The 436070-nt window shown below is 36.7% G+C and overlaps 2 protein-coding genes, 2 long non-coding RNA genes, 1 other non-coding gene and 1 pseudogene across 16 annotated transcripts; 4 read left to right on the top strand and 2 right to left on the bottom strand.

Moving 5' to 3' along the window:
* Positions 1 to 8202: 8202 nt before the first annotated feature.
* FILIP1 (filamin A interacting protein 1) lies at positions 8203 to 281626 on the bottom strand. Of its 5 annotated transcripts, XM_045057750.1 has the most exons (9): positions 281484 to 281626; positions 255268 to 255389; positions 254684 to 254826; positions 231424 to 231570; positions 116970 to 117251; positions 77465 to 77638; positions 69950 to 70128; positions 30420 to 33225; positions 25895 to 26574 (listed from the first exon to the last, which is right to left on the bottom strand). In XM_045057750.1, the coding sequence occupies exons 5-9, from the start codon at positions 117243 to 117245 to the stop codon at positions 26368 to 26370; spliced, it is 3642 nt and encodes a 1213-aa protein (XP_044913685.1). In that variant the 5' UTR covers positions 117246 to 117251; positions 231424 to 231570; positions 254684 to 254826; positions 255268 to 255389; positions 281484 to 281626; the 3' UTR covers positions 25895 to 26367. The 5 variants fall into 5 exon arrangements, with proteins under 5 accessions (XP_006931914.2, XP_003986366.2, XP_023109912.2 ...); XM_006931852.5 differs by lacking the exons at positions 231424 to 231570; positions 254684 to 254826; positions 255268 to 255389; positions 281484 to 281626 and adding exons at positions 8203 to 12030; positions 196532 to 197191 and having other exon boundaries at positions 26351 to 26574; XM_003986317.6 differs by lacking the exons at positions 231424 to 231570; positions 254684 to 254826; positions 255268 to 255389; positions 281484 to 281626 and adding exons at positions 8203 to 12030; positions 196532 to 197180 and having other exon boundaries at positions 26517 to 26574.
* On the top strand, positions 43707 to 69048 carry LOC123385435. The gene is made up of 3 exons (XR_006597922.1): positions 43707 to 44167; positions 64694 to 64891; positions 68569 to 69048. It is a non-coding gene; the product is annotated as an uncharacterized LOC123385435 (long non-coding RNA).
* Positions 137450 to 236691, top strand: LOC101098793 (annotated as a pseudogene).
* Positions 281627 to 287805: 6179 nt separating the features above from the next.
* On the bottom strand, positions 287806 to 308451 carry LOC109499746. The gene is made up of 4 exons (XR_006597924.1): positions 307570 to 308451; positions 305308 to 305454; positions 300836 to 301023; positions 287806 to 288030 (listed from the first exon to the last, which is right to left on the bottom strand). It is a non-coding gene; the product is annotated as an uncharacterized LOC109499746 (long non-coding RNA).
* Positions 308452 to 311870: 3419 nt separating this feature from the next.
* SENP6 (SUMO specific peptidase 6) lies at positions 311871 to 429280 on the top strand. 8 transcript variants are annotated; one of them, XM_006931853.5, is made up of 24 exons: positions 311871 to 312068; positions 334677 to 334770; positions 336713 to 336773; positions 345618 to 345760; positions 346798 to 346902; positions 351571 to 351591; positions 362212 to 362282; positions 375881 to 376026; positions 382268 to 382565; positions 388526 to 388758; positions 391509 to 391679; positions 396724 to 396757; positions 397166 to 397360; positions 398299 to 398525; positions 400085 to 400194; positions 400331 to 400447; positions 411742 to 411864; positions 413011 to 413103; positions 415780 to 416207; positions 422314 to 422417; positions 423978 to 424066; positions 425697 to 425765; positions 425865 to 426015; positions 427864 to 429280. In XM_006931853.5, exons 1-24 carry the CDS (start codon positions 312017 to 312019, stop codon positions 428071 to 428073), a joined length of 3345 nt encoding a protein of 1114 aa, XP_006931915.1. In that variant the 5' UTR covers positions 311871 to 312016; the 3' UTR covers positions 428074 to 429280. The 8 variants fall into 8 exon arrangements, with proteins under 8 accessions (XP_006931915.1, XP_044913686.1, XP_044913688.1 ...); XM_045057751.1 differs by having other exon boundaries at positions 351574 to 351591; XM_045057753.1 differs by lacking the exon at positions 400331 to 400447.
* LOC111560680 lies at positions 357938 to 358040 on the top strand. Its single transcript, XR_002742672.1, has one exon. It is a non-coding gene; the product is annotated as a U6 spliceosomal RNA (small nuclear RNA).
* Positions 429281 to 436070: the final 6790 nt, after the last annotated feature.

Raw genomic sequence — 436070 nt, forward strand, 5'->3', positions numbered from 1 at the left:
ATTTTCTGTGTCTGCGTTTCTCCTTTTCACTTCTCTAAGAAGTCTCTTGTAATAAGCTGTAGCTTTTTATTTTACTATTGATAATAAAAAAACCTCAACGAATTATGGCAACACTATAAAATGAGATACTAGGTAGACACCTTAAAACTGCTGAGTACTTAATGACCCGCGGAAGTATTCCTGATATAAAAAATAACTGAATTACACCTAAATAGTATAAAGCCCAACTAAAAAGTAAATAGTGGTAATATCCATTGACTGGATGGAGGATACTTTTTCGCTGTTTTTTGCACTTTTGTATTTTCCACAATTCCTGCAATAAGCATATATTTGTAATTTTTGTTTGTTTGTTTGTTTGTTTATTCTGAGAGAGGAAATCCCAAGCAGGCTCCAAGCTGTCAGCGCAGAGCCCCCATGAGGGGCTCCATCTCAGGAACAGTGAGATCATGCCCTGAGCCAAAATCAAGAATCAGATGCTTACCTGACTGAGCCACCCAGGTGCCCCAATTTTTTTTTTAATTTTATACAAGTCACATTATATTGGAGTCTTTGAAACCGAAACCAGAAAGTAAATTATAGTATCTGAAAACAAATACCCAAACTTTATTATCTGTCAGGCTTTGTCTGAATTTATGCCTTTTGTAAGGTAAGCCAAGGAAAGGGAAATGAAAAGAGTGTTTGGGCCTCATAATTTAAAATTAAATACATTTTCACAATGACTACAAGTCTCAAGATGTGAGCCAATTAAGATCTGGCAGATAATTGGCTTGCTTGGTTTTGCCCTTATATGACATCCATTATCTCTCAAATTCTTAGCCCTGTTGACATAGGTGGGTCTATTTTGTTTTGATCTGTGCAAGTTTACTTTTAACCTAAGGCTCAAATGGAAAACATTCGTCTATCACAGTTAATGGAGAAGGCATGGAATGCCTTTATTTTGCTAAGTCCTGTCAGTTAGTAAAACTGTGTATAACAATATTAGACATACTGCAAAAAATAAAGCATGAGGCACATTTTTTTTCTCCCCGTTTTGGCCTATATTATCACATCCACTAAATGTCATAGTTCCTTAAGAGATTTGCTATTTCAGCATTCTGTGTAAATGGTCAGTTATTTTGCCCTAAGATTTTTGTTGTTCTGTTACGGAACCTGGTCTGGATCACCCCACGGAAGAACCAAGCTACACTTGGATATCTTGGAAGGCAGGAGGTTTATTTTACACCGGTGGGCTCAGAGATCATTCTTCAGAGGTCTGGGTCCAGAGCATCAACAGAGGGGACAGTTGATAGTCTGTTACTTCCACATTCTTCATTAGTGGTATTCTGGCGCCAGCCACGAGCAGGGTGGGAAGAAAAACCCAGAAGGGGAGTCTTCAGGCAGGGACTGCAATTCCCCTATCAGTCCTGTTGGCCATCTTATAACAGGTTTTTCCCTATCAGTTCTAGTGATCTGAATGATGGCAATATGTTTATCTGCTTTTTTTTTTTAGTTGTGTTTGTCATAGTATAAAGATTAACAACTTGTCTCCTTTTTTTTTTCTTACTAGAAATTCTATTTTGACTGTAACAGTTGTAAAACTGAAAGCTTCCTTAGATTCCTTACATTTTCCTTTTTCAAAATCTCTTGATGATAACCTTAGAGTTCCTTCCCTCCCCCCTTCCTTCCTTCCTTTTTTAATTTAAATTCTAGTTAGTTAACATACAGTGCAATGTTGGTTTCAGGAGTAGAATTCAGTGATTCATCACTTAACATACAACACCCAGTGCTCATCACAACAAATGCCCTCCTTAGTACCCATCACCCATCTAGCCCATCTCCCACCCACCTCCCTCTGTCAACGCATAGTTTGTTCTCTATCATTAAGAGTCTCTTGTGGTTTGTTTCCCTCTATTCTTTTTTCCTCTCCTTCCTGTATGTTCATCTGTTTTGTTAAATTCTACATGAGTGAAATCATATGGTATTTGTCTTTCTCTGATTGACTTCGCTCAGCATAATACATTCTAGCTCTATCCACATCATGGCAAATGGCAAGATTGCATTTTTTGTATGGCTGAGTAATATTCCACTGTGTGTGTGTGTGTGTGTGTGTGTGTGTGTGTGTGTGTATATACACACACACACACACACACATACAAACCAACATCATCTTTATCCACTCATCAGTTGATGGGCATTTAGGCTCTCTCCATCATTTGGCTGTTGTTGATAATGCTGCTATAAACATTGGAGTGCATGTACCCCTTTGAATCTGTACTTTTGTATCCTTTGCGTAAATACCTAATAGTTCAATTGCTGGATTGTAGGGTTGTTCTATCTTTAGTTTCTTTAGGAAACTCCATACTGTTTTCCAGAGTGACTGTACCAGTTTTCATTCCCACCAACAGGACAAGAGGGTCACCCTTGCTCTGCATCCTCACCAACACCTGTTGTTTCTTGTGTTGTTAATTTTAGCCATTCTGATAGGTGTGACATATCTCATTGTGGTTTTGATTTGTATTTCGCTGATGACGAGTGATGTTGAGCATCTTTTCATGTGTCTGTTAGCCCCTCTGGATGTCTTCTTTGGAAAGGGTCTATTCATGTCTTCTATCCATTTCTTAACTGGGTTGTTTGTTTTTTGGGTACTGAGTTTAGTAAGTTCTTTAGAGATTTTGGATAGTAACCCTTTATCAGATATGTCATTTGCGAATATCTTCTCCCATTCCACAGGCTGCCTTTTAGTTTTGTTGATTGTTTCCTTCACTGTGCAGAAGCCTTTTTTCTGGATCAAGTCCCAGTAGTTCATTTTTACTTTTCTTTACATGTCTAGTAAGAACTTGCTCTGGCCAAGGTCAAAGAGGTTTCTGCTCTTACAGTTCCTTTTCCTCCTTGTACTGTGCCGTCACAATATGCTGCTTTACCGAGCTAACATTTTTTTTATATCCACATCATTATTTCAGAGGACTCAATTTTATAATTTCCGTAGTTACACATTGTTTTATGATACTCCTTACCAGGTAGGTTTTGTTTGTTTGTTTGTTTTTGTTTTTTAATTTAATCTGGTAAAGTAGAAATTCTTTTTTTTTTTAATTTTTTTTTAACGTTTTATTTATTTTTGAGACAGAGAGAGACAGAGCATGAACAGGGGAGGGTCAGAGAGAGGGAGACACAGAATCTGAAACAGGCTCCAGGCTCTGAGCTGTCAGCACAGAGCCCGACGCAGGGCTTGAACTCACGGACCGCAGGATCATGACCTGAGCCGAAATCGGCCGCTTAACCGACTGAGCCACCCAGGTGCCCCATAAAGTAGAAATTCTTAAAGGAAAATGTTAGTCAGCATTTCTAGGGTAACAAAAGCCGGTGGTTGTTCTCATAGTGGATTGCCAGTATATGCATTTCTCACTGTAGGTATGACTGTGTGTATGTGTGTATGTGTGGGTATTGATACATTTAGATAACATTTGTGTTGTTCAAATGATTGTTCATTTGCTGATTCCTAGTAAAAGAATTTATGTGGCTAAATGATTTTGATTAATGCCAACTACCAGATCATTGTAATAAGTATGCAATGATTGCATAAGCCCAAATATAAAAGTAAATCCAAAACAATAAAGCAGTCAAACCCCATGATCTGAAAAGATGTATGTAAATAGCCTTTGGCAGGGTAGTTTTATAATATTTTTTTTTAGCTTAATTACTCTGTTCAAGTTACTGAACTAGTTAACCAGAAACATTAAGGTAAAAAATATTGAATAATTATTGAGTAATTTAAAGAATTAAGAAGAGGAAACTGAAACTGGGCTTTTTACTGTTTAGCCAAAGTGCCAGATTTGCTCATTAGACTCTTTTGAGTATTTGAGTCGCTTTAGCTCTCTAGCTTCTAGCCATATTTAAGCCATTTCATTCCCATGTGTAGTATAACAATGTTCCAAGACCTCAAGTTAAAGAGACCTAAGAAATGTGCTATAATTTTTACCAGCATGAATTGAAGAGAAAGTTCTTAGAGACTGGAAGTGGTTTGAATTGTTTTTAGTGACTGTGTAGTATTTTTGCTTGTTTATTTTTGAAGCAAAAAAAATTTTTTTCTATTCAGTTAATGGCAGCTTACTTTAGAGAACTTTGGTGGGACTAAATATTCATTCGTAATTGATAAGATTTTTAGGAAAAAGATCATATAGAATTTGTAAAATAAATTTAATTTGTTATATTTATTGTATCAGAAATTGATTCCAACTGACATTGAAAATTACTACTTTTAAAGTTGACTTCTTCCTGCCTTTTTTGTTGTGTATTTATTAAACCTTTTCAGTTAGGCATTTAAGAAAATTCTTTTGTTTTCACACTGAGAGATCTGGTTAGCCTGAGGTCATTGTGCTGAAAGCTTTTGCAAGTTCATGAATAATAATCATAGTAGTCAGAAACACAGTCAAACAAAATATTTTAATGGTTAGTCTCATTAGAAGAAAGAGTAGACAGCCTAAGAACTTTGTTTAGGGAAGGAAATAAGGTTTCATTTCTCGTAATTCCACACTTTATTTAAATGAAAAAATATAACCCTAGTAAGATTTCAGACTTTATGACTTCCACTGTATAGACTCTCTCAGTTGATTACATCCCATGGGATATATTTTCCAATAGGTGCCATCAATTATGGATAAGATCTTACCTTCAAATATGACATTACCATCTCTCAGTTGATGGCCAACTGACAGATGTTACATGTATAATAGTGAAATTACTTTTTAAAGGAGACAGTCAAAAGAAGGAAGAGACTTATTACTCCATGAGAATAGAGAGATACGGGGGAAATGTTTAACCTCTTGGGCTGCCTGGGTGGTTCAGTCGCCCTGGAGCCTGCTTCGAATTTTGTCTCTCCCTCTCTCTCTGCCCCTCCCCCACTCGTGCTCTGTCTCTCTCTCAAAAATAAATAAAAAAACCTCTTACAAATCATGTTTGGACTATTTTTAGACATACCTACATTTTTCTGTTTTTCCGGGTTTCAAATTATGGGAAGTATGAGGGGAGGGAGAATTAGCAGGCATTTCATTATTATTTGTTTTTTTAAACACTTGGGTCACGTCTTTAAAATAGCTCTAACATATTTTTGAAGGATGACTTTCACAAAATTAACTTAAATGTGGAAGTCAACTTCTATTGAGACTGAGAAGTGAAACAATTTTTTTTTTTGTCAATGGAACTAAATATTTATGACAACAAATAGCCAAGACCTCCTAGGACCTCCCTCTGACCAGTGTGTGGTGAGGGACAAGGTAGGGGTTCAACAGACTGTTGACAACATTTTTTATTTTCACTGAATCTTCTGAGAAGAATCTGTACTCACTGTCTTCAATTCCTAGCCTGTCCAACCTATTGCTCCCCCACTTCAGACCCCACTTCTGCTGAAGCGGCCTTGCTAACTCATTCCTGCTCATCCTTCAAGATGCAAGACAGTAGCCAATTTGAGGAGTCTTTCTTTGTCCCTCAGGCTAAGCTAAGAGTTTCTGAGTTCAAGGCAACTTGTACATACCTCTATTCTTGCACTTAACTGTAGTACAGAAAAATATGTTTTTGTCTGTCTTTGCTATTAGATTATAAGCTGCTCAAGGTCAGAGACTTTTTATTTGTCTCGATATTTACAGCACCTGGAAAAATGCCAAGGTCTTAAAGGTATTCAGTAAATCCTATTGAACTAACCTGACCTACGCTCAACTCACATTTTAGTGGAAGAGACATCTTGGCAACAAACAACTGAAAAATACAGAGGTCAGTGCCATATAAGATGTATGCACAAGGAGTTACAGGAGATGCCATACCTCATCCTCTTTGTGATGTCAAAAGTTAAACTGTGAGGAAGTGGGTCCTAAGGCCTGAGTGACATTATGGCTCTCCATGCAGGAAAGAATAGGATCAAAAATAAAAGAACATAGAGAAAGTTGAACCTTATACTACACTCATTATTAATGATTTGCAGGACTCCATACCCTAGCTGATCACGTGCTTTTTCTCAGGGGCTTAGGTTGTTTCCCTGGAAACCAAGATTTCTGGTACCCTCCATTTTGGGGAAATACTCTGTTAGCTTATGTAGTCCATTTGTCCCACTTATCTACTTGCAACGATGCTCCGTGTGGGAACGAATGCTCGGCCTCTTTGTGAATTGAAAATGACTGAACACACTTTTCTTGTTAAAATGGCATAGGCCATATGGTAGTCTGATAAGATGAAAGCCCTTTGTCTTTGCAGAGAGCCTATCTTCCCTTAAGATCAGTGATGGAGAGTCTTGTTTAATACTCTGCATCTAAACTCTGCATCTAAAACCTTCAGTGGGCACAGAGGTTTCTACAAGGGAAGGATCAGCAGGCAGAATAATTTGGTAAGGAAGATCTGGCACAGAATACTTTGGCTAAGGTACTACTCCTAGAGGAGCAACCCTTTGGAGTTAAGTAAGTAATTGGGTGCCTACAAAACACCCTGCCACTTTGACTAAATATATCCTGCTGTCAAAGAGGAGAGAGAAATGTGTCCTAGGAGCCAGAAGGCAAAAATGAGAATGGTGATGGCCATGGAAAAGGTCTGTGAAGATTGGGGAAAAGGAGATAGAGCATCTGGAAGAAAAGTGGGAAAAGGCCTCTCCCTAGAAGGAATTATATTGCCCTTTGCAAACATTTATCCAGTATCTTAGATTCACTATGAGGAATATGCAAGTTCTGTCTTTAAGAAGCTTACAGGCCAACTGGAGAATAACTTTGTACACCAATACCAGTCAACATAAGGCAATATAAGAATGGGAAAATGGACTACTGAAGAGAAAGGAAAAAAATATTTTCTTCTTAGAGATGCTTATCTCTGAAAGAAATGCTGAAGATAATTCCAGGGGAAATTAAAGAAGGACTGATTATCTTAAAAAAAAAAAAAAAGTTATCTGGGAACTCCAGGGAACTGGGACCCAACCATTATCTGTGGATCAGGTAGCTATCCCTGGAACTGTGCAGTCAGTGAGGGTTGATCTCAAAGGGAATTGAGGGGAGGTCTCAAAGCTTGACATCTTTTATAGGTTCCGTGGGATACTGTTAAATACAAATTTCAAAAGTAAATTTTAATGATATGCAAAGAAAAGAAAACAAGTATGATGCAATGTACCCTATTTCCAACATGCATGGAGCCCGGGGAACTTGTTCCAGTTTCTGTGTACAGGAGAATAGGCTGGTGCTCATTAAAAGTGACTTTAGTGGCACCTGGGTGGCTCAGTCGGTTGAGCTTCTGACTTTGGCTCAGGTCACAATCTCACTCAAGGTTAATGAGTTAAAGCCCCATGTTGGGTTCCCTGCTGTTAGCACGGAGCCCAATTTGGATCCTATGTCTCCCTCCTTCTACCCCTCCCCTGCTCTTGCTTTCTCTCTCTCAAAAATAAACAGTTAAAAACAAAAAAGTAACTCTAGCCCAGGGCTCAAGGGGAACAAATTTATTTAAGCAAACATGGTAGAAAGCTTGAGACCTTCCTTCTCCTGGGAAGTCACAAAATAAACAGACGATTACTTTTGGCCAGTGCTCTTAAACTATGTGCACCAAAGGGCTCCCCTCCTCCAAAAAGGGGCCACAGAGCTGCTTTTTGGGTAAGACCCCTAACATCTGCAACTTTCCTATAGAAAGCATCTTTGTTTAGACATCATCCTTGCCTGCTTTTTTGATCTTTAAATAATAAACAGGAGAAAACCATTCCTTTGTTCCAAATAAGGCAAAGATAAGTAGAGATTGGCTACGGACCACCATTTCTGACACAATAAAAGGGGCTGGAGAATAGCCCCACTGTCCCCCTGGCCCACCTTGCTGAAAGCATTACCCAACTGCCTCTCTGGAAGAGGGGCTATGGATTGCTGGCAAAACCTCAGGAGCATTTGCTCTACTGAGCAATCTACCTTCAGATTGACAGCAGAAAGTAGTAGAGGAAAATCTGAATATTGACTGGCATTGCATTTGATGAGGATAAAGGGCTGAGGGAAACCCTATAACCAGTTCCATCTCTTGGTGTCTTGCAGTTTTCATCTTACTGAAGAATCAGACTATGATGTAACTCAGAGGAAAAGTATCTCATTTTGGCAGATCTGCTGTACCACTTCTGCTTATTCACAGTGAAAAACATCATATTTTTAAGAAAACATGAAATGCAGAAGTGAAAACTATCTTAAAGCAAATAATTTTAAATAAAAATAAGGTGAAGGTTGAATCCTCGTTTTAAATGATTTTAATTTTACGAATATTATGTTCCAACTCAAAAAAGAATTTGCACAATGTTTTTATATCACAATTGTTCTTTTTCTCACTCTCTAGTGAGACTTGGATAAACATGGTTGACTTTGGAAATAACACAAAGAGAACACCTTAGTTGGCTAAATAATTTCAATAATCTTTGAAGAACTGAAAGCAAGATATTACATTCATATAAAAGACAAGTAGATACCCATAAATTCACTTGGCTGTAGTGAAAAATAACAAACTTCTCATGTACCTAATAAAACTTAAAGGAGACAAAATTGATAATGCTGTGAAAATATAATGTAACACCAAAATTTTTCAATGCACTTTTTTGCTTTCGTAAATCCATTAATTAAACTTGCAAGACTTGTAAGAATATCTGATCACAATGTAAGCCTCTTATAATGGAGAGGCTGACATCTGATATTTTTTAAACAAAATCTAAATAAATACAATCTGCACTGGTAAAAATAACAAAATCTGTGAATGGTAACGCAAAATTACCTAAACGATATAAATGAAAAAACACCAAAAAATAAACGTATTATGTGATGGCACCTATAAACATTTCTATTCAAATTTATTAATCTATAACATTTTCCCTATGTATCATATGTTTCCCTATGTTATCATATAGTTATGGAGTAAATGTTGACAATGTAAGACAATAAAATATTAGTGGTCACTAAACAAAGTTAATTCCAGGAAAATTTCCTAATTTTTATGAATTTATTACAATAATTTTTATTGTTTTCCTCTTTGCCTTCTAATTAGTATTTTTAGCAGGAGCGTAGCACTGGAGTCCAAGGGGGGTTGTATGCCTCAGGTGCCAGTTGTGGGATTTTTTTTAACTTCCATTTTGCATTGTTGTTATTTTAGAATTGTTCCTCATCAGATTCATAACACACCCAACTTTTGCTGTTTTTTATTCACTTCCAGGAAGATTCAACCACAGCAAAAAGAGAAAGAACAAAATATTGTCTGAAATTGTCAAAATATTGACAAAATATTGTCTGATATTATCAAAATATTGTCTGTCATTTTGTCTGATCCAACATTTACTCTTGCTCTACCACTGGTTTTTAGAACCTGTGAATTATTTCAATAGCGCTAGTGTCTTTTTTAATGCTTAAGCTAGGTATTCCACATCATGAATTTTTTTTTTTTATGGTTGTCCTAAGAGACAATTAATTCTTCACATTTTGTGAACATTCTAGGCATCTATCATCTGGAAAATTTATCCACTGTCTGCAGAAGATACCTCAAAAAATCTCTACAGAAGATACCTCAAAAAATGCTCTTATCAAAAAAAAAAGGGTAAAATAATGGGTAGTTCAATTGTTGCACTTTAAACTGGAATCATTTCAGAAAATACAATTCTTCAATTCAAAACTGATTATCTTTCATATTGATGATTGGAGATTTACTTAAAATGAAAGATATAGAAATTATGTGAGTCTAGGATGGTTCCAGGGTTGCACGTGGAGGCAATTTTTTTCAACTGGATGTGGATATTGGGATAAGACTATTTATGATCTTATTTGTTTATTCATTAGATAAGGATACAACTAGTTGGTGTTTTCACTTTTCTGTTAATTTTTAATATTTTTTTATTTCAGAACAATTTTTTTAATTAACTTTTATTAGTTTTACTCATCTGTCACTCAGATTCCATTTAGGTTTGCATAGAGGACTTAATCACAGCATGAGCAGAAAAGGTCTCAGCATCCGTCTAAGTGAGTCTGATCGCACCACCATACTTTGCATCGCAAGTACCAAATTTTATTATAAAGTCAAGAGAAATTAAAACTTCAGATCCAAGTGAATTACTTGTAATATTTTAAATTCCAGAGGTAAAGTCTCATTCTCTAGCCTTTTCACTGTTAGCTTAATAAAATTCCCACAAGTTGAGAAAAAGTTATTGCTTCAAATGCTAATTTGTGATACGTCAGAATATTTTGCCATCAGAAGTATAACCATGGGCAAATAGGTAACTTAACTGTGTGTCAAAAAAAGATAACAATACAAGATAAAACCCTTTTCTAATTGAAAATGCCTTTACAGTTCAGAAACATTTTCAGAAAACAAAATTCCTAGCAACAGTTTTTAAAATCTTCACACATACACACTCTAGTTTGCTTAATCGTTAATCAAAAGCTCTGAAGGATATGTGATACTTTCACCATCATTCAAGCTAGGACAAGCCTACCATAGCATTTCTTTTACTTACAAAAATCAAACTAATTTTACATAAAATATAATTTAATTTATAATATCTACAAATATGATTGCTAATTCCACGAAGTATACCTTAAAACCTCACAAAGGTACCTAGGGGGAAGAAGTCAAATTAATTTTTCTATTCCAGGGACTCATTGTGGACTCACCTCTATGGGCTTATAACCTGGATACAACCTGTCAACCAGAGAAATGAGCCAACAGTGTTGTTTGCATGGTTTTTAGGTATTCATGTGACACTGGGAAGCATTCTTTCTTTAATCTCAGTAGAGTTACATGATATATGATTTCTACATTCAGAAACTAGTATGTCAATTCTTCATTTACCTTTAAAGTTATCTTTTTAAACACCTTATTGAAAACATATCCACGTTAGCAAAGTCTTTTTTTAAAAACCTGTGTTATTAGGGTTTCAAGTAGACTTTAGATGCACATTTTTCTATAAACCTAAATTCGACAGCAGCTCTGACACTGAGATTTGAGTAAAGCACATTGTGCTTTTATCTTTAAAGAATATATTCTGCAACCTATATGCAGTTATGAAAAAATATCTAAATCCTACCTATCGAGAAAAAAAAAATGTTATCTATCATGAGATTTCTCTTACCATTTTTTTAAAAGATGCAGATATTACCTAGGTCATTTTTTATTTTTCGGGCTTTCATTTGGGCAGATGTGAGAAATATCTTGATATCACAGTCCTTAATATAAGTCTTGTATATATAAGCAAATAATGAAAACAGAAATATAATTGAACTGTCAGTCAAAGCAATTCCCATAACGCTTACTGGTTAAACTTACATATCTCCTTTTATTAATTTGTTCCGTATGAAATTCAATTCATCCAGGGGTTTTGGCACAGAACACTAGAAAGAGCAACTTTTAAAACTGGCTCTAGGTATTTAAAATTAAACTCTTAAATCAGCGTTATTACTGTGGAGCCATGATCAGACACAGTATTGTACAGCAATAATAAAATCTCTTCTAGAATCTCCTGCTTCTATTTTATGTTTTGAATTTACCCCAGGGAATATATAGAGTGTTGTACTTTCTTTTCCTTCAGAAAAATAACAAATTGATAAAGGAAAATACTTATAGGTTTCCATTTTGAATGCACCAGTACCAATACTTTGAATAACTGACAGTGTATTCTACAGGTATATGTGCCATAGACTACGAAAAAGGAAACACTTTAGGAAAAAAATCACATTACAGAGTATATTATAAAAATAAATTACATAGCATGTGCCCATGGACCTGAAAGCTTTACAAAAGGCAGAGAAATTTATTTTGACACAAAGAGTGAATTGCTCTTGCTACCTATTTTCATATTATCAGCAATGCCATTTTCAGCTTTTACATTATATCTTCAAAAAAAAAATCACTGGAAGTAGAAAATTATTCCCAGTAGTGATCAGTAGCACAGAGGACCTTAGTGATGATGAAGGGCTGTAGAAATACTATTCATTCAACAGGGATTCAGAGGAAGTACACACACCCAGTATGTGCTTGGTTTACCATTTCATCTGGAGTTCATTCGTAACTGGTGAATGACGATGCTTTCTATAAAGAGAAGAAAGACAGTTTTTTCAATTAAACTGAAAACTCAGTAGTTTATGTGGGATCAATACTACATTATCTCACTTAAAGACTAGATGTTAAACAACAAAACAAACAAAAACAGATACATGAGCCCAATAGCTTCTCCTGCAGTTCTTTACTAGTCTTGGGTAATTTCTTTATATTGACATATGTGCTTTACCTCCAAAATTCTCAAAGCCTTTTAGAAACTATGTCTAATATTCTAATAATATTAGGTTGATTTTACCCCCAGGAAAGAACTGAACACAAAGATATTAATTACTGCATATAAGCCCCATGCTGGGAAGCTAGACTATTTTCCAGAAATAACTATACTCCTCTAGCCATACGTTTCCTTCTTTTTTTTTTTTTTTGTAATGTTTACTTATTTTTGAGAGGAAGAGAGACAGAGTGTGAGTGGGGGAGGGGCAGAGAGAGAGAGGGAAACACAGAATCTGAAGCAGTCTCCAGACTCTGAGCTGTAAGGACAGAACCCTACACGGGACTCAAACTCATGAACTGCAAGATCATGAGCTAAAGTTGGATTCTCCATGAACTGAGCCACCCAGGCACCCCCATACTCTTTCTAATCTGAGCAATATTCACATATTTTTTACTTCTTTTTTTATGTGTGTGGATTTGAGTTTTAATAAGGAAATAGTCATTGTCTACTCCTAAGAAGTCACTAAACACAGACAACTCACATTTGTCTTGGACTAGTTCTTTTTGCAAAGTTATGTATATGCTTTTAAATCTAGATTCATTCTTATAAGGGTAAAAAAAAAAAATAGCTTGAGATAGTACCAGCCATGTTATGGATGTGTGAGCCGAAGTCAGACGCTCAACCAACTGAGCCACCCAGGTGCCCCCAACGATTGCTTATTAGGCACTACTATGTGTCCATCGCTGTGCTAAGCATGGAACTATATAAGTGATCAAAATGAGAGAGAGTCCTGCCATTTGCTGAGATTATAAAGAACAGAGCAAAGAAATAACTAAGCTTCAAATGGTTCCTTCACCTGAAATATGTAATACCTCCCTGTCAGCATACGGCAGTGTGGTAAGGGTAGAAACTAATGTCAGGGTTAGTCAATGACAAGGACATTTTCATCCATTATTTTCACTTTAATATCAAATAATTAATATTTACATTTTATTTTTACTTAAGTAGTTAACATCTAAGTAAACATTAATTAAAGCACATTATATCATAGACATATAGATTTGTGCTAATTATATACAGTGGAGGATCCTTTGTCAAAAAGTTTGATTTTATTAACTTGACTTCATGCTGACCACTAGATGGAGATATTCCCATTCCTTCCCTCAACCTTTCGATTTGAATTTGGGATAAAACAGATGGGAAAGCAAAGTAGAACGAAATCGATAAAAGTTTTATATATTTAATAATATTTAGCAATGAAGGCTTTGTAATGCTTTTAAGACCCACATATGATTTTTCACAATGAGAAACCCTTAAAAATCATCTCATTTTTCTCATTGGAAAATTGCTCTATCTCTAAATTTTTTCAATGCCTAAAAATATATTGAAATCTTCATCCAAAAACTAAAAGCACTAGTTAAAATACTATACAGTCAAAAATCAGGATCTAAGGTTCAAATTCTATTTCTCACTCAACACTTTTTCCTTTTTAAAATTTCTGTAGAAGTTTTCAAAGAGTGAAAAGACAGATCTCAAGTCTCCCTAAAAGAATTAAAGTATCTGGCCCATTTTCCTCCCTTAGGAAAGCATGGAGAACTTAAATTTAAAAGAGTGAAATCCAGAATTGTTATTATCCTAGATGTGATTTAGAATGGGCATGTCTTTGTTTCCTCACCACAAAATGAGGGTATTAGAGATCGTCACTAAAGTCCTTTGCAGTGTAAACATTTTGTGTTACTAGAATACCTTCTCTCACCTTGAGTGTGCAAACCTCAAAATTCCTAGAGTTGCCTTAATCTTAACATTTTGCAATCCTCATCATAATAATAGCTTTACAGAATTAGAATTTTCAGAATTCGGAATTTTCAGTAATTGGTGAAAATACATATGGCAAAAGGGTCCATACATAGAAGAAACAATGTCTTGGTTGGACCATTACATTTTATTATTACATTTAAATTAGCAAACTAACAATCCCGCATGATATATATAATTACGCTATTAATCAGTCTGCCTTCTAAAACGACTATCTTAAAAATACTTGACAATGCTAAGTAACAGTTTATTTTATTCTACTTTAATAATAAAAGAGGATATTTTATTTTTATGTACATAAGCTTTTTTAAAGGAATACAATCAAGCCCAAGTTATTTTGTTTTATACACATGAAAACATAGTTCATCTTGTTTCTAGAGATAGTGAAAAAATATCTTATAATAGAAGCTCTATGAATTGAAATGAACTAAACATATTTATTAAATCTACATCTGCTTATTATCTATTTTCCCCAAGTCTGTAAACTGACTCAGAAAATAATCACCCTGCCACTACAGCAAATTGTGAAAGATAAAAACATGTTACTTCTCTCTCTCTCTCTCTCTCTCTCTCTCTCTCTCTCTCTCCCTCTCCCATGTTCTCTCTCTCTCTCTCTCTCTCAAAATAAATAAATAAAATTTAAAAAGAAATGTTGCTTTAAGCCAGTAGATTTTGAGGTGACTCATTACACAGCAAAACTATCTGGTGCATACAGAGTCCTTGGTTGTCAGCAAAAAAAAAAAAAAAAAAAAAAAAAATGCTTTAGGGATGATGCCATTATTTATGTTTTTTTTTTTTTTTTTAAAGGGCAGAGTTTCAAGTCTTTCCTTGGCTTTTTTTATGATTCAGTACAATAAAATAATGATATAAATTTTACTGAAGTTACAAAGTCAGTGAGCAAATCTTATTCCATTTCCTGCTTGTCTTCATTTCATCTCAGAATGAGACCCAAATACAGGTCATTTGGGGCTTCTGAAGTAACCTGAGTAAAATCAGGTATAATTCTTCAATAAGATTTCTCTTTTTACAGACAACATTTTTCTGACATTAGTAATTTGTAGAGAATATAATAGACAGGTTGAGACCAAAGGCCATAGTTAATTTCTACTTCTATCCCAAACTCAAAATAGCAAAGTACCTAAATTTAGGGCCTTCTGATGTGCCAACAGTTAATAACATCATTTCCTTTTTCCTAACTGGAAGAAGGAGAAAACTGTAAATCTTAATCAGCATACATATATGGGGACATTGGATTTTTATGTATTTTTGACATTAACAGTTTACCAAAAGCCCTTACAGACACCTTCCTCTGTATGTTTCTTTCAAGTGTTATCTTGATGTGTTCTCAGGTAACACATTAATACATTATATGTAATTATGATATTACTGTGAAAAGATGTTTCACAATAACATGAATTCATAACATGAACACACCAGCTATTAGATGATGTCCATGGAAAGGAAGTTCAACATATTATCAATTCCTAATTACACTTGATCTTACTCTTCATGCTCCTTGGGTGGTAATCCCAAACTACTGGCCAGCCAAATGACTTGAGATCCAAAGTTGTATATGCAAGATGGGATTTGGGGAGAAGTTTGGGGGAGACTCTCTCTTGAGTGCTAGAGTGTGGCAACATGGCAAAAAATTGCAAGTTTGATTGTTCCCAGGAGAGCTCCTTGGCTGTGGAGTAGGAAAGATGTATTCCCTGGAAAGTCAATGTCTTCCTCCGAAGCAGTACATACGTTTATACTCTGCCAAACTCTCTGCAAGGGGACACTTGAGCTCTGAATTTTAAAAGTCTATTCTAGTAAATGAGACAAGATCGCTTTAATAGATAGCCTCTAAGTTCACACACTAAAGACTAAGATAGAAGTTCAATTTATAGCAGGACTTTCTCTCTGCAAAGGAGGGCTGCTTTATCCACAGGAAACTGCACACCAAATTACTACAGAAAACATTTCCTCTTGGATTTTGCTTCAGTTTGGCTGGCTTATGACCTGTTTCCCTTGTTTCATGGCTCCCTACTCCCTGTGGGCTCTGCCTAAAGGGCAATGCACAGGCTTAGGGCTGTGCTGTTCTTCCTCTCCACTAGGACCCAACACCAGCTTTAACATGCTGTCTGCAGAGTGATTTATTCACCTAAAAAATGTCCTGGACCTTTTAGATATTGTTTTCTAAAGTGCCTAGATATTGTTTTCTTTTAAGGTTCTCATTTTAATAAACTATTTCAGTATTCATTCCTGTTACTATCACATTCAGAAATTAATCAGAGTTCTGAGAAAACATCTGTTTTAAATAGGAAGTCCAATAAACTTCCTCTGTTGACTTGGACTTGTATTCCTTCTTTTCTTTTGGATTCAGCTCAGCTAATTAAAAATACTTCTGCTAATCAGTTCTGTCATTTGCTTGAGGAAACTTTTGAACCAGATGAAATACACTCCCTTGGGGTTTCTTAACCATCTAATAGTTTATTTGCTTCCTTCCAAAACATTTCCCACTCCATCATCAGCCCAAACTATCCCCTTACCTCTCCAGGTTGCAGAGTTACCAATATCAGTTATGACTGGTAACTTCTTTTTTAGGCAACTTAGTCCTTATCTCTCACATAGTTTACTATTTCTAGATACAAGTAAATTGGAACTAATTATCTCACATATAACATTAACTATAAGTCAAAGTTCAATGGTGGAAAATAGTTAAGCATTTGAGTTAAGATTGCTTATGTTCTACCTTTTTGGACACAAATGCTAAATGCCTAGGTTGATCTCAGTCTATGGCTGGTCACAGAATAGCATAGAAAATAATATTATATGTGAAAGTTGGGAATGGCCTGTGCTTTTTAGATAAGGACAACAATATTTATCAAAGTACTGTTATGGAAACTTTGACACATATAGCTTCTACATAGCTATCTCAATATCTCAAAATCCTTTGGCAATATTATTTTGGCCTAGTGAGTGTGGATGTTTTAGTCTATATATGAAAACATACTTCGCTCACCTGAGGTTGTTTCTCGTATGAAATAATGAATAATGCACGGAAAACCTGGCACCATCACTAATAAGATGGTTGGACGCCTCTAAACCTTGGAGTTTTTTTGTTTTGTTCTTGGTTTTGATTTTGTTTCCATCTTTAATCATAGAGATAATTATCTTCTTGACCTCTAAAGTCTGGTTCCACTATTACCAGCAATGATTTTGCAATTCTATCATACATATATAACATTAGCACAAGTAGAAAGGCCAAAACTACATTTACCAGATAAGAAATTATTTATTAGTTCTTAGGAAAAGTGCTATGGTAGAATGTTTTAAGTTTCTTGCTAAATAGTGAAGACTATCCTTTGACTATAAGGAGGAATGCCAGAATCATAAATGGTTGTAGCTAAATGTTAAACCATAAGCTAAAGTAAGGCAATTTGCCAAAGGTCACACAACCTTACTCTGATCTCCAGGTTTTCAGGTATATCAGGTATCTAGTCCGTTGTTCAGCAATCCACTTTCTCTGGGTGTTCACCTTAATATCTATCCTAAATCTAAATCCTGCCTATTGGTAATGTTGTTTGGTCCTTTAAAACAAGAGCCTCTCCTGGCCTATTTTAGAAGGTCCTTCGTGAACCTGAAGAGCGTGACAAATCACCTGACAATTTCTCTTCCCAAAAGTGTCTTTCATGTGCCTCTGGGAGAGTTCAAGAGGGTGAGGAAAGAGCAATTTGTAATTCATTCAAGTATCTGTCTGTGTTAGAAAGCTCTCAGTGCTCCTAAGTTCTCCACATGTAGTGTGATGTCTTCAGAGATGACAACTCCCCAGTCCAGGATCCCTGGCTGTTCTGCACCCATTATGGGCCTATCATGACTTTGACGGGAAATAGACATAATTCACACTACCCAGAATGGCAGTACCTGAATTTCCTCTAATTTCACCATCTCTTTATGTCCATGTTCTCACGCATGATTTGTCAGGACCCTCCACATTCTCACAGGTTTGCGTTGCAGACAAAGGCAGGAAGCGAGAACACCTCTTTCTTCTGCAACTTCCAGCCATCCTTCAACTTCTGGTTTTCTTTCTCTACAGTAAAGTGCCAAGTTTTTTACGAAGTGGACAGGCTTTAAAACCCAGGTTAGATTCTGAAATAATGGCTTGTCTTTCTAGTAGAGGCAATGTTTTTAAAAGAAATTTTAAACAGAGATGGCCACAACCACCAGAAGGAAAAGTAGGGAGAAGGGACAAATTGAACAAGTCAAGGAAAGGTGGACTGGCCTGGTATACAAGCCATTCTGTCCAGCTGGGGAACAGGAGTCCAGGCAAGGGAAAGGGAAGGGGAGGGATGCTCAAAGATCAGGGAGGGATAGAGCCGGGTCGCAAAGAGCCTCAAGGGCCATATGGAGTTGTTGGCATTGTGTTCTTTAGGTAATGAGGAGCCTTTGGAGGGTTTTCAAATAGAGGAGTGATATGATCAACTTGAACTTTGGAAAACAAAATGAAAAATGAATCTGAGAGTTTTGAAGCTAGAGATTTTGAGACCAGTTAGGGGCACATTGGAGGAATCCAGATGAGAAGTAATTAAAACCTCAACTTAGGCAGTAGCAGGGGAAATGGAGATGTGAGTCCAGCTGATAGAAGTGATAGGGGATCAGACTGTGAGAGACTTGCTGAATGAGTCTACTTGATGGTTGTGGGAGAAGAAGGCTAGAATGGCTACCAGGTTTCTTGTGTGGGTGACTGAGTGGATCAGGATATCCCTTCTGAAATGCAGAATAGTAAGGAGAAGAAGACTTGGAAGAAGGATGGAGGAGGTGTTGAGAATTGCTTTTTTTTTTTTTTAAGGTTTAGTTATTTTTGAGAGAGAGAGAGAGCTCAAGCAGGGGAGGAGCAGAAAAAGAGGGGAACAGAGGATCCATAGCAGGTTCCTCACTGAGAGCAGCAAGTCTGATGGGGGGCTTGAATTAATGAACCAAGAGATCATGACCTGGACCGAAGATGGACACTCAACCGAATGAGCCACCCAGGTACCCCAAGAATTGTTTCCAAACAAATTAACTTGGAGATATATAGTACAATGTTGGATAAGCATTTGGAGATAGAGGATTGGTAGCCATCAACATATGGGTGATTAACTGAAGCCATGGGAGTGCATAAAATAACCAGAATGAGCATGTATTGTAGGAAATTGGGAGAGCTAAGGAAAACAATGACATTTAGATTGCATGCATCAAATAAGGAGCCAGAAAAAGAGACTGAGGAGCGGTCAGAGAGATCAAAGGAAAACCAAAAGAGATTAGATGTCTTAGTCACCTGACCAGAACCCAAGGTTTATTTTTCTAGGAAAAAAACCAAAAAAACAAAAAACAAAGAACAAAAAACTAACCTAGGAAGTTCTAGACCTACGCATATGAAGAGAAGCATAGACTAAATGCAAGGGAATAAAAATGTTTGCACACTTTACTGTGAGATTCTTCATCTCACCTTCCCTGATCTATTCCCAGAATACATGTAGCCTGCCCCAAGAAGGTTACCAAGGGATTTTTTTTCTTCAAAAACTACTGGAAGATGTACAGTTGACCCTTGATCAATACAAGTTTAAACTGTGCAGGTCCATTTTTTTGTGTATTTTTGTTCATAAATACAGTACAATACTATAAATGTATTTAATCTTCCTTATGATTTTCTTAATATTTTCTTGTCTCTTATTGTAAGGATACGATATATAATACATGTAACATATGAAATATGTATTAATTGACTGGTTATGCAATTGGTAAGGCTTCCAGCCAACTGTAGGCTATTAGTAATTAAGTTTTTGGGGAGTCAAAAGTTACACTGCACTAGAGGTCAATGCCATTAACTCCTATATTTTTCAAGGATCAACCGTATTTCAATAGATAGATATGCAGATAGATGTGTAAGCAAAATGCTAAGAAAAAATGCAGGAAACAGGATTCAACTTAGGCAAAAGAACAATAGGACAATAGCATAACCTGGCCTAGAGCATGACCAATCCAAGGCTAAGTAGGGAAGCAGAGAGCTAAACTAGGAAACTAACGGGCTGAACTAGGAAAGCCCCAAGGCAAAATTAAGAAACTTATGTGTTTAAGTGTTTGGAAAAATCATTGATAGGTGTTTGGCAGGTCTATAGGAGCATTTAAAAAAAAGATACATAGAAAACAAAGTAGACGAAAAATTAAAATAATTATCCTATTGATGGGTGAAAAGTGGCAAGAAAAGGAAACACAAGCATAGTATACTATATGCCTCACCAGGGAACAATATTTATTTATTTATTTATTTATTTATTTATTTATTTATTTATTTAAAGATTTTATTTTTAGGCAATCTCTACACCCAACATGGGGCTCGAACTCACAACCCTGAGATCAAGAGTCATGAGTTCTACCAGTCAGTTGCCCCAACAGGGAACAGTGTTTAAATTTACACTGCAAACATATAAATACATAAACATATAAATGCTGACTGATAATTTATCAAAAAATTCGTGTTGTAATCATACTGGGAGGATGGGGAAAAAGGACAGAGGTGACATATGAGAGCATCCTCAACCATCAAAGCAATAATGGGAAGACAGAAAATAATGTCTACATTGACAAAGAATACAAGTATATTATTTAGAAATATGTAGATAAACACCAGAAAAACAGCTAAGAGTTAGAAATGATGTTTTCCAGGGAGTAAAACTGAGGGAAAAGGGGAGTGAGATAACGAAGAATGGTTTTAATTTTCTTTTAGTGCTGGCTGATAGTTTAACCTTGTATATGAATTACCTTTTTTTAAATGTTTATTTGTTTTTGAGAGAGAGAGAGAGAGAGAGAGAATGCACTCAAGTGAGTGGAGGAGGTGCAGAGAGAGAAGGAGAGGGAGAATCCCAAGCAGGCTCCTCTCTGTCAGCACAGAGCTGGAACCCATACACTATGAGATCATGACTTGAGCCGAAATCAAGAGTCAGATGCTTAACCAACTGAGTAACCCAGGTGCCCCTGTATATGAATTATACTAATAAAATTTTTAAAAGAGGGACATCTGGGTGGCTCAGTCAGTTAAGCATCAGACTTCAGCTCAGGTCGTGATCTTACAGTTAGTGAGTTCAAGCCCCGTGTTGGGCTCTCCACAGTCAGCACAGAGCCTGCTTTGATCTCTTGTCCCCCTCTCTTTCTGCTCCTCCCCAGCTCATTCTCTCTCTCTCTCTCTCTCTCTCTCTCTCTCAAAATAAATAAATAAACTTTTAAAAAAATTTTAAAGGAGTTGGAGCACCTGGTGGCTCTGTCAGTTAAGTGTCCAATGCTTGATTTCAGCCCAGGTCATGATCTCACAGTTCATGAGTTCAAGCCCCACATCAGGCTCTGTGCTGACAGTGCAAAGCCTGCTTGGGATTCTCTCTCTCTCCCTCTCTCTCTGCCCCTCCCCTGCTCTCTCTCTCTCTCTCTCTCTCTCTCTCTCTCTCTCTCTCTCTCTCTCTCTCTCTCCCTGTTTCTCAAAATAAATTAATTAATTAAAAAAAAAAGAGTTAAGGAATAAATGGAAATGTGGAGGTGGAGGCAGAAAAGGTTGAGTGTTTGGTCTGTGGCTTAACTGGGCAGAAAGGAGACAGGGCAGCAGCTATAGAGGACTGCATGGCTGAAGGAAGAATTGTGCTCCAATGGAAGAGTCCAGAGCATATTTATATCCTGTGTGGAAGTAGCAGGTAAAAAGGAGAAACTGAAACAGCAGAGGATGAGGACATAACCAACAATGAAACCCTAGAGGAGGTTGTGGAGGGGAAACCCTGAATTCCATCTGGGTTGGGGAAAATTTGGAATTGTGTGCTCCTGTTTACTGGGAAGCCCCCTCTGTGTCCATCCTTCTCTCTGCCCTCCAACCTCCCACATAAGCGCAGTCTTCTTATCTAACATCGCTGGGTTTTTCTGATCAGGGAAGTCTCATGCTTTCCTCAGTGTTCTAAACCTATGAGGAAATGAGAAATTCAAATCTTTGTACATCTTATATTCTTGTATATGTTTTCATTTCCCTGCAACTATACTCTTCCCACATGACACATCAAAGCCGTTCTTTCACTTCTTTCTTGAAGACATTCAAGTAAGAGATCTAGTAAGACCGGCTGTTAATGAACACGCTAAAACCTCTGGAGTCTGGTTGCTATCCATTAACTTGCCCTCACTGAAAATGTAACAAAATTACCAGCAGAAACTGAATGAGTCTGTTTAAGCAAGTGACCTAGACAGAAAGGTCATTTTCAAGAAGTGATAAATACCCTTAGGGCCATGTCCCATACAGGAACATGTCTTTAAAAAAATTTTTTTTAATGTTTATTTTTGAGAGAGAGAGAGAAAGAGAGAGACAGAGCACAAGCAGGGGAGGGTCAGAGAGAGGGAGACACAGAATCTGAAGCAGGTTCCAGGTTCTGCGCTGTCAGCATAGAGCCCGACACAGGGCTCGGACCCACGAGCTGCAAGATCATGACCTGAGCCGAAGCCTGATGCCCAGTGGATTGAACCACACAGGCGCCCAGGAACATTTCTTATACTATGCATGCTAAATGGCCACCATCATAGCGTGCTGAAATAGTCAACCCATAAAAACTATTCTCTGGAGGGGAAGACCAGTGCTTCCTGTGTAGCTGTGCAGATTGTGCCCTGCACAACCCCAGGGGGAGCCATCACACTCCCCCCATCCCTAGGGTGGGACCTGCACAGCAGCTGTACACAGCAGCCTTGGTGAGGCCCTGGAACAATACTGTGTTCCAGGACAAGGAAAAGACTCTAACCTTTTAATCCCATTCATTCTTATAAAAGCCCATCAAGTTGCACTGTAAAAACATTATCCTCACAAATGGAAGCTGGAATTGGAGTGCATTTAATCCTCTACTTCCTATTCTCAGTGGATTTCATTTCTAATATGTGGCTTAAAACAAAGCTATCCTGGGGCGCCTGGGTGGTTCAGTCGGTTAAACGTCCGACTTCAGCTCAGGTCACGATCTCGCGGTCCGGTCTGTATGTTCGAGCCCCGCGTGAGGCTCTGGGCTGATGGCTCAGAGCCTGGAGCCTGCTTCCGATTCTGTGTCTCCCTCTCTCTCTGCCCCTCCCCCATTCATGCTCTGTCTCTCTCTGTCTCAAAAAGAAATAAAACGTTAAAAAAAATTTAAAAAAAACAAAACAAAACAAAAAATAAAGCTATCCAATAAATGTAGAATTGGTTCTAAAATAGGGGCGCCTGGGTGACTCAGTCGGTTAAGCGTCTGACTTCGGCTCAGGTCATGGTCTCATGGTTTGTGAGTTCAAGCCCCACGTCAGGCTCCTGGAGCCTGCTTCGGATTCTGTGTCTCCCTGTCTCTCTCTCTCTCTCTCTCTCTCTCTCTCTCTGCCCCTCCTCTCTCTCTCTCTCAAAAATAAGTAAACATTAAAAAAATAAATAAAATAAAATTACGAAGAAACACTGCCATGGCTGCTCTTTACCATTTCTTAAAAGTGAATGTGCTGTTCTGCCAAGTTTTCCTAGCAGTTGTACTTTGTAGATGACTCTATTCCAGCATCCAGATGTATAAACATCCTGTACATGCACTGCTAAGCCTTTCAGGGCACTCTCCCTGCAGATGGCAGGTATGGACTTCCAGGCAGGAATGAAATAAGCATGGTATGAGTGGGTAAAAGCAAAAAACAGCATCGGTGACAACAGATTATAATAAAAGTCATTGGAGAATGACAGGTAGAGTCAGAAGTAATATAATGTCTCAGTTTTCATTTTTGACACCATTTGTTCACAGTAACACTAAATACCCTAAATGCCAAAGAAGCATTTCAAAAGAGTGAATATCCTTTTTTTCTTTCCTCAAAGGGGTGGTTGTGCACTTTATAAAAGGGAAAAATTTCCTTTTAAGAAAATGCAAGTCAGTATTGGAAATGGAAAGATATCTTGTTTAAACTTGTTAAAAATCACATTAAAAATTTTTTTGTTAATGTTTGTTTATTTCTGAGACAGAGAGAGACAGAGCATGAGTGGGGGAGGGGCAGAGAAAGAGGGAGACAAAGAATCTGAGGCAGGCTCCAGGCTCTGAACTATCAGCACAGAGCCCGACGCGGGACTCGAACTCACAAACCGCGAGTTCATGACCTGAGCTGAAGTCGGATGCTTAACCGACTGAGCCACCCAGGCGCCCCCCAAAAATCATATTTTTTAAAGCTTATTTATTTACTTTGAGAGAGAAAGAAGGCTTGAGTGTGCAAGCAGGAGAGGGGCAGAGAGAGAGAAGTGGAGAGAGAATCATCCCAAGCAAGCTCCACACTGTGCTGTCAGTGTGGAGGCCACCAGGGGCTGGGTCTCAGGAACCATGAGGTCATAACCTGAGCAAATATCAAGAGTCAGACCTTTAACCAACTGAGCCACCCAGCTGCCCCTCAGAATCACATTTTATAAAATCATTTTTCTCAGTCTCTCTCCTGCTACCTTGAAATCCCATTATTATGGCATGTTAGCATGGTTACTCAACATCTTTTAATACATATGCTGAGAACTGATAAGCTACAGGCAATAAGATACCTGATTAAAAAGAATATGGGGGCACCTGGGTGGCTTAGTCAGTTACGCATCCGACTCTTGATTTTGGCTCTGGTCATGATCCGGGGTTGTGGGATCAAGCCCCATGTTGGGCTCTGTGCTGACAGTGCAGATTCTCTCTCTCTCTCTCTCTCTCTCCCTCTCTTTCTCTCTGCTCCTCTCCTGCTTGTGCTCTCTCTCTCTCAAAATAAATAAACATTAAAAAAAATGTATGAATTCTGTGAGGCATCTATCACCATCATATACAATTCAAGTCCAAGTTCTGCAAGAGATAGGAAATTGGTATGGAAAGAACTCAAAGAACAGCCTCTTTATCATGAAGCATGATGATTTAATGATAAAAGCTAATCAAATATCTTTTTTTAAAAAATCTATCTTTCCCCAAATATCAACAGCAGGGACTATACAAATAATTTTGGAACCCTCACAATTCAGAAGTGGAAAAATAACAACCTGTAACTTTATAGTTATTGTATTTTTATAAAGTTCACTCAATTGGCTTAAAAATTTTGACAAAGGTGCTGCCTACATGAGACCTCAGATGCTAAGCTGCGGGTTATTAGCCTTGAGCTCATTTGTGGTTATTTGACCAGGAAGCACAATGTCCACTTTAATAACATGGTTAATCCTCTCACAAAGACACCTGGCATTTTGCATTCACACAGTTTCATGCTTATTAAAACATGCTTGAAATTAATGAAAATAATACAAATATAAGTAAAACTGACAGGAATAATAATTCATTTCATCACACCACACACACACACACACACACACACACACACACCACAATCATGAACTGGTTCTGTATTTGCAAGTAAAGTCCACATTCAACTGAGGAAAATATTTGAATTCAATTAAGCTGTGCATGATGTCATTTTTTTTCTTGGCATTAGTGTATCACAATTACTTTCTTCTATTTTCTATCCATTACAACCTCTGTTGAGGTTGTAATGGATAGAAGGGCCATTTGGCAGCTCTATTCAAACTGCTCCACAATTTAAATCAATTGCACACTTGAATAGAGCATGAGTTTGACATTAGTGGTTCTAAAATTATCATCTCTAAAATTCTGGGAATGTTTTGGAGATGGCCAAAACCTCTTTAGTACACACAGACACACACAAATAAGTAAAACTCTGTTTTTAGGATTCCATATTTCATTTTCATTTTATTTCATATTCAAATTATTTCCTGAAATCATCCCAGAGGCTTTAGTTTTGCAAAACTTTAGAGGTCCAGGCCCTGTGAGAGCTAGGAGATGTTTTTTCCAGCACATGAAGCAAACTCGGGATCTGATAGAGGCAAATGACAATTGTTAAACTATTTCCTATTTCATAATAGAATTTCTGAAAAATCAATTATTGTGGAGATAGGCCTATTAAATCTGATTTACAATTAGGAAATATGGGATCTGTCTTTGGAGATGATGAGATCCAGCTCACATATCTTACTGACAAAGAGACTGAGGTTCAGATGGATTAACTGGTGGGTCCACTTTCTAGAGCAATAATGGGACTAGAAGTCAGGCCCTGCCTCAGGCCTAGCATCCTCAACAAAGCACACAGCAAACTGTAGCTCTGCTGGTTAGTTCTTTTCTCTAGCATCAAAACAAATTTACAAAATAGGAAACACACATGGCTATTAGTCGATTATTTTATAAACAAGATATTTAAAACTTGTTAGTACATGTAGAGAGTTGGCACAAACAGACGAAGGTCCGTTTTCACGGCAGCAGTAGCATCTGCACAACATACCCCCTCAGCCACTGCCCTCAGCCCTTCCCCCCTCCAAGAGAGGTAGCGCTGCCGGCTGCCGATTTCTTCAGCTCTATTTTCATAGACTGAGTCTCAGCTCGAGGCTCGAATTTGGTCAGATTTCCTGCTCCTGGGGCTGCCACTACTGGCTTTCCTGCTTTCATACCTTTTGACATCGGAATGCGGGTGGGTGTAGGTCGCTGGGATGACCCGTCTTGTCCTGACTGTAAGAGAGAAAATATAGAGACACAGGAGATATTGGTGAGTTTCCGCCTGGATTTGCCATCAACCTGAGCATTAGCAAGACAGGAATGCCCACAGATGACACTTCCCCAGATAAAATGGTTAGAAACTTGGAGTCGGGATCTAATCCACTCTGATTGCCTCCCTTTTCCATGTCCTGAAACACCTACACCAAACTTCCTTCTCTTCTCAAGTCTCTGACCCACTTCCTCTATCTACCCTTCCAGAAGTGACCTTAACTCCTATTTCACAGAGAAAATACAGCCATCTGGCATAAACTCAGGCAACTTTACTCCCACTGTCCCCCAAATTATCTGCACTTTCTTGGAGTGGATGAAGCAGCTCTCCCTCCACCTCTTGATGACGTTGGATTCTCATTTTCTTTAAAGATTTTTTTATTTTTTATTTTTTTTAATTTTTATTTATTTTTTTAATGTTTTATTTATTTTTAAGACAGACAGAGACAGAGCATGAGTGGGGATGGGGCAGAGAGAGAGGGAGACCCAGAATCTGAAGCAGGCTCCAGGCTCCCGAGCTGTCAGCACAGAGCCCGACACAGGGCTCGAACTCACAAACTTGTGAGATCATGACCTGGGCTACAGTCAGACACTCAACCAACTGAGCCCCCGGGTGCCCCTTATTTTTTTATTTGAGAGAGAGAGAGAGAGAGAGAGAGAGAGAGAGTATGTGAGCAGGGGAGGGGGCAGAGGGAAAGAGAGAGAATCTCAAGCAGGCTCCACGCTCACCACGGAGCCCAACGTGGAGCACAGTCCCATGACCCTGCGATCATGACCTGAGCCAAAACCAAGAGTCAGAGGCTCAACAGACAGAGCCACCCAGGTGCCCCTCTTTTCATTTTTTACTGTTACTGCTGGCCATACCCTTCTTTTTGAAGTTCTTTTAAAACTCTCTTGCCCGGAGCGCCTGGGTGGCGCAGTCGGTTAAGCGTCCGACTTCAGCCAGGTCACGATCTCGCGGTCTGTGAGTTCGAGCCCCGCGTCGGGCTCTGGGCTGATGGCCCAGAGCCTGGAGCCTGTTTCCGATTCTGTGTCTCCCTCTCTCTCTGCCCCTCCCCCGTTCATGCTCTGTCTCTCTCTGTCCCAAAAATAAATAAACGTTGAAAAAAACTCTCTTGCCCGTGATACCTTCTTCCTGGAGTCTCACACATTCACCTCTTGTCTGATGGCTCCTATTCAATCTCTGGTTGGCTCCTTGTCATAGCTTGCCTTTCTTCTAAACGTGGGTGTCACCATGCTCCATTCTCAGCTCTCTTTTAATTTTTCACATTTACCCTGAGAATCACCTCATTTGTCACCCCATGTGTTGATGAGCTCCAGTCCCTTCAATGATCTTCTGGAATACACATCTATATTTCCCACTTGCCAGACATTTCCACTGTCTTGCAGGCATCTCAAATATAAATGCCCCAAACATGACTTATCTTGTCCCCAAAGAGTAGCCTTCCTATGTTTTTCATCCTATCTACCCATAGAGCCACACCAGAAACTTGAGAGCCACCCTCTATACTCAGTTTGTCACAAAATCTTCGATCCTATCTTTAAGATATCTCTGTCCTCATTTTCACTACCACAGTTCAAGCCTACACCGTCTCTAGCCTGGAAGATTGCAACAGTATCCCTGTCCTCAGCCCTTGTCCCTTCCAATTTATCTTTAAATTGTTTTACAGACATATGTTTCTAAAACATAAGTAATGTAGTTTTTTTTTTTTAATCACCAGTATCCTTTCAATGGCTCCCTTTGTCTACTTTATGAGATCAAATGTCAATTTCATAATAAGCCACATACCTCTCTTCAGTATCTGACTCCAGTTTGCCTCTGTATTTTCTGTTCTTGCATTATGTCCCTACACCCAACTGCTGCAGTACAATGGGAATGGTCACCTTTCCTGGAACATCTCAGGCTTCTTCACAGAGCCACACTTTTGCACAGGCTGTTCTCTCTACATACTCTTTCCCTTTTCCTTCTTAAAAAATTTCTCCTTATCTGTGAAAACTTCTTCTTCCAGAAAGTCTTCTCTGGGTTCCTTTGTACATACCTCTATCATAGAACCACTAGGTAGGTTCCAATCCTGCCTTTCCCACTAAGCTAGGAACTTCTAAAGGTCCTCTTTGCAGTTGGGCACCAAACCCAGTGCCCAGAGTGTAGCTAAACACCCTATAAATGTTGAATAAATACATGCACAAATGAACTAGTCTCACTATTCTATTTTTTTTTTTTAATTTTTTTTTCAACGTTTATTTATTTTTGGGACAGAGAGAGACAGAGCATGAACGGGGGAGGGGCAGAGAGAGAGGGAGACACAGAATCGGAAACAGGCTCCAGGCTCTGAGCCATCAGCCCAGAGCCCGACGCGGGGCTCGAACTCACGGACCGCGAGACTGTGACCTGGCTGAAGTCAGACGCTTAACTGACTGCGCCACCCAGGCGCCCCTCACTATTCTATTTCTAAGAGAGGCGTCCCAAACTTTTTGTTATCCTTGATTTTATGGAATCTGACATATCTGAATTAAGTGGGCCATTCTTTAGGCCTATAAATCCTAAACAGTTGTTTTGAAATCTTGTTTGTATATGGGTTTAATCAGTAGCCAACAATGTTGCTAAAGAAAGTAAAGCTATTTTGATCTGACCCTTAAAATGGTACTAAGATGTTTCAGCAGAAAATCTGCTCTGAGCTACAACTTAAACCTCCACTATCTTTTTATAAAAATTATTAGAGAGAAGTGACCATGCACAAGCAAACTATGCTCTGTGTTGCTTAAAAAGCAATATTATATTGAACCATTCAAGAAGTGTGAGCAATTCTGAATGCTATTTGGCTCCTATAGAGCCAGTAATGAAAAGCTTTATCAACAAAGCAATTAGTAATTCACACTTTGAAGTCTGTCTTGAATCTGTGTTGGTACACAGAAAATTAAAGTAAATTTAATTGAGGATATGGGACAATAAGCCACAGTTTCTATACTTAAATAATAAGCTTCCTGTCTTTCCTAAGAGTTTCTAATACGTGGGACAGAATTTGTTCAGAATCTAGGAATAATAATTTCTAGTTTATTGGTTTAAATTAAAATCTAAACAGTACATGTTCTTCTATAATTTAATTTACTAATTTGTCCCAAGTAAATGAAGACAATCACTGGAAGTATTTCTAAAAACAGAATTTATTTTTAAGCTCTGGTTTTTATATCTGAGACATGCTTTTTCATAATCACTCATTTAGCCTTCTAGTTATTAAATAAATGTTTATCAAGCATCTGCTCTGAAAGATACTATTAATAAAATATAGTGCTTAGACATATAAACCCATTTTTTTTTTACTTTTAAAAAAGTTAATATTAAGAACTTTTAATCTTATTTTTGGAAAAAAATATGACTATGGCCATACATAACCACATATTGAATATTTTAGGTTATAGAAATATAACCCAAGAGGCAGTTTTATTCTTCCTGCATATTGACCATTTCTCTCAGTCTCCATTTTTAAAAGTATTTTAAACAAAAAACTAAACTTTAAACCTGATTATTATTTTATGCTGACATTATAAAGAGGCCATATTTGCAAGAATTTGGGGGGTCTTCACACTTTACATAAAAAAAGAAATTTTCCCTCAAAATGAGTTCAATTTATTAAAACATTAAGCCACTTTTTATTTTCATGTCTTGGTGTAGCTGGTCCTCTAGGAAACATCTGCTAGTGGGCTCAGGTAGAGCGAGAGGCATGTGCTTTTGTTGTACTTTGGGCACTGGGTGATTCTCACAAGTCACTTCTCCCTCCCTCAGCCTCCACTCTGGAGCCTCTTCTACTCACCACTGACTGGGTTCCTCGAGTAGATGAGGTTGTGACCGGTGTTATGGTGATAGTGCTCGTCACTTTGCTCGCACCAGGTCTCGATGAGAGATGGTTCCTAGGGGAGCGAAGGACGGTGCCTGTGGAAACCTCCTTTTCAGCTGTCACGTTGACAGGTCGGACAGTAATAACTGGACTTGCTCCTTCAGCTGAAGTCCCAGGGGATCGTTTAAACTGAGAACCTAAATGAATGTGAATTTTATTGTCTTCCGTGGTTATGATATTGGCATTGGAGTTATATTTTCGTAGTGGAGTTGGAACAGTCTGTTTTTCTGGGGTGACTTTGAGGACAGTCCTTCCCATGGGCATTTCCTGGGATTCAGGAGAGACTCCAATCTCAGCTGGTGCTGCTGATGTAGACACTGTCATTATCTGAATGGGGGATGTGGGCCTGTCTGCAAACATACCTCTTCCACTTTCTGGGGTCTTCTCTCTAGAAAATGTAGTAATCGTGACCGGGGACATGGCTCGTTCTGTGCCAAGAGTAGCATCTCCACTTTTTGGTTTTTGAGACATGACATTTGGTGACGGAATAATGGTTATCCTTGGTTTCTGATTCCCTAAGGTAGGAATGACAGTGGTACTAGAAAAAAATTCTTCAGATGTTGGGCTTGTTATTTCCAAAGTTGCAGTACTATTCTCATGGTCTGGTGTCACTCGAATATGCAGAGGCTGGCCTTGCTTTGGTGAAAGGACCAGTTCTCCTGGGTGCCCTGGACTGGGATTTGTTCGAGGCCCTTTCTCCTGAGTGATTGGGGGCCCATTTTCCCTTTTTCTCATCCATGGAATCCAAGACTTTCTCATAGTGAGCTCATTTGCTGCTGGAGGATACCTATCTAGAACAGAGGATCGTTCCATAGGTTTTTTCAATCCTACCTGTCGAAGATTGCTCATGATGTGATTTTCTTCTTGAAAGGATTTCCGTATAAATACTGCTGGTGTTTCCTCCTCTGCCGCCTCACTGCTCACCGCGTCAGTCTGCACTCCAGTTGACGTCACAGGAATATCCACCATTCTTCTCCCATTCATACTGGGTCGAAGAGCTCGGCTATAACGCTTTGAAAGCTCCAACTCTTTGGTCAGATTGAGGACCTCCTGCCCCATGTTTTTGTTCTTATTTTCTTCTTCCATAAATCTTTGTTGAAGGACAGAATAATCCACTTGAAGTTGAGAAAGTTGATCTTCTTTGTTCATTAATTCATGGATCTTCTCTTTAAGAGCTTGTACTTCGGCTTTTAAGTCTCGACTTTTAGCTTCTTCTAACCGAAATCTGTGTCTCAGCTCTGCTTCCTGACTCACAGCCTCACCTTTCTCGATTGCTTTATTTTTGGCAATTTGGTGCTTTATCTCCTCCAGTTGTTGAGAGAGGAAATTAGCCTTGTCCTGCTCAGTTCTAAATTTCTGCTCTAACTGATCATACTCATCCTCCGTCTTCATCAGATCCCCCTCAACCACCTCCAATTGTTGGAGGCGTTTCTTCAGTCTCTCAATTTCAAGTGTTAGTTCCTTAATCTTGTTATCTTCTGGGCAGGTGAGCTCAGATCCTTTTCGAGACCTTCCTCTTGTTATTTCCCTTTCCACTTCCTCTATTCCATCAAGTCTCTTCTTTAATAAGTCAACACTGCAGCTCAATTCAGAGGATTTTTCTTCTTCGCTTTTCAGTTTACCTATTAACTCATCTCTTTCTTTTGTCAAATTGTACACCTTTTCCTCCATTTCAGATTTCAGTTTTAAAAGCTTCTTACTTTCTTCAATTAGTTTTTCAGTTACATCCATAACCTTTCCTTGTTCCACCTTAAAATTTTTATTGAGTCCATCCACTTTTCTCTCTTCTTGCTTTATTTTTTCCATCATATTTTTCCTTTCATCAACCAGCATCACAGTAAATGACTTCAACTTTGTAAGGTCATCTTTTAGACTTAATTCAGCCTTTTCCAATCGACTTTCAGAACATTCCAGTTCTTTAACTCGACTCTTGACCACCTCCAGCTCATTTAGCAGGTCTTTGGTTAAGTTCTTTTCTTTCTCCAGGTTTAGATGTAGCTGGGTACACTCAGATTTACTCTTGCTAAATGCTTCCTCCAATTTCTCCAGTTCAGACATTCTCTTCTGTAACTTCTCGACTTCAAGTTTGAGTTCCCGACTGTGGTGTTCTTCCTCTTGCAGCTTCTTCCGCAATTCCCTGCACTGGGATTCAGTTTTAGTGATCTCCTCATCTTTACCCTCCATTTCTAACACGCGCTTCCGGAGATTTTCCACTTCAGCCATAAGGCTGGAGTTGCCACATTCCCCTTTGGCAATTTTATCTCTTAATTCCTGAAGTTCTTCCTCTGCCTTTTGAAGGTTTTTGTTGGTCTCTTCCAGTTCCTCAATTCTCTGAGTCAAGCCAACCAGCTTGAGTCTAAGTTGCCTGTTGTGAGACTCTTGATTAGCCAATTTAGCATTCATCTCTTCATGCTCTTGAGAAAACCTCGAAGCCTTGTGTTCAAAATCCACTTCCAACTTGAGCAGTTTCTGCCTGTCTTCTTTGGATTTGGAAGTAATGGCTTTGAGCTTTTCTTCTTCTTCCCTCAGTTTCTGAGTAAGATCCTGTACTTTCTGGCTTTGCAGGCCAAGTTGTTCAATATGCATTTGCCTTTCATCCACCAGCATGAGTGCAAAGGACTTGAGTTTCACAAGCTCATCTCTTAGTTTATTGAGTCGCTTAGCATTTTCCTTTTCTTTTCGGGCCTGGTAAGCCTTTTCTTGTTCAAGGAGCTTTTTCAACCTAGGAAACAAAATATATTAAGATATTATAGTTTGTTATTATATTATACATATGTCATATATATTTATTCTTATACATATTAAAAGATTCATCAGCAAAAAAAGTTTGTCTTAGATATTAAATAAAAAGTGAAATGCTATTACAATAAATACCTACCAACTGCTCCAATATCAAGGCTTTAACAGATAGTCATTAAGGATACTAATCCAAAGTCAGGTTATTTGTTCCCGTTGGGGAGGGGTAGTTACCAGAAGTGGGCATGAAAAGGACTCTTCAGGTACTGGTTTCTGTTTCATGACTTATGATCGTTCAGCTTATGAAATTTCAGTAACCTGAACACTTACGAGTGCTTTTCTGCAAATGTATTATACTTCAATAACATAACCATTGAGTAACACTTAGGTTGTACAATAATAGTGGCTATTTAAATAGTGTTTTCTGTATTCTAAGCACAATGTGTGTTATGTGTTTATCTTCACAGCAATCCTCTGAGACATGTATTGCTACTGTCATCCCAATAAGGAATGTGAGACAGGGCTCTTGCACATTCCCACAGTCAGTAGGTGGCAATTCTGGGATTCAGGATCCAGAATCCTTGCTCCTCACCTCTACATCTTATGACTTCAAAATATAATTTTATTTTATGGGGCACCTGGGTGGTTCACTTGGTTAAGCCTCCTACTTCAGCTCAGGTCATGATCTTGCAGTTTGTGGGTTCAAGCCCCATGTCAAGGCTCTGTGCTGACAGATCAGAACCTGAAGCCTGCTTCGGATTCTGTGTCTCCCTTTCTCTCTGTCCCTTCCCTGCTTGTGCTGTCTTCTCTCTCTCTCTCTCAAAAATGAATACACATTATATATATATATATATATATATATATATATATATATATATATATATAATTTTATTTTAAGTCAAAGGGAAGGTGCAGAACAAAAAGAACCTTGGGACTTTTTAATTATGTATGCAACTATCACCTGATAGGAACAAAGCAAGACAAGCTTTCTGATAGAAAGCTGATCTACATAAACTAGCTAATGAAGAACTGGCACAGAATTTTGGCTCCGTTTCTGGATTTAAACAAAAATTTTAAATAGAGAACTAGGTTGGGAGGAAATCAATTGCTATCAATATAAAAATGTGGCAGCTACAGGAATTATTATGTTTTACATGTATGAAATACATTTTCTCTATGGTGTTTATGTATAGCATTAAAAAAGTAGGAATATAAATACACCAGAATAACTATTTACTATCCTTGTGTTGATGAATCAATGTGCACCAATTTTTTTTATGGAAGTATAGTTACAAAGTTACATTAGTTTCAGGTGCACAACATAGTGATTCAACAACTCTATACATTATGCTGTGCTCACCACAAGTGTGGCTACCATCTGTCACAATACAACACTATTACAATATCATTGACTATATTCCCTATGCTGTACCTTTTATTCCCCTGACTGATTCATTCCATAACTGGAAGCCTGTATCTCCCACTCCCCTTCATAACTTGCACCAATTTTAATAGTTATTTTCAGTTATCCATAAAAATGGAATTAAAATAATCATATGGGAATGCAAGCTGGTACAGCCAATCTGAAAAAGAGTATGGAGGTTCCTCAAAAACTAAAAATAGAACTACCCCACAACCCAGCAATTGCACTACTAGGCATTTACCCATGGGATACAGGTTGCTGTTTTGAAGGGACACATGCACCCCCATGTTTATAGCAGCATTATCAACAATAGCCAAAGTATGGAAAGAGCCCAAATGTCCATCAGTGGATGAATGGATAAAGAAGATGTGGTATACATAAACAATGGAGTATTACTCGGCAATCAAAAAGAATGAAATCTTGTCATTTGCAACTACATGGATGGAACTGGAGGGTATTATGCTAAGTGAAATTAGTCAGTCAGAGAAAGACACAAATCATATGACTTCACTCATATGAGGACTTTAAGAGACAAAACAGATGAACATAAGGGAAGGGAAACAAAAATAATATAAAAACAGGGAGGGGGACAAAACAGAAGAGACTCATAAATATGGAGAACAAACTGAGGGTTACTGGAGGGGTTGTGGCGGGGGGGATGGGCTAAATGGGTAAGGGGCACTAAGGAATCTACTCCTGAAATCATTGTTGCACTGTATGGTAACTAATTTGGATGTAAATTTTAAAAAATAAAAAATAAGATAAAATAAAATAATCATATTTACTTTATTTTTTTTATTTATTTTATTTTATTTTTTAAATTTTTTTTTCAACACTTATTTATTTTTGGGACAGAGAGAGACAGAGCATGAACGGGGGAGGGGCAGAGAGAGAGGGAGACACAGAATCGGAAACAGGCTCCAGGCTCTGAGCCATCAGCCCAGAGCCTGACGCGGGGCTCGAACTCACGGACCGCGAGATCGTGACCTGGCTGAAGTCGGACGCTTAACTGACTGCGCCACCCAGGCGCCCCATTACTTTATATAGTATAAGAATGCTTCTTAATATTAATATTTATATCAGAGAAGCAAGTTGTAAACAATCTGTATTTGTTTTAAGAATATTTTATTCTTTCAATATATTTTGCACCTTACTTATTTAAAGTGATTTATTTCATATTTATGACTAGATTAGCTGTTAACCAAGTAAATAGAAGCTAATAGTCTCACATTGCATTGTACAAGAAATGACTGAACATATATTGAAGCTATTTGTGGTGTTAAAGAATTATTATAGAAATGATTCTGATGATATAATTAAGACTTTTTATGGAATTTACTTTTACAAAACATATCCTTGTGTCTAAGCATCTATTAAATAAATGCATAATTTCCCAAACCCATTATGACTTTATTCTTACAATGGAAGAAAAAGATTGTTTTCCAATCGTTTGGGTTCACATGAGTAATACTGTAATCGCTTCATTAAGTGTGGTTCTTACACGTGTAAAGAGAATTTTATTGATCATCTTCTTTTTTACTTGAAGTCAAAACAACTGAAATAATGTCACAGAACTACAGAGTGGGAGATACTTTTGGGGATACTTTCAAATTCCTTAGCCTTAACAAGACTTTCAAAGGTAATTCATTGAAAACATCAGTGCTTTCAACTCTAAGCTTAAAATGTTAAAATTTCTAAAGATATTTGTTTAAATATCCTATGCCTCTATGCTATTACAGACAGTGGGTTGGAGTAACTAAAACATGGGCTTTGGGGTCAGACAGCTGCATCTGAATTCTGGCTCTGTCATTTTCTGACTGTAACCTCTGGCCAATTGCTGAGACTCTTTGACCCTCAGTTTTTTCACTTGTAAAGCAAGGATGTTATACCTGCCTCATAGAATTGTTCTCCAAATTGAGATAGTAGAAGTAAAGTGACTGACATACAGACTCTAGACACAGATACAATAAAACACAAAAATAAATATAAGAACTAAAGAGTATGTATCTGAAAAGTCTGTCCAATGCTTTTTGTGTTTACACTGTAAATATTTTCATTTCAGTAACTTTGGTGTAAAACCTGGGGTATTAACTTTTCAGCCAGAGAAAAGTAGAAGGCTCTCTCATGAGTAGGAAATCCTGTGAGCTAGAGCATGACCATCGCAGGAATCTGGCTTCCAAGAAACCACATTTTTTCATGTCCTCTTAGCTGTGATTCTCTCTCTCTCTCTCTCCTTCTCTCTCTCCCCTTTCTCTTTGTCCCATTAAGCTTTCTCCTTCCCTCTTCTATCACTTCTTAAATTATTCCCATCTCCCAGTTAAAGTGGCTCTTACAGCAATACACAGCCCATTCTCTGCATTCTCCCAAAATTCAGTTACAGCTTTGATTTAGCTGAGGGTTAGATCCATAACCAAGGTAAAGTTGTGTGACTCAGTCAGGACAGCCTGCCAATAACCTTCTGTGCAAACAGACTTGCATTTAAATTTCTACAGGGAGAACACCGGGGATGGGAAAGATGGATGAATTGTGAAGACTTTGCAAAAGGTAACTGGCATGGGCATTGTGACTGTTCACTTGCTAGGAAAAAGGGATAGAGAAATTGAAAAAAATTACTTCGATGCTTTTAATCTGCACAACTACAAATAATACCTTTAACAGGAATGGGAAAAACTGGTGAGAAATAGTATTGGTAGAAAATTGAGGTAATAGCAAGATAGTCAAGTTTAAAAGTGTACCAGGCAATACTTAACAATACTGTATTGTACACTTAAAAAATTAAGAGGGTAGATCTCATGTTAAATGTTCTTTCCATAATGAGATAATTTTTTCAGTATACCAAGCAATTAGAAATATAGTACTTTTGGTGTAAATCCTGTAAATTTTACAGCTCATATACATCTTAACCCCATTACCCTAATGACTTCCTCCTGTCATTACTCCTGTCCAAAGCCCTGAGCATCTTCTGCTGATAATTCTGCAACAGCCTCTTAATGGGTCTCCTCACGAGCCCTGCCACTTGTTAGCTGTGTGATCTTGGACAACTTATATAACCTACCTGTATACCTCACTTCCCTCACTTATAACTCGGGCATCAATATAGTACCTGATTCATAGGGTCTGTGTGAGATGCATATTGGTTAATATACGGAAAAGCACTTATAACAGTGCCTGGCCCATAGCAAGTGTACTTTTGGCTATGTTTATATTATAATAATTATTATTACTTACTCTCACCCAAATTTAAATATAATCACAGGCTATAATGGAACTCTAACTTCCCATGCCTTCTTCTTGCTCTAAGAATAGAGGTGAAAAATCTATAACATGGCCTAGCATGATTTGATTCCTGACCATGTTGGCAGGTTCTGAAGCCAGTCTTTCCCCTTGTTATCTAAGCTGCTCACATTCCTTAAATATGCTGTGCCTTCTGCTTAGTATTTCCTCCCCACTCCTCCATTCACTCTGGCACAATATCCAGCTGATTTTCATCCTTCCAAAGTTTCACTTAAATGTCACTTCTTCCAGAAGCCTTCCAGGACCAACCTGATTAAGTTATACATTCTTATAGACTCCCATAATACCCTGAAACCTTTATAACATCAATCAACTTACAAATTTTTAAAAGACTTTATTTTTAAGCAGTCTCTACACCCAACATGGGGCTCAGACTCACAACCCCGAGCTCAAGAGTCTCATGCTCTTCCAACTGAACCAGCCAGGCACCCCTTGACTTTGTTAACACAAGTTGCATGAGGATACAGGCCATGTCTGTCTTGTTTGCCCCCTAGCACAATGCCTGATACATCGGAAGTGCTCAAAAAATAGTGAGTGAATAGATAAATGAAAGAATAAATAAGCTTGATCTAGAAATACAGCTCAAGTCATCTTCTATAGAGATGTGTGAACTAAAGTCCCTCACAATACTGAGTATAAATTTTTGCTGAATGGATATCGTGGCTGTTATTGGGCCAGTAATTTGATATTAATAGTGGTTATTAGATGACAGGTGGCTCTGATCTAGTGAGCAGTGGCCTCTCTTGAAGACTGTGGTCATTCTAGTCATTGGTTGCCTAGGAAAGAGGTGTTATCTCCTAAGTGGGAAACCAAAGCTGAGAGATCGAGCCCTCTCTGTGTGGATGGGAAGGTATCACTTAATATCTCTCTTTAGTACCAGATGATGAACAACCACTAGATAACCTATAAAGTGCCTCTGGGAATATTTGAACCTTAAACAATACTTTGTAGACCAGACTAAAGGAAGGCTTTTGTGTCTCTCTCATAGGTTCTGGTGTGCTCTTTGTTTATTTTGTTTGCTTGCTTGTTTTAGTTCTTTTTAAGAAAGGTTTCCAACCTCTGTTGCAGAGAAACAAGAGGAGGTATTTTACCCACAGCTGGACCAGAATGTTGGGGCAGTGTATGTCTGGAGTCTATTGGGAGGAATAGTAGTAGTTAAAGTGAGAGAAGCTTCAGGAAGAAAGAAAGTTATTGGAGGTCTTGGGGCTCTTTTGTCACCCATCCCTTCCTACATAGAAACTTGTATAGTGCTAAAGCTTGGTAATTCTTGGATTTTCATTTCAGTAAGTGGAGAGAGGAGGTGGTGACAGTGCCTTAGATGTGGAAATAAATTTGATCTCCAAGGAGAAACTATGTGGAAAGAGAAAAAGTAAAAGATAGAGAAAAGACTTTGGGAAATGCCTAAAATTAAGGGGTAAAAAGGAATGGGGAGGAGGGGAGCCTGATTGGCTCAGTCCACTGAGCGTCTCTGACTCTTGATTTTGTCTCAAGTCTTGATCTTACAGTGGTTCGTGAGTTCCAGCCCTGCATTGGGCTCTGCACAGACACCATGCAGCCTGTTTGGGATTCTCTCTGTCCCCTTGTTTCTCTGTCCCTCCACCACTTGAGCTCATGCACACGCTCTCTCTCACACACACAAATTAATAAATATTACAAAAAAAAAAAAAGAAGGAAGAATGAGGAGGAGCTAGTGAAGGTCTGGCAGGAGAGATAAGAGGAGGGAGATATACTAGGAGCAACACTGGAGCGCCAAAGGAAGGGAGCACTGCTTTCCATTCATCTACCTCCCTCCCTAGTCAATTTAGCCTTCGACTTCAGATTGGTTTTTTCCTCCCCTTCTATCTAAAAATCCACATTTTTATATTAAACAAGCATTCAAAAGTATCACCACATAACTATTCACAATAGATAATGACTATGGCAGGTTATGTCTCCTTTTTCAAACAATTTCCTAATAGTTACAATGTCACTGTACTTAAACAATTCATTTGCTTTACATTACTGGGCACCGTTGCCATGTAATTATGCTATTTAAGGAGTAGAATGAAAGGGTGTAGGTGTTGTTTGTGCCAACTGGTCTTACCACCTCCTCTCTACCCATCTTGCCATTCTTCAACCATGCCCTGATTTTAGGAAGATTAGCATAAAAAGGAAACAAACCAGAAGACCAAGACTAAGATGAATTAGTACCCCGATTCTCATCAGCATTACAGGCATTTGATACCCTGAAATCAAATTTATTCTTGGCAAGTTCTTAATTTTCAACAAGCATTTTATCCTGTTTAAAGGATGAAAGGAAGACAAATACACAATCTAATAGATTTTCAGAATTCTATTGTCTTTCTTAATAACTATTCTTAAGTGTGTTCCTCATTTTTCTTTTCATACTAAATGAAACCATGATCTTTTTATTTTGAGACTTTACCATTTACAAATGTTCAGAAATTTAACTATTTTCAACTAAAAGACTTTAAAAGTATAAGCCCAAATGTTCTATGATTGTTTATGGTATATATATTAGTCAAGATGCATCAATTTGTGTAATTAAAACTGGTAAATTTTATTTTATGTAAATTATATCTCAATAAAAAAATAATAAGAATATAAAAAGAATATAAAATAAAAAGAATATAAAAGGCCCTAGAAAGTGTTCCAAATGTCAGAGAAATGGAAAAAAAGTTGCAAACAAATATTATGAGAGTGACTTAAAATATAATAGAAAACATAAAATAGATTATTGTTAAGCTTAAGGCAGAAAGATGTGAAAGCAGAGGTAGGAACACTAAAGAGAAGATGTCTAACATTTTCAGCTAGGGTTGGGGAAGCTGGTAGGAAAACATGTTCTGGGGTAAACATGTTTCAGGTACTAGAAAACCTCTAGTCCTAACATTATTTCAAGGCATTCTTAAAAACCCACCCCAAATCCCAATATGTATATATATGTATGTATGTATGTATGTATGTATGTATATGTATAAATATATGTATGTATATAATATGTATGTATATATATATATGTGTGTGTGTATATATATGAGATTACATATATATAAGATTAGCATGTTCCCAATTAAATTTAAAGTTGTTTTTCTTTATGGAAATCATCTAGTTAGTAAATAATGATAGAATGTCATTATTAATAAATAAAGAAGTAATTATAGAAGACCACTATTTTGCAATATCCAAAGAAATGATGGATGTAGGTAATGTTCATCAATGTCTCTGAAGAGAGCTAGCCAAACATTGTATACATGTGTACATACTTCCACCAAGAAATATTCCTACCCCAAAAATAAACCTGAATAAGATCAAGCCCCTATAACTACTTACTAGTTTAAGGAAAGACATGGGCAAGAAACATACTAAATGATACTGTGATGATACAATCAGAAAAATCCAAAATGTAGGGGACTACAGAGGATAAAATACCTAGTATTTTCAATAAATAAATTGCAAGACGAAAAAGAGTGGGGGAGGAGAAACTATAGATTAAAAGAAATTTATAAGATGTATCAACCAATTATAATACATTTGGATTCTTATTTAAGCTATTTTTAAAACAATAGGAAAAATTATGTTATAAAGAATTATTACTAAATTTAGGTAGTGTAGGGATATTGTTAAGAGAATCCTTACCATTTAGAAATATATATTGAAATATTTATGAATGAAGTGATATGTCTGGAACTTTTATAAAAATAAAATAATCCAGGGCCAAAAAAAAAAAAAAATAAAACCAACAAACTCAGGGCAATGGGAATAGATGAAACCAGACCAGTCATGAATTAACTGTTGAAGCTAAGTGACAGATATATGGGCATTCATTACATTATTCTCTTTATTCTTGTAAATATTTGAAATTTTCCATAATAAAGTTTTTTTTAACCCCCTTTAAGATCTTTACCTCCCCCCTCCCACACCAAGTTTCAACTCCTTTGATATCTGGTCATAATTTTTACTTTCTTTACAGTTCCATGTATCTCTCGTATTTGTCTGTAATTGTGGGCGATTCTTCCATTCATTTCCATATTTATAAAATTAAGCATATTAGAGACTTTTACCTTTTCTTCCTCATTGGGATACATTTGATGCTTAGTCAAACTTATGGTAAAAAAAGCATCCTTGCTGTGTTCTGTTCCACAGGTATTTATGAGTTTATCTTTCCTTTTAAGTACAATTTTTGTTGTTTTGGGGAGAGGGGAAATGAGAGTTTTGTTTTGTTTTGTTTTGTTTTTTAAATCTTATCCTGGTTACCCATCCTTGAGACAAACAAACACCCTTCCTAGAACAGTTATAAATCTGTACTCCTAAAGACCCAGAGCCACACCTGACTATAACGATTCTCACTCCTTGTCCTCCGAAAGTAAACCATATAAGATTTCACAGGTTCTTTTCCCCAACTTTATACTCTCATTTCTATTATTTCTCCAAATTTATCAGCATTAGCTCCAGAGCAGCAATTTTCTCTTTGCTTTCTTTAGATGTCACTTGTTACCATCTTAATCCTCTGGAACCCATTTTGAAATGCTGATGTCATTTTAAAAGTTAGCTACATTTGTTTCTGAGCCAGATCATGCTAATTTCCCTTCTCACTATTTCCCTTCCCTTTCACTATTTTTATTCTCCTATTCTTCTTCAATTCCCCCTGTATGTATGCCTCTCTCTCTTAAAAGAGAAAAGGCAGGTTAAAACTAGCAAGGGCATGATAGTAATTAAAGATGAATGAACCTCAAAAGAGTCAAGCTTGCATGCAGTTAGAAGTCTTTAATCACATGCATTTTTTCCCAGCTAGAGCATAGAACAGAGCTAAGCAGCTTGGTAACATGATAGGACATGGTTTTACCAAATGACTCAGAAAGAAGTGTTAGTTTTTCATAAATTGCCCCAGTTCCTCAAGATGGTGTCTATTATAATAATTATTCAGAATTAATCTAACCTCCCGATATCCTGCATAGGACTGGGATTAGGGTGAGGCGAATAAGGCTGGGTTGTTAGATCTTGTCCTCATTTGAAATTTTGACATTTAATTCATCATTGATTTTTTTTTGCATTGATTTTTACCTTAAAAAATAATGCATTAAAATATTGTATATCTTGCTTACTGAATTATTCGATATCCCCTTAAATTTTTTGCCTAAGGTGATAGCTTCATTTGCCTCACCCTAGTCCCAGCCCTGAGCTCTGAGTGCTAGATAATCATTTTCTTTATGTACAAGTTAATGGCAGATCCTTCATAGCAGGACACAAACTTTTAAGTTTTGTTTTTCTTTTGTGTTTTTTAAGTAGTGGGGGTGAATTTATAAAAGGCTTTGTACACTTTTTACTTTTTCCCTATTGTGAAAACCAGCAGTACTGTGGAATACCTGATCTCACACTTTTTTGACCCAGGTCCAGTAGAGTGGGACAGAGGTCTTTCTCACCTATTCTCAAGAAATTGGTGATAAAAATTTGAAAGAAAAGAAAGGATAATCAGTAAACTTTTTGCTAGCAGTTTTTATGAACTGCTTTTATTTTGCAAGTGAAGACCCTAATGTTATACACATGATTTTATACTATAAAACTATAGCCTGTAGGGGCGCCTGGGTGGCGCAGTCTTAGGTTAAGCGTCCGACTTCAGCCAGGTCACGATCTTGCGGTCCGGGAGTTCGAGCCCCGCATCAGGCTCTGGGCTGATGGCTCAGAGCCTGGAGCCTGTTTCCGATTCTGTGTCTCCCTCTCTCTCTGCCCCTCCCCCGTTCATGCTCTGTCTCTCTCTGTCCCAAAAATAAATAAACGTTGAAAAAAAAAATTTAAAACTATAGCCTGTAAATTTAAAAATAATCTAGGACTCTCATTACATTTACTTTGATGTTATAATCCAAGTAATGCAAACACACACACACACACACACACACACACACACACACCGGGCAAGTTATCACAAATGAAGTTTTATTCTTCATCAGAGAGGATTAGATATAATCTTGCTCTAGAATGGGAACATTAATGACATGTCTTGAAGTCTAGCTGTTGAAAATCATAAACTAAGGATATGCATTATTGGCCCTCTGCGGGTTAGCCCAACAACCCATAACAAATTAAACTGATTATGAAGTTAACCAATAGTAATTTATCTTTAAAAGGCACAGATGGTAGCAACTGAAAACCATGAAAAGCTCATCATGGATAATAAATTATTCTTCTTGAAGATTTTGGGATTTCCTACTACCAGGTGAGCACATGTTCCATGTTTGCCAGCATTTGGTAATAGCCAGACTCCACTGGAAAATACCCTCTTAGTCTTTAAGAAAATCTGACAGGTGTGCCTGGGTGTTTCAGTTGGTTAAGTGTCTGGCTCCGGATTTTTGCTTAGGTCATGATCTCACAGTTTGTGGGATCCAGCCCCAAATTGAGCCCCGCGTCTGGCTCTGCACCCAGCCCCATGTTATGTTCGGCACTAAGTGTAGAGCCCGCTTGGGATTCTCTCCCTCTCTCTCTGCCCCTCCCCTGCTCGTACACACATGTGCCTCTCTCTCTCAAAATAAATAAACATTTAAAAAAACCCAGTAACATGCAAATTTAAATTTAAAAATGCTATATTTTAAAATAAATCATTTTGTATATTACTAGTAACTTGCTCTTAATCATAGTAGAAATTAAAGTCTAGGGAATTATTTGTCATTTGCTCATTTAAACATAGAAATAACTGTTTTTTCTGATAGTTTGCTGCCCATCAGGAGGCCTATATTTGAGAATAACTATTTGAGAAGGAGCTCCCTGATCATACACTCTAGTATGAAGCTCCCTGACTCATAGAAATGTAACCATGATTCATTAATTCACTCAGCAATTCAACAAAGATGGATTGAATGCCCCACCATTGTCAAATAGTGTACTAGATACTTGTAATAAAAAAATAAATTGCAATGCTATGTAAAAAGTACCGTTTATGCTTTAAACATAGGCTACTGAGGGTCACCCAAGGATGGGTATATGACTGAAGGAAGTGGTTCCCAATGCCATTCCCCTGCTATCAGGACTATAGCCCATATGACCCTTTGGAGAGAACTAGATAAGGGTTTCCCTCCTTAGAGAAACAGTCCCTGCCTGGCTTGATGCTCTGAATGAGAACAGGATTTCAGTCCTATTCTTTCATTAGATAGGTGCCACGGCAAGCTATAACCTGCACAACCACACACAATAATCCTATGGGCTCTTCTTTTTCATCTTTCAGGTTTCATTCAGCACACAGGTCTCCTCCCCAGAGATGCATTCTCTGAAACTATTGAAAATAGTTTCCCCAGCTGCTCTCCATCATACCACCCCATTTCTTTCTTTCCCTTAACTTTTATTATCTGAAATCATCTCCTTCATTTATTTGTTTACATAGATATTGTCTGTCTCCCCACCTCTCCACAGAGCAAAAGCTCCATAAGAGCAAGGTCCATGGCTAAACACCAGCCCCCTAACAAAGTGCCTAACATAAAGTAGGTTCTCAATCAATATTTGGTCGGTGAATGAATAAACAAAGGTTATCCAGATGAAGAATGAGGAAACAGTATGCCACATAAAGGGGAAAGTGACACAAGTGCAAGAAACAGAACAGCAGAGTCAATGGCAGAGCACACAGTAGGAGGTGGGAAAACATCAAGGCATAAGACTCCAGTGGAAGGTGGAGGTCAGATCATCAAGCAGTCTGTTTGTTATCCTAAGTTGGACTCCATCCAGAGAATTACACAAAGTTCTGTAAGGACTTTAAGAGTAGTGAAAATATCAGGGGCACCTGGGTGGCTCAACTGGTTAAGTGTCTGATTCTTGATCTCAACTCAGGTCATGATCCCAGGGTCATGGGATCTAGTCTCACATCAGGCTCTGTTCTGAGTATGGAGCCTGCTTAAGATTCTCTCCACCCCCACCCCCCTGCCCCTCCCTGGCTCAAGTACACATGCACTCTCTCTCTCTCAAAAAATTAATTAAAAATTTTTTAATAAAATAAGTAGCAATAATTTCAAATTTGTATATTACAATGTTCTAATGACAATGTGGATGTATGGATCATGGGGGCGGGCAGTGCTAGAGGCAAGGAGATCAGTTATGAAAGCATTAAAATTTTCCAAGGCAAAAAAAAAAAAAAAGACTAAACTATGATTACAATTATAATACAAGAAAAGGGGAGGGGAACCTGGGTGTCTCAGTCAGTTAAGTGGCCGACTCTTGATTTATGCTCAGATCATGATCTCATGATTCATGAGGTTGAGCCCCAAGTGGAGTCAGCTCTGTGTTGACAGCCTTCTTGGGATTCTCTCTCTCCCTCTCTCTCTGCCCCTCTCCCACTCATACTCTGTCTCTCTCAAAAATAAAAATAGACATTAAAAGAAAAGGGGATTTTTAAAAATGTTTTACTTATTTTTGAGAGGGACATACAGTGTGAGCAGGGGACGGGCAGAGAGAGAGGGAGACACAGAATCTGAAGCAGGTTCCAGACTCTGAGCTGTCAGCACAGAGCCAGACTCAGGACTCGAACTCAGGAACTGAGAGATCATGACCTGAGCCAAAGTTGGATGCTTAACCAACTAAGCCACCCAGACACCCCAAAAAGGGGATTTTAGGAATAATTAGGATATAGAAATATCTGGTTTTGGTGCCTGAATGTGAAAGCTAAGGTAGAAAGAATTATAGGGGCGCCTGGGTGGCGCAGTCGGTTAAGCATCCGACTTCAGCCAGGTCACGATCTCGCGGTCCGGGAGTTTAAGCCCCGCGTCAGGCTCTGGGCTGATGGCTCAGAGCCTGGAGCCTGTTTCCGATTCTGTGTCTCCCTCTCTCTCTGTCCCTCCCCCGTTCATGCTCTGTCTCTGTCCCAAAAATAAATAAACATTGAAAGAATTATATAAGATTATTCCTGCATTTTTAAAATGATTTTAAATGTTTATTTATTTATTTTGAGGGAAAGAGAGCACAAACAGTGGAGGGACAGAGAGAGAGGGAGAGAGAGAGAATCCCAAGCAGGCTCCATGCTGTCATCACAGAGCCTGGCGTGAGGCTCATTCTTAGGAACCAGGAGATCATGACCTGAGCGGAAATCAAGAGTCAGAGGCTTACCTGACTGAGCCACCCACGTGCCCCAAGATTATTCCTTCATGTTGATATGGGTAACAATGTGAATGATAGTGCCCTCCTTCACCATCATGGCCCCATTAGCATCACAATCTAGACAATTCATCTAAGTGGTAGCATGTGGAATCTTAGGGGAAATAGTTTTGATGTACTAACTGCCCAATTTTTCCTCAGGACTAATAACTTGAGCAGAGGGCAAAGCTATCTTGTTGAAAAACTCATCTCAAATGAGTCAGCAGAGGCAAGATAAACTTCTAGGTTTTTTCTAGAGTTATAAGTTTTTGAAATGTGGTCTTATAAATCCCAATTTTATTCATCTTTGAAGAATAAGTATAGTTGTCTCTTACAAACTTGTGAGAGATGTAAAGCAGGACTCTGAGCCTCTTTGTAGGAAGTGTTTTTGAATAGGGACATCAACTCACTTTATGAGATAAATGTTATATACAGCTGTAAAAAAAAGTTATTGAAGTTACTAAATTACCAAGCTATTAATTTGTATATTGTATTATTTAATTTTATACTTCTACTTATTATCCTTTGTGCTGCATATTTTCCATTTACCTCTCCAGTTCTACTGTCCACCATTCTCCATCCTGGGGGGCTGATCTTGAGCCATTGTATTGAAAGCCCCTTCTAGCTTCAAGTTTGGTTTTGTCAATAGGAGACATTGACAGGAGATTGGAGAATGAGGTAGTAATTCCCTCCTGAATCTTGGATATTTGGCTTCACCCTTCTACTAAGGGCCATCGTCCCTTTAGGTAGCCTTCTCCTACAGATCCCGTTACTCTTGAGGGTTCCAGGAACTACTCCCTCCCCCCAATTAGTGGGTAGTAAGAGGTACACACTCCTGCACTCCAACTGCCCCTCCCCCAATTACTAGCCCTAGGGAAACATGGTATCCCTTATTAGCTTCCCACCCACACATATACAACATTAAGTTACCCCATATGACTCATCTGGGATTTTTGCCGTAACCCTAAATAGATCAGACAATATGCAAATGTCAGGGCTCAGGATCATTTTTCTCTTCTCTACGTCCAACGCATACTTTATATGCATCATGATTTCTCTTAAGACAAATGTATAGCTTGAGATAATAGGACAAATCTAAGAAGAAAGGAGTCACAGATAATTGGAGCTAAGAGTGGGTCAATAAGAGTTGAGAAAAAAGGAAGTATGACAGGCTTATAGCCACACAGACACATTGCTATGAGTGGAAAGCAGGAACAAGAAATAAAGCTGAAGACAGAAGAGGGGAGACAGAATAGTGCTCCTCCTCTCCCTCAGACCAGACATGAATCGGTCTCTCCAGCCTCATTTTAAAGGTAGACTGCAGGGAAGGGCCTTGCCTTGGATCCCAGGACAACAATCCTAAAGCCTAGCTCTCTACCTTTTTCATTTTGCACTGAGGTTCTTTAGAGCTAGAAATTTTCTGGTTGATAAAAGAGAAAGACCACAAATACTACAAGCTGAACGGGAATATTCAGGAGAAAAAAATGGGTAACTCCTGACAGAGGACCAAATATGAAGTCACATATAATAATTTGTTGAGAAAACAAATCTCTATGTTAGTCAATCATGCCAGTCATTTTCATTGGCTGAAAACATGGGTATTTTTTTTGTCATTTCAAAGCTAACGTTCAGTGCTCAGTGTAGTAGTTCAGGTATGTGCTCCAGAGCCAGACTACCTGGTTTGTGTCTAATCCTGCCCCTACCATCTTGGGCGAGTTTCTTAATTTAGCTCTTCCTCAGTTTCCTCCCCTATAAAAGTAGGATAATAAGTAGGGTCATTGTCAGAACCACAGGAATTATTCTATGTAAAAAGGCTAGGTTCTCAATAAATGTTAGATACTATTAATAATAATGCTAAATTGGAACTTACTGCCGATTTAATTAATTTAATTAATTAATTTAATTAATTCTAATTAGAATGAACTCTTCAAAGATAATGGAGAGGGAGGTACATCTACTGATGCCATGTAAACATAATCTCATTCTTAAAGTTGAAAAAGTTGTTGTTTATCTTGTGGGCATGGATGAGTAGTTTGTACCCACAATTAAATGCCTTTTTGTTGTGTTTTCATATCCCCTAAGTTGTTCAAAGTACTTCTCAAACACCCTCAGCTTGATCAGATGAAATATTTTTCAAAGAGTAGAAAGAAGATATTATTCTTTCTTTTTGATTCTGTTTTTAAAGAATCAGCCAGATGAACAAATTTACTTAACGATTTTCACGAGAAACAGAAAAAGCCAGAAAAGTTTGTCACCTAAATATGTGGCCTTGTTCTTCCCAGTGGCGCCCTCACCTTCCCTTACTCTGATGGGAAGAGACCTTTCTTAGCCCATTCCCAAAGAATACATCATCCAAGTTCATCACACCTAATTATCAGATGCTCATCTAGGTAACACTTGTACATTATCTCAAGTAACTCTCTCCCTCAGAAAATAAGCTAAATGGGGGGTGGGGGGCAGAGGGGGCTTCTCTTGGGAAGCCAGAAAGTGGGAGGATATTTTGAAGCAGGTGGGTTTTTAGGTCCCTGCAATCACAATGTGAGGGTATCCTCCCATGTGTTTAAGTACAGAGGCCTCTCCTCTGTGAGCTGCACTTGTGGTGGTACAGAACATGAGAGGAGGAGCTGGAAGCATGAATCAGATGTGCTAAGACTATTCAAACAAGTTGAAGACAGTCCACAAAGGTGCAATATACCTCATTTTACTCTGTACATGCATTTATGGAGTGCTGGTCAAAAGTCATTTTTTAGCTTATATATTAGGCTTTTAAGCTTATACATTATGGGAGCTCACAATATAAAAACATACCCTTTTGTAAAGCCTTTTACTAAGATATTATTAAGCTAATTTGTCTCTTGGGTAAATTTGTTTTCATAACGAAGATTTGTTTAAAGTAAGTAAAATTACATTTGTTACATAAGTAATAAATTAAGTATACAAATCACTGATAGTACACTCCCTTGCATTTATTTACTCAGAAAAATAACCCTCTCCCTCTTTAAAATGGCATTAGAATTTATTGCCCTTGTATCTAGAGGTCTTTTAAAAAGCTTTTAAATATAAACATACTTGAAATTTCACTAAATACTTTTTAAATTATTATGTTAACATGTATCTAACAATCATTTTGTCCAGTTTTTGAACAACTTTAAAGCTAATGCAACATATAACAAGCCAAAACAATAAACAAAACTCCAAAACCCCAAGACTTAATTTGTATTGATGCTGACTATTGTTAATCTAGAGAAAAAGAAATGCAAGCACCCTTCCGTTGTGGAAAGAATATTTAGTTTTACAAGTAAACAGAAGCTCAGCCATCACATGGAATTAAGAATCTGGGCAGATCAATGTAATGGACCCAAGATTTTCATCTCAGTTGAACTCAAGATTTTCATCGCTTTAAACACAGACAAAACATTATTAACAATCAATGTTACACAAAATTAAACCTACACAAATGAAAACCATACCATCTGCCCTTATGTTCAAATTTCTATAAAACGGGTCATGTGAATCTGAAATCATGCTATAAAAATTTGGTTTTGGCCAAGTGAAGTTCTTTTGTGAAAGACTCACACTACCCTCCAGCCCTACTGAGCGCTAAATGCAAGCTATTTATTTTGATACACTCTGCTGAACTCAGACAATGTTTTTTTTGGCATTTTGAAAAATTACTAAAGTTGAACTTTTTACACAACTGTTTAACATAGTAGAAACTTTAATTCCATTTCTACTTTGAAATCAAACCTCCTATTTTCTGTAGTATTCTTGTTATCACGGCCACCCTGTTTCAGAACAAACACGGCTTTCTTTGGATCACTATGCATTCTAATTCATTGCTAACTTTTACAAGCCTTCTCCACATATGCAAAGAGGTCTGCAGACAATCCACATAATGACCACAAATTTTGAAAATAATATTTGTACCTTCAATTAATTTTTGCTCATCAAGAAATTATTAATTAGAGGATACATTTACAGCCCATGGAAAGGCTGTTCTGTTAAAAGCCTTCAAAACACAGTACGACTGATGGCAGCACGAGATCTTTCTATTCTTATACAAACTCCGCAAGTTTCTGTAGGATGAGATTACTTTTCCCTCCATAGAAAAACAGGAGCATGTCTCATACCACAACAAGGTGCATCTTGGCCATTCCAATCAAGGATTCTGAGGTATCAAGGAAAGTCACAATAAGCTGGTCATTTTCAAGGGTTGTCACCGTCCACACTCAGTAAAACCTGTAGTCAAGAGCTGAAAGGTTGTCAGGTTTTTACAGCCCTTGTCAGATTAGTCAGGCTGTACAAATGTCCAAACCCAGCTTCTAAGATGCTCTTTGCAATAACACTTAGAAATGAGTTTACTGCCAAGTAAGCCTATTAACAAATGAAATGCGCATGGACTAAAGTAATAACTAACGTTGCTTAAATCAAAACAGATCTTGACTTCCTTACCTTAATACTAGGAAGCATAGTAGCTTTTGTTTTTGTTTTTGTTTTTTACAAGGGGGTAATTGAAGTTTGTTCAACAGCAGCAGGCCCTGTTCAGCCCCCTACTCCACAGGGAATTAACCGTCACATTCCAGCCCTGTCATCAGAACAATGAAAGGTGAATGTTGTGCAAAACAGCTTGGGACCACTAACTGATGATGTCATTCCTCCCTTATATGGTTCATTATTGTGCAGATTTACTTTGGTCTGTGAAAAGGGGTGGAGCTGTCCGGGACTGGAAAGGAAGGCTGATCTTAAGAAGCAGAGAAAGTGAACAGAATTATGCTCTGCACAGAGGAAAATGCACTGGGGAGGGGAGGAAGTTGGGGAGGAAAAGTGAGAAAAAGAAAAGATATGCATAAGATGTCAAATGGGCCTCACTCTTGATTCTTCAAACTAGCTAAATGTTTAGCACACACTGGAATTTAAATAAGGATCCCACTAGAGCCTGATCTGTGAGTCAGCCAACGGGATGGAATTCATGTTCAACCAAAGTGCCAGTTAACTTACGTGTGTCTAAATGAAAACACTGCAGTGTGGGCTGCAGAATGCAAGTACTCTTTAGTTTAAGGATCATTATGTCTTAAAAAAAATTTTTTTTGCCTGAATTTATTGCTTTCCTAAAAGTGTTTTGAAATGGCAAAAAAAGTGCTGTCCACCCAAATGAACAAGTGAATATAGTCAGCCAAATTTCAAGGAATGTCTATATCGTCAATCATACAAATCTTCTCAAAATCCCCTATCTCCTTAAACTAGTTTTCTATCTCTTTTTTTTCCTTGTTTCCTTCCATCATTCATTCTTTCCTGTGTGAGTCTGTGAGTAATAATTTAGTCAAGGTAACATTAGTTAGGTAACAGAGGTTCCTGTATAATTTTTTTCTAATACATATCATATTCATATAATTTATATATCATTTATGTTAAGAAATTCCATTTTTAATTACAGAATACAAGCATAGTATCAGATAAATTAGTTAAATTAACTTTAACAGATTAAAGTTAGCAGAATTAAATGTTTGGAGAACATGTTTAAGTCCTCAGATATCTTTCCTATTATACAAATATAAACCATTATGTTATGCATGGAAAAGAATTGGAAGGAAAAATAAGTTAAAGATAATTGCTTTTCTACATTCGTAATGTTCGATCACGTCTTGCCTTGTGAACATGTCTACCTTCTTAACAGTATGAACTTAGAACAATGATTAGTGCATGTTTCAGGGTTGCAGTTCTGAATAAAGTGTTGTGATTTTGGTAAAATTTACATAAAACAACATTTATTGTTAAGGTAAAATTACAGATATTGAGCCAATTAATTGACGCTTTTGGTTTTTTGGGGTTTTTTGGGGGGGAGTCGGGAGGAGTTTTTCCAGCAATTTTTAAATGATTGGGAAAAACCAAAACTGAGGAAGAAACTGCTGCCACCATGTGTTGCGTGCAAGGCTGCCCTGGTGTTGGGGAAAGGGGCTTCTTGGCAATTGAAAGACCCAAGATGGAATCTTGTCTTGGCACCTACTAGGTAGATAGCTAAGAGGATGCTTTCTAACTCCTCTGGCTTCAGCTTACTCCACTATCTAATAGAGATATGGATTTTAACTTGCAGAGTTAAGGCCACAGAGTCTGGCACATAGTGGGCCCGCAAAAATGCTGAATAATACATTTATACAGTTTATACATCTTGATAATGGTATGCAGTTTGCAAAACTACAAATTTGTAGTCTCATTTTGACACAGACGATATAAATTCATGTTAAAAAAAAAAAGAAGCAAAGGGTCAGGACTGATTATATATAATCAAGGGGCATCTTGCATTCAGTCTGCTTCTGGTGATTCGAGCTTGAGGTACAGCCCCAGGGAGGCACTGATTATGTTCAAGGCCAATAAATCACTATTTAGAAACATAATAATAGCAAGAGGAAATGTTTCAGATACATTTGAAAACTCTTTAAAACAAATACAATAAATGTTAATCACAGGTGTGTTTTTTTTTCCTTCCTTGCTTAGTACTACTAAATAGCTACATTCAAAATTAACTTAGTCCTCCTATTAAGACTCACCTAAAATAGCTGTATTTGTCATAATTAGTTAAGATTCCCTGGCTAAATGACATTACTTATTAGGAGCCTCTTGGAACCCAGAAGAGATGATTAAATGGGTCATAGAACCCTCCTTAGAGTCGCAGTAGCTGCAAAGTTCCACTATTATATCCTGAAGCACAGGGACCACATCTTTCTGGGTCTTTCTATATTCAGAAATATCTTATATTCACCTTTTTTTTTTAATTCCAGCTTTACTGAGGTATAATTGGCAAATAAAATTGTATGATATTTAAAGTGTGCACTGTGGTGATCTGATATGCATATACATTGTGAAAGGATTCCTATCATCTAGTTAATTAATTAAGACACTCATCATCTCACATAGTTAACTTTTTTTTTTTTTTGGTAGAATATTTGAGTTCTACCATCAGCAAATTTCAATCACCAACTATATCAACTATACTCACCACGTTTCATATTATTTCCTCCGACTTTATAGTCAAAAGTTTGTACCATTTTATCAGTCCCTCCCTATTTCCCCCACCCCCAACCCCTGGCAAACATTTTTTACTCTCTCTATGAGTTTGACTTTTTTTTTTTTTTTTTTTTTTTTTTAAGATTCCACATATAAGGGACACCAAGTTGTATTTGTCTTTCTTTGTCTGGTTTATTTTATCTAGCATAATGCCCTCAAGGTCTATCTGTGTTGTTGCAAATGACAGGATTTCCTTCTTTCTTTTGGCAGAATAATATTCCACTGTATAAATATACCACAAATTTGTTACCCATTCATCCACTAATGGACATGTAGGTTGTTTCTATGTCTTGGCTACCATAAAAGAGGAAAGATTTATACAATCTGAAGAGAAACCAGAGTATATCTTGGCTATTGTAAATAATAGCTTCAGTGAACATGGGACTACAGATATCTCTTCAATGTCCTGTTTTAATTTCCTTTGGCTATATACCCGGAAGTGGGATTGCTGAATCATATGGTTGTTCTATTTTTAATTTTCTGAGGACCTCCATACTGTTTGCAATAGGGGCTGAACCAGTTCTCATTCCTACCAACAATGCACAAGGGTTCCCTCTTCTTCATATCCCACCAACTGTTATTATCTCTTATCTTTTTGATTACAGCCATTCTAACAGGTATGAAGTGATATCTCCTTGTGGTTTTCATCTGCATTTCCCTGATGATTAATGTATTCACCCACTTATAATTGGCTTCCCATCAAGAACCAGGCATTAATAGGAGCTGGGAATATGGTGTAAACAAGACAAAGTCCTTATCCTGGTGGTGGTCACACTCCAAGGATACATACCCTGAGGAAAGAGAGTAGGGTTTTCTCAAAGGAGGTGACTGAGGGCTGGGGACCTGCTCAATAAAGACCTTCTCTAAAGCAGGGACATTTGAAACTAAAGAATCAAAGGATCCATCCATGCAAAGAGCAGAGGCAGCAGGAGCAAAGGCTCTGAGTGGTAATGAGCATGGGAGATTCTAGGCACGGAAAGAAGTCCATTGTGATCAAAGCATGGAGCGTGAAAGAAGAGAATTAAAAGATCTATTTGAATGATCCATTAACTAACATTTCAAGTATCCTTTTCTGGAACATATGCTCCAGAGATAGCTCTCTGATAAGCTACCAGGGCCTCAATGTGTACTAGAGGGTCCTCTGTTCAGCATAAGAAAAGTGAAGAATCATTGTTTAATTGATGAATGAATGGTTGAAGATGTGTCAGGCATCCATCCTTGTAGAAATGAGATATAAGAACCTGATGAACCCAGCAGCCTGGTGTCCTCAGTAGTGCTGCTCTAGACCCAAGCCTCTACTTGGTTCCTCAAACTTAGGAGAGGATTCCATCACCTGATATAACCAGAAATGGAGTTGATCCTGCAGCTAGAATATTGCTGCATCTGCCTTTTCATGCACCAACCTTTCAGGTAGGGATCTTGTCAGCATGTCCACAGGTCAGGGGGCTGAGACTTTACCAAGTCTCCAAGTACTGCTTACTAGTAACTGTATGTGTGGTAAAAGTCAGTTGGAGACCTGCTTTCATTATGACCTATCACTTGTCATGAGATACCAATATCTTCCAATAAGATCTGACAATTGGAAAAAAGCAAGGTGACTTGGCCCAATTTGCCACACCATGGTAAAGAGCTGGATTTTATTCTGAAACACCTGATTTATATGACTAACATGTAGAGAAGGTACTTGAGGGCAGGGAGAGCAAGAGTGGAAGATGTCTCAAAGGGCTATTGTGGTAGCCTCAATACACAATGGGATGGTGGCTTAGATAAGAGTTTGTCTTGGACTAGGGCAGTGGCAATGGTTCTGGGAAAATGGACAAATTCCAGATATAATTTGGAAGCAGAATGAATACAACTCACTGGTGGTTACTTTTGGAAGGTTGAGAGAAAGACAAGATTTAGGGTGATTGCATTTTAGTTTGAGTGATTAGGTACAAGTACTGTTAACTGAGATAAGCATAACTAGGTTTTCAGAAAGTAACCAAGAGTTCCATTTTAGATACCTTAAGTTTGAGAAGCCTATTAAACATCCAAATGGGCTGGTCAAGTATGGACTTTCACTCAGTTATTACTCAATGAACCAAATAAAAATTTTTGTTTAAAGAAGACTAGTAATTTTCTTTTCTATGAATGACATACAATCAAATGGAGACCTTCCCTTTCTCAAAAATTTTAGCATGTCTTAACTGAACTGTATACTCCAATTTAATTTACTCACATGGAAAGTATTATTGTGATTATGGGTCCACAGGCCAAGTCCTAAGTCCACCATGAGTAGGGATCTCCTAAGACAGTCATAACTTCTTAGAGTGCTGCATCCCAGAGACAGAGTATCTAGGCTACCATCTAGGATGCATCCTTTAAGCATCCTGTTGCCACTGAGCACCGTGACCTGAGCAAGTGGCTCTTAAAATCAAATCTTCTCACAACTGCTTCTTATTCAAATTGATCAAGAAAAGGAGAGACAAAGAGGACATCTTTCCTGCACATTCTGAGAAAGACCTAGTCCAGCATATGGCAAGTGGGAAGTTTCTCAACATGTGGGCGGGTTACCGGTCTTGCCAATTCCATGTGCTTTTATCTCAGGAGACATTTTTTGCTGCAGAGGAGGTTGTGCTCCAGAACTGTGAGAAGTGGGTGCACTGGTGAACTGGAGTGGGCAGGCAAGGACAAGTCATAGGATATGCTAACAGCACTACACTTGCTTTCCTTAGTTGGGGGCAAGGGAGGGGTGGAGACCTTTCTTCCAGGATTCCTCCCTGGAGGTTTGGTAATGGTGTATTAAGTCTGGGCAGTAGTTCTGCACATAATTATGCCTCTTTCCTTCAGTGAAATATAATCCCAAACTTCTCAAGTGTTACAGATTCCAGAAGTCAGACAAATCTGTAAGCATTAGAGAGCCAAGTAAATCAGAAAATATTGGAGGAAGGGATGGTAGGTGTAAATAAGTGGGAAACATAAGATCACTTCTGTGATCAGAATATAGGATTTAGTGACATTGTAACAAATGACAAAGACTAGGTAAACCAAAGCATTCCTCCCTTCCAACAGCACACTGGATACAGAGTAGCCATAGTCCACCATTTCTAGTTCCCTTCACTTTTCAGATCAGATACATATACTTCCCTAAGCATTTAAGAATAAAATAATTCTTCATAAACTTCTCTAGGAAATTGAGAGGTAGGCAGAAAATATAAAGCAAATTCTTAAGGCACAGTGTTTCTGAAGTCAAGAGCAATGAGTTGAGATTAAATAAAGTTGACCTCTGGTGTGTTTGCAGTTGAAGCTCACATTCAGCCCCTGAATAATTTGAATAGTTTCTTGGCTAAGAGTTCACATCCAAGAGCTGAATATGTTATGCACTGAGCATAAAAGACCCAACCTTTGATTAATCTTTTCTGTTCAAACTTTTCACCACCACAAAGTACTTTCCAAACACAAGCATTCTTGGAAAAAGAGTGCATACTCAGTCAAGGAGCCAGAAAGGAGCAATCTCCAAACACTGAAAACACCACCTTCCCAAGTTCCAACTCCCTCTCTGGAGTCCAGGATTTGTAATGCTAATCTGAGTACCTTCTTCCATCCTGGAAAAAAGGGAAAAATATCAAAGTGATGGAGCTGAATATTCACTGTGGTACTAAGAGACAACACATTTTTCCAGCACTTGCCTTTCTTAACTCTTTCTTGGTATATAAATTTGTGCAAAAATAGCATTTGCCTGGTATTTAACGTGATGAAAAATGGCTGCCAATTTAGGGCAGCATTCCCAAGGTTTTTCACTCTGGAAGAATAATCTTATTACTTTCCAATACCTGATTTTGTCCATGATGCCGTAATAAACTATCAGCTTAATGAAAAACCCAACCCAACTAGTTTGGAATCTGGGGACCAAAAATTCCCAATCATTTGTTAGAAATTCTCACTTTGAATTCAGTTGCTTTTGCAACCTAGATTCAAACATTTTCTCTGAAAGTTACATATCTCAGTAATAACTCAATTAGTTCAAAAAGGATCTACAAGAGACTCTGGTTTTGTGTTTCTAATATACAGAACGCCTATCAGAGTTTATCAATTGCCTGACATTACAATTACCAGTAACAGAGTACTGATAGATCAGAAATTTTTTTTTAATATGTCACTATAAAGCACTAGTTATTAACTATATTTTTGCCACTTTGGTAGATTCTGAAGCTATAACTACTGACTAAAAATTTGCCTGTTAAAGTGCCTTTCTAGCTGGCCTAACTATTTGTTATTTCCTAATGATCTTCATTGTGTGTTTCTTAAAACTTCCCATCTGCTCCAGTTCCTGAGGGTTCTCTGATTAATACTAAAAATAGGCATACATTTTTATTTGCATACGTATACTGTGTCCCTCACTATCAACTTTTTTATCCAGAAGTTATAAAGTAAATCTGTGTTAGACTTTCTAAATAAATGAATTTGTATCTATACTTCATTTCATAACCCGCAATAACTTCTGTGCAAAATACATGCATTTAAATCCTTCAATTTGGTACACTAGTACACTTCAGATTCTTTTTTTTTTTTTTTCTCATTCAAAGTAGTTTGCTTTATGCAGCTGTTGGGAAAAGAAAATAATTATCCCCAAGACTATTCTATAAGTCAGTCCAAACTGAGTTTAAACTTTTATTCTTTTCAAGATATAAAATGTGTTCTTTCACTTCTTTTTAATTTACTGATTTTTTTGAATATGCATAGTTGTAGAAATGCAGCAATAAATTTATGAAGTTAGCAAAGTTACCACAGCAGTTTTTCTTCCATAAGATGCCTATATTACTAGATGTTTCACTTCTCATAAAATTGTATATGGCTAAAAATCATAATACTATTATTTTTGTAGAAAGAAAGTCATCCTTTTCCAGATGTGTATTTCATAGTTACATTCTACTCCTCAAGTATAATTTATTTTATATGTAAGATTTATCTGTCCTTTGGAAACTTAAAACATAAATGCTAAATCTTCCCTCACCATAAACCACACTGTTATATTTTTGGTTCTCCTAAAATGGTAGAAACCAAACGAGGCCAGAGAGAAATGACCCTGATTAAAATAAGGTCAGCTGTCTCACATATTTATGGAAGATTACCTGTCCTATACATAAAAATGACGATAATAAGCATTACTAAGAGTCCCAACTTTTTCCAACTGATTTGGAATGCCATCTTTAACATATATTAAATTTCTATACCTACTATAATCTATTATAATAATTCTCTATTATAGAGAATTTTTATCGGCTCCATTGACCTACCTATTAATGTACTAATACAATACTGTTTTACTCACTATAATTTTTAAATGAGTTTTTGTTTTTAGTAGGAAACTTTTCTACTACTTTTCATTTTCAAAGTTTGACTATTCTTGCTTGTGGATTTTTTTAAATGTTTATTTATTTTTGAGAGAGTGAGAGAGGGAGAGAGCGCAAGTGCAAATAGGAGAGGGGCAGAGAGAGGGAGACAGAGGATCCAAAGCCAGCTCTGTGCTGACAGCAGCACGTCCGATGAAGGGCTTGAACTCACGAACAGGTTGCGAGCCCTGAGATCATGAGCTGAGCTGAAGTCCAACGCTTAACTGACTGAGCCACCTAGGCGCCCCTTGCTTGTGTATATTTTATACAAACTTTAGAATCACTTCAGTTAGTTCCCATATCTTAAGAAAAATCCTAATGATATTTTTATTAGGACCACATTAAACTTGTGGATTAATATAAGAAGAGAGCTTTATGATGTTGAGTTCCCAGTCCTACAATATGGTAAAACCTTTCCATTGGTCCCAGACTTTTTCATATCTCCATGTAGCATTTAAATTTTTTCACATTCTTTTTTTTTTAATTTTTAATGTTTATTTATTTCTGAGACAGAGCATGAGTGGGGAAGGACAGAGAGAGAGAGGGAGACACAGAATCTGAAGCAGGCTCCAGGCTCGGAGATGTCAGCACAGATCCTGACACAGGGCTCAAACCCACGAACAGTGAGATCATGACCTGAGCTGAAGTCAGACGCTCAATTGAGCCACCCAGGCGCCCCCCAATTTTTTCACATTCTTAAGTTTATTTCTAGATAGTTTATATTTAATGTAGTTTTGTTTTTTGTCATTTGGAAAGATAAAAACTATTGATTTTTGACTCTTGATTCTATATAGTTTTATACCTTGCCAACTCACTTTATTGAATTCTCTAATTATTTGCAGCAGGTTTGTAGTTTTCCTGAATCTACCCACAATCTAAGTACAAAACAGCTACCTCCACCCAAACAATAGAAGAGTGTACTTTTCCAATACTTTGCATTGTTCTCAAAAATTTCTTAGTTTGATACATTGTAAATTGATTTCGTGAAATTCACCTATGTTTGTTCTTAGTGTTCAATACAGAGTGAGCAGAAGAAATGTTCACTTTTAGGTATTAAGTTATACCTGTGGTAAGAACTTTATATTTGTTATCTCATGAACTTAACTCTGTGAGATATGTACTCAGCTATACCCACTCTGTAGATGAAGAAACCAAGAATTAGAGGCATTAGAAAACCCGTCCAAGGTTACAGAACAGGAAGTAGCAGAGTCAGAATTTTAAGTCAGAGCTATTTGCCTCCAAATGAAATGCAGGAGACTGAGAAAACATCTGTCTCTAGGTTCCAGATTTTGAGGGGCTCTGGCACGCTATAGCTAGAGTAACCCAGGGAGGAGTTAACCATAGTTAAAGAGGTTAGACTTAGCTCAGATGATCCTCTGAAGATCATAAACCATTTATATACATATCATAAGCACTCTGGAACCCACCACAATGCCACATGATTTCTCCTTAGCACACATCTGGATTATTTTACTAATAAAGAGGGTGCTACTTGCAGGCCTCAAGCTTATACGTGCAAGAAACACAATTACCTTCATTTTTCCAGATCTCTTATAATTTTCAATATGGGTTCCCATTATACTTTATCTTAGTTCATTCTGGGTAAGCTCAGTTGAGTCTGGTTTCCCTTAATAAATTTAAAGATTCCTCATTCAAGTCAGGGTCTCCTGAGTTAATTCTAGGGCTTCAGGACCCCGTTTCTGGAGTTAAGATTAAGTCCCTTGACCATCAGGAAGGTGGGTAAGAGGTCATCTAGTCAGCCTTCTTCCACCTGGCATTCTCTGAGATGCACATTGTTGTCTCTTGTCACAGGTGTCAATCTGCTCAGATTGCTGATATAAACGAGTCACAGTTCTATCCTCATGGCCAGCTATGGCTTCAGCTATTCACATGGCCTTTCAGGGACATGGGAAAATCTACATTCCTTTTAGGGTTACATATCAGACACCAATTTTTACCCTATTTCTCCTGAATTATTTAGTAGAAGGAGAGCCACAAGTTTTGCCATGCTTTTTGCAATGAACTGAATTGGGTCTCCCAGAATTCATATATTGAAGTCCTACCCCCCCAATGTGACTATATTTGGAGATGCAGCTTTTGAGAGGTAATAAAGGTTAATAAATCATAAGGGTAAGGTTCTAATCCAAAAGGATTAGAGGCTTTTCTAAGAAGAGGCCTTATAAGAAGATCTCTCTCTTTCCATATACGTGCACAGAGGAAAGGCCATGTGAGCATGCAGAGGGAAGGTGGCCATCTATAAGCCGGGAAGTTAGGCCTTACGAGAACCCAACCATGCTGGCACCCCGATCTCAAACCTCCAGCCTCCAGAACTGTGAGAAAATAGATGCATGTTGTTTAAGCCACCTAGTCTATTAGTTATGACAGTCAGGCAACCTAAGACACCCTTGGACTCAACCTAGTAACCTCTTTACTCTCAAATTCTCCACACCACATCTATCTGTGGTTTATATTACTCTCACCTTCCCTTCCTCCACCCTCTACTCCCCCAAAAAAGCTCAGAACAGAGCCTCTTCTTTTGCACTACCTCCTCCCACAAACAACATAGATTGTTCTTGCTTTCTCGCTTCCCCAAGCATCTTATCTAACAGAAAAGAAGAGGTGTGGTAAAAACTGGATCCACTTGATTACATATTCTTTCTAAGGCTATGCCTAGATCTTTGCTTCTGAAATCCAAAGACAAGATATTGAGTTCTCTTCTCGCTTTCAGCAGTGGCAACTTTTCCTTGAGGCAGTGGTTGCTCTTGGCTGGCTGTTCAACTAAGGACAGGACACAGGATAATAGAAAATATTAGGTTAGAAAATCTAATTATTATCATACTCTAGTAAATTTTTATAATGGAGTATAGGCAGGTGAAAATGTCAAAGCTATAACAATATTATAATTGAATTACTTAGTCTTTGAGGTTGTAAGGGACAGGCTCACCCAGACTACCTAAGAGGATGGAGTTATTAGTGAGAATACCTCATAGTAAATTAAAGCAGAAAACTGTCTCCACAGCTGATCAGACCTGGAGAGAATTGGAATATTATGCATCATTTTGTGTCATATACCTACAGTTCTAGTAACCCGGCAGCAATGAATATGATCTAATGCTTGTCATCCTCTCAAAAGCAGGTGTCCACTGCAACCCCAGTCCTGTGATGTGGGCTCTTCTTCACTCTTAGAATTTCTCTGTCTCTGCTGGGTTTTTCTTGGTTTCTGTGGTCTTTATGTCTTTCTGTTTCATATGCCCCGAGAAAGTGTCTCAGTGGGTTAGTCAGTCCCCATCAAACAGAGCTCACTATTTGGCAGTGTTCTCCTGCCAGGCTACTTCATAGGCCTCAGCCTCCCTGATGTCTAGGTTATCAAATGTTGCAAACTAGCTGCATTCCAGAATACATAGCCAACAGATGAATTTTGCTCACTGCACATTGTTTTATAAATTTGAGGCAACATTGAAAAACCAGAAGATTTTACTAAAATCAGATTTCTGTCTTTTCCCTAAAATTCAGAACTGGCAACAATGTGGCAACTGAATCACAACCTGAATCTGAGTCAGTCAGCCTGAGCTGAATTGAATGGACTTTCCCTGGTGTCACAGTTTGCTATCTCCAGCCCAGTGGTCCACCACTCATGCAATGTGTGCTAAAGGATCTGCTTTTTTTTTTTGATGACTGCCTAGCACTGCAGGTGTTTGCGATTGAGACCTTTGTGACCTCTGTCCAGGACAGTTGACCTCTGGTCAGAAAAGAAAGAATGACAGTTATGTGAAAGGAGTTGCCTCGATTTCTCTCAGAAGAGGCCTCTTCTGTGAATCAGGTGCTCAGAGTTTCAGGAACTGTCTGGCAATTTCCTGAAAACTTTCTGAAAGAGAGCAACCCAACGATCAGTTCAGATCTAGAGAGACTCTGACAACCTGATCACCTCCCATTACTGGGTTCTCATTCTTTACCTCTCATATTTAAATTCTAAATACTGTCCTCCATTCTTACTTCTCCTAGGATTTTTCCAGAATAAGGGATATCAAATACCAGGACTGAGGCATTCTTATGTGTTAAAAATCTTGAAACAGTAAAGTGTGATTCTTGTGTATTGTCTCTCAGGCTCTCCCTTTCAATGCCTTTCCTTTTCAGTGGCCAGTTCTCTTTGATTATTACCCCATCCCTTTGTATAATGTTAGAGACTTTCTTGGTTCAAGTTCTGTTCTTATTGTTGTAAAAGTCCAAATACATTGAATCTAATTAACTAAAACTCTCAGCTAGCCAGGTTAAGCCTTAAGATCTGGAAAATATCTTCACCATCCTTATCTACAGTAAAATGCAACAGGAATTAACATTCAGATTTGAATATAATGTAATAGGCTCTAAGGTTGTAAAGCCACCCACATAGCAGCACTACAAGATCCTGAGTCATCAAATATGATTTTGTACTATACTTAAAAATTTTACAGGAAATTAAAATGCATTTGAGACATATTTTCCATAACAGTAAAAGTAAGTTAATTTATATTATAACCTTTGATTAATCAGAAAATTTTGTTGATCAGAAAACCTGTTTTCCTAGGCATGTCTGTTAGTTATAATACTAAGACTCTGAAGAGTCTTAGATCAGAGGCTGCTAACTTAGTGACCTTGAGAATGAGGGTGCTATGAGGTTTGGGAGGATCATATCCACCTAAGATCCAGCATTTATGTATAGTGGGATCTGGTGAAATGAACTGCAGGGGCATTTTTAATGGGCCCAGTCATATTTAATCCAGGGAGCGCCTACTTCAGAACGAGTCGCATGCCCCTACTTCTACAGGGCTGAAAGTAGATATGTTAATACCTTGGGTCTATTAAGAGGATTAACTTCTTCTAACTCCAAACTTCCAACCCTAGGAAACTGTCTGAGTCACCAATTTTGTGGTCCCTTTAAGATGCAACAACGCTTCCTTTATATCATCCTGACTTATCCCATCCTCCAATACAAATACCCAGCTGTGAGCTAGGAGTAACACTACCTCACCTCGCCTCTTTCATTTCAGTCACATTTTCCAGTAGCAAGTGGGACTTGCATATTGCCAGGGTAAGAGGAACTAGAAGGAGGAGTTTGATCCTGGCATTCTTTCAGAAAATCAACTGTAAAACATACTCCTTCTGTGATGGAATCTCTAAATTCTAATTCCTCTCCTTTCTTAAAAACTGTTTATTCCTAGCAATCGTCTTGGCCGGTAGGATACTGATAGTTGGTGGCATATCTCGTGACCAAGTTAAGGTCTGTTACTCAAATTCTGAATCTGCAACATTAGAATGGATGTGCAGTCCACAAAGTCACTGGCAAACTTTCCGAATCATCTTTTCTTCCTCCGTGCATTGGGGAAATGGGGAAGTGAAGCATTCACTTTAATCAAAAGGTAAGAATTTGAAAGTAGAAAAGATTATTATTTTTTACTGTAAACTAAGTTCACACATTAATTCTTCCAATTAAGTATTGGTAGTAACCTAAGGAATCTAAGGAGCTTAAGCTGTCTGCTTACCCACGTACCAAATAGGGACAGTAATTATGCATAACATAGTTTTAAGCAGGATGTATATGTGTCCAGCATATTGGGGAAGTTAATAAAAACTAACTCTGCTATTGAGTGGCCTCTAGCAAAGTGCTAAGCACAGAGAAGAGGGCTCAGTTATTTTTTGCTAATATATTCCATCTATTGATTACTTTCTGCTTGATAAGTTTTGATCTTTTTATACATCATTACCATCTTTTCTTACAAAGTGCTTTATTATGACTCGCCAAGCTACCAGTGAGTAAAATCAGTTTTATTACCATATTTTAGGGATAAGACATCTAAATCTAAAAAATCTTAATGGATATTATGCCAAGGAATCAAGTGTGGATCTTTTTCTATAAAGATGACAGATAGTATTTCCCAGGATTCCAGGCCAACAGAAACTTTCCAAAAGCTTGCTCTGATTGGTCATTTCCCATCTTAGGCAAGTATATTAGTGCAGCCTGGTCCACAAGTCACCAGGCAAAACCCATTCCCCTTCACGTTGACAAAATGGGGCTTGAAAGCTTCCCTTCCATTCAAGCCCCCACTCCTGCATTCTCTGCTTCATAAGTTAAGAGATTTCTCTTGAGATGCTGATTTGTACTAAAAAAGAAAAAACAAAAAATGAACTTATACTTGGAAGGCTTGCTGCAATATTATATGATGATGTAATTATTTATGTAGTCACAGCTGAGCCTATAGAATCCAAAAGTTTTAAAATCTACAATTACAGTTATGGATTTAGACAGCACTCCCCCACATCATTCACACACACACACACACACACACACACACACACACACACACACCTCAAATATTTAAGTTTCAGACCACTTTTTGATGTAACTGTGTTCTCTCTATTTTGACATTCTTGAAGCAGTTCTAGTGAAGCTTAAGATTAAAATCACAAGTCTTGCAGTTCAGACAGGGAGTAAAGTATAAACTCTGAAGGTGATCTCATGTGCTCAGAATTAAGCCTTAAAAGGTCAAGTTGACTTAAAATATGGACCAAACAATATAGCATTTAGAAAGGGAGTTTTCTTTACCCAATCTTAACTAATTCAATGAAGGATATTCTCCTCTTTATTATTAACAATGCTAGTTAAGCAATGCATTTTTTCATGCTATTTCATCCTTTTAATTTGGGAATATGACTATTTGTAAAAATAAATATGCAGTAAATGATGGTAATAAATTATGATCACAGTCTGCAGATTTAAAATGAAGGAAGCCCAGAACAAGATGTTGCCCATTTTAGGTTCTTAATTTGTGGAATTTTTATATAAGATGAATTTCATAACTCCTGAAATGTTAAAAAGTAATTTCTGTTTCTATTATTTTTACACTTGCAGGGTCTAGGTCACTGGCAATAACAAGGTCGTGGTTTGGGGGTCGGGGGGGGGCTTTATTTAGCCTCCTCATAACCATCATCAGCCTCCCATCATAACGACCCCAAACAGAATCCAACCAAAGTAGAGGCCTGTGTATGTTATTCAAACCCAACTCCAAACAAGTCCGCCGGCTGCTCCTTCCAACAGACGCTGTCTCAAAGTTTCTCCTATCTTGACAGTCTAGAAACCACTGGTCTGAATATCTCTGTTTATATCCTCCCAATAACCATCATTCTGCCTTGTAAGAGTTTATGTCATAGTTTGGCCATGAGAGCATGGAGGTGGGAAGCCCACACACATAGAGAGAACACAAAAAACAAGCCATTTTGCACAAGGGACTCATTTGCACAAAAGTGCTATACCACTATACACTGTGATCTGAGTTGAGCTGCATAATTTTTCTGGGACTCAATTTCTCCATCCATAGAATGCAGGACTCAAAAGGGCTGATCTCATAAGTCCTTTGCAGTGCTCAGAGCCTGGGATTCCTGGTCTCATCCAAAGTCTGAGTTTGGATTGCTTCTCAACACTTGCTACTGATCCCGTAGACCGGGCTCCTTTTTGCTATCTTTAACCATTCTCCCTCAGGAAATGAAAAACTCTAGCAGGATAATTACAGAGAACCAAGCCTAGATGCTACCCCAGGTAGGGGGCTAGATGGCGGGGGAAGCCCCAAGCTTCCTCCCATCCGCTCTCATCACTCCCACCCACCAAAGGAAAACCTGTCTGGGGCGGAGACCACCTGCAGAGTTGCACACTCAGTGGGAGAAGCTGGATGAGATTATACCGGGCAAACCATTTAGGCTTATCTCACTTTCTTCCTTCCTTTTTTCTTGCTCACGGTAGAAACAAAGGGAAATGATGCCGAAGTAAAGTTCTTGGCTCCCCGCCCCCGACAAAAGGGACTTTTCCGGAGAGGGGGAAGGGAATGCAAAACAAAGAAGGAAACAAAGGACTTGGGACGTTCTACAGGAGGACTCCCACTTGTGCTCAGCAATGCCGGTTCTTTATTAGCTGCCGCCCAGCTTCCCCTGCAGGTGCTGCGGCCGCTAGGAGCTCCCCAAACCCCGGCCGAGGTCGGAGGGACAGGGGGCCTCGCCCGCGGTCCCGGCACCTGGCGGGGAGGGGCTCCCAGGCGACTTGGCCAGGGGAAAGCCATGGGGTCAGCAAACTGCCAGCCCCCATCAGTAGATCTAATTATGACCGCTGACTTCAAAAAGAGGATTTAACCCAAAGCAGATTTAGCAGAGCAGTTTCCAAAGGGCAGCAGGAATCCCGGGCCTGACCTTTGAGAAAATCCTATAGGCTTCACTGCCCCGGGAACTCGGCAAGCCAGTCACGGTGGACTCCTCAGATCGCAAAGACATTCAGGGATGCCAACTTAAGTTATCAGGGTCCTAGTGGGGATGTTTAATTTAGCATAACGTGTGTCTGGAGGGGCGTGCATTGCTGGTCAGTCAGGGGATTGATCTGGGTCAAAAACACTGACAGTGGAAAATATAAAGCTCTAAAGTATAACCCGTTAAGTCAACAATAACTATTTCAAAACGTTAAGGCAGTTTGATATGTTAAGTGAGCATCAAAGGTCTCTTAGTGAAGTTTGAGGACATATCCCAGCAACGCTGATCAAAGTATTGAAAGCATCTTAAGGTATTTTTTTTTTTAATTTTTACTTTGATTTTTAAAACCTTCTACCCAGCACTTTACTCAGGAGAAATGTTTGCTGTGGTTGTTTTAGTAAAATCAAACAACTCCAAAAGGGTACAGAGCATTGGAATTGTTCCTCTAGAGTCGATGAACAAGAAGTTTGTAAATAAACACATCTGGGATAGGCTTATTGTATAATAAATACAAAAGTACTTTGTGAACTATAAAGCTCTTCGCTGTGGGTTATTATTTGAATTACTCTCACAAAACACAAAAATTAGGAAGACAAAAAGAAAGAGAAAGACACAGCCCAGGTAAGTACAGTCTTTCCATCAACACGCTTCATTTAAACCATCTCTGTAAGTGAAATGGTGCCACTTCAGGCAGTTAGCTTATGTGGGAAATTGTAGAAAAGACAGGTCTGGTTCTAAACCACATAATTTACAATGTGAGCAGAAAACAATTCATTCACACGTGTTCTTTAAAATTATTTGATTTCAGATCTTTTAAGAAGTCACTATCAAACAAATTGCTACTCCTTTACCTGACCACATTCCAACACAGAACACCTAACCAGATGGCTGTTGCAGAGATTCACAATTTACACTGCCCTTAGAACCTTGTTTGCAAGATCTGTGCTTGAGGTTGGGAAGTTCACAGAGACTGAGGAGGTGGAGTTTATTCTCACTGTGTGGTTGTCCAAAACAAAGTCAAATTAGACCATCTGTTTGTTCAAACACGAAGCTGATAAACCTTAGCTTCCAGGAGCAGAAGACAGGCTTAAGCCGTAAACTGAGAGTATCGGTATGCAACACTCCAGCCATTGTTCTCTTTTCCATTTCTCCTTCCCCAAGGGATGTGCCAAGTCCAATAATAAGTAAAACTTACCAATAATTTTTAAAAATTTAACAAAAACTTGTTTCATGCTTTTATTTACTCTTCTTGTGACAGCTTTTTCTAACAAGCAAACTAATCTAGGAAAACCAGGTCTCTTTCTTGTAACTAAGTATATAATAAAGCTGGGATTAGTAAAGCTGTTCCCAAGTGGCTCTTAATTTGCAAGTCCTAAATACAGAAGCAGACACGCTCGGTAACTCAAAGCATCAGGCTTGGATGTCACTGGTTTCAAAGATTGTGGAATTCACAGACATAACCATTCAGCTGAGGAAAGAAAAAGAGAATAAACTAAAAAAAAGATGCTGAAAAAACTGGAGAGTATAGAAGAGTTAATGACAAAGCTTTTCAATTTGGAGTCTCTACATCAAACGTGGTGATCCCTGGTCTGAGAAAACTACCTGCCAGGACAGATATCCATGCTCCAAATGCAGAGTTTTTGTTTTGTTTTGGTTCCTTTTTTTACACCGTGTTTTAAGAGTTATGCAACCCTTAGAAAGCAGGTAGCTCTAGTTGTTAAGTACTTCATACACAACCAAATATTAAGACTTTCTATAGTGGTATTAAGAATGAACAGGATTCAATTTTAAATGGTTAAGCTTCATAATTTTTATCTTCCTGACTAAGTGGGTTTCAACCTCAAAGGAAAAAAAAGTAGATTATTTCCCATAGAAGGAAATTGGGAGAGAGCTTTTCAGATGTAGGTGGCTTCACTGATCAGATATAAGCTCCCCGGAGTTTGTTTCCAGCTTTATGCTTTTATGGCTCTCACCATGCTAGCGGGAATCTGGTGTCCCACTCTGTGCACCCCCAAACATATTCATATGAACAATTCCAGGTAGAAATCTGACTCATTCAGGTCACCAACCACTCAAAAATCAGAGTTAGAATCCGGCACCTGTCTGTGGTGTCACTGGATTGGCGTGTGACCCCAGGCAGGAGGGACAGAGATGAAAGGACTGGGCCATCTCAGTGTGGTGCTCATTACCTCTCCCGCTCCTGCTCCAGCAGGTTGGTGAAGTCGTCGCTCTTGTTCATGTAGTCAGTGTGTTTGTGCTTCTCGCTCTCTAACTCGTACACGGTGCGCCTGTGACACTTCTCTGCCAGCAGCAGCTGCTCTAGCATGCGCCGGTAGGTTTCTTTCTGTTTTTCCTCAAGTCTGTCCAGCTGAGTAAACAAACATGGGAAAGAGCTTAATATTTTATTTGATTTGCATATGACTCAAAATATTACATTAGTCTACTGATTTATTATCTGAAAGAGAGAACATTGAGTCTGGTGTTCTCTGCCATTTTCCCCATTCCCTCATTTTGTCTAGGCCAACTGGCTTTGTAAACTAGCCATAATAAGGCTGCGGTAACTTCTGGCCTTCTGGCCCTTTTTCTGTGGACAGATGTATGGTTCCTAAACTTGCAAGAGAACAAACTCTTTCACTATTTTAGTGAGATGACATAAAACCCTATACTTAGAAAGAAAGAGGATAACGGCCCTCCTGATCTCAGAAAAATTAAGAGCTCAGCATGTACATATACCAAACTTCTCCTGTGGGAAGTAATTACCATAATCACAATCTGTTTTTAAGACTTGCAGTTACTTGCATTTCTAGGAAATGTATAGGAAGGATCCACAGTCCGCTCTTTTCAAGTATGCTAAATAGAGGGAGGATTTCAGAACTTATAGAGAGCACATACTTCAGACTAAAGGGGATGTTATCAAATATTATTACAGGACTTTTTGTGCCTATTTCTCTGACCAGGCTATCTTTTTTTTATTGTTTTTTAAGTTTATTTATTTTGAGAGAGAGAGAGAACACGTGCGCATGCACGAGCAGGAGAGGGGTAGAGAGGGAGAGACAGAATCTCAAGCAGGCTCCCAGCTATCAGCACAGAGCCTGACCTACGGCTGGATCTTATGAACTCCCTGGGAGATCATGACCTGAGCCAAGATCCAGACACTTAACTGACTGAGCCACCCAGGCACCCCCAGGCTAAAAGATCTTTAAGGGGTGCCTTGATTATGTTTTTAGTCCCTAGTGTCAAGCACAGTGCCTAGAACAAAGTAAGTGTTCAGTAAATGTTTGTTAAGTTGGACCAAATCTTATAATATTGATAGTTCCCTATCCTGTTCTCCTCTTCAAACTGCAGTTCAGGGTTTCTCAACTTTAGCACTACTGACAGTTTGGGCCAAATAATTCTTTATTTTGCGTGGTTGTTTTGTGCATTGGAGAATGTGTAGCAGCATCTTTGGCCTCTGCCCCCCAGATGCCAGCAGAGCTGCCTCTAGTTGTGACAAACCTGTTGTCAGAAATCGCCAAATGTCTCTTGGAGAGCAAAACACTTCCACTGCCGCTCACCCCAAGCTGAGAATCACTGTTTTCACTGAAACAGACATATTTAAAATCCATTCTCAATCCACTATTTACTCCCTAAAACCTAATGGGGTCACTCCATGGGTGTCAGCATCTGAATTCTTTCCCTGGGTTCTCCATGTTTGTCCCTTAGTCATACGGAGGATCTAAGTTTCCCTCTACAGTTGCATGATATCTCCATTGTGAATAGATCATTTCTGGGGCCCCAGATAAAAGATACTGTCCTGATAATCCTCAGTGTTTCCGATCAGATTTTCATCCCCCCTTTGCCTAAGAGCAGGGGATCAGACAGACTGGTAGAGAAGCCCAGGTTAACTGGTGGCTGATACCATCAAATGATACATTTGATATCATCAGGGATTACCAAATGGTACTTTTGTGTGTTCTGATAGATTTATGTAATCTTATACGAGAGAGTTCCTTCATTGGAATATCTCCCTACTATAAAACATTCTCCCTCAGGAACTCTCCTATCTTTCTACAATGTGATTTTCATCATACATTATAGAATGTGTCAAGCATTTCTAAAATACCATCATCATCATCATCATCATCATCATCATCAATGTAGAAAGAGCAGCTCTTTCCCTTTTTTGATCCTTTCTACTTATCATAGGACTCTCCTTCCTTTTGAAAGTATTTGGAAGAGCAACTTCTGCCTGTTTCTTCATACCTGCCCCCACTTCCCTAAGGAAGGAGGGGTGACTTATTTGAAACTTGTATTTGGGATAGGAAACTAGGCATAAGCAGTTCAGCCTTTTTATTTCTTATTTTTTTTACTCTGCCTGCCATAAAATGGTACATCATGCTCTGAAGGCCCCAAATCTCCTTCGAGTGGTTTCTCCAAAGACTAGGAATAAAGTAATAGAAAGCCCAGTGGTGTTTGTTCATTTATCTATTCAGACCAATACGATTACAAGCTTCAACTCATCTATCCAACTCCTGCAGTTATCCCTCAATGCCTTCAAAGAACTCTTGAGGGGAAGATGGGGGCATTATTAATTGGATAGCTAAGCTATTCAGAAAGATACACATTGTAAGGGCATCTGGAGAAAAACAGCGTATTTTGATATTAAGTGTTCTAAGGCAGCCTAGGTAGAAGATAGGCCTTAGCTTTAATATGTTCTGCCCATGTGGGCCTTTGAGATTGGTTGCTCTCAGCAGCTACAATCCTGGGGCTAGCCAACTGGAGTAGTTGCTGGGGTCTCAGTCGGCAATGTTCCACTAACCTACACTAGCAGAGCTTGACCCCAGCAATGATTACATAATCACAAGGATAGTCTTTTTGTCTCTTAATGCATTGAAAGGATACCGAGACACTGGTGTGTGCATTGATTTTCACTGCAGACCCAGACATTAAACTGTAAAGGTAGCAAATTCCTTTTTTAGTAATAAATCATTAGTGTGTGAGGATCTAGCTTTTAATTTTAAATTCCAGATGTAAGAACCAACATAGGTAGCAAAATATCAGCTGTACAAGACCTGTGTCTTGTCATTTTGTTTGGAATTACATAGAGCTCCCAGGAGAGAACTGAGGTGGGCTAACCTCTCAGGTCTATGTGGCTTGTCTAGAAGCTTGGAAGACCAGCTCCCATAACTATGGCTCTGTAGATTCATTAATCATGTATACTATGTCCATGACTTTTGGTTTTCAGGATCCAAACTGTGGCTCAACCATACAGGAATGCTTGCTTTTATTAATGAACAGTGAAAGTGAAATGGGAACCTATTACTTTAGAAATATAGCTCCCACTTGGACAGGTGGAAGGAAAATTGAATGAGATCATCATAACACCAAAGGCCAAAATTTACTAGGGAGAGTATACCTGGAAGTCTTATTCTACTAAATCAAGTTGATGGAGAAGTTTGAGGACTTGAGATGGAGAGAAATTTCAGCATGTTTTAGACAAAAGAATCATGGTTCAGGAAGTGATTTTAGCCCTGTTATCAGCAGATAATACTAACTGGAGAAGTATTAAGGGATTTAGGAAGACAGAAATCTACTAAAGAGGAAACATGATGTCTTAAAGGCCAAACTGGACTTACACAAATGGATCTAAGTGCTCTTAAAGATAGGGCTATACACAAGGGAGATATTTTAGTCATTATTGGATAAGAATGAGTGTCCAGAGGAAGTACAGATAGGAGAGCAGAGAGAACAGAGCAATGTGACTCCCCCCATAGAAAAGGTACTGGGATCCAGGAAATGTTTAAGAAGCATGCTATAAAATTGCAGACAGTTCTTCATGAGATCAGTTGGGAGCCATTCTCTTGAAGGCTGCCACAGCTATTCAAAGTAGATACATAAAATATAGACAGATTTAAGAATTAAATTCTGAGAAGATCAAGGTAGAAAATTTGAAGCATTATTTGGTGAGTTTCAAGGTGCCCACTAATATTGATGGGCCCTGAGTGAACACGCTCAAGAAACATAAAGATGTAGAGTTTGGAGGAAAGATGAGACAAACAAAGGGGTATTCACGTAGGACAGTAGCATAAACAGTCCAAACTTGGGATGAAGTGAAATGAGGAAAGATTCATCCTTCAGTGAGGATTATCCAACTCAAGGACATAAATGTAGGTAAGATTTGCCTTGACTAAAGTATCTTCTTGGAAGGTTCATGACTCCTTGATTTTACTTCTAGCACATAATACAGAACACAGAAGGTAATATTAGGAAAACTAATGTCTGGGTCAGAAAGCATAGGGAAAAAGAAGCAAACAAATAAAAACCACTATAAGATCCATAAAATAGTGAGAAAAAGAAGGGACCACTTGAAGAAACTAGTCAAAATGTTAGCAAAAACAAGGGTTCCTGGGTGCTAGGTTGGTAGAGTATCTGACTCTTGATTTTGGCTCAGGTCATGATCTCACAGTTTGTGAGTTTGAGCCCCACGTCAGGCTCTGCACTGACAACATGGAGCCTGCTTAGGATTCTCTCTTCCTTTCCTTCTCTGCCCTTCCTCTGCTCAGTTTCTCTCCCTCTCTCTCAAAATAAATAAATAAACATTTAAAAAACAAAACAAAGACTCAGTTGAGTCTTCTTACTGAAGAAAAAAAGAAAACAATTAAAGAGGTTTTAAACATGCAGGCAGAAAAATAGAGAACCTAAAACAAAACCTAGGTACAGAGAAGGTGACCACTGCAAATCCCTAAACTTTTGAAAAGACAGGTATGTTTTAAATGCCACTCACTGAAGGCAAGGATAGTGCATGCAAACAGATTCCTCCCCCCAACCTAGGGTTCACCGTTTCTGTTATTATTTTAAAAAAATTTTTTAACGTTTATTTATTATTGAGAGACAGAGAGACACAGAGCGTGAGCAGGGGAGGGATAGAGAGAGGGGGAGACACAGAATCTGAAATAGGCTCCAGGCTCTGAGATGTCAGCACAGAACCCGACGCAGGGCTCAAACTCACAGACTGTGAGATCGTGACCGGAGCCAAAGTCAGTCACCCAACCAACTGAGCCACCCAGGCGCCCCTAGTTTCTATTATTACTAACCTTTGATGGTAACAGGCTCTGTCTGATGTGGACAACTGCCCCAGACTGACCAGAATCCTGTTGTAATTAAAGATTTTCTCTGCCTATCTTCCTTCCCTTAGACTTCCCATAAGTCTCTACTTCAGTCTTGCTAAGAGTAACATGGGCCTGCATTATGCTGAGTCATTTTGCTTGAGATAAATTGACCATGGAACTGAGGATTTTCTTGCATTTTTTAAATTTATGAGTGTGAGGTTGGTATTATAATTGCATGTGTCCTAATAAGTCTTTGGACACTTTGATAAAAGGGGAATAGGGGGACTTTAGGGTATATTAATTAAACTTTGAAAATGCATAAGATTAAGATCCCTCAAGCTAAGCAGAATAAGAATTTGGGAAGGAAAGAAACTGAAACCTTGATTTCTTTGGAATTTTGCTGAAGAATTATGAATTTTGATATCCTGGACTTTAATTCACAAAGAAGCTCAGGGAGATTTAATATTTGCTGCTTAATTTCTCCCCAAATATTTGGCAAATGAGAGGGATCTACCACATGGGGTTCATTGTTTAACCTCTGATAAATTCCATTGAATAACCTAGCTGGGCCTAATCTGGTATGCAAATTAAATTGAGCAGTGGGTTTTTGGCTTGAGGTGCAGGATAGCTTCTAAGAAGAAGAGCTAGACTATCTGCTCATAGTCCTAGGAGGCTAACAGAACAGTGATTGTATTGGTATCCTTGCCTCATGAAGTTGGAAGGACTCCTGCTCCTTGATAATGACAACTTGATTGTTAAGTTCAAAAGGTTAAGAGACCCAAAATGTGTAGATACAAGATAAATCTTTTCTCTTTCTAGCATTCTATTTCTCCTATAAAGCAGGACTTCACCATTTTGTCAGCATTGGGAAAAGTAGTTCCTGTCCTTCTCTCTACCTCCTTACTCCTCTCTAAGGGAGGAAAAACTCTTCCAACTGTGAGTTGAGGGGAGAAAGAAGTCAAAAAGCATGCCCAACTTAGTTCTAAAAGGACCACCCACAGGGTGGGTATGTTCTTCACAACTCTGTCCATGAGATAGGAACACTTGGGTTAGGCCTACTTTCTGAAGGTAGGTTAGAAATTCTTCTCTTTGTGTACTTTCCATATAACTCAGTGGATTAAAGGCATTGATTTTGGGTAAGTGTATGAGATTTGCAGATCTATCTCTCCTTTGAGGTGTCATCCCAAGCTCTAACTTGAGGGAAAAGAATTAGGAAACCTAAATGATATAATTTATCCAAACTGAGTTCTCCAATCTGGTGGTTATCATAATAATATTTAATGAATATTTTGACTTCATTATGTCTTTCCTCCTCAAACCCCTCCAAGTTTGGAACTAGTTAAAGGTGTAAGCAAGTATCATGCCAGCAAATATCATCCCAGCAAATGTTAATGGTTAGTATTTGTTGAGTACCTGGTATGTACCAGACACTGTGTTAAAAGTTTTACAGGCATTGCTTCATGTAATCCTCACGACAACTCTGAGATATGCACTCTTGTTACTCCCACCTGACAGATAAGGTAATAAGCTTAGAGAACTGAAGTGACCCACCCAAAGCCATATGCAGCTAGTAACCATGGCTCTCAAACATGAAAGTGGATCCAGCCAGTTGACTGCATTCCATCATAAATCATCTCTTAATATTTTAGGCAAAGATGAAAACAAGAGCTCTGGCTTATCCTTGTTGCAGAAATTAGATAATTATGGGACCATCAATCTGTTGTAAATACTGTGTAAGCAGTTCGCATCTGAGATCTGTCAAACTGAGCTGCTACAAACACTTGACATAAGATAAAAGTTAAATTATGATCAGTTGCTTCAGACTTTTAATTTCTGTGTTCTTTTTTTCACTTATGATACTAATTTTACATCTATGAATTTTTTTTACATGAATTCTGAAGAGTTAATATGGCTAGATCCAGCATCCATTTCCATAATTCAGCCTCTAACTTCTACTACAATGTGGGAATACTTTTAACATGTAGTATCATAGGAAATTAATAACAATAGTAAATAGTTCCTAACACAATATTATATAAAAATGATTAAATACAGCCTTCTTAGGTTTCCTTTCATCTTAAAGAATTACCCTAAGCATTCCATTGGGATTTTGCCTCAACCATTGTATGCCTCAACTCACATGAGACCATTTAATTATGATAGTCTATAAGATACTAAAACACAGTACCTTTATAAATATCAATAATAAAATATCCATCAACATAATATCAAGAATCAATTTAATTTTCTTTTACCAGTTTGATAATGATCTTCACAACTCTATGCCAAAACTGAGAAGCACTTCAAATTTTTGCACACATCACCTCTGAAAGCAATGAAAGAATAACAGGCTGCAAGAGCCTGTAACTAGCATAATCACATGAGAAATATATTTTAGGCTTTAAGTATATTTAAGGAAATGCTTCCAAAATTCTTATCATCGAAATGTATCCACTATAATTCATGAGTTATGTAATTACACTTTACTTCAATATTAGTGTGTCATAAAAATTTCACCTTTGAAAGAAAATGTTAGAGCTTGTGAAATGGAAGAATGTGAAGCTATCACTCTGAGGTACCCTTCTATAGGGGGACTTGTTGATGTTGTATTTTTACCTCTGAAATTGGTTTCTCATAGACATCTTCTCCTATAGATTTCTCCTGGGCTAGGATGGCGTCTCGGTGCAGGACTCGGAGCACTTTCTCTGGTTCTGCAGACCCGTAATGAGCCTCCAGAACCTCAGGCTTGGTTTTCTCCGTCTTCAGCATATGGATCACATCTTCCCTGGCCTGTGGGTAGAGTGCAGCAAGGTCAGACAGTCGACAACATAAATCACATGCCAGACTCACAAAATCAACACAAAGCTTATTGAACACATCCCCATCTCTTCGGGGCTATTGGCAAATTCACTGGGTATTTTGTTCTTATTTTTTATCAAAAGCAGATTGGCAAGCAGATATTCTGCTTCAGGTTGCTAGGAAGCAGACAAGCAGAAAAAGGGTTTGTGCTAATATTAACTACACAAAAATTGCTTTATCTAAGTAGAAAAGATTCTGAGTGCTTTTGAATCAAAGGCACCTGGGATATTTATCCCATTTCAGTGCACATGAGGTCAAGGACAATTTGAAATTTTCTAGTTTTCTATGTATACTCTCAATGAAGAATTCAAATCTGATTTGAAATAGCACCCTGCTCTCCCCATTCTAGTTATAACTCTGTGTGTAATTAACAAAAACAGCCTTTATTAGTGATGTCCTGTTTCCCGTCAGGTGATTCATTTTGCGCAGAAACACATGGTTCAGAATTCACTTGATGCTGGGTTGAGCTTTTCAATTTAATATATTCACACCAAAGGTGACATTTAACTCCTCTAACATCCAGACAGCCAATCACATGAGTCAGATTGGTGGGGTCAAGGTTGTTCTTTGGGTTTCTCAGCAAAACTTCAGCACTTTGTTAAGCTCTTGAGAAAACCAGATGATTATAGGTTTTATATCATATTTACTCTGGAACTCATTACATAATGTAAATACCTCTGGATATATTTTCTACTGGTTAATAGTGATGAATTTTCTAGTTATGATGGAGATGGCATTTGCTAAATGGACTCCCATCTGGTCATATACCTGTTTTTCCAGTAATGGTGATGGGTATAAAGTATCCTGACTTCATGCCAACTTCTACCAAAGAACAATCTGGTTGGCAAGAGTTTCAGTCTGTGGCAATAGAATAGAGTTTTCTCCTGTGTTACGCTAACTATGCGTTTGAAATTATAACCTGGCTCATTATCATAGTATTCTAAACAACAGAGCTAACTAGTTAGTCCTGGGACAGGACCATTATAAAGTTTGGTCTTTCTTGAGGTTTCTCACTTTTATTGCCTTTTCATAGTCTCCAAATTAATCTAATTCCAGATGGCTAAAGACTAATTTATTACAGAAACGTCAATAGACTGGAATTTGCAGATTTTTCCCAAGTTGTCTTTGCCACATTTACATGTGCTCATTTCAACACACAAAAAAAATGGAAAATATTAATTTTGAAGAAACTAGTAGTTCAGAATTCATGAGAAAGTTAAAGTTAGAAAATAATTTAATGGAAAGGCAATGTGTTTCCGTGCGGAGTGAAAAGACATAAGCATAGATGCAGTCAGGGTATCCTGTACAGGCTCTCCGTGCAGTTTAGAAAAAAGTGCCCACTCACTCCAGGACATACAACCCTGAGTCAGAGTGCAGCTTACTTAGCAAGGAAAGAGAGTGCTGTATGTCAGCCTCTATCTATCCCTTCTGCCAGGCACTCTTATACAAGGCATAACTCCATATAGATGGTGGCAGACTGAAGGAGCATAAAGTCTGTCATTGGTTATTGGTTTTCAGGCAGATAATGTAAATAAGGAGTTTTTAGAAATGTAAATAGGTAGCTATTTCAGTTCAAAAGTTGAAGCTATGTGGTTTAAAAATATGTAAATATTGTTAGTATCTGTCTTCTGGAACAAATCTTAATTCTCTTAGAAGAAAACAGTTTCTTTTGTTCCAACTTATATGAAACACCTTTTTCTTCTTTCTGTAAAATGTGCTTATGCTTGAGTTGTATTAATTGTGATATGCTGGAGCTCCTGGGTGGCTCAGTTGGTTGGGCAACTGACTTCAGCTCAGGTCATGAACTCACGGTTCGTGGGTTCAAGCCCCATGTCGGGCTCTGTGCTGACAGCTTGGAGCCTGGAGCCTATTTCAGATTCTGTGTCTCCCTCTCTCTCTGCCCCTCTCCCACCAATGGGCCCTCTTTTTCTCTCCCTCTCTCCCTCTCTCTCTCTCTGTCTCTATCAAAATAAATAAACATTTTTTAAAAATTGTGATATGCTACATATACCACACGTTTCATTCTTAGTTTAATTACCCTAGGCACTAATTACTAAAGAAAAAGAGGTTATGGTGATACAACACTGTGAATTGTATATTTAAAACCACAGTATTCATCATGAACTTACTAAAACCTTTTTAATTGCTATAATAATCCTGGAAGGAATACAAATGTTGCCTTTAAATTACTGCTACTTAAAGTAGTTTAATATAGTAATCAATCATTATTATTGCAGTATCTGTTTAATCAATGGGTTAATTAAATATCTATGTAATCACAATAAATTTTTAACTACTTTAAATATGATTCAATCTATGTAAATAATATTCTACATTTTGGGGATAAAACCACTTTATATCTCCATTTTAAGAAACTTCTTAATTTTTGTATAAAAGAATAAAAATTCAAAATGTAAGAAAGTTCCTGTCCTTAAACATTAACTGTTTTCACACAAAAGGTTTATCAGAAGCAAGTAGTTAAATTCTTAGGGTACTGCAGTGGTGCTAAATAGACCACTGTATTCAAATATATGTAAAAGGACCCAGAGGGAAGAAAACTTTGAAGAGGACTCTAGACAAGAGAAAAAAGAAAGGGTGGGGGGGGGGGGGGAGAGGAGAAAGAGACTACATAAAATTGTTCAATTTATTTAGTCCTGATGATGAAGGAGAATAAATACAAGATTAGGGTATAAAAACAGACATAGAGGGGACACAGTCTTCTATTCCATCCTACATGTTCCTCTCTGTGCTAAGGGAGGTATATGGAAGCCAAGAACAAAGATGTCCCTGCAGAACTGAAACTGTACTAGATGGAGCAAGAAGTTGTCTCAACTGGCTGCATAAGGAACTGATTAAAAACATGTGGGGTCAGGGGTGCCTGGGTGGCGCAGTCGGTTAAGCGTCCGACTTCAGCCAGGTCGTGATCTCGCGGTCCGTGAGTTCGAGCCCCGCGTCAGGCTCTGGGCTGATGGCTCGGAGCCTGGAGCCTGTTTCCGATTCTGTGTCTCCCTCTCTCTCTGCCCCTCCCCCGTTCATGCTCTGTCTCTCTCTGTCCCAAAAATAAATAAACGTTGAAAAAAAAAAATTAAAAAAAAAAAAAAAAAACATGTGGGGGCAGCAAAGAGCTACTCTACCAACAGGTAAGTGTGTGTGATTCATTTGATAAAGTCAACAGAGGGTATCTGGGTTTTTCTGGGAGAGGGGGATATGAGGGTGGGGTGGATGCAGAATAAGACACAGGACAGGTGGAGACACAACAGGTGGCAAATTTCAAAAAAAAGGGTTAAATCCAATCATTCATTCAATAAATATTTGTGCACATTTACTTTGAGCAATGCATTGTGTTCAGTAGTTGGAAATATAATCCTCAGAGATTAAAGTCTGGAAGGATATGAACAAATAATTGAAAGCATTGACATGATAAGCCTTAGAATGGAGGAGATACAGGGGGCTAAGGATTTCATCTAAAAATACACTTGACTTGGATATAAGCGAAGGAAAAGTCTTCATAGAGGAAGTGACCCAAAAAACTCACAATGAGTACTTGAGCCCAGAAAATAGGGGAGTTAGGGTAAGAGTGCTCTTGGCCAAAGAAAAACTGTAGGCAAAAGCCAAACAGATGTAGATGCATGGGCTGGAACAACCTAAGTCCAGAGTGATAAATAATGGACAACTCATGAAAAGCCTTATAAACCAGGTAGAGTTTGCATTCTCTCATGGAATAGCAAGAAGCCTTAGAATTTTTAAGCAGCAAGACAGTGACATGGTCAGGTGTGTGTGCCGGAAAGATCATTCATCTTGTTAAAGGTGTTAAAAAGGAACAAATTCCAAATCAACAGGTATATTGGTGCAGCCCAGGATATGTGATTTAAAATATCTCTGTAAAACCCACAGTTAAAACCATACTCAATGGTGAAAAACTGAGAAATTTTCTTCTAAGATCAGAGCAAGACAAGGATGTCCACTTTCACTTCTTTTATTCAACATAGTACTGGAAGTCTTTACCACAGCAATCAGACAAGAAAAAGAAATAAAATGCATTTAAATTGGGAAGGAAGAAGTAAAACTTTCACTATTTGTAGATAACATGATACTATAGATAGAAAACTCTAAAGACTTGACAAAAAAACTACTAGAATGGATAAATGAATTCAGTAAGGTCACAGGAGACAAAATCAATATAGAGAAATTTGTTGCATTTCTATTTACTAATAACGAAGTAGCAGAAAGAGAAATTAAAAAATAATCTCATTTATAATTGCACCGAAAAAAAAAAAGACTTAGGCATAAACTTAACCAAGGAAATGAAAGACTTGTACTCTGACAACTATAAAACACCAATGAAAGAAACTGAAGATGACCCAAACAATGGAAAGATATTCCATGCTCATGGACTGGAACAACAAATGTTGTTAAAATGTCCATACTACCCAAAGCAATCTACAGATTTAATGCAATCCCTATCAAAATACCAACAGCATTTTTCACAGAACTAGAACAAATGATTCTAAAATTTGTATGGAACCACGAAAGACCCAGAATAGCTAAAGCAATCTTGAAAAGGAAGAAGAAAACTGGAAGTATCACAAACCCAGATTTCAAGATAGGCTACAAAGCTGTAGTAATCAAAACAGCATTGTATTGGCACAAAAATGGACACATAGATCAATGGAATAGAGTAGAGAATCCAGAAATAAACCCATACTTATATTGCCAATTAATCTATGACAAAGAAGGCAAGAATATGCAATGGGAAAAAGACAGTATTTTTAAAAAATGGTGTTGGGAAAACTGGACAGCCATATGCAAAAAAATGAGAATAGACCACTTTCTTATACCATATACAAAAATCAACCCAAAATGGATTAAAGATCTAAACCTGAAACCTGAAACCATAAAAATCCTAGGATGGCACGGGCAGGAATTTCTCTGACATCGGCCATAACAACATCTTTCTAGATATGTCTCTTGAAGCAAGGGAAACAAAAGCAAATATAAACTATTGGGACTTCATCAAAATTAAAAGCTTCTGCATGGTGAAGGAAACAATCAATAAAACTAAAAGGCAACCTACTGGGGGAAGATATTTGCAAATGATATATCCAATAAAGGGCTAGTATCCAAAATATACAAAGAACTGATACAACTCAATACCCCCCAAAAACAAACAATCCAATTAAAAAATAGGCAGAAGACATGAACGGACATTTCTCCAAAGAAAACATCCAGATGGCCAATAGTTAGATGAAAAGATGCTCAACGTCATCTATCATCAGGGAAATACAAATCAAAATCACAATGAGATATCACCTCACACCAGCCAGAATGGCATATATATATATACACATACACACACAATGGAAAATTATTCTGCCATAAAAAAGAATGAAATCTTGGCATTTGCAACAATATGGATGGATCTAGAGAGTATAATGCTAAGTGAAATAAATCAGAGAAAGACAAATACCATATGATTTCACTCATATGTGGAATGTAAGAAAAAAATGAACAAAGGGAAAAAGAGATAAACTAAAGAGAGACTCTTAAGTATAGAGAACTGATGGCTACCTGAGGGGAGGTGTGTAGTGGGATGGATAAAATAGGTGAAGGGGATTTAAGAGTACACTTATCTTCATAAGCACTGAATAATGTATAGAATGATTGAATCACTGTATTGTACACTTGAATATAACACTATACATCAGTTACACTGGAATAAAATAAAATATCTCTACAAGTGATTTTATTTTTTTTAATGTTTATTTATTGTTGAGAGAGAGAGTGTGAGCAGGGGAGGGGCAGAGAGAGAGGCGGGCAGAGAGAGAGGTGGACAGAGGATCTGAAGGGGACTCTGTGCTGACAGCAGTGAGCCCAATGTGGGGCTCAAACTCACGAATGGTGAGATCATGACCTGAGCCAAAGTCAGAAGCTCAACCTACTGAGCCACCCAGTGCCCCTCTCTCCAGGTGATTTTAAAGCACAGCTGCACTTAAAAACCACTGCTTTAAGATGGTTAGGCCAATTCAGCACTAAAACCACTTAACATATCTGTTGTGTTAGCTCAGTCTTCTGGGCAGGGTCATCTAATTCCTAGGGACTTGCTTGCCCCAGAGGTTTCTCATGGTCTCGCTATGTTATTAGTTCCACTGATCCTTCTTCACCAAAAAATCATGGTCATTTCAGACCAGTAGCTTAAACCAGGAGAATCTCTGGAAACTATTGGAAGTGTTTGCCAGTTCTGGGCAAATAAGGGTAATTAGCTGTCCAGTTTGCCAGATACTCAGAGGAGTAGGGCCCCACAAAGCTAGACTTTAGAAAATCAGGACAGTCCCAGGAAAATTGGGATAAGGTGGTCATCCTAGGGCAAATACAAAGTGGACAGGAGACTGGATATTCCAAAATTTCCCTGCATCTAGTAATCAGCAGCCAGTGGGGACTTAACTATACTCAGGAAATGAATTTCAGTGACGGTGTTTCCAAAACTTAGCTGCCTTTAAAGGCAAAATGCTATTATTGATGATTATGCCTGGTGACAATTTCAACTATTTTTAAACTTGTGGGATGTTTCAGTCTTTGGGAAAAACCCATAATGAGTGGTAAAAAGTGCTTAGTTCTTATGTATATGTGACATAGCTTTTTCCACACTTCTAAAATGGGAATGTATATGACTCTGGGAGGACAGGGTAAAATCGAGCGAAACAAGGTATATCTTCCTGAACCACTAAAATTACTTGAAGACTTGGGTGAGTGGGAAGTAGATTAAAACTTTTTAAAAAATTAACACAATTTTAATATTCACTTTAATGTTTAGGACTTAGAAAATATTGGCTTGAGATGGACAACTTGGGATGAATTCTTAGACTATGCCACCATGGTCCCCAGCATGGCAGTCCTCTCACTTAGGTTGAGAAGGAGCATATCTAGGTGGAGAGCTTAAGAAGCCTGTCCCTACATATGGATACTGCACACCTTGAAGAAGACATTCCTTGCCAAGAGCTGCTGACCTTAAATGGAGGATGCATTTTGAGGAAAGAAAAAATCTATTTCTATTTCTATGTCTATGGAAGAACACCAGAACATCAATGTTCCTAAACACTCTTGCTTCTCTGTATTATTTAGTTAACTACCTAAATATGGTCCTATTGCCTCAGTAAGACAAGGAACTCTAGAAAAGATGGTCCTGGAAGACAAATGCATGCCCATCCTGTTAATGCTTTCCTATTCTGGGAACTCAATTCAATGTTCTGTATCTATTTAAATAAGGCAATTTATTAGTTTACTGCCTATTTCTTTTTTAGTCTGTGAGCTGCTTTGAGGACAAAGACATGTCTTCAGTGTCTACTAAGAGTGCCTGCTCACGTGATAAGAATTCAGTAAATATTTGTTCAAATAAGTAAAGTAAAATTAAATGATGTGAAGTCAAAGAGGCATAAGCTGGCACTGAAAATCTCAGAACAACCTTAACTACTTAGCCTTGTTTAAAAGATCTAAACAGTTACATTTTGTGAACTTCTACTCTTTCATCTGACATTTTTGTCTACAATTTAGGAGTCATTTTGTTCTTAAGTTTATTCCAAAAGGAAAATATGTAAACGGAATAAGGAACAACAGTACATTCTACCAGAATGTTGCAACAGGAAATGGACTATCTTTAAATCTCATACAAATTGAATTATACTATTTACTCTTATTAGGTATAAGCTATAAATATAGTGGAAGAAAAAATGCTACATAGTTTATGATATTAGCTATTACTACCGAAATTAAATCCATTTTCTCTCCTGAATTTTAGAAAGCAAAGTGAACATGATTAGTAACATAACAACATACAAGGAGAAAATTCAAACATGGTTAGTTTAAATGGCCATTGGGACTAAAAGTGTATCTTTTGGTTTCTTTGGAGAAATTTCTTTCCATAAATATATGGTCAATAGTGCCTAAAAGTCTCTATACTTATGTTTATGAAAGATCACTCCTTTCTAGCACTTTAGACTGAATATCATCCAAAAGAAAGATTTCATTAAAATGTTAAAAGCAGATGCTATTTTCATGTTAAAACTTGCTATTATTATCAATATAATAGCTTGAACCTTTTAAAGGAAAATCCCAATGATGCTTTTTCAGAAATAAAAAAAAAAAATGCATCCTAAAATGCAGTGGGGAATTCAAAGGACCCCAAAGAACCAAAACAATTTTGAAGAGGAATTATGTTGGGGGTTTCAGGCTTTCTGATTTCAAATTTACTAGAAAGCTACAGTAATCAAACAGTGTAGTACTGGCATAAATACAGACATCTACACCAGTGGGATGGAATAGAGAACACAAAAATAAATCCTCACATGTATGATCAAATGATCTTCAGTAAGAATGCCAATACCATTCAATGGGGGAAAAGGACAGTTTTTTTTCAACAAATGATGTTGGGAAAACTGAATATTCACATGCAAAAGAATGAAGTCCGGCCATTATCTTTCACCATATGCAAAAATCAACCCCAAATGATCAAAGATATAAATGGAAGAGCTGAAACTTTTGGAATAAACTGTAGGGGAAAAACTTCATGATATTGGATTTCGCATAGATTACTTATATGTGACACCAAAAGCATGGCAACAGAAGAAAAAGTAGATCAATTAAACTACAACAAAATTTAAAATTTTGGTGTCAAAGAACACAATCAACAGAGTGAAAAGCAACTCAGAATGGGATATAAAGTATTTGCAAATCATATATCAATTATCTGTTAAGAGATTAACATCCAGAATATGCAAAGAATGCCTACCACTCAATGACAAAAACAAAAAAACAAAAAACAAAAAAAAACCTAACAGCCTGATTAAAAAATGGACAAGGGACTTAAATAGATATCTCTGAGTATGATATTCAAATAGCCACCAAGCACATGAAAAAATGATCAGTTGTTACTAGTCATTAGGGAAATGCAAATCAAAACCATAGTCAGAGACCACTTTTTACCAATTAGGATGGCTATCATAAAAAACAAAACAAAACAGAAAATAACTAATATTGGCAAGGATGTGGAAGAAAATGTAAACTATTGTGCACTGCTGATGAAAATGTAAAATATATGTCACTATAGAAAACAGTATGGTGGTACCTGAACAAACTAAAAGTATATTATCATATGACCCAGCAATTCCATTTCTGGGTACATACCCAAAAGAATTGAAAACAGGGACACTCATGTTCATAGCAGCATTATTGGAAATACCCAAAAGGTAGAAACAACCCATTGACGGATGAAAGGATAAATAAAATGTGGTATATATACACAATGCAAATATTATTTGACCTTTAAAAGGAAGGAAATCCTGACACATGCTACAACATGGAAGAAACTTGAGGATGTTATACAAACCAGTCACAAAAGGGCAAATGCTATATGATTCCACTTATATGAATAGTCAAATTCATAGAGATAGAAAGAACAATGGTGCTTATTGAGGGCAGAAAGGAAAGGAAGACAGAGACTTGTTTAATGAGCACAGAGTTTCAGGGGTGCCTGGGTGGCTCTGTCAGTTGAGCATTCGATTTCAGCTCAGGTCATAATCTCTTGGTTCGTGGGTTTGAGACCCATGTCAGGCTCTGCGCTGACAGCTCAGAGCCTGGAGCCTGCTTCGGATTCTGTGTCTCCTTCTCTCTGCCCCTGCCCCACTCAAGTCTGTCTTTCTCTGTCTCTCAAAAACAGAAATAAATGTAAAATAAAAAAGTTTTTTTTAATGGATACAGGGTTTCAGGTTTGGAAGATGCAAAAAGTTCTGGAGACGGATGGTGATGATGTACAACAAAGTGAATACATTTAATGCCAAAGAACTGTACACTTAAAAATTGTTAAAATGGTACATTTTACATTATGTATATTTTACCACATTGAAAAAAAATTAAGAGTACCTTGTTTGCCCCCAAAATAATTCAAATAAGAAAAATCATTCCCAATCCTTTATTTAGAGATTAACACTTAAGGAAAAAAAAGTAAAATTCCATGCAATAAATTATAAAAATTCAGTCATATTTTCCTTATGATTAGTTAGCTGAATGTCAGAGTCATCCATGGATTTAAATACATTTTCACTACTTATGTGGTTTTCTTCTTTTTTCTTTTTACACACATTGGGATATTAATAGTACAACAGCTGCTGTGTCCCAGATTAGAAATTAGATAAGGTCACAGGTTCCCCCATGAAGTGCTGTGATGCTACAGTGTATAATTTCTTAAATTCCAAAACACTACAAGCTTTTTGTTAAGTGTTAATAAAGACTCCAGCAAAGCCTTTAAACTGCCCACCCCTGTATGTAATCAGTCCAGCAGATAGAGTCCAGCTTTCTGTGAACAAGTTGAAAAGCTGAATTCCTTAAACTATGGAAGAAGCCTTTGCTAAGGCACAATTAGATGATTATTTTCTCACTGTGGTTGTTTATCTAGCTCCATAAATTTAATCCCCTCAACAAAAACCAGCTAGATGAGACCCAGGGCAGTAAAGCATCTATAATAGACCTGGTACCAGACATCTTTGTATAGACATCTCTGGTACAATTTTGCTTATTAAGTTACATTTTCTTCACCTCTTTACTTTTTTCTATGATTGTCACCTTTTTAGATTATCTCTAAAAGTTATTTTTCAAGCATGAGCAAAATCTTGCAATATAATCCTGTTTGGAGGACTGACTGGCAGGGTGGCCTTGCCATAGGGCTATTTGCATGAGGAACTGAGGCTCTTCCTGGGAAAGAACTCATCCCAAGGGAGGAAGGGCACCATTTTGGTTGAAGGACAATAAAGCAGGGTCAGAGGGGAAGGGTGAGTCTGAGTGCAGCATAGTGTCTGTCACTCAGACTCTCCTCCAGCCCACCTCCCTCAAGCCATGCCTGAGTCTCAGGGTGAGGGACTGCCATAAAAGACCTAAATACAACTAAGAGGAATTGGTAAATTAGAATTCAAGACACCATGCTTCAGTAGTAAAAGGGGAGGGGAGGCAGGAAAGAGCAGCCCTCTATTTATCTAGCATTATGCTCTCAGTGTAGATACCAGCCTGAGCGGCCTCCAAGTAGTCACCAGCTGATATAAACAGAAGAGACAACAGTGTGGGCTATGCTTTCAGCAGGCACTTACAGGGGCGGCCATCATTACCACAGTGGGTTGGAGTAGGAACAAGGGCAAAATGGCAAATGCCAAATGGTAGCCCAGAGGAGTGTGCAGAACATGTGTGGGTCATCCTCTGAGGACTGCTAGCATATTATGGGAGGAACCTAAGGGGGCCCGGCATTCCCACAGAGCAGGTGGGGGTAGAGGCCGGAGAGGGAGAAGATAGCTTAGTTTCTTTGATCTTATTTTTATCCTGTGACTGGTGAGGGCTGGGAAATATAAGTAAGATTTTTTTCAAAAGAGGAAATATTTCAATCCAACAAGATAAGACTACATCATTGAGTTCCTTCAGATTTGGGATGTTTTTTATATATATTCATTTCAGCCTCTGATTTTAATGAATTCTATGTTTATAACACATATTTGACCAACTTAGAAAAACTAGAGTTTAAATTTTAAACAAAAATACAAGAAAATCTCAGCCATTATTAACCTACAGGGAATATCACACTGGGGATAAATAATCAAGAGTTAGTACTTTAAACATTAGAGGTTTTTTTTTTTTTTTTTTTTTTTAAGGGCTTGGGAATAGGAGCATCCTCAAATGAATTATAAGGTCTCTCTCCTCTTAAAAGGAATATAATGTATGTAAGTTACCGTCTTTTCAAGAACTCAGGGTGGTCATTCTGAGTATCAATTGTTCTGGTGCACTGAAGATGTATATTCTTATGTGGTTCTTCAACACACTTGTTTTTCATCTTTAAACAAGTTCTTGATGTAAACTGAGCACTAGTTTTATGCTTATTTTTTACTACTACTCAAGCAATGTAATTGAAAGAGCATGTGCTTGGGAATCTCGAGATAGAAATGTGCGTTATCACTACTACTGCTAGTGTGACTTTAAGTAAGTTAGTTAGCTTCTCTGAACTCAATTTCTTCTCCCATAAAATGGCCATAGCAGTAGCTACCTCACAGATATTACATGAGCTGATGTGTAAAGATCCTTGGCAAATGTTAATTGCCCTGCCCTTTGGGAGCCGAACAGGCAAATCATGGCTGTGCAGTTTCCTATAGCGATGTGCTCTTTGGCCAGTTAGCCCTGAACTTCAGTTTTCCTGTCTGTATGAGAATGAAATCTATGTGAAGTGCCTAATAGTGCCTATGGAATACCGTAGGTGCTCAATAAAAGGTGATTTTCTCTTTTCTTGTCTCGTCTCGTCTCGTCTCTTCTCTTCTCTTCTCTTCTCTTCTCTTCTCTTCTCTTCTCTTCTCTTCTTTCTTTTCTTTTCTTTTCTCTTCTTTTCTTTTCTTTTCTTTTCTTTTCTTTTCTTTTCTTTTCTTTTCTTTCTTTTCTTTTCTTTTCTTTTCTTTTCTTTTCTTTTCTTTTCTTTTCTTTTCTTTTCTTTTCTTATGAAGGTGAATCGGCTGATGTGGGACAGCTGCATCTAGTGAGTAACATAACCAAAAGTCTTCCTGCAAACTAACTCAGTAAATCAAAGACTAAGGCAGTTTTTCTCATCCTTGTTCCTCTCAATATTTTGTGACTGTACAAACCACTCGTAATGATATCTGTGATTCCTATGCCACAAACCTAACAGGTCACCGGCAATGCCATGTTGGCTTATCCTGTGCTTTTGAGCCTCCTGCTCTATTTGTGGATGTAATTTGAAGGAACAGCTTTCTCTCTAATTCAAGAATTTGAACTGCACTGTTTACTTTAGAGTCTGTAGTTCCTTCATCACCATGTCAAAAAAATCATATTGCAGCAGAAATGACCTACCATTTTTTTAAACTTTTCTGAGTATTCTATTTAAAGCCTGGCAGGAGTAAGAATGTTAAAGAACACATCTTCTACTAGCACTCATGTGAAAAGCAGGCATTGCCTACAAATGAAGGTGCAAGCAAAGTCAAGCCCTCTGATTTAGGAAAATAAATAAAAACAAGTCCCCAAAAATAGAAACGTTAATTTTTAAAAATTGCATCTTTGATGTTTAATAGAATTCCTATAAGAGCTCCTACTTGAAATGTCCTTTTTAAAGAAAGGAGATCCTGAGAAAGCTTTAAAACTTCTATTTGTAATTTGCCGAATGCTTTTTAATGGGCAATATTTGGCCTTCTAGTGCAATGTCTCAGTTTGAAATGCCAAATCTACTCGTTCAAAGAGAAAACATAGTCCATTGCATCCGCTCATACAAATATTTTGCTTTTTCACTATATTGGATCAGAAATGGGGCACATTCAAAACTTTTTTAAACAAGAAATTCTTATGTGTATTATTACCTCCCCACTAGTGTTTAGAAGCTATGTGATACCTGAAATTTGAGAATGGGCCTACAAACTGTCATTTCTGATGCCTGATACTTCCCTTAATTACTACACTCACCACTTCATAATTTCAATTGTTCATTTTCTCCCTCTCCACAAGACTGAGAACACAGTGAGGGAAGAAGCCTCTCATTTTCTTTTGTGTCCCTAGTCCCTAGCGCAGTGACTGACACAAGTGGTTGCTCAATAAATGTTTGCTAAATGTATGAATAAAGTGTGTGTATGTGTATGTGTGTGTGTTGTGTATACATATTCTACTTGCCCAACAACAATTTCCTGTTTTTCCCTTTTTCTAAGCATGTACATTTTCTCCTTTGGGAACAGAACTGCTTTTTAAAAATCTACCTTTTATCTTTCACAAGAGGAAGTTCAGATTCCACAAGATACTGATTTATTACTTTCAGTATGTTCATGAAATCCCTGTAAAATCTCTCCATGGTTCAGGTTCCTTCTTGCATACAAGAAACAAATAGAAATGAACAACAATCGATTCTTATTTGCAATAGTTATTTTCTGTGAAGTTACCAGAAACACTGAATTAGAAAATACTGAATCATTGCTCCCAGGAAAAATATAGTTAGGCTTCTTCAAGCCCCTCATCACAACATTTTCATCAACTAGTTAACATATGACCTTGTTTTATGTGTTTTTCTGTTCAAAGATGAATGAATGAATATACATGGGTAGTTATCTGACTTCTGAATGAGGTAAAGACATTCTCGGAAATGGCAAAGAAAAAGATAAGAAATTCTATGTGTAAAAAAACCCCATAGCCAATTAAATGGCAAAAGAAAGAGAAGTATTTGTTAACAACTATGACAGATATGGGGTAACTATCCTCAGCTATAAAGGGTGCAGGTATGTCAGTGAGAAAATTCCTAAGGCTTCTTGTGAGGACAAAGATTCGTGCACAAATATGTTCATTACAATGTTATTTAGGAGAATAAAAACATTGGAAACCTAAATACTCAATAAGAAAATATTTGAATAGAATACAATACTTCCATATGATAAAATATTTTGTGGACTTTAAAAATTACATTTCAAGGGATGTTGAAGGATATGGGAAGTGCTTATAACAAATATGTATTCAAATTTGGGTATACACTGCATTTGCAATTACATAAGAAACACATATGAAGAAAAATACTCAAATATTCACTATTATTCCTTCAAGCTGGTAGAATTATGGGTGATTGGTATTTTTCTTTGTAACTTTTCATATTTCTAAGTAAGTGTTTCTCAAAATTTTTTCACTTTGTTCTCTTCTAGTAAGACTTTTTACATTATTTTTTGTAATTACCACCACACTTATGAAATTTTAATACCACAGCCATATTGTATATCTATTTATGTACTGTGGTGTTTTTGAGGGCCACAAACCATTGTAACATCTAAAATTTCTTTGCCTCCCCTAAGAATCAATTTTCACACTCTTGGGAACAATAGCACTCTCATCAAGAATGCATATTCTCAATGACCTGTATTGAACTGGTTTTACTTTGATTACCAGATTTTTAAAAAATTAAAGAAAGTTCTGGCATAGGTAGTTTCAACTCAGAGAAAGAAATTTCTTTTTTTTTTTACGTTTATTTATTATTTTTGAGAGAGAGAGAGAAAGAGCAGAGCACGAGCAGGGGAGGGGCAGAAAGTGAGGGAGACACAAAATCTGAAGTAGGTTCCAGGCTCTGCCCTGTCAGCATAGAGTCCAACGCAGTGCTCAAACTCACAAACCACGAGATCATGACCTGAGCTGAAGTCACGCCTAACAGACTGAGCCACCTAGGTGCCCCAGAATAAATTTCTAATAGGAGAATTTCTGGTCCTCTGGAATTTGAAATTTTGAGACAATGATCTTTCTATTATGCCTAAAAATTTTTGTGTAAGTAAACATCTTTTCTAGCTAGTATATTTGAGTCTGTATGCATAATATGAAACTAAAATATTTTGCAAGGAAGGACAGAGTTGAATTTAATAACAACCAATACTTACATTGCACCTTAGTATGGACAAAATTCTTTTCAGGGGTATCATTTCTCTTAATTCCATTCTACAGATGATGAAAATAAGACTCAAAAGAATTAAGTAGCTTGTTCAAGGTCATAGGATTCATAAGAAAGAGAGGTATCTGATTCCAAGATATTTATTCTCTCCATTACAAGTTACATATGAAAATACGACATAACTACAAAGCAAAGGAAGGCCCTGGAATTCAATTCTCTGGGTAATGTTTCCTGTACTAACATTCATCCACAAATGGTGCCACCACCATCTGGCCCAATTTCCTCACACTACATAACTTGATTGGCTTGCCATGATCTTGCCAACAATTTTTTGAGCATTATCATCTTTTTAGTAACTTCCCTGAAAATGCTACACTGCTATTGTCAGGCCAGAGGATGTGAGGCAGTGAAGCCAATCCTGTAAACTTACTTCTCTAATTCTCCAAGACCCCTTGCCAAGCCACTGCTGCTGGGAGACAGCCCTAGAGCACGACTTCTTGCAATGCACTTTGAAGTAGATAAAATATGCACTCATGGACATCTGTCTGTTATTTCCTGCACTCACAGCTTTGTTCTTTATTGCCAGAGAATTCTATGGATGATGTCACTTTTCTCTGAAGAGAGCAGGCCATCAGAGCTTTTCACTGACATAATTAATTATCTGTAGCTTGATTCTGGGCCAGAAAATTCTCAAGGCACAGCCCCCCAAAAGAATTAACTCTACTGTGTTTGGTATTCTTAAACTCTTAAAGAGACAGGGTACCATATCTTTTTTTTTTCTTTTCTCAGACACTGATAATGGTATTTTTGTTCAGTGATATCAAGTAACAGAAAGTGAACTGGGGCACTATTCTATGATTTCACAAGGAAGACCTTCGGTTCAATGGGCAGCAAAATCTAAAGGTCGCTACAGATCAAGTATACAAAGCAAAGCTTTTAGGGCTTAGTCTTAAATGCTACAGGAATGCATCACAATTACTGAATAGACTCTTTGGGGGATCTTGTGAATCTGCAGCCAGAAAAATGAGATCTCAACCAAAGCTAACCACGCTGAATTATCCACAAGGTGAAAGATTGTTTATCACCCACAACAGCCTAAAGCATCAATTTATGTAAACTTTACAAGATATAAGAAATTACCAGAATGGTGACCATATATTTTAAGAGTTTTCATCAATATCTTTACAAAATCTAAAGCAAATTAGCACGCTCATCAGAAAATATCATTCTCCACTCTGCTGGGTTTCAATATTATGTAAATGAGCTATTACTTATCTCTTAAAAACGGGCTTGGTGGGGTGGATCAACACTGTAGATGTCATAAGTGGTGGAGGGGCTCTGTTGGAATCAGAGCACTTGAGTTCTGGCCCTGCTTTTCAGGTGAGTGATAAAGTAAGATCCAAGAAATCTCCGAACTTTCCCAACTCTGGTGGAGATAGTAATATCCTAATACCATAGATTTGAATGTGCATATTAATATTAACCCCCGACAAAGGAATTGTTATTTATGGTCTATTCTGCTACCTTGATTCTGCATAAACTGGTTTAAACTGTATTCTCTCTAGATTAATTTAGTTTGGCAAATTATTTCTTTAGCTCTACTACTGAAATTTTTAAAAATTTAAAGTTATAATGTAATAAAAGTTGATTATAAAAAAATCAACATTACAGAATCAATATTAAAGAAAAAGTGAAGGTAATGCCACATCCTCCCAAATCTACTCCCCAGATCTAATTTTATTGATAATTTGAGGTGGATCTTTTCAGAATTATTTTTCTCTCTCTACATACATATATACAGATGTCAGCACACACACATTCTCTCTGTCTCTCTTTCCATCTCTCTTTCTCCTTCATATTATTGGACACTTACTATATGCCAGGAAATATGCAAAGCACTTTGCAAATATTATCTCATTTAAGCCTCACAATAACCTTATCAGATAGGTATTATCATTATCGTTATTTTCTAGATGAGGTATCTGAGACAAAGAAGTTCAGCGATCTACCCAAAGTCACACAACTAACAATTGCTGGTGTCAGGACACAAATCTAGGTAGTCTAACTCCAGGGCTGGCAATCTTAATACTACATTTTATGAATTCTCCATATATATCTATCAATATAGAACCTCTCAAATATGAAACACTTCATTTTTTTATTCAAATACACCAGAAAGCTCAAGAAGGATGAAATCTGCTGGTGCTAATAATACTCATTTCACCAGAACTAACAGGTATGCCTTGTGTATTTGTTTTTCAAATCAATAAATTCATTGAGTCTCCTCTCTTTTCATACGTCCATCTCCCAATTGAGTCTTCTTCAGTTTGCTCAATTGTTCTTACCTGACTCTCTAACCCAAGTTTAGATCAAGCTCTAATACAAAAAAAAAAAAAAAAAAAAATCCAAGGGAAAGATAAAATAATTGTGTTAGACTAGAATTCCACTGTGTTGAATTTGCTTAAACTAAAGATCTCTGCTATAGAAATTAAATCAAACCTTTACCAAATATCTCTTTGATTTGTCTTTCTTCTTCTTTCGCTGAAAGTTGAAGAGGCTGTCTACCACTCCTCTTTCCACTGGCACCAGAACACACCATAGATGGAGCAGTTAGTTTTCTCCTTCCTTCCTCCCTCTCTCCTCCCTTTCTTCTTCCATCTATTTACTAATTTATTCATTTATTCATGTGTAAAGTTGCTATTCTGCTAGTCATTGTGATGGAACCCACATGAATAGGACATAATCCCATGCTTGCATGACTTTATAATCCAGTAAGAATGAGATTTGGGGAGGTGATTCCTATAATTAATTGTTCATTCTGAACCTTTTGGATGGAAGGATGGGAGGAAAGTTCTAGAGCATGGGATAACATAAGGAAATCATAAGGAATGAGTAATTTTAATTCCAGTTTTTTGGCCAAGTGATAGCAGGACTTTTTATTTATAGAATCACAGGAATTTACAGTAAGAAAGAACTTTAGCCCCTTAGTTTACAGCTAAGGAAACAGCTTCAGAGAAGCCAGTGATTTTTCCAAGAGGTACAGCTAATTGGTTATTGATTATACATTAGAATCCAGGTCTCCTGATTCTGGGACCAGAGATCTCTCACTATACTAAAATCACTAATAAATGCATTGCAACAATCTCAAGTAGGAATTAATCCATATGCTAATTAATTTGTTTTAAAAATGTGAAATAAGCAATGTTCTTCAGCGATCAGTTTCCGGATGATAATAAGCATTTAAATGTCACTGGGCACACTTGGAAGGAATTCTGGCATGCTATAAAATCAATGCCCTAAAAAAGCAACTGACATTTCATTGAAGTTTGAGTTTGTATTCAAATACATTATTTGTCCATTAGCAATAGGAATGTGGTTACTGAGTTCAAAATATTTGATTCAGTATTTTTACCCTAATTTTCAGATCAGGGCATATCTAAAGTATTATTTGTAGCATACTTTCTTCCCATGGCAGATCTTTTAGTCAACCAATTTCATTATAGTCTTCTTGAGGGAAAGTGTTAGAAAAACTTAATTTTGTTATAAGCTTATCAACGACTACCACCAATAACCAATCATCATTCAAAGTTGGGAGCACTCTGACTTACATACCATGGTCTTATACTTGCAGCCCACCTCTTGGGAACTTTTTTTCATTCCTAAGCCTAAGCCTGAGCTTTATCTTATAACCTGACATTGATTCTGATGTTTAAAAATCTATGCCTTACTAGATTGTATAATGTTCTCAACGTATCAGCTTTTTCATGATAAATGACCAAGAACAACTGGCCAAGATTCATTTTAATAGCTGGGAACTTTCAGGGAGAGAATTTTCTTGGTCATGACAAAGTCAAAATGGTTCATAGTCTTCCTGGTTTATTTCAAACTCCTGCTCCTTTTCTGAAGTTACCAAATTGCCAAACATTGTCATTTCAGACAATTGATATGCATTGACCTCTACTGAGTTTTTGTGGTTAGCAGCCTTATCTGGGCTGTCATTAACATGCTTCATTATCCACAGGCCAATGGCCAAATGAAAGCATGGCGGAGATGACTAAATAGAAGAGGCAGGTGGATGAGATCAGACAACCAGTGCTGCCAGATTTCTCAATGCTGAACTCATTATTTCATATTCAGCAGTGGCCAGTTTTAAATAATATTACGAGAATATCCCTAAATTTCCTTCCAATTTCTCCATGACCTTCAAGGTCAGCAAGCATGTAGTCTGAATGCCCTCTTTCTGCAGCCATTCCTCACACATGCTTAATCCCAAGAGCTAATTTAGCAAGACACCATGGGGTTGCAACAACATGGATTCACTCCAGCTGAAGTCCTAGTGGTCACTCCACAGCTGGCGTCATATTCATGGAGATCAGTTCTGAAGGCTTATGTCCCAAGATGACTTAACCATGGCAAAACCACTTGAAGCATCTCTTCCTGATGTGCCTGCATTGTTTTTTCTAGCCACAGCTCCTAAAGACTCACCAAAGCCATAAAGAAAGAAAACAACCAGGTACTTCTGAAATCGCAGTTGCTAAAGTGGAGGCACTTGGAACTTTAGGTACCACCAAGTCAAAGCCACTCCAATCAGGTTTCTACTCCTATCACTCCACTGAAACCTCTCTTATTAAAGCAAACCATGACTTTCCTGTCACTAAATGCAACAGTCAGCTCTCATTCTTCATTTTCCTTGATCCACCAGCAGGAACTGATACTTTTAATTTTTCTCTCCACCTTGAAAAATTCTTCACTTTGATTCCAAAACACCCTACTTTGCTAATTTCCTTCCTACCTTTCTAGCTGCTCATTCTCATTCTCCTTTGCTGATTCCTCCTCATCCTCCTGACCTCTGGGGGTAAAATTTCCTGGGGCTCAGAACCTGGACATTTTACCTTTTCTACATTTACTATCTTCATGATTTCACCCAGTTTCATGGAATTAAATACCATCTCCACACAGGTGACTCCCAAACTGATAACCCCAGCCCAGCCTTTTCCCTGAACTCCAGACTCAGATCCAAATGCCTACTGGATATCTCTCTGTACTTGAATGTCTAACATTATCTCAAAAATAACATGTGTAAAACTGCATTGCCAGTCAACACCTGTTTACTCCACCCCACCTGCAGTCTTCCCCATCTTAGTAAATGACAATTTCTGTTATCCATTTTCTGGTCCAAAGAACCTTGGAGACAGCTTTAGATAACCTCCTTCTTACATATCCCACTCTCAACCTGCCATCAAATACAATCTGCTCTCCTACAAAATTTGTACAGAATCTGAGCACTTTTCACCACCACCACTACTGTTACCACGTTAGTCCAAGCCACCAGCTCTAGTCTGGATAAAGCTTGTTAGTTAGAAACCCCGTTTCTGGTGGTTCGTATCAACACAGAAGCAAAGAAGTAAATAAAGAACTGCTGACAAAGGAAAAGATCTCTGCGCTTTTTTTATACACTCAATCATTGTCAATACAATAAAATTAAAACTAAAACTGGTTTGGAGGTCATAGGAATGCAATAAAAAAAAGATATAATGACATTTTAAATGTTAGATAGCTGCAAATATTTGTTAAGAACCTAATACAGAGAGATTCTGATTACCATGAACAATGAAAAATATACGAAAAAAGAAAGTATCTTTAAAAAAACCCCCAAAAATCCTGATTTTTAAGTTCCTTTAAAGATCTTTTGATTATAAAGCCATCTCTTTTAAATAAGAATAATTGAGGAAATTTAGAAAACAATGTAGTGAGAGAGGACAGGTCTTTCCACACACAAAAGTATATTATAGTGCTAAACTAATTAAAACAATGTGATACTAAAGCATGAAATAGGCAGAGAAATCTATGTGCTGAACTATAACTCAGAAATGGATTTAAATATTATAGGGCAAAAGTGACACTTCAAATCACAGGAGGAAAAGTAAAAAATCAATTAATGGTTATTTACTTATTATTTCTCAGTTGTAAAATCAATTATCTTTATTCTACTCTGTGATACTGAGTCTGAAAGTCTGCAAATTACATTTCCTATAGTCCTATGCTTGCTGCTTCCTATTGGGTTCTGCCTGCCAATAGGAGTCACTAGAGGAATATTAAAAGGTGGGAAGGGGAGAATGAGGGGTACCTTTCTGTTTTGTCCTGTTTCTGACAGTATTGTTCCAGTTCCAGCTTCTTCAGACCTCCTAGAACCAGCCCATGAAGCTCCCTCTTCAGAGAGGTGCTCCCTCTTCAGAGAGGTGCCCCCTCTGCACAACGAGTTCTAGCAATTCTACCCCTTCCCTGTGTCTCCCCAGCTCTAGAGGCAGGCAGTTATTATCTCTGGTTACCTCAGCATTCTCTTTTTACTCTTTCAGTTTTCTAGCATTTGTATAATTAAATCCCTTTATAAACTCCTTTATGCTTGAAATATGTAGAGTGGTTTCTGTGCTCTTGACTAGACCCCAACTGATACAACAGCCATCTACAATAAAGTAAAGTGATTCACTTTAAACAAAGATGAATTCTGGGAATGCAAGCTGGTGCAACCACTCTGGAAAACAGAGTATGGAGGTTCCTCAAAAAAACTAAAAATAGAACTAGCTACGACCCAGCAATTGCACTATTAGGCATTTATCCAAGGATACAGGTGTGCTGTTTTGAAGGGACACATGCACCCCCATGTTCATAGTAGCACTATCAACAATAGCCAAAGCATGGAAAGGGCCCAAATGTCCACTGATGAATGAATGGATAAAGAAGATGGGGTATATATATATATACAATGGAGTATTACTTGGCAATCAAAAAGAATTAAATCTTGCCATTTGCAACTACATGGATGGAACTGGAGGGTATTATGCTAAGTGAAATTAGTCAGACAAAGACACAAATCATATGATTTCACTCATATGAGGACTTTAAGAGACAAAACAGGTGAACCTAATGGAAGGGAAACAAAAATGATATAAAAACAGGGAGGGAGACAAAACATAAGAGACCCATAAATGTGGAGAACAAACTGAGGGTTACTAGAGGGGTTGTGGGAGGGGGGATGGGCTAAATGGGTAAGGGGCACTAAGGAATCTACTCCTGAAATCATTGTTGCACTATATGATAACTAATTTGGATATAAATTTAAAGAAATAATAAATTAAAAAATAAAATAAATTTATTCATTTAAAATAAAAAGTAAGCTGTTTCAAAAGTGAAGTATAATAAAGATGTTTTACTGATACTGAAAAAAAAAATAAACAAAGATGAATTCTAGATGGGTAAAATAATGCGAAACGGGAAGGAAAAAAAAAGGACCAGAAGAAAATTTGAAAGAAAGTTTTCATAATCTAAAAGTGGGAAGGGCTTTGTAAATTTGATCCAAATCAGAAGCCGTAAAAGATTGATGTCTGACTAATAATAGTAATAAGAAATTCTGCATAGCAAGAAATGCCAAAAGCAAAGTCAAAATAAAAATAATGGGGTGGGAAAAATACTTCATTTACAGCTCATATCACAGATAAAAAACTAATTCCTTTACTATATCAAGAGCTCTTATTAATCAATAAAAGACCAACAGTACAACAGCCAAAACAGGCAAAGGCTAGAAACAGACTAGTCACAGAAAAGGATACACAAATACCTCTAAAAAACATTTGAAAAGATACTCAACCTCAATCAGAAGAGAAATGTAACTTAAAACTACAAGGAGATACCCATTTCACCTTTTGGACTGGCAAAGGAAGTAAAACACCCAATCAGCAACATGTTAATACACTGTGTTGGCAAAAGTGTGAGAAAACAGACCTAGGCAATTAAACAAAATCTACCACAAACGTATATATCTTTTGACTCAGCAGTTCCGACTGTTGGGGACTATGACCAAGAGAAATACTCTTACATGTGTGATAAGATGTGTGTACAACATATTCATGCAGCATTGATTGTCATAGCAAAAGACTGGGTATAGTTTAAATGCCCACCAACAGGGGACTGCACTAAGCCACATACCCAACTACCTACTGTACCCTCCACAGTCATTAAAAAGAATGTAAAATCTCCATATGTTCTAATAGGAAAAGATTTCCAAGTCATATTTGATATCTGTCAAGGGCCAGTTACAGAACAGTGTACATAGTATCTTCCATTTGCATATAAAAAAAAGAAAATATATATACTTGTGTACATTATACCTTTTTCTAGCTCTTCAACCACATTTGTAAATTATTCATTCAAATGTTTAAATAAAATATTCTAAGGGGCGCCTGGGTGGCTCAGTCGGTTGGGCGTCCGACTTCAGCTCAGGTCACGATCTCACGGTCCGTGAGTTCGAGCCCCGCGTCAGGCTCTGGGCCGATGGCTCAGAGCCTGGAGCCTGTTTCCGATTCTGTGTCTCCCTCTCTCTCTGTCCCTCCCCTGTTCATGCTCTGTCTCTCTCTGTCTCAAAAATAAATAACGGTTAAAAAAATTTTTTTAAATAAAATATTCTAAGTTAACTAGACTTATTGTGATGATCACTTATAATACATATGAATATCAAATCATTATGTTCTACACCTGAAATTACCAATGTTATATGACAATTATACCTCAACAAAAAAAGGACAGATAATAAAATTGTTTTAAATCACACAAAAATTATTTTTAACATGAATTTTTTAAATATATAAAGTTACCCCTAGAATTATTTTATGTTTGGCCTGATTTTTGGATTTACTAAATCAGAGTATGACTCCATCCATACACTTATAAATTACAACATGATTCCTGAACATGTAATTACAATAAGACTCCACCACTTTGGAAAAGATACAAGAATGACACTCTATCAAAATACAAAAATCTCTGAACACCTGGACAGAACAGAAGTCCTCTCCCATAAAGTCCTTGAAAAAACATATGAGCAAGTTATAACAAGTAATGGAATAGCTTTTAAGCATTAGCCTAATAGTAGGTATTTGTATGGAGAATTGCTTTCCTTGCCTAATGACCCTCACTTGATGTGGAAATGGCATTAAAAATAAAGTAGTACAAAAATCAATGAATAGAATCAATGTATGGCTTTCATCAGTTTGAAACATGTGAAATATTAGTGCCTTTTCCTTCAGATCATTTGCATAATACACAATGAAAGAGGAGACTCTCAACACTATTTAACACAGGAAACGTTCAAAAGCTACAGACATGTCAGTATGGTGGGACCACAGATGGGAGGCACGCAGTGAAAGATGAGGCTGGAGTAGTGAGTAGGTGCCAGTCCATGAAAGCCTCTCAGAGCAATAGGGAGCCTCTCAATATTTTAAGCAGAGGAAAGACTTGATTGATTTGTATTTTAAAAAGCAGACTCTGGCTGTGATACAGAGAATGATGGGTGACAAGACCACAGGAAGGGAAAATCAGTTAGGAGGCTACGGCAACAAACCATGTGAAAGGTAGTGAGTGTGCCTGAAGTGAAGCAAGGACAGTGGAGATCATGTCTCTCCAGTTATTTGAGGTCAGGGACCCTATGCTTATTCTTTGCCCTCGCATTCCCTCCACTACCTAGTCAGCATTCCATAACTGCTTTCAATTATTCCTTGGTCAGTTGAATCAACTATCATATGGTGGTAGATAATCAATAGGAATGACCAGATTGTTGATCCACTCTTCACTGCGCATAGATAAGTGTGGTATGTGTGATCATTGGGTGTGACAGTGAACCTCAGAGGGAAATGGGATCTTATCCACCTGCATGTTGCCTCACAGGTGAAGAAGGTAAATATCCTTACCCAGTATCCCTTCCCACTTGAGCAATTATAGCTCCAAAGAGAAAGAAAGGAAGTGCAAAGGTTAGAGTTTCCTGTGTGCAACTCTTCGGTGACCCTGGAAGTGTCTCCCTGTCAGGATGTGTAAGTTTGGTTTTTTTTCCAGGAAATGTCTTTGCCCAGGTATTTTGCAGTCAGCATACCTGGCACTTCAAGCTGACATGTTACGCCACATGCACCTATAAACAAGTCAGATATTGCAAAGAAAACAAATACTCAGGGCTCAAGCTGTGTATTCAACTGTGCACTCAAATGACTGTCTTTAGTAAACGCCACACCAGGAATTAACATTCCATTAAAGAAAACAAGATACGTGCATTTTGGTGGTTTCAGAACATAGTTCACTTTACACATTGCTTTGAGGTTAAGAAAAAAAATTGTTAATTAAAAAATTATATATACAGCCAAATGTGCACACTCATATATAGCATTTATCACATATAGTATCTATTTTTATCACATACGAAATTTTTTCAATAGTCCAAATTGACAGGTACTACAATATGCCATCTCAGGAAAGATCCATTTAAGGTTCAGAAACAGTAACACCACTGTTCAAGGGACACTCATTTTCATTGGTACAAGTTGGTTTTGAGCCCATCAGACCATTTTTTGCATTTGCTTAGGAACATACAATCCCCTGGTTTATTGCTGGTTTTCCTCACAAATTAGCTATTCCCCACAGAACCATGGACCTGCAAATGTGCTTTTATTATTATAACTTTTAAAAGGCAGGAGTAGAGCAGAGTCAGCTAAAATTTGCGCACATTGTTTTTTGTTTCCTTTCAGACCCTTGATCAGGAAATGCTTAATGTGGGAGTAAGTATTGTTAGAGATTAATGGCTGCTATTCAAAAGGTCAATAAAAGTTCTTTACTGCCAATACAAACGTATACATTGTCGAAGCACAAGACGGTATCCACAGATAGAATTATGTGTTAGCTGAAAAGACCAAGTGACAATGCTCTTTTTGAATCAGTTTATATACTTTCTTTCAGTTATGCACTAATATCACAGGGAAACGATTTCAAAAATTTTCATCAGCACCCTGCTTTCTCTTTTAAATAGAGACAGTTTGGATAAAAGTATTTTTCTGTTGACAACCATGTGATGTGAGTCTCTGAGCCCGTCATGTGTTTTGAGGCTAGTCTGTGACTAGTTGACATGATGCCTATGAAGCCAAATTTCAAATCTCACGTGGGCCAATAACCTTTGCAAAGAAAAATATTCCACACTTTGTCTGCACTCTTAACCCTACCTGGCAAACCTAAGGATGCCTCAGGTCACAAGAGATTCAGAACAAGCCCTTCATCACCACTGTATATGGAAAGGTCTCCTAAAGACCACTGGGGCTGAAACAAAGGAAGATCATGGGGAAGTGCCAAAAAAAGGGCCATTCTTTACCTACAAAGTCTTTGCCCAGTGACTTTGAGGAGTGTCCCTGGAACTGCTCAAAAGAGAGAAGGAAATAAAAAAAGAGGTAAAAGCTATCTCTGGAATTTAAAAACAACGTCAAGTTGCTAGCAGTTATAAGCAGTGCTTATACAGAAACATCTCAGTAACTTGGATACCATCAATTTAAACTCACCATGGTCTAGATATGCAGTTCTATATTTTAGTCTTTTTCGTTTTTGTTGTTAATGTTTATTTTTTAGAGAGAGAGCATGAGCAGGGGAGGGGCAGAAAGAGAGGGAGACAGAGGATCTGAAACAGGCTCTGTGCAGACAGCAGCAAGCCCAATATGGGGCCCGAACTCATGAACCATGAGATCATGACCTGAGCTAAAGTCAGACGCTCAACTGACAGAGCCACCCAGGTGCCCCTGTACTTTACTCTTAAAAACATTAATTTTTAAAAATTTATTTATTATTCGGGAAAGAGAGAGAGAGAGAGAGAGAGCATGCATGGGGGAGGGGCAGTGTGAGAGGGACAGAGAGAACCCCAAATAGCCTCCATGATATCAGTGCAGAGCCTGATGTGGGGCTTGTTCCCACAAACCGTGAGATCATGACCTAGGCTGAAATCAAGAGTCGGTTGCTCAACCAACAAAGCCACCCAGGCACCTCTACTCTTAGAAACACTTAATAACTAGGGGCACCTGCGTGGCTCTGTTGGTTAAGCATCTGACTTCAGCTGAGGTCACAGTCTCATGGTTCATGAGTTCGAGTCCCACCTTTTGGGAGTTCAAGTTCTGTATTGGGTTCTGCACTGACAGCTCAGAGCCTGGAGCCTCCTTCAGATTCTGTGTCTCCCTCTCTCTCTGCCCCTCCCCTGCTCATGTTCTGTTTCTCTCTCTCTCTCTTAAAAATAAATAAAACTTTTTTTAATAAAACATTTTTTAAAAACATTTAACAACCCATAAAAATGTTTTATGTGGTTTAACAGTGTAAATCAGAAAAATACACCTAACTTAAAGTGAAGATTTTACTTTGCTTTTCAATGTTTTCAATCACCCATTAAGCAATGGCATTTGCGTTAGTCACAACTGGATTCATTACAAGTGATTCTATGGTTCAGTTTGTTATAATCCTACTGAGAAGCATGAAAAGAAAGCAAGATACAGGCAAAGAGATGAGGCAGTCTACTAAAAGGAACCCAACCGTCAATTTGTGATTTAGAGACCAAAAAGTTATCCCAAGTTGTATATTTCAAAATTTATTGTTTTGTATGGAAAAAGTTTGTTGGCAAATAATAGACACTTCTTCTTATCTGTAGATTAGGTTTCTCTTTCCAGCAAGTTTGCTCTTCCGTTTGAATTACAAAAACAATAGTAGTATATTATTTTTCTGGCATACAATAGGCACAGGCTTTGGAGTCAGCAAGGTATAGTACATCTTACTAGGGCATTCTTGAGGGAGTTCACTTAAACCATCTAAGCTTCTATTCACTCATCTAACTTTTTAGGGCTATTGTGATCATTAAATAAAATAATGAAGATGCTGGTATATAGTAGGTAGCACAGGAAGGACACGGGCAATATAGACGTAATTATTTTTCCTTTGCGATTTCATTGTCATTTATTTGTTTTTTTAACTTTGAATTATTGGAGAGTTTTAAACATAAACCCAAATGAACAAACAAGTATAATGAACCACCTACATACCTCCTCACATACTTTTTGTGGGGAGGAGAGGCTGGAAACTTTAGAGGAAATTTTAAAGGAAACTCCAGACATCTATCTTATCATTTCACTCAACAATAAAGAGATTATGATGACAGTGTTTTCAGGGTAGGGCACAATCTGGTCCCTGGTTGAGAGAGAGTTCTGCCACTAATATTGGCTTAACACCTCCAATGCGAAAATACATGAAGTCATGCAGGGGGTAAAATACCATGGCAGGTAGAAAATAAAGTCAAAATTTTCACTGTCACCTGATGTTTCCTTGAAACAGCCTCACTCTTGGTCACTATCCTGAAGGTCAATCTACATTTTTAATGTGCAGTACCTTTAGAAACAATTAAAGTGGCAATCCACTTTTTTGTTTTATTTAAAAAAAAAACATTTTATTAACCAACTGGAACTACAAAATAATTTCCAAAAAAGCACTTATCAAGTGTTTCAGAGATAAAGTCTGTCCTCTAGGAATTTGTAACGTAAATAGTTCTTAAAAAGAAAAACATAGACAAGTTTTTTGAGGAGTTTTGCTTCAAGTAGTCAAACGAGATAGAAAATGATGATAAATTTACCTCTGTAAGAATATAGGTACCTGAATAGGGCAGAGGGAGAAAAGGGGAGTAGGTATGGAGTCAGAAGATTTTTAAAAGGAGGTCCTATATATGCCATGTCCAGATCCCTGGGGGACAGAGACCTTGCTGACAATAATTCCCTGTCTAAAGAGCCGCAGGAGCTTTGATCAGTCTCAATTTTTTTATGTGGAAGGCTTCCAGGCCTCCTACAAGCTGGTGATAAAGACCATAGAAGAGCTAGTAGGGAGAGGAGAGAAGGAGATTGGGGATGAGAGGAGGAAAGGTAAAGCATATGCATCTTAGTTTGGGAAGGGGGTAGGGTCAAGTCAGCAGAATTGGCTTTGATAAAAACTTTGGGGATGGAAAGATGTTGAGAAGACCTAATTTCCTAAGTAAAATTGAAGATCAAAATGTCTGTGGGGGGATAAAGGGAAAAAGGATAGGACAGGAATTATGAAAGAAGTGTGTATCTAACATTGATAAACCTGTTTAAGTGTCTCCTTCCAAAAATAAAACACAACTAAACAAAAGCCTTCCCCACCCCTTACTATTCCCTCAAATCCAGCCCTGCCATCATTCTGTATCCACAAACGTCTCAAGAGCAAAGTTGCCCAAGAACTTCTGGACATCAGCAATCTGATATCAACACTCACCATTCCTTTGAAACTGTACCTTTCAAATGCCAACTCAATAAATGGCCTGTTCTCAGTTTTCATCCTCCAGCTTTTCAGCAGCACTGAGAACTGTAAATGTCTTCTTATTGAGATTCTCTATTCCATTGCATCCATGGTACATTGTGGTTCTCATCTGTCTTCCTTTCCCTTTCCCTTTGTCCTCTACTCCTCTTTGGCCAGTTCTTTTCTCTTTCCCCACCTTTACCACCAGGTGTTCTCTGTGTTTGGACTTGACTTTTTTCTTTTATTCTCTATTCCTAGTCTCCTCAGATGAGTGCCATGTCTGTTCCTCTATATCCGTGCTATTGATACGGTAGCTACATGTGGCTATCTAAATTTAAATTATTATTAAATATAATTTAAAATTCAGTTCATCAGCCAAAGTGGCCATATTTCAAGTGCTTACAAGCCACATGTGGCTAGTGTCTACTATACAGTAAAACACAGATACAGAACATTTCCTTCTGCATAGAAAATTCCTTTAGACCCACAGCTCTAGATCTTACCTCTCCCCCTGAGTTAAGATCTTCATCCCTGGCAGTATTCTACCTGACAACTTTCCTAGAAGTCCTAGAATAACAAATTCATTATGCCTCAAATCCTACTCCATTTAACATATATTTCTCATAATGGTTATCTGTATAAACTCTAATTTTACTTTTAAAAGGCTCCATGTAATAAGACCACATGCCCAAATAATTAGGAAATATTTACATAAATAAATTGAATATTTAGGTCATTTTCATTGAGAAAAATATAAACTAGAGCCATTTAGGGGGGGAATTTCCATCTTTTACATAGTACCTCTATAGTATTTTCCCATGTTTAGAGTTTCATAAAATAGTAAATAGATTTATTTATGGGACACTTTATTATGTATTAATATATTTTTATACATTTCTCAGTAAAACCAAGGTTTTCCCCCATAGTGCCAATGAGTACGCTATTCTCACCATAGAGAAATCGACTTTGTGATTCTATTAGAAGAACTAAAAATATTCTGCCTCAACAATGACAATCAGACGCCAGTGGTCTCTGCCAAAATACTGACAATACTACTGGACACATGAGATTCTGAGGCATCATATTCAACAAAGAATGAGATCTGGTCTTGATTTTAATCAGAAAGCAACCTGTCTTCTTTGCTGCCTCCTAAACTTAGCAAAGACATACCATTCTCAGCATGCTGACCATTTTGGTGGTGTGAGGTTTCACTGGGCAGCCTCGCTCAGGGTGACCTCAGCCTAAGATTCTAAAGATGGAGTGTATTAAGTGCAGGTGAGTCATCAATTTAAAAAGCCATGCAGAGTAACTAAAAGCCTCATTCTTTAGAGGCACAGAGATTCCACAGAAGGCCTTACCATGTGACAAATGGAGCTCACTTAGGAAAAAAAAAGCCATCTCCAAAGAAAAAAGTGATAAATGGTACCCCCGTAGGATAAACCTATTGTGCTTGGTGGCACTAGGTAATTCCATCTGAACTGGTTATCACCATCCCCAATGGAGTTATGACATCTCTTGTTAAAGATGACAGAAAAGCAGAATCATAGTATTGTAGTAGGATTTAAATTGTAAATATTTGGGACCATTCCTCTTAATTCAATAGCATTATTTATACTGTGATACTTATACTTTCTCTATATAGTTCAAAGTCTTTTTTAGACATTAAAAAAATTAATCTTATGGCTGCCTCATAGGTATTAAGGTATAGGTATTAAGACATTCCAAGATTAATTAGCACTTACCAATAAACTAACCAATGATATGCCTAGCCCTTTTCTAGGTATAATGAGGCATACAGAAGAAGCAGAGACACAACACTTTCTCTCAAGTTATTTCAGACAATAGAGATAAGTAAATACATAAAACACTCAGGGCATGTGTATTTATGGGATGCTATGATTTACGCTTATACCAGAATAACGTGAGATTTCAGGACAGGAAAAAGACAAAGGAGATAAGCCTGTGGTGGTCCCTGAAAGAAATATGGTGGGGGGTTGGAGGAGGAATGAATAGGCAGACCACAGAGGATTTTTAGGGCAGTGAAAATAATCTATATAATACTACAATAGTGGGTACGTGTCAGCACACATTTGTCCAAACCCATAGAACACACAACACCAAGAGTGAACCCTAATGTAAACTATGGATTTTGGGTGAAAATGATATGTCAATGTAGGTTCATCAGTTATAACAAATGTACCACTCTGGTGAGGGATGTTGATAATGGTGAGACTGTACACGTATGGGGGTAGAGGGTATATGGGAAATCTCTGTACCTTCCTCTCAATTTTGCTGTGATCCTAAAACTGCTCTTAAAAAATAAAGTCTTTATTAAAAAAAAAAAGAGAGAAAAGACATATTGACTAGTACATGAGGGAGGTATGGATGGAACAAGGACAAATACATATACTGAATCTTCCTAAAGAGCCCCAATATTTGTCTTGTAAGTACTCTCAAGGTAGGAGAAATGTAAAGAAACATAAGGGAAAAAAAAACACTGGGATGGGGATAATATTTGAGATTCTCTGTGCATGTGTATATGTCAGGTTGGGGAAGAATGTAGAGACTGCCTGATTGGATAGGAATGGTCATGTTAGGGAATATCAAAAATGAATGGCAATAGCTAAGGGGGAGTCACTTAATAAATAGCTTCTGTAGGCCAGTCTGAGCAATGCAGACATAAATCTGAAAGAGTCTAGAGACCTCTTGTAAATTCCTAAGCAACAGAATGACATGATCAGAGAAACACTTGAGAAAATGTAAGTTGGCAGCAGCTATATGCTGACACTCAGCCCCCAACTCTCTGTATTTATTGTGATACAGACATGTTCTTCATCCCAAATCCTACCATCAGCCTTGGAGATTTCAACATTCATGGGGGAGATTTAGCTAATGTCCTAACTCTACTATTCCTTGTCTCATGAGTTCTGATTGCCTACACTTCCACTCCCAGGCCCATACGTTAGGTAACACTGCACAACACAGAAAACTTAAGTGCAAATGGCCCAACTTCATGTCTTTCCAGCCCTCTCATGCTTGGCCTCCCAAGCTCGTTCCTCCCCTTATCTCTTCCTTGCTGGGCACCGTCTCACCAACACATATTACTTTCTTCTACCTTTTTCTTTCCACTATACCTACTCAGATGACTGCAACCCTAGATCCAGTGCTATAAAATATATCTCTCCTTTTACACTCCAGCTTCTAAACAAACCAGTGGGGGAGCCTGGGTGGTTCAGTTGGTTAAGCATCTGATTTCGGCTTAGGTCATGATCTCATGGTTCATGGGTTCGAGTCCCATGTCGGGCTTTGCACTGGTGGTGTGGAGCCTGCTTTGGATTCTCTGTCTCCCTCTCTCCTTGCCCCTCCCCTGCTCATTCTCTCTCTCTCTCTCTCTCTCTCTCTCTCTCTCTCTCTGTCTCTCCCTCTCTCAAAAATAAACATTAAAACAAATGCCACTGCAAACACGTGGATTCTGCTGCCTAAATCCTAAACTTCACCTATCAATGCTCCTATCTGTCCACAATCACCTTCCTCTAACATTCCCCTTAGCAGTGATTCGGCATTTCTGTAATTATCCTTGAGACTGCCACTTGGCCCAGCTCTCCCCATTTTCAGCAGAACATAACTTTGTCTTTTCTTTGCTGAGAAAGTTGAGGCTTTCAGGAGAGCTCCCTCAATTGCTCACCCCTCCACTACAAACATTATCTTCATCCCCATTCATTCTTTCTCCTCCCTCTGTCACAGAAGATAAAGGTAGTCCCTCTTTTTCAAAGGCAAACCCAAGATCAACACCCAAACCATACCTTTTATTCCCTCCCGCCTGCTTCCTCCAAGACTCTGCTTCATCAAAAATCCTTTTTCTTTCCTCTTTCATTGACCTCGCTCCTTTCTGGTCTTAATATCCTTTAACCCGTTAACACATACTCTCTTTCATCATTAGAAACCCTCCACTGATCTGAGTTTCCCACTAGCTACTATCCTGTCTTTCTTCTACTTTCTTATCCAAAGTTATCCACTCATGAACATCTATATTCACTGAGTATAGTAATCACAACAACTCCAGAAAGGAGGAAGTATATGTCTTATACAGACAGTAAACTGAGACCCAAAGTCAACACTAATAAGATCAACTACCAAAACTTTGGGATTCTATAATACTCCCCCATAAGACTTGGCATTCATACTGTTCTAGCCTCCCCTACTTTTTAATAACCTTATGTTTCACTTAAAGCTGAAAGTAGAGAAAAGCAACATAGTGATTTCAAAGCAGGAGGTCAACAATACACACTAAGGGCTTACTCTGTGTCAGATAAATAATTTACAGGTATGCCAAAAAAAGGGGGGGGGGATTTCACTTTTTTGACTATGTCCAAAAAAACCCCCACAAAATTCTGATGAACTGTTACCAAAAATAAAAACAAAAGATTTTCTAAATTCTTAGATTTTCAACAGAACATGTTATTCTATTTGTTTAACTTCTCTTCATTTCTCAAACCACTGAAAATAGATTTAAACTCACTAAAACTGCTCTGGCAAATGCTCCCTATAATCTCCAGATCCACAAACCCAAAGAACACCCTTCAGTCATATACAACTGAATTTTCTGCTGATTTGACTGACATAATCTCTCTCTTCTTTAACATTGACTCCCTTGACTTCCACATCACTCCACTTTCCTGGGATCCTCACTCCTTCTGACTGGGTTTTTTAATGTTTATTTATTTTTGAGAGAGAGAGAAAGAGAGAGAGAGAGAGAGAGAGAGAGAGAGAGAGAGAGAGAGAGAGAGAGAGAGAAAGAGAGAGAGAGATCATATGGGGGAAAGGCAGGGGATGGGGGTTGGACAGAGGATCCAAAGCAGGCTCCAAGTTGATAGTAGCAAGCCAGATGTAGGGTTGAACTCATGAACCACAAGATCATTACCTGAGCTGAAGTTGGATGCTCAACTGACTGAACCACCCAGGTGCCCCATCCTTCTATTGTTTTTATTCAGATGTCTTATTTATAGTATACAAATTCAGGTGTAATTTTACCTCCACCAAACACTTCTCCACTGAAGGAAGACAATTTACTGATGAACATAACCCATACTTTCCTGCCCATTCTGTGTTTGAATTTGTTCATGTTGGTCCCTACTCATCTCTACCTGTCCAAGCCTACCAATTCTTCATGGTCCAATTCTTTAGCAAAGCTTTCATTCATCTCCTGAGATTTTCTTTAGCTCCTTTGTACTCCTATAATTTTCATTGTAATTATCCTATAGAATGTTCATTGCTACATATTCTCATTTATACTACCAGGTCAGGAGCTCTTTCTCCATGACGGCTATAGTACCCAGTGCCTAAAACCATGCTTGGCACATAGTAGGAGCTCATCATATTTTAGCTTCACATATTATTATTCATCATCTTTGCATTACTCAGATCTCTAGAACAGTAATATTTCTTAAATATTGTAAAATCAATTTAGAATTAATGAACTGATGCCCTAAGAATAAATGAACTCTCTTAGTAATAAAGAAGAACAGGTACAGGGCTCATCTCCAGTAGGTGGTAGAAAGGTAAAGAAAAACTAATCAACAATATTAAAGAAAATGATTAGGAACTCCAAAAGGAGAGAATAGAGAAAACTTCTAGTAATTCACAGGCATATTCTTTATTTTGTAAGTATATTTGAAATATAACACCTTCTTCTGCCAGTCACATGGGACAAAGGTAGATTTTTCAAAGTGCAGATGATTCTGTCTCTTGACTCAGCCTGGCAAACACCAAAGCCAAATGGAATGGTGGTGCATTATCTAGTTGTGCTATCTAGATTTCTCCGAGCCTCCTTTTGCATAGGTAAAAGAGAACTAACTATAAGAACAAAGGGAAAAATGATGAAAACTTTTCAGAGGTTGTTTTTCTAAAGTGTATTCAAGTGGATACATCAAGGAAATTTACTATATAAAATAGCTAAATGTTTTTTGCATCAAGAAAAGATTTAATTAGTATCCTATTTTTGAAGCATTTTACAAGAATAACCTTCTGCCAAAGTTTTCTGTGTTATGGCTTTTTGATGTGAGTAGCATTTCCTTTGAACTTTTGTCGTTTTTAGTACAGCCAATTCAACTGGCTTCTTTAAAGTGCTGTTTTTGGACAAATACAAGGGGAAATTAATCATAGTGCCCAAGTGATAGCCTGGGTATACTATTTCATTATTTTCAGTTTAGTCTGGAAAATATGTAACCAGTTTTTCACCCAGAGAGTAAAAATGTTCCAATTTATTAGAAAGTACTTGTTATTGGAAGTAGTCAGTGAGAGAAGAATAATAATGGAAACCATTCCCAGCTACTTCTATGCAGGCAATATTGGCCAGCTATTGTGCTGAAATGACAGGCTTGCATCTGCTAAGGTGTGGCTTGAAAAGCCTGGAAGATGTACCTCTCCAAAACATGGGTCATGGCATCACCGGTTCTAGATAAGACTCCTTAAAATGCCAAAATCCCTGAAAAGGGCAACTCCATCTCTAAGAGTTCACTGGATACCTGGACTGGCAAAGAAAACAGCAAACTTGCAAATTTTTCAAAGAGCCAATGCTAACAATAAAGGTCATGCTGTTATAATGTTGGCTAAACAAATTCCCATAGATCACACAACAGATTCCAAAGACGGCAGACCACTGGTACCAGAAAACACACCTAATTGTTTATAATGTCCAAAACCCTGGATATCAAGATGGAGAGAATACAAGAGATGAATACAAGAGTGAATTGCCATCTCCTCCTTGTCCCCAAGTCACTTCCAAGGTACTGCTCCTAAAGGCAGACTTGATCTTGGTCTATCTCCCTAATATTACAAGCCCCTTTTTGCTGTGTGTCACTCTACTTCTTTTGACAAATAGTTCCAGTCTCTCCAAGGCTAAGCTGTTGCACAGCCCTCCTAGTGAATATGAAGCCTCCCAAAATTGTGTAGGGCCCAGACCATGGCCATGTGGCACCCTTGGCCTTTGCCATTTTTCTCAAGATCCAGATCACACCAAACTTCAAGGCTCAGATCATACTCTACCACCTGGATGTGAAAGAAACCGTCCTCAATTTCTCTTACCTAAAAAATGGTTTGGGCCCTGGAGTTCACACTAGAAGGCTACTTGAAAGAAATTCTCAGGATGAAGAATAAATATAAAGGTCTTGTATCTTACCCTTGAACATCCCCAAGTGTAAATAATATAATGAGAGGAAGATTGAACTGAGAGACAAGGAATTTGGAAATAAGCAAATGTTAACTAAATTGCTATGCAACTTTGAGAAAGTCACATAATTTGTCAGAGTATCAGTTTCACATTTTTAATATAAATGAGGTGAATAGACTCCTCAAAGGTGCCTATTGGCCCCAATATCTTATATAATCTTGGAACAGTAGCTCCAGCCATTCCATAAAGGGAGAGTAAGGGGTGGCCTTTTGAAGGTCTGGAAGACAACTCGCTAAATGTTCAAGCTGAATGGCATAGAGGCCTGAGCTGAAGGTAACTTACCTCTCAAGGCATATCCCAGCCTCTATTCACAGCACCAGAACTTTACATAGATTTTTTTCTTATCTCTAGTCTGGCAAACCTGGCACACAGCTGCCACATTTGCACCAGCCCACTCATATTTGCTAATGCCAACTGCCTTCCACTCTTAGCTACAGCACACACACCCTCTCACATAACAATGCTAATAAAGGACAGGTTTCTGCTACAAGAACATAGATCTACAGCTCTAAATACAGGAACACTCTCATTTTAAACAAACCTAATATTTCAAAATCTGCATTTACAAGTACATACACTTACATATATATGTGTGTGCATAGAAATATATAGGGGGATAGATTATTTGCTTTGCAAATGAATTCACCATGAAATTTCTTAAAATACCAGGTCCTTCATTTCTCTTTTCTTTCACTGCCTCCTCCACATATATCTTACACTTTTTACTTATTTCTTGCTGTTCAGGAATATATCTATTATGTAAGGTAAAGTATCCAGTATTTATAAAGTTAAATGGAGAGCAAAATGCATTTCTTTGGCACCTTCTGGCTAATTTCCTTAATGTTCTGGGTATGTGGGCTTATATTTTGCATGCTTAGGCTCTGAAACCATATCTGGCAACACCATGAGTATAAAAGCCACAGGAATCTTAAATACCTTCCAGAGTCCACTATAACAGCCTTCTATAGAAATTAGAATCTGGAAGAGCCACAGGCTTCAAACAAGTCACCATGCTTGGCGAGAAGGGAGCTGATGACATTGCATTGTGAAAATTTCCAAGACAACTATTGTACCTTTCACTCAGGTCAATATCTGTCGATTGAGGGCAGCTTAAAAAGTTAGACTAATATATTCTGCCTCCTTACACAATAAATGTTAATAGACAAAACAATCATCTTTCTGGGAGTGGTGAAGCTATTTCTAATAATGGTGGTATTCTGGAAAATCTCATCTTTCCCGGTGAAATGTAAATGTGATTTTTCTCAGCCCATAAATGATAAGTTCAATTGTGTTTGTTTCTTTGTTTAAAATTTGAGTTTTGTATGTTTTCTATTTCTCTTTTCCCCAGGGGTTTCCTTATCTGTGTGCACACACAGATGAGAACAGGAACAGATAGGCTAGCCCACCCTAGTTTAGGGTAAGTTGCAAATAATATCCCTGATGCAAATAGCACCAAACAAAGGTTTCATCTCATGCAATTGTTAGCATTCCCCTCAAGGCTCATACAGGCTAAGAGTCTAAAAAAAACGAAAAGGAAAACAGCAACTTCACTCTTAAGTCATTTTCTCCTCCAAAAAAAAAGTTTTTCCCCCCCATTTTCAGAAACACAACTGTCCAGAGCTCAGAAACTCAAAAGAATCCCAACTCTCTCTTGGATCCCTAAAAGCATACATTTAAGGGGGACCTGGTTTATGGCAGCTACAGAAGCGTGGTGAGGATGGCAGTGGAAAGAGCACTGGACCAGAATCAGGAGGACTAAGATGAGATCTGGACAAACCATTAACCCTTCTGGGCCTCAACTTCCTCCTCATAAAATATAGATAATAATACCCACATTTTTGTTGAAATCAAATGAGATAATAGACTTTAAAGTGCTTTGTGAAAATATTACATGTTCACAATACCACACTCTGCTCATTTGTGTGCATCTCAACTCCTGTGACGGTGTAGCAAATTAAACCTGAAAGTTACGAAAAAATGAGAAAAGAGTAAGGCTGGTTTAAACAAAGCTTTTTCTTTCACTCTCTTTCTCCTTCTCTCTTTGCCTGTATCTCTTTATCTCCCTTTTAATCTGCCTTTTAGAAAAAAGCAAAAGTAATCATTGATCTAAACTCCGCCCTCTAATAATCATGATTTTCTATAGTTTTCAACCACAGTCAATGGCTAAATTAGATAACCTCACTGGTTACTAAGGACAGGATCCTGTGTTCATCATATTATGAAGAAATTGTCTGCTGCTAGAGAAGCTGGAAGTTGGAATCGACATCTATTCATTGATTCATTCATTCATTCATTCCACAAATATTTATTTGGTACAAACTTGTGGCAGGGATTTTGAAATTAATAAGAAAAACATAGCCCCTTTCCCTATGAAGTTCACAGTCCAGTGAGGGAGATGGATTCATAGTCTCTCACTTTTATAGCTTAGGAACTAGAGACACATATTTGAGAAAATTTGACTCTACCTGCAACTCTCCTTCCATTATACTGAGTAGCTGTATAAGGTCTTCTTTGGATAACTCCAAGGATTTCTTATTCTTTCGCTCGCTTTCTCCAGATGGTTTTAGGTGTCGTTTGACAGTTCCTGAGGCCATGACATCATCCTCCTTTCTGTTTGATTTATTCTTCTTTTTTGCATCTTCTGAGAAACTTTTATCATCAGCATTGCTGATGATAGAGGACTTGGGGCAGGAGAGATGCCCATTGGATGAACTTTCACCACCCTGGTTTCGGGATCTCATTCCCACCTACAGCACATGAAAAAAGAGAAGATGTTTTTACTACCAGTGAAATTATTTTTGTCTAACTACTTAGAAAATTTTTTTTTAATTTTTTTTCAATGTTTTTTATTTATTTTTGGGACAGAGAGAGACAGAGCATGAGCGGGGGAGGGGCAGAGAGAGAGGGAGACACAGAATCGGAAACAGGCTCCAGGCTCCGAGCCATCAGCCCAGAGCCTGATGCGGGGCTCGAACTCACGGACCTTGAGATCGTGACCTGGCTGAAGTCGGACGCTTAACCGACTGCGCCACCCAGGCGCCCCACTACTTAGAAAATTTTAGCAGCTTCATAACATCACTAATAAGTAAAAACCAAAAGATCAGTCCCAGTTAGCTTCCTTATAGCTTTAATGAATGTCATTAAAATCATCAGGAAAAGGCTTTGATAGTCTTCAGGAAAAAGTGAAAATGTGATTCTAACCTGACAAACATCTCAAGCCAAGCAGTTAAGGTCAACATCAAGAGTGCTAGGTCACATTGATAGTATATATCTTTGATATGATGGATAAAAATGGTAATTTACCATTGTGGTCTTCCTCCCCAGAAACATTACCCAAGTCAATGAGAAAAACATCAGGCAGACCCCAACTGAAAGACATTCTACAAAACTGCTGAGCAGTAATCTTTAAAACGATCAAGGTCATCAAAAACACAGCAAGTCTGGGGTACCTGGCTGTCTCAGTTGGTAGAGCATGCAACTCTTGATAGGGTCGTGAGTCGAGCCCCACATAGGGTATGGAGCCTACTTTAAAAAAATACACACACACAGAGAAAATCTGAAAAACTGTCACAGCCAACAGAAACCTAAGGACACATGACAGCTAAATGCAATATGGCACCCTAGGTGGGACTCTGGAACAGAAAAAGGACATTATCAAGAAAAACTGAGGAAAATGAATAAAGCATGGGCTTTAGTCAATAATAATGTATCAAAAAATAATAATGTATCAATATTGGTTCATAAATTGTAATAAATGTACCATACTAGTGTAAGATGTTAACTACAGAGAAAACTGGGTGTGGGATATATTGGAACCCTCAGTATTATGTTTGCAATAGTTCTCTGAATCAAAAGGTGTTATAAAATAAAACATGAATTTTTAAAAAAGTGATTCTATGGCTAAAATTAACGGCACAGGCAACAACAGATGTTAATATACCATATGTTAACTAACTTGGATTTATATATTAAAAATATATAAGTAGATAGATAGATAGATAGATAGATAGATAGATAGACAGACAGATAGATAGATTGTGGTTTGGGGGAAAATAAAATAAAATAAAAAGTGATTCTAAATTAAGTCTATCAGAAAATTCAAACATCAAACCCTGCCAGGAACCAGCTGGATGTCACAATGTACAGAAAAATCCACATGGGGTGGAGGGAACTTAAAATGGAGAGAGGAAAAGGGAAATTCAAAGGGAAGAGGGTGGTGTTGTTTTTAGTGATATGGAATTTTGTTTTTCCATAACCTCTTTTTCAAAATCAGGGGTTTGTTTTGTTTTGTTCTTTTTTGTGCCATTTATAGTAATAAGAATAAGAGCACAAAGAATTGGAGAAAACAGATCAATTTCAAAATAAAAAAATAAATATCTTTAGGTAAAATAAAGAAAAAAGATAAAGCAGCAGGTAACTACTCCCGTGGGTAGCACATTTGGGTCTTTCCATTATGAATGCTTTCCAGATTTTCTGTCAGTCTCTGAGCAAAAGAACTTGACCGACAGGTATGTTACAAACAAACAAAATGAACTCAAGGCCTAGGACTCAAAGTGCAGGAAAGAGAGCTCTAATATCCAGGGGGCTGTACTACAAAATTTGCCTAAACCCTCAAATATAGTAGCTTAGCACATGCACTTATTTAAAACTCATAGTATAAATAGTCCTTCCCTTAAACAGCTAAGCAGCAGGATTTTCATTACTCATTCCAGATAAAATAGAGACCTGTTTTCTGAAAGTTAATTTCCTTTATGAACCCAACCATACTTAAGAAACCAAGGAAAGCTTTTCAAAACACTAGTTTATAATAGAAAAATAAATATAGTGTGATGTTTCCTTTCAGATAGTGCATATTCAATTCTCCCAACAAATCTTGAAATCTACATTCATGCTCCTTTTTTGAACTGAACTCTTATAACCAATGGACCCTGGGGTGTGTGTGTGTGTGTGTGTGTGTGTGTGTGTGTGTGTGTGAACTTTCTAAAGCACCCTGAATTTGAACAATATAAACTGAAGAAATGGTTCTTAACACTGGCACCCTACTTTCTGATTCACTCAGTGATTGGTTCTTGAAATTTTAGAGCATCTTTTGTGTTTCCTGGTGAAGAAAGAATAGATGTCTCTTTGTAATGGAAGCCAGAGCACTTCGGCGCAGACCTACTAGCTTCATCACAGTTTGTGGGCAGAGGACTGACTTAATCTCCCAGCCAAAAAAAAAAAAAAAAAAGATAGAGAGATAATGAATAGAAAGTTTTGAAGGGGAACAAAATACGCTTCTTTGGCATATCAATTATTTAAGAAATGTTAGACACATTTCTGAAATGTGTGTTAGACACATATTCTGAAAACTGAATAGAAGTTACCCTTTTGTAAGAAACATTAAATTTGTAAGGGAAATCTCCATTTGTAAGGGTGTCTCCCTCTCTGTACCAAGAAGAGAAGAATGACTAAATTCCTAGAAAATCTTCTCAGTAGAGAAAGTAAGGACTTAAATCTGCACACTTTACCCTTATTCACGGTGCTTTTCCTGGTAACCTCCCAGGAGGTAACCTCTCACCCCCAAATCTTCTTTTGTCTTTAGCTGAGGACATATTAAAATGATGGCTTGAGACTTTCTCTCCCATGTATAGAAAAGGTATACATGTTACTAAACTTCTGTTTGTTTTTTTTTCCTATTGTCTTTTTGTTATAGGAGTATATCAGCCAAGAACCTAAAAGCGTAGAGGGAAAATTGCCCAACAATTGCAAATTTAAGTTTTTACCTGCTATACAACATAACTAAGACACATGGGCTTCCCAAACTAAATTGTGACTCCCTACAACTCTATACCACATGTGAATTCCTTTTATCTGAAATAATTTTCTCTATAAAATCTTAAGGTTCTTTGGGATGGTGCATCCGATATTGATTTGACAATGTCAATTTAGATGATGCATTAATAAAAAATTCCAGACAATAGCTCCCAAAGCACAGGAAGTAAGGTGGTGATGTTTTAGATTTTATCATACATGGCCTTAATCATACACAGCATTTATATTTGACTGTAGCATGTGTTGGTGTCTTATTTCCCTGGACTTTTTATATCTTTTGTAGGATGTACAGCATTTGGGTATTCCCAAATTAGGACAAATGCCTAATTATCTATGTTATATGCATTTACTCAACCATATTTACAAATATACAGAAAGTGACCTTTACTTATTAAAACTATCTTTAGTATTTTCTAAAAAATTTCAGTCTGACACATTTTGAAATAAATTATATTGTAGTATTAATAGATTTTACAGAATTAATGGAATTATATTCATTAATTTTGATTATAGAAATAATCAGTTACAGAACTTACTACTTTTACACAAAAACCACATATTTTAGAATTATCTAATTATTTTATATCTCTAATCAGCTCAAAATCTTGAGTTACCTATTCTCTTCTGTATTATTTCACTTTGATTAAAAATAAAAATCTCACGTGCTAGACCACGATGTTAATTCTGTATTAGCAAACATTTTTCCTCTGTGATACTGAAATTTCACTTTAATTGCTTTTCCTTTGATATGTGCACATGGATTTTAGCCCTTTCTTAGTGATCCAAATAGGGTCTACTGTTTCTATCTCCACAACAAAGTCAGTAGTCAGCACCTATTCTATCTCAAGAATGTAAAAGCACTCAGAGATAAAAAACTAGAAATGTTTTAGGAAGGAAGTAGACACCATATACGAAAGAGAAAAACATAATCTATCAATAGTATAACCAAGTCTGCCATCAATAATGTTCACTTTGTTTATTTTACTTATTTATTTTTAAATTTTTATACATTTATTTATTTTTGAAAGACATAGTGAGACAGAGTATGAGCAGGGGAGGGACAGAGAAGGATACACAGAATTCAAAGCAGGCTCCAGGCTCTGAGCTGTCAGCACAGAGCCCGATGCAGAGCTTGAACCCACGAACCGTGAGATCATGACCTCAGCCGAAGTCGGACACTTAACCGACTGAGCCACCCAGGCACCCCACTTATTTATTTTTAAAGTTTACTTATTTTTTTTAGTAATCTCTACACCTAATGTGGGGCTTGAACTCATGACCCCAAGATCAAGAGTTTCATGCTCTTCCAATTGAGCCAGCCAGGCACCCCAATAATGTCCACTTTAAACTACTTTATTTTGTAGGTAGAAAATGTCAAGACAATAATGACTTCCATGTATCACATTTAGTGACAGTCATGCTCTTCCTTATTCTAACAGCTCTCACATATGTTTAAGTGCTACACAGTGTGCTAAGCATTTTACATATGGCATTTCATTTAGATTAACTTTCACATAAACCCTGGGGAGGTAGGTGTTATTATTCTCAGTTTTATAGATATGCCACTGAGGTTGAAAGAGATTAAATATCTTTTTTCTGGATCACTCAACTACTCTTAGTGAATAGAAGAGCTGGGATTTGAACCCAGGTCTTATTCTATATACCTACTCACTATATGGCTTTCCTCCAAGTTCTTAAACACATGCATATTTGTAGGCGTCAGGGAATGCCCTGTAAATCAGATGATCCAGAAAAATTTTCAAATGCTTACTAAGGTAATGCTTTTCACTTCACATTATAGAGTTGGAGAAATCCATTCATCTTCCACAGACACTCATGCAAAACTCACACCAGCAATTGAAATTAGTTTGCTAAGCAAAAACACTTTTGCTAAAATCATAAACTGCTGCAGAACTTGTGAAATGATGAATCATTTTTAAACCTTCCCAAGAAGCAACCTGGCTAAATATTAAGGATACAGGTTATGAAAACAGGATGTGAAGTCTGAACAGGGATCATTTGTGTTAAAAGCCCCGGAGCCGAACAATAGTAAACATTTAATCAGAATTGGCCAAATCCTGCCCATTGTGTTTACAGAAATATCAGGTAGGTAACAGAAAAGGCATCTGGCACGCTGTAGGCTCTCAATAGTTGGTTGAATGGCTGCCAGTTTGGGACATATAGACAACAAAATTTCTGAAAGAAGCCAAAAATACTTTTGCTTTACCCCAGTACACATCCTTTGAAGAAAGTTCTCCCTAAGTAAAAGGTATAAACTGAAACTTCACATCAGATTTGTAACCATCCCGACCTTTTTCATGAATCAATGTTATCTGGGGCACAAATTCCTCTTTTAATAAGTAAATTATCTTAACACAGTTCAAGAAATACACTTACTTTTCCTTTCATAGTAATTAGTCAGCAATACTTTGCATGGAATTTGCTGACTAGGGTGTGAAAAGAAATATCAAATATCATTTCAAACCTTCCTCTTTTATCTATGGCCATTCCTCTTCTTCGTCCCCCGCCCCCCATTATATTGGGCAATCACCAGGGCATACTGTCAGATGAATAATATCCTAGGAATCAGAAAATGTTTATAAAGACTTTAAGCCATTTATGCTGAAGTAACAAGTATTTTTAGAGCATTTGAACAAGGAAAAAACAAACAAAAAAAGTCTACAGCAATGAAATACCCATTCTAGTGCCTACCTTCATTAGCTTCTGCAAGTCTTGACCCTGAATTTTCCTCTTCCCTTTTCTCACTCTTGCTCTTGCCTCCTTTCAGATTTGTCTTTTCATGTTACGATTCAACCTTGGCTGCAATACTCCCCATCCCTACCACCAAGAGAATTTTTTTTCTGTATAAATTAGGTTTTGGCATATTTCCTATGCTTCTCATGTATCCAGCCTCTGTCTGTTTCTGTTTTTATTTTATCTATATACTTTTCCAAGAACTTACCTAGTGCATAGGGTGAGATGTCACAATAATTTTATTCATACAATTTCTATTTTTAAATTATTTTATAGAATTATAAGGAAAAATTATAGTACATAGTAAAAAGGAAAGCACACAATTACAGAAAAGCCTACTTTTTACAGTGTGGCCTGGCAAAAGGCTTGCTGTAAGTGGGGCCTCCAGAACATTAGCATGGAACTGTCCTGGTTCTTTCTGTTGGACATAAATGACAATATCCCAAATGCCCAAAACTAAAGGCAAAAGAAAACATCTGTTCTAGTTTTACGTGAATTTTAAAATGTAAAAGACCCATCAAATCAACTAGTTTATTCTCTACCAATGCCAGAGTACTCCCTCTGCATATCTTATTTACTTGGTTAAGTCTAATTATAACTAGCTCAACTCGTGAAATGTTCAAACATTTCTCATGAGATGATCATTCATTCTAGTGACACAAACTGTTCACAAGTGTTCCTAAGTTTACTCTTAAATTTCCTTTATGATTTTCTTTCATTTTCTTCATCCTATTTAGAAACAAGTCATGTTAAATGATTTTTCACTGCCCATTATCTATACTCATAAAATCTTCAAAATAACCAAGGTTTTTTGTTTAAGTAAGGTATTTTCATTCTACTATGACAGATATATCCAGACCAACTGAAAATTCTTCTACATAATGCCACAAAATGTTAGAATTCAAGAAAGGGGATTCTCTTGGAGTCATTGCAGTGATGTTGTTATCAAAAGTTCAAGGAAAATTTTATAACTGTAGCAAAATATTATTCTACCCTAGCCTAAAACCATGGTGAAATATTTTATAGATTTCTGTTTAATATCCTTCAAGGAAGAGAAAAGCAAACCTGAAAAAAGTTTCCAGAAAAAAAATAATAAAATAATAGATCAGGGAACTGCCATGAAATAAATATTTCATAATTGGATACTTGAGTCTAAATGAATGTACAATGTGAGGGTTTTAAAACTTTGAATGCAAAATAGGATGACCTGCCTTGCCAACTGTCAGTTCACCTCTTTATACTTACTTCTATTATCCTAACAAGTTTGGGGTTTGCTGTTGTTGTTCTTTTCACTTCCTTCACAGAAATAAGGATGCTGTCAAGGCGCTTGGGTGACTCAGTCGGTTAAGCCTCCAACTTCGGTTCAGGTCATGACCTCATGGCTTGTGGGTTCGAGCCCCGCATCAAGCTCTGTGCTGACATCTAAGAGCCTGGAGTCTGCTTCGGCTCCCCTCTCTCTGTGTCTCCCCTCTCTCTCTGCCCCTCCCATGTTCATGTGTCTATCTCTCTCTCTCTGTCTCTCTCTCTCTCTGTCTCTGCCTCTCTCTCTCTCTCTCAGAAATAAACATTGAAAAAAGAAAAAAGAAAAAAAAAAGAAATAAGGGTACTGTCAATTGTATAAAAGAGAAAAGCATTTAACTATCTAGAAATATACTATTTTTTTTTTAATTTTTTTTTCAATGTTTATTTATTTTTGGGACAGAGAGAGACAGAGCATGAACGGGGGAGGGGCAGAGAGAGAGGGAGACACAGAATCGGAAACAGGCTCCAGGCTCCGAGCCATCAGCCCAGAGCCCGACGCGGGGCTCGAACTCACGGACCGCGAGATCGTGACCTGGCTGAAGTTGGACGCTTAACCGACTGCGCCACCCAGGCGCCCCAGAAATATACTATTTTATAAAGAAACGATGACATAATGACATCACATTTTTCTGGCATTTTCAACATTAATGACTCATTCTTGAACCTCAAATACATTTTAAGTATTTTTATATTTATAATACTTATTATTGTAATTCTCATGTCACTGTTCTACTAGACATAGTATATAATACATAGTCATCGATTACCAAGAAAGAATAAGGCCTAAAATGTAAGTGATTAAGACAATGCTTTGGTTTTCTGGTTAATTTTCCTTATATTCTTTCTACTCGAGCCCTACAGTTTTTTCAGACATTTTAACAGTACCTATGGCCTCTAAAAAGTGTTACTATTTAGTTTAATTAAAATTGCTAAACAATGGTTTTATCATGTGACAAAGAGAACATCTCTGGAAAATTACCAGACTCCTGCTTAGCTGGAACCAGAATTCCTTCCTGCATTTCATCACTCCTGGAACGGTCCAGCCCCAGAATAGTATAAGAATCAGTCATTTCCCTTCCACTAACAAAAGATCTATCTGTAGACAGAAAGACAAATACCTTAGACTATATCTCAGCAGTCTATAGTTGATGAATTGTTCTTAGATATTACGTCTATTCACAGAAATAATAACTGACATTTACTAAAGAGCTTATTATGATCTCAGCATTGGGTTAACTACCTGACATATATAGCATCATTTCATGAAATTCTGATAACAATCCATAAAGCAGGTACTATAATTATTCCCCCTATAGAGATAAGGAAAATGAGGCTTAGAGAGATTTAGACATTTGCCCAAAATAACATGGCCAAGTACCTGGGAAAGCCTGAGCTAGAATGCAAGCCTGCTTGGATTCTCCTTATGCAGGGGGAAATCTGAACAGAAGCTTTTCCCATCATACCGGGACTACCGCGATACAAATGAATCCATAGCCACACTGTTATGGAACTGAAAGTTCAGTCTCAGGGTATTAACATCCACTAAATAGTCCCAAACAACAATAATTAATTCAGAATCCTACTGTTCCAGTGGATATTTTTCTTTAAGTTCTACTGGTGTCATACCTTATTCTTAAGACCACATTCTCTTCCCCCACTGCTCCCCTTATGCTGCCTCTACTTCTCAGTGTTTGAGGTTTTCAACAAAGCTGAAGAGGAACTTTGCCCTTGCACCGTTGACTTCTAATTTTTTGAATTGAAAAAGTAACTAAGACTCCAGGATCATGACAATTGTTTTACGACTGGATATGAATCAAAAAAATTTGTTTAATTAGGCAAATTTTTAAAAATTCTAGTTTGCTCAGTAGTTGATTGCTTTAGTAAGCCAACTAACTGGACAAGTTTTCTCTTAGAAAAAAATGCCTTTCTGCAGCAACTATTCGTAAATAATTTTATTGCATTTGCAAGACATGTGAGGCAAATCACAACTGCTGGTCAATGTCAACAAGATGGGTTAACTTCCACGAGGAGAAACACATGCAGTGGTCTGGACATCACTGCTTCGTGCTACCAAGGGAGAAGACGAAATACTGCATGGATCACCCCATCTGTGTGCCTATGATGACTTCATGTGTTCTAATTGCCTGCCCATATGTCAATTGTATTCAGGTGTCCTTTAAATGCCTTTTCTTTTCAGTCTCTAGACAATTTCTTAACATAAAAGAGCAAATTAAAATCTGTTGTAATGTAGTGAGTCATGGGTTGTGTCTGTTTTGAACTCTTCCTGACTTCTGTCTTTTCTAATTACCCCTGAACATCCCTCATCTTGGGCTAGATCAGAGTATAGGGAGCCTAAATTGAAAACAGAGCACAGCTACTTTATACACCAAGCAAGAAAAAAGTAAAAGATATTTCTGTTGAATCACATTCTATGAATGCAACAGAAGCCACATAATTGTCAGAGATATTTATCTGATGTTTACAGCTTCTTATCAGTCTGATACTGTGTGAGGAGGCTATGAATTTTACATCAATCATCCAATCTTCATAAAGCTTGGTTGCCATGTGGATGCAAAGGCTGGTAAAAAGAGTAAATAGAACTTTGTGATTAGCTAATTATGATGCATCAGGAATCTAACCCATAGAAAATGTCACGCTACCATAATACACAAGATTCAGACACTGTGTGGGCAGGAAGTATGTAAGAAAATGAGTCACAACCTTTTGGAATAATGGCCCCAAACCACTTCTTTTTCTCCACCTTCCAGCCGTGCTACCTCAGCATACCCCAACCCCAGAGAGGACCTTAAGGGGTCCCACGACCTCATACAGCAACATCCTTAGCATGTGTTTTCCTAACATGCTGAGTCCTCCTGGAGATGTTTGTCATTAGCCCTAAGGAATCAATAAAGCCATGTCCCCAGTGCTAACCCCACATTCACTTATTCCATAACCCTGGATAAGCTACCTCACTTCTCCAACTGGTAGCTTTCCTATCTGTAAAATGAGGATAATAATGTTTGTTCTACCCACTACGTATATGTGAAATCATAATGCCAATTCTACTCTGTATGTATGTGAGAATATTTACTAGCGGTAGTAATGCAGGAAGTATTCAGCTGAGGCAGATTAACTACTGAGATCATCCAACACCTCTCAACACCCCCATATAGCTACCACCAGAGACAGACACTTTACTTTCAGCTGTGGTTGTCTAGCACAGGAGTTAGCCACTTTTACTGTAAAGAAGTAAATATTAAATATTTGGGATTTTGCAGGCCTTTTGGTTTCTGTTGCATTTACTCAATTCTGCTGTAGCCACAGACAATACATCAACAGATGGGTGTGGCCACCTTTGACCCCTAGCCTCTAATTTGCCAACCCCGATTAGACTTGGTGGCAATTATAATTAGTAGGTGCATTTAAACTGGGAGAAATGGAGCTGGATTCTGCTACTCCCCACTCCCTCCCCCAGTTTACAGTCATTAGAAAAATGGCTGAAAATAAGAAAGAAGAAAAAAATGAGGGAAAAGATAATACAGTAGCCATGCCATCTGCCTGTCTATCTATCCTCTTCTTCTCCTCCAGATAATTTGAAGAAGAACATAAATATAAAAAGTTCCTTCACAATGTTTGAGGAATCTAAGGTGGGAGAACCTGATATACTACAATTTGAGAGTAGGATTCCCACTGGCATCAGTCATGCCATGGGATATGCAGACAGATGATAGAGATTGAGCAGCATGTGTGCATACAAAGGGGGTAATAGAGACTGATACCCACTAAGTATAAGATATACAAGTGGCTGAGTGCCCAGCAAGGGTGGAAGGTATCTTGGAGAGATGCTACTAGAAGAGTTACCAAGGCAGAGGGTTTCAAAGCACACCACCCAAAGAGAGGATGCGACAAAAGGCATAGCTACATTTCAGGGCATCTGTAACACCTATGAGAATTATGGTAGGATTCTAAGACAGCAGGACAGACAGGAGGACACTTCCCCAGAAAGAGCTGTGGCCACTACTTTTACCTGAAGCCAGGCTGGGAGATGACAAGAGAACATAGGTAAGATGGCTTTATAAAGCATGTGATCCATGCAATTGCACAGAGCCCTGCACTCAGTTTAATGCTCTGCTGTTGTTGTCTTGAAATCCTTCATCATTTTTGAACTAGAGGCCACACATCTCCATTATGCACTGGGCCCTCTAAATTACGTGGCCAGTCCTGACTGCAGCAGGGCAGTCAATGTGAGCCAGATATTGGAGTTTCTCCCACCCTGTTACTCCCACCAACCTAGTCATGTTAGCAAACTTCTTACTGTGAAGTTAGTAAGTCTGCCTCCCACAGATGAAGCACAGTGTTTGTGTGATACCCCAAAATGTGGAGGAAGGGAGCCTGAGAGGAGGGAAAGGAAAGACTGAAATAGAATTCTGATTTTTTTCTAGGACTGAGCTATATATATCGACTTTAATTTAAAAGGAAAAAAGAAAGAAAGAAAGAAAGAAAGAAAGAAAGAAAGAAAGAAAGAAAAGAAAAGAAAAGAAAAGAAAAGAAAAGAAAAGAAAAGAAAAGAAAAGAAAAGAAAAGAAAAGAAAAGAAAAGAAAAGAAAAGAAAAATATCACCAGATAAAATTGAATTTACCAGGAAATGTCCAGGATAAGTTCTCCACCTGAGGCGGGTATTGGAGGTAAGGAGTATAAAGGGAAGTAACTAAAGACTAAATTTGAATTCAGTCACAAAGAAATAAAGTATTAGAGGGACAGCTGGGTGGCTCAGTCGATTAAGCACCCAACTTTAGCTCAGGTCAAGATCTCTCAGTCTGTGAATTCCAGCCCCATGTCAGGCTCTGTGCTGACACCTCAGAGCCTAGAGCCTGCTTTGGATTCTGTGTCTCCCTCTCTCTCTACCACTCCCCCGTGCTCACTGGCACTGTCTGTCTCTCTCTCTCAAAAGATGAATAAACATTTTTAAAAATTTTTAAACAAATAAAGTATTAGAATTATATCCTTCGGCTTTCTGGGGTGTCTTAACTGGGAAATATAACACTGGATACAGTTTACGAACCATAAGTGCTACAGGACCTTCAGGCAATATATATAAATGAGTTTCCCTTTAAATCACCACTGCTCCTGCTTTAGCTTTGAGAAAGAAAAGCAAGTAAGATTCATATGTGGGGCCTGGAGGTTACCAGAGCTCAGGGACTTTCCAGCAATGAAATTATTGCACATCTCTGAGAGGAGGCTGATGAGAAGCATTTGAAAAGAGGGAAAGACACAGAGGTGTTCTGCCCCAAAGCTATCCATTGCCTTTCTCCGCCCTTCCTAACCTCTCTTTCAGGCACTTTTCCTGCCTTCCCATCTGTGTTCCTCACCTGTGCCTTTCACTGAAATTATAAAAATAAGATCCCAGTGATCTCATTCTGCTGCACAAGGGGCCTTCCCAGCCCAGACTTGCCTGAAGTGTATCCCAAGCCCAAACATAACCTCTCACCCATCTACTGAACTCTCACTCTTTCAGAATTTCAAGATGGAGTTAAGAAATCAACCTCTCTAAATTTAAGTCACATAGTAGTGTCACTACACTAACTCTGTATTCCTTAGTCTTTATGAACCATAGTGAGTCTTTGAAATTAAAACAGAAGTAGCCATTTTTAAGAGGCTAAAAGTAGAGCAAAGACAATATTTCTTTAAATCATACCACTAGATAAGCCATGGCAGAAGGAGTCCAAGAAGAAATCTGGGGACATATTTTTCCTCCTCTCCCCCTCTGAACACGCTTAATTTTCAAATCCATTTTCCTCCATTACTAAGGACCAACGTCCTCTTTTGTGTCTTAATCCTGTACCCTTTTTTGGAGAGCCAAGCTGAACCCGGAGTTCACATAGCAGACATATCTTGGCTCCTAAAACCTGGGGTTGAGGCGAAGGAAGCCGGAAGACTAAGGTTATACAGGCTGCCAGGGCTCTAGGAGCATACCGCAGGGAAGAGAGGCTCCCTCTGAAAGGAAGCCTCTTTGGTTCTCAAACTTCAAAGTACATCAGAATCACCCCGGGGGCTCTTTAACACACAGATTGTTGGTTCCCACCCCCAGAGTTTCTGAATCTATGGGTCTGGGGTGGGTCCTGAGAATTTGCATTTCTAACAAATTCCCAGGCGTTGATAATGCTGTTGCTCCCAGACTACACATTAAGAACCAACATTCAGGGACGCCTGGGTGGCGCAGTCGGTTAAGCGTCCGACTTCAGCCAGGTCACGATCTCGCGGTCCGGGAGTTCGAGCCCCGCGTCAGGCTCTGGGCTGATGGCTCAGAGCCTGGAGCCTGTTTCCGATTCTGTGTCTCCCTCTCTCTCTGCCCCTCCCCCGCTCATGCTCTGTCTCTCTCTGTCCCAAAAATAAATAAACGTTGAAAAAAAAATTAAAAAAAAAAAAAAAGAACCAACATTCAAGGACAAGGTTGGACTAAGATAGGTGCAGAAAATTGCAGAGGCCTCAAAATATCTACCTATTTCAACTAGAAGATCTCTGCTCTTCCCATAACTAAACTAGAAATATTTGACTTGACTAGAAAATATATATATTGTTTGTAACCATTTACATTACTAATTACATGCCTAATTATCATTCATCCTCCAACAGGGTCTCTGTTTGAGGATTCAGATTTGTAGGTTAAAAAATGATGTCCTAGGGGTGCCTGGGTGGTTCAGTTGGTTAAGCATCCAACTCTTCTTTTTTTTTTTTAAGTTTATTTATTGTTGAGAGGGAGAGAGACAGAGCATGAGAAGAGGAGGGGCAGAGAGAGAGACAAAGAATCCAAAACAGGCTCCAGGCTCTGAGCTATCAGCACAGAGCCTGATGTGGGGCTCGAACCCATGAACTGCAAGATCATGACCTGAGCCAAAGTAGGATGCTTTTTGACTGAGACACCCAGAAGCCCCAAGCAATCTGACTCTTAATTTTGGCTCAGGTCATGAGCTCACAGTTTATGGGTTTGAGCCCCGCATCAGGTTCTGTGCTGACAGAGTGGAGCCTGCTTGGGATTCTCTGTCTCCCTCACTCTCTGCCCCTCCCCCACTTGTGCAGGAGCATGCACACGTGGACTCTCTCTCTCTCTCTCTCAAAGTAAATAAATAAATAAATAAATAAATAAATAAATAAATAAATAAAATTTTTAATGATATTCTATAGGCCAAAATCTCTTTGCAGATACAGGGTGGGGAGAGCAATTAATTAGATTTTTTTTTTTACTATATATTATTTATTTATTGCAAATTTTCATATTTTTAAAAACTTTTATTTAAATTCCAGTTAGCGAACATACAGTGTAATATTAGTTTCAGGTGTACAATATAATGATTCAACACTTACATACAACACCCAGTGCTCATCGCAAGTGCACTTCTTAATAATTCATCACTTATTTAACCCATACCCCTACCCACCTCCCTCTGGTAACCATCAGTTTGTTCTCTATAGTTAAGAATCTATTTGCCTCTCTCTCTCTTTTTTCCTTCTGCTCATTTGTTTTGTTTCTTAAATTCCACATATGAGTGAAATCATTTGGTATTTGTCTTTCTCTGACTGACTTACTGTGCTTAGCATTATACTCTCTAGCTCCATACATGTCATCGACATGCACCCCAATTTTTACAGCAGATTTATCAACAATAGCCAAATTATGGAAACAGCTCAAATGTCCATTGACTGATGAATGGATAAAGAAGATGTAGTATATAAATTCAATGTAATATCACTCAGCCATAAAAAAGAATCAGACTTTTTTTGCAGAAGATTTCACAAAACAATCTAGATATGCAGGTTTTATTGAAAAAATCAGAATATCTGGCACAAGAGACCCCATCTTCCCACATAGTTACGTTTCATTGGAGTTGAATCATGGCTGACCCATGTGGCTAGAGGACTTAACTTGCTAGCTCACTACCAGTCCTTACTACTCTCTGTTACCTCTTGAACATTGAGACAAAAGAGTTAATTGCCATATATTTACCACTACAATTGCACTATGGCTTTCTTCTAGTAGAGAAACTCTTCTCTGTATCTAAGGATAAAAACAAAAGCAACATCAAGAGAAAAAAAAAGAGAGTATTTAGTAATGACTACTCCTATGGGTTTAATATATAAACACTTGGCCAGTTTCACTTGTTTATTATCTGCCTGTCTTTTGAAACCATTTGAGTTTGGGTCCAGTCTGGACTAGCCTAGATGGCAGGCAGAAATGAATGAGGGAGGTAGTAGAGACAAGAAGCAGACTCTGTGTGCAGGATGGTTAAAGAACCCTCCTGCAAAGAAATTATCTAAAAGGAAGGAGGTGTGGTCTATCACAAGCTTGATCCAAAGACAATTGTCCCTTTGCAATGGGAGAGGGAATATTATGCATAGCAGGGAATGTGCTCCTAGGGATGCCTCTACAGACATGCAGGCAAAAGATAAGGCTGACAGGGGCCTACAATGAAAGTATAAATGGAAAAGAGAGGCTCTGTAAGGAACTGAGGGCTTGCTTTGAGAAGTGGCCATGCAGGAAGCATGGAGAGGATTTGGGGAACTTGTGCATGGTCACTATTGGAACCAGCAGAAGTAGCACTGGCACCAATAGGTCTTCAAGCCAGCCCAGGGACAGGACAACATTTGGAGGGCCAATAGACACCCTCTGGGGATCACCTCTGAAATTAACCTGAGGTGAAGTGAAGGTTGTATACTAATTTAGGTAGGAACTAAGACAAGGAAATATCACACTGATCTCTTCCTGTTAAATCCCTGGATTTCTCAACTTGGGAACTGTGGGTTATATTTCATTCCACAAACTTTTTGTGAACCACTATACCAAGTAACAAGCACCCAGGAACTATGCCAGATGCAAGGATACACACACAAAAATACCTGTTCCTTCCCTCAAGAATGTCATAGTCCAAGATATTGGTCCCTACATTTTTTTGACAATTCAATCTATTACCTAAGACTGTAATCACTTATCCCAAACATTTGTATGTTTATTTATGAAGTGTGTTATGCTAATCTCTTAATGTGTTAGGCATATTATAATTATATCCTAAAATAGAAAAAAACTAAATACTGATAAACATTATAAATAAATATAATGGGAGCTCATATCCTAATGACTTCTCATGTGAAAAAATGCTCTACAAAATAGACATTTAGGTGGATTTTTAAAATAAAAGGCATCTTGAGAAATGCTTTAGTAGCAGTCTTGGATCTAAAAAATAACTAGACCTGATCCTGAAAAAGGTCATTAAAAAAATTGGAAGCGTGCAAAGACAAATGGCTGTAGATTAGGACTGAGGGGCAAGCTTTGAGGACGCAGCATTTCTCAGATTGCAGTACTCCCCTGGGGTCTGGGGGATGAGTGAGCTCTTTCCAGGCTAAAGAAAGAGTATAAACAAAAGTGCATAGCTGTTCAGTGGCCTGATGTGGACTTAGAATAAGTTCAAAATGGAGGACAAGTGCAGCAAAATACTAATTATGTGTGTAACAACACACAACGGATTAACTCGGGCAAGTTGCTTGTTATAATAAGACTGTACTCTGTGTTTGCATGTTCAGCCTTCAGTTTGTCCCTCATATGGTAGTGTTGTTCTTCCACATCAGAAAAAAAAGTGAACCTTGGTGGTCGCTATGGTAACTAAATAGTGGGAGCAAGGGCAGAGGAAGGTCAAGGAACATTCTATAGTTACACATCAAGAAAGTACAAAACACAGGTTATTTTTAATTTTGGCTATGTTCCTATAATTTTAATGTCTGAAAATTAAGATGTACATAAATAGTAAAGTCTGTTTCTCATGCAGCCATGAGAAAAAATACTTTCTCAGTAATTCAATACTACCTCCCTATTTTGTTGACGTTTCATTTCCATCAGCTGTCATTCAAGCCAACGAAAATGCCCAAAGTGAGCATTTTCCAAATTTGCAACCAGGGAGGGCATCCTTTACTCTTCTTCCCCTTGTTTTCTGTGCTTCTCTGTTCTTAGTATACCAGCATGACTCACCATCCACAGAACACAAACTGAGAATTGCTTTTCTAGGAGTGGTGATGTGTTTGCTTTCTGTCATCCATATTCTCTCATCTAATGACACTTGTGGCCAAAGACAAAGTTTTGCCAGGCAGCTGACGAACCAGAGCAGGGAGGTGGCATAACTTGTGAACAGAGAATTTTCCTCCAGCCCAGCCACAGCCAGCTGCTCTAGGCAGAGAAGCAGCCTGCCTTATTGGACACGTGGGCCAAAGGAGCTAACGAGCCTGATCACCCCTTTGTCCTCTCCATACCTCTGCTCTAGCAAAATGTACCCAGTGACCAGTGGGAGCATAAGAAGAAATATAAAACTGAGGGAAAAAAAAGAAAACCTCAGAAGATAAGAGCACTACTCTCTAAAAACCTCTCACAACTATGTAAAAGATATTGACATAAAGAAATTCTGTGAAAATACTTTCTCTTCCAAGGATTATAAATAGCTGGGTTTTGCTTGAGCCAAAGTCCTAGACAGCAACACAGACAGAGGGTTTCTCTTTCTCTATAGATTTCACTTAGATTATAAACCAATCACACCCTACATTTGGTAGGCTGCTTAGATTTTACTAAAAGAGTCTCACTAGGGGCGCCTGGGTAGCTGTGGCGGTTAATCATCCGATTCTTCATGTGGGTCTGGGTCGGGATCTCACAGTTTATGAGTTCAAGACTTGCATCGGGCTCTGCGCCAGCAGCGCAGGGCCTGCTTGATATTCTCTCTCTCCCTCTCGCTCTCTGCCCCTCCCCCACTCGTGCTTTCTCTCTCTCTCTCTCTCTCTCTCTCTCTCAAAATAAGTAAATGAAATTTTAAAAAAAGAAGAAAATAATAAATAAAAGAGTCCCACTGTTTTCGTCAGATCACCTTGTCACGTATATTTATAAATACAATACCCTCACATGCATGTGTCATTGAAAAGGAAATTTTATAATAAACCTTTCTTTGTTACTTTAAAGTTTATTATTCAAAACTAAATTTAAAGACAAAATTCATATGACTGTCATTAGTGAAGTTATTTTCAGGATCCACTGTATTATCTTCATTCAATATATGTTTATTAGGTGATTTCAAAGTGCAAAGCACTGGGTAAAGAAAATAATTGTAGGTGATTTGTGTCATTATGGAACTCACAGTAAAATTGTTCTGGTGAATAGATAAGTCACCGTGGGAGCTGGAGGAATTAATAAGATCTTTTGCATGTGCTAACTGACTGGCTGAATGAGTTAATCTCCAGGTCAATTTTTTTTAATGTATTATAAAAAAAAATGAATCAATATTCCTATCTCAAAGCCAGTTCCACAAAAATGTTACTAAGCACCTTCCCTATACAAGATGGCATAGGTTTCATCCACAATGACTCAAAGAGAGTGAATATTTAATGTGATCTTTCAAAAAAATTTTAAAGTACTCTGTATTCTAGCAGTTTATTTTTCAAAGCACAAAATTATATCATATGTCCAGAGACCTCTATAACTTTGTTCAGTTTTCTTCAGAGAAGGATGTAAAGTCATTGGGGATTTCTTTGCTTTTTTTTATCTTGAAATATGAATGAATGGATAAGTGATTGTTAGGGGCTTAACCAACAATTAAATCATGTCTGCCTGAATTCAGACTCCACATTTTTATGCCTCTGCCGTTTCACAGATTGAGAACTTGAAATCATGCCCCCTGGAATACCGTTATCTGGAAGTAAAATTATGGTCTCTCAAAATCTGCTCATACCTGTGACTGGGGGACCTGTAGATTCTCCTCAAAGACCCTCACTCTTCTAGAAATAGAAGTCCCAGAGACAAAAGGGTGAATAACTGTGTTGCTTGATGCTGTCCTGATAGCTACCAAGAGACTCAGATATTTCCTTCTCTCTTGTTCTTGCCGCCAGTGGCCTCTCCTGCCATCATTGAAGCTGCTGACATGTTATCAAGGCAACAAAGAAGAGATCTCAGGAAGTCCAGAAGCCTCCAGGGTTTACCCCAATACTCAGATACTAGTCAAACTCCCCACACACTAAAGGCAATGGTGGGGCCAAAATCTCTGATGCTTTTTTTTGTTTTAAGTTTATTTATTTATTTTGAGAGAGACAGAGACAGCGTGAGTGGGGGAGGGGCAGAGAGAGAGGGGGAGAGGGAGAATCCCAAGCAGCCTCCATGCTGCCAGTGCAGAGCTTGAACTCACAAGACCATGAGATGATGACCTGAGCCAAAGCCAAGAGTCAGACGCTTAACTAACTGCACCACCCAGGTGTTCCCCTCTGGTGCCTTTTAAAAGTCCTTGGGATCATAGAAACCACAGACTCACAGAAGTCACTGCTGCAAAAAGCCTTCACCTGTAACTATGAATGTACCAAAAGTTGGCAGCAAGGCTTGCTAAGATTTTGCTGGAGACAGATCTAGTGGCTTAATCTGGTTGAAAGTGAGAACAAAGGATTATAGATTATCTTGAAGCTTCATCTGCTTAGAAAGCACACTTTTAGGGGTACCCAGGTGGCTCATTCGGTTAAGCATCTGACTCTTGATTTTGGCTCAGGTCATGATCTCACACTTTGGGAGATTGAGCCCCGCCTCTGGCTCTGTGCTGACAGCATGGAGCCTGCTTAGGATTCTCTCTCTCTGCCCCTCCCCCACTTGCACAGATGCTCGCTCTCGCGCGCGCTCTCTCTCTCTCTCTCAAAATAAATAAATAAGCCTTTAAAAAAAGAAAGAAGGCACACTTGTGTCATATATTGCTACTTATTTGGTGGACCCTTAAGCAGTTGCTCATACAAATTATAGGACAGATAAAGCTCTGTCCCCAAGCTATCTTTTGATGTTGACACCGCTAGAGAATTTATCTCTTCCTAATTCGTGTTGAGTTGTCGTCTTGAGCTCACACTGTGTCAGATGTTTGGTGAAGTTTTACTGGACACTGGCAGAAATCCTTCAGGTATAGGTTAAAGGGCAATGATATGCTGGTGAACTAGCTCTACAGGGGATAAAAATCCCTGATTGGTAGGCAGCATTTGCAGATTTCTATGGCATAAATACCCCCATCATGGCCAATTTCAAGCTACCATGACATCACTGAATGCAGAGCTGAGAGGAGATGAGCACGGTCGGCCCCTGCAAGCCAGTGCCAGCTGGCTTCTGCACACCACTGAGAAAGGGCCAAGTAACTGCTGTAGCCTCAAGATCCTGTTCTTACTTTTCCATGCAGGCAGAATCAGATTGGAGAGGTTTCCCCACATTCCTAAGATACTATGAAGGCAGAAGTAGGCAAAATGGATATGTCAGATAAACCTCAGCATCCCGTGCTCCTTCCTCTCATTTAACCCTCTCTCTGCCTGACAAGAGTAAGCACATTCTGACCAGCCAAGTGCCAGGCCACAGTGTCATGGTTTTTCAAAGCAGACGGAAAAGCAAGGAGAAGGAAGAAAAGAATCAGAAGGAAACATTTGTCTTCTTAAGGTACGTGACCATAAGCTAGGGAGAAAAATATGAGTTTGTATGGACAAACTTAAATAGCCTCTGAAAGAAAACAAGCTGGATTTTGAACTGAAGTCAGTGTTTTGTTCTTGTTTTCTTTTCTTTTATTAGAAATAAAGCTTAGTTCATAAGCATATTGGCTTTCTCATCTTCCTCACGCTCCTCATTTCAGTAATCCTCTTGGCCAGCGATGCCTCATGGGAGAGCCTGGGTCTGTGGTATTTCGGTAACAGTTACTGATGTGTTGATACAGTCCGGGATCTCTCCTTACTCGCTATGAGGTAACTGCCTCAAGCACAGTCCAAAACATGATGTCACAGATATATACAAACAAACAGTGACCTTGAAGATTTCTAATGCATCTCTAATGGAACAAGCAGAACAGTGCTCATTGGTCATGAGTTTCACGATTTGCTGAGAACATATTTTAGCTTGGGAAGAATTGTTGTCAGGAACCAAGAATTAGTCATCAGTAATGTTGGCTAAGAGGCTAACTGGACATTCCAAAGAAATTAACTGCTCACTGGACATTTCAAAGAAATTGACTGCTTGCTTTGTGCCTCAGTTTCTCCATCTAAGACAGATGATCACTAACTCTTCCTTTTCATAGAGGTGAGCTATAAGGTTTCATGAATTAATTTGTTGAAAAGAAAGATTTTAGAGACTAGGTCCTGCATATGATGGCTATGTTAGTCATGTTGCATTGTAACAATTCCTGTATTATCTCTGTTACATTCTATTACTTTGGCACAGTGACTGTCTAACGACAACCAGTTTTACTGCCATGAACTCAGGAATATGCTTCTTCCAACTGGGCTTAAATGTATGCCTGCCAGTGGATCTTTATAGGCAGAAAAGATTAGTCAAAGGGGGTTAATGCTTCATCACAGGTTATGTATAAATAGTGAAGCTATAAAAGATATAGTATTATGACTTTGTCATTCACTGAACTATGGGATAAGTCCAACATCTGGACTTCATCCTTTGGAGCAAGACTATTCATAGTACATGATAAGCATATTCAGCCCAAGGACTTTGCTTTTCTCTTCTTATTCTCTTTTATTCCACAGAGGTTTGATTAGAAGTCTTTATATAAATTTAACCCAAGTAAAAAATAAAAACAGAAGCAGAAATGGTCTGCACAGCTGTGGTGTCTTTACCATTTCCTTCATCCCACAAGATCATAAACTGTTTTGGGGGGAAAAATCATTTAACTCACTTTTGTAACCCCTTTAGCAATTAGCACAGAAATTACACAAAATGTATGAGCAATACATCTTTGTGTAATTAGATTAAACTAAGTGGGGAAAAGGCAGTGTATGAGAAAATGCAATAGCACCAGCATACTCTACTTGATCTCCTGGAAAAGGTGGCCCCATTCTGGCTCAAATAAGTTGAAGAATGTGGAAAAAATGTAGACAGATCTCTTAAAAGTCCTCAGAAATCATAAGGACCTCTGAATGTTACTTCTACTCGTGGGTTTTTTATTAAGAAGATGGAGAATTCATAGGATTCCGAAATGTTACAGAGAAACCAGGAAAGCCAAAAAGTGACTAAAAGATTCAGAAACTAGATAAATTTGGAAAGACTCCAATAGGAAACCTTTGCCAGAGATGGGGGTTACAAACAAGCTGCTGAACAATGTGATCAGCCAATATTATATTCTCCTCAAATAACCTCAAATGAAATGTCTCCAAATATCTGAATTTTTATCTTCAGCACATTAACACAGAAGTCCGACATCATAGCAATTTCCCAGGATTGTTGAGAGGAGAAAATCTAAGCTACTAAAAGCTCTGAGACATGATTAAAGGGACAGTAAGCAAGTATGGTCATAATTGGAGGATGCAAAGCCATGTTCTCTGTCTCTTAAATCATAAAACAATAGCTACAGTGTGCAAATATAAAAGTCCTGAAAGTATGCAGGAGGGCTAATAAAAAGTAAGCTGTTCCTAACACTGTAGAACAGTATTCACCCCTTGGAATTAGTCAAGCATCTTGGATTTCAAACGGATTTAGATAAATTAATGGATGATCAATGTATAATAGAATACTAAAAATAAGTTGGGAAATAGTTATGCATAACTAATTTCAAATATAATTTCCTAGAGAGCAATTGCCATACTCTTCCAAAAAGGTCACTGGGGACTTGCTATGAGCTGAATGTTTGTATTCTGCCAAAATTCATATGTTGAAATTGTAATGCCCCATGTTATGGTATTGGGAGAGGGGATTTTGGAAAGTGCTTAGGTCATGAAGATGGAGCCCTCATAAATGGGATAAGTGCTCTTGGGGCGCCTGGGTGATTTCAGTTGGTTAAGCATCCAACTATTGGTTTTGGCTCAGGTCATGATCTCGTATTTTGTGGGATCGAGCCCCACTCCAGGATTCACTCTGACAGCAAGGAGCCTGCTTGGGATTCTCTCTCTCCCCCTTTCTCTGCCCCTCCTCTGCTTGCACTCTCTCTCTCTCTCTCTCTCAAAATAAATAAATAAACATTAAAAAAAAATTTTAGGGGCACCTGGGTGGCTCAGTAAGTTAAATGTCCGACTTCTGCTCAGGTCATGATCTATTGGTCTGCAAATTCAAGTCCTGCATTGGGCTCTGTGCTGACAGAGCACACTTGCACTCTGTCTCTCTCTCTCTCCCTCAAAAATAAATAAACGTATAAAATTAAAAAAAAATTTTTAATGGGATAAGTGCTCTTATAAGAGACCACATAGCACTCCCCTAGTCTCTTCCACCATGTGAAGACACAGAAAGAAGTTGGCAGTCTACAGTCCAGAAGAGAGCCTTCACCAGATCCCAACCATGCTGTCATCCTGATCTTGAACTTCCAGTCTCTTGAACTGTGAGAATTATATTACTATTGCTTATAAGCTACCTAGTCTGTGTTATAACAGCCCAAACATATTAAGATAGGACTCTTGTCCAAAACAAAACCCTGGTTTAAAGGGACCACACAGGGACGCCTGGGTGGCTCGGTCGGTTAAGCGTCCGACTTCGGCTCAGGTCATGATCTCACGGTCCGTGGGTTCGTGCCCCGCATCGGGCTCTGTGCTGACAGCTCAGAGCCTGGAGCCTGTTTCGGATTCTGTGTCTCCCTCTCTCTCTGCCCCTCCCCTGTTCATGCTCTGTCTCTCTCTGTCTCAAAAATAAATAAACGTTAAAAAAAAATTAAAAAATAAATAAATAAAGGGACCACACATTTGAACTCGTGCATGGTAATGTTTTCCTAATACTGAAATACAAATTTGGCCATGACTAAGTAATTCTCAATTAATTTGTGTCAGCAAATCCTTCCTATTATATATACCATTCAACAAATATTTCTTGAGAACCTATTGATTGCAAAGCATTATAGATATCCTCCCTCACTTGTGTCAATAGGAAAATATATGCATTTGCATGGCTATATATTATTGTTATGATGATTTGCTTTTCCCAACAAAGATAATATATATATATATGTGTGTATATATATATATATACACATATATATATGTATATATATATATATATATATACACACATATATATATATAATTGTATTGAGTAGGTGTTATAAATAATACAAGGAAATAACTACTGAGTTTTTTAAAAGGAAATTCATTTTGAAAATATATTGTGGGCTCTATTGGCAACTTTTTCTGTAAGTCTAAAATTATTTCAAAATTAAAGTAAAAAGAACACACTGTGGCAAATATGAAAATGACATATAAGCACTATGACATATGAGTTGATCGTTTAAAATGCTTAATTCCATGTCAGTAAAATCCTAAGAACCTAGAAATTCAGGATTCAAGCTGTGTTCCCTGACCTTCATGGCAAGACAAATAGGTTTACTGCCAGGCCATGATGTTGCAGGAGGTAAAGGAGAAGTTGCAGATAAAGAGAATTTTCACTATGGTTAGACCTATTGAAGATATTTAACATTTGTCCTATTGAAAGCTGTGCAAATTAGCAACAGAGAAGTGCTGATACTCATCTACGAAGTGTAATGGCAGGCAAGATCAGCTTCTTGAGATCAGGAATCACATAACTCCATGAGACCACATAGGTGAGAACTCACTGGGAAAACCCTCGATCAATTTGTCACTCTAGCCTTTGATTCCATTAAATTCTTTTAGGAAATGTGTGAAACTGGGGTGTCTAGGTGGCTAAGTGTCAATTCATGATTTCAGCTCAGATCATGATTTCACAGTTCACGGGATCTAGCCTGGTGAAGATCCACAGGTGTGGACCCTGCGTGGGATTCTCCCTCTCTCCCTCTCTCTCTGCGCCTGCCCCACCCACTCTCTCTATCTTTCTCTCAAAATAAATAAACTTAAAAAAAAAAAAAAAGAGGCGCGCCTGGGTGGCTCAGTTAAGCGTCTGACTTCAGCTCAGGTCATGATCTCACAGTCCATGGGTTCAAGCCCCACGTCAGGCTGTGTGCTGACAGCTCAGAGCCTGGAGACTGCTTTGGATTCTGTGTTTCCCTTTCTCTCTGCCCCTCTCCCGCTCATACTCTGACTCCTTCCGTGTCTCAAAAGTGAATAAACATTTAAAAAAAAAAAAAAGAAAAGAAAAGAAATGGTGTGATTGAAGAGTGAAACTTCCTCCTTTCTCCAACTTCATTTCCTTTATGTTCCTTCCCCAAACACTCATTCATATAAATCCATGTCTGCACACACGCAGGATCCTCAGCCAGAGATATCAGTGGAGTAGCCCATCCAAGATTCCTTGACAACCCAGCCAATTAATGGAAGACTAAGGAATTCCCACAAGAGTCATTTTTTTAAACATTTGAAAGGAAAGAAAGAAGGGAGAAAACGTTTCAAGTTAAGCTATAGAATGACTCTATAGTTGCTAGGGTCCACAATGAAAAATTTTAAAGTGAAAGCAAAAAGTTTCTTCATTATTTGAATAAAATATTTCCTAACTGATTTCTCTAATTTTTACATCAAATGAAAAATAAAAATATTAGAAAATTTGTAGTTAGAATTTATTATACTCTTGAAATATCTATTAAGCAAAAATTAAAAATCAACCCATGGATTTTTTTCCTTAGAAATTTTATTCTCCAAATCACACTATTTAAAGCTCCTTATGAAATATAAGGCAAAACAGTCTCTTCAACAAATGGTGTTGGGAAAACTGAGTAGCAACATGCAGAAGAATGAAACTGGACCACTTTCTTACACCATACACAAAAATAAATTCACAATGGATTAAAGACCTAAATGTGAGACAGAAAACCATCAAAATCCTAGAGAAGAACACAGGCAGAAACCTCTTTGACCTCACCTCAGCCACAGCAACTTCTTACCAGACATGTCACTGAAGTCAAGGAAAACAAAAGCCAACATGAACTATAGGGACGTCATCAAGATAAAAAGCTTCTGCACAGCAAAGGAAACAATCAACAGAACTAAAAGGCACCCAACAGAATGGGAGAAGATATTTGCAAACAACCTATCTGATAAAGAGTTAGTATCCAAAATCTATAAAAACCTATCAAATTCTACACCCAAAAACCAAACAACCCAGTTAAGAAATGGACAGAAGACATGAATAGCCACTTTTCCAAAGAAGACATACAGATGGCTAACAGACACGTGAAAAGATGCTCATCATTCATCATCAGGGAAATACAAATCAAAATCACAATGAGATACCACCTCACACCTGTCAGAATGGCTTAAAATTAGCAACAAGAGAAACAACAGGTGTTGGTGAGGATGTAGAGAAAGGGGAACCCTCTTGCACTGCTGGTGGGAATGCAAACTGGTACAATCACTCTGGAGAACAGCGTGGAGGTTCCTTAAGAAACTAAAAATAAAACTACCCTACAATCCAGCAATTGCAGTATTAGGTATTTACCCAAAGGATACAAAATACAGAAACAAAGGGGTACAAGGGGTGTATGTATACACACACACACACACACACACACATATGATATAGAAGTGGTGTATATATCATATATATGGTATATATATAATAAGTGGTATATATATATATATATATATATATAATAAGTGGTATATGTATATATATAATGGAATATTACTCAGCCATCAAAAAGAATGAAATCTTGCCATTTGCAATGCCATGGATGGAGCTAGAATGTATTATGCCAAGTGAAATAAATCAATCAGAGAAAGACAAATACCACATGATTTCACTCATATGTGGAATTTAAGAAACAAAACAGATGAACATATGGAGGGGTTGAGGAAGAGAAGAGAGGGAAACAAACCATAAGAGATTCTTAATAATAGAGAACAAACAGGGTTGATGGAGGGAAGGGGGTGGGGGGGGTGGGCTAGATGGGGGGTGGGTATTAAGCAGGGCACTTGTGATGAGTGCTAAATATTGTATGTATGTGATGAATCACTGAATTGTACTCCTGGAACCAATATTGTACTGTATGTTAGCTAACTAAAATTTAAATTCAAAAAGGGAAAAAAATAAAAAATAAAATATTAAGCAAAAGCAAAGCAGAAAGAAGAGCAAATATTTATAAATATTTATGCCACAAGCATTAGCACTACAAATATCAATCAATTTTCAATAGAATATATCAAGGAAGTAAACAATTTTTAAATACCTTTCAAAAACTTATGGTCAGTCTATCCCCTGTCACTCACCAGTTCATTTCCTCAGCTACATACTTCAATTTTTCTGAAAAGCTTAAAGAACTGTTTTAGTAACACGTAATCTAATATGATTTTAAGGAGAAAAAATGGAAGGAATATGTATTGCATATTGATTCCCAGCTATACCACTGAATTGCCGCATGACTTTGGGCAGCTCACTTCACCTCTCTGTCTCATTTGTAAAATAATGGGATTGTACTTGGTGAGAAGTTGCTAACTAATAGCTCTTTGGCCACATCCAGTCTTTGGACATACCTTGTATGCCTAGCATGTTTTAAAAACTGGGAAATTTCACATTGAAATCCAGAGTTCTGATTTCTCTTTAAAAATTATAACATTGGCAACACAGGGACTACATTCCCATGTGAAAACAAAGGCTGAAGCTAAATGGCAGCTATCCCCTTTGGCTAGGCATGGATTCTTGGTGTTGCATTAGCTGCCTATTTGCTTAGCATCTAAGTTTTTGGTGAATTAGGTTACTTCTAGTTTCTTTCAGCTCTAACATTCTCACATTTAGAGTGAGTCATATAGCAAAAATCCCATTTAACGTCTCAAAGCCTCAGATTTACTTGAGTATGGGGATACTAATAACATCTGACTACCACTTGAGCTTTGGAGAGACAAAATGAAATACTGAGTGGCAATTTCTCAGCACATGCCATGTGTGTAGAAAGAGCTTAACAGACAGTAGAGGTAATAATAGATATAATAGTGAACATAGTGACTCAAATACAATTCTTTTTTGTTGTTGTTTGTTTGTTTATTGACTTACTTTGAGAGGATGGGTGGGGCAGAGAGAGGGAAAGAGAGAGAATCCCAAGCAGGCTCCACATTGTCAAGGAGGAGTCAGATGTAGGGGTCGAACTCACAAACCATGATATCATGACCAGAGCCAAAATCAAGAGTTGGAGGGTTATCCGACTGAGTCACCCAGGCGCCCCTAAATACAGTTCTATAATGGTCAGTTCTATCTAAATCAAAATTAACATGCTGACTCTTCTCTTCTGAATGCACCATTAGTTCCAGCAAAAAATCAACTACTTGCCTCTAATTTTCAGATGCATTTTGTTTAGTAAATACTAAACAGGTTGGGGGTGCCTGGGTGGCTCAGTCTGTTAAGCATCCGACTTTGGCTCAGGTCATGACCTCATGGTTCGTGAGTTCAAGCCTCACGTGGAGCTCTGTGCTGACAGCTCAGAGCCTGGAGCCTGCTTTGGATTCTGTGTGTGTGTCTCTCTCTCTGCCTGTCCCCCACTCACACTCTGTCTCTCTCTCAAAAGTGAATAAACATGTAAAAATTTTTAAAAATTAAATACTAAACAGGTTGGGGTTCCCAAATGAGACACACCCAATTAAAAGAAAACAGTGTTCTTTGAGTGTCTTTGGTTTTCATAGTCTCCATTTCTGGTTGAGCCAGCCATCAATATTTGATTTGAAGTAAGTTTCGATCCTACTTATTGCACTTGCCAGGTCATAGTCTACCACTGGTTGTTATTGTTAAATACACATAACCAGTTTAATAAAGAGTTCATGCTGAGCTTACTTCTCATTCATATAAAGGCCACAAATGAGTTCTAGCAGGCCCCAGAGGAGTTTTTGTCATAATGCCCTCACCATTTCAAGTTGCTCTATAGTCATTCATACATAGTGAATCTCCTGTTACTCACTAGCTCATATCCCCAGCCACACACTTCACGTATTAGACTCTTTTATTAATAATGGAGCTTAAATGGGCCTGTTCCGGTATGTGATTGGCACAGATTTGCCCATACTTTAAAAGATTCATTTTTAAATTAAATATGATTTGCACATACTGTCACTGTGTAGAGAAAAAAACGTTTGTAAGTTCTAGTCCCGCAATACTTCAGATAACAAAATATAAGAAAAATAAAATACTTTGTACACCCTTCAGATTTTTACTTGTATTTAAGTGTTATTTATAGTACCTCAGAACCTATAACCCATTAAAGAAAACCAGGCTAGCATACAGGACCTTCCATCAACTTCCAGTTTAGCATAAGGTGGCAGCTGAGACAGATAGGACCAAGACTGCCAGAGGGAAACTGCTATCACCAGTGTAGTCTGACTTCCACCCCAACCTTCATGCCCCCTCCTCCATCTCTGCCACAACTGTTCTCCTGCACTGTCAGCCCCCCCCCCCCATACTCTGCAGAGCTCTCAGAAAAATACATTTAACACAAAAGGGTCTTTGTGTCAATCCTCTGTTCAGGATTCTTATTTGCTATTACCCAAAAGTAGATTCTATGGTGCTACAAGACCTAGACGCTGTCAAGCCACTCCCCGCAAAGAATCAAGCTCAACTCGTCTCTGCTCCCTGAACATATCACCCTTTCTGGAGGCCTCCGGATCTCTCCCCTTCTCCTCCCTACCACTATTCCTGTGGTTCTTTCAAGTGTCAACTCAAGAATTACTTCCTCTTCCCTGGTTCCCTTAGGAAAACTTTAGCTGCTTTCTTTACTCTCCTTGAATGTTGATCATATAACTATGGCAACTGCCATGTTTATTTCCCTATGTGTGAGCTTCTTGAAAGCAGGAACCAAGTTGTTAAATATTTTTACTCCCAGCAGCTAATACAGTGCCTGGCCTATTGTAGGCAACTGAATATATGCTAAATATTGAAAAAATGAACCTGTTTATTTCCCATAGCCTACATATTTGTAGATTCCATTCTGCAAAGTCATAAGACTGTTCTTGTTGCCAGTACAAGTAATTAACAGTGTATTTTTGCACAGCTTTCTTCTCAATACATTTTGCTTTCTTTATTCCTTTGGGACAGTCCATCTGTTGTGCTTAATACCTATTAGCAACAGCAAACTATCTGATCCCATCAACATGGTAAGGTCATTATTTTGCTGAATCTTACAAATACAAAAACCTTTTATGTACCATAGTATATTCCTCATGAAATTTAGAGGATGATCATGCCACACAGTACTTTGAGAACTAATTTCAAAGCGTAGCATCAGCCTGATTAGATTACAAAGATAAAACTTAAATTCAGAGATTTACTTATAATCACCCAGTTTTCAAAAATCACAAAATTTTTATTTTCTGGAGGCACTGATATAATTTGATTCTTATGAGAATGAGTCCCCACCTTGTTCCGCTTACCACTTAAATCCCGCTCTTCACAGCTAAAGACATGTGCTTGCTAACCACTATGGAAAAGCAGTGTTTGCAGCTACAATCATTATAAAATATAACAAATTCCTACACTTAATGAGCCCAAGCCTGAATTCTTTACAGTGACATAACTATGTGTCTTATTAAATGATGTGGATGTAACCACTACCTATCTTGGTAAAATCTGCCTCTTGCATGTTTAGCCCAAAACTTAAATGAGCTAACCCTACATTTCACAGTCATTCACAGAGAAAATTGTGGCTATATAGAATGGTGTGCTCTCTGTGAATGGGTCTATGCACCTCAGTGGTTTCAAACCCATGGTGGCTTCTTCAGTGGTAAACATTTAGTTTACCTGGGTTCACACCCTTGACTTTCACTTGGACAAACCTGAAAGCTTCAGCCAGCTAGAACTGCCAGCTTTTGCATAGTTTTCTACCCACAGCCATCAATCTCTCCCTGGCAATAAAAGGAGACTAAACCTCGGTTTGCCCCAGTGTCACCTGGGAAGATGATGAATCTTTCACTGAATATGAGCCAAGGATGACGTTCCCCAGCAAAGTAAACCGGGTGTACAACGTTCTACCAGTTCTATAATTTGGAGAGTCAGATTCTCTACACACAATGTGGCACATTTCCTGAACTGGCTAATTGAGCCAGTTGCTTCTAAAAAGCTGGTGCCAAATGTCTGCCCAATGATTTAAAACACCTTCCCTTTTGTTTTTTTAATATTTTATGCTCATTTCCTTGGTTAACATTGGTGTCATATCAAATGAAGTCACCAACCTCAAGGAGGAGACAACTTGTCTCCAAAAAAGTAGCATATTTTTCTGAAGAGATATTTAGTCAAAAAAAGAAATGATTGAGACACAAAGTTGGAATGAACATAGCTGGTCTATAAACTTGTGTGGTGCTAAGAACCTACACATATTTTTATCTAAAATGAGGTTTCAATGTAGGTAGGGAGATAAGAGAGAAAATGGCTATAAACATATGAAAAAAGGTTTTTAGATTTTTTAAATTTCTTTTATTTTTATTTTGAGAGAGAGAGGGCACGTGCAGGGGAGGGGCAGAGAGAGAAGGAGAGAGAGAATCTCAAGCAGGCTCCAAGCTGTCATCACAGAGCCCAGTGCAGGGCTCGAACCCAGGAACCATGAAACCATGACCTGAGCCGAAACTAAGAGTTGGACACTCAACTGACTGAGCCACCCAGGCACTGCTGTTTTAAGATTGTTTTTTAAGAATTATTTTTTCCTGCAAGAAAGACTAGTAATGAAACAAACCTAATTCCCTGAAAATTATTTGCAATTTCTCTTTTTCCTTTGTTTTTAATTGGCAGGAAGCATTTTCAATGAAAACTATAGTTCACCATGCATGTTAGCTTAAGTGAAGAACTGGATTTTCAAGTATTGAAACTTTGGATAAAGTCAGTGTCACCTAATGGAAACTGCAGGAGCCATGGGGTTCTACCAACCATTTGAAGAAAAATGGAGCTCGGTGCTTTCCATCACTAGGTTTGTAGATATAAGATCTGCTTTACTGAGTTGAGAGCATTTTAAACATTCACAGGACAGAATAAAAGATGGAGACTAGTTGTCTGAGAATAAAGGACAGTGAAGCTTGAAAGTTAATGATGAGAACTACAAGGAGTTGAAGTTATTTTTTATTTTTGCTCTGCAGGTGTATGGGTTTTTGATTAAGGAAGATTTGGAAAGATCTTTGTTTTTATCACTCAAGATCTTTCTACTGTGCCCTTGTTAAACATCCATACAAGGTTACATGTACTAAGTCTTCATCTGAAAAACAAACTGTATTTTAAAACTTACACAGACCCATATATTGTCACAAATACAAATCAGGCCTCTTCCTGTTCTTTGAAGGTCGAGCCTTTGAGGAAATCAAACAATGTGTCAACATGGAAGAAAGGGAATTTTCTCAGGATTCTTCATCAGCATTTTTCAAATAGAAAAAATAACATAAAATAATCATAATATTAAACTATCTCCAAAGAAAGCTTCTCTACAAATACAGTAACATCCTCCAAAACAGATGAGGAAAAAAAATCTTTGTAATTTTATATCAAAGATAGCATGTCAGATACTAAATAAATTTGAAAATCTCTTTGTATTTGAACTTTCATATTAATTAAATTAACTTTAACCTGGGCTGGTAAATACACAGCATGAATTTTGTCACACCTTCCTCCCAGATCACTAATTAATTGTGGCATTCTTTGGCTGCTGAGCCTGAATACATTACCAGAATTCTCAACACATTACCCAAACAACCTCTACTAACAGATCAGAGTTCCTATTCACAAGGATATGTGTTTGGCATTTCTGCTCTCAATTCTTTTAAAATAAAACATGATTCATTCTTATGTGCTACTGCTACATAAACGAGATAGTAAGTAAATCCTTTCAAAAATAAAAACCTACGTAGCATGGTTAAACACAAAGCTGATCAAACCTTAACAAGAGTAGAACAGTAGAGGAAATAAGTTCCAAAAATAACGATGCTTATTTGACTGCTATGGCAGAAATTCTGAGACACTTACTCCCAAAGCCACTCCCCAGAATAAGTGGTTATACCTTCAACTCCAGCTTATATTTAACTCAAATTCTAACTCATTCAAAATAACCATTGGAGTCTGGGATTTCACTCAGAGCAATATGATAACCAGTTACTCCAAATTAAATATACATAATTCTGATTACTAAGTTGATATATATGACTATTCTAAAAGAGAATTCATTGGTGGGCTTATTAAACAGTCACAAAATGTTTATAGAACACCTCTTGAATTCAAGAATTAGTTGATATAAGTAATGTAATGAATCTCCTTCACTTTGGGAATAATATAAATCCAAATGCTAGTAGACATTTTATTTCCTTTTGGGGCAGCAGGATAGGGTTGAGTAGTGGTGAGTGAGAGAGAACAACATATTCTAGAGCAATTAAAATAAAAAGCTATTGATTCGCCATGATATTTAAGTTGGGGTATTACTTTGAAATGCTGAAGCTATATAAACATTATAAACAAAATTGAAAGGCAAACTACAGAATGAGAACATTATTTGCATATTTGCATTATTGTATTTGTATACAAGTATATCATTAACACACTGATCATTAACGTAACAATCAAAATATCAATAATTAATGATAATATATAAAGAGCTCTTATAAGTTAATACAAAACACTAATAGTAAAAAATGGGCAAAGGCATCAGTAGGTGATTCACAAAGAAGGTAAGTGAATTTCCACTCTAATGTGAAAATATAATTAATTTCATCAGTATAAAAAGTACATGTATAAAATTAGTGAATTTTACAACAAAACAAAAATAAAATATCATTAACAGATAGAGCTAGGAAACTGAATGCTGGTAAGGGTTTAGTAAGATGAACACTCTTACAACTCACAAAAATGTTAATTGATATGAGGCAGCATATAAAATAAATTCCTTTTCTTTCTGCAAAGTAATTTGACAAATTGTATAAAGAGCCTTAAAAAATAGTCATTCATTTATATCTAATAATCCCAACTTCTTGGACTTTATCCTTAAGATATAATTAGAAATGCAACCAGAAATTTATCGACAAGAATTTTTATCAAAGTTTTAATAATAGTATTAGATTCCAAATTCCAAAATATTGGAAATAACTTAGATGACCAATAGTGTGGAAATTGTTAAATAAATTATGGTTTATTTATTTGATGGGAAATTACATATAAAATAAGAATTAAATATGAAACTGTATATTCAGTCTAATGCTAATTGTATGAATATAGCATGTAAATTATTCAAGAGATAAAACTTAGAAAGTGCATCAAACTATTCAGCAGTTATTTATGTTGGTGAAATTGTGCATGATTTTTTTTCTTTATACTTATTTTTTCCTAAGTGGTCTAGATGGAACATATGTAACTTTTGCATTAGAATTTGTTTTTAAAAAGTAAGATATGACATCATTCAATATGAAGATGTCTTATTATTACAAGGGAAAGGAAAGAAAATGAAAGGATTGACAAAGAATGTTGATAACTGAAACTCTGGTCCCCAGCGGCAGGTGTAATGTGTTATAAAACATGCACAGTAATTCCCAGCAAGGCATGTGCAGATGACATAGCAGCCTTCCCACCATGCTCAAGCCAAGGCGAGTACACACACCAGCTGGTCACCTTGTATTACTCTGTGTATTGTTGGGGCTGTGCCTTTCTCTCCTGTCCTTTCCCTTCTACTTTGCTTCCTTAAGTCCTCTTTTTACTTGAAGACCTATCTCCTCCATGCAATCTCTCGCCATCTCAACACATCTCTATCGCACTAGGAAGCGAGAGTATGTATCATCCATATTCTCATTTGGCACTTAAATTACATTGTCCTGTCTTTCGGGTTCTTTTCTCAGACAGAGGTTCTGATGCCCCAACTAGATTTTTAAACTCTACTGGGGAAGGGATAACATTGAAAATTATTTTGTGGCTCTATTCATTCACTTAAGAAATATCTATTGAACCCATAGTATGTGCTAGACACTGTTTGAGGTGCTAGGGATATAGAGATGAAATTTTTAAGAAAGAGAGAAAAAAAATTCCTGCCCTCAAGAGCTTGCTTGATGCCACATCATATGTGATGTAAATCCACAATAATTTATGACAGTGGCAGTGATAGCAAGAAAGAAACAATGACAAAGAACAATGTATTTTATTTCTATTACTGTCATGACAAATTAACATAATTTTATAGTTTAAAAAGAATATTCACTTATTAGCTCACAGTTTCTACGCATCAGAAATCTGAGTACAGTGTAATTTGGTTCAGTCCTAGAGTCTCACAAAAATAAAACAAATGTCTCTGCAGGATTATATTCCTTACTGGAGGCTCTGGGAAAGAATCTGCTTCCAAACTCACTCAGATTGTTGACAGAATTCAGGTCCTTGAAGGTGGAGGACTGGAGTCTCTGTTTCTTTCCTGGCTTTTAGCTGGGAGGCCCTTATTCCCTAGAGCACACAGCTCCCTATATCTCAGTGCAAGCAACAGTGCATTGAATCCTTCTCACAGTTGGAATCTATCTTCCCTCCAGCTTGAGAAACTTCTCTGTTTTTAAAAATGCACGGGATTAGATTAGGTCCACTTGAATGATCCAGGATGATCTCCCCATCTTAAGGTCCATAACCTTGATTACATCTGCAGAGTCTCTTTTGCCATGTAACATAACATATTTGCAGGAGTCAGGGATTGAGTTGTAGACATATTTGGGGGACCAATCTGCTTACTACAAATACTAATAAAACAACTGCATGAAACACTCCAGATTGAAATTATGGATTCAACTCAAGAAATCTAATTGAATGTCAAGAGGCCCCAATGTTTTTTTCTTCGCATGAGAAACATTTCTACCATAGGCCTCATCCCTTGATGACCAGATCTAAAACACATTGACGATCTTTTGCTTGTCAATGTTTTTAATTAGCAGAAACCACTTTTAGCCATAGCTAAGTTTTCTCCTAATTACCCAAGTTCCATTTTTGTTGGTTCAACTAATTTATTCTCATCTTTGTTCTAACATCAGTCAGACATTGAGAAACCCAAGAAACAAGAGAAGTTTGTTTTGGGGGTTGGAAAAAAAGAGAGAGCCAAGCTATGTATTACCTCATAACACCCTCAATTATGTAACTTGTCCATGGGACAAGATCAGATCCTGCAGTAAATAGAGCACCTGGGTGGTGGGAGCAGTAGAAAGAAAGCTGTCTTGCCTCTTTGGGAATGGAAAGAACAGAGTGGTCAAGGACTAATCCTGTGACACCACAAACAGACTTTCAAGAGATTGTGGAGGGGACAATGCCAAGTTCATATGACAGACAGCTCTTTTAATGCTTGTACAGTGCCACTTATTCATCTGAGGAGGCAAAAGGAAATTCTTTCAACCCTGATCCCAGACACAGAAAGGAGCCCAGGTTTACGCCCCTCCCTGCCAAAGACAGAGTGCCACTCAACTTCGTCTTTGCCTACAAGGTGAACCAGCTGCCCGAGCCCGCTAATGACATCACATCTTGAGGGGTGAGGAAAATAAAATTGCGGGAGTTTTTTCTTAGCATGAGATGTATTCAAAGTCCATTTCCACTGCAATGTCCAAGTACCAGTGTTTCTTGGGAAGAAAAATAACTGAAGAAAAAAATTTTTACGCAGTTAATATTGGGTGGGGGGAGGGGCGATCAATTTAGAAATGTAGACAAAGGTGCTTTGTAAATGTGAAGTAAAAAGATTTTTTTAAGCTGGTTGCTATTACTACTCTCAATTCCAACTCCTTTATCTCACCAGTGAGAAAACGGACTCCAGAACATGTTGACTTTCTCAAGATCATGTGATTCCCTTGCTCAAAGAACTTTCAAGAGCTGTCCATTGCCCACCAGAAAAAAAAGTTTAAATCTCTTAGACTTTCACTTAAGGCCTTTCTTATCCTGATACAGATTACTTTTCAAATCAAATCACCAATCAATTACTGAACAGCTACTAAGGTCAAGACACTGTTGGGCTCTGTGAGCATAGGCAGTCAGAAAATATGTTTTATTTATTCAAATATATTCTATTTCCCACAGGAACAATAACTATAATTAAACTCATCTGCCCTCTACACTCCAAACTTCCCCTGGATTTTTTTTCCACCTTGGCATCTTTATGCATGGCATTTCCCACATCTAAAATGCTTTCAACCATCACTACCTCTTTCTTTCAAAACTTTACCCATCTTCTCAGGCACAGCTCAAATGTTATCTTTTTTAGGAAGTTTCCCCACACAATACTAGACCAGTGGTTCCCAACCAGGGCAAATTCCTTCCCCAGGAGATATTTGGCAATGTCTGGAGAAATTTTTGATTATCACAACAGGCAGTGGCTTCTCTGAGTAAAGGCCAGAGATGCTATTAAACACCCTACAATGAATAGAAAACTCCAACAACAAAGACTTCTCCAGCCCAAAATGTCAATAATGCTAAGGGTGAGCCACCCTGTACTGGAAGAAAGTGGAAACTCCTCTGAACTACAACACTGAAAGTGTGAACATTCTTTTGGCATTTAGCATAGATTTTATTATCTTTTTGCTACATTCTCTCTGTCTTCATGTATTCTTTTTCCAAACAATTTGGAAATTTGGAAATGAGAGTAACAATTTTATGCTAGTCAGCATCTCCTTCAATGTTTGATTCCATACCTATGTAATCATTGAAAAAAATCTCTTGATAAAATATTTTTCTATTCTTCAGTAACAATGAGCACTCCAGGTTCACAGTTTCACTGTCACATTTCACCAGTTCCAATATCTGTAAGAGTCCCTCATTTTTATGCTACCTCCTCAAATTCCTTACTTTCATGAAAATATGAAGTCCCAACGAAAAACAAAATGCCATAATCCTAAATTGGTCGGATGAATCTGACTCAGGTTGAAAAAGGAGTGTGTCAAGTTTGGCACAACACAGACATGTACCTAAATCTCTACTTCGTTTATCATCTATTTCCCCACATGCAGACTTCATGTACTCTGTTCTCTCTGTATAACTTCTCACGAGCTTACAGTAGAAAGAAGGAGTCAGGTACCTGCAGCAATTCTTACACTTTCCGTTATGGCTAACATGGGGTACAATTTAAGCAGGACAGGGTTAAAAACTAAATGCCTTCAGCACTGAAAAGATTATCCTTCATACTCCTCCCATAAGGAATTCAAAACAAGTTCAACCAAGTTATAACTTCCCATATAGCATCTACTTCTACACTGGTGCTTCTAAACTATGTCTAATTCTTTCAAACAAAATGTTTCTCTCTCTCTCTCTCTTGCTCTATCTCCTATTTTAGCAACACCCTCACCATATGCTTAGTCTTCCAATGGAGAAATCATCCGTGGCTGAAAGAAATGGTCATTGTCTGACATCCTTAGCCTACTAATTTTGAAAAATTTTCTTCTTTTTTAGAACATATGTTTCTTTTTTAAAAAATAATAATTGTCTTTTATTTTTTAAGTTTATTTATTTTGAGAGAAAGAGATAATGTGAGTGGGGGAAGGGCAGAGAAAGGGAAAGAGGGAATCCCAAGCAGGCTCCACACTGTCAGCACAGAGCCCGATGCAGGGCTCAAACCACGAAATTATGGTTTATTTATTTGATGGGAAATTACATATAAAGTAAGAATTAAATATGAAACCGTATATTCAGTCTAATGCTAATTGTATGAATATAGCATGTAAATTATTCAAGAGATAAAACTTAGAAAGTGCATCAAACTAGATCATGACCCAAGCCTAAATCAAGAGTCAGTCGTCCAACCAACTAAGCCACCTGGGCTCCCTTAGAACATATATTTCTAATGAATGCCAAAATAACCAAATAAGAACATCTCCAAACATCTAGTGAAAGTCTGGCCTATCTCTGTAACTAATCCAAAAAAATCTAGGGAAAATAGAACCGCATCTTCATTAAAATGTTTGCCTAGAACAGTGTTTTTCTTTTCTTTTTTTTTAACGTTTATTTATTTTTGAGAGAAAGAGACAGAGCGTACGCAGGAGGGGGCAGAGAGAGAGGGAGACACAGAATCCGAAGCAGGCTCCAGGCTCTGAGCTGTCAGCACAGCACAGAGCCTGATGGGGGGCTTGAACTCGTGAGGTGAGATCATGACCTGAGCTGAAGTCCGATGCTTAACTGAGTGAGCCACCCTGGCGCCCCTAGAGCAGTGCTTTTCAATGGGGTGAAGGAGAAAGTGATTTTCCTCCCCAGATAGTGTTGCCAGATTTAGCAAATAAAAATACAGGATGCTCAGTCAAATTTGAATTTCAAATAAAAAACAAAAAAGGGTTTTTTATAAGCACTTCATATAAAATAACTTATTTAATCCCATGACAATTTTAAAATGTAGGCATGGAAACCAAGGTTTAGAGAGGTTAAACAGATTACCCTGACACAAAGCTGGGAAAAGATGGGCCTGAATCCAGGTATGACTCCAGAGCCCAATGGCTTGCACATTCTGATATTTACCAAGTCAGAACATGCTCTTCAACATAATCAAAATAAGTTTTTAATGTAAATATGTCCCATTCAATATTTCAGACGTATTTTAAAAGAATTCATTTTTTATCTGATATTCAAATTTCACAGAGTATCCTGGTTTTTTTTTTTTAATCTGGCATCCTATCCCATGGGGACATCTGGCAATGTCTAGAGACATTTTGGGGTGTCAGAACAAGGAAGGATGCTACTGGCATATGTAAAGACCAGGAATGATGTAAATGTCCTACAATATATAGGACACTTCACCACAACAAAGAATTATTCAGTCCAAAATGTCAATAATGTCAATGTTGAGAAATCCTGATCTAGAATCACCTTTGAGAATATCTAATCTGCCCTCTTCTTTTAATCAGAGAGGAAAAGAAGACCCAGAAGAGCTAACGTAATGTGCTCTAAGACTCACAGCTAATTACTTTCAAATCCAGTCAACTTGGAGGCAAACCCAGAAAACCAGTTCCATTTCTGTGTGGCCCGGAAATATTACCTACTAAAGCAGATACACTTAAGCTATCCAAGAGTGTATTCCTTCAGATTTCCCCCATAGAGAACATCAATCAAGCCCTTGGGTGGCCTCTGCCTGGGAGGAAGAGGAGGTATAGGGCTCGAGACAAAATTTTTGTTCAAATATTTTTCCAAATCTTTTTCCCCAACGTTAATTTTATTTATAGGAAAGGAAGGGAAGAGTAAAACTGCTGGCTTGGAATGAGTTCCAATCATGTCTATTCTCCCCTGCTCCCACTTTTTCTTTGACCTACAAAGACACATTGTTTGAGTCTTTAGGAGAGGTTAACTTTCCTTATTCAAGGATCTCCTGGCTCCTGGATGTGGGAAAATTGCTTAAGTAGAAACCAGCCCGAAGAAGTTATTAAGTATTACAAAAGGAAAATGAAGGCATTGATGAAACCTACTAGAGATTATTTGGGGGGTGGCCAAATGTCAGAGGCCTGTGAAATAACACGAAGTGGTGTACTGAAAATGTATTCATACGTCAATTCTTGCCACATAAGGTTTGCTTGGAGGCCCCAAAGCAAGCAGCATGGCTCATCTAAGTAAAGAGCTAGCCAAGATAATCTAATGACCTAAGAATCTAATGACACTATACACTGTCTCTGATCCTGCTTGGTTTTATTTTAACAGACCAATTTTTATTGCTTCTTTTCTGTGAGTGTCTGCAATGATTCCCTGACACTGCTTACTGAAAATTTTTCTTAAATTATGAGTTGAGGTTTTTAAAATGCAGTTTTTAAAATATTCATTCAGTGTGTTATTAATTATTAGTATGAATTTTTGACAGGACTGGACTAAAGAGGAATAATTGTTTTAACCACAACATCTAACTAAGGAAATATTCATCCTACTAAAATAATTTTTACATGAAATATATAAATGAATTTATGAAGGGCATATACTATTACAGATTTAGGGAAAGAGTTTCTTCCTTCTCAGTTCCCTCAGCCCCATCATTTAATCATTGTAGAACCTTTCAAAGGAAATATGACTTTGCCATTAATGTTGCCATTCCTAGGCCTGGTACAGCTAACCTCTGAATCAATTGCTTTTTAAAATCCTCTTGGAGCAACAGCCCTGTCATTGTTATTTATATTAACATCCACATTCCCTTATGGATACATAAATTCTAGTTGTTGTTGTTGTTGTTGTTGTTGTTGTTGTTGTTGTTGTTTTGATCCACTAATTTAACAGGGATGCATTTCAACTGCAGCCTTCCAATTGTCAAATAGTTTCTGTCTCTTAATATTTAGGTTATCCACACACTTTTTTTTCTCAAGAGAATTAGAAGATAATTTTCAGAATCCTCAAAGCACTTATGTGTTTCTGGAAGCCAACTTTCCCAAATACTTCCATTAATCACTTAAAGTAAGTTAAGTAATTATAAGTAATTTCAATCAAATGTTATTTTGAGAGAGGAAATGCTACTGACACCTGGCCCTAATTTTCATTTTATTTGGAAAAGCACTTGGGCCCCAGTGCAGCCAGTAGACATGGCAGTAATTCTATGACTAAGGAGTCCACAGAATTCCTTCTGTCAATGGCTCTGGACCTAAAAGACAATAGAAAATCTCCTCAGCCCAATAACTTAGAGCAGGTCTAGGGAGTTTTTGGTTAGAACCACAACTATCTGTACAGTCTCCACAACTACAACCTTCTTCAGGAAGCATAAGGCAACATCAAGCTAGCTAAACCATCAAGATGTCTTTGCTAAGTTTCAGCAAATATATGAAGATATACAAGGGATGGAGGTACTCTCCCAGAATTTAACATCCTTCGAAAGAAGCCACCCTTCTGCCATTCTTTTTTTTTTAAATATATGAAATTTATTGTCAAATTCGTTTCCATACAACACCCAGTGCTCATCCCAAAAGGTGCCCTCCTCAATACCCATCACCCACCCCCCTCCCTCCCACCCCCCATCAACCCTCAGTTTGTTCTCAGTTTTTAAGAGTCTCTTATGCTTTGGCTCTCTCCCACTCTAACCTCTTTTTTTTTTCCTTCCCCTCCCCCATGGGTTCCTGTTAAGTTTCTCAGGATCCACATAAAAGTGAACACATATGGTATCTGTCTTTCTGTGTATGGCTTATTTCACTTAGCATAACACTCTCCAGTTCCATCCACGTTGCTACAAAGGGCCATATTTCATTCTTTCTCATTGCCATGTAGTATTCCATTGTGTATATAAACCACAATTTCTTTACCCATTCATCAGTTGATAGACATTTAGGCTCCCTTCTGCCATTCTAAAGGCACTCAGCTCTTATACACCTTTATTATGACTTAAGATAATTTTATGTACATTTACATATTTAAAAAAAGAAACAATGTTCGCTTTGAGGAAAATCTATCATGCCCTAAAGCAAACAGCTGAATTTTGTCTAGGACTAATATTAAATATTAAATTATCTCTGCGGTTGAGAATTTGGTATCAACAAGTTATTTTATGGCGTAATTACCTTAGAACTTCAGTTATCTTAGGGGAATATAATTATGAATAATGATTTTCATTTTCCACTATGGCTTGATTTAATAACTAGGTTTGAAGTTCCCCTTCTGGAAATGAGAATTTATCCCCTATTTCTGAGATTCCATTCTGACAAAATAACTATATGTTTTTATACATCTCAGCTCAGAAAGTAACCAAGGCAATACAGTCAAAAGACACTATAAAAGACTGAGCTTCTCTGGGTGTTAAAAAAAAAAAAAAAATCTGTTGAATTAGAATGCTTGTTGGCGTTTTCCTTTTTTTCCCAGCTTTGGTGGATATGATTTGTTTATAAGAGAGATAAGACATGCTGATAAAAATAGAACTGGCCCAAATAAGCTGATTTATGAAGAAATATTTAATATTTTCAATTTTTTCTGTGGCCAGACTTTTGGGTATTTAACTCATGTAGGGTTTACTATACCACTATACCACTACTATACTACTTTAGTGGTTACTAAACCACTCCCCACCATGAACCTCCATATCTATCTTACTTTGATATAGTCATCTCATCAAATCTAATTCCATGAAATCAGGGTTTTTTTTTACTCTTTAAACTGGGTTGTAAAGAATCTCAGCCCATAAAAATTTATAATAATAAGAAAAACAAACACATACAGCCCTACTATGCACTAAGCATTGCTCTAAGCTAAATCATCTTGCATAATAATCAGAACTACCTTATGAAGTGATATAATTATCTCTCCTATTATACAGATGAGGAATTTGAGGCACAGAGAAGTTAAGTAGCTTGTGTAATATTGCTCTGCTAGAATGTGAGTCCCGGCAGTTGGGTTCCAAAGTCTATTCTTTTACAGCCTCTCTTGACACCATAGAAGAATATTTATGGACTTAGGCATAGAATGTTTCCTTGCTTAAAATTATGTTCATATACATATTTTAAATGGGATCATATAGGTTTTCTTTGCTAATCCTTATATTATGAATATTTTTCCAAGCCTTCATAGAGCAAAGAGAAAAACTAAAAAAAACTTTGCTCTCAAAGCACAGAACCATTTGAGAAGTTTGTCCTGATTGTGATACAATCTCCCTCAGGAAACTTGCTGCTTGAGACACATGGTATAGTAGGCGAGTCATCCCTGAACTAGAAACTGATCCTAGAGCTGAAGGACATGGGTAACAATTTCTTTGGACCTCTTTTAGTCTGTGATTTTCAAAATAAGGGTGTTAAATTAGGCTATCTTCAAATTCTATGCACTAAGATGCCCGGATACTCATACTGGAAAACAAACACTCAAGAATTCTTACTGAGCACCACTTCAGCAGTGTATGCATGTGACATACATGCTCTGTGGAAGAAAAGAACAGGGCATGAGCAATCAGGTAGGGCAACAGAAGGCACCTACAAGAACTTTCAAGTGGGAATAGGGGCTTATGCAAAGGCATGGCCAGCCTCCAAGGCAATGGAGATGTAGGTGAGGTTTGTTGGCAGTGCCTTTTCACCAGGCTTTGCCTCTGAGAAAGTAAATCTTTACCTCTCTGCCTACACCCTTCAGCCTCCTTCCTCACACTCCATATTTGGTATAACATTTCTTATGGTTTCTCTTTCTCCCTACCAAAAGGGAATCCCATGTGGACCTGCCCTTTCTAAGCATCTCAAATCTTTAGGACCTGCCTCCAGATATGTAACAAGCAGAAGTGGTATTTTAAATATTTGACAATCAGAATGATGCCAGCCATAGTGCTAAAGTGGGGTTCTAGGCCCCATGGCACTCAGTTTGAACATTTTTACACCTGGATTGTGGGGAAGTCCAAAGAATCCCGGGATAGGGGCCACACACCTGTAATGGCAGAGTCCCCAGCTAAATGGAAGCACACTGGCTCAGCCAAAACATGTAACAACTGTAAACAATCAGTTTGCCCATCCTGGTTTATACCAACACAATAGAAACCCTGAAGATAACAAAAATAGTTGAACATAAGATTAAATCCTAATTGATTAAATCTTATATACACATATATAATGTGTGCACATATATGTACACATGCATATCAATACACAGATACAGACATAGATAGCTAGTACAGTAGCTGCTTCAAGAAATTTCTTTCCTCCATTACTCTAAACACTAAAAATGTCTCTCAAACTCAATCCAAGCCTATAACCCAGATTCTGTTCTTACTCTCCTGTTACCCCATGATCCTCAGCAAAAGCAGATCCATGTACCATGTTACCTACCATCACTTTACCTGGTCCACCTTTCTAGCATCTTCTCTTCACCACCTACATCAGGACCACAATGGCCCAAGAGCCATTCAGGTGGACACTAGTGGGATAATCTGGGAAGTGGGTGGTAGGAGTTAAAGATGGTGGCTACTCAGACATTTATTTTTTTACTGTCACATGACTTCATCTGTACATAAGATCTTCACAGTGGCAACAGAATAAAATAAAAGCACATTTTATGTGACAAACGTCAAGTTGAATATTTGGCTTTTGGTAGAGAATAAACAAATGAGACTGATGAAGAAAGTACATAACTGAGCAAAGGGCCTTAAGGCCAAAGTGTCTGCATTTAGTATCATGACCTGGGGCATTTGCACATCTTAAAATTGCTACAGTCAGTGCACAACTCAAGCTCACTACTGTGCACCTTACATGTTCCATACCTCCTTTCCCTAAGTTATGCTCTTATGGAAAGAAGGAATTTAATTGATTAAACATAACTACTGCTTGGAAGTTAGCATCCAGTATGCAAAATAAGCATTGAATTATCTTCTTCCATTATAACCTGATTGGTGTGTGTGTGTGTGTGTGTGTGTGTGTGTGTGTGTGTGTGTTGGGGGCTAGGGGGGTAGGGCTGAACCTAAAGAGAAAGAAAAAAAAACTAACGATGCTCACGTGCAAACATAGCTAAATATCTTTGTTTTAACGTAAATATTTCCAGCTTTGGATTACTCAATTAAGAAAGCAAATCCACTGAAGATAAACAGATTGAATGAGAGTTCCCTATGTTAACTCACATGACTCCTCTGAAACTTCCAAAACTTAAACATTTTTCTGGGTATCATTAAAACAAGGATCCTTGTGCATAATAACATGGGCTACTACAATATGTTTGACCTGGAAAACAGCCAAAGATAAGAGTCTTAACAGAAGAGAAATATTAGTAAAAGCATTATGGAAGCAACATAGTTCAACCCAGAATAAGCTATCTAGTGTTTCTTATCTTAGTTTATTTATATTAGTTCCTTTAAACTTCATGACCCTAACTCAGAGTTGGTGAACTTATTTCTTATCATTTCATTTCCTTATCCAGAGATATTTGTAAATGGTTATATTTATGGAAGAAAGTGCTAATAGAATTGTTCACATTAGTACTGGTGAGTATTTATTTAACAGGGGTTAAAAGCAAGGTAGAAAGAAAGGAGGGGACATCTGAAAAAAAATGGTATGCTTCTGTGGCATTTTTTTAAATCCATGTTTTATGAATTAAAACTGCGGAAAGATATTGTGATGTCTAAATATTTAAAAGGAAATATTATGCTTCACAGAGGTCATTCTGGCACAGATGGTGGGCTATTCCACGTCTGCCCTTAAGAATTCAAGAATCATATCCTTGATGTCATCCTCAAGATTATAAAGCTCCACAATTTTGATTAACTTGTTTTTATGAGACTCTGGCCTGGTGCTCAAATACTTATGTTTAATTATTTCATTCTTTTAAATTAATAGTAAGATTTTCTTTCCTGTAGCTTAAAAATGAAATGTTTATGTAGCAGTGATAAATGAAATATAGGTAAAGTATAGTAATTTGGGTTTCACTGCTAAAAATAGTATGGGCTGGGAAAAAAATATTAGCATCTATCATAGCGCATTGATATTAACAAAAAAAGCTAAAGTGTTCTGCAAAAATCACAGGAAACCTTTGTACACTAAACATCCATGCCTGCAGGGAAACATTTCTTTTTTTCAAATCAAAATTAATGCCTAAACATTTTGTGAATGTTTCCAAAGCAAAAATTATGGGCAGGTATTCTCCTAGCTCATGTAAGAACAAAATGATGACATTTTTATTCCACCTCACAGCCAGCCAATTCATATCTTCTGATATAACAAAAACTTACTGCTCATTAACAAATTTGCTTGCCTATCAATAACACTATTTGCATCACAGATTCTTTTCCCAAATTTGTACTTGCATCCAGCAGCCTACTCAACTTCTTTAACAGACATCCTAAATTCAGCATGTCCAAAACTCAATTCCTGGTCTTTCTCTTAAACTCCTCCTCCTCAGCCTTCTCCATCTCCCTTAACGATGACTCCATCCTTCTCGCTGCTAGACTGAAAACTTTGGAGTCATACCTGACTACTCCCTTTCTCCAACATCCACATCCAACCCGCCCAGAAATCTTATTGTTGTTACTTACAAAATATAATAGGATCTGACCACTTTTCACCACTACCACCCCAGACTTAGCCACCATCATCTTCCACCTGGATTTTGTGGTCCTCTTGCTTCTGTCCTTGTCCTACTACAATGTCTTCTTAACACAGAAGCTAGATTGAGCCTTTCTAAACTTAAGTCAGATCATGTTCTTTCTCTCCTCCAAACTCTCTCAGAATAAAAATTAAATTCCTACAATGGCCTACAAGACCCTACTTCAGCTGTCAATCTGTTACCTTCCAGACCTCTTCCTCAGCTACCCTCCTTGCTAACTCTGCTCCAGCCACACATCTTGCTATTCCTCAAACATGACACTCATGCTCCCAAATTAGGTCTGTGCCTTGGCTGTTCTGTCTGCCTAGAATGATCTTTCTCCAGATGTTCACATGGTTTATTCCCTTTCAAGTCTCAGATGTCACCTTCTGACCACCCTATTTAAAATGTACTCTGACCACCTCACTTAAAATTATAATCCTCATTTCTCTACCCACACCCAGCACTCCTGATTCCTCTTACTCTGCTTTGCATTTTGTTTTTCATAACATTTATCACTTTAAAATTTGTGATATTACTTATTTATGCTTATTATTTATAATATCCCCCCACCTCTAGCATGTAAGCTCCAGAAGGGAAGTAATCTTTGTCTGTTTAGTACACTCATATATCCCAAGCACCTGAAATAGTACCTGGCACTTGGTAGACACTTGATAAATATTCGTTGAATTAATGAATGGACGAAGGAATGCAGTACTTTGTCAAATAGTGGGAGTTCACTGCCAATCTTCATTTACATATCCATTCATATACCCATTCACCAACAATTTTATCAGTCACCGAGTACCTATTCTGTACTTAGTGTGTATCTATACTCCATTGTCCCACTAGACAATCAGACAATCACACAAAATCTGAGATCACATTGGATGTACTCATTTATGGAGATAAAACAATTGGATGGAAAGGACCTAAATTAAGAGATTACCTAGTTCAGCACTGTGTAATAGAGTGTTCTACAATAACAGAAGTGGTCTATATCCATGCTGTCTGGTATAGTAGCCACTAGTCACATGAAGTGTTGAGCACTTGAAATGCAACTAGTATAATTGAAGAACTGGATTTTTATTTTATTTTATGTTAATTAATTTAAATTTCAGTAGTGGCTAGTGGGTATTATGCTGGACAATACAGCTCTAGTTCATCCCTCTGCCTCTAACTAGGACTTTCCTTAAGATGGCCAACGCGGGTTGCTAACTGTACCACTTCTTTTCCTCATGAAAGATATTAACAGCTAGTTACCATATCTTGTTAACTAATCTTTATGTGGTTCATGAATGTGTCTTCTTTCATAATTATTGTTATTTTGTTAGCTAAGGTAAAACTTTTATATTATATCAACCAATTTATTGATACAAATTTACATCAACTTATAAAAAAATTCAGAATTTATCCTATAAATCCAATAGCACATTTTCATTATTTCACTATTTACATAACATAATTTGTGTTACTTTTTAAACTTTATTTCAAGGCTGTATTGAGGTATAATTGAGGTATAATAAACTGCGTATATTTTAAGTGAATAATTCAATGAGTATTGACATAAGTATACATCCATGGAACCATCACCACACATATTGTAATTTAAAGCTCAAATGACCAGAACCACTGCTGACCCATAGGACATGGTTGTGCAAACTGGAGGAAAGGAACCTTTGACCCAGCAGAAGCTTTCCTATGCAAGGATACACAATATAGTAAAAAACAGTGAGTTCAATTTCAGCTCTATTTATCTCTTCAGCAGTGACTTCACACAGCAAACAACATAAACAACCACAAATGGCAGTCCTGAAAATTGGTCTGTTAAATTCATTTTTAAAATATAATACTAAGGTTTTGAATATTACACTCTGTTTTCTGTTTCAAGGTGGTAGAGTAGGAATAGATTGTAGCCTCCCCTTCCCACTGCAAATCCTTAAAATCTTAGAAAGGGCTTTTTATCCATATAACTAGAAAATAATATCAACCTTTGGAGGACCATAACGTTGAGAAAACACTGGAAGACAAAAAGCAGATGGAATCAGAATGAAGATTTAAAACCATGGCTCAAAACAAGAACAGGAGAGTGCTGCCAAAAATGTTAGGAATGTATACTAACGAGAGAGAGGCTGGGACAACAGACAAGTGTTACTGTTAGAGGACAGTAGCAGGAACAGCCAAGGTGAAACTGGGCACTTGCCCTCTATCAACCTGGGCCACATTTTGAATCAAAGAGCAGCAACATAAGTTGGTTTCTTCACCTGGAAACAATGGGTATTGGAGCTTAGCTCAAAGAAACAAAGGAGCATCCCAGATACCCTGGGTGGCTGGAGCTACCCAAGGGGAAAGAGATATCCCCTCATTCACCAGAATCTAGCCTCCAAAGCATCCTGCCCAGTGGCAGCCCTATCCTTCCCACATACTCTTGAGAACAGACTGAAATACAAGTTCCAACAGCAAATCCTGCCCCTGTCTCTAAGCGCTGCAGAAATACAGAGAACAGACTGCCAAACAAGAAGACTCAGCTACAAAAACACTTAGTTAGGAATCACTAAGCATTGGAGAAAGGCTAATATTATTAAAGAGATAAAATGGAATTCTTTGTCTTGAAAAAGTGAAGAACTTACACCTAAGAACCAAAACTAATGAAGACATTAAGACTTTAGAATAACTATAATTCATATCCATAGAGCTATTCAAGAGGATATTAAATCCATTAAAAAATTATGAGTTAAAAAGTACAACTATTAAAGTTTTGATCATTGAAGTCTAATATTCAATAAGTGGGTCAAAGAATAGACATAGTCAAAGAACAAATTGCTGAACTAGAATGTTAAGCCAAAAACTTCTTCCAAAATGCAATAAAAGTGATAAAGGGATATAAAGTATAAAATAAAAGTTAGGAATCAAGTAAAATAGACTCAAAATTGAATCATCCATATAATTGGAGTGCCTAAAGAGATATTAGGGGGAATGAAAGAAGGTAATATATACATTCGTCACAGTTTAAGGACTAACCAAGTGCTGAGTGAGCTGAATTTTTAAAACCCACACTTAAACATTATATTAACATTTCAGAAGACCAAGAACAAATGAAACAAATCTAAAGATCTTTGGAAAATAAAAAACAATGATCTACAGAGAATCTCCTTGATAATGCAAGAATGAAATAAAAGAGCAAGAAAAAAAGTGTTAAACCCATAATTTTATACCCAACCAAACTATCATTCGAGATAAAAATGAAACATGAAAGAACAAGTACGTTTGTCATCTGTAGTACCTTTGAAATAATTATGCCATCCAAAATAAAAAATTAATATAGTAATAAGGAAGCTCTGAGAAGCAATGGTGAAAAAGAAATCCATTAAATAACATTAATAATTATATTTAAATGTTATTTTTTACAACAACAATAACAATTTTAAAAATAACAACGTAGAACTAAAAGTCCAAACGATTTCAACATGGGAGGAAATGGTAATGAAAGGGAATGCTTTAAGTAAAATGGAAACATATAGAAATTTTGTTTTGTTCAATAAATGTAGAAAAACACTAATTAACTCTGGAAATTAACTCTGGATACTAATAGAGAATATATTTTAGCTGTATTTGTTAAAAATTGAATAGTAATTACTGGAAAAACACAATTACAATTTATAATTTATACCATCAGAAAAAATAGAAGAAAATTAAATCAATCCAAAAAAGGCAGAAAAAGAAATACTCAAATCTACAACCTCCCCCACAAATTACTAGGCCCACAATATTTCATGGGCAACTCTTACCAATGCTTTTAAAAAACTAAAAATTCACATTTTAAACAAATAAGAATGGAAAAATATGAGAAGCCACTAAACCATTTAGGTATGTGTTATAAGCTTTCTAAAAATTCAAAACAAGACTGCATAAGGAAAGAAACCTAAAAGCCAATCTCAAAAGCATCAGTGCAAAAATGCTAAATAAAAATATCAGAAATGTAAATTCAGCAATCTATTTAAAAAATAATGTATTATGATCAGGCAAGTTTTATTCAGGGATACAAAGATAGATTTTTCTAATAGTGAACAACAAACGTAATTCACTAACATAATTCATATGAATCAGGAAAAAAATAATTCAAATGATGTACCAAAATCTCAATTGTGGAGATATATATGTGACTGTGTGTGTGTGTGTGTGTGTGTGTGTGTGTGTGTATAAAATCTAAGAACAAAAAGAAACTTCCTTAATTTGACAAAAGGTATCTACCCCCTCCCCCAAAATACAGTAAACATGATATTGGGAATATTGTCTTTAAGGTCAGGAACAAAATAAGAATGACACTGCTACTATTTAACATCATACTGGATGTCCTTGCCAATGGAATTAAATAAGTAAAGCCATATTAAGTGGTATAAGGAGTGGAAAATCAGAGAAAAACTACTTTTAATTTCAGAAAACATGATGATCTACTTAGAAAATTAAACATAATCAAATGAAAAACTACTATAAATAAGAAGGAAGTTCAGCAAGACGGCAAAATGCAAAGTCAACATAAAAGATGAACAACTTTGCTGTACATTAACTTCAGTGGTTTTTTTTAATATAACTGGTGAAAAAATCACATTCCCAATAGCAACAGACATTAAAGTATAAGGTCCTTAGGAGTAAAATTAATAGAAATAAAAAAAGCCTCTATGGAAAAAAAATTATAAAAGTTAACTGAAAAAACATAAGGTGACCTTAATAAAGGAAAAAATATACCACATTCATAGATAAAAACCTCAATACTTTTTAAATGTAAATTCTTTTTCAAATTAATGTATAATATCAATGCAATCTTTCTCAAAATACAAATAGAATCTTTTATAAAATACTAAAATGTATACAGAAGATTGGATGAACAATGGTAACTAAAGTCATCTTTTTAAAAAATTTTTTAATGTTTATTTATCTTTGAGAGAGAGACAGACAGAGTGTGAGCAGGGGCAGGGGAGGGGCAGAGATAGAGGGAGACATAGAACTCAAAGTGGGCTCCAGGGTCTACACTATCAGCACAGAGCTCAGCAGGGGGCTTGAACCCATGAACTGTGAGATCATGACCTGAGCTGAAGTTAGACGCTTAACCAGCTGAGCCACCCAGACACCCCTAAAGTCATCTTTTGAAAAAGAAATACAAAAAGAAGGACTTTCCCTAACAGACATCAAACATATTATAAATCTATGGTAATTAGGACTACATGACATTAATACAACACTATGCAAGTAGTTTAAAGACACAGAATAGATTCCAGAAACAGACCCACATAAAAAGGGATTTTATAGATTGTAGTTGGTAAGCTCACAGACTGTAAAATCCAGACCCTTGAGTTGGATTTCTTGTTTCACCACCACATGACTATGTGCCATTAGACAAGTTACTCTATTTCTATGCCTCATTTTCTCTGTCAAATAAAGAATAACCATGGAATTAACCTAACGTTTTTGTTAAGAGGATAAATATGAATGTATGTATATGCATATCTATATATTCATATATACGAAACATGAAGAAAATGGAATTTCAAATCATTGAGAAAAAAATAGTATCACATTTCAAATTGATAAGAAGAACTGGATAAATATTTTTAAAAAGTTGTTACATCTTTACTTATACCTCTCACAAAATTGTAATCAGGACTTAAATTTTTAAATGGTAAGAAATTATTATAAGAAAATGTGGGCATATATGTATAGGACTAGAGTCAGGAAAGCCATTTGAAATAATACACAAAAAAGCAAAAGTTCTAAAAGTAAATATAATGAATTTGACTACATAAAAATTTAAACACCTGACTGACCAAAGCACTTTAAAAGTAAAAAGATGTTGGGGCTCCTGGTTGGCTCAGTCGGTTGAGCATCCAACTTCAGCTCAGGTCACGATCTCACAGTTCGTGAGTTTGAGCCTAGCATCAGGCTCTGTGCTGACGGCTCAGAGCCTAAAGCCTGCTTCAGATTCTGTGTCTCCCTCTCTCTCTGCCCCTCCTCCACTTGCACTCTCTCTCTCAAAATTAAATAAACATTTTTTAATAAAAAAAAAGTAAAAAGATGAGCAACATGTACAACAACAAAGAATTAGAATTAACAAATCATTTAAAGAAAGAAAAACTAATCTAATTGGAAAACAGGCTAAGAATATAAACAGTAATTCACAGAAGAAATCATAAAAATGGTCGAATTATATAAACTGGTGTTCAACCCCACTTTAATGGAGGAAATTCAAATTCAGTGGGTATACTCAGACACAGTTGGAGGGTCTATAGACATAAGCACTGAAGAGGTCATCTTGTGCAACTCATCACCCTAAAGTTCTACTGTTGATATCTACCCCAGAGAGACACTTGACCTGTGTGCCCAAGGAGGCATGTATAAAGAGCTTCACAGCAGTGTTATCTGTAACAGTGAAAACTTCAAAGAAACCTAGATATTCATAAAAACAGGAATGACTAAATAAATAATTGGGCACCCTTTCTATGGAAGACCATGCTATAATTTTCTAAAATGAAGCAAACTTACATCTACTAAAATGAAAAAATGTTTAAGCCATATTGTTATGCAAAATAAAAGATACATTACTTATATTAAAATATATCCACAATACATATCTTTTCTATCCCCACAGAGAAAGGTCTGGAAGCATATTAGACACTGTTAATAGTGACCATTTCCACCAGAGAAGACTAAGGTAGAAGGCATTGGAGAGGGGAACAAAGAGTACTTCAGTTTAATCTGTTAAATTCCAGTTTTTTAATAAGAATCCATTACTAAGGTAATTTTAAATTATTGTTCACATACAAATTATTTTTTAATGTTTATTTATTTTGAGAGAGAAAGAGAGAGGGAGAACATATGCATATGAGTGGGGGAAGGGCAGAGAGAGAGAATCCCAAGCAGGCTCTGTCCTGTCAGTGCAGAGCCTGGCACAGGGCTCGATCCTACGAATGGAAAGATCATGACCTGAGCTGGAATCAATAATTGGACACTTAACCAACTGAGCCACCCAGGCACCCCTCATGTACAAATTATTTTTAATATGTGTCATACATGTGGAAAACAAGTGATGAAGTTATAGTGAAGTATTGTAAGCAAAGTTGCTTAAAGTTAGTAAAGTCAGTGAAACAACAGACTAAGATATTTCCTCCTTTATTTAAGTTACTTCTTCCTTTTATTCATACCACTAGGGAATCAAAAGAAACTGCATGTTACACCATATCCTTCTAGTCTTAAAAAACGAAAGGTAATCTTGGGTGGACCTATATTTTTTGTGGCTGTTTTTTGGGTGAAGTTTGAATTACCCATCCAGGATGTGGTGACATAAATGCTCTGTAATTTCTAATATAATTACTCTGGAAACAAGAGTCACCCCCTTAATGCAATTATAACATTTGAATGTTAATTTAACAGAATAGTCTTTCTTCAGTCTTAGTTCAATATTCATTGGAAGAAAAGTTTTATAATTAAGAATTATCCATGTTTTAGAATTTTGATTCCCACATTGACTGTTTTGTGATAGAGTGTTGAAGGATGAATTGAATTGGGCTTTTAGTATGAAATGTAAAACTGTGAAGGCCAAGTATATAAACATTTATTTCTTGATAACCACAAGTGGCCTATGATTAAGACAGAACCTGATAATTTAAGGAAAATTAACTTGTCTAAAGTGAGAACAGAGAATAATTCATGAATGTACTAATTTTTCTTTCTCCTTCCCTGTTAGTCTACATTGGTCTTTAGCTATGACATGTACAAACCAGTGGGAAAACATTAACTATGGTTAATGGACTGAATGGATTTATTTAAGAAGCAATATTTAAAGAACTAAAAGCATCAAATTATCTCCACGACACATATATTGGTCACAGAGACATAATATAAAGTACATCATAAATCTTACTTCTTCCAAAAACCCCATCTCAAGCCCCACAAAGATTGAAAGAAACAGCACATTCCAAATCTCAAAGTCTCTTAACCATATTTTTACCTTTCTTTTCTCATCAACTCTTTTAATATTTTTCTACCCTTCTAATTAAAGTCTATACTCTAGAGGGAAAACCGTGGGAGCAGTAGAGCATAAGCCTTTTCAGTCTGTAGAGTCTGGATATGAAATCAGGTCTGGCTACTTTCAAACTGACTAAACTTGAGATCATGTGTTGTTTTTAACTTTATAGAAGACCTCAAGGAAGGATTATATCTGAATTTTCTTTGCTACCCCCACAGTGCCTATTTATGATACAATAACATTGTAGGTCCTTAAAAATAATGTCAAATAAATGAATAATGAAAGCAAAATCCAAATGAAAATGACTAAATATTCAATGGAATTTTAAGAAAAAGAAACTTCTTTATCAGGAGTGGAAAAGTAATAAGTAGAAAATTGATTTTTAAAATTAAAATGGAAGCATTTGAGTTCATTATATTACACTTAAAAGAAAGTAATGGAGCCTCTCTCAAAACCCATTTCCATTTAAAATAAACAAAAGCCAAATATATAGGTAGAAACTGAATCTTAAGTGCTTTCCCTGCCTTAATACAACAGTTTCTTGGAGAAATTTTAATCACCACTAAGGCCTCCAAATGTAAAAGGTGGTTTAATTTTAGAAAAATCTTAATAAGGACAAACAAAGGATTTATGGGCCTTTAACTTCCTTGATGTAAGTGAAGAATACAGAAATTTAAGAGTTTGAAGATTGCTGTGCAGGGCAGGGCATCCAGAAGCTCTCCTACTGACTGCACCAAATTTCCTGGTCTTGGATCCCTCTAGAGGTGTCTAGCTCTTTTGGGGGTCATTTAACATGTTTCCATTTGCTACCTCTAAAGGTATTTTCTACCCTCTTGCTTTCACTCCCTTCCCTTAGGAATGTAAACTTTAGTTACAAAGATAGGGAAATATTGGAATAGTTGCAGAGAAAAGAAAAATAAAAATACAGCCTGAACGGGTGCCTGGGTGGCTCAGTTGGTTAGACTTCCAACTCTTGATTTCAGCCCAGGTCATGATTTCACGGTTTGTAAGCTCAAGCCCCGAGTCGGGCTCTGTACTGACAGTGCAGAGCCTGCTTGGGATTCTCTCTCTCTCTCTGCCCATCTCCTGTTCAATCTCTCTCTCTCTCTCTCTCTCTCTCTCTCTCTCTCTCTCTCTCAAAATGAATAAACTTTAAAAAAAAAAAGACTGAACTTGGCAATGTGCTATTTCTTCCAATCTGCTTTGGAGTCTTAGAGGAATGACTATGTGTGCACAGGTGTGATTGGTGACCACCAGGCCTGTTTCTGAGTTTACTGCAAGATCAGGAAGATTCATTTTCCAGGTACAGCACTGGCCAACCAGCCTAAGCCCCAAGCCTGCGTAAGATATATTTCTGCAATCACTATGTTTGTAACAATAGTGGTTTGTATTTAAGATTGCATAATGCTACATAAAAAAAAATACCATCTTGGAGAATATATCTGTTCATCTAAGTTTATTAAAATACTAAGAGCTATTCCTATCTATTTACAAACAACAGTATGTTCTTAGAACATTTTCTTACCAACTTTATTACTTATTAAAAAAGAATTTCATCAGATTTATTTACTGAGCATTTGGAATAACTAAACATATTTACGTTTACACCTAGGTTTTATCTCAAAAAATACTTATTACAAAATACTACAGGCACTGAAAGGAAGCTTGCCAATTTGTTACTGGAAGAATTGCTTGGGTTTGTAGTTAATTTTAATAAAGTGTCTTTTTCTCACTAAACTCAAAATAATGTTTTTAGACAAATATATTTCTGACAAGTATTTGACCAAGATAACAACTAAATCTTATATGATACCTGTATTTGTCAAAATTTGGAGAAATGTCTTATCATTTCTATAGTTAATAAAACAATGAGCATCCTGGACTTGGTGAAAGGTAAAAATTGCTTCTGAAAAAAAACCATAATATGTTATAATTAACCAAACTTAACCAAGTGACAGAAAAATCCAGCTGGTCATGATGGTAACTTTCTTTTTTTTTAATTTTTTTTTTCAACGTTTATTTATTTTTGGGACAGAGAGAGACAGAGCATGAACGGGGGAGGGGCAGAGAGAGAGGGAGACACAGAATCGGAAACAGGCTCCAGGCTCTGAGCCATCAGCCCAGAGCCTGACGCAGGGCTCGAACTCACGGACCGCGAGATTGTGACCTGGCTGAAGTCAGACGCTTAACGGACTGCGCCACCCAGGCGCCCCCATGATGGTAACTTTCAAGTGCTGACATATATATTCTGAAATTGTTGAGAAGCACGTGGCCACAATTTTGTTCATAAAATGAAAAAACTGTGGAGGGGAAAAGAACCCCTCAAAGTAGGACAGTTTGAGTCAGAGTATTTACCATGTAACATCGTTTACAGGAGATAAGCCCACCTTTCCATTGACAGAACAGAACAGATAGCACTTCCATTTGTTTCATGAGAATACTAAGGCTAACTAACAAATAGAAAATACTCGAAAAGCTGATACATGTTAAGTAAGTTTCTTTCCTGCAATCTTACCTCTCCTGCACTTTCGAGAGGTAAGATTGGTGGGAATCTATCGTATTCCAAAAAACACAATTCTTAACCACTTCTGGCAAAAGCAGTTGAATTGAATCCCATATTTATTGAGTATTCACTCCACATAGTTTAGTCATATGTCAGAATTGTGGAGAACACAAAGGAGGTAGATCTCCGCTTTCAAGAGCCCCCAGTGAGATAGGAATACAAAACAGTAAGTTGAAAATGAGCAAGCAAACAAAAAGGCATAAAAGCAAATGCTAAACCGAAAATAAGTACTTGCTAAAACGTATAGACCAAACAATAAGTGCCCTTAAGGAATGAAGAGAACAATGGAAGTAGAAAGTCCCATTTACTATGGAGGAAAGCATGAGGTCTCTGCTTTTGTTTTCTTAGTAGACTTTGAAAGATACACAAGGTTTAAAGAGATACAAACACCAAAAAAGTCTTGTTTTGGTACCTTAAGTCAAGTAAGTCTCACGTGCTGCCAAGGGCCCACTGGAAACTAAGTGAGAACAGGCATATTTAGTATTTAAAGAGAATACCATTGTTAGAATGTGATAAAATATTCTGATTAGATTTTAAAGATGGAACTCAATTAGAAGAAAAGAAACTGCCTGAAGTATTGTTTCTGTTTCATGAGGATTTGAATACCAATAAAAGTCAGACCAATGAAAGAAATGTGCTACTCCAGGAATTCTCAACCAGGGACAATTTCACACCTCAGAAAATATTTGGCGATGTCTAAATACATTTTTGCTTGTCACACCTTAGAATGGGAAATGCTACCAGTGTCTAGTGGATGGAGGCTAATGATACATAAGGATAAATATCCTACAACGCACAGGACAGGTCCCCACAACAAAGAATTATCCAGCATAAAATGTCAATTATGTTGAGGTTGAGAAACCCTGAGTCAGACCACCAAAGGCAGTAAATGGTGAGACTGTCTACCACAACACATGCAGCAAAACAGGCTAGATAAAGGTCAAAAATGATGTTGAAGTTACAGAGGATGGAATCATATGAAAATCTAAATTTATATTATAGCCTTCTTGTGTCAATAAAGTTATAATTCTGGTATCAAAGAAGACATTTGGGGACATTAAAAACAAATGCTTTGCCAAAGCTGTAGAACCTAAATCTAATCATGAGGAAACATCAGACCCAAATGAGAAGATATTCTACAAAACAAACGGCCTGCAAGCTTCAAAAGTGCCAAGGAAGAACTAGGGAAATGTTCCAGAGTTAAATAAACTAAAGAGACACAATTAAATGCAATATGTAATTCTGAAATAAATCTTTTTGTTATAGAAGACATTGCTGAGCCAACTGGAAACTTGAATGAGTCCTGAGGATTAGATGGTAGTAATGTATCAATGTTAATTTCCTAATCTTGAGTTGATGTCATAGTTATGTTGGAAAATATCCTTGTTGTAGCAATGTACATTAAAGAATTGGGGGTAGATCACCAGCCAGTGTGCCTTGATTTCAGCTCAGGTCATGATCTCATGGTCCATTGAGCCCACATCTGGGCTCCACGCTGACGGCACAAAGTCTGCTTGAGATTCTCTCTCTCTCTCTCTCTGCCCCTCCCCCACTTGCACACACACATGCATGAGCCCATGTGCACTGGTGCAACTCCCTCTCTCAAACATAAATAAATAAACTTTAAAAAAAAGAATTGGGGGTGATGGGAGAGGCACCTGGTGGTGGCTCAGTCAGTTGAGCATCTGACTTGGTTGAGCATCCAACTCTTGATCTCAGCTCAGGTCATGATCTCACAGTAGGTGAGATAAAGCCCCCATGCAGCTCTGCACTAACAGCATGCAGCCTGCTTGGGATTCTCTCTGCCCCTCCCCCCAATTGCATGCATATAGGTGAGTGCCCTCTCTCTCTCGCAATAAATACACAAACATTAAAAAGAAAAAGAACTGGGGGTGATGGGACATCATATTTGAAACTTATTCTCCAATGGTTCAGGAAGAAAAAGTACTTCCTACTTTTCTGTTAAGTTTGTAATTGTATCAAATTAAAAAAAAAAAAAACAAAACAAATGCATTTTAGGGAAAGCAAAAAGCCCATGCATTTGCTAGCCAAGAAATGTTTTATTTAAAAATATAGCAACATTATAGTTTTATTTGGGACAATGCATAACAATCCCTATCAAATCTATATGATAACCTTTTAAATCTTTTATGGAAGAAGGTAGGCTATACATCATACATACATACATACATACACACATCCATACAATTTTGGCATTATGACCTCCAGATAATATCTTACTGAATTTTGAATTTAAGTGGAATATTCCTTATCTATTTGGCTATGTGAACTAATCCATTAAGCCATTTTAAAATAACCAACTTTTATCTTATTAAATATGATATTATTTCTAGTTTGCCATTCTCTTTAATTGGGCTGTTAAACAGAAAAATACATAGACAATTGCTTTTGTAGTTAGGTCCAGATCATATGCAGCATAAGAGGTTATATGTTAACTTTAAACTTTAGTTTGGATTGAACCAAATTAAACAAATACATCAACCACTCTTAATGAGGAAACTAAGCTGGGCTTTACAAAAAGCAATTTCACACCATCATTATATAGAATCTTCTCAAGAATATTTTAGAAAATTGTGTTCAATCCATTCCACATATATATTTTAAATCTACAATTTATAATGATCCTTTAAATAAAGCACTTATGAAAATTTTTTGGAATTTAGCTGAGGTCTTTATGTAACCAAGATTCTGACCTTTTCTGAGTATATTAAACACCTTTACATTCATGGTACTCATACCATGTTCTTCCAATCTCTTCAGGTATTAGACATTATTCCCCCCTAAGGCACAAAATTCCAGAATAGAGAAACAAATATAGGGGCACCTGGGTGGCTCAGTCGGTTAAGCCTCTGACTTCGGCTCAGGTCATGATCTCATAGCTTGTGGGTTCGAGTCCTGCGTCAGGCTCTGTGCTGACAGCTCAGAGCCTGGAGCCTGCTTTGGATTCTGTGTCTCCCTCTCTCTGCCCCTCTCCAGATCATGCTCTGTCTCTCTCTCAAAAATAAATAAACTTAAAAAAATAAAGAAAAACAAATTTAAAAAACTGAGAAGAGGGGTATCTGGCTGGCTCAGTCAATAGAGCATGCCACTCTTGATTTCGGGGTCATAAGTTCAAGCTCCGTGTTGGGCATGAAGCTTATTTTAAAAGAAAAAAACTGAGAAGAAATTCAAGTCAAACCATCTTCCAGTTCCCTTAGGGTGCCTGGGTGGCTCAGTTGCTTGAGTGTCTGGCTCTCAGTTTTGGCTCAGATCATGATCTCATGGTTCATGGGTTTGAGCCCCATGTCGGACCCCAAGCTGACAGTGCAGAGCCTGCTTGGGATTCTCTCTCCTTCTCTTTCTGCCCCTCCCTGTCACGCTCTCTCTCGTGCTCTCTCTCCTAAAATAAGTAAATGAACTTGAAAAAAATCTTCCAGTTCCCAAGCATCTGATTTGACCCTTACATTGAGTGGTAACTTGTACTTCAAACTCTGCTCTGTTATACAATAATCTAGAAAAAATGGCAGGTCCCTCCTCCAAAGTGTATATTTCTTAGAGAATGATTGGGGTTAACAGTTTTGACTGGAATTGATAATAAATCTTGAGGTTGAAGATTAATTATTGGTAGCAAATTTTTCTCTATAACATTAATAAAAGTATCTTGATTTCTATAACTTTCATGTACATGAATGTTGAAAGATTCTCTAAGAATGGCTGAAGCAGGGGAAACAAAAGCAAAAATGAACTATTGGGACCTCATCAAAATAAAAAGCTTCTGCACAGTGAAGGAAACAATCAGCAAAACTAAAAGGCAACCAACGGAATGGGAGAGGATATTTGCAAATGACATATCATATAAAGGGTTAGTATCCAAAATCTATAAAGAACTTATCAGACTAACACCCAAAAAACAAACAATCCAGTGAAGATATGGGCAAAAGACATGAAGAGACATGTTTCCATAGAAGACATCCAGATGGCCAACCAACACATGAAAAAATGCTCAACATCACTTATCATCAGGAAAATACAAATCAAAACCACAATGAGATACCACCTCACACCTGTCAGAATAGCTAACATGAGCAACTCAGGCAACAACAGATGTTGGCAAGGATGCAGAGAAAGAGGATCTCTTTTGCATTGTTGGTGGGAATGCAAGCTGGTGCAGCCACTCTGGAAAACAGTATGGAGTTTCCTCAAAAAACTAAAAATAGAACTACCCTATGACCCAGCAATTGCACTACTAGGCATTTATCCAAGGGATACAGGTGTGCTGTTTTGAAGGGACACATGCACCCCCATGTTTATAGCAGCACTATCAACAAGTATGGAAAGAGCCCAAATGTCCATCAATGGATGAATAGATAAAGATGTGGTGTGTACACACACACACACACACACACACACACACACACACACACACACAATGGAGTATTACTTGGCAATCAAAAAGAATGAAATCTTGCCATTTGCAACTACATGGATGGAACTGGAGGGTATTATGCTAAGCGAAATTAGTCAGAGAAAGATAAAAATCATATGACTTCACTCATATGAGGACTTTAAGAGAAAAAACAGATGAACATAAGGAAAGGGAAGCAAAACAAATATAAAAACAGGGAGGGGGTCAAAACATAAGAGACCCTTAAATATGGAGAACAAACAGAGGGTTGCTGGAGGGGTTGTGGGAGGGGGAATGGGCTAAGTGGGTAAGGGGCAATAAGGAATCTACTCCTGAAATCATTGTTGCACTATATGCTAACTTGGATGTAAATTAAAAAAAAACAAAAATAAATTTAAAAAAAAGAAAGACTGGCTGAAGCAGAAGGAATAATAGAAAGAAGGTTCTTAAAAGAAGAAAAAGAGGAGACAATAAGGAATAAGCCCAGGAAGTACAGAAAGTTGGTTAGAAAGCCTGAAGGAGATGGCCCTCATGTGAGGGAGAGGAAAAAACGCACACATATCAAGGTCTGAACCCATGTGGAAAGGGAAGAAGAGGAAAGAAAGAGAATTCCCATGATCCCAGTGAGTATATAAGAATGTACATACAGAACAATATGAAGCAAGGACAAGAGAATATCATTGGCTTGGCTGTTTAATGAACAGAGGGCTAGAAATGGACAATGTGATGAATTTGTTGAATCATGCATTAGTAGGTTTTTTGTTTATTTTGTTTTTGTTTGTATAGTTTTGTTTTGTTTTTTGGGGAGAGAGAGCCTGCAGGGAAGGGAGAGAGAAAGAGAGAGAGAGAGAGAAAGAGAGAGAGAGTCTTAAGCAGGCTCCACACCCTGACACAGGGCTCCATCTCACGACTGTGAGATAATGACCTGAGCTGAAATCAAGAGTAAGACGCTTGGGGTGCCTGGGTGGCTCAGCCGGTTAAGCGTCCAACTTCAGCTCAGGTCATGATCTTCCGGTTTGTGAGTTCCAGCCCCTCATTGGTCTCTGTGCCTACAGCTCGGAGCCTGCAGCCTGCTTCGAATTCTGTGTCTCCCTCTCTCTCTGCCCCTCCCCTTGCTCATACTCTGTCTCTCTCGGTCTCTAAAAAATATGTGTTAAAAAAAATTTTTTTTAAATGAGTAAGATGCTTAACCACTGAGCCAGTCACCCAAGCACCCCTAATAATGCATTGTTAAATTCCTTGGTCTAGCAATCACCAGAAAGAAGTTAGAAATAAACCACTGTTGTTGCTATTATTCAACTTAAATTCTAATTAACAGAATTGTATATATAGGCATACCTTGAAGATAATGTAAGTTCCATTCCAGACCACTACAATAAAGTAAATATCATGCAATAAAGTGAATCAAATGAATTCTTTGGTTTCCCAGTGTATATAAAATTATGTTTACACTATACTCTAATGTATTAAGTGTGCAATAGCATTATGTCTTTAAAAAATACATATCTTTTTTTCAGAGAGAAAGAGAGAGAGAGCATGCAAGTAGGGGAGAAGGACAGAAGGTAAGAGAGAGAGAGAAGGAGAGAGAATCTTAAGCAGGCTTTACACTCAGCATGGAACCTGACGTGGGGCTCGATCCCACAACCTTGGGACGATGACCTGAGCTGAAATTGAGTCAGACGCTCAACTGACTGAGCCACCCAGGCGCCCCCCAAAAGCATATCTTAATTTAAAATATTCTATTGCTAAAAAAAAATGCTAACCACCATCTGAGCATTTAGGGAGCCATTATCCCTGATCACAGATCACCATAACAAACATACTGAAAATGAAAAAGTTTGAAATATTGTGAGAAGTACCAAAATGAGACACAAGTACATGAAGTGAGCAGATGCTGTTGGGAAAAAATAGTGCGAGTAGACTTGCTTAACACAGGGTTACCACAAACCTTCAAACTGTAAAATAATAATAATAATAATAATAATAATAATAATAAATTTAAAAAATAAATAAAATAAAAAACCACAATATCTGTGAAAAGCAGTAAAGTGAGCCAAGTGAAGTACCATAAAATGTATTCCCGTAATGTTGGTCTCACTCCTCTTCATGTGTGAGTACGAGAGAAGGGAACTCTTTTGCTTAAGCCCAGTGTGTGAAGAATACCTGGAAGGACAAGCGAAGTGATAAGCACCACCGCTTATCTCAGCACATCTTGCAGGACCAAACAGCAAGAGATGATCCAGATAATCAGCTTGGTTTAGAATGTTTAGTGCCTACCTTCCCTCTGTGCAACCTTTCAGGAGTGGCTTCTTCCAAAAAAAGGGCTTCCCAGAAGAAAGAACAAGAATGCTAGCACACAAGGTCTCGGGTGAGATATCACTCACATCACTGCTCCTGACCCATTCACAAAATGCCCCTGCTCTCAGACCAGTGAGTGGGAAGCAGCTAGGCGTCGTTTGCAGTATGTCCCAGCCTCACAAGACCCCTCTCAGGACACATGCACACCACACACCACTCTGGAACTAGCCTCCCTCCATCTCCTGGAATGACAGGCACAATTGATGAGGAGAGTTGCTGATGTTCCGAAAAGCCCAACATCTGGAGGTGCCAAGGACATGATGAGACAGAGAAATCCTGATCTCTTATACAACAGATATCTAGGGAAATAATCCAATACAGGTCATGTTCTAAATTCCAGAAAGATAGGCTGCACAATACTGTGCTTATCTGTGAATTCATACACCTGAGTTAATAAGCTATATGACCTTGAGAAAGTCAAACTTTCTGGGTCTCAGCTTCCCCATCTCTCATAAAGCTTACTGCCTTGCCGCACTTCATCTGCCTGCTCCTTGATCCCTCACCCTCATGATCCAGTCAATGGGAGTGTGTCCATTTTGGTTATCAGGTTAGGTTTTGGTAATATCATTACTCAGGAAGTACATTGCCATTAAGATGTACTTGGCACTTCGATGATAGGCAAAATGGACTGGGCAGGCTTATTTCAACAACTCTGATGAAGCAGGGTCTCTCCTAGGAAATCTTATCAAACTACTAAGGAAGAAGTATGTGGACTTTTTTTTTTTTCAATAAGGCCGTCTAGGTCTGCCAAACTTTTAGAAGTCAATAGACAATATTTGGGAACAATAGGAGGAAAAGAAACAATGCATTCTCAAAAGCATCACATGTGTTTTAACTCTTCTATTTTTCAAAATGGAAGTGACCTTATTTTTCTTCTAATTATAAGGATTTTTACCACATATTGTCTAATTGCTTTTCAGGAAGCTTTCCTTAGTTGACTTTCCCACCAGCAGTGTACAGTGTCCATTTCCTCACATCCTCACTATACAAGGCATTGTCTTCTTTACAGTCTTTGTCAATGTGTCGGTTGATATAATACTACCTTCCTTTGAGTTTTTAATTATCAGTGAGGTTAGTTTTCCACACATTTATTATAAATTGTTTACCTATGTTATTTGCCCATGTTTCTTTTGTATCTCTTTTGTTTCATTCATTTAAGAGAGCTGTTTATATTAAGAATATTTGCCTTTGACTATTTGGGTCAAAAATATTTTTGTCTGGCTTGCTGCTTGTATTGTAACTGGATTCATGAGATAGGTTTTTTCCTGTGTAAAATTTTCAGTTTTTATGGAGTCAAATATTTTAGTCTTGTTTTACTGCTTTTCTGTCTTGTTTAGGAAGATCTTCCCCACTCTATCAATCTATCTATTATCTATCTATCTATCTATCTATCTATCTATCTATCTATCTATTCTCAAGTATTTCAGGTTCATTTTTTCCACTTACATTTTTGGTGCATCTACTATATATTTTGGTATAAGGTATGATGTAGAGAATTAATTTCTTTTTTTTTTCAATTATTTCAACATGCATTGATTGAAAAATCTGTATTTTCTTTTCTAATTTGAAATGTCTCTCCTTCCCAGCACAAACTTCTTATATGGAGGTGTCTGTTTTTCTAGACTTTCTATTATTTTCCCTTGATATCCTCATCGGATATGAACTGATTCTGACACCACTACCAAAGTGTTTTAATGAGTGTGGTTTCAAAATTTATTTTAATATGTGGTGAGGCAATCCTCCCAACTTGCACTTCAAAAATTTCCTGGCTATTCACACAGATTTCTTGCTCCAGCAGCAGTTAAGCCCTTGAAGTGAAGTTTGAATATATGTAACAATTTTTCAAAGTACACAAGCTTGTGAAAGCCCTAAAGCAAATAATTTAATAGGAAGTGGTCATCACCCCTTTTAGATACATTAAGAGCAGTCACTGTTGTGAAAGAGTGTGGATGGTGGCGAGGGTCAAGAATTTTCTAGCCCACAAGATGCATATTTGGCTGGCTTGTTATGGCCACCATAGATTTAAGTATAATGAAAATATATAGAGAGAGTGCATCCTCTTCATCACATTATTCTCAAAAAACATTAAAATTATCATATAAGTGGAAAGAATGTAATTTACAAATTCTCCACCATTTGTAAAGCTATGTGGACTTGTTGCAACAAATCAGATATTCGAAATTTTAATCACATTCATTTCTGCTGCATTCCCTGAGACCTTGTGTGTCAGGCCCTATTTCCTTTTCAGCCTCAAAAGTTCGTCTTCCCCACAGCAAGAGTCACTTCATCCCACCTATGATTGCTAAACCAATCACTGACTATCCAAAACCAGATGGGTGCTCTCACAATACCATTTACTCACTGGTCACATGGCATCAAAATTGCCATTGTTTTTACCTTCAGCACCTGTTAAAGAGTAGAAATAATACAATATTCACTGTTGTATTCCAATCTCTAGCTCAATGCCTGACACTTATGAATCTAAAATATTTGTGAATGGGTGGCTGCTACATATTAAATGTGAAAGAGGACACAGAATGTCCTAGCCCAGTACTCTCAGATTTAGCATCATCTTAGTTATTCTGACATTTCATTACAATTTTGGCATCTCACTCAGAATCTCTAGGACTACTCCACCACCAGAACTATCCTGTCCCTAAATCTCACCCCCCTGCTCTCCTCCTTGGTCCTGCTCACAGGCTTACCTGAATGCTGACTCTCTACCTGTATCGGACACAGCCATGCTCTACCTGCATGCCAGGACACTCCATAACTTTATGTTAGACCTTCTGGTGCCCACTGCCAACTTGGATTACCCTTCATCACCTAATCCCATGCCATTTGGATCCTGTGCTCCACCTGTTCCCAGTTCAGGACCACTCCAGCCCTTCTTCCAGCTATATACATGGGCCTTGCCTGCTTGAGCCCAAAACATATTTTTCAACATGAGCAGACTGAGTGAATTTCATTCTATAATTAGTTGCTTTCACACAGCCCAAATCCTCTTCAATTCTCACACAAAACTAGTGTCGGTACTGTGGAAGTCCAACTCCTATGAAAGTGTCTGGGAACAGATATTAAAGTAAGCCAGACATAAATCAAGTCATAGGATTTTAACTATGCATTCATACTATGTGGAAAAAGAAAAGCTCTGTTTTTTCCCTCCAATCTCTCTCTCTCTCGAAAGGACAAAATTCTTCACTTTCCGAGAAACCACAAGTCACTTTCATCTGGTTTTCTCCCTTGTCCTCTCCTCTGTTTGAGCTCAGCATTTCACGTGTTCATTTTGGTGAGATTCCATCGCAATACATCACCAGGAACACATGTGTTCCACTGGGACTTTATTCCCTGGAAGATGTGAATGGTGATGTAAATAACAGCATCATTGGAATTTGGGGGAAGTGATGCAGGGAAGAAAGCTATGGTGAAATTAAGACAAAATCAAGCAACTATGATCAATATTTCCTTTTGGAGTAATGTGTGGGTAGTATTGATGCTGATAGGGAACTTCAATGGTATTCATCAGCTGGAGCTGTCAGCAGACACATTAATTAAATGGCAGCTGTTGCTTTACCACTTGTAGGGGAGTGGAGCAATCCTAACTCCAAAATAGATTTCCGAGGATGAGAACATTTCCAGCTAATAAACCACAATAAGAGCCTGGTTATGTTTTTTTCATGAGTTTTTCAGTGCATGAGTGAAAAGATAAGTGGCGAATATTTGCAATTAGTCTGTGTCAATAGTTGTCTTATACCACTATATTTATTTTTTTAAGTAAATATCTATGCCAGTGTGGGGCTCAAACTTACAGCCTTGAGATCAAGAGTCACATGCTCTACCAACTGAGCCAGCCAGCTGCCCCATTATACCATTATATTTAAAGTAAGAGTTTTAGTCTCTTATTGGAAATACAACTATATCCTACTAATCATAGCTAGAGTACAGCTTCCACTCAGTTAGTTATGAGTTGGTTATTCTCTGATACTCTAATGGACATTTTAAGTGTTTGTTGATTTTTAATTTGTATCGTAATAAAAGCAACATGTGACCAATAAGGTTAAGAGAATACTGAGAAGCAGAGAGATAATCACCCATGGTCACTGATTGTTATTCCTATGTTTATAAAAAACAATCATGTTAAATCCAATCAATGGAAACTTGTCAGTAATGCTTGCTTTCTCAGTTTCATGATATTTAATGGATTCAATTTAACAAATGCTTATTGAGCATTTATTTTGTGCAATGTGATTCTAAAGATCATGCCAAATCATATCTCAATCTATTTATCATGTTTATTTTTAAAATTTACAAGTAAATACTAATCAGAATAATTATAATCTCTGACTTTTTTGTTTAGATTCTATTGCTTAGAATAATTTGTGTTACAGGATTTGCCATTGATGACTTTCATCTTGGTAAGGTTCATTTAACCAGACAATGCTTATAGATTTTCCCCTACATGTAAAAAATCCTGCTCTTTAGAACTTCAAACTTACAGAATCAATCAGAAAATTAATTCTATACATGCTGCCTAAAAATGTAGACTTCAAAGGTCTTCAGGGTATTTAATCCACTGGCTGTGGGACCAGTCAGTTCCATGGGACAGACCAGCTTGTTTCCAATGCACCTGCTGCCATAGAAGAAGTCAAGTAATTAATCCCTTCCTGTTGTTGCTGCTATCATGAGAAGTTAACGGATGGTATGTACATCCCGATAGGGGAATCCCAGGGAAAATAGTGAAACCAGCCAAAGCCACAGGACTAGGGGAAAAGTCAAGGGTCTGAACAGGAGACTAGAGTCTGTGATTAGAATTTCCATGGAACGATAAAAAGAATATGTGCCCAAAAGTAAGGCAGAAGATATTATATCAGTGAACAAAGGCAAGAAAATACAGTTACAGAAACAAAGTCACTGGGGAAATGGAGCACCCTGGAACAGTCTCTAAGAGAATGGGTTGTCTCCAATTGGCCCACTTATTGGGCAAATAGAGCAAGCAAGGAACCAATCTTTAGTCAAGCAGAAAGTCCAGTTAGTTATCACAGCACCAAGGTCAGCTGCCACAAGATCGCTGATGCTGAAACAGGGAAGCAGCTACCATTAAACACCTTACAGGCTCAGAGTTAGCTCCAGAACAGCAAAGCAATGAAGAGCTTAAGAGTACAAACTGATATATGCTAACTAATTCGGATGTAAATTTTAAAAACTAGAAAATAAAATAAAAGAGTACAAACTGAGGAGTCCAATTGCTTGACTCAAATCCCAGATCTGCCACTTGCTTGTTAGGGGACTTTGGACAATTCCTTCAGCCTTTTTTACCTGTAAAATGTAGAGTATATGAGTATCTGCCCTGTGGAGGTGTTAGTGCTTAATACATAGAAAGCACTCATTAAATATTAGCTATTTTAGGAGCACCTGGGTGGCTTGATCAGTTAAGCATCTGACTTTGGCTCGGGTCATGATCTCATGGTTCATGTGTTGGAGCCCCACGTCAGGCTCTGCGCTGACGGCTTGGAGCCTGGAGCCTGCTTCGGATTCTGCGTCTCCCTGTGTCTCTGCCCCTTCCCAGATCATGCTCTGTCTCTGTCTCAAAAATACATAGACATAAAAAAATTAAAATATTACTTATGTTATTATTTATAATGATCATGTGATAAAAAGGGTAGTAGACTGGTACTCAGAGGAATTTGTAACTTCTGCCAAGTGACTTCTCTTCCTTCACCTCAGTACTATCTTCTTTTAAATGATGAGGTTGTAACTAGATAACTGGTTCTCAACCCCAGGTGTACATTACAATCACATAAAAGCTTCCAAAATAGATCAGTACTTGAGCACCTACTCAGGAGCTTGAATCACAACCTCTGGAACATATCCCCAGACATTTGAATTTTTAGAGCATCCCTGGTGAGCCTGATGCAAAAGAGTATTGAGAACCACAAGACTAGATGTGCTGACCATTCCAAGTGAACTCAGAGTTCAGTTTCCTGCTGGGTAAGGTTGGCTTCAAGACCAAAGCTATATAATCATCAACAGTGTGAGACTCAGAGCCCCCATTCCTGCTTGAAATCAGACCAGGTACAAAAGTACCCAGAGAACTAGAAGCTCTTACAGAATGTTTTAGATAGCTCTTGCATTAATATGATAAATTGTTAATATCTTCCATTTAAGAGGCTATCTCAGTTTTGTTGCCAAGAGAAATTTAGAATAACTTAATGAGAAAAAAGAAAAAAATAACTTCCAGAAGCCAACAGTCAAGCCCTTTGTCTCTAATGGATATAGCACTAATTCTCTTCTTCCTTTGATACTGTTACACCTTTTTACATAAAGACAAGAGATGACAAAAGGGAAGTTCTGAGTTTACTTGTTGTAAGGAAATCAGGAGAGATCATGTGAATGAAACAGAGGACCTTGATGAAATAGGTCAGTACTTTTATTTTGGATTAAATAAACCTGTGCAAAGAGTGTATTTGCAAAGAGTGTTTAGCCCGTCAGGTAAGCAGTAGTATAAGTCCTGTGTATTGACCAGTAATGAATGTTTATCTATATGTTGCAGGAGGCGGGGGGTCAAGGTGTGCTAATATATTTCTGACAAGATACTGTTTACAATTCATAGAATAAAATTTCTCAGAGGGTAGAGATTCATTCTGTTATGTGCTCGCTTCACATGAAACATTTACGTTACTGGAATATTCACTCTCATCACCTGGGATATCAGATACATAGAGTATTTGTGGACACTGGCATAAGAAAAAGCAAAGCATTATCTGTTCCATCAAAATTTTATTAGAATTTATCTCCTTTTACTTCAGATAATCCATGCCGTACGTGTAAATAGAAACTCAAAAATATTAATTATATCCAAGTGATCAAACACTTAGTATCATTAGTGGTTAACTCTTGGTTAATAAAGATAAAAGAATTAAATCAAATATCCAATAAAATAGTTCACACTATTGTTCCACAGGAGCAAACCACTGGCTGAAGCATCAGATAATTTTCCTTAAACTATAGCAACCTCTCTGGTTTTTTCTGAGGGAACAACATGATGCCAGATTGACAACTCACTCCCTAAACAGAGTCTTGGGGAGCCTATGAAGGCTCTTATATAGAACAAAACGTTCTATCCTCTCCTTCCTTGCCTCCTCCAACCAATATACACACACCACCAAAGACTTCTTCAAGGAACACCAACACCTGGAATAACTATTTTGTAGGACTCTCTCTTGAACACACTTAACAAACTGAATGTTTATGACCAAGGCAGAGATTTGCAGAGCATTTCAAATGTTACTACAGAAATGGAGTTCTGAGGGGCGCCTGGGTGGCTCAGTTGGTTGAGCGTCCAACTTCAGCTCAGGTCATGATCTCGTGGTTTGTGAGTTCCAGCCCCACGTCGGGCTCTGCGCTGATGGCTCAGATGGTGCCTGCTTCAGATTCTGTGTCTCCCTCTCTCTCTGCCCCTTCCCTGCTCATGCTCTGTCTCTGTCTTTCAATAATAAATAAACGTTAAAAAAATTTTTTTTTAAAAAAAGAAGTGGAGTTCTGAGTTGTCAACAGAGGCAAGAAGGAGACCAAAACCCCAATAGTATCAATAGATTTGGCTACAATAGCAGCCTTAATAACTCATAAAAGCAAATGCTCCATGCCACCTTCTCCCAGGGAATCACACTGCCCTATCAATAACTGTGGAAGAATAACTTATGCATTCCAGTACCCAGGCTTGGCTTTTCCTGGGTTGCCCAACTTCAGGGGCCACTGAAGCCCTTCTGTTTCTACTTCTGGATCTGGGAGAAGAGTCGCCAGTTGGCCCTGAATCTCTTTGTTCTTTGCTCTTGGTGAGTCTTTTCAGACTGCAGAAGCACCTGACTCCCTGCAGTGTTACATTCTACAATTTTCACTAAAACATCTCACAGTCACCTAGGTGGAGGTCTTCCTTGAACTAGTGCCTACATTACAAGAAACTGGTTGAAATTATGGCTAGCTAAAGTCAAGTTGCCTAGGTTTGAATGTTCACCTTACCAGTGGGTGTGTTTGTTACCATCTACCAGCCTCATTTTTCCAATCCATAAAACAGAGATAAAACTAATGTCGCACAAGGTTGTTATGAGAAGTCAATAAAATCATCCATGTGAAGTGCTTGGCACAATAATCTCCAGTACATGCTACCCAATATTGTCATCATCTGTATATAGTAAATAATTATGTATAGCTATATGATATACATTATATAGATGAGGTGAATTTTACACAGTTATTATTATTATATAATGGATTATATCATTATATAAGAATTGGGATTCAGATGCCCAGTCATTGGTAGGAACACCTGGTATGTTGGTCAATGATCTCTGAAATGAACAGCATACAGAAGGTGGAGATATGTAACCCAAAGTTGAGAAGCCCCTAAGGAGTGAATTCTACCAATACAGTTGGCTTCCTTATGCACCATAGCAAACAACAGCCTGTGATAAAAGCAGTTGGTTTGGTGATGTCCAAACCAGAAGATGGTGTCTATCAAGACAACATGTGAAAGTTAAGCTTATGTGTAAGACCCCTCCCTCATCCAAACACCATGCTGCTCAAGTATGTATCACTTACTAAACAGTTCTTGAAATACAAAGAGGCTTGCATATCTCCAGTGTCACATTTCAAGATTTACAGAATAATTAGGAAAAATCTGAGCTGGCAAACTCTTTCTGGCTCAACCTGGCAAGCAGACCATCTTTGTTTTCCAGTAGTGTGTGTGTTGTCGTCACAGTAACTGTGAGGCTCCAAATACAGGCCCAGGGCGTCATTTCCTCATGTACTTAGGCTGCCACACTGAAATAGCATTATGAACTAAGCAATGCCTCTTCCTTTCCTGTTGTGCTGTGGTACCTCAAAGAAGCAGGCCCTAAAGTGAATTAGTTAAGACATAAGTATATTAAAGGGATATAAAAAAAAATAAAATCCTTTTATCCCTATTACCATATCACCTATGAATGTATTTCTGTGTGTGTATGTGTGGGTGTTCCTAAAAACCTTATTTTTTATAAAGATCTTTTAGACAAACAAGGCAAGTTGGCAGTAACTTGATTGTCTTGGTGATGTCAACAGTCTACTGTTTTTAATCAAATTGCCTTTCAGCATTAAATCTTCAGCAAATCATTTTTTAAAGAATGAATTTGGCCAAGTCTGATGTGTTCAGTTCATGGATTTCTTACACCTTTTCCTTACAAAGATAAGCAGCAGATAACTCATCTCTTCAAAGTAACTTGGGAAGATGGTAGTTACAATTAGTTGTTGCAAAAAAAAAAAAAAAAGACTTTTTTAAGTGTAGACATGTAAGGTCTTTGGCCAGTCGGGTAACAATCATGTTCATCTATATTTGAGTAAAGGAAGTAGGTGGCAGAATTTAAGCAAGAAAGCAAAAACAGAAATATCCCTTAACCCTAAGGGCTCAATTACAGTCAGATCACTTGAGATCAATTCTGCCTTCGCTTTACAGTTTTTTAGTCTGTCTTTCACAGACCTCAGAAACACATAAATCACCCAATATTATGCACATTGACACCATTTCCCAAAAAGGAAAAGCAACACCAACCTTCTTTTGACTTTTCAGTGCTGCTGTGGCTTAAACAAAGCTCTCAGGGACTGGGGTGCTGGTTAACGTCCTGTTACTTCATTTCTGTTGGGAGTTTCTCAAGTTCTGCAATCAGCTGGTTAGCGGCCAGCTAGCGCTAACTGCTCAATTCACGTTTGACTTTCCTTATTCCAAGTTCTTCTATAATTCCTGCCTTGCCTTTGAAATCAAACTGCGTCAGCTATTGCCACAGGGAAAGTAGTAGTACTCTTTCCCCTTCACTGATTAGCCAAAGAGTAGGACTGACCATTTAAGGGAAAAGAAGAACATAATTCAATGTATTTTCCTGAGGTTCCTATATTTTTGCCCTCAAGTCTTAATAATGTATTCTGTAAAGCCAGGAAAAGTTCCTATTTCTTTTCTTTTCTTCCTACTTTATTTCTATAGCAAGGTTTTCATTAGAGAATGACAATTCTAAAACTCAGTTTGCCTTATGTTTTAGAAACTTATCTTTTCAATTGGGAAAAATAAAGGAAATGGTCGGGTTGAAACCATAACTACCCGGCATAAGGTTTGTTGGAGCTAAAGCTACTAAGAAACTTCCCTGTTTATAAGTATTTCAAATATTTTTGCTAAATTAAATATACAGAATATAAGTACCTTATAATATACACACACATCTTTATGATATAAGGGTTTTTTTGTTTGTTTGCCTTGGAATATACTTTCTTGTCATGTTTAAGAATGAATAGGATTAAGGACAATGAATAGCAAGAATTCATTTCCATTTGGTAAGGTTAAACCTAGCGTGAGATGACCTTTTTTGGTCTTTTCATTTTTATCTGTTACTAGGTTAGTAAAACAAAACAAAACATCTAAGTGAAGAAATAAAGAGTGATAAATTTAATAGTATATTTTCTATGAAGGAGGAAGTCTTCATTGCCATACGTTACCCAGTGTTGTAGGCTATAAAAGAGGCACCCAAGCACTATGTATAAACATACTTTATCTCCAAGTGCAAATTTAGAAACCGTAGAAGAGTCTATGCTGTGGGTGATTTTTTAGCCTTTTTAGTAATGATTCTATAAGACAGCAGACTGCTGAGATAAGAGAGGGTTTGAAACATAAATTCCGTACTAAATTATTGGCCGGCGTTCAAACTATGTCTGCTTAGAGTACCCAGCAGCAAAGTATGTCCCAAACAAGATTCCAAATTTAAACAATACATTCTTCTGCCTTTCCTATGATCTATGAACTTGAGTTCACAGAATATCTATATCTAAGAATTTTGTATGCAACAAAGATTAAAATAAACAGATAACTACGTTTAGGATGTGATAATAAAGCAATAATAGCTTAAATTCATTGAGAAGTCTACCAGGCAACTAACTTTTATTAACTCATTTAATCTTCAAAACAACTCTATGAGGAAGATAGTATTGTTATCCTCATTTTACAGATGAGGAAACTGAGGCACAGAGAATAATTGCCCAGGGTTGTAGTGAGTGAAGATCTGAATCCAGGCCATTTGACTTGTCTGTGCTACTAGCCTTCCTTACCTCCTACTTCATACCAATATCCTTGCTGTATTTTCAATTCACATTTAAGGAAACAAAATTTATTTTATTAGCTTATCTTTCAATTGCTATATGTATTTAAAATAATTAGGTGCGCCTGGGTGGCTCAGTTGGTTGGGCATCTGACTTCGGTTCAGGTCATGATCTCACTGTCCATGGGTTTGAGCCCCGCATCGGGCTCTGTGCTGACAGCTCAGAGCCTGGAGCATGCTTTGGATTCTATGTCTCCCTCTCTCTCTGCCCCTTCCCCTCTCAAGCTCTGTCTCTGTCTCTCTCAAAAATAAATAAATATCTTTTTAAAATTCTTTAAATAAATAAAATAAAATAAAATAATTAATGTATAAACAAATTTATGTTGCAGTCTTTTACATGTCATATTTCTAACAAGGCGTTACCAGTGTTCTCTCTGAAATCTTTCTGCTAAAACAGATCTCAACCTAAGCTTTCCCCTCACTTCTCAAGCTGCTGCTTTGCTAAAATCCTCATGTATAGAGAAATTACATGAGACAAATAAGTAAAAATATGGATTAAGCAAGCTCTGTAAAACCCTATTTCTTAAGGCGCCTGTTTTACAAAGACATGTTCATCTTCCAAAAAAGAAACACATCATCAGCATTAGTTTAGAATGTGTATTTTGCCACCAAGTTTCACTTCTAACAAAATAAATTTAAAATATAACCATAGGAAAACCATTGCTAAATGAATATATTAAATATTTCACAAATTTCATTGGTAAAATCCTATAATGATTCTTGCTAAACACATGTAGAAGAGTAAATTTAACTTCTTTTGCTATCTGAAAGTATAAAGAGAATGCCTTTCTTTTGGTGGACACAGAAAAAATTGCTTCAAAATCATAATTCATGTTTTATCTCATACAGTGCCTTACTTATGGTCTTCATGAGTGATTAAAAATAAATCTGAAAAATGTCTCTATTTTTAAATATCTAGGGAAAAAAGAAAAAAGGGATCACAACATGATATTTAAAGATTTTAATGTTCCAAGCCAGATTGTTATCCATGACGATCCACAAAATACCATGACTTGAATGAGCAGTACCAAAGGTGGTTATAAATTGAATCTGGTACCAAAAGATGATAAAAGTTATGAGTTATAGCATTTAGGTGGGTAGATGCATACATAGGACAAGCATATATATATACACAGTCTTTATATATAGTTCTTTCTATTTTATTCTCAAGAGGTACATCATCTCCACAATCAGGTACATGAGCATAGTTAGAATTACTTGTAACTTCTCTGTGCATAATAAAACTATGAAGACTTGCCTTGAGAAATTTTTGAGATAAAAAGTTATTAACTGCACTGTAAGTGGCTTTTCTTGATTTTATACCTATTTATACTTTGTCATGTACTCATCATCAGAAATCTAGAGCCAAAAAAGTTGATAGAACATCCACAGTGTGCATGGGGATAAAAAGCTCCATAACCAAGCGATGCTTAGGACAACGCTTTGCACCCAATTGCTTCATCAAATTGTTCTGAATTTACATACACAAACCGTGTCCCAACGTTCCTTAATTCTAACAGAGCACCAAACTGTCTAAACTAAAAAGGAATCACTTCTAAAAGGCATGGTCAGAGATTCATTGTGAAAGTAGAAGACACTGATCTGGGCTTTAAAGAGTGGACAAGGTATCTACAGGAAAAGGCAGGAAAGGTATTCCAAGCAGGGGGAATGAAACAGGCAGGGGTGTAGCACTGAAATGCACACTGTGTATGTGTTTGGAGAATGGCTCCAAATCTGAAATATCTGAAGCAGAAGGACACTTGTTGAGTAATGGGAGGTGAAACTGGAAAAGTTAAGTACATGCCAGATGATGGAAGGTTTTCAAAATACCCAGCCTAGGTGTTTGGCAGCAACCAAGAGTCCCAGAAGATAACTGAAGAATAGAGAAACAAGTAGAGCAATGTTTTAGGAAAATTAATCCTGTGGTCATTGGCAAAATGGTTTGGATGGCAAGGAGGGGTGGTAGGGGGGCCAGCATTGTTACAATCCAGACTGAGAGTAAACGGAAGAGGTCTTAGTGTGGTAGGAGATACAACAATGGAATCTAACAACCCTTATGGTAAAGGGGAAAGGGTAGTTTGCGAAATAACATAGAAACGTGAATTTGAGTGAACAGGAGAACAGAATCCGCACGGTTCATGGAGGGTTTCATTGTTCATATACTGGAGGGAAGCACATGGTCTAACTTCAGCTATTTTTTATTCTCATGAGTAAATTTACAGCCATGAAGACAATGATTCTCAGAAATTGATTCATTTTGAAGAATAGATTTCACTCAAGGCCAAATGCTGTACTCAGTTATCTGCACAGTGTTCCATTAACTCCAAAAGAAATTACATGCCTAGAACTAATGGCAGAGTTTGGCTTTACACATACATTTGTAAGCCAACAATGTGACCCTTCCCAAGATAAAAACAAGAAAAATGTAAAGCATTTTGTTCTGACTTTTCAAAATTTTTTCAAGACGAAGATACTTCATCTCCACTAAAGCACCAGGAGCTTCATTCTCTGATACCAAGGTTACCAGAATGCATTTTGCACTATTACTTGTATACATTCATTATATATGACTAGCTTCATTTACTTCATAAACTAATCATGCAATCAGAATTATGAAGCATTGGACATGCTGAAATGTATATACTATTTCATTTACCTGCATATTCGATATATGAGCTTTAATGAATTTTTCTTAACATAGCAACACTTACTGAAAGGTTGATACATTCTTAATGTCAATAAACAACCTGTTCAAAACTGGTCTTGGGTAAATTCTTTGTTTAAGTTAACAATATAGACTCAAATAATTCCCTTTCAAAATGTGCATCTGTATGTTTTATATTATCCTAAGATTTAGAACATTCATCCAAATTATCATGTTCACTTAAAGGAACAAAATTTCTTATGTAAATCTAGCCCAGTTATAGACACCACGTCTCAATAACCATATCCCAACATTCAGCCACAACTTTTGCCAGAATCAATGTGAAATTGATCACTCTAAGCATTTCTGATAAAATCGCATGGCAACTCATGGAGGGGGAGACAATATACCAACAGATAAAAGGAGGATTTCCTTCGCATGATAGTAGATACACTCATATACACACATATACAACTTTAGAAAGAGATTTTTTCTAATAAATTCAATTTCCATTTTAGAAACCAGAACCTGTTTTATCTATACACAAGCAATTACTCAGTTTATCATTTTCCAAATCACACACACACACAAAAAACATTCTCCTGAATGGTTTATATTCAACAACTGCAAAAGTAGTGATTTTACAGCAGCCATATTTTGTGCCTAGTCAGAAGCATTTGGGGTGACTGTAACGTAACCAGGTCAGAACCAGCACAAGGTGTACCAGTGTAATCAGAGAATCAAGCAAAGGGAAGAGCAGATAGCAGGGCGTCTTAAGTATAGCAATACAAACACCATACAGGACTCTCCTCTCATTTACCACACAAGCTGCTCAGCTAGTTTCAGTAAAGCAACGTTATTTTGCTCCTAGGGAAAAGATCTCTTCCACTGTTTAGCCGTCTTAACTGTGAAAGGAGCTGTGAACTTGTCCTTTGCCATATTTCTGTTACCTGCCAAAGAATGACAACTTGGCAGAAACATTGTGATGGCTATTAAAACATTATAACAATCTTTGTGTTTAAAAAGGAATTGGCGTAATTCTGAGAGAGATGACAGTACTGATTCTTTAAAAATAATTCACAATAATTATGATAATTCCTTAAATGTGTTATCACACAGTGGAAACAGTAAGAATCAAAGGAAACTGACAACACAGAATCTGAGAGAAAACACTTCTTGTAGAAGCAGAAATTTCTTAAGACAGTACATAGCTATTTATTTTGGTCTTACCTGACGGCAGCTTGTTTAACCAAGAGTATGTCCTTTATGGAGGTAGTTTATCCTTTGAAGAACCCAGTGGCTTGTCCCACAGCCCAAGAGAGACTGGAGTCCTGGAAAACTATCCAACCCAAAAGAATACAGAGGAAAAAGCTTTTCCCACTTTCTTTCCTAGGACTGGCCAATAGCTGAAGTCATGCAGGAAACTGAGTAGAGAGAAGGGGAAAGAAAGCAGCTTCTTCTCCCTGAAATCCCGATCAGCAGAAATTGGAGGCTGTTGTATATCTCCCACCCAGACTTTTGTTTAAAAGTTTTTTCAACTGTTGCTAGGTGTTGTTGGGTTCTGAGATTAGATTTCTCGTCTTCTGCTCCCTTCACAACACTGTCGGAGCAATGACTTTGTTGAGGAGCTGAGCTCGCGCGTGCTATATTTAACCAGTGTTCTCAGCAAGTCAAGCCTGTCAACAGCTGAGAAGTTTGGAGCCGGCTTTACTCAGTTCCTCGGCAGCTGGGTTATCAGTGGATATAGCTCTGCTCACCCTGTAAAAGATTTCAGGGAAACCGGCAGACCCTTTTAAGGACTTCTGCTCATTACACAGAGGTAATTATTATTTGAAGCTCTTAAATACAAATTGTGATTTGAGACTTTAAATGTGATGAAGAAATAGCAGCAGTTGTCTTGAGCAGAGCAATTTACCAATGTGCAGTACTTTTCTCAATTAGGCATTCTCAGATAAATGTTCTTAAATTTAAAAAGCCTTTTTAAAATGTATCACAACTGTTGGGAAATTTCACAGAAAGTGATCGTTCCAGACAGTGTTTTACACTGGTGTTTTACTTTCATAGCTAGATGACCTACCCTGTCATATCAGACTTGATCAGTTTAAATACCTGAATGTTATTAAAATAAGGTTAACATAAAGGAATGTCTGTAATACTATGTTTTTGAAAGGAGTAAGGTTAAGAAGGAAAATCTTAGCATTCTCACTCAGGTCATTCATTCAAAGTAAGAAATGGAGAACCCTCCAGGAAAACCAGGGCTTGAAACACCTCTAGCTGTTGACAGACTTGCCTCATCATTAACCCTGCGGTCTCCAAAACCAGAGAAAGGTCCTTCTACTCTGCACTCTCACATGAAGAATGTCTGAAGATATTTTATTCTTATATCCTAAAATAGTATTAATCTGCCAAGATTTAGACTTATTTGAAAAAAAGTGTGCTAAACTAGTTTTGGGGACTATTTATTACATATGTAAGAGGCACTGAGAGAGATCCCTTTAGCACAGGTAAAGTAGGAAGGGACACACACACACACACACACACACACACACACACACGCCATTATTTGTTAACACACTAGAATACTGCCCTGACAAAAACCTCACTAACACCATTATAAGGGTTGGTCCCTTTCCTGATATCAGTTTATCAGTCTAATGATACTCTTTTTTTGACATGCAAACTGAAACTAGACCAAGGAGACATGTAAAGGCATGGATTTAATATTTTGAGCATTGTAAATTTGTGAGAAGTGCTCAATATGCTTGATAACACTTAACTTCTCTCTGGGAAAGGCTACCACTTTTCACAAGAGGGGTTTGTGTGTGTGTGTGTGTGTGTGTGTGTGTGTGTGTCCTTCTTTTTAAAACAATTACCCTCACCTCCAAGATTCACTGACCCCCCCCATACCTCAACCCATTAGAAAACATCTTCCTTCTTCCCATCCCAGCCACCACACTAACAGTATTCATCCTTTACTCTTAATTTACTTACTACTATTCACATATAAAACTGCATTTGTTTGGATTTTTAGTCTTTCTGGGTCTAGGCCAAGCTTGATTTTTTTAAAAATTTTTTTTAACGTTTATTTATTTTTGGGACAGAGAGAGACAGAGCATGAACAGGGGAGGGACAGAGAGAGAGGGAGACACAGAATCAGAAGCAGGCTCCAGGCTCTGAGCCATCAGCCCAGAGCCTGACGTGGGGCTCGAACTCACGGACCGTGAGATCGTGACCTGTTTTTTTTTTTTTTTTTTAATTTTTTTTGTTTTTTTTTCAAGCTTGATTTTTTAAAAAGGCTTCTATTAAGATGGAAGTGTTCTTATGTGAAATTAATTGACTCTTCTAGAACACTAATGGATCTCTTAGAAACAATCTATTCACAGTTCCTAAAAAGTGGATTCTGATAGGAGGTAGAAGTGTGTGACTGGGCTAGAACATGGTTCAGAATCACCACGAGAACTTTTAAAAATTACAAAGGGGTGTGGAGAGATTATTGTTTCAAAAATGTACATATCGCACACAACATAGCCCACCAGGTTGAGAACCATTTCACTGCAGAGGACTCCAGGAATGTATCATTTCACTCTTACTAAAAGTCCACATTAGGGGCACCTGGGTGGCTCAGTCAGTTAAGTGTCCAACTTCAGCTCAGGTCATGATCTCATGGTCTGTGAGTTCTGAGCCCCGTGTCAGGTTCTGTGCTGACAGCTCAGAGCCTGAAACCTGCTTCAGATTCTGTGTCTCCCTCTCTCCTCTGCCCTTCCCCTGCTCACACTTTGTCTCTCTCAAAAATAAATAAACATTAAAATTTTTTTTTTAAGTTCACATTATAGAAGCAGAGAACTTACAGCTCAAGCCAAGATAACTGAGAGGAAATAGCCCACTTTACCTTTATGGGCCTAGATAATTCCATCATGAGCATGAAAGCTATTTCCTCTCTAACTATCCAGACAATTAGGGTTCTCAGTATTTTGTTTTGTTTTTTTTCTTTAGTGAAAATCTAGTCCTCCCACCATTGTTTTCTATAACACTTGGATTAGCAGTCCATTATTGCCATTAGTTTATTTTAAACAATGTGATCACAAGCAACAGCATACAGAGTATTTTCTATAATTAGATACTGTTGCTACCTTCAAATTATGTTCTTTAATTATACTGGCACATGTGCTTGTTTAACTCAGTATTCCACAATAATCAGCCTCTCTTTCTCTATCTCACCCATGCACATGTGCACACATATACACACTTGGATTCTCTATCCCTCTTTATAAAGTGAAATTATTTTGAAAGTTTTCCTCAGGGAACAATTATTCAGACAAAAGAATTTCCTACATAATCCACAGAGGAAGTAGTGCCATTAAGAGCTATTAGAAATTTGTGTTTTGTATACAGTCAACAAGGAACTGATTTTTCAACACATATTGTTAATATATTACCGTTCAGCTGCACCTTTTTCCCACAGTCTTAAGTGTGAGCATTCTAAGAACATCTGATACTTACAACTATAGCTGAATTTCCCAACTTCAAGAATGAGTCATGATAAAACTTTTTAACATGAAGAGAGGTTAATAATATCAATGAGAAAAAACCAAATGAATTAAGAGAGTTGGCACATTATCTCTACATCCATTTCTAAAACCAAAGTTTATTGCATTGGTGCATTTAAAGAGGCACAGTGATTTTTTTTTTTAAGTAAAAAATTAATCAGTTTAACATTTGCTTTAAAATGAAGTTCAGGGGTGGGGAGTTATGAGGGGAGTTTTCAAACAAACATCTCTGTTGACGTTTATTGCCTGGATATAAGACTTGAATATAAGCTCCCAGGTAGTAGAAAATGTTTCTTGTTTGTTCTTTACTGACTACTCAAGCACCACAATAAGTGTTCAATAAATAGGAATGATTGAATGAGAAAATGAACATATGAAGATGAAGAAAACTTAGAGCATATTATCCAAAACTTATGGAAAATGTTTCTAGGTTCTCTGGACACAGTTGGGTCATTATTACCTGCATATAAAAGTTGTAGAAAGAAATTCATAGATTGTGAATTATTTTGAATTTTGTTAAAATTTCAAGGGAAAGTTAATAGATGTCAGGATAATAATAAAAATGCTTATGTAACACTTAATATGTGCCAAGCACAGTTATAAGGGCTTAACATATATATAATAACCCATTACTTCTCACAATAACCCACTAAGTCAGGTATTATTATCCCCCACTTTACAGGCAAGAAAACTGAGGCATAGAGATATTAAGTAACTTGATCAAGGTTGCATGCAAATAAGTAGCAGAATCAGAATTTGAACCAGAGAGTCTGGTTCCAAAAATTTGTGTTCCTAACTACATAACTGCCTCCTTACATTTAGTAGTCCGAGTATCCTGTTCTTGGCAATCACTGAGAGTCAAAAGATACAGGCTTTGCTATACCTGAATAAATATGCTTCTGGCCAAAAAAATATATTTAAAATTCTACAGCTCTGAAGCAGATAGAAAAAAAAATGGCGTAACTACATGATCAGCATAGTAAAATGAAAGCTCATTGGAACTGAAGTCCTGTTGAATACCAGAGAAGAGAAAATTGGACTGAAAAGAAGATAATTGCTTTGAGAAAAAAAAAGCAAAAAATTGCTTGTCTATTTTTAAGCAAAGGATATGAGCTGTTCAGTATTCTCTCTAAAACAAACAATGCATGATGTTCTATGATGAATGAGTTCACTGCCTAATGAAATTCTAAAATTACATTCTAAGAATATAATTTTGGACTATCATTTGATCAGCAATTTTTAAATGTTTACGAGCTATGCATTCACAACCAAAACTTCTCAAAGCTGTAACCAACAATAAGAAAAAAACATAAGATAATATGCGGAGATGAGGGGTGGCACCTGGGTGGCTCAGTTGGTTGAGTGTCCAACTTCGGTTCAGATCACAATCTCATGGTTCGTAAGTTCAAGCCCCACATCAGGCTCACTGCTGCTAGTGCAGAACCCACTTTGGATCCTCTGTCGTGTCTCTCTGCCCCTCCCCCGCTTGCACTCTCTCAAAAATAAAAACTTTTTTTTAGAAAGACAATGTGGGTGATGGCAGGAGGAATCCTCATACATTAACTAGCTCTTTGATATCAGAATGATATTGTTTTATACTTGCTATAGTCAAGTTCTACAATTTAAAAATACTTGCATTTTCTATTAATATAGATATGCTTCTATTTAGATCTTATAAAACTTTAAAAGAAATAGTGCTATTACTTTGTAATATCTACACATATTCATAATAAAATAACTACGTTGTTCTGTTCATTATAAAACCAATACTGTGTCACACCTACATTTATTCATAAAATATTCAGTTAAATCATTTATTTTCCCAACAGCTTCAGAGAAAAGAGAGCCAAGATTAGGTTTTTAGGAAGTTATAAGATAATTATATTTTTGCATTTACATGAGCAAAGGAAGCATTTACATGCTTATATTAGACATTAAAATCCTCACTTCCTGTTTATGTGCTTGAAATTGGGTGAACAGAATTTAATTCTGAAAGTTATTATAGGACCATATTCTGCAGACGTTGAAAGATCGCAAGCATCCTACTTTACAACAGAGTCAGCTAACATTATCCTGAGTGTATTTCCTTCTTCCTTCCTATTCCAGAGTCATTCCTCACTCATGTTCAATGCTTTAATTCTTAGTTGTAATAGACGACTAGACAATTTTCTACAAGTCTTCAAGAAATAGACTCTGAATTAGGAAACCAGTGATTGGGCAGAGAACTATGAATAATAATGCACCTTTTTCCACAGAGCTTATGGGTTTGTATGTATATGCTATATAGATAAACTACAGTTAACTCTGCAAAACAGGCTGCCTTGAAAACACAGTGGTTAAGACCTCTGATTCTGGAGTCAGGCAAAACTAGTTTGAATTCAGACTCCATTATTTATTACCTGTGTGAACTTAGAAAATTACTTTGTTTCACCTAAGACTACCTCTTCTGTAAGAGTAATAAAAGAATTTAAGACTATTTATAATAGCTGAACACTAGAAACTTTCTGAGTGCTTTCTACAATTGAATGGGTACATTATGATATAGTCAGATAATGGCATGCTAAACAGCAAGGAGAATGAACAGTCTACAACTATATGCAACAATATGGATAAATCTCTCAAACAAAATGTCAAATGAAAGAAACCAGACCCAAAGCAATACATTATATGAATGCATACACACCAAGTTCAAGAACAGGCAAAATAAATCTATGGTGTTAGAAGTTAGAATAGCAGTTACCCTTGGAAGGTGGGGACACAACTGGAAATGGGCACAAGGAAGGCTTCTGTGGCATTGGTAACATTCTATTTCTGGCTAGAATTTTTGTCTGTTATAATTTAATTAAAAAAATTTTTGTGTTATAATTTAATAAAAAGCATAAAATTAAACATTATTTAAAATACACAATATCTAAGAGTCCTTACCTGTTGAAATATTTACAGATGAAATAATATAGTGTCTTGGATTTACATGAAAACAATCCAGTGTGAGGAAAGGAAGGGAAGTGGTCAAGAGAATAATGAAACAAGATTGCCCATAACTTGACAGCTATTGAAGCTGGGTAATAGGTGGTCATTATACTATTCTCTCTACTTTCATACAATTTCTTCAAAATAGTGCTTACTATAAATGTTACTTATTATTTTAATTGTGAATATTAATATGGCTGTCATCTTAAAATATCTATACAAACTGAAATCTTTGAATCCAATCAAGTCTTTACATGGAAATAACCCAGCACCTGGGTGGCTCAGTTGGTTAAGAGTTCAACTCTTGATTTTAGCTCAGGCCATGATCTCACAGTTTGTGGGTTTGAGCCCCACATGGAGCTCTGCGCTGACAGCAAGGGAGCCTGCTTGGGATTCTATCTCCCTCTCTCTCTGCCCCTGCCCTGAGCACACATGCATTCTCTCTCTCTCAAAATAAATAAATAAATAAATAAATATATATATATAATATATATAACATATATATATAACATATATATAATAACATATAATATATATAACATATAATATATATAACATATATATATATATATATTTTTTTTTTTTTAGTGGATTAAGAAAAAAAAGTAAGGAAACTAGGAAGGACTGCCTGAAGCAAATTAGTCTTAAAAACCACACGGAGAATAGGCTTCATTCTTGCTTTTATCAGCAAAACTCATTAACATGTTATTCTATCTGATAATGAAAGAGAAAAATATCAAGAAATAAAGATGTCTAGGCAGCAAAGCTGTGGGCCAACAGCTAACAAGCAGTTAGTAAGAGGAAATGTGATCACAAGGGTTCAACACTCAGGGTGAAAAGTTCAGGGTGAGAAATGCTCAGAAATACTTGAATTTAATATCCATTTTACAGCTGAGCAGGCCTTGTGTGCTTAATATTTGCATTCTTTACTTCTTTCATCTGAAAATGGGTCATCACTCACTTACTGGGAGAGCTGAAACATTATAATCAGGGACAGGAAAATGAATATCTAAATAATGAAATAATGAAATAATCTAAAATTTCTGTGCCTCAAAGCTTTCCTTTTGGTCACCCATCTTCAGGACCATGAGGTAATTTAACCATATGAGGAAATGATGAAGAAAATTTTTTCAAAAGCCTAGTGTTCAGCGAGTATAAAATGAATGTAGAAATTGGAATCATTAGGTAGAGCAAAATAATAAAAAAGTGAATGAAAATTACAAAGCAGTAATTTTTTAAAAAATAAATTGAACTCTTTAAGACAATCACAGTATCCTTATTGACTCTTTAGCCATTAAAAATAACATTACAGGGGCGCCTGGGTGGCCCAGTTGGTTAAGCATCTGACTTTGGCTCAGGTCATGATCTCATGGTACATGAGTTTGAGCCCTGCATCAGGCTCTGTGCTGACAGCTGAGAGCCAGGAGCCTGCTTCAGATTCTGTGTCTCCCACTCGCTCTCTGCCCCTCTCCCACTCCCACTCTGTCTCTTTCTCTCTCTCTCAAAAATAAATAAGGATTTGGGGCGCCTGGGTGGCGCAGTCGGTTAAGCGTCCGACTTCAGCCAGGTCACGATCTCACGGTCTGTGAATTCGAGCCCCGCGTCAGGCTCTGGGCTGATGGCTCGGAGCCTGGAGCCTGTTTCTGATTCTGTGTCTCCCTCTCTCTCTGCCCCTCCCCCGTTCATGCTCTGTCTCTCTCTGTCCCAAAAATAAATAAACGTTGAAAAAAAAATTAAAAATAAATAAGGATTAAAAAAATGTTTTTAATAACATTACAGAATATTAAATTATTTAATGACTTGAAAGAAGCTCACTGAAAGTTAAGTGAAGACAGTAGTCAATAAATAGCATTAATGAATTAGTATTATTTCAATGGGGATATAGAAACAGGTAAATAAATATAGATATAGGTATTTCCTCACATACTATGCATATGTATTTCTACAGAAATATATAAATACACACATATATGTATATACATGTAAGTGTATATTTATATCTGTAATACATACCATAATACTTACATGGTTATCATCCATATATTTTCTAAAATTTTTAATTGACATTTTGTTTTTGTAGTAGGAAAATAAGATTATTTAAAATTATTTTTCACTGGAGTGGTTTTCCAATATTTTGCGGAGGTAGAAACATACAGACCTGTGTTTGGCCTGATTTCCCTTTCCTGTTATTATTCAGGAGTTCAGTGAATTTGCCTCAAGATAATGTAATAATTAAACAAACACAGCTGAATTTTGTCTGGTGTGAGTCTGGCATTCAGTTTCATTTATTAAATTCCTCTTAATATTTGCTCACAAGAAAAAGAAAAAGGTCATCGTTTCATGATTCTTCAAAATGAACGAGGGTTGCTCTGCTCTCCATGCTTTTTCTACTTTCATCCTTGCAAATGTTTTAATTCTTCATAACATTACATCACTATGCTTGCTTCTATAACTTTCTCCTCTGGCATTTTCCCTCTGAGCCATAGATTGTGTTTGGGTTCTTCCTGGAAATTCTGCAGAGTGCAGACATTCTGCATAGTGCAGAAAAGGGGAAATGTTTTCACCTTTAGGGCTTACCTGAGGAAAGTGTCCAGCCATTGTGCTGTTGTTGACTTTAAGTGATAGGGGATGGAGAAACACTTTTTGCACTCCCACAGCAATATCTGAAATACGACATCACTATCTGAATATGTCTTATAGCAGAAAGAGCCCTGGGAAAAAAGAGACTTTTCTCTGACCTCAACTAGCAAGATAATTTTTAAAAATGACTTCATCTCTCTGAGCCTATTTCTTCAATTGTCAAATACAGATAATGGAGTTTAATCTACACACCCCACCACCATTCTGGACCTCCCACCACTGCCACCGCCACCTCGGCAACTGCCAGTCACAGTACATAAGAAGATGGGGAGCCAGTGTCACAGAGTGGGAATGAAGTGTGAGAAAAAAGAAAAGGCAACAGGCATTCGTGGGGCCCACTGCCAGCTAAAATTAATTATCTAAAATTATTTTTATTGCTTAAAATTATTTCTATTACCTAAAAATGTGTTACTTGTTATAACCTTTGTTTCAGATATAAACATCTTTTTTTTTTACAAAACATAATTTATTGCTTAGGTTTTTATACATAATCCTAAACTATTAAAAACACTGTAAAAATTGCAAAAATAGGAAAGCAGGAATGTTTATTTTCAAAAATGCTGATTACAATAGTTGTAGTCTTGCTAAAGGGGAAACAATGTTATGGTTCCAGAGCCTAATTTTGCTCATTTATGCCAATAAATAGTATCCTAATCTTCTGGGTCTGGGTACATTTTAGAAATTCTGTCATCTTTAAAGCAAGTGCAGTTCAATGTAAATGTGACTGACAGCATTTATCAGAAAATGAATACAGCATTATGGAAGCAATGGACATAAGCTACTCACCAAAACTATAAACCTCCAAATGTTTTCAGGTATAAATACATAGGTACAAAAACAAGGCTTTGAGGAGGGAGGTGACAGTGAGTGGTGACAGGAGCATAACTCATCCTAGTGGTAAGCCAGACCTGCAAACAAGAAGGCTAGTCCACTAGCTAGTCCAAGACACTAGACCACTTTCCTCAAGAAAATACGAATCCTATGTTTGCCTTTGTGGGATTCAATCAAAATTTGCTATAGAATTTCAGTAATAAACAGGGAGCATGTGCTCTGTGTAAGGCATTCAGAAGCAATGGTTCTCAACAGAGAGTACCTTTGTCTCCCCAAGGACATTGAGCAATGTCTGGAGACACTTGGTTTTCACAACTGAGGATTCTACAGGCATCCAGTGGGTAGAGGCCAATGATGCTGTTAAATATCCTCCAATACACAGGACAACTGCCCAAAGCAAAGAATTATCCAGCCATAGTGTCAATAGTGCCAAGGTTGGAACCCCTGCGTGCACTACAGGATAAAAAAAAGAGTAACACAAACAAGAACCACCCTCAAGAGCTTAGTCTAGCAATGAAGATGAGGCAGATACACAGCAAAATGGACAAAGCAAGAAAGCTCTAAGAAATATACAGAGGGATACCTGAGTGGCTTAGTCAGTTAAGCGTTGACTCTTGACTTTGGCTCAGGTCATGATGTTGTGGTTCATGGGTTCAAGCCCCACATTTCATCATCAATTCTTGATTTAGGCTCAGCTCATGATCTCATGGTTCATGGGTTTGAGCCCCACATTGGACTCTAGGCTGATAATGAAGACCCTGCCTGGATTCTTTCTCTCCTCCTCTCTCTACCCCTCCCTGGCTCAAGCTCGTGCTCTCTTTCAAAATAAATAAATAAACCTTAAAAAAAAAAAACTCCCTTAAAAAAACAAAAAGAAATACACAGAGAAAAAATTACTTGTAGCTTCAGGGCTCAGGGAAAACTTTGAAAAATGATACTATAAGTATCTATCTTAACATCCCTAAAATAACTTAATTTTAAGGCACTATTAATTTTTATAATTATTTTTTACATCAATAAAGATAAACTAACCACCAAATACTTATAGAAGACATCCTCTCTGTTCTTGAAAGTGTATTAAGTTCTCTAAAAAGACAAAGCTGAGTAAAACAGAGCCACTATTCTCTGGAACTCAGAGCGGAGTTACATCTCTAATTCCACATTAACATTATCAAGATTCATTCCTTCAGATATGTCATGAGTACCAATTATATATCAAACACTGTGTGGCACAGGACTTGAAACAGGCAAGTTTTCTGCCCTTGTAGAAATGCCATTTGGGGGAGGGGAAAAAAATCAGACCAACAAATGTATGATTTCGGTGTGTGATTTGTTTCCAAAAATACTGGAAAGTCCAAAACCCCTAAAAACCTCCCTATTAGAAAATACCTAGAAATTCTTGCTAAAATACCACCAACATGCTTTTTGAAACCTAGCTGAACATTAAAGAAGTTATGGAAAAGCTTTAAGGGCCAAAAACAAAAAGGGAAAAACAGAACAATGAGTATAAACTGACAGTGAGGTCCCTGAGGTCTGGGGAGGAGGAGGGCAATTAGTCTCAGAAACCAGTAGATTTTGGTGACTAGGTAGGAATAGGACATGCAGCCTCAGGTCCCAAAGATTAGAATCTGAAACTGAGACCTCTGAATAAAGCTAAGACCCTTGGACTTAAAAAAAAAAAAATTACAGACATAGGAAAATAAGAAGGAAACTTATCCATCTTGGCCTGACTCCAGATAAAGGCAAAAAATGGCCTATGCTAAGAATTCACTACCACAAACCAGGTTTTAGTAGGCTCAATGAGCAAATGTACACTCATGTTGTCTGAAAATCCCCAATCTAGAATTTTAACATGAGAAGCCCTTAATAGGTAATCCCCACAGAATACCTAACAGTTTATGCATGCAGTCTATCCCTTATGACCAGCTGTATCTCTTCAAAAAGCCCTGAGATTATACCTAGCAAATAAAACGTACTACATAATCTTTGTCATCGGTTCTGCCTTCTAGGTAACCCGAACTAAGTTAGGGACTCTTGTAAGAGAAGGCCTATTTGAGGAGCTACTGTTCTACGCTGAGATCTGAAGGATAAGAAGCCTATGCAAACTTTTGAGGGGAAGAGTCATCCAGTAGAGAGAACAGCATGCCCAAAGGCTCTGATGTGGAACAGAGCACAGAATCTTCAAGAAACATAAAGAAAGTAATGGCAGAGGGAAGTCTGGACAGATGCATGCCCAGTCATATAGAACAGAGGTCTTAGGCTTGGACTCTGTTCACAGCTGTGTGTGTGTTTTCTTACATTAGTTGCCAAAGCTGAAAGTAAGCAGATATCACATAATAATTTCTGGATTTTCAAAAAATTTGAAATATCTGTCAGCAGTGGGCTTGTATTCTTACATAGCACCCCTCAGCTGGATCTACCTCCTCGAGGCAAGGTCTGTGACCTCATGTTTACCATTCATGTTTACCATCCCAACCCAGTCTTTTTCATTCACTTATGTTTCTGATTTAGTATCTATGGGAGTTTGAATTTATAGCTCCTAATTTGGGAGCTATAACCATAAATTAAATTTGGGAGTTTAACCATAACTTCATAAGTTATGGTTAAAAAAAAATAATTGGGGCGTCTGGGTGGCTCTCAGTGGGTTGAGCAACAGAGCTCTCGATTTCGTCTCAGGTCATGATCTCACAGTTCACGGGATCGAGCCCCATGATGCACTGACAGCATGGAGCCTGCTTGGGATTCTCTCTCTTCCTCTCTCTCTGCCCCTCCCCTGCTTGCACAGGTGAGCTCTCTCTCTCTCTCTCTCTCAAAATGAATCAACAAACTTTAAAAAAGTTAGATCCTATTCTAAACCCTTTAAATACTTTTAGCAAGGGAATGATATGATCTATTTACATATACTCCACTCATTGTAAAAATAAAAAATAAAAAAAAAAGCAAATAGACTGGAGAGAACCAAGAATGAAAAAGAGGATACAAATGAGGAGACAATTGCATGAATCTGGGTGAAAGATTACAGTGGCTTGAAATGGAATGCTGAGCAATGGAAACAGAGAGCAGTAGTTGGACTTAAAGGGTGCCTGGAATAAGAAAATACAATATTTTTTGATAGATTCTATATTGAATGTGAGAGAGATAATCAAAAATGACTTGTACTATATTATAAAGAACTTGAGGCTTTTGTGGTCAACCACTGAAGGGACATTTACTGATAATCCTTAGTACATGGAGAACTTGTATTGTGGGGGGTACAAATAAAAGTAACTCTAATGCTTTTAAGGAGCTTGAATTCTATTAGTAGAAGTAGGATTGATGCAAATATATGTATTTATAAGTTATACAATGTAGTAGACAACTGTAACTATTAGAGTAATAGTAACATTCATTAAGGGTATATTACATACCCAGTACATACATCTCATTCAATACCACCTGGAATTAAGCACTATTGTCATTCCCATTTTATACATGGAAAAATAGAAACTCAGGGAAGTTGGGTAACTAGTACAGGATCATAGAGCTTGTAATTGGCAGAACTGACATTAGGACCCAAGTGGACTGACTCCACTAGGCATTTGTTTAATGAGTGCCCTAGACTGCTTTATATACCTTTAGTGGAGTCACAAAGTTACTTGGGTTACTGCAACTTAGATGTGCAAAGAGAAATGTAACTCCTTTAACTTGGCTGAAATTGCTTCCTCAGAAGCCTCTATCAGTTGGATAGAGGAAAGGGAATTAAAGTGTCCTCAAGACTGTTTAAAACTTAGCTCCATTCAGTATTTGAAACAGTCTCTTAGGTAATGTTTTGACCTGTCTAGAAAAGAAATGTGGATTTCTCAACCTTCCACAACACCCATGTGAACCAGCACATATGCACGTACAAGATGGTGTTGGAATGGATGGGGGAAGGATGTGGTTTATGTGTGGACAGAGAACCACTGAAGTTCCCCAATCATGGGCTTGATTTCCAGGTCCATCTGCTTGCTGCTGCTCTGCTGGCATTTATGGCTAAACTCCTTTGCTGGAATCATCCTTGATCCTGGTCTCTTAGCTGACTAAAAACTGAACAGTATTCCCTAGTTAATGGAGCCCCGGCAGTTCTGTAAAGCTCCCCACATCTGTGACATTTCCTACATCCAGCCACCTCGCCCAACAGCCCATCTCCTGCCTCTGCTTCAGAACTGCTCCTGTCTCAGTAGCCTCCAGGGCTACACTGACAATAAAATTTACCATCCAAATCAAGACACTTGTGGGAGTGACAGGAAGGTATATTATAACTACAGTGGACAACTGGGGTAAACTAGGACAATCTCAAGCTGGGACACAGAGTAGGTCCTGGCTCTCAAACTAGCTGCTTTGCAAGTTCCCCTTCCAGAAGTTTCAATAACTCCTGGGTTGTATTTATGCTGCACAAGATGGAGGAGAGGTCCAAGACAGCTCAACTTTGAGGGCTCTCCCTAGCAACATTGCACAATCAAGTTCAGAATAGTGGGGTTTAGTCCCATGTTAGTCTCAGTGAGCCCACAAGGCAGTCTCTTTCAGATCCTAAATGGAAATAAGCCCCCCACACACCTGCTCCTCTTCTGGGAAAGCCCAGAGAGGGAAATGGCTCAAATGCCACAGGGGAAGAGGTATCTTCTCTTCACTATGGGAAAATTCTGTGACTCAAGTTTTCCAGACTTTCCCTTTGGTAAGTTAAATCTGAAGCTAAAGGAGACTGGGGGAAAAAAACAAAACTCTCAACTTCACAACGCCTTGCTTTCAACGCTATTGTCTTGGTAAGAAGTCTAGTGCCTGCCCTCTTATCCTCAACCTCTGAGCCTTAAGACTCAGCTTTATGGCACAAAAACCGACACATAGACCAATGGAATAGAATAGAAACCCCAGAACTAGACCCACAAACGTATGGCCAACTCATCTTTGACAAAGCAGGAAAGAACATCCAATGGAAAAAAGACAGCCTCTTTAACAAATGGTGCTGGGAGAACTGGACAGCAACATGCAGAAGGTTAAAACTAGACCACTTTCTCAGACCATTCACAAAAATAAACTCAAAATGCATAAAGGACCTAAATGTGAGACAGGAAACCATCAAAACCTTAGAGGAGAAAGCAGGAAAAGACCTCTCTGACCTCAGCCATAGCAATCTCTTACTCGACACATCCCCAAAGGCAAGGGAATTAAAAGCAAAAGTGAATTACTGGGACCTTATGAAGATAAAAAGCTTCTGCACAGCAAAGGAAACAACCAACAAAACTAAAAGGCAACCAACGGAATGGGAAAAGATATTCGCAAATGACATATCAGACAAAGGGCTAGTATCCAAAATCTATAAAGAGCTCACCAAACTCCACACCCGAAAAACAAATAACCCAGTGAAGAAATGGGCAGAAAACATGAATAGACACTTCTCTAAAGAAGACATCCGGATGGCCAACAGGCACATGAAAAGATGTTCAGCGTCGCTCCTTATCAGGGAAATACAAATCAAAACCACACTCAGGTATCACCTCACGCCAGTCAGAGTGGCCAAAATGAACAAATCAGGAGACTATAGATGCTGGAGAGGATGTGGAGAAACGGGAACCTTCTTGCACTGTTGGTGGGAATGCAAATTGGTGCAGCCACTCTGGAAAGCAGTGTGGAGGTTCCTCAGAAAATTAAAAATAGACCTACCCTATGACCCAGCAATAGCACTGCTAGGAATTTATCCAAGGGATACAGGAGTACTGATGCATAGGGCCACTTGTACCCCAATGTTCATAGCAGCACTCTCAACAATAGCCAAATTATGGAAAGAGCCTAAATGTCCATCAACTGATGAATGGATAAAGAAATTGTGGTTTATATACACAATGGAATATTACGTGGCAATGAGAAAAAATGAAATATGGCCTTTTGTAGCAACGTGGATGGAACTGGAGAGTGTGATACTAAGTGAAATAAGCCATACAGAGAAAGACAGATACCATATGGTTTCACTCTTATGTGGATCCTGAGAAACTTAACAGGAACCCATGGGGGAGGGGAAGGAAAAAAAAAAAAAAGAGGTTAGAGTGGGAGAGCCAAAGCATAAGAGACTGTTAAAAACTGAGAACAAACTGAGGGTTGATGGGGGGTGGGAGGGAGGAGAGGGTGGGTGATGGGTATTGAGGAGGGCACTTTTTGGGATGAGCACTGGGTGTTGTATGGAAACCAATTTGTCAATAAATTTCATAAAAAATAAATATATAAATAAATAAAAAATTAAAAAAAAAGACTCAGCTTTAGAAGTAAAAGACTGCAAATGAAAAATGATTTAAGAGATGATGTGGAAAATAAAATGCATTGGTTTAGTTCTTGCAAAATAAAATAACTAACATATTGAAGGCTGTTGGTTCTCCATCATTTCTGCCTACAGTCAAAGAAGTATTTAATGTCATTCAAAATTAAGATTCTTAACACAGACTTGATGAGATGAATAAACAAATGCCTTTTGTAAGATACTCAGAATGAGTAGCTCTCCAGAGGTCAAAGTTCAGCTGATTCTGGATCTAAGATCCCGTTCTGAATATTCTATGGTTCTGTGATTTTTATCTCTGAAAGGCCAAAAAGTATCATGTATCAGGTTTCCACTTAGGGCTTTGCTTACTCATTTAAGTGTCTCAAATCTAAACTGCAAGTCTTAATGTTTTAGAGTGGCATTAAATGGTGTTCCAATATTGATGAGGGATTCTTGAGAGGTCCCCAAAGTTCGTGATGTTTCACAGGGGCATTCTAATGGGTTCATTGTTCTATGTATTCTATTTAGTGCCAGGCGCTGGCAACCGTTGCATCTTATGTATACCGTTACTTTAGTTGATTTTGGATAACCCTAACTTAAAAACATTCTCTTTACCAATGTGCAAGTTTCTAAATATAAGCAGAAAAATACACAAATGCTGAGTAATCAGGGTTATGGAAGGACCAAACAAGAAGAGGCCAGGTGGAATTTGTCTGGAAAGGTTTTATAATGCCTTTATGATTAATAAACCTAAGGAAAACATCTGAAGCTTCTTTGAAATGTTAAGAATGAACTATTGGAGAACAACTGTGCTTCAAAGAGTAGTAAAGTATGTGAGGCAGTATCTCACTGGGGGGAAAAAGGAATCCTATACTCCCAATAAATTATATAGAAAAGAGGAGAGGGTTGAGTTTGACAAGTTTTGAAGGGTTTCTGTTAACTCATCAACTCCAGCTAGTCCTCCCAAACTTTAAACCCTTGGATTTCCAAGGTAACTTCTTAGGAATTTGCACAACTAAACATTCCCAGAAATGAAGCTCCATATTGCATATCCAGATTAGACAGAGCTTAACAAAAGGAAACTGTATGGAAATCTGGATAGTTCTGCAAAATTTCTTGAGATTATTCATATGATTGAAAAGGGGCTTAAGAAGTCAAGTAAAGGAGGAGACAGTCCGCTTTATAAATGATAACATTAGCAATACATGCTGAGTATCAGCAGTGAGCAAGGCTTGTACCTAGAAGTAAAAAGTTATGTTTGCCCCTTCTTTTAAGATATTTCATCTAGTTAATGTGATAGATATATAATTAGAATACACACATTATAATTAGAACAACATATAATAGGATTAGGACAAAGAATCATAAATATTCTCCTCTAATGCAAGAGCTTATAAGGAAGAGAAACTTTTTTAGAAGGGTCTGAGTAAATCAGAGATTCAGATAGATGTAGATAAAAAAAGCATGCATTGCATCCACGAAGTGGAGATTAGCCAATCTCAAAATATTCATGACTATAAGGACAGAAATTGTGTAGGTGATTGAAATACATCTGTGAGATCCTCAAGTTTTATAGAGTCAAATTTCAAAAATCCCATACTTTCATACATCATACATTAATTTCTCTAAATGATAGGGTCTAAATCAGAGTTTTGCCAATCACCTGACCAAAAAAAAAAAAAAATTTTTTTTTTTTTTGAGAGAGAGCTCGAGTAGAAGAGACAGGCAAAGGAAGAGAAAATCTTTTTTTATTTTTTTAATGTTTATTTTTGAGAGAAAGGGTAGCAGAGCATGAATGAGGGAGAGGCAGAGAGAGAGGGAAACATAGATCCGAAGCAGGCTCCAGGCTTTGAGCTGCCAGCACGGAGCCTGATGCGGGGCTCGAACCCACAAACTGTAAGATCATGACCTGAGCCGAAGTCAGACTCTCAACCGAATGAGCCACCCAGGCGTCCCCAGAGAGTGAAAATCTTTTTTTTTTTTTTCCCAAGAGAGAGAAAATCTTAAGCAGACTCCACACTCATTGTGGAGCCAGATGCAAGGCTCGATCCCACGACCTAGAGATCATGACCTGAACCAAAATCAAGAGTTGACACTCAACCAACTGAGCCACCCAGGCACCTCTTGAGTAAAAATTATTTTAAGCTAGATAGGCTATATAAGGCAGTATTTTGTGCACTGCTGGGAGAAAAGGCCTGGCCACCATTACAGTGGCAAGTAGGGGACCTCTCACTGACCCAAGTGTGTGGGGACCAACCTATGACTTTAGATGCACTCTCCACCAGTCCCTCCCACCTTCCATCTCATGCCTGGTAAAAAGTCACAGATGTCCTCTCTAGCAAGCCTAAGAACCCACCCCACTTCTGGAGCTCCTCTCTTGAGCTCTCAATAGCCCCACCCAGAAGCCAAAAGTTTTGTTCCCCTAAGACAATCTCTCCAAGCAACCTCATGTTCCACCTTCCTCTCCTTTTTTCCATCTCCAAAGGAGCACCAAGCAAATAGTAGATGGTCACATGTGCACCAGATGGTGGTATGTCGATGGGGTAACAAAAGGCCTTTTCCCTTATCTCTGCTTTAGAAATGTATGGAGACCTGATAGTGAGATTTAAATCATACTGACTACACAGCCACCTGCTCAGGCTGCTACAGAGGAGCAGCAGACTCATGGGAAAATGGACCATCCTTAACACAGGGAACAGGCAGCAGAGGTCCCAGCAGCTTTAAAGATCCTCATCTACCATCTGGGTTGTTTAGATTCAAGAAAAGCAGTGTTTTTTTTTTTTAACACAGTTAGACTGCATACTATTTCTTATAACTCTGAGAATAGAATCCCTTGTGTAATACATGAGCATACCAGGGATTTTCAGACATTTTATTTTCCTAAATTGTATTTTATTTTCTAAAATAACTTTTAAAAGTTATTACATATGAAATTGTGGGACTCCTGTGGTGACTTTCCTTCATTCCCGTTTCACTTTTATCAGTGAAGCAGTAGGAGTTATTCAGTATGAGATAGAAGGCAAAATTTAAATTAAAAATTAAAAAATAGACAAGCCTCAATTCCAACACAGACTGCTGAAAAAATCAAGACACTGAAGTATACAAATGTATATGAGGAAAAGTAGGAATAGTTCTAGTTAGGTATATGGTTGAGTAAAGAAAAGAGATGTGAAATCCACACCTTTGTCATTAGCTTTGTGACTCAAATTCAGTGAAAGATACCAAATGGGTGAGCAGATTCATATCCTTTCTCTTCGTGTGATTAGTGAGATTTACAAAAAGCTGAATCAAGCCTAAAATAGATACTATACAACCAAATTCTGAAAGATAGTGCTGACTGCCCACAAAAACCCATTCTCCTTTTTCCTTTAATTGTGTAATAGCTGAGTTCTGATTACCCTGGTATTTCCCATAGTCCCTTGCAGTTAGATATGGCCTCCTCACTAAGCTCTCTCCATGTGAGCGAGAATGTTGCATGCCACTTCTGAATCTGGGCCTAAGACAAGGGACATAAGGTCGTCCCCATTCTTCCCCTTCCCACTGCTGGAACCTAGATATGGCACACTCTAGTTTGACCACATAAACAAATACATTACAGTTGTGGATCATGGAACAACAAGATAAAAGAAACATGAATCTCTAAATCTGAGTCCCACAGATCTGTCCCACTGAACTCTAGACTGTTAGGTGAGAAACTTCTCACCTAAAGAAACTTCTCTAGTCTTTAAACCACTGTATTTTGGGCTTTTTTTTTTATGTTTTATTTTATTGTTTTTGAGAGAGAGAGAACAAGTGGTGGAGGGGCAGAGAGAGGGAAAGAGGGACTCCCATGCAGGCTCTATGCTCAGTGTGGAGCCCAATGCAGTGTGGAGCCCACAAACCATGAGATCATGACTTGAGCCACAATCAGGAGTTAGACACTTAACTGACAGAGCCACATAGGCACCCCTGGGTTCTCTTTTTTATTTTATTTTTTATTTCTTTAAGAGGATAAAACTTTTCCCAGTTTATTGTTCCTAGCTTAACCATGTTCTTAAAACAAAACTCAAGATTATTTATAGGAATACAAAAATACCCAGCACTGAACAAGCAAAATTTACCAACAGTCAAAAGAAGTATGAATGTCCTAAACACCCCAATTAAAAGTCAAAGATCGTCAGATTGGACAAAAAAAGTGATACTCAACTGTATACTGGCTTCAAGAAACTCACTTTAAATATAGGGGCAGAGATAGTTTAAGAGTCAAATGATGATGGGGCGCCTGGGTGGCTCACTTGGTTCAGCATCTGACTTTAGGTCAGGTCATGATCTCATGGTTTATAGGTTTGAGCCCACATTGGGCTGTCTGTTGTCAGCACAGAGCCTGCTTCGATTCTCTGTCCCTCTCTCTCTCTGCCACTCACACGCAGTCTCTCTCTCAAAACAAATACATAAACTTAAAAAAAAGAGTAAAATGACGGAAAAAGATATTCCATAAAAACACTAGTCAAAAGTGGCCGTATTCATGTAAGACAGAGGAGATGTCAGAGCAAAGACTATCACCAGGGATGAAGAGAATCCTTTCAGGTAGTATCATTTCTCTGATTCTCTTCTAGCCTTCTTTGTCCTCCCAACCTTTTTTTTTTTTAATATGAAATTTATTGTCAAATGGTTTCCATATAACACCCAGTGCTCATCCCAACAGATGCCCTCCTCAATACCATCACCCACACTCCCCGCCCTCCCACCTCCCATCAACCCTCAGTTTGTTCTCGGTTTTTAAGAGTCTCTTATGTTTTGCCTCCCTCCCTCTCGAACCTTTTTTTTTTCTTCCCCTCCCCCATGGTCTTCTGTTAAGTTTCTCAGGATCCACATATAAGTGAAAACATATGGTATCTGTCTTTCTCTGCCTGACTTATTTCACTTAGCATAATACCCTCCAGTTCCATCCATGTTGCTGCAAATGGCCAGATTTCATTCTTTCTCATTATCAAGTAGTATTCCATTGTATATATAAACCACATCTTCTTTTTCCGTTCATCAGTTGATGGACATTTAGGCTCTTTCCATAATTTGGCTATTGTTGAGAGTGCTGCTATAAACATTGGGGTACAAGTGCCCCTATGCATCAGCACTCCTGTATCCCTTGGGTAAATTCCTAGCAGTGCTATTGCTGGGTCATAGGGTAGATCTATTTTTAATTTTTTGAGGAACCTCCACACTGTTTTCCAGAGTGGCTGCACCAGTTTGCATTCCCACCAACAGTGCAAGAGGGTTCCCGTTTCTCCACATCCTCTCCACTCCAGCATCTATAGTTTCCTGATTTGTTCATTTTGGCCACTCTGACTGGCGTGAGGTGATATCTGAGTGTGGTTTTGATTTGTATTTCCCTGATGAGAAGTGACGTTGAGCATCTTTTCATGTGCCTGTTGGCCATCTGGATGTCTTCTTTAGAGAAGTGTCTATTCATATTTTCTACCCATTTCTTCACTGGATTATTTGTTTTTCGGGTGTGGAGTTTGGTGAGTTCTTTGGGTTCTCTTTTTTATAGGAGCTTAGCCTTACACAGACTGTTTCAGAAGAGAAAATATATTATGAAGGGAAGGGTATAGTATTCAATAACAATATATTCTAAAAGGAGATAAATTTAATTTTTTTTCCATAGCTATCTTTTACTGAACCCTAGCTGAACATTGTACTAGCATAGAAGCCATATTAGTGGCCATCCCATATTCCTGGGACTTTTCAGTGTGCTCTGGTGAAATTCCAACTGCTGCTATCTGCATCCCTGTGCCTCAGTGTTCTTCTTCCAGCTCTATGAAGGTGCAGACTTAAGTGCTAAGGAATTAATATCCTCAAGAGCAGCCATTAACCAATGACCTCCCAGGAGTTGGTGTATTAACATCCCCACTCCCTCACAGCTTGGGTGAAATAGCTTTAAGGTGTGTGCTTTGCATCAGTTTTGCAGAGTTTCTCTATAGAATTAAGCTCCAGGTACCTTTTGTGGTACCTGGCTTATCCATGCACTCTTTATTGGCTGTCTTCCAGTCACTCAGTCACTTGCCTCTACTTCCCTACCATATTTCTGAACTTCCCAAAAAAACTAATTTCACTCAAATCATTGCCTTGGAGTTGCCTGTGAGAACCCAAATTAACATAGCCAGCTACTTCATATTCACCATCTCAGCTAAAACAATTCTTTTTTTTCTTTTTCTTTTTTCTTTTTTCTTTTTTAGAGAGAGAGAGAACACAAATGAGTTGGGGAGTGGGGCAGAAGAGAGAGAGAATCCCAAGTAGACTCCATGCTCAGCACGGAGCCTGATGCAGGGTTCAATCCCACAACCTTATGGTCATGACCTGAGCTGAAATCAAGAGACAGACCCCAGGGCATCTGAGTGGCTCAGTCGGTTAAGCGTCTGACTCTTGGTTTTGGCTCTGGTTGTGATCTTGCATTTCGTGAGTTTGAGCCCCACATTGGGCTCTGCACTGACAGAGTCTGCTTGGGATTCTCTCTGCCCCTACCCCTACCTAGCACACTCTGTCTCTCTCTCTCTCTCTCTCTCTCAAAATAAATAAACTTAAAAAAAATTGTTTTTAAAGAGTCCTACACTCAACCCACTAGCCACCCAGGCGCCCAGCCAAAACAATTTTTTCAATATAGTCTTTATTATTAGATAGTATTATGTTATTTTTATGGATGAAGAAATAAAACTTGTGAGAGGTAAGGAACTTGACCAAGGTGAGTGTCAGAACTAGAATTAGTTGGAACTCAGGACTATCTCACTCATAAGTTTTTGCATGTTCCAATATACTAGGCTCTACCAGAACTGGAAGTTTTCTAATTATCTATTGATTCAACTTTCAGTAGATGATGATGTTGGAAGTTTTATGATTGGATGATATATTTTCAGGGAAATTAGACAAAATAGATTCTACATTAGCCTATAATATTTTGTGTTTTAAAAAAGACATCTGGTAACATTTTTTGTTAAACAGACATTTTTTAGCCTGAACAGGAAAAAAAAAAAGCAATTTTCAGCTGCTTGCTAACACATATTATGTAGCCCTATTTAAATTAGTCAAATCCTCACCAGAGCTACTTTGGTTGAATAAATCTACTTCTTAAGAGTCTGTATAGATTCTTTCATTTGGCAACTTAGCTCTACTCTCTTCCTTATCAAGACTTTAATAGAGAAAACGGTAGTAGGTGAATACACATCATGACATAAATAATTCATAAGGCTTGGGGCTCAGGAATTTTTGTATCTGAACAATTAATCAATCTACCTATGGAATTAATAGAATTTTGGTTTTAGGATTTCAGAAGTCAGTCAACAAATAAATTTTGAGATATTTGATGAGACAAAGTTAACCTTCCTACACTCTCCCTAATGCAAGTACTCTTAAGACTAATTCTATAGGAAGCAGGCACACAGAGAGGATCATGAAAATTTAAGGAAATGACAGTTTCTTTACCATGTATTGTATTAGCAATTTAATCTGTGCATTCTTTTTAGATTTTAAGTTAACAGTCTGCCAGGAAACACCCTGCAAAGTTGTCACACACGGGCAATATACCAGGTTAATAGAATGTTGGAAATAGCATGGAAGTGTTAGGAGATCTCAGAGAAAAAAAGCTGTTTACTCTTCACCACCACTAGATATAATCTAAACATTACTTCCCTGAAAGGATATGCAGTGTCACTTACATTCAGCCTAGGCAATTGCATTTCTCTCCTGGTCTTTGCTGAACTGTGCAACATGAACGTAAGCTTTGGTTATTTGAGGTAAACGAACCCTGTGGTCATGCCTGTTTCAAGTGAAGCTAATGTCAATAAGGACAGGCATGGAGGAGAAACTAAAAGCCCCAAAACACTTATTATCTTCACAAAATGTAATGAGTCAGTTCCTACCCTTATTGATGTCAGATTTTTATAGGGAACATTACATCACATAAAGTCTGAAGAAGAATGGAAGCCAGAATAAACAGAGCCATGCATCAAAAAGTCTCAAGTCTCACAGCAGACAGTGTAGCTAATGTAGTCATATTCATAGAATTTTTTATCCAGACTACAGCAATAAAACAGAAATATGCACATTGGAATATATTTATCTACCTCATAAAGTGTATAACATTTTATGTACACATGTAAATAAAAGGACTTTGCCTGTCTCCAGAAATGTACACGCTTTTCATTTCTCTAATGACTCACACATGAGGTTGCATAAAGTTTAATTAAGTCGTGAAATGTAGAAGATATATATACCAAACATATTTCATCTTAAAATTAATTTTGCCTATTTAAAAAAAAATACTCAACATTCCATAACATATCCTCATTTTAAGCTCTCAAGACTTAAATATTATTTCATTGAGAATGTTATATTGCCTGAGTTTTAAAACAAAGTTAAACATTAAGAGTATCAGTAATGGGATAGTAGTATTGGGATAGTAGTAGTGTGTTTTTTTAAGTTCTCATTTATTGGTGATATAACAAGCATTTACAGGCAGAATGACACAATCTCTTGGGTCTGCTTTACAATGCTTCAAATACTTTGGAAAAAATAAAAGTTTGGGGGTATCGATGAAACAACAGTGCAGAATGCTGATAATTATTGAAGGTGGAAAATGAGCATGAATGGGCTCATTATATTATTTTCTCTCATCTTATATATGTTTTAAATTTCCATTATAAAAACATAAAACAAGAAAAATATTAACTGAATAAAAATCACACAGTCTCTATTTAAAAGAGAAAGTTAGGAGCAGTAACAGTGAGATACAGCAATTGATATCAATAGAGATGGTGTAATTTTGGTTTTATGCTTTACAATGACCATATTAGGTACTTTCTGTGATAGTATTAATTTAGCATGCATCTGAAAGATTTTAATTACATATGGAAACTACATTTTTCTTATATATGTTCAAAAGCTATCTTAAAGTATTTATAAAAAGTCAACTTTGGAACTAAAAATATGATCTTTTTATAAAAGTAAAATAGTCTCATCTCTATCATTTTCCATATGTTTGGAAGGGATTTACAAAGTGGGACAGCCCCTGGGGTGAAAAATCCCAGAGAAATCCCAGATAGAGGTGCATCTTAACAATTCAGTAACCCTGTCTATAGTTCCTCTTTGCGCAGAAGTTCTGGACATTTTTCTGACAGAGATTTTTAGGCAGCATTTGTTGATACATATTTTCAAGCATCTGGTCAATAATGTATAACATAATTACTAAATCATATCTCTTGTTTATAACATGCAAGAGAAACGAAATATGTATTCATGGCAGGTAAGAGAATTTCATGTTAGTTTAAATGGATTTTAACAATGGGGTTTGTGGTTCTACGTTAGGCCTCATTTACATCTGAAGAAAAAAGTTCTTAAAATTAATACATTTGTTTTTCAACAAAATCATTTGCTTCAGCAAATGATCAGGGTGTTCTTAACATCGATGAATTGTGCTTGAGTGCCACCTGGTGGCTCTCTGCCTCCATACAGCAGGATTTCCCTTTGATCCTGGGCCTGAGAAAACCCTTGCACCAGCCTGGCATTCCAGATGCCAAATTAAAATAAGACATTATTTGCCAGACAGATCGACTACTCAAAGACTGTAGCATCCTGAACCTCATAACACAATAATATCTTTATTTCATATTCATCCTCTTCATACTAGTTCAAATCCTGTATGTTCAAGTCCAAATATTCCCAGCCTGAGAGACTCTGCATTTTCTACACATTCTTCACATTTTGTGATGTCTACCCTGTTATTTATAGCTGCAGTCACAGCTGCCTCTAGATCAGTGGTTCTCAATCTTTAATGCTATTTGAATCATATTGAGTGTTTTTTAAAAAATGACGGAGGCCCAAACCCAGAAAATCTGCTATAATAGGTCTGGAATGGGGCAACATGAATCAGTAAATTTTAAAATCTCTCCAGGTGATTGTAAACTGAGCCAGGTCATTTTGTAAAGGATTGTCTGTTCTTGAAAGGTGAGAATTATTTCTTCTTCATCTCTGAGAAAGTACATTGTGTTGAACATACTAAGAACACAATATATGTGACAAAGATAAAGCAACTCTAGAGTCTACATGTTTGTTTTAAAACAAGGCAAGAACTGGCCCATCTGCAGAATCTTTGATTCATGGGCTCTGCTAAGAGTATGCCATTGTCCCATTCCCCAGAAGACAAACTAAGGGTACAAATAGCTCCTTTTTCACTCAGTTCCATGCAATTCAATAAAAAAATTTAGTATCCAGATATTTTTTAAGTTAAGAACTACATTGTGGCAAATTTATATATATAGCAACACATACATAAAATCATGAATCACAATATTATTTATAATAGAAAAATATCAGAAATAATCCAATACTTATTTATAGGAGACTGGTTGAATAAATTATAGTATGGAGTACCATGTGAGCATAAAAAAGAAAATAAGAGAGATCTCTATGAGTTACTACGAAATTATTTCTACCATATGTTGATAAGTAAACATGACAAAGTCTGAAATGTCTATTCTATACTCCTTATTGTGTAAGAAAGAAAGAGAAATACGTTTGTTTTGCCAAAAACAGGAAATGAAGAATAAACAAAATAATGAAGACATTTACCTTTAGAAGACAGGTGGGAAATGGAAGAAATAAGGATGGAGTGACATTCTGTGAGCACACCATCTCACATAGTTTCAACCTTTGAATCATATAAATGTTTTTACATAATCAAAAATTAAATGACAGTACGAAAAAAAATTAAATTGGCCATAAACACAAATAAATGGACCCAAATATATCAAAGTATATTTAATATAACCAAACAGAAAAAAGAATTAATTCAAGTAACTTTTGAACACATTACTATACATGCTTTAAAAAAATGTTTTTAATGCTTTTTTTTATTATTTTTGAGAGACAGACAGAGAGACAGAGAGAGTGCGAGTGGAGGAGGGGCAGAGAGAGAGGGAGACATAGAATCTGAAACCTGCTCCAGGCTCTGAGTTGTCAGCCCAGAGCCCAATGCAGGGCTCAAACTCCCAAACCGCGAAATCATGACCTGAGCAGAAGTTGGATGCTTAACCAACTGAGCCACCAGGTGCCCCTACTATACATCCTTAGTGGGATATATTCTATGAACAAAAAGAAAAGAAATATTTACTTACTATACTACTCTTAGTAGTCATATTGTATTAAAACTCTAAAACTATTCTATTGTAGGATACTGTAAATAATGTATTATTGTTACTATGATCCAAGATTTTCAGTATAAAAAAGTTACATATAACTTTTTATATATAATATATATATTTTATATATGTATATATATATGGCAAGCATATATATTAAACAAAAGCAAAGCTAAACCCTAAAATGTTACATTTGTAATATTTTAAAAACTAAATTAAAACAAAGCAATCTCTTAGCCCATAAAAATAAAAGTATATCCAATTGAAGCTACAATCACATAGAAAAGAATTTTTCCAAGTAACTTTTAAAAATAAAATGTGATTGCATATCTCTACAGAAATATACCCTAAGGATGAAAAGAACTGCAAAATTAAAAAAAAAAAGTAACTATTTTCAGTAATCATATTGTAGACAATAGTGTTATTCTGAAATTGTTATTCAGGATAAAGCCAATGACTATGCGATATGCTAATTCTTTCATTACTGGTGTCACTGAGAACCAAGGTTCTTGGCATGGAGGAAAAGAAATAAAAATGTAAGACAGAAGCTTTTAGTAAAAACCCTACAGTCTTAAATTTGAATTGGTTGTATTATTCAGGATATATTATTAGATGTACTATTCAGTATAATCAAGGATATAATTCTTCTTAAAAAGAAATTCCTAGCTCTCTCTACTGAAAAGGCCAGAAACAATGATTGTATCATTGGTAATGAGCATCCCCGGAGCTTAGACTATGTTAATCTAAATACCATTTCACTCTAAAAAAAGAGAAGTAGCTGGTTCCAGGTCTAGGGCAGAGACAATATAAAGCAAACTTGGAACCTCTTACACCACAAGGCAAGGAAATGCTCAAAGACTAGTGAGGGCATGTCTTGATTAGAAGAGGCTTCCATTAGCTAAATCTGGGATAATCTGAGCATCAAAGAAGACCAAAAACAGTAAAGGATTAAAACGTCAAGTTAAAAATAGAGTCCCTAATGGCACACAAAAGAAATAGAGAGGTAAAAGAGGTGGGGAGAATGTTCACAGGAAGAAAAACTCTTCTTGATAGAGGAATGACAGCTAATAATTATAAAGGAGTGAAAGAATTTTCTTAAACTAATCACTTTATCTTCCATAGCCTAATACCTGATTTAGGTGAGAATCATTAATGGATGATAAAACTATTGCTTAAAGGTTGATGGGAAACAGTATATTCACATGGTCTCTAAGTACCCTATGAAATACTTACTAATTTCAAAGAGAACATACCTTCAGAAAGGAGCCATCTGGCAGTCTGCCCTTAACCAAATGATTATATATTTTGTATCACCAGTAGGAAGACAAACTGACCTACTGAGCTTCCTGATGTCACGTAGTAAGTACACATCAACTATGATTCAGGCTCACCAGAAATATTTAATTTAAACCTAATCAAAAGGAAATCATAATGCAAATTCATAATGTGAGACATTTACAATGTCATGAAAAACTAAACAAGGTAGAAGGAATGTTCTAGTTTAAAGAGACATGGCAACAAAATATGATGTATGAATCTTGATCATACCCAAAAAAGCAAAAACAGCTATAAAAGTTATTTTATGTACAGCTAGGGAGGGGCAGAGAGAGAGAATCCCAAGCAGGCTCTGAACCACCAGTACAGAGCCTGATGTGGAGCTCGAACTCACAAACTGTGAGATCATGACCTGAGTCGAAGTCAGACGCTTAACTGACTGTGCCACACAGGTGCCCCCAAAATTGCATATCTAAATGAAAAGATTTTGAGTTAATAATGACCTTAGAAATCACCTAACTAAACCTCCTCAGTTTGTAGATGAGAAAACTGATTCAGAGACTCAGTGGCTTGTCCAAATTCAACAAATGTTTAGTGCAAAAGCTGTGAAATCTAAAGTACACAATCCATAGTGATTTCCATTAATCCATTTATTGAGCAACTCCTATATGCCAAGCAGTCCTACTTCCCATTTGAGATGAACCAAGAAGAACATACTAAATGAGGAAATGCATATATAACTCAATCATTACAAATTTCAAATTTAAATTTAAAATTGATTGAGCAAAGGAGAAGGCAGAAATGCTGGCTTTGAAGATGGAGGGGTTCATGAGCCAAGGCACATGGACAGCTACAGAAGCTTGGAACAGCCTCAGCTGATAGCCAGATGGGAATGGTGACTGCTCCGATCCACACCTACAAGGAACTGAATCTGCCAAGCATCTAAATGAGCAAGGTAAAGAATTCTTCCCTAGAGCTTCCAGAAAGGAATGCAACCTTAATGACACCTTGATTTTAGCTCAGTGAAACTCACAGTAGACATCTGACCTACAGAACTGTAAAATAATAAATTCGTATTGTTTAAAAAAAAATGGTTATGGGGCACCTGGGTGGCTCAGTCAGTTGGGCATCTGACTTCGGCTCAGGTCATGATCTTGCGGTTTGTGAGTTTGAGCCCCGCGTCAGGCTCTGTGCTGAGAGTTCAGAACCTGCAGCCTGCTTCAGATTCTGTGTCTCCCTCTCTCTGCCCCTCTCCCGCTCACTCTCTGTCTCTCAAAAATAAATAAATATTTTAAAAAAAAAACTTTACAAAAAAAAAAAAACGGTCTTTGAAAAATAGGGGCACCTGGGTGGCTCAGTCGGTTAAGCATCCTATTTTGGCTCAGGTCATGATCTCATGGTTTGTGAGTTTGAGTCCCATGTCGGGCTCTGTGCTGACAGCTCAGAGCCTGGATCCTGCTTCAGATTCTGTGTCTCCTCCATCTCTGCCCCCACTCGCACCCCTGCTCACACTCTGTCTCTCTCTCTATCAAAAATAAATAAACATTAAAAAAAATTTTTTTTTAACAATGGTTGGACAAAAATAGGAAGGAACCAGGGATTTGTTAGTTCATATAACTGGAAAGGGCAGGTGTGGAGACTTGAAACAGGTCTCAGGTACCACTGGAATAGAACTCAGATTATGTTTACTATTTCTCTTCATATTTTGGCTGTACCTCTCTTTGTATAAGGGTCTCTGTGTTTCTATTTAGAGACAGATTTCCTTCATGTCACAGAGGATGGATACAGCCACAGAAACTCCAGAACTACTACTCAGCTCAACAACATTAAAGAAAACAGAGGACCTCCCTTTTAGTGTCCATATGTAATATCACATAGAAGGTTACTGATTGTCCCAGATCAGATCATGTAAAAAACAAAACAAAACAAAACAAAACAAAAGACAAAAAACAAAACCTGGCCTGAGGGTCAGAACATTGTATCTGGCCAGATTTGGGTCACGTGCAACCCCACTGTCCACTAGTAAGCTGACACGTAACTGACAGCCCTATCACTCCTGCCTGCCTACCCCCAACCCCACCAACCACATGGAGCAAGATAAGGGCAGATTCCCTAAGATGAAAGTGAAAAGGAACACCAGGCAGACAAAAACAAAAGAAAGAGGTAATAACTACAGTGAGTAAACAACAGGAACAAATTATAAAGGTAAAAATGCATACGAACTATTCAGGAAGTAGTACAAACTCAGTTCTGGTAGGGTTCCAGGGAATAATGAGAGAAAAGGTACTTGGGGCTATATTGTGAAAGTTAGTAAAATAGTGAAACGTCAGGCAGAAGAAAGTGGTACCTATTAGGTAGAAAGTGGAGAGCCACCAGCTTTAAAAACAAACACACAATGGCATGATTTAATTTGAGTTGTGGGAAGATTATCAGTCATCAGTGTATAAAAGTGTAGTCCTAGGTCCACCAACATCAGAAATTATCTGGGTACTTTGTTAAAAATGCAAAATCCTGAGTCCTACCCAAATTTATCAAATGAGAATCTCTAAAGGTGGGTCACAGATAGCTGCATTAGAAATAAGAACCACAGGGACACCTGGGTGGCTCAGTTGGTTAAGCATCTGACTTTGGGTCAGGTCATGATCTCATGGTTCATGAGTTCAAGCGCCATGTCAGGCTCTGTGCTGACAGCTCAGAGCCTGGAACCTGCTTTAGATTCTGTATCTCCCTCTCTCTCTGCCCCTCACTCACTCACACTCTGTCTCTGTCTCTCAAAAATAAATAAATGTTAAATTTTTTTTCTTTTTTAAAAAAGAAAGAAAGAAGCACCACAGGCATTATTTCTACATTCTAAAAGCTGAGAACAAATAGGGTAGAATTTTAATAAGAAAAAATGTTTAACAGTATACATTTCCAAAATGTTTTAGATAATTAAAAACCTCCCACTTAATCCTTATGCATTTTGTCTGTTACTACTAACTAGCAGAGTGATGGGTCAATAATTTAACTGCTCTGAGCCACAGCTACCCAGTCTGTGAAAAGTAAAATTTGGACTAATAATTAATCTCCTTTTACATTATAATACCATGATTTTTAAATCCTGTTTCTTGAAATATTTCTACATCCCTATGCAGTAAAAGGTTAATTCAGCAGGCTTGGGTTGTTACTCAACCCTGCCCATTCCAAAGAAAGGGCAATCCCTTGATGGCCCTGGAAAATTACTTCTGCCTTGGGATATCCTGCCAGATGAGAGGGTTTTTATATACCTCAGGCCTTGGGCCATGTTGCATCAGTTTGGCCTTTGTGAGGCTGGATCCCCACATAAAAATACTAATCCCCAATTGACTGATCCCAAAGAAAAATACTGGGTACCAAGGCTCAGGAAAGTTTCCCTGGTTCCCTACTTTGCACATGTCACACGTCATTGATGGGAGAAAAGAGCATCCAACTACAACTACACTAAAAGACAACACCTAGAAGCTCATTCCTGGACTTCAGCCATGTGTATTTTCTCAATGCTGATTTTAATCTTCATCCTTCCACTGTAATAAACCATAGCCATGAATATAACAGCCTTTCTGAGTTCTGTGAGCCTTTCTAGCAAATCATCAAATCTGAGGTTGGTCTTGGAGACCCTTGACACAATCAGCATTTCAACATTACACTTTCAGTGTGGCTTCCAATTCAAGTAAGCTTAAATATTGTTTAAATAAAACATTCTGTATTAATTTTTCATTCTGCTGCCCTTCAACTTAATATCTATTAGAAATATATCCTAAAGAAATCATAATGAAATAAAGAAAGCCATATCTTAATTTAAAAGCTAATTTCAGTATAGTAGAAAATTGAAACAACCTAAAATTTAAATAATCTAGGTATGCTTTACTGAATGATAATATGTCCATTTAGTGGAATAGTTATTAAAATGGCTTTAAAATTTTTTTTAATGTTTATTTATCTTCGAGAGAGAGACAGACAGGGCGTGAATGGGGGAGGGGCAGAAAGAGAGGGAGACACAGAATTCAAAGGAGGCTCCAGGCTCTGAGCTGTCAGCACAGAGTCTGATGTGGGGCTTGAACCCATGAACCGTGAGATCATGACCTGAACCAAAGTTGGACACTCAACCAACTGAGTTACCCAGGTGCCCTAAAATGTTTAATTAAAGAACACAACTGTTTCCAAACCGTGTATGCATATAGACAAAAACTAAAAGACAACATGGACAAACAGGAGATTATTTACTGTAGTATTCAAAGATTTAAAAAAATTTTTTTAATGTTTATTTATTTTTGACAGAGAGAGACAGAGCATGAGCTGGGGAGGGGCAGAGAGAGAGGGAGACACAGAATCTGAGCAGGCTCCAGGCTCCGAGCTATCAGCACAGTGCCCGACATGGGGCTCGAACTCACAGACCACAAGATCATGACCTGAGCCAAAGTCGGAGGCTCAACTGACTGAGCCACCCAGGCGCCCCTCAAACATTTTTTACTGATTATTGTTGCTATAATAAAATTGTTTTTATAATAAGTAAATATTTTAAGTGCCAAATTATAAATGTAATTCTCTGGTTCATGGTACTAATTCAATATTCTTAATATGAATAATAAAAATCAAGATCACTGACACCATAAACCATCCACTAACTAAAATAGATATTGTAGGCTCTAGGTGGAACCCAAGTCCCTACACAGGATTAGGAAATAAGAGAGAGGGGCAATATGGAAAACATGTAGTGGAAAGGGATTGGTCACAGGGCCAAACCCACACATTGAGTACCGGCTTTACCTGCCTCTAGCTGTGAAGTCATGAGCAGTCTCCTTCACCTTGCAGAACCTGAGTTTCCTCATTTGTTAAATGGGAACAATAATAAAGGCTTTACAGAATTACTGCCACAATAAATGAGTAAAACACTTAATGCAGTGCCTGCACAAGAAAAAGCTAAATAAATGTTCAGTCTCTGCCTTCTCCCTCAATTCTGCACTCAAAGATTGCAGATGTTAATGTATAAAGTTTTTTAAAGTGCTTTTCTCCTGTGACACCTACTTTCCATACCATATTAATTATGAAGGTATTATTCTCATGGCATAAAGAATGGTGACCCAATAGATCTGAAGAGAAATCTTAATTTCTAGGTGATTGGTAACACATACATCACTTTTTTTCACTTAGGTAAGTCAAAAATCCAATTTTGAAAATCAAATAATCTCATCTGAACCTGTTACTAATTTTCAAATCCAGAATAAAGCAACGTTAACACAACAAATATTTATCAGAGGCCATTAACGAGTCAAAAACAACAATAAAAATAGAAAAATAATGAAATAATAATAGGTAGGGATCTTACCACAGCCACTGTCACTGCTTTCCAAAAGCTTCTGGGCATTGTATTTTGCTAAGGAATTCAATGATGGAAATTTTTCAAAATTGTTTCTTTCTTTTTAAGTGCAAAACCGAAAATTGTGGTCAAATTGTCTTTCCATGGTTATTTCAAAAGCAAAATAAAATGATAGTGCACAAATATTTTCATGCAGTTTGCAAAGTTGCATAGTACATCCATCCAGTCTATCTGACATGTTACTCTATGTTTTTGTGTGGGAAGTAATGTCTCTTACCAAAGCATGCTCTTTATTTGGTCAAACAGAAGATTCAGAGAAAAACAAGTAAGGCAATCTTCATTTTCTTACTAGTGGGAGTCAAGTCTGCATTGAAGAAATATTTGTCATGCTCACCACATTTTTGTTATATACTTGTCTCACAGAGCCAGTGTACAACTTTGAAGAAAGAAGAATAACTGCTGTGTATAATGCTGGAAAAATACTCCCTGCTATCCAGCTTCCCTCCTACAGGATAGCCAGGCCAATCTTTCTGAAACATAACTTTGAATTCTGAATCTTGCTCAAAATTTCCAAAAGTCTTCCATTTGTCTTTTGCCTGACAGCCAGGCTGTCCAGCCCAACTTTAGTGATTGCTCCCACCAAAAGCCCCCCAATAACAAGGCCAAACTAGTCCACCTCTGTACTTTGCTCATCCTGCTACAACTGCTTAGAATGACTTTTGTCTAAATCCTAAGCATCTGTCAACACCCAGCTCAAGCCCTCTCTCATTCCTAAGACCTCTCCTAGTCCTTGTGGTTCACACATTAGCTCTGTCTGAATGCCCATAGCAGCTTTTGTATAAACTCTTCTTTTGGTATTTAATAAAATACTCTCTTGTACCCTTGCCATGTCTTTTTATGATTCGCCCTCTACTGCAGCTGTCAGAAAATGCAAGTGTATACCACTCCCTCCTTTGTTAATAAAATGTTTCCCCCACCCCCACCTGTGTGGACTTTGGGGTTTGACTTGCTTTGACCAATGAAATAGTTGGTATGTAACACTTCCAAACAGAAGCTTTTAAAGGAATTGCAATATTCCAAAAGTCTCCTACCTCCTATGCCCTCCACCTTCAGAAAAGCATGTTGTACATAAAGTTTTCCTTTAGTTTAGGTCCTAAAATAAGGAGATATGTGGAGGAAATTCAGCCTGCAGTTTGTAGAACAATCACAACATCCAACCAGTAGCTGACAGTATGGACCTGAACAAGAAATAAATATTTATTATTGTGAACTGCCGAGAATTTGAGATTGCTTATCACATAGTGAAAGACAACTGATATAATAACTATTATTTCTTAGGTACTATGTCCTATATCCACAATATCTCATCTAACCAACACAATAATCCTATGTGTTAGCATACTTTATTATCCCCATTTTACATATGAGAAAATGAGAATAAGAGAGATAAGGTAACTAATCCAAAACACACAATGCTGTAAAATTCTACAATCAGACACATTTAGCTTTAAAGTTAGATTCTGTCACTTACTGAATATAGTATCATAGGCATAATATAATCTCACTGGAACTCAGTCACATATATAATAAAGATAATGCTTAAGTTCTCACTGTACTTCTAACGGCTGTTGGAAGGATTAAATTAAATAATGTGAATGACCAAATAATTTAATAAATTAGTGAGTTTTAATTTATGTCACCTCTAAATTAGGCCCTGAGTAGGTGTGGGTAGTTTAGGAAACACGTGTAACAAAGTGGGGGAAATGAGGTGGAGAATGAGAAAAGTGAATAAAATGATTAGGTTACTATTTGGGGAAATGGGCTCAATCCCACAAAGATAGGTATATGTGGAATATGTATCAGATGGTCAAGTAAGTTCCTATCAGGCCCAACCCTTTCACAAATAACAACAACAAACCCCAGACCAAAAAAAAAAAAAAAAAAAAAGAAAGCAAAGTCACTGGAAAGTGAACCAAAAAAGTGAACAAGTGGATTTTAGAAGAATCAAAACTTGGAAGAAGGATCAAAAGAGATGAGTTTCCCATCATTACAGATTTTATCCTGAGAGCAGGGTAACATTAGCACTAAACAGTGTGTCTAAAATCTAATACAAAACAGTCTTTCTGGCCTGAAAATCAGAGGATGGAATTTAGAGCAGCCACAGATCCTGGTAAGTTGGGAAAAATAAGTCAACCAGAAAGGAAGAGCCCTGAATTCCATTTATAAACTCTGCCCAAGTCTCTGAACCACACATGAATGGGGCAGAATCCAATACCTCAGCTAAGGACAAAAGGAATGAACAAAAACTTGAGCTGCTGCCCAAGAAAAAAGTGTTTACAGTTTAAATTTGGCCAGTTAATTTTCCACTTAAAAATATGATTAACAATCTTTGGAGAAATATAGAGTATTCACTACATAACATTCTACAATGTCCAAGATATAATCCAAAATTGCTCAATTTATAAAAAATCAGAGAAGTGTGGCCCATTTTCAACAGACAAGATTATTAACCAAGACCAATCCCAAAATGATCTAGATGTTCAAATTAGCAGACATGAATTTTAAAGCAGATTTTGTAGTTCTGCTCATTGAAATAAAAGAAAATTTCCTGTATTAATAAAAACGAAGAATCGCAGCATAAAAAATAGAAACTATTTTTAAAAGGAACCAGAAGAAAAATCATGAACTGATAAAAATGCACTTTTGAAAATAAAATCTCAATGAGCAGGCTTAACATCACATTGGATATGATAAAAGAAAGAATAAGTGAACTTGAAGATAGGTCAATAGAAATTATCCAATCTGAAGGACAAAAATTTTTTTGTTTTATATTATCAAATCTCAAAACACTTTAGGACAATAACAGAAGTCTAACATACATGAATCAGAATCCCCAAAGGAAAGCACAGAAGGAGAAGGGGAGAAAAAATATTTGAAATATAATAGCCAAAATCTTCCATATTTAGTAAAGGGCAAAAATTTACAGATTCAAGATGCTCAACAGGAGAAATGCAAAAAAAACCACACCCGGACACATCATAGGCAAGCTGCTAAAAAGCAATGATAAAGAGAAAATTTTTAAAGCAGTCAGAAAAACAATGATACATTGCCAATAGGGGCATAACTATTTGATTATGAACTGACTTCTCATCAGAAACTTATAGAGATCAGAAGACAGTAAAACAATGTTTAAAGTGCTGAAAGAAAAAAAACTATCAACTCATAAGTCTATATCTTTCTTGATATACTTGAAAATGTCTTTCAAGTATAAGGTTAAAATAAAGATATTTTCATGTAACAGAAAACTGAAAGAACTGTACTACAAGAAATGCAAAAAAAAAAAAAGTAAAACTAAATTTCTGTGGGCTAAAAAAAAGTGAAACCAGTGGAAACTCAAATCTTCAAGAAGAAATAAGGAGCTTCAGAAATGATTACTATAGATAAATATGAGACTATTTTTCTTCTTTTAAAACATAGGACTATTGGGACACCTGGGTGGCTCAGTCAGCTAAGCATCTGACTCTTGATTTCAGCTCAGGTCAAGTTCTCACAGTCATGAAATGGAGCCCCACATCAGGCTCTGTGTTGACAATGCACAGCCTGCTTGGATTCTCTCTCTCCCTCTCTGTCTGCCCCTCCCCTCATGCTTTCTCTCTCTCTCAAAATAAACATACATTGGGACGCCTGGGTGGCTCAGTCGGTTAAGCGTCCGACTTCAGCTCAGGTCATGATCTCGTGGTCTGTGAGTTCGAGCCCCGCGTCGGGCTCTGTGCTGACAGCTCAGAGCCTGGAGCCTGTTTCAGATTCTGTGTCTCCCTCTCTCTCTGACCCTCCCCCATTCATGCTCTGTCTCTCTCTGTCTCAAAAATAAATAAACGTTAAAAAAAAATTAAAAAAAAAAAAAGAATCTGGTGGTGAGTGAGTCCAGAACCTTTAAATAAATAAATAAATAAATAAATAAATAAATAAATAAATAAATAAAAATTTAAAAAATAAACATACATTAAAAAAATGACTCTCTTAAGCAAATATAATATTGTCTTGTGCAATTTATAATATATATAGATGTAAATCTTACAACATCTGTAGCATAAAAGATGGAAAAGGATCTATAAAGTTGCATGGGTACTACATTTTTTTTTAAGTTTTAATTTATTTTCTTTGACAGAGAGAGACAGCAAGTGTGGTAGGGGCAGAAAGAGCAAGAAAGAGAGAATCCCAAGCAGGCTCCATGCTGGAGCCCAATGTGGGGCTTGATCTCACAAACCATAAGATCATGACCTGAGCCAAAACCAAGAGTTGAATATTCAACCAACTGAGCCATCCAGGCACCCCGGTTTTGACATTTTTATGTCAAGCAGATACCTATATATCATGACCTATTTATATAATATATATATACACACATATATACATATATAATATACATATATATATACATATATAATGCAAAGAGGTCTAGCCAAAAAGTTGTTAGGAAAATAAATTTTTTATACATTTTTTTAGTGTTTATTTAAATTTTTTTATGTTTATTTATTTTTGAGAGAGAGAGAGAGTGTGTGTGAGCAGGGGGAGGGCAGAGAGAGAGGTAAACACAAAATCTGAAGTGGGATCCAGTCTCTGAGCTGTCAGCATAGAGCCCGTCATGGGGCCCGAACTCACAAACAATGAGATCATGACCTGAGCTGAAGTCTGATGCTAAACCGACTGAGCCACCCAGGCATCCCTTTAATGTTTATTTATTTTTCAGAAAGAGAGAGAGAGTGAGAGACAGAATGCAAGTGGGGAGGGGCAGAAAGAAAAGCAGACACAGAATCTGAAGCAGGCTCCAGGCTCCAAGCTGTCAGCACAGAGCGTGATGCAGTGCTTGAACTCACAAGCTGTGAGATCATGACCTGAACTGAATTTGGATGCTTAACCACCTGAACCACCCAGGAGCACTAAAATAAATTTTTTTTTAATATTCAAATAATCAAAAAAAGGCAGACAAGGAAGAACAGAGGAATAATAGAGAACACAAACAGAAAATAATAAAATAGCATCCCTAAGTCCAACCACATCAATAATTACATTAACTGTTAATGAACTAAATACTCCAATTAAAAGGCACAGATTGCTAAAATGAATAAAAAAGTAAGACCCAACAATCTTCTGTCTACAGGAGATACACATTAAATATAAAGGCACAGGTTGAAAGGAAATGGAAGGAAAAGATATGCCATACAAATAATAATCATGAGAAGACTAGAGTGGCTATATTAATATTGGACAAAATAGACTTCAAAAAGCATCCCACCGGAGAACAAGGAAGGTGGAGTCACCTCTGCTTTCACTGGAACAAGCACTTTTGGTACAGAGGAAAGTGCTCAGAAAGAAAAACAGTGACAGACATAGTGTCAAAAACTGTGTGCTGCTGTAGGTGAATTTAGTTGAGCCAAGGGGATGTGAAGAAGCTATCAGTGGCATCTACTACAAAGTGAATGAATAAATCAATTAATAAATAGTGGTCTCATAGCCATTGCAGTATACAATGAGTTGTATAGAGACAGTGCTGTGGAAAGTGAGAGCCAGACAGGCACCTGGTGACTCTGTGCCTCATTGAGGAAAATAAACATGGACAGAGGAGATCCTTAGAAGCCAAGAGGCAACTGTCATCATGTGCATTTTTTTATATGAAACTTATTTTCAAATTGGTTTCCATACAACACCCAGTGCTCATCCCAACAGGTGCCCTCCTCAATGCCCATCATGTGCATTATTTATGCAAACTCTGGGGGGAGCACAAGAAGAAGAACCCAGATGCTTCAGTCAGCTTCTCAGAGTTTCTAAGAAGTGCTCAGAGAGGTGGAAGACTATGTCTGCTAAACAGAAAGAAAAGTTAAAGACATGAAAAAGGCAGACAAGGCCCATTACAAAAGAGAAATGAAAACTTATTACCCGCCCCCCTTACAGAGGAAACAAAAAAGAATTTCAAGGATCCCAAGGCACCCAAGAGGTCTCCTCTGGCCTTTTTCTTGTTTTGTTCTGAGAATCACCCCAAAATCAAAGGAGAACATCCTGGCCTATCCATTGGTGACATTGGTGACATTGCAAAGAGACTGGGAGAGATGTGGAATAATAACACTGCAACAGATGACGAGCAGCCTTACGAAAAGAAGGCTGCTAAGCTGAAGAAAACTATAGAAAAGATATTGCTTCATACTGAGCTAAAAGAAAACCTGATGCAGCAGCAAAAATGGAAGTCATCAAGACCAAAAAAAGTGAGAAGAAAGAAAAGGAGAAAGACAAGGAAGATGAAGGAGATGAGGAGAAAGAAGATGAAAGAAAATGCAGATGAAGAAGATGATGATGATGAATAAGTTGGTTCTAGTGCAGTTTTTTTTTTCTTGTCTACAAAACAATTAACCCCCTTGTACACAACTAATACCTTTTAAAGAAAAAAAATTGAAATGTAAGGCTGTGTAAGATTTGTTTTTAAACTGTACAGTGTCCTTTTTTGTATAGTTAACACACTACCAAGTGTGTCTTTAGGTAGCCCTGTTCTGGATGTATTTCCAGTAACCACTAACTTTGTCTGGTACAGTACAGGGGTTAAAATCGGTATGGAAATTTATGGGGCGCCTGGGTGGCTCAGTCGATTAAGTGTCCGACTTCAGCTCAGGTCACCATCTTGCGGCCCGGGAGTTTGAGCCCCGCGTGGGGCTCTGGGCTGATGGCTCAGAGCCTGGAGCCTGCTTCCGATTCTGTGTCTCCCTCTCTCTCTGCCCCTCCCCCGTTCATGCTCTGTCTCTGTCTCAAAAATAAATAAACGTTAAAAAAAATTTTTTTTTAAATCGGTATGGAAATTTAAAGCAGGTTCTTACTGGTACATGGTAGAAACTACTTATGTAGGAGGATGGTAGTTTTTTGATCTTCAGCTGTCTCTGATGCAGCTTATGTGAAATAATTGTTGTTCTATTAACTGAATACCACTTTGTAATTACAAAAAAAAATGTTGCAGCTATTTTGTTGACATTCTGAATGTTTCTAAATAAATACAAATTTTTATTAAGAGAAAAATAATGGTCTCAGCAAAATAAGATAAACAGAAAACTTTTCTGCTACAAACTTTTAGAAATAGTAGACAAGTGTAATAAACATTTTTTAATGCACAGTCAAGTTCCACAAAAAAGGACCAGAAACAAAAAATCCAAGTGGCAATCAAATGACCTGATGCTACAGCTACAGGGAAGGGAAGGAAATTTGCAGGTGGACAAGAATAGATTTTACAACTCAGCAGGGTCTTGACTTAATTGATTGACAGAAAAAGTCCAGGTCCCATAGTTACAAGATGGTCTCCTTTCTACTAACAGACATTCTTGACCTCTCATTCATTCTTTAAAGCCCTACCCAATTGGGAAAAGATTCTGTGTCTGTCATGTTTCTTTCTATTATAAGCAATGAAAACTGAGTTGCGAATGGGGAAAAGTGAGCGAGGAGGAAGAGGGAATTCCTGACTATGTAAATGAGACTTAAGGCCTTCTTTCTGGATTCCACACTCAAATGATGTCAATATGACCTGTTCTTGATCCATCTCTCAACTTTTCTTTCCTGTATGTTGCTTTCTACATGGAGATTTATTCCACCTCATAGCAAGATGGCAATCAGCATCTTTAAGCTTACTGTTCTACTGCTTCTTGTCCAACAAATAAGAAAGCTTCTTTTTCACTGTAGACAAACAAAACTTCTGACTCTGTTTAGTGTAAATGGGCGACATGCCCATTCCTAAACCAATCACCTCAGAGATGTAATATTTTGGGGGAAGGGAGAATGCAATATTTTGATTTTCCAGTTAAATCATATTCCCACTCCTAGAACACAGGATGGAATCACCCACTTAAGCTATTGTAGGAGATACTTTGGTACCCCCTTGTCCCTCTTCTTATTTCATTTTCAGCTGTGATAGAAACTTCTGTGCATGCTGAATCCACCCCTCCTCAACCACCAGCCCCATGTTTCTCTACTTTTCTGCCCACTGCTTTCTAAAGTTTGAAAAGTTTGCTCAATCCACACACAGGCACAGGCCAAAAGGGCAGAGGAATTAATGTCCCTGGTAGCAACATTCAATCAATCAGAGATGAGGATAGAAAATAATTACAGATATTACAAACCTCCAGTTCCCCAACTTTCTATCCACTTGGGACAGGTCAAGCCTTACCATCTACTCTAAAGAAATTCCTAAGAGTTTCCTCTTCCTAAGACACTTTCTGGCCAGAGTGCCAAAAGGTGACAAAACTTGGATACTGATTCAGCTCCTTTTTTTCCCCTCTCTTCCTTTTTTTTTTTTTCAAAAGTAATACAAGTTCTAGAGCGTCTGGGTGGCTCAGTCAATTGGGCATCCGACTTCGGCCCAGGTCATGATCTAGCAGTTAGTGAGTTCAAGCCCTGCACTGGGCTCTGTGCTGACAGCTCTGAGCCCAGAGCCTGCTTCAGATTCTGTGTCTCCCTCTCTCTCTGCCTCTCCCCTGCTTTCACTCTGTCTCACTTTCTGTCTCTCAAAAATAAATAAGCATTAAAAATTTTTGTAATAAAAAATTTTTAAAAAGTAATACAAGTTCAAATTCACCAACTCTTTATTCTTCTGAGAATTACTTCCACAAACAATACTCTGCCACCCATTTAGCTACTTGTACATCATGTACCGCCTCCCAAAGTTTCTGTCCTCCTCTCTGTCAGAATTAGTTTTGAGTACAAAGGCTCTATTCAGGTTACCTTGATTTTATTACCTTTTGATTAATATCCCCAACCAAAAGCTCCAAAGCAGTACAGTATAACATTATCTTCCATTCCCCTCTCCAACCTTAGACTTTATGTTGTATAGGATCCAGAGAATGACCATGAGCACAAACAGTACAGGAATTTGTATTGTTTTCTTAACCAGTAGCCAACTTTAATCTATTCAAGAATCTCTTTCACCTACCCCAAAACATTCTATACTTCCTTTGTTTAGTTAAAATCCCTCTGTAAGAAAAATGAACTATTGGGACCTCATGAAGATAAAAAGCTTCTGCACTGCAAAGGAAACAACAAAACTAAAAGGCAACCGACAGAATGGGCAAAGATATTTGCAAATGACATATCGGACAAAGGGCTAGTATCCAAAATCTATAAAGAACTCACCAAACTCCACACCCGAAAAACAAATAATCCAGTGAAGAAATGGGCAGAAGACATAAATAGACACTTCTCTAAAGAAGACATCCAGATAGTTAACAGGCACATGAAAAGATGCTCAACGTCACTCCTCATCAGGGAAATACAAATCAAAACCACACTCAGATATGACCTCACACCAGTCAGAGTGGCTAAAATGAACAAATCAGGAGACTATAGGTGCTGGAGAGGATGTGGAGAAACAGGAACCCTCTTGCACTGTTGGTGGGAATGCAAACTGGTGCAGCCACTCTGGAAAACAGTGTGAAGTTTCCTCAAAAAATTAAAAATAGATCTACCCTATGACCCAGCAATAGCACTGCTAGGAATTTACCCAAGGGATACAGGAGTGCTGATGCATAGGGGCACTTGTACCCCAATGTTCATAGCAGCACTCTCAACAATAGCCAAATTATGGAAAGAGCCTAAATGTCCATCAACTGATGAATGGATAAAGAAGATGTGGTTTATATACACAATGGAGTACTACGTGGCAATGAGAAAGAATGAAATATGGTCTTTTGTAGCAACGTGGATGGAACTGGAGAGTGTGATTCTAAGTGAAATAAGTCATACAGAGAAAGACAGATACCATACGTTTTCACTTTTATGTGGATCCTGAGAAACTTAACAGAAGACCATGGGGGAGGGGAAGGAAAATAAAATAGAGGGAGGGAGGCAAAGCATAAGAGACTCTTAAAAACTGAGAATAAACTGAGGGTTGATGGGGGGGTGGGAGGGAGGGGAAAGTGGGTGATGGGCATTGAGGAGGGCACCTGTTGGGATGAGCACTGGGTGTTGTATGGAAACCAATTTGACAATAAATTTCATATTAAAAATTTTTTTAATAAATAAAATGAAAAATTATCTTTTTTCATGAAAAAATAAAAATAAAATAAAATAAAATAAAATAAAATAAAATAAAATAAAATAAAATAAAATAAAATCCCTCTGTAAGGAAACATTCCTGCTTCAAACGTGTTAATCTCCCTCTTTAACCAGAAAAATGTAAACAATCTCTTACGAAACATGTTCTTGCATCTTACATTTTCTGGATCATAGCCTAATCCATCAAATGTATGGGTATGTAAGCTTGTTAAGAACGACATATCTGTGCTGCCAGCTTTGGGACTAGATCAACTCAAGGTCCCAAAGAAGTTCCCACTGAGTATATTCCATCTGCTAACTTAAACACGCAAACTGCACCAAACTGCACGTCACTCCAATACCATGCTAATACCAGCATGGTTATATCTCATGTCTCAAAAGTTGACTTGTGCCCAGGTTTTTGTGTGTACTATCACAGGCACAGATGGCACTTTCCTCCTCCGACACTGCTAGATAATTCCTACTAAAGTCATTCCTTAGAATAAACTTCTTACCAGCATACAGCACAATTCCCGAACAATTACTTAAGACAAAAGAAACACTTTCTGGGTAAAGAGGATTGGGAGATATAGGCTTCCAGTTATGGAATGAATAAGTCATGGGAATAAAAGGTACAGCATAAGAAATACAGTCAATAATATTGTGATAGCATTATATGATAACAGATGGTAGCTACACTTGCAGAAAGCATAGCATGATGTATAAACTTGTCAAATCACTATGCTGTACACCTGAAACTACTGTAACATGCATCAACTATGCTCAAATAAAAAGAAAGAAAAAAAGGTTTTCTAATTCATTGTCCCAGCACATCGTGACAAAGGTAAAATCATGACTCTTGTGCAAATATGTACGATAAATATGTATCAAATATTTCACTTAACATTCTAATTAATGAGAGAATGATTAAGATGTTACAACCAGTTCAAAGGAGAAGCCAAAGAGCAGGCATCCATATAAGCAATCAAGAATGCTGAAATGGAGGCGCCTGGCTGGCTCAGTTGGTGGAGCATGCGACTCTTGATCTCAGGGCTGTGGCTTCGAGCCCTACGTTGAATGTAGAGATTACTTAAAAATAAAGTCTTTTTTTAAAAAATGCTAAAATGAATTCACTAATAGATGCAAAATTGACCTCTACTAGAAAAAAAAAATTTTTTTAAGTTTATTTTAATCACCCAGTACTCATCACAAGTGTATTCCTTAATTCCTACCACCTATTTGACTTATCCCCTCACCCACCTTCCCTCTGATAATCATTAGTTCGTTCTCTTTAGTTAAGAGTCTGTTTCTTGGTTTTTCTCTCTCTCTGTCTCTTTTTCCCCTTTGCTCATTTGTTTTCTTTCTGAAATTCCACACCAGTGAAATCATATGATATGTCAGCGTTATACTCTCTAGCTCCATCCATGTTGTTGAAAATGGCAAGATTTCATTCTTTTTTATGTCTGAGTAATATCCCACTGTGTGTATAAACCACACCTTCTTTATGCATTCATCAATTAACGGACACAGGGCCTGCTTCCATGTCTTGGCTATTGTAAATAATGCTGCTATAATGCTGCATCATAGGGATGCATGTATACCTTTAAATTAGTGTTACCCGTCTTCTTTGGGTAAATACCCACTAGTGTGATTGCTGGATCATAGGGTAGTTCTATTTTTAACTTTTTGGGACAACTCCATATAGTTTTCCAGAGTGCTTGCACCAGTGGGCATTCCCACCAACAGAGCAAGAAGGGTTTTTTTGTTTTGTTTTGTTTTTCTTCCACATCCTCACCAACATCTGTTGTTTCTTGTGTTTTTTATTTTAACCATTCTGACAGGGGTGAGGTGATAGCTCATTGTTGTTTTGATTTGTATTTCCCTGATGATAAGTGATGTTGAGCATCTTTTCATGTGTCAGCCATCTGTCATTTTTTTTAATTTTATTTTTTATTTTTTAAAATTTACATCCAAATTGGTTAGCATATAGTGAAACAATGATTTCAGGAGTCGATTCCTTGATGTCCCTTACCCATTTAGCCCATCCCCCCTCCCGCAACCCCTCCAACAACCCTCAGTTTGTTCTCCATATTTATGAGTCTCTTTTGTTTTGTCCCCCTCCCTGTTTTTACATTATTTTTGTTTCCCTTCCCTTATGTTCATCTGTTTTGTCTCTTAAAGTCCTCATATGAGTGAAGTCATATGATTTGTGTCTTTCTCTGACTAATTTCACTTAGCATAATACCCTCCAGTTCCATCCACATAGTTGTAAATGGCAAGATTTCATTCTTTTTGATTGCCAAGTAATCAAAAAGATGTGTGTGTGTGTGTGTGTGTGTGTATATATATATATATATATATATATATATATATATATATATACCACATCTTCCTTATCCATTCATCCATCGATGGACATTTGGGCTCTTTCCATATTTTGGCTATTGTTGATAGTGCTGCTATAAACATGGGGGTGCATGTGTCCCTTCAAAACAGCACACCTGTATCCCGTGGGTAAATGCCTAGTAGTGCAATTGCTGGGTTGTAGGGTAGTTCTATTATTAGTTTTTTGAGGAACCTCCATACTGTTTTCCAGAGTAGCTGCACCAGCTTGCATTCCCACATCCATATGTCTTCTTTGGAGAAACATCTGTTCATGTCTTCTTCCCATTTTTTAATTGGATTTTTTGGATTTGGGGTATTGGGTTTTATAAGTTCTTTATATATTTTGGATACTAAACCTTTTATCAGATATGTCATTTAAAAATATCTTCTCCCATTCCACAGGTTGCTTTTTGGTTTTGCTGATCATTTCCTTCACTGTGCAGAAGCTTTTTATTTTGATGTAGTCCGAATAGTTTACTTTTGCTTTTGCTTCCCTTGTGTCAGGTGACTTATCTAGGAAAAAGTTGCTATGGCTAATGTCAGAGAAATTACTGCCTGTGCTCTTTTCTAGGATTTTCATGGTTTCAGGTCTCAAAATTAGGTCTTTAATCCATTTTGAATTTATTTTTGTGTATGGTGTAATAAAGTGGTCCAGGTTCATTCTTTTGCATGTTGCAGTTTTCCCAACACCATTAGTTGAAGAGACTGTCTTTTTCCCATTGGATATTCTTTCCTGCCTTATCAAAGATTAATTGGCCATATAATTGTGAGTTTATTTCTGGGTTCTATACTCTGTTGATCTATATGTCTATTTTCATGCCAATACCATACTGTTTTGATTACTACAGCTTTGTAATATAACTTGAAGTCCAGAATTGTGATGCTTCCAGCTTTTTCTTTTTCAAAATTGCTTTGGCTATTCAGGATCTTTTGTGGTTCCATACAAATTTTAAGATTGTTTGTTCTGGTTGTGTGAAAAATGCTAGTGGTATGTTGGAAGGGATTGCATTAAATCTGTAGATTGCTTTGTGTAGTATAGACTTTTTAACAATATTTTTCTTCAAATCCATGAGCATGGGACATCTTGCTATGTCTTTGTATCATCTTCAGTTTCTTTCACCAGTGTTGTATAGTTTTCAAAATACAGGTCTTTCAACTCTTTAGTTAGGTTTATTCCTAAGTATCTTATTATTTTTGGAGCAATTGTAAATGGGATTATTTTCTTAATTTCTCTTTCTGATGCTTCATTATTGGTGTATAGAAATGCAACAGATTTTTTAACATTTATTTTGTATCCTGCGACTTTACTGAATTCATTTATCAATTCTAGCAGTTTTTTGGGTAGAGTCTTTTGGGTTTGCTAGATATAGTACCATGACATCTGAAAAAAGTGAAAGTTTTACGTATTCCTTACCAATTTGGTTGCATTTTGTTTCTTTTTGTTGTCTGATTTCTGTGGCTAGGACTTCCAGTACTATGTTGAATAAAAGTGCTGAGAATGGACATCCTTGTCTTGTTCCTGACCTTAGGGGAAAGGGTCACAGTTTTTCCCTATTGAGGATGATGTTACCTATAGGTTTTTCCTATATGGCCTTTGTTACATGGAGGGTTTTTATCAAGAATGGATGTTGTACTTTGTCAAATGCTTTTCTGAGTCTATTGAAATGATCATATGGTTCTTATCCTTTCTCTTATTGATGTGACATCTTGTTTGATTGACTTGAAACTATTGAACCACCTTTGCAACCCAGGAATAAATCCTACTTAATTGTGGTGAATAATTATTTTATTAATTTTATTAAATTTTTAAATAGTTTTTTATTATTGGATTCAGTTTGCTAATATTTTGTGGAGGATTTTTGTTATTTACATTCATCACAGATAATGGACTGTAGTTCCCTTTTTTGTGGTGTCTTTATCTGGTTTTGGTATCGGGGTGATACTGGCCTCATAGAATGAATTTGGAAGTTTTCCTTCCCTTTCTACTATTTGGGATAGTATGAGGAGAATAGATATTAACTCTTCTTTAAATGTTTTGTAGAATTCATCTGTGAAGCCATCTGGTCCTGGGCTTTTGTTTGTTGGGAGTTTTTTGATTACTGATTCAATTTCTTTGCTGGTAATCAGTTTGTTCAAATTTTCTATTTCTTGCTGTCTCAGTTTTGGTAAGTTATACATTTCTAGGATTTTATCCATTTCTTCTAGTTGTCCAATTTGTTGGCATATAGTTTTTTTTGTAATATTCTCTTATAATTGTTTAGATTTCTGTGATGTTTGTTGTTACTTCTCCCCTCTTATTTGTGATTTAAAAAATACATTTGAATTACTGTTTTCTACAATTGCAGAGTTGTGAAATCGCTCATTTAAAGAAAATAAAAGGTGGGGGTGCCTGGGTGGCTCAGTTGGTTAAGTATCCAACTCTTGATTTCAGCTCAGATCATGATCTCATGGTTTGTGGGTTCAAGCTATGCATGGGGCTCTGCACTGACAGCATGGAGCCTGCTTGGGATTCTCTCTCTCTCTCTCTCTCTCTCTCTCTGCCCCTCCCCTGTGCTCACCCTCTCCCTCTCTCTCAAAATAGATAAATAAACACTATTAAAAAAAGAAAAGGTGAAAAACCCTGTAGAAAAAGATAACTTGGGAAGGTACACTAGACAACACCCAGTATTTATTGAAAATAAACCCAGTAATCTCTTTTTTTTTTGCCCAATTCAAAGATTTTCTCTAACGATCTCCCTTACGCCCTTTATAATCATAATAATCTCAAAATTTATTTTTGTAGACATAAAAAAGAGCTAGTCTCAGTAGTTTTGGCTTAATTATTTATAAAGATGCAACAAGTATTAATTAACCATACAGGCCTCCTTGAGATTGCTTCACAAATCTGTAGTCATATGGTATTGAACAGTACTAAGACCACCACATTAACTTCTGCCTGGAAGTTTTCATAAGGAATCTTGAATTGAACTTCTAAAAGCCTCTCTTTTGCTATCCTGAAACTATGAAACAAAGCCCAGGAAATTTTTTTTTTTACCACATTACACCTGCAATATCTATGAGTTCGGTAAATCTCTTTCTTGAGGTCCCAAATATTATCTTAGGTTCCTGGCCTAAGTAACCTTCCTTATCAACTATGACTTAGGATACTATAAACTAGGCACAAAGCTAAGTTTCCTTGGAGGGTTTTGTAGGCATTTCTTCCATAAATAAAGTTAACTTATTTTCCTTAAAGTGGCTTATCATACTTGATTAAGTAAGCATTATTCTCAAAAATGACATTCTAGCTAGGGCCTTTGTTGCATAATTTGTCTAATTATATTCTGGTAAAGAAGAGGATGGGGGTGACTGCCTGGCTTATTTGGTAGAACATGTGGCTATTGAGCTCAGGGTCATGAGGGTCAAGCCCCAAGTTGAGCATGGAGCCTACCTAAAAAAAAGAAAAAGAAGAGGATAGTCTTCTTCTTTTTTTTTCTAAGTATGGTCGTTTATTTATTTATTTATTTTTAAGTAATCTCTGTGCCTAATATGGGGCTCGAACTCATGACCCCAAGATCAAAAGTCACGTATTCTACCAACTGAGACAGCCATGCACTCCAAGAGAATAGATTCTTATCAAATACATGCAAACAATATTCTTCCATGAAAAGGAGATTCAGTAAAGTTTTTATTGCATTTTTTAACCTTATTATATTTTTTGGTGGGGGAGGATATAAGTCATATATATGCTATTTCAAAATATACGATTCAGCAGCTCTGGATATTCACAAAGTTGTGCAACCATCACCACCATCTAATTCCATAATACTTTCATCACTCCAAAAAGAAACACCTTATCTATTAGTACTTGCTCTCCTTTTCCCTCACCTCCAGCCCCTGGCAACAACTAATCTGCTTCTGTTTCTAAATATTGCCTATTTTGTACATTTTATATAAATTGAATCATATAATATGTAGCTTGCTCTGTCTGACTTTACCATAATATTTACCATAATATTTTCAAAGTTCATCTTGTAGCATGAATCCATATTTCCTTTTCATGTAGCTGAATATACCATTGCATAGATATACTACATTTTGCCTATCCATTCATCAATTAATGGGCATTTAGGCTGTTTCTACTTTTTCACTATTATGAATAACACTGTTATGAATACCTGTACCCAAGTGTTTGTATGTACAGTTGTCTTCATTTCTCTTGGGTATATACCTAGGGGTAGAATTTCCAGGTCATTTGATACCTCTATGTTTAGCTTTTCAAGGAATTTCCAAACTGTTTTCCAATGATGCACCATTTCACATTCCCACCAGCAGAGCATGATGGTTCCAATTCCTCTATATCATCACCAACACTTGTCATTATCTGTCTTTTTTATTATATCCAGTGAGTATGAAGTGGTACCTTATAGTAAATCTGATTTGCATTTCCCCAATATTGATGTTGATCATATTGAACACCTTTAATTGCCATTTATATATCAAATTTGGAGAAATATCTGTCTATTCAGATCTTTTGTCTATTTTTAATTGGGTTGTCTTTTTATTGTTGAGTTGTAAGAAAATTTTTATACTCTGGATAATTAGACCTTTATCAGATGTATGATTTACAAATATTTTCTCCCTTTCTTTGGATTGTCTTTTCACTTTTTTGGGTCCTTGAAATCACAATCAGTTTTAATTTTGATAAACTCCAACTTAGGTACTTTTTCTTTTATTGCTTGTGTTTTTGATGTCATATCTAAGAAACCATTGCCTAATCCAAAGTCATAAAGATTTATACCTATGTTTTCTTCTACTAGTCTTATAGTTTTAGTTCTCAGTAAGTTTTTAATTCAAATAGGGTGTTCATAAGAATCAGATATCATTTTTAAATATTTCATTTCATTTAATTTACAACAGCACAACCTAATAAATTATGAATTAGAGATAGGGCTAACCCTATCTCTAAGAAGAGAGATAAAGAGTTCCCTCCTATGTCCAGTAAGTAGAACATGAAAACAATGATATTCTATTATTTCATTTAAAAATAAAATTTCTCATTTGAGGGGAGGAAGATGGCGGCGTAGGAGGACTCTGGGCTCACCGCGTCCTGGTGACCACTTAGATTCCACCTACACCTGCCTAAATAACCCAGAAAACCACCAGAAGACTAGCAGAACGGATTCTCTGGAGCCAAGTGCAGATGAGAGGCCCACAGAAGAAGGTAGGAAGGGCGGAGAGGTGGTGCGTGCTACATGGACTGACGGGAGGGAGCCAGGGCGGAGGGGTAGCCCGCCAGCCAAGCAGAATCCCCAAGTGTGGCTGGCAAAAGTGGAAGGGTCAGACGGAGTGTGTTCGGACAGCAAGCGGGACTTAACATCTGGAAGGTTATAAGTTAACAGCTCTGCTCCGAGAGTGGGAGGGCTGGAGGACAACGGGAGGGAGAGTTGTTGAGCCCCGGATGACAGAGCTCAGCTTGGCGGGGAACAAAGGTGCTCGCCAGTGCCATCTCCTTTGCCCATCCCCCAGCCAAAATCCCAAAGGGAACCAGTTCCTGCCAGGGAACTTGCTTGCACCTCGCAAACACCCAACGCCGTGCTTCTGCGGATCCATCCATCTGGCAGGTCTGACTCACTCCCGGTGCCGCAGGGCCCCTCCTGAAGCGGATCACCAAAGGAAAAGTGAGCTGAGCCTGCCCCTCCGGCCCCTGTGCACCTTGCCCATCCACCCCAGCTAATACGCCAGATCCTCAGCACCACAAGCCTGGCAGTGTGCAAGTAGCCCAGATGGGCCATGCCACCCTACAGTGAATCCCGCCCCTAGGAGAGGGAAAGAGAAGGCACACACCAGTCTGACTGTGGCCCCAGCGGTGAGCTGGGGGCAGACATCAGGTCTCACTGCGGCCCCGCCCACCAACGCAAGTTATTCAAGGCGGCAGAGGGGAAGTGCCCTGCAGTTCTATCCAAAATGACGAAACAGGAGAATTCCCCTCAAAAGAATCTCCAGGAAATAACAACAGCTAACGAACTGATCAAAAGGATTTAAACAATATAACAGAAAGTGAATTTAGAATAATAGTCATAAAATTAATTGCTAGGCTTGAAAACAGTGTAGAGGACAGCAAAGCATCTATTGCTACAGAGATCAAGGGACTAAGGAGCAGTCACGAGGAGCTAAAAAAATGCTATAAATAAACTGCAAAATAAAATGGAGATGACCACAGCTCGGATTGAGAGGCAGAGGAGAGAATAGGTGAACTAGAAGATAAAATTATGGAAAAAGAGGAAGCTGAGAAAAAGAGAGATAAAAAAATCCAGGAGTATGAGGGGAAAATTAGAGAACTAAGTGATGCCGAAAGAGAAATAATCTATGCATAATTGGTATTCCAGAGAGGAAGAGAGAGGGAAAGGTGCTGAAGGGGTACTTGAAGAAATAATAGCTGAGAACTTCCCTGATCTGGGGAAGGAAAAAGGCATTGAAATCCAAGAGGCACAGAGAACTCCCTTCAGACATAACTTGAATCGATCATTTGCATGACATATCATAGTGAAACTGGCAAAATACAAGGATAAAGAGAAAATTCTGAAAGCAGCTAGGGATAAACATGTTCTAACGTATAAAGAGAGACCTATAAGACTCGTGACCGATCTCTCTACTGAAACTTGGCAGGCCACAAAGGAATGGCAGGAAATCTTCAATGTGGTGAACAGAAAAAATATGCAGCTGAGAATCCTTTATCCAGCAAGTCTGTTCATTTAGAATAGAAGGAGAGATAAAGGGCTTCCCAAACAAACAAAAACTGAAGGAATTCGTCACCACTAAACCATCCCTACAGGAGATCCTAAGGGGGATCCTGTGAGACAAAGTACCAGAGACATCGCTACAAGCACGAAACCTACAGACATCACAATGACTCTAAACCCATATCTATAATAACACTGAACGTAAATGGACTAAATGTGCCAACCAAAAGACATAGGGTAACAGAATGGATAAAAAAATAAGACCCATCTATTTGCTGTCTACAAAAGACTCATTTTAGACCTGAGGACACCTTTAGATTGAGAGTGAGGGGATGGAGAACTATTTATCATGCAACTGGAAGTCAAAAGAAAGCTGGAGTAGCCATACTTATATCATAAAAACTAGGCTTTAAATTAAAGGCTGTAACAAGAGATGAAGAAGGGCATTATATAATAATTACAGGACCTATCCATCAAGAAGAACTAACAATTATAAATGTCTATGCACCAAATACAGGAGCAATTATATATATAATATATATATAAAACAATTACAAACATAAGCAACCTTATTGATAAGAATGTGGTAATTGCAGGGGACTTTAACACTCCACTTACAGAAATGGATAGATCATCTAAACACACGGTCAATAAAGAAACAAAGGCCCTGAATGATACATTGGATCAGACAGACTTGACAGATATATTTAGAACTCTGCATCCCAAAGCAACAGAATATACTTTCTTCTCGAGTGCACATGGAACATTCTCCGAGATAGATCACATACTGGGTCACAAAACAGCCCTTCATAAGTATACAAGAATTGAGATCATACCATGCATACTTTCAGACCACAATGCTATGAAGCTTGAAATCAACCACAGGAAAAAGTCTGGAAAACCTCCAACGCATGGAGGTTAAAGAACACCCTACTAACGAATGAGTGGGTCAACCAGGCAATTAGAGAAGAAATTAAGAAATATATGGAAACAAATGAAAATGAAAATACAACAATCCAAACGCTTTGGGATGCAGCGAAGGCAGTCCTGAGAGGAAAATACATTGCAATCCAGGCCTATCTCAAGAAACAAGAAAAATCCCAAATACAAAATCTAACAGCACACCTAAAGGAAATAGAAGCAGAACAGCAAAGACACCCTAAACCCAGCAGAAGAGAAATAAAAAAGATCAGAGCAGAAATAAACAATATAGAATCTATAAAAACTGTAGAGCATATCAATGAAACCAAGAGTTGTTTTTTTGAAAAAATAAACAAAATTGATAAACCTCTAGCCAGGCTTCTCAAAAAGAAAAGGGAGAGGACCCAAATAAATAAAATCATGAATGAAAATGGAATTATTACAACCAATCTCTCAGAGATACAAGCAATTATCAGGGAATACTATGAAAAATTATATGCCAACAAATTGGACAACCTGGAAGAAATGGACAAATTCCTAAACACCCACACACTTCCAAAACTCAATCAGGAGGAAATAGAAAGCTTGAACAGACCCATAACCAGTGAAGAAATTGAATCAGTTATCAAAAATCTCCCAACGAATAAGACTCCAGGACCAAATGGCTTCCCAGGGGAGTTCTACCAGACATTTAAAGCAGAGATAATACCTATCCTTCTCAAGCTATTCCAAAAAATAGAAAGGGAAGGAAAACTTCCAGACTCATTCTATGAAGCCAGTATTACTGGCTTCCTAAACCAGGAAGAGACCCAGTAAAAAAAGAGAACTACAGGTCAATATCCCTGATGAATATGGATGCAAAAATTCTCAATAAAATACTAGCAAATCGAAGTCAACAGCATAGAAAAAGAATTATTCACCACAATCAAGTGGGATTCATTCCTGGGATGCAGGGCTGGTTCAACATTCACAAATCAATCAACGTGATACATCACATTAATAAAAGAAAAGATAAGAACCATATGATCCTGTCAATCAATGCAGAAAAGGCATTTGACAAAATTCAGCAACATTTCTTAATAAAAACCCTCGAGAAAGTCGGGATAGAAGGAACATACTTAAACATCATAAAAGCCATTTATGAAAAGCCCACAGCTAACATCATCCTCAACAGGGAAAAACTGAGAGCTTTTTCCCTGAGATCAGGAACACGACAGGGATGTCCATTCTCACCACTGTTGTTTAACATAGTGTTAGAAGTTCTAGCATCAGCAATCAGACAACAAAAGGAAATCAAAGGCATCAAAATTGGCAAAGATGACGTTAAGCTTTCGCTTTTTGCAGATGGCATGATATTATACATGGAAAATCCAATAGACTCCACCAAAAGTCTGCTAGAACTGATACATGAATTCAGCAAAGTTGCAGGATACAAAATCAATGTACAGAAATCAGTTGCATTCTTATACACTAACAATGAAGCAACAGAAAGACAAATAAAGAAACTGATCCCATTCACAATTGCACCAAGAAGCATAAAATACCTAGGAATAAATCTAACCAAAGATGTTTCTGTATGCTGAAAACTATAGAAAGCTTATGAAGGAAATTGAAGAAGATATAAAGAAATGGAAAAACATTCCCTGCTCATGGATTGGAAGAATAAATATTGTCAAAATGTCAATACTACCCAAAGCTATCTACACATTCAATGCAATCCCAATCAAAATTGCACCAGCATTCTTCTCGAAACTAGAACAAGCAATCCTAAAATTCATATGGAACCAGAAAAGGCCCCGAATAGCCAAAGGAATTTTGAAGAAGAAGACCAAAGCAGGAGGCATCACAATCCCAGACTTTAGCCTCTACTACAAAGGTCTAATCATCAAGACAGCATGGTATTGGCACAAAAAGAGACACATAGACCAATGGAATAGAATAGAAACCCCAGAACTAGACCCACAAACGTATGGCCAACTCATCTTTGACAAAGCAGGAAAGAACATCCAATGGAAAAAAGACAGTCTCTTTAACAAATGGTGCTGGGAGAACTGGACAGCAACATGCAGAAGGTTGAAACTAGACCACTTTCTCACACCATTCACAAAAATAAACTCAAAATGGATAAAGGACCTGAATGTGAGACAGGAAACCATTAAACCCTAAAGGAGGAAGCAGGAAAAGACCTCTCTGACCTCAGTCGTAGCAATTTCTTACTTGACACATCCCCAAAGGCAAGGGAATTAAAAGCAAAAATGAACTACTGGGACCTCATGAAGATAAAAAGCTTCTGCACACCAAAGGAAACAACCAACAAAACTAAAAGGCAACCGACAGAATGGGAGAAGATATTTGCAAATGACATATCGGACAAAGGGCTAGTATCCAAAATCTATAAAGAACTCACCAAACTCCACACCTGAAAAACAAATAATCCAGTGAAGAAATGGCCAGAACATGAATAGACACTTCTCTAAACAAGACATCCAGATGGCCAACAGGCACACGAAAAGATGCTCAACGTCGCTCGTAATCAGGGAAATAACAAATCAAAACCACACTAAAATACCACCTCACACCAGTCACAGTGGCTAAAATGAACAAATCAGGAGACTATAGATGCTGGAGAGGATGTGGAGAAACGGGAACCTTCTTGCACTGTTGGTGGGAATGCAAACTGGTGCAGCCACTCTGGAAAACAGGGTGGAGGTTCCTCAAAAAATTAAAAATAGACCTACCCTATGACCCATCAATAGCACTGCTAGGAATTTACCCAAGGGATACAGGAGTACTGATGCATAGGGGCACTTGTACCCCAATGTTTATAGCAGCACTCTCAATAATAGCCAGATTATGGAAAGAGCCTAAATGTCCATCAACTGATGAATGGATAAAGAAATTGTGGTTTATATACACAATGGAGTACTACGTGGCAATGAGAAAGAATGAAATATGGCCCTTTGTAGCAACGTGGATGGAACTGGAGAGTGTGATGCTAAGTGAAATAAGCCATACACAGAAAGACAGATACCATATGGTTTCACTCTTATGTGGATCCTGAGAAACTTAACAGAAACCCATGGGGGAGGGGAAAGAAAAAAAAAAAGAGGTTAGAGTGGGAGAGAGCCAAAGCATAAGAGACTCTTAAAAACTGAGAACAAACTGAGGGTTGATGGGGGGTGGGGAGGCAGGGAAAGTGGGTGATGGGTATTGAAGAGGGAACCTTTTGGGATGAGCACTGGGTGTTGTATGGAAACCAATTTGACAATAAATTTCAAAAAAAAATAACAAAAAAAATTTAAAAAATAAAAATAAATAAATAATAAAAATAACATTTCTCAGGGCACCTCAGGGCATCTGACTTTGGCTCGGGTCATGATCTCGTGGTTCATCACCTGTGCTGACAGCTCAGGCCCTGGAGCCTCTTCAGATTCTGTGTCTTCCTCTTTCTCTTACCCTCCCTCCCTCACACGCAGTCCTCCTCTACCCCCGCAACCTCTCTTAAAAAATAAATAAACATTTTTTAAAAATAATAATAAAATATAAATTTCTCATCAGTTCATTCAACCTATGTTATTCTTCTTCTGCTGAATCTTGAAGGTTAAAACATTTTATGGACAGCAAGGGCATTGAGAAATTATGTAACCCATGAGGTATGCTTATTTAGCAATGCAGTTTACCTGGCTTTGTAATTGGTCATCGCAGATCACCAAAACTGTTAAGGATTATTTTTTCAAAGGTAAACTTATGACTATTATACAAATAAAAATTAACACATATATCAAAGATTTAACTCAATGATTTATGAGGGAGCCATAAAGATGTTACAAATGGTTCAAAGAAGAATCTAAAGAACAGACGTATATGTAGACCATCAAAAATGTTTAAATAATTTGTTAGTACATATAAAAATGGGCCTCTTAGGGCACCTGGGTGGCTTGGTCGGTTAAGCATCCAACTTTGGTTCAGGTCATGATCTCACAGTTTGCAAGTTCAAACCCCACATCAGCACAGAGCCTGCTTGGGATTCTCTCTCTCTACCTCTCCCCTGCTAGTATTTGTTCTCTCTCTCCCTCTCTCAAAATAAATAAATATAAACATTAAAAAAAAAGTTTGCTCATGTAAAAAAAAACCTCCATTTTCATTAAAATTTCACAGCAAAACCCTTAAAACTAATAGTCAAATTTTAAGAATATCTTGATATCAAAAATAATAAATTTTATGTTATGTCTATGTTACCACAATTTTAGAAAAAGAAAAAAAATACCTGGAGTATTCTGAGCACCAAGATGATTCTTTTCCCTGTAATAAGTCTGGACTGAGATTCTCTATAACAGGCAACTTTTTCCCTGTGTTTGTCAAATCCAGGATGTGTGAGGAACACTGGCATAGAAAGAAACTGAGGGTGGGCTGGGAAGAGAAGTACATTATAACACATCAATAAATCTCTGTTGAATGAATTAGGCAATTACTTCTGGTCATCATTTAGCACTGTCTTCATATTTTAAATGCTTGACTCTTTCATCCAGTATTTATCCCACCTCTCAGGGCAGCTGAGTGGCTCGGTCCATTAAGCGTCTACTCTTGATTTTGGCTCAAGTCATGATCTCACGGTTTGTGAAATCAAGCCCCGTGTGAGGCATACAGCCTGCTTGGGATTCTCTCTCCCTGTCTCTCTGCCCCCCCCCCAAATAAATAAATAAACTTAAAAAAAATTATATCCTACTTCTCCCATCAATTAGAGATCAGTTTGTCATAAGCCTTGAGAGGTAAATGCTCTTGGATTCCACTAGGAAGGAGAAGTATTCAGCTTGTTCCTGTATAGCAGATTAATCTGAGAGACTAACTTACTCCCATCTCCTGGAAAGATTAGAAAAAGTTCCTTGAGCCTCCAGGACTTCTCTTAGAAAGTCTGTGTGCACTTCTCATGGCAGGAACCTTTTCTTCTAATTCGGTAGCAGGTGCAGTTTAACCTAAAAATATCAAAGAAAGACAAAGAGAAACATTTTCTCTCCTCAGTGAATTCCAAAAACAAAAAACAAAAAACAAAAAAACAAAAAGCAAAAAACAAAAAAACAAAACACACACATTTGTTTTTTAACAAATTCTTAAAAAAACAGCAAAAAACTTAAAACACACAACTAAACCCCCAAAAGATTTCCAAATAAAACAATATGTTCAAGGGGTGCCTGGGTGGCTCAGTCGGTTGAGCATTCAACTTCAGCTCAGGTCATGATTTCACAGCTCATGAGTTCAAGCCCCATGTCCAGCTCCGTGCTGACAGCTCAGAGCCTGGAGCCTGCTTTGATTTCTGTGCCTCCCTCTCTCTATGTGTACCTCCCCCACCCCCACCCCCCCACCCATGCTCAGTCTCTCTCGGTCTCTCAAAAATAAACAAAACATTAAAAAAAATTTTTTAACAATATATTCAAATAGTGCAACTCTGACACCAAGTGGTAAAATAAATAAATAAATAAATAAATAAATAAATAAATAAATAAAAGGTATAAGCTCTGTGACTAAAAAAATGCTGAGCTGGTACTTAGGGTATTTGGTAGACCAAATAATTTATATAATCATTGTTACATTACTGCCTAAGATTCATTGTCAGTACCATCTTCCATCTAATCATTTTTATTAAAAAAAAAGAACATTAGCATTGCTCCCTAGAGTTGCTATGAGAAGTAAATAAGTTAATAAAAGAAAAAGCAGGAGCACTTGGGTGGCTCAGTCTGTTGGGCATCTGACTTTGACTTAGGTCATGATCTCACAGTTCGTAAGCCCCACATCAAGTTCTTTGCTGACAGCTCAGAGCCTGGAGCCTGCTTTGGATTCTGTGTTCCCCTCTCTCTGCCCTTCCCCTGCTTGCACCCTGTCTCTGTCTCTCAAAAAAATAAAAAATAAATGTTAAAAAATTTTTAAAAATAATAGAAAGGGGGCACCTGAGTGACTCAGTCAGTTAGGCATCCGACTTCAGCCCAGGTCATGATCTCACCATTCCCGAGTTCAAGCCCCAGGTAAAGTTCTGTGCTAACAGCTCAAAGCCTGGAGCCTCAGAGCTGTGTCTCAGAGCTTCAGATTCTGTGTCTCCCTCTCTCTCCCTCTGCCCCTCCCTGACTCACACTCTCTCTCTCTCTCTCTCTCAAAAATAAATATTTTAACAATTTTTTTAAAAAATCAAAAGCATAGAAATGCTAAATAAATGTTAACTCTTGTTATTCGCTAATTTTATGTCTGCTAGATGACAAGGCCATTAAGCAAGCTGTCCTTGTGCACAAGGTGCAGAAGTGAAAAAGGAAAACGAAACAAAAAAAAACCTCAAAATGTTAACAGGTCTACAATAAATATGGTTAGTAGATATGGGGAAGGCACACAAAACAGAGACATCAATTCCTACTAAATGTTTTCTGTAAGAAATGCTCCTTCCCCAGATATAGACCTTTGACAACTGTATTAGTAGTCTATGACTCCAGTCACTCTGGGTGACACTCTGGGTCAATAATACATGACCCAGAGTTGGACACCTGTCTCAGGCAGGGCCCACCAATTCTTTTCTTCTAGAAATTTGCATTAGAAATTTTGATATATTCCTTAATCTGAGATGTCCACTTGAGCCAAGGATGTAAACTGCTGTGTGGCAAGGTGGCCATGCATATAGAGAAATAGGAAAAGCCTGCCTACAGAGGGAAAAAAAAAAAAAAAAAAAAAAAAACAAGCAGAAAGAGGCAGAGATGAAAGAATCCATGTGTCTCCAGAGAAACAGAATTTTCTCTTGAGGAACAGGCTCCCCAGAGTCCTAACGGTTTTCCAACTCTTGGTTCAAGATATGAAAATGGTCAGAATTGTACCCTGCCCTTGACTTTTAAGTGATATCTTTATAATAAATTTGCCCTCCTTGCTAAATCTTGCCCCAGCAAGTTTGATACTTTCCACCAAAATAATCTTAGGTTTGACACTGGGTAAAATCAAACATTAACTTCCCATCCAATATGTTATTGAATAATTCAAATTTTATTTGTTCAAGTATTTGGGTGCTGCCGTTATATAATTATACACTATAGGTCAGATTTTGTTTTTCACTAATGGAGTGGCTGTATTTTTGTAGGATTTAAAGTCTATCAATCTCGATTCTTCAATTGTGAGGAAAATATTTATGTAAAAGTACAGAGAAAAAAGTTTGTTTAAATTTAAAATTTTACAAACATTGTAATTATTTCCCAATATATACATGTATCAAATCATCACATTGTATACCTTAAACTAACACAACATTATATGTCAATTTTATCTTAATAAGCTGGAAAAAAAATTTCATGATAAAAAAACTAAAAATGATCAAACGTAAATAAAAATTTGCAAATATTTAACTTGAACATTGGTTGATTAAATTAACATATAGGCAAAATATATGTTTCTGTCTCATAAGCACAAATATAGTAAGGTGAAATTGACAGGAAAAAAATTCATCTGGTGTAGAGTACAGGTCAAGTAAGGAATGTAATAACATTCCTCGTAACCAGCTCTCTACACTTTATGCATATGCATACCATGGTCATTAAATTTAAGAAGAAATATAAGCCAAATTTTGTAAGTAATCTTTAAATTTAGAATACACAGAAAGTTTTAAGAAATCATCTAATACCACCACCAACATTCTGCTCAAATATAATTTTTACACAGATCATAATAAATGTACAAGTTTTTACCTTTGCTCTTTTCCTAACAATTTGTGAACATTTTCCTCGTTAGTAAGCAAGCTCCAAAAATATCATTTTTGAGGATTGAAAGATGGAAAGTGGTAGGAAACAGAGAAAAGTTGACTATATAATCTGAGCCTTGCTCAACTGCCCCAAGCACCCCATTTTTAAGATGGTCTTATGCTGTCTAAAACCTTTTAGAGTCACAAGAATCTAGGCCAAGCATGGTGTCTTTACGCGCGCGCGCGCACACACACACACACACACACACACACACACACACACGCACGCATACACACACACGTTCTCATATGCCATGCATAAATAGGGAAAACATTTAAGGTCACAGTTCTGTTAACAGTTTGCTGGCTAAACAGGAGAAGAATGAAGGGAAACATATCAAATCATTGTTCTGTTCTAAGCTTAGTTTACTTTTGAGTTCCTCAAATATAGGGCCATGTTTTTAATTATGTTTGTATCCCCCAAAAAACATCTATCCTAAAGTATGTGTGAATGGTAAAATAAATGCATAGTCTCAATTCAGAATAAAAGGTATCTTCAAGATGTCTACCCAAGTCCCTCAAACCCTTCACATCTAGGTATGATCAGCCCAAACCACTGTTCCACATTCTTTGTAAGCCCCTAACCTTCCTCAATTCTTCTATATATCTCTTAGGGGGAGTTTTGTTCATTTTCACCTCTACTTTGATGTTTGTTTCTGCACTGTTCCTGTCTTGCACCAACACGACTTGGGCATGAAATTCAGCCTTTTATCCAATTCAGAACTCAAACCACCACTTCCTACACCCAAACAGAGAAAAAGAGAGAGAAAACTTGCTTAGCAAACTTTTCCTGATTCCATTAAAGTTACTGAGGATTGAGAGATACATGTCTCAATAAGGATTTTCATAGTACAGTAGTCCCCCCTTATCCACAGAGGATACATTCCAAGACTCCCAGTGGATGCCTGAAACTACAGATAGTACTGAATTCTATATAAACTATGTTTTTTCCTATTCATACATACCTATAGTGAATTTTAACTTATAAATTATGCACAGTAAGAGATTAACAACTAATAATAAAATAGAACAATTATAATAATATACTATAATAAAAATCATGTGAATGTGGCCTCTCTCTCTCTCAAAATATTTTTTAAAGTTTTATTTATTTAAGTAATCTCTACACCTAACCTGGGGCTCAAACTCATGACCCCACAGTCAATAGTCACATGCTCCTCCAACCAAGCCAGCCAGGCACCCCTCAAAATATCTTATTGTACTGAATTCATTGAGATTCTTGCAATGATGTGAGATGATAAAATGCCTACATGATAAGACAAAGTGAGGTGAGTGTATTGTAATGCAATGTGATGTAGTCTCAGACTACTACTGACCTGGCTGTTCGTCAGAAGCAGGATCACCTACTTCCAGACCAGAGCTGACCACAGAAAGCAAAACTTCAGGTAAGAGGAAACTACTGTGCTAATGCAAATTTAAATACCATGGTCAGCATTAGTATTCATAAAAGTCCTTTTAAGGTTATACTGGAAACTTTTCACCAGTTGTTTTATTCTTCTCATGCCCAGCCTCAAGCCATCCCCTTTCATATCTAATGTCCCAGTGATGTGAAGAAGAAAGGCAAAAGAAATATAGAAAAAAATTAAATGTCCTTATAACTTACAGCCCATTGACACTTAAGTACTTGACAGGCATAGTGACCTCCCTCATGGAGTTTAGCTGCCCTCAAGGTTAATACATTGCCAGAGGCAAAATGTAACCCTAGCTTGACTTTAGCCCACCCTCCAGGATCCTGTAAAAATCCCTTTGGAAAGTTCCTTTATCTCTATCCCCTTAAGATATATGTTAGCAATCATCCTCTAAACATATGGCCCAATGATATACATCTGAAGGGTCTCATGACTAAGGTTTTACTAGACAATAGTAAATGACCTTTTCCTAACAACAGCTAGCCCCTCAAGGTCCTGGAAACCTTGCTTTCAAATTCCTTAGAGACTTATGCTATCCCTAATCCCTTCTGAACTTGAAAGTATATAATCAGTCACTCCTCAAAACCCCAGGGCAGCTCTTCTTGCCCACAGGTCCTGTACCCATGCTTTAATAAAACCACCCTTTCTGCACCAAACACATCTCAAGAATTCTTTCTTGACCATTTGCTCCCAAACCTCAACATTTCACATCAACAAGAGCTCCAAGTTGTCTCCCTCTATTATGGACCATGAGTCAACAAATCCACAAAGGGATAAGCAGAATAGTAACACCTTTATTGTAACTGGATCTAAACTTCTGATTTAAAGAGCAAATAATAAAGTAGGTAATTCCTTCTTCTCTTCCCAGAAATCACTTTAAAAACCATGAAGAGGGGTGCCTGGGTGGCTCAGTCGGTTAAGCGTCTGACTTCAGCTCAGGTCATGATCTCGCAGTCCGTGAGTTTAAGCCCCGTGTTGGGCTCTGTGCTGACAGCTCAGAGCCTGGAGTCTGCTTCAGATTCTGTGTGTCTCTCTCTCTCTGACCCTCCCCCATTCATGCTCTGTCTCTCTCTGTCTCAAAAATAAATAAATGTTAAAAAAAATTTTTTCAAAAAAACCATGAAGATAACAGGACAAGAAATGCATAACTCATCTTTGATGAGACACTGATATTCATACCACAATATAGTTGGAGAGGCTAAAAAGAGAAGATAAAGTCAAAAAGAAACAGAAAGAAGTTATCTATTGCTACAAATCTCAGAAATAACCAGCAATGTGCATTTCTCATAGGTAGAGGACACTGTTTTAGAGTTCTCCACAGAAACAGAACCATTTGGATAGTATATAGTACATATATAATAAATATATTAACTATGACACATATATACTAAGAGATTTATTATAAGGAATTAACTCCTACAATTATGAAGACTGGCAAGTCTTTTTTTTCAGATTAATTAATTTTTTAATTTAAATACAAGTTAGTATATAGTGCAACAATGATTTCAGGAGTAGATTCCTTAATGCCCCTTGCCCATTTAGCCCCTTATCCCCTGCCCACAACCCCTCTAGCAACCCTCTGTTCTCTATATTTAAGAGTCTTTTATGTTTTGCCCCCCTCCCCGTTGTTACATTATTTTTGCTTCCCTTCCCTTATGTTCATCTGTTTTGTATATTAAAGTCCTTATATGAGTGAAGTCATGATATTTGTCTTTCTCTAATTTTACTTAGCGTGATACCCTCTAGTTCCATCCACATAGTTGTAAATGGCAAGATTTCATTCTTTTTGATTGCTGAGGAATACTCCATTGTATATATATACCACATCTTCTTTATCCATTCATCCATTGGTGGACATCTGGGCTCTTTCCATACTTTGGCTATTGGCAATAGTGCTGCTATAAACATTGGGGTGCATGTGCCCTTTCGAAACAACACACCTGTATCCCTTGGATAAATACCTAGTAGTGCAATTGCTGGGTCATAGGGTAGTTCTATTTTTAATTTTTTGAGGAAACTCCATATTGTTTTCCAGATTGGCTGCACCAGTTTGCATTCTCACCAGCAGTGCAAAAGAGATCCTCTTTCTCTGCATCCTCACCAACATCTGTTGTTGCCTGAATTGTTAATGTTAGCCATTCTGACAGGTGTAAAGTAGGATCTCATTGTGGTTTTGATTTGTATCTCCCTGATGATGAGTGATGTTGAGCATTTTTTTCATGTGTCAGTGGGCTGCATGGATGGTATAGTGGTGAGCACAGCTGCCTTCCATGTGTTTGTGGGCCATCTGATGTCTTCTTTGGAAATATGTCTATCATGTCTTTTGCCCATTTCTTCACTGGATTATTTGTTTTTTGGGTGTTGACTTTGATAAGTTCTTTATAGATTTTGGATACTAACACTCTATGTGATATGTCGTTTGCAAATATCTTCTCCCATTTCATCAGTTGCCTTTTAATTTTGCTGATTGTTTCCCTTGCCGTGCAGAAGCTTTTTGTTTTGATGAGGTGCCAATAGTTCATTTTTGCTTTTGTTTCCCTTGCCTCCGAGGATGTGTTCAGCAAGAAGTTGCTGTGGCCAAGGTCAAAGAAGTTTTTGCCTGCTTTCTCCTCTAGGATTTTGATGCCTACCTGTCTTATGTTTAGGTCTTTCATCCATTTTGAGTTTATTTTTGTGTATGGTATAAGAAAGTGGTCCAAGTTCATTTTTATGCATGTCACTGTCCAGTTTACCCAGCACCATTTGCTGAAGAGACTGTCTTTATTCCATTGGATATTCTTTCCCGCTTTGTCAAAGATTAGTTGGCCATACATTTGTGGGTCCATTTCTGGGTTCTCTATTCTGTTCCACTGATCTGAGTGTCTGTTTTTATGCCAGTACCATACTGTCTTGATGATTACAGCTTTGTAATACATCTTGAAGTCCGGGATTGTGATGCCTCCAGCTTTGGTTCTCTTTTTCAGGATTGCTTTGGCTATTTGGGGTCTTTTCTGGTTCCATACAAATTTTAGAGGATTGTATGTTCTAGCTCTGTGAAGAATGCTGGCTTATTTTGATAGGGATTGCATCAAGTATGTAGAGTGTTTTGGGTAGTATCGACATTTTAACAATATTTGTTCTTCCTATCCAGGAGCAAGGAATATTTTTCCTTTTTTTTTTTTTTTTTTTTTTTTTTTTGTGAAGACTGGCAAGTCTTAAGACCTGCTGGGTGAATCGGAGAGTTGGAGGCCCAAAGAGCTGGTGGTTTAGTCTCAGTCTAAGTCTAAAGACCCAAGAAACAGGAGAGGTGGTGTAATTGTTGCAGGATTTTTTACCACAATACCCAGGGTTCATTGTCTTGCTGCTTTGAAGAGTGAAGAGGTGGACACAAAATGAGCAGCAGGCAAAAGTTTTTATTAGAGTATAATATTAGAAAATCAGAATAGTAAGAAAGCTCTCTTTACAGAGAGGGGGCATTCAAAGGTGAATCCTCCAGGACTATAGGCAAGGGTCTTTGTTTTATAAGGTTCTGGTCAGTCCTCCCTCTTCTCTTCCCCTTTGTTCCTTCTCATGTTCTACCCTTATTGGCTGGATAGCTCTAGGTGCCGGGTTGCCCATTCCTGATTGGCTCATTTCCATTGTATGAGGGGTGATCTATGGCCACACTTAGGTCTTTTGTCAAATTCCAGAGGGGAAACCTGAGGGGGAATAGGTGGGGTCTGTTACATTCTTAAGAGGAACTTACACCTGAGGGGGCTTGCTGTGGTCAGACACTCCAGCATTGTTCCAAAATAGGTGTTTTTCCCACCCAGGCACCTCAGGCCCTAATCTTTCCCTCTCTGCCTACTGAATCCTATCTTTTCCTATCATATAATTCCTGTCCAAAGGCCTGCAGCCTCTAGACCCAAGAAAATGCTTTAGTTTGAGCCCAAAAGACAGTCAGACAGGAAAAATTCTCCTAGTTGGGTGGGGTCAGCCTTTTTGTTCAATTCAGGTCTCCCACTGATTGGATGAGATCCACTTACAATAGGAAGGCAATCTACTTTAGGCAGAGTCTACCATTTAAATGTTAATTTCATCCAAAAAATATCCTCACAGAAACACCCAGAATAATGTTTGACCAAATATCTGGGCACCTCATGGCCCAGTCAAGTTGACACATAAAATTAACCATCATAGGTACACACTGAGGTATAAAACTGAAATCCTGTCAAAAACAAGAAACATAGCATGCATGGACTAGTAACAAGATCATTCCTCATGTTCCAAAAAGCAGAAAAGGAAGTGCTAAATGATGAGTATTGCAGACAAACCAAATTTGTAGCAAGGAGTCTGCCCCTGTGCCAGTGGGACTGGGAGGAAGGCAGGAAGGCAGTGATGGGGTTTTGGGGTGTTATTGGTGGGGGTTTGGAGCTGACAGTCAAGAAAGAATTCTTGAAGAAGTCTTTGGTGCAAAAAGGTGAATTTATTAAAGCACAGGGACAGGACCTTTGGGCAGAAAGAGCTGCACTAGGGTTATGAAGAGTGACTGCTTATATACTGTGGTTGGGGTGGTAAAGTCAAGAGGAAGTTTCTTAAAGGGATTTCCATATGCTAAAGAAGACTCACAGATTACTGGAGACCTAGCTATTGTCAAGCTAAGGTTGCTTTTCCCTCTAGCAAAGCATTATCTTTAAGAGAGTAGGGAGTTCCTGGATATTAGGCTATTGATAAGATTGCCCTTTTCTTGTAATATTACTAAGATATTTGTAAACTGATGAGATTCTCTCAGTTTAACTGTTTGTTTTCTGTCCTTTCCTTTGTTCTTGGGCAGCCTGGAGTGCATGAGAAATATCACACATAGCCCACAGCGGGGGCGGGGGCGGGGGCGGGGGGGGGGGGGGGGGGGGGTGGGGGGAGACACAGCTGTGCTAGCTTGTGCTTGGCCCTCAGCTTGCTTTATGGTCCCTCATCAGCAGGAAGGCAGGAAGGAAGGCAGGAAGGAAGGCAGGAAGGAAGGCAGGAAGAAAGGCAGGAAGAAAGAAAGAAAGAAAGAAAGAAAGAAAGAAAGAAAGAAAGAAAGAAAGAAAGAAAGAAAGAAAGATAGATAGATGCCTTTGATGCCTTTCCACACAGGCCTTGTTGTGGGCCAAGTGTATGCTGCCCCAAGATGGGCCACTTTGGCATGAAGATTATTTTGAGTTAAAAAACAATCAAAACCCAGCAGGTTCAGTAAAAACTGTTGACCACCCCTACAACTGCCTAAAAGATTTTAGATAGAGGACTACTCCAGGAAGAGAGCTATCACCATAGATAAGTACAGTATGATAGGAACTAGATAGGGTAGACAGAGAGGAAACTAGCAAGGCCTGTTTGATCAGTCTTCTCTTTGTCTCACTGTTTCTAAGTGGCACGGAAAACATTTGTTTACCAAACAGTTACTCTTTTTCATTTTCCCTGAATTTACCCAGAGCCCTAATGGCTTCTCCTTAGTTCATATAACATATATACCTCATTTTGCCTGTGTTTGGAATTTCTGTGTCTATATGGATTCCTCATAAATAGGTATTAAAATTTATTTTCTCCTGTTAATCTGTCTTATGTCAATTTGATTCTTAGTCCAGCTAGAAGGACCTTGAAGGGGATTGGAATTTTTGCTACCCAGCAGCCTCCAGAAAACCTTGACCTAGAAAATTTCATTTGTTTCACAGATGAAAAATCAAAAAAGAAGAACATAATTCATTCATGTGTATATCACAAAGAGAAATAGTGAGAAAATGAACAGTAAAGGGGGCAGATAAGGAGTGCCTGGGTGGCTCAGTCTGTTAAGTATCTTGACTCTTTATTTCAGCTCAGGTCATGATCTGATGGTTCCTGAGATCGTGCTGACAGCATGGGAGCCTGCTTGGGATTCTCTCTCACCCTCTCTATCTGCCACTCCCCCATTTGTGTCTGCACAGGCTCACTCTCTCTCTAAATATATACATATTTTTTAGGAAAAAATAAATAAAATAAAAGGGGCAGATGAGGGGTATTTAGAAAACATTGCCAGGGGGATATGAAAATTATGATAAAACATTTTACTAAAAATTTTATTTTATTTTAAAGTAAGCTCTGTGCCCAATGTGAAGCTTGAACCCATGACCTTGAGATGAGTAGTCACATGATCTACCAAAAGCCAGCCAGGCACCCAGAAAGTGCAGATGAGGAATATTCAGAAAATATCCCATAAGGCATATGAAAATTATAAGACATTTTGCCCCAAATTTTAAAACATACTGAAATTTTTAGCTAGGATGCAACAGGAAGTTACTCAAATAAGAGGGCTGAAAACTGTCAGCAGAAGGAAGGAGGGGAAAGGACAAAAGCAGGGAAGGGTTTTATTTTGCAGAACCAACAGTTCCAACCAATGACACACCCAACTAGGTGTTTCACCTAACAGTCCCTTGTTAGATGTGTCTCACCTGATAGCCCCCTTCCGAGGGCCTGTTTAACCTGAATAAGAGCTAAGGACTTGTGCAGAACCAACCCACCCACAGTTGCCCTGAAGTTACCTTTAGTTCATTATAATACTGAGATCTCTTCCTATGGGTGGAATTTCCTGCCATTTTTTGAACATATGATGTATGTGCTAGCACCTTAACATACTATACGTGTGCAATTGAACTGAGTCCCTACGAAGCTCCCTGCCCCCTAATACACTGAATAAAAGCTTCCTGTACTAACCCCACAAGGAGACAATGCTTTGAGAGCCATATTCCTGTCTCCTTACTTTTAACAAGTAATTCTTTGCTTTCAACATTTCCTTGGGTTGTGTTCAATTTGATGCCTTTCCTCCCAAGCAACGAACCCTTTGTTACAAAATAATTGCTTCTATTAGGCAAGAATACAAAATAAAGAAAAGAGAGCTCTAGAAAGAGATGAGATAATAATAAACCAAAAATTATTGACTAATAAACTATTGGCCAATTTAGTCAAGAAAAAAGATGGAAGAAAGCATAAATATAAAAAATATAATAGGAAAAAAAAATCACAGATAAAAAAGAAATTTAAGTAATCTTGAGACTAATTTGTTCATATCAAATGTTTTGAAAACTAGGTAAAATGGATAATTTTCTAAGACAGTAAAATTTACCAAAACAGATTCCAGAAATAGCAGAAAATCTAAATAAACCAATGATCATAGGGGGAAAAAATGAAAACTATTAAAGAGAACTCTCATCAAAAAGACAAAAATAGGGGCGCCTGGGTGGCACAGTCGGTTAAGCGTCCGACTTCAACCAGGTCACGATCTCGCGGTCCGTGAGTTTGAGCCCCGCGTCAGGCTCTGGGCTGATGGCTCAGAGCCTGGAGCCTGTTTCCGATTCTGTGTCTCCCTCTCTCTCTGCCCCTCCCCCGTTCATGCTCTGTCTCTCTCTGTCCCAAAAATAAATAAACGTTGAAAAAAAAAATTTTTTTTTAAAAAAGACAAAAATAAACACAAAAACAAACACAAAAAAAGCCCTGATGAATTCACAAGGAAATGTTACCAAATATTTAAAGAATAGATTATTCCAATACTATTAAATTGTTCCAGAGCTTATGTAACCAGGAACCAAGTGGACAAGAGCACCTGAGGGTTCCAAGTAGACCAGATTCAGCCACTTGCTGCTCACAAAATCCAAAGGCAGACAGTGGTGGCGAAACAAGAAAGGAACTTATTTCAGTGAGGCCAACAGCAGGAAGACAGCAGACTGACTCCAGAGTGCTGAAAATACTTCTGGGTTTATATAAAGGAAATGTGGGACAAAGGTGGGTGGGTGGGCAGCTAGGTGGTAAAGGTCAGGTCCATCATTGTCTTGGGATCAATCAGGTGGGGTCTTTATTGTTTGAGGGGGTAGTTTCAGTTCCCATCAGGGATGATTTGCCCACAGGGTCTTTTGCCTAGGTTAAAAGATGAACTGGAAAGAACTTAATCAATTATAAATTACAGACTGAGGTCAGAAGGGAGGTAGCTGAAGTCCTCTTTCACAGAGATATGGAAAACTTAACATTGTTTTTTATGAATCAAACACAATATTGGTATTAAAACTTAACAAAGATCACACCAAAACAAAAACTAAAAGCCTGTATTATTTATAAATTCAATCCAAAAATGCTAAACATACAGTTAGCAAAGAGAACCCAGCAGCACATTAAAGGAAAAATACACTGCTATCAGGTGTGGTTTACTCCAGGGATGTAAAGATAAATCAGTATTCCAGAAAGTCTTTCTAAACATGACACAAACCCAGAAACCAGAAAATAAAAGATTTATAAATTCAACCACTTTTTAAAAAATCTAAAGTATTGCACATTAAAGCCACCATAAACAAAGATACATTGGGGGGAAAATATTTGTAGTCCATATCACTGAAAAATGACTAACATATCTGAATTTGCATCTCTATTATAAGTCAATAAGGAGCCTAACAGCCTTAGAGAAAAATAGGCAAATTGTATCAAGAAATATTCACTAAAACAAAAATACAAATGGTCCCTCTACTACTCTACCTCCCTCATGATAAGATAAAAAAGAACTCTCAGTTAATTTTTCACCTATAAATTGGCAAAGATAAAACAATTGATACACTTTGTTTCCCAGTGTAGATTGGCACAACCTCTATGGAAGGCTACTCAATATCTATCACAATTGTAAATGTATCTACTCTCTGGACCAGCAATTGCACTGTTGGAATTTATCCTCCAAATATATTCATTTATTTGCAGAATCATGGCTAAGTTAATCACAGCAGTATTCCTAATGCTACTAAGACATTTAAGGGCACCTAGGTGGCTCAGTGGGTTAAGCATCCAACTTCGGCTCAGGTCATGATCTCATGGCTTGCTTGTGAGTTCAAGCCCCTCGTTGGGCTCTGTGCTGACAGCTCAGAGCCTGAAGCCTGCTTTGGATTCTGTGTCTCCCTCTCTCTGTGCCCCTCCCCTACTAGTGTTTTGTCCCTTTAAAATGAATAAATGTTAAAATAATAATAATAATAATAATAATAATAATAAAAGGAAGTTTAAAATAACTTAAATGCCCACTAACAGGTACTAGTTAATAGATTATGGTGCATCATACAAAGTAATGCTATGCAGCTGGAAAAATGTGGGATTCGCCACAACACCAAGCAGAATACGTTGCATAAAACTGGTAAATGAATGAATCACTGAGTGAATGGAAGGAAGGAAAAACAAGTAAGGAAGGAAGGAAGGAAAGAGAGAAAGAAACAAGACAGCTCTATGTACTGATATAAAGTAAATTTTAAAACATATTAAGTGAAAACACTTAGGTACAGAAAAGTATGTGTAGTATATTAAGAAGTGAAAAATGGGCAACATATTTATTAGGTGTACATCTTGGAAGGATACATAGGAAATATAAGAGTAATTGACTCCGAGAAGGGCACTCAAAAACTGGGAAAAAAGGGACACCTGGGTGGCTCAGCCAGTAGTGTCCAACTTCGGCTCAGGTCATGATCTCCCAGTTCTTGAGTTCAAGCCCCACATCGAGCTCTATGCTGACAGCTCAGAGCCTGGAGCCTGCTTCAGATCCTGTGTCTCCTCTCTCTTTGCTCCCCCCCTGCTCTCTCTCTCTCTCTCTCTCTCTCTCTCTCTCTCTCTCTCTCAAAAATAAATAATCATTAAAAAAATTAAAAATAAAAAAATAAAAATAAAAAGAATTGGGAAATAAAAGCAAACAAGACACCATTTTAATTTTGAATTTATAACCCTAGAGTTGTATATCACTAAAAACTATAATCAAAAAATTTTAAATAAGTTTTGAATACCCAAAAAACCGAGCTCATATTCATTGAAAAGTGGGTTTGGCTATAAATATATATTTAGCTGCAAAAGAAACTGCTAGGCAACTCCCCTTCACCCAGATCTAAGTCTAAGTCCATGCAAAAGGAAATAGACAGATGAGATATTCCAGTTCTATTAAACTTTCCCACTACAGCCCCATCTTGGACTCTATCTGTGCCAGTTACCTTTGCTTGCCCTTTCTGATCCATTCTCCATCTTTCCTTGGGTTCACCTGAAGACTTGAGGGAAAAATCACAGTGATATTAGGATATTATTTTCCTTGTTCCTATCCTTTCCAGTTACCCCAAGTACGGCTGTCTTTGTCTACCATAGGTCAAACCTCCTGTTATGGGCCCTGCTCCAACAGCTTCATTTGTGTTCCAGTCCCAGCCCCTTCATTCCCAGCTCACAATCCCATCACACTACACACATGACTACACAAGAATGGTAGCAGCCCCATGACACTCAGAACAAGATTACTGCTCTATTCTTTGTTGCTTCCTCATACCCCGACCACATCTTCATAAATAATTCCTCTTCAAAACTCTCCTCAAATTATGAATAGGTCATTTCACAGCAAATCCCAGCCTTACCAGTAGTTCTCCAAATAATATTTACACTTTCTGTGTCTCAACTCCTCTCCTTTTTCTCTCAAGATGTAATTCAAGACTCATTTAACTTCACACTGATATTCTTCTTTCTTTATATTTCACAGAACAAAAATATGTGCAGAACCATTGTTTTCTTCACATCTCACTTCAGCATTCAAATCGTTTTCAGTTTGGAGAATCATTTTTGAAAGAGGCTTTTCATCTCATCATAAGTCAGTCCAGATTTTCTAGCCCACAGTGATTGACAGCTTTGCCTGACTGAGTGACCAGGATGGAAAATTTAGAAGCCCTGTGCTAGGCAGCAGGGCCAGTTTTTATAAGCATGTGACCTGTGTAGTCAGACAGGAACCCATAGTTAGAAGGGCTCCATACTTGGTTTAATGCAGTGCTCACCATCTTGAAAATACCACATTTTTAATAATTAATTAATTAATTTTAGAAAAAGAGAGAGCATATTAGCAGGGGAGGGGGCAGAAGGACAGGAAGAGAGAATCTTAAGCAGGCTCCACACTGAGTGTGGAGCCCAATGCAGGGCTTGATTTCATGATAATGAGATCGTGACCTGAGCCAAAATGGAGTCGGACACTTAACCGACTAAGCCACCCAAGTGCCCCAAAAATATCGAGTATTTTTTTTAACAAAGAGCTCTGCATCTTTATTTTTCACTGGGTCCCATGAATTAAGATGGCCCACAAAGATCCCTACTTTCTAGTAGAGGTAGTCATACCCTGTGTTATCCCTTCCCTCTTAGCATGGGCTGGACCTAGTGCCTGACCTCCAACAAATAGAATACATAATAATAAATGTCACTTCCAAGATTATTTTACAAAGACACTATGGCTTCCATTTTGTGATCTCCCTTTCTCTCGGTCTCTCTAACACATTGACCAATATTAGTTCTCAAACCTAGATTCCAATATAGTTTTCCCAGGCTATTTTGGTGTGAATGGATTAGCATGGTAAAGCAACCTATCCTTTTTTAAATTATTTTTTAATTTAAAAAAAAAGTTTTTTTAATGTTTATTTATTTTTGAGAGAGAGAGGCAGAGCATGAGTGGGGGAGGGGCAAAGAGAGAGGAGACACAGAATATGAAGCAGGCTCCAGGCTCTGAGTTGTCAGCACAGAGCCCCACACAGGGCTCGAACTCACAGACCGCAAGATCATGACCTGAGCCGAACTCAGACGCTCAACCAACTGAGCCACCCAGGTGCCCCTTAATTTTTTTTTTTTAATCTTTATTTATTTTGAGAGAGAGACCAAGTGTGAACAGGGGAGGAGCCAAGAGAGGGAGACAGAATCCAAAGCAGGCTCCAGGCTCCGAGCTATTCAGCACAGAGCCCAACGTGGGGCTTGAGCCCACCAACCGTGAGATCATGACCTGAGCCAAAGTCAGACGCTTAACTGACTGAGACACACAGGCGCCCCTAATTTTTTTTTTAATGTTTATTTTTGAGAGAGAGAGAGAGAGCACGTGCGCGCGCATGAGTGGGGGACGAGCAGAGAGAGGGAGACACAGAATCAGAAGCAGGCTCAAGGCTCTGAGCAGTCAGCATAGAGCCCCAGGAGGGACTCAAACTCACAAACCGAGGGATCACGATCTGAGCTGAAGTCAGATGCTTAACCCACTGAGCCACCCAGGCACCCAGAGCAACCTATCCTTTTAAAAAATTTCAGCTAATTTGAAATATCAACACTGGCTAAATAAAGACAAACCATAAACACAAACATTATATCAAAAAATATACTTTATTCATCTTATTAACACTGGAGTATATTTTCAACTTCTTGTTTTTAATCTCCTATAGCACCTAATTTAGTCCTAAAGGAAATACTTCTTTAGTGGTAAATAATTACAAGAGCAAAGAAGGTGAATGTGGGAGGATGGAAGAAAGATTTTATTGACTTGAAAGACAGGCATTATTCTTTTTTTTTTTTTTTAAGTTCATTTATTTATTTTGAGAAAGAGTGACAGCATAGGCAGTGGAGGGGCCGAGAGAGAGGGAGAGAGAAACCCAAGCAGGCTCTGTGCGGTCAGTGCAGAGCCCAATGTGGGGCTTGAACTCACGATCTGCGAGATCTTGACTTGAGCCAAAATCAAGAGTCTGATGCGCAATCAACTGAGCCACCTAGACGCCCCTAGATAGGCATTATTCTTAACATTTTGCTTACAATTTCCTAATAATTCTGATTATTTTATGCATTCTTGTTTAACCAGTTTTCATATGTCCAAAGGTTACTTAAAGCATAAACAGAAATTAGTAACATCTTTAAAGACATTATATAATTTTATGTGCTTGCATAGCAATGAGATTATTTGTATAAAATTATATATATATATATATGTGTATGTACACATATATGTATATATACACATATATATCTTTTAATTTACCTCCAAGTTAGTTAGCAATTAGTGCAATAATGATTTCAGGAGTAGAATTCAGTGAATCATCCCAGCAAGTGTCTTCCTTAATGCCCCTTGTCCATTTAGCACAACCCTCTTTCCACAACCCCTCCAGCAACCCTGTTTGTTCTCTATATTTAAGAGTCTTTTATGTTTTGTCTCCCTCCATGTTTTTATATTATTTTTGCTTCCCTTCCCTTATGTTTATCTGTTTTGTATCTTAAATTCCACACATAAGTTAAGTCATATAATATTTTTCTTTCTCTGACTAATTTTGCTTAGCATAATACACTCTAGTTCCATCCATGTTGTTGCAAATGGCAAGATTTCGTTCTTCTTGATTGCCTAGTAATACTCCATTGTGTGTGTGTATATGTATGTATGTATATATACATACATATATATGTATATACATATACATACATACACATATAAATATATATATGTATATACATATATACATACACACACACACACACACACACATACACACACACGACATCTTCTTTATCCATTCATCTGTTGATGGACATTTGGGCTCTTTCCATACTTTGGCTATTGGTGATAGCACAGCTATAAACATCAGGGTGCATGTGCCTCTTTGAAACAGCACACCTGTATCCTCTGGATAAATACGTAGTAGTGCAATTGCTGGGTCATAGGGCAGTTCTATTTTTACTTTTTTGAGGAATTTCTATACTGTTTTCCAGAGTGGCTGCACTAGTTTGCATTCCCCCCAGCAGTGCAAAAGAGTTTATCTTTCTCCACATCCTCACCAACATCTGTTGTTGCCTGAGTTATTAATTTTAGCCATTCTTACTGGTATGAAGTGGTATCTCATTGTGGTTTTGATTTGTATTTCCCTGGTGATGAGTGATGTTGAGCATTTTTCATGTGTCTGTTAGCCATCTGGATGTCTTCTTTGGAAACATGTCTATTCATGTCCTTTGCCCATTTCTTCATTGGATTATTTGTTTTTTGGGTGTTGAGTTTGACAAGTTATTTACAGATTTTGGATACTAATCCTTTATCTGATATGTTATTTGCAAATATTTTCTCCCATTCCATCGGTTGCCCTTTAGTTTTGCTTACTGTTTCCTTTGCTGTGCAGAAGCCTTTTATCTTGATGGGGTCCCAATAGTTCATTTTTACTTTTGTTTACCTTGCCTTCCCAGAGCAATCACTTCAAGATATGAAACATTTTATATCTTGTTGAGTAAGTTGACATGTTGAGTAAGAAGTTGTTGCCACTGAGGCCAAAGAGGTTTTTGCCTGCTTTCTCCTCTAGGATTTTGATGCCTACCTGTCTTATGTTTAGGTCTTTCATCCATTTTGAGTTTATTTTTGTGTATGGTATAAGAAAGTGGTCCAAGTTCATTTTTATGCATGTCACTGTCCAGTTTACCCAGCACCATTTGCTGAAGAGACTGTCTTTATTCCATTGGATATTCTTTCCCGCTTTGTCAAAGATTAGTTGGCCATACATTTGTGGGTCCATTTCTGGGTTCTCTATTCTGTTCCATTTATCTGAGTGTCTGTTTTTATGCCAGTACCATACTGTCTTGATGATTACAGCTTTGTAATACATCTTGAAGTCCGGGATTGTGATGCCTCCAGCTTTGGTTCTCTTTTTCAGGATTGCTTTGGCTATTTGGGGTCTTTTCTGGTTCCATACAAATTTTAGGATTGTTTGTTCTAGCTCTGTGAAGAATGTTGGTGTTATTTTGGTAGGGATTGCACTGAATATGTAGGTTGCTCTGGATAGTATTGACTACATAAAATTGTTTTTTTAAAAAAAGATATGTAAGGTATTAATCCTAAAATAATTATTATTATTTACCATTATCAAAACTGACCTTCCTAGTGACTTATACTCTGTGAAAGCAGTCTCAATGTTAACAATAAATAAAGCAAGGAATTCAGAAATCCATATTTCCTCTATTAAAATGTTTCATATCTTTTTTTTTTTTATTTTTTTTTTCAACATTGAGCATGAACGGGGGAGGGGCAGAGAGAGAGAGAGAGACACAGAATCAGAAACAGGCTCCAGGCTCCGAGCCATCAGCCCAGAGCCTGACGCGGGGCTCGAACTCATGGACTGTGAGATCGTGACCTGGCTGAAGTCGGACGCTTAACTGACTGCGCCACCCAGGGGCCCCTAAAATGTTTCATATCTTGAAGTGATTGCTCTGTGATATCAAAGAGTGTGTTTGTATATAAAAAAGAATTAATGCTTAGAACTTTGGGTCTGTGGATAGACTTTAAGGTGAGCCATGAGGCCTGTGTTTTTTAGTATCAAAAATATTTTCAGAGGCATCTGGATAGCTCAGTCAGTTAAATGTTGACTCTCGATTTTGGTTAAGGTCATGATCTCACAGTTCATGGGATTGGATCCCACATAGGGCTTGGCAGTGACACCAGGGAGCCTGCTCAGGATTCTCTCTCTCCTTCTCTCTTCTGTCCCTCCCCCATTCACATTCTCTCTCTCTCTCTCTCTCTCTCTCTCTCTCAAAATAAATAACCTTAAAAAATCATATTTTCCTTATTTTTAAAATATCAACTCAAATTTAAGAAACCAATATTATATATACATATATATATATATATATTTTTTTTTTTTTCTTAAAGTAGGCTTCACGCCTGCATGGATCCCAGTGTGGGGCTTGAATTCATGATCCTGACATCAAGACCCAAGGTGAGATCAAGAGTTGGACACTTAATCAACTGAGCCACGCAGGCGCCCCATAAAATCAATGTTATATTTGATAAAAAGTCACAAAATCATCACAATATAGTAAAGTTTTGAAGAAAAAAAAATACCTTGCTATAATGAAGATAGATTAAGGATTGAGTTGAGGCTGCCATAGAAATATTTAATCCTAATTGTGTGACATTTGTAGACTTAAAGTCTTGAATATAAGCATCCAATTAAATACAGCAGATTGAACATATACAATTTATTGTCTTTCCCTCCTGAAACCTCACTAAAATGACAGTAAGCAGATTTTTTTTTAACCATAAGGAGAGAGAGAGGATGTGTAAAAAAAAAAAAAAATCATAGCAACAACATTTTGGAGGCTGGAAAGCAGATGGATGAACGATAATTGACTTCACAAACCTGAGAATACTAAAACCTAAGCCAACATAAGGGAGATATAGAAAGAGACTACAGGATCTCAGCAATGCTCAGAAAATTGACACATCAATTACATTTGAAAGTCAAAGTTGGTACAAATGGACCTTGAAAGATCAGAACACTATAGAAACCTCCTCATCCCCACCTCCAATACCTCTCTCAGCATCCAAGCTACTATCTTCTCCCCAACCCTGGAAGACAAACTGAAGATTTGCTCTCTGGAAAATTGAACCATAAAGACGATGAACTCAGGGACAAGACACTGAAACAAAATGATCAAGTGAAAGTTAACTTGATGAATAATGAGATCTTTGACCCCTATTACCAAGAGAATAGAGGATTTCTTCTAGCCCAAGAAAAATTAATTAAAGATCCTGATTATCAGGCCCTGCCAGATGATCCTGAAATAAAGTTCACCTGTTGACTAGTTCTCCATACACATCCAGAACTTCAAATAATCTTGCACTGCCTTATCACCTAACATGAGCAGATGGCCAAAGATAACCAGATATTTAAAGAAAAGTCTCTAACATGAAGACAGTAATGAAAACAGGAAAAAGAACTTGGGATAACAAGATATGCAGAAAGAAAAATATAGCATTCCATAATTTTTTTAATTTCTTAGAAATTAAAAATGCAAAAGCAACTTCCTCTTCTGCTCATAGCATTGTAACTTGTTCCAAACTAGCCCTCACAGCATTAAAAAACAAACAAACAAACAAACAAACAAAAAACTATGCAACTGGACAAAATGTACGAATTAGTTGTTGATATAAATCAGATATTCGACAACTAGAGCACAGGATAGTGATCCCTAAGAAAAGAAAAACATACAAGGTGAATGAAACACACATTTGACTGACTTTCCCTTGGAAGCAAATCCCAGACTATGGCAGAGACAGATGGAGGCCAAGGTTTCACTGCTTCTGAGAAAACAGATTGGAGTTCATTCAAGTCTGCTGAGGCTGTAATTTGTGGAATAGGGTGCTAAAGAAGAAGGAGTTATGTAGAGAATGAGCCCTAGAAATATGCATCAAAGACTCATTAAGATTTGAGGCAAATACTAATAAAAGACGAGATAGTGCAAGGCCTGGCAGAAATCAACTACCGGAGAGCTGAGACCAGAATGGAAATTCTGGAGGCTTGTATGGTCAAGAGATGATAGAATTCCAACTGTCAGAGTGGAGAAACTTCACTAACAGCCTAGGCATTTAAGTGTGATCACAACAAGTCCACACCTTACAAGTCCGGTTGCTTAAGGTGTAGAGCAAAGGCTACTCTGTATCTGCCCTAATCGCATTTAAAAATAAGATTCAAAAGTATCAAGTTTATTTGGCAAGTAAATTGAGTATAAAACCCAATGTTCTTGAAAGGAAGAAAATAGCTCACAATGATGTACAAGCCACAATGACTAATAAGAAATTTTAAATTCATACAAAGAAGCATGAAAGTGTGATCATAGGCAGAAAACAAACAAACAAAAAACGAGAGACTGTAACAGACTCAGGAATGGCAAAATTTGGGTATCAGCAGACACGGATTTTAAAACAGCTTTTATAAATGTATTTATGGATTTAAAGGACAAGATGAGCTATGGGTGTAAAGACAGGGAAAATCTCAATAGAGAAATTGAAACTTTACAAAAAGAATAAAATTCTGGAAAAAATACAATATCTGAAACAAAAATTTTATTGGCTAGATTTAGCAGCAGATTAGACATTGCAGAAGAAAAAAATCAGTGAACTTAAAAACAGGGCAAAAACAGTAGAATATCCAAATTGAAGCACAGAAAGAAAAAATGTTGAATATAATTATGAGCCCCTCTGTGACTTGTACGACAAATCAAAAGGTCTAAAATCAAAAGGTGTAAACATATTATAAGTGAATATGTTAACTATCTTGGATTTAAATAAAATGTAAAAAAAATAAAGTAAAATGTAAGTGAATTCCCAGAGGGGACAGAGATTGAAGCAGAAAAAATATTTGAAGAAATAATGCCAAAAATACTTCCGAATTTAATAAAAACTGTCAACCTACAAATCCCAGAAGCTCAATATACTCTTAGCAATATAAGCTTTAAAAAAAAAAAAAACAAAAAAACCCACAACTATATATCCAAATGAAGTGAAATCACTATCTCAAAAAGATATCTGTACTTCTATGTTCATTGCAGCATTACCCTTAATAGCCTAGACACGGAAACAACCTAAATGCCCATTGATAAATGAATGGATAAAGAAAAATGTAATTATATATATATATATATATACACATACATAAACACATATGTATATACACACATATATATAATATATATTCATTCAGTAATACTCTCATATATTAATATATTATATGAGTTATAATATATTATATATAATTATATTATGCTATTTGTGATATAATATATATGCATAAGCAAGAAATGGGATTTAATGGCCACACTTTCGGAGTACCCCAGGTCTGCCAGAATCCTATTTCCTGCTTACTGGAGGGAATGATGGGAAGATAATGTTGTGGGATAGAAGCAGTAAAGTTAAAGAAAAAAGAAAAAAAAAAAAAAACCAGAAGAGGCCTGTAGGACATACCTACAGGAAAAAAACTGAAAGAGCAACTTATACCAAGCAGGGTGGAAACACTCATGCTCCAATAGGAGATGAAGAAGAACATGGTAAATTTTACCAAAGCTAAGTATTGAACATGGAGGAAAGGTGAATTGGCTCTTGAGTACAAAAATAAAGGGATACTAAAATACATTAGCAGCTGATCAAATTAGTTGTATATCTGTTTATTCCTTTAAGGATTTTTTTTAAATGTTTATTTATTTTTGAGAGAGAGAGAGAGAGAGAGAGAGAGAGAGAGGCAGACACAGAATTCAAAGCAAGCTCCAGGCTCCGAGCTGTCAGCAAGAGCCCGACGTGGGGCTTGAGCCCACAAACCGTAAGATCATGACCTAAGCCAAAGTCAGACACTCAAATGACTGAGCCACCCAGGCGCCCCTATCCCTTTAAGGAATGTTGAATCCAATAAAAACATTTGAAAAACTGCAAAGGTAAATAAATAAACAAACAAACAAACAAACAAGATATGATTATATTATATATTATTACATATATTATATTCATTCTTTAATATTCACATATATATGAATATTACTCAGCTATTAAAAAGAAGGAAATTCTTCCATTTGCAACAGCATGAATGGACCTTGGAGACATGCTAAGTGAGATAAGTTAGAGAAAGATAAATACTGTATGATCTCACTTATATGTAGAATCTAAAAAAGCTAAACTCAAAAAACAGAGAGTAGATGGTGGTTGCCATGGACTGACAGGGAGGAGAAATGGAGAGATGTTGGTCAAAGTATACAGACTTCCAGTTATAAGATGATCTGGGGATTTAATGTTCAGCATGGTGACTATAGTTAACAATACTATAACATATACTTGAAAGTTGCTAAGAGAGTGGATATATATTTTTTAATACAACTTATTGTCAAGTTGGCTAACATACACTGTATGTAGTGTGCTCTTGGTTTTGGGGGTAGATTCCTGTGGTTCATCGCTTACATACAACACCCAATGCTCATCCCAACAAGTGCCCTCCTCAATGCCCATCAGCCATTTTCCCCTCTCCTTGGCCTGCCCGCCCCCCTCAATCAACCTTCAATTGATTTGTTCTCTGTATTTAAGAGTATCTTATGGTTTGCCTCCCTCCCTCTCTATTTGTAACTATTTTTCCCCTTTCCCTTTCCCCATGGTTTCTGTTAAGTTTCTCAAGTTCCACATATGAGTGAAAACATATGATATCTCTCTTTCTTTGAGAGAGAAATTTATTTCTTATTTAAGACTTATTTAAGAGAGTGGATCTTAAATATTCTCATCATCACAAACACAAAAAAAAGTAATTTTGTGAGGTGATGGAGGTGTTAACTAACCTTATTGTGATAATCATTTCACAATATATATGTATATCAAATCATTACATTATATATCTTAAATTTACAACAATGTTATACGTCAACTACATTTCAATAAAGCTGGGAAAAAATCTCAATAATAAAAAAGAGAACCACAGCAAAGCATAGTCAAATTATTGAAAACCAAGGATAAAACACAATCTTAAAAGCAGTCAGAGGAAAAAAAATACATTACATACAGGGGAAAAATGGTAACAATTATCATGACTTCTCATAAGGAACATTGCAAGCAGGAAGAAAATGAAATGACATCTTTAAATAGCTACAAGAAAAATAAAACTAGAATTGAGTCTACAATTCCATGTTCAGTAGACATAGAAAACATCCTTTAAAAATGATGGTAGCACTGAGTAGTGTATAGAATTGTTGAGTCATTATATTGTACACCTCAAATTAATATAACACTGTATGTTCATTATACTTGAATTTTTTTTAATGGTATAAAAAAAGATGGTAGAATGAAGATATTTACAGATAAAACCTGAGTTTGCTACCAGAAAACCTATACTACAAGAAATGTTAAAGGAGGGGCACCTGGGTGGCTCAGCTGGTTAAGCATCTGACTTTGGCTCAGGTCATGATCTCACATTTTTGTGAGTTGGAGCCCCACATCCAGCTCTGTGCTGGCAGCTCAGACCTGGAACCTGCTTCAGATTCTGTGTCTTCCTCTCTTTTTGCCTCTCCCCTGTTCGTGCTCTGTCTCTCTCTCAAAAATAAAATAAACATTAAAATAGAGAGTGAGAAATGTTAAAGGAAATTCTTTAGGCTGAAAGCAAATGATATCAAGTGGAAACTCAGATCTGTATGAAGAAATGAAAAGGACCAAAAATAGTAAATGTATTGTAGAATAGCTGATACTTTCCCAGCTGCCTAAAATCTTACAGGACTTAACTGAGTTCATCACCCTCTCCCTATTTGTGTCAACAATTAGAAAAGCAACTTCATCCAGTGTTCAAACAAACTCACGTAGCATGGTAGCCTTTGGTTTAACAGTAGTTATACAATTGGACTTGTAAAAAAAAAATAATAACAATCTAAATAAATAATCTAATTAGAGCACTAAAGTCTATATATATCTGAAGCAGAAGTTTGATCTGTGCTATGCCAGATGGGAGGCATTTCCAAATCTGAGTAATGTTCATAGAATGATAAATAACTGTACCATCTTGGCGACAGCCAATAAAAATATTCACCCTAGAACATTCATCCTATTCTGATCTATCTAATAAGGTTCTTATTGAAAGATTGTAGGGAAGGGAAAGATAGTAGACTTTTAAAATTCCATAGAAAAGTTGGAATATACAGTTGAAGAAATCTACCAGAGCATGGAGGGAAAAAACAAGATGAGAAGTCAAAAAGATTAAGAAAATTAGAGGATCAGTGCAGATGATTCAACAGCCTATGATTAAGAGTTCCAGAAAGAAAGAATGAACAGAAAAAAAGAGAAAAGAAATTTTTCAAAGAAATAACTCCAGGAAACTTTACACAACTTTCTAAATTGAAAGAGGCTAATATATCCCATAGCATAATCAATGAAAAGATATGTCATCATAGAATTTCAGAACAGAGATTCTGAAGTGGGAGAAGAGAGGACATATAAAAAGAATCAAGAATCCAGATGACTGATAACTGTTCAGCTGCAACTGTAAAACTTCTGAAATTCTGTGGTAAATTCATTTCCACCCTAGAATTACATTCCCAGCCAAACTTCCAAATAGGTACAAGGATAAATCAAATACATTTTTACACCTTTAATATCTCAAAAAACTTATCTTCCATTCACCCTTTGTATTAGTTATCTGTTGCCACATAGTAAATTCTCCTAAAACGTAGCAGTTTAAAGTAACAAACATTTAATATCTCCCAATTTCTGTGGGTCAGCAATCCAGGAGTGGCTTAGCTGGAAGTTCTAGTTGAGGGTCTCTCATGTGATTGCAAGTCAACCTGTCAGCCAGAGATGCAGTTACCTTAAGGCTCCACTTGGACTGAAGAATGTACTTCCAAGATTACTCATGTCATTGTTGGCAAATCTCAGTTCCTTGCTGGCTTTCGATGGGAGATTCTAGCTCTGCTGTACATGGACCTCTCTGTAAGACTGTTCAAAACAAAGCAGCTTATTTTCCACCAAGGAAATAATCTGAGACATAAAGGATAGTTTCCCAAGAGGGAAGATATAATCTTTTATAACCAATCTCAGAAGTCACTGGGGATCACTGAGAGCCGTTTTGGAGGCTAGCTACTACACTCTTTCCCTAGAAGCTACTGGAGGATGTATTCCACCAAACAAAAAAGTAAACCAAGAATGAGGAAGATTTGGGATCTAGGAAAAAAAGCAAGAAAAAGACAGGGAATCCCTAAGAAAGAAGTGAAGTGAAAAACCCAGGTTGACAGTTGAGTCCAAGACCAGAAACAATCAATGGAGACTGGAACAGAAGATGGAGGTCTCCAGGAGGGCTGTTGCTAAGACCATGAACTAATAATTTGAGGACAGAGGTGGGGGGGAGTTATATGAATATATTACGCTGAGAATTCCACTTATAGCAAAATTATGGGTATATTTGTGAAAAACATATTAAAACTAAGCAACCCAAAACAATTTTTACGTTAAACACACAAATTATAAAAGAAAGAAAGTATAATCCTGGCATTCCACATGAATAAAGTTACAGTAATTTAAACACTAAAAATTGAGCTAACAAAAATTACTGTACAATTAAAAATGGTGGGAGGGAAATAAAATATATAAAAGGGAAATAAATATCTGTCCGTGTGAGGGAGTATTTGGATAAAGGAGTTAATATCATCTTTTACAGTTGCAAGTCAACAGAAAATATCAACTTAAGTATTAATTTAAAAGCTTACATATGATTTTTAGATATAAGGAGGCAAATATCAGAGAAAAGAGCTAGACAATTTGAAAGTACTTGCCTTCAGGCAGAGGAATTCTGACTAGAACTGATAAAACAGCAGGTGAGTATTGTTTCACCTCACAGAACTATTTGATTTTTTAAAACTACCATATACATCTCAGGGTGCCTGGGTGGCTCAGTCATTTAAGCACTCAATCCTTGATTTCAGCTTGGGTCACGATCTTTCACTTGGTGGGATCAAGCTCCTCATTGGGCTCTGCTGACAGCATGGAGTCTGCTTGGGATTCTCCCTCTCCACCTCTCTCTCCCTTTCCCTCCCCTCCCCAGCTTGTAAGCACACATGCTCACTTTCTCTCTCTCTCAAAATAAATAAACTTAAATAAATAAATAAGTAAATAAACAAATAAACAAATAAAACTACCATATACATCTATAACTTAGATTTTTAAAATAATCTTATTTTTCTTCACTGAATATAATTTTAAACTCAACTTCAAATTCAGCACAAAGTTAGAAAGCCATTTTTTCTGTTTACCCACAGTAAAATAAGTTTATTAAACTATATACATATATATTCTGAAAATAAAATTATACACATTGTAAAATATGGTAACAAATGGGAAATTATCTATGGAAAATGAATTATATTTTTTGTGGAAGTATCAAATGTAGTATTATTACATAGCACATACTATCTTTATTTTTAAAAAAAATTTTAGGGGTGCCTAGGTGGCTCAGTCAGCTAAGCGCCCAAATTCAAGTCAGGTCATGATCTCACGGTTCCTGGGTTCGAGCCCCACATCAGTCTCTGCACTGACAGTGGGAGCCTGCTTGGGATTCTCTCTCTCAGTCTCTACACCTCCCCCACTCACACTGTCTCTCTCTCTCCCTCCCTCTCAAAAATAAATAAACATTAAAAATTTAAAAACATAAAACAAAAATTAAAAATTTTTTTAAATGTTTATTTATTTTGAGAGAGAGAGAGACAGAGCACGAGTAGGGAAGGGGCAGAGAGAGAGGGAGACACAGAATCCAAAGCAGGCTCCAAGCTCTGGAGTTGTCAGCACAGAGCCCAATGCAGGCCTCAAACTCACAAACCATGAAATCATGACCTGAGCTGAAGTCAGATGCTTAACCCACTGAGTCACCCAGGTGCCACTAGCACATGCTATGTTTATAGCTGGTGATTTTTTAAGGTGCCTGACTGGTTTATCTGGTAGAGCACATGACTCTTGATCTCAGGGTTTTAAGTTTGAGCCCCATGTGAGGTTTGGAGCCTACATTAAAAAAAAAAAAAAAAAAAAAAGATGATTTTTCAAAATGCCATTACAAAAAAAAAGCAAAATGGGTATTATTGTAGTTGTTTATATAGAAATTTAGACAAATGAATTTAGTTGACCCAAAAGAAGAATTATTCACTCTACTGTTAAATTGCAATTTAAGCTTTTCATAAAAAAACTCCTTCTCAAATGATAATTCACTAAAAAAACCCTGAAATATGTTTCCCTTTTTTATAATAGGTCAATTATATTGATTCTAATACTTTGGAATAGTCACACCTTTTGATCATCTTGTTGAATATAATAAAATCTTTTATTTATTCTGATATTTTAAAAATTTGTGTCAAGTAAGGTCTTTCTTCCCGAAAAACAAAAAAACAAATAAATGAAAAAAGGGAGGAAGGAAGGAAGGAAAGAAGAAAGGAAGGAGAAAAGGAAGGAAGGAAGGAACATAGGAAGAAAAGGAAGAAAGGAGAGAGAAAGGAAGAGAAGGAAAACATTTCAGGGAGTACAAATTCTTGAGTGTAGTCAGTTCTTTGCAAAGCAGATTAGAGAGAAAAGACTGCCATCTCAGCCCAGCCTACTGTTCCTTTGACTAACCTTAACAATAAAGCCTCAGTATATTAGAACTCAAGCAGAAACCACTAACCAAGAGAACTAAAAGTGTGTTCCTTGCCCAAATGCAGCACTCAAACAACAAAATAAGGCTGTAAAAGACACAAAGTGTTACACAAGGTAAACTACATGTACTGGAATTCCATTTCTTGCCAGAACCTTTGGAGCATTCGGGAGTTCTGTTTATTCATAGATCTAATTATAGCTTTCTTAAAAATCAAATGAAGACCTTGGGGCACCTGGGTGGCTCAGTCGGTTAACCGTCCAACTTTGGCTCAGGTCATGATCTCACAGTTCGTGTGTTCAAGCCCTGCATCAGGCTCTGTGTCAAAAGCTCAGAGCCTGGAGCCTGCTTTGGATTCTGTGTCTCTCCCTCACTCTGCTCCTCCCTCATTCATGCTCTGTCTCTCTCTGTCTCTTAAAAATAAGAAAAATTTAAAAAAATTAAAAAGAAATCAAATGAAGACCTTAAACTTTTCTCTTGACTTTCTCTTTCCCTTCTTTCTCACCCTATTTTCTTCCCTTCCTGTTTGCTTCCTTTCCTGTTCTTTTCCCTTCCCACTGCTTTCCTTTCTTTTCACTTCCCTTCTCCACACAAGGTAATGAATGATGAGGTTAAGGGGATGTTGTGCAGAGGCACATCAGCTGCCGGTGTCCAAGGAGACAGAGTGCAAAGCAGGAAGGTAAAGCCTTGAGGAGGTTCATCAGTCATGTGTACGCTTGCACCAAAAGATGCAGGATGGGGAGAGTGGGGGCTGCATGGAGATGGTAGCTGAAGGAGACAACGAGATTGGGAGAATGACACAATAGGAAAATAAATAAATCAGTTGAGACAATCAATACTTATATTAAAAATAATGAAAGCCAGATTTCTCACTATTGGAGAAAGTACTTACATGGCAAGAGAGAAGACCGGAAAAAACCTTGATGTGTTAAATTGGAACTAGAGGTTTATCCAATCAGCATAAAGTCATAGTTTTAAGATTTTCTTATGTTCAGACTATTCCTTCCTAAGTGGGCAATGAGCCAGTTAGCACTGGCTGTAGAGATCTTAATCATAGTAGTAAAGGGGTTAAAAAATATTTTTTTTCTTGCTTTGTCTTAAAGATCACTGGCCAAAATCAAAGACTAAAATAATACCTTAAGTAAAAACTTAATTAAAACTAAAAAAACATAATAAATAAATAAAATTAAAGGGAAAAAAAACTTAATTAAAAAGAAAAACACAGGGCACCTGGGTAGGTCAGTTGGTTAAGCATTCCACTCTTGATTTCAATGCAGGTCATGATCTCACCATTCATGGGATCAAACGCCTCAATGGGCTCTGTGCTGACAACATGGGGACTGCTTGGGATTCTCTCCCCCCCCCCTCTCTCTGTCCCTCTCCCACTCATGTGCTCCCTCCCTCTCATTCTCAAAATAAATAAGTAGACATTTTTTTAAATGATAAAACATTGTGTTTATTTACATTAACATTGTTCAGAGAATATATAATTTACTTAGTGTATATTATAATGCATGTAATAATTCAGTATATGTGCCATATAAAATAAAATATCCTTCATTGTCATTTCATGCTGGCAAATACAATAGGAAGAACATACAGATTGAGTGCAAGGAAAAACCTCCAGGGGAAGTTGAAAACAACATTTTGGCTGGCAGTAAAACTGCACAGCTGGTGCCATTTGGGGAATAAAAAGGAAAAATATTTTTAAAGCTTAGTGATTTTTTTTAGAAGGCCCAAAAAAAAAAAAAACCAAAAAACTCCAGTTTCTTAAAAACATTTTTTGTGAACTTAAAACCTTATGTTCTCTGTTTTCCCATAGTTTTAATAGTTCCAGTCAATATTCAAAAGGTATTTTTCTTTCAGAACTTGAAAAAATATGATACTAAAAATCAGGTATTATGATTAGGTAAGAATAGAAAGCAATAGGGGGTCTTATAAGGATAGCCTTACCAATAATTCAAATATATTATAGAAAACAATTATCTTAAATGTATAGGAATAACATTGGAATAAAAGACCACTAATGGAATAAAAAGGAGAGCACAGGAATAGACCTTGTTATAAGATCTAATATAAGGTGGAGCCTGACTGGTTTAGTCAATAGAGCATGTTACTCTCGATCTCAGGGTTGTGAATTCAAGCCCCAAGTTAGGCCTGGAACTTACTTTAAAAAACAAACAAACAAACAAACAAACAAAAGGTTAATATAAGATATAGGAAGAATTACAAATCAATGAAAAAGGAGAAAAATATCAAAGAAATCATGGCAATTTGTGAATTTTGAAAAAAAAAAGTCAATTTGTGTTTACCTCACCCTGTATTCCCAAATAAAATTCAAAAAGATTAAATATTAGAGTCTTAAAAAAATCAATACCAAAGGAGAAAATAAAAGAAGAGTAAACATTTGTCAAATATCTGACATATAAACAACATAATATTGAAAAGATAAAAACAATGTACTTAGGGGAACCTGGCTGGCTCAGTCAGTTGACCATGCAACTCAGGGTCATGAGTTTAAGTCCCACACTGGGTGTGGAGCCTACTCAAAAATAAATGCACGTAGAAAAGTAAACTGAAATATAAAAGAAAGTAACAAACTAGAAAAAAAAATTTAATAGTAAAGATGACCAAAAAAGGGAGCTATTTCTTTACTTTGTAGGAAGTTCCTATAATCAATAAGAAAACCACAAATGATATCAGCCAGTAATTGTCAAATGAAAGAAATAAAAATACCCAATTAAAAGGTAGAAAATGCCCTCATAACTAGTGAAAGAAATAATTTAAAAGCAACCTTTCTATATAAAAAATGAAGAAAGTATTTGTGATACACTCTTATCTTGGAAGCCCCCACTGAACATGACTGGCTATACTCATGCCCTTGTGGAGTCCTCTCCTCATTGACGCTGGCCTCAACCATATGACTTTCTTTGGCGAATGAGACATTAGCAAGAATGATACAAGCAAAGGTTTGATAAGGATTTGCATATTGGGACCACTCTTCTTGGAATACTCTTTCTTGGAGGTCATTTGCCATTCTGGAAACAAAATTGAGTTGGACCATTGAATGATTGGAGGCTGTATTGGGATCCTAAAGGATGAAAGGTCATCTTGGACATCCCATACTCTGCTGAGCTCCCAGATAAATAAAATCACATAAAGAATCTCAGCTATATCATGTAAAACAGAACCTCACAGTCAACCCGTGGAATTATGAGAAATGAATCATTCTTGTTTTAAGTCACTAAGATTCATGGTAATTTGTTACAAAGCAGTAGATAATTGATATAATTTTTTCCCATATCACCAAAATAAAATTAACAAAAAGGTAACCATACATCAAACTAAAAACTTTTGCAAAATACAGGAAATCACCAACAAAATTAAAATGCAACCTACTGAATGAATGCAAATATTTGCAAATCCAAAATATATTTAAAAAACTCATATGATAGTAAAAAAAAACAACTCAATTAAAACTGAGAAGATGATCTATATAGAAATTTTTTCAAAAACATACAGATAGACAACAGGTACATGAAAAGGTGCTCAGCACCACTAATCATTATGTAAATGCAAATTAAAACTACAGTGAAATACCCTTCACCCCTGTTAAAAGGCTATCATCCAGGTACCTGGGTGGCTCAGTTGGTTAAGCATCTGACACATGATCTCAGCTCAGGTCTTGATCTTGGGGGCTTGAGTTCAAGCCCCACACTGGGCTCCACGCTGGGCATAAAGCCTACTTAAAAAAAAAAAAAAAGGCTATCATCAAAAAGACAAGAAATAACAAGTGTTGGCAAGAATGAAAATGGGACCTTTATGCACTTTTGGGGGGAATATAAATATGTTCAGCCACTGTGGAAAATAGCATGGAGTTTCCTCAAAAAAATAAAAAAAAAAAAAACTCTTATATGATCCAGCAATCCCACTTCTGGGTATTTACCAGAAAGAAACAAAAACACAGGAACTCAAAAAGATATCTGCACCCCCATGTTCACTGTAGCATTATTTACAATATCCACAACATAGAAAAACCCAAGTGTCCACCAACAGATGAACAGATAAAGAAGTTATAATATATATAATATTACTCAGCCATAAGAAAAGAAAATCCTGGATGGACCTTGAGGGTATTAGGCTAAGTGAAATAAATCAAACAGAAAAAGATAAATACCATATGATTCCACTTATATATGGTACCTAAAAAACAAATAAAACAAAACAAAACAAGCTCATAGTTACAGAGAACATATTGATGGTTGTCTGGGTGGGGGGGGTGGGGGAAGGAGGAGGCAGTGGCAGTGGTGAGAAGATGAGTGAAAGGGGACAAAGGTACCAACTTTCAGTTATAAAATAAATAAGTTTTAAGGATGTAATTTACAGCATGGGGACTACAGTTGATACTGTATTGCATATTTCAAAGTTGCTAAAAGAGTATATCTTAAAAAGTCTCATAAGGAAAAAAAATTTGTAATTATGTATAGTGACAAATGTTAACTAGACTTATGTGGTGATCATTTTACAATATATACATACATTGATTCATTATGTTGTACACCTGACCAACTAACATGGTGTTAGTACACCAACTAACATAATGTTATATGTCAATTATATCTCAATAAAAAGTGATGATAATAATACAGTAATAGTATACTTTTTTCCCATATAATTTGCTTGCCTATGATTTCCTATTTTGAGTCTGATTCTTAAAACAATGTAAATATACTAATAGTTTAAAAGATGTCAAATATGTATCATTAGTGTTCTAAATGTGTGGTTTTCTTTTTTAATATATCAAGGGCACTAGAGAATAACTTGGTAGTATAACACTGTTAGGAAATTATTTGGCAATAAATTTCAACAATTTAAAAAATGTTCATTGAGCACCCTGAACTCCCTAACTTTACTTCTAGATATCTATTCAGAGGAAAAAACACTTGGTTACAAAAAAAAATTATAAATACGTTCATTGTATTATTATATATTGAGAAACAAAAACATCCATACCCACATGACTTTACTATTCAGTTATCCTCACTAACATCACTTTATTATTCCACTGTCTTCATCAACATGACTTAACTATTCTAAGAAATTCTTGGAAGATAAGAATTGGAAATATCTTTATTGTTCATTTCTGGGATGTCCTGCAAGCACATTTACAGAAACATCAGACTGTTCAACTTTTAAATAGGTGAGACCAAATAACTGTTTTCTCTTCCAGTCTCTAAAACTTTACCCTCAAAGTTTCACCTTGCCTATATTCTAATCAATCCTAAACTATCATATGATTCTTACCTTATCTTAGTCAAGCCCTTTTATTAAAGGATTCACTTTAAATCAGATCCCCAAAGGGCACCTCTTGATCTTGACTCAGGTCATGATCTCACGGTTTGTGGGTTCGAGCCCCACATTGGGCTCTGCACTGATGGCATGGAGCTTCTTGGGACTCTGTCACTCCTTCTCTCTCCCCACCCCCCTGCTTGTGCCCTCTCTCTCTCAAAATAAATAAATAAACTTAAAAAAAAAATCAGGTCCCCCCAAAGTCTTATAAATCTCCCAAACTGCTCTCATCTTTCTGAGATGCTAAGATTCTGTCAAGATAGTGGTCTCTTTCACTGAGTTAAGCAATAAATTCAAGTTTGCCTTATCACCAGATTATGTTGGTACTGCTTTGGGGGAGCTGGCATTCAACATGAATGCAAAAGATGAAATAATATTCATACTAAATATCTAATTAAAGGAAAGTTACTGTAGAGGTAGAAAACTTTTCCTTTTTTCCCTTCTATGGTTCTTTGGTCTAATAATTAAATTGTTGTCAAGATAGATTAACAGGAGAAAACAAACAAAATTATGTATATATGGGAACCCCATAAAAATATGAAAACTCAAAGGGCAACTAGGTAATTGAGGTTTATATAACATCCTGCAAAAGGAAAGGGGTAGACAATTGGGGATACAAAGGGAAGGATGGCCTTTCACAGCAAGGCAGAGGAGATGTTTAGAGAGCAAAGGTTGTCCTGTTATGCAGATAAGTTTCTTAGAGAAAAAGGTATCTGTGGAAATAGCTCTCTTAGTGGTACAGGACCCCTTTGCAATGTAAATTTAGGCAGTTGAGGGGGAGGTAAAAGCTTTTCCCTGAATCTGCTGGGTTTTGATTGCTGTTAGCTAAAATAATCCTCATATTTTGGGGAGGTAAATTCTGCTCCCCTTCAGTACTAAATAAAATGAGGTATTTCTATTTTCTAATTTTTTTTTACATTTACTTATTTTTGAGAGAGAGAGACAGAGTGCCAGTGGGGGAGAGGCACAGAGAAAGGAGGTCAGAGTATCTGAAGCGGGCTCCAGGCTCTGAGCTAATAGCTCAGAGCCTGATGCAGGGCTCGCACTCAGGAACCACAGGATCATGGCCTGAGCCAAAGTCGGACGCTTAATCCCAGGTACCCCAAATGAGTTATATCATTTTTAAAGAAATAGAGAAATATGGAATAAGTGGAAAATGCTTAGGTTATAAGTTAAACATAACAAAATTATATTTATAATATGATTCCAACTATGGGTTGTTTAGAAAGTAAGGAAGGAAAGAAGGAAGGAAGGAAGGAAGAAAGGAAGGAAGGAAGGAAGGAAGGAAGGAAGGAAGGAAGGGTGAGAGAGAAAGAGGAAGGAAAGGAGAGCGAGTGGGAGAGAGCAGAACAGCTCAGTGTTTCCCTTTGAGTGTTGAAATATAAATTTTTTCTGCATCTCTTATTTTCAAAATTCTTTAATGAAAAAAATTGTAATAATGAAAATATTTTGAAAAAAATGTTAAGAAATAATTTTTAAACAATATTAAACATATAAACAAGATATAATTATCTTTCCCAGCCTTGTATCCAAAGGATACAATCGTTATTATGGTATGTGAATGGGAGGGATGTAATTTGTGCAATGCTCTTTCTTCGGGCTATTGAAGCATACCAAGTTCCTCAGCAATCAAAATTAAAAGATACTGGTTAGAAGACCATTATCTAAGGAGAGACCCTAACTGGTAATTGAGGAAAATGATAGACTATTTAGTTCAGGCAGGTGCACTTCTATGAATATAAATAATCACATTACATATTCTAATATCAAGGTGGTTTCCATTTTCCTCATAAATAAAGGGGGCTCTCTTATTGTCCTGTATATGACAAGATTAAAATTATTAACATAGGGAATACATAGCTTATTTCTTTCTTTTTCCCCCAACTGCTTCCACAAATCTTTCAGGTACTGCCTACTTAATTAAGCTTTGTACTTCCTTCTTTAAGAATGGAAAAGGCCTGAAAAGAACCACTGTTCTCAGGGTACTGCGTGTTTCTGGGAACACGTGGCATGGTGATCTAAAAGTAGGAAGGAAAGTAACAGTCAGAGGCTGAAAACATTCTTTTAGAGTAGGAAGTGAGAGATTCCTAGGAATTTCAAAGCACTGAAAATAGGAGCGGACAACAAGAGATTTAATAAGTTTCCCTGAGCTAAGAAATTGGACCCCTTTAAACTTCTGAGAGAGACATGAATCAAGATTGGAATTTCCTTTGGAGCTGTGCTTTAAATGTAACCACTCCTACACTGAACCACATGGGTTTCCTATCGCTTCACTATTGTTATAAACATACATTAAATTCTGAATTAGTAAAGCAATGTCAGTGATTTTTTTTATTAGAATGCCTATCAAATATAGAAAGCAGAATTGAAAAGCAGCACTAGGGGTGCCTGGGTGGCTCCATCGGTTAAGTGTCCAGCTCTTGATTTTGGCTCAGGTCATGATCTCACAATTTGTGAGTTCAAGCCCCATGTCTGGCTCCACACTGACAGTGCAGAGAGACTGCCTGGGATCCTCTCTCTCTGCCCCTCCCTCACTCATGTTCTCTCTCAAAAACAAATAAATAAACTTTAAGGAAAAAAAAGAAAAAAAAAACACAAAATTTTTACCTAGCAAAGGGAACTCTGTACATGGTAGATAAAAGTGCAGTGGCTGGAAAAGGTATGTTTGATAGTGAAGACAGGCTCCTTCAACTGTATTCACCACAGTGTGGATGAAAAATCTCTCCAAATCACCAAACTCCCTTTACTCTGCTCTCATACTTATCAAACAACATTGTGTGATTTCTTGGTTACTTGGGCCCAGCAAAAGGACGCTAGATAACAGACACAAGTAATCCAGCTGATAGAAACACTAAAGTTTTAAAAATAAAGTGAACTTTTAGTATGCACGTATGTGCGTGCGCACACACACACACACACACACACACACACACACACACACACACTGGTCTATTATATGCTTGACTAGAGTAAACCAGTTATTTTGAGAGCTGTGATTACTGAAGTTCAAGAACTCTAGAGAAGAGAGACCACCACATCCTAGTCTGCAGTAATTTATCAGAATTTAGTGCTAGTCAGTATGGGCCAAACATTGCTACAGAGGTATTGAAGCAAAGTATCAGAAAGGAACAAATGTCTAATGCTGTTATGATCATCAAGAAATTACTGAATATTGATTTTAAATTCATAGATGTGGAATATATTAGTCAATAATAGTAACAGATCCCATTCACATGTTAGCAAATGGTAAGATTATTTCTTTAAAGAAATTTCATGTTTGGTGAGGTCATCCTGACGTCTCCCAACCAAAGCATATTCTTCACACATGGAAAGTTGATCATCTATTACTGTAATCAACCATAAATACATAAGAAAATGATCACAGTAACATTGATCACATTAACTATATTAGTAATAAACATCACACCAGTTACTATTAATAATCCAAACAGCCTTGTGTCTAAAGAATATTTGATGTTTGTTTATACATATGTATGTGCATTGTGAATCATCTTAGCACGTGACACATTTCAGCAGGGACTTAATCATATAAAGACTTTAGTTTCAAGCCATCTAACTTTGGTATTTCAAAATACCAAAAGGCTTTGATTTACTACTACAAGCGTACCTCATTTTACTGCCCTTCACCTTATTGCACTTCACAGCTACTTCAGTTTTTTTACAATTTGAAGGTTTATGGCAACCCCCCATTAAGCAAATCTATTGGCAATGTTCTTATGATAGCATTTGTTCACTTCATGTCTCTGTGTCACATTTCAGTAATTCTCACAACATTTTGAACTTTGTCATTATTATTATATTTGTTATGGTGATCTGTGATCCATTATCTTTGATGTTACTATTTTAATTGATGGCAAGCCACAAACTGCAACCATATAAGACAGTGAGCTTAATTGATAACTGTATGTTCTGACTGCCCTACCAATTGGCTGTTCCCCTATCTCTCTCCCTATCCTTGGGCCTCCCTATTCCCTGAGACACATATTGAAATTAGGTCAATTAATAACCCTACAATGGCCTCTAAGTGTTCAAGTGAAAGAAGAATCTCACATCTCTCACTTTATCAAAAGCTAGAAATGATTAAGCTTAGAGGGGAAGGCATGTCAAAAGCTAGGTCTCTTGTAAAAATTGGCCAAGTAGTAAATGCAAAGGAAAAAATTCTTGAAGGAAATTAAAAGTGCTATTCCAGTGAACAAATGAATGATAAGAAAGCAAAACAGCAATATGACTGCTTATTGACAATGTACCTGGCCACCCAAAAGCTTTAATGGAAAAGTACGGTGAGATTCATTTTGTTTTCATGCCTAACAAAACATCCACTCTGCAACCCATGGATCAAGGAGTCATTCCAACTCTCAAGTTTTATTATTTAAGAAATACATTTCTTAAGACTGTAGCTACCATTGACAGTAATTCCTCTGATGGATATGGGCAAAGTAAACTGAAAAACTTCTGGATAAGATTCACCATTCTAAGTGCCATTAAGAACCATTGTGGGGGCGCCTGGGTGGCGCTGTCGGTTAAGCGTCCAAATTCAGCCAGGTCACGATCTCGCGGTCTGTGAGTTCGAGCCCCGCGTCAGGCTCTGGGCTGATGGCTCGGAGCCTGGAGCCTGTTTCCGATTCTGTGTCTCCCTCTCTCTCTGCCCCTCCCCCGTTCATGCTCTGTCTCTCTCTGTCCCAAAAATAAATAAACGTTGAAAAAAAATAAAAAAAAAATAAAAAAAAAAAAGAACCATTGTGAATACATTGAAGGAGGTCAAAGTATCAACAGTAACAGGGGTTTGGAAGAAGTTGATTCCAATCCTCATGGATGACTTTGAGAGGTTAAAGACTTCAGTGGAGGAAGTAACTGTAGATGTGGCGGAAATAGCAAGAGAACTAGAATTTAATGTGGAGCCTGAGGATATGACTGAATTGCTGCAATCTCATGATCAAATTCAAATGGATGAGGAGTTACTTCATATGGATGAGCAAAGAAAGTAGATTCTTGAGATGGATGAAGGTTTGTCCAAAGAATTTAGAATATTACATAAACTTAGTTGATAAAGCAGCAGCAGGGTTTGAGAAGATTGACTCTAATTCTGAAAGAAATTCTACTGTGAGTAAAATGCTATCAAACAGCATTGCATGCTACAAAGAAAGTGTCCATGAAAGGAAAAGTTAATACATATGGCAAACTTTATTGATGTCTTATTTTAAGAAATCGTCACAGCTAACCCACTGTTCAACAATCAGCACCCTGATCATTCAGCAGCCATCAACATCAAGGCAAGACCCTCTACTAGCAAAAGATTGCAAGTAGCTCACTGAAAGCTCAGATGATGGTTAGCATTTTTTAGCAGTAATGTATTTTTAATTAAGGTATGTATATATTGTTTTAGACATAATGCTGTTGCACATTTAATGGACTATAGTATAAACATGACTTTTATATGTACTGGGAAACCAAAAATTTCATTTGATTTGCTTTATTGTAATGTTCACTTTACCATGGTGGTCTGGAACTAAAACCACAGTATCTCCAAGGTAAGCCTATATGTCATCTCTAATAGTCTGATATGGATAGAGGAAAGTTTCATAAGGGATTCTAGCATTTTTGTGTGTTCAAAGCTCATGAGTAGCACACATTAAGTAAGAAGTATGGCTGATTTAAAAAAAAAAACAACAAAGATTGAATTATAATAAATACAACGTAAACATAAATACAAATATACATACAAGACGGCAGACAAACAAGGTAGTTAGTATTTGAAGTCAGAATAATATGCATCATGTTTTAGAATTCCTCTGAATTTGTTTCATGGACATACCACATATTTAAAATAATTTTGTGGGGGCACCTTGATAGCTCACGTGGTTGAGCATCTGACTCTTGATTTCAGCTCAGGTCATGAACCCAGGGTCATGGGGTTGAGCCCTGTGTAGGGCTCCACGCTGAGCATGGAGCCTGCTTGAGATTCTCTCTCTCTCTTTTTCTCTCGCTCTCTCTGCTCCTCTGCCCCACTTGTGCTCTCTCTCTCAGTCTCTCTCTGTCTAAATAAATAAATAAATAAATAAATAAATAAATAAATAAAATTTTGTGATTAGGAGTTTAATTTTAGTGACTAAAGGTTAAAATTGCATTGAAAAGTTTAGAAATAGGGGCGCCTGGGTGGCGCAGTCGGTTAAGCGTCCGACTTCAGCCAGGTCACGATCTCGCGGTCCTGTGAGTTCGAGCCCCGCATCAGGCTCTGGGCTGATGGCTCAGAGCCTGGAGCCTGTTTCCGATTCTGTGTCTCCCTCTCTCTCTGCCCCTCCCCCGTTCATGCTCTGTCTCTCTCTCTGTCCCAAAAATAAATAAATAAACGTTGAAAAAAAATTAAAAAAAAAAAAAAAAAGAAAAGAAAAAAAAATTTTAAAAAGTTTAGAAATATCTGAAAAATATGACTACCTATTGAGTTGTTTGGGTCAGGCTGAGTAACAAAGGAAACGTGATCTAAGTAGCTGCATATTAGATATAAATCTCATCTTTATCAACAGCAAGCTTAAAAGTAAAGTGGGTATTTAGAGTCTACTGGTATCTTAATGCTAGAATCTTTGGTTCATCAATTCAGATGAAAAAACTACTTATTAAATATCTTCTATGTTCAAGACACTACACTATGGGATACATAAAGAAATCTTTAAAAATATTTCATGTCCTTGAGGAATGTACTATTTGATTTAAAATTGCAGCAATTTGGTGTCAGTTGAGTATATCTCCTTTGCTTTTATTAAACTTTCAGAATAAAAGCTGGATTTTATTTTTTTAAGTTTATTTATTTGTTTTGAGAGAGAGAGGGATAGAGAGCAAGTGGGGTAGGAGCAGAGAGAGAGAGAGAGAGAGAGAGAGAGAGAGAGAGAATTCCAAGCAGGCTCCATATTGCCAGTGCAAAGCCTGATGCGGGGCTTGAACTCACCAACCTGATCATGACCTGAGCCAAGATTACGAGTCAGATGCTTAATCAAACGAGCCATCCAGGTGCCCCTAAAAACTGGATTTTAAAATAGAATAGAATGTCTTTGCTTTAGCGTCCACTGTGTCAATAGTTGAGATTGTGACAATCAAAAAATATTAAAGATAACTATTCTTGGAGATATTGTTCTACATATGGTAAAACTGACATATGAGTTTTTTATTAAAATAGAGGTACATTAAAAATTTTTAATATAGACACAAATCTTTGGAATACAGTAAAAGCAGTACTAAGGGAAACTTAGAGCAATATAGGCTTATTTTTAAAAATAAGAAAAATCTTAAATAAACAATCTAACTTTACACCTAAAGGAACTAGAAGAAGAAGAACAAACAAAGCCCAAAGTTGGTAGAAGGAGGGAAATAATAAAGACTAAACCAGAAATAAATGAAATAGAGAGTAAAAAACAATAGAAGAGATCAATGAGGGGCACCTGGCTGGCTCAATTGGTAGGGCATGTGCTTCTTGATCTCAGAGCCATGAGTTCAAGCCCCACATTGGGCATGGAGCCTACTTTAAAAAATGAAATAAAATAAATATCAATGAAATCAAGAGCTGGTTCTTTGAAAAGATAAACAAAATTGGTAAACTTTTAGCCAGACTCATCAAGAAAAAAAGAGGGAACATAAAAAAAAAGCAGAAGTGAACAAAAAGGAGTAACAACTGACCACAGAAATACAAAGGTTAGACTACCATGAAATGAATAAATTCCTAGAGATATACAATCTTCCAAGACTGAATCAGGAAAATAGAAAATATCTGAACTGACCAATTACTAGTAATAAAATTTAATCAGGTACCAAGAAACTCCCAACAAACAAAAGTCGAGGACCAGATGTATTCACAGATGAATTCTACCAAATATTTAAAGAAAAGTTAATGCCTATTCTCCTCAAACTATTCCAAAACACACACACACACACAACCCACAAACAACAAAGACAAAAACAAAGAGGGAAAACTTCTAAACACAGTCTACAAGGCCAGCATTACCCCGATACCAAAACCAGACAAAAGCACTACAAAAAAGAAAACTATAGGCCAATATCTCTGGTGAACATAGATGCAAAAATCTGCAACAAAATATTAGCAAATCTCATTCAATAATACATTCATTACAAGGATTATTCACCATGATTAAGTGGGATTTTATGCAAGAACAGTTCAATATTCACAAATCAATCAATGTGATACATCCCATCAACAAAATGAAGGATAAAAATATATGATTATCTCAATAGATGCAGAATAAGCATTTAACAAAATTCCACACCCATGTATGATAAAAAACACTCAACAAAATGGATGTAGAGGATAAAAAATCTCAACATAATAAGGGGCATATATGACAAACTGATAGCTAACACCATACTCACTGGTGAAAAACTGAGAGCTTTTCCTCTAAGATCAGAAATAAGACAAAGATGTCCATTCTTACCACTAATATTCAACATAGTACCAGAAATCCTGGCCACAGCAATCAGACAACAAAAAGAAATGAAAGGCATCCAAATTGGTAAGGAAGAAGTTAAACTGTCACTATTTGCAGATCACATGATACTATATATAGAAAACCCTAAAGATTCCATGAAAAAACTCTAAGAACAAACAAATTCAGTAAAGTTGCAGAGTACAAAATTAATACACAGAAATTGATGGTGGTTTTTTTTTTAATTTTTTTTTCAACGTTTATTTATTTTTGGGACAGAGAGAGACAGAGCATGAATGGGGGAGGGGCAGAGAGAGAGGGAGACACAGAATCGGAAACAGGCTCCAGGCTCTGAGCTGTCAGCACAGAGCCCGACACGGGGCTCAAACTCACCGACCGCAAGATCGTGACCTGGCTGAAGTCGGACGTTTAACCGACTGCACCACCTAGGCGCCCCTTGATGGTGTTTTGATACACTAATAATGAAGTAGCAGAAAGAGAAATTAAGAAAACAATTCTATTTACAATGGCACCAAAAAGAATAAAAGAGAGGAATAAACTTAACCAAGGAGATGAAAGACCTGTATTCTGAAAAGTATAAAATACTGCTGAAAGAAACTGAAGACTACACAAGCTATACTTTACATAAATGTTGAATTGTTGTGTTGTACACCTGAAATTCCTATAATATTGCATGTCAACTACACTTCAATTATAAAAATCCATATAAGTGAAATCATATGGTCTTTGTCTTTCTCTATTTCTAGTCATTATTAGCATAACGCACGCTAGGTCTATTCATGTTGCAAATGGCAAGATCTCATTTTTTTTATGGCTGAGTAATATTTCATTATATATAACATATACCTAATATATATATATATATGTAATACATATTACATATATATATGTATCACATTCTGTATCCATTCTTCTATCAATGGACACTTATGTTGCTTCCATGTCTTGACTATTATAAATAGTACTGCAATGAACATAAGGGTGAAGATATCTTTTCGAGTTAGTGTTTTTTCATATTCTTTGGATAAATATCCAGAGTGGAATTGCTGGATCATGTATTTCTATTATTGATTTTTTGAGGAACCTCCATACTATTTTCCACAGTGGTCATGACATTTTACATTCCCACCAACAATGCACAAGTGTTCCTTTGCTTCCACATCCTTGACAACACTTTTTATTTGTTGTCTTTTTGGTGATAGCCTTTCTAATAAGGTTGAGGTGACATCTCATTATGCTATTGATTTGCATTTTCCTATTGATTAGTGATGTTGAGCGTATTTTCATGTGTCTGTTAGCCATCTGTATGTTTTTTTGTTTGCGTGTGTGTGTGCGCACGTGTGTGTGTGTGTGCGCGTGTGTGTGTGTTTTGAGAAATGTTTATTCAAGTCCTCTGCCCATTTTTAAAAAAAATTTATTTATTTCTGAGACAGAGAGAGACAGAGCATGAGTGGGGGAGGGGCAGAGAGAGAGGGAGACACAGAATCAGAAACAGGCTCCAGGCTCTGAGCTGTCAGCACAGAGCCTGACACGGAGCTCAAACTCACAAACCGTGAGATCATGACCTGAGCCGAAGTCAGTCGCTCAACTGACTGAGCCACCCAGGCGCCCTCTATGCACGTTTTTTAATTGGATTGTTTGGGTTGTTTTTATTGAGCTGTGTGAGTTCTTTATATATTTTGGATAGATAACCCTTATCAGTTATATCTTTTGCAAATATCTTCTTCCATTCAGCAAATTGCCTTTTTGTTTTGTTGATGGTTTTCTTCACTGTGCAAAAGCTTTTCAGTTTGATGTGGTCCCATTTTCTTATTTTTGCATTTGTTGCTCTTGCCTAGGAGGCAGATCCAAAAATATATATTGTTAAGGCCACTACCCAAGTGCTTATTGCCTGTTTTCTTCAATTTTTTATGGTTTCTGATCTGTTATTTAAATCTTTAATGTATTTTAAGTTTATTTTTGTATATGGTATAAAAAAGTAGTCCAGTTTCATTATTTTGCACGTAGATGTTCAGTTTTCTCAGCACCATTTATTGAAGAGACTGTCTTTTCCCCATTATATATTCTTGCTTCGTTTGTTGTAGATTAAATGACTATATAAGTGTCATTTTTTGGGACTATTATATTCCATTGATCTATGTGTCTATTTTTGCGCCAATACCATATTATCTTGATTACTACCACTTTATAGTATATCTTAAAATCTGGGATTGTGATACCTCCAGCTTTGTTTTTCTTTCTCAAGACTCTTTGGCTATCTGGGGTCTTTTGTGGTACCCTACAACTTTTGGGATTATTTACTCTAGTTCTGTGAAAAATGTTGTTGACCTTTTACGATGGATTATATTAAATCTGTAGATTGCTTTGGTAGCATGGACATTTTAAAACATTAATTCTTCCAATCCATGAGCAAGGTATATCTTTCTACTTATTTGTGCCATCTTCAATTTCTTTTACCAATGTCTTACAGTTTTCAGAGCATAGGTTTTACACCTCTGTGATTAAATTTATTCTTCAGTGCTTTATTCTTTTTGGAAATGTTGTCTCAATTTCTATTTCTGATACTTTATTATTAGTACATAGAAATGCAACCATTTCTATATATTAATTTTGTACCTTGCAACTTAACTCAATTCATTTATTAATTCTTAAGCTTTTTTGTGGAGTCCTTAGGGTGTTCCATATATAGTATCATGTCATCTACAAATAGTGACAGTTTAACTTCGTCCTTACCAATTTGGATGCCTTTCATTTCTTTTTGTTGTCTGATTGCTGTGGCGAAGGCTTCCAGTACTATGTTGAATAAAAGTGCATATTAGTAGTGAGAATGCATGTACTCTCCAGTACTCTTTGCTCACAGTTATGTCCCGGGTCTGCCACTGGGGAGAAGCCAAGTCCATGTTCAAGGGCTGATCCTATTACTCAAGAGAAAAAAAAAATTTTGCATCACAGTGCACTATTCCATACTAAAATTTCAGTCCAGTAGGTTTGGCTATACAAACCACCAAACCTATAAATATATCCAGACTCAAGAAGATAAAAAGTACATAAATTATAAAATACTTTAGCAAATATTTATTGAATATCTACTAAATGTTCAACACCATGCCAGATGCTGGAAAATGACAAATTTATTTTTGTATCTAATTTCTACATTTGGTTTGATTTCTCTGCCAGAGGTATACATATATACCCATTTTGAGGAGAGGTAGATTCCTATAATGTTTTATTTAAATGGGTCAACTATCTCAACAACATTAGAGAATTTATTTAATCAAGTAGGCCAGGATTCTTTTTCTCCCATTATGGTATTGCAGAAGAGTTTACATTATCACAGCAATTAAAAAAAAAAAAAGTCTTAGGAATGTTAGCCCGCATATTCTTAGTTGATTTACAGACCCTCATATTCCAGATAGTTTCTAAATCCATACTAAATGCTGCCTAACCTATATACATGACTTAAAGCAAATAGATCAGGTACTTAAAATTGTTTTCAAGTAGGCTAATTTAGTCATCACAGTAGGTAATAAGGAAATTGCATCAACTTCCTATTCCTCTATTCTTTCATGCCTGGCCTCAGGATAGACTCTCACCCAGTCCAAATTGTCTCCCCTTCAGGTTAGATATGACTGGTTACTGACATGGTGTTAATGGCTCCCTAGGACCATGGCTTGTTGGAAGTCATGCACAAAGTCCCCTCTGGGAAAAGGGACTGGAGGAGTAAGGTAGGGGCTCAGCACCAGTGTTTGCAGCTTTAGTTCTGATTTTACATAATGCTCCCTAGCCTATTCCTGTCTATCAGAAATGGGACTTGACCTACAGTGTCCAGTTTATTACATAAGAGGCAAGGGCCTTTGCACAGTGAAGACCCATTCATAGAACCAAATACCTAAATGGTTTATCTTGCTTAGGATTACAAAGTAAAGTAATATGTAGAAAATAAAATACTTTCATGGGCATAAAATGCTGACAATACAAAATGTTTTCTAATTCACTATATATTCTGATTTAAAACATTACTAAAGTATGACTTTTTCCCAAGAGGAAATAATCATAAACATTTTTTAAGTAATTCCTCATTAAAGGCCTGATATCTCTGGGGCACCTAGGTGGCTCAGTCGGTTAAGCCCAACTCTTGATTTTGGCTCAGGTCATGCTCTCATGGTTCATGAGATCGAGCCCTGCTTGGGATTCTCTCTCCCTCTCTCGCTCTGCTGCTCCCCCCCTCTCAAAATAAATAAACTTTAAAGTCCTGACATCTCCTTCCATCTCCCCAAATGAGATGATTTCATAAGAACCTAAATCTGCGGGGCACCTGGGTGGTTCAGTTGGTTGGGCATCTGACTTTGGCTCAGGTCATGATCTCATGGTTTGTGAGTTCAGGCTCCATGTCGGGTTCTGTACTGACAGAGCCTGCTTTGAATTCTGTGTGTGTCTCTCTCTCTGCCTCTCCCCACTCATGCTCTGTATCTCTCTCCTTCAGATATAAATGAACCTTAAAAACATTTAAAAAAAAAGAACCTAAATCTCCAATTTATCACATTATGGATATTTGCTGGCATGTATTCTTAATAATATTATACTGTTTGCTCTTCTAATACATTCAAACCAAGGTCGTAGTACATGCCTGTATTATAGGTTTAATGTAGTCACCCGTGTAAACTATACCTTTAATAAACCAAGCTTTGTAATATTATGTTTTCATGTGTATATAATATAATATTAAGACAAATCTAAATTTTTCATAATTATTTTCTAGGTAAAGATATCATATGACTTAATTCAGGATAGCTTTTGATTTTTAGGTAGAGCCATAAGAAAGTGCCAACACCTAACCAATTATTTTTAAGTTTTTAAATTTGAGAGAGAGAGAAACAGAATGCACAAGTGGAGGAGAAGCAGAGAGAGAAGGAGAGACAGAGACAGAGAGAGAATTCCAAGCAGGCTCTGCACAGTCAGTGCACAGCCTGATGTGGGGTTCAAATTCACAAACCATGAGATCATGACCTGAGCCAGACGCTTAACCGACTGAGCCACCCGGTGCCCCAACATCTGACCATTTTTTACTTAAAAAAATCCAGCAACTCCATTTGATTCCACCTAATTCCATGCTGGTTTCAAGACTAATGTATACAAACCAAATACTAGAAATAGAAAATAAAGGAATCAACTGTGATAATCTGGAACTGTCATAATTGATACATAAAATAGTCTTCCCACCTCCAAGATTATTGAATTTGTATTGTTTTCATACCTAAAATTTTAAACACTTTAAGGATGGGAAAAGGCCTGACAGATGAGGATAAATATACAAACTGGGAAAGTCCACAATGACCATATTTTTGTTTCAAGAAACAACATTTTAAAAAATGGTTAGAGGGGCGCCTGGGTGGCGCAGTCGGTTAAGCGTCCGGCTTCAGCCAGGTCACGATCTCGCGGTCCGTGAGTTCGAGCCCCGCGTCGGGCTCTGGGCTGATGGCTCAGAGCCTGGAGCCTGTTTCCGATTCTGTGTCTCCCTCTCTCTCTGCCCCTCCCCCGTTCATGCTCTGTCTCTCTCTGTCCCAAAAATAAATAAACGTTGAAAAAAAAAAAAGTTTAAAAAAAAATGGTTAGATAATACTGTTAAACTTCTTTTAATGTCTATTTATTTTTGAGAGACAGAGAGAGAGAGAGAGAGAGAGAGAGAGTAAGTGAAGAGCAGAGAGAGAGGGAGACAGAGGATTTGAAGTGGGCTCTGTGCTGTGAGATGGGGGACTTGAAATCAAGAACTGTGAGATCATGACCTGAGCTGAAGTCGAACTCTTAGCCAACTGAGTCACCCAGGTGCCCCAATACTGTTAAACTTTGAAGGTTCAAGAAATATCTAAAAAACATGGCTTTATTAGCTTAAAATTATTTGAAAATACTGAAAAACACTAATAAAGTAAGTTACCTATAATCCAAAACCTATAAAATTCCATAACAAAGAAGACAAAGTCCTCTACATCAATCCTCTAACCCCTTTCCTCTGAAATACCCTGTGCTACACAGATTATTATATATATTCATAAATTTATTTTTATGAAAAGGAAATTGAACTATAATTTGCTTTTTCTTTTTAATTAATAATAGCTACTTTCCTGATCAGTACAAACAGATCTATTTCATGGGTTTAAATAGCTGCAAAGCATTTCATTAAATGAATGCTCCATGATGTATATGATCATTTCTTTATCCTTGTAATATATCTTTCAGTACTTATTATGTCTGTGTGATTGGTAAAAATCACTGTGCCCCTTTACACTAGGGTGGTGGGCAAAGGTTTGGTAAACTTTGAAATCATCAAAGCATTTTCTTAAAAAATATAACTTAGAAAATAGCCTACATCTGTTTTATACTGTGTTCTTGATGAATAAAAGAATCAGAGAAAGAAAAGCAGTAGGAAACACACACACACACACACACACACACACACACACACACACACAGATGTTTAGACTGAGAAAGAGAAAGTGATTAGGTCATGTGTTTATAATGAGAGAATACTAAGAAAATGAATGAGGAAGCTACTTATAAAATGATATTTTTAACTTCATAAGGTGAAGGTGTTTAAATTTCAAACTCTGAGTGCAAGCTAACCCTTACTTTTTTGGTGCTTTAAGGATTTAAGTTTGTTGACTTGTTCAGCAGTTTAAATTGCAAAGTGAAGTTAATGAAAAATGAAAAATCCCGAACAACCTTAGTTGGAAGTTAGCATTACAGCACAGCACTTTCAGAAAGTTATGTTGCAAGCCATTACTATATTCCTTTTGCTGTTACTAACTGGAGATAAGAACTGAGGAATAGGGGCACCTGGGTGGCTCAGTCAGTTGAGCGTTCAACTTCAGCTCAGGTCATGACCTCAGGGTCCAAGAGTTTGAGCCCCGTGTCGGGCTCTGTGCTGACAGCTCAGAGCCTGGAGCCCACTTCGGATTCTGTGTCTCCCTCTCTCTCTCTGCCCCTCTGCCACTCGTGCTCTGTCTGTCTCTCTCAAAAACTAAATAAACATAAAAAAAAATTTTTTTTTAAAGAACTGAGGAATAAAGAGCCGGAAAGAAGGCCATCAGCAAACTTTAATAAACAGGGCAAATACAACAGTGAAGGTCTAGATAAATACACTTCTCTACCATTTTTATACATTATTTCATGTTTAAGATTTTGCCTCTAGGCCAATGATTATATTTTACCTTTGAGATCACTGCCATATGATAATGAAAATAGGGGAGCATGAACGTTGGAGTCTAAATAGATGTGGGCTCAAGTTCCAGCTTTAGACTTTCCTAGCTGAGTCATCTTGGGAAAGTTTTCAAACTTTTGGGTCTCAGTTTCCACTTCTAAAACAAAAATAACGATAGATGTTTTTGTTACTATGTGTCAAGAAATGCTGGTTAGGAGATGTAGATAATATACCTAGCAAATCATATTGAGAGCACTGCCTTTGCGTAAACGAAACATTTAGATACATACATTACTCCAAGCACTGGTTCCTAAAGTGTGGTTGTCAGATCAGCACACCCCCATCACCTTTGAGCTTATTAGAAATGCAAATTCATGGCCCCCACGGTGACCTATGAATTAGATGGTTTGAGATGGGGCCCAGGAAACTGTTTTACAAGCTGTCCAGTTGATTTTTATGCATGTTAAAGTGTAAGCACCACTGCCTCAGAGTTCAGCTAGATATGATTTTCATGTGATAATTTCCAGTAATGAACATGAAAGGATCCAGCAGTCATCTACACAGCTGACATCCATTAGGCACAGGAAGCACAGTGCCTGTGGCCTATGACACTTTCAAAGCCTTGTGAAAAATGTTTTAATGTTCTTTTAAAATGAGAAGAAAGAATTAACATCATGATAACAAATATATAACAATCCAGCCTAGATTATCTCTTTAGACCAAAGCAGTTACGGGGAAAAAAAAACTAACCTTAAACATTTTAATTGAAAATATAGTTTTAGGGTGCCTAAGTGGCTCAGTTGGTGGAGACTCTGACTCTTGATTTCTGCTCAGGTTATGATCTCATAATTCATGGGATCAAGACCCACATTGGGCTCTGTGCTATTAGCACAGGGCCTGCTTGGGACTCTCTCTCTCCCCCTATTTCTCTCAGCCCCTCCCCCCTCAAATAAATAAATAAACTTAAAATTTTTTAAAAACATAGCTTCATATATAGTACTATAAACCTAGCTTAAAATTTTTTTAACGTGATTCTTGTGGAAGGGACCCACGAAAGCAAAAGTGCCAAGGGTCTAGGAAAGTCACTTGAAAACTTCACTGTCCATTTATAAATGTTGACGCTAAAGATATCTGGTAGGAACCATTACAAGAAATTTGTGTTATTCTAAGGATATATTTATTGACACTTAAAAAAAAATATTAGTTTCAGCTTCACTTAATCAAGCCATGAAGCATGGTAGGATTATACAAGAGCAAAAATAAGACAATCAACAAGTTGAAAGTGAAGTGGAATATTATATTGTAGAAATTATGTTAAAAACAGAAACTTGCATCCTTATAACAGAAAATTATACATGACTTTCATTTCATTATATTCATTTTATCTGACACAAATGCACTTAGACCTTCAAAAACTATCAACCAGACATAATTTTCAGAACCTGCTATTGTCTTCTGAAACTTATATTTAGTCAAGGACTAACTATATGCTGTGCTTTTTTTAATGTTTACTTATTTTTGAAAGAGAGAGAGTGTGTGAGCAAATGAGGGGCAGAGAGAGAAGGTGACAGAGGATCCGAAGGAGCTCTGCACTGACAGCAAAGAGCCTGACTTGGGCTCCAACTCATGAACCGTAAGATCATGACTTGAGCCAAAGTTGGAGGCTTAACCAACTGAGCTACTCAGGCACCCCTATGCTGTAGTTTTAAGTATAGTGTTTAAAAGAACAAGATTGATAATTGCGTTTTCAAAGAAATATATGTATTTAAACTGGATTATTTTATTAATAATTATTAAGCTCTACCAGCATAAAATATGAATCAGTTTATTCAAATACAGTTGACCCTTGAACAAGTCAGGGGTCCTTGGTCCCAAGGCACCAATCCCTCATGCAATAAGAAATCTGCATATAACTTTTAATTCCCCTAAAACTTATCTGTTGACCTAAGTCTTGCTGACAGCATTGTCAATTAACACATATTTTGTATGTTATATGTATTACATACAATATTCTTATAATAAAATAAGCCAGAGACAAGGAAATGTTATTTATAAATCATAAAGAAGAGAAAATACATTTACAGTTCTATGTATTGAAAAAATTCCATGCATAAGTGGAAGCATGCAATTCAAACCCATGTTGGTCAAGGGTCAACTATAGTTTTATACGAAGAATTTTAAATCTGGCTAAAATGGAGGATACAACTGTGATACAAAAGAAGATTTTGTAGCCAAATACAGAGAGGAAGCTTTGTTATTATGTATCTATTACCAACACAAGTCCTCCTTCAGTCAGTTCCTGGCCTCCTGGAAAGAGCTCAAGTTGCTTCATCATTGTAATCTTCAAACCCAGGCTCCAGGTTCACATCTGGATTGCTGATCCTTTTTAGGGCATTTATCATAGCTTTTTACCACAATGTTACTTTGGGCAAAGACATTTTCTGGACTTCTGAGAAGACTGAATTAGATGGTAACTAAGGAATCCAGGTTCTAGAATTCTACAATTCTGAATTTTCCTTGACAAAGATTATTTTAAATATGTTGTTTTATTCAGCAGATATGTATTAACCTACTGGTGCAAGTCCCTATTTAGACAAAAAATGCATTGCAGATGGAGGATAAAACGTGTCCAAAGTCTTTAAAGTAGAAAAGAAGATGAAGCATTTGTGGAACTGAAAGAAGAACAAAATGGCTGGAACTTAACTGAGAAGGTGAAAATGCTGTTAAAGATGAGGCTGGTGAAGTAGGTAGGGAGGGCCCAGTAGATCAATTAAGGATTTAGGAGTTTATCCTAAGAGCAACAGGAAACCTTTGAATGGTTTTAGTGGGAAGGTGCTTTGATCTGATTTTTTAATTTTTTAAGATCATTATAGCTTTTGTGTGAGAAATGGATTAGAGGGTGGGCAGAGAGACCATGGAATGGCCTGTTTGAAGCTGTTATTACAGTAGTATGGCTGAGCCACCCTGGCTAAGACTAGGATGGGCTCATTGGAATTGGAAAAAATGTGAATAGATTCAAGATATATTCAAGGACATGGGGTGCCTGGGTGGCTCAGTCGGTTAAGTGTCCAGCTCTTGGTTTTGGCTCAGGTCATGATCTCATGGTTTTGTGGGTTCGAGCTGCACGTCAGGCTTCGTACTGGCAGTGCTGAGCCTGCTTGGGATTCTCTCTCTCTCCCGCTCTCTGTCCCTCCCCCCACTTGCGCTGTCTGTCTCTCTCAAAATAAACAAATAAACTTAAAAAAATAAGCTAAAGATATATTCAAGGATGTAGATTTAATTAAAAAAAGCAAGTAAAAGATGATTCCTAGGTTTCTAGTTTGTGAAACTGGGTGGATGCCAATACTATGTACTGAGTAAAGAATCTCGGCAGAAGAGTAGCTTTGGAGAGGGTCTCATGATGCTCTTGGATCCTCCAAAAGATCCTGTCATCAGTCTCCACCCTGTTTTCCTCTGAATTCTGTTTGCATAGGATGATTGTGTTGCCTTGCAGATATGGGTCCTTTGGTCAATACCACTGACCATTGTGGTTGGAGATGGGATGTTTGCATTGTTGAGTATGGAAGACCAGGTTTAGAATTTAAACTTGGTACTGGATGACCAGACTAAGTAAGTAAAATGCTATTAGAAAAGAGAGGGCTTTAGAATTAGAATTAAAATTTTGGGTGGCAGATCTCTGCTTTGTTTTTCCTTTTTTCCCAAAAATTTTTTAATGGAATAATTAGAAAAATAAAGTAGCTTTTTTTATCTACTGTAATTACACATCCATTCAAGCTTTAGTCTAACTTTTCTATTTATCTTTTATGCCAGAATTAAATTGTGTTAAATATGACAGGTTAGCTTACATCTTAATAGAATTTGCTAAATTTAAGCAATAAAGACAAGCTAAACTTGTAATAAAAATTGATTGTATAATTCAGAGAATTGGTTTTGTAATTCTAACATTTTGTATTTCTACCATTCAAAAGTATTCTTAGTAACACCCCTGGGTATCATTCAAAATGTACATATAAAAAAAGGCTACATTTGTAAATATATTAAACATATACATATATATATATGCATATATACTAAATATAGCTATATTTCAGGGACATATCCTCAATCTGACTTTTTCTAGGCCGGAATACCTTAAGAGTCACATGATACTATCAGTTTTTAATTGATAATGTTCACAAGGAGGAGTAGTGATTTCTGAAATATCTTTAATCTTATACTTTAACATGGAAACTGATCATTTCACTTGTAATTGCAGACTCATGGAATTAAACTGAAAGGAAATTTAGAGATTGTTTAATCTAGTGGTTTTCATAATGTGGTCCCCTAATCAGCAGCATGTTGTAACACCTTGGGAACTTATTAAAAATGCAAATTTTCAGGTGCACTCCAGACCCGCTGAATCAGAAACTCTAGGGGTGGGGTAGAGCAACCTGTTTTAACAAGCCTTTCCAGGTGATTTTGATGCCACATTTTTAAAGTTGGAATTATGTGTCCCCATAGACATTAGCTGAAATTCCTAACACAAAACAATGGACTTTGTCTTAAAGATCCTACCTCAGGCTGCTCAAAAGACGTCTTTCATGTAACTCCACCTTGTTTCCCATTCCATGTATATTAGTTTTCTGCGGCTGCTGCAACAAAGGACCACTAATTTAGCAACTTGGCAAAAATTTATTATCTTACAGTTCTGTAAGGTCAGTGGTCCGGACGTTCTGTCTCACTGAGTTAAAATCAAGGTGTTGGCTTTGCTTTCTGGAAGCTCTAACAGAATCCATTTCCTTGCCTTTTCTGAAAGCTGGCTTCCAGAGGCCACCCACATTCCTTGACTTCCCACACCTTTTTCCATTTTTGAAGCCAGTATGCATCTATTTTTAAGTGAGAGATTATTTTTTAAAACTGTATTTTGGAGTCTGTACAAATGAGTCCAGTCACCCACATCTGCCTGCTACTTACACACCTCAGTATTATACTGTCACTGGCACAGACTATGTCATAGAGCATCACAACTGGATCATTCAACATCCTCAAGCAACAAATTATAATAAATTATACTCATTCTGCTACTTACACTAAATCAGGAAAGGTTATTCATGTTAGGATAAGGTTTTAAAAGAAGTCTTAAAGGGAAAGATTTTCTGCCTATGCCTTGGCTAACAGGACAAACTAATTAGAGCAGTTCATTCCTCAAAGACTGCACTTTAATCATACCTTTTCTGCATCAGTGTAGTGGCTGTTGGATTTTCAATGATACATAGCAGAAGTTTTCGTTTTTTAAAGAGGAATCATGAGGGATTTAAGAAAAATGTTCGCTTAGAGGACGACACACCTAACAGAATTGAGTTTTGGTGGTGGAGCCAGGCATCACTTCCCTTTCCTGTATTCCAGATTTTCGTTAATGAATGCCTTACTTTTATAATTGTAAAAAGCCAAAGAAAAAAGGAAAAGAAAAAATAAACATGATATAACAACCTGCAATTAATTAGAAGACCTGATTTCTAAGGCAGGGTATGGGTTTTGAAGTCTCAGGCACGTAAGACAGGATTTTTTTTTTTTTTGTACACTGTCATCCAAAATGTACTGTAGACTCTTCCTTGATAAATTATTTTGAAAGCTTCTTTTAAAAATGAAGACCACAAGTCATTTTCTGCACATGTGGTTGCCCTACTTCACTCTACCTACGCTCTTCAGTTGACTATGGTTTCAATTCTAAGGCCTGGTCAAAGAAAGGAACTTCTAACATTTTCTTAGGCAACTGTGGTGCCACAGAACCCAAGCTCATCACCAGCCTGGCTTAGCAGCGCTCACACACCAGCTCTGCCATGGGGCCCTCGGCGGTCGAGGCTTTTTTTTGGACGAAACGCGTCCAGGCCGAGCCGGCGCCGCGCAGGGCCCGCTCCACCGAGAGCCACGGCGTCTGGAGCCTCAAGTCGGTGTTCCGTGCGGCGCCGCAGACCGTTCTGCCCGCGAGCCGAGCCCGGGCTCCTGAGGGGGAGCGGCGCTGGGGGCGGCGGCGTCGCGGTGGGGGCGGGAGCCGGGCGGCAGCTCCAGCGCCCGTGGGGGAGGAGCGGCAGCGGCGGCGGCTGGAGCTGCTGTGGCGACGGACGCGAGGCGGTGGCAGAGGAGACCCACCCCTGTCCACATGGACAGTCGCAAAGGCCTCCGCTGATGCATTCACGCCTGGGCGGGGTGGGCGGACGGCCGTAGCGGCGGCGGCGGCGGCAGAGCGAGCGAAGGGCCTGGGGGCGCCTGACGGTCGCCGAGACCTCGCCGCCCCGGCGCGGCGGCTGCGGCCATTTTACGGCCCGGGACGAAGGGAGGTGTGTTTGTGTGCTCGCCTTCAGCCTCTCTTCCTGGGTCCCGCGGCTGGGGAAAGCGTCTCAGGCGGCCTGGGTAGGCGGTGGATGGGGAGTCGTGGGCCGAGAGGAACCGGGCCCGGGAAGCGCCGTCGCCGTCGCCGCCGCTCGCGTTCCCCCGGAGGGGCCTGAGGAGAAGTCCAGGCCGCGGGCCTTGCCACCCGCCAGCCCGCGGATAGGCCCGGGAGCGCCTGGCCTGCTTTTGTGTAGGCCCATCTGGCCGTGGGAGCGCCGCCCCCCTGACGGCCGAGTTCTAGGCCCGCAACCCTGCGGCGGCTACCCTCCTGCGGCGCGGCCCCTCATCCCGGCAAGCGCGGCGGTGGTGTGGGCCATGGATTAAGAAGGAGGCGGCGTGGGAGGAGGAAGATGGCGGCTGGCAAGAGCGGCGGCAGCGCAGGGGAGATTACTTTTCTGGAAGGTACACCTATTTCTGCCCTTGCAGGGGATAGGGTGGGGGAAATACGGGGAAGTGTGGCCCTCCTGGTCTCCGGATATTCAGTTATTCGCACAGGGTGGGTTTGGGGGCGGCAGAGGTGCTGGGGGGGCGGGAGCTGCCCGGGCGATGGCTGGGAGGGAATGTGCTGCGAGCGCGCTGGGTTCGAGTCCGCCGGTGCGAGGAGCTTGGCTGGGGCGGACATGGCCGAGAGGGCGCGGGTGGATACTGCTGCGAGCTGGAGTCGGTGGGTGTCCCTTGAGAGTGCACGCGTTAAGTCTTTGACATTTTAAATTTTTTGGTGGTGGCCTAAAGAGGAGAGCGGATGGCAGTCGCATCTTGTTTGGTGTTGATGGAAAGTTTCAGATTGCTAAGGCTGGGTGAAATTGGGGGCCAATCCTAAGTAGGGAGGGGAGAGGTAGTTTTACTTGGGTATGTTTCATGTACGCTCTCTGCTCTTTCTGTTTCGCAGAGCTTCGGGCTTCCTTTTGCATCCAGTATTCAGATTAAGTCTGGCCATGTCTGATGTTCTCACGAAATGTTTTGCTAAAGATATTTTATAACATAATTTATCTGAAAATATAGAACGAGATTCGCAATGTCAATTTGGGGACGGTCACCAAAGCTAATAGACAAAGTTTGGGTGGTTCCATTTTTATTCACTTGTGAGGGAAAGCCAAACATTTGTTGTAGGTGGACTAAGTCTTAAGCAAAGCTGCGTGTTATTATTGTTGGGAATGGTGGTAATGGGTAACAATATTGGTTCCTTGCCCATATAAATACGGACTCTCAAATACTGATAAATCCGTTGTGACTGTGGACCAGGAACTTGAGTGTTTGCATTGCTCAATTTGAGTATGGGTTCAGTGTTTATCCCAAATTAAATATAAATTGTTTATAAACATGTTTAGAAAAATGAGCTTACTGTGCAGTGATTGTTAAAAAGGATTAGCTGGATACTTTCACAAAGTTGATTTTCATATACAAGATAAGCAATCTTTAAAAAAAATAATTGATCAGAAACATTTCTCAATTAAGAAAATATATCTTAACTGTGGTGTAGGTATTCTGTAAGAGGGTGTGGAGGGATAGGTATTGCCTTGTTTATGGTTTTATTAACAGCACCTGGAACAGTGCCTGGACTACAGTAGGTCCTCAATATTACTCTGAACAAATAGGGCCTAATAGAGGTGGATAGGGAAAGAGATCTTAATTTTCTTAATTCTTCCTTGAGTATAGCAAAGCAAAAAAACAAAAACAAAAGAAACACTTACATGGCTATGCAAGCCAGCCTTTATTTAAAAGTGATGGGAGTTTTGTATGGGATTCCTAGTGGGAAGATGTGGAAAGCTTCTAAGTTTTTCTGGGTTCATTTCATATTACCTCTGTTCTACCTCCATTCTTGTTTGGGCAGAATAGATATCTATTAGAGGCCGAGAGTGGTGCAACTTGTGTTACAGGTGGTGTTGTGTGCTGTTATTTTTTGTTTTGCTATTGGAACCAACAAAGATGTCTTACTGTTACTGATGCTTACTTAGTACATTCAGTATGCAGATGATTGATTATATTTTTGTACTTAGGTAACTTTTGGACTTCTATAGGCTTCTGGTTCAGTTTAAGTTCTAACTAGATGAACATAGGAAGGATGGAAAGAGCATAAATACAGCCAACAAATATTGGGCTGATTGTGAATTTCAAGCTATCGCTCTTAGTTGGCTCTAACTTAAGGGTCTAGGAATGTACAGTTATAATAATTTTGAGTTTCACCTTGTCTTCAACATTCTCATAAGGAAAGCAAATGGTAACTTGTTTAGAATATGAGCATAAGGGAAAGCAAGGATTTCAGTTTCTCATATCTGGTTTTCATATATTGTACTGCATTAATAAATAAGTAAAAATCCATTTAGAATAATTTAAAAAAAATTTAACGTTTGTTTATTTTTGAGCGGGAGAGAGAGGCAGAGTGCGAGCAGGGGAGGGTCAGAGAGAGAGACAGAATCCGAAGCAGGCTCCAAGCTCTGAACAGTCAGCACAGAGCTTGACTCAGGGCTTGAACCCACAACCGTAAGATCATGACCTGACCTGAAATTGGACACTTAACCAACTGAGCCACCCAGAAGCCCCTAGAATAATTTTACTCCATGTTTTCATAAAGTTCCCTTTTTCACTTTGTTCATGTCTACTCAGACCTGACGACCTACATAAAATGTCCCGCTGCCACACATACAAACCCATGGTATTCCCTTATTCTGTTTTATTTTTCATAACACTTATCACTTGATAAATTTGTTTTTCAATCTTACTAAAATATAAGCTCCGTGAAAATAGTGACTTTGTTTTTTCACCATTGTATTTCTTACTCTTGGAACAATTTGTTGTTAATGAAATAAGGTGGTAGCAGTGTGATAAAGACAGGAATATACAGAGCAATAAAGGAGTGGAAAAGCTATTTTACATAATATTAAAATCAGTAAACTCCCTCCCGAGGAGGTGACACCTGAATTAAGGTAACATGTTAACTATAGGACACTTCAGAGTATGGCAGAGAGGATGATGCCTGTGAAGTTTTGAGATGCTGTATGGTTCCATTTTTGAAACAAAAAGGAGGTCATTATGGCTGAAATGTAGCAAGCAAAGGAGAGAATGATAAGAAAGGGAGGCAGCAGATCTAATATTCAAGACGAATTTTTATTTCATTGTAAGAAGTGGGAAGTCATTGAAGAGTTTGGGGCTAAGGAGTGTCATGATATGATTTATCTTTTTAAAAAATCACTTTGGGTAGAATGAATTAGAGTAGAGGAATAGTAAAAGCAGGGACATGAGTTAGAATATTGGAGTAGTCTAAAATAGAGGGGTTAGAATAGATAAAGGGTGTTAAGAGGTACAAACTTAGATTATAAAATAACCCACAGAAGTGAAAAGTAGAGCATAGGGAATATAGCCAGTATTACTGTAATAATGTTTTATGGTAACAGATGGTGACTACATTTGTAGTGGTGAGCATTGAAGTAATGTACAGAATTGTTAAATCAATATGTTGCACACCTGAAACTAATATAACATTGTATATTAATTCTACTTCAGTAAAACCAAAAGAGGATCTTGGATTAGAATGGTAGCATTGGAGATTGGGGAAGAGTGGGTAGATTGAAGATATGTTTGGATGTAGAAGCTTACAGGGCTTCTTGGTAAATTGTATATTGAGGATCAGAGAATGGGAGGGATCATAGATGACCCCCAGGGTTTTGGTTGGAGGTTTTGGGAGTTAATTCCATTTACTGAAATGGAGGAGACTGGTAGTAGAGGAATGAGAAGTTAATAGTTCTGCTTTGGTTGAATTAAGTTTGAGATGCTTATTTGTCAATCATGTTCTAAATTATGTTTTATTTCCAAAGCGAGAGTCATACCCCTAGACTAACAAGCCTGTTCTATTTCCTTATAATGAAGTAAAATGTTAATTCTATTTCCTTTTCTGACTTCATTAGAAAAAAGGAGACCTACTGGCTACTATTGTACTTAATTTTTTAGTATAGTATCACACTGAAATTACTAAGATTTAATTAGGACCCAACTTGTATTGAACTCTTTTTTCTCTCTATTTCTTTCTCTTCTATTAACTTAAGGTTGTTTTATACCCTTTTCTACCTGTGATAATAGCATGGCAGGATTCTCTTTTCCTTCATTCATTCACCAGGTATTTATTGGACAACTGCAGTGTTGTAGGTACTATGCTGAGAGAGAGGCACAGTGTTGAAGGGGAAAAAGAAGTGGTTTCTCCATGGAGTTTCCAGTTGAGTGAGGAGAGTTGATGGTCACATAAACACACTTGTAAATGTAAAGTTACAGCTGTCAGGTACAACAAAATAAATTATTCATAATAACAAGAATTTGATTTAATTAGGGCATTTTGAAGGATGAGTAGGAGAAGGAAAGGTGGGAAGGATTTCTAAGCTGAGGAAATAAAATAGAGAAAGCATGACATGTTTAGGGAACTAAAAGGATAGTGTGGTACTGGCAAGGAGAGTGGTACAAGATGAAACTGGAGTTAACATTATCAGATTTGTTCCCAGAAAGGTCATTGGCTACCACATGGAAAAGGATGCTTTAGAGAAGAGCAAAAGATTATCAGCAAGATCAATTTAGGGCAAAGGTGATGGTAACTAGCTTCTTGTTTCTTCCTCCCCCTCCCCCTCCCCCTCCATCCCTCCCTCCCTTTCTTCTTCTTCTTCTTCTTCTTCTTCTTCTTCTTCTTCTTCTTCTTCTTCCTCCTCCTCCTCCTCCTCCTCCTCCTCCTCCTCCTCTTCCTCTTCCTCCTCCTCTTCTTCTTCTTCCTCTCCTCCTCCTTCTCCTCCCCCTCCCCCTCCCCCCCTTTATCTCCCCTGTGGAACCTTTAACAAATCTACTTGCTCTCTCATTTGTTCCTTTTTTTTTTATACTACACTTACTCAAATAGAGCTTTTTTCTCCCTTTTTTTTCCCCTTTTTCTTACCAACTAATTGCTTCACCATTATTTACTCCCATTTTTCCTGGCCTTACCTTTTGTGTACAAACACACATATACCTACGTAACTACTTTGTTTCCCTTTTTACTTTGGGTCCAACTCCTTTTGTGGACTTTGACCACTAGCTTGAAAAGCCTGATGCTGAATTATTGCTCTTTTGCCCTCTATACCAGCAAAATGTATTAAATCTCCAAATGAAAAATGTTTTCTATTTTCCCTTAACCATACTTTTATTTTACATATAAGTGTAATTCAGAACCCAATCAGTTTGTCAGTTTTACCGAGAACTGTAAATAAATACTTCATAGGATCTCTTGAACTAAAGCACAATTTCTTCTAAATGATTGGCATTCCATGAATATGAGCAAGGTCTTTAGTTTCCACCTGCTAAGTGGAACACACCACAAAGTTATCCATTTAGCCCTGTTTCTTCTTCTGTTGATAGGACTACTCTTAGAAACTGTATCACAGTATCATTCCTTATTTACTCCTTACTTAAGTGTGCTTATTTCCTGGTTTTATCCCAGTTGAGTTGATTTCATAAAAGGTATTATCATTAGAAATGTAATGAGAGTGTGAACTCAGAAGCTGGATTGCCAGGGTTCAACATTTGGCTCACCACTTTTGTGTTTTCATATCTGTGAACCAAGAATGGTAACTGAAGTTACCTCATAAACTTTCCATGAACATTAAATATGTTGATATGTTTAATAGAACAATTCCGGGCATATAATCCTGAGCACTATGTGTTACTTGGTATTGCTATATTGATTTTCTTAGTAGTCAGAGAAAAAGAACTTCCTTTTCTTGCTTTCCTTCTCTTTCATATTGCCTTTGTTTTTATTTGAATTCTAGTTTTTACTTTTCTTTCACTTACTACCTTTTTCTAGGTATTAGCTTGTTGTTTTTGGATTTTATTTTATTTTATTATTATCTAGTAAGTAATCTCTACACCCATCGTGGGGCTCAAACAACTCTGAGATCAAGAGTTGCATGTGCTACCGACTGAGCCCACCTGGCACCCATTAGCAGATTGTTCTTGATATTATAGTCAGAGAGGAAGGAGGAAATGGAATTATATAGTCTACATGTCTACATTTCCATAAGTTGATTGTTTCTGTTGCCATTACAAAACTATGTTGAGTATTTGAGGAAATCAAGAGTTGTAGAGGGGTTATATGATCTAGAACAACTTGGTGGGAAAATCAGAACTGGAGCTTGGCACCTGACATATATAATCTTAACTTCCTTCAGCATGTCCTTCTCTCTTCCTTCCCTCCTTTCCTTATCCCTTTGCTTCCCCACTCTTCCTCTTTCCTACTTTCCCTTTGAGAGGGGTCTAGACAAGAGAAGGAAAAATAATAGGGAATTATGGGGAATTATCAGTTATTGAAAAAGCGGCACTCTAAGAGGACAAGAACAAGAGCCACAGATCTCTTAAGGCTTAATTTCAGGAATTTCCCAGTCACTTCTGCCACATCTATTGGCAAAAAATGTCACAGAATCAACCCAGATTCAAGGGGAGGGAAGTAGACCACCATTCAGTGCCAAGAGTGGCAAAGAATTTGCAACCATCTTTATACAGCCACCTTTCTTCTCCCATTTACCTGGTATGTATATATTTTTTAATTCTTTTCACAAAGCCAAACAAAATATTGCTTAAACTTGAAAATGACAGTTCTTACGAGATCCAAAAGTTTCTAATTTCTTGGCAGTTGGAAGCTACAGAAGATGGAACAAAGTAGGCCACACAATTTGTAATTTGTTTCACAGGTATAAAGAGCAAAATAAACAGTCATTGGTTTGACTTCTCTTTGATCAGGGACTGATTCAAGAATTTCTGAATCCAGGTAAGCGTAAGTAAGAAAAGAGGAAGAATGTTAGAAATTTTTCTTTCCTTTTTTCTTTCACTTGGTGATGTTTGGGTCATGCTGGAGTTGTTATTGTAGTCTTTTTCATTTTCATTACCTGAACTCTTAGAAAACGTGGTCACACTATTTATGGTATTAAAAATTAAACACTATCTCCGTACAAAACACAACAGTTAATATACAAAGTCAAGGACAGCAGACTATTAATGATCATGATTATAACCCACTTAACTTGTATACTTAAAGTCCTATTGCTTGGAATGATGCAACAATGGATGGTAATCTGTTATTATGAACCGCAAATTATGATTGCCAACATCAGCTTAAAAAAAAAAAAAGACAACAAGTATGGAAGGTAGATAATCTATGCAGTATCTGTTTGATATTACAAATGGTTTTTCTTTAGCCCTATTCTTTGGATTATCTTAGGTTTTGTACTTTACATAATTTTCTGCATCCATCACCAAAAATTAGGACCCCTTTCTCCTGAGGATACAGGACTTTCATTGCTAAAATTGGTACAATCATTGGGGTCACATGGAGACGTTTAGACATTCTGCCTTGTCGCAGGTTAACAACAATTACCTTGAGGACATCTGAAGCTACAAGCTTGAGTAGCAATACAACAAACCATATTCTGATCTTGCTTTTGGAGGTTTTTGGCTATTTCAAATACATTTCATGTTTGCTTTTTAGTATGGTTTTTCCCCCCCTCTCATATTAACTGCATTATAGTCTTTGAAATAGAGTAGGGAGAACAACAACAAAAAAAGCCAGTGTGTGTGTCCAGCATATAGTAAATTCACTTCTTCATTTTTTGCAAAGATTGAAACCAAATGGCAATCTAATGAAGAGCTAGAAATTCCCTGAGACCTGTTTGTAGACTATGTAATAACTTTGTTGTCTTTCCTCATTCAAAAATCTGCAAGCTTTCTACCCCACTACCTCCTGTATATGAATCTGCCACTAAATTGTGAAAACATGGTGAAGATACTACCTCTTCACCATCATGACCTCTGTTGACTCTGCCTCTATAACTCCTATGACCACTGTTTGGATGAAGTGGAATTCCAAATATTTTGGCATTCGATCTTTCTTCAGCCTAGGTTGGTCTCCATTCTATAATATCATAGGAGATTTTATCAAAGAATGATTTAGTTTTGTCATAATAGCGATTAAGTCTGGGAGTCTTCATCAGCATTTCCTTCCCAGTTTGAGTACCGACTCTTGAGTCTCCTTTGTCTTCACCATTTACAAGCTTTGCCTGTTTCTCAGGTTTACCGTCTAATTTTTCTGTCAGTTTTTTCCTTGTTGAATTATGCATTTCATGTTCAGAATTAAAATGTCATTGGTCCATCTCCCTGGATACTGAATTCCTCTCTTACCCTGATGATCGTCTCACCTTTCTTTGGCGCTGTTTGTCTCTTACAGTCATTTCTGAGTTGTTCATTTCCTGACTTTGGAACTTTGTGTGCATCAGCTTGAGATAACTGAATTTTTAGAGATAACTGAATTTTTTCTATCTTGTAAAGATAGAACCACCTGTATTACTTGGGGATAAGATACCACTGCTTGATATTTCTGTTCTATAGAAGATCAAGGAGCTTCCAGAAACACCAGTAGCACCAAACAGCTGCCTGATAAAGACCTTGGACAGAACTAACTGTATGCTGGCATCCTGCCAAAAGGTCTGTAGAAATCCACTGAATGGAACAAAGAAGTAGATAAACAAAGAATACTGAGCAGTAGTAGCTCCATCCTGATGCAAAGAGTATGTGGTTTTGGTGACTCCTGAGAAATCTAATTTAATATCACTCCCAAGAATATAATATATTTAGACTTCATTTTGAGATAGTTTTGGATAATCTATTGGTCTGTTTTCTGTTCAAAAGTACAAAGGCTTTATAGATTAAGGATTTGAGAAAGTCACCTCAGCTGGGTGATTCTTCCTTACATAACATATGTCCCTGGTCTGGAGGTTCCAAGATGGCTTCATTCAAATGTCTTGACTCTAGTAGATGTGGAAAGGTGGACCCTTCTCTTTCCATGTAGTGTAAAGGCCTCTTCACCTGGTCTCTTCAGCAGGGTACCTGTAACATGGTGCTTGGAGCTCCAATAGAACTGTCTTTGGAGGATCCTGACAAGTTCTTAAGAAAGACTGGGGCGATAGTGCTACAGAGCCACCTGAAATTGCTTTATTGAGATTTTCTGACATTGACATTTAATTCCTCTTTATATTTTACTGCTTTTACATTTGTCAGTTGCAGAAGTTTCAAGTTTAAAAAAATTATCCTATTTTCATTATTGTAAAACGTTATGGTGATAGTTTAAAAGTTATTAGGAAATATTTTATATCTATGTGAAATATGAAGAATAGTATAGCAAAAACTCATGTTCTGCTTACTAGCCGAAAGAAAACATTACCAGTATAGTAGAAGCTGGGGTAAACCCTATCGTTTTTGCATCCTCCTACCTCCAGGGGTAACTACCATTCTTAATTTGGTAGTTATCTTTCCCATGCATTTCTTTGTACTTTCCTCTTTATGTATGTATCTCTAAACTGTGTGTGTGTGTGTGTGTGTGTGTGTGTGTGTGTGTGTGTGTGTGTGTCTGTGTGTGCGTGCGCACCCACACGTGCGTGTGCACGTGTAAATTATCTTGCATGGTTTAGAATATGAGTTATGTTCTGTATTTTTCCGCAACTTGCTTATCATTCTTACAGCATTGTTTGAGGGATTAATATTGATAAGAACTTCCATTTTCATTGTCAATTAGTATCTCATAGTATGGATATACTACAGTTTATTTATACATTCCCATTTGTAGAAGTTTAGGTTGTAGCCACCTTTTTATTATTACATACATTGCTACTATGTATACCTTCATATGTTTCATATTGCTACTATGAAATCTTTTAAAAGTACATTTCCTTGTTCGTGTGTGTGTGTGTGTGTGTGTGTGTGTGTGTGTGTGTGTGTGTTTCTGTAGGGCAGAGGTCAGCAAACTTTCTGTTTAAAGGGCCAGATAGTAAATGTTTTTACACTTTGCAGTCTGAACACTCTCTGTTCCAATTACTCAATGCTGCTATTTTAGTAAGAAGGCAGTCATAGATGAGACATAAGTAAACAAATGTGGCTGTGTGCCAGTAAAACTTGATGGACACTCAAATTTGAATTTTTTTATAATTTTTATGTGTTATGAAACATTGTTTTGATTTTTTTTTCCCTTCAACCATTTAAAAATGTTAAAGCCATCTTAGCTTTTAGGTCTCATAAAAACGGGCAGTAGCCCATATTTAGCTGGGCCATACTTCACTGACACCTGATCTAGTGTATCCCTTAAGCGATGGAATCATTGGGTCATGTACAGTTCCAGCTTTATGTAGATATTGTCAAATTGGTCTCCAGAGCGGTTTGATTAACAGTTTTTAAATTTTCCAGTTATACACATCATCACCCACTTCATAATGTTTGATGTTTTAGTTTTTGCCAGTCTGATGGGGTTATCAGATGGTGGTTTTAATTTATAATATTCTGGTCTGTAGTGAGATTATCTTTATTGCTCATTAAAAAACATATATATTCCTGGGTACTTGGATGGCTCAGTCCATTGAGCATCTGACTTTGGCTCATGATCTCATGGTTCATGAGTTACAGCCTTAGGTCAGGCTTCGCGCTGATAGCAGGGAGTCTGCCTCCAAGTCTCTGTCTCCCTCTATCTGTGCCCCTCGCCCGCTGGCACACACTCTTTCTCTCTCTTTCTCCTTCTTTCGAAAATACTAAAAATTAAAAAAAAAAATACTCCTTGTTCATTGAACATTCAAAAAATATTGAGTGCCAAGCTGGAGCTAATCCCTGTTCTGTGAGCTTCGGGCTCTTGAGTAAAGTAAACAAAATATACTATGAGTTTCTTTTTGTGCTTTTGTTTTTGTGTGTATGTGTTTCTGTTCTTAATTCATTCATCTCTTCTGCCTAAAATAGGCATTCTCTTGGAATTTTGGAGTTCTATATTATATACTCTGGATAAAAAACTTTCACTGAATTTATGGATTAAACATACATCTTATGAAATTATTACTTATTTTTTAATGAATAATTTTGTGAACAGAATTTTTTATTTCTATTTTTTATTTATTTTGAAAGACAGCGTGCATGCAAATAGGGGAGGGGCAGAGAGAGAAGGGGGTAGAGAGCGCTCCCAAGCAGACTCCGTGCTGTCAGCACAGAACCCGATAGGGGACTTGATCTCACAAACCGTGTGATCATGACTGGAGCCGGAATCAGGAGTTAGACACTTAACAGAGTGAACCACCCAGGAGACCCTTGAACAGAATTTTTTAATGTAATGTAGTCATTTGTTGTTTTTTTCCCCAATGGCTTGTGCTTTTCGTGATGTAAGAAATCCTTTGGTCTTATTGGTCCTTTGTATTATAACTTTTTTGTTTTATTAGTTTTATGGCAGCAGGAGAATGCCAGTCAGGTATACAGGCTGGGTTAACAGAATTTGGAAGTCTATTTATAGTGTATATATTATGTTTTCTTTATACTGAAAAAGTATTTTAAAGACTTTATTAAGTATTTGTAAGTCTTATATTATAAGGGATCAATATCTAAAATATATAAAGAACTCCTACAACTCATTACCAAACCCCCCAAATAATCCAATTAAAAATGGACAAAGGGCTTGAATAGACATTTTTCCAAAGAAGACATACAGATGCCAACAGGTACATGAAAAGGTGCTCAACATCATTCATCATTCCACTTCTGGGAATGTATCGAAGGAAACAATGTCAGGGGGGAGATGGATGGAGGGATGGGTGAAATAGGTGATGGGGATTAAGGAGTACACTTGTGATGAGCACCAGGTGTTGTATGGAAGTGTGGAATCACTATATTATACAAGTGAAATTAATATTACACTATGTAAAAACTTAAGAAAAAAGTACCAAAAAGATAGCTGCACCCAGATGTTCACAGCATTATTTATAATAGCCATGACATTTAAAAAGCCTAAGATCCGTTGACCAGGAATGGATAAAGAAATAGTCATATACATACTGTCATATACATACATATAGTCATATACATACATACATACATATATATATATAAACATATATATATATATAGTCATATACATACATACTGTGGAATATTACTCAGCCATAAAAATCAAGGACATTGGCAATTTGAGACAACATGTATGAACCTTGAGGGCATTATATTAAGTGAGAGAAGTCAGAGAAAGACAAATACTGTATGATTTCACTTATATGTGGAATCTTAAACAGATCAGATTTGTGGTTATTGAGGCAGGAAGTGAGGTGAGGGTTGGGGACTTAGAGAAGGTGGTCAAAAGGTACAAACTTCCAGTACTGAGGATTTAATGTACAAAATGATGACTCTAGTTAACATCTGTATGGTATTTTTTTTTTAAGTTGTTGACAGTAGATCATCACAAGAAAAAAGTTCTCATGAGTTCTCTTATGTGATGAGTTGTCATCACCAGGAAAATAACTTTTTGTTTTGTATCTCTATTAAGTGTTGGATGTTAACTGAACTTATTGTGGTGATCATTTCACAATATATGTAATTCAAGTTATTATGGTGTACACCTTGAATTTATACAGTGTTATATGACAATTACATCTCAGTGAAATTGGAAAAAAAACCAAAACAGGCTTTTTTTTTTTCCCTAACCGTGCAAAGTATTTACTTATTTATTTTTTTAAAGACTTTTTTTTTAAGAGCAGTTTTAGGTTCACAGCAAAGTTGAGAGGAAGGTACACAGATTTCCCATGTACCTTCTACTCCCACATGTGCATAGCCTCCACCCATATCAATATCTCCCAACAGAGTGGTATATTTGTTACAATTGATAAACCTACATTGGCACAGCATAATCACCCAAAGTTCATATATATAGTGTAATTCACTCTTGCTGTTGTATATAATTTGTGGGTTTGGAGAGATGTATAATGACCTGTATCCATCATCATAATATCATATGGAGTATTTTCAGTGCCATAAAATTCAGTGCTCCACCTATTCATTCTTTAAACCTGCCTCCCCCAAAATACTCTTGGCAAGTACTGATCTTTTTACTGTCCCCATAGTTTTGCCTTTTTCAGAATGTCATATAGTTGAAATCATATAGTATGTAGTTATGCATTTAAGTTTTCTTCATGTTTTTTCATGGCTTGATAGCTCATTCCTTCTTAGGGAAATAATATTCCATTGTCTGAATGCACCATAATTTATCCATTCACCTACTGAAGGACACCTTAGTTGTTTCCAAGTTTTGGCAGTTAAAATAAAACTGCTATAAACATTTGTGTGTAGATGTTAGTGTGGATGTAAGTTTTTAACTCCTTAAATACCAAGTTAAATACCAAGGAGTGTATTTGCTGTATGGTAACAGTATGTGTAGTTTTGTAAGAAATCCCAAACCGTACCATTTTGTGTTCCCACTAGCAATGAGTGAGAATTCTTTTTGTACATCCTTACCGGCAGTTGATGTTGTCAGTATTCCAGATTTTAGCTATTTTAATGGGAGTGTTTCTCATTGTTTTAATTTGCATATCCCTGATGACCGATGATGTGGAGCATCTTTTCATGTGCTTATTTGTCATCTCTATCTTCTTTGGTGAGGTGTCTGTTAAGGTCTTTGCCCCGCCCCTTTAATGTTTATTTGTTTATTTTGAGAGAGAGAGCATGCATGTGTGCAAGTGGGGGGAAGGACAGAGAGAGAGGGAGAGAGAGAGAGTATCTTAAGCAGTCTCCATGCTCAGGGCAGAGCCTGACGTGGGGCTTGATCTCACAACCTGAGCTGATATCAAGAGTTGGATGCTCAACCAACTGAGATATCCAAGGCCCCTTCCTTTTAAAAAAAATTGTAGAATAGTTGACACACGGTGTTACATTAGTTTCAGGTGCATAACATAGTGATTCCACAAATCTATTATGCTCACCACAAGTGTAGCTACCGTCTGTCCCCATACAATGCTCCTATGGTACTATTGACTGTATTCCCTGTGCTGTGCCTTTTATTCCTGTGATTTATTCATTCCACAATAGAAGACCTGTATCTACTCCCCTTCACCCATTTTGCCTGTCCTGCAACCCTCCTCCCCTCTTTTGGCCTATTTTTCTCCTCCTCCCCCTTCTCCCCCCTCCTCCTCCTCCTTTTTTAACAAGCAGGAGGGGCAGAGAGAGAGAGAGAGAGAGACAGAGAGACAGAGAGACAGAGAGACAGAGAGACAGAGGATCTGAAGTGGGCTCCGTGCTGACAGCAGAGAGCCCGATACTTGGCTTGAACTCACGAACCACAAGGTCATGACCTGAGATGAATTTAGCCGCTTAGCTGACTGAGCCATCCAGGTGCTCCTTGGCCCATTTTTAAATTTGTTTTCTTTTTAAAAAGACTTTAAGAGTATTTTGTATATTTTGGATACAATCCTTTATCAGATGTGTGTTTTGCAAATATTTTCTCCCAGCCTGGTTTGTCTTCTCATTTTCTTGATGTTGTCTTTTGCATAGCAGAAGTGCCTAATTTTAATGAAGTCCAGCTTATTAATTCTTTCATGGATTGTGCCTTGGGTGTTGTATCTAAAAAGTCATTGTCATACTCAAGGTTATTTAAGTTTTCTCTTATGTTACGTTGTAGGAGTTTTATAGTTTTCCATTGCAATCCATTTTGAATTAATTTTTTTGAAGGATGTGAGGTTTGTGTCTAGAGTCATTTTGTTGCATGTGGATGTCCAGTTGTTTCAGCACCATTTTTTTGAATAGACTAACTTTTCTTACGTTGTATTGCATTTGTTCCTTTGTCAAAGATCAACTAATTATGTTCACGTGGGTCTGTTCTGGGTTCTCTGTTCTTTTCTACTGATTTGTCTATTCGTTTGCCAACACCACACTGACTTGATTACTGTAGTTTTATAGTAAGACTCAAAGTTGAGTGGTGTTAGTCTTCCAGATTTGTTCTTCATAAATACTGTGTTGGCTATTCTGGGTCTTTAGCCTCTCCACATAAATTTATAATCTGCTTCTCACTATCTACAAAATAACTTGCTGAGATTTTTATTGCAATTGCATTAAATCTGTAGATAATGTTGGGAAGAATTGGTAACTTGACAATATTGAGTCGTGCTATCCATGATATTTAGTTCTACTTTGATTACATTTATTGGAGTTTTGTAGTTTTCCTTATAGCTCTTGTACATATTTTGTTAGCTTTACAGCTAAGTATTATATTCTGGGGCATGCTAATGTAAGTGGTATTGTGCTTTTAATTTCAAATTCCACTTTTTTATTATTGGTATATTGGAAAGCAATTGACCTTTTTGTATTAATCTTATATTCTTCAGACAGTATAATTACTTCTTAGTTATGCATTTTTTTTTAAATTTTTTTTTTTCAACGTTTATTTATTTTTGGGACAGAGAGAGACAGAGCATGAACGGGGGAGGGGCACAGAGAGAGGGAGACACAGAATCGGAAACAGGCTACAGGCTCTGAGCCATCAGCTCAGAGCCTGACGCGGGGCTCAAACTCACGGACCGCGAGATCATGACCTGGCTGAAGTCGGACGCTTAACCGACTGCGCCACCCAGGCGCCCCATTTCTTTTTTTTTAATTTTTTTTTTTTAGTTGCATTTTTTTTTTTGATGGATTATTTTGGATTTTATGTGGAAATATCATCTCTGAACAAAGTTTTATTTCTTCTTTCCCAATCTATAGCTCTCTTTTTTCCTTCTCTTGTTTTATTGAATTAGCAAAACTTCCAGTGCGTTATTGAAAAGGAATGATGAGAGGTCATTCCTCCCTTGTACCTGATCTCAGTGGAAAAGCTTCAGTTTCTCACCATTATGTATGATGTTGGCTGTAGATTTTTGTAGATGCTCCTTATTAAGTTTAGGGAGTTCCTCCGTATTCCTCGTTTACTGAGTTTTAAAAATCATGAATAGGAGTTGAATTTCATCAAGTGCTTTTTCTGCCTCTATCGATAGGATTGTATGACTTTTCTTTTTCAGCCTATTGGTGAAATGGATTACATTACTTTTTGAATGATGAACCAGTCCAGCAAAGCTGGGACAAATCCCATTTGGTCATGGTGCATAATTCTTACACATTGTTGGATTCAATTTGTTAGTAAATGTTTCTATCTGGTTTGATGCTAGGGTGCTGTTGGTCTCATAGAATGCTTCTATCTTCTGAAAGAGATAATAGAGAATTAATACAATTTCTTCCATAAATATTTGGTAGAATTCACTAGTGAACCCGTCTGGGCGTGGTGTTTTCTGTTTTGGAAAGTAATTATTGATTACGTTTCTTTGATAGAAGCTTATGTAGATCATTTGTTTCTTTTTGTGTGAGTTTTGGCAGCTTGTATCTTTCAAGGAAGTGGTCCATTTCATCTGGGTTATTAAATTTGGATGTGGAGTTAATACTATTCCTTTATTCTTTTAATATCTATGAGATCTGTAGTGATGTTCCTTTTTCATCTGTGATACTAGTAATTTGTGTCTTCCCTCCCCCCGCTTTTTTTTTTTTAAGTTTATTTATTTTGAGAGGGAGGGGGAAAGAAAATCCCAAGCAGGCTCCATGCTGTCAGTGTGGAGCCCGCTACAGAGCTTCATCCCGAGAACCATGAGATGATCAACTGAGCTGAAACTAAGAGTTGGATGCTTAACTGAGTGAACCACCCAGGTATCCCTGTGTCTTCCCTCTTTTTAATTAGCCTGGCTGGCAGCTTATGGATTATATTAGTCTTTAAAGAACCAGATTTTGGTTTTGTTGATTTTTTTTTTGATTGATTCCCTATTCAGTTTCATTGATTTATGCCCTAATTTGTATTATTTATTTTCTTATGCTTCAGTTTTGAACTGCTCTTTTTCTAGCTTCCTAAGATAGAAGCTTAGGTGATGTAGTTGAGATATTTCTTTATACGTGCTTTCAGTGCTATAAATTTCCCTGTGTATACTGCTTTCACTATATCTCTCAAATTTGGTAAGTTGTGCTTTCATTTTTATTTAGTTCAAAATATTTTTAAATTTGTTTTGAAGTTTCTTCATTGATCCATTTGTTATTTAGAGGTGTTTTAATCTTCCACGTATTTTGGAAATTTCCATTTGTTGATTTCTAGCCTTTCACTTATAGATTTCTAGTTTAATCCTGTTGTGATCTCAGAGCAGACGTGTGATTTCTGTTTCTGTAAATTTGTTAAAGTGTTTTATGGCTCAGAATGTAGTCTGTCTTAGTAATCGTTCCATGTGAGCTTGGGAAAAATGTGTATTTTTGTGTTGTTGGATGAAGAAGTGGTCTGTAGATGTCCATCATCTCCAGTTGGTTGGTGGTATTATTGAGTTCAACTTTGTTCTCAGTGATTTTCTGCCCACTGTCATAGTCCATTTCTAATATAGGAATGTTACAGTTTCCAGTTATTATAACAGGTCTTCTGTTTTCTTCTTGGAATTCTATTAGATTCTGCCTTATATAGTTTAACACTGTTGTTAGGTACATACATATTAGGGATTGTTATGTCTTCATTGAAAATTGACTCTGTTGGGGTGCCTGGGTGGCTCAGATGGTTAAGCATCCTACTTCAGCTCAGGTCATAATCTCATGGTTCATGGGTTCAAGCCCCTCATCGGCCTATGTGCTGACAGCTCAGAGCTGGAGCCTGCTTCAGATTCTGTGCCTTTTCTCTCTCTGGCCCACTTGCACAGGTGTGCTTTCTCTCTCTCAAAAATAAATATTAAAAAATTAAAGAAAATTGACTCTGTTAACATTATGTAATGCCTTTCTTTATGTCTAATAACTTTCCTTGCTTTTACATCTGCTTTGTCTGAAAACATAGCTACTCCTGCTTTCTTTTGATTATTGTTAGTGTGGTATATCTTTCCCCATCTGTTTACTTTTAATCTGTATGTGTCCATTTGTTTATTTAGTGTCTGAAGTATGTTTCTTGTAGATGGCATATGGTTGGGTCTGTTGTTTGATCCACTTTGACAACTCTGTCTTTTGATTGGTGCACCTAAACCATTGATGTTCAGAGTGATTATTGATGTAGTTGGATTAATGTCTACTGTATTTATTAAATTTTTAAAAATTATGTTTTTAATTTTTAAAGAAATTTTTAGAAGTTAAGAGAAGGAGAGAGAGAACACACAAGCAGGGGAGAGGCAGAGAGAGAATCTCAAGCAGGCTCCACACTGTCAGCGCAGAGCCCAACGCTGGGCTCTAACTCAGGAACTGTGAAATCATGACCTGAGCCAAAATCAGGAGTCAGGTGCTTAACTGACTGAGCCACCCAGGTGCCCCTAAACAGTATTTGTTACTGTTTTCTGTTTGTTGCAAAGTATTTGTTTTGTGAATTATATTTATGATTTTTAAATGTTGATTCTTTTGGAATAAACTCTGCTCTATTAGTATATATTTTTCTTTACATATTACTGGATTTGATTTGCTGATATTTTATTTAGGATTTTATATTTGTCTCCATGAGAGAGTGGTAATTTTCCTTCCTTGGGTGTCATTGTCAGGTTTGGAATCCAGATACTCTTACTTTGCGAAGTCAGTGCAGGGTATTTCCCCTTCTTTTATTTTCTGGGAAAATAAATGTGTTGCTCTTTCTTAAAAGCTTGAAAGAAATTACTATAGGGGCACCTGGCTAACTCAGTCATTAGAGCATGTGACTCTTGAACTTGGGGTTGTAAGATTGAGCCCCATGTTGGGGGTAGAGTTTACTTAAAAAATAGGATGAAATTACTTACTGTGAAATAAAAATAACCTGTATAAAAAAATTACTAGAGGGGCGCCTGGGTGGCGCAGTCGGTTAAGCGTCCGACTTCGGCCGGGTCACGATCTCGCGGTCCATGAGTTCGAGCCCTGCGTCGGGCTCTGGGCTGATGGCTCAGAGCCTGGAGCCTGTTTCTGATTCTGTGTCTCCCTCTCTCTGTGCCCCTCCCCCGTTCATGCTCTGTCTCTCTCTGTCCCAAAGATAGATAGACGTCGAAAAAAAAAAAAAAATTACTAGAGAGGTCTTTTGGGCCTGAATATTTCTTTATGGAAATACTTGTAATAATTCAGTTTCTTTTATTGATGCAGCAGTGTTCAAATCTTCTTGTGTCAGTTTGGTAATATTTGTGCCCTTGTAAGTATTTAGGTGTGTTTTCTCTAGTCAACTAAGTCAGTGCCTCCCCATCCATCACGTTTTCATCTTTCAGTTTAGTTACATCTCTCATTTACTGTTATCTCCTTTTTGCTTTTCTTTTTGTTCTTAAGGGTTTCTACTTTTTCTCCTCTCCTTCCTTTACTGTCATTTTAGTGAAGCATATGGAGAAAAATGCATTTATTTGATGTGTGATACTTACTGGGATCTCTTCTTAACCTTTATCTCTTCTTCCACTTAATTTTGTAAGTGGAGTTTAGTGGACATAATTTTCTATTCTCATTATTACTAACATCTATAGCAGGATATTGAAATGTGAAATGCTCTCCAGGACTTTTAAGGATTTAAGGTTTTGCTCCTACTGTAAGTTGCCCTAAACTCATGTTTTAAAAATGTGTTTGTTTTTTCTAACTTATTTTTTTTTTATTGGCAGTAATCACTTTCTCGAGGTTATTGTTCTTTTATTTATACATTTAGAGGTTCTAATCTGTTGATTGTTCTTTCATTTATACATTTAGAGGTTCTAATCTGTGGATTGGGAAATCATATGACTAGATGTGTTAGAATTGTGTGTTTAGAACCCTAGTTCCTTTAGTGCATAAATAATAAACATTTCTTGACTTTTTGCTGCCTCGTGGCCTTTTTGCCTAGTTGATGGATACTAGTTGCTCGATTATGAGTCTTCATTAGCTTAGAAATCATTATAGTTTAATTACCTTTTCTGTCTTGGTAGCATAACTTTAACCTAACCATCTTTTTTTTAAAACAGGTTCATTTTACTTTTGATTTTTTAATGTTCTTTTTGGGGAATAATTTTAAATTCATAGACAGGTTTCGAAGATGTCATAGTTTCTATATACTATTCATTTTTTCTTAATGTTGGCACCTTATATGATCATAGCACATTTGTTAAAAACTTGGAAATTAACATAACTATAATACTATTACCCAAACTACAGACTTTATTTGCACTTCCCTGGTTATTTCACTAATGTCCTTTTCTTATTCCCAGGTCCAATCCAGGATACCGCATTTTGATCGTTACATCTCCTTAGTCTCCTCTGATCTATAATAGTTTCTTAATCTTTCCTTCCTTTTTAAAAGCATACTAGTCAGGTATTTTGTAGACTGTTTCTCAGTTTATCTGATGTTTTCTCATGATTAACTGGCATTATGGGTTTTTGGGAAGAAGACCACAGAGCTGAAGTGGCATTTTCATCACATCGTATTAAATACTACATCCTGTGAATAAGACGTCACTTTTGATTTTAACCTTAATTATGGCTGAGGTAGTGATTGTCAGATATCACTGTCAATTGACTTTTTTCCCTTTCTGTAGTCGATGCTTGTAAGTGAGTTACCAAGTCCAGTCTATACTGAAGGGAAAGGGAATTAAGTTTCATCTCTTATAGGAAAGAGTTTGTGCATATATCATTTGGAATTCTTTTTTAAGGAAAGTATGTCCCTTTTTCCCATTTAGTTATTTATTCATTCAGTCATTTATGTCAGTATGACTTCGTGAATATTTGTTTACTTTTGGGAGTTATAATTCAATACTGTTGCTTATTTTTGCTAAAATTGTTTCACCCTTGTTCAACTATTGGGAGGTTCAGTTTGGCTTCTGTAACCTTTTGATATTCCCCCATCTTTTTTTTTTTTTTTTTTTTTTTTTTTTGGAAAAAGAACCTCCTTATTTACTAGTATACAGAATATTCCAGGTTTATCTTGTATTTTCCCTGCCCCCTCCTTAGAATCAGTCATTTCTTCTAGGAGCCTGAGCTCCGTTTATTAGAGAATGATATTTAAAAATCAGGATCTGGCTGTAAGTGTACTTGTTGCCGCTAGGCTGTCACTGCTTTTTAGACCTCTCAGAGAAGAGAGCCTTAGTTCTGTATACTAACCCATGCTACAAGACATGCCTATATTTGTTCTTTTACCTATCTGTATATATGTCAAACAAATATGGATTCATACTGATATCTCTTTCTCTAGTACCATTAGAAGAAACAGAGTTCATTCTGGTTTTCTTTTCTGTTGCTTATTTGTAACCTCTTTCTCTGACAGGGAGAAACCTTGCATCCATTATATGCTATTATTTGTCCAACCCCAGTATACATGTAAAGAAGTTTCAGATTTGCTCATAGTGACTTCTTCCTTCCCATTTCATAATTTTGGTTGTGAACTCCTATTCTTTGAAACTCTTTTTGAGGCTGTATTGAAATTTTTAGAGAGGATTTATATTTGATTCTGTTAGTCACATAGAGGCTTTTTGCAGGGTGGGGCTTTAAAAATGGTTTTTTATTGTAGCAGAAATATACATAACAAAATTTACAATTTTAACCATTTTCAAGTGTACAATTTAGATTGTCATTAAGTACTTTGATAATGTTGTACAATAATTACCACCATTCATTTCCAGAACTTTTTCATCATCCCAAACAAAAACCATATGCCAATTAAAAAAATAACTCTCCATTCTTTTCTTTCTCCAACCCGTGTTAACCTCTGTCGCACTTTCTGCTTCTGAATTTGCCTATCCTTGATACCTAATATAAGTGGAGTCATACAATATATGTTATTTTATGGCTAGCTTGTTTAACTCATTGTAATGTTTTCAGGGTTCATCCATGTTGTAGCATGTATCAGAATTTGATTCCTTTATGGCTGAATAATATTCCTCTGTGTGTGTATGTATATGCATATATACACAGAACATTTATTTATTCATCTTTTGCTGGACATTTGAGTTGTTTTCACCTTTGGCTATGTGATTAATGCTACTATGAATGTTGGTGTGTAAGTATCAGAGTCCGTGCTGTCCCAGTTATTTTGGGTACAAACCTAGAAATGAGATTTCTGGAACATAGGGTAATTCTGTTTAACTCTGAGGAACTGCCGAACTTCCCATGGTGGCTGCACTGTTTTACATTCCCACCAGCGATGCACAGAATTTCCAGTTTCTCCACATTCTTACCAACACTTACTATTTTATGTTTTTTAAAAATAATGGCTATCCTAATGACTGAGTATCTCATTATAGTTTTGATTTGCATTTTTCCAACATCTAGTGATACTCAGCCTCTTGTGAGACTGTTTTAATTATAGACTTTCCTGGGTCCTGTAGGTTATGGTTATGAAAATTCTGGTCCCAAACCTGAGTAATTGTGAGCTTGTGGTTAGGAATTCCCTAACCATGAGATAAATACACTTTGTCATCAGTTTAACCTAAAAACCCAGAGCAAAGGAAAGACATCAGAATTATTCCTACTTTCTTTCAGTTTCTTTTTTTCTCCTAGTTCACCTAATTTTAAGGTTGCCCTTCAGATCTTCTGGTCATCAGTTTAACCTCTCATCTTGCTGGCATCCCAAACTTGATCTTAAAGCCCAGGATCTAGGCCATCAGGTTTTTGACTCTGAGACAAATGCCAGCTTCAGAACTCATTTATCTCTCAGTTCCCACTTTCTGGTTGTTTATGGTTTCAGAGGGTTTTAGCCACCCACTTAAAATTTTAGAACTCGTCATGAGTATATGTGGTGTTCTGATCTAGAGGATTTTCCTGGACATTGAGTTCACCATATTGTCATCGCAGAAAACACTGATTTCTCTTCTGTTAAAAGGCAGAGATGATTGACTGAAGTAAAGAAAAGGCTAGTGTCTGGATATAGTTCTCATAAATGATTTATAAACAAAATAACAAAGTAACAGGTAGTAATTTGATCAGTGATCAAATATGGACATACAGGGTTGGTTTTTATATATTTTATACATACTCATATGCTCCGCCTCTGTTTTTATTGTATCAAATCTTACCAATTTGAGTTTCTTCTTGGTAACAAACTCATGCATATGGACAACTGTAAATTAGCAGAAACAGATTTTAATGTGTTCTTTTTCATTTTGGAGATGAGATGTTTATAAGAAATATTCAAAAAGCAAGAAAATTAAGGAAACATCTAGACTAATCAAAGAGCTTGAGAAATGCTAAATTTTATTTCATATCGAATAGCTTTGTTAATGAATATTTATCTCTGTTTTATTTCAGCTTTGGCTAGATCAGAATCTAAGAGAGATGGAGGTTTTAAAAATAATTGGAGCTTTGATCATGGAGACGAAAGCGAAGGAGATACAGATAAAGAGTAAGAACTTTTTTTCTTCCGTCACATATTTTATAAGAATGACATTTCATTGAAAAATGATTTATATTCCATGGAAGTATTTTTAAGAGTATGGTATTCTTAAGAAAACATCTTTTATAGTAGCATCAAGGAAAGAAAAAGCAGATTTTTATTAAATAATTTTGATTTTTCATTTCTCTTTTGAATGATTATGTGCATGTGAATGATTATGTGTCTTTTGAAATGATTATGTGCATGTAATACATGTAAGCTTATTAAAAATTGATCATTAAAGATTTTCAATTAAAGAAATTGTTCCTTTTTTTAAATAACATTTCTGATTTGAAAAGCTACTGTTTTATCATGAGTAAGTGAACCCACATTAAGACCCCTGAGTTTTTTGTGAAAGTTTAAGTCCTATAGTGTATCTTTCTTCCCAGTTGCCCTATCCATCTTAGATCACATTACTACCAGAGAAAGCAGAAACTATATAAATGATAAACACAGATGTTAACTCAGGCAAAAGTTAAACAGAGTAGTTATTACACTTTGTTAGTGTGCTTAGAATGACTGCTTTGTAAAATTTAAATGATAGTTTTAATACAACCTTTTGCATATCATGAGATTTGTATTACAAAGTCACCATTGCTATTAGGTGCCTTGGTTTGTTGATCTGGTTTTCCACTGGGCCAGAACAAATTCAGAGATACATAAATATATACAAGGAGTTCTACCAAATTATAAGTATTTTTAAAAATTTCTACACAAAAAGTCATTCAGAAGATATTGGCTAATAAATATTGTAGGTGCTTCACTTTTCTGTCTGGGCAACAGCTCCATTCATCATTACCACTTTCATGTGTTTTCATCTATGAGATATTGAACTGACTGTAAACTTTTATTCGAAGGAGAACTTCGAACTGGTAAGGTTTTCACCTAAAATTGGTATTTTGTGGTCATCTTTCTCTCCTGTCTTTTATTATTATATAATAGATAAAATACAAGTATTTTATTATAATTATATATATAATATTAGTTTTATATTTTATCACTATAAATATATTTTTCTTATGTAATTTTGAAAATTTTGAATTAGATCCAAAATTGAGTAGAAAGTATACCACCTTTTAAATATTTTTGTAAAATGTTTTGGAAAAAAGAGAATTTTTACTAGTAAAAAAGTTGGGATGTGTATAAACAGCAATGAAACAAATATTTTACATTTTTATTATAAATAACTAAGATTTTACTAAAAATAGGTTAACAGTTGTCTTTAGAAGAATGTATTTTGACTTTCTTTGTTAGATTTGTCATGATTATATTACTTGTTCTGTATATTTCATTTATGAATCATACTCTTTGGTTTATCATTATAAGAGGATCCTTAGGAGCTTCAGCTTTTTTAATATTTTGAGATTAAACAGATATATCAGTCTGATCTTTTAGAGTCTCAGGCCAGTGATTCTAAAGTGTTGATATTTCCAGGAGTTGCAAAGGTGTAACTGTTTTACTGTGGTAACACCATTGGAATTACTTTCTTTATATCAGCTAAGGTTTTCTTACCAGCTTTTTCTCTATTTTGTTTCTCTGTTCTTTTCCCCTAATTTTAAATCCAAGACAGAAAGGAAAAATGAGTGACTGTAAATGGAATCTACAGTTAGGAAAACAAAAATTATATGTTCATTTATAGCAAGGGCAACAAACGATGGCCCATTGGCTGAATCTGGCCCATCATTAGATTTTGTTAATAGTTTTACTGGAACACAGCCACACCTGTGGTCTGTGGCTGCTTTCATACCAAAATGGCAGAGTAGTTGGTATAAAGACCATGTTTACTCTCTGGCCCTTTATAGGAAACATTTGCTGATCCCTGAATTAGGTGAGCAAAGAGAATAAAACTTCTGAATTAATGTATGGGTTGTAATTGTCACTTAAGGTTTTTTCCCCCTTGTTTTCTGTGTAGTGAGGCAAATCTACTCAGTGTGGGTGAAGATGAGGATTCTGAGACCTCAAAAGGAAAAAAGGCAAGTGTTGCTTTTCTGATTTTTTTTTTTTTTTGGTAATTTTTTTAGGTTGTATACTAAAAACTAATACTTCAAAAGAAGATTTTTATATGTATATATTTCTAAAGTTTATTTTGAGAGAGAGAGAAAGTGAGTGGGGGAGGCGGGAAGAGGGAGAGAGAATCAGAGAGAGAGAGAGAGAGAGAGAGAGAGAGAGAGAGAGAGAGAGAGAGAGAGAATGAATCCCAAAGCAGGCTCTGTGCTGTCAGTGCAGCCTCAGATGGGGCTTAATCTCACAAATCATGAGACCATGACCTGAGCTGAAATCAAGAGTCAGACGCTTAACTGACTGAGCTACCCAGGCATCTCTCAATATAGTCTTAATTTGCATTTCTTTTATGATGAGTAAGGTTAAATGTGTTTTCATATGTGTAGTCCATTTATTTTTCATTTTTGATAACTGTCAGTATCTTTGCTCATTTTTTTAATTTAGTCTATAGAATATTATTGATTCATATCAATTCTTACTATATTGAGTCTAACACTTTTTTGACATCTCTGAAATCTATCTAGATGCATAATAATAATGGCATGACATAGTTCATTTAGAAAAATTTGTTTGCACGTTTGTATTTACAATGATACGTGTCTTATAATGGTTTCATGGATTGATGAAATAGAGTCTTTTGGAGAATTTGGCCCCTTGCTGTGATACTATCTGCTAATAGTTTAAACCATTTTTTTTGACTAGTCTTTTGCATTTGCTTTTGACGATTATTGCCTTGGATAAAAAGTTTTCTTATGTTGTCAAAATATTGATCTTTTTTCCTTTAATGGCTTTTGGGTTTAGTGTCTTTTTTCCTAATGATGTTAAACTTAATTACTTACTTGCTTTGTCCTACGAGATTGTTTCACAATACCAATACGAATATAATTACTAATAAAATGATTAATATTTTTTTTCCTTCTGTTTGCTTGTTGGTGTTTGGTGGCACCGTCAGGTATATCCTATTAGGAATGAGTATTTAAATTACTATGTTGTGTGTTTTTGTTTTTGTTTTTGTTTTTTTGAGTGAACTTTAAAAAAATTTTTTTTTGTTTATTTGTGTTTACACCCAACCTGGGACTTGAACCCATAACCCCGAGATCAAGAGTTACATGCAGCTCCGACTGAGCCAGCCAGGTGCCCCTACTACTTTTTTTTTTTAATCAATTAAAATGAGTTTGTTTTATAATTATACAAAAAACATTTTTGTGATTTGAAAGTCCTATCTATAAAAGAAGTTTTATTCAGAGAAGTCTGGGTTTTGTTCTGATTTCCTCTATCCTTTTCTCTTTCACTAATAGGTAACCTTTTTTAAAAATTACATGGTTTACGGGGCGCCTGGGTGGCGCAGTCGGTTAAGCGTCCGACTTCAGCCAGGTCACGATCTCGCGGTCCGTGAGTTCGAGCCCCGCGTCAGGCTCTGGGCTGATGGCTCAGAGCCTGGAGCCTGTTTCCAATTCTGTGTCTCCCTCTCTCTCTGCCCCACCCCCGTTCATGCTCTGTCTCTCTCTGTCCCAAAAATAAATAAACGTTGAAAAAAAAAATTTTAAAATTACATGGTTTAGCCTTTCATTTTAATTTTCTTCCTTCCTTTTTTTTTTTTTAACATTTATTCATTTTTTGAGAGAGAGAAAGAGAGAGAGACAGAGAGACAGAGCGTGAGTAGGGGAGGGGCAAAGAGAAAGGGAGACACAGAATCCGAAGCAGGCTCCAGGTTCTGAGCTGTCAGCACAGAGCCCAATGCAGGGCTCGAACCCACAAACCATGGGATCATGGCCTGAGCTGAAGTCGGACGCTCAACCGACTGAGCCACCCTGGTGCCCCTCTTCACTTTTTTAATAGAATATACATCCTTTTTTGGAGAAACTGCCCACACTATTTGATACTTCGATTGTTTTGCTTAACAGCATAGTCTGCAAAGTATTTAGAGATCTTTATCATCTCTTGGGGCACCTAGGTGGCTCAGTCAGTTGGGCATCTGATTCAGGTCATGATCTCACGGGTTCGTCTGTTCAAGCCCTGCCTCGGGTTCACTGCTGTCAGTGCAGAGCCCACTTCTAATCTTCTCTCCCTCTCTCTCTGCCCCTCCCCGGCTCACACCCTCTAGCAAAAATTAATAAAACATTTTTTTAAAAAAACCTCTGTATCATCTCTTTTATTGTTACATAGTATTCCCGTGAGTGGATAAACAGTAGATATTTAGTTGATTGCCTAGTGATGAGCAGAGGTGTTTCCTAGTCTTTTGTTACTATAAGTAGTGCTTTAATAAAGCCTTATGCTTTAAAATAAATAAGTAAAGCCTTATGCTTATATCTTTTCATATCTTTACAGTATACTTTTGGGATAGATTCCTAGAATTGCAGTTGCTGTTTCAGAGGGTAAATATATATGTAATTTTGCTAGTTATTACCAAATGCCTCATTCATAGGAGTTAGCATTTGCCATTCCCGCTAATAATATATGAAAGTTCCTATTTTCTTGTAATCTTGGGAAGTAAGTGGTCAAAGTTGAATTTTTACTATTTTGACATAGTACCCTCTTCATAGATTTCTTGTATTTACAGTTGAATAGTATTATAGGGGCTTTTAAATTTACTTTCCCTCCATCTTTGTGGTTTTTTTTTTTCTCCTACAACATCTCTATTTTGTTGTAATGAAGGGAATTTATAGAATTTGAAGATTTTCTCTTAGTACTCTAAAATTTTTCTTTATGAAGTTACAATGAAAAACTATGAGGTTTTTTTCACATTGCAGTTTTCCCTAGCTTTTTTTTTTTATTAAAAATGTTATTTAATGTTTATTTTTCAGAGAGAGAGAGAGAGAGAGAGAGAGAGATGGAGTGTGAGCAGGAGAGGGGCAGAGAGAGAGGGAGACACAGAATCCGAATCAGACTCCAGGCTCTGAGCTATCAGCACAGAGCCTGACATAGGGCTTGAACTCAGGAACCACAGATCATGATCTGAGCCGAAGTCGAACGCTTAACTGACTGAGCCACCCAAGTGTCCCTCTAGCTTTTATTTTGACATCTGGATTTTTTAGAGTGCTACTGTTTAGGGGTTCTTTAGGTGGACAGAAATATAGTAAACTTTGCAGGGAAAAATAAAAGGTGTTTTCAGTTACTAACTTCTGTGACATTGGTTTTCAGTTTATGTGGTGTGTTTTTTTTCTTTAAACAATTTTTTTAATGTTTATTTATTTTTGAGAGACAAACAGAGTGTGAGCGGAGGAGAGGCACAGAGAGAGAAGGAGACACAGAATCTAAAGCAGGCACCTGGCTCTGTGCTATCAACACAGGGCTCGAACTCACATACCGCGAGATCATGACCTGAGCGGAAGTGTGACGCTCAACTGATTGAGCCACCCAGGCACCCCTTTAATGAACTTTTTTAAAACATTTATTTATTTTGAGAGAGAGGGAGTAGGAGTGGGAGAAGGGGCAAAGAGAGAGGAGAAAGAATCCTAAGTAGGCTCCGCAGTGATGCGGTGCTCAGTCTCACAAACCATGAGATCATGGCATAAACGAAAATCAGTAGTTAGATGCTTAACCAACTGAGCCACCCAAAAACCCCTGTAATGTACGTTATAAATGTGTAATCATTTAATAGATTCTTTTAGGTTATCTTCTTATCTGAAATTCTTACGTGCTATATTTCTTGAATACTTATTTTTTCCTTAAATTGATTTATTTGATGTGTGATAAGTTCGGGTGGATGATAACCATATGTTGATAATTTTTGCACATTTCATAGTCCCAATGAAAAATTTATTCATGCAACAAATATGTATTGATCACAGTGTTCCAGATGCTAGTGAACAAAGTAGTCAAGTTTCTTTTTCCTGGGGAGCTTAAATTCTAGTAACTGACTATGCTCATTTGTTGCTTGATGAATATATAATACAGAATTGGCAAACTAAGGCTTACAGGCCAATTTGGCCTACAATCTATGGCCTAAGAACCATTTTTAAATGATTTCCCCCAAAGTCAAAAGAATACTGTTTTATTACATGCAAATATATGAAATTTAAATTTGTGTTTATAGATAAAATTTTGTTGGAAAACAGCTGTGCTTATTTGTTTATGTATTATCTATTACTGCTTTCATGCTATAACACAGATTTGAATTTTTTGGACAGAGTTGAGTAGTTTCAACAGAGACTGTTGACCCACAAAGTCTGAAATACTTGCTATGTGACCCTTTACAAAAAAGATTTGCTGGAGCGCCTGGGTAGCTCAGTTAGTTAAGCATTGGACTTCGGCTCAGGTCATGATCTCATGGTTCGTGGGTTTGAGCCCTGCATTGGGCTCTGTGCTGACAGCTCAGAGCCTGGAGCCTACTTCGGATTCTGTGTCTCCCTCTCTCTCTGTCCCTCTCCTGCTCACTCTCTGTCTCTCTCTCAAAAATAAATAAACATTAAAAAAAAAAATTACAAAAAAGGTTTGCTGATCCCTGTCCTATTGTTTGCACTGTGTAAAGGTTTTCCATGTGGATTGATACTCAGTTGAGAGAAACAGCTTTTTTTGGATGAGTAAAGTATTAGAGTAGTTCATCAGACTTATCAGATTCTAGACCTGCTAATAATTGTCCATTTTATAGGATGGTTGTGAGAATTGTGAGGCTATGTAACCTATATATAGTGCATGGCTCCACTGAGTCTTCCACCAGTGGCTAATGCCTGTATTTAAAGTTGGCTTTGTAATCACGATTGTTTTGTGCTAATCCTTCTGTCTACAGTTCTCCTGATCTTATGCTTGCATTAGCTAGAAAACTGTGTTAGGCTATTAAACAGAGGGGCAGAGGGGAAGAAAAATTAAAATTTTTCAGGAACATCCAGATTGAATATATCATCTTGAATTTTATTTTATTTATTTATTTTTTTTATTATGCTTTTTTTTTTGAGAGGCAGAGAAAGACAGAGCACAAGTGGGAGAGGGGCAGAGTGAGAGGGAGACACAGAATCCAAAGTAGGCTCCAGGCTCTGAGCTGTCAGCACAGAGCCCGATGTGGGGCTTGAACCCATGAACCGCGAGGTCTGAGCTGAAGTTGGACGCTTAACTGACTGAGCCACCCAGGTGCCCCTTGGCTTAAACAATTCTTAAAAGGAAAGATGAACTTTCTACATTTATATAAAGGAATATTTAGTGCAGTTCCTTTTTGGTATCTGTAGAATAGTTGGTATTCCAATGGTGAGTCCTTTCTGGAATAACACAGTTTGTTTCTGCTTTTTTCTTGTTAAGCATCATTATTTATATTTCTACAGCATTATAAACAGCATTATAAAAATTTCTCATGCAGTATAGTATGGGAGCACATAGACTTTGGAATCAGACTGGTCTTTAAATGTTTAAAGCCATTTAACTAGTTTGGACAGGTTACTTTGCTTTTTCAGCTCACTGATCTTCATAGCACAAGGATAGAATGTCAATAGAGTTTAAATGACATGTGGTGGAGAGATTTTGTTAAGGAGAGAATTGAAGTGGGAAATTAATCCTATCACTCAACAGCAGCAAGTAATTGACCTGTTTTAGGTGAGGTTGCTGAATCCCAATCTGAAGAACTACTGAAATGTATAAAATATGGAGATTGAATATAAAGTAACTAACATAATGCCTATTCATAGTAAGTATTCACTAAATATTAGCTTTTGTAATTGCCTAGATAGAATGAAATTGATCAGCCCTTTTTTTTTTTTTAAGTTTTTTTAGAATTTACTTATTTTGAGGGGCGCCTGAGTGGCTCAGCCAGTTAAGCGTCTGCTTACATAGGTCATGATCTCATGGTTTGTGAGTTCGAGCCCCATCATCGGGCTCTGTGCTGACAGCTCAGAGCCTGGAGCCTGTTTCAGATTCTGTGTTTCTCTCTCTCTCTCTACCCCTCCCCTACTTGCACTTCTGTCTCTATCTCAAAAAATACACATTAAAAAAAAATTTTTTTTTTTAATTTATTTTGAGAGGGAGATAGCGCAGGTGGGGGAGGGGCAGAGGGGGAGAACAGAATCCCAAGGAGGCTCTGCACTGTTAGCACGGAGCCCGACATGGAGCTTGAATTCAAGAAACCGTGAGATCATGACATGAGCCGAAACCAAGAGTCAGATTCTTAACTGACTGAGCCATCCGGGTGCCTTTATATGATCATTCGTTAATGGAAACTTTTTGCTTCTGAGATTCTTAACAGGCTATATATATCAAAATCACCCAGAGCATTGACCCTCCAGTGTTAGTGTTCGTCAGAATCACCTGGAAGGTTTGATAAAAATATTGCTAGACCCCACTTCCAGAGTTTCTGATTTAGGAGATCTGGAGTGGGGCCTAATAATTTGCATTTTAAGTGTTTGCAAATGATGCTGGTTCTGCTGGTCCAGCAGCCACACTTTGAGAACCATTCATTGACTTAAGGCATTTTTTCAGAATAACATGGGGAAAGGGCTAGGTCACAATGACTAGATAGGCCTAATTTTCCTCAGATGAATGCATCTTAATGACCAGTTGTTAGGCTAAGAGAGGATACTTGTATTTCTAATTGAGTGGGAACTGTTGATAACTGAATTCCTACCCATCTGCCCATTGCAGGGATAGGCAGTTTGTGTATATTTTTGTTAATGCATGAAATAACCCTATGACTATAAGGAAGGTTACCCAGCTAGAAAGAGACAAGTCTGTTTGATTCCTAAATTGTTATCGTTCCACAATAATGCTTTTCACCAAATGCAAAAGAGATTGTATTCTTCTTCTAACAGAAATGAGAGGGTGATAATCCCATTATCTTTATCCTCTGTGGGTTTTTTTCCCGTTTTTTAATTGTTTCTCTTGATTTGATCATGTGTCTAATTTCTTTGAGTCTGCTATGAATGTTAATTGCATATGAAAAATCATGGAGGTAGTTGGAGGCCTAGAAAATTATCTTTTTGGAAGAGAAATATATTTACTTCTGGCTTGTTACTAGGAGCATTAGCAATCTCAGTCTCAGATCACCTTAATCCATTGGTTCTTCAAATGTGGTATCAGCATCACTTGGGGACTTGCTAGAAATACAGATTCCTAGGCCCACCCTAGACCTAATGAATAAGAATAAACTGTAAAAGGTTGGACACAGCAATTTAATTCTGTAATTAATTATGCAAGTAATTCTGATTTACATTAAACATTTGGAACTTCCTTAATTGAACTGAAGGTTGAGATGATTAGAAGCTGGATTTCAGGTTTATGAAGGCTGTTATTCATAGCCTATCATTCTGATCCAAATTTTGAAGGTTTATGAGGCCAGTCACATATGGTAGATGTGCATCCCTGCTTTTTGTTTCTCTAGCTCTCTGTTGGAAGTTCCGACTTAGCCTCTCAGTTGCATCTTCTGGAATCAATAGATGCATCAGGGGAAAATACAAATCTGGGCTCAGGTCTCTTGTGTTTCTTGTTCCTGATCTTAGTTCTTAATTCTTCACTGCCTTCAGAGTTCTCAGCTGTCTCAAACATACATTTTTTTAGTTTGCATTTTGTCCAGGTTTTTTTCTAGTTGTTTTCAGATAATGGAAGGAAATTGATCTGCATTACTTAATGTGCCATTGCCAGAAATGGAAGAGTCTGAAGCACATGGCTGTAAAAGATTAGGAAGTAACAAAATGTCTCAAGGAGGAGAAAGTGATAAGCAGTGTGTCAAAAATAGATCTTTTTGGAATTTTGTAATGTAGATTTGCCTAAAAATAAGAATAGTGTTGGCAAAATGAACTCTGTACTCAGGAGGACTTTTTTGTGAGAGAGATTTTTTTAGGGAAATGTTAGGTTTCTATGGAGATCAATTGTGGAATAAAAGCCAAGTTCCTCTCTTCTTACAATTGTATTTTCTTGTATATGAGTGGAAAATAAAATATTAGGCCACTGATTCAAAAATAAAGTAAATAAGAGGGGTGCCTGGGTGGCTCAGTGGTTGGGCTTCCTGACTTTTGGCTCAGGTCATGATCTTATTATGGTCTGTGGGTTCGAGCCGCGCGTTGGGCTCTTTGCTGACAGCTCGGGGCCTGGAGCATGCTTCGGATTCAGTGTCTGCTTCTCTCTCTGCCGCTCTCCCACTTGTGCACGCGTGCTCTCTCTCTCTCTCTCTGTCTCAAAAATAAACATTAAAATAAAGAAAATAAAAATAAATAAGGATTTTGAAAGTGTTGTTTTTGGGTAAATTATCACTAAGAACTGAGGACCTTTGTCTTAATGAGTCTGAAAGTAGCTTTTAAATGTCTGATGTGATGAATGTAGTAAGAGTAGGTTTCTTTGTTTAAAAGAATTTTCCAAGGAATGGGCCATCCTGTTGTCACACTGTAATCTCCCGAAAGTGATTGTTGATATGCTATATATTATCACTGGCAACAATGAAAGTATCAAGACATTTCAGTTTCTGTGTTTGTATAGAAACTTTGATGCTAAGGCCAAAGTCCTTGTGTAACTTGAAATGATGACTTATTAACACATTTGGCTGTACTTGTCCTACAAATAGCAGTAGCAGGGGAAATATTTTTCTTTACTCTCAGTAAAGCTCTGTTTGAAGATAGTCTACCCTTCATGTCTTCTGTTTTTCTCTTCTAATTATCTTAAAGACCTTTGGAGACACTTAAATGAAGAGAAAATAATATGAACACACCTGGTCCTACAAATTTGTGTTCTCTTTAGGAAAAAAAAGTATTACAGTTGAATTATTCTTAAATTCATGACACTGTCATCCTTCTCTCCCGTCTCCAACAGCTGGTACTAATTTTTTACAGCTTTTTTAATAAGTGAGTTTTCAAACAACCATATTGTGTTTATTGACTCTTTAACATTTATGGATCTTTTTACAGTTAAATCGTCAATCTGAAATTGTTTCTACCAGTTCTGGTGACCCCTGGAAGACATGTGCGAGACGAAACAAGGCTGACAGTTTAAAACCTTTGAAAGGCAACCCAATTGGACTTAACATGTTGAGCAACAATAAGAAATTGAGGTATAGTCATTTCAGAAAAGATAAAGGGTTTGACACCAAAAATTAGCTGCCTTTGTGGCCAGTTGACCCAGCCTATACTTTCACCTTTTTAGCAGTGCCAAGAGGTAAAGTTGTACCAGGGCGTGAATTCTTTGCTTTGAATTTGGGATTATGGTTGACTGCAATGATTTTTTTGGTTCTGAATAAAAATATTGCAAGAAAATTTCCAGTAGAGTGAGATTTCATTAGATGAGCTTCCTCTCATATAGTTAGTAAAATCTTGGTCATAATACTAGAAGTAGAAGGCACTGGAGGGTAGAAGGGTCATGTCTCCTTTAGGGGACACTTAATCAGGATTATCTCAAAAGGGATTTTTTTCTTTTCCTTTTTTTTAAGATTTCTTTTTCCTCTTCCTTTTCTAGTTATAATCCTTAGGGGTTGTCCTAGTGAACCACTTTTACTGATATGATTGATTATGCTGTTATACCTCCCAGAAATAGGATTGAAAAGCACTGTTTCAATTTCAGTTTTGTCAACTTATAGATAGAAAACTGTGGTACATGAAGGCTAAGTAACTTTGAAGTCAATGGCAGAATCAGAAGTAGAATTTGGGACTCCTGACTTTTTTTTTTCTTTTTCTTTTTTTTACAGTTAGTACATTTGATTTTTATTTTGACATATAAGAAATCTTTGTAATACAGTTTAAAAGCTTTTTTTATGTATAGTTCCTAACAGAATAAGAAAAAATATATCTGAGTTAATTTATAGGATATCTTACAGTACAGAACATTCATTTGGATTCCTGATTTCTATTCTAGTGTTCTTCTACTGTTTTATCTTCTTTCATGAATTGTATTAGAAACATTTCAGAGACAAATTCAGAAAGTGGAAAACTCTTGGTGGACAATTTAACATGGTCATTGGATTGATCTGTAAAAATACATATTTTAGTGTGGAGCTTTTTGTGTATGTGTGTTCAGATTTGAAAGGATTTATTTTGCATGTGTGTATGTAATTTTTCCTCTGTTCAAATTATTCTTTGTTTCTTGCATCTGCAGTGAAAATGTACAAAATGCATCAATATGTTCTGGAACTGTAGTTCATGGTAGACGTTTTCAACATGCTAATGTACAGACGTCATTAGTAAAAACAGCAGCCCAAAGGTAAGGATTCTAATTGCCTTTGTTTAGTATATACATACCATCCTCTTTAATACTTCTTCACTGTTTTTTTTTGTTCTTCCTTTAACCAACTTTTTTACTTTGGGGAATTTTACTGTGTTTCTGTTGTCTGTAACAAGGTATTCATGTCTCTGAAATAATTCATGTCCTAAGAATTTTATTTTATATCTGCTTTTGAACAAATCACATTCTGTGAATAGAGACTTAAATAAAAACCTTTCTATTACATTATATTCCAGTTAAATTAATCTGATTTTACAACATTGAGTGTACAACATTTGACAAGAAATCTTCAGGTGTTAGGTTTGCTCTGATAAGTAAAACTAGTTATTAGCTCATTTTAAGATTTATTGGATTTCATAGTTTCAAAACAAATCACATTATTAGCTTTAATTGGGAAAATTTTGTGTTTTAATAGTTTTAGTAGATTTGGATGTTCTCATTGATCATGAAAGTAATACTTAAACCTTGAAATAATGAAAGTAACAGTGGGGAAAGCTTGGTGTTTTAAATGCTTTGGAGGTTTTTCATAACCGTTTTTTGAATGGTTATGAAATTTCAGTTCAATTTCAGTTCTGGGTCCATTTCAACTGACTAAGAAATTCTTAGGCTTCAACAATAAAATAAATAATCTAAATTTTTGCCTTGTGAATAGTTGTGTAAAATGTTTTTATGAATAGTAAAATTTGAAGATTTGGTATATATGTTCTTCATTTTTTAAAAATGTCAGTCGAGATTATTGCTCATTCATAAAATGTGTCCTGACTCTTAGAAACCATTGCTATGTTTGCTATGTACGTAGATAGATTGGCTATAGCATAATAGATTTTCAGCCTAAAAACCTTAAATCTTTCTCATACTTTCAGATAATAAAATCTTTTGCTTAAATGTATTATTTTATCATAGTTTTCACATATTTGAGAAATACAACTAAAAAGACCAAAAGAGAAATTACTGCACATACCAAAAACTTGTCTTATCTTACTGTAAAGTACACAAATCAAGCTCTCTAGCCAACATGTGGCACAAACATGAGAATAAATAATAAAAGGAGAGTAATTAGTAGAGAGGCAAAAAGGAGAGACACACTATTTTCACACACTGATCACATTGATAGAATCCATTGCTGACAAAGATTTGTCTTTTTTCTGAAATGTGGTCCATGTTGAAATACTCATCTACAATTTATAATTAAGTGATATATTCTGCAACCAAAATTATTGTTGCTTTTGAACTTATTTTTTAGTTTGGAGTTATTTGCAGTGTGACCTAGTTTCTCCATACCTCCTTTCATCATTGTTAATGTTAAAAAACTGATTTCAGTCTGGAAATTGGTTTGTGTTTTGTTTTATTCTAGGTCTTGGCACCTATTATACCTTGCATATGTATTATTGTTCATCTGCATAAAAGGCTAGATTCTGTTAATAGGAAATGGCATTTACTAGTAAAATATTGTTTCTTTAAAAACAAACAAACCTGAATTAGTTTATATTTAGAGAAACAATCCAGAATGAAAATAACTTGTTCTTACAACTAGGGGCAGTAAGGAAAACTGAAAAGTCATGTCAGCATGGCAGATTGTATTTATGTTTGTCTCTTATTTACAGAATAAACATTTCTTATACTTACTAAAGTGTGATTGTTGTTAAAAAGATTTTGCCATTCAAAAACAGGTCACTGGGAGTTTTTCCAATTTTCTTCCTTCAAAATCATTGAGTGATTTTATGTTACATACTAGACATAGATGAGGTACAGAATAGTCAGAGGTGAATATAACAAAGTCCCTGCCTTCCAACTCAAGTTTGATTAGGGTAGAGGACAGAAAGACAAGTAAACAAATGATTACATGGTAAGTGCAGTGTAGTAGACACAGTTTGCATAGTGCTATTTATAGAGAAGGAGGCAGTGAAGAATTCACAAAGGAAGTATTAAAGAAGCTTTTTTTTTTTAATGTTTATTTATTTATTTTGAAAGAGAGAGAGAGCATGCGGAGGAGGGGCAGAGAGAGAGAGAGAATCCCAATCAGGCTTTGTGCTGTCAGCACAGAGCCAGCGGATGCAGGGCTTAATCTCACACACCCTGGGATCATGACCTGAGCCAAAATCAAGAGTCAGGCACTCAACCAACTGAGCCCCCCCAGGTGCCCCCAAAGAAGCTTTTGAGTGTACTCATTAGAAAAGACTCCATGCAGTAGGAACCACATCTCCAAAGGCATGAAGAAAGCTTTCACCAAAACGGTTACCACGAAACTTTTGGTTTTAACTGGTATAGTGTTGGCACAGTTGTCATGCTTCAGATGAGGTGAGCACCCTGGTTTTTACTGGCTTTTACAGTTTCTCCTAATTTTTCCTATTTTCTCAACTCTTAATTTGAAATTAAAGGAAATGCCATAAGCTGGTAATTCATACACACAGTCCTCTTGGGGAGAGTGGTATAATTTGTCTTTTAAAAGTAAATCATACCTGCATTTTGAATAATTTGCAGTTGTTTAGTAAGATGTGGGAACAAGTACATCACACCTTTTTAATCCAAAGGGAATAAATGAAGATTGTTAAAATATCTGATCAGATTACTACTATTAGAACTACTCTTTGGGCGAACATTAGGATTTTAATCTATTTTCTTACTGCTACTACAAATGTTAATATAAGTCATATTTAAAAGAGGTTGTTTGTATACTAATAGTGATGAAGGAGGGTAGTCTTAGTATGGAAAAATGAAATGCAGAAATTAAAAGGTCTATATAACTCTATACCATCTCCACCCCTAACTTCAGTGAGACTTGCTAAAAGAAAACATTTACTGGTTTATGTTTTATTTACATTTTCACTTGTTTTTGTTTTTGTTTTTTATTAAGGATAGGTGAAAAGACTTGTAAGGACCATAGGGGAAAATGAATGTCTACAAAGCATATATAATCCATAAATGGGAAAATGGGCTCCTGGAATAAGCAAGATTTAATTATTAATGAAAAGCACCACTTTGAAAGAATTTTTGAAGTCTTAAATCAGGTCATGGATACCAGAATCAATCAGTCTCTCTTTTTTCCTTCCTTTTTAAAAAATTTTAAGAACACTAGTACAGCACTAGTTCAAGAATGAAATAGTCCAACAAGAATGTAAGTTGACATTTTTACAAAGTCCTACATTACTAATAATGGCTTCCCTATCCATTTTTTAAAAACTTTTTTTTCTTTTTTTTTCTAATATATATGCTCCTCCAGTGCAGGACTTGATAATAAACACATATTGAGGAATTTTATAGAAGTACAGTGACTTATAAATTAAATATCTTATCATAATAAATGCATTTTCTTCAAGGATAAGAGAAGTGAGCATGGGCATATGTATATTTTTTTGTTTTGTTTTTTGTTTTCTTCCTAACTCCCTTGGTTTATTGGAAAGAACCAAACCTGTTTCTACTGCTACTCTGTCTTCTACTTATTTCCTTTACTCTATACAGGTGAGTTTATAAAACAAAAACGATAGACTACTAAACTCTTCTCACTTCTTGGGCACAACAATGTAGAGCTAGAAATGGCTATATTAGGTATTAATGCCTAACTTTCAGTTTTCATTTTAGTTTTCCTGAAGTTCCAGAAGAAATAAATATATAAGATAAGCTGGACTTAAAGTTTCATGTTTATATTTTATTTACTTTAATAGGGGTGTAGTAATATTCCCTCAGTTTTTTGTTATTTTTCTAACATAAATTTATTTTATAGAGATCATCCTATTTTTTTTAATGGTAGAGATAAAATTTCAAATATGGTATTCATGTAAGCTTATAATTCTTTACTATTGAAATTAAAAAAAAAATAGGTCTTTTCAGTGTTGTTTGTATAAACCCACATTACTATTTTTTCCCCTTAATTTACTACGATTGATGTTTTACTTGTTTGTTCCACATTATTGGAATGTGAGAGTTTATATGGGGACTCGGGGAGTTTGTAAACTATGTTTTGCTTACAGTTTTGAATATTTTGTTCATTTTATAATAAATAATTCTAGGTTACGAATCTTACTCTAAATTGAAGGTTTTTGTAATTTTACTATTGAGTAATTGATATTGATAGCTTTTTAGGTTTTCCTTGAATGTGGAGAAGGGTGGACCTGTTATAAATTGTATTTTTGATTGGAGGCCATGATTTTAAATCCAAGGCCTTTCCTTGTGTCTAAAACCATATGCTGCTGTATTTAATCTATGGCTTTTATGCAAAAGTTCCAACCTTAAAAAAAATTTTTTTCTTACTCAGAAGCTAATTATTACACCTGATAACAGAATTGGAACCACTAAAAATTTATAACTTTCAGGAAATTTTATTGTTCTTTGAAGACAATATAACTACTCTAAAATAACCTATCATCAATTGGTTGATGGTTAAATAAAGCTCTCCCAAGAATCTTTCATATCTTTGTACATCCTTTTTTCTTAAATATGTTTAGATATAAATTTTCTATATTAACAAAAACTTAAAAATTTACTTATCTGACAAGATTCAAAACTTAGTATATAGTATATATATAATGTGTTTAAAACAAATTAATCACATCAGAGTTTTGCCTTATTGACCGCAGTTACTAAAACTACAATGATATATCAAAAATGAGGTCTTGCCTCTTACATTTTTTTTCTTTTTCATGTTTTAAGCAGTCTGGACCAAAAGGAAAGGTAAGCTTAATATTGATGAAATTAGAGCATGGATATAACAGTAAGATACCAGATTATTTATATGCTTTGAAGAATATCCATTGAGTTCATCATTAAAGTTTATTTAATAAAAGGAAATATTGATGGTAGAACATGATATTTGACTTTGGTGGCTAGTGTTTCACCATAATTCTCAATATGGTTATATATATATATATATATTGATAGGACTCCTTTGCTTTTAGTGATATACTTTTGTTTTTATACTTTACTAGATAGAGTTGAGGGGGAAGTGGAATTAGAATGCCTTAAATGTAGAGTTAAAACTCTAAACATCAATGTATGCCTATTTTGACCCAAAACAATTTTATGATTGCTGATTGTTCACTTTGTAATAACATTGGCAGGCACATGTCCTTTAGCACAAGTGTTGAATGATGTAAATAACTTCAAAATAATTTGTTAAGAATGCACAGTTGTTTAATTACATAATTTTAACTCTATAGTTTCTTTAAAGGTGTATAGAAAGTGAAGAGGACAACTTATATTATTTTATAAAATGCATATATTCCCCCTTACTGAACACCACAGTTCTGAATTATAAAGATGATCCTGTCAACAAAAAATTTAGTCATATTTTATAATTCTGAAATACTTCACAATTCTTACATGTTTTAGGTGAATGGATTGTGCAGATATTTTAATCTACTGGGGAAGAAAAATTATTTTCTCATTATGTTTATTTTTCTCTTTGAATGAAGCATTATTTTCTGTCAGATATAGATGGGTCATTATATCTTTAAAATTTTTAACTCATAAGTGCTACATATTTTTTGGAAATCTGTTAGTAAGATTTTAAAAATATAATTGCTAAAGAATATACATTAACTCTTTATACAGTCATAAACAAAACAGACTCATTTTATGTAAATACTTTCCTGTATGCTATAGTAGATAAAATATAAGTACTCTAATATTCTCACAATAATATAAAGATCTTAAATTATTCTGTTTTTCACAATAACTTTGTAGGGCTTATGCTGATTTTTTGTACGGTTTTGGCTTATGCATATTTCTGTAGTGGAAATTTATTCATTGATACATTCAGCACATATTTTCAATGACTTTATGTGCCAGGCACTATTCTAGGGGCAGACAGAAATCCCTACCCTCTTGGAATAATACTGGAACGGAGTCAGAAGATGTGGAATTAAGTAACCAGCAGTATCAGTAGGCACATAACTTACTGTAAAATGAGGATAATATTTGCCCGATTTTAAGGAGATTTGTGAGGAACAAGTGAGATAATGATTTAAAACTGACTAAACTGTAAAATTTGAAGTTTCTTTAAGTAATAGATGATAGAAAAAAAAAGTAATCTTGACATTCTGTCAGTCTCTTGTACTAAAATTACTGCCAGGGATTAGATACGAAGCAGCTACTCTTTACAAAAAAGTTGCAATGGATATACCTGAGTGCTTTATTCAGCAGCATAGTTATCTTTAGGTTGAATTTAGCCCATTAATCTTTGGATCCTTATTTAAAATTATTTTGTGTTTATCTTTGTTGGAGATTAGCTGAGAACTTTTGCGACAGTACATTTTACTTTGTGAATTCTTTTCACATAAGCCTTTTTGTTCCCTTCATGTGAACACTAAGCTACATCTTTTTTCTGATCTTTAAAGAGTACTAGAAGGTCCTTTATCTTTATCCCTCAACACATGAGAGACTATAAATTTTTGAACTAAGTTATTTATAAGAGAATGGTTTAATAAACAAAAAATAGATACTTGTGGAAAGTAAGTCTTTTCCAGGCTTTTTTTCATTTGTGTACTGAGCACAGTGAGATGTGGTTTGAGTTTGAAACTAAGCTGGAATAAATAATAAATAGCAGTATTAATATCTAGAGCTTGAAAAACTTCAAAAAATTGCTGCCATTTTGTTGTTGTTGTTGTTGTAGGTGACTTTGACAACTTGAATGACTCGACTTCCTTTCTGACTCATGGACAGATAGGTTCTAAATACAGTATATTTGGTAGCACCAGTAACCTAGAATATTTAATCTGGTATTAGAACTGGTTTTTCCTTCCTAGGTAAAGAATCTGTTGGCCCATTATGAAACTAAAGCATGCAGTGATTTTCCAACTTAAAATTTTTAAAAATACTTATTATTTATTAGTGTAAAAAGTATGTGGATATTGTAGAGAATTTTGAAGCATCAATAAAGTACAAAGATGAATAGAATACATTGAAAGAACATAGGTAAAATACTAGAAATGTTTGCATAAAGAGTATGTTTGAAAGATAAGTATTATAGAGATTTTATAATTTTCTGAAGGCTCTCAAAATAGAAAATTATATTATTAGGATCCTGATGCATTTCTTTTTCAATGTTTTTTTTCTGTGTGCTTTTTAATATATGCATTTCACCTAAATGCATCGTAACATTTTTCACTTTTATTTATTAATTCATAAGCTTTTATTTATTAATTCATTAAAAAAATTTTTTTTAACGTTTATTCATTTTTTGAGACAGAGAACACGAGCAGGGGAGGGGCAGAGAGAGGGGGAGACACAGAATCCAAAGCAGGCTTCATCCAGGCTTTGAGCTGTAGCACAGAGTCTAAAATGGGGCTTGAACTCACAAACTGTGAGATCATGACCTGAGCTGAAGTCAGACACTTAACTGACTGAGCCACCCAGGGGCGCTTAAGTTGACTTTTAAAAATGATTTTTAATGAATGCATAATAGGTTATCCTGCAGGTATTCATAATTTATTTACTCATTACTTCATGACTTTTATATATGACACATTCAAGTACAACTTTGTGTGTAAATTTCTAAATGATTCTCTTAAGATAAATTCTCTGTGAAAGGATTCTTTGGACTAGGTTACAAATATTTTTAATGCTCTTGATAAGTGCTATTAAATTGTTGAGAGAGGTGGTACCAATTATAGTATTATAAATTGCTGTCTAAAGATATCTGAAAATAAAATTGTATTTAGATGATACTGTCTTCCTTATAAGAGTCATCTGAAACTTTAGAAATAATAAAGTTGAGCAAGATGGTAGGCTACAAGAGTAATAGTATTAATAGTTTCCTTCATTCAACTCTGATCAATTGGAGTATATATTGGGGAGACCAAAATTTTATTTACAGCAACAATTAAATATCCAGTAATAAAGTTAATAGTTATAAAGCCTTTATAAATGTATCTAAAGATATACTCGAGACCTCTATTACATTCTTTATTGGTTTACTCCTTAAATGCAATTTTAGACAAAATCTCAGTGACTTTGTTGTCATTTTAAGAAATTTGATCAGTTAATGCTAAAGTTCGTTTAGGAGAGTAAATATTTGAGAACAGCAATAGACTTTTTGTTTTTAAAGAATAAATGGAGGAAGAGAAGAATGATTTGTCTTTCCACATAAAATGTATTGAAAAGAAAACAGTGATTGAATATGGAAACTCTAGAAGACTAGGAAGAAGGAGAATAAACAGTCTAGAGTCTGGGTATATTGTTTCCAACCAAGATGTCCAGTCAATAAATATAAACAAATTTGCAGTGTCTTTTTTGTTTTGTTTTGTTTTGTTTATTAGAGAGAGAGAGTCAGAGTCCCAAGCAGGCTCCACGCTCAGCACAGAACCTCATGCAGGGCTTGATCCCATGACCATGACATGAGATCATGACCTGAGCTGAAATCAAGAATTGGTTGCTTAACTGACTGAGTCACCCAGGCGCCCCTGCAAGTGTCCTTAAATGCCTGAATTATGATATTTGCACCTTGGGTGAAAAATTAGTATTTTGGATTTTTGCATGGTGGCTAGTAGTGGCTCAGTTTTTACCAACACAACCATTCTTTATACAGTTATTTTATACAGTTATTTAACCTGATAAATGGACTCCTGACTGCATAAAGCCTTTTAGATATACACGTTTATTCATTCCAAATATTTATCAAGTGCTTGCTATGTTCTAGCCATAAGGATATAATGATGAACAAAAAGGACAAGATCCCTGCATTCCTGTGGTCTACAAATTTTATGGGCAAAGACTAATAATGAACAAGTAAAACATGAAATAATAAGTTCTATGTAAAGAGTATAATTGAGTGATGTTACAGAGAGTGACAATATGGTTTCTTTAGATTGCATGTTCAGAGAAACTTTTTATTAGGAAGCTAACATTTTAAGCAAGGACTAAATGAAGAGTCAGCATGCTATGATCACAGAGATAGCTTTTCCAAATAGGGAAGAGAAGGTGCTAAGATAGTTTTACAAGAATGAGTTTGGTGTGTTCAAGGAAAAGAAAGAATGACCACTATTGCTAGAGTTTGGGGAGCAAAGGAGAAAATGTTATACCATGTGGGTTGGCAAGGTCAGCTAGGACCTAGGTCTTAAAAGGCTTTGTAAGGTGATCTGAAAAGTTTCTTTTTTTTTTTTTAAGTTTGTTTGTTTGTTAGTTTATTTATTTATTTATTTATTTATTTATTTAGAGAGCAGGAGCGAGAGCGACAGAGAGAGGGAGAGAGGGAGAGAGAATGAATCCCAAGCAGGCTCCACCCTGTCAGCATGGAGCCTGATGCAGGGCTTGAACTCACGAACCTTGAGATCATGACCTGAGCCAAAATCAAGAGTCAGACGCTTAACTGACTGAGCCACCCAGGCACCCCTTTGAGAGTTTTGTGGGTTTTTTTAATGTTTATTTACTTTTAGAGAGAGTGTGTGCATGTGTGCACGTGCACCAGAGGGGCGGAGAGAGAGAATCCCAAGGAGACTCCTGTGCTGCCAAGTGCAAGCCCAATGCAGGATGCAGTCTCATGACCTGCACAAGATCATGACCTAAGCCAAAATGAGAGTTGGACGCTTAACTGACTGAGCCACCCAGGTGCCCCAATCTTTGAGAGTTTTTAAAAAACAATCTTTTGTATATGATTCATAATTTGGTACAATAAACAACTTCAGTGGAATTTAATTAAGAGTAAGCATGTTCTACTTTCCAAATATCGATGTGCTGCAAAGGAAAATCAATGTAGTCTATGACTACATATTCAAAACTATCTCAGCAAAATGTTGGGAGTTGAGGAGGTAGAAAAGTAGAAATAAAAGGAATCTTAAGGCCTTTTTCTGGGAGAATTGGGAGGGGTAGAAGTAACAGGATTTTAAAGACCTCATCTCATTAGGGATGCAATAGAACATCTTGCTTGAATAAATGTTTGGAATCTTGATAACGTGTTAACAGAAGTATGTAATTGGAATAAAGGTTGAGAGAGGAAAGGTAACTATTTGTTAAATTAATTAGGGAGGGAAAACAAATGAATAGTAATTATGCAAACCAGTAAAAATAGGGGAAAAGAGGAAACTGAAATATGTACAAATATTAAAAAATGATAGGTAATAAAGATGAAAGGAAAACATGAAATCTGTCAGTTGTTACAGTAATTGTGATCAAGTTGAATATATTTAATAGCAGACAAATTGGTTGGATTAAACCCAGTTATACTATGTTGTTTCTAAGAATCAGACATAAACTAACAATCTATAAGGTAAAGGGTATTTAGAATCACAAAAGGTGAAAACAGCATGAGTTAATTTTAATAACAAGATGGAATTAGGAATTAGAAGTACTAAATAGGAAAGGCACCTGTGTGACTCAATCAGATAAACGTCTGACTCTTGATCTTGGCTCAGGTCATGATCTCACAGTTCGTGAGTTCAAGCCCTGTGTCAGGCTCCACACTGACAGTGCAGAGCCTGCTTGGGATTCTCTCTCTCCGTGCCCCCCCGCCCCCAAACTAGATAGATAGCGCTCGCTCTCTCTCTCTCTCTCTCTCTCTCTCTCTCTTTCCCTCTCCCTCCCTCTCTCAAAATAAGTAAAATAAACTTTTTTTTTTTAGAAGAAGTATGAAAAAGGAAAAAGCATGTTTTGTAACAGGCATAGTCTATAAAAGTATAACAACATATAAAATGTCCCTAAATATTTAAAATGCAAGAAGTTCTTAGAGTATAGCTGTGGGAGATTTTTAGTATGTCTCAGAAAATTACACCAATTTATGAGTTTAACATGAGTTTGGAATAATGAATTTTAACATTTGAATATGAATACATTTATTTCATAGAAATGTACATCTTATATATCAGTTAGAGCAATGAAAAGATTAATAAAATGAGCTATAATTAAAACCAAGCAAAAACCAAGACAAAAACTCAGCAACTAGATCCTGGTTTCTAATACCACTCTCTAAGAAAAAGAACATGGAGAAATGGCTGATTTTAGGGATGGGGTAGGAAAAATACAAAATGAGTGTGGAGTGTCCTGTATTGTTAAAAACCAAGCAAGTACTCAAAAAACAAAAGGGTATTTGCTTCAACAGCACATATACTAAAATTGTAACATTAAAGAGAAGATTTTCAAGGCCCTTTGTAAAAAGATGACCTGTGGATTATGAAGCATTCTATATGTCTGTAAATTTTACATTATATGTATTTTATCAGAATTTAAAAAAAGAACTGACACCACATCAAGCAAGTGGACAAAGGAGCCAACTGAAAGCACTCCCAAAGACCAAAACTAAAACAATTGGATTATAATCTGAAGTATAAAATAAATACCCATATATCTTATTGATAAAAATTGGTTGAATAAATGAATCATTTATTTACTCAAATTATCTTGGGGTTTTACAAGCTATTTAAAATGAATTGAAGGAAATGGACAGTTGTTTATTATAGAATTCCAAATAATTTGCATAGATATTCCACTCTTCAGGAAGTGGGGTTTATCTACCCTCATCCCTTTTGTGGGCTGGCCTGACTGATTTGTTTATTTCCAAATAGAGTGTTGAAAGGGAAAAATAGTAACTCTAGAATGGAGAAATCTGGCAACCACTACCTTAGCTAAATGATCAAGGTTAACATCACCAGTGATAAATCGTATTGATATTTTGTACTTCCTGATGTGATGTGATGAGAGGGGCACTTCAGCTCTGCAGTAACCTTCCCCCTAAATTCATAACGTTGGTCTAATCATTAGAAAAACATCAGAGTGACCAAGGTTGAGGGGCCTTGACAGTTCTAAAGTGCCACGGTCATGAAAGATCATGTAAGACTGAGAAACAGAGGAGCCTAAAAGAGACATGACAATTAAATGAGGTGGATCCTGGAACAAAAAGATATTTGTGGAATAGCTGGTGAAATTCAGGTAAAATTTAGCACTTAGTTATAGTAGTGTACCAGTGTTGGTTTCTTTTTTTGATGTATGTATGATGATGCTGAAGGTGTTAACTTTAGGAGAAGCTGGGTGAGGAATATAATTCTGAATTGTCTTTAACTCATGTAAATCTAAAATTATTCCAAAATTAAATTTATTTTAAAAACCTTTCAGAGCTGAGCCCTATCTGACCTCTAAAAGCAAAGCATTTTGATTTTATTTCAATATTTCTGTACAGAAGAAAAAAAGCTTTCCAGTTGTTTTTGCAGGTTGTAAAATGTTGAGTTCATGAGGTGGGTTGTTGTTTTGTTTTTTTTTTAACTATACAAACAGAAACCCTCCCAAGCAAAAAAAATCCTCCCACCTTGTAGATATCAGATGACAAAGAAGCTTCTGTGCTTCTGCTTGGTTTGAGGGAAAGAAATATCCACTGGTAAATTAAATCCTAGACTTGAGCTTCATACTGGCTTGGAGTTTGAAATGTTAGTATCTGTAGAGCGATAGCACCCTCAAACCAAGAAATTAGTATAAAATTTGGTTTTTGATCACCTAACAATTTTTTAAAAACTAAAAATTAAAGAACACAAGATAGTTTATGGCTAGAAAGTTTCTAAAAATTTTCTTGTTAAAGTAATGCTACTTTTGTCCTGAAATCCTTGTATTGTTATATTAAACTTTACGGTATGCTTTTATTTCTGAAATTTATTTATACGCTATTTAAAAGAAAAATTAGTTTCCCCTGTTTTTCTATTTTTTTTTTTAACATTTATTTATTTTTGAGACAGAGAGAGACAGAGCATGAATGGGGGAGGGGCAGAGAGAGAAGGAGACACAGAATCAGAAGCAGGCTCCAGGCTCTGAGCCATCAGCCCAGAGCCTGACGCGGGGCTCGAACTCACAGACCGCGAGATCGTGACCTGGCTGAAGTCGGATGCTTAACCGACTGCGCCACCCAGGCGCCCCTAGTTTCCCCTGTTTATATAAGGAAACATGGAGCAAATATTCAATACATTATGGCTATTAAGATCTGGGAATTTTGGTAAATACACAGACTAGTTTATTAACATTACAATACATGATAAAGTCATGGATATTATATGATGTATTCTGTGTGGTGTTTGTTCCTCATTAGCAAGGCATAGTTCAGTGCACTGTGTCAGATTGCAAAAAACATGGTACCTTCAGTGCAGCATTTTCACCAACCCCTGCACATGTATGATTGGTTGTCTCAGATGATTTATGTCAGTTATTACTGAGTAAACCTGTGTTTATAGCATACCCCGGAATAAGTCATCAAACAGGTTCAAAGTAACAAAATCTAAAATATCTATTTTCAGATTTTGTGCCCATTCTCTGTCAAATAATTATTTTCTGTATTGATAATCCTTAGTATTTAAGAATGTATACTATTTGTGTTATTCACTATTTTACCATAATAGTATCATTGTATTTTGCTTTAGATTCATTGCCTCTGTTGCATTTTAAAGTTGATATCTTTATTTTTCCAAGCAAATAATTATAAAAATTAAAGATTAAAAGAATGAATTATCTGCTTTAAAGATAAGACTATATTATATTCCCTTTAGTGTGAAAGTGTATGAACTATAAAACCATGAGTTTTGTTTTAAGTTTAATAAAATTAGCTAAAAACCTATCTTCTTCATAGTGCTAGTACTACTACTATCTCTAAGGCAAATTCTTATCTTCACAACTTACGTCCTCATGAATCTAAAATTTTCTCAGGGTAGACATTGCCCAGTTGTACAAAAATGCAGCTCAAAAATGAAAATTCCATTACTTATCAATATTGATGCAATTTCCAGATTTCAGATTCTGGCATTGCTATTCAATAGTTATGTGAATATAGGCAAGTTAATTAACTTTATTGTGCCTCCATCTCCTCTATAAAGTGCTAATAATAGTATATACTTCGTAAGGTAATTGTGAAGATTCAAGTACTTGATAGATATAAAGCACTTAGAACAGTACCTGGCACATGATGCTCACTATCTGCTAACTCACATTACAAACACACTACTATCCTTACTCTATACTGTTTTCTTCTTGTGTCATTTTCTTATCTTCTTTTTAATTTAGGTCCTTTGACTTTTATAACATAAGAATATAAAATTCTTTTAGAAAAATTTCTTTAGAATTTTAATATACTTAATTATATTACTCCAATAGGTACTGATCACCAGTGTGAATGAATTTACAAATAATAGAATAGCCTCTTTTATTTTTAATTCCCTGGTTAAGTAAAATGGGAATATGTTAGAAGTTTTTATTTAGGGTGAGTAAGTAGATATTGTAGTTCCCAGGCTTATTGCACTTTTTTGTAAATCTTTAATGCTTTTATCCCACAACTACCTGTAGGTTTTTGGCTTTACCCCCAAATTAGTGTGTATTTGGATTTATGTGGTATTTTAGGATCTTTATTTTCTGAGGATTATGTTCAAAATCCTGAAAATTGATTGTATATAAAGTGACAGTGTAATTTGATATATTTTTTCAAGTATAACTATATCTCCATAATATAGTGTAAGAATAAAATACTTGTTTCATGTTGCTGGTTTGGGACATAACATTTTTTGTACTGTTTTTCAAATTGTCCTCAAAGCCAATATCCTAATCATCATTTATTCCTCTAGTTGTTGATTTGTTTTTAATTACTTAGAAACATTTACAGCAAAATTGGGCAAATTGGGCATTTTTTTTAAAAAATTTTTTTAACGTTTTATTTATTTTTGAGACAGGGAGAGACAGAGCATGAACAGGGGAGGGTCAGAGAGAGGGAGACACAGAATCCGAAACAGGCTCCAGGCTCTGAGCTGTCAGCACAGAGCCCGACGCGGGGCTCAAACTCATGGACCGCGACATCATGACCTGAGCTGAAGTCGGCCGCTTAACCGACTGAGCCACCCAGGCGCCCCAAATTGTACATTATTAAATAGCGGATTTTTTTAATTCAAAAAATGTGTGACAATGAAGTATTACATGCTCTTGTTTTTAATGTGTTTTATAAATTGTGATGGCAGTTTCAAAAGAAAACTAAAGTTTTGTACATTGAGAGAATAAATATATAACTTTGGTGACTACTTTGAAAGGACAATAATAACTTGGATCCATTTATTAAATATTTGTATGAAAGTTTGCAGTGGAGTCTGATGGATTAAGAGTCCATCTAAAATGTAGTCTAAAATGTAGTCACTGTTCTTAAAGATCTTACAATTTAGTAGGGTTTAGCATATTTGTATCATGTAGTTTTATTATTTTATAGTATTTTTTTATACGGCAAGGAAGCTGTGGTTTGCCTTTTTGGGGGGGGGGTTACTTTTAATAAACACATTGTAAGTGATTCCTCACCTTTTTGTTCTGAAAATATATTTTTCTGTTAGAATAATCTTTGTAAATTTCCTTTTTTAGGAAAGAATATCCACCTCATGTCCAAAAATTTGAAAATAATTCTGTAAGGTTGAGTCGGCCTCAAGGTGTCGGTAAGTGTACAGTTTTATTTATTAACACCTGTGAAGGGTTTTGAATAGTTGTATGAAAGAAAGGTAGAAATAGAGATATGACACTGGTTTTAGAATATTCCCAAGTATAATAGAAATACATAGAAAAGCATTTTTTGAACTGATTTGAAGTTTTACTTACCTGTGACCTAACATTTTCAGGGAATAGTTACATACTGAAGAGATTACAGTTTGAAATCTTTTTTTTAATTCGGATTTGCACTAAATTCAGGATCCACATATTAACTGTAGATGGATTATAGCTTCAAAATTATGTTTGGGTGAACTATATTATAATCTTGTATAATGTAGTTTTCTTGCTTTAAATGGTTATGGTCCTAAAATTTAGAACATATTAGGCAACCACTGATTTTTAAAGAGACCATACCTGATACAATTATGTTAATAATAGATATGGAGAAAAAAAGTTGTGGGTAGAAATTTTTGTTTTTATTGACATAATCTATTAATATACAAATATTAGTGCAAAAATAAAGGCAAATAACATTTACAGAAAATGTTTCACCATCAAATTGATTTTCGTTATCTAGAATAGTGATTTTTTAAAAAGATATATATTTTTTAATGTTTATTTTTGAGAGAGAGAGAGAGCGCGAGAGAGAGCGAGAGATAATGACAGAGAGGGAAGGAGGGAGGGAGGGGCAGAGAGAGGGGGACAGAGGATTTGAAGCAGACTGTATGCTGACAGCAAAGAGCCCGATGCAGGGTTTTATCTCACTAAGCATGAGATCATTACATGAGCCAAAGTCAGACTCTTAACCGACTGAGCCACCCAGGCACCCCTAGAATATTGAGTCTTAATCTGTGAGTTTGTCCCAGTCCTTTACTTGCTTAAACCATAGCACTGCTTGTTCTTATCCAAAATCTAATTGATTTAAACAACTGGGTTTTCCTGATAGCTAAGAGTTTGTTTTTTAAAGCATCTATATTCTTTTCTACTCTTGAGTGGAAATCTTTTATTTGTTTATTGAACATGGCCCTATTTTATAAAGAGAATATCCCAAACTCCTATTCATCCTTTTTTTTTTTTTTTAAGTTTATTTATTTATTTTGAGGGAGAGAGAGAGAGCATGAGCATGTGTGCAAACATGAGCAGAGGAGGAGCAGAGAGAGGGGCAAAGAGAGGGAGGAGGAAGAATGCCAAGAAGTCACCATACTGTTAGTGGAGACCTAACACGGGACTCAACCCCATGAACCATGAGATCATGGTCTGGGCTGAAATCAAGAGTTGGACACTCAACCAAATGAGCCACCCAGGCACCCCTCTTCATCCTTTATTAATAACTTTGTAGTTATTATGAACGTGAATTACTGTACTTGGCACTACTTAGTTATGCTCATTAAGTTTAGTAATAATTGACTACCCTTTTCAACATTTATTCTGTTATACCTTAGGTCTTTATTGAACTCTTACTAAGTACTGGATGCTGAGTTAAATGCTTTGTATTCATTATTTACTTTTGTTCTAGCTCCTTATCCAAGATCCTTTAAGCTAAATTTAACTTAACCTACATTGGATACAGAGGAAACTGAAGCACAGAGGGATTAGATAACTTATGGACACAGAGCTGGTATTGCAATCTAGGCCTAGATGATGCCAAAGCTCATGCTTGAAACCACTGTGCTTTACTGTTTTCTTGCTGGATCAGAAAGTAAGTTATTTCTGATCCTCAGAGAACTGCACAATAGGTGTTATAATTCCCATTGCACAAATGCATTTTGGTAAATTAAGTGATTTGGCCCATTCATATGGTTTTAGATACAAATCAGCCCCAGGTTTGTTGCAAATAATTTTTGAAGTTTGATAACATTCATTTTGTGGATAAGAAATAATCCTTAAATTTTTTTTTTAATTTTGAGATAATTTTAGACTTACAGAAAAATTGTAAAAATAGTACATAGTATCCATTTATCCTTTACCTAGCTTCCCCTAATGTTAACATCTTACAGTCACAATAGTACATTTATCAAAACTATGAAATTGGCATTGGTGGCTCAGTCGGTTGAGCATCCAACTCTTAATTTTGGCTCAGGTCAGGATCTCACAGCTTGTAGGTTCCAGCCCCGTGTTGAATCCCTGCTTGAGATTCTCTTTCTCTCTCTCTCTGCGCCTCTCCTCACTTTTTCTCTCTCTCGAAATAAACTTTTAAAAAATATTAAAGATAAATCTTGATTTTATTTTATATTGAAAATCAGTCATGGTGGCAGCTACACGATAGAGAAGACAACTGTTTTTCTAGTTTGAACGACTGTAAAAATAGTTTAAAAAGCCAATACATAACCAGAGTAACAATAGTTGTTTATGTTCTGTCCCTCTTCTTGGGACATATATCTGCTTCTATTATGAAAATTTTCAAACATACGGAACAGTTGACTTTTATGGTGAATACACATATTTCTACCACATGGCTTCTACAATTAACACTTTTCTCTGGTGCTTTATTATATCCATTTTTACATGAATTCATTTTTTTATGCATGTTAAATTGTAGATATCACTACACTTTACTCCTTCCTAAACCTTTCAGCATTTCTATCATTAGAGGTCAATATTTGCTCATAGTTCTCTTTTTATTAAAAAGTTACATACATTGAAATGCACAAATCTTAAGCGTACAATTGAATAAATTTTAATAAGTACACAAAACTTTTCCAACGCAAACCCCTGGGAAGACAGCACAGATAGTATCATCAAAATTTCCTCATATTTTTTCTCAGTCCTCACTCCTGCCCCCTCAAAGGTAACCATTGTTCTTATTTTTCCCTGCATAAATTAATTTTGCTTATTCTGGGACTTCATATTAGTGGAATAAAACATTATGTACTCTTTTATGTAAGACTTTTTTCGTTCAAGATAATTTGTTTTGAGATTGATCTATGTTACTACATGCATTAGTATTTTTTCCTTTTTAGTATTCCATTGTATGATGTACCAGTTTGTTTATCCATTCGCCTGATGGTAGATTATGGGTGGTTTCCACTTTATGACTACTATGAATAAAGCTACCATGAACATTTTTTTTTTTTTTTAATGGAGGACCTTGTTTTTGTTTTTGTTTTGTTTTGTTTTGTTTTTTAATTAGATTAAAATTTATTCTGTATGTTCAACCAGCTAGTCATTTTTACTTGTAATAGCTTCCATATTCTGACCTTTCTGCTTAGCTGGAAATAGTGTGGTATATTAAAAAGATGTTGAGCTGGAGAATCCAATAAGAAATATTCTAATCTTGATGTTCCTACTATTTGGTCTTGGGTGAACATTCTGTTTTCTTCACTTGTATAGAAACTGCTTTTTGTATACAATGAGTCTAACAAAGTAATTTAATCTTTATAGGAATACTGACTAAAACTCGGATGCTCTAGACTGGAGTAGCTTCTCTGTAACCTCTGGTGTTAGTTGTTAGGAGCAGTTTTCAGTTCCTCTCTTTGCCTAGAGGCCAAGTCTTTATGTTTCTAGATCTTCGAGTAAATGAGTATCTCTGTGTGACAAAGTTAAGACATTTTCAAAGATGATGTAGTAACAGCATTTCTTCCTTTCACTCATGTAATTTCATCTTTTTAAAGTATGTCATATGGTTTTATCTTCTGTGTGATTCATTAATCCATTAAACATCTTTTGAGCCCTTAGCTTGTACAATTTCTAGACACTAGGAAAACATGTGGCCAAAACATTATTTTCTGCTCTTTCAAAGCTGACAATATAATGGGAAGAAACAGATCAGTACAAATAATAACAGTAAAATACAATTAGGTGCTAATAGAAATACAGATTAAATGCTGTGGAAGCTCCAAGGATTGTTTATTTATGCTTAGTGTGGGGCAGAGGCAGCTTCTTAGCAAAGAATGGTTTGAATTTACTTAAATGAGGAGGGCTTTACTTGTGAAGAGAACAGTAATATGTAGAGCATGATAGGACATACACCCTGGAGAAATGAACCTCTTTGAGGAGCAGTTTGTTTGGAAGACTGGAACATCAACACAAACTTTTGCTTGCAAAGAGATAGGGTTCTGAATTTTTTCCTTAGCTACTAGAATCATTGAAAGATATTAAACATTAGAATGTAGTCATATTTTTTGTTAGATCACTTTGGCAGTAATGAGGAAGGATTCATTTGGAGTGAGGGAGATCAATTTAGGCCAAGAGTTAAGTATCTGAAATGTACTGGCAGTGGTGTTGGAGAGGAAGTAATGAATTTAAGAGCTGTTAGAATTCCCTTGAACGTGAGGAAGGAGGCACAAGGAGAAGTCAGCTATTATTTAGATTTCCAGCTTTCTTGTCCAGGAAAGTAAAGTGTTTGAACTGTACAAATGCTGGAAAGGTAGAATTCACTTAGTGCAACTCTGTGATTACAGTAACAAGAATAATTGTATAGACTTCTTTTTTTTTTTTTTAATGTTTGTTTATTTTTGAGAGAGGGACAGAGTATGAGCAGGAGGAGGGCAGAGAGAGAGAGGGAGACACAGAATCCGAAACAAGCTCTAAGCTCTGAGATGTCAGTACAGAGCCTGATGTGGGGCTTGAACTCATGACTGTGAGACCATGACCTGAGCCGAAGTCGAACATATAACCGACTGAGCCATCAGGCATCCAAATTGTGTAGGCTTCTTAAGACAATATCGTATTTCAGACTCAGAAATATTACATAATATTGATTTGTATGTGTAGGTAACCTCCTTATTTAAAAAAAATCAAAGATAAGAGGATATTAGAGGCACTTGGGTGGCTCAGTTGGTTAAGTGACTCGATTTTGGCTCAGGTCATGACCTCACGGTTTGTGAGTTCAAGTCCCATGTTAGGCTCTATGCTGGCAGTGTGGAGCCTGCTTGGGATTCTTTCTCTCCCTCTCTACCCCTACCCCACTCGTGTACCTGCATATGCACATGCTCTCTCTTTCTCTCAAAATAAATACACTTTTTTTTTTAATTTTTTTTTTTCAACGTTTATTTTATTTTGGGGACAGAGAGAGACAGAGCATGAACGGGGGAGGAGCAGAGAGAGAGGGAGACACAGAATCTGAAACAGGCTCCAGGCTCTGAGCCATCAGCCCAGAGCCTGACGCGGGGCTCGAACTCCCGGACCGCGAGATCGTGACCTGGCTGAAGTCGGACGCTTAACCGACTGCGCCACCCAGGCGCCCCTACACTTTTTTAAAAAAGAGGATTTTGGGGTGCCTGGGTGGCTTAGTCGCTTAAGTGTCAGACTCTTGACTTCATCTCAGGTCATGACCTCATGGTTTGTGAGTTCAAGCCCCTGTCAGCCCAGAGCCTGCTTGAGATTCTCTCTCTCCTTCTCTCTCTGCCCATTCCCTACTTGTTCTTTCTCAAAATAAATAAATAAACTCAAAAAAAATTTTTTTAAAGAGGATATTGAAGATAGGAATATGGAAGTATTTAACAAATTTGGGATTATGAAGGTAGAAAATTTTGGTTTGTAAACTCATTAACTTGTGTTTTAGAAACATGTATTGTCTTGCATACTTAAATCTTTGCTGATAAAGTCAGAGTGTAATAAATTATTCTTTTTGGGTGTTCATTCAATCATTGAAAAATAGTGAGGAAAATCCTTTTGTATTCCTTTTTTTTTTTTTAATTTTTTTTTTTTTCAACGTTTATTTATTTTTGGGACAGAGAGAGACAGAGCATGAACGGGGGAGGGGCAGAGAGAGAGGGAGACACAGAATCGGAAACAGGCTCCAGGCTCTGAGCCATCAGCCCAGAGCCTGACACGGGGCTCGAACTCCCGGACCGCGAGATCGTGACCTGGCTGAAGTCGGACGCTTAACCGACTGCGCCACCCAGGCGCCCCCCTTTTGTATTTCTTGAATAACAAAACCATTAGGCTGAATATTAGTTTAGTTTCCTTTATCTAAACAGTTGCACCCAATGTTTGAATTCTGTTTTTTTCTTATTACTAATCTAAGAAGAGTCACTAACTTTAAGTGTGTGTGTGTGTGTGTGTGTGTGTGTGAGAGAGAGTGTGTATGAGAGAGAGAGACAGATTGATTGACTGACTGATTGGTTCGTTGTGGGAAGTCCCTCTGCTGTCTTAAAAACAGAATAAACTGAAGAGAATATTGGTACGCTTGATGAGAGTGGTCCACAGTGTGTGCAGATCCTGGTGAGGAGTGAAAAGTAAAGCTACCAGGACATGATTATAGGCTACAACTTAAAGTTCTGGTTATTCTTTTATTATTATTACTTTTTATTGATGTGTAGTTGACATGAAATAATGCATGTTTCAGGTATACAGCATAGTGATTCAACGATTATAAATTACACTGTGATCACAAATGTAGCTACCGTCTATCACATGATTGTATGTATACAACACAATTACAATACCACTGACTATTCCCTATGTGTGCCTTTTATCCCCGTGACTTATTCATTCCATAACTGGAAGCCTGTGTCTCCTACTCCTCTTTACTCATTTTGCCTACCACTTCTCACTCTTGGCAACCATCAGTTTGTTCTCTGTATTTATGGGACTTTCTGCTTTTTGTTAGTTTGATTTGTTAGATTCCACACATAAGTGAAATTAAAAGGTATTTGTCTTTAGGGGCACTTGGGTGTCTCAGTTAGTTAAGCATTCATCTTCGGCTCATGTCATGATCTCACAGTTTGTGAGTTTGAGCCCTGCGTCACGCTTTGTGCTGACAGCTCAGAGCTTGTAGTCTGCTTCAGATTCTGTGTCTCCCTCTCACTCTCTACTCCTCCCCACTTGTGTGCTCTGTCTCTCTCAAAATTAAATACATAAACATTAGGAAAAAAAGGTATTTGTTTTTCTGTTTGACTGATTTTGCTTAGTACAGTACCCTCTAGGTCCATCCATGTTATCACAAAAAGCAAAATTTCATTTTTTTAATTTTATGTCTGAGTCATATTCCAGTGTGTATGTGTGGGGGGCGCATCTTTATCCCTTCATCTCTCAGTGGACACTTAAGTTGCTTACATATTGTGGCTATTACAAATGATGTTGTAATAAATATAGGGGTGGATAAATCATTTCAAATTAGTTTTTTAGTTAGTTTTTTTTGTTTTTGTTTTTTTTTAATTCTTTGGGTGAGTATCCAGTAGCAAAATTACTGGATCCTATGGTATTTCTATTTCTTAGTTTTTTGAGGAACCCTTATACTGTTGTCCATAGTGGCTGTACCAATTTACATTCCCACTCACAGGGAGCAAGGATTCCCTTTTCTCCACATCCTCATCAATACTTACTTCTTGTCTTTTTAATTTTAGCCATCCTGACTGGTGTAAGGTGATACCTCATTGTGGTTTTGATTTGCATTTCCCTGATGATTAGTAATGTTGATTCATCTCCTCGTGTGTCTGGCTTTGGAAAAATGTTTATTCAGATCCTCTGCCCATTTTTTAATCTGATTGTCTTTTTGTTGTTGAGTTGTGTAAGTTCTTCATGTATTTTGGATGTTAATCCCTTATCAGATAATAACACTTGCAAATTTCTTCTCCCATTCACTTGGTTGCCTTTTGTTTTATTGATGGTTTCCTTTGCTGTGCAAAAGCTTTTATAGTTCCAATTATTTATTTTTGCCTTTGTTTCCCTTGCCTGAGGAGACAGATACAGAAAAATATTGCTAAGGCTGATGTCCAGGAGTTGACTGTCTATGTTTATTTTAGGAGTTTTATGGTTTCAGGTCTTACATTTAGGTCTTTAATCCATTTTGAGTTTATTTTTGTGTAGGGTGTAAGAAAAGTGGTTTAGTTTCATTCTTTTGCCTGTGACTGTCCAGTTTTCCAAGCACCATTTATTGAAGAGACTGTTTTCCCCCTTGCATATTCTTGCCTCCTTTGTTGTAGATTAATTGACCACCTAAGTGTAAGTTTATGTCTGGGCTCTGTATCTTGTTCCATTGCTTTATGCATCTGTTTTGTGCCATTTCTGTACTATTTTAGTTACTGTAACTTTGTAGGATAGTTTGAAATCTGATATTGTGATACCTCCAACTTTGTTCTTCTTTCTGAAGACTGCTTTGGCTATTCAGGGTTTGTGGTTCCATACAAACTTTAGGATTATTTGAGCTACTTCTCTGAAAAATATTATTGGTGTTTTGATGGGAGTTGCATTGAATCTGTGGATTGCTTTAGATAGTATGGACATTTTAACAATATTCTTCCAATACATGACATGGTATACCTTTCCATTTATTTGTGTCATCTTCAGTTTCTTTCATCAGTGTCTTACAGTTTTCACAGTACAGGTCTTTCACATAGTCAGCTAAATTTTTTGTAGATAATATTACTCTTTTTGATGCAGTTATAAGTGGGATTAAAAAAATTGTGCTAGATTATTTGTGTACAGAAAATCAACCCGTTTCCATATATTTTTTATTCTGCAACTTTACAGAATTCATTTATTACTTCAGATAGTTTTTTGGTGGTGTCTTTAGGGTTTTCTATATGTAATACCATGTTATCTGCAAATAGTGAGTTTTGCTACCTTACCAATTTGATTGTCTTATAATTTTTTTCTTGTCTGATTGCTGTAGCTAGGGACTTCCAGTCCTATGTTGAATAAAAGTGGTGAGAGTGGAAATCCCTGTCTTGAGAAAAAGCTTTCAGCTTCTCACTGTGCATTTGTCCTATGTGGCATTTATTATGTTGAGGTATGTTCCCTCTAAACCCACTTTATTGAGAGTCTTCATTATGAACAGATACTGAATTTTGTCAAATGCTTTTTTATATCTATTGAGACGGTCATATGATTTTACCCTTTATTTTGTTTTGAGATGTATCACATTGACTGATTTGTGGATACTGAACTGCCCTTGCTTCCCTGGAATAAACTCCACTTCATTGTAGTGAATGATCCTTTGATGTATTGTTCAATTCAATTTCCTAATATGGGGCGCCTGGGTGGCTTGGTCGGTTAAGCGGTTAAGCGTCCGACTTCGGCTCAGGTCATGATCTCACGCTCCGTGGGTTCGAGCCCCGCGTCGGGCTCTGTGCTGACACCTCAGAGCCTGGAGCCTGTTTCAGATTCTGTGTCTCCCTCTCTGTCTGCCCCTCTCCTGTTCATGCTCTGTCTCTCTCTGTCTCAAAAATAAATAAACGTTAAAAAAATTTTTTTCTTTAATTTCCTAATATTTTATTGAGGATTTTTGCATCTGTGTTCATCAAGGGTGTTGATATATAATTTTCTTTTTTTGTAGTGTTTTTGTTTGGTTTGGTACCAGGTACAATCAACCATTGTATTGATTTTGTACAATGAATTTGGAAGCATTTCTTCCCTTTTTTTTGTTTTGGAAGAGTTTGGAAAGGATAGGTATTAACTCTTCTTTAAATAGAATTTACCTGTGAAGTTATCTGGTCCTAGACTTTCGTTTGTTGAGAGCTTTGATGACCAGTTTCGTTTTGTTACTAGAAATTGGTCTGTTCATATTTTCTATTTCTTCCTGACTCACTCTTGGAAAATTATGTCTCTAGGAATTATCCATTTCTGCTAGTTTGTCCAATTTATTGGCATATAATTTTTCATAGTTATCTCATAATTCTTTGTGTTTTTATGGTATCAGTTGTAACTTCTCATTTATTTCGGATTTTGAGTCCTCTTTTTTTCTTGGTGAAAAAGGTTTGGAAGTTTTGTTTATTTTTTCAAAGAATTTCTCTTGGTTTAATTTCTTTTCCATTGTGTTTTTAGTCTCTGTTTCATTTGTTTCTGCTCTGATCTTTATTATTTTCTTTATTGTATTAACTTGGGGCCTTGTTCTTTTCTGGTTCCTTTATGTGTAAGGGAACATTGGTTTATTTGAGATTTTTCTTGTTTTTTTTTTTTTTTTTTTTTTTTTTGAAGTAGGGCAATATCTTTATGAACTTCACTCTTAGAACTGCTTTGATCTATCCCAAAGTTTTCAAACCATTGTGTTTCCATTTTCATTTGTCTCTAAGTATTTATTTCCTCTTTGATTTCTTCATTGACCCATTGGTTGTTTAATAACTTGTTTAGCTTCCGTATCTTTGTGGGATGGTGGGGTTTTTTCTCCCTTCAGTTTTTCTCTTGTAATTGATTTCTAATTTCATATTGTTGGAAAAAATGTTTGATATATTTCAGTCTTTTAAAATTTGTTGAGACTTGTTTTGTGGCCTCACAATTGATCTCATCTGGAGAATGTTCCATGTACACTTGAAAAGAATGTGTATTCTGCTTTTTGGGGATGAAATGTTCAATATTTATGTGTTAAATCCATCTACCTAAGAATATGTTACTTAAGGCCACTGGTTCTTTATTGACTTGCCATTTGGATGCTTTTTCCATTGATGTGAATGGGGTGTTAAAGTCCCATACTATTACTGTTTTACTGTCAATTTCTCCCTTTATGTCTGTTAATATTTGTTTTATGTTTTTAGGTACTCCTGTGTGTTGGGCACGTAGATATTTACAATTGGTATACCCTCTTGTTGATTGATCCCTTTATCATTATTTAATGCCCTTCTTTGTCTTTTGTTACAGTCTATGTTTTAAAGTCTATTTTGTCTGATATAAGTATTGTTACCCCAACTTTTTTTTCCAATTCCATTTGCATGGAATATATTTTTCTGTCCCTCCACTTTTAGTCTGTATGTGTCTTTAGGTCTGACGTGAGGCTCTTATAGGAGCATATAGAAGGGTCTAGTTTTTTCTTTTTATCCATTGAGTCACCTTTTGTCTTTTTATTGGAGTATTTAGTCTATTTACATTTATAGTAATTATTAACAGGTATGTACTTATTGCCATCACGCTCATTGTTTTTGGTTGTTTTTTAGTTCTTTTTCTCTTGCTCTCTTCCCCATGATTTGATGACTTTCTTTAGTGTTATGCTTGGGTTCATTTCTTTATATTTTTTGGTGGTTTGTGGTTACCATGAAGATCATATATAACATCCTATATATTTAGCAGTCTATTAAGTTGTTGGTTGCTTAAGTTCAATATATACTAAATTCACTACCCTTTTACTTCTTCCTCTCACAGTTTATGTATATGATGTCATTTTATATTTTATATTTTGTGTATCCTTTGACTAATTTTTGTAGATGTTATTGACTTTACTACTTTTGGTTTTTAACCTTCCTACTAGTTTTGTGTGTGATTGATCTATTGCTTTTACTGTATGTTTGCTTTAGCAGTAAAATTTTTTCCATAATTTCCTTCTAGTTATGGCTATTTCTTTTCTGCTTAAAGATGTCCCTTTAACCTTTCTTGTAAAGTAGTTTAGTGAGGATGAGCTTCTTTAACTTGTTTTTCTCTGGGAAACTCTTTAGCTCTCCTTTAATTCTGAATGCTTATCTTGCCTGGTAGAGTATTCTTGGTTGTGAGTTTTTTCTTTTTAGCACTCTGAATGTATCATACTACTCCCTTCTGGCCTGAAAAATCAGCTGATAACCTTGGTTTCCCCTTCATGTAACCATTTGCTTTTCTTCTGTTGCTGTTATGATTCTCAGTTTATCTTTAATGTTTGACATTTTATTTGTCTTGGTGTGGTCTCCCTGGGTTAATCTTGTTTGGAGCTCTCTATCTCTGTTATCTCTTCCTCTATCTCTGTTAGGAAAGTTTTCAGTCATTATTTCTTCAAATAAATTATTTGCCCCTTTCTCATCCTTCTGGAACCCGTATAATGTGTTATGTTAGTATGGTTGATGTTGTCCTAGAGGTTCCTTAGCGTGTGCTTTTTTTTTTTTTTTTTTTTTTTAATTTTGCTTTTGTTCACCTTGGGTACTTTGCACTAACATATCTTCCAGATTGTTCATCCATTCTTCTGCATCCTCTAATCTGCATCCTCCAATGTATTTTTCATTTCACTTACTGTATTCTTCAGCTGATTGGTTCTTTTTAATTTTTTATATCTATGTTGAAGTAACATAGATATATAATTTGTTCATTTACTCTTTGTTCATGTCTAGTGAGCCTCTTTATGACCATTACTTTGAGCTCTTCATTGGGTAAACTGCTTATCTCCATTTCATTTAGTTCTTTTTCTGAAGTTTTGTCTTGTTCCATTGTTTGGAACGTATCTCACTGTGCCCTCCTTTTTCTGGCTCTTGCTGTTTCTATGTATTGGGTAGATCAGCTGCTTTCCCCGATCTTGAAGGTAGTGGTCTTATATAGAAGGCATCCTATGAGACCCAATAGCACACTTACCTCTAGTCACTAGAACTAGGTGCTCCAAGGGTATCCCTTGTGTAGGTGTGTGTGCACCCTCCTGTTGTGACTAAGCCATCACTTCTGCAGGGTGCACTGATGAGCAGGGCTGGCAGAAAGGCCTGGCTGTAGCTGCTGCAGGCTTGCTGATGGGTGAGGTTAACTCTTGGCACAGCAGGCTGAGAGGTCCAGCTACAACTTTTGTGAGTGTGGTTGTAGGCAGGGCACTGTCCCTGTAGGATTGCTCACTGGGTGTGGCATTGTAGGAGTTGCTTTGGAGGCACACATAGGGTTTGGCTGTTTGATTAAAGTGGTTTCGCAGGGGAATGCCAGGGTAGCATGAGCACTGCTACTAAGGAAGATAGATAATGTCAAAACTGGCACCTGCAAGTGTCCAGTTAGCTAGGCTGAAGAAGAGCAAGGAAAATGGTGCTTCCCAGCATTTCTATTCTAGTATATCCCTCCCCCTTTCACACATGCCCTAAACTTAGTCAAATGAATGTCCTTCATATATAACCCAGGTGCTTTTCAAGGTGCTGTTTCTGTCCTGGGTCTTGGACTAAGTGATAAAATGCATTGATCCTTTAAAAGCAGAGTCTTGGGGCGCCTGGGTGGCTCAGTCGGTTGAGCGTCCGACTTCAGCTCAGGTCACGATTTCACAGTTCATGGGTTCGAGCCCCACGTCGGGCTCTGTGCTGACAGCTCAGAGCCTGGAGCCTGCTTCACATTCTGTGTCTCCCTCTCTCTCTGCCCCTTCCCTGCTCATGCTGTGTCTCTCTCTGTCTCAAAATTAAATAAACATTAAAAAATAATAATAATAAAAAAATAAAAGCAGAGTCTTTTTTTTTTTTTTTTTTTTCCTCTTATAGCCTTCAGCTTTCCCAGAGTTAAGGCCTACTGATTTTCAAAGCTCTTGGAGTTATCACTGCTGATTTTCAAAGCCAGGTGTTATGTGTAGCTTGTCTTCTTGGGGCTGATTCCCAGAGCCAGGGTGCCTACCTTGATCCCCTCACTCCTCTGGGAGGGCCTCCATGCCTGTGATACCACTCCCACTTTTGGATTACCTGCCAGGGATTTTGTTCCTGACTGCATCTCTGCCCCTCATACCCTCTCAATGTGTCCTTTCTTTTATACTTTTATAAAGATTTGTTCTGGTAATCTTAAGATTATTTTCAGAATGAGTTGCATTATATGTAGTTGTTGCCTTGGTGCCTGAGGAAGGAGGTGAGCTCAGGATCCTCTTAGCCATCTTCCCCTGCTCCCAAGTTTTGCTTACTCTTTGTTGTACATTTTGAAACATTAATTTATTTTAATCAAACTATAATAATTTGATAATATAAATTAGTATTGTTTATAGCAAAAGTCATGAGGAATTTATAAGATTTAATTTCAGTACATTTGTGTTTTTTTCTCCTTCCTTTAGATCGTGTAACAAAGAAAATTGAAGAGTCAGAATCACATCTGGAGTCTGAAATTAAAAGGAAAGTACCACAGAAACGTCATAGTAGCACATATCAGTCTCTATCTCCTCTGTCTCCTGCTTCAAAAAAATGTTTAACTGATATAGAGGTGGGTAGAGAACTTCTTCTTTGTTGCTAATCAATTAGTTGGTATTTTTATCAGTATAACATTTAATACTTACTAAATTCTAGGGGATCTTTCCTTATAGCACTAGAAGAGACATAGAAAAGTTTTTTTTTTTTTTTAATGTTTATTTATTTTGAGAGAGAGCGAGTGTTGAGTGGGAGAGGGGCAAAGAAAGAGAAGAAGAGAGAGAATCTCAAGCATGCTCCACACTGTCAGCATGAGCCCAGTGTGGGGCTCAGTCCCACGAACCATGAGATCTTGACCGATCTGAGACGAAATTGAGAGTTGAACGCTTAACCTACTGAGCTGCCCAAGAGTCCCTAGAAAAAAAATTTTTTTAATGTGTATTTATTTCCGAGAGAGAGTATGAGCAGGGGAGGGGCAGAGAGAGAGGGAGACACAGAATCTGAAACAGGCTCCAGGCTCTGAGCTGTCAGCACAGAGTCAGATGCAGGTCTCGAACCCACAAACCATGAGATCATGACCTGAGCCGAAGTCAGATGCTTAAGTGACTGAGCTGCTTAGGAGCCTCTCCTAGAAAGTTTTTTAAGCAGACTTTTCTGCCTTCACTATGTCATTTTTTTCATTATCCAAAATGTAAAACACATATATCTGGAAAGAATTTATCAGTGCCTTCCTGCAACATACTCCAAATAATAGCTCTCAACCAGAAATATTTTGAAATTATTTTAAATTTGCAAAAAAGTTGAAGAAATAATAAAACAGCTTACATACACTTCTATTAGATTCCTCAGTTTTCCACATTTGAAATATTGATCTCCCTCCTTTCCACCTTCCCTCTGTATATGTGTGTGTTTCTGCACCATTTGAGTATAAGTAACAAATATGATGCCTATTTATTACTTTAATGTTTTAGTGCACGTTTCCTTAGAAAAGGCAGGGGAGGGGACAGAGAATGGGGCATGTTCCTATAAAACCAGAGTATGCTTGTCAAAATTTTATAATTAACGTGGATCCAAAATTACTGTCTAATCCACCAACTCCATTCACATTTCACCTAATTAATTCCCTTCACTGGAACGGGATCAAATTCAGGATTGTGTTATATTTCATTGTTGTAATCTTTAGTCTTCCTTAATCTGGAATAATTCTTAGTCCTTCCTTGTCTTTCATTAAGTTGATATTTGTGAGGAGTATGTTTCTTCATGATTTATGCATTTTTAAAGAATCCTCTCCAGTGATTCTATAATCTCATCATTGCATCATATCAGAATGTATACAATTTTCACATTTTAACATTTATCTTAAGATGTACTTTCCTATATTTGTCCACCTTAAAGTTAATTATTTAACTTTATTAATTTATTTATTAATAAGATGAGCTGCTGTAAGGTAGAGTGTATATAAAGTATAATAAAAGGATGTACCACTCTAAGGTAGAAATTTTCCTTATATTTACTTAGTTCTTTATACAGCTCAATACATAGATCTTTTCTTTTTTTGGAAGTATAGTAGACACAACATGGATTCTTACTCAAAAAAATTATACTCTGTCACTGTCATTATTTTGATGCTCAGATTGTCCCAGTCTTGGCCCCCAGGAAGTTCTTTAAGCTGGCTCCTCTTTCTTTTTGACATAACCACATCATTCTTTGAATACTTCCTTAAGTTTTGATGTAACCAGATGGTCTAGACTTCTTTGTATCTTCTCTGTCTCAGCTCTAGAGTTATGTATTTCTCCAAGGGCCATTGTTCCTATAAGTGGAGGGACTATATTTGGGCATTAGTTATGCTTATTGCTAATTGGTATCATGTGTAGAGGCCCTCTCAGTGGGCAAAACTAGCAAATATATGTGTGTTTATGTGTTAATATTTAATACATGTTAAAATGCATGCATTCACACTGATAGTTCCCGTTCTGGTCTAATACCACAGTGTTTATCGTAGCCTTTCCCACTTTGCATATTTGTAACTTCCTTCTCTGACTGAGAAGCCTGACTCCTATCATTTACTTATTGGTTCAGTTGCTTTTTATCTGATCATTCTCCTGGAGTGCCAGCCTAAGGTTGGCCTAGCCCATACTGGCATTTCCCCGCGACCTGGCCCACTGCTTGATCCAGGTAAAGGAGCAGAAAGGACACACTGTCCTTCTCTCCCCTAAGCATGCCAGCTGAAAACCTCAGAATTTTTTAACATCTAAAATAAATCTTTCTTTTACTCTTTACTGCATTCCAGTTGTTCTTACTCTGTTCTTAGTGAACATAAAGAATAGATTCTAGCCACCCTTTATGTAATTTTTAATTCTTAAACAAGATTAGTGGGTTTTTTTCCCCACATGTAGCTTGTGAAATGCTACACTATGTACTGTTTACAAGTAAACACAGTCTTTGATATTTAATGAGATTATACATCTTAAGGATATTTACTAAAAATGACATCTCATTGGTGTCTCATCAGAGACAGGTTCATTCTTATTAAGCTTACTTGGTTATTATTTATCTATAGAGTCTGGCAGATAGTATGTGTTACTGACTAGGATTTATTTTATTTTATAATAGTCTACCTACCAAGAGGGGGAAAATGAGACTTTAATTAGTCTTTGTTTTCCAAAAGAAATTTTATCTAACATGAAATTATTATGGAAATATATAACTTCATACACACTTTACTAAAAGTAATTGAGCAGTGTTGAGATTATAGTGTTTAGATTGTTAGGTTGATACAGTTCTGAATCTGTAGTTTTTATCATGGAAAATTTAATACTATATTTGGTTCAGCTAACATGCATTTTGTTTTTGTTGCAAATAGTTCCAAGGTATGTGTTTCTTAGCTGATGGAAGGCATATGATAATAGTTTACAGTATAGTACATTGTGCATTTTAATATCAGAAATTTGAATACTATGTGCTTTCTGTGTTTAGTATCAACTTATAAAAGGAAATATGTGGGAGTATTACCTTTTCATGGGGTTCTTTCCATTGAAATATGTACTATTTATCTTTGCTATAGGCAATGAAAAATTGGAGTCAGATTTTTTTTACGTTTATGTGTTTATTATGAGAGAGAAAGAGAGAACACAAGTGTGCACACTGTCGGTGGGAGCAGAGAGAAAGGGGGAGAGAAAGAATCCCAAGCAGGCTCTGCACTGTCAGCATGGAGCCCGATGCAGGGCTTGAACTCATAAACCATGAGATCATGACTTGAGCTAAATTAAAAGTGAGACACTTAGTCAACTGAGCCACCCAGGTGCCTCTGGTGTCAGATTTTTAAAAGACAGGGTTAGCTTATATGTAGTTGATTCCCACTACAACAGATGGGGCTCGGTTTTCCACATAAATTAATATCTTTAAACTTTTTTGGGGTTCACCAGGATATTTTGTAAACCTATGTAGAAATGGAAGTATTTCTTTGCTTACTATGAAAAGAGTGGGGTTTAGATTTTTCTGAGATGATTAGGTATTTTATCACAGTGTGGTATGCATAGATGGGCACTGCTGTTTTGTTTGAGTTTCCCTTTTAGGTGCATTGTGACATGGCCAACCATTTGAAGTCCATTAGGGAACAATTGCATTATTTCATTTAAATGTACAGTTGACCCTTGAACAACACAGGAGTTAGAAGTGCTGATCCCTGCACAATTGAAAATCTGCATATTAACTTTTAACTCTTCCAGAATTTTATTCATTTATTTACTTCATTTAATTAACTTAACTGTTGTCTAGAAGCCTTACCAACAACACAGTTGATTGTCACATACTTTGCATGTTATGTATTATATAGTGTATTTTTTTAAATGTTTATTTATTTTTGAGAGAGAGAAAGCACTAGTGGAGTAAGGGTAGAGAGAGAGGGAAACAATCCAAAGCAGGCTCCAGGCTCTGAGCTGTCAGCACAGAGCGTTATGCAGGGTTTGAACCCACAAACCATGAGATCATGACCTGAGCTGAGGTCAAACGCTTAACCAACTGAGCCACCCAGGTGCCTCTGTATACTGTATTCTTACTATAAGGTAAGCTAGAGAAAAGTACATGTTGAGAAAATAATAAGGAAGATAAAATACATTTACAGTACTGTATTTATCAAAAAATATTGTCATGTAAGTGGACCTATGCTGTTCAAACCTGTGTTGTTCAAGGGTTAACTATACTAGTATTTCTTTCCCTTATTGACAATAGGCTAAAATTCGAGAGGTAGATAATCTGTCCCGTGTTTGTGTCTATTTGCATAGTTCACCTGTTAACTATACATCCTAAATACACAGGGCACTATCACAAGTGCTATGAGAAAAAAATTCCTTATACCTAGACTCCACAAATAGTATAACAGAATTCTGCTATGTATTGGCAGAGAAAGAGACATGTTCTTTTTTTTTTTTTTTTTATAATCTACATATGCTGTGATAGTGAACAATGTTCTAAGTTCAGCTTTGCCTTGGTTGAAGCTTGGTTTCATTCTCTGTTGTTATCTGGGGTAGATCGTTGAATAGATAACATGGTTTGATAGAATGGCTCTGTTGTGAGTCATGTAAGACAAGGGAAACAGTTTTTGTCAGTTTTCCCTTGTTTAAAACAAGAAGATAAGACTAGACCAGTGGTCTTTAGACAATTTCCTAAGTGTATTTAAGGTATAAATTTACATAGAATAAGGTGTCCAGAACTTAAGCTTTTAGCTCAGTGAATTTTGAAATTTATGTTTATACAACGTGTTCCTCCTACAACTACTTGATGACTTCTGTCACCTAAAAGATTTAAAAAATTTTAAACAACTATACATTCTCTTACATATTTTTAAGTTGACATTGAACATTTTTTGTTTCAAGATTAAATGGTTACATAGGATGTAATAGTTGACACAGTGAAAAGAGTAACATTTTATTTTATTATTTTTGAGAGAGAGAAAACGCAAGCTGGGAAGGGGCAGAGAGGGAGAGAGAGGATTCCAAACAGGCTCCATGCTGCCAGCACAGAGCCCACTGTGGGGCTCGAACCTACAAATTGTAAGATCATGACCTGAGCCGAAACCAAGATCAGATGCCCAACTGACTGAGCCAGTTGGTGCCCCAAAAGAGTAACATTTTAAAATAGACACTGGTTAAATCATTCTCCTCATACATGGATCTGGTAACATCCAAATACTATAACACTTGATAATTACTATTTCTATTATTTCACTGTCAGAAGTATTTATCCACTTATTTCCTATTATTATATAAGACTCAAAGTGTTAAATTTATTTTTGATTGAGTTATTTCTGTTATTAATAGCACACTTGATTAAAACTATATGTTATAAAGTTTGATAAGTTATTTGACATAAAATTATTGGAAATGCATGTTTTAATTAGAGGTACTGATTGTTTTTTTCAACTACTTCCTGTGTCTATGAATAAATATTATGCTGGGCATAGTGAGACAATTCAACATCTATTCCTATTTTTGCTTCTTAAAGATCTAAGTGCTAAAGAACCTTTTTCACATAAATAAGTACATGAGTATGAAAATAATCCTTAAACTTCTTCTAAATTATATGCCCCAAATCACAGGAAGCTCTACTATCAAGAAACATTTTTAATAATCTCACAATTGTAACCTACACTAGGCCTTCCTTAAAATATTTTTGAAGCACTGTCTTAGAAATCAGTTGTCTTGTAAAAGTTTTTGTTAACCAGTGTTTAAAATTGATTCTTTTTTCCAACATTTAAATTATCCTTTGGTTTGGTTTGGTGGCTTTTATACTCCAGGGCAATGCACCATTGTAATATTTCAAATGGAAGTGTTTTGTTTTTTTAAGTAGGAGAACAATTCTGGCAGGAGATAGCTTGACATCAGAGGCATAATCAAGTCAGGTTTTGGAATGATATGTGGAAATTGAGAATTTTAGATGTTGATTCCCCTAAGATTATTTACGTTCTGTATGCCATAGAAAATCTTTATATAGCCCTTAAGTAGTGTACATGGTCCAACATAAGGATTGCTGGATTAGATGGTCCCAAAAATTGCTTCCAGCATCCTGATGCTAAATCCCAAGTAACATGATGTATTCAGGATTTTTTGGCAGCCATGGTGATGATGATGTGGAGTGAGAGACTTAATTTTGAAATCTTATTTTTTATTCCATAATGTTGAAATAAAATGCCAAAGTCTTTTGATTTTTTTATTCTTTTGGAACTTAAGGTTTCTAACCAGTGTGGGTATTGTCCAAAATGTGGAAAAGAAAAGGAAAATCAGACAAAATGCCAAAGTTGTGGTATTCTTTTTCCTAAGGATGTGCAAAGAAATTGCAGACAAGCTATAACTTTGAGTGAATCTACTGGACCATTATTAAGAACATCAATTCATCAGAATTCTGGAGGACAGAAGTCACAAAACACAGCATTATCATCCAAGAAGTTTTATGGCAACAGTCTGGGAAAGATTCCAGTTGATATTATTGTGAATTGTGATGATAGTAGACAGAATTATTTGCAGACTAATGGGAAAGTCATTTTACCTAGGGCAAAAGTAGCCAAACTCACAAACCTGAAAGAAAGGAAAACAAGCCTGTCAGACCTAAATGATCCAAGTAAGTATTTTACTCCCTTTAGTATTATTTATATCAATCCAGTATTTTTTACATATGTTTTTAATGTGAGCATGAGCATATTTGAGAAGTATAGTTTTAATAGGTATTTGTGTCAGTTATATAACATGTTCTTTGGGTAGATGATTAAAACTGTCCATGTAGTTGGAAAATAATAACTGACTTTGTTTTCACCCCATCCATCTTAAATAGTGGGGAGGTGGGGGGAGCACAGACCTTGACCCCGGTCTTAGGTCAAGTGCCAGTTATGCCCAACTTTCTAACTTTGGTCCAGTTCATTTAATCTCTCTGATTTGTAAATGGATTCTTTTCTGCCTGATAGGGTTTTTGAGGAAGTAAATGAAGTAACATATAAAGTGCCTACCATAGCCCAGTAAATAAAGTGTTTGACATGTAGAAAGAACTCAATGAAAATTAGTTCTCTTACCACATTTACTCTTCCCTTAAATCTTTTTTTTTTTTTTAAGTTTATTTATTTATTTTGAGAAAGAGAGTGAGAAGGAGCGGAGTAGGGGCAGAGAGAGAGGGAGAATCCCAAGCAGGCCCCACACGGTCAGCATGGAGCCTGACATGAGGCTCAAACCCTTCAAGTGTGAGATCGTGACGTGAGCTGAAACCAGGAGTCAGACGCTCAACCAACTGAACCACCCAGGCACCCCATTTTCCCCTAAGTCTTTTTCTTACCTTTAGATATATGTGTGTATATGAAATGCAATACTGTTTGTAATAAGTAGCGAAGATTAGAAACAGGGAGTAGTTGAATAAACTATAGTGTACATAGCTGTAAGAGGAGAGAAAGATCTCATTTAATATTCTATAGAGTGAGTTTTAAGATCTTTAATAACATGAATAAAGCAAAGTACAGATCACAGTAGATAATGTGCTACCCTTTGTTTGTGAAGGTGGGAGAATGAATATAGGGGATTTTTTTTTAAAAGAAAGATACACTAGGGGCGCCTGGGTGGCGCAGTCGGTTGAGCGTCCGACTTCAGCCAGGTCACGATCTCGCGGTCCGGGAGTTCGAGCCCCGCGTCGGGCTCTGGCTGATGGCTCAGAGCCTGGAGCCTGTTTCCGATTCTGTGTCTCCCTCTCTCTCTGCCCCTCCCCCGTTCATGCTCTGTCTCTCTCTGTCCCAAAAATAAATAAAAAAACGTTGAAAAAAAAATTAAAAAAATAAAATAAAATAAAATAAATAAAAGAAAGATACACTAAAAACTAATTTTAAAAATAATTGATTAGAAGGGAGGAAACAGTGTAGGAATTAGGGATAGATGCCGGATATCTCCAAACATACCTTTTTTGTAGATTTGACTTGAGAACCATGTAAATGTTTTACATGATTATAAAGCAAAATTAAGTAGGAAATTAAAAAAAATCAAAACCAAGATGAAACTAATGAACCTAATTATATATCTGGTTGGTGGCTTGAACACACAGAAGAATTATTTCAAATGAATTTAAATTAAAATAATACTGTGGCTGTGCATTCCTAATGTGATATATTTTAAGGTCAAACAGAATTGCAAAGAAATTCTAAGTGCATTCAGTAATACTGTTAATAATATTGGTATTGCTATTTTTTGTATTGTTATTTTTAAACACATACATTGATAAAACAAATAAGCAATTTTATTATTATCTCCAGAATCCAAGATTTTCAGTGTTAGAGCAAAGGAATTCAAAAGTAAAGTCAAAGAAGTAACAATCTCATAATTTTAAACTTGGATTGGAGAGACTGGCATGAAATTATTATATATATTCTCTTAGATAGAAGTGAACAATTCTATTTCCCATATTTGTGTTTTTGAATACTACTTCTCACTAAAAATAAGTAGAACTCCTCAGAGAAATGGCTGACTCCAGGTCTGGAACAGGAGTGTATGAGATAAATCTAGATCATTTACTCATATCAGGAAGCATGGAAGCAGTTAAAAACTACTATGGACATGTCAAAAGACACAGGAGCTAAAATGAAAGGGCTCCTACTGACCAGTAATGGGACTGTATGAGTCACAAAAGGTTTCATAACTGCTATTTATTGAAATATGCCAAATATATTAATTTTTTTTTTTTAAGCTCACAATGATATCATCTCCCTACTCCCCCAAAAGAAAAAAAGCACCCAGTTGGTTACCTTTGGAGGTTGCTTAGGTTCCAAATCATTACTCTGAAAACTGGTAAATGAAAGGGGGTGACATAAAAATTTTTTTCTTAAAGTAGATTTTACTTTTTTTAACGTTTATTTATTTTTCAGAGAAAGAGCACACAGGAACGTGAGTGGGGGAGGGGAAGAGAGAGAGAGGGAGATACAGAATCTGAAGCAGGCTCCAGGCTCTGAGCTATGAGCACAGAGCCTGACGTGGGGCTCGAACTCACGAATTACAAAATCATTACTTGAGCCAAAGTCAGACACTTAACCGACTGAGCCACCCAGGTGCCCCTAAAAATAAAAAAAAAATTTAATCTGAGAAATATGTCAAGTTCTATTTTAATTCAGTTCAATAGAAAAACCTTAGCTCAGCGGCCCCTACCTGGCTCAGTTGGGAGAGCATGCAACTCTTGATTTTGGGGTCATGAGTTCAAGCCCCACAATGGGTAAAGAAATTACTTAAATAAATAAACTTAAAAAAAAAAAAAAGCAAACCTTAGCTCATAACAGTGCATTAGCTTATTTTTCAAAAAGAACTATTAAAAAAATTATAACTGTGATAGGTATCAGCCAACAAACACATCTGTTATACTATGATGATGTTAGTATTTGATGAATATTTTACAATACATTTTAGTGTTTTATCAGTGTGATATTAAATATTGTTAAAATAATTTAAATCTTTCCTAATAGTGAAGGTTTTACATTTTTATGGTTAGATATGAAGAAAAGTTACTTATTAGTTACTGGGTACTATTACTGAGCCAAATGCTATACCATCCTGATGAAGTTTCTAGGATGAGAGAACTGGAACTTAAGGCTAATGTGATTAAGTTAAAAAACAATAAATTCATGTGGTTTTGAAGTGGCTTGAGTAGTTTACTATTCAGAACTTAACCTAGGACCATATCAACCATGCATTAAAACTGTAAGACATAAATTTGTTCCCCTTCCTTGCTCAAAAAATGAACAAACAAAACAATTGAAGACTAAGTATTTTCTATTAAAGTCCATGGAAAAATATGTTTTAAGGACATTTTATACTAGTAATAAAAAATATCATTTATTGAATGTTTACATGCTTTACTTTGTGGTAAAGGTATATACACTAACCAAGTTTAGTTTATTGTAAAAATTATTATAACGTGTGAGGTAGGTACAGATATATCCCATTTTATTAATGAGGCAACCCATGATTAAGAAGATTAAATTCTCAATATTATTATATACATAAGGACTGTTGGAGTTTAGACTCTAAAAAACAGATTTTTCTGGTTCAAAGTCTTGTTTTCCTTGTATAGTTAATTATTCTTAAATTCGTGTTCCTATTAAAATAGTTTATTTTCATGAAACTTCTCTTATGTCTTGGGTGGTCAAATAATAAAATGTACAGTGTCTGAAGTAGTGCTGATAAATTCTGTATAGAAAAGTGAAGCAGGTCCAGGGAGTAGAGAGTGCTAATTGTTAGATGTCAAGATGAAGAAGGGTGCTATTTTAAAATGGTGGTAAAATAGGCACTTCTGATAAAGTAACTTTTGAATAGAGCCCAAAATGAAGTAAGGAGAAAGACATGCTGATATGTATGGAAATAAGGTTGGAATGTAAGTACAAAGACCCTATATTAATCTGCTTAAGTTCCCATTAACAGAGTACCATAAACCAAGTAGTTTAAACAACAGAAATTTATTTTCTCACAGTTCTGAAGGCTGGAAGTCCAAGATCAAGGTGCCATTACTTTGTAGACAGGTGCCTCTTCACTGTGTCCTTACATGGCCCATCTTCTGTGCTTCCACAGAGAGAGAGAGAGAGAGAGAGAGAGAGAGAGAGAAATCTCTGCATTTCTTTTTCTTATAAGGACATCAGTCCTATTAGATTAAGGCCTCACCTTTATGAACTCATTTAATCTTTATTACCTTCTTATCAGCTCTATTTCCAAATATAGTCACAGTGAGGGTTAGAGCTTTAACATATGAATTTTGAGGGGACACAGTTCAGTCCATCATAGACCCTGATGCAGAATCTTATATATTACATAGGATGTATTCTATATACAGAATGAAAGCAGCTATGAGACCAGCTTTTTAAGTATATGTTTGTTGTCTTTGCACACTTCTCATTTCCTTTCAAATTATGGTGACATTGAGCATAATCCGCATTTATGTTAAGTTACTAAAACAAGAGGTATATAGTACAATTCTATCTGTTGCAGCTTTGGGGCTTTAAAGTAAGGTTTTAAGTGCATATAGATGTTTTAATGTCCCTTAAGCACCATAAAAATAATTGTCAATAGAACAGTAGACTTCCCCCTTAATATATATTCATATATATTTCTGTATGGTTTTTCATAAATAAAGCAGTTCATGAACTTTTTTTAAAGCTTACATATGTCAGGCATTGTGCCAAATCTTTTACGTATTAAATCATTTGTTCTCATAACAGGTCCTTTGCAATAGGTACTATTTTTGTCCCTAATTTCACAGAGGCAAATAGTAAGTTACAGAACCCTAACTTTCAAATGTGTATAAATGTATTTAGATCTTGTAATCTGGCATGTTAGATTTTCTGTTAATAAAATAACAGTTCTGAAAAAGATCCAGCTTTAGCATTTGCTTCCGAGACTAGATAACAAAATAAAAAAGACAGGTAAATGGTGATGGGAATGATGCCTCTCTGGGGCATATTTAGTAACTAAACATTTACATGTGGGTTTCTAAAAAAGAAAAATGCTTCTTCAAGTTTATGTGTTCTTCCAACACATGACTTTTGAATTGTTTTCTTCACCAGGCAGTTTTAGACTGGGAGTATAGCAGTGGACAAGGCAATGATCTCATAGTTTATATGTAGTGGGGAGAAAGCAAGTAAACATCTAACAACAGAAAACAAAAAACAACAGAAAATTTATATCAGTTGTTGTGAATAAGCCAACTATATGCTTCCTTTAGATTGGGTAATGAATCAAAAAGCTAATATTTAATGACCAAAATGCAAAGTGTTAGGGGAATTGCAGTCCAGACAAAATCAAACTTTGATGTTTGAGGAACAAAATAAATGGATGATGTGCTTGGTGCATAAAGAGGGAGAAATGGAGCAGTATGAGAAAGTTGAAGAAGTAGGCAATGGCCAGATTATGTACATTTATAAACCATAAAAGGGTTAGGATTTGACTCAAGTGCATTGTGGGTGGCTTGCGGAAATTATGATATAAAGATGGATTTGTTAAGATCCAATATCATTATTCTACTCACGTAGAAGATGTAAGAGCAAATTCCCTTCATTAATGTCTTGTCAGGTCCACATTCATTTACTCCACAGAATTTACTGAGCAATTTGACACTGGTTCATGTTCTCCTAAGGACCAATTACAATTTTAGTGATTTCCTATGTAAAATAAAATTATTTGGTCACATGGAGTTTCACACACATTTACAATGCATGCTGTTTTGTGCACAGTTTCTGTGCAGGTTATCTTTATACTTGAGACTTTCTAGAACTCTGAAATAGATCTATGACATATGGTTAAATTTTGCTGTAACTTGGGTGTATATCTTGTGTGGGTGATGGTAATGGACTATAGAATACTTTCATATTTGTAAGTCTATATAAAAAATGCCAGTTCTTATCCTTTCTTCATTTCTAATTATCTTCAAATTTAACTTTTCATCAGATAGAATGGATTGTGTCTTCTTTCATTTTTATTAATCTTGGTTCTAGAAGAGATCCAAAGCAAATTTGGTATATTTCCCATTAACTGACAGAAATGAAATACCTGAAGTATTTAACATTTTCTTTATAGTCATTTTGTCCAGTGATGATGATGATGATGACAATGACAGGACTAACAGAAGAGAAAGCATATCTCCTCAACCTGCTGATTCAGCATGTTCTTCCCCAGCACCATCCACTGGAAAAGTAGAAGCAGCACTAAATGAAAATATCTGTAGAGTAGAGCATGAACTAAGAAGCATTCCAGCAGATTCAGAGTTAAATACAGTTACATTGCCAAGAAAAGCAAGAATGAAAGACCAGGTACTTTTCACATTTATTGACCTTCTACTCAGATTGGCTCTCCCCTTTGGGATGTAAATTTTTTTTTTGGAGGGTAATTTGGCAGTATCTTAAGGAGAAAAAGAATTATTTATTAAGTGGGGCTTAAAATACCACTTGGAAGTTTATTTAAAAGAACATTAAAACATACAAAAACAGATTTCTATTAAACTAAAAGCTTAAAGTGTAAAAAATTTCAAAACGAAGAAAAAACACCAACCTTACAAGTGAAATATAAACACATACTCTTGTATAATCTGGTGGACAGGAAGAAGCTATATCACTGACTTTTAGGATTTCTATGGTGCTGGTAGGAGGAATACCAAGGTACAGAAATACATGCATATTTTCTTTTTTATGAAGAACTTTCCAAAAAATAAAAAACATACATGTTAAAAAATTAACGTGTGTGGGTGCCTGGGTGGCTCAGTTGGTTAACTGTCCCACTCTTATGTTATATTTTGTGTATGTGTGTATTTATTTTTTATTTATTTAGAGAGAACGTACAAATGCAGGGGAGGGCCAGAGGGAGAGAGAGAGAGAGAATCCCAAGCAGGCAGAGTAGAATCCTCATTGAGTGCAGAGCTCGATGTGGGGCTCGATCCCATGACCCTGAAATCATGACCTAAGTTGACATCAAGAGTTGGGCGCTCAACGGACTTGAGCTCCCCAGGTGTTCCAAACATCCTTACTCTTCATTTTGGCTCAGGTCATGGTCTCACAGTTTGTGAGATCAAGCCCTCCATTGGGGGCTGTCAATGCAGAGCCTGCTTGGGATTCTCTCTCTCTCTACTCCTCCCCTGCTTGTGTGCATGTGCTTACACTCTCTCTCTCTCAAAACAAACTTTAAAAAAAAAAAACTACGTATGTGTATAAATGTTAGGAATTGTTATCAGTATAGATAAAATATGGAAAAATACATACTCAGTTGTTAAAATGGAAAAATAAAGTATGATGATAGTATAATCTTGGGAATGCCTTTCCAAGTATTTCAGCGCAAGCAAAAATAGTAAATAAAGAGATGAATATATATTATTAAATGAAAAGTACAGAACACTGTACCAAAATACCATAAACTGAATTTGATGGGTAGATGTGAGTGGGGGAAACAGTGAACTGTGTGACAAAGTGTGAATTGGTCCTTTATAGAAGCAAACCATAGAAAAATGAATAAAGGAAATAGAGATTTTACAATGTAGTGAAGTACTGAAAATGAAATTAAAATACATTTTGTTAACTGTCAGATTGTTGAAAATTTTTAAAGTATATAATAGTCTGTAATTTTGGTTAGTGTTGGAGAAATAGAGTGTTGGGTGTGTAAATTGGTATAGGTATGCTAGAGGGCAGTTAGGCATTAGTTTATACACATACACACACACACACACACACACACTCACACACACACACCATGATTGAGCAGCAAAAATGCTTGGAGGAAAATAGTGTTGTCATGGGGTAAGATCAGAAAGAACTCACATGTCCAGCATAGGAGGGTTCAGTTAAATAAATAATGGATTTCCATACGATGGAGTTTGTGAGTGAACAGTTTTCAGACTGGCACAGTGAATAGTAAGAGTTTCTCAGTGCTCTTTTAGAGGCTCCTTGGGAAAAATGTGGACCACTCGTTTCTAGACTCAGTCTCTCCACTTTGGATTCAACTGGAGCAGCTCTTATAATTACCAATTTTATTATTGAGCTAAATGATATTTTATTTGAAGAAATAATTCTGAAACTGAAAAAGCTTTTAAACCTCTTTAGTAGGTTTCTGTTAATAATTTGGGGAAATATTCATGATTAATCTGTTAATGAGCCTGAAAACTCAGTGTTGAGAAATAAATGTGTGTGTGTGCACAGTTGTAGAGATATAGGTATATATACATATATAATATTTTAATACATATTTTTACCTATACCATAGATCATGGAAATGTTTCTAGAGGGACAGTGGGAGAATAGTGCCTGTCTCTATGCAGTGGTTTTGTTTTTTTCTTGCTTTCTATCAAGATCATGTTTTATTCTTGTGATAATTATTAATAAAGTTTTTAGCGTAACTTTAGTTACATTTAAATTATATACTCCTAAAATGGTATTTTATATTATGATTAATTTGCATGTGGAAGTGACTGAAATTTTAACAAATCAAGTACATTTTAAAATATGTTAAAGAATCTTTTTGTAGTGTAAATAATCATTCCGCTAAATTATCTGTTTCTAAAGAATTGCTGATTTAATCCAAATATTACAGCCACTATCACTATTACTAGCTAATTTTTTCCCAGCATTTTACTGTGCATGAAGCGTTGTGCTCAGCTGTTTATATACTCTACATCATTTGAATAGATACTCTTCTATCTATTTTAGTTTAGGAAAGGAGTTTTAGGAAAGGAGTTTAGGAAAGGAGTTATTATTGTTTTAAAAATCAGATAATTACAAGGTGGTATAACTATGATATGGACCTAGGTAGTCTGATTTCCCAAAGTACATTCTTGGTGTTATGCTATTACTGTAATTTCAAGTAATGACTAGGTGTAAAGTATAGTATAGCTGGACAAAATAAGAAGGATTTCTGTTATATGAAACAATAAATATTTACATCCTCTGTTGAAGTAAAATTAGTCTTTAATATTTTGATAATTATGTTTTTTATGTTGGGTCTTCTTTGCATATGTCGGCTTAGTTTCAACCTTGTTTTTAGTTGCTTATAAAGTGAAAACATTTTTTTTCTTTTTCAGTTTGGTAATTCTATTGTCAACACACCTCTAAAACGTCGTAAAGTGACGTCTCAAGAAACTTTAGTTGATCCTGTATCTTTAAGCTGCCAAAGTTCCTTTGACAGTGTCATTTTAAACTGTCGAAGTATACGAGTAGGAACACTCTTCCGACTATTAATAGAACCTGTAATTGTAAGTACATTCTTAAGCTTTTTACTGTATCAGTTATAATTTTCAAAATTACATGGCTAAGGCTAATATATAATATTTTAAAATTTATAAATTAAAATATTTAATAGAATATTAAAAATTATTTCAAGATTTCAAATTGCTTTAAGAGTATGTAGACAATTATAAATAGTTCCTTACAGTAAAAATCGTTGGATAAAAAATTCTAATGTAATGTTCAAGGTAGTGACATATCCATCATAAGAAGATACTTACTCTCACTGAGTTAGAAAACTAATATGTTACTGTTTTATTCTCATGCCAGCTCAGTGCGTGAAAAGAGTATTTTAAAGAACGATAATGAGAGAACGATGAATCCAAAAGCTTTGGGGTCTGTAGAAAAATGTCTTGCAACATTAAGACTCCTAGAAATAGATTATTGGAATACAGTCATCACACAAGAGGCACTGTGCTTTTGGACTAGTTCAGTGTCCAGGAAGCCCAAAGGACTTTCTGTAGTTCCTTTATCTTACTTGTCATCCATGTTATTCTGCTGACACCAATTTAATTCAAATGTTTATTTTGCATTTGAAATTTTAATATAATTTTAATACAATATAACCAGCTTTCTTAGTCATCATTTTTCTTCTTCCTAATGTATTCTGTACATTATTGGTAAATTAATCTTCGTTTAGCACTACACTTAGTTTGTAAGCTCTTATTTTATGATTGCTTAACTTGGCGTCCCCAACTGTCTGTTTTCATCTATTGTTTGAAGCCTGGTCCCCTATTATTGTTCTTTAGACATAAAGTAGTGTCTTTAAGAAAATGCATTATGCCACATAAGGAAAGTTAAAAGGTAGCTATACTGTTGCTATTTCAATTATGGTAAGTAATAGCTATTTATTTTCTAGGATTCATAGTTTCAGGATACAATATGGCCAAATATGGCCAAAAAGAAAAAAATATATATAGGTTAGTATAGGAGAAAATAATATATGGACTTGATTTCTTATCAGAGCAAAACAGTATGTGAAACCTAAATTTTTTTTTTTAATTTTTAATTTTTGTTTTTTTACTGAGGGGGGGGTGCAAATGGGGGAGGGGCAGAGAGAGAGATTGGGATGAAGAGAATCACAAGCCGACTCTATGCTATTAGCATAAAGCCCAATGCAGGGTTGGAACTGTGAGGGCATGACCTGAGCCACAATCAAGAGTCAGACACTTAACTGACTGGGCTACCCAGACGTCCTGCGTTTTTTTGGTTGGTTGGTTGGTTGGTTGGTTGGTTGGTTGGTTTTTTTGTTTTGTTTTGTATTTTTTAATCAAAAAACTCCAGCTTCTCACCATTTAAAAACTAGAAGTACTCCAGAGATTTAAAGCAAATTATATATAGACTAGACAATCCATTATTACCCAATAACATTGTAACATATGTCGAGGTTGTCAAGGATTTATGAAATTTGTGTTTTGTTACAAGTCTTCATAGGACAAATTATCTTTCCTGGTTTCTGTCAGTTAACAAAAGTGTCATTCTAAGTCAAAATAGCTCAAAAATTCTCAGGGGCACCCTATAGGTTTTCTGGCTTTTTCCCAAATTGACACCGTTAATCAGAACTTTACACGATGATAATTAAGGCTTTGCTGGCATTTTAGATATTTAGTTGAAAGGTGCACATTTGGTCTCAAGGCTAGCTATCAAGAACTGCATTGGGGGACTGGCTGACTCAGTAGAGCATGCAATTCTTGATCTTGAGGTTGTGAGTTTGAGCCCCACATTGAGCGTAGAGATTACTTTAAAAAAAAAACCTACATAACATTAAAATCAGAATGAAAAATTTTTTTATATGAAAATTATAGGTTAGTGTATGTATGATTTAGTGAAGAAAATTAACTTCATGGATTTACTTTAAGAAGTAAAAGGCAGTATATGTAATATAGAATGTGTTCACACAGGTAATTTTTCTTCAAATGCTTAAGTGAAATATTTCAACCAAAAAGTTGTGCTTATAATGTGGAATTTTGCAGCTGTGGTGTTAACTTTCCTTACCATGGGATTCTTCCAAAGAACATTCTTTTTTTTTTTTTTTTTTTTTTTTAATTTTTTTTTTCAACGTTTATTTATTTTTGGGACAGAGAGAGACAGAGCATGAACGGGGGAGGGGCAGAGAGAGAGGGAGACACAGAATCGGAAACAGGCTCCAGGCTCCGAGCCATCAGCCCAGAGCCTGACGCGGGGCTCGAACTCACGGACCGCGAGATCGTGACCTGGCTGAAGTCGGACGCTTAACCGACTGCGCCACCCAGGCGCCCCACCAAAGAACATTCTTTAATGAAGGATAATTAATCTGTAATTTCTTCAGATAATATATTAAAGATGATTTGACATTTTCTTCTTGAATATAACTGCCTTGTGTTTTATAGTGAAGTGATTTATCTTCCATGTCATCATTAATCTCAGAAACAGATTTTAAATGTTTTATTGTTTTAAATATTTTATCAAATCTCATTTATTATTGGATAATTTAATTACTTTAATTTCATTCAGTGTAAGCATTGATACTATCTAGAAGTTCCACTTTTAAATCTTTATATTATCTTACTTTTAAGTAATCTGTCTATGCCCATTGTGGGGTTTGAACTCAAAACGCTGAGATCAAGAGTCACATGCTCGGGGCGCCTGGGTGGCACAGTTGGTTAAGCATCCAGCTTCATCTCAGGTCATGATCTCACTGTTTGTGGGTTCGAGCCCCATGTCGGGGCTGAGAGCCTGGATCCTGCTTGGGATTCTGTCTCCCTCTCTCTCTGCCCCTCCCCTGCTCGCTCTCTCTCTCTCTGTCTCTCTCTCAAAAATAAATAAAAATATTTTTTTAATTAAAAAAAAAAAGAGTCACATGCTCTACCAACTGAGACAGCCAGACACCCCTAGAAGTGCCAATTTTATTTAAAAGTAAATACTTTTAATTTACAGGAAAATGGCTTACATTATTAGGAATAGCATTTATACCCAAATATAATACAATCCCTCTTTTTTCCAATGAGAAGATATAAAATTTAAGGTTTTCAGCTACCTTAAATTTAGAAACTCTTGGATATGATGGTGAAAAAGCCCAATGTCTACTTGTAATTTAGTTACATACAAGTTTTTAAATGACAGATACTTAGATATGCTTCTTTCTATTCTTATATCTCATACAGCAGTTTTATTCAAATGCTTCCACATTAGTGTTTATGTCATCCTTATTGCCACTTTTTGAATCCTCTAACATACTTTTTAAAGCATGTAACTTCAGCTTCTATGTATGTTGTAATGTTTCCCTAGCTACAAGTAAGCATTCTTGGTGTCCCCATTTATCATATTATCTACAGGCATCGTCTTTAGAAGGTATGTTTAGTAACATTCTAGACTTAGTAATTATTGTAATAATTACTGAATTTATTTTATATCTCTTTGCTTCCTTTTCTTCATTGTGAAAATTTTATTTACTTTTTAAAAATGTTTATTCTGAAAGAGAGAGGGAGAATGAGAGCAAGAATTCCAAGCAGGCCCCATGCCATCAGTGCAGAGCCCTGTGTGGGGCTTGATCTCATTATCTGTGAGATCATGACCTGAGCCGAAATCAGAAGTCGAACAGTTAACCAACTGAGCCACTAAGGAGCCCCTACATTGTGAAAATTTTTAAACAAGAGTTGAAATAATTTTACAGTGAATGCTCATAAAACTCCCAGCTAGATTCTGCCATGAGCATTTTACTAATAAACTTGCTTTTAATATATCTGTTTGTTCTTTGGTATATCAATCCAACTTACTTATTTTTAAGTAGGCTCCGCACCAAATGTGGGGCTTGAACTCATGACCCTCAGATCAAGAGTTGCATATTCTACCAACTGAGCCAGGTGTCCTCCAACTTATTTTAAAATGCATTTTGAAGTTCTTGTCTGCCTTTTGCATTCTCTTAATGGTAACACAGAAAATGAGTAGGATATATTGACTTAATATGTCTTCTCCATGTTAAAATTATTAGCAAATCGCCTTTTTAGAAGTACCAATAATAACTGATTGAGGCAGAATTTTCAATGGAATGTAAAACCATTGGCGGAAAGGTTATTAGGGAACAAGGTATTCACAAGCTTTCAAGTATCTCTCCACAGGTTACTATTTAATTACTGAGGGAAAAATATTATCTTTACAGTGGAAAAACCTGACACACCTTTGCTAAGTGATTAAGCTTGTTATTAGTACAGCCTGACATCCTGTGCCTTCCAGTGTGATGTCGTAGGAGGTATAAGACATTACCTATGTGCTAAATTTGCTGGAAATGTGTGGCCTGAATTTTAAATTGAAGAAACACAAATTCAAGATGTTGTACATTTTGTAGAACCTAGCCTGGATTCTTCAAAGGTCATGTCATGAGGAACAGAGGGGGACATATTTCTGGTCTAGACCAAGGTAGACAAAAGAAACAAATGTAACCTTGACAGAATTATGGCTTGGGGAAGGTAAAACACAATAAAGGAAAATTTGGAACAGTTGGGGAAATTGGAGTAAGAAGTACATGTTGGATGGAATTAATTGTGATTTTCTTAGGTGTACTACTAATGCTGTTTTGGTTGTATAAGAGAATGTCCTTGTTCTTGGGAGATAAATGCTGAACGACTTAGGGAATGTCATGATGTCCTCTGCTTGTTTTATGCTGGTTTAGCAAAAGGAAGTGTATATGCATAGAAAGAGTGATGGGGAGTAATTGTGGCAAAATTTTAACAGTTGGTGAATCTAGGTAAAGGGTATTCAGGTGTTCATTGTAATGTTCTGTCAATATCTCTTTGAAGTTCTAAGAAATATAAACCAATATAAGAAATGTTCTAAGTATTTGAATAAAAAGGTGAAGCTTGCCTTTCTGAAGGAAAATTTGGAATGGGGGGGAGATCTCATATTTAAGTACATGGTAGATGGTTTTGTTTTTCTGCCTTCTATAGTCTAAGTCTCAAATAACAATACGACACTTAGGATATTTGTAGCAAAATCTTTGTAAGTTTATGATTGATACTAATTTATCTTACTTTTTAGTTTTGTTTAGATTTTATCAAGATACAGCTAGAAGGTAAGCTATTTTATGTCTTTTTAGTCACTATAGCTTTGTTTACAATAAAACACTTTACAAGAATAAAATATTAAATGATATTCATAGAATTCATGAAGATGAATTCATTTTTACATGTTTTCTTGACAAAGGGCATGTATCTTAATAGTGTAATTTAATTCTGTAACATTATAAAGCCCGTGTTTAATTTTTTAAGTATACTTCATTAGAATCCTCTTTTCATTTAAAAAAAAAAAATGTAGAAGCTTCTTTAAGATAGTTATAAAGATTTTTCATTTCCCACTGCAGTTACTGTTTATAGAGCGTAGCAAATATGTGGTTAACTTTAAACTTGTATTTCTTCACAGTTTCCTCCATTCTTGATTTTTAGAATTAATTCCTTTTCTATTTCCATTTATTTTCCTCCAGAACCAGAAAATGATCCTGTAGGGATTACTTTAAATACCTCTGATCTAACTAAATGTGAATGGTGTAATGTCCGAAAATTACCAGTTGTATTTCTTCAGACAATACCAGCAGTTTATCAAAAGCTGAGCATGCAACTGCAAATGAATATGGAAGATAAAGTTTGGAATGATTCTAAGGGAATAAATAAAGTAACAAGTAAGTTTTGTGGAACACATTAAAATAATACAGTGTGAGTGCACTTGAATAGATGTCCTATCTACAGTCCTTACAGTGATCTCGAAATATCTATATAGTCTCCCATTTTATAAATGATGAAAAAAGCCCACAGAAAGTAGAAGTTCTAAAGATAATACCCAGGTTTACCCATTTAGAAGGTTTTCAAAACGAGTTAAAACTCAAAAAAGATCTGCATTCCTTATTTTAAAACTATAATCGGAGTAAAATGAAAAAGAAAATTAATGCGCTAGAAGGAGTGCTAAGTGTAAATCGACCATATAATTCTGGAATCTTTGAAACACCCTGAGTAGGAAGTTTGTGGCTTCTTAGAATGAGTCTTCATCCTCTACAATAATAGATGTAGTTCTCCAGTTTGTATCTCTTCACCTCTGACGTTTATGACATAGGATGACTAATTGTAAGGTAAATACTTTTCAGCAGTAATTGCTACTTCAGCTTAATGATGAAAATTGATAGTTACTATTAAAGCTGTAAGAATTGGCATATTAGTGAACAGTAGTTTTTGCAATTAAATTCTCTAGAGCTACTAATAGTGCACCTGGCAATTTCTGTTTTACAAAAATGTTAATTAAAATATATTTAAAACTATAAATATAATTGGATTCTATTAGACGAGGTAAATTAATACATCCATGAACAGGTTTGTTCTTAAGCTTCCTGCTAGGGTAATGTGTCCTAGTTCCTTTTTCTTAATAACTTTCAGGTGACATTGTTAGATGACACCGTTACTGGTCTTTATTCCAGTATTTATTATACATCCACTGTATACCAAACTATTTTAAACATATGTACCAGGATTTCTAGTGATAGCCTTGGAAATAACTAGCTGTTACTCTTTTTTTAATATATATCTACCTATCTTTTTCTTTTAGACTTAAAGTTATTTTTTTTTTCAGATTTGGAAGAACAATACATAATTTTAATATTTCAAAATGGCCTTGATCCTCAGGCAAATATGGTATTTGAAAGTATCATTACCGACATTGGTATAAAGAATAATGTGTCCAATTTTTTTGCGAAAATTCCCTTTGAAGAAGCCAATAGCAGACTTGTTGCCTGTACAAGAACCTATGAAGAGAGCATCAAAGGAAGTTGCGGGCAAAAAGAAAACAAAATTAAAAATGTAATTATGTTTTTTAGTTTTTTAATGTAATTTTAAATAATGCCTAGCTTTAAAGGGAAATATTGGAGTTAGATCTTTTTAATTCCATTTCAGAATTATTTGCTTTTATATGTGATTCATAAACTATCTTGTGTCAGAAAATCAATGGTGGGTAGGTGACTTGGGACACAAATAGTACTTGGTACAGGTCTCAAAAGAATTTTTTTAGTTCTTTCCACATTGTATTATCTTTTCATCTTGTCTTTTTCTCTTATCCTGTTTTCTTTTTACCCCAGTCTAAACATACATGTTCATACTGCTACATTCAAATTAATCGTTACTCTTAAATTTGCTAGTGGTTCCTAGTGATGTATTGGATTCAGTACAAATAAAGGAATTTTGGTCCTTGATGTACATTTATATGTACCATGTGTACACATAGTTGAAAATTTGAGAACCAAAGAATACATATCATTTGCTTGTGACTGTCAACATATATATCCAGTTCTAGAATAACTAATCATACAGTAGGTAACTCTAAAGCCACCTGAACCAAAGGCTGTGTACTATAACACATAGTATAATGTTACATAATAAAAATTTGTCTCGGGGCGCCTGGGTGGCGCAGTCAGTTAAGCGTCCGACTTCAGCCAGGTCACGATCTCTCGGTTCGTGAGTTCAAGCCCTGCGGCGGGCTCTGGGCTGATGGTTCAGAGCCTGGAGCCTGTTTCCGATTCTGTGTCTCCCTCTCTCTCTGCCCCTCCCCCGTTCATGCTCTGTCTCTCTCTGTCCCAAAAATAAATAAACATTGAAAAAAAAAAATTAAAAAAAAAAAATTTGTCTCCTTATCATGCAACTGAATTTTGCCGACTTAATTTATTAGAAATACTTAAAATCTTCCAACCTGCCTACAAATTGGAAATAGGGTTATCCAAGGCACAATCTTGGTGAAGCTGAGTAAGGTCTCACCAGAGAAGAGCTATTCACACAGTAAGTGGGTTGAGGAAAAGAACAGAAGGAAGAGGAACCATTCCCCTTCTTTTGTAAAACTTGCTATAAGAGATTGTTAATGAGGAAGAAAAAAGCAACTGGAGCTGTAAGGCAGCTGCAATAGAATAAAATTTCAACGCAGGGTCTTTCTTTGTTTCTTTGTTTCTTTCTTTGTTATTCTGGAGAACTAAAGCTCATTGGACTGGGTTCCCTGAGCCTCTCCTCCCATATCCCATGGATTGCCTAGCCATTGAACTTAGATAGACCTCCAGTCTCAGAAGAAAAAACCACTATATTTGTTCTTTCGATTTACAAACATAATCCAAATAAGGATGATAGAGATCTTAGATAAGATACCATAAAACCATTGTTACAAAAATTGGAAGCATATCACTGTTCTTGAAACTACACCTACAAAGAATGTGGACCATAGTTTTGCCTGTTTCTTTTTAAAGTCACGTATACTTTTTAAATTCATATTTGTAATTTTCTTTAATTGAAAAGTATTCTTGTCTTGTGTTTACTTTTTTTTTTTAGTGAAAAATTTCTCAGTTGACTTTGTAAACTGGTAATTTAATTTCCTTTACTAGGTGTCCCTTGAATCTAAAATACAACTTAAAAACAAACAAGAATTCCAGTTCTTTGATGATGAGGAAGAAACTGGAGAGAATCATACCATCTTCATGGGCCCCGTAGAAAAGTGAGAGTATTCATTTATGTTTGCAGTGCTTTTAAATTTCTTTTCCGTTTTATTAAATTTCAATTCTGTACATACACACACACACACACACACACTTGTGGTTTTTGCTTGTGTTTTTTTGTTTATTTTGTTACAGATTGATAGTATATCCACCACCTCCAGCTAAGGGAGGCATCTCCGTTACTAATGAGGACCTACACTGTCTAAGTGAAGGAGAATTTTTAAATGATGTTATTATAGACTTTTATTTGAAGTAAGTTAATTTTCTTTCTTTTAGCACATTTTTAACATTCTATAATGTATATCTTTGTTTTCTAGAATCAAAACTTTTTAATTTTTTTATTCTATCACTACCACTTATATGACATTTGGGAAATTATTTAATGTCCCTACCTGTGTGTTTTCTCATTTAAAAAATGAAAATAATATCTAAAAGGGTATGAGAATTAAATAATACATGTCAAGCACTAGGAAAATACTTGGCAAATACAACATGTTCATAAATTCTAGATTATTATGTTGTTATTGTTATACTGCCTCAAGCCTTTTAAAAAATTGTTACTACCTTAGGTTAGGTAATAAATTATTGTGTAAGCACAAAAGTATGATTTTTTACTTGGTATTTCATCAAGTGCCAGCTATGAACCACGTACTGTGTTAGAAGTTTATGGTTTTGTAGGGAGTAGAAAAAGGGATTAAAGCTTTGACAGGAGCATTAACATGGTATAGATATAGCAGCAAAAGAATGTTTCATTCTCTTCATGGGTACAGAAATAGGAGGGACCAAGAAGCTTTCCTGGAAGAGCTTATATCATGACCCAGTATACACATGCTTAATACATGTGTGTGCAGTGTTTCTGTATGTTTAAGTTTATATGTGTTCAGTGGTTTGTGATATAAAATGAGTGTGTATATGAAACAAAACAGAACTTACCTTATCAGTATGTCTAGCACTTGCCAATATTTTCTAGTTTATTCAGGGCACCTGGGTGGCTCAGTCAGTTAAGCATCAGACTCTTGATTTTGGCTTAGGTAGTGATCTCACAGTTCTTGAGTTCGAGCCCCCAAGTCAGGCTCTCAAAATAAATAAATAAACTTAAAAATATATTTTTTTTCTAGTTCATTCAAATGTATTTCATAAAACTATTTTTTTAAAGAACTGGTTGTTGAAAGCTGCTGAATTGATATTATAGCTTACTAATGGTTGCACTCAACAGTTTCGGAAAAGAAAACATTGTTATAAAGAGTGAAAGGTTTGATCAGAGAAATGTTTGATATTATAATTGAGCTTCCTTAAGATCATTTTGACAAGAATGTTCATTGTGGGTGTGTAGTTGAGAGATGACTTAAGGAAATTAATTAAGGTGATATAAGAAGCCTGATTAAGTCATTTTATTTGGAGTGAAGAGGAAATAAATGTTTTTTAGGAGGTAGAGTTGTTTAGCAACTGATTGAATGGATATTAAGAAAGAGAGGAATGGATGGCAGATAACTCCTCGCTTTCCAACTACTGAGACCTGCTAAATGATTTTGTCACTACCTGTGAGGCAGTGAATGCAAAAACAGAACAGGTTTGGATGGAGGACAGGATGAGTTCCTTTTAGATGTCTTTAATAACAACAGAAGGGACAGTGCCAATAAGCAGTTGAACATATGGTTCTGGAAGTCATTTGAGTTCTTGCTTGGAGGCATAGAGAGTTAGGAGGTTTTATTTTGCAAGTGGTAATTTAATTATGAGAATGGGTGAAATTGCTTAGGAAGAAATACAGAATGAGGAAAAGAGCTACAAGAACAGAATCTGGAAAGTTAAAGAGAGACAGGGAAGAAAGAGATTCTCTTGACTAAATTTTGAAGGATCTGATAGGTAAGAAGAAAAGTCTGGAGAGCGTTATGTCATGAAGTTGAAAGGAAGTGAAAGTTTTAAATAAAGAGGATACATTTAATGTCAGTACAGCAGAGGTCAAGGTAGATAAGGGCTAAAAGTAACTTTAAGGTTGTAGTGACCCTGAGCTAGATCGGGGTCAAATGTAGAGCTGGACTTGTACCTGGTCCCTGAGGAATAATGAGATACTCTATTCTCTCCCTCTCTAGCAGAGGTGGTATCAATGGAGTCCTAGTGGGGAGCCTTCCACCCCTACTTACTATTAACATTGAGCCCCTCCACCTCTCATAACAATGGTGGCCTAGTAGAGAACCTGAACTTCACCTCCACCTAGTGGTAATGAGATAGCACCCACCGCATCCACTGGAAGGCGGTGCCAGGGGAGGCCTGCTACAGCACAAGAACTAAATCAGATCTAGAGTCCTATAATATAATATTCAAACTGTCCATATTTCACTTGAAAATTACTTATCTCATCAAGAAACAGAGTTCAAACAGAAAAACAGAGAGTAAACACCAAGATGGCACAGATACTAGAATTATGACATGGGCACCTGGGTGGCTCAATTGGTTAAGCATCTGACTCTTGGTTTTGGCTCAGATCATGACCTCTCAGTTTGTGGGTTTGAGCCCCATGTCAGGCTCTGCGCTGACAGTGTAGAGCCTGCTTGGGATTCTCTGCCCCTCCCCTGTTCTCTTTCTCCCTCTCAAAAATAAATAAACTTAAAAATTATGACAGATTTTAAAGCATCCAATATAAAAATTCTTTAATGAACAATTGTGAACATATGTGAAACTTAGAAAAACATAGATGTAAATGAGGAAGAAATGGAAATTTTAAAACTAAAACTGTAGTAACAAATGAAAACTTTGATAGGCTCAACAACAAAATAAAGAAGAGAGAGGAAAGAATCAGTGATCTAGAAGATAGAGCATATTACTAACTACATTCAATTTAAATGCACTATTTATTTCAGTTAAAAGACCAAGATCAACAGAGAGTGGATTAAGCACCATAGCCCAACTATGTCCTGTTTACAAAAAAGTGACTTCAAAGATAATAATATATGTAAGTCGAAAGTAAAAGGATGGAAAAAGATATGCCATGCAAATATTAAAGCAGGAGTGAATTATGATATCATTAGAAAAATAAACTTAAGAGGCGCCTGTGTGGCTAGTCAATTGAGTGTCTGACTCCTGATTTCGGCTTGGGTCATGATCATGGTTCTTGGGTTCAAGCCCCGCATCATGCTCTGCACTGACAGTGTGGAGCCTGCTTGGGATTTTGTCTCTCTCTCCTCTGCTCTACGCCTCCCCAGCTTATGTGCTTTCTCTCTAAATAAATAAATACATAAATAAACCTTAAAAAAAGAAAGAAAGAAAAATAAACTTAAGAACAAACACAACTACCAGGGCTAGAGAGAGACACTATACAATGATAGGTGAATCTACTAAGAAGACTTAGCAATCCTAAATGGGTGTGTACCATACAACAGAGCTATAAAATATGTGAAATAAAAACAAACTGATCTAAAAAGACAGACAAATCCACAAATAGAGCTGGAGATCTTAATTCCCCTCTATCTACAATTGATAGAACAACTATACAAAACTGACAGTAACGACATTGTCAACCATCAGGATATACTTAACATCAGAGGATAATATTATATTCCTATTATGTTAACTATATACCATTTCCAAAAGTACTGTTTTTCCTTTTGAAGATTTAATGGTAATGGAGTATGTTTCGGTAAGTTATAAAATGTATCAGATTTGCTAGCAAGAGAAACTGCCCTAGATTTTAAATGCTTGACTTTGCAGATTAACGTTAGACTCCTGCGACCTCTAACAAATTCATTCGAGTTCAAAGTTCTTCGTAGCTAAGTCAAAAGATGTTATCTCCGACAAATGGCCAACAATGAAAAAATTCTCAATATTATTCGTCAGAGAAATACAAGTCACACCCACAATGAGTTACTATCTCATACCCATTTGGATGACTCCTATCAAAGAAAGAAAGAAAATAACAAGTGTTGCCAAGTATATGGGCAAATTGGAATCCTTGTGCACTGGTGGTGGGAATGTAAATGGTACAACCACTGAGGAAAACAGTAGGGTGGCTCCTCAGAAATTAAACATAGAACTACCCTGTGATTCATCAATCCCGCTTCTGAGTATATATCCAAAAGAATTGAAAGAATTTGCACACCCATATTCATAGTAGCCAAGAGGGGGAAGCAACTCATATGTCCATTATTGGATGAGTGGATAAACAAAATGTGGTATATAGATACAGTGGAATATTATTCAGTTCTTAAAAGGAAGGAAATCTGTCACATGCTGTAACATGGATGAATCTGGAAGACATTATGCAAAGTGAAATAAGCCAGTCACAAAAACAAGTACTATATGATTCCATTGTATTAGGTGTCTGAAACAGTCAGATTTATACAAAAAGAATATAAATGGTAGTTTTCAGAAGATGAGGGGTGGGGAGGGGAAAGAATTGTTTAGTGAGTATAGAATTTCTGTTTTACAAGATAAAGTTCTGGAGATATGTTTCACAACCATGTAAATCTACTTAACACTTGAACTATACACTTAAAAAATTGTTAAGATTGGGGGGCACCTGGCTCAGCTGATGGAGCATATAACTCTTGATCTTGGGGTTGTAAGTTTGAGTCTCATGTTTAAAAAATTGTTAACATTGTAAATTTGATGTTATGCATTTTTTATTATAATTTTTAAAAACAGATGTCCTCTCTTAATTCTAATGTATACTAACTTAAGAAACCAAGCCAGAAGTCCTTAAGTCAGTGTGTAGAACAGTACCACTGTTGTTGGATGAAGTGTTGTTCTATGAGTGTCAATTAGGTCAAGCTGTTTGATAGTGCTGTTTGGGTCATCTTTGTCCTTACTGATCATCTGCCCACTTCTTCTATCAATTATTCAGAACGTTGTGGGCCTCCAAGTATAATAATGGATTTGTCTATTTTTCCTTATGATTTGATTCATGTCTGGCATTTAAGGAACAAGACAAACTGAAAAAAAGAACCCAACCCCGACTTTTAAATACAGGGAACAAACTGGTGGTTGCCAGAGGAGAGGTGGGGGGAGAGGGGGGTGAAATAGATAATAGAGATTAATGATGAACACTATAGTGTATAGAATTGTTGAACCATTATGTTGTACACCTATTCATTTTTGACTTATGTATTTTGAATATTTGTTGTTAGGTGCATACACATTATGGGATTTTTTTTGGAGAATCAACCCTTTGTCCCTCTATATCCTTAATAATCTCCCTGTGCTTAAGCCGTCTTTGTTCAAAATGAATGTAGTTACTCCAGCTTTGTCTTGGTTTTTGTTTACATGGTATATATTTCTTCATCACTTTACTTTTAACATCTATTTATTTTTAAAATAGCTTTTGCTTTTGAAAGCATATAAAGTTGAATGTCTGTGTTTTGTTTACATTTAGTTTATTATATTTCATACATCTATCTTTTTACATTGTGGTAGAGATTTTTATAGTATGTGTGTATACTCTTAAATTTTTTACATTATAGGGGGCCCCTTGACATTTTACATTAGTACTTTAAAACTACATTAAACGTGTATTATCTAAAGGTTCTGCCTTTTCTGATCCAAATCTGCATTCCAAATGGAAATGAAAACCTAACAAAATCCATGGTTTTTAGAAAAATCTGTTGTATTTCTCTCATGACATGTTTGGAAGTGAATTAAAAAGAAACTTTTATCTTAAATTTCACTATATTAAAATAAGTAATTCAGCTGTTACCAGAGCTGTTCATTCTTTTCCATTTCTAACTCTACAAGTAGGAAACGAGCTTTTTTTCACAGTGCTTTTCTTAATAGACAGTATTGTATTAGTTTCAGGTGTACAATATAATGGTTCAGCAATTTCTATACATTACTCAGTGCTCATCAAGATAAGTGCACTCTTAATCTCTATTATCTATTTCATCTATCTCCCCACCCACCTCTCCTGTGGCAACCACCAGTTTGTCCTCTGTATTTAAAAGTGTAGGGGTGGGTTGTCTATTATTTTCAGTTTGTCTTGTTTCTTAAATGCCATGCATGACTGAAATCATATGGTATTTGTCTTTCTCTGACTTATTTTACTTAGCATATACCCTCTACATCCATCCATGTTGTTGTATATGGCAAGATCTCATTCTTTTTTGATGGCTCAGTAATAATCATTGTGTATGTGTGTATGCCACATTTTAATCCATTCATTTGTGGATGACCAGTTGGGTTGTTTCCATGTCTTGGCTATTGTTAAGTAACACTGTGATAAACATAGAGGTACATATGTATTTTCAAATTGGTGATTTCATTTTCTTTGGTTAAATACCCAGTAGTGTAATTACTGGGATCATATAGTAATTCTATTTTTAGTTTTTGAGGCACCTCCTACTGTTTTCCACAGTGGCTGCACCAATTTGCATTCCCACCAGTGGTGCATGAGGGTCCCTTTTTTTCCACGTTTTCACCAATACTTAATCATTTCTTTTCTTTTCTTTCTTTCTTTCTTTCTTTCTTTCTTTCTTTCTTTCTTTCTTTCTTTCTTTTCTTTCTTTTCTTTCTTTTCTTTCTTTTCTTTCTTTTCTTTCTTTTCTTCCTTCCTTCCTTCCTTCCTTCCTTCCTTCCTTCCTTCCTTCCTTTCTTTCTTTCTTTCTTTCTTTCTTTCTTTCTTTCTTTCTTTCATCATCCTGACGGACATAAGGTGATAACTCATTGTGGTTTTCAGTTGCATTTCCCTGATAATTGATGATGTTGAGCATCTTTTCACGTGTCTGTTGGCTATCTGTATGTCTTTGGGGAAAATGTCTATTCATGCCTTCTGCCCATTTTAATTGGATTGTTGTTGTTTTCCATGTTGAGTTGTAGAAGTTCTTTATATATTTTGAATATTAACCCTTTATTGAATATATCATTTGCAGATATCTTCTCCCATGTAGTAGGTTGCTTTTTTATTTTGTTGATGGTTTCCTTCACTTTGTGAAAGCTTTTTTTTAATTTTGGTTTAGTCCCAATAGTTTAATTTTGCTTTTGTTTTCCTTGCCTGAGGAATCCTATCTAGAAAAGCATTTCTGTGACGATGTCAAAGAAATTACTGCCTATGTTTTCTTCTAGGATTTTTACAGTTTTCAGATCTCACATTTAGGTCTTTAATCCATTTTGAGTTTATTTTTGTGTATGGTATAAAAAAGTGGTCCAGTTTTAATGTTTTGCATGTAGCCATCCAGTTTTTCTGACACCATTTGTTAAAGAGACTGTCTTTTCCCTGTTGTGTATTCTTGCTTTCTTTATTTTAGATTGACCATGTAAATGTGGGTTTATTTCTGGGCTCTGTATTCTGTTCCATTGATCTCTGTGTTTATTTTTGTGCCAGTGCCATATTGTTTTGATTACTACTACTTTGTAGTAATTCTTGAAATCAGGGATTGTTATACCTCTAGCTTTGTTCTTCTTTTTCGAGGTTGTTTTAGCTATTCTGGGTCTTTTCTGGTCCCATACAAATTTTAGTATTACTTGTTCTACTTCTGTAAAAAAAAAATTGCTATTTTGATAGGGATTATGTTAAATCTTTAGATTGGTTTGGGTAGAATGGACATTTTAACAGTATTGATTCTCCAAATCCATGAGCATGTAATCATTTTCAGTTTATTTCATCAGTGTTTTATAGTTCTCAGAGTATGGGTCTTCCACTTCTTTGGTTACGTATATTCCTAGGTACTTTATTAATTTCTCTTTCTGCTACTTCATTATTAGTGCATAGAAATGCAATGGATATCTGTAGATTCAATTTGTGTCCTGTGACTTTACTGAATTCATCGATCAGTTCTCGTAGTTTCTTGGTGGAGTCTTTAGGGTTTTCTATATATAGTATTATGTCATTTGCAAAAAGTAAAAGTTTTATTTCTTCCTTAACAATGTGGATGCCTTTTATTTCTTTTTTTCTTGCCTGATTACTGTGGGTAGGACTTCCAGTACTATATTAAATAAAAGTTTCGACATTGGACAGTCATCTTGTTCCTAATTGTATGTGAAAAGCTCTGTTTCTCACTATTGAATATGATGTTAACTGTGGGTTTTTCATATATGACTTTTTGTAATGTTGATATATGTTCCCTCTAAACTTTGTTGAAAGTTTTCATTATGAATGGATATTATACTTTGTGAGATGCTTTTGCTGAATCTATTGAAAAGATCATCTGGTTTTTACCCTTTCCCTTATTAATATGATGTATCATGTTGATTGATTATGAATATTGAACCACCCTTGCATCCCAGGAATTAATCCCACTTGATAATGGTGAATAATGAATTTTTTAAATGTATAATTGGATTTGGTTTGCTAATATTTTGTTGAGGGCTTGTGCATCTATGTTCATCAGAGATACTGGTCAGTAGTTCTCTTTTTTGGTAGTGTTTTTAGCTGGTTTTGGTATCAGGGTAATGCTGGCCTCGTAGAGTGAATTTGGAAGCTTTCCTTCCACATCTACTTTTTGGAATAGTTTGAGTAGAATAGGTATTAATTTTTCTTTAAAGTTTTGGAAAAATTCACCAGAGAAGCCATCCAGTCCTAGACTTCTGTTTGTTGGGAGATTTTTGATTACTGACTCAATGTCATTGCTAATAATCTGTCTGTTCTAATTTTTTGTTTCTGCTTCAGTTTTAGAAGGTTATATATTTCTAGGAATTTATCCATTTCTTCTAAGTTGTCAAATTTGTTGGCATACATTTTTTCATAATCTCTCATAATCCTTTGTATTTCTGTGGTGGTTGTTATTTCTCCTCCATTTTGATTTTATTTATTTGAGTCTTCTTTTTTTCTTGGTGAGTCTGGCTAAAGGATTATCAATTTTGTTTATCTTTTCAGAGAATCAGCTCCTAGTTTCATTGACCTGTTTTTTTTTTTTTTTTTTTTTTTGGTCCCTACTTCATTTATGTTTGCTTTAGTCTTTATGATATCCTTCCTTCGACTTGTTTTCAGTTTTGTTTCTTCTTTTTCTAGCTCCTTGAAGTGTGAGGTTAGGTAACTTATTTGAGATTTTTTCTTGCTTCTTAAGTAGGCCCGTATTGCTATAATTATCCCTCTTAGAACAACTTTTGTTGCTTCCCAAAGATTTGTTTGTTTGTTTGTTCATTTTTGGAGGGAGAGTGCATGAGTGGGGGAGGAAGTGGGGGGGGGGGGTAGAGAATCTTAATCAGGCCCCATGCACAACATGGAGCCTGACGTAGGGCTCAATTCCACAACCCTGGAATAATGACCTGAGCAGAAATCAAGAGTCAGATGCTCAACTGGCTGAGCCACCCAGGAGCCCCTGGACTGTTGTGTTTTCATTTTTATTTGTCTCTGTGTAGTTTTGATTTCCCCTTTGATATCTAGGTGACCTATTCATTGTTATTTAGCCTCTATTTATTTGTGACAAACTTAAACTTTGCCAGTATTAAAAGAAATAGTATGGTATTGCATCTAGAGAGTGTTAATGAAATGTGGAAAAGAAAATAATTATTTTAGTAAAAACTACCTTCAAAGTCACACAGAGTTGCAGATTAACCTTAAAGTCATCTTTTAATTTAGTGACACAATTTAAAAAGTTATAAAATGATTGTTAGATTGTTCATTTTATGAAGTAAGCAAGCAAACAGCTTTACTATGATATTTGATATTTAAGTGATTTATGCAGTAAAAGAAAAAAATGCACCCAAATCTAAGAAATTCCTACTACTTGGTCGTAATAAACTTGGATTTTCCCTTTTATTCTAAAATAAGTGACATGGGGCACCTGGCTGGCTCAGTCTGTAGCACATGCATCTCTCGATCTTGGGGTCATGAGTTTGAGCCTCACATTGGGCATAGAGCCTATTTTTAAAAAATAAATTAAAAAAATCATTAAAAAAAATAAGAGACATGGCTCTTCTAATTAATCTGTAGTTCTAATAACGTGTGTAAAAAAAAAATCCCCAGAATTATACATAGTCAAAGAAATACTTATGGATATATATATCAGATCATAAAGACAAAACTAGGTACTTTTAATTAAAAAACATAGATTTATTTACATATGAAGTAGAGCATCAGTTTTCTTAAATCGCTTATATCTTTCCTTTTTGAAGTTGAATTATGTGTTTATTCATTCTAATTTTACAAAATAGTCATGTAGTTTGGGGGGAAGTAAAAGCTGCCTGGTTCATCCATTGCGGTATAGGACCTACATTCAGATCTAGTTCAGGACATGTTCTGTTTTGAGTATGTAATTGTAGAATTCAGCAGTTGATATAAATTATGCAATGAGGTAATTTATTGTCTTAGAGTATCTTTTGTGGGCACACACTGAGTTGCTGTAAAGCAAGAAATCTATAAGTTCTATCCTGTTCATCAGAAGTTGAGCTTTAAAAAAATGTTCAAATATTATGATAAAAGTGACCAGTCTCAAAGATATGTCCTGTGGGATATTTGCTGTTTCTGTGTAAGATTTTATAAGGTTTTCAGATGCTTTTCATATTAATAAAATGAATATGGTCATAAGCCTGAATTTGCATAGCTTCTCTGAGGGAGCTTGGAGCATTATCAGTTAATCATAATTTCCTTTTATAATATTAAGGATTACCACTGTTTGTTTTGATATAGACCCATAGAAAAAACAACCAAGCAAGTAAAAATTAGAACCCATGTAAGATCACTTTTAAAAAAGTCATTATTACAGTTTCACTTTCGTACAGCTTCTAATTTTTTCTGTCTTTATAAAAAGTAGTCTGTGTTTATTAAGTGAAGTATTTAAAACAGAATAAACAGTTCATAAAAATAACAGCGTTATTGAGAAAAAATGCACATACCATTATAATACTCACTTAAAATATATATTCAAGGGTGCTTGGCTGACTAAATTGGAAGAGTGTGTGACTCTTGATCTTGGGGTTGTGAGTTTGAACTCCATGTTGGGTGTAGAGATTACTAAAACAATTTAAAAAATATTTAAAATATATATTCAGTGGTTTAATATATTCAGACAGTTGTACAGCCATCATAATCAATATTAGAACATTTTCATCCCTCAAATGAACCCCAGTACCCATTAGCATTGAGTCCTCATTTCTCTCCAACCCAACCCCCAACAATAGGCAACCACCAATCTCCTCTGAAAATTTCATATACATGTAATCATGCAATATGTGGTCCTTTGAGACTAGTGTTGTTCACTCAGCGTATTGTTTTCAAGGCTATTCTGTGTTACAGCATGTATCAATACTTCATTTCTTTTTATTACTAAATATTCTGTTGTGTAGATATATCACATTTTATTTTTCTCTTCTTTGGTTGATGAGCATTTTTGTCATTTCCACTTTTTGACTATCATAAATATTTCTATAGACGTTCATGAATGTGCCCTTGTTTTAAAAATCAGATCTTGCAAATCATAGTTCTATTCTCAAATATCACTTTCATTCCTTGAAAATAATCTATTAATCATTGTCTAGAATATGATGTAAACTTGGCTAATAAATTCTTTCAGTTTTAAGAAATAGAGACAGTGGTGGCTAAATAGATGCTTGATCACTGTTTGTTTCTAATATAAAGTAAACTGTTAAATTCATTATATTTGTTTCTTGTTTTAATAAAATAGATATTTGGTGCTTGAAAAACTGAAGAAAGAAGAAGCTGACCGAATTCATATATTCAGTTCTTTTTTCTATAAACGCCTTAATCAGAGAGAAAGAAGAAATCTACATGAAACAACTAATCTGTCGTAAGTCAAAATCTGAAAATGTTTAATAGATCTGTAGTAAGTCTCTCAAGTTTAATTTAATTAAAAAAGTACTTAATTTATATTGCGGCAATATCTTTTAATTCTGTTGTCAATTCATAGTCCTCTAAAGCCTCAAGAATACCTGGAATTCAATAAAGATTATTGGTCCAATATCTAAATCAATATTTCCCAAATATGCCTGATAGTTTAAAAAAAAAAATTACTTGGATACTTATTAAATACAGATGGCTTTGCTTTACCCTAGATGTTCCATTCATAATATTTAAGAGAGCAACCTGTGAATCTGTACTTTTTTTTCTTTAGAAGATTTTTTTTTTTTTAATGTTTATTTATTTTGAGAGAGAGCAAAAGAAGGAGAGAAAGAATCTCAAGCGCTAAGAGCACAGAGTCCAACATGGGGCCAAATCTCATTAACAGTGAGATCACGACCAGAGCCCAAAGTAAGAGTCAGGCACTCAACCGACTAAGCCACCCAGGCACCCTGAATCTGTACTTTTAATAAGTTATTTGGATAATTGTGCTCAGACAAGTTAAGGAAATGCTGTTCTATATATTAAGCTCCAGTTTGTTTATAATTCCTTTCCACATACTGATTACGTCCAGCTCTAATATGTACTGATAATTGGTCAAAAGATATATACAGAGTGTCCTAAGTTCTGTCAAATGTCTTGAATTGATGGCTGCTGTGCATAATAATATTTCATATTGTTTCAGTGATTTCCTAATTTTAGATCTTAGAGTTGATGAGAGTGATTGGTTAGACCAATGTTCATAGTCTTTTTTATTTCATCTACCGTAATGCTCACTTTTCCTGCTCTCTTCTCTTCAGGTCATGGTCTGATACACTTCTCAATATAGTTGCTAGTATGTAGTAATATAAATGGTAGCACTGGTTCACCTAGTAAGTAGTAGCAGGAATTAAATCTTGCAGATTCAGTAATGAGCAGTTTCACATCTTCCTGGGTCCATCTGAGATGTTCTGTTTTCTTTTCCCAGCTTGTTAAATCATCTTACACAATTGTTTTCTTTGTTAACATCATAGCCTTCATAATTTTAAATGGCTGCATATAAGCTGAAGCACTGGAAACACTTCAGAAGCTTGATAGTTTATCTCTTGTCTTACAGAATACAGCAAAAGCGACATGGGAGAGTAAAAACATGGACCCGGCATGTAGACATTTTTGAGAAGGATTTTATTTTTGTACCCCTTAATGAAGCGTGAGTAAGAATTTTCTTTATGTAAATATGAAAACGTGTTATTTTTAGAAAACGTGTTTATAAGGTGAAGAACTTACTCATTTTAAACTTCTTTCTGAAATTTGTTGTATATGTCCATATTATACTGCTTATTTTATGAAAATACAGTTTTCCAGTGAATCATTTAAGACATTGTATTTTATAAACACTGGCAAGAGATTTTTCTAATTTTAAAAAGGTTTTATGTGTCCATGTAGAATAACGTCAATTTTAAAAAGTGGCACTTGTGGTCTACCAAACAGCCTGTGAGAAGGCTTCCTTATAGAGAGTAATGACTAGGTCACATAGAAGATTTTGTATCTTTACTTTAAAAAACACTTTGACTCTTAACCAAAAAAAAGAAAAGATGACTAGATTTATGTAATTTACTTAAATTGAAAACCATGCTGACTACTTGAAGCTATTTTCTAAATAAATGGAGGTGGTTAAATATTTTATGTTATTCTCCCACAGTGACCAGAGAGGCATTGATGTGTAGGATCAGAGTGTAGACTTGAGAGTTTTTATATTTCATTTTTCTGTTCTCCTGTGCCTTCCAGCCAAAATCCCCTAGGAATGCACCTGTAGTTGGACAGCTTGGATTTGTTCCTTGCATCAAGGACCACACACCATGGGCAACCATGGAGCCTCTAAGTAAAAGTGTGTTTGAAATAGCCTCTAACACAATTTGGGCTTTGGTTTGGTCATGTGGGGAAAGGTGTAAGGAAGCAGTTGTTTGCTTGGGTAAAAAAGTGGCATTTACCTATTTAGCAAAAAGGGGGAGTATTTGGTATTCACTTGGTTGTGCTGTGACCTAGTTTGTCTCTGCTTAGACAAATTGAGAAATGGCCTTGCATTGTCTCAATTTATTATGGTTGTGGAGTAAGTTTGTCTGAAGTTGATATTCAATAAGATTGTTTATGTCTAATAAGCCTAAGTGTGCCAGACTAGCTTCTGAATGTGTTCTCTTTTTTTCTCACTATGAAAAACAAATGCAGTCAGTAGTATAATGAAATTCTGTTTAAAATCATACGTTAATCATGAGACCTGTCGTTTCTAATGAGTGCAGCCACAGATAGGTATCTGTTTTTTGCTGTTTTATTTTTAATTTTCTTGGTGGTGGTAGTTTTTTTAAAGTGTGTAAGCTAATCCATCTTAAGTGAAATTAATTGTTCTAGCCTCTTCTCCCACTGGTGATTTAAGGTCAATGTAGCTGCTATTAAAAGGGATCATAAAAGCAAAACCCTGTCTCTTAGAGGTTGAAAATTACCTCAGATGTGTCTGATTCAACCTTATCCTTTCAGCTAGGTGAAGAAAGAATTTTTCTTAGTTTTTAGGTATACAACAGAAAATTTATAGTTTATATGTATTGTCATACCTAAGAAATGTTAAAAACTATGATGGACTTAGGTTATACCTTTAGGTTGGGAATTAGTATGATACCATATTAATTTTCAAAACACATTTTTTCACATTTAACTTTTCTGACATTGAGATGTGATTTACAGTCAACTATGTCTTGGAGTTAAGGAAGGGAGAAGGATGGTGTGTTGCTCTTTGTACTACGCCAGCCCGATCTAAGTCCCTAGGATACTGAGGATTAATACTTAAGAACAGGGAGAAGCATTCCTCCATCTTGCCTTTATAATGCTGAGGATGAAGCCAGGCTCTGTCACCCTGTTTTTAATGCAATCTGATGAAGAGACATTGTTTCTTAGTATTACCCTGGGGAAACTTAACATTTTGTAAAAATGAGAATGTAGAATAACTTCTGTTTATGTCAAGTTAAGCATTTTTCCTCTCAGCAAATACCTATTGAACACCTACTATATGACAAACGCTGTACTCAGCTAATAAGTTCTCTGACATCTATAGCATGTAACACTGTCTAGCAAATGGTAAGTTAATAAAATTCCTTTTTAGATTAATATTAGTCAATGTTAGCTGTATAGCTCTTTACTCATGGCTTATAACCTATTATTGGAAACTGTGATACCTGAATTCAGCTATATCACGAGCACCCACCTGATAGCTGGAACTCTACTAATATTTGAAGTTTTCTAATAATGCTTACAGTAGAAATGCTATTTCCATTTAGTATATATACATTTCAGTATAGTATAAGACAAAGAACTATTTAATATTTTCAATATTAAGCAATTCCTAATCTTATTCTTAAGAAAAACATAGTAAAAGTCTTTTAAAAGCTACATATGTGCAATATTTAGAAAGTGTTCAAAATTATAGTCTAATTAGACTTCTGAAAACATTTTAATCTTGAGGCTAGTTTTCTATCCTTTGACATAAATAGGTCAAGAAACAAAGGTAAATGGAAACGGTGAATTACAGTGATCGGAGTTATATTTTATTAAGTTGCCTAGAAATAAGAATGAATTTTTCATTCAAAAGAATAAAGATACAAAGGATTGTTTGCAAAATAGAATGCAGGCTACATAATTCTGAACAAAATATGTTATTTTTGAGTAGATATTGCAGTCTATTAGTGATCATATAAAACATAAGGGAATCTTAAAAATTGAACATTCTTAATAAGTTTGTTGGCAAAGGCTTTAGAAAAAATATTTCAATTGATATTGCCAAATATAATAGGCTCTTCTAATAAATAATGTATTCAGTAGTTTCATTTGTTTTTTACAGTGCACACTGGTTTTTGGCTGTTGTTTGTTTCCCTGGTTTGGAAAAACCAAAGTATGAACCTAATCCTCATTACCATGAAAATACAGTCATGCAAAAATGTTCAACTGTAGAGGACAGTTGTATTTCTTCTCCTTCAGCCAGTGAAATGGACAGTTCACAAAATTCTTCTGCCAAGCCTGTAATTAAGAAGATGCTAAACAAAAAACATTGCATAGCTGGAATTGATTCAAGTGCTGAACAGGAAGAAAGTGACCCTCATTCTCGGAGAAACATAGGCAGTATGAAATGTAGTCTGAAAAAAATAAATCATACTGCAAGTGAAAATGAAGAACCGAATAAAGGAGAATCCACATGCCAGAAAGTTGTTGATAGGATTAAAAACGAAAATGGCCTACAGAATGAATATTTAAATTCTATGCACCATACAGGTATGTTTCTGAATATTTTGAAAGAATGAAGGAATTCAGAATAAACTGGATTTCTTGTACATAAGATTAAGATTTTAGGGCACACTTTTTTTTTTAAAGTCATGTTTATTGACATGACTTGCTTACAATAACATTTGCCCATTTTTAAGTATAGCCCAGTGAGCTTTGATAAATATGTACAGTCATGTAATCTCTATAGCAATCAAGATTTAGAATCTTTCCATCACTCTAAGAAATTCCCTTGTGGCTTTCCACACCTCATAAAACGTTTAAAAATTGTGCTATAAGGTCTACATTTTTCATTTATAACAACTTAGTTTTATTCTTATTTTATAGGAAATTTGTGTATTTGGCAGAAACAGTATTTGGACAGTCTTAGATCTTTAAGATAAATTCGTTCATTTGTAATTTACAGATGGGCAAATAGAGATCAAATAATTAGAGTCAGAAAATAAAGCTTTTTCCTCCAAAATAGTTGTTGACATTCCAATTAAAGGTTAGTTCCTTATTCCTCACTCTCTCCTTCATGGTTCTTTGTGGGAAGAAGGGCACTGCTCCAACTTCTGCTTTTTTATTTTCCTTCAATTTTGTTGAATCAGTATTTTTTCCTTGAATTGGTTCTATATTTCTTGCACTTTTAGAGAAATCTAAAGTTTCTCTGCCAGTACTTAAATTTCATATCAAATCATTTAATTTTCTCTCCAACCCAAAAGTAAAATAGTTACTTGATAAAATCCATAATATGCTAATGATATGTGCCTTCCTTATTAAACTGTGAGTAAATCTAATATGTTTTCTTTGGAGGAAAAAAGAATAAGGCATAGAAGAGGTTACATGAATTCAGAAAGAACCTATCAAAAATTAAGAATGCTGAACATTGTCTTGGTACTTTTACCACTTTATTTTAGTAACTCAGCTAGTGTTGAGTTTTGTAAGAATATTTTTTATTTGTTTGACACATTTTCTGCTTGGGTAAAATAAAAAAAAGAGGCAACGAATAGTCATATTAAAGATTAATTACTGGGGCACCTGGGTGGCTTAGTCAGTTAAGTTTCTGATTTCGGCTCAGGTCATGATCTCGCAATTTGTGAGTTCGAGCCCTGTATTGGGCTCTGTGCTGATAGTGCAGAGCCTGCTTGGGATTCTCTCTCCCTCTCTCTCTGCCCCTCCCCCGCTCCTGCTCGCTTGATCGCTCGCTCTCCCTCTCTCTCTCTCAAAAAAATAAACATTAAAAATTTTTTTTTAAAGATTACCATTTTGTCACTCTTAAGACCAAGTGTGCATGGTTTCTCATTCCCTTTAAAACAGTCTTACCAATTAGCACATGAAAAGGTGATGGAGATAATTAGACATAAAAGAAGTGTAAATCACAACTATAATGAGCTACTTCTTCATATCACACTAGTATGGCTACAATTAAAAAGTCAGATACTAACATGTGGGTGAGGATGTGGAGAAATCAGAATCCCTCATATGTTACTGGTGGAAATGTAAAATGGTACAGCTGCTTTCTTTGGAAGACAGCTGGATAGTTCCTCAAAAAATTAAATGTAGGGTGCCTGAGCGGTTCAGTCAGTTAAGCAACCAACTCTTGATTTCAGTTCAGGTCATGATCTCAACGGTTTATGAGTTCAAGCCCTGCATCAGGCTCTGTGCCTACAGTGCAGAGCCTGCTTGGGGTTCTCTCTCGCCCTCTCTCCCCCTCTCTGTACCTACCCTGCTTGCTCTCTCTCTCTCTCTCTCTCTCTCTCTCTCTCTCAGAATAAGTAAAGTTGAATTAAATGTAGAGTTAATATATGACCCAGCAATTTCATTCTTACTACATATATATCCAAGAGAAGTAAAAGCACACAAAAACTTGGACACGAATGTTCACAACAACTTTATAGTAGCCAAAATGTAGAAGCAACCCAAATGTCATCCACTGACAAATGGATAATCAATTAGTGATATATGTATCCAATGGAATGTTATTAGGTCATAAAAGGAATACTGCTACATGCTACAACATGGATGAGTCTTGAAACTATTGTGAAAATAGTCACAAAAGACCACATGTTATATGATACCATTTTCATGAACTCTCCCAAACAGGAAAATCTATGGGGTAGATTAGTGGCTGCTTGGGGCTAGTGTGGTGTGACAGACAGGAGTGTGAGGAGGAGGGAAATGATGGTTGAAGGGTACAGGGTTTCCTATTGAGATTTTAAAATTTACTGTGATGATAGTTGTACATATGTGTAAATATATCAAAAACAACTGAATTGTACTTTTTTTTTTGAGAACGTGCATGCGTACTAGCAGGGGAGGGCCAGAAAGAGAGGCTTAAACCACAAACCATGAGATCATGACCTGAGCTGAAACCAAGAGTCAGACCTTAACTGACTGAGCCACCCAGACACCCCCTGAATTGTACACTTTAAATGGCTGAATTGTATGATATGTGAATTAGATTTCCATAGAACTATTTTCTTTAAAGTTCTCCATTGATCAGTAATCTCATACACTGTAATGTGAATTCAAATTAGAAATTAATTAAAGTTTGGGGCACCTGGGTGGCTTATTCGGTTACACATCGACTTTTGGTTTCAGCTCAGGTCATGATCTCAGGGTTTGTTAGTTCAAGCCCCGCATCGGGTTCTGTGCTGACAGTGCGGAGCCTGCTTGGGATTCTCTGTCTCCCCCCAACCCTCTCTCCGCCCCTCCTCTGCTCCCTCTCTCAAAAAAATAAATATATACACTTTAAAAAATGAATTACAGTTCAAGACTTAAAGCAATGGGGCAAAGCCTAGGGCTTCATATGAGCATAACCCCAGAAATTCCTGGTAGCCCTTTCCTTCAAATTAATGTTCTAGTCAAGTAGTATCCAGTTAAATTTAAGTAAATACCCTCACAAATCCTAGTGGAGATCCAAGTGTAGAATCATGTGTTTGCCTTTCTAGTATTTGTTTATCCCCCCCTTTTTTTGTTTTTGTTTTGTTTTTAGTATGTGTGTAGCCATATCAAATGTATCTTCCTTAAGGGAAATTAATTTACTTTTGTTGGGTGTGATACCCTCATATTTTCTCTTCTTTTCAATGCTTGCCTTCATCCAGTGATGATAGTATCCCACAGTTTGAAAAATAGTACTCTAGAGTAAGTCTGTACATTTCTGTACTTTTATCAGATGTTTCCAAGGGATCACTCACACAAAAGTACATTAAATAAGAGTGCTCTCTAGAGGTGCTTCTACTACCTCAGAGAAGTTGGTTATATAGTCTGTTCTATATAAAATGATGGCATGTTAAAAATTAGGATAATAACTTATAACAATTTTTGTGATTATGATTCATATTTCAAGAACTGATTTCTATTTGGGCTGGGAATAGAAAAGATTTAAATGAAGCATTTAGACAGTTTTAATGTAGGGTTTTTTTGTTTTGTTTTGTTTTTTTAACCTTTATTTTTGAGAGACAGAGAGAGACCGAGCATGAGCACAGGAGGGGCAGAGAGAGGAGGAGACAGAATCTGAAGCAGGCCCCGGGCTCTGAGCTGTCAGCACAGAGCCCGATGCAGGGCTCGAACTCACAAACCGTGAGATCATGACCTGAGTTGAAGTCAGACGCTTAACCGCCTGAGCCACCCAGGCGCTCCTATAGTTTTTTTTTTTTTTTTTTTTTTTTTAATGTTTATTTATTTGGGGAGAGAGAGTGCAAGCAGGAGAGTCAGGCTCCATCTCATGAATCATGAGATCATGACCTGAGCCGAGATCAAGAGTCCGACACTTAACTGACTGAGCCACCCAGGCACCCCAGTTTTAATATAGTTTTAACCATCAAACATACAGAGTCACAAGTGTTGACTTCTGATGTCAGGTAATATGCTGTAGTAAATAAGTGGGAATTGTATCTTATCACAAGAATTAGGTTAAGGTCAATTGTAGGAAAATAATGTGTAGTATCAGTACTTTCATTTGCTGGTTTTTCAGTTGGGCACTATATGAAATGTTGTCTTGCTCTGGTACATGAAAAATGTATATGTTTTAAACTCTAGAATCTCACTCTGCATCTTCAGATGATCTCACTATGTGAGAAACTCTCAGGAACTGGGACTGATTAAAAGAACAGCTGATTGAGTTACCACCTCTCAGTTTATGCCAGAACATTTGTTTACTGAATGAAAGAATTGACTACATCATTTAAATTATTTGTTTCCATTTTTTTTTGAAATGTACATATTTTTAACTTGTGTAAGGTATATTTTATATGATGCAGCTTCTGTAGAATTGGCTGCTAGAGTAACTTGATTACAGTTGATTAATAATGAATTGCCTGAGGATTTGGACAGATTTTATTCAAATATAGATATTTTAGCTTCAAACATAAAAATACAGATGTTTGAAAACAATTGAAAGGTTTTTTTTTTTTTTTAATTGAAAAACTTTGTGTGTGTTTTATTATTTGTGAGAGAGAGGGAGACACAGATCCAAAGCAGGCTCAACATGGGGCTCAAACCCACGAACTGTGAGATCATGACCTGAGCTGAAGTCGGACGCTCAACCGACTGACCCATCCAGGTTATTTTTCATAAAGCAAAAGGATTTACCATAGTGTTTTATTATTATATTAAGTAGTATGTTTCCAATCACAACATCCTATCCTAAACTGATTATTTTCATTTTAATATTTTTCTTTTATTATTTGTCCAAAAAGAAGCCTATTTTACTTAACTTTAATCATGTTTTTTTTTATTAAAGCTTTTTTTGCTTTTTTTTTTTTTTAATGTTTATTTTTAAGAGAGACTTAGAGACAGAGTGCAAGTCGGGGAGGGAGAGAGAGAGATGGAGACACAGAATCCAAAGCAGGCTCCAGACCCTGTGCTGTCAGCACAGAGCCCGATGCGGGGTCTGAGCTCCCAAACTGCGAGATTATGACCTGAGCCCAAATTGGATGCTTAACCAACTGAGCCACCCAGGCGCCCCAGAGCTTATTTATTTTTGAGAGAGAGAGAGAGCACGAGCAGGGCAGGGGCAGAGAGAGAGGAGACCAAGGATCCCAAGCAGGCTCTATGCTGTCAGCACAGAGCCCAATGCATGGCTTGAACCTCATAAACTGTGAGGTCATGACCTGAGCCAAAGTCAAGAGTCAGATGTTTAACCAACTGATCTACCCAGACACCCCAATAATCATTTTATTTTTTAATCTGTATTGTACAATATTTCATACTTTTACAATTTTAATTTTAAAAATATATTTCATTTTATGTTCTACAATTTGCTATTTCTATTTTTGGACATTAGGTTATTTTCAGACTATTGTAGCTTCTGTTACTAAAGATAACTAGCAGACCTAGTACAAGAATGTTTTATATATCTACATGTATATATATACATATTTAAATATACATATATTTAATAATATAATTGACATCTAGTTTTAAATTTTAATGAATTTTAGGGTCTGAGTTGTAGAAGTAACTTTGTAATTGACATGTCAATCCAGGGTTGTTGTTTTGTGTTTTGTTTTGTTTTTAATTTTATCTTTTTTAATGTTTATTTTAAGAGAGTGAGAGTGTAAGCAGGAGAGGGGCAGAGAAGGAGAGGAAATCCCAAGCAGGCTCTGTACTGTCAGCTCAGAGCCTGAGGTGGGGTCGATCTCACAAACTGTGAGATCATGATCTGAGCCAGTATCAAGAGTTGGACTCTGAACCAGCTGAGCCACCCAGGTGCCCCTTGGTCCAGGTTTTTATTAAAAGCAAGTTATATTTGTGAGGGGTGCCTGGGTGGCTCAGTCCGACTCTAGATTTTGGCTCAGGTCATGATCTCCTGGTTTGTGAGATCAAGCCCCATGTTGGGCTCTGTGCTGACAGCATGGAGACTGCTTGGTGTTCTCTCTCTCTCTCTCTCTCTCTCTCTCTCTCTCTCTCTCACTCTGCCCCTCTTCCACTCATGTTTTCTCTCTCTCAGAAATAAACTTTTTTAAAAAAGTAAGTTATATTTGTGATATTACATGTTAATGCAGGTTTTACATCTATATTTACTATATAATTGGCATTAATTTTAACATCATATACTGTAAGTTATATGCATGTCCTTTTAAAAATTATGTAATGTTTCTTACTGATATAGATGGTTTAAGCAAAATTAGACTAAACTATAGTGATGAGTCAGCAGAAGGCAGTAAAATGCTTGAAGATGAACTCATCGACTTCTCAGAAGATCAGGATAACCAGGTAAAACCTAATGCTTGGCAAAAAGCTCCAATATTTTATCTAATTAAATTTTTCCCTGGAGTCCTATAGGCAATTCCTTCAACCAATAACACAGGCCTTCTGAATTTGGGTCTCATCTCAAAGCACAAACTGAGTTTTTAATTCAGAAGTTGACAGCATAAATGTATTAATGTTGTTTTGCATTATTTTCTTTTAGGGCTTTTGTTGTAGTTTTGGCCATCCATTTAATAGAAAATGAATTCTCCCACCTGAACCCAGCCACCACCCCAGTAGCCCTACCATCCCTTTCCCTTCCTCTTTTAAAACATTTATGGGTCATACTTAACCTTTGGTCTAACTTCTTCAAGAGGCAAATGTTTAGATACTTGATTATATGGTACATGAGCACCACAAAATTATATTATTTTTTCCACTTTTCCAGTGATTTTTTTTCTTTCTTCTAAATTAACGTATAAGTATCATGGCAGGAGCACATAGTATTTAGTTAAAACTAACATAGGTCAATTCTCATTATTTCCTTAGAGTTTCATTTGCTATAATAAATTTTATTTACACCAAGAACAAAACCTATTTTTGAAAATATTTTATGACTTCAGTTAAAGAGGGCTTTATATTGAAGGAAAGTTTGTAAGAATTCTACAGCATTTCATTTCTTTAATTCTTTGACCTTTCTTTAGTTGTTAAGATAAACTTTGAGTTTATCTAGTAGTGAAGATAGCTCTGTACTGTACCATTTGTCCTTTTTGTTTAATCTTCTTGTGAACAAAAGCCATTTTTTGTCATGTCCCTTGCTCTACAATATATGTTTAAGGAATATAGTTTTTCTCTGCAACTTATACAGGCACATTTTATGTATTACATTAAAGGCTTACAAAGAGCACTGTTCTTACACTCCTTTGGTTGTAACAGTTATATGAACTAGCTAATCTATGTATTATTATTACAATTACTATTAGTATTTCCATTGTTGATTATTTCATTTATAAGTTTGCCAGAAACTTTCTAAAGAATAGAAAAAGTCTTGTTTTACATTCAAGATAATCGACAGAATAAGACACAGTGTCACTGAGTTTTCTTCTCTCAGGTGAAGCAGATATATGGTTTTGTCAAGGAGGTGTTTCCAAAAACTCTTTAAATATTTCTGATTTGAGAAAATTATTTATGTAAAAGAATAATAAGTATAAGTCCTTCATGCTCCTATTGTGAAACAGTCGTCTTAACCAACAAACTAAATTTTTGTAGAAATATCTAAAATCAGAGCAGTAGTATTTGACTGAAGAAGAATGAATCATAATATTTTCAATCATTAAAATTTTCTTTTACATTGAGCAAATAGATGTAACAATGGACTTCTGATCAGTAATTTCTTTTCATTAGAATGTCAGTGTTATGGCATTACAGAATTACAGTTGAGTGACTGCATTTCTCATGTCTGATCACTTAAATGGAAAAGAATTTACATATTTGCTACAAAGATTTTTATCATCAATAGTGCTACTTTGTGAGGTTATTAATTATTTAGATTATATATTTTTAATACTAACAGGCTGTCTTTTATAGGATGATAGCAGTGATGATGGATTCCTTGCCGATGACAACTGCAATTCAGAAATAGGACAGTGGCATTTAAAGCCTACCATCTGTAAACAGTAAGCATTAACTTTATATCTTGAAAACTGCATGATAAATTTTATTTACATACCCTCCTAAAATAAAACATAACTGGACAGTTTTTATTTAAACTAGTGCCTAAAAGTCACAAAGCGTGTCAGGATGGGTGAGGAGAATGTCCAGGGCTCAAGTTGGGCAGAATGGATAATCCTTTCAGTTCTCTGTCCATTTTCTATTTGTGTATGCACACACATTCCCATAGACACCTACTATTTCTTTTGGATATACATTGATTTGGAGCAAAGAAAGGACAAAGAACTGTCATTCACATTCAGATCAGTAACTTGGGAATTGACATTTACAATGGTTCAATAGCTACTATGTAAAGACTGTGGAGTGACTCGAGGCAGTCCTTAGGGACATGTCTGAAGAGTGAATCTGTTTGGTTTTCAGAAGTACATGTCTGGAGCACCTGATTGGCTCAGGCTGTAGAACATTTGATTCTTGATCTCAGGGTCATGAGTTTAAGCCCCATGGTGGGTGTAGAGCTTGCTTTAAAAAAAAAACAGAAAACAAAAAACAAAACGAAAAAACAGTACATGTCATGAGGGCTGTTCAGGGTCTATGAATCACTTAGTTGATGAAGTATTACCTATTTCTAGACTCCATTTCTTTTGACTTTTTTGTAGAAAATGTTAGGTGAAACTCCATTAACAGCTTTTGAAAAGCAAACTTCATTAATAAATGAAAATGTAGAGAGCTGGAGCAATTAAGAGATCTGCATCAAATCCCATAGAATTTTAGTCAAGAAGAACCCAGATCTTTAAACATTCAAGACTTTTTTTGTACTACGTTAGACTTCCTCTTAGGTTTACAACAATATTTTAAAGGTTGAGTGTTACTTATATCGAGTGTTCTAAAGTAGAATCTTACACTGATTCCTACACCAGATTCTAAATCTTACACTGGATTCTTACATTGGATTCAAAAAACACTGGATTCTAAACTAATTTTTTTTTCTATTTTTAAGTAATCTCTACACACCATGGGGCTTGAACTCACAACCTCGAGATCAAGAGTTGCATGCTCCACCAACTGGGCCAGCCAGGCACCCCTAATTTTTCTGTGTGATGATTACCTGTTTTGCTATCTGTAACAGGTTTTGGTTAACCAAAACCTGTTATTTGGGGGCGTCTGGCTGACTCAGTTGAAAGAATGTGTGAGTCTTGATATTGGGGTCGTGGGTTTGAGCCTCATATTGGGTTATAGAGATCACTAAAAAATATAAATGAACTTTTAAGAAATGGACTTATTTCTGCTTTGCTTGGTCCCACTTTTGGTGATTTGGAATCTGGGGATGTTCAAATTTTCATAATTATTTTGACTTCTTACTAAATTTTGAATTCTTTTAAGGAACTAACTATAGAACTTTAGTGAAATATATTCCTAATAAGATATGGTTCAGTTAGTATTCTACAATTTGGTATTTAGTATAACCGTGGATATTTAAGTATTATTGGGGTGTATGTGTCTGTAAGATTTATTTTTCACCCAAGCTTTACGGAGTCAGGGGAATTTTCAGTGTTTTAAATTCTCTTGTTAATGCTCATCTTTTTATGTGTTCTTTAACATTATAAAGTGTTAACATTTGGTCATTTTACCCTGCAGACCTTGTATCCTACTGATGGACTCACTTAGAGGCCCTTCTCGATCGAATGTTGTAAAAATTCTAAGAGAGTAAGTTCAAAATCATAACTTGTACTTTGTATTCTGGTGGGAATGAGGGACTGTGTATACTTATATATGTATATTCTTACTGTATGTGCATTATTGCAGGTATTTAGAGGTGGAATGGGAAGTTAAAAAAGGAAGCAAAAGAAGTTTTTCCAAAGATGTTATGAAAGGCTCTAATCCAAAAGTACCCCAGCAAAACAACTTCAGTGATTGTGGTGTATATGTATTACAGTATGTAGAGAGCTTTTTTGAGGTGGGTTTCAGTATGTTGGATCTGATATGATAAATAATAAAATAGTTTATAGTGGACCCTTAGACAAAATGGGTTTGAACTGCATGGGTCCACTTTTTCACAGATTTTTTTTTTTTTTTTTTTGAAAAATATAGTACAGTACTATAAATGTATTTTCTCCTCCTAATTAATGATTTTTGTAATATTTTCTTTTCTCTAGCTTATTTTATGTAAGAATATAGTAATATAATACATATAACATACAAAATATGTGTTAATTGACTATGTTATTAATAAGGCTTTTGGTCAATAGTAGGCTGCTATAGGTAAGTTTTTCGGGAGTCAAAAGTTATATATGGATTTTGGACTCAGTAGGGTAAGCACCCTGAATCTCCACATTGTTCAGGGGTCAACTGTATTTGACCTTACATTACTGTTAAAAACATTAATAAGGAAATATTTTAAGTAGTTTGAAAACTATCATTTCAAAAATTTGTCCAGGGAGCAAAAACTCCCAAATTGGAAAATTTTTTAAAAATAAAAAGACTATTTATACTCCATGAAATCCAAGGTTTGTTGACCTCATGCCTCATCACTGATCAACTCTCCCTCTTCACTCGCTCTTTCCACCTTAAGAAATCTCTCCCATCATTTGGACTTACACCCTCTTTTCTCCCCTTTACAGATATATTTATGGAGAAGTATTTATATGTTCACTGTCTTCATTTCCACAAATCCTACTCGTTTCTCAAGTCTTTGTAATCTGGCTTTACTCTTGCCCTTATGTTGAAATTATTCTCAACCTCCCGGCACCATTTTACACTGTTGACCATTCCTTCTTCATAATGCTTTCTTCCTTCGACTTCAGAGATACAAAACCATGCACACCACTCTTGGATGTCCTTTATAATTACCTTGATTCCATCCTCTTCCTCATCCATTATCCAGTATAGCACTCAGTCCTGTGAATTCTATCACTTAATGTCATATATGTGCAATCCTTTATTCCTGCTGCCACTTTCTACGTCCAGGAAACTGGCATCACTATTCTGAACCACTACACCAGTCTCCAAGCCTGCTGCCGTTTATTTTTCAGTTGTTTTCCAGAAGCTGAAGTCTAATCATTTTATGCATGTGAAAGATGAAAATCCTTCATATGGCCTGTGTGACCCAACTTCTGTTCGAGCTTCTAGCCTCATTTCCTACCATTCTTACTCTAGCATTCTATGTCATTCAGTTTTTTATATTGTGTCATGTTCTTTCTTGCCTCTAGGCCTTGGTACATATGTTCCTACCTGGGATACTCTTCCCAGTTGCTTCTGTCATTCTTTATTGGACCAACTTCTTCTCATTCTTCAGGTCTCAGTGTAAATATCACTTCTTGGAATTGTGTTAAGCCCCCAGACATGGATTTTCATAGGACTTTCTGCTTCTACTGTCATACCTGTCGTGTCCATTGTTTTAATTGTTGAGTTATCTGTCTGTCTAGACCAGAATCAGCAAACCATTTATAAAGGGGCCAAGTAGTAAATATTTTAGGCTCTGTGGCCATGCAGTTTCTATGCCTGCTCGCAGTTCAGCTATTGTGGCTGTTTTTCAATAAGGCTTTATTTACAAAAACAGGCAGTAGGCAGAATTTGGCCCAATAGCTATAGTTTGCTGACCTCTGATCTAGACCACAAGATCTATAGGCAAAAACTGTCTCATTATCTCCAGTGCCTAGCACAATATCTGGCATGAGACAGATAATGAGTACATACTTATTAAATGAATGTACTGATTATCCATTTTTAACTCTAATGCTTTTGTGATTGAAATTAAAATACTTATTATGGTTTTCTAATGTGCATTTAATATTTTTATTTCCAGAATCCAATACTCAATTTTGAACTACCTATGAATTTGGCAAACTGGTTTCCTCCCCCAAGAATGAGAACAAAAAGAGAAGAAATCCGAAACATAATTCTGAAACTTCAGGAAGATCAGAGCAAAGAAAAAAAGAAGCTTAAGGACACTTATTCAGCAGAAACATCTTTAGGTGAAGGAACAGAACAATATGTCAATAGCATCTCAGATTGACCCATTTCTGATGCTTGTCAGTATTGCCTTCAGAAACTGAGTGACTTTCAACTTTGGGTATAGACAGTAAAGAACTGAAGTGCTCATTACTCAGAGTGATCTGGAAATGTTAATGCTTGTATAAATGTCATATAATTAATTTCCAATGGAGTATGTATTAAGTAAAAGTTTGTAAATATGTTAATGAGGCCAATTTTTCCAGCATTTATAATTATTTTTTTCACTTGTTAGGAAGCTTTTGTTATGTATTTTCTGTTAATAGTACTTGAAACTGCAACTTCTCAACACAAAATAAATAAAAAGAAAATATTTATAGGAGGAAATGATTAATTTGATATTCTTTAGTGAACTTGTATTAAATTCCTTAGTGGGTGTGACATATTTCATGGGAATATTAAAAGTATCTATGATAATCTTTTGACCTGCATTTGTTCTAAAATAACTTGAAATATGAAAATATGATTAAATATAAGGAATTTTGAACAAGAAAGACATCTTCATATGCTTGTATAGTGGAAAAAAATAACAGCTTTTTAAATCATACACTCCCTTGTGTTCAGAGAACCCCAAAAATGTAATAAATATTTATAATTTTACACAAATATTTAAGAAGCAGTATTAAGAGAAATTCAAAGAAAAATAATCTTGAATTATACTACTAAATAATAATTATACTTTATCATATCTTATTGTCAAGTACATTTCTGAAGACATCAAAGACTCAGGTTAAAACTATTTTGGTAAGTGCAGCTTAAATTTCAAATATCCCATGTTACCTTTCTATATTATAGCTTAAAGTATGCTACAATTTGTGTGATATAGTTGATAAACATTTTTAATCTGTGTGAACACAGGAATTTAAATAGGAATTTACTATTTTTTGTAATGGCTTTTGCTATTTTTTCATTGCTCATTTTGTTCTCGTTATTTTGATAAACAAAATATCAGACTTCTGTGCTTGAGTTTTTTAGTGTAAATTATTTTTACATGTAAAAGTACTTGTCTTTAAATCAATTTCATAATGCAGAAAAAGTTCTCCTACCTTGAATTCTCCTTTAAAAATACTAAAATGTGATGGTTTTGATGACAGAATTACAACTCATGTAGGCATTGTGCATATATCTGCTGAAACTATTATTTTCAAATGAAATGTTACACATTTCTTTCCAATTAACTTTGAGACTTGAAATATATCTTTTAAAAGTCATTTTTTGTTAAATAATGAATTTTAAAATACACATATAACAAAAGTAGTTGAGAATAAAGTGAAGGCCATTTTTATCATTAGCTATTTTTTTTTTTTTAACCTGGCCAAATACACCAATTGCGAACAACATTTTAGGCTGTTTTCTTGAGTTTAATAAAGTCCACAGGTGTGTTTGGAGTGGGTGGGGGTGTGGTTAATAACAACCAAAAAAAAAAAAAAGTATGAGACATATTCATTAAGGGAAATATTAAAATGTAAGCTTAAGGAAAGTCACCATTGGTCACCATTAGTGGCATGAATTACAGATTTGTTACTTTGCATATTTTAACATTATTTATTTATGATTACATTATTTCTTTTTCAGGAATACCCTAGAGCTATTAGCTTAAATATGAAAAAGTAGAACTTAAGAGTTTAATTTTATTACTTACTGAATATGGACCAAAAAATGAAAATTATTTTAAAAATCTGATAGCAGTAAGCAAAATGGGCATATTTAATTTTTTAATGTACTGTATTTTGTCAGAACTTGAAAGTACTGAAAAACTATTCTAAAATGCTTATTTGTTTTTGTTTTAATGTCCAGTGGTTACATTTGCACTCTTATTTTTGATAAGATAAAAAGATAATTTGTCCCTGGGCCAACTCAAGTCAATCACATTTTGACATGAAAAATATAGATTGATGTCTTATCAACTTTCTAGAGGTGGAGTATCCAGCTATTTAATCATATTTCTCCCACCCCATGCAAAATTTTATTTTTAAAAGTTATGCTAATGGTTTTGGTATATGTAGAATATTTGGAGACTGTCAGGTTGAGCTCTGAATCTAGACTTGAGAATTTTTGGTGTACATGCACATTCACTTGATAATTGTGTACTTAAATACTTCTATATATAAAGTGGCTAGCAACCTTTTAAAATGTGTTTATTAGTACTTAGAAGTTGTGAAACAAATTTTACAGTTTAGAGGTTTGTTACTAGACACTGAAACTGCATGATGAGTATCTGGTGTCTTAACTAATTAGATAGGTCTGTTGTATTTGTTTTCTTGTTGGATAGAATAACAGTTAATCATTTTTAGAAGAGTTTTAGATTACTTGCCATGAAATTTGTATGTGTCTGAGCTCTTGGTAGTTTAGGAGCAAAGGTGGCATTTAACTGGTCCTTTCCTTTTGATGTTGCTAAGATAGCTGAAAACTTAATGCTATTATTTCAAGTTCACATAAACCTAAATCAGTTAAGCATAATAACCTGTGCTTAAAGTATAAGTCAATTAGTAGGAGGTTTTATTTGAAAGGGTAAAATAGTTATCTAAATTATTTCTTAAATCGCCAAAATACAGTATTTTTTTTCTTTAAAAAACTGTCAATGATCTCTGAAGACTGTAAGATACAATATAAAAAGAATAGGTTTCAGTTTCCTAGAAATCAAAAATTGAACTTAAAGTCTCAGACAATTCACTGGACAATAATAAAGAATATATTTTAATATATGGTATATGATCAAAGGTTGGTGGTATAGTGCTACCGGAATATAGGGGCATCTGGCTGGCTCAGTTGATAGAGCATGCAACTGTTGATCTAGGGGTCATGAGTTCTAGCCCCAAGTTGGGGGTTGAGATTACTACAAAAAAAAGCTACTGGAATACAATGATAGAAGAATAACTTAGAAGAAATAGAATCCTTAAGAGATGAGGTAATGTAGTGCTGTGTGTCTAGAAGAGCTACAGATAACAAGGTTGCTCTGTAGATCACTTTGAGAGAACTAAAGGAAGGAGATTATTGTAGGGGCATACTACAGACTATCTAGCCAATAAGACAACTGAATTCACAGAGGCAGACCAGACTGTACTGGGAAATGAAATCTAAAGAATGTTCTAAAATACTCCAGCAGGACTTTCTGGTACATTTGTTGGTTTTTCTACTCCCAGAACAAAGTAAGAGGGTTATGAAAATGGCTCTTTGAAACTTCAGTTTAACTACAGAGGAAGAATTGGTCGACCACATGGAACAAATGTGTACCTTGGGGAGAAGTAGCCCTACCATCTTAATTCCAACAAAACAGATCAAGGAATAATGGTAGAGTACACTAAACTACTATTAAGGAAATAGAGTGTAATGTACTCAGAGGAAAATAGCATAGATTCATGACCTGAAACAGAAAAACTAAAAGCTTAGAGGTCTTTACCATCTTTATCACAAGTAACAGATTATCCTTATTGCAAATAATTACAGTCAGAACATGCTACCCAAAACAAGGAATTTTATCTAGAAATGTGCATCAAAATCATCTAGGGATTTACATAATACACATACCTAGGGTCTCAACCCCAGTTGTGACATATATTTTCAGAAAATTCCTTGAGTAATTCTAATATTCAAGGCACTGATTTAAAAGGATCAATGTATGTTCCTGACAGCTTTCAAGTTGCTGGATAAAAACGTAATAAGGCTTGTCTGCATTTGCTGCTCTGAAATGCTTTAAGATAATCACTTTAACCCCCATCCCCACTAATTCTCATTAAGAACTTGATAGGTAAGGTTATTAAATTGCTGTTCCTAAACGTTAAAGAATTATAAAGAAAATTATTAAGTCACTCAATATCTAGAAACTGGCAAGATGCTTTTCAAAAGGAAGTAAATTCTGCAAATAAGATAAAAATCATCAACTCTTGATAGGATTCTAAAGTGAATTTATTAAATGGCTTTGCTATGTGAACTATTCATGGTCACCAGGAGTTACAGGACTAGTACAATCAAGGTAGCTGTATATTTTTAATAGGATTCTGGACTAGTTGACTAGTTAATGGAGCCAGACTAGTAATTCTCAAAATTGTGCTTGATAAGTCTGATTTTGAGGCATATTCATAAGTTTTGTCAGATAAGTTTAGAAATAATTTACATCAAGTTGAATACACTTCTTGGAGCTTTTAAAATGCTAGTTTGCAGAATGACTAAGTGAGGAAAATAGAGAACACAGCATGTTAGATAAAGAATTTGGCTGTATCCTCCTTTCTCTCGTGGACTGGTTCTCTAAACTTATTTATAAATACTACCCATCCTAAGACAGAGTTAACTATTTGGGTTTTTTTTTTTTTTTTGAACTAAACTTTAAGAAAAAGTGCTTTTGAAACTTAGATTGGTTTTTTTATATTTCATTTTACTGATAGTTGGATATATGAATTGGAAACTTGAAAATAGGTGACCAGTGTCTTGAGGAAATGAAGTTTCATGAGAAGCAATTTTCTATAGCCATTGTAATGAAAAAACTACAAATCTAATTCTTGTATACAAGTGGATTTTTCAAGGGAAAAAAAAAAGAGTTGATGATACTAATCTTTTGTAAGATCAAGTCTCCTAAACTCCTATACAAGTAGAAATTGTATAAAAATATGAAAGTGAAGGGGGCCCCTGGCTGGCTCAAGTTGGAGGAATGTGCAACTCTTGGTCTTAGAGTCGTGTGAGTTTGAGCCCTACATTGGGTGTAGAGATTACTTAAATGAACTTTAAACATACGAGAGTGAATTGGAAGATTATCTGGAGGCTCTTCCTTCTGTTTATATCTGAACCGTTTAACACCTCCCCCGACTTCCACTCCTTCATCATTTACTTTAGAAATAAACTGCAACAAACTTTGTAGCTAGAAGCATTTTTTTTTCTTAAGATATCTGTGCAAAAAAGTACTTTGTTAATATACTTTCAACATTTTTAATCCCTTAAATAACTGGAAATAAGTCACTTAAGCCTGTTATAAAACTTAACTACATTTGTACTAATTAGCTTTATACATACTGACAACAGGATTTGTTCCAAAACAAATTCGAAAAAAAATTGATCCTTAAATATTGAATAAATGTTTTGAGTACCTAGTTTGTACTAGATATTGAGGATTTAAAACAAGGGAGCCAAACAGATACCATCTTCTCCCCTTAATGAAGCTTCCTGACAGTGTGATGGAAAGACATTCCATTAATCAGCCTCACAAATTAATAATTTCAAATAAGTACCATGCAGGAAAAGCATAAAGCATATTAAGACACTATAGCCTAGGGGCACCCGGGTGGCTCTGTCGGTTAAGTGTGTGACTCAGTTTTGGCCCAAGTCATGATCTCACAAGCTGTGAGCCCTGCATTGGGCTCTATACTGACAGCACGGAGCCTGCTTGGGATTCTCTCTCTCCCTCTCTTTGCACTTCCTGCTCTCTCTCTGCCCTCTCTGCACTTTCTTTCTGTCTCTAAATAAATAAACTTCAAAAATATAATAAAGAACATCATCCATTGCAATTTAAAAAAAGGACTATAGCCTAATCTGGGAGGTTAGGGAAGTCTTCCCTGAAGATATGACATTTGAACTATTGGTGGACAAACGGAACAAAGTCTGAGAGGGCAAGAGAAGACTAGTACTTGTAGGTTGTGGAAAGACCCTGAAGTAGAGAGATGTTACGACTTGTCCTAAATGATAATGGCCTTATTTATTAAGCACCTACTATATATGGCAGACCGAGTTCTCAGCTCTTAACATGGAATTCATTCTTCACAGTGTCCATATGAGGCACATACTGTCATTACTCCTAATTTACAAATGAACAAACTGAGGTCCAAAGAAGTAATTTCCCCAGCAAGGCTGGGCTTTGGACACACCATCTTACCCTAGAAGTTAGGTTAGCTTGGCTAAATAAAAAGATGAAAATAAGATGCCCCTATGTTTTTAGAGCTGCAGTATAGCTAAATATTATGGAAATTGTTTATGGGAGTTTATTGAGCTATATTATCTTTTAGTATGTTTAAACATTTTCATAATTTTAAAAATAAAATTGAAGACCTCTAACTGAAGGTAAGAGTAAGGTAGAAAAGTAGGCTGGGACCTAATCATGCAGTGCCTTGAAGCCACATTCAAGATTTTGGTCATTATCCTGAAAAGTCACTGAAGCATTTTAAACGAATAACATGATCAACTATAAATGTTGACAAGATCACAGTGGCTGTAATGATAATATTATTTAATGTTTTTATTTTTGAGACAGAGACAGAGCATGAGCAGGGGAGGGGCAGAGAGGGGGGGGAGACAGAATCCAAAGCAGAACAGAGCCTGATGCTGGGCTCAAACTCACGGGGTGTGGGATCATGACCTGGGGGCTGAAGTTGGAGGCTTAACTGACTGAGCCACCCAGGCGCCCCTGAGGGGGCTGGGAATAAGTGCAAACCTTATTCGTAATTAATTGCGAATTACTATAGCTAGGGTTCACTATAGCTGGGGTAAAGGACACAATTATGCCTTAGGAATGCTAAAATAAGACATAACTTAGAGATTTTATTTGAAATGTTCCTTTAGAAACATGCAACAAGAATAGTTTTTGAAACAGGTAACAAGAACAGAAAAGGGTGTTCCTTTGTTCCTGTCAAAACTTTTTTTTATGAACAAATGATTATCAAAAATAATTATAGGGGTGCCTAGCTGGCTCAGTTGGTAGAGCATGCAACTCTTGATCTCAGGGTCTCGAGTTTAAGTCCCACATTGGGGGTAGAGCCTACTTTAAAAAAAAATTAAAAAATAAAAACCCTAAATTAAGTAATGTTTAAAGTGCAGGTTTGAAAAAAAATATATAAATCCTATGTACAACTGGAAAATGGGCAGAAAATGGTTGGGTGAAGACATCATTGACAGAAACTTCATTTTTTATTCAAAAAATTTTTTTTCATGTTTGTTTATTTTTAAGAGAGGGCGAGAGACAGAGCACGAGCAGGGGAGGGGCAGAGAGAGGGAGACACAGAATCCAAAGCAGGTTCCAGGCTCTGAGCTGTCAGCACAGAGCCCGAGTGGGGCTTGAACTCACAAACCATGAGATCTTGACCTGAACTGAAGTGGGAAACTTAACTGATTGAGCCACCTAGACGCCCCAGAAAGTTGGTTTTAAAATTTACAAAGCATGTGAAACTACCAAAGAGAACAACATTAAAAACCTTTTAAACACCAGAGTGTTATATTTAAAAAATATAAACATAAAAGAAAGTATAAAATTGGCATAAAGTATTAATATTCAATTGTCTTAAAAGTAAAAATACTTGATCAATGTAAAATTAAAACAATTTTACTAGGTCAATTGTTTCCTGAAATTTCCAAACACACTTAATAGAGAAATTACCCAAAGCACCTGTAACATAGCTATGCTTTTTTTGTTTGTTTGTTTTTTAATCACTTGCTCTCTTCAATTCCATTCTCTTCTGTCTCAGCTAATTTGGGCTTAAGGTGGACACCTGATCTCAAGGAAAGTTAGTTTGTAATGGTATGACCTCCTAGATGGAAAACAAAACAAAGTCAGTTCTGGTCATTAGGAATTTATATTTAAAGTAAGAAACACATTTGCAAAATGGAATTAGCAGAGAGGACACTGTTAAAATAAAATGATAACTTACCTTATTTCTAAGATGGAATTTGAAAAAAAAAATATTAACCTTTGAATTAAAGCTACATTTTATCAAGTAAGGGACAAGTTTGCATCAGAATCACCTGAAAGGCTTGATAAAAGACGTTACTGGGCTCCATCCCTAGTTTCTGATTCAGGATTGTTTTCAGTGGGGCCTGTAAGTTTGCGTTTCCAAGTTCCTGGCAAGACCATACTTTTGAGAAACAAATGTTTTCTCAAAGAAAAACAAATGACGTATTTCTTCTTGGTAGCTTTTTCAGTTAGGTGTGTGAAAACTTCTTGATGTAGGCAAGACTGACAAAGCTCCAAGCATCAAAGCATCTTGGAGTCAATGAGATACTGTGTGAAATTACTTGATCATATCT

Source organism: Felis catus, chromosome B2, assembly GCF_018350175.1.
Source record: "Felis catus isolate Fca126 chromosome B2, F.catus_Fca126_mat1.0, whole genome shotgun sequence".
Taxonomy (NCBI): Eukaryota; Metazoa; Chordata; class Mammalia; order Carnivora; family Felidae; genus Felis; species Felis catus.

Coding starts and splice junctions, on each gene's coding strand:
- FILIP1 (XM_006931852.5), bottom strand. CDS start 117,245: ATGAGATCCCGAAACCAGGGTGGTGAAAGTTCATCCAATGGGCATCTC. Junction 77,639..116,969: donor TAATGGAAGGAGAGTTGCAG/GTAGAGTCAAAT, acceptor CTCTACCCACAG/GCCAGGGAAGATGTGATCCA. Junction 33,226..69,949: donor CTGGAGCAGGAGCGGGAGAG/GTAATGAGCACC, acceptor TTTGTTTCCTAG/GTTGAAAAAGCTCCTTGAAC.
- SENP6 (XM_006931853.5), top strand. CDS start 312,017: ATGGCGGCTGGCAAGAGCGGCGGCAGCGCAGGGGAGATTACTTTTCTG. Junction 382,566..388,525: donor GTCAGACCTAAATGATCCAA/GTAAGTATTTTA, acceptor TTTTCTTTATAG/TCATTTTGTCCAGTGATGAT. Junction 391,680..396,723: donor TATTAATAGAACCTGTAATT/GTAAGTACATTC, acceptor CTTACTTTTTAG/TTTTGTTTAGATTTTATCAA.